Consider the following 576716-nt stretch of genomic DNA (forward strand, 5'->3'; position numbering starts at 1 on the left):
GGGCAAAGCGTGGGAGTACAGAGTGTCTCGTTTATTAATCACCCTCGGCCAATAAGTTATTGAACTTCCGGGGATGGGGGGAGAGTTTTGATGATAAAGGATTGCTCTGCAGACAAAAGATCCAGCTGTTGTGAGCAGAAGGTTTCACAGCTGCCTCCATGAGAAAGAGAGAGAGGGAGAGAGAAAGAGGGAGAGGACAAGGATACATCCTCTCTGGCAGTCTTGAGAAATTCTTTTGTTGATTTTCGTAGCACCATCGTCTCAACAATACATCTTACCCTCCCGTACGGAAAAGGAGCCCCATTGCTTCGGGTCCTGAAGGCCTGCTCAAAAAATGTGCGTGCCCGGCTGGTTGCTTTCCAAGGCGCCAGTTCAGAGAACAGAGGCTTGCAGGCCACTGGTGTTGGCTCCAGGGTGTGTTTAGTAACAGGCGGACAGAAGATGTAAGCTGTGATTTCTTTTCTTCTCTCTTGCAAGGGTTAACAACCTGCTTCCACCTTAATGTGTAAAATCTTTGAAAAACCCGGCCTCTTCTTCAGGGCCTGGAAGAAAGGGAATGTGGGAGAAAGCATAAAATTCAGGTGCATCCGCTCCTGATAAATGGTCAGTGCAGGGACCCAACCTCCGCCCCAGGCCAAAGAAACTCCAGCCCTTGAATAAACCAACTCAAACAAAGCAGCTTGTGGGAGGCAGAGGGGATCTCTGTTGGCAGGGCACCGCATGATGACATCACCACCTGGCAGCCATTTTGGAGTAGAGAAAGCTGCTCTCATAACATTAATGAACATATATAAGAAGAACCTTCCTGGATCAGACCAACGGTGCATCTAGTCTAGGAATCTTGAATCGCTTTCAGCTCGAGGGCCGATTTCATTTCAGAGAAGGTCTCAGGGGCCGCATTCTCCATGGTGGGCGGGGCCAGGGGCAAAAAGGGGCGGGGCCAAAAATACCAGCATATTCTAGCTTAAAGCAAGAGGCGTTTCCACCTTTTAGGATGGGGACAAAACTGCGAAAAACGATCGGTGCTTGGGGGAAAGGGGCATGGCTATCTGGAGAACCAAGGAGGCCTGGACTGGGCCCCTGGGCCTGAGGGTCTACCTCCCTGATCTAACCCCAGTTCCTATTTGTGGCCAGTTGGATGCTTCCAGGGTATGAAGGCAACAGCACCGCCGCAGCATACTGTCTCTGCAGATGGGGTTCCACTTAGCCCTGAGTCCATGGTGGCTCAGGGCAAAAAAAGACAACAGAGAGGGAAGGCACTATGCACAAAAAAACCCAGGAAGGCAAAGATCCCAGCGCACCACTGAGTATGGTCCACAGTAATTGTTTATTCATTGTACAAATCTCTAAAATGCTCCGCTCTATGCGTTTCGAGACAAAGTCTCTTCTTCAGGAGCAATTAATCTCTTGGTCAAGCATGCTTCTGTTTCCATAGGAACTAGAGATTAATTGCTCCTGAAGAAGAGACTTTGTCTCGAAACGCGTAGAGCGGAGCATTTTAGAGATTTGTACAATGAATAAACAATTATTATAGACCATACTCAGTGGTGCGCTGGGATCTTTGCCTTCCTGGTATTTTTTCAGGACAAAACAAGACACGCTGGAGGCGTGTGAATGTATCACGGTCTCCTTAAAACTTACAAATTGTAGCCACTGGGACTGCTGTTCTGTTGGGAATATTGCAACCTTGCCTGCAAGTTACAGGAAGGGGGCAGTGTTGCAGTTAGCTCATGGGAATTTGGGCATAGCTAGCCTTCCGATCTCTGTAGCCTACAGGTGTATTTCCTGTGACTGGTTTCCTGCTCCTTCCCTTCCTTCCGCCTCTCTCTCTCTCTGACTTTCTTCCATTGTTGGGAGCATGTGGCTTGTTCTCTCTTGCTCCTACCTGTGTAATAAAGCACAAAATGGAACAAACTCCTTTTGAAACCCTATGCTGTACCTGCATTTATGTGCAAGAATACTTGTGAGTAAAGCTGTTTTCTTTCCTTCACTAAAGAAAGGTGTGGACTTTTTTTTTTTTTAGCCTTGTGTGTATGGGGTACTGGTAAACACTCATTCTGTTTTGCCTTTTCTACTTTTCTCTGCTAGCTGCCTTTCTAACAGGAGGCAGCAGTATCAAATAATTGTTATCAAGTTCAGGGATGAGGTAGGTTAACACCCCGCCCCCAATGCCATGCTGGTTTCCCAGTGAAAATCACCCAGCTCCCAAACTGTTATTTACCCCAGCAATGAAAACACAGGCTGTGCAAGGTTTATTTCTATTACCAGGGTAAATAATAGATTAAGGGCACAATCCTATGCATGTTTAGACAGAAAACAGTCCTACAACTCCCAGCGTTCCCCACCTAGCATGGCTAGCTGGGGAATGCTGGGAGTTGTAGGACTGTTTTCTGCCTAAACATGCGTAGGACTGCACCCATAGAGTACGGAGTTCTCAGGAAAATGGAACTGGGGAAAGGGCTAACCCTTGCCCAGTGCCACAGTCCTGAGCCCAGATTGCCCCCACTGCCCCGCGAGCAGCTGCTGCTGACTCCTCTTTGCTTATTTATTAAATTTATACGGCGCCTAACTGAGAGAGGTCCTCGGGCCAGTTCACAATAATTAACCCCCTCAAAACGGCAAGAAAACAAACAAAGCAATAAAAGCAACAATTAAAGTATCAAAATATTAAAGAGTCAGCTTCAGAGTCCCAGATTAGAAATTAAATGCCTGCTAGAAGAGGAAGATCTGAACTTGATGCCTAAATGTATACAGCGAAGATGCAGAATTAATTTGCTTAATTTTTTTAAGCGACGGAGACACATTCATGCCCATGAGGGGGCAATTTATGAATCTCTACCATCACCTTTGGCCCTGTGAGTTCCTGAAATGGTGCAGAGGGCTGAATTACATGCTCCCCCTTTTTAAGTTTTAGGATCACACATAAACGCCACCTTGCAGCATTAGACCGAAGGTTCATCGAGTTCAGGAGCAGGCAACCTGGCCCGCCCACATGTCTCTTCCCGCCCACATTTGATCATCAGAGATGTACTGCTCCATCCATGTCTGGAATCTCTGAGCAAGGGGTCATCGGGGGTGACCTCTGTTCACCAACCTGCTCCCACACATGCACTCAGCCATCCCCTTATTTATTTATTTATTTATTGCATTTATACCCCGCCTTTCTCCCTCTCGCAAGGAACTCAAGGCGGCTTACATTATCCTCCTCCTCACCGTTGTAACCTCACAACAACAACCCTGTGAGGTAGGTTGGGCTGAGAGTCTGTGACTGGCCCAAAGTCACCCAGTGAGCTTCCATGGCCGAGTGGGGACTAGAACCCGGATCTCCCGGCTCCCAGTCCGTCACTCTCACCACTACACTACACTGGCTTATGTGTGGCTCTCACATGTCCCAGGACCTTGGTGAGGCCGATGGGCTTACAACCCCATTGCCTGCCTTCCTCAACCTCTACTCCTCTGAAGTCAGTGGCTTTTCTTCGGCAGGCATCCTTCAGCCCTTTTTGCCACTTTCTCCCCAAATCCCAAACTGCAAGCTTGGGTAGGCCCTTTATTGCCCAATTTCTCCATGTTCCTAGTCCCTGCCACCCTCTGTCCTAGCCTTCCCTTGGTTCTGCACCCTATAGATGAGCCCACCATTAAAAATGCATCCAGCAATCAGGGCTTACGTGACAGGATCCTGAAATCCCATTACCTGGAGTTTGTTAACCATTTCCTCAAACATCTTCCTGGCCTCGGAACTGTTTGGTTCCTTAAAGTAGTCGGCAATCCCGACCTGCACCACAATGGACTTCAGGTTCCGGCAAACACCTGTAACGACAGAAAAATGCCTTTAATTTGAAGTATGGGATCTACTAGTGCTATTTCATCTTTTAGAGGTCCTAGGATTTAAGGTAATTGATAACCTGTAATTTGGAATATTGGAAATACGATTTCTAATATAATTTCAAAGATGGCATCATGTTGGAGGAAGTTGATTTATGGGAACTTCCCTGCTATTTCCTCCCACCTCCACCCCAAACGCCTTCTCCCTTAATCCATTTAAGAATGTCATTCTCTGTGCAGTGGAAGAATGTAGTCATAAATTCTGTGTTCATACCTGTATGGATCTCAACTGGCAGAATTCTTCTGGTTTTACTGCTAATCATGATATGAACCAGCAATCCCTAGTTTTGCATGAAGTTTGCTTACATCACTCAAAGCTTTGAAAAGAAATGGCTTCCTGCCTCCTCTTAGTCAATTAACAGGGTGGCTAGCTTTTAATTAGTAGATTAATCGACAAAGCAGATCAATTAGTAGATTCATGAATTAGTCGATCTAATCAGCAGGGAGGAGAGTTAAAGGCATTTTGAGGCATAATCTCAAAGGGAACCATTCCTATTAACAATGATAGTAAACATCGCACCCTTCCTTATCTTTGAAAAAGAACACCTTCATTGAAGTTTTGGTGCCGGCCCCATTCAATTTTAATGTACTTAATTAACTCAAGAAGATAATTCAACTCAAAATGCATTAATCAGTAAACAGCACTACTAATTGATTATTTGTATAAGTAACAGTAAGGCTGCAATGCCATGCAGCCTTGCCTGGGAGTAGGCCCCATTGAAAGCAACGGGACTTACTTCTGAGTAGACATATATAGGGTTGCACTGTGAGGCCAGTCTCCTTGCTAACTTCTTGGATATATACAGCGCGCAGCCAGGGCATAAAGCTGGCCTCTGCTTTGTCAACAGTGCAATTCTCTATAAATACTCTTTTTGCTGTTCAGTCGTTAAGTCGTGTCCGACTCTTCGTGACCCCATGGACCATAGCATGCCAGGCCTTCCTGTCCTCCGCTCTCTAACCTTCCTTCATAGGGGAGATGCTCCAGCCCTTTTATCCTTTGAGTTGCCCTTTTCTGCACCTTTTCCAGCTCTACAATGTCTTTTTTTTAGGTGTGGTGACCAGAGCTGTACAGTTTTCCAAATGTGGTTGCACCAAAGATTTGTATAAAGGCAATATGATATCTGCTAGAAGGATTTTTAAGAGTGAATTCTGAATTAGGTGTCTGTGGAATTCGATCAAATGATATGCAGGGCCGGCCCTATTGTGACGTGGGGCGAGGTGATTGCCTTAGTTGGCAGATGCCAAGGGGCAGCCTCCTGGCTGTTCCTCTTGAGCTTCCCAGATGTTTCCTTCTGTTGGAGGACAGAGCTGCATATGCCACACTACCTGTCCTGGCCCCTCTAAACTAGCCTGTTGCCTCAGGTGTGGTAGAGGGCAAGATCCCACCGCAAGTTTCACCTGCCAGTCCTGGTGGCTTCTGTACATGGGATGGGGTGCTATCTCATCTTCAACCATAGGCAGCAACATATCTTGGGCTGGCCCTGATGATATGACACCTTTGCCAGGGCAGGACTCGGCATCACCTGATGATTATATCACTTCAGCCATCTTACCCACAGCCTCCAAAGAGACATGTAGGGATGTATGAGGATTTCGGTTTTGGTCACAAAACAGGTGAGCATGCCCTGTTCGAAGCCCCGAACGCGATCATGAACATGTGTCCACCAAAATGGTCACAAGTTGCGAGACATGTGCTCATGTTCCATTTGAGCAACTTTCCCAGTTCATTTTTGTGCACATTTTCTAATTTGTGCAAATTTCTCCCTGAAGAATGTAAACTTCACTTTGGTCCATGGAGGAGATCTACACAAATTAGGCAATTTGGGGAAATTTGAGCAACTTTCATATTTGATTGCAATTTTCCCATTTGCTCAGAGCAAATGGTAATCACAAAACTCAAACACGAGACGAGCGTCAAGATGACGTATGGAAAATCCTAGCTCCTGAACATCGCTCATTCGTCCATCCTTAGAGACAGGTCCACTCTACAAGCTGAAATGGGTTTAAGAGCAATTGGTTCATGTAGCCCTTCAACTGGCAGAGGTTTTCCAAGACCTCTGGCTGAAACTCTTTGCCAGCTCTTGTGCCCCCTGGCGATACCAGTGATCGAACCTGAGGCTTTGTGCAGCAGGCAAAGCACGTGCTCACTCCCACTGAGCTATGAGCTCTCCAGGTAGTTCTGTGAAGCTGGTGGTGGGAGGGCTAAGGACAGAAAACCCTGAGCACCCTCCCCAGCCTACGTTTCCTAGGCTTCTTTGGGGGAAGCCACAACACTTAGACTAGTATGAAATTGACCTGCATTTGGAGTGCCGAGTCTCTCCCAACCACCCATTGGAACCCTGACCTTGCGCCCTTCGGATGTGTTGGACTACAACACCCATCCTCCCCAGACACCATGCCCAATGCCCATGAACTGCTGGGTTGGGTGATGGGAGTTGTAGCCCAACACCTCTGGAGGGTACTGAGTTGGGAAAAAGCTATAAAAGAACAGCCTATGCTGGATTCGATCAAGGGCCCATGTAGCCCAGCAGTCTGTCTCCAACAAAGACCCATCAGTTGAGTTCCCAGCGATCTTATTGCCGGGTCTCAAACCTTCCAAGCTCCCCATTCCCCAGTTAGCTGGCTGTCCCCAGCTGCTGCAACTCCTTTCCTAGGCACACAGATTTCCGGCTCTGTCCAGTCCAGGAACATGCAGGAATCCTCCCCCACTCACACGCCCTGCAAGTCCCTCCACTACCACCCGTGACCCCTTCGGAGTTCCCACTCACTGTTGAAATGCAGCAAGGCCTTGGGGGTGACAGGCGTGGAGGTCAGAACCAACATCTCTAAGCCCTTCAGGCCTTCCCGGCACACCTCGGCCGCCACCTCCTGGTTCACTTCCGTCACGTGGTCCAACTCCAGCACTTGGAGGCGCATGCAGTTTCGGGCTAGTGAGACATTTATTCATTCATTCATCTTATTTATTACATTTCTGATCTGCCCAATAACTGATGTTCTCTGAGCAGATTACAAACAGCTAAAAAACTTAAATGCTATAAAACCATTAAAAATATAAAGTACGACACAAATAATTAGAAGGATACCATAGAATGCAACACAATAAACAGTACAGGAATTGATTAAACAACCATAATAACCTAGAACTCTGGAAAAAAAGAAAGGTCTTTCCCTGGCGCTGAAAAGACAACAATGTAGGCACCAGGTGAACCTCTTTGGAGAGTCTATTCCGTTAAAGAAACTATACTTGGGAATTGGCCAGCCACACGCGTGGGTTTTGTAGCACGCAAGACGTGCCTGAGGTACTACCATCATATTAGGGTTCCTTTGACTGATTCCTCTGGTATGCAGTCACTTTTTACTAGTTAGGATGAGTGCTGAGCAAGCAAAAATGACCTCCACTTTTGTGGCCCAGTTCACAGGCGATGAAAGGGCCCCCTGTTTCAGCTGCCTTTTTTTAAAGAGGGGCTTGAATGCATGGGGAAAATAATCACTGTGACCTGGAGCTCCGGCCCTGGGGCTACCCTGGGGCTACCATTTTTCCCCCAAAGCCCCCGGAAGACCAATCCTACACCTTGATGTAGTGATGCTCCCAAAGGTTGCTGGGAAAGGAAAACTGTGACTGTCAGTTGATGCTCCCAGAAGCAGCCGCAGGTGGTGACCGTGGGTTTTGCCCCCAACTCAACAATTCACTCCCCAACACCCAACACTGATGGGGGCTCTTGCCCCCTGTTCCCTGCCCCCACATCCTGAAAACATTCAGCTGAGCAGTAGCTGGAGTACAGCTGAGATCTCCGCAAGGGCCCTTGCCGCCTGAGGTGAGGGTGGAGTTTAGTGAGCTACCTGAGGCCATACGCTCACGCCTCAGAGTCCCTGTCCAGGGAAGAAAGCAGGGCTGGGTGACTTGTGGCCACTCCAGATGTTGTTGGACCACAATTCCCATAATTCACCATGGGCTGTGCTGGCAAGTGCTGATGGCAGTTGTGGTTCAACAACATCTGGAGCAGCTACAAGTTGCCCAGCCCTGGGAGTGAAGCTGTGCAACATCGGCTCCTGTGACTGGCTTACAGTATGCATCTCCGGATTGGCTGGGCCTGCAAGAGATATGAGGTCCCTGGACTTCTGTCCAAGCCTGGTCAACAGAGCATGGCTTTCTGTCTCTTTAACATCAGGCCACAGGCAGCTCAGTTTCCCACTCTGGTTTCAGCTCCAGCATATGACTCTGGGGTTGGGGAATATTGGTTCCAGGTGTGGATTCAGGTTTGGCCTCAGCAATAGCCTCATGTGGCAGAACTGATCACATCCGTTCTTACTGACACTGACCTGGCTTGTACACAATGCTAACCCATGGTTTATTTAACCCATGGTCAACCTATGGTTTGTTGCCCTGCCTAGGGTTTGTCTGGCAGATGCTCAAACAAACTGTGGTTTGTTTTCTTAATCCCTGGTTGTTAGTTTCCCTCCTCCTTCACCCACTCCCTCCCTGTATCCCAAATGCCTTTGTGGCACTGTAGTGCTGGCATGAAGGTTGGCAGGTCTTTTTTTTTTTAAACCTCTCTTGCCTGCTGCCTCTGTAGCCTAGCAAAACAAACCATGAACAACCCAAGGTTCTTGGTTCACATGTAGCGACAATGCACAGTTTAAACAACCCAGAGTTCACAACCAACAACAAACCATGGATTCTCTTTCTGGGTTGTTTGTGGTCAACAAACTATGGTTTGTTAGCATGGCTGGGTTCACACATCACAACAACCCAAAATTCAACAACCCATGGGTTAAACAAACCATGGGTTAGCATTGTGTGTGAACCAGGTGACAGTGAGCATATGCATGACATGGTTTTAAAAAAACAGCTATTTTGTTCTTCAACACACACAGCATTACCCTTTTCCCAGCATAGAGGTACCAACAGAGCCCTGCTTCAGGAATGCTTTTAATCAGTATTTGGGGGGCACTCCCCTCCCCGCAAGAAGCATGCTAACACCCTTCACGTTCCCTGTTGCCATTCTCCTCTGCTTTGCTTTTTTTGGTTCACTACAAGCCCGTTTCCCAGCCAGAGAACACAAAACCAGATTTACCTAAGGAAGCCAGGCCCTGCATGCCACAGCCTGCCCCACCAACGCCCAGCGCTCTTAAATGCGGCCAACATCGGCCAATCATCTGCAGGCAGCGGTTGCTAAAGCGGGTTGGTTGCTGGCTGGAAGAGAATTTTTGAGAAACAGAAAGCAACGAGAAGCTGATCAAAGCGTTCTGATTTACATAATGTCATTAGCAGGCACAAATTAGGAAAAAGAATGTGTCATCTATCCTGGTTTTCAGGAGTTCAGCACAGCTTGACTGGAGCAGCAAAAATAGATGTAATTTAACGTCAGTTCTCTTTTCAGGTAATGAATGGTGGTAGAGGGTTTTTCCAGATGACCATTTCATCACACTTATTGGGTTGGGGGAAGCGGGGGGATGTCAGATATTTCACAAATTATGTCAGTTATATACTGACATAATTATAACTGATTATTATAAACTGATTTATAATAATCAGTTCTGAACTGGCACCAGTTTGGAGGTTCATGAAGTCACGAAGAGTTGGAAGCGACTGACTGAATAAACAACAACATAACTCCGATGCTGCCTTCCCTTTCTTTATGCCACAATACCAGGCAGTTTGCTCATCCTGCACTTGTTGGTGTCAATGGGCACTTCTACATGAGGCGTTGTATTAAGGCTTCTGCTTCTGGATTCTTTGTGGGATTAAGATCGGCTCCTTCATATGTGCTTTTTTCCAGGGTTTCTTTTCCTCTGCCTTTTGATATGTTTCATTATGCAACCACTAGGTGGTACCATGATATAGCGGAACTGTGCAATTTCTCAACACTCTCATTCTGCCATTTCTAAATAATACCACACTTTCCTCATTAGGAAAAAAAAATCCACAATAATAGTTGCAAAGCACGGGAGAGGCCTTGGAGGAGGAAGATGTCATGTAAAGAACCCGCAAGCTACCCTGAGTGAGCAATCACAATAAAAGCATTGTGTAGAAAGGCTCAACGCTTCTAACTGCCTTATGCTGAGACCACTGAACCAGCTGGCCCAGGCCTGCCAACTCTGACTGACAGCGGCCCTCAAAATCCTTGGGCAAAGGCCACTCTCAGCCCAGCTACCTGATCCCTCTAACTGGAGAGGTCAGGGATTGAACCTGCGACCTTCTGCATGCAAAGGAGCTGCACTTCTACTGAACTGGGGAGTCTTCCCCAGCTTTGCCTGGAAGTGCCAGGGACTGAACCTGCATTTTCTGCATACAGAGCAGGTGCTCTGCCACTGAGCTATGGCTTTCATCTAGGCCAGCCTCCCCCAGGAATGATGGGAGTTTTAGTCCAACCCATCTGGAGGGCACCAGTTTGGGGCAGGCTGGTTTAGCCTGTGGCCCGAATGCTAAATTCAGTGTCTTCTAGTTTGAGCTTTGTATTTTCACATTTTTGAAACCCTATTGTAGATTTATGAAATCTTCATCATAGTGATCGAAGTGTGAGTATCTGTATTTATACACACGCACAGACATACCCGCTTCCCCCAGTATATGAAACGCACCCTCAGCGTCTTGAATGGGCACCCAAAACCTGGCATTAGAATCCCAGTTCCACAATTCACCTTCGTGCATGTCAAAACCCAAGAATGCGGTCTTGTCCGTTCAGCCTCAAAGGCTGGTCCACACAGGCAGGCGCTGCATCTTTCGGCTGCCTTATCATCCTCAGTGATGGGAACGGGCGTTCACAAGCAGAGCCTTTGTGCCCCCTCAAAGCAACAATGCAGGCAATTCACCTATTCAGGCTCCAACTATCTGCTACAGGGAGTTCTGTGTGTTTTCCCTCCATATTTTAAACCAAACTAGGCAGGGGCAGGCTGTGTCTGGATCGGAGAGTGCAGGAAGAGTGGCCGCCGAACCCTTTCCACTCAGATCCCTTTCCGCGCAGAAGCACCCTAGCCAAGCAGTTTGTTCACGCACGCTGGGAAAAATATGGGGTCCCTGTAACGTCCCTGCACCAGTCTTCCAGGAGGTGAAAAACCACCTTGAGGAGAGCGGTCTTGAGTCAAAAAAAAACTCAGGAGGAGAAAGGGTGAAGCAACCACTCTCTGCCTGCGCATGGATCCAATTGGGACTGTGCCATTGGGAGGAAGGGGACTTAACTTTTCCCTCCCCACGCCATTTTCCCATTGAAAATCACCCCACTGATGCTCCTGTTTGCTGTATTTGTGCACGTGTGCGTGCATGAAATATAGGTGCCAGTGCGAATGCGCACGCTGGCATCCTTACCAAGGGTGCAATGGTGCCACCTGTAAGGAGATGATGTCTCGGCAGCCTGCTCCCAATGCCCAGATGACCTCATGGCCCACCGGATCGGTAGAACTCCTGCAACAAGGAAGTTGGAAAAGAGGCAGATTTAACAATATGAGTGGCAAACTGCACCTGGCTCCCCCTGTCCCCCGTGTGCCAGGGCACTGCAAAATTCCTTCTCCAGCTGAAATAAAGGACCACATTGTTAACCCGAATGCCTCTTCTGGACTTTTAAAGATAGGACAGGAGTCCTGCTTTGAACATGCATTGCTGGATCAGACCTGGGTAGGTCTGCGTTACCCATTATCTGGGTTCTAGCAGTGTTCACCAGGAGGCATACAAGCAGGGCATGAATGTGACAAGCGCTCCTGGTTTCTCTCCAACAGCTGCTATTTAGACATATACTGCCCCTGGGTTTGGAGGCTGCATTTAGCAACTTCATGGTTCCCTCTATTTCCAAAGGGCCTTTTCTGTGGTGGCCCCCACTCTGTGGAACTCCCTCCCTAGGGAACTCCGTCATGTCCCCTCTTTAATGAGCTTCCGTCGTAAATTAAAAACGTGGTTGTTCAGGCAGGCATTTGGGGCGGGTTAGAAAATGTTTTTATGGTAGAATTTTATTGTTTTAAACTGTTTTATTGTATGTTGTACATTGCCCAGAGTGGGTGGGTGACCAGCCAGATGGGCGATTAATAAATTTAATAATAATAATAACAACAACAACAACAACAACAACAACATTCAGGCGGTGAATGCCGTTGCTTATGGAGCTGAAACAGCACCAGCTGCACACAAGAAGGGAGGTATCAGCAACCTTGGGGGGAACCCCAAGGTTTGTAGAAGTCTATGATTTTTTTAAAAAGAAAAACTCTTAAGCAAGGGAGAAAAGTCTCACAAAACAGCTCAGTCAGGACTGAGAATGTTGATTGGGGAAGGGGATGGGGGTGGGCATGGAAAACCAGATGGGAGGGGGAATGGAGCAAAATATTTATCTATTACATTTTTAATCCACCCACTAACAAGCATTCTCTGGGTGGATTGCAAACAGTTAAAATAAAAAAATAGGATACAAACAGTTAAAAGAATAAAATGAAATAAAATGACAAACAGCACAGGGGTAGATAAATATAACGATATCTAAGAACAGCCATAAAAATCTAAAGGCAGAGCAGTCAACAGGAGCACTGTATACAGCAACATTTTGTTGCAGGTCTCACTTGTAATGGCTAATCAGCCTTGATATCCCTTTTCTTTTGGACACCTGTTTTCAAATGTTGGACACAAATAACCCAGCAGACAAAATACGGTACTCCTTTACTGGCCTTTTTAATATATTTTTGATGACACACAAAAACAATTGAGAGAGAAGAAGAGAAGACTGAGGGGAGAGAGGATAGCGCTCTTCAAGTCCTTGAACGGTTGTCCCAGAGAGGAAGGCCAGGATCTCTTCTTGATCATCCCAGAGTGCAGGACACGGAATAATGGGCTCAATTTACAGGAAGCCAGATTCTGGCTGAACATCAGGAGAAACTTCCTGACTGTTATAGCAATACAACAATGGAACCCATGACCTAGGGAGGTGGTGGGCTCTCCCACACTGGAGGCGTTCAAGACGAGGCTGGACAGCCATCTGTCAGGGATGCTCTGACTTGGATTCCTGCATTGAGCAGGGGGTTGGACTCGATGGCCTTGTAGGCCCCTTCCAGCCTTCTATTCTAGGATTCTATAATTACTACACAAGGATCTTCTTCTGTTACTATTAGCAATGGCCAGGGTAGAAATAGCATAACACTGAAAAATGAATAGAGGGTATAAAGTGGATGGATGGTTTTCAAGAAGTTTGAAAAGTAAACCTTGCTAAAAAAAAATTAACACAGCATAATAATTTGATCAGAAGGGTGATTAAGCAGGAATTGTTTGTTGAAACTTAGGTTCCCTTCATAACAGTGGAAGCTGATGGCTCCAATGTCAGTGGGGTGGTGAATCCGCTCCGGGTTTCTGTCAGAACGGTTTCCGGATTCCAGAGCAGGTTCACTGCCCCACTGACATCGGAGCCACCAGCCTCCACTGCTTCATAATGCACATCAACGCAGATTCCACAGGCCAGCAGCCAGGGAGTGCTCTGTCCTACTTTTGGAAAGGTGTAACACAGCCTGGTGCCCTCCAGAGTTGTTGGACTATAACATCATACCCAAGTGGCACAGCCACATTTTCCCCATTGATGGGAGTTGTATTCCAACACATCTGGAAGGTGCCAGGTTAAGGAAGGTTGGTCTAATAACTAGGAAGAAAACCCCCTCGAAAACGGGGACTTTTTTTTGCTAGTAATGGAGCTCGACACTTGGGTCACAATCATGCACCCCCAATTCAAACTTCCTTGAATTTGTAGAGTAGGTCCCTTGAACCTCTTTCAGCTGGAGGATGGCACTCCATTTTGGAGCAGCTCTTGTGTGTGTGTGTGCGTGTGCATGCGCACGTTGCAGTGGTGGGCAGGGTGAAAGCCAGAAAGGGGTGCGGCCAAAATGCCAGAATATTGTAGCTTGAAGCTCTCACCGCTAATAACCTAGCCCTAGGGGAGGCATTTCAACTGCACAAAAGCTGGAAGACCACCAAGTGATCTTCGGAGGGAATGGGGTAGGTGGCGCCTGAGAAAGGGGCGTGGCCCTTTGGGGAACCCTGGAGAGTGGGACTGGGGCCCCAGCTGGGCCAGTTTGGGTCTGAGTTTCTTGTGCCTCTGCTCTAAAGCACCTTAGACAGACAGTTTGACACAGACGGGGTGTTCTTGTATTTTCAGTGTTTTGTTCACGTACCATTGTTGCGATGTACTTTCAGAACAAACATGAAATAAAAATATATTTTGTGGTGCATGATGGGAGCATGATGTAGGGAAGGGGCACAGAATCCATCAGAGTGCACTTGGCTTTCATGGAGACGGGTGGAGGCAGCAGCCCTGCCAGAGGGACAGGTGAGGCGGCCACCTCCAGTGGTGGATCTGGAAGGGCGGCAGAAAGACCTGGTCTGTGGGGCACCCTCCAGCGGGAAGCTCTCCTGCGCAAGCTCTCCTGAAATGATCAGGAGGTGCATTCCCCGTTAATGAGCGCAAAGGCGATTTGGGATTCAGTGGGTTGCGGGATCTTTAGATTTCGTGGGAAGGTGCATTTGGGGTGTTCTGCCACAGGCACCAAGCTCTCCGGTCCTGTCTGCAGAGTGGGGGAGGGCACCGTGCAGGGCCACCATGAGAAGGCTCTGGCGGTGCCTAGCAGCCCCTCTCCTGAGAAGGAAGCGCGTGTTTTCCTTGTTTGCAAGTGACCCACTTCTGCACTTCAGATGGGCCTAAAAATAAGCGAAAATTGTATTATCTGGAACGCTCGTACATCTCTGACGAAGCCGCCTGCCAAGGCTTGCGGGCTGGTTCAGCTTGGCCTTAATTAAACCATATGAGTCAAGGTGACAGGTTAGAGAGCTGCCCAGAAGCTCAGGTGCACCTGATTATTCAGTGTGGATGGGGAGAAAAGAGGGAGGGAAGGAAAGCAGTGGAGGGAGAGAAAATCCGGGTACTGGAGGCAGGCCGAGATGGGCAGCTGCGTTATCCGAGTCAGACCATTGGCCCATCCAGCCCGGTACTGTCTATTCCGATTGGCAGGATCTCTCCAGAGTTCCAGGCTGAGAGAGGTATGGCCCAGGCTTGCTACCAGAGATCCCTTTACAGGAAGATGGCAAGACCTGGATCCAGGATTTTCTGCATGCCGAACAGTTGCTCTAACCCAGGGGTGTTGAAACTCAGGCTCAAGCACCGAATCTGGCCCACCTAGGGTCCCAATCTGGGGTTCCCCAGATGGCCCCACCCCTTCCCCTGGCCCCACCCCTTTCTCCTGACCACCAATCATTTGGTGGTTTCCCGGTTTTTGTGCGTCCCCCCCTTTGAAAAGGCTGAAATGCCCACCCTACGGCTTAGTTAAGAACATCAGAAGAGCCCTGCTGGATCAGATGCAGGGTCCATCCAGTCCAGCATTCTGTTCACACAGTGGCCAACCAGCTGTCAACCAGGAACTCACAACCAGGACAAGAGTGCAACAGCATCCGCCCACCCATGTTCCCCAGCAACCAGCGTACATAGGCTCGCTGCCTCTGGTACTGGAGGTATCACATAGCCAACAAGACTGGCAGTCATTGATAGCCCCTTTTAAAGCCATCCAAATTAGTGGCCATCACCATATCCTGTGGTAGCAAATTCCATAGTTTAACTCTGCGCTTTGTGAAGAAGGCCTCCCTTTTATTTGTCCTGAATCTCCCCCCGATCAGCTTCACAGGATGACCCCGGGTTCTAATATTTTGAGAGAGGGAGAAAAATGTCTCCCTATCCACATTCTCCACACCATGCATCATTTTGTAGATCTCTATCAAGTCTCCCCTTGCCCTCCTTTTCTCCAAGCTAAACCATCCCAGCTGTTGTAACCTTCTCTCATAGGGGAGATGCTCCAGCCCCTTGGTCATTTTTGTTGCCCTTTTCTGCACTTTTTCCAGCTCTACAGTATCTTTTTTTAGGTCTGGTGACCAGCCGGAAGAACTTTAAGCTACAATAGGCTGGGATTTTTGCCCTTGGTCCTTCGGCCTCACCCATGACTAGAATGCATCCCCTGAGAGCGTCTCCAAAATTGAATTCAGACCTTGGACTGAAAGAGGTTCCACAGCACCCCTGTTCCAACCCTGTGCTGAACCCTGTGCTCTTGCAAGAGTTATACACCCTGCAAGAATGATGCAGCAAGGGGAATCTGCTTTAGCACCACACATCTGGGGGGATATCCCCACCGGGAAGCTCCTCCAGGCCTCCTTGAACTGGCTGGGGGCATCCCTGCCTGGGGTGTCATGGCCCACTAAGCAGATCCTGACCCAGAAGGAATTTCCTCTGGTGTGGACCAGGACTTGCACTCCTGTGTAGCCCCCAAAGTCTTGGGGGGTGGAGGAGGACCCCAATGGAGTCCCCCAGTAGCTGGAAGGGCCATTAAGACACCTCCTGGTAGGGACTCTGGCATATTACACCTAGGAGAAAACCTGCTTGGAGACACTGCAGAATCAAAAGACCTGATGTACCCTGACTGGTCACACACCCCTGGTCCAGATTCCCTCCAGTCATCCCCGGGACCCAGGCCCAACTGGTATCACAAGGCTTTTCTACTCCGAAATCTGCTGGGGAGGAGCAATTATGAATCCGAGTCAGTTCTGGCTCAGGGCCAAGACTGGATCTGCTATCAACTCATTTGCTGCTTGGATGTTGCTGATGAAACATCTCTTCTGACCAGCTGCTTGTCTTTGCTGGCTGACTGGCTGGACAGCTCCCCTGGCAACCTGCTCCTTGCCCTGCCCCACCAAAAGAAGGGGAATCTCAGACTCAAAGCTCCAGTACTGGCAGGAATGGGTCAGGCGTTCGCCACCTGGCCTGCAGGATTTGTTGCCCATAAATAAAGATGTATCGAGGCCTTGCTAAAAATCAGTTCGTTTACAGATGTCTAGGCTGAGAAGGAATGGAGAAGCCAACACAACAAATGTCAGGACAAACATAGGCAGTGTGTATGTGTGTGTGTGTTTGCGCACGTATGCAATCTGCTACAGAAAACGGCATGATGGGAGGAGAGGGGATCTTTCCATGTCACCTTGTGAACACCTCTCCCTGAAAGCTTATGTCTCATGGAAAAGAAGTCTCTTCCCATTCTCCTGATCATCCTTTTGGCTTTTCTGTACCCAGTTGGCGTCTGTGTTGTTGTTGTTTTAAAATGTGGATTTGTGCCACTGCACCCACAGCACACCCGTGATTCACAAGATATATGTTGCTAGTTTTGCCTGCTGATTTCTTGTAGAAGAAGCTAAACATTTTCACACTGCTTTTGCTGGGAGCCTCTGTTTCAGGGAGGACAGCAGTGCAAATGAACCAGCGATAAGCCATGGTTCTGGGTTAAGACTTCATAACAAACTATGGTTTAAACAAGCCAGACTTCATAAGCCAACAACAAGATATGTGTTCTGTTTGTGCTTTCTAGTTGGCTAACAAACCATGTTTTGTTTGCAGGGATGGGTTCAGATACAGTGACAACCCAGATTTCAAGAAACCAGACCGTGGCTTAGCATTATGTGCAAACCAGGCTTCTGTCAAGTATTAATGGTAAAATTACAGAATACTGAAGTTCAGCACAGATTGTCAAATATATATATCAAATATATGGCAAATGTACAAGCACCTAGAAGAACATCTGGAGTATGTTCAACATTTTTTTAAAAAAAGCAAGAGAGAATTTTGAGGCAATCTTGGGAAGCAAATTCATTTCAGCTCTAAGACAGATCTACCAGGACAATGATTAAACCCAATACCTAGGATTGGGTACTGAGAAAGCCTGAGAAGCAGAATCAAATTAGTAGATCAGTTCTGGCTCTACAGCAGCCTTCTGCTACCTGTAGTGAGTCTCACATTCAGACACAGAAAGTCTTGAACGTTCGAAAGAATCACTCATGTGGGTTCTTCACATCTACTGTTGCCTTGTCCTCCATTCATAGTATCCTGAACTAAAATGGTAATTTTAATCAAGAATGTAAATTTAGGAAAGATAGAGCAATCTTAGGCATGTCTACTCAGAAGTAAGTACCACTCAGTTCAATGGGACTTGCTCACAGGTATCTGTGTATACTCTGACTATGTTAAAGTATGATGAATATACGACGTGTTATGACTAAGCAGGTGCTTAAGGCTGCAATCTTACGTCCACTTACATGGGAGTAAGTTCCATTGTACTCTGAGTAGTCATGTAGTGGACTGCGCTCTAAAACATGCAGAGGCCTCATCAACATGTGCAGCTAAATGGAGTGGGAATGAGGTGGCAGAGTCCTGAGAGAGCAGAATGGGGGCTATACCATTTCTGACAGTAGGTGGAAGGTTCCATTTTTAATGCTCCATTACATTAAAAAAAAACCTCTGTGCAAGTAAGAACATAAGAAGAGCCCTGCTGGATCAGACCAAGAGCTTATCTAGTCCAGGATTCTGTTCACAGAGTGACCAACCAGCTGCCTGTGGGAAGCACACAAGTAGGACATGAGTGCAACAGCACTCTCTGCCCATGTTCCCCAGCAATGGGTGTAGTGGTGAGAGTGTTGGACTGGGAGCCGGGAGATCCAGGTTCTAGTCTCCACTCGGCCATGGAAGCTCACTGGGTGACTTTGGGCCAATCACAGACTCTCAGCCCAGCCTACCTCACAGGGTTGTTGTGAGGATTAAATGGAGAGGAGGAGGATCATGTAAGCTGCCTTGGGCTCCTTGCAAGAGGGAAAAAGGCGGGATATAAATGCAATAAATAAATAAACAAACAAACAAACAAATAAATACCTCCTCCAATACTGGAGATACATAGCCCTTCTCTTCCTCTATGAATTTGTCTAATCCCCCTTTAAAGCCATCCAAGTTGGTGGCCATAGCTACATCTTGTGGTAGCAAATTCCATAATTTGACTGTGCGCTGTGAATAAAAACTTCCTGTGATCTGTCCTGAATCTCGCATTAATCAGCTTCATGGGATGCCCCGATTGGGCTCTAGTATTTTGAGAGAGGGAGAAAAATGTCTCTCTATCCAAATGTCTCCACATCATGCATAACTTTGTACACCTGTATATGTTTAAAAGCTAGTACAGTAAGGAACCTTTTCCCCTGAAGTGTTGTTGTTGTTAAATAAGAATAGATGATAAATAATAATGTTTAACAACAACAACAACTTGTGGGAGTTTTTACTTGAATGAGATAAGCATTCCAAAAATGACACCCTTCACTTTCAGTCTTCAGTGGTACATACCACTCTACCACTTCAGGCCTCTGCCACCTTATTCTACCACATGTGTAGACCAGCACATTCTAATTACAGCGGGTGCGTGATGGGCTTTCCTGCAAATCGGAATGCTACCAAGATGCACGGGCTCTTTACAGCATGCCACCAATTGCTCGCTTGTTTTGCAAAGAACAGCCCACGGCGTCTCGTCGGATCCCAGATGGCTTCTCCACCAGCCCAGCCTCCTAATCTAAGACAATCTCACCAGCTAATTCAAGCTGGGCTAATTACAAGGTTTCTCACTGCAATCCTGACACAGGGACAACTGTGCACTCCCCCATCAGCATGCAAAGCTGCCTGGCGGTGGAAATCTTGCCAAAAATAAAGCCTGGCGATAGTGCTCGCAGGAAGAAAAAAAAAGGCCTTTTGTGCACCTGCCACTTTGCCAGACTCGAAGAGAAGACAACGGTCATTATGAGGTTCACACCTCCACTGCCTTTTCCTTGCCATGCCATGGATGGCGTGGGCCAGACAGTCTGTGACACTGTCAAAGATCTAGGATGATCTAGTCCAGATGCAGCACAGGGGCCTCGTTCTCCCTGGGGCACAAAACTGTGTCTGGGCACCTCAAACAAGGGCTATCAATGTGTTTCGGAACAAATGAAACACTGAACTTAATGGGGCCCATTTGGTTCAGTTTGCCTCTGCTCTGAAACAAAGGCACAGAGTAACAAAGGGGTACATTTTTCATTACTCACATTCATACTGCATTGGCACTCATTGGTACCATTCAGGGTGGGGGGGGGGTGACCCTCCTCCGGCAGTGGCAGGGGAGCTCACTTTGTCAGCCTCCATCCCACCTCCCTCAGAATGCCCCAGATGTTGCACCAGCCAGGCCCCTTCTCTCCATGGTAGGAAAAGCACACATCTAACATACTATGTTTTTGGCTACTATTAAAGGTGGCATCCCTACGCATAACAGGGATAAGTTTTTGAACTTCGTCTGCTTTTTTTTAGTGCAGAATTCTGCACCAAGGCAATAGCATTTTGTGCCAAGAAAAAAATGGAAGTCCACCTACAATTTGCACAAATTACAGGAATTAAGTAATTTTTGCACAGATGCTTATTGACGAGTTTGCCAAATCTTTGGCTGAACGTCTCCCATGCAAAACATCTTGGCTGAATTGCTGTGGGTTCAGCTTTGCACAAAAAGTGGTGTGTGTTTCACCGCTGAATGCCAAATGGTGTTGGGGGAGGCCCTGGTCTGTCCACTTACCGGTAGGTGACAGCTTGGAGTGCTCGGCAATAGCAGCTGGCCAGCCAGAGGGAGCGATCCGTCAAGATGTTGGGGCAGTGAGAAATCCGGAGAATCAAGAGGTTGCTCCCAGTGGCCTTTAATAAGGACTCTAGACCAGCCTCGAGGCAGCCCCTGGGGAGAAGGATCCAAACAGAAAAGGGAGGTCAAGCTACATCCATACCATGAACATGGCACGTTTTATACTTCTTTAACTGCCGTGGCTTCCTTCAAAGAACCACTTAGTGAGGGGACTGAGAATTCTCTGTTAAACCTCCAGCTCCCTCAACCCAAACAACATCTCACAGGTTCTCCTAGGGAGAGGGAACGACTACCAAACCACTCTGAATCTGTAGCATTCATTTTCCCTAGTGGCATTTATACTTATGTCTGCAGGCTTGCAAACACTCCAAGAAACTCAGCTTTCTCTCTTTTTAAAAAAGCAAGTTACTAGCCATCATGATTGGCAAGAAAGGTGTGGAGATGTCTCCATGCCTTCTCACTCTGGCCTGTTTCCCCTCTGTCACCTCCTTGCAAAAATACATACATACATACATTCCATTTAAACAGCATAAAAGCAAATAGATGCAAACAGCATATTTTGCTTTGGGGTTTTTGAGTTCAAAAAGGCTAGAGACCACTTTCTGACTAATGAGCTCTGATTGCTTGGATTCTGGGGCCCCTGGGACTGGGATTTATGGCATCTCTATCATACCTGTAAAACCTACAGGCTTTTACAAAAGGTGCTATCCAAATTTCATGTTTGTTCTTCAGAATTACAGACCTAAAGGACCTGTCTTGACATTTGCACTGTCTGAGGATCTAGGAGGAGAAAACTCTGTGAGGGTCCTTTGGGAAGGGGCAGGATTAAGGATTTCTTGCTTCTTGATGCCCCCCTTTCTGTGTCATGTTCTGTGGCCTCACTCCCCCGCCCCCAACTCAGAGGAGAACTTGGAGGGAGAGGAGGCTTCATCCCATCACCCATCATCTGCTACTCCTGTGCCTTCCAGGCTTTACCAGGCTCAGAGGATGCCCCCATGATGCAATCATGGATGCACAGGAGCCAGTGGCTGGAGAATCGGGCAGTGGCCTTCTACATAGTAGACAGCTCCTTAGAAGTGGTGGGGTTAACAGCAGGTCGAGATCTGCCAGCCTTCATAAGGCTTCCGACGTCCTCTGCATGTTGCTGAGACAACGGCCTGAGCGAGTCCAGGGTCCTGAAAGGTCTTGCTGCATAGCCAGACTTGACTCTACTCGTAAGTGCAACTGCTTCAGCTTGGCTCCCCTGGGAACCATGAGCTGAGCTGGACAGCGCATTGTGTCCTGGAGGCCTTCCTCCACCTGGGGAACAGTGGCATGGCAGTGCTATTGCTAGAAGCAATCCCAGGAGGCAATTCTCACTGCCCTCAGTCTCTCCAGCCAGGTCAGAACCGGCCTGTGCCCAGAACTGGATGAGACCTCCTCAGAAAGGTTGGTTGCAGCACATGCTGGGAGGAAGGAGAGTCAATATATCTTGATGGGGGACACTCCAGAAAACACCCCACATGGGGGCGTTACATGGCCAGGGAAGCTGATAACCCCATTTAGACACACATCCCAGCTCCAGAGTTCACCATCACCTCAGGACTAGAGACGGCAATGAACCTCGGCTGCAGACACAGAGCATGGCTGGCAGCTCCAGGCCTTCCATCTCCGAGTCCTACTTGGGAGGAGGGAGCAAGAACTGACACATACTCTGGCACAGGACCCTGCTGATGCTCCAAGAAGGAATGAGGAAGTGGGGCCAGCTACCTAACTGCTCACTTGAGGCCTGCCTCTTGCTGGTGCAACGTCCTCTTGTACCCAGCTCCTTGGGCTCTACCCTGACTCCTAGGCTGGACAGCTCCACTGCTGTCTCAGTGACATGCCTGGGACACCTGCCCTTTGCCTTTCTGGACAGCTCCCCAGCCTTGCTGGGACAACAGGCAGCAAGGGGCCTTCTCCCCACATCATCCCAGTCCCTGGCAGAGCCCAGGCTTTGCATGTAGAAGGACCAGGATTTGACCTGCAGCATCTTCCATTAAAAAGGTGAAGTAGGAGGTGATGGGAAAGAGCCACGTCACAGCTTCGGTTGTCCCTGTTCCTTGGGCTGTGCTTCACGCATATGATCTCACTAACAGCCCTGCAAGGTGGAACAGTATTACTACTGTGGAGGCGGAGGCAGCTGCACCTTGCCTAAGGCCCGCTCGGTGACCCTGCGAAAGTCGAACTGAGGATTTCCGTTCAAACAGATAACGATGTTCTGAAATTTGGTGGCTCTTTTAGGTTATGTGTTTCATCCAGTTTGAAAACAGTTTACTGTCATGGCTTCCCCCAGAGAACATTTTTGTGTGTGTGGGTGAGCCTGGATAATTCTTTTGTCATTCCCATCGTGGAATAACTGTTTCCCAGGATTCCTTGGTTGAGAAGAGGCCATGACAGTTAAAACAGACCTGAAACTAAATTCATGGTCTAGATCAGACTTCCCAACCAACGCCTTCCAAATGTGTTGGACTACAACTCCTATCAATATCGGCCAGCTGCCACCAGGCTGACTGGGATGATGGGATTTGTAGTCCAACACATCCAACTCTGAAACTGCAGCTGACGATCCTGGCTTGTTCGACTAAACCATGGTTAAAACTAACCACAGTTTCTCCCAGCTCAGACAAAATGACAAACCGTGGTTAGTCAAAAATAGAAGTGGTTGCTTGTAGCCTCCCCCTTGTGGCTGCACCAGAGGAAGGAGGGGGGAAGCACACTGAACCAAAGCTCAGTCACATAGCACTAAACTACAGTTTGAGTGCAGCCTTCCCCAGTGCTGGTTGGGCATGATGGGAGTTGTATTAAAAAACACATCTGAAGGGGACCAGGTTGGGGGAGGCTGAACTAGACATTCCCCTAGTCAGCTTCTCTCCAGAGCGAGGAAAGGACTGTTGGATTGGGGCTGTTGGTGCAGGAGGTCGCTCTTACTCACCGTGTGCTTTTCATATAATCCTCCTTGGTCTCTTTCTTCCCCCGTTGCCGGGGCTTGAGATTCTGGAGGGTGAGGGAGTGCGTTTGGGTGCACCACTGCGACAGCATGACCAGGAACTGTGGAAGGAAATGGGAGATCAGCCTGCGCTGAGGAAAACCTTTAGGAAAAAGGCTGCCTTCCGCTTGTGAGTGAACAGAGAGACATTATTCTCTTGCTCTCTGCCTGCACAGGGGGTGCTGAACCACTTCCAAAGGCCAAATTCAGTTTGGGGAAAGCTCTTGGGGCCACATTCTGTTTGTGGGTAGGGCCAAAAGTAAAAGGGACAAAAAAACCCAAACCCCAAATACCAGCAAATCCTAGCTTAAAGGTGCAACTCTATGCATGCTGGGAGGTGTAGGACTTTTTCCTGTCTAAACATGCATAGGATTGCACACTTAGTGGCTGTTCCAGAGATCCATTTATTAAAATTCATCTTGCGCATGCACACACACACAGAGCCGTGCACGCTTGAGGGTCGTCGTTACCTTTGAGGACACCCTGGCATTTTCCAGCAGCACCCGGGTCCAGACGGCAGGGTGCCGGGCCACAAATTTCCAGTCCTTGCAAACCTCGGCTGCCCTAAGCAAGGTCTTGGTGTCGAGGTATGTGAAGATGCAGAAGAGGGCAGCGCGCATCTTGAGGATCTCGGGGCTGATGACCTCGTTCGAACGTGATGGGCTGCCTCTCTCTGGCCTGATGCCCTTCCCTCCATCGGACCTGGCTGTGACATGAACAAGCAACGGGGGCTTTTCCACCTATGGCCTCTCAGCACAGAACAAATTAGAAACAGGCACCTTTGGGAGACTTAGCAGTGCAATCCTGCAGACGCACGGACTCAGAAGGAAGCCTCACTGAGTTCCCCAGGGCTTACTCCCACGTAAGAGGGGACAGGACTGCAGCCTCAGGCCACAAGCATAGACATACTTGCCTGGCAGTAAACCCCAAGAAGCGCAATGGGGTTTGCTTCTGCATAAATGGTTTTAATGTTCTATATATTTTAAATTGTTTTATTGTGTGTTGTTTGGTTTTAATTTTTGTGAACCGCCCAGAGAGCTTCGGCTATTGGGCGGTATAGAAATTAAATAAATAAATAAATAAATGGGCATATGACGGGCCTGCAAGAATCCATTGCTTGATGGCCAAGAGGCTTGTTATGAACAAGGCAAGTTCTGTGCTTTTTGCTTTTTTAAAAGAGAGTTAAATGTAAACAATTAAAATAAAATAAAAACCACAAATCACTTTTGCGGAAATATGACTGGAAGGTGCGGCTCTAGCAATGCCTCCCCTGCCCCAAATCCAGTCTGCTGTCCTTCAGCGTCTCTGCCAGGGGACGTGGTTGTACCAAGCACTCATGGCTCAGTGAGCTCCCACTTCCCTCAGCCAGGCCTCAGCGCCGCACTAGGGAAGATGTCGGCAACCTGTGGACAAATCTCTGAGGCCCGAGTGTACGAAACGTTAGGTGGCTCAGGCCCTAGGCCGGCCCGGGTTGAAATGGCCAAGACACAGGCTAGGAAGCTTTGGGTTCAAGCCCCAGAGTCTTGATGGAGCTTAAAGCCAGTGACCCCAATTTGACAGTTCTCCCTGCCCGCAAAAGACTGCTCCTAGGCTGACTTGCCCAGGCAGGAGGTCCCCATAATCCCTCTCTTTTCCCTTTTGTAAACATGACGGGGCTATGCACCACCAGGCAGGAGATGTCAACTCCAGTGCCTGCAAGAGACGCTCCATGGGCCTCCTCCCTCTGTGTGCATCTCCCTTCTCACCGCCATGGTCACCAGCTGCTCTTCCTCATCACTGCTGCCACTTGCTTGCTTGGCAGGCAGAGAGCCTGGGAGCGAGCAGGCAGGGGCACCTTCTCACCAACATTTTGTCTGGGCCGGAGCGAGAGGCCTCCATCTAGTCCAGCATTCGCTCACACAGTGGCCAACCAGCTGCCCATGGGAAACCCGCAGGCAGGTTGCCATGATGAAGAGGAGGAGCAAGTCCAGGGGGCTCTTGTCAGTGGGCCCCTGCTGGGGTGTGGGCCCTCAGCAAGTGCTCAACTAGGTCTACCCTTGATACCAGCCCTGGTCGACTTCCTTCTGACAAGAGGAGGACCTTAGCAGGGAGGCGAGGCCATGATACACCCTGGCCAGGCATTACTAGAGAGAGCCTCTCTCTCAAAATCCATTCCTCTTTCCCAGAATTCCCTCTCCCCACTCTTCTCAGGGAGAAGACTCACCTGGCAGCCGGGAACTGTTCCCAGGCCTGGAGAAGTTTGCCTGCTGGACCTCGGAAGAGACCCTGGGCTCTGTCTCCCACATTTCGGCCTCTGATTCGGTGGTCCTGGAGCCGACGTCGGAGATGTCTCCCTCCTCTCCCTCTGTGCTGTTGCGATACGGCCTGCGGTGCCAGTTTTGGATTGCCTGCCGGCGCAAGCCTGCACTGCGCACTGCCCCGGGCCTCTCCACGCCACCATCTGAGCCTCGGTTCTGCCCGCCCTGGTAGGGGTGTCCATCTGCATTCTCGTCCCCGTGGTATAGCTCAGGGCTGTCACTGTCATAGCAGCCTGAGCTCTGGGAGACTGCTTTGGCACGGCTAGAGGCCCTGGAATCACAGAAGCAAAATGCTGCAAGAGGCATGCATCCAAAGGCTATCTAGACCAACCGCTTGCCACAAGGCAGGAGAAGCTGCATGCCATGCCCCACCTCCAATTTTGCACTAAAGTGCAAGGCAGCATTCTGTGTTACACACATTAAACACATTTGTTAATTTTCCATGATTTATTTTGCGAGTAACTGGGTATGGCAAAAAGATATTCAAGACATCAAATCACATTCCCTGGCTGCTAGAAATCCTGAATACACACACACCATACCTTCTGAGAGCTCATCAGGTTTGTTTGTATTTGTGCAGCCTTAAGGACTAGCAACATGCTTACTTTTAAATGAAAGCAGAGATTTCTGGAATGCCGAATCCAGCACATAGCATCACTTTCTACACTTGTGAAGAATATGTGCTGCTTGGGCTCTCTGATCCCTTTGCTTAAGAACCAATTTTCTGAGGTAGGGGTTGCAAAAAAGCCCATTTGGGGGATACTTTGTTAGCCAAGACCCCAAAGTGGAGAATGAACAAGCCTAAATTTGCACACATTTTAATAAAACAATGTATTTAAATGAGCCACCTCTATTTTTCTTTTCCTTGATATACATGGATATATATGGATATATCCCATATCGTTGACGTTTCTCCTGAAAATTACTAAGGAAGCAGATAGAAATGTAAGGTGATTTCTTACCCAGTGCTGGAAGATGACCTTTGGTTGGAAACAGCATAGGAATTGTGTGGTGTTGCTCCAGGGACTGAGTGCCTGTCTCTCTGTAGAGACAAAGAACTGGGGATCAAAAGACTCCTTCACACCCATTTGATAAGCCATAACATTTGAGCTAAACAATTTCCTCCCTCTTAGAAATCCACATGACTATGGACCTAAATAGATGAGACAATGGAGATCCATGATTCAATCGCCTGTCTCCTGAAATGTTAGCAAACAGCAGCAGCGGCACTATAGGAGAGTTTTTAAATTACTATTTTGTTGCATCTTATTGTAAATTAAAACAATATATCCAGTATGATGCAGACTTCAATTTTACATTGGATCTATAACAAACATAGAATTCCTCCATTCAGGGTTAGGATTATTAACAATGAGAAGGGGGGCATTATTTCTCCCCCCCCCCCCGTGATATTTTCCCGATGAACATTCCCCATCCCACCCCAGCTGCTAATTGCCCTGTTAGGAAGAGCTTCTGTGTACAGCCTCTGTATCAGTAATCTTCCCCCAATGGGGCAGATAGCCTCAGGCGAATGGTTTTCATTCGCAAAACAGTACTGGGCAAAAGCGTGAACCACCCTCCCACATCGCTGTGGTCCTGATCCAAATTCCAACCTGTTTGCTAAAATGTCAAAAGACAGAAGATCCAGTTACAGATCTCTGTCGTCTCATCTAGTTAGGCCCTGCGATAGTAAGGTCGACGTTCTGAAGAAATGTAGAAACGTGGATTTTTCTTTCTTTCAGTTTTATATTTGGGGGAGAGAAATGAGAAATTATGTGAAAATTTGAAATGTCTGCAAAATACCAGGCTTCTCTGGACTCAGAATGAAGTATAGACCTGCTTTGCCATTACCTTGCTGTGGAGAAGTCACTTAACCCTTCTCCCATCCACCACTTTCCCTTGCAGCCCCCTCCCAATCGCTTGTTTTCCTCCTAGACAGGAGTCCCCAGAAAAGCTACTGTGGGAGGGGAGACGTTGCAGGGGAAAACCAGCAGGCAAGGGAAATAGTTGAACAGGCCCCTGCAAATCACACTGCCACTCCCCTGCAAACCATCCTTGCAAATCACACTGCCACTCCCCTGCAATTCACCCCTGCCTGACCACTGGTTTGCAGCAAAGAAGTGGCAGCCTGTATTTCCAGGCTGGTGTTGGCACCCAAAGTCTAGTTTCAGCCTCAGTTTTAGTCTTAGTTTAAGATGGAGACCCTGATCCAGAGCCCCTTGTACACCTCCAGTGAACTATGGGCATTCTGTTTCAAGACAGGCTATTGCCCTGAGATTTGTACAGCACTGATCATGGGTTGGAGGGGAGAGGCAGGGAAGGACCCTCCGCACTGTCAGCACCACCCGTCTGTTTAACAGTGCGTGCAGGAGTCCAATCCAGAAACAGAATCCATGCCAGCCACCCTTTGGAGCATGTGGGATGATGCCTAAGTCCCCCCTCCCCCCATTGTAAGGCGTTTGGCCAGACAGCAGGCTTGGGTCTCAGCACTGGCTCCAGTTCATGGATGGAAAGAAAAAGTAAGAAGCAGAGGTCCTTTATGGGGGCAGCATGGAAAATGATTGTATTGATGCCATCAGCACGGAAACGGTGCTCTTGGCTGGAATGTTCAGTGGTCTACTGCTCCTGAACATGGATGCTCCATTTAGCCATGACAGGTGAAGGACCCCCCATGTTCAGAGGCAAGATGCCATTGAATACTAGATGCTGTGGACATGCAACAGCACAGGGCTGTTGCTTTCTTGCCTTGCTTATAAGCTGGCCACTGGATAGGAGGTGGGTGGTGGGGAATGTGGGATTGGATGGGGCTTGCTCTGATCCCTCAGAGCTCTTCTTGGGATTCATTATCCACCCAAAACACATGTTGGGAAGAGGGGCCAGGAGGAGCTTGAACCTCACCTTGATCACTGCCCCCACCTCCCCAGGAAGACCCGCCTCACCCTCGGGGAACCACGTCATTAGGACAGGGGTGCAGGATGTGAAGATCTCAGTTACGGTTGCAGTTACTAGGTTTTGACTGTTCCGGAATTGCATAGGGCCTCTAGCTAAAAACCATCAGCTATATGATTTCTGAAGAGTGTAACCATTACGCTTTTGCTGTGGGATTTCCTACAATAAAGAAGTCTTGCTGATTTGGCTGTCTTGTGTCAGATTGCCAGAATGTGTGTGCTTGAAGGATCAGGATCACAACACAGGGCCCCTTTCAGCCAAAAGGCCAAATTCCATTTTGGAGAAGGTTTGGGGTAGGTGGGACCAAAGCAAAAAGGGGTGGGGCCCAGGTTCCAAAACCACCAGCATCTTTAAGCTTAAAGATATTTCTGCAAATAACTAAGCCTTAGGAGAGCTTTTGACCTTTTAGAGAAACTCCACAGAAACTGGGAAACTAGCAAATGTTCAATGGCTGGGGGAACAGGGGCCGGCCTGTCTGGACCACCCTGGCAGGCGGGACTGGAACCTCAGGCAAGCCAGATATGGCCAGCAGGCATGGGTTTCCACACCCCTGGCTTAGGAGAATGGCATCACTAGGTACCGGTCTGCCGGTGCTCTTGGATCCAGGCACGCTGCATCTCCCCAGACTGCAGTTGGGTGTCGTCCCACAACTGCTGCTGATGATCTGCAGCTGCTTCTCCGCTCGGTCGGCCCGATCCAGAAGCTCCTCAATGAACTGCTGGAGGCGCATCTTGGCGTTGGCTTCACGAGTGGCTGTCTCCTTCAGGAACTGATCGATCTGGATCACCTCCCTGCAGGAGCAGACGAGAATTGGACAAACAGCCCATCATGCGGCAACATTACAAATGGAAAAAAATAATGGCGAATTTTTCAAAAGCATGGCAAGGCCATTTCTTACAAAGGTTGGCTTTCAACAGTCAGGCCTGAGTTTTCTATTAATGATTTTTTTAAAATGCTCTCCCCCCCCCCCAATCTCATTCTCCTAGAAAAGGTTTCTGCTGACATTTTGGGCTATTGGCAGTGGTAGCACTCATCTTGTCAGCCTCCAAAATTTACAGCAATTTTCTATTTTCTCAGCAGTATAACAAAGAAGTTAGCTTTCTTATTATTATTGTGGATAGTTTGTTTTGTTGCAATGATAATTTTAAAAATTATGCTGTGACTTATAGCTGAAACAATCAAAACTGACTGAGGCTACAATCTATTGCACACTTACCTATGAGTAAACCTCTTTGAACACAATGGCACTTACTTCTGAGCAGACATGCATAGGATTGCACTGTAAACGAGTGACGATAACCCCCCCCCCCCAAGGTGCTATGCAATGCAAGTGAAAAATCGCAAGAATAAAAACATACGAACAACCAAACTAAAATAAAGTGTTGCTGCAATGTTATAAAATTAGTGATGCAGGGGGGGAAACAGCCAACAGCAGGATAGAACCACTGATGTTAATTAAAAGCCCAGGTGAAAATAATGGATGAAGCCTGATGCTTAAATAATAACAGTAAAAGCGACAAGTACGCCTCCCTAGGGTTCACTGTGCTTAGCTGACATTATTTAAACATTTATGTAATTGTCACAGTCTGTATTGTTTTGCATTTTATTTCCCTCTAATCTCACTGCTTAGGTTTTTTCTCTCTGCACCCATGTGCACTGGTACCTGACAAGTGAGGATGATGGGTCATGCAAGCAGTGAAGTGAACTCCAGCCCAGGACAGCTTAAACTAGCCTTCCCCAACTGGGTGCTTTGGACTACAACCCCCATCGCTGCTGGCCATCGGCCCTGCTGGCTGGCGATGATGGGAGTTGTAGTTGAAACCACATAGAGGGCATTGCAGTGGGGCAAGCTGGCCTATGCCATGATGCATCTCTTTTGGCTGTCACAGACACTTTGTTGTTTTTCGCTGTGGAGGGAGTGAAAGAAAATGAAAAGGCCACCAGAAAGGGTGTCCACTAACCACCCTTTCCACCCTGGACAGTTTCATAGGTCAATATCTGCTGCAGTCCTAGCCACAACATCCCTGTGATATCTAAGTGGAAAGCTGCCTGCAGCATGAATGTAATTGAAAACGAGGTCCATCTCCATGCAAATGCCCATTTTAAATAAAGATCAGGGAGGTGGGAGCTACCAGAGGGAGCTATTTCTAAAAAGGAATGCACTCTCAAGCAGCCAGCCGCTGTGCTCTTTACTATTCCACTTGCTTTCCCTTGAGGCTCGCTCCTTCCTGATCTGCTGCAACTACAGTACATGCTCAGGTTTCTTTGCAGCCTGCCAGCGAGAGAGGGAGAGGAAAATATGTGGTTTTCCTTCATCTCTTGTGGATGAAGATGCCATGAACATCTAGGATTGTTCTTTGTGTGAAAACCACATATTTGCAGTTGCAGGATTCAGGCAGCAGAGCTGTGAATGTTTTCGTTGCCAGGGGCTTAACTGCCAAAGCTGTTACACAGTCCCACCAATTGCATGGCAAGTGCAGATTGACGATTCCCAGTGTATGCCTTCTTCATGCCTACTCAGAAGTAAATACCACTATTCTATGATTCTATGAAATCCCACTGAGCTCAATGGCACTTGCTCCCAGGTAACTGTATATCGGATTGCAGCCTTAGATTTTCATTCTACTGCTCAGAAATCTGTGCTTCTCAATGGGAAACATGCTGCACAATTAAGTCACTTGCAGAGCAACGACCCAGATCTTCATCATACCAGTTGGAATAGTGTCATTTTCAGGGGGAGCACAATGCACAGTTTATTTATTTATTACACTTCTCCACTGCCCATAGTCAAAGCCGACTGCACACGCAACGCACAACCACATTTTGGAAATGGCAAAAATTCCCTTGGGGAAATGTGCATATATGCTTTTGGGAAATGACGACAACAAGTGTTCCTAGCCTGCTACAGTGTTGTTTGGCAAGGTATGTCCAAGAAGATATATCCATAGGAAGTTTCACTCAATCCTACTTGAGGAAAGGAGGAAACTAGGGAGTCAGATACATGCAATGGAACCAAGTCAAGCTTGAGGTAAGTCTCACACTGAGCAATAACACAGAGCCCACAGTTTTCTGGTTAGGGAACCCACCCCCCCCACTCTGCTGATTCAGGGCACAATCCTATGCGTGTTCAGGCAGAAAGAAGTCCACTCACAGCATTCCCCAGCTAATGGGAATCCTCTCCAATCTGTGATTGGAGATAACAAGGGAATTCCTCGCCCCGCCTCCTCCAAAGCTCTGGGTGGCCTCTAGGGGAGGGGATTGGGAGGGGACCCACGGAGGAAGCCCAAGCCTCCACAGGCTGGATGGGGAACCTGCTTGGGCCAGATTAGGCCTACAGGCTGAAGATTCCCCTCTGATGTTTTAGAGGGTAGAATGCATCGGAGGCTGGCGGCTCCAATGTCAGTGGGGTGGTGAATCCACTCCAGGTTTGAGTCAGAACTCTAAAGGAGCTATCTAAAGTGCACCTTGGAGTCCTCACTGAAACCTGGAGTGGATTTACCACCCTACTGACATCGGAGCCACCATCCTCTGCTGTGGAGTGTCAGCTTTCTTGCTTTGGTGCTAGTACATATGCTAGTATACCCTGAGCTTTGGCATTCCCAAAATTCATTAAAAAATTGTAGGACTGAAAGGGAGAAGAACATAAGAAGTGCCCTGTGGGATCAGAGCAAAGATCCATCCAGCCCAACATTCTTTTTCCATCAAGGCCAGCTGGATGCTTCTGGGAAGCACACAAAGAAGGCATGAAGGCCCATCCTCGGTGGGGTAGTGGTGAAGTCTGACAGGACTGGAGTTCAGCATGATAACCTCAGATGCCATGTCCCCAAGGAGAATCTATAGTCCTGCCCCCATAGCACATACTGTTTTTCTATTATTTATACTCAGAAGAGTTAACACCCTGATTAAAAACACCATCATAAAATGCAGACACCCCAAACAAACTAATGAACAAATCACTAATGAAATCTCACAATTAAGTTTATGGGGCATGGCTGCAATCCTTTGCATAATTATCTGGGAATCAGCTCTGTTGAACTCAGTGGTGCTTATTTCTCATTGCACAGGCTCAACTTGCAGAACACACTGAACTTTTAGAAAAGACCTTTGGCCAGCTGAAGGGGAGCCATTAACTTTTAATTAGAAATGGAAACCATCTTGCAAAGAAGTGTTGTTGTTTAAATTGCTAGGGTGAAGGAGGAACTCCATCAAAGGAAAGGAAAGAAGTATCCAGCCCCTGCAGTGATTATTTCCCTCACTCTCTGACTCCCTCCATGCCAGTCTGTCACAAACAATAGTCGAACTTGAAAGCCTCATTATCACCTCTTTAACTTGCCAAATCGAGGATGGTGGGTCAGTAACTCTGGTTCTATGAAGTTGTCTAATCTTTTAAGAAAAACCAGCTAAGCTGGAGGGAGGGAGCTGGGGCGGCGTGAGCACTGCTGGTGTGGGAAGGAGCACATCCTGAGCAGGCCACCTGGGGAGTGGCACAGGAAGGGCATCCGCTGCAGTGGCCCCAACCATCTCTGGATGACAAATGCTGCAGATGACTCTAGATCCTGTGCTTGTTCAGCAATCCCTCCAATACAGAATTCACTCGGATGTATGTTTGTCTCTGTGTCTCCATGCCTGTGTCTCTCTCTGTGTTTCTGTCTGTCTGTCTCTCTATCTCTCTCTGTGTGTGGGTGTGTAGGGAGGGAAGGAGGGGGGATAAATCAAAAGATGTCTGGAGATGCATGTCATTGGATCACCAGGACATAAATGGCATAGCTGAGCTAGGAGTCCTTATCAGAGAAATCTCCTGTTCATAATTTACTGAGTGGGTAATCTGATCAAACAGCTTTATCTATATATTATACTGTGCTTGCGGCAGTGAAACGTCTGACGTTGACTGGCTGAGCTGTTGTGACGGCACACAGAATGTTTATGAACGTTCCAAGTGCTCAGTGAACAATGAAACTAGAATGTTTGTAGCCCAGTTTCAGTGAAGGAAGAGGAAATGGTCACTTTGGCTGAGACTGAAAGCTCACAAGGAACTTGGGGGCAGTAGCATTGAGGGCCTCGCTGAGCACTGGAAAGCAAACCTTAGCAGGTGATCTCCAAGCAGGCAGGGAGCCCACAGGGAGGGTGGCTGAAAGAAGGATGCCGAGCAGGCAATGGAATGAAAACAGGGAAGGGTTAGTGATGGAGAAAGAGGCTTGAGGAAAACAGTAACCAAGACAGGGAGCTGAGACAAGAGATGGCTAACCAGAGAGTGGGGAGGATGTGGGGCTGGACTAACAACCCAGGTCTTTGACTGTAGGGTTTTAATTTCAACTGTAAAGTCCACATCCCTAGAAAAAGAGGATGTCTTAAAATGCACTGGGAACAAAGAATGCCATGTTTTTCCCACACAGCTCCATTTTTTGTTTTCTCTGGATTTCCAGGCCCCACCTTTTGACCCAGAACATTATTATAATACTTTTAATAAGTTCTTTCACTCGTTATAATTCTTACATCCCCCCCCCCCGGATGGCTACAGCTAACTATTTCCTACTCACTACGCATGGGATAACTTTATATTTTCCTTCATGTTTTGTCTGCATATGGCACAATGGATTTTGCCATTGCTTATGGCTAAATCGAATTATTTAATTACTTAAGTGGTGGTTGGCTCTGAAAATGATGTGCCATTTAGGAGAACAGGGCTCCAAAGAGAAGGAAATTGGCATCCAGGCGATGGAGGTGGGCAGTCAATGTAATCTCTTCTGATTTTCAGGAAAATGGGACATGATATCTAACTTGAAAAAATAATTTAAGCCTCTGGGAATGCACATGCTGTTGTCTGGGCAAGAAATCTGCTGACAGACCATAAACAAAAGAGGCTGGGATGCATTAAGTGGGGGATGGTGGTGGGATGATAAAATTACAGAGGGGTAGAACAGGAATGTTATGTCTAGTCTTATTTAATATCTGTTTTTCAAGCAATGCGGAAGAGGGTGCAGATGTCAGATTGCTTAACTCCACGAACAATACCGATACCAAACTGAGAGGCATTGTTGAGACAAAAGAAGTACGTGGCAGGACTTGAGTGGCTAAGGGATGGCTTGTGCCCGCGTGGTGTGTATGAGAATGACTGCACGGCAGAAATCCTTAAGGACTTGCTCTCTGTGAACCACTGCATCAGGGGTGCAGGATTTGGCCAACCTGGGGTCCCAATCTAGCCCTCTGAGGTTCCCCAGAAGTCCACACACCCCTTGCCTGGCCTCACCCTTTTCCCTGACCACGGATCACCTGGCGGTCCCCTGGCTTTTGTGCAGTTTTCCCCTTTCTAAAAGGCTGGAATGCTGAGTTCCTGGCACTAAGGGCTTTCAACTACAATATGCTGGTATTTTTGGCTTCACCTGTTTCGCCTCTAGCCCCACCCACCCCTGGAATGCAGCCTCCGAGAGGTTCTTTAAAATGGAATTCAGCTCTCAGGCTGAAAGAGGCTCAGGACCCCTGCAGAACATTTTCATACATTGCAGCCAAGTGAGATGTCCCGTGAAAGGCTTTCAAATAAAAAAAATGTTGCTCCTTCTGCACTCCAATGCAGGTGTTCTTGCATAATAATAGACTGCCATTGCGGAGGCAAATGGGAAGCGTGTGTGTGCGTGCTGTGTGACACCAAGATATTTGCCATCAAAAGGCTACTCATCTCGGTACTTTTTAGGACAGCATCTCGGCAAAGTCTCCCGAGTGGTCATGTGGCAGCTCTCGGTACTTTTTAGGACAGCATCTCAGCAAAGGCTCCCGAGTGGTCATGTGGCAGCCGTTGCAGTGAAAAATCATCTTGAGTATTAAGAAAGCTCTGCTGCTGGAAATATTATAAAATGAATACACTATCTGATGGAATGTCTCCTCCAGTATGGGTCCCTACCCCATGCTTTGGGATCTTGTAGGGGGCTGCTGCTCATAGTCCCATCTTTTAGGGACCCAAAATCGGTAACTTATGAGAGTGGGGCCTTCTCAGCAGTTGCCCCCAAAATGGGGAATGCGCTGCCCACCCTATCATTGGCTGCTTTTTGAAAGTAAACCAAAATGTAACTGATTCACCTAGCTTTTGTGGCTGCTTTTTTATATCCTGTGCTTGACTGGTCCCCAGTTTAGTTGCATGCTCCACCATTTTGTGTTATTGGTTATAATTGTTGCATAACTGTGTTTTTTTAATACAGTAAACTGTTTTGTAAAACAATTTTGAAAATATCTAAGGTTATCCCTCCTAGGAATGGACAAATCTGTCACTTTCGCTTTCTTCTGTATTTCAGTTTTTTAAATCTTCCATCCTGAATATGAAGAAATTTCCAAATTCTTGTAATCTGGGGGAGGCTATCTGGAGATGTGGACTGAGGTTGCCATCGATATGCCAGTGACACCCAGCCCTACCTCGCCCTCTCATCAAACCCAGGTGAGGCAGTCGATGTCCTGAATCGATTTGATCGATTCCTGTGCTGTTTATTTTATTAAGACTCCATCTTCTAGCCTTCGTTTGCTGCTCTGCAATACCAGGTCTGTTACCCAGAAAACCTCCCTCATCCATGACATGATCCTGGATGAGGGTGCAGACTTGGCATGTATTATGGAGACCTGGCTGGCTGAGGCCGCTGCTCCAACTCTTGCGGCCATGTGCCCAGCCGGATTTTCGTATGCACAGCAGCCGAGGGCTGGGGATTGGGGAGGGGGAGTGGCTGTTATCTACAGAGAGTCCTTGGTCTTCACCAGACCCCCTCTCCGGGAGACCAAGGTTGCTGAGTGCATGTACTGGAGGTTGGGTCCAAAGGGCAGTCTGGGGATTCTGCTTGTGTACTGTCCACCCCGCTGCATGACTGACTCCCTGGCTGAGGTGCTTGAGGTGGTCTCTGATGTGCGTGTGCAGTCCCCTAACTTATTGGTGTTGGGGGACTTCAATGTACATTCAGAGGCTGTCCTCACAGGAGCACCTTGGGACTTCATGGAGACCATGGCTTCCTGGGAGCTGCACCCTATTCCAACTGGGCCCACCCATGTAGCCGGTCATGCACTAGACCTTGTGTTTCTTTCTGGAGAAGCGGGGAGTGATCTGGAGGTCGGGGGTATATCCACCACCCCCTTGTCATGGTCAGATCACTATCTGGTGACGTTGGACTTCTCGGTTCCACAACCCTCTGCAGGGGTGGAGGACGCATTAAAATGGTCCGCCCCAGGCATCTTATGGATCTGAATGGATTCCTGAATGTGCTTGGGGATTCTCTGGGGCACGCCAACGGCCACTTGGTCGAGAACCTGGTTGGTTGGTTGGTTGGTGGGTGGGTGGGTGGAATGCCGCAATCACTGGGGCATTAGATTGCGTGGCCCCGAAATGCCCTCTCCCCCTGAACAGGGCTCGGACTGCACCATGGTTCAATCCGTGGTTACGAGCTCTGAAATAGGAGGTGAGACGACTAGAGCGCCAGTGGCGGAAGTCTCGCTCCAAAGACGATCAGACATGGGCTAGAGCTGTATCATGTGGCAGTGGAGGCAGCAAAAAAAGAATATTATGTTGCCTCTATTGCGTCTGCAGAGTGCTGTCCCAGGAGGCTGTTCCACGTGGTCCGGAGCCTGGTCAATCCAGTTGCTCCAGAACCACTGGAGCATTCTAAGGCCTCCTGTGAGGCCTTGGCAAGGCACTTTGCAGATAAAATTGATTGGATCAGGAGTGTTATTCCGTGTACTGTGGATACAGTTAGTGAGCAAGAGGCGGCCTGTGGCAAACTGGTTTTGTGGGATCGGTTCCAGCTTCCTCCTTCTGATGAAGTGGACAAGGTGCTTTCATCTGTAAGGTCGACCGCCTGCTTACTTGATCCTTGCCCATCTTGGCTCATTATGGGCTGCAGAGAGAGACTGGGTGAGGGGATCAGGGCAGTTGTGAACGCCTCCCTTGAGGAGGGAGTGATGCCATCAGCCCTCAAGGAGGCAGTGATAAGACCACTCTTAAAGAAGCCCTCCTTGGATCCCCAAGTTCTGAACAGCTTTCGCCCAGTCTCAAATCTGCCATTTTGGGGCAAGGTGATTGAGCGGGTGGTGGCGGTGCAATTGAAGGCACACTTGGAAGAAGCCGATTATCTAAATCCATTTCAGTCGGGCTTCAGGTCTGGGCATGGGACAGAAACGGCCTTGGTCGCCTTGGTCGATGATATGAGGAGGTCTCTGGATAGGGGTGAATGCTCCTTCCTTGTTCTCCTCGACCTCTCAGCGGCTTTTGATACCGTTGACCACGGTATCCTCCTGGATGGCCTGGAGGGGGTGGGCATTGGAGACACCATACTGCGATGGTTCCGGTCCTTCCTCTCTGGCAGGTACCAGAGGGTAGCACTGGGAGAGGAGGTTTCGGACCCGTGGCCGCTTACTTGTGGGGTGCCACAGGGTTTCATCCTTTCCCCAATGCTATTTAACATCTATGTGAAGCCGCTGGGGGCTATCATCAGGAGGTTTGGGGTGCAGTGTCATCAATATGCGGATGACATGCAGCTCTACCTCTCGTTCAAATCTTCACCAAGGTTGGCCGTAGAATCCCTGTCCAAATGTCTGGAGATGGTGAGTGGCTGGATGGGGAGGAATAAGCTGAAGCTGAACCCTGACAAGACCGAGGTACTTTTGGTGGGAGACAAGAGGAGGTTGGGGATGTTGACCTGGTGCTGAATGGGGTACGGCTACCCTTGAAAGACAAGGTCCGCAGCCTGGGGGTCATTTTGGACTCCCAGCTGTCCATGGGGGCTCAGGTGTCAGCTGTGAGCCGGACAGCGCTGTACCAACTCCATCTGATACGGCAGCTGCGCCCCTACCTTTCTGACCATCTGCTCCCATCAGTAGTACACGCCCTGGTCTCCTCTTGTCTAGACTACTGTAATGCGCTCTACGTGGGGTTACCCTTGATGACAGTTCGGAAGCTGCAGCTGGTACAGAACGTGGCGGCTCGTCTGATTAAAGGCAGCCGCCGGCGTGATCACATCACTCCAGTGCTGAAGGAGCTGAACTGGTTACCAGTTGTTTACCGGGCCAAATTCAAGGTGTTGGTTTTGACCTTTAAAACCCTACACAGTTCCGGCCCAGCCTATCTCAAGGAGCACCTCCAGCAACACCAGACAGGCCACTCAACAAGATCAGCCTCAGATGGCCTTCTCTCTGTCCCATCAGCAAGGACAGCTAGGCTGGTGAGGACGAGGCAGAGGGCCTTCTCTGTGGTGGCCCCCTCTCTGTGGAACTCCCTTCCCAGGGAACTCCGCTATGCTCCCTCTTTAATGAGCTTCCGCCATGCACTGAAAACATCGTTGTTCAGGCAGGCATTTGGGGTGGGTTAGGGTAATTTTAGAAATGTGGTGTTTTTAATGTAGTATTCTATTGTTTTAAATTGTTCTTGTTGTACATCGCCCAGAGTGGCTGGGTGACCAGCCAGGTGGGTGATTAATAAATAAATAAAATAAATAAATTTCATTTATTTATTTCATTTCATTTCTATCCTGCTCAATAGCTGAAGCTCTTTGGGTGGTTCACAAAATTGTTTTGTTTATTGTTTTGCATGCTATTGTATTTTCTTCGTTTAAATGTTTGTGTTGTATTTTATATTTTTAACTGTTCTATGGCATTTTACTATTTTAGCTGTTTGTAATGTACTCAGAGAACATTAATTATTGGGTGGACTAGAAATGTGATAAAAGAAATACATACATGAACTCTTGTAAAAACCGAACCGAACTGAAATTCTCACCCATCTGCAGTGGCCAAATTTAGTAGGTGCACAGATGTCCGCCCTACAGTTGTTAAAGATGGGGATCCTGTCACAAAAATGAGGTGGCAGCCTGATTCAGTACCACAGATATGGCTGAATTCCCAGGGATTCAAACCCAGACTTTTAAGGATTTGAACCTGGGCCTGCTTGGATGAATTGCTCCGTTTAGATTTCTCTCATATTCAAATGTTTAAATCCCAAGTTCTTTTGGTCCTGGATATGGAGAACTTTGCAAGTGTTGGTGAATTCTTACCAAAAACGAACTGAGAGAAAATTCTCAGCTATCCCTAATCCCTCCACCCAGAGCATCCTTCCCTGGACCCTGAGACCATGGAAATCGGGACTCACTGTTGCTTCCGTGTCAGCTCCTGCTCCTTCTGCACCAGATCTTGCTTGAGGGAAGCCAGCATCTCTACGCTCACATCCACCTGGCGGGAGAGTTCCACCGCCCGGTCCTCCAGCTCTTGCTTCTCCTGGCTGAGCCGGAGGCTCTCTTGCTTGGCCTTCTCTAGTTCGGAGCTCTTCCTGTCTAACTCCACCTGGAGCCGGCCAACTTGAGAGGCGATCTTCTGCTCCACTTCTTCGGTCAGTTTCTCCAGGCGCTTGTCCACTTCCAGCTTCTCAAAAGCCCGGATCTTGAGGCGGGTGAGGCCTTCCTCGTAAGCTGCATCTACAGCAGCCACCGCGGCAGCCGCCGCAGCGGGAGGTGTAGTGGCCGAAGTCATGGCCTTCCGAGTGAAGATCTCGGTCAGCGGGATCTCGATCTCGTGGACGTAGCGGGACGAGACAGGGGAGGAAGAGGGTTCTAGCTCGTCCGTGGTGATGAAGTCACAGGTGAAGCGCTGCTCCTTGCCCTGGAAGGAAGTGCTCTCAAAGATGTCCCGGCGGGTGGCTGGCGTCAGGAGGGTGGCGTCTGGTGCCAGGGGGAAGACGGTGGCATCGCAGATGCTGTTAGTCTTGGAGAGGACATAGAGAGTCTCGTACGTGTGGTTGTACTCCAGATGGGCCCGTAGCGAAGACAGGCTCCGGAAACGCTTGTGTTCCCCACAGCGTGGACAGCGGTAAGGCAGGTCCAGAGAGGCCATCCCTCAGCCGGAGCCACACCGCCTGCCGTGCAGCCCTCCACCGCAGGAAACTGGCTTCCGGGCCCCTGTCATGGTGCAGGCACGTGGGTGGTTAACAGAGCAGGAGCGGCGGAGGAGAAGGGGGGAAAGGCAGAAGACCAGTTCCGCAAGCTCATTGCTGGTTAGGGGCTGGCCGGCAAAGGAGTGGAGGTAGCAAATCCCAGCTGCCGACCTGGAGAGACTGCAGGAGGCCTGGTCAGCATCAGGCACAGTCGGTGGCACTGCAAGAGAGATGCGGGTCAGAATTTCCTTGGCATTGGTGCCCGCTTTTCCACCCTTCCCACGTCTCCTGAGATGACCCTTTCCCCAGCCTCAGCCCCTCTAGCTCCCTTGCTAAAGACACATCTGTGGTGGATTTTAACTCACTTTTAACCTTTAAATCTTTCAGGGCACAGTCCTATGCATGTTTAGACAGAAAAAGTCCTACAACTCCCAGCATGCCCCAGCCAGCCTGGGGCATGCTGGGAGTTGTAGGAATTTTTTTCTGTCTAAACATGCATAGGATTGTACCCTAAATGTTTTTAAATGGTTTGGGTCCAGCTTGCTTGAAGGACCGCCATCTCCCGTGCCTACCTGCCCACACACCGAGGTCATCAACAGAGGCCTTTCTTGCCTGTTGGCTGCCAAGGGTGGTTAGGCTGGTGAGTACAAGGGAGAAGGCCTTTTCAGTGGTGGCCCTGCACCACTGGAATCAGCTTCCAGCAGGGGTTCATCAGGCCCCTTCTTTGCTGCTCTTCTGGAGGGCTCTGAAGACCCACCTGTTTTCACTGGCCTTGCCATAATCTGTGGGCGGCAGGTTTTATTGGTGTTTGTTTTTTATGGCATTTTTATTGAATATTTATTGGTTGATTTTCTATTTGTTTTGCATTGTTCTTTCTTGATTTTAACTTGTACGCCACCCCGAGAGGGTTCTAGCCTTAAAGGCAGCCTAAGAACCCTTTTAAATAAAATGAAATAAAATAAAACAAACCAGCCAGTGGGGTGGCAGCAACAAAACAAAATGACTCTCTACTTCAAATTGCAAGGCAATTACAAGATGCCAAAGAAGTAAACAGAAAGCCCAAAGGGATGGTGCAGCAGGCCAGAGACTTCTCCTGATCCATGTCAAACCGGAGGAGGATTACATCAACGCTGGCCTGTGAGCCATGGAACCTGACTGGAATGGCAAAGAAGTAGCCAGAGGAATCAGGGAAGGAGATGGATAGAAAGCTGCCCTGCCTTGTCGGTCCAGGACTCGGACAGCAGAGATGGCATTCACCGCAGTGTAAACATGTCAAGTGCACAGCTTGCGCTCCTCCTTCATCAATCATTCTTCCTGCTTGTTCGTTTGTTTACACCCCAGAAAATAACTGGCCAGCTGAAGGGAGTGGGCGTCCTGGGTGGCTGTCTGGCTTTCTGGAAAACAAGCAGTCTGACCTGGTATTGGACAGCTTCGTATCTGGCAGGACTGCAGACCCTCTTTTGGCCAGGGTCTGAATTCCATTTCGGAGAAGCTCTCGGGGGCTGCATTCCAGTGGTGGGTGGGGCCAAAAATACCAGCTGATTTTAGCTTCAAGCTCTCCCTGCCAATAACTAAGCTTTAGGACGGGCATTTCATCCTTTTAGAAGGGGGAGTGGGGGCGGGAACTGCAAAAAGTCTGGAAGCCTCCGATGGATCGGTGATTGGGAGAAAGGGGCCAGGGGAATGGAACATGGCCTTCTGGGGAACCCCAGAGGGCTCCATTAGGATCCCCAGAGAGCTGAATTTGGCCCCAGGCCAGAGTTTACACATCCCTGGTATAGCTGAACCCTATTCTCCCTCGCTTTCACAGGCTCAGCCTAGCTCTGAGTGTCATGGATGTGATTTATTTTGGCCAGAGTGACAAACTAGTAAGCCAGTTCTGCTCTAAACCTTGCTTTGTTGTTGACAGGGCCTTTATCCTATTTATTTATTTATTTAGTTGTTACATTTCTAACCTGCCCAATAAACAATGTTCTCTGGGCGGATTACAAACAGAGTCAAATGCCATAGAAAGGGCTAAAAATAAAAATACAATACAAACATTTTAAAGAATGCAATGCAATGCAAAACAACAAATGGCATAGGAATGGATAAAACAGCCATAAAAATGTAGAACTAGGTCTCTGGGAGAAAAGAAAGGTCTTTGTGTGGCACCAAAAAGATAATAATGTAGGCACCAGGAGAATCTCTTTGGGGAGTTCACTCCATAAGTGGGGCCCCACACAACCATCCTCCCTTTAGGGTGCAGTCCTATGCATGTTTAGACAGAAAAAAGTCCTACAACTCCCAGCATGCCTGGGCATGCTAGGAGTTGTAGGACTTTTTTCTGTCTAAACTTCCATAGGACTGCACCCCTAATCATCTTTGTTGTTTCGAAACTAAAATCCCCCAATGCTTTTAGCCCCCAATGCTTTTAGGGAAACTGTTTTAGCCTGCTAATCCTGCTGTTGGCCAGGGTCTGGATCTTTTTTAGGTCTGCAATATCCTTCTTGGGATGAGAAGGCCGGATCTGTGCCCGGTATTCCAAACACGATTGCACCATCAGTGTATACAAAGGCACCACCACAATACCTGTTCCTTTCCTAAAAATCCCTAATAGGAAATTTCACTAATAGGAAATTTGCCTTTTTATTGCAATTCCACAGTGGGTCAACATTTCCACTGAGGATGAAAGTAGAGGTGATGCTAAATGCGTACAGGCAGTTCTCTCTCCCTCCCTCATCTAAAAAGCCACTGGGGTGGTGGGGGTGGGGGTGGTGATCGCAATCAAGGGTGGAGCATGTGTGAGGAGGGGTCAACCAGGGACAGCTCTACCATCAGGCAGACTGAGGTGGCTGCCTCAGGCGGCAGTTGTTGGAAGATGGCAGCAAGGTACTGGAGGAGAGACCTGTCAGACATGCAGCCTGCCCTGGGCCCCTAAGCTGGCCTGCTGCCTTCAGTTGTGGCGGAAGATGCTGTCCGCTTGTCGGTGGTGAAGTAAGATTCAGCTGCCAGTCCAGCTGGCTTCTGTACATGGAATGGGAGGGGTGCCATCTTGTCCTTTGCCTCAAGCAGCCAAATGTCTTGGGCCGGCCCTGGAGTTACCCTCACCCCCAGTCCTGATGAAAATCTCTCCCACCCTTAACCTGGCCTTTGCTGTGTGAGAGCAGCCCTCCCAGACCAAATAGCAGGTTGGTGGGGGGTTTATTAGCTCCGTGGTACAGGGGAAAATGGTTCAACCCCTTCCCCACATGCCGCAGTCCTGATCTCAATCCCACCCCACAGTGGCTGTGTAGAGTAAACAAACAAACAAACAAACAGAGTGACAACTTCCAGTGGATGCGTTTATCATCACATTTTGTTTGGCCCCAAGCTACAACTCTTGTTACTGGATAGTCGCAACTCATTCAGAGTCTATCAGTGTTGTGTGTGACATAAGAATATTTTTGCCTCTGTGTGCATCACATTACCCTTAATTACACTGAATCACATTCTAGGCACACAGTTTGGAGAGATCCATTTGGAGCTCTTTGCTTAGGTTTTTCACTGCCCTGAATCATTTGTTGTCTTCAAACTTAGCCACATCACTGTTCACCCGAACTCTTTGTCATTTCTTAATCAATGAAAGAGCACTGGTCCCAGTACAGAACCTTGTTGTATCCCACTGCTTCCTTACCTGCACTGTAAGAACTATCCATTTACTCCTACTCTTGGCTTCCTGTTGTTTAATCAGTTACTGATCTATAACAGGACCTTCTTTTTATTCCATAACAGCTAAGTTTACTCAGGAGCTTTTCATGAGGAATGTTCGCCTTATGCAGATAACCCATCCCCATGTATTCTGTGAATGTATGATGGGAGAGCATAGCCATGCCCACTAACTATGCCCCCCTTGCAGAAGCCATGCTGATTCTTACTCCGCAAAGGCTTGTTCTTCTATATATTTAATAATTCTTACTTCAATGCTTTCCATTTCTCTCCAGGTCAGATGTTAGGCTAATGGGTCTGTAATTCCTTTCTCCATCCTGGATCCCTTTTTAAAAACTGGCATTGTGTTGGCTACCTTCCAATTTTCTGTTAGGAAAGAAGGGTTTCATGCCAAATTGCTTTTTTTTTTTTTTTTTGCCAAAAAAACAACCACTTCACTTTCAGTTCCTTAAAGTCTCTCAGACATTTCTCTTTTTGTTCTTTATAGGTTGAAGTCAACACACTGAACTGAACCCCTAAAGCTAAAGGCAAGTAGTTAGCAACTTGTCTGCCAGACCTATCCAAGGGAGGTGTGAAGTCACTTCTCTGTCCCCTTACTACTTGGTTGCCACTACTAATAGGTGATACTAATACTAATGTGTGAACTCTCTGCTTTTATTATTGTGAATAAGTATCCTTGATTCCTGAGGCATTGGTGAGCAAGGCAGATGTAACATCGGAGCAGGCCCTACTTTTCCATAATTTTACTAATCACACTGTAGAGAATATCAAAAACCAAAGCACTTTAAATCCTGATCTCATTCATATTCATAACTGTCATTAGCTTTTCCAGTGTGGTTCTCCAGAAACTAAGGCTGCAGGCTTGTTCTTGTGTTACTTTCTGCAGAGTTGTTCTGAGACATTTTGCTGCCCCAAGTTTTAACACAACCCCCAAATGAACAAAACAACCCAAATCAGCAAAAGGGGATTCGTCACACCCACACAGAGCAAACCATCTCAGCCCCTCATGAACCCTAAAGTCTTTCTGCAATGGCTACGTCTCAGCTGACCTCAGAGGTGAAAGGAGAGCAGGGCGGGCTTTTCTTGCAGCCTTCCTCAGCCTGGTGCCCTCTAGTGCTTTGGACTACAACTCCAATCAGCCCCAGCTAACATGGCCAATGGTTGGGGATGATGGAAATTCCAGTCCAATACAGCTGGAAGATGCAGGATTGGCGAAGGCTGTCCAGGAGAGGATTCTACAAGGGATAATAATGGAACATCTCAAGCACAGAGTCACATGCTTTGTACGTAAACCATTTACAGATTCTACTATATTAAGCCATATACAAGTTAAAATAATAATAAATAAATTTATGCTGATGGTCATCATGACAGCCCTGGGATTTCCGTCATGTGCCAGCAATAGTTCAAAATATGTGCTTTGGGAGGTATGTAGGCCAGTGCAAACACAGTTTCTGCCACAGGTACATCAGTGGTGGACCCTTCGTGTAACTGACAGCTCGGTCTGCGCATCCACTGGGAGAAACACACGTGTGTCGCCCTTCAGGTGTCGCAAAAGCGGCTTTTTGACTGACAGGTAGGCTAAGCTGCGCTGTGTGAAAAAGAACAGAAACGAGACCGGCTGGGTAGGATCAAGTCTCCATGGCTTTGGTGCAGCAACTGATTCGTCAGAGCACTTTGGCTTACCCTGTCCTTCCAGGAAATGCACAGTGCTTGGCTGGAGCCAGAATTCAGCCACAGAACCTGTTTACTGGGAGCCGCTGGGGATATCAAGTGTATTTGTAGGCCCTATAAATAGCGAAGAAACCATGATCTTGATGAGGAACACGGGTTTGGGGGTGGGGGCTTTACCTTCTTCCCTCCGCCCAGTGATCCTGCTCAAGATCACGGTCTCGTCCTCACTACTACACGCCACAGGGAAAGAGAGATCTTGATGTGGATTGTTGGGCAGGGCAAGGGTAGATCCTCCCCACCCCAGTGATTCTTGTCAGGGTCACTGTTTTCCCTCATCGCACTGGGGGGAAAATGATCTGTTCCCGGCCCCCAGCTGAGGGCTGATCCGCTGGGTGGCAGGGAAAGGTGGGTGGGGCACCATGGAGGTTCTGCGGGCCACAAAGGGAGTGGCTGAGGGCCACAGGCCTCCTGGTCAAAGAAGGCAACTCCCTCCGGAGACCCAGCTGGAAAGCAGAACGGTTACAGCACCCTTTCCAAAGCCATCCTCTGCTTCCAATTCCAAAACCCTAATGCCTGAGCTGGGGATTACATTGGAGGCTAATTTCATTCAGATCCCCCTGCCCCAGAGGGGGATTTCAGCCTCACTTGGACACACCAGCCTGAGCCAGAGGTGCTGCTCTGGAAGCGATTTGCAGGCTGCACGGGGATGTGGGTTGATTTGCCCAGCCCACGTAGGAAGCTGCGTTGTGTCAAGGCAGGCCCTTGGCCCAGATGGCTCCGCACTGTCTCCACTGAGTGACAGGAGGCTCTCCAGGGTCTAAAGTAGGGGTCTCAGCCAGCCCCCCCCCTCCAGGCACTGGGAATGAACGTGGGACCTTGGGCTTGCAGAGCAGGTGCTATGGTTACCCTTACTCCTTGGCCTGCAGAAGGACAAGGTTTTTCTGACTGGCAGAAAACAGCAGGTAAAAGGGGTTGTCATGGAAATTGTATTGAGCAGCAGCAGGCAGAGACAGAAAGTGGAAGGTGAATCAGTGAGAGCAGTGTTCTGCCAGGCTGGCTGGGAATGATGGGAGTTGTAGTCCAACACCTCTGGAAGGCACCAGGTTGGGGAAGGCCAACCTAGAGAAATCCCTTCCTGCAGTGCCTCAAGGAAACAAGCACCTGCCCATTTTATTCACTATCCACACACCCATCATTCTGGCAGGTGTGAGCGTGTGCAAGGCATGAGGAGCTAGGTGCACATGTGTCTGCATGCAAAGTTCCTGTATGTGCTCTGTGCACAGAGGCGCATTGCCCCAGCCCGCGGCCACATGAGGTTCCTATCAACAGAGGCAAATACACATGTGGAAATCCATGATGAAGGGAAGCCAGTGAAGGGGGTGCAAGAGGGGAAGTGGCCGGCAAGGAAATGATTAAGTATCCATCACTACTTCTCTGATGGACAGATAGATGGATACACATCCCTGTCGTGCACCAGGGCTGCTGAACCAGAGGCCTGCAGACCAAATCCAGCCCACTTGATGTCCCAATTGGCCTGCCAGAGTTCTTCAGATGGCCACGCCCCCTTACCTGGCCACCCCCCTTTCCCCTGACTGCCAACTGTTTGGCAGTTTCCTAGTTTTCGCATGTTTTTATCCCCTGGTTCCTAAAGGGTTGAGATGCTTCTCCTAAGGCTTCTTTACTGGCAGGAAGAACTTTATGCTAAAGAATGCTGGCATTTTGGCCCCACTGCTTTTTCATTTGTCCCCGCCCACTCCTGGTGAGAGCGCCCTTGAATTTGAATCCAGCCCACGTGCCAACAGAGGTTCGACGTCCCCGATCTAGTCCAGCGCTGCCCGCTCCAGGACCGGCTCTCCAGGGTTAATGGTGGAGCTCTTTCCCATCACCCATTACCTCAGGGGTGCGGACCTCAGGCCTGGGGGCCAAATCTGCCCCTCTGGCATTCCCCTGGCCCAATGCCTGTCTTCCTGACCACTGATCGTTTGGTTTCCTGGCATTCGCGCAGTCCCCCTACCCCTAAATGGCTGAAATGCTTGGTTGCTGGCAGGAAGAGCTTTAAGCTCACATAGGCAGGTATTTTTGGCCCTGCCTCTTTTGCCTTCAGCCCCACCCACCACTGAACTGCGGCCGGAGCTGCTCCGAAATGGAATTTTGCCCTCAGGTTGGAAAGCGGTTCTGCACCCCAGTGCTAACTCATTCTTTTAACTGGAGATGCTGGGGGTTGTACTGGCTTGGGGCCTCTTCTGCTTGCAGTCCCAATCTCCCTGCTGGTAACAGGGCTTCCGGTTTACAGAGGGATATCGGGCTGATGTTACACACATCAGAGTAGAACACCTAGCTTGGCCATTAGCCCCCTTGATTGCCATGGGAGTTAAACAGATGCTGTGCTCATTCCCATCAAAATCAATGGAGAGTAAGTTATGTAGAAGCACGAGGGACGGGGAGGGGCACATAGTTTGTTGGCAGACCCCTATGCATTGCATGGAGGAGGTCCCAGGTTCTATCCAGCTTCTCCAGTTAAAAGGAATAGTAGGTGATTGAAAAGACCCTTCTTGGCTTGAGACCCTGAAAAGCCACTGCCAGTCAGAACTAACTTTAACTAATATTTTGGCCACCTAATGCGAAGAGAAAACTCTCTGGAAAAGACCCTGATGCTGGGAAAGACTGAAGGCAAAAGGAGAAGGGGACGGCAGAGGATGAGATGGCTAGATAGCATCACCGATGCCATGAATATGAACCTGAGCACACTCCGGGAGAGAGCGCAGGACAGGAAGGCCTGGCGTGCTATTGTCCAGGGGGTCACGAAGAGTCGGACACGACTGAACGACTGAACAACAACAACAAAAGTAGATGAACAAATAGCCTGACCTCGTATTTATTTATTATTGCATTTATATCCCTTGCAAGGAACCCAAGGCGGCTTACATGATCCTCCTCCTCTCTACAGTTTATCCTCACAACAACCCTGTGAGGTAGTCTAGGCTGAGAGCCAGTGACTGGCCCAAAGTCACCCAGTGAGCTTCATGGCTGAGTGGGGACTAGAACCCTGGTCTCCCCACTCCCAGTCGGACACTCGCACAACTATGCCACACAGGCTAGAGTAAGGCAGCTTCCTAAATGTTCATCTATGCTTAGCTGGCTAGCGGGTGCCCTAGATTGGCTGCCCTATCAGTATTTGATAGCTGATCTTTGGTATCAGTGCATTTGACGCTAATGCATAAAAGCACCGGTTGGATATGTTGAAAGATTCCAGTTATTCCTTTCCCCATATGCAGAGCAAATTCACGTTTATGAATCCCTGATTGACATTCACCTGATGTTTGCTTTAATTGAACAATGAACCTGATGCTTCTTGGTAGGAAAACAACCCCTCCCAAACGTCGGCTAACTCGGTTTACCCCACACAACTAAGCTCCTCATTAATGTAAGAAATGCCAATCATCAGGAAAACAGAGAAAGAAGATAAGACTGCAACAGCGCAGTCCTATGCATGTTTACTCAGAAGTAAGCCCCACTGTATTCCGTGAGATTTGCTCCCAGGAAAGGGTGTATAGGATTGCAGTCTAAGGTGCAATCCTATACACAGTTACCTGGGAGCAGGTCCCACTGAAATCAGTGGGGCTTCTTTCTGAGAAGATGTGCCTAGAATTGTGCTGTAAGGGAATTGTGCTCCTTTTCATTTGGGACTGCCAGCAGCTATATCCCAAATCTGTTGCTCTTAGGATGCTGTTCTTTTAGGGTGCCCGATGCAGATACCATTCCCAACCCCAGGCCCCCTTCTGCTCAAAACATCTAGTTTAGTGTGAAAAGGAAATTCAGCAAGTTAGAATGGTCTGCTGAACTACTCCATTTGCAAATGTGCAAAACTAGGATAGGCTCTCGACAAATATCATCAGTGCTGAGAAGGTTAATATTAGAAGGCACAATTTCACAATGGGGGAAATTCTTCTTTTTAAAGAGCAAATCTGCACCTGATGCAACGGGGAAGAGTTTGAGACAAGACACCTTCTGATTTGAGGTGCGAAATATTAGGGAAGTGTGAGAAAGTTGCTTCTTAAGTTGTCAGAGACTATATATAGCTTGCCATCAATGTGATGACACAAGCGGAAGAAGAAAAGGGGGCAATGCAGTTATACCGGCTTCCTCTTCATCAGAGCAGATAGCAAAATACAATAGACTAGACTTCTCCAACCAGCCATCCTCCAGATGTGTTGGACTACAACTTCCATCATCCCCAGGCAGCATGGCTAAATAGTTCCTCTCCAGAGGTCTTACAGCCTCGTTTAAGGTGCAATCCTATGCAAGTCTACTCAGAAGTAAGCCCCATTGAGTTCCATTGGACTTACTCTCAAGCAGGCGTTTGTATGGGATCACAGCCTTCCATAGACAAAACAGGTTGGTGTACCGGGTGAGATTAGGAAAACAATGGTAACAGATCAAGAAGCAGCTGTCTAATCCATCATTTAGCCAAGAGGCTGCCCAACGTTTGATGGGATTGTGTATCACGTTTTGAAGTCAATATCCAAATTTCAAAGCTGGAACTTTCAACACATTTCAAAATGTTCCACATTTCTATTTCGCCTCCAGCCACCACATTTTTAGGAATTCATTATATGCATTGTAAAAAAGAAGAAAAATATTGTTTTCCTTATTGCATACTACATTAAACATATTGGGTTGGATCCAGACTTAGAATTGACCATTTGACTCAATGGAACTTAAATTAGTCATGGCTTGTTTTCAATGGGTCTATTCCCAGTAGGACTAAGTCCAACCCATTCACTTTTTAAATGCACAATTATACACAAACATCATTAATTGGGTTGTATCCAATGTTAGCCTAACTTAAGTCCCTTTCATTTCAATGGGTCAAGTAGAACTAACACTGGGTACAACACAAAGCTACTTGTGGGAATTCTGGCTCAGCCAATGACTTAATAGGCAGCCTTGGTAAATCACTATCTGTCAGCATCAGTTCCCCATCTGCAAAATGGATACAGTAACAACTTACATGTAAACTGAACAACAATAATGTAAAAATCACATTAACCCCCTCCCCCCCCAAACAGACTCCGATTCCATCACTTTCCAAACTCTAGTCTGAAAATCAGTGGCCATTCTGAGATCTTCTAAGTGTTCATCAAATATTCTTAAAGGTCATGTTTACATGAATAAGTGCTATTCGACAATCTCATTCTTGCATTCTCACAATACTTCATTCTTTTTGCACCAAATCATTGCTTTCGAAGAGAGCAAAATACACATATGTAAGAACTGTAGTGCCTGCCATCTTCCAGTGTTTAATATTTTGGGGCCAAATTACATTCATACCAAGGACTGAAAATGGACCTGTGCAAGAGTGATTGTTTGTTGTTGTTGTTGTTGTTCAGTCGTTCAGTCGTGTCTGACTCTTCGTGACCCCATGGACCATAGCACGCCAGGCCTTCCTGTCCTGAAGTCTCAAAACTATGAACCCCATGATGCTGTGCAAGTGCGACTGAAAAAATGTGTGCATATTGTAGACCAGGGTGGGCAGATGGTAGCTCTCTAGATGCTCTGGAATTTAACTCCCAGAAGCCTCTGACAGTATGGCCAACAGTCAGGAATGCTGGGAGTTAAAGTCCAAAACATCTGAAAATCTACTTTCTGCCCACCCCTGTTGTAGACACATTTGATAACACTGACTGAATTCATAAGCAAATGGAACCCACTGAAATTTGAAATGGCAGCTGAGTTTGCCACAGAAATCTAAGCTCAGGATCGGGCAGGGGAACTGACCAAAGGAATGCCATCAATGGGTTTTGCACGTGGTTAACTTAACTGTAAGCCACTAGAACCGTATTACTTTTACATACTGTACAGCACCTAGCACTACATAAACTGGGCATAGTAAAACTAGCAATTTCTGGCAGAATATGTACATGGTGTCCCCTAATCAAAACACTGAGCTTTACTCAAAGGTGTTTTTTCTTTCTTTTACAAAGCAAATTTATTTTGGAAAATTGGTTCTTTCTTTCATGAATGCAGAGCAGAATGTAAACATGCCAGATATCAGGTTTTAAATGACATCAAATAATGTGCTGTGAAAGAGGGGGGAAATGCGCGCAAACCTCTGGACACGCCACAATATCTTTAAATGCATTATTCACATTGGCTGCATACAACAGACCCTTTTTGGGTCTCGTGCCTGGTCCCTTTCATATTTCAAGGTAGCTCTCAAACATTCTGGTTTGCAATACAAATATACAGCCATCGTTCCAGTTAACACTTGCTACAGCTTGCTGGTCTCAATCCGTTGCATATTCCTGGCTTGTCGCTTTATCATAATCTCACACCTTTCATTGAGAAGTAAGCTTTTTTTTTTTTTTTTTTTTTAAGAGTTTTGTATTGAAAGCTGAGCCATACAATTCAGCCCAGATCTCCCTCCCCCCCCCCTCTCTCTTCAACGTAATCAATGCTAACACAGTGATTGTGGATTTATACCTCTGCAACCGATAGCAGGGAGAATCTGCTACTTGGGGGAAATGGGAGAAAATTGGGGCGGAAGTCACTTATTGTTGTAGGGGTACAATTGTGGGGGGGGGGATCTCCAGAAATGGGTATGTCACCGTTGAATATTTAAAAAAAGCCCTGCCTTCTTTATCAACACACCCAGCAATCTGGATTCCATGCGATGGTTACTCAGAGATACCGCGATGGCAAATTCACGCAAGCAGAGTGAAGAAGGGGGTGGGGGTGGGGGTGAAATTCTCTTTCCCCTCCATATGCATGGGACTGAACAAGAAATTGATACCAGTAATAACAACAGAACCACCTATGCCAAGGGTTCGAGGCTGCTCCTTCGGATGCTATTCACAAGTCACGGTCGGCGATTTTGAGGGCAGGCGGGCGGGCGGGCAGGGAGATGAACGAGAGAACCCTGCGATCACCGCACCTGGACTTTATTCTCGGAGTCTCCCCCTTCCCTTCTGCCTGGGAGGACAGGAAGCGCTGGGGTGGGGGTGAGCTGGAAGCCCGCGCCCCCCCCCCCCCAGGCAGCCGCCTTCTCTTCCGCTCCGCACCTTTCTCACCTACTGCAGCTACTCGGGGGTGGGAGTGGTGGCGGCGCGGTGGCAGCCGGGCCTTTTGGCCCCACTGCCAGGGACCATTTTGGCCCTTTAGCGCCCGCGCCCGGTGCTCCGGAGAGGCGAGAATGGCCGATGGCTTGGCGCTGAGTGATCGAAGACCACGGAAGGCGCGCACACGCCGCCCGACGGCTTTGCCAGCGGCTGACGGCGCCCATGTCCCGTCCGGGCGCGTGCCCGGCTCCGCGGGCTGCTCCGCCGCCCTTCCGACGGCGCGGGCGAGGGACCCGGAGAGTCTTACCTTCGGAGGCGCGCGGCTTCCCCGCCCTCGCCAGCCCAGCGGAGCGGAGCGGAGGGGCGCGCGGCCAGCCGCGGGGCTTCGCGAGGGCCCCCGGCCGCCCTCCTCGCGGGCTGAGGCGGGGCCCGTCGCCTGGGGAGGGGCCGTTCTCCTGCGCCGCGCCCGCCTCGGGCTCCCGCACAAGGCCGGGACCCGCTAGACCCCGCGCCGGCGGCAGTCGCGCTCGGCAGCGGCGGGGGGAGGCGGGGGGGCGCCGCGCCGCGCCGCGCCGCGCGCCCCAGGCTCCGACCCCAGCCCCGCCGCCCTCCCGGCCGGCAGCACCCCCGCCCCGCGACGCCTTTGTCGGCTGGGGAGGCAGAGCGGCGAGGCGAGGCGAGGCGAGGCGAGGCGGGCGGGGGACGTCGCTTCAGCGCCCATCAGCTGACTGCGACCTGCGAGCCTCCATTCCACGCGCGGCGGGGAGGGGGCCGGGGGGGCGCGGGAGGAGGAGAGACGCAGGAGGCCGGCGGAGGAGCCTCTCCGGGCTGCGGGGAAGGAGCCTGCAGCTGCTCAGGAGGCGGCGGGGGAGCCTGGCATGCTCCCGCGCCCCCTCCCCTCCCTCTACCACCCACCCCAGCCGGCTGCGCGTCGTGCGGCATCACCTCCTTCATGGCAGCTCCTCCTGCCGGGAAGCCGCTGTCTGGCCGGGCTCGGGGGGGGGGGGGAGCAGCGGCAGCAGCTGCTGCCTCGCTCCCCGGCCTGTGCCAAGCCCCCCTGTTGGGGGCAGCGGGGAGGCCGCCATCCAGAGCGAGCGACCCCTCCCCCCTTCCCTCCCCCCTCGCCTGCCTCCGTCCCTGGAGAAAGGGCGGGCGTGTCCCCCAGCCTCCCCCGCCCCGGCCACCCACGGCTCGGGGCGGGAGCATCGCTCAGGGAGGGGTGCGGGTGCGGGTGAACTCGAAGCAGCAATGCAGAGGTGAGGACCGGCGCGGGCTGGCTGCTTCGCAGGGGAGCCCCTCTCTTTCCAGGCGCGATTCTGCGCCCGGGCGCCCAGGTTCCGGGAGCTGCGGGGCTGAGCCTCTCCGCACCGCGCGGCAGCCAACGAAGCATTCCCGCCCTCTGCCCCGACTCGGACACGCGGGCGATCTGCGTGCGGAAATTCGGCGAAGCCGGCTGGGTGGCGGGGACACCGGGTCTGCTTCAGCAACCTGCGAGCGCGATGCGCATCACCCCCTGCGTTATCCCACGCGCGTCTCCATGCGGAGGAAACCTGGGACCGAGCCTGTGTATCCGCGGGCAAAATGCACGCATCCAGGCAGCCCCGCTTGTTAGCGTGGAATCCCATGCTGAACCTCAGCGCACTTGCACCTTGCAAGGCACGGCCAGTTGCGCTGGGGAGGGGGAGCATGAAGCCCGCAGCCCTCCCCAACCAGGTGCCCTCCAGACGTGTGGGACCGGACGGCATCATTCACCCCCAGCCAGCATGGCAGATCTGGAGGGTACCGGGTTGGGGAGGGCTGGAGGTGCTGCTCCTGTACTGCTGTGAGAGGGAGACACAGCCTGAGCATTAACTGTCCTGGAGTGAAGTGGATATAGCACACCATCCCCTGTCAGTCTCTGTGGAACATCAGGTACGTTCCAAGCCCTTGCAAAATTTTCAAAATTCACTTCGTTGGAATTCACATTTTGCGTAATCATCATCCATTCAAGCTGTGTTTCTTGTCAATAAAACCTGAGCACAAGCTAAAATCCCACCCCCCAAACTGGCATACATTCAGAACTCAAAGTTTGTATTTTGTGGAGTTTTGATTTCAGATTTGAACCACACATTTTAGGGTTCGACATTTTACACATACAAAATCAAATTTCTGAGGATTTAAATTTGGCCCCTCCGTCTCTAGCCATTTCCTCCTGGGTACATAGCTTTCCTCATGTGATTTATGATAAAGATACTCATCAATCTTGAATTTGAGCATGAATATACTGTGTGTGCATGCACAGATGTATAATGCTGCATTCCCCAACCCGCCACCCCCAGATGTGTTTAACTACAATGCCCATCATCCTTAGCTCCTCCCTACTCATAAGAACATAAAAGAGCCCTGCTGGATCAGACCAAGGGTCCATCTAGTCCAGCATCCTGCTCACACAGTGGCCAACCAGCCATCAACCAGGAACCCACAAGCAGGACATGAGTGCAACAGCACCCTCCCGCCCATATTCCCCAGCAACTGGTGTCCATGGGCTCACTGCCTCTGGGGCTTTCTTCACGTGGAGCTTTTATCCTGCAATTGAGATTGCTCCCTCACAGAAGTTTGCGGGCTCTTTACATGAGGCCGTGAACCTCCGAGGCATCTCCTGCACTAAATGCCCTTTGTTCCGTTTTTAAATAGATCGCAGATAATGAGCTGTCAAATTACCCCACTGTGTTCTGCTTGAGCTCCCTCCGTGTAAAGAGGAAAAGTGGCAAGAAGAGGAGCGAGATCAGTGAAAGATAATGGAAGATTCAGATACAGGGAGAAGGAGGGGGGAGGGAGGGGGGAAAGGAAGCGGGTGAAAAAGGGAGTCGTCGTGATCCTGCATTTAAAATGGAAGCAGAAAGCCCCGTTTTAAATGCAGGATTTTAGGCTGGTGTAGAGATGCCCTGGTACTGGAGGTAGCACATAGCCATCAATGAGAGGTTTATTCATTATGAACATTCATATACTGCCTTATTTGTGGAAAAGCCATCAAGGTGGTGTACAGTAATTTTAAAAAATAAAAGCTGAACACAATAAAAAACAAGAACAGTAAAACATGAAAACAGCAACATAATTTAAAAGGCTAAATTAAAAAGATGCATCTTCACACCCTTTCTAAAAGCCAAGAGACTGGGGAAGGGACAATCGTAGTTCTTGAGGGAGTGCATTCCACAGTTTGGGGGCGACACAGGAGAAAGCCCTTCATTGGGCCTTAGTGGGTCATGGAGCCCTGCAGATCTTAACAACTGGGCAGGTTCATAATGAGACAGGTAGTCCCTTAGAAGGCCAGGAATTCAGAAGCTTCCACTTTTAAATTAACCAGAGTCCCCTTTGTCCCCAAGCTTGAGAGACCTGTAGTCTGTTTAAACTGTGGGTAGTGAACAAGCTCAATCACACTTTGACCCTGTCTTGAATGAAACACAGTTTAAACTAAGCACAAATTTGGCTAGGGGTGAATCTGACCTGTAAGCTTTTGTCTGAGGCAGGATCACCAGCAGCCAATCCAATTAGCAGTGGGAGTGGGTAGGTCCAGGAAAGGAGGATGGTGCCCCCTGCTGGTGTGGACCTACCTAGAGACACGATGTTCAGTTTGGCAAAGCAGTTGGCTACAGGAGCCAAGACTGCTGATTCAAACACCTCCAGGTACCAGCACGACTACTAGCAGGTCACTGAACTTAACATAAGGACATAAGAAGAGCCAAGGGTCCATCTAGTCCAGCATGCTCTTCACTCAGTGGGCAACCCTGTCCACAGGAAACCCTCAAGCAGGACATGAGTGCAACAGCACCCTCCCACCCATGTTCCCCAGCAATTGGCATACTCAGGCATACTGCCTCTGATACCGGAGGTAGCGTATAGCCATGAGGACCAGTAGCCATTGATAGCCTTCTCCAGGAATTTGTCCAACCCCTTTTAAAGCCATCCAAATTAGTGGCCATCATCACATCCTTTGGTAGCGAATTCCATCGTTTGACTCTGCGCTGTGTGAAGAAGCCCTTCCTTTTATCTGTCCTGAATCTCCCGCCAATCAACTTCATAAGATGACCCCATTGGGTTTTAGTATTTGAGAGGGGGAGAAAAAGTCTCCCTCTCCACTTTCTCCACACCATGCATAATTTTGTACACCTCCATCATGTCTCCCCTCACTTGTCTTTTAATTAATTTGCCAACCTTCTCCATTCCAAAGCTTCTCATCGATGTAGGGAAATGGGTTGATATAGGTTGATATTGGTTCCCTTCTGGGGAAGATAAAACTTGTAGAACCTCACTTGTGAAGCCCTGGAGACAGGACACAGAGTTAGGGAGGTACAGGAGGGAAAGGAAAGGAAAATGAGCAAGGGAGCATGATGCCTCTGTGCGGAGTAGGGGTTTATGGGATTCAGCCAGCATCCATTCAAATTGTTGGGGGCTTGAGCACTGTAATGAAAGCCGCCCCTGGCTGAAAGGGGGTTGACAAGATAGCAGTATGGAAACTTAGAATCCCAGGATGCTCCTGTTCTATGGTCAAGCTCTGTGGCAGATGGGCATTTCATTACTATTAGAATTGTGGAGATAAAGGCATGCACCTTTCTGTCCCCTAAAGTCTCTTTAAACAGATTGTCTTATTGTAGAAGACAAGGTAATGATTTTTCACACTGAAATGATGTGTTCTGTGCAACTCAGTGGCTGTGTTAACAAAATAACAAAAAAATATTTATTTATTTGGGGTTAGGTTAGGGGTTTGTCTTCATCTGTAACCTTCATTTGTTTGTGGTTTCACTTTGTCGTTTTGATGATCACTTGATTTTCCACAGTTGTGCTATCACACTTTTCATTTCTATTTTCAGCATCTGGTGTGTGTGTGTGTGTGTGTGTGTGTGTAGATTCAGCCGGAACAATCTGTGCTATCTGAATTTTAAAAAAACACACCAAAAAACAATTTGTGCTTTTGCTTGCTCTAGAAGGATTTAACCAGATGGGACTTCCAAATTGCATTGGTGTCTGTCAGAGCTGTGCTGTAGGCAGCCAAGCATGCGGAGAACTGAAGTCAGGGTCCCAGCAGGATCCAGACTGGAGCTGAGTTGGAGTCCTGGGATAGATCCACAGGAGAGTCAATCCAGAGGGCAGAGCCAATTGCAGTCCAGGGGTCTGAGCAGAGCACTCTGGCCAAAGGGAACTTGAAGTGGCAGGGTGGGGGGATGGGGTTGTGGGCAGATAGATGTGGCAAGAGAAGAAGCAGACAGCATACCAAGAACTAGGATTGGAGTGGGGTGTGTGTGTGCGAAAAAACCTTTGGCAGCTATGAAAAGTGTCTCCTCCGTGCTTGGTTGATTATTTTCAGGAAGTGCTCTGGAAGGGAATGTTACAATGTGTTCACCTGTTCAGAATGAGGGCATGTCAATCCAGGAAACATCACCCTCACTCCCAATTGGCTTAGAGCCATTCATACTACATAGTGTTCTGACATCACTACATGATCCCCACATGGCTTGAATCACACTCCCAGGAAAGGGAAGTATAAGGGGTGTGTGTGTGTGATAAAGCTCAAACTGGAGCTCTCTGCAGTCCGATTCCAGCACCTTACCTCCTGTACCACCCTCTGCAAGCCCCCCACCCCTCCTGAAATGAAATGGGCCACCATTCAATGTCTCTCTCTCTCTCTCTCTCTCTCTCTCTCTCTCTCTCTCTCCCTAGAACAAGATTAGGTAGTGTCTGATAACTGGGAAACTATTCACAACCTGGGTGTGTGGGAGCTAAGATGACACCTGGGAGAATGAGGCTGTCTCTTCCTCCTCCTCCTCCTCTCTACAGCTTTGCATGGCTTGCCACCAGTAGGCTCTGGTGCACAGGAGAACAGACCCCATCTGCATCTGGCTGTTTCTGATGGTGCCTGGATAGGGCCCTCAAATCTACTCTCTTCCTCATCCATCAATGAATGGGCTGCATATTCGATTAGAAATTCTATTGCTCTCCATGTAAAGTGGCCTGGACTACAACAGGAGATTAATCAGCATCAAAACCTTGGGAAATCTTGTAAGGCACAGGGTGGTGCAAGGATTTTACGGCACTTTTGTAGCTGCGGCCCACATGCTGTTTATTTGCTTGTTTGTTTCAGGCAAATTGCAGTCCATGCATCACCTTTCAGGGAGCAGAAATAGGCCTGCTTGCAGCAGTCATTGAGGCTGGAGAAATGAGTCCTGTCTGACAGCACAGGACACACCACTTGCAGCAGATTGCACACTTCACCCCCGGGTGGGGGCGATGCGGGGGGGGGGCAGAAACAGCCTGGTCGGGTTTGTGCATTTCTGGTGCGGGCAGGCAGGCAGTTGCAAGAGGGAGCTGTGTCTGCTGCTGAATGGAGAGCTCACTCACATGAGCCAGTGGACCAGGAGGAGGAGGAAGGAAGCTCAAGCTGGCAGTGGGCAGCTGTCTAGGCCCTTCTGTTTGTGTGTCGTCTCTCATCCAAGGGGTTGATTGGGTTCATACCTGCTTAGCAGACTCCCCAGCCATACGCTGGGGCCCCTACGTGTGGGTTAGACCCTCTGCCTTAGACCCGCTCATTGCCCTCAGAACTAGGCTCAGCCTCCAGGTTCTCAAACTCTAAAACAATTCAGTGTTTGCTCGGTGCTTCATTTGGCTGTATAATAAAGCATATGTGCAGCTGGACCTGCAGCCTGGCTTGGCTCACCTACTCCACATGCTGGCTGTTTCCTCTTCTTCTGGATGGTGTTATCAGCTGTGCGGGGGTGTGGATGGAAGTGCTGTTGACAAAGGGAGCGCAAGCACATGCAAGGCACACTTGAGATGAGAGGTGTGCGCTCCATGTGCTTTCAAGCCCTCTGCCACCAACATGCCCATCCACACGTGAGATACCTTCTGTGGATTCTATGTCCTGACCCAGCAGGCTGGTGGCAGAATTTCTCAGCTGGCAACTCTACCCTACCCGCCCCAGACTGGCATACAGTGACAGATGGTTTTGCATTCTCCCATCCACAGGGGGGAAACGCTCTCTTTGTACCCCTGTTGACTTTGCTGCCTGTTGAGGAAACCATGTGAACTCCTTCTCTCATCTCCGAGGTATTAGACTTCTCCACCTAGTGGCAGGTGTGGGAAATGTTTTGTCTTTTTTTTTTTTTTTTTTTTTAGTCTATCGGCCTTATTTGCAAACTCCCACCTCCCCATCTGCACAGTTTTTAAAAGACGTTCGGGGTGGCAATTTGGTGATAGCCTCCTTCAGTTTCAGCAGCTGCACTGCCAGCCTGTTGATGCCTAAAAGGTCAGGAACTAAAGTCCAAAATGTCTGGAGGGCACCAGGCTGGGGAAGGCTGGTGTATCATACAGGCCTTTTGTAGGTCTTTTGTAAAGCTCATGGGTCTTAAATTATTCAAGACCATTCAAGGCTCAGCCACCAGAACTTCATTCCAAGTGTGGTCGAACCATAGATTTGTATAAGGGGAGTGTGATCCTGGCAGTTTGATTTCAATTCCTTTCCTGATTATGCGCAATGTGGAATTTCATGGTGCCCATGAGGGCAATGAGGTATACCTGTGGCAAAGGCCAGACAGCCCAGGGGCAAGAGGGCGGCCCATAGCTTCATGGGAGAGCACGTACTTTCGGTGTAGAAAGAGCCAGTTTGGTTCTTTGGTCTCTCCAGCTGAAACACTCAGGTAGCAGGAGAGTGGAAAGGTAAACAGTTCTGACCTGGTATAAGGCAGCTCCCAGTATTCCAATGATGAAGCAGGCAGGACAGTTTTAAATTTTACCTATTTACATTTCTCATGTCAAATGACTGAGGTTATCGTCCTGTCCTGAAATAGTAAAACGGTGCTGTTATTAAGGCCATCCGAAATGCACAAAGCAGTGTGTAGGCTTTCAGGTTCACCAGAATGCTTCTTCAGGCTGGACGACAAGCAAGCAAAAGAAAAGAAAAAATAAAAATAAAAGTGGGGAGGTTGTGGAGGAGAAAACAAACGCACGCCTGGGCATGGTGGAGGGAGGCCTTAGCCTGCACTTGTAACAATCTTAAGATGGAGTGGATGAGGTATTTTGAAGTTTTAATTGGTTAGACCAACCTTCCCCAACCTGGTGCCCTCCAAATGTTTTGACTTCAGCTCCCGTCAGCCCCAGTCAGCATGGCCAATGACCAGGAAAGCTGGGAGTTGTAGTCCCAAACATCTGGAGTGAACCAGGTTGGAGAGCTCAGGGTTAGAGTGCAAAGGGACCTTGGGGTTGCAGCAAGTCATGCTGGGACAAGGAAACCACAGGTCGTTGCTCTCCCTTTGGGAACGTGAAAGCCAGCCATTACCTGACCCTTGTCTCTGGATGCACATGCCGCTGTGTGCTATTGTCCCACCAGAAGGTACCACTTGCATTTCTTCTGGGTCCCACTGGGCGGCAGCACATGCTGGTTCTGTAATGGCCAAGAGAGAGCGGCATCGCCAGGGCTTTGAAGCCCGCACCAATCACTTAACTTATTTGTAATTATGTATTATTCATTCATTCATTTCATTTCTATACTGCCCAATAGCTGCTGTTTTTGCTGCTGCTGATGATTATTACAACATTTATATCCCGCCTTTTTTCCTCTTGCAAGGAGCCCAAGGCAGCTTGCATGATCTCTGTTTTATCCTCACAACAACCCTGTGAGGTAGGTTAGGATGAGAGCCACTGACTGGCCCAAAGTCACCCAGTGAGCTCTACAGCTGAGTGGGGACTAGAACCAGGGTCTCCCGAGTCCAAGCCCAGCACTCTCGCCACTACACCACACTGGCTGTCAATCACCCCACTGGCCTCTTAATCATTTTTCTAGCCAATTGGGCATCCAAACTGACGTATGTTATGCTGGTCAGACCTTAGCCTGGGAAGGGGGACTTGCACTGTCTGTGTGCCTGAACCGAATAAACATGCTTGAGAGTGAGTGGCCACATGCAAAGTACATGGAAAGGGGACCCCCCCCCCAACTGAATTCCACGAGGGGCAGCAACTTGGAGGGCCTTGCCTCAGTTCTAGAAATCTCTCGCATCTCCATTTTCAAGCTGTACCTGCACTTGATGCATGATGTAAGGTAGCTGTTCCCAACCCTTTGGCCTCCAGATGTGTTGGACTACAGCTCCCATCATCTCCAGCCAGCAGGGCCATTTGCAGTGTGCCTTTGGCTCTTGTCAGCTATTGTGGCTCAGCTACAGCAAAATGCTCTTGCTGTAGAAAAGATGGGGGTTGAGCAGGGGATTGGACTCGATGGTCTTATAGCCCCCTTCCAACCCTACTATTCTATGAGTCTATGACTCTATGGAGTTTATAAGACCCCAGTCAGGGCCGGTGTCAAGGGCAGGCATGGCTGGGCACCTGCCGAGGGCCTACAGCCCCACAGGGGCCCCTTGGCAAGAGACCCCTGGAGTTGCTCCTCCCCTTCACCATTCTAACCTGCTTGTTCATGTGACCCTCGCTCCAGCCCAGACAACAGTGGTGGTGAGAAGGAGGAGGGATAGAAACCCCTGCCGACTTGCTCACGGTCTCTCCGCCTGTCAAGCACACAAGTGGGAGCGAGGGGGAGGAGGAGGAGGAGCTTGAGCAGCTGGCGACAACGGCGGCGAGACCTCAGACTCACGGAGGGAGGGGGCCCATGGAGGGTGTCTCGCCCCAGGGCCCTCCAGAGCCTGGAGCTGGCACTGTGGGTGGGGACTGCCGGGGGGGAACCTTAGGGTGCAGCCCTCTCCAGATAGGTGGCCGCCTCCGAACTCGGAGGCGGCCGCCTATCCAGTGCAGGGCAGGAGAAGCACGGAGGGATCGTTCCCTCTGCGCTTCTCCTGCCCTGCATTTTTGGCTAGACAGCCGATTGTGGCTGTCTAGCCACAGGAGGGCTGAGTGGGGAAGGAGGCTGCTGTGCACATTGGATGTGTCGTACAGGCATTTCCGCCCTCCCTGCCCCGGAACGCCTCCCAGGAACGCCCCTTTTCGGCCGCTCCACACTCCTCTTGCGAGCACGGAGGATCGGGCTGTTCCATGCTGCCTCGGAGGCAGCGCAGAAGTGGGGGGAGGTTGCTTCTTCGGAAAACCAGATATCCTATGGCCATCTAGCCACTGTCTAGAGGCCATAGGATTGCTCCCTTAATGGATTTAGACTAGTGCAATGAGGCTGACTTTTGAAACTGGGCTGGAGACTGCAGTCGGTCCAAACTAGCATAGCAAGAATACTAACTGGGACTTTGCCCCGAGGATCTGGGTCCGACACACAAGACAAATTGCACTCCTAGAAGGGAAATGATCGCCTCAAAGGAGTAGTTATCAATGAGATATTCAAACAGGGTGGCTGTGCCACATCAATGGCAAATGGGGGCTCACAGACTGCTCCTCCAGATCAACACATTTTAAAAAAAATCCTGCACATAGAAAACTTGATGACTGGGAAAAGTGCTCTATTTATTTTATTTTTATTTTATTTATTAAATTTATTAATCGCCCATCTGGCTGGTCACCCAGCCACTCTGGGCATTGTACAACAAAAGAACAATGTAAAACAATAAAATACTACATTAAAAACATCATTTTTCTAAAAAATATCCTAACCCACCCCAAACCTAACCCACCTCTAGGCAAGCTTTTGCCTTGACATGCTAGTTCTCTATGTACAGGGATTTTTTTCTTTGGTATGGCAGAGCATTTAGGCATGTGAGTTCCCCCCTGAGGTCTGACGTGGTACAGTCCAGAGATGGGTTCAACTAGGGTGAAGAGGAGGCACTGTGGAATCAGGTACAGGAAGGGAGAGTTCTGGCCTGCAAGAGTGGTGTTTACACTGCCTTCTTTGTTAGTATATTCTTCTTTTGGTTAATGACAAGAAGGGCAGCTCAAACTTTTGATACAGGTCAGGCAATGATCCCTCTTTGACAGCTCAAAGATGCAATTTAAATTGCCTCTTACAATAATCTTTGGAATTTTGCTTTGTTCACGACGGAGATGTTTCTTTCTTTGGTAAAGACATCTGTTGATAGTGAAAGGTATTTGCAGTTACCCTCACTGGAGATCAATTGCTGCAATTGCATTGATTCTTCAATGAATATTAAGTAGTGTATGTAATCATTGCCTCTCACTGAATGAACTCACAATGACCTTCGGCTGATGCAAATCAACTATATTATTTACTTGCATGGGAAAGAGCTCCTGCCAAAGGGAAACCTTGCTCCATCCTCGTCTAGGTTCTGAGATTTCACTAGCAGTACTTCCAAGCCTAGGCTTAAGGACTAGAAACTTTCTTGTTTTTTTAAAAAGGTAGCTGAGCTTCTCAGGTGAGGGTGAGGGATTGTGTGTCTGTGACTGAGGTCTGCCCTTGGGTTGGGTCTCCACCCTGCCCATGTCGTGGTTCAAGGCAAAGGGCACGGTCCAGGGTAGGCACAGGGGTCAGGTCCAAAAATGGCAGCCATGAGTCCAAAGGGCTGAAGGCAGATGCTGTGGTCCAAGGCAGGCAGATAGCCAGCGTCCCGAAAGGGGAAGAGGAGTGTTACAAGAGCAGTGTTACTCTTAGCGGCAGTGGTTCAGACCGGGAAGCAAAGCCTAGGACACTTCTTTTGTGATGAGAACAAGGCCTCGATCGGCTCCCCCGGGCAGCTGATGCTTCTTGGCTGATGGGTTGCAGTTTTTCTTCCTGCCATGATTAGGGCGGCGCTGTGGAGCAGCAAGGCTCGAACCCGCCCTTCCCTCCCCCCGCCAGCTGTCCTGCTGGAACAGAGAGGGAGGCACTCGGGTTCCGCTCCTAGACTTCCATGCTGGGTCTGCCGGCTCCTTACAGGGAAACCTGCATGGGACTATGTCTGGACTCACAGCTGAGTTTAGGGGTCTGGTCTTGGCTCCCCCCTCCCCCGGACTCTCCTGAACTGTCCCAGTCGCTCTCTGGCTCCCATTAACAGATTCTCTGTGCTCTCCCTCCATTCTTCCACAGGTGGGAGCCCCGCTCCCCACTGCTTCTTCCACAGCTGCCTGGCCAAGCATTTCCCCTGGCCCAGGGGAGGAGATCCGCCACCACCCACTCACGGGTGGCCCACGGCTCTCTCCCACCGGGCCAGCCCCTGCCACGGGTAGGCTCCTCCCACAGTCTGGCAGTGGCAGCCTCACCACACGCGCACCACCTCCCCGCCCATTCCTGTGCTTCCCAGTCAGCCTGCAGCCCAACGGTGCCTGTGGGTGATGGTCTTTTCCCGCTGCTGCAAGGCTGCGGCCAAGCTGGGTGGGCCCAGCGACAGTGGGGGCAGGTGGCTCCGATGTCAGTGGGGCCCTGAGTCCACTCTGAGTTTCAGTTGGAACCAGCCGGAACTCTAAAGGAGCTACCCACGGTGCCTCGCTGACGCTGGACCCCCAGCCCCCGCCGCTCGGCAGCACACAGCTGGCTTGCCGGAGGGTTACCCAGCGTCCCAGCTGCAGAGGCTCAGTGCAAGTGTTAGTGGCGTGTGTTGCTGGGGTCGCAGCACACACACAGCCGAGGCCATTCGTGGGCCAAAGGCTACAGTCCACGGGGCCTTGCAAGCCTTTCAAAAAGCATCCTAGCCACTGATGCAGCAGGAAGTGTGCACCTCGCGCTGTGGGACCCGCTGGAGGCTTTTCAGCAATGACATCCATAATAGATGGCTTTTTCTGCGGGGGAGGGGGCATCGGTAAAGGCACGTGCATCATTTACAAAAGACAGTGTGGCCAACAATTACTCTGAGGGCGGAGGCTGGCATCTTGCAGCATCCAAGAGGTGCTCCTCACCCAGCATTTCCCAACCTGGCCGCTCTAGATGTGCTGGACTACAACGCCCAGGTATGTTGCAGTCCCACACATCTGGGAGGCACCAGATTGGAGAATGCTGCCCAGGGGCCAAATCTGGACTGCCTGGAGTCATAGAATCCTAGAATCATAGAATGGCAGGGTCGGAAGGGGCCTATGAGGCCATCAAGACCAGCCCCCTGCTCAGTGCAGGAATCCAAGTCAGAGCATCCCTGGCAGATCGCTGTCCAGCCTCGTCTTGAACGCCTCCAGCATGGGAGAGCCCACCACCTCCCTAGGGAATTGGTTTCTTTGTCATATTGCTCTAACAGTCAGGACGTTTTTCCTGATGTTCAGCCGGAACCTGGCTTCCTTGGACTTGAGCCCATTATTCCTTGTCCTGCATTCTGGGATGATCGAGAAGAGATCCTGGCCTTCCTCTCTGTGACAGCCTTTCAAGTACTTGAAGAGCGCTATCCTATCTCCCCTCAGTCTTCTTTTCTCAAGGCTAAACATGCCCAGTTCTTCCAGTGAAAAGAAAACATTTAAAGCCACAGAGAGAAGTTAAGCTGCACTGTCACAGGCCAAAGCAGACCATGGCGGCTTTTGATCCTCCCACCACCGCCAATAATAATAATAACAACAACACCACTTAAAGTTCAGATGGGATGCTTCAGTAAAGCATTCAAAGTGTGTTGCAAAGTCTGCCTCCGTGTGAAAGTAGGCCTGACTAGGCCTTGTAAGTAGTTTGGTTCAGGAGAGGTGCCTGATGGGATTGAGTGTGTGGTTGTGTATGTGTCTGACCATGAGAAGGTAATTGTAACTTGCTCATAAGCAAGACATTCCTATCCACCAAAGGAACTCATCCCTAAAGATAAGAAGGCCGCTGTGCTGATAAGACTGTGCTGAGTACTAATTGGTTTCTGAGCAAGCGTAGTGTGTTTTTGGCTCTCCGGGGTTCCCCAGTTGGCCATACTCCCCTCTCCTTCCCCTCGACCACAGATCATTCAGTGCCTTTCCAGCTTTTGCAAAGCTTTTTCCACCATTCTAAAGGACACCACTGCCTCTCCTAAGGGTCTTTGCTGTCAAGAAGAGCCAGAAGCCAAACTATGTGGGTGTTTGGTGCGCCACACCTTTTGCTCTTGGCCCTGTCCAGAGAGCTTCTCCAAACCCGGATTCGGCCCTCTGGCTGGAAGAGGCTCCCCACCCCTGGGCAGCTCTGTCTTGACAGGGAAAGCGCTACAAAAGGTCAGGCAGTGTTGGAACCCAAAGGCCTCCGAAACGTGCACCCCCAGTTGGAGTGATCCAGTTTAGAGCCACGGTAAAAACCGTCCACAGGGGTCAATGTTTTCAGATGCCAGAAATTGGATTTTCAGTGCCAAAAGTATACCTCCGAACAGAACGTTCCAAGGCCCGGCAGAAGTACTGAGAGGATCTGAAGGGACAGTTTTGCTGACACTAAGGTGCCACGGACCCCATGCAAGGGAGACTGCTGTCCATGTAAAGAACAAACATTAAATGCAAGATATTGATCAAAATGTAACTCCAAATTCTGACCTCAAAATCTGGAGGGAAAAAAGCCAAAGCCTTGATAACAGAAGCACACTTTTTCACACTTCTGAACATTGCATCCTTCTTAAAGTGTGGCGCCCAGAACTGGACACAGTACTCAAGATGAGGCCTAACCAGTGCTGAGTAGAGGGAACTAGTACTTCACATGATTTGGAAGCGATGCTTCTATGAATGCAGCCCCAAATAGCATTTGACTTTTTTGCAACCACATCACATTGTTGGCTCATCTTCAACTTGCAATCTACAACAATTCCAAGATCCTTCTCACTTGCAGTATTGTTGAGCTGAGTATCGCCCATCTTGTAACTGTGCCTTTGGTTTCTGACTGAAACCCGGAGCAGATTCACTGCCCCACTGACATTGGAGCCACCGGCCTCCACTGGTTAAGCTAAAATATGTTGTTACTTTTGGTATCTTTGCTCCTGCCCCTTTTGTCTTGGCCCCACCTTTGGCATGTGGTCCCTGACAGCCTCTCCAAAATGGAATTTGACCCTCTGGATAAAAGAGGTTCAACATCCCTGGTATATCTGCATACATATAAATTCACTTTCAGAGGGTGCATGCACGAGAGCTACCCACTCTTGGACAAGCCTATGTCCCGTCCTGTTCTTGTGAATCTGATCTGGGCATGGCTTCATATTGGATGGAGGCAAGCACAGTGGGGTGAATCCTACAGATGTATGACAGGCATCCTCCTTTTGAGGGTGGGTCATTTTGCTGCGTGACTGCATTAGGAGTGACAGATCCAATGATCCAATGATGGCACAATTAACAACCTTCATCTGAAGATGATGGGAAGGAGGTGTGACTAGAGCAGGGGTTCTCACTGTGGCAGTCACAGGCACCCCTTTTTTTAAATAAACGCACATGGATGTTTATATATCCATAGCAGTGAATACGTATGGAATGCATACAATTTTCTAGCAATTATACATAGGCTTCAACAAAAGTGGACCAAATATCCAAATAAGTATCTGTTTGAAGGCGGCATCTATATGCCACCCATTCAAATGCTGAAAGCGTTGTAAGGTCCTTAATCCATTGCATTATAGAAGATGAGTGATTATCCTTCCAGTGCTGTTATATCAGTCTTTTAGCTGTCAAACAGGTGAGGAGAATCCAATTATGCTGACCTTTTGTTAATTTCCATGAAGCAGGTAAACAATCTAAAGGAGTGTGAATATTCAGTGAATATTAAAGACTGTTCCAGGACAAAATTTATCTGTGCAATAACTTCCTCTGCAGAAGAAGCAACTACTGGACATTGCCAAAACATATGTTTAAAAGAAGCATTAGTTGCATTGTACTGCCAGCAATTAGCCGAATTAGACAACCCCTTATTAAAAAGATGTTGTGGTGTCTGACAGACAGGAAACAAAAGTTCTTGCTGAGCAAGACACAGCCTAAGCTCCATAGACGCTATGAGTAGATGCCAAAGTGGCAATCCACTGATTAGGCGTTTTGTAGTGGTGCCCATGGCAGTTTCTCAAATTCCCAAATGTGCCCACAGGTCCAAAAAGGTTGGGTAGCCCTGGACTACAGCTTCTCAGGAAACGTTATTTATTTAATTCCACACAGCGTGCCAGCAGTTCTCTCGTTGTGACATGGTAGTTGTGCCCTAGTAAACAGTTCAGGAATTACTGAGCTAGGGGGAAGATTCTCATCAAATCCCAGCAGGCACAAATACTATTTTGCATGTCACTCATCAAATTCTAAATGCGGTTGCATGTCCAGTGCTAATGCCTGTTGCATGTCTGTGCTGAATACAAATACAGTTGCATGTCAGCTGTCAAATACTGAACACTATTGCATGTCAGCTATCAAAAAAAAAACATTGTTCTCTGATTTATCAAGCACTTTCCTGGGGTAGATGTATAATGAATAATCCTTGTGTTTTGAAGAAAGTGACATCGTGGGTGTGAAGGAGCAGGGGATGAAAGTGCCTGTTATTATATAATGAGAATCAGTTACCCAGACAAGTGTTGTGAGAGGCATATATGATTCAACTGCCTTTTAAGGATATAACTCACCAGTCAACTGAAGTTTTTAACTATGCTTGACATAAATCATCTGGCATTTGCCAATAATAACAATAACAGAGTCATTAAGAGACAGTTGAGGTTGCTAAGTGATATCCCATTTAGTCATTTTGTTCGATGGGAGGGGAAGGAAAGGGGATCTGAAGAAATGAGGTAGCCAGCTGAAGATATTTTGGTTCCCTCTGTGGAGGTGGAAATGTAGCTTAGCGGAGCTTTGTCCATAGAAGGGCCCAGGTTCAATCCCACTCTTCTCCCGTTAAAGGATCAGGTCACAAGTGATTCCAATATCCATACTAATGTAATAACTTTATTAGGCCATCTCACAAGTCACCAAAAATGTGCAAGCTTTTGAGACCTCCATATTTCCTCATCAGACAAGATGTTACACAAAGCAGGTTGGGGGCAAGGAATAGGAGGGCGGAAAGGCTGGCAGTGTTGAAATCTTAAGATGAAACAGAGAAGGAAGGTTTTCAGATTCCATCACTGTTAATATAAAGACTTCCTAGTTCCTCTCTCTACTTTCGTTTTCCACTGATCAAAGAACCTATATGGTTCACCCAGGATGGGAGACGTTTTTGAGTGAAAAGTTGGATTTTATATTTTCAAAAATGGGCAGTCAACCATTGTTTGCTTCTTTATTGTTCCAGCAGTCCTAGGGGTGGGTCTGGTGGAAACCTGAAACCACCCTATCACCTGATAGAGCCCAATTTGAACATCTGCAAACCTTCCTCTCCCATTTCTTCTTAAGACCCTTGTAGGCAATGGTCATTTCAGGCATATCCAAGAGGCATAGCTAAAATGGCTGCCAGAAACATTATGAGAAACATTCTTGCTCAATAAGGTTCATGTCCCAGATAGGTCAAAACCACAAAGGACAAGTTGGGAAACTTCTGCAGACCTGTACAAGTAAAAATAGGATACCATGCAAATATGAATAATTATGAAGAGGTGGAATTAAAAGAGTACAGTAGCCAATTAGAGTACAGTAAGCAATCACATCACATATCATGTTCAAATGTAAAACTATTTTACACCCAATATCTTCTAAAGGGAAGATACTGGGTGGGGTCACTCCTGGCAGGGAGTAATCTCTGCGGACAGAAATTTGTATTGTGAATGTATGCCCTGTGCTCTGGTTTTCCTTTCCTATTGTAACTTTTGTCAACAAATACCATGGTATTAATTCCTTTCTATAATTGTCTTAAATACCCTTGCTTGGTATTAATCAATGTTTAAAATATAATTTATGAGCATCTATTTATAAAGTAACTATGTTGAGTGTAAAATGACTGAGTCCTTCTCAGCATCAGAAAAACCACATCTTTGTGGACCCAGATATAGATAGGAGGTAGGAGCCTGTCAGGAAAACAAGAGGTCTGTTTAATTAGATTTATTATCCCTTCATTATTTCTCCTACACTCTGATCGTAATGAATTCAACATCAACTCAGCCTTCTCACCTCTGCTCTAACCTGCTTTTTGCAACATCTTGCCTGAAGAAGAGATCTTGAGATTTTGAAAGCTTGCACATTTCTGGTGACCTTTGAGTTCGCCTAATAAAAGTATTACACTAATATGGATTTTTGCCATTTTTCTTTTGGACAGCACGTCCACCTTTTGCTTCTTGGGTCATAGGTGACGGCATCCCTGCTAGAGACCAAACAGAGCTGCAGCCAATCAGCGTAGATAATGGTGCGCTAGATGGACCAATGGTTTGGCCTCATACAGTGGTGTGGTGGTAAATTCTGAAGTGCAGATGCTCATCATGACTGTCTCCATAGCCGCCCCTCCAAGGAGAGACTAAAATCGCAGGCAACTGCCTCGATCCATGTCAAGAAACTATAATAAGGAATTGGAATGGCCTATGCAGTCGAATCAATGGGAAGTTTCCTTGGCTTCTGCCTATTCCCAGTGAGAATTCCCCTTCTCTAAGGCCTTTCTCACCCAAGCAAGAAACACCTTCCTCACCCACAGTCATGCTCCTGCCAGGACCTTTAAGGCTCAGGCCCAACCCTTTACTCTGTCCTTGAGCTCTAAGGACAGACTTCCTTATATTTTCCTTGGTGTTATTTCCTTCATGTAGCCAAGAGCAGAAGGCATAGGATTTGGTAACTACAGCAAATACGTCATTGAACAGAAAATAAGCAGCTCTTAATGGTTCTAGTAATGTTATGTTCTCTCATACACAACAGTCCAGATCATGCTCTGAGTCAACCGCTTGACAAATCACCACAGAACTCCCTCCCTTTGTCTCTCAGTTCTCATTCCTAAATCACATAGCCCTGTCTCTGTCCTACACCCTGTCTCCAATCATATCCCTGTCTGACTCACACCAGCACAGCACCCGGTTTTTACAGCACAAACGCTTCACACCCCTTCACTCAATCAGCCAATCATCACACAGATGCAAATCCAGCATTCTTCCTGCCACTCATCCTACTCTCACCTCAGAGATACTCAGCATAAACATAGACTTATGTCAGGAATGCATGATTATACTTACGAACTCCATATGATGTGTGACGTCGCAGCTTCCATAGGTATTATTTCTGTAGGTTTCAAATTGAGGCTGATCCAACCAAAACATGATGTTTGGTGTATCCTGGACACCACAGAGCTTGCTAAAAGGAACTGGCTAGTTCTGCTAAATGCTAGTGATGTAATGAGCACTATGCCTCATTGAGGCATACGATGTTCTCATGTCCTGTCAGGGCTTCATTTTGGTTGGAAGTTGTCGCTCATAGAAATTTTGTTCTGGAAAAATCTGTGAAACTAGCAGATGTACATGCATTTTTAAGCTACATCCCTGTGATGCGGGGATTGACAGCAAAAGTGGATTTGTTGTTGTTCAGTCGTTCAGTCGTGTCCGACTCTTCGTGACCCCATGGACCATAGCACGCCAGGCCTTCCTGTCCTGTGCTCTCTCCCGGAGCATGCTCAAGTCCATATTCATTGCATCGGTGATGCTATCTAGCCATCTCATCCTCTGCCGTCCCCTTCTCCTTTTGCCTTCAGTCTTTCCCAGCATCAGGGTCTTTTCCAGGGAGTTTTCTCTTCGCATTAGGTGGCCAAAATATTGGAGCTTCAGCTTCAGTATCTGTCCTTCCAATGAGCACTCAGGGTTGATTTCCTTTAGGATGGACTGATTTGACCTCCTTGCAGTCCAGGGGACTCGTAAGAGTCTTCTCCAGCACCACAGTTCGAAAGCATCAATTCTTCGGCGCTCAGCCTTCCTTATAGTCCAGCTCTCACAGCCATACATTACTACTGGGAAAACCATAGCTTTGATTAGACGGACCTTTGTCGGCAAGGTGATGTCTCTGCTTCTTACTATGCTGTCTAGGTTGGCCATAGCTTTCCTCCCCAGGAGCAAGCGTCTTTTAATTTCATGGCTACAGTCACCGTCTGCGGTGATCTTGGAGCCCAAGAAAGTAAAATCTGTCACTGCTTCCATTTCTTCCCCTTCTATATGCCAGGAAGTGATGGGGCCAGATGCCATGATCTTAGTTTTTTTAATGTTGAGTTTCAAACCAGCTTTTGCACTCTCCTCTTTCACCCTCAACAAGAGGCTCTTTAGATCCTCTTCGCTTTCTGCCATTAGGGTGGTATCGTCTGAGAGCCTTTACAGTTGCAAAGAGACTTGTACTCCAAGGCTGGAATGAAAAACACCCATCACCTATCACTCAGTGGACTGAAGATATTACTGCTCTTGCTATATTGGAGCATATCTCCTTCAACCGTCAAAGTTGTATGGATGTTCTTTAGATATATGGACGACTAATATTAATGAATATATTTGAAATGGAAATGTTAATTCTTTTTCTCCCCCACCTTGTTCTTTTTTTCCTTGTCCCTATAATTAATGATTATTGTATATTGATATGTTTCATGATATGATCCCCCCCCATTTTGGATTTTTAGGGGGGGCATTGTTTACTGTTGTACCATTGTGTTGCAAATAAAAAGATTATTAAAAACTAACAATTCTAGCAGTTTTCATATCCACCAGGAGCAGGCCTTTGGTAAAGTTTAATTGCCCTTTCCAGACCGAGCGACCCCCAAATACTTTGCATTATGAAAAGGAGCAATATATATTTTGCTGGGAAACTCCATTTCCCCCCAGCTAGTTTGAGGATTGCAGCTAAGCTCAGAAGGAAGAGGGAAGTCTGGGAGGGGTGGTGGTGGAAGATGACGTCAGTGTCCCTGCTAATAAAAACATGCTGGTGTTGTGTCCCTGCGAACCCTGGATCCACTACATCACTGAGCTTATAGAAGGCACCTTCCTGTATTCCTCCCGCTAATTACCATGGGGCACAGAACCACAGGGACATACTCCAACAGAGGCCTCATTCACACAAACAGGTGATGTTGCAGGAGCACAGCAGGGGAGAAACAGGGGTTCCATGATGTGTGTTGGCTGCTTAAGATACAGTGGGGGCCTATGAAGCTGCATGCTCCCGCTCTCCAAGGCTGAAATGTACATCTTCTCCCTTAATTATGCAATATGGTATAAATGGTGCTGGATCTTGTACAAGGCTCCCAGGAGGGAAAATGTATTTTTGAAATCACCTGGAAAGGCCCTGGGTTTTGTTACCTGCTCTGTTGTGGCTGCCGCTAGTACACATTTTGGGTGGGAGGGATGTACACACTTGTCACATGTCCCATCTCCCACAGAAACAGACCACAATCCCGTCTTGTGCATCTCATTCTATGAGGTACAAAAGAAAAGTATGTATTTTAATTCTGAAATTGCATTTTTGACATTTCAGATTTTTTTCTACATTTCTCCAAGCTGAGAACCTGTGCAGGCTTGTGATATAACCACATTAAGTGGTGTGGAACTGAGATGGTGTTCAACCTATGAACGGCATTTGGTTGTTATGGGAACAACTGTTCTAAAACCGTAAAGGGAAAACAAGTCAACCCTGTGGAATCTGGAAAGAGCAAGTTACTCTCTTGAACAAACACACATACACAGCTCAACCAGTTACCATTCTGTCTGAAGGCACCCTGCCAAGTGAGGGCTCAGAAGATCTCTCTCCTGCATAGATGAGACAATCCCCTAGCGAGCTCTTCATTCTGTTGTGAAATACGCTTCCCGGTTTTGCCTTTGTCCTGGTCATTCAGGGAATGTTCTTAAATGGTGTTGCTGTGAGCTTTCTGGGAAGAGCTCCACCACAGCAAATCACTTTGCAAGGCAGCTCCTCTGCAAACCAAACTCATTATATTGAAAAAGTGATCCAAAACCTCAGCTGTTAGATCCAAGCAAGCCCTCCTTGTAAGACCTCAACTCCCTTGCAAGTTAATCCAGATAAAGACAATGGATTGTATCCAACGTTAGTCCTACTTAGATTAGACCCATTGAAATGGATGAGACAAGTTAGACAAATATTGGATACAACCCAATGAAGCTGCCTTGAGCAGGGGGTTGGACTCGATGGTCTTTTTGGCCCCTTCCAACCCTACTATTCTTTGATTCTATGAAGCTGAGCTGTGAGGGATCTCAGAGCAAAGGTTTTCCTTTTAGCTCATTTGCCGGCAGACAGCGAAACACGTGGGCATTATCTATGGCAGAATTTACAAGCAGTAGAGTAATAGCAACTTAAATCTATGGCCCCAAGCGCTGTAGTATGAATTATTAGGAATCAATATCATTTCACAGTAGGCAGCTCCTTGCAATTTTATAAGCTCTAGGAAGCATCGCTGGCCCAAGTCATGTTGCTGCTTCTGGGAGGAGGCTGTACAGCTTTTCGAGAAAACAGAAGGTGAGCATCCAAACAAGGTCACAAAGAAGAGAATCAGGTCCTCAGGATGCAAGATAGGATTTATTATAAGAAGCCCAACACGTTTCGGCCTTTTTGCTTTTTTTAGGCCTTTTTCAGGGGGTAAAGAAAAAAGTCTGCAGAACTTCGTCAGCAACAGATGGTCTGCTGCATCACTCTCCTGGCGACTCTCCTGGAGGGTCACCATACTTGGCTGGCGGGATGCTTTTGCAAGGCAGTGTGGGCTGAAAATTAAGTGTATTGGGCAGGAACAGAGAAGCCCTGGGTCAGCCCTAGGGAGGTGGCGGGCTCTCCCACATTGGAGGCGTTCAAGACGAGGCTGGACAGCCATCTGCCAGGGATGCTTTGACTTGGATTCCTGCATTGAGCAGGGGGTTGGACTCGATGGCCTTGTAGGCCCCTTCCAGCCCTACTCTTCTATGATGGGCTGAATCCAGTTTCAGAGAAGTTCTTGGGGGCTGCATTCCAGTGGTGGGTGGGGCAGAAGGCACAGGGGAGGGGCTACAATGCAAAATATAGCATCTCTTAGCTTAAGGTTCTTCCTGCCAGTAACTAAGCCTTAGGAGGAGCATACCAGCCTTTTAGAAGCCTTTTAGAATGCACACCACCAAACAAGTGGGGCTGGAGAAAAGGGGGTGGGGCCAGGGATAGGGGCGTCGCCATTTGGGAACCCTGGAGGGCCAAATGTAGTTTGCCCGGTCTAAAGTTTGACACACCTGACCTGAGTTCAAATCCCCAATCACTCATGAAACTTACTGGGTGAAGCTGGGCGAGTCACTGTCACTCAGCCAAACCCACAGAGCTGTGAAGATTGGGGTGGGAAGGGGAGCAGGGGGAGAGAAAGAAGGACACAGGCAGCTGTGATCTCCTTGGAGCAAGGGTAAGATTTATTTATTTACTTTACATAAAGAAGGAAATTAATAAAGTTGGCTTGGTGGGTTACATGTTGAGCAGTGGAGTGTCTCCTCTTGAAGTGGTTCTACTCTGAGGGCTGGTAGCACTACTTTAAATATCTGATGGCTCCTAAGTCTCATGGATCTCAAAGACGATGCTTTCAGGGGTGAGACTGGGAGGGGAACTTGCAGGCTATAAGCCTGGATCGTCTGCTCCATTTCTTCCCATCAAAAAGAGTGATGTTGTGGCAATCTGAGAGCTCCCACCTCTCCATCATTTGAAAAGCTGTTTCAGGAGCAGCCCCTGTCAGCTACTGAAACTTGAAAAGGTAGTCAGGTGAGAGGCAGACAGGACCATGGAAGCTGGATTGACAGGAGGTGATTGGGTTCAGTGGGACCACCCCATTCCCTAGAGGGTGACGTAATGACCCCCCTCTGTATCGCCTCTGCATCTTTCACACACAGGAAGTGATGCTCCACTCAGCAACAGACTCATGATGTGTAAAGAGATGACAAAGAGAAGGAGGAAAGTGCACCCTCCTAAGTAACCAACAGGAAAACCGTCTCTCATCTAAATCATATTGCACTTTTGACGATGAAGCTCCTGACACTGAACAGGTGAGTTGGTATGATGATGGAAGAGAATGTTCATGAATATTCAAACTTCTGAGGAAGCACAGCAGACAGTTCCTGTGAAGGAAGGGACCACTGTCTGTTGGGTGGGATCAAAACCTCACTCAGGTTTCAAGCCTACTTCCTCTTGAGCTCTCAGCTCTTGTTCTTTCTTCCCTGCCATGCTCTTCTATGGAGCTTCCTCCCTAGAAATCACTTCTGCATTTGCCTGTGTGACTATGAAAACCACCTCATTCTTCAAGATTTCAAGATGTGGATCCCATCAAACTGGTCCATCTGTCAGCTTCTGGAAGACTTGCGTTTCCAGTTGTTGGCTAGTTATCTGGAAAGTGGATTCAAATGATAGAGATTCGGGTTATTCTGAGTCAACAATCCTTGTTTACACAGACAGGGAATCCCTTGATATTTAAGTGACATTTCCTGGCTCACAATTTTGGGACCGAATAGAATTCAGGTAATAACATAACTATTGTATAAATGGAAATGTACCAAACAGATAAAAGCCAAGACTTTCTAATTATCCAACGGCACTCACTTCCATGTGGCTTGAGACTCACGTCAAACCATCTGACCATATAAACCAGACCAAAGAGAGAAGCAATTGTAAGATAAGCTTTGAAAGAGGTGAGTTAAATAAATAAAGCCCTTGCAATATCTCAAGTTCCTCTGCAAAATAATTAAAATAAGAAAACATTTGCAAACTGAGTCTTGTTTAAAAGGCTTGGAGTGTTGATTTAATTTTAAAGGCTTGTGCTTCTATGGACCAAACCAAGCAGACAAGCATCATAAAGCAAATCAAATGCTTCAATAAAATAAATTAAGCCATCAGAATTAATTGCCAAAACCCGAAATAAGCAAGACTGACTTTGCCTGGAACCTAAAAGGTAGCAATGAAAGTGACAAGTGGATCCCTTATGGGAGGAAATTGCCTAGTCAAAAGGCCATTGCCAAGTTCATTAGAGAGGAAGAGATTCTGGTCTCTTCACTGGCCTTTGCAAATAGCAGATGAAAAAAACCAGGTAGCATTTATTTCCTCAGATCTTTACGATCTACTGGTACATCTGCCAGCAGAGGCAGGTGGCTCTGATGTCAGTGGGATGGTGAATCCACTCTGGGTTTCAGTCAGAACTCTAAAAGAGCTTTCCAAGGTGCAGAGCCACCAGCCTCCCCTGACATCTGCATGATTTGCAGTAGTTCAGCAAAGGTTTCCAACTCCCAATGGTTTAACAATAGCAGCAACTAAATGATTCCCCTGCAACACACACACACACACACACACACACACACACACACACACACACATTTAAATTAAGCTGCTGAGATGAAAAAAACTTGGGGTAACCAGGAGTGGACTTTTATGAGAAGGGACGATGAGCTCACTTAAGTTTTGGTACTGAAAACAAATCCTGCAGCTTAGAATGTGCTCAGAGGCATACTGTTTGCACTTCAGGTGTCCGTCTTTTGCACCCTGCTCTGGTTAGTGATCTTGGGGTTCTACTAAAAATACCCAAAGTAGATCTGACAGGCCTGAAGGCTGCTCTGGGGTAGAAAGTAATGAGAAAAAAACCCCTCTTTCTGTTTGAGGCCCTGGTGAGCCACTGCAAGTACTGAGTAAACAGTACTGACTAGATTGACAAATGGTCTAACCTGATTAAAGGTGGCTTCCTCTGTTTTATTAATTTAGATAGAGAGGTTTCTGGTCCCATCACTGCAACGATCTGAAGTGAGCAACAATAAATGGAAACACAGACAAAGTAGCTCTTTAAACCAACAAACATTACCATCCTATCCATGCCCATCCTGACAGGTCAGTCAGAATGGTTCCAATCCAATAAAAAGTCCAGAGGAGAAGGAGAGGACAAAGACAGGGTTTCAGCAAGGAACAGGCAAGCTGGTGCCCACCAGATGTTTTGGACTACAGCTCCCATCAACCCCAGGCAGCATGACTAGTGGCCAGGGATTATGGAAATTGTAGTCCAAAACAACTGGAAGGCCTCAGCTTGTCTATCCCTGAAAGTCAGAAGCCTGAAGGCAAAAACAATTAGTAGCACGACATTCAGGACCCTGGACAGAGCCACAGGAGCAGACATGTTGTTCCCATGACAGCTGCTGCTGCTTCTTTTGGGATTAAATAGTGGATCAAGCTAAAAAAGGCCCTATGACTGCCATCTACTGGAAATTGGGTGGGATAGCTAATACCCTGGAAGACAGAAACACAATTCGAAGGGATCTTGATAGGCTGGAGCACTGGGCAGAAAACAACAGAATGACATTTAATAGGGATAAATGCCAAGTTCTGCACCTAGGAAAAAGAAACCAAAAACACAGTTACAAGATGGGGGATACCTGGCTCAACAACACTACAAGCGAGAAGGATCTTGGAATTGTTGTTGATCACAAGCTGAAGATGAGCCAACAATGTGCTGTGGCTGCAAAAAAGGCAAATGCTATTTGGGGCTGCATTAATAGAAGTATAGCTTCCAAATCATATGAAGTACTAGTTTCCCTGTACTCAGCACTGGTTAGGCCTCATCTGGAGTACTGTGTACAGTTCTGGGCACCACACTTTAAGAAGGATGCAGACAAGCTGGAGGGGGTTCAGAGGAGGGCAACAAAGATCAGGGGACTGGAAACAAAGCCTTATGAAGAGAGACTGAAAGAACTGGGCATGTTTATTTATTTTATTTTATTTCATTTCATTTCATTTCATTTCTATACCACTCAATAGCCGAAGCTCTCTGTTTAGTCTTGAGAAGAGAAGACTGAGGGGAGATAGGATAGTGCTGTTCAAATACTTGCAAGCTTGCCACAGAGGGGAAGGCCAAGATCTCTTCTCGATCATCCCAGAGTGCAGGACACGGAATAATGGGCTCAAGTTTCAGGAAGCCAGATTCCGGCTGAACATCAGGAAAAACGTCCTGACTGTTAGAGCAATACGACAATGGAACCCATGACCTAGGGAGGTGGTGGGCTCTCCCACACTGGAGGCATTCAAGATGAGGCTGGACAGCCATCTGTCAGGGATGCTTTGACTTGGACTCCTGCATTGAGCAGGGGGTTGGACTTGATGGTCTTATAGCCCTCTTCCAACCCTACTATTCTATGAGTCTATGAAACCAGAAAAACCCACAACTAATTCCTACAAGTGAGAATAAATGCCTCTAACTTTAATGAATTTCCATAGCATACTGAGGACCGTGCTTCTAAGGTTCTTAAATTGGAGAACAGGCTCCAAAGAAAAGCCTTCAACCCCCAAGCTGTGGAGCTCATTAAAAAGAAAGCCCTGTTCTGCACTGTGTATCAGACAATCCCAGAGAAAATCTATAGTTTCATCCACTCCACAAACCTTGCAAAAAGGAGAATCAGATCTTCATCGCTAGGAAAGCGAAATATCTGTTCAGGACCCTAAATGTAGCAACCTTTTAAATTTGACCATGTTGGTCAAAAATCCAAAAGTCACCCAGAGGTGGACAAAAAGAAGAAAAACTATCCTCCCAGCAAGCTCACTCTCTTGCTGTTTCTGCCAATCTTTGGCCATTGGGCGATATAGAAATGTAATAAATAAATAAATAAATAAAATAGAATAAATCTCGTACAATTCCACGCAGAACTCAGCTTTTAACTTCTGATGAGGATGACTGATATCAACTGCAATGTGCCCCAGTGCTTCCTTGGCTGCTTAATCCACTGTTTTGTTCCCACAAATACCCGTGTGAGCAGCGATCCATCAGGAGTGCTTCTCAGCTGAAGCTCCCTGAGCCTGACTTTCCTCCTCAGGCTCCACCCCTTGTGGAAGGCTATGGAGCCTTAAAGGGGCAGCCCTTTGGTCTGAAACCCAGTGCTCCATCACCTTTCCATGAGTTCCACCTGGGCACACTGCCTGCATTGGTGCACTGGCTCAGTAGAGTCCGAGGCCCTGGAGGTGAATATGCTGGCCCCTCTCTGCCATCTTTGGTTGTGGGTCTGAAATGTGGGGCTCCCAGGTATCTTGGCTCTGGGAATATTTGATCCACATTTGGGGGTCTCAGGCACCTCAGGAGTCTCTGATTCAGTTGTTGTGCTCAGGCCCATGCATCCTCCATCAGCACCACTGGCCCTACAGCCTCTGTGTTCACATCACTGCTGGAGTCCGTGGAGATGACCATCCATATAACTGGCCACCAAAAGCAGCTGAAATGGGAAGCAGGTGAAATGGGAAGCGCATACAAAACAGTGCTGAAACATATCTAGCATGAGATCCTGGGGCCCTCCAGATGTTTTGGACTATAGCCCCCATAAGCCTCAGCTAGTGTAGCCAATGGTAAGGGATGATGGGAGTTGTAGTTCAAAACATTTGGAAGGCTTTGGGTTGCCTATCCCTACTCTCAAGCAGCATTCCCCAACCTGGCATCCTCTAGATGCATTTGGACTACAACTCCCATCAACCCCAGCCACCTTTTGTCAAGGAACCCATCACAAATGTGGATTGAATCAAATTGTGAAGGTGGTTGTTGGGGAGGGGGATGATACAACACCCACTTGGAAGCTGCCTTATATACAACATTGGCTACTCTGTCTGGGAGTAGCTCTGCAGGGTCTCTGGCAGGGAAGCCCACCCCCCACATCACCTGCTACCTGATCCTTTCTAACTGGAGATGGTAGGGATTGAACCTGGGACCTCCTTCATGCAAAGCATGGGCTCTGCCACTGAACCATAGGCTCTGGATAGCACTATCTAGAAACTGAGGGCAAGAAAAAACAAACCCCAAACCATATGCCACCTTCAGAGGAACCAACTGGCAAAGACCAGAAGGTGTTTCTCTCCTCAACTGAATCCTGTTAAAACAAACAAACAACTCAGTTGTACTTGAAAGGTTTAATCTAAAATTACTTTATTCTCTGCAAACCTGTTGCAAAAAACTACTTTTTCTTAATTGATTATTTCAAACACTGCTGTCCTGTTTTTCAGTTCTGCAACAGAAAGGTGGTTAACAAGCTAAATGAAACAGCAGTCAATACATCAACAGCCAGTCATAAGAACAAGAAACATAAAACAAAATAACAATGAGCAGAGCTCATGCCAAGCAAAGGAGTGCAGAGCAAAGCATCTGGCAAAGTTCCCCATGATATCCTTGTTGATAAGGAGGCAAAAGCATTTCTGGCCACAACTTACAAGAATTAATGTTTTCCCCTCTTCCCTCTCTATTCCTTTTTCCTTGTATGTTGTGTCTTTTTTTTTATATATCATAAGCCTGCAGTCAGGGACTGTCTTGTTTAATTGATTATATGTAAGACATTCTGTGAGCCTTTTTGGCTGAGGAGCAGCATAAAAATACTTCAAATATATAGAAGGAATGAATAAATAACTTCTCCAGTTTATCCAGGAGCAAGGCCAGACTTAAGAGCACTACCAAACTAGGAATCTGAACTTTAGGCAGGAGTGCAGCTGCATCCAGGACAGGCTGAACACCAATTTCTAGGGTGGAAGTTCACCCAGCTAACAGAACAAATGTCTATGAAGCTATGAAATTCATGTGCCATCCCAGATCCAGAGTGATTAACTGGCTAGAGCAGTGACGTTGAACCCCAGGCCCATGGACCGAAACCCGGGGTCTCAATCTGTCACTCCCCAGTCCCCTACATGGCCATGCCTGCTTCCTCTGGGCCCACCCACTTACCCCCTGTTGCCAGTTCTTTAGTGGTTTCCTGGCTTTTGCATGTCCCCCCCATCAAAAAAGGTTGAAATGCCTCCCCTAAAGCTTAGTTGCAGTAAGAGCTTGAAGCTACGCCATGCTAGGCGTTTTAAAGTATATTTTTGGCCCTGCACCTTTTGCCTTTGGCAACACCCACCACTGGAATGGAGCCCCTGAGAGCTTCTCCAAAACTTTATTTATTATTATTATTAAATTTATTAATCGCCCATCTGGCTGGTCACCCAGCCACTCTGGGCAATGTACAACATACAATAAAAACAGTTTAAAACAATAAAATTCTACAATAAAAACATTTCCTAAAATACCCTAACCCACCCCAATTGCCTGCCTGAACAACCACGTTTTTAATGCACGATGGAAGCTCATTAAAGAGGGGGCATGACGGAGTTCCCTAGGGAGGGAGTTCCACAGAGTGGGGGCCACCACAGAAAAGGCCCTCTCCCTCGTCCCCTCCAGTCTAGCTGTCCTGGCTGATGGGACAGAGAGAAGGCCATCCGAGGCTGATCTTGTTAAGCGGCCTGTCTGGTGCTGCTGGAGGTGCTACTTAAGAGAGGCTGGGCCGGAACCATATAGGGTTTTAAAGGTCAAAACCAACACCTTGAATTTGGCCCGGAAAACAACTGGTAACCAGTGCAACTCCTTCAGCACTGGAGTGATGTGATCTTGCCAGCGGCTGCCTTTAATCAGGCGAGCCGCTGCATTCTGTACCAGAATGTTTCAAGGGTAACCCCACGTAGAGCACATTACAGTAGTCTAAACGAGAGGAGACCAGGGCATGTACTACCAATGGGAGCAGATGGTCGGGAAGGCAGGGGCGCAGCCACCGTATCAGATGGAGTTGGTACAGTGCTGTCCGGCTCACAGCTGACACCTGAGCCCCCATGGACAGCTGGGAGTCCAAAATGACCCCCAGGCTGCAGACCTGGTCTTTCAAGGGTAGCCGTACCCCATTCAACACCAGGTGAACATCCCCAACCTCCTCTTGTCTCCCACCAAAAGTACCTCGGTCTTGTCAGGGTTCAGCTTCAGCTTATTCCTCCCCATCCAGCCACTCACCATCTCCAGACATTTGGACAGGGATTCTACAGCCAACCTTGGTGAAGATTTGAATGAGAGGTAGAGCTGCGTGTCATCCACATATTGATGACACTGCACCCCGAACCTCCTGATGATAGCCCCCAGCGGCTTCACATAGATGTTAAATAGTATCGGGGAGAGGATGGAACCCTGTGGCACCCCACAAGTAAGTGACCATGGGTCCGAAACCTCCTCTCCCAGTGCTACCCTCTGGTACCTGCCAGAGAGGAAGGACCGGAACCACCGCAATACGGTGTCTCCAATGCCCACCCCCTCCAGGTGGTCCAGGAGGATACCGTGGTCAACAGTATCAAAAGCCGCTGAGAGGTTGAGGAGAACAAAGAAGGAGCATTCACCCCTATCCAGAGCCCTCCTCATATCATCTACCAAGGCAACCAAGGCTGTTTCTGTCCCATGCCCAAGTCTGAAGCCTGACTGAAATGGGTCTAGATAATCAGTTTCTTCCAAGTGTGCCTTCAACTGCACCGCCACCACCCGCTCAATCACCTTGCCCCAAAATGGCAGATTTGAGACTGGGCAAAAGTTGTTCAGAACTTGAGGATCCAAGGAGGGCTTCTTTAAGAGTGGTCTTATCACTGCCTCCTTGAGGGCTGATGGCATCACTCCCTCCTCAAGGGAGGCATTCACCACTGCCCTGATCCCCTCACCCAGTCTCTCTCTGCAGCCCATAATGAGCCAAGATGGGCAAGGATCAAGTAAGCAGGTGGTCGGCCATACAGATGAAAGCATCTTGCCCCCTTCATCAGAAGGAAGAAGCTGGAACTGATCCCACAAAACCAGTTTGCCACAGGCTGCCTCTTGCTCACTAACTGTATCCACAGCATGCAGAGTAACACACCTAATCTGATCAATTTTATCTGCAAAGTGCCTTGCCAAGGCCTCACAGGAGGCCTTAGATTGCTCCAGTGATTCCAGAGCCACAGGATCGACCAGGCTCCTGACCACTTGGAACAGCCTCCTGGGACAGCTGTACCTGGGAAACCTCCTGGGAAATTCAATTCAAAATTGAATTTGGCCCTTGGGCTGAAAGGGGTTTGACACCCCTAGGCTAGAGAATGGCTCTTGGATGTGAGAGAATGTGGTTCAAAGTCAACCTCTGCCAGGGATGTGCTGCACAGCAAGTGCCATTCACATCATCCCACTGTGACAGAGACCTAATAAATGGGACAGGACCATTCTGGGTTCATCTGTTCTCCTGATGGGAGATAGAAGAGGTAACCTTGGTGGATGATCTGCACCTGGGGGTGGATGGGAGAATGCTTCCCTGTCGATTCTCCTAGAGCTCTTGGTGGTCTCTGGCACTGTGGGTTAACTCAAGAGAGAGACATAGACAGGAACTCCATGAATGGAGGGAGATGAGAGGGGGAACCAGGGACATTCCACCAGCTCTGCTGAAAGGCCACTTAATGTTTCCTCTTCCCTTCCCATCCCTTTTTTTGCTTGTCTGTCCTGTTTTCTTAGATTGTAACCCTGTGGGCAGGGACAGTCTTGTTTTACTGATTGCATGTAATCTACTTAGGGAGCCTTTTTTGCATGAGAAACAGGATACCAATGCAATGAGGATCAGCTGATGTAATGGACTCGCAGTGTTCTCCCCTATATTGTTGAACTTCTAGATTCAGTTGTAGACCCATTGCCTAGGGTTTTGAAGTGTAGTGCCATCCACTGCTAATGACTCCAAGTCTGTGTTTCATTATATCAAGGAATACCCATATTCCTGAGCCCATGTTGGGAGAAGTAACACACCTGGAAACTTTAGCAGTGGGCTGACTTGGCATGAAGATCAACAGACTTTCACAGAATCCAAATGGGAGATGATATTGGTCAGGAATCCAGGTAGCATTAGGGAAGTATGTTTGCCTAGTATTTATGGGGTATCACTTCCTCTCAACAAAACCTATTTGCAGTGTAGGGATTATTTTAGACCAGCTTTGCTAGTTGGGCCAAGAATCGCGCTTTTCCAGCTGCCTCTGATAGGTCAATTGTACTCTTTTCAGAGCAACAAGGATTTGATTCAGAGATCTGTCACATGTTGGAAGGTCAGTGCATCCCTGTAGGTTCTGGGTGTCTTGGAGGGAGAATTTGAGAGAAACTGCCATCTTTTGGAAGGGTTGGGTGGGTAATGGTGAATTTGAAAAGCAGCTAAAAAGGGGGGTTTTCTAGATTAAAACAAGTTTCGTTTATTGTAAAAATAAACACAGCTTTGTATTAACCTTTACACATTCTGTTTTTATGAACAGAGGAAGAGAGAGAAAGATTTACATAAAAAATAAATAAATCCCCAATCACCATTATATACAAAATATTCATTAAGCAAGGTTTGCCAATTTCAGAACAACAATTTGTATCATTCAGAAAGCAATGAATTGTGCTGACTTTATACGATTCAAAAGTCTTCCCTTTTTTTCCTGTGGATTTAACATGAGAAATTTTATTCTTAGCATTTTAAAAAATGACACCCCTCCCTGCCCAGGAAGGTCCTTTAAAGTGCGTATGAAAGGGAAAATGGGTTCAGGTCATTAAAAATGGTACTGTTTGCAAAGTTGTCTTGTTCTTGTATAAAATGTAGGCAGTTCTTCATAGATATATCTGTATTTCTCTTTAACTAAATACAAAAGTGGTTTTGGGAAAGAAAATAACGTCCCTTGTTCCACTCAGCTCCACTGGGATCTGTCCGGTGCATGCATGGTGCTGAAAGCTAGAAGCGCACCTCTTGGAGCTGACCACAGGCTGTGGTGCTGAAATGCAGTTTAAAATCTGTAATGGCTCAGAAGCTGGCTTACCCCTCCCCCTGAGGCCTACCGTACTTGAACATGGAATGATGTTAAATTGCTGCCATATCCCACCAGACCCCCGCCCCCTTTGTCCCTTTGCCTTCTTCTTCCATTCGTTCATTCATCTATGAGAATGCCTTCTCCTCTGCTCGCACTCGTCAAATGAATCAATGGACAGGCAGCTCTTGTACTCAGCCAAAACTCTCCTTTCTTTCCTCACTGCTATATGAAGGAGCCATCCAGAGATGGCTCCTCTGACCTGAGTATCCTGGCAAAGTGCCCCAAAATTCCTTCCCCCAAGAAAGCAAAGTGTCCCCAAGGTGGGTCGTTTAGAGTGTCCCATAGGAAAGTCCCACAGGGAAGAAGCCAAGGCCCTTGAGCTTCTCCTCTGCTCTGGCTTTCTGCTTCAAGTGGACTTTGCTGTGCCGTTTCTTTTCATCACTTCTGGCAAACCTGCGGCCGCAGTCATCGCAGGAGAAGGGCTTCTCCCCCGTGTGGGTCCTGATGTGTGTGGTCAGGTGGTCACTGCGGCTGAAGTTCCTCAGGCAGATCCGGCACTGGAATGGCTTGTGCCCAGTGTGGATCCGGAGGTGCCGGTTGAGTTCATCAGACCTAGCAAAGCTCCTGATGCAGTTCTCCACCGGGCAGGCAAAGGCCTTCTCATGGGGTTTGGGGCAGAAGCACTTGGAGGAACATTTTCCCCGGCGGGATTTCTTCTTTGGCTCTGTTAGTAGGACACTGGAGGTCCTGCTGGGTGCTAAAGCTCTGACTGAAGAGCTGGAGACAGGGGCTAGGAAGTCTGCTATGGTGACTGATGAGGGGGAGTGGTTGCTGGGCAACTTCTGGTCGTGAGGGCTCATCAAACCTGGCATGACCTCAGGCTGGGTCAAGGATGATTCAAATTCTTGGATGAGCTGAGCAGGGAGGTTGGGGATCTTTGCCTCTACAAAGTCACTGTGGATTTGACTGTGGTTGGGGAAAGTGTCTGGTTGACAGCTGAAATCCAGACTGTGTCCAAAGGATCCCGACTGTTCTGGGAGGCTGCTGAGTTCTGACTGGCAGCTGACTGACAGCACATTCTCTGTTTTTGATCCCAGCTGGGGGAACATTGTCTGGCTTGCCTCTATGGGATGAAATGTCTCTGAAGTAGGGTATTCAGGGGGCAGGTAACTCTGAGATTGTCTGAGAGGATCCCAGTGGGAACAAGGAGCTTTGAACTTCTCCAGAGATGGGGAAAGGGGGGACAGCTTAATGTCCTGCTTGCTGTCCAATGGCTTTTCACTAAACAGACATTGGGAAGAGCCCCTCACTTCAGCGGATGTTTGGACTTGCTGGAGGCTGTTGGGGCTGGAGAAGGTGGAGTAGCCCTGTTCAGCTAAAGATGGCTGTACAGAGATGTTCATTTCAGGCTGGCAGGTGGAATAAAGGTCCAGGTGATTCTGTATAGCCTCTGGGATGCTGTAGACAGCATCTGTTTGTCTCTGGTGGGCTTCTGGAGCAGAGAACGGAGAAAGGCCGAGGATTCCTGACATCAAGTTGAAGAGGGATTCTTGATCCTGGCATTGCTCTGTCTTGATGAAGAAGCTGCCTGTGTAACTGATGGGTGGGGAGGGCTGCCCAGAGAGGAAGTAGTAATCTGCCATTTCTGGGTTCATTGTGGGTCCCATAAAGTCACCTAGAAAATGGAAAGACAAGATTCTTCATTTTAAAAGAATAAAAATGCCAGTGGGCTATAACGAAAGACAGCACAGGACTTGGAGAAGGATACCAAATGGCCAGGACCATCAGTTGTGACACACATGCTTCACACATGGACGGTCCCAGGTTCAAGCCTTAGCACAGCCTTCCCCAACTTGGTGCTCCCTGTACGTGTTGGACTACAACTCCCATAATCCTTCAGCCAAACCCACACTGGAGAGTTGTGCAACATTGCACTTGTCAATTTTGGGTTGTTTCCCAGCCTAATTCAGGAGTTCAAGATGGGTTGTGATCTTTTATATAATCTCTCTCACACATCTCTCTCATTTTATCCTAGTCTAAACAATTCTATGAAGTAGGTTAGACTCAAGGCTTCATTTGAGCCAGGACTAAGTTGCAAAATCCATCTTAATGATCCAGGGCTTAATGGTCCTGCCTCGATCAGGGGTAGGCAACCTGGTATCCTCCAGATGTTTTTGACTACAACTCCAATCAGCCCCAGCCAGCATGACCAATGGTCAGGGATTATGGGAGCTGCAATCAAAAACATCTGGAGGACACTGCATTGCCTCCCCTTCCCTTACACCATGTGAAGTAATGACAAAAGAAGTCAGTGTCCCTCAGCACATGTAGAGTGCCTCTCTAGAAGCAATGACAATTAAGCCTTGCAAATTTGAGATCTGGGATTAAGGGCATCCATATCAGATGCTATGGGTTCCAGGCAACCTGGCTTTCTTGGACCCAAATACAACTCTGGATCCCATGAATCACACTTGACAAAAACACACATAACAAAAAGGGGGTTAAAATGGGAGTGGGTTCCACGTGAATTTGGATCACTGGGTTCAAACCTCAGCCTGTGGATGGACCTCCTTGCCCATAAGCAAATCATTCTCTCTGGACTACTGTTCCCATTCTGTGAAATGGGAACAGTAATGTCCTGCTCTATGGGGAATGGAAGAAGAAAGCAAAGAAATGGCCTCACTCATCCTGATTATACCTATCCTGCTCCAAACCTTCAAATTCTAAGAGCAGTTCTGCAATGGGATGAGCTGTCTAGCAGGGAGGTCAAAGAACCACCTTCTTTGGGAGTGTGGGACCAAAGCTTCCCACACTCAACCAGGATTAGTTAGGAATGCACTGGGCATATTTAGGATCTCATGGACCCTGAGCAGGGTCTTGACTAGATGATCTCTTGGGAACCCTCTGGTTCCTGTTTGAGTATGTTCATTTTGCTTCCTCCTCCCACTCCAGCCATGCATTTCTCAGACCAGCCAAGGCCTCAGAACCTGAGCTGGTCCATTTCGAAACAAATAGCCTGTTTACTTTTTCAAGCCCTATTTTAAAGACTTAACAGACCAATACAAGAAAAATCGCAACAGCATTTCAAGACATAAACATTTGCCTGCGGTGACACCGAATGCTCGCCAATTGGGTACCAAGCTCCAGCCACTTAGACGAGGGCTATGGCTGCTCTCATCAGACTTCAGTCGACAGAATATTAAAATCCAGCGCCCCTTCTACTTCACGGGGGCGGGGGGCTATCAGGCTTCTCCTCCTTACCTGGAAGGTAATCGGGGAATCCCTCCCTCGGCTGCTCCGTCAAAAGTTGTTGCTCCGGCCGTTGTCCGGGGATCAGGGCAGCATCTCCCGGTTTCAGCTGCGGCTTGGCATCCAGCGAGTCCTGCTGGTGGGAGAAATCCATCAGGTTCAACATCTCCAAATGGAAGAGGAGGAGGAGGTGAGGAACCGGGGGGAGGAAAGCAGCAGCAGCAGGATGGATAAAGGAGAGAGACCCCAGCAGCGCTCAGAGAGAGACCCCCGCTGGCTTCGGCTGGGCTGCTGTGCAAAAGAACTCCTCGGCCAGGTGGGTGACCCTGCAGGGATGCTGGTCTCCAAGGAGCATGTGGCAGGGAGAAGGATGCCCTAGGCTTCGCCCGCCCTCCGCCCGCCTGCCTCACCTGGGCTGGGCTCCGCAGGCGCCTTCTCCTTTCCTCTTGTGTTTGTAAGCAAAGAGCCCAGGCGCTGCAGCCCCGGTTTTTATATCTGCCTCTCATCTTCCGCTGCATCCCGGCTCTTCCATTTCTGGAGTTCCCAAGTGAGGCTGCGGTGACGTAAATGCCCATAGATGGACTCAGGATGCAGGCGAGGGAGACCCAATAAGGAAATCTCTCCTCGTGACGTTTTCGTATCTTTTTTGGCACCTCTCTCGCCATCTCATCCCCACCCGCCTTACAAAACAATAATTCATAGTTATCTATCTACATTTCCTTTTTAAAACCCCTAAATAAATTCATTTTAAAATGCTGGGAAATACTGAGCATCAGGAAGCTGCAAACTAAAGGAGAGTCTCCCCAAATCCCCCAAATTTGGAGGACCTAGCTGCAGTTCCTCCCGCCCCACTGCCTGCCTGATCCTTTCTGGAAAGGTGGAAGAGTGAACTGGTGCCCAGTGGGACCAGATGGAAGGGCTCCCTCCCCTCTTGGCTGAGGCAGCAGCTGCAGGGCCATGGGTGCCCCAGGAAGGGAGATATCTAGGTCATTGGGACAGGAAGATCACAGTTAAAGGAAGCTGGGAAGAAGAAGAAGGAAAAAAAGGTGGGGAGGAGGAGTGAGAGAAATGGACCAGCAGCTACACAAACAGGTGAGTCATCCAATATTTCAGTGGGTGCCTGGCTGCCCTCTTGTATCAAGGAGGTGGAGGAAATGTTATTTATTGGTTTGTTTTGATTGGTGATCAACTGATTGCATTGGAAAAGACCAGAAAGCCAGCAACCATAGGCAGCTCTGTATTTTGGAACCATTTTGATTTGGGGGCCAGGGGGGAAAAAGAAAGAAAGAGATTCTACCTGGGAACATTCTAGTATTGGAACATTTCAGTGAAATGAAGCCCATTCACACCTGACTTTTGCTGAAAGACAGGAGCATCCTCCACCCAATTCTACGCCCCTACCCCATCTGATCAATCCACCCAAGCCAGACCATGAAGTGCCTCCAACAGAGAGCAGGTGCAATATAAGAAGCAACTTCCAGAGCAAACTGTGGCAGGTGACTGAAGAAAGTGAGATAAGTCACTTCCTGTGGGGGAAGGGAATGTCATGGCCACCAATTTGGTGGCTTAAAAGGGGGGTTAGACAAATGCATGGAGGAGAAGGCTATCCATGGCTACTAGTCCTGATGGCTATGTGCTGCCTCCAGTATTGGAGGCAGTGTGCCTGTGTGCACCATTTGCTGGGGAACCTGGGCAGAGGGTGCTGTTGCAGTTGTGTCCTGCTTGTGGGTTTCCCGTGGGCAGCTGGTTGCCCACTGTGTGAACAGAATGCTGGACTAGAGGGACCCTGGGTCTGATCCAGCAGGGTTCTTCTTATGTTCTTATGCAAAAGGGAGGGACCCCCGCCCCCATGGCCATTGACCAAGCTAACCAAGGATGAAATCCTTCCAGCCCCCTATCTGTGATTATTCAGAGTGGTAATAATAGTACTTAACGGGAAAATGCATAATAATAAGAACCAACTGATAATCCTTAGTTATAAATCTGAACCTGCTTTTGCTTTAGGAAGACACTTCAGGGGCTATTTGGATTCAGGGTTTATTATAGCCCCACTATTTGTTTCAGTTCCAGAGATCACTCCTGTGACATGTGAAGCAAGAATGGAAAAAAAAGTCCACATGTGCAGAGTGCTTTCCTCTCATTGTTGAATCAGTGCAACCAGCTCACACACATTTGGAAAGGGACAGGAGCATGTGTATTGCTTACATATGTGCCCAGCAAACAGGCACACACCAAAGGTTTGCATGTCCATGCATTGTGTACAAGCAAAGAACAATATTGTTTAGGAACCTGGAATGTCAGATCAATGAATCAAGGTAAGCTGGAGGTGGTCAAACAGGAGATGGCAAGATTGAACATCGACACCTTGGGAATCAACGAACTAAAATGGACAGGCATGGGCGAATTTAATTCAGGTGACCATCGTATCTACTATTGTGGGCAAGAATCCCTTAGAAGAAATAGAGTAGCACTCATAGTCAACAAAAGGGTGGGAAAAGCAGTACTGGGGTACAATCTTAAAAATGATAGAATGATCTCAGTACGAATCCAAGGCAAACCATTCAACATCACAGTAATTCAAGTCTATGCCCCAATCACTGATGCCGAAGAAGCTAAGGTTGATCGGTTCTATGAAGACCTACAACACCTTCTAGAACTAACACCAAAAAAAGATGTCCTCTTCATCATAGGGGATTGGAATGCTAAAGTAGGAAGTCAAGAAATCACCGGGATAACAGGCAGGCATGGCCTTGGTGCACAAAATGAAGCAGGACAAAAGCTAATTTTTGCCAGGAGAACACACTGATCATAGCAAACTCTCTTTTCCAACAGCACAAGAGACGACTCTACACATGGACATCACCAGATGGTCAATATCGAAATCAGATTGATTATGTCCTTTGCAGCCAAAGATGGAGAAGCTCCATACAGTCAGTAAAAACAAGACCTGGAGCTGACTGTGGCTCAGATTATGAGTTGCTGCTTGCAAAATTTCGGCTTAAATTGAAGAACGTAAGGAAAACCACTAAACCATTCAGGTATGACCTAAATCATATCCCTTATGAATATACAGTGGAGGTGAGGAATAGATTTCAGGGATTAGACCTGATAGACAGAGTGCCTGAGGAACTATGGACGGCGGTCCGTAACATTGTTCAGGAGGCAGCAACTCAATCCATCCCAAAGAAAAAGAAATGCAAGAAAGCCAAGTGGCTGTCTGATGAGGCTTTACAAGTAGCTGAGGAAAGAAGGGAAGCAAAAAGCAAGGGAGAAAGGGGAAGATATATCCAACTGAATGCAGAGTTCCAGAGAATAGCAAGGAGAGACAAGAAGGCCTTCTTAAATGAACAATGCAAAGAAATCGAGGAAAACAACAGAATGGGAAAGACTAGAGATCTCTTCAAGAAAATCGGAGATCTCAAGGGAACGTTTTGTGCAAAGACGGGCATGATAAAGGACAAAGAAGGCAGGGACCCAACAGAAGCAGATGAGATTAAGAAGAGGTGGCAAGAATACACAGAAGAACTATACAGGAAAGATCTTAATGTCCCTGATAGCCATGATAGTGCGGTCACTGAACTCGAGCTGGACATCCTAGAGAGTGAAGTCAAGTGGGCCTTAGGAAGCATTAGTAACAACAAAGCTAGCGGAGATGACAGTATTCCAGCTGAGCTATTTAAAATCCTAAAAGATGATGCTCTTAAAGTGCTGCATTCAATATGCCAAAAAATTTGGAACACTCAACAATGGTCGCAAGACTGGAAAAGTTCAGTTTACATTCCAATTCCAAAGAAGGGCAACACCAAAGAGTGTTCAAACTACTGCACCATTGTGCTCATTTCACATGCCAGCAAGGTGATGCTCAAAATCCTACAAGCTAGGCTTCAGCAGTATGCGAACCAAGAACTACCGGAAGTACAAGCTGGGTTTCAAAGAGGCAGAGGAAGTAGAGATCAAATAGCCAACATTCGCTGCATCATGGAGAAAGCAAGAGAATTCCAGAAAAACGTCTATTTCTGCTTCATTGACTACGCTAAAGCCTTTGATTGTGTGGATCACAGCAAACTGTGGCAAATTCTGAAAGAGATGGGGGTACCAGACCACCTTACCTGTCTCCTGAGAAACCTGTACCAGGGTCAAGAAGCAACAGTAAGAACCAGACATGGAACAACCGAGTGGTTCAAAACTGGGAAAGGAGTATGACAAGGCTGCATATTGTCACCCTGCTTATTTAACTTATATGCAGAGTACATCATGAGAAATGCCGGGTTGGATGAATCAGAGGTCGGAATTAAGATTGCTGGGAGAATTATAAACAACCTCCGATATGCAGACGATACCACCCTAATGGCAGAAAGTGAAGAGGATCTAAAGAGCCTCTTGTTGAGGGTGAAAGAGGAGAGTGCAAAAGCTGGTTTGAAACTCAACATTAAAAAAACGAATATCATGGCATCTGGCCCCATCACTTCCTGGCATATAGAAGGGGAAGAAATGGAAGCAGTGACAGATTTTACTTTCTTGGGCTCCAAGATCACCACAGACGGTGACTGTAGCCATGAAATTAAAAGATGCTTGCTCCTTGGGAGGAAAGCTATGGCAAACCTAGACAGTACAGTAAGAAGCAGACATCACCTTGCCGACAAAGGTCCATCTAATCAAAGCTATGGTTTTCCCAGTAGTAATGTATGGCTGTGAGAGCTGGACTATAAGGAAGGCTGAGCGCTGAAGAATTGATGATTTCGAACTGTGGTGCTGGAGAAGACTCTTACGAGTCCCCTGGACTGCAAGGAGGTCAAATCAGTCCATCCTAAAGGAAATCAACCCTGAGTGCTCATTGGAAGGACAGATACTGAAGCTGAAGCTCCAATATTTTGGCCACCTAATGCGAAGAGAAAACTCTCTGGAAAAGACCCTGATGCTGGGAAAGACTGAAGGCAAAAGGAGAAGGAGACGGCAGAGGATGAGATGGCTAGATAGCATCACTGATGCCATGAATATGAACTTGAGCACACTCCAGGAGAGAGCGCAGGACAGGAAGGCCTGGCGTGCTATGGTCCATGGGGTCACGAAGAGTCGGACATGACTGAACGACTGAACAACAACAACAATATATGTTGAATGCATGCCTATTGTGCCCAGAATATGCATATGCAATATCTGATGTCTATAAATCCATTTTCCCATGGAAGAAACATGCATATTCACAGTACAGACAGACACAGATGTGGCTGTTTCAGCCACAGTTACAAACATTTGATTACACTCATAAGAAGATCTCTGATGGATCAGCCCAAAGTCTCCCACAGTAGCCAAGCAGATACCACTGGGAAGCTCTTAAGCAGGACATGAGGTCAACATCCCTTTCTTGCTGTTGTTCTCCAGCAACTGGCGTTCAAAGACATGCTGCCTTTGATCCTGGAGGTAGTATATAGCCATCACAGGTGGGAGCCATAGTCATATCCACAAGTGAAAACATGTACGCAAAGTACAAATGCACAGCTATGGTGAGTAGAAGAAGCCACTCTGAAGCACATGTGAACACATAGCACACAGTGTTATCAGTTATGTTCTAATGTATGCTGCCTGCATAGACTTCTTGCACATGCATCTGTGCTATGCTCAGACACCTGGGTGCACATATATGAGATATATGAGATATATTACTCATATATCTGCTCTACATACTGGGTATCACTTCACATACCTACAGATCACACACTGGAATCCTTCTGCACGTACATTGCACATATTACCACATATAAAAATAGGAGTTTCCATTGCACACAAACATACATTATGTGCATTATACACAAACATGTATGCACATTATGCAACACATACTGTATGTCTATATTACAATAAGCATGTAGTCAGATTCATGTATGTGTGTGCAAAATCCACACAGATGGAAATGCGGTGACCTATGTAAATCTTTGAATAAAATGTACATGCATATAAATGCATGTTTATGTATGAGGTCAAGGCAAGATGATCACATCTGTGCAAATACCTCATATACCACATTTCATGGAAGCATAAGTGGGGATAGTTAATTTAGAATCATTCTTGTTAATGCACATAACCCATGCAAGTAAAGATGTATGTATGTACCCTGTACAAAGATAGGACAGACACACTAGGGAAGGTAAAGCTATCAATGCCTATTAGGCCTGATGGCTCTATGCGACCCCCAGTATCAGAAGCAGTATGCTGATGTACACCAGTTGCTGGGGAACATGGGTGGGAGGGTGCACTCCTGTCCTGCTTGTGGGTTTCCCACAGGCAGCTGGTTGGCCACTGTGAGAACAGAATGCTGAACTAGATGGACCCTTAGTCTCATCCACCATGGCTCTTCTTATGTTAAGTGGAACCCTGTTCCAGCAGGGTTGATGTTCTTACATCTGTATCAATTGTTTGCCCAAACAAATCAGGTAGTCATTCTCCCACATTTCTGTATTCTGCATATACAACACTACCAGAGTAATTGTAATGTCCTGTAATGGACGTACAGTGCAGTCTTTGTGCAAAGCATGAACACCTTGAACAAATGTTTCCTATTCACTCAGCAAATTCCTTCCTTCCAGCCTCTAGTGTGCATATTACAAACTTGACCCACACAGACGTGAACTGCAGCTATCGTGTGTTTGCTCATTTGTGTGAAATTGTGACCACAGACAGGTTATTGCCAACACAGGCTTCTTGATGCAGGAACATGCTCCCATCTGAGCCCAGGGGATGCATTGGTCTATGGGCACCTTTCTTCCTATACCTTTGATTTCTGGAGGGATGCAGATTGCCAGAACCTATCAGAATCAGGCCCTTGCAAGGCAGCTTTTCTGTTACACAATGAGGTCCTTAATCACTTTGGCAAAAGGCAGCTTCCCAGTTTTGTGGAGCTGTCAAGACAGGTTTACATCTCCCCAGGCTCTCCTCCACCTTATGCTATTTTTGCCCTGAGTGCAGCTTTCATGGCTCCAGAGTCTTCTAGAAGCACAGAAGGTGTTGATTTATGTGCTTCCTGCTCCCCTCCCCTCGGTTCTTCCCTCTTGCTTTCTGCACTCAGCTCTGCCTCTATGCCTCGGCAGGCTGCGTTTGCATTCTGCTCAGACGGGAGGCTTCTCAGGGCTGTTCTGGCTGCCTTGCCACTTTAAGCCGATGGATCGCAGAGTCAGATAATAAGCAGCACCTTTGTTTCCTCACTTGATGCTTATTCACCCCCACAGTGAAGGGTTTCTGCCGGTCTTCTCTACAGTCTGAAGCTAGATTAAGAGCAGCAGGTGAGATAAGGAGAAGGAAAACATACACGAATGGGATATTAGATAGATACACAGACAGACAGACGTCATGCTTTCAGTTTGGGGTGCTCTTACCCACCCCTTTATTCTTGATTGAAGAGGCATGGAGAGGGAAAAGCATTCTGCTCATGCTTAAAGGCACTCTCTGCTTTTTCACTATGCCACTTTTTCAAGAATGGAAGCCTTGGCATTTGGAAAGAGGTTCCAGTACTAGGCCCTCAGCAGCCCTAACTTAAAGCAAAACTCTGGGTAGGCAGAAATGAACGGGGCAGAGGAGGTCTGTGATGAGGAAATAATTGTCTGGGAAGTCTGAATTTAGCCAGAGAAAGCTGGGGTGACTGGGCAGGAAGGAGCAGTGCCAGGGTTTTAGGGCTGGGAGGCAGAAACCGCCCCAAGCCTCCGGAGGAGCCTCTGTTGCTTTGGGATCAACAGTTCTCTGGGATCGACAGCTTGCCTGTGCTTCTTGCTCACTGCTTGCTCAAGGCGGGTTCCCAGGACTAGACCCAGAGGATATCTGCCCATCTCCCTTGCCTGCAATAGGGCAAACACAGACTCCTGCCGGATGTGGCAGGTAGTGGAGGACAGCAGACTGGAGGAGAGGAACAGGCAAGAGAAGTCCTCCTCTGCTTTATCCAGGCATTGAAAGGAACCTGTGCATTCTCTGGGTATTGATCTGGCAACCCCAAGTAAAATACCATTACTTTGGTGTGCTTTCTTTCTAAGTAAAGTGATGATCTGGAAAGCTCTGCATCTGTCCAAAAAACCTGACACTCTATCAAATTATGCCCACTGGTCCAGTTAACATAAAGCATAAAATCTAAGAAGAGTATTTCCTCTAGCTGGTCAGGATGCTGTGAAGGTAGTACTCAGGCCCACCTGCTCTCTTGGAAAGGCATCCAAGATCTTGCTGGGCCAGGAATCTCTGAAAGGTTTCCCATCTCTTCCTGAAGGCTGTAGCTGCTGTAGTTCTTTTTTTTCCCCTGGCTACCTACAGACCGGCCCACCTGGCTGCTTTGTATAGCCAAGATGCTGGCGAAGAAGGAATTCCCTTTCAGCTTGGGGGTTTCATGTAGCTTTGCTGACTTCTACCAGGTACACTTATATTTATTTATTTATTTATTTATTAAATTTATTAATCGCCCATCTGGCTGGTCACCCAGCACTTATATCCATTTCAGCTTAGATGTGTTTGTGAAAAATGGGGGGCCCTTAGTCACAGCCCACTTAGCCTTAAGAAGGCACTATTTTAAAGCCACAGGTGACCTAGAGTCCCCCTCCCTTTGTCTAAGACATCAGGAAATTGCACTGCAAAGAAGAGAATATCAGGCAAGAAGGATTTGCCATCCTCGCCCGTATGAGTATTTTTGGAAGAGATTACTGAACAATCATAGCAACTGGCAACTTTTTTCCCCCAAGGAGGGCTCACAATCTTGCGATCCCTGTGCGGATGGCTTTTGCTCATACTTTGAATGTAACTGGTTGTCTTAGTCCAAGGCTGTTGAACCTCTTTCAGCCCGGGGGCTGTATTCCATTTTGGAGAAGAGCTTGGGGGAAGCGTTTCAGTGGTGGGTGGGGCCAAAGCCAAAAGGGGCGGGCCCAAAATACAAAAAATACCAGTCTGTTTTAGCTTCAAGCTCTTTCTGCCAGTAGCTAAGCCTTACGAGAGGCATTTCAACCTTTTAGAATGGGGGGGGGGACTGCGCAAAAGCCAGGAAACCACCACATGACTGGTAGTCAGGGGAAACGGAGTGGGCACAGGTCACGGGTATGGCTATCTGGGAAAGCCCTGAGGGCTGGACTGGGACTGTAGGTGGGCCAGATTTGCCCCCCTGGCCTGAAGTTCTGCACGCCAGTTGGTATCCCCAAATCTCCCTGCCCTCAGGGCAAACTGGCTAGAAACCTTGTCTGTCTGTCTGTCTGTCCATGTATCCATCCTATTGTACACTCAGTCCTGTCGGTGTACAAGCACCTAGGGCAGCAAGATGTCCAGACTGCCCAGGATGGGCATCTTTATATTAGCTTGATGCACCAGACTGGCCCTCTAGCATCAGCCTCCAGGCAAAGGGGCTGCTATCTGAATGCTCCTGCTGGAACTGCCATAGTTCTGTCCTCTGAGCAGCAGCCCCAATGGTGCCAGATGGCAGCATCTGATGCCTCCTCAATCCATCATAGTCCATTGAGTCTATTGGAATTTGCTCCGGAGGGGCCATGCCTGCATGTAGCTCACTGCTGCTCGCAGAGGGCTGATGGGGGCTGGATTGTGCAGGCCTTCCCCAGCCTGTCCCTTGGCCATTCTGGCTGGAATTGATAGGCATTGAAGTCCAAAACATCTGGAGGGCACTAGGTTGGGGGAGGCTGGTGTCAGCTGATCCTGCACTGGAGATGATCCTCAAAAAAGAGTGGCCAAAGCAGAAGAGTATCTTGCATTTTTGGATCCCCCAGGATGGAGTGTGTCAGAAAAAGGGGGCAGTCACCAAAAACAGCCCGGCTCCCAAGATTTACAAAACAATTTGAGAGAGATAGAGAGGGAGAGAGAGAGAGGCGTCTCATGTCTGTGGCTGAAGCCAGCAGAAAGGCCAAGAATGTGGATGGATAGCTTGCAACAGAGCTAGTCAGGTGACAGTGGCACAAGGTGGTCCCCAGCATCAGAACTTGGCAGGGCACACTATAAACATCAAAACATAAGAAGCACCTTGCTGGATCAGACCAAAGGCCTATCAAGTCCAGTATCCTGTTTTCCACAGTGGCCAACCAGATACCCCAACCAGACGCCCACCAGCAGGACACAAGGGCAACAGCAACCTCAGCAAGTGTCTGTCTTGGCCTTATCCTTAAGAACATAAGAGGAGCCACGCTGGATCAGAACAATAGCTTGTCTAGTCCAAAATTCTGTTCCCACAGTGACCAACCAGATGCCTGTAGGAAGCCCACAAGCAGGACATGCACCCCCATGTGCGTGTTCCCCAGCAACTGTTATATACAGCCCCCAGTGTTGGAGGAATACATAGCCATCAGGACTGGTAGCTGCTGATAGCCTTCTCCTCCACAAATTTGTCTAACCTGTCAGGGTGGAAACTGAGCCCAGAGATCCCCAGAGCAGTTCTGATTCTGAGGAGAAACAGCAATCCGTGGGAGAGGATCCAGCTCATCCCTCACAGGCACAGCAGCTGGCAGAGATTCCTTCTGCCAGCATTCCAGAGATAGCTAGTGACCCAGGTAGTGAGGGAGTGCGGGAGGGGGGCTTGCTAGATGCTCGACGCAGACGCAAAGAGCAACGAGCGATGGAGGGCGCGGAAAGGAGGCGTAGCGCCCGTTTGGCACGCAAGCAACGGCCGCCTCCCATGGACCCAAAGGAAAGAGGGAGGATCTCTCCCTAGCTCATAAGTTCTGGGTCTTCAAGTGACTCTCTTTCAAATGGGGATCAACTGCCTGCCTGAAGCTTAGGCCACGCTGCTGCTCCTTGCTTTAGCTGCTGGTGATTAGCATCTGAAAGAGTCATTAAGCTGTAATGGGATTAAAGCTTTGAAAAGAATTCCCTTTCATCTGTGTCTTGAGTTGGCTATTGGAATCTACTGAGAGAGGCCGCCAAGGTGTTCCTGACATAACCTCCTTTTAAAGCCATCCAAATTGGTGGCCATCACTATGTCTTGTGATCCATAGTTTAACTCTGTGCCATGTGAAGAGGTCCTTCCTTTGCTCTGTCCTGAATCTCCCACCCATCAACTTCATGGGAGGACCCCACTGGGTTCTAGCATTAGGGGAGTGGGAAACAAATGTCTCCCTATCCACTTTCTCCATACCAGGCATAATTCTGCAAACCTCTATCAAGTCTCCTCTCATTTGCTATTTTCCAAGCTAAGCAGACCCAGACTTTGTAACCTTTCCTCATGGGGAACCCATGGGAGTTGCAGGTAGAGCTATGGCTAACAAGCAGACTAGGCCAGAAAGTAGAGGCTGCTGCAGCTCTTAACCAAACCCAACTGATGGTTTATATACCACTGGAGAGAGGTGGGTATTCTAATTCCCACCTCCTTTGGGAGGTCAGCTCCCACTTAAATGGGCAGTGCTCTGTTCTGAAGGTACACCATCTCCTGAGGCTTGTAGGCCTCCTACTATCTCTGCAAATAGTAGTAAATAGTAAAGCCTTGTCTGTCTTTACAGGATGCCCAGAGTTGGGGATGTTTGTATGGAGATCAGTATCTGGGGATGCTGGCAAGGAAACATTGGGGGAAACTGGGGGAAAGAAGGAGCAGAGGCCCTCTGGGATCTTCATCCTTGGAAGTCTCTGCACAAGGAATTGCCTCTATGGCTGCTTCCAGAGAAGGTCCATCAGAGGCTCTCACCCAGTCCTTTTCCAGTCCTGATTCAAAGTGCTGATATTAACATTCAAAGTCTGCCTGAGATCCTAGGATCATCCTCAGTGGCCTTTCTTCGTGAGCCCCTGCCAAAGGAAGCAAGGCATGTGGCTACCAGGAAGAGGGCCTTTTCTGCTGTGGCACCCAGCTGTGAAATGAGCTCCCTAGAGAGGTTCGCCTGGCGGCTGCATTGTGCTCTTTCCAGTGCCAGGTGAAGACTTTTTTATTCTCCCAGTATTTTAGCACTTTAGCTTTGATGATTTAAATCTGTATTTTAAATATCTGCTGCTCAGTTTTTTTCTGGTTGTACTGTAATATTGTGGTTTTAAGCTTTCATATTTTATATTGTTTTATGCTGCACTTTGTGGCTTTAATTTTTGTGAACCACCCAGGGAGCTTTGGCTATTGGGTGGCACAGAAATAAACAAACAAACAAACAAACAAATAAATACAATTCTGAGGGTCCCTGATGTCCCAGGACCCTTGAAGCAGAAGCATCTGATTATGGGTGCTGGGCAGGGTATGGAGGTGGCTTGGTTCAGGCTGAGTGGAAGGGGCACGGGCTGAGAAGGAACGATCTCAGATTCCATAGCCGCAGGCTCTCTCTAGTTCTTCACAATTTAACATAAACTATACATCAGCTTCCCCCAACCTGTTTCCCTCCAGATGTGTTGGACTGCAACTCCTATATGCTATGCTGGCTGTGGGGTTATGGGAGTTGTAGTCCAACACATCTGGAGGGAAACAGGTTGGGGGAGGCTGCTCTCTGTACATACTTCCCTTTTGTTTTCCTGCATGACTCTGGGGGCTAGAAATCCCCCCCTTTAAAAAAAAAGTAGGTGCAGAACCTTGGACATTCCATGGCCGCCACTTCTGTTGCATTAGAGGCCAAATTGTGCAGCGTGTGACGCAATCACCTAAATGCAGATGCCTAAACACCCCTTGGCCACAGACAATTGATTTCCATCATTCTGACAAGGAAATCCATCACCAGAGTTTAACCTCTGACCCAGAAATGAAACCCTGTAGTCCTTTCTGCTTCTTCGTCTGCCAACAAGTATGACCAGAAGTCTGGCCACTAAGGCCCATAAGCTCCTGTCAGAGGACTGCTCTGTCCTTGGCAACTCACCCAGGAAAGCCCAACACTTCGGTTCTGATCCAAGGGTACAAGTCCCCTTTCCTGCAACTGCCCAACCGACTCCTCCTTTCCTTTCAGGAAAACTTCTAGAATGTGCATCTTGAATGTTCCTATAGCAACCGGCACGTGGCCAAGCTGGCACATTCCGCCACCACTCCTTTCACAGCTTCTCCACATCCCCACCGCAATCATGAGTTCTGGGAGAAAACAGATGAGAAGGCAGAGATAAACAGTGGGGTGTGTGACGGAACTCCCTTAGGGCTGGTCTGCATGATCTATAGCCCCATGCTTGGACAGTGCGGATTCTCATCCCTTCCCAGAGGAGAAGGGCTTTGCCACCGCGGCTCCTTGGAATCACAAGGAAAGTTTCTGGGTTCAGGCCAAACAGTGCTGTGATTTCCCTAGACTGGTGAAAATCTAAGAAGTGCTGGCTTGCAAGCTGGAAACACTGGGATCTGTGCCATGGCACCAGGTGAAAACCCACGGTGCTTGGGTGGACACCAGGGCTTACGCAAACCTGCTTTGACAGATAGGTGCATGGTAGTAAGAAGAAAGCACAACAGTATTAATGCCACCCGGGGGGCGGAAAACTGCACATTCACATTATGGATTTGCTTGTGCCCTCCCGGTGTATTCAGTCTGAAATAATCCACTCCACACAAGAGCTTGCCAGATTAACAGCACAGCCTAACAACCATTAGATACTGTGATGGGTGTTGTGTTGGTCTTTGAGCTTCAATTGACATCTATTTCTGGACTTTTTTCGCCACCCTCTCCGCTGCTGCCCATCTGTAGAGAAAACGCAGGGCTAGATTGCCTGGTGATCACAGAAAGTTGCAGAGGACAGACTTTGTGTTTCTGTTTGAACTGGAGTCAATCACCACTCCTGTTTGCTGCAGGTGGTATCTCCCTCTCCTCTCCTCCCTGCTCCTGCAACTTAGTGTGTCTTTTCTGTAACAGGCAGCAACAGAAAAGCAAGAAAATTAATCAGGTTCATTCATGTTAATCATAGCTCAGAGGCGACAAATTTACCAGTTACACAGTGGTTCTGGCACTCTGCTCTGTGGGTAGGTTTTTTCTTCTTTTCTTAATGAATAGGCATTTGAAATTCTGGTCTCTACAGGATGAGATGGCGAGTTCAGGGTATTTTTAAAGCAGCAATGGTGGCAGCAGCAGCCAGGGTGGGTGTGGGGAGACTAACTTCTCTTGTGAGAAGAACTGAAAGCTTTAGGTTTTCCTTTTCTTACGAAAAGAAAAAACATGGAAAAATCAGGAAACCACCAAATGATGGATAGTTGTGGGAAAGGAGCGGAACCAAAGGAAGGTGGCATGGCCTTCTGGGGAACCCCAGAGGGCTGGACTGGGACGCCATGTGGACCAGTGGTTCAGCAACTCTGCTTAAAGGTGTTATTTATTTGTTTGTTTGTTTGTTTATTTATTGCATTTTTAATCCCACTTTTCAGACAATTGTGGTCTCCCGAAATGGCTCACAGTAATACTAATGCTAATAAGAGAGACACAGGCCCTACCATCAGGATTGCAAACTAAAGAAGCCAAGGTGAGGACAGGGGCATGGATGGGAAAGGTGCGGGAACCAGTTCTTCAAGGCCAGAACAAACTGTTGAGCTATAAAGGAGCAAGTGTATCCAGCTGGGGCCAGGTGGAACTTCCCTTGCTGGTGACCTTGCACTGAATAGGAATGGATGGCTCTTGTTCCTCTGGGCCATGGATGGGGCCAGAGTGTTCTTTCCCTCTGCTTCTTGCGGTCCCAGGTCCACAGGCAGTTGGAGGTGGGGTGGAGTGTTCTTTCTGGCAGGGACAGGGAAAACAATCTCCCCACAGCCTCCCCTTCTCTGGCCAACCTATGGAGCTAGGTTGGTCTCTCCTTTGCCTTGGCATGATCCATGGGAAGTAAGGGGATGCAGCCTTCCCTGAGTGGCCCTACACCCCCTGGTTGACGGTGGAAGCCAGAGTGGGCACTGCAGTCCCAGGGCAACTTGAAGGGATATGTTCAACAATACTTCCACGATAAAAGAAAGTAGTAGTAAAAATGCTGTTTGTAAGAGACCGGCCCACATGATCCAGTCTTGGTAAGATGGAGATGCTGTTGGTGGCTGGTCCTGGAGGCTGGGCAGATGCCTGTTCTGGATGTGGTCACGTTCCCCCATAGCAATCAGGTTTGCAGCTTGCGGGTAATCTTTAACTTGGTGATCCTTTACGATGTACAAGGAATGCCCACAAGACTACTGGCCTCCGTCACTTCCAAATTAGACTACTGCAATGTCCCCTGCATGGGGGCTGCCCTTGAGGACTGCTGGAGAGATAGCCCCAAATGCAGCAGACTGACTGTTGGGAGCACACCTCCGCGGTTTACTGGTTGCCAGCTCATTTTCCAGGCACAATTCAAGGTGCTGCTTTTGGCCCTTAAACCCTTCAGTGTTCTGCAGTATCTTACAGAGTGCCTAATCTTTTATGAACCCCCTCATTTGCTGAGACCAGTCATTCAGTGCTACCTCATTCAATGCTACCTCAAAGATATTGCGGTGGTTCACAAGATCACTGCCTTTACCTATGCCTCCCAGCCTCCCGTAGCCTCTTGCCCATCTCCCACCCATGGATCATACTCCTGGAGCTATCCCCCTACCTGTGCCCCAGATGCCCCTGCCCTCCACAGGATCCTTTGCCACAGGCTTCTGGAGGCCAGGGACCCAAGCCGAAACCCAAAGATGAAGATGATGGAGATAGGAATACACTGACTGGAGCAGCCAGGTGGGAAACAGCATTCCAGCAACACCACTGGTCTGTTTGTGATGGACAAGGATTCCCCAAGCCAGGACTATGAGCCTTTATTTGACTCCAATCTGGACAGCACTGATGATGGAAGTTTGAAAGAGGAAGCTCCTGGACAGACAGCCTCTCCACCCGTCAGCCATCAGTATGCCAAATCCCTGCCTATCTCAGTGCACATTTGGGGCTTTAAGGAGCAACGGCGAGAGATGTGATCCTCTGATGAAGAGAATATCAAGCATTCATCCCCTGATGTCGAGAAGGTCACCCCAGCATGCAGGCTCTAGTGCTGCAGGTGTCGGACAGCATGAAGATGTTTGGGGACCTGCCTCGGCCATGCCTCAACCCAAGTGCCTTCCAGAACCTGCAGCAGAAATACGAACAGATCTGGCACTCCCTGTCCCTCCCCAGTTGGTGCCCTTCTCTCCCTCCCCCACTCCCAAATCAGTGGTCAGGGTTGGAAGCTCCCCTCAAGCCATAACTGTTCAAATCTCCTCTCTTCCTCTAGCGTGAGCTCCTGTACACTTTAACTGAAAAATGGCAACCTCTGTGTCATGCTACAGTTGGGCTGGAGAGTCTATTTACCTCCTTTTCTCTCCACTCCAGAAATCTTGCCCCACATTCCCCCTCTATCTTGGGTAATGAAGAGGTACAGCAGCCCTTCTGAGTGAGGGTCTTGATATACACATGGGGGGGACACCACAGGGGTGTATTGACAAAGATAGACCACCACGTCTGCCTCATCTACCCCAGCCGTTGCTGCTGAGGGTTCTTGTAATGAGATTTTTTTCTATCCCCTCCCCATTCCAAGTAAGTCTCTTAAAATATCCTTTGCACATAAGCTGGGTTTGTGTACACTTTACTTTGCGATAAGTGTCCCTTTGTGGAACTGGGGGGGGGAGGGGAGAACTGGTGGTCGTTTATGATGTGCAAGGAATGCCCACAAGGCTACTAGCCTCTGTCACTTCCAAATTAGACTACTGAAATGTTCTCCGTATGTGGGGCTGCCCTGGAGGACTGCTGGAATGCTTCATTATGGATTTCCCTTTCCAGACAAACTCATCAGATACACTTGTATTTCACATTTGGGAAGTTAGGTGAAATGTTTCTGTTTTCAAAAGCTTTAGGGTTGGGTGGGTAAATGCCATTAATCTCTTATCTGAGAGGGGCCTTTTTAATGTATGTGTGTATGTGTTTGTGTGTACAGTGCCTAGCAATTTTAGATGCTTTATAAGTAATAAATTGTAGATGAGTAAAAACTGGGAGTCATATTTCTGAGCAACCTTCCCAACAATGGCTGAGTCACAGTGATGTCATAGGATGTTCTCAAACATTCTAATTACTCAAAGTGATGGTGGCAGTTACAGGATGTTGACAAATAGTGTGACATCTAGGAGGGAAGTGGAAGATCCATTTAGAGGGAAGAAAAACTTCAAAATGGCTCTGGGAACATAAGCTGTGTGCTGTTGGCAGAGTAGGAGAGAATGGATGGGTAAGGAAACTTTGGAGTGTCTGTGTACGGGGCTGGCTGGGTCAGGGAGTTCAGAGGAGCAAAAAGGTAAAAGACAAATGCCTGACTGGTTGCTGAATTCCACAAACTGATTTGAACTAAGCTGTCACATTTTTGACTGCAGTTAATATATATTTTACTGACATGCTGTATCAACTACACTAGCTGCTGGGGTGGCACATTGTTGCCATAGTAATGCCCAACAATAGAGGATGATGTGAGGGACCCACAACAAAATGTTGCAGTGTATACTTATTTCCTAACAGGAGTGCTCATGTTCAGGGCTTCAGCCAGTCAGACATGCTCTCCTTCAAGATACTACTGTTAGAGGCTCAAACAGAGCGTTCCACTCACGACCTCCCCAAATTTTCCATTTTTCTTTTCCAAGTGATTTAACATTCTGTGGCTAGGAAGCCTGCTTAGTCCTCATTAAGCTGCTCTTATAGGGGAGCTTGTAGGATTTTGAGCATCACCTTGCTGGCATGTGAAATGAGGGCAATTGTGCGGTAGTTTGAACACACTTTGGTGTTGCCCTTCTTTGGAATTGGAATGTAAACTGACCTTTTCCAGTCTTGCGGCCATTGTTGAGTGTTCCAAATTTGTTGGCATATTGAATGCAGCACTTTAACAGCATCATTTTTTAGGATTTTAAATAGCTCAGCTGGAATACTGTCATCTCCGCTAGCTTGGGGTCACGAAGAGTTGGACATGACTGAACGACTGAACAACAACATAGGGGAGCTTACATTTTTTGGTCTTCTTTAAAAAGGTGTATTTTGTACATTTGGAAAATTGTGGTGGTGGGGATTCCTCCTAAGCATGGTCATACCTTCCTCTTGTTTTTTGGTGGTCCCATTTTGGTCCCTTTTCCGTCAGTGCTCACCATCTGCTATTAGGGGGAGCAATGCTATATCAAACTGACACAGTTTGTTTCTGACACAGGGGAGCTGGTAGGTAGGCCCAGTGTTGCAGGCTGGCAAGGGAGACAGAGGAGCTGTCCAGCTATGATGAAAATATAACATTGGAGTCAGCCTCTCAGATGCAATGGCTGAAACAGCAGGGGAATTGTCCACAGCGTAGCTAGGATGCAAAACAAGGACTTGGGCAGGATATGTGTTGCACTAGCAACAGCCTGTAGCCAACTGAGAGTTCTTATAGGAGTCCTGGCAGCCCCTCTCTTCCTGGCTCATCAGTGGAGGCCCTGATCCTGGAAACACATTAGTCTCATCCTCAGGAGCAGAGGTTGGTGAATGGAAGTTGTTCCGATTTTTTAACTTGGATTATTTCCAAGTTAATCGGAGGCAAGCTTTTTCACCTGTCTCCGGTGAGCATGTGCACTGCTGTGGCCTAGGGACAGCTCAGGCATGTGGCAAGGGATCTATGCCCCTGGATCCAGGAGGGTCCAACACTGGTGTGTCCTTTATACCAGGGATGCTGAACCTCTTTCAGACTGAGGGCTGAATTCCATTTCAGAGAAACTCTCAGTGGTTGCATTCCAGTGGTGGGTGTGGCTGAAGGCAAAAGGGGCAGGGCCAAAGGCCAAGGGTGCAGGGCCAAAATGCCAGCATGTTTCAGCTTAAAGCTCTCACTGTCAGTAACTAAGCCACAGGCGGGGCATTTCAGCCTTATAGAATGGGTGGGGGGAAACTGCACGAAAGCTGGGAAAGCACCAAATGATTGGTGGCTGTGGGAAAGGGTTATAAAAAAGCATGGCCATCTTGGGAATCCCAAAGGGCTGGATTTGCCCCCCCCCCCAGGTTCTGCACCCCTGCCTTATAGCATCTGACACATATTCTCCACTAGGGAGAGCCACCTCCTTGTTCCCCCATGTTCTGGGGTCTAAGGGGAATTTCCCCCCCTCTTCTGAGGAGGTCGCATCCACCTTATGGGGCCTTCGATAGCCACAGCTGAGTCTGGCATTGCCCAGTCCCAGGCTGACCTGGAAAGCTTTATATTCCTTCCATGTTGGGGGGAGCCAACGGGGTGCATTGAACACTGAGCTCCTAGTTCCATCCCTGCCCACCTTTGATGCTATATGAATATTTCAACAGTCGCCTGGTGTCTTCTCAAGAGACGCCTTTCCCAACGTCGATGACTTCTTCAGCTGAATTTCCTTGGGCACAAGTCCTAAACTCAGATGAGTGCCAGAATTTTGAACAGGTTCGTTAACCTGTGACATTGCACCACCATGGGATGGCACACTGTGCATTCTTCCAGGGGGAGGGGGCTTTTGGAGGGAAGGGGGGAAAGGCTGAATCCAAAACACTGGAGATGAAGTTGTGTTTATTCCTTATGCAGCTTTAACACACGAGTGTTTTCAAGAGGCGCCGGATCCAACTAGAAATGCAGCAAGCCCTCCAAATGTCTGACATCACGTGGGGCGATGTTCTCTTCAGTTTCAAGAGTGGCATTTTTTTAAAGGCTCCAGCATTGCTTAAAGCGCACAAAAGTATTTCCCTGGAAACATGAATGTGGAGCAGAATGCAACAAACAAAGGTGACAGATGAAGGGAAGGGTTGACAAAGAACGTGTGCAAAGTGATTGCATTCAGTGGGCATTGTTACAACTTTTCCAGGTGATCATTAGGCGAGATCTAAAACACAGATTACATCAACCAGTGTTCTGACTCCAGCATCACCAGTCCCCCTCCCTGATTTGTATTTTTAATCACTTCCGCTGCATACATGCTACGCAGTGATTAATATGATTTTTGGTGTGGTGGGGAAGAACAAAGGCAGCAAAGCCCTGTAAATGCTCAAAGCATTACAAAAAAAGTTAATGTGCTGTTTCAACACCACAGTGACCTGGTTTGTACAATCAGTTAAGTGACCTGGTTCACACAATCACAGTGGGTTACAGCACATGCAGGCATCAAATTCCTGATGCAAGCTCCCCCCCCCCCAGCTTCTCGTGATGTCTGAAACCGGTGAGAGTGGCTTGCTGGGTTGGTTAACAAACTACCTCATAACCCTACAAGAGGCCATGGGTTCTAGGTGGTTTGTTAACTGCCCCAACAAGCCACCCTTGCAGGCTTCCGATGACACAAGAAGCTGTACCTGGCAAGGATAATTATGTAAACTGGGCTGGCAGGAGATCGGCATGTGCAGGGTGGTTAACAAGCCACCGTGGCTTATCAACCACCCTTGTGTCATGTGAACCGGCCCAGTGTGTTCTGAACTTAGATCATGAATCTTCCCAATGCAAACCCCACAAGCTGAAACAAACAAGAAGCAAACAAGATGAAATTCAACAGACATAAATATAAAGTCTTGCATTTAGGCACCAAAAAATCAAAGGCATGAGTATAGGATGGGGGAGACCTGACTTGGCAGCAGTACATGTGAAAAGGACCTAGGTTCTTATGCTGCAATCCTATGCCCACTTAGCTGGGAGTAAGTCCCACTGAACTCAATGGGATGTACTTCTAAGCAGACATTTATAGGATTGCACTGTGAGTAAATCACAAGCCGAACATGAGCTAGCAGTGCAATGCAGCGGCTAAATAAGCTAATGCAATCTTAGGTTGTATTAACATTTATTTATTTTTATTTATTTCATTTCTATACTGTCCGGTAGCCGAAGCTCTCTGGGCAGTTCGCAAAAATTACAGACCACAAATACAAGATAATAAAAGCATCATATAAAATCTTTAACATATACAATTTAAAACAATTTAAGCAGCTAAAAGAATTAAATAAGATACTGGACCTGATAAAAACAACTGACATAAATGCCCCATCATATTCTATCAAAAATAGAATCCAAATCGCAGGAAGTAATATTTCCAGTCTATGCTGCACTAGTCAGGCCACATCTGGTGTACTGTGTCCAGTTCTGGGTACCACATTTTAAGGACATTAGCAAACTGGAGCATATCCCATGAAGGGTGACCAGGATGGTGAAGGTTCTGGGAACAATCAGGTGTTTCGTGGAATGGTTGAAAAAACCCCTGGGTATGTTTATCCTGGTGAAGATTAAGGGGAAACATGTTGGTGGCCATGCAAAACCCGGAACAAAAGTGTTTTCTGTTGCTCCAGAGGGCAGGACTAGAACCAATGGGTCAAAATTACAAGGAAGCATATTCTGGTTAGTTATTCAACAGTGGAACCAACTGTTTGGGAGATGATGGACTCTCCTTTGCTGGAGGTATTTAAGCAGAGCCTGGACAACAGTCTGTCAGGGCTGCTGTAGCTTCACCCTGTATTGCAGATCCTGCATTGAGCAGTGTGTGTGTGTGTGTGTGTACGTGTACCACATGGTTAGTCACCTTCCAACTCTTTGGTTCTAAATCTATGGTCTGATTCTTACTATGATGGTAAATCTGTCTCTGGATTATACCATTTTGACTGCAGGTGGTGATGATTCTCATGCCTGAACGTTCCTCCAGACAACAAAATTTCCTTCTGCATGGATAAATAGCCTGTCAGGCAGAAAGATTGTCCCCCAGGGTCACACAATTCAAAGCACTGGGTTTGATCCCTAAAGCTCTTCAAGGCTTGCCACCAGAGAACCTGAAAGATCTGCTAGCATAGCAACAGCATCTCCATAATTAAAGTACATGATTTATCAGTCAATTTTCATTTTTTGTCAAACTGCTCCATTTAATTTATTTACCTTGCATTTCAAAATACTTTCCTTGGCAGAGTGTATGTCCCCAATAATCCTGTCCTTTCGATGCTAGGGTGGGTGGAAACTAAAAGCAAACTATTTGTGTTCCTGCCACTATAGGAAAGGAAGGAATATTAAGCAGAATAAGGTTTGCAGACGCCTCTTACTTTTTATGAGTATTAAATTTCTTCCCCCCGCCCCACCTTTTAGGAAAATGGTGCTAGTCAAAAATAGGATTATTTTTAAGAAAAAGAAAGGGAAAGAAGATGCCCATTTCATAACAGGAACAAAACAGAACATAAGAGAAAGAGAAATTAATTGCATGACTAATGTGGCAATAATCCATTTCCATTGGTCAATGGCCAAGAAAATAAATCTGTGCAATAATGAACTATGAACGGTAGTTGATCATGTAATACATATAACTAATGGCATTGGATGAGTAGCTTTGACATAATATTGCTAGGATTAGGGCTTTGACTTTGTACTGTTTTTGAGGGGGTGGGGTTTGTAACCCACTTCGAAGGTAAAACATGTTTTAAATTTGGAGTCCCCAATGTGGCCCACAGACACCAATGTCCCACAAATGCCTCTCTGAGTGCCCATCAGGCTCCCTGCCCCTCCTGATTTTTATTTTATTTAACTTTTTAAAAAATATATTTTTTCTTTACTGGGAGGCTGACATAGTGCAAAGTGGAAGGCTGCCCTCCAACGCCATCTTTATTTGGGTACAAAAGAGTGGCTTTGTGTTTTGGAGCTCAGACACCCACCTCTGCCTTATACTTTGGCCTTTGACTTTATTTTAGATATGACTTTAGACTTTAGATATGTTTTAGATATGTTGCGATGTACAAATACTGTAAATACTTTGGTTCTTGGGCAAGTTATTTTTCTTTAAGCTCACCAGTTTGCCTTCTGGGAGATGAATGTTTTGTGACCAGCCATGCCCCCATGGCAGCCATTTTATGAGTAAGCCCCACCCATGGCAGCCATTTTGTGACAGTACCCACAACACTCTCAAAATTCCAAATGTGCCCACCAACCCGAACAGGCCGGGGATCTTTTAAACAAACAAATGCAGTTATAGATATTATTGCTGACTTACATGCAGTGGTGTGGTCTTAAATTTTGAAGTGCAGGCACTCATCATTACAGCCCCCTTAACCATGTCCCCAAGGAGAGCCCAAAGATTCAGGCAGATGTGTAGATCCATAAAGGTTTGCCAAGCAGCACCCTCCAACCACAAACTGCCTAACGATGATACTAACCTTCACATATGGTTATGTGGGTGAGCCTCACACTTTCCACAACACTTCTGCCACAATCAACCCACAAAAGAAGGCTGTATCTTAAAGAGGCAACATGTACTTATGGGCTTCCCAGGGACATCTAGCTGGCCACTGTTAGAAAAAGGCTAACAGTGAAGCCACTTTGGTGTCCTCTAGCAGAGTCTTCTTATCTTCCTAGCTCCTCAACCAACTCTTGGCAAAGCTTTCATAATCTGTAGTAAGTGAACCATCATAACGTCATAAATGCTCACAACTCTTTGGGAAGTGCACAATTGGAAAACAGGACTACAGCTCCCATAAGCCCCAGCCAGCATGGCCACTGGTCAGAAGTTATGGGAGTTGTAGTCCAAAGCATCTGGAGGGCACTTGGTTGCCAACCCTGATCTAGATATTAAAGTAGCCTCCTCCAATGGGAATTATGGGAGTTACAGACCAACCTGTCTGGAGGGCACCAGGTTGAAGAAGGCTGCATTAAAGTATCCAGAACAATGCTGGATTTGAAAGTGAGCAGAGGGGGAACCTTGCTTCCCAAATGACAGCTCTCTTGTTATGCAGTAGAATGAAATTTTAAGGGGAGAAGCCAGGTTGCATCACCAGGTAACAGCCTGGCCTGAGGTCAGACACATCCTCTTTAGTTGGCTTCTGCACACTCCCAGAGTCCCTGTTTTTCAACGTCTCCCTCTCATGTCAGATCAACCTTCTCCCCTTCATTAAACACAAATTTCTTTTTATTTTTAAACCTAGCCCACACTGGGAAGAACAACCTGTTCCAGTCTGACTGGCAGGTTATTAAAGCCACTGATTTTATAATAACAGAGTAGCCACCAGAGAGAGCTTTTCTATAAATGCTACCTTTTAAAAAACTGAGGACCGGGGGGGGGGGGACGACAGGAGAGCAGAAACCAAGGCCTTCAAACATTTCCTCAGCAGGAAAATCCTTAAGTGGCTCAGGCTGTGTCTGCTTTCCTCAAAGAAGATCCATCAAGCCAATTTGAATCAAACCCAGGAGCTTATTTGTAAGTGCATCATTGATGCTGAATCTGAACAGACGGTTTTTTATTTTCCCATTCTGGAGCATTAGAGACGTCGTCATGTGGGAAGATTTAAAATAGGCTGTTGCCAACATCCTGCCGGGAGCAACCAAAGCTTGCATAACATGCAAGTGGAGGTATTATATCAGCATAGCCTTGTTCAGTGGAATGTGTTTTTTTGGAAGGTGTACTACATCAGAGCTCAGCCAACCTCAGCCTTGTATTGTCAGCCTCTCCACCTCCATTATGTTTTAAAATCAGCGTTCCCTGACCTGGCACCCTCCAGCTGTGTTGGGCTACAACCCCCATTATCCACAACCACCCTGGCTGGGGATGATGAGACATGTAGTCCAACGCATCCAGAGGGCATGGGGTTGGAGAAAGCTGATTTAAATGTACACAACAAAGTACATACTCCAGATCTCCTTAACTGATGTATGTTGAGTGATCCTGAGTCTGCACTTGGGCTTAAGAACACAAGAAACGCCTTCCTGGATCAGATAATGGTCCACCCAGTCAGCATTCTTTGCAAGAAGCCCAACAACCTGCAGGCATCACATGGCCCATAAATAGACCACAATCTAATTTCTACCCGTCCCTGTACTACAGTCTATCACACTTCTTCAGAGGTTTCATGAGATGCTGAACAAAAATAGCATACATTATTGAACCTCAGGCCCGTACAGGCTTTCAATAGCTTTGTTATGGTGGCTGGCTGACCATTCCTTCGTTAAGGAGATTGCTAATTAATGGTAAAGAATGGTCAACTAAAGGTGCAGTTTGGAAGAGGCTGGGAGAGAGCTATACACACATCAGGGATGCATGGTGTCTCTGGGCTAAATGTTAAATGCATCGCATGTAGCTGATCCTAATTTTTGTTTTACATTACTTGAAGTGTGCTGGGCCCCTGATCTGGATTGGGACCACTATGTGTGAGTCAGGGGGGGTTAACCCTTCCTACCCAACCACTTCCCCCCATAAATTTCCCCCCTCCCATACAGGATCTATCGAAAGAAAGATGAACTCCACCGGTGCACTGGGCAGCCGCACATTCTTTTCCTAATTTATTTTCACTTAAAATATACATATTATCCTTTCTACAACAAACTGCTGTTTATCCCCAAGTAAATATATTTAACAAGAGGGCAGCACAAGCAAACCCTATTTTATTTTATTCCCGTAGTCATGACAGTGCTGTGATTTAAGAGAATGTAAAATGCAAAGCTGCACATGCTCTGAGTATTGCTGCTTTTTAAAATCAGGGTTGGTTGGCAAATAGGTTTGTGTTTTTGTGGGTTTTTTATCTAGTATATCAAAAATGTAAACACAGTTGTAAAGCATGGAATGAGGGTGGTGGTAGGGAGAAGATATTTATTTTATTTATTATATTTTAATCCACCCAATAACAGATGTTCTCTGGGTGGAATACAAGCCGTTAAAAAAATAAAATACAATAGAAAATGACAAACAGCACAGAAATAGATAAACATAAAGATATATAATAGCCATAAAGTCATTTGTGTGTTTAAAAACTGAAGTAATACATATGGCCATCTAAAGAGGCACCTGTAATAGCATTAAATCCAAGGTCTAAAATTACCTGGCTGCACCTCTGATTTCTCTCCCATGACAGGTGTTTTATTAGCATAGCTAAGCTAGGAAGAGTTGTTAGTGGGTCACTGCTATAAAACTGTTAGACATCAAGGTTGCCACAAAACCTTTAGTTGCAATGGGACAGACTAGCACCACAGTCTCAAGTATGTTTACTCAGAAGTAAATCTTGCTGAATTCAGGGGTGCCGTTTGGCTCCTCCACTCCCTGAACTGTGATCTAGCAGCCACCATTCCACTTGACCACAGCTGAGGGAGAGATGGTGGCAGCAGGGCCCACCTTTCTTATGCTGGGGTTGTGGGCAGTGCCAGCGTCAAGGGTAGGTATGGTTGGGCACCTGCCAAAGGCCCACACTCCTACTGACAAGAGCCCCCTGGACTTACTCCTCTTTCTCACCATTGCAACCTGCTTCTTCACCTGCCTCTCACTTTAGCCCAGGTGATGAGAGGGCGGAGCAGGAGATGCCACCATGGCCTCCTTGCTCACTGTCTGATTGTCAAGCAAGAAAGTGGTAGCAATGATGACAAAGGGGATGAGGACCATCAGCAGCTGGTGTCAATGACAGACAAGATGGACTCACTGAAGGTGGGGCTCATTGAGGGTGTCTTGCCCAAGGGCCCTCAAAAACCTGGACCCAGCACTGGTTTTGGGTCCACACAGATAAACAGGGGAAGGGGGAATATCTTCATACTGCGTCTTATCTACACTGTATTGCTGTTTACACTCTTCCTTGGAACAGTGGAGAGTAGTCCTGTCTTTGAAGAGGTGTCCCGTCCAAGTCCAATTTAAAGATAAATAACCCTAAGAAGGGAAAGCAGCTGAGGCCTTGAAGTTGCCCATCCACAGCAAACATCTGGAAAGCAGACTGAGCAAGGCACACAGGTCCCCTGGTCAGTCTTCTCAATGTATTGCATTTGTATTTAAATTATAGATAGTATTTCTGCATTTGTACCTATACATATATCTTTGCCTATGCAAAACTGTGTCCTCGTTTCTCCTTTTTTTGGTGATGTGTTGTCTCCTTTTTGGTGATGTGTAAGCGGTCACTCCACCTGCACCCCCCGTACTCTTGGTGTACATGAGCGGTAAGGGGACAAATGGCCCATGATGTGTCTGATTGCTTTCTGCTGCTGTGGCTGAAGGGTTAGGGCTGGAGCTTGGGAGCTCTCTCTCATGACCCTGACATAGCTTTTATTTTTAACCAGGCATGCAAAAGGTGAGGCCACATTCACCCTTTCCCCCTGGGTAACTCCTCTAGTGGCAATTACCCTATCAAATAAAATCAATTCACTAATAAATATATCTTGTGGCAGTCAATTCCAATGGCACAGCTACTAACCAGGACGGAAGCTGAAACCCTTAGTTCAAAGTTTATTTTTTAAAATATTCTGTTAGTTTTTCGTTCTTATATATTTTACCTTGGTTGCATCCATAGGGGATACACACACATATACTGCCAATTGAGGCATATTTACAAGAATACAAAGTGAGGGGAAATGAGAACACCAGTGTGGTGTACTGGTGAGGGTGCTGGACTGGGACGGGGAGATCTGGGTTCTAGTCCTCACGTGGCCATGATGTTCAGTGGGCAATTTTGGGCCTAGTCACCGACTCTCAGCCTAATCTACCTCACAGCGTTGTTTTGATGGTAAAATAGAGAGAAGAGGGCTGTGTAAGCTGCCTCGGGTTCCTTGCAAGAGGAAAAAAGCCCAGGTATAACAGCAACAATGGTAAGAACAGACCACGGAACAATGGACTGGTTTAAGATTGGGAAAGGAGTACGGCAGGGTTGTATACTCTCACCCTACTTATTCAGCCTGTATGCAGAACACATCATGCGACGTGCTGGGCTTGATGAAGCCAAGGCTGGAGTTAAAATCGCTGGAAGAAACATTAACAATCTCTGATATGCAGATGATACCACTTTGATGGCTGAAAGCGAGGAGGAGCTGAGGAACCTCATGACGAAGGTGAAAGAAGAAAGTGCAAAAGCTGGGTTGCAGTTCAACCTCAAAAAAACCAAGATTATGGCAACCAGCTTGATTGAGAACTGGCAAATAGAGGGAGAAAACGTGGAGGCAGTGACAGACTTTGTCTTTCTAGGCGCAAAGATTGCCGCAGATGCTGACTGCAGCCAGGAAATCAGAAGACGTTTACTTCTTGGGGGGAGAGCAATGACAGACCTTGATAAAATAGCTAAGAGCAGAGACATCACACTGACGACAAAGGTCCGCATAGTTAAAGCAATGGTATAGTAAGCTATGGCTGCGAGAGCTGGAGCATAAGGAAGGCTGAGCGAAGGAAGAGAGATGCTTTTGAACTGTGGTGCTGGAGGAAAATTCTGAGAGTGCCTTGGACTGCCAGAAGATCAAACCAGTCCATCCTCCAGGAAAGAAAGCCAGACTGATCACTGGAGGGAAGGATCTTAAAGGCAGAACTGAAGTACTTTGGCCGCATCATGATACCCTGGAGAAGATGCTGATGCTAGGGACAGTGGGAGGCAAAAGCAAGAGGGGCCGACCAAGGGCAAGGTGGACGGATGATACTCTGGAGGTGACGGGCTCGACCTCGGGGGAGCTGGGGGTGGCGACGGCCGACAGGAAGCTCTGGCGCGGGCTGGTCCATGAAGTCACGAAGAGTCGGAAGCGACTGACCGAATAAATAAACAACGTAACAGCAATAATAAATAATATAAAATAATAAATTGACAGTGGGCCCCAACCAAGGGTGCCAGAGATGAGAGAGGCTCAGCACGAGCAATTTCCGTACGAAGCTGTAATGAAGACACGGCGCCTGCGAGCCACGACGGGCTAACCGGGCCCCGGCAGAGCAGCGCTGACTTCCATCCGGGACTTTCAGCGTACCGCCCCGCCCGCCCCGCCCCGCCCCGCCCCGCCCCGCCGAGCAGCGGCCGCAGCCCGAAAACGAAACGTTTCTGCCTGCCCGTTGACAAAGCCGCTCGCGCCATCCTCTCGAGGCGCTCACCCAATGGGAGCGAAGGGCGAGGGACGTAGAGAAGCTCATTGGTGCCCGAGGCGGGCGCGAGCTTCCCTCCCCACGTCCGTTCGCGCGCGCGCGCGCGCGGCACGGCTTCTCTCTCTGTCTCTCTAACGGCTCGCTAAGCTCGCGCCGCCGTTCGCGCCACAGGGTGGGAGGGGCGCGAGAGCGAGGAGCCCCGCCCCATGCCTCCCGTAGAGCGAGTCCCTAACAACGAAGGGAAAGAAGCGGGTCAGCAGGCGCATGCGCGGTTAGCCTCGCCTTTCGTGGCTGCTTGAGAGGGGGCGCGAGAAGACCGGCAGCTCGGCCTCCCCCCATCTCCCTTTAAGTCACCACAGCCATGGAAGCGTCTGAGGAGACCGGCCAAGGTCCTGTGAGTATAATGGGGGGGGGGGGCTCTGAGGGTTAGGGTCTGAGGCACTGCAGCCCCCTCCCCCCAGTCCTTATATTCATATTTGCGACCATATTTCTCAGCGTGCGGAGGGAGAAGGTGACACCCTCCCTTCTAAACACATGTTTCCTACCTGATAAACTATTCTCCTTTCGGGGGCTTCATGTGATAAAGTTCCTTTTCCTGTTTCCAAGAAGCCTCCCCGCTCTAATGCCACAATATGAAGCAAACATCCCCCCCCCCCGCCATCAGTTTTCCTCATCTCTGTTGACTCCCCCCCCGTCCCAGGGGAGCATTTTGTTTCCCTCCCATTCCAGACACATTGTACCCCTGCAAAGCCCGCCATTCGCCCCACTGTCTTTGCTTCCCCTTCGGACAATAGCCCCCCTCCCCCCAAACGGAGTAGAGCGTCTTCCCTCAACTACACCCTCCCCCCCAGCTTTTGAAAGCTCTGTGAGATGCAATGTGTACTCCATGCTTTGGGGAGTGAATGGGGGAGGGGTGGGGTGGATCGGTTGGACATATTTCTGTTGTATTTTTGTTGATATATTTTGCATTGTAAGCTGCCCTGGGAAAGGCACCCCCCTCCTCCAGCCTTTATATTAATACAGTGCTTTACATGAGTATTACAGCATGTGATAAACTTCGAACTCCTTACCTATAGCGAATATCTCTGAAAAAGTTTACATGGGTTGATCATGGCTTAAGTATGTGTTTTCTCTGTTGTTTCTGCTATGCTTTTGCACACTTCTGTATCCCTTCAGGCTGAGAAGAGAAACTTTGCTAGCTTCTTAATTAGGAATGCTCACCCATTTTTGCATATTATGAGTAGCAGCACAGTGCTTGCCTTTGAACCACTGAAAATAGCATCTACAGTTTCATGGATCTGGCATTGGCATTTGCCCCTCTCCCTGATCCCCTCTTTGTTTGCATGGATCATATATGTTACCTTGGGTTAAAAGCCTTTTGTGTGAACAATCTCATCATATCTTTGGTGAGTTAGCTACTATTTCTGTCTCTCATGCCTGCAACTTCTGGTAGGGCACATGTCAGTCATGTGGGCTTCAACATAGGAATAATTCTTAATAGAATGGGGTTTGCACATCCCTTGTTAGAGCTGTGTCAAAGTTAAGCTTTCTTTATTTTTATTATTTGTATAACGTTCAGTCATATTAAAATTACCTTATCGGTGATTAAATTTACCTCACGAGCTGTATAAAATTACCGTCATTGATACTTCCATGATAGGGGACAATAAGGGAAGGTACTTGGGGAGATGAACAGATACAGGCATGCAGGATTACAAGGAAATTGGTACAAAGTGAGCTTGAGTGTTTTTAGGGAGATTATTTTATTATACATCCTTTTACATCGTCCTTCAATAAAAATGCCCAGGGTTGTTTATTTTGGAAAATGGAAATTTGGAAAGGGACTATATGCACCTCTTCCAATTCTTGCTGAACAGATATCTTCCTTTTAAACAAACATGACCCATTTTGTTGTGAATTTTCAGACATGCATATGTGCCCATGGGTTTTCCAAAAATAATGTGAAGATGAGTTTTATATTACCTTGAAGATGACACACAAATCCTGAATAGTTAGGCATACTGATAAAGGGAATCCATGCAGATGTTTACTGGATGGAGTCTGTAGGATTGTTCACATGTCCTAGATGTAGGCATGTTATGTCATACTGGAGCAGTGGGCAATCTAAATGAAACATTTTGTCTACAAGTATGTTCCAGAGTGATGGTAGTGGTGATGATGACGAAAGTTATCGCATCTGTTTGTCACTGCTCTGTGGAGGCCTGTGACTTTAATATGGGGAGGGGAAGTCTTCATCTAGGATAGGATGATCCTCTTAGCTGTAGAGAATGATACTACGCTAGACTTAGGGATGTGTAAGTCCTGCTGAGATATAAAAACAACTAAAGGTGTCTTTACTGGGATAAAATACTACTGTAACCCCTGCCTGAGTGTTGACCTTCTGCTTATGTGCCATTCATAGCTAACTCATTTTGGGGTAACTACTGATAGATGTCACAGATGCATTGAGTTGTTGATGTGTAGGAGTTTGTGATGCTGGAAGATACTTTATGAAAGTCAGGACATTTCTTTTTTCAGAGTTTGCTCATGTTGGGGGAAAGCATTGCCCACACTGGCATCCTTGTTTAAAGCCCACCTGTTCAGAAGCAGGTCTTACTGAAGTCAATGGACTTCCAATTATACATGTCATGTTCGAGGTGTAGATTAGAATCTTCGACTGTCAATGTTCACAACCGTTCTTGATTTTTATTACGTATAACATATAATTACCAGATACTACAAGTCTTGATATTCACTGCCAATTTTCAAGCATAGAAAATCAATTTAGACTCCAATGAACCTAAGGGCTCACGTCACATCCTAAAAATTGACAAAATATAAACTCAGACTATTTATACCTGGGGTGGGCTATCTCCTGCCCATGAGCCAACTCAAGATTCTTATAAATTTGATCTCTTACAGTTGCTTCATGGTTTGTATCAGTTAGATCACAATCAAGTTTTGATTTGTCCCCAGTCTGTCTTTAGAGGCTGTCAATCATTTTGCACTTCCTGGAAGGGGTTGGCTTTGGGGGTGCTTCTTGCATGGAACTACAGTGCATGGCAAAACAGTGGAATGTGGCCCTGTTCCTTCCTTTTCCAGGAACTTTACCCAGATGAGCATGATGGAAGAAAAGGAAATGCAAACGTGTGTGTGAGACAGTGTATATGAGTGAACACAGTTGAGAACAAATGCATGTGCATATAACGTAGCTGCGATATTGTTTAGGGCCCTCTGGCTAAGTTGTAATTGGCAGTATGACTCCTAGATAGGATGCCTTTCCACCCCTAACTTAGGAACACAGGAAACTGCTTCATACCAAGTTAGATCATTTGTCTGTCTAGCCCAGTGTTGTCAGCGCTGACAAGTAGTGGTTTTTCAGGGTTTCAGACAGGACTCTTTTCCATCCCCACCAGTAAGATGCCTGGGATTGAATGTGAACCATTTGCATGCAAAGCAGCTGCTTTACCACTGAGCTACTCCCAGTTTGTTCAGATTTATGTGCCGTTGATCTCTGACTCCTAGGAAGAAGATGGGCTAGAAATCAAAAGAAATGATGGTGTTAAATAAGTCCTTTGCTTTATAGTGTGTAACTTGGCTGATTGCATAAGAAGAACCAAATGATTTTCCCTGTAACAGCTCTGTGGAGTAAGAAGAGCCCTACTGGACCAGACCAAAAGTCCCGTCCAGTCCAGCATTCTGTCCCCATGCTGAGCAGTCAACCATATGCCTATGGGAAGCCCAGAAGCAATACCACCTTCATGTTCATGTTCTCCAGCAACTGTTATTGAGAGGCATTATTGCCTCGATGATATGGAGGTAATATATATCCATCATGATTAGTGGCCATTAATAGCCCTGTCCGGCATGAATTTGTCTAATCAACAGACAAGACAGAGGAGGTGGTGGTGAATATATTTGCTTTTGGGGAAGTGAACTTACATGGAATATCTTTTTTTTAACCTATAGTTTCAGTCTCCTTCAAACTCCATCCTATGGAATATGCTCCTGAGCTTATAAATATGCATCTTCATTGGCTTTCGGGGGGGGGGGGGGCGGAATCTACATGTTTCAGCAAACATTTCAGAGCTTTTCTTTTTAGGCTTTTCATTTATTTTTTGTGTAAGCCCCTTAGAAACTTAGATTACAGTCCTATATCCACTTACTTGGTACTTTTGAAAAGAGATTATAGTATTGCCTTATTAAAATGGGGTACAGAACTTGAAAAAAAATGCAAGTGGACATTAGTCACATCCCTGTAGTTCTCCAGTGAGCTTCAAAGATTTATTGCATATAACAGGTTTGTAGGATTTCTCCTTCTCTTTCTGTTGTCTGAACTGAGATCAGCCACATGAATTATATGCCCTCTGAGAGCATTTATCTGTGCAGTCACATCAGTAGATTTGACCAAACAGTTATTGCTCTGTTGATGCTGTTGAATAAGCATGACCATTTACTGGACCAGTGGATATTGCAGAAATAGTATGCAAGCATTAATGCTACACAGAATATTCCATTGGGCAGAAGGCAGTTCATTCTTGGTTAATAACGTCTTTGAATTTTTTTGCAGTACATGTAATAGGTAAGTCTGTATAATGAATGCTAATCAACAGCAGGTTATATATTGCCCTATTTATTTATCTGAAATTACTAAAAAAAATACAGGATTTGATCTACAGAAGTGTTCTGCTGGCACAACTCTCCCTTTGACTTCTATATGCTGGTACAAGTAGCTGAGTCCTGGCTACCTAGCAGCTAAATACCACAGAACTCCTTAGGTTATGTAACTGTAATGAATGTTTTGACAACAAGGTTTTGTGACTTGTTAGAGCAGTCCCAAAACCTCCCAGCCAGGAACAGATCAGCACTGGTGGTAATTGCATAGCATATGGGCTCTGCAGTATCTGCTTCCTTCATAGTCTTTGTTGGGAATTAGCTCACTGCATAAAAGTGGGGGGGGGGGGATAGTTGTTCCTGGCCAGTGGGATGCTCTTGTGAATTATGCCACAATCTACAACTTCTGCAAGTCAACACATTGACCTGGTTTGCACAATACAATAAGTTGCAGTGGGTTGTGAGCCTTGTTTGTGTCAGCGTGGCTTATCGTGACATCTGAACACAGTGTGGATGATTAATCGTGTTTTGTTAACCATGCACAAGCCATCCTGAGAACCTTTGTTTGTTGTTGGGTTGTTGAGGGTGGCTGGTTCACAGGGTGGCACGTCATGACATGTGAACCCAGCAGCGAGATTTGTTAGTATCTTCACAGCAAGTGGTGCAGAGCTGCCTGGCAAGAGCAGCAAAAAGCCTGGCTGCTCCTCGTGAACTTGCTAATGCCACCTAAAGCCTCCCTCCTCCCTTCTCAGTGATGTCCTCCCCTGAACTGATACCGAAATGGCACTTGGTAATGTCCATAACTCATTTGCAACCTTTAAAAAAATAGATTGTGTACTTTGGAAGTACACAAATGGGTTTTAATTTTTTAAAAATGTTTTTTTTTTTTTGCAACTGCGCACATTCACCTGGCCTCTATTTACCTTCTTCAGTAGTAGAGATCAATATCCCCTCTGTATGTGTTGAAATCCCGTGTGTCAATTTCATCCTCTCACTGTGTTAAGTCTTAAACCAACACTTCTGTTTCCTCCCCCACTTTGGCGCTTCCCTTGACCCCAACTCTGAAAACAGCAGCTGAATGGGACAAAGCTATTGGGATGGGTGGTTGTAATTACTGCTGGAGTGTAGGTGTAATTACTGCAGGAGTCATGTAATTACTTGCACACTTGCAAACAGAAAAATAAATACTGCAAAAATGGATTCATTTTTATTTAAGTACCCCCCCCCCCCCGTTACTTCTCTGCTGCAAGGCTATGCTACCCCTTTGTTCATGGCATGGAATTTTCTGATAGTTTGCAGCTTTAAAACCTCTAATATTTTTGTTATGCACATGGTTGAGGATTTCTTATCCTCTTAATGATTGTCTCCTGTGCAATGATTTTTAGCTAATTTCCCCAAGCTTTGTGTTTACTACTTGAAAGAGGCCACTCTCCAGGGACTATGCTATACGTAACATTTCTTTCACTTTAGGTTTAGTACATCTTCTCTTCGCTGCTTTCAGTGGACTCTGGCCTGTCTTCTTCTGTGACTTGTCCACCCTGAAACTGTTGCCATTCTTTCCTTTAAATATCACATGCCATTGAGAATTCAGTGAGATTTTTCTGTTATGTACATAGATAAATACAGCTGGGTAAGGTGAACCCAGTTTCACAGCTATCAATTATCTTCCTGCAACAAATGTATATTTTAATGAAGGTAAATACTTACTAGATTATTTCAAAATCTAACAGTTTTCTTCCCTTTAGCTTAGTTACACACACATCCCTGGGGAAGGATTATTCTAGTTTCATTAATTTGAGTTTATTGTGTGTTAGCAATTGTTTCTGACTGCCACTAAGGTAAATATTATTCTATGTGCACCAAATGGCATAACTTCTTGGACATTTGTATTCCATCTGCGTTGCTCTTTCATTTTCTGGTTCCCCCCACTCCTTGTTTCTGGTAACTAGTTATATTAATGTGTTGTTTCTGTGACTTTCTTCAGTTCCTAATGTGGCAGCCTCTGAGGCCCTAGTTAATTAGCCGTCTTTTGATGTATGAGGCACTATATTTTTTGTTTCTGGCATCCATTTCCCCAGACACCTCAAAAAAATGATTGTTAATACTTAATGTGTATGCTTGCATGGAAAACTGTCAGACGAAATTCATGCAGCATGCAACCTTATAGATTTGAGGTGCAACTCTGATATCTTGAAGATGTGTACTCCCTGATGATGGAAAGAGAAATCATTTATATATGTAACTTTTCTCCCCCACCCCTCAAGAAAAGGAACAGAATGGTTTGAATGGGTGACAGGCTTTCCAGTACCTGCTAGTAATGCGTTGTGTGTATTTGGTTCAGCTGGAAGGCTTCATATCAGTCTGTATCAGTCTATATAACATGATAAGATAATTTGTGAAAGTTGTCAGGATGAGGCAAACTGATTCTCACGATGTTTCAGTCTTTGTGACAGTAGTATAATCGAGGTCTAGACAAGGTATGCTTCCCCCGTGCATCATTGTGGGGAGAGACAGTTGGTGCTTCCTTGCTGCTCTCCATCCTGGGGCTGGGGGTATTTGAAATGTCTCCCTGCTGCTTATGTGCTCTGACTCTATTCATCCTTCTGGCAAGGGAAGGCTACAGCTGTGGTAAGTCCTGCAATTGCTCTCCATATGCTCCTTGACTCTGAATTGAAGCTCTCCCCACCCACCCCTGACTCACTGATCCTGCTGAGTGAGTGAATTTAGTACACCCAGCTGTTGGTACTCAGTGGGGTAATGCCTAGTCTGCTATGTAGGAAGGTCTGACCTAGAAGGATCTCTTGCCTTCATGGGACTGCCGGTTTTTATCAATCAGTTTGGAATGAAGTATTAAAGGAAAATTCTGAATTATGATGGAAAGAAATGGGCAACAAAGTAGGCAGTTCAAAAAGCAAACTTGTAAAGAGTCCCAGTCCCACTTTCTATGAATGCTTTCATAGAAATTGATGTCCCAGTTTTTAATAGGTAGTGCCCCATCCCTACTTTCTTATGCTCTCCCTCTGACTCCCCCTTTTCTCTACTACCCTTGTTGTCTGTCTCTCCTTCACTTGGACGCTTTCTTTTTATGAAAGAAAGCCATATTCCATAGCAGCAGGAAAACTCTGGCTTTAATTTGTTACTGTGAAGATGTGATTCCTTAGCTTTTAGCAGACACTATGAATCTTACTAAGTTCCACTTAGAACCTCCATTTTTGCAGTATTTATTTTTCTGTTTGCAAGTGTGCAAGTAATTACATGACTCCTCAAGGGAGGCGTTCACCACCGCCTTGATCCCCTCACCCAGTCTCTCTCTGCAGCTCATAATGAGGCAAGATGGGCAAGGATCAAGTAAGCAGGTGGTCGGCCTTACAGATGAAAGCACCTTGTCCACTTCATCAGGAGGAAGAAGCTGGAACCGATCCCACAAAACCGGTTTGCCACAGGCCGCCTCTTGCTCACTAACTGTATCCACAGTGTGCAGAGTAACACTTATTGTATTGAGTAACAAAATGTATATTTTTAAGCTGCTTTAACGTAAATACCTCTTACTGTTGACGAAGATCACGAGTCAAAACATGATTGCAATATTCAGCTAATTAATTGCAACTTTTAAAAATGGATGCATACCCCACCCTTAAGGATGTATGAGAAATTTTTGATCAAGCTAATTTTGATTAGCCAATTTGCATCTCCTAGACCAAACATTGACTTGAATGCAATCTGTGATTGAAGTCTGTACATTTCTGAGCTTGTAATGTGGTTTGTGGACCAAAAAATATGTGTTGAACAGCATGCATTTGAAAAATGTGCATGAAAAATGTACACTTGTGGAAAATGTGAACAAACATGCCTTAATCAGTGGGAGAGGAATGCATACATTTCAAAGATGCACATAACTGATTTCTACATTTGTAAAATATGCTAAAAAAAATGCATTAATTTTCATGCAAAAAAACAAAAGCCCAAAGCTCGCAATCTGATATGGAAATGAAATAGAATGAGTTTCAAGTTGGAATGTGGAAAACTTCAATGAGCTTGAGTTTTGCTTGTATGCACATCCCTACCTGCCTGTCAATAACATTCCCAGGGCAGCTTACAAAATTTCAAAAATTCAAAGCAAATTAAGAACATACACATCGAAGCATACAAAAATATTAAAAACAGTAAAATCTGTAGGAGCTGCATAAAAAGACCAAACCAAGATAAAACATGCCAAATTAAATGATGATGTCATCATTATTCCAAGTCAGTAATCTAGCAACTGTATTGTGATCTAACCGCAGTTTCTGAACTATCTTCAAAGGTACACATTTTAAAAAAATTCTTGTACTTAAGATCTGCATCTCCTTTTGGTCTTTCAGTTTTTTTGGGTGCTTTCTCTCTCCCCCTTCCATAGCACGAAAGAAGAGCTGATGCAGTTCTTCTTCAATGGCTACCTTAAAGCGTAAAGTGTTCTATTGTTTAATCTCTATCTGTTTGCTATGGACCCTTCTGGAAACACATTGTCCTTACTTATCTGTTGGAATACTATTCAGAACAGCCACATAATTACCCTTGCTTTACATATTGGAAATGTATATTGCATTTTACGCTATGCTAATTGCCTTAATTGTTCATGCTCCATCACATGCCACTTCTGATTTGCCAAAGCACAGTATATGCATCATATTCAGTCCTTTTCCTTTAACAAGTGGAATTAGTGTGTGTGGGATGAGGTTGGAGGCTTTTTCCAGTGCAGAAGTTGTAGATGATAAAACCAGGTTGTAGCCTTTAAAAAATCTAACTTAAAATATCCAAGACCGTATTTGTGGAATACCTTGATTAGGCAACGCAAAAGGTCACAAAATTGCTATGTCTCCATTTCTGAGTAACAACTAGATTTTATAATTTCTAAAACATGGGATTAAACATTCTTCCCTTTCTTGCTCCCAGCAGTCTTAGCAGCAGCTCAAGGGCCAATCTGTAACCATCACATAACCTGTTAGAACTTACTTTGAATGTTTGCAGACTCTTCCTCCCGTGCCCTATCTTGGGACGCTAATCATGTAGACACCATGACTCCACCATCATAGTTCCCACCCCCTGCCCCATCTCCCCTCTTCCTGCTTTTGTAACATCTTGCTTGATGAAGAGATCTGGAGATATCGAAAGCTTGCAAAGTTTTGTGGCCTTTTGGTTGGCCTAATAAAAGTATTACACTAATAGGGGTTTGGGAATTTTTCTTATGCCCAACATGGCACCTTTGTTTTTTGTATCATTTTATTTATGCAAAACTTTCTGACACGGGCCTTCTGTTTTGAAACCTCATTACATGTCAGATGAAAACCTGTTGCAAATGTTGTACTTTGCTTTTTGTTTTGTTGGAATGTATAACAGTATAGTTATCTAAATGGTTTGTTAAACATGAATTCAATGTTTCTCCCTGGTTGTTGACTTCATATCGTTGTAATCCTTTGAATTCTATAACCTGTGCTTGAGTTTTGGATAATTATAGATGTTTTAGTGGCCTCTGGACTATTCAGATAAGTGGAATGTGCTGTTGTTGTTTTTCTGGGGTACCATTCTGCTCTTGCTTTGCTATCTTCAACAAGCAGTATTGATTCTTGAACATTAATATAATTATAAGACTTTAATGGCTCTGCAGGCTCAAATATTATGGAACACAGATGCTCCATTCGTGATGATTATTTTAAAAATATCTCTTTGTTTCAGCCTATTGCAACAACACCTCCACGCCATGGGTTGAAGGAAGAGCTATTAAGCCAAAGCAGCAGTGGGACCCAGATTTCAAATGCCAGTGGTGTCTCCTTGGGAGAAGTGATTAGATGTAGATCTTCCACTAATCAGGTAACTTTGCAATGTTGTCAACATACTTTTTTGGTGTCTCATTGGAATATTCACATAGGAACAGAATAAGCAGAATATTTTGAATGCAACTGATCTGCTGGGACTCCAAGCCAAGATCTTGGGGCATCACACATAGAGTCTATTCACTTTGGTAGGAATAAGCTCTCATGTGCTCTGATTATGATTGTATAGAGGAGTAAAGGTGTCCCCAGCCAGTTGTGTCTGACTCTAGGGTGTGGTGCTCATCTCCATTTCTAAGCTGAAGAGCCAGCGCTGTCCGAAGATGCTTCCGTGGTCATGTGGCCGGCATGACTGAACACTGAGGTGCACGGAACGCTGTTACCTTTCCCGCCGAAGTGGTACCTATTTATCTACTTGCAATTTCTTGCTTTCGAACTGCTAGGTTGGCCGGAGCTGGGACTGAAGACGGGAGCTCACTCCATCACGCAGCACTCGGGTCTCGAACTGCTGTCCTGCCGACCTTCCAGTCTGCAGTTCAGCGTCTTAACCACTAAGCCACCGCGGCTGGGGGGACCTTTTTTAATTAATTAATTAATTTATTATTGCATTTATATCCCGCCTTTTTTCCTCTTGCAAGGAACCCAAGGCAGCTTACATTATCCTTCTTCTCTCTGTTGTATCCTCACAACAACAACAACAACAACCCTGTGAGGTAGATTGGGCTGAGAGTCTGTGACTGGCCCAAAGTCATCCAGTGAGCTTCCATGGCCAAGTGGGGACTAGAACCCGGATCTCCCGGCTCCCAGTCCGTCACTCTCACCACTACACTACACTGGCTCTCTCTTAAAACCTGAGCCTTAATTGGGGGGAAGGGCATAGGCAACTCCTATGATTTCAAGGGCTATGTTAAACTGGGTTGTGTCTAGAGTGTCCCTTCTTTAAAGGAAGGGCTCCTTTCATTTACGGAAGCAATGAGATCTGACAGAAGTTCCCACTGATGGTAGGCAGGAACACAATTTTTCCTGATTCCTCCTTCTCCCTGTAGCTCCCCGTGTCACTTCCAAAATTGTCCTTCAACCCTCTGAAACGGCTTTTTCGGGGAAGGAGAAATGGATGAAAATGGTCTCTTCCTTCCCATCCCCTCTTCAGCAGGACTGTCCAGTGATTGGGGATATGCTCATGGGGTTTCTGGATCGAACCCATCATCTAGTAGGCAGTTGTTGAGGTCAGATATTGGGTTCTGATTCTGAATATTCTAAGGATGGAATTTACACAACTTACCATGTGGGTCTATTTATCCTTATGTATTCCATGTTGCTCTGTGTGCTTGATTCCATGAGGTAGGGAAAGTCACCCACCACATCCTAAAAAAAGGGTGTGCAGATTTCAGGTTGGAGAGAACTACTTTGCTTTTTACTAGAACCCCAAGATCTGCCACTGAGAGCTTTGGTGCAAAAGATGTACACTTGGAATTAAATAATTCTGAGCCTGGGGATTTGTTTTGAGTACCAGAACTGAGCTGAGTTCACAGTCTTTCCTCATGAAAATCCGATCCTGGCTACTACAAGCTTTCTTCGCTTCAGCAGTATAATTTGAGGGGGCGGGGTGTCAATAGCGGGTTGCTGCTATTGTTAAAACAATTGGGGATAAGATGTTAGAGAGGGCATAGTGTCAAGCAAACTACAAAACCTAAAAGGGGTAGACTCCTCCACAGAAGTGCTGTGGATGGCAATACTTGGTTCTAAAAGTAATTCAGTACTAGGAATATGCTATCATTTCCTGGATCAGAATGCTCAATGTGAACTTGAGATGGAAAATGAAATCAGGGGGCCTCCAAATAAAGTGTTGCAATAGTGGATGACTTAGTTACCCCACATTGACTGGATAAATGCATGTTCCAGTCATGACAAAGAGGTTACATTTCTTGATGCCCTAAATGACTGTGCTCTAGAACAGTTGATCATGGAATCAACCAGAGGGGAGGTGACCCTGGATTTAATCCTAAGTAGTGCCGCCCACGATCTAGTACAAGATGTAAGTGTTGTTGAACCATTTGAAAACAGTGACCGCAGTGCTATCAGATTTAATGTTTAAGTGAAAAATTGCCCAGCAAGTCCAACACAGTCATATTCGACTTAAAAAGAAAAGAAAAAAGGAAACTTCTCTAAAATGGGGGAACTAGTAAAAAGGAAGCTGAAATTGGTTCTGGAAGCTGGCGGGGGGAGCGGGGATGTCAAGAAGGTTAAATCCCTTCAGAATGCTTGGAGGTTACCCAAAACCACAATAATAGAAGCTCAGCTAGAATTAGGAAAGGTAATACCAAATCCAGGTTAGGAAAGGTAGCACCAAGTCCAAGAGGTCGCTGGCATGGTTAATGAGCAGTGTCAAGGAAGGTATTAGAGAAAGCTTCCTCAGTAAATGAAAGTCTTGCCCAAATGAGGAGAACTATAAGGAGCACAAACTTGAACAAAGGAGATGCAAGCACACAATAAGAGATGCAAGAAAGTATTTTGAGGAGTATATTGCTAACAACATCAAAGCCAATAAATAATGCTTTAAGGGAGCAATCCTATGGCTGCTAGACAGCGGCTAGACAGCCATAGGGTATGCTGTTTTCTGGGAACCGACCTTAGGGCCTGCGCTCTGAGGTCGGTGCCCAGAAAACTGACCTCCCCACACTTCCACGCTGCCTTGGAGGCAGCGTGGAACAGCCCTCTCCTCTGCACTCGCAAGAAAGGGGTGTGGCTAGGGGCGTTCTAGGATAGGGAGATCGTAGCTGCCTGTGTCGTACAGCAGCCTCTTTCCCTGCTCCATGCTCCTGCGGTTAAAGAGCTGTAATCGGCTGTTGAGCAGAAAAAGCAGGGCAGGGGAAGTGCAGAGGGAATTATCCCCTCTGTGCTTCTGCCCTGCTTTGGATAGGTGGTTGCCTCCAAGTTCGGAGGTGGCCACCTATCTAGATAGGATTGCGCCCTAAATCTGTCAGTAGCAGGAAGGCATTTGGGCTGTTGGATGATAATGGAGTTCAAGGAGTACTAAAGGAGGATAGCGAGATTGCGGAGAAGCTAAGTGAATTATTTTCATCTCTCTTCACTACAGAAGATGTAGGACGGACACCTGTGCCTGAAATGTTTTCAGGAAGGGAGTCAGAGGAAGTGAGGCAAATAATGGCTACAAAAGATGAAGTTTTCAACCTTATTGACAAACTGAAAGTTAATTAATCACCAGGCCCAGATGGTACCCATCCTAGAGTTCTTAAAGAACTCAAATGTGAAATTGCAGATCTTCTAACAAAAATATGTAATGTCTCTAAGATCAGACTCTGTATCAGAGGAGTGGAAAATGGCCAGTGTAGCACCAATTCTTAAAAAAGGATCTAGGGGAGATCCAGGAAATTACAGGCCAGAGAGCTTAATGTCTGTTCCGGGTAAATTGGTTGAAAGTGTTATTAAAGATAAAATTAGTAAGCGTATAGAAGGACAAGCTGTGCTGAAAAAATCAGTATGGCTTCCTCAAAGGTAAGTCCTGCCTAGTTCTTTGAGAGTGTCAGTAAACATGTGGACGGGGTGATCTGGTGGACATGGTTTACTTGGACTTCCAGAAGGCTTTTGACAGAGTCCCTCACCAAAGACTCCTGAGTAAACTTAGCAGTCATGGGATAAGAGGCAAGGTCCTTTTATGGATTAGTAACTGGTTAATGAACAGAAAGCCGAGAGTAGGGATAAATGGTAAATTCCTCCAATGGAGGGATGTAAACAGTGGGATCCTATAGGGATTAGTATTGGGACCAATGCTGTTCAGCTTGTCAGTGACTGAAGCTGGTGTTCTATACTAAAACATTTCACATCTTAAAGTAAGTGTGTGTGTGTGTGTGTGTGTATATATGAGAGAGATATTTTTAAATGTTATTGGGTCCATGCTTGTGTAATGGCCTCAGGCCTGTAACCAAGTCACCTGTAGTTTTAGAGGCACCTAATACTTTGCTATTAAGTATTAATATTAAGTTAATATTAATATAAAACTGTTAAGTGCAATTGCCTTGCTAGTGGGCCTCTTGGCTGGTAAGATGAGTCAAAGGTCGATATCGCCACCTCAGCACATTCCAGGCTAATGAGCTACCATTTATTTTATCAGGGCCTAGGATGCGCCTGAAAAGTGAGGCTCTGTGTAGGCTAAGCTACAGGTGTCTGTGCTGAGAAAGTTCTGATGGTTTTCCTTCTGAACAGGGGCTGTTAGCCAATGCTGGGAAAGTTGCAGATGAACGCTAATTAACGCTTGTTGCTGTCATGCTGCCTCACTGCTAACATGTATGGTATAAGATCCCCGAGCCATTGTACCCCTTGGCTCTGGGTTCAGAGAAGCTGTCTGATCCAACCATTAGGTATGCCTGTGTGCTGTAAGTACTCAATAAAGTCTCCTTGTAAGCAAACCTGGATCTGGCTTATCATCTCGGTGCCTCCAAACCTTAGCAGCCTACGACTGGGGCATACAGCTTGATACTCGTAAACCTCCGAACTCAGAAGCTTATGAGGATCTGAAGCAGAGTGTGCCTCCCACTCTGCAGTTTAATTAGGCAGGTGTTTTTGCCCATCTAGCTGAGGTGTTGGGGATCGAAGGAGGCTGGGGAGGGCTGGGGATACAGCATAAGTCGCCCACCCACCGGCATGCCCCATATCCTTCCTCTTCAAGCTTGTGTTTGCTCTGCGTTGGCTGTGAGGTGGAGGGGGTGGGGAATTTGGACTCTTGAGTCCAAGATCGGAGCGTTGTCTCTGGCCTCATTTCCAGGAATCTGAAGAATCCTATGGCCCCAAGGACTCTGTCTAGGGGCCATAAGATTGCTCTCTTAATTTATAAACTATATATTTATAAAGTGGATGCATTACTAGTGATTTGTTTTATTTTGGAGTGCTGTGAAAAAGGCAAAGTCCATATTAGGTATAATTAGAAAAGGAATTGAAAGTAAAACTGCCAAGATCATACTGCCCTTACACAAATCTATACTGCAACCACACTTGGAATACTGTGTACAGTTCTAGTTACGGCACCTAAAAAGGACATTGTGGAGTTGGCAAATGTGCAGAAAGTGGCAACTAAAATGATTGAGGGGCTGAAGCAACTCCCCTAAGAGGGAAGGGGTTTTTTTGTGAACTGCCCAGACAACTTCAACTATTGGGCGGTATAGAAATAAACAAACAAACAAATGGTTACAACATCTGGGACTGTTTGGCTTACAAAAGAGGTTAGTAAGGGAAGATGTGATAGAGGTGTACAGCATGGTGCATGGTGTGGAGAAAGTGGATAGGGAGACATTTTTCTCCCTTTATAATACTAGAATCCAGTGGGGTCATCCCATGAAGCTGATTGGTGGGAGATTCAGGACAGATAAAAAGAAGTACTTCACACAGCACATAGTTAAACCATGGAATTTGCTACCACAAGATGTAATGATTGCCACCAATTTGGATGGCTTTAAGAGGGGATTGGACCAATTCCTGGAGGAGAAGGCTATTTGTGGCTACTAGTCCTGGTGGTGCTATGCTGCTTCCAGTATCAGAGGCAGTATGTCTGTGTACAGCTCTTGCTGGAGTAGATGGGTGGGACGGTGCTGTTGCATTCATGTTCTGTTGCAGGTTTCCTATGGGCATCGGGTTGGCTACTGTGTAATGCTGCATTTAATGAACATTGGTCTGATCCAGTATGGCTCTGCTTATGTTCTTATGTCATTGCTGATCTACTGCAAATCACACAGAGGTCTTCCACTAGATCCAGATCTGCCTTCTGTCCGTGCCTGTACAGGTCCTTTCTTGGGACTGATCTGCCCTCCCTCTTTCCCTCGCTCTTCCCACCCCTCTGCTTGCTTGCATTTGTAAATGAAATACAGTCTGGTCCCACAGTAAGAGAGAGGTTGCTTCTTTCTTCCTTAGAGAATGAGGGCTGGCTGTTTGTTCATGGGGTTTCCTTCTCTCTCTCTTTGGCCTCTAGGTCCTATAGTGTTGGAAAATGAACAGTACAGTGTAGTGGTTAGAGCTTTAGACTGGGACCCACTCAGTCCTGAAGCTCACTGGGTAACTTTGGGCCAGTCATTGACTCTCAGTCTAACCTACCTGACATGTTTGTTGAGCGGAGAGGACCATGTAAGCTGTCTTAGGTTCCTTGCAGGAGGAAAAAAAGCTATATTATAAATATAATAGCAATAATTAATTATAACCCAATTTTCATCCCCCCCACCCCTGTCTTCAGCAATAAAAAGGAGGGTGTGAGGTTTCAGAAAAGGTAGATACAAACATTGCATTGGGTAGCTAATCATAGAAAGGCAACCACATATAATGACTGTGTAAACTTAGACGGAATAGGCCTCATAAATTATAATGGTCTGTTTAGTCTTGATATATGGGTGTGACATCATATTAATACTTTCAACAGTTTCCAGGAGAAGAGTGATGAAGGCTGCAGTGCTATGCATGCTTTGTTGTTCAGTCGTGTCCGACTCTTCGTGACCCCATGGACCATAGTACGTCAGGCCTTCCTGTCCTGCGCTCTCTCCCGGAGTGTGCTCAAGTTCATATTCATTGCATCGGTGATGCTATTTACCCATCTCATCCTCTGCCGTCCCCTTCTCCTTTTGCCTTCAGTCTTTCCCAGCATCAGGGTCTTTTCCAGGGAGTTTTCTCTTTGCATTAGGTGGCCAAAATATTGGAGCTTCAGCTTCAGTATCTGTCCTTCCAGTGAGCACTCAGGGTTGATTTCCTTTAGGATGGACTGATTTGACCTCCTTCCAGTCCAGGGGACTCGTAAGAGTCTTCTCCAGCACCACAGTTTGAAAGCATCAATTCTTCGGCGCTCAGCCGTCCTTATAGTCCAGCTCTCACAGCCATACATTACTACTGGGAAAACCATAGCTTTGATTAGACGGACCTTTGTCGGCAAGGTGATGTCTCTGCTTCTTACTATGCTGCCTAGGTTTGCCATAGCTTTCCTCCCAAGGAGCAAGCGTCTTTTAATTTCATGGCTACAGTCACCGTCTGCGGTGATCTTGGAGCCCAAGAAAATAAAATCTGTCACAGCTTCCATTTCTTCCCCTTCTATATGCCAGGAAGTGATGGGACCAGATGCCATGATCTTCGTTTTTTTAATGTAGAGTTTCAAACCAGCTTTTGCACTCTCCTCTTTCACCCTCAACAAGAGGCTCTTGAGATCCTCTTTGCTTTCTGCTGTTAGGGTGGTATCGTCTGCATATCGGAGGTTGTTGATATTTCTCCAAGCAATCTTAATTCCGACCTCTGATTCATCCAACCCAGCGTTTCTCATGATGTACTCTGCATATAAGTTAAATAAGCAGGGTGACAATATGCAACCTTGTCGTACTCCTTTCCCAATTTTGAACCAATCGGTTGTTCCATGTCTGGTTTTTACTGTTGCTTCTTGACCCTCGTATAGGTTTCTCAGGAGACAGGTAAGGTGGTCTGGTACTCCCATCACTTTAAGAATTTGCCACAGTTTGTTGTGATGCACCCAATCAAAGGCTTTAGCGTAGTCAATGAAGCAGAAATAGATGTTTTTCTGGAATTCTCTTGCTTTCTCCATGATCCAGCGAATGTTGGCGATTTGATCTCTACTTCCTCTGCCTCTTCGAAACCCAGCTTGTACTTCCAGTAGTTCCCGGTTCGCATACTGCTGAAGCCTAGCTTGTAGGATTTTGAGCATAACCTTGCTGGGATGTGAAATGAGCGCAATTGTGCGGTAGTTTGAACACTCTTTGGCGTTGCCCTTCTTTGGAATTGGAATGTAAACTGACCTTTTCCAGTCTTGTGGCCACTGTTGAGTGTTCCAAATTTGTTGGCATATTGAGTGCAGCACTTTAACAGCATCATCTTTTAGGATTTTAAATAGCTCAGCCAGAAAACTGTCATCTCCGCTAGCTTTGTTGTTACTAATGCTTCCTAAGGCCCACTTGACTTCACTCTCGAGGATGTCCGGCTCAAGTTCAGTGAGCACACTATCATGGCTATCAGGGACATTAAGATCTTTCCTGTATAGGTCTTCTGTGTATTCTTTCCACCTCTTCTTAACCTCATCTGCTTCTGTTAGGTCCCTGCCTTCTTTGTCCTTTATCATGCCCGTCTTTGCACAAAACGTTCCCTTGAGATCTCTGATTTTCTTGAAGAGATCTCTAGTCTTTCCCATTCTGTTGTTTTCCTCGATTTCTTTGCATTGTTCATTTAAGAAGGCCTTCTTGTCTCTCCTTGCTATTCTCTGGAACTCTGCATTCAGTTGGATATATCTTCCCCTTTCTCCCTTGCTTTTTGCTTCCCTTCTTTCCTCAGCTACTTGTAAAGCCTCATCAGACAGCCACTTTGCTTTCTTGCATTTCTTTTTCTTTGGGATGGATTTTGTTGCTGCCTCCTGAACAATGTTACGGACCTCCGTCCATAGTTCCTCAGGCACTCTGTCTATCAGGTCTAATACCTTGAATCTATTCCTCACCTCCACTGAATATTCATAAGGGATATGATTTAGGTCATACCTCAATGGTTTAGTGGTTTTCCCTACGTTCTTCACTTTTAGCCGAAATTTTGCAAGAAGAAGCTCATGATCTGAGCCACAGTCAGCTCCAGGTCTTGTTTTTACTGACTGTATAGAGCTTCTTCATCTTTGGCTGCAAAGGACATAATCAATCTGATTTCGATATTGACCATCTGGTGATGTCCATGTGTAGAGTCGCCTCTTGTGCTGTTGGAAAAGATTGTTTGTTATGATCAGCGTGTTCTCTTGGCAAAACTCTTATTAGCTTTTGTCCTGCTTCATTTTGTACACCAAGGCCATGCCTGCCTGTTATCCCAGTGATTTCTTGACTTCCTCCTTTAGCATTCCAATCCCCTATGATGAAGAGGACATTTTTTTTTTTGGTGTTAGTTCTAGAAGGTGTTGTAGGTCTTCATAGAACCGATTGACCTCAGCCTCTTCGGCCTCAGTGGTTGGGGCATAGACTTGAATTACTGTGATGTTGAATGGTTTGCCTTGGATTCGTACTGAGATCATTCTATCGTTTTTGAGATTGTACCCCAGTACTGCTTTTCCCACCTTTTTGTTGACTATGAGTGCTACTCCATTTCTTCTAAGGGATTCTTGCCCACAGTAGTAGATATGATGGTCACCTGAATTAAATTCACCCATGCCTGTCCATTTGAGTTCGCTGATTCCCAAGATGTCGATGCTCAATCTTGCCATCTCATGTTTGACCACCTCCAGCTTACCTTGATTCATTGATCTGACATTCCAGGTTCCTAAACAATATTGTTCTTTACAGCATTGGATTTTCTTTTCACCACCAGACACATCCACAGCTGAGTGTCCTTTCGGCTTTGGCCCAGCCACTTCACTCTTTCTGGTGCCACTTGGAAATACCCTCTGCTCTTCCCCAGTAGTATATTGGACACCTTCCGACCTGAGGGGCTCATCTTCCGGCGTCATCTCTTTTAGCCTTGTGATACATTCCATGAGGTTTTCTTGGCAAGAATACTGGAGTGGGTTGCCATTTCCTTCTCCAGTGGACCACATTTTGTCAGAACTCTCTGCCATGACCTGTCCGTCTTGGGTGGCCCTGTACGGCATAGCTTATGGCTTCACTGAGTTACGCAAGCCCCTTTGCCACAACAAGGCAGTGATCCATGAAGGGGATATCCTAAGTATGCATGCTTACCTAGGAGTAAGTGCAGTGGGACTTCTCTGAATAAACATCTGTAGGGTTGAGCTCTGTGTTTATTCTGCAGGTCTCTAGTATGGTGTTAATCATCTTCCTTTGGCCAGATTATTGTGATGGAAAGTCAAAACCACCTGCCCACTACCTAATTTGCCAAGTTGTTTTTTCATACCATGTTTACAGATTACGAACATGTCTTCTAGTTCAGTCTCTTGTTTCTTCTCCCACCCCCTACTCCTGATCCTCAACTTTCTTCCATGTTGAACCAGCCCAGAGCTTGCTTCATAAGGTGTGAAAATATACGCAATGTGAGAGCTAAAACTAGATAAAAATGACCATGGAAAAGAAATGCAGCATTTGGGCACTAAAAACAGTGGGTGATGATGATTGTATGTTTCCCCATCCCCCTTTTTTGTTTTAAAATGGGATATCTTTTGACTTATTCAGTCTGCATCTAGTGAGCTTTCCATGTGAGTACAAGAGGTTAGGCAAGCTGGAGGATTGCAGAGCTTATTACTAGCATAAGTACAGGCAGTGCAATTCTGTTCAAGTTTATTCTGAATTAAGCCCCATTATGTTCAGTAGGGTTTATTCTCAGGTAAGTGTATATAATATTGTAGCCTAAGAAACAGAATCCAGTCTTGACCCTTTAGGAGTCCAGTTTGTGCCCATGAACATCTGCTACTGGGACCTTTATATTTTCAGATAACAATTGTTGCATAAAATGGGTGAGTTGTTGAATTGGTCACGAAGAGTCGGGCATGACTTAACGACTGAACAACAACAACACTTCCTCATGAAATTCTGTCAGCTGTCCTGTTTGGAGGTGAAATTCTGAGAAAATAGCCTTTAAATGTGTCACTATATTTCAGAAGTAGAGATGAAAATTAAATTGTATCTTGAAACTATATTCCTTTCTCTCCAATGCTTTTGGCAGGTTAGCTGTGTGGTGAAACAATTTTTACATAAATATTCCCTAGGTTTACTAGTTGCCCTTGTGAATGGCCTAGAGCTCCTTGGCATATCACAACTGACACAACTACTCTTAATCTCTCGGAGGCACTTCTGCCTCTTTCCATAACTAAAATTTATCCATTTAATTATTCCCACAGAAATTCCATTGCAGATTCTTTTGGATTTTAAAAACAAAAGGTATTATGTCCAAAGATAAACCAGTGCTTTGATCCTAAGCAATGCTGCCCAGAGGCAAAGAAGTGTCAGTGCTACAAATTAGTGTAACACTGGTTTATGCATTTCATACAAGTGGGGACCTGCAACAGGAAGTTGTCATGTATTCCTCTGCCCTTAAAAGGAGTGCTCATTCCTGTTCAGGGTTCCAGCTGGCCTGTAACAGGAGCCATGTTGTAGTGTTTGGGGCAACTAGGTCTCCTGACGTAAGGAGTATGTGAAACCTATGTTTCAGGTATTTCAAATATATATGCACTTAATTCTAAAAATGTAATGTTGTGCATGAGAACTGCAGATTCTGTAAATATTGTCTTAAATAAATCAATGTTGTGTGTATTTTTCTTAGTTTTTTCTCCCCTTCTATATTTAGGGGATGGAAGCATGGTACCAACCGTGTGCAGAAATGGATACCAGCAATCTGATAGTGGCCGTTGGATGGAGGCTTGGCCAGAGCCATGGAGCCTGTGACTTGGCAGAGTTTCCAAGTATGGAGGAAGGCCCATTTACTCCCACAGAGAACTCTAGAAGGTTGCAAGCACCCAGCATGACACACACTCCTCTTCTGGGTATGTTTTGTTATTCTAATTATGTTTAGAATTCTGAATCTTTCATAAGCAGTTTTTTGAACTAAAAAAATGTGTTTAAATATATCCATTTATATGTAAATGTATTGGCAAGGGCCACTCTTCAGAGGAGTTTGGGGCTTGAGATACGGACAATCTCAAGTTTTATTATTTTCTGTTAATAAAAAGTTTACAATCAGGGAGGATTATTCTCTTTGAGCATGAGTGTCTATTACTGTGGATTTCTGGCTAAAATTCCTGTCTGTATATTGTATTGTATCTTAAGGTTTTTAATGTTTGTACACCACCCAGATAATTTTGGCTATTGGGTGGTATAGAAATATCATGAAATGAACTGTATCAGCACTTGAGCAGCAGCATTTTTGCTGTTATGGAATGTGGTGGGGGATGGTAGCAGCAGTTGTAGGCATGGGCACACTGTGGTGGCCTGTCTCCTGCTCCAGACACATTCCAAGCTTCAGTTGTTTTGTACTACATTTGTGGATTTGTTTAACAGGCACACTATCAGTCGCTACCTATGTAAAGCTTCTGGACCTTTTGAAGGCAAATGTATGCTATGCTCAGTTTTATTTATTTTTTGCTCCAAAGGGGGAAAATTGAAATATATGCTGTATTCACTTTCTTATCTAACACTAAGATAATGAAAGACTCCTTCATTATCTACCTCCTGGCAGTAGGTGGGGTTCACCTCCCAAGGACTGGGAAGAAGGTGCTTGACAAGAGCCTCACAAGCCTGATCGAGAAAGCTTTAAACTAAATGCTGCGGGGGAGGGAAGTGAAGGCCCAGATCCCAGTACTGAACCACGTATTTGGGACAATAAGGTGCGTAGTAAAGGAGGAAGCAAGACAGTGAAGGTGGTGCCAGGTAATTACAGAAGGGAAATCTGGAAGGTTCAACTCCCGTGGCCTCCAGTGTCTATATACTACCACACAGAGTATGGGAAACAAACCGGATGAACTTGAAATCCTAATTTGGGAAGCTAGGTGTGATTTGATCGGTATCACTGAGACTTGGTAGAATGAGACTCATGTTTGGCATACAGCAACTGAAGGATATTTTAATTTTATTTTTTTATTTAAAATATTTTTAGGTCACCTTTTGAGGGTAAAAATCCTTTCATATACCTTGTTCAAAAGGCTATAGACCCAACAAAAAAGGAGAGGGAGTAGCATTATATGTAAAGAAGGTACACTCGTGTATGGAGATCCATGGATCTGAGAGTAGAAGCCTTGCTGAAAGCATCTGAGTAAGAACAGAAGGAGAGAGACACAATAGTGATATTGTACTGACAGTGTCCTGCAAGCTGCTGAGCCAGCTAGAAGACGTGGATGATGCTTTTCTGAAACAGATTGCAGCAACTTTCACAGAGACAAGCCATAGTAGTAAGGGGGGATTTCTTACTTGATGAGGGAGTGGAGTAGACAGAAAAGGGTTAACTCCCACTTCTGTGACAGGCAGGGCCAATCAGATCAGACTAGTATCCACTCAGAAGAGGAGTAACCCCTCTAAGTCTTGGCTTTGCCTTCCACAGGAATGCAGGGTTAATCAGCAGCTCCCTAGTTAGATTTGGGAGCAGTGATTTTTCTTTCTCATTTTTTTTGTCTTTGTTTTTGTTCGGAGTTCTGATGTGGGGCTAGGCAGGAGTCTCTCCTTGCTTATCACTTGGTAGTCTCTGTAATTTCTGATATGGCTGTTGCCTGAAATAATTTTTCTTCAAAGAGGCAGAACAAGAAATACTTAAGCCCATTATTATTGTTCTTTAGGGGGTGTACTTGGTTTCACGAGCACTGCAGTTATCATGGTGCCACCTGGTCTAAGGAGTGCATCCCAGTCCAGCAATGGTGTGCCCTTCCTTACCGTGGCTCGTCTCATGGGTCAGGAAGGGGACGTAGCAGCATCCAGGTGCAGATCTCCATACCTGTTTCTTTCAGAATCGGGCAGGACTAGTGCTCCAGAGATAGTTGGTAGTTCTATGCTCCTCAGTGGTACTGACGGAGAAAGCTTGCTTGCTTTCATTTTCTGGAAGACTAATTGTGCTAAGAATGGAACATCCAATAAATTGTTGACTTGCCTGGCTGTCAACTTTATCTCTCAGAAGTTAGAGGAAGGAACCAAAAGCATCTGCTATCCTGGTCTTAATCCTTGTCAAATCCTGACCAACAAGAAAGGACTGGTAGACCGTGGTGGGAACCTTGGGGGAAAATGACTGTTATCTTAGAATTTGTGATAGCAAGGGATCTGAAAACTGAGCATACTCAGACATGTACGTAGACTTTCGGAAAGCTGACTTCAAAGAACTCTGAGAAGAGTCGAGTAGGATCTCATGTTTAGAAATTGGAAGGAGAAAAGGGTTTGAAAGGGATGGGATATTCTAAAAAGTGAAATACTGTAGGCACAATTGCAAACAATTCCCATGAGAAGTAAAATGGGAGATATTTTAAAATAAGTCAGTGTGGCTGCACAGAGAACTCTCTGTTGAGCTGAGCATTAAAAAGGACATCCCTAGAAGATGGAAGGAGTGACACATAACCAAGGAGGAGTGCAGTGCATTAGCCCAAACCTGTAAGGATGGAGTCAGGAAGACTAAAGCCCAGAATGAGTGAGGCTTGTGAGGGATGCTACAAACAAAAAATGACTTCTTTGGCTGTGTTCAGAGTAACAAGGGTCGGTCTGCCACTTGGAGAAGGTGGTAAAGCATTAACTAGTGAGACTGAGATAAGAGCACTACTACTTAATTCCTATTTTGCCTTACTCTTCTTCCACAAGGGGAATTGTGTTTGACCTGGAAGATTAGAACAAAATATATGAGGAACAGTAACTAAGAAGATGGCTACACCTAGCTATTTTAAATGAGTTAATCTTGATGACTAGAGGAATTGCATCCCAGGATGCTGAAGGAGCTTGTGGCTGATTTTTAAGCAATTGGTCTGTGAGTGTCTAGAAAAGAATGTATTGATTACTAGGAGCAAGGATGAGTTTATCAAGAAATATATCATGGCAAGTAGGGATGTACAGACTATGTAAAATCCGCTCCATCTGTGTTTCACGGATTGTCAGATGCCTTTTGTTCCATCATCTGCCCACAGATGGCTGTGAGTATTTTTTTTTCGTCATGAGGAAATACATAAATAATTACATAAGTATCTACGTAAGTCTTTACATAATTTATCTTAGTGCGTAACATTTAGCATATTGTCCCCCATTCCATTCAACATTTCCTCAGCAGAAACGTACGTATTTTCCTATGAATTTATATGCATAAATTTCGGGAAAGTAAAAAAAAATCATCTGAAAGTCAACGGACTCCGCGCGTTGCTCCTCATTGGATTCCGCAGGTCGGATTCTTAGAAAACTGAGCTCATTTTAGTCTGTCTCGAATTTCTCCAGCATCCCTAATGGCAGGCCAACTTTATCGGTTAAAAATAGTTATTAGTTTGCTAGATCATGGGAACACAATGGACACAGTATATCTTGACTTCAGGAAAGCATTTAACAGAGTCTCCCATGAAGTTGTTGACAAGTTGGTAAAATGTGAGCTGAGCAATGCAACTATTAAGTGCATCAACAGGTCGTTGAACAATTGTACCCAAAAAGTGTTCATTAATGGCATCATCAACCTGGAGGGAGTGGAGTGCCACAGAACTCTATCCTTGGCTAAGCGCTGTTCAAACATTTTAATAAATGACTTGGACAAGGGTTTAGAGGGGGTGCTTATCACTTTTTAGATGAATCGTATCTGGAAGGGATAGCTAACACCACAGAATACAGAGCGAAGTTTCAAAACGATATTGAAAGGCTGGAATGTTGGGCTAAAAGCAACATAATGAAATTCAATGGAGATAAATATAAAGTGCTGCATTTAGGTACAAATAATCAAAGGCACAAGTATAGGATAGGGGATACCTTGCATGGCTAACCTTACATGTGAAAAGTATCTAGGTGTCTTAGCTGATCACAAGCTGAACATGAGCAAGCATAGAATCATAGAATAGTAGGGTTGGAAGAGGCCTGCAAGACCATCGAGTCCAACCCCCTGCTCATTGCAGGAATCCAAGTCAAAGTATCCCTGACAAGTGCCTGTCCAGCTTCATCTTGAATGCCTCCAGTGTGGGAGAGCCCACTACCCCCCTAGGTAATTGGTTCCATTGTCATATTGCTCTAACAGTCAGGAAGTTTTTCCTGATATTCAGCTGGACAATGGCTTCCTGGAACTTGAGCCCATTATTCCGGGTCCTGCACTCTGGGATGATCAAGAAGAGATGCTGGCCTTCCTCTCTGTGACAACCTTTCAAGTACTTGAAGAGCGCTATCCTCTCTCCCCTCAGTCTTCTCAAGGCTAAATATGCCCAGTTTTTTCTGTCCCTCCTCATAGGGCTTTGTTTCCAGTCCCCTGATCATCTTTGTTGCCCTCCTCTGAACCCTCTCCAGCTTGTCTGCATCCTTCTTAAAGTGCGGTGCCCAGAACTGGACACAGTACTCCAGAGGAGGCCTAACCAGTGCTGAGTAGAGGGGAAATAGTACTTCATGTGATTTGGATGCTGTACTTCTATTAATGCAGCCCCAGATACCATTTGCCTTTTGCAGCTGCATCACATTGTTGGCTCATCTTCAGCTTGTGATCTGTAACAATTCCAAGATCCTTCTCGCTTGTATTTTTGAGCCAGGTATCCCCCATCTTGTAACTGTGCATTTGGTTTCTTTTTCCTAGGTGCAGAACTTGGCATTTATCCCTATTAAATATCATTCTGTTTTCTGCCCAGCGCTCCAGCCTATCAATATCACTTTGAATGTTGTTTCTGTCTTCCAAAGTATTAGCTATCCCGCCCAATTTTGTGTCATCTGCAAATTTGATAAGCATTCCCTGCACCTCCTCATCCACGGGGTCCATAGGAAGCACAGTGTCCTGAACATAAGAAGCATGGTGTCCAGGTCAGCATAAGTAATAGTTTTGCTCTATTCTGTGCTGGTCAGCCCACTTCTAGAGTACTGTGTCCAGTCTTGAGCAGCACATTTGAGGAGGACATTGACAAACTAGACCCTATCCAGGGGAAGGTGACCAGGGTGGTGAGGGGTCTGGAAGCCAAGAGGTTTGAGGAACAGTTGAAAGCCTAGAGAAGAGAAGACTAAAGGTGGATAAGATATCAATCTTCAAATATCTGTAGGGCTATCATGCAGAAGATGGGGCAGATTTGTTGTGTTGCTCCAGAGGGTGGAACTAGAACCAGTGGGTGGAAAATGGAGGGAAGCATATTTTGGCTAAAAAGAGAAATGTCCTAAAAATATCAACTGTTTGATTGTGAAACAGACTGCCTTGGGAGGTAGTGGGTTCTCCTTTGCTTGGAGTTACTTAAGCAAAGACTACATAGTAATCTGTCAGGGATGCAGTAGATGCTTCCTGCATTGTAAATTCTCCACTGAGCACGGTTTGGGCTAGATGACCTGCAAGTTTCCTTCTAACTCTGATTTTAAACTTACTTTACATATGTAAGAAAATGAAATCGTATGTGTAACTTGGGTACCCCATAAAATTGCACTGTTGGTTATATTTATGAAATTAAAAAATACAAACACTTTTGATCGTATTAAAACTATGCTTATTGGGCTCTCCCACACTGGAGGCATTCAAGATGAGGCTAGACAGCCATCTGTCAGGGATGCTCTGACTTGGATTCCTGCATTGAGGAGGGGGTTGGACTCAGTGGTCTTGTAGGCCCCTGAACCCCACTATTCTATGATTCTGTAAATATACCCAGTGTTAGAACTTTAAGCTACTGTACTCATAGGTACATAAGGGTATTGTAGTTTTCCATTTGGAAAACTGGGAGGGGGATGTAATAAAAGCTGAAAATAGAAATCAACTTTAGAGTAAAGAAAATGAAGGCTTTATTATCTGCACTTAGAAACTGTATGTAGACCACAGCATTTATGATACAGAAACGGAAGAAACTCAGTTCAGAATCATGGTGTCAATGGGAATTCCCATCACCATCCCTTTCCACTACACCATCCTCTTTATCCCCACTCTCGTGTACTTTGTTAAACAAAATTCAAAACCTTCTTATTGAAGCCACTTGAAAAATTTGCCAAGCCTGAGCTAAAGTGTTGGCCCCTTCCAGTTCTCCTTTTTATCCCATCTGGATCATCCGCAGTTCTACAACTAATGTAAATACACTCAATATGCAGGATTGAAATGGCATGGCAACTTTTGAATTTGGGACCTTTTTGAAAAGGGCAAACTATCTCCTTAGTCAAACTGAACACTTCCTACAGGGAGTTAGCAGCTAATAGATTCAGAGAATCAAATCCTAACCTTCACCTGCTGTTGTGCACAAACAGGGGACACATTCAGATTACTTATGCTTGAAAATGTATCCTTCACCAAAGTAAAAAAAAAACCCCAGAGGCCATGTCTCAGCCATCTACAGCTTTCTTATTAATAAAATGTGTGACACAGCAGCAGCAGACTTAAAAAACTGCATGGGACGTGGCCCTCAGGATTGCTATCTCTGATGCTTGGTAGACTTAAGTTGGGAGCCACCCATCCATTAAAACAATTTCTACCCATATAAAGGAAGCCATGATGTAGGTCTTCCAAAGATGGCACTTTACCCCAACTAAAATGCATTGTACCAATAACTCGCTATCGCCTAAATGCTAGAGGGGATATGGACCATGAGGTAATGAAGCCTATATGTGCATACAATGTCCTGTCATAGCAGAATACTAGGGAGTATGTTCTCCAAATTAAAGCAGACAAGTCAGGGCAGACTATCAGGAAATGTTAAACTCTCCTGCTCATGCCAATATTTGAAAATGAGAGTGATGCCCTGGTCCATAAGGCCCTAATTAGAATGTTCCTAGCAGTGGCAAGATAGCTAGACTCGAGGGATTTATGGTGGTGCTCTCCATACAAAAGCAAGTAGAATGAGTATGGCAAGTGGCACTGGCTGAAAAATTAACTCACAAGTTAAGGGTGGTAAAGGGGATAGATGGACACAGCACCTTTGCCATCATATGGCATTCATTTATTGCTTACACCTCCTGGCCCTCAATGCAACTCTTGACACGTCCAGAATTTTACACCTTGTCGCACTGAGCCTTTCAACATGAACTCATCCCCTGGGGTCAGTGGGCTCATATCTATTGAACTGATGATCTCAGAGAGGTCCGTGGCACTGGTTTGTTTTTTGTATTGTAATTAGTTCATACATGTACTTGAAAATAAAAATATTTTTTTTAAAAAAGAAAAAGAAATCATATTTTTAGAGAATGCCTATCATCTATGAACAAGAACCAAACTGTTGTTGTTGTTATTTATATTTCTGTACTGCCCAATAGCTGAAGCTCTCTGGGCGGTTTACAAAAATTAAAAACGTTAATAATACTATATACACAGATTAAAAACCATTTACATAAAAACACTTAAACAGACAATATACACAAAAGAAACATATCTAAAGCAACTTCAAACAAACAATCTCAAAAGCAAACAACCATAACCATAAGACATTCCAGGATTGATTAAAACTTATCATATGCTGCCGAATGCCTGGGAGAAGAGAAAGGGCTTAACCTGGCACCTGAAAAGACGACAATGTTGGTGCCAGGCGGGTCTTGTCGGGGAGATCATTCCATCATTTGGGGGCCACCACTGAGAAGGCCCTCTCCCTTATTGCTGTCTTCCGAGCTTCCCTCGGTGTAGGCAGCCATAGGAGGGCCTTAGATGTTGAGCGTAGTATACGGGCAGGTTCATGTCAGGAGAGGTGCTCTGTCAGGTATTGTGGTCCCAAGCCATGTAAGGCTTTATAGGTTAAAACCAGCACCTTGAATTGGGCTCGGAAATGTACAAGCGGGCCGGAGTCGGTCTTATATGTTTGGACCTTCTGGTCCCCATTATCAGTCTGGCCACTGCATTTTGCATGAGCTGCAGCTTCTGAACTGTCTTCAAAGGCAGCCCCACGAAGAGTGCATTGCAGTAATCTAACTTGGAGTTTACCAGAGCATAGACAACTGAAGCCAGGTTATCCCTGTCCAGATAGGAGCGTAGCTGGGCCACCAACCAAATTTGTTAGAAGGCACTTGGTGCCACTGAGGCCACCTGATCCTCGCTGACAAAGATGGCTCAAGGAGAACCTCCAAGCTACGAACCTGCTCCTTCAGGGGGAGTGCAACCCCATCCAGAATAGGTTGAGCACCCTCCATCCTGTCAGAAGAACCACCCACCAACAGTATCTCAGTCTTGTCTGGATTGCGTTTCAGTTGATTAGCCCTCATCCAGTCTGTTGTCGCAGCCATATCTTACAAGACTGCAAGGGGACAAGGCTTGTAAGAAGCCAGTCAGGGAAGTCCACTTCATGGGAAGATCATACTTCCCTGGGCCAATTAGAGTTGGGCAAGGCATGAATGCAGCTATGCACCTGAGCTGAGTCGCTACATTTTTGCCTACTAACTAATGTATTAGCATTTGAAATGAATATTCCAGAAAAGGAGGGCAGACAGGCAGAATCCACCCACATGTGCTTTGTGTGTGAGAGAGAGTTTGTCAGACAGACTTGATTCTAACACAAGGAATTAAACATATACCATATCAAGTAAGGCTGACTTTACAAGCTCCTGAAATGGAGTCTGGGCCCTCTAATGGCATCTAGTCATGTCATACTGGCCGATATAAGTTAGCTTGATCTTACTCCTCTTCCTGTTGTTCTATATACAGACCTCTTGAACTTTACCAGAACCCTCCCTCACCAACAAGTGATCTCCCTTATGTACCTCCTCAGCTTTCAGTTGTTAACATATGGTAAGGCCAAATAACTTCTAGATTGCTTTTCTCCCTTAAGGGCCTCAAGAGGATGGAGTTCATATGCATGCCAGCTTGAGTATGTGCTCTTCTGTAGCTTTTCTAGTAAATACTATTTAGCTATTGTGGTAAATGTTTGAACTTTATTGAAGAATGGGTGCTTCTTTCATCTTCAGAATTGTACAGAAAAATCTAAAATGTTTTCCTTAAACACAGACAGGAGAATTCAAGGAAATGTAGCTCCTCTTCACCTTTTAGAATTGTGGAAGCTACAGCTTCTAAAATCCACCTATTTATGTAACAGCTACTAGCTTTTGGAAAGATGGCACTTACTTATAGTTTAGGTCCTTAGCTGCCAGACTCTTGGTTGCAGGGATCCTTCCTTATGGAATAACAAGAACACAAGGTGGGTATAAGGACAGACCCTTCAGACGGTACAGATAAACTGGGCTCAGAGGACCATCTCAGAGAATAAAGAGTGAGGTGAAATTACTATTGACTGTTACATCCAGACATTATATCACATGCCTTTTCCAGACAGGAACATAGTTGGTGAATAAGCTGAAGCTGGTAAAATGCCTAGCCACAGCATTTGTGAAGACCCAGTGACTTCATCCACATTTCTAGATTTTGAATTCCTATCAACTATTTTTTACCAATCCGAAACTGCCTCGGTTTATATCAGCCTGACCCAATTTGCTGCCCTCCAAATGTTTTGGATTACAGCTCCCAGCATTTCTTACCATTGGCCATGCTGGTTGGGGCTGATGGGAATCGGTCCAAAACATCTGGAGGGCTCCAGCTTGGGGAAGGCTGGTTTATGTTAATCTATGGCAAGGATGAGGAACTTCCTGCGCCTGAGCCAAATATGCTCAGAGATTCCCCATCCAGCCTGCCAACTCCTTTGCCAGACCCTGTCCTCTACCCTGCAGAGCCCCAGCTTTTAGTTCTGGTCACTGATGGAGAATAGAGCTGGATTTTCAGAGTTTAGAAATGCAGACCTTTTTGCAGCGCTGAGCTAGGGACTGATGTAGGGGGCGGGGTTTGGGGAGACAGGGCCTTTCCCCTTGATGTCCTCTGGTTCTCCAGGGGTGTCCCATGTGCAGTTCCAGCCCCTTGGCCAAGACAGTTTCCTGCTCCTGATCTAGAGTCATGCCAACAGCAGGTCAGCATTTGCCGTCCTGTTACAATATAAACCCATGTTTATATATGACATTGGCAACTTGGTGACCTATAAGGATTGTTCTGTGCGAAAATCATGTAGGTGGTACTTGGAAAATAATCTGGTGGACAGTGCTCTTAGGTTCTGAATGACTACTTAATGTGGAGTCAGAACAGCCTTGCCTGCATTCATTCCTTCTGACTTACTCCAGAGTTAGTTGACTACTTTGATAGTTGCCTAATTGAGTGCAGAGGAAACAGTGGTAAAAGTTGGCCTTAGATGACACTGAAATGCAGTCTGAGACAATTTAATGAGAGCTTATCTGTATACAAAATAAACACAATGAGTATCCACCAAAGAATTAATCTGTGGTAACAAAATCATCTTAGCATGACTGAGTAAATTAACACCTGGACAGGAAACAGTTGTCTCTATTCAGACCGAAACAAATGGAATCAAATGTCATTATTAGTCTGAATTCATCTAATTCCAGCCAGAGTCTCCCTCTATTGGAAAATGGCAACTTTCAGGTTGGTAGCAGCAGTGTCCAAGGAGATTGAAGTGTTCTCCAGTTTGTTTCTATGTGTCCTTTCTGTTGTCAGATTTGTGTCCATTTATTCTTTCGTGTCCCATATACAAAGCCGAATGGCACTGTTGGCAGGTGTCAGCATATATCATGCTGGAAGATAAACGCAAAAATGAACCCTTGATGCCGTGACTGATGCTGTTAGGTCCAGTGATAGCATTGCCAGGGCGGATATTGGAGCAGAGTTGTCATCTGGGATTGTTTCAAGATCTGATCCCTGTGTTTGTGTTTACTGTGTAGCCTGTGGCTGGTGAGTACCTGTTTTAGGTTAGGGGGCTACTTGTAAGCAAGGAAGACTACAGGGCTCTTTGTTTTTACAGTAACAGATGGACATCGCTACCTCTCTAGAAGTTCAATAATTGCACAATGTTATTTTTTTTTTAGGTTTCCCAAGCACAGAAAAGCTCTTCTTTCTGTAGTTAATTAGCATGAATGTAAAGTGTAGTTTCTTACTGTGTGTGTGTGTGTGTGTGTGTGTGTACACACATGCGCACATATGATAAAAAGTTCTGGTCTTATTTATTATGTGCCATGTGCAAGATGTTGAAGTTCTTCCATGCCTTCCGTTTACAGGTTTTCAGCTATTGTTCTTGTAGTTCAATCCCCATCCATGTACAAGCAGCTCTTGAAGTGCACAAATGAGAGCCAGGCTACAAGATCCTGACAAATACTTTGGCTTCTCTCAGCTTCATCTTTGCCTCTCCATGAGGGACAGGCAAGCAGTTTGAGAATGTCCTACATTTGGGATGGGATCTACAGAGTTCTGTGTGCACATGAAAATTGCTTCTGCATGCACAGTGTTGAAGAGTGTCTGATCTTTATTTCCATCCAGCAGCAGCCACTTCAAGGGATGCTAGGTTGGAGAGCCCTGACCTTTGGGGTTGGTGGGTACTCGGGCAGCTGCTAGAAGAGGGGAGCTGAAAAGCCCTGTGTACATAGGGAAGTTTGCGCATGCTACTTTGGATCTTGGCCATATTTTTTATTTAATAGTATGCACCATCCCAAAGGTCAAGGTAGGTAACAGGAGAATTAAAATAGATGTAACAAACACTAAGAACTGAAACTGCTAAAAACAACATATGGAAAAAAATATTATACTATGACTAAGGGAGTTATATTTGAATCATATAGTACACTTTGTAGCAGTCAGACATTTTAGAAATGGAGGGGGGGAGACATTGCAAGCAATATACCACCTACAGTCCCTGCCGCTTCATATTCTGACTTCTGGTGGCAGCTTCTGCTCTCAGTTCAGCTTTCGCATGTAGTCATTGGCAGGCTTGAATTTCCAATTGTGACTGCTGAGGTACTGGATGGTTCAATGAATATTGCTCACAGAGTTGGAATTTCATAATGGCCAGTTAAACATTTCAGTTGATTTGAACTAGAACATGGAGCGCAATTTCCTTGCTGTGCTTGTGGAGCTGTAAATGTTAGTTCTTCTCTGTAGTAACAAACCTGATCATCCTCTGTCTGCTCTGGTGATTAGCAGTGCTGGCAACTGTATATGAGCAGCAAAATGACTGACTGTATGAACCCGAATAGTTTATTTTCTTAATATTTCACCCTTTCTCCAAATAGCTCAGGGCAATGACATGGACACATTTTGTTTTAGTTGGGGAATATATCAACTGATGTGGAGAGAAAATGTATGCAACTGGGAATCACATTCAGATGCGTAGGCCAGAGCAGGTTCAGATGTGTAGGCCAGAGCAGGTTCAGATGTGTAGGCCAGAGCAGGATATATTGTAAGCTGGTCTTTGTACATTTTTGCATTACCTAGCATCTTGAGAGTTCTGGTGTAAAAAGGTGGCAGCATTCCCTCCCACACCCACTCTAGCATGCTTGTAAACAGTGTGGCTCGTTCAATACTGCTACCCAGCAAGGGAAGCTATTTACTGTTGAATGAAGCATCAGTTTCCACAGCTCTATAGAATTCTTCTTAATGACTTTTCCCTTCTTAACTGTATTGCAATTTTATCTGACAAAGCCTGTGAATGTGATCTGCAATGAAATGGGAGGGGAGGGTAAGTCAGTTGGTAAGGATGGTGCTTTTCTTAGTCTCCATTGCCTTATTGTTCCTCAGCCTTGATATCTTGCTGGTGTGTGAATCATCTCAATATTACTTCTGTCTTGCTATAGCAGCCGCATTTAGGCTCTTTTCCTTTCTCTCACTCCAGTCATTAAAATACAGACCATTCAGAGCTTTGAGTAAGAGAGTGGAAGAACATACGTACAGTGCTAAATGGTGCGGCCAGAGAGCAGGAGTTGCTGTAATGGAGGAAAAGAGGGGGGCATGAAAGTGTAGGGGTGGGGTGGGGCAGCTCATGGTGGAGGTTATGAGGAGAGGCCAGTGGAGGGAGAAGGAATGGTGGTGCAGTTCATGAACAGTGCTGCTCGCCCAAGAGGAGTAGGCAAATGCCAAATAGTGTGGCTGGGATGATAATGATTCTGGGTATTCACAACAGTATTCACTGGTAAAATCCTGGCAAGGATCCTTGCAGACCGCCTTCTATCTATCTCAGAAGATATCCTCCCTGAATCCCAAAATGGCTTCCGCCCCTCCAGGGGGACAGTGGATATGATCTTCACTGCACGACAGCTCCAAGAAAAATGCAGGGAGCAAAACCAACCTTTGTACATGGCGTTTATTGATCTGACTAAGGCCTTCGACACTGTAAACCGAACTGCTCTCTGGACCATCCTTCTGAAAACTGGATGTCCTAATAAATTTGTGAACATCTTGCGGCTCCTCCATGACGACAACAATTTTGGATAACAATGGCTCTCAAAGTGATCGATTCAAAGTGGGATCAGGCATTAAACAGGGACGCGTCATTGCTCCAACCTTATTCGTTATCTTTATCGCTATGATTCTACACCTTGTTGAAGGGAAACTTCCCACTGGTGTAGAAATCATATATCGAACAGATGGAAATCTTTTTAATCTCAGTAGGCTGAAAGCAAAAAATAAGGTAATTACAACCTCTGTCATAGAACTTCAGTATGCTGATGATAACGTAATCTGCGTGCATTCAGAGGAAGATCTCCAAACTATCCTAAACATCTTCGCAGAAGCGTATGAAAAGCTCAGCCTCTCGCTTAACATCAAAAAACCCAAAGTGCTTTACCAGCAAGCACAAACCAATCCCTCTATAGTGCCATCAATCCAGCTTAATGGTGTGATGCTGGAAAATGTTGATCACTTTTCTTATCTTGGCAGCCATCTCTCCACAAAAGCCAACATTGACGCTGAAATTCAGCATCGCCTGAGCTCTGTGAGTGTAGCATTCTCCCAGATGAAGTGTAGAGTGTTCAAGGATCGGGACATTCACAGGGAGACTAAAATGCTTGTTTACAAAGCCATTGTACCACCGACCTTACTGTACGCCTGTGAAACATGGACCATCTATAAACGCCACTTCCAACTTCTCAAAAGATTCCATCAACGCTGCCTCCGAAAAATTCTGCAAATTACTTGGGAAGACAGATGGACTAATGTCAGTGTACTGGAAGAAGCAAAGATCACCAGCGTTGAAACTATGATTCTCCAACATCAACTTCGCTGGACCGGCCATGTTGTTCGAATGCCTGACCATCGTCTCCCAAAGCAGCTACTTTATTCCCAACTTATGAATGGAAAACGGAAGCTAATCTAAGAAAATGTAACATAAGCATTGAGAACTGGGAAGCTCTAACCCATGAGCGTCCCAACTGGAGGTCAGCCTATATTAAAGGCGCTATGGACTTTGAAGAAGCAAAAGTACAGGGCAAAAGGGAGAAATGAGCTCAACAGAAGGCATGTCAAGCAAACCCTCACCGTGATCGCCTTCCACCTGGAAACCTATGTCCTCACTGTGGGAGACGGTGTAGATCCAGAATCAGCCTTTACAGCCACCTGCAGACCCACTGTTAAGAGTCTACTCTTGGAAGACAATCTTACTCGGTCATGAGTGATCACGATGATGATGATGATGATGATGATGATGAAATGAGTGGAACTGTACGCTTCAATTCCCCTTTGCTCTATATGTCCCATTCACTTCTGTCTTGTCAGTACAGACAACCCAGTACCCCACTCCACAGAGAATACTTTCCATTGTCCATTCATTGGACTTTGCTTGTAATGTGTATATTAGATGATTTTGTAATCTGTTCCTTGTGTCAACAGGGTTAGTGAAGCTTCTTAATTAATTTATGTGGAAGTATTTTCTAAAATACTGGGATAGGTATTTTTTGCTCTCTTTCATTTCCTAAAAGTGTTTGTTGTGAATGACTGTAAAGCACCCTCTACAATGTTTTTGAAAATGTATTTCTTAATAGTAATAATGCTAACAAAGTGAATTGTCAGAAAAGAAGTCTTTGATTGTTTTTTTGCCTCCATCTCTAAATGTTCAGCACACAGCAGTCTCATTTTGGCCTTGAGACCTCTCAGCAGCAGATTGTAAGATGATTCAGGATCTGCAAGGTTTGCTTGCTCAGTAAATTTAGCGGGGAAGAGGAAGATGACCTTCAGAATCGACAGTGGGAGGAATTGCTCTTTTTTGCACAAGGCACCCAGAGATGGTGGGATTGGTGTCACTTGCTGCTTTGATCAGCAGCCATCTAAGATGTCTCACCACAAAACTCAAATGTGTCTCAAAATTATGACAGGCAGCAGAATTTGGGGTGATGATGACTTTGTTGTTTCCTAGAGGAAAGCAAAACTTTATTTTCAGCCAATATAAAATGAGGTCTTCAAGTGTAACTCCTAATAATATTACTATATTTGTGTAATTAATAGTTGGCTTATTATATTATTTCTAATATTGGGTGGATTAAAAGAGACCAGTCCTGTCCACAGGCTCACAATCTAAAGGCTTATGTCTAATTTCAGGTGGCAGATCTGTAGACTGAATGCTTGCTTCCTCTCTTCCCTCACCCTGCTCCAACAAAGAGCTCTTCGATACATACCTGCTGAAATTCTGGGTTGCTTTTGGGGCAGGTTGTCAGACTTGCCAGTGTTGGTAATTGTGAACAATTTAGTAAAAGGGCCTCAGGTGACTTCACTCCAAGATCAGTGGTTGGAAGTGACATGTAAGTCCCCTTTGTAAAAATGTTTGAGGCCCAGTGGTCTAGCCCATTTAATTCTGGAAATTAGCCTGAAAAATATCTATTTTCAAGGCCGACAAAGTACAGAATGCATGAAAAAGAGGCATGTGTTCAATCTTTGTGACATTTGAAGGATTGACTTGTAATGTTATGGTTTGGGTCTTTCAGTATCCACTCCTGCAGGTGCTGATAAAATTCCAAAATGTAAGGGGCACTGTAATTCTTTTGTACAAATGGAAGCAACATTTCATCATTGTACTTCAGTTCAGAACACTTGATCAAATGATGCTCGCTACCAATAGCTGCTTTATACGGGACAAAAATTGGGAAACATTTGCAACAGACAGCATTGGCTGAGGCTGCCACTTAGGCTTTCCCCCTCCCACACTATTATTATGAGTTCTTACCACACCTTGTAAAAAATTCTTGTCTGAATGAGAATTTTATTGGGAGCACCCTATGTAGGTCTACTTGTCTTACGAAGAGAAGAAATGCGTTATGTCTTCCAGCTATTGCCTAGCATCCACCATGTTTGCATGCATGGACAACACACTGCAGCTCAATGTGGGGTATTTAACTTATGATGAGCCATGGTGTGTGTTGGTGCCAAATTGCATGTACAACCCCCATGCAAGGGGTTGTCATGTTGTGTCAACCTGGCAAGTGGGGGGGTAAACAACCCTTGCCTAATCCTAAAACAGACCATGGGTTATACAAGGGCTGTTTAACCCTCGCATAAGCCACGTTCACCAGATTTGCATGATACTACAGCCCCTGAGCAGGGGTTGCATATTCAAAATGGTGGCCGCATGCACCCCATAAGCACCACAGCCTTGCCATGGGTGGCGGTGGTTGTTGTTGTTGTATTTATTGCATTTCTATACTGCCCAATAGCTGGACCTCTCTGGGCAGTTTACAAAGATTAAAAACATTAAAAATACAATATACACAGATTAAAAACCATTTACATAAAAACAATATACACAAAAGAAACATATATCTAAAACAACTTCAAACAACTGTGACCATAAGGCATTCCAGGATCGATTAAACACTTATCATATACTGCTGAATGCCTGGGAGAAGAGAAAGGTCTTAACCTGGCGCCAAAAATAACAATGTTGGCGTCAGGCAGGCCTCGTTGGGGAGATCATTCCGTAACTTGAGGGCCACCACCAAAAAGGTCCTCTCCCTTGTTGCTGTCTTCCGAGCTTCTCTCAGTGTAGGCAGCCATAGGAGGGCCTTAGATGTTGAGTGTCGTATATGGGTAGGTTCGTGTCGGGAGAGGTGCTCTGTCAGGTTTTGTGGTCCCAAGCCAAGTAAGGCTTTATAGGTTAAAACCAGCACCTTGAATCAGGCTCAGAAACATACAGGCAGCCAGTCCAAACAGGCCAGAGTTGGCCTTATATGTTTAGACCTTCTGGTCCCCATTATCAGTCTGGCCACTGCATTTTGCATGAGCTGCAGTTTCTGAACCGTCTTCAACGGCAGCTCCACGTGGCGTGCATTGCAGTAATCTAATTTGGAGATTACCAGAGCATAGACAACTGAAGCCAGGTTATCCCTGTCCAGGTAGGAGCGTAGCTGGGCCATCAACCAAATTTGTTAGAAGGCACTTGGTGCCACTGAGGCCACCTGATCCTCAAGTGACAAAGATGGCTCAAGGAGAACCCCCAAGCTACGAACCTGCCCCTTCAGGGGGAGTGCAACCTCATCCAGAACAGGTTGAGCACCCTCCATCCTGTCAGAAGAACCACCCACCAACAGCATCTCAGTCTTGTCTGGATTGAGTTTCAGTTGATTAGCCCTCATCCAGTCCATTGTCACAGCCAGGCACCGATTTGGCACATCCATGGCCTCACCTGAAGATGGAAAGGAGAAATAGAGCTGCGAGTCATCAGCATACTGATGACAATGCACCCCAAAACTCTGGATGACTGCATTCAACTGGTTTCATGTAGATGTTAAATAGCATGGGGGACAGAACTGCCCCTGTGGCACTCCATACTGGAGAATCCATGGGGACGAGCAAAATGGCAGTGCAGTGCCTCCCACTCCCAGCTCAGGCAGTCATCCCAGAAGGATACGATGGGGTTAAATAACCCATGATTTGGCTGCCATGTCATGTAAGCAGCCCCACTGTCATGCTCCATTTGTTAGAACATAAGATCCCTGTTGGAGACCAAAGGGCCATGAGGTCCAACACGAGTGTTTCACACTCATTAGGATTCCTTTCCTAATAATCAATAGGATGGAATTTACCATTTTTGCAACTGCTGGATACTGGGCTGACATTCTCATTGAGCTATCTGAGCTGACTCCAACATCTTTTCGTTAGTCACTGCCTGAAATTTTTGTGTCACAACGAATTCATTATGCTTTTGAGGTGCCAGAGTCTCTGTTGCATTAAGCATTTGTAACTTTGAACAACCAACTGAAATTTGTATTTAATAATATTCTTTATGCCCCTTATTTTTAAGTGTTGATTTTGTAGATAGTGCAAACAATAATAGAGGGTATTAAGTGTTTTTCTGGATGAAGAGAGAATACTGCAGAAGGGGCATTTGTTCCCATAAATACTGGGAAAGAGAAGAATAGGACCTTTTGTTTCTGATGCTTTTTCTTACTTGCAACCTGGTTGCTGGGAAACTACAAACACAATACATGGTTATTTAAGCCTTTTCCAAGCCTTGGAAACAGTGGCATGTTCACAGCATTGCTATTTCTGGCTTTTTGGTTCCAGTCTATCTACTATGGGTTGAAAAATTCAAATTCTTCACCAAGGAATTCCACATAATACAAGGATGTATTATGAAAAGTAAGCCAATTTGCATAATTTTGCTTCTGTGCTTATATATTTTCAAAGGTCTTTTTGATTATTTGGGAAGATGTTGGGGTTAAAGGAAGTGGATTTTTTTTCAGGAGAAGAGCCCACCCAGCTTACACAAAAAAGTTCCTAACAGTAAAAGCAGCTAAAATTAATAAAATCAACAGCAATAAAATCTAAAACACAACTGCAAGTAAAAACCCAGAACAGTCCAATAGAACATAATCAGGAAAAGGCCAGGGAAAACGAATGAGTCTTCAAGGCCTCCTTAAAAGCCTGCAATGATGGGGACTGATGGACCTCCAATTGCAACCCATTGCAGAGGTGTGGGGCCACTGCAGAAAAGGCCTCTCATGTATTTGCCCATTTAACTGCTCTCAAATGTAGGCATGCAGAAGAACCTGTGTTGATAATCTTAAAGTACGAGCAGGCTGATACAAGTGAAGGCAGCCCTTTAAGCACTTTTGGTCCCAAATTGTTTACGACTTTAAAAGCCAAAACCAGCACTTTAAATTGGGTTTGGAAATGCACCAGTGACCAATGCAGCAGATCCAGTATAGGTATTAAATAATCCAACTGCCTTGCCCCCACCAACAATTCCTGCATCAGGTGAAGTTTCTGAACCTTTCTGGACCTTCTTCAAAGGCAGCCCCATATACAGTGTATTACAGTAGTCCAGCCTGGATATCATTGCTGCATGGATAACTGAGGCAAGGTTATCTCCAGATGGGGCTGCAGCTGGCATGCTAGCCTAAGCTGGTAACATGCACTCCTGAATATTGCAGCCAGCTGAACGTCCCCAGTTAGCACAGAGCTCAGGAACACTCCCATGCTATACACTTGAGGTCTTTTAGGGGGATTGCAACCCCATCTAAGATCACTTGTAAACCTCCATGCAGAGAAGCGGTTTCCCAGCCCACAATAGCTTTGTTTTGTCTGGATTAAGTCTCAGTTTGTTCAGCCTCAGCCACCCCAAAACAGCCTCCAGAGTCTGGTTCAGGAGTTCCACAGCCTCCTTCGGACATGTAAGTAAAAACGAGAGGTAGAGCTGAGTATCATCTGCATACCAGAGTAGGGGGTGGGAGTTGTTGTCGGAGTGGGGAGGAGGCGGTGGCGTGGCTTGGCGGCTGAGGAGGAGCTGAATGGAGGAGGCTGCGGGTAGCAGGTTGGAAATAAAAATGGAAGCGAGGCAAACCGAATTTGGAAGTGAAGTTCAAAGAATCTTAGTGAGCCAGTTCTTCCATCCCGAGTATCTACCACCTGAAGATGGAACTTTACTCTTTTAGCATTATCCTCCTTCCAACCACTAGGTAACACAATCTGTTGGTTGTGATTGCATCTATTGACTTTACTTACCCAGTGCAAGATTAATCTCCAGTTTTGCAAATATAAAAACTGCTGTTTCTCTTTGCTTTTGATCTCTGCATACCAAGGGACCTGTGTGTTTTGCCTAAGGTTGGAGAAAAATCTGAGTAACAACTGGCGTTTATATTTTTAAAAATGGGGGGAGGGGAGGGAATCAGCCATTAAGTGTTTATTTGTCCCAAGTGTCCTAGGTGTCACCTACACGACACCCAGTACAGTCTATTCCATTTTTGTCTTTGCCACCTCCTCCTGCCCTCCATTTTAAGACTCTGACCATGTAGATGTCATGACTTTAACATCATTAGCCTTCTTACTCTTCTCCACCTCCCTTCTGCCCTTTTTTTGTAACATCTTGCTTGATGAAGAGATCTCAAACACAATTTCCCACAATTTTCTGCATTTTTGCGGAACCTAATAAAAGTATTGCCTGAATGTGGATTTTAGAATGTTTCTTATGGACCAGCACAGTTTGTTTTGTTTTATGTGTAACTTCTTTTGGCATAAGTTTTAATAGGATAGTCTGCTTCTCAGATTCAATTTTACAAGCTAGATCACAAACCCTCTGTCCACAGAATTATTTTTTTATTCCATGTTCTTGGTAGAACTGGTTTTTTTGTATGCACAATTCTTCATTTAGATTTCTTAGAATACATGGAGTATTGTTGCAGTATCATAGTGGAATAGAAGTTCACAGTTGGCTGGTTGGAAAAAATGTGGACTACCATAGGTGAGCCAGCATTTGTGGACACCTGTAAATGACAATGTAGGCACCTCAGAAAGGGAAAGGCATACCAAATTCAGGATTTCACTATTAAAGGGCCCTTTCTCTGGTTGCCACATAAATTCTCCCAGTGCTTGGTTTCATATATAAATACACATTTGACATTTTCAGCACTACCTTCTAAAAAAACGGCCTTGTCAGAAACTACTGAAATTAATACTCTAAAAAACTACTGAAACGAACACTCTGGAAAACCCTTCCCGTGCAGTTTGGGAGGCAGAACATCTGATATGTTTCAAATGCCTCCTGGACTTTTTCCTTGTTCACCAAGGCTGCCTTTGGCTTCTGAATAATTGCAATTGATGATATGCTGCACCATCTTACTGCTTCTTGTATTGTTTTGTATTGTTACTGTAGTTTCAAAATTGTTTTTAATAGTGTTATTTTAAATTTATTTGTTTTGTTTCAATTGAAATTGCTTTTAATAGTGTCTTAATATTGTATTTGAATGTGATTTTTACTATTGTATGTGAACCACTTAGAGATTTTTTTAATATTAAGCGGTATATAAATATTATGAATAAATAAATAAAAACAAATAAAAAACTGACAACATTTCAGCCCAAACTTCAAGATTACTTCCCTAGTGGTTTCATATAGATGTTAAAAAGCTTGGATGACAGGATAGAACCTAGCAGCACCCTACAGACTAACCAGGACAACCAAAACGGTTTCCATCCCATAATCAGGTCTGAAAACTGATTGGGATGGATCTAACTAATCAATATCATCCAACTCTGCCTGGAGTTGAGGCAGTGCTTTATGTACTCCAGCACCTTACACAAGAATAGCAAATTCGACGCTGGGTGGTAGCTAATCGAAACCATAGGATTTAAGTTTGGTTTCTTCAACAGGGGCCTCACCACTGTTTCCTTCAAAGGTGCAGGGACCTCACCATCCCTCAAGGAGGCATGGACCATCTTTGAGGTCCAGATACCTCCAGGTAGGTAGGGAGCCCCCCAGCCCCTGAAGTCTTGAAGCCATGGGAGGGAATGTTTAATCAAAATTTTCAAAACATTTACACCTCAAATCTTCCTATTAATGTTTTCTTATATATATATTTAGAAATAATTTTGGGGGAGTAAAAGGCAGGTAGCAATATGTGAACACATCTTTAACATTTTACTTAAGATTCTGAAATAAGGTATTTAATAATCCAATTCCCCCCCCCTTTTTTTTTGGAAAAACAGTTAAAATAAAAAAGGTCCAGGGGTGGGGGGTGGAACAGAAAAAAACATTTTTCCCCCGAATATTTCTGTTTAGTTCCAGGACTTCACACCTCACACAAGAAAAATGAGCCTCTGACAGTCTGTACTTTTAAAATACATGTATTTTCTCATTCTTTAAGATTTACATTTTTTAAAATCCCAGGATAGTTTTATTTCTTCCATTCCTTATTAAAATTATTGATGTAATGTATCTTTTACCAATAGACATTAGGGATGCTCCACGTCACTCTCAGTTTCCCAGCATGTGACTAGAGTAATCTGTGAAGAAAATGTACATTCCTACAGAGTCCTGTGATTCTGGACTTGTTCTGGTTAGATGCTGTAGTAGTCAGTGAATGTAGTTCTAAAAGCCACATGTGAGAAAAACATAGGTTATCCCGCTATTGCCATCACAAGCAATGGAACAATGTGTGAGTTAACCCATCTTTGTTCCTTTAAAAAAAGAGGCTTGGGACTGTGGAACTCACTGCCACAGTTTTTAATAAAGTTCTCTATTAGATCTCATAATTAGGGAATGCTGCCTCAGCTATAAAACTTTGAACTGCTGCCACCAAAACAACCTCTATACCTAAAAGGAAACTCAGTAGGCTGGTTCCTGTGGTGTAGGCATGGAATTCACACCACCACTAAAGACATTTTTTCAAAATGAACAAAAATATGTTTATTAAGGGGAGCTATTTACAAATTGGAATAAAATGTCACTGTTTAAATAATAGGTTGAAATTGCTTAAAGGATCCTAAATTAAGTATGCTTGCTGACCATTCTGTTCCAGCCTCCCCTAAAGAATCTTCCACAGCTAAACAAGCTCTCAAAAGCTTTTCCTTTCGATCAGATTTCCCTAAATTCTACCCCAAACAATTCCTCACAAACAGAAGCAGATGCTAATACACTGGTCTTTCTCTGCCTGCAGCTCTTCCTGCTTCCTCTGGTTTTTAGGATGATTCATATGTTTCAGAGACTATTTGCTGAAGTTACCTCTGGTCAGAGATAGAAAAGGAACCTAAAATGTATTATGTATAATTTGTTTGCTCATAGAATTATCATGTTTGGTATATTAAATGTAAAAGTATAGTTTATTCAGATAATAATTACAAGTTTACTGAGTTTACTTTTAAATGTTTTTCATTTTTATTGATTATTTTATGAGAAAACCAAGTTATATATAAAACCTGTTATGTTCCTAAAGTAATAAAGTGACTTCAGATCTGTAAAGAATACTATTACAATAAGCATTACATATTTTGCAATTTTTCCCCAAATTAACAATTTTTAAAAAGGGAGATTTTTTCACAGTTCCAAAATTTTCAGAAATGTTACATCTCCACGCATACTACTATGCCCTATTCAGTAAAATATATTTCTCACCCTGGATCATTATCTAGAACAGCAACTCCTACACTGTGGGCCAGGGCATGCTACTGTGCTACAAGGAATTAATGAAAGGCACCTTTGAGACCAGTCTCAAAACACAGAGGAGGCTGCTTGCATGATACACTATTCTGGCTTTACCTCTTCCTAATTGGCTTCTGCTGTATTTCTGTACTTGATGCAACTGGATTATCCAGTCACTCCCATTTCAGAGATACAATAGAATTACCTGTCCTTGCAGGAGGCTGCCAGTTGAGTCTCTGCATGTGCCACTGCTCTGTACTTGCCTCATTCCAAGCAGGAAGTGTGCTTAGAACAGTGACTTGTGTGGAAATGGCGGCGGGGGGGGGGCTCAAAATCCTACAAGCTAGGCTTCAGCAGTATGCGAACCGAGAACTACCGGAAGTACAAGCTGGGTTTCGAAGAGGCAGAGGAACTAGAGATCAAATCGCCAACATTCGCTGCATCATGGAGAAAGCAAGAGAATTCCAGAAAAATGTCTATTTCTGCTTCATTGACTACGCTAAAGCCTTTGATTGTGTGGATCACAACAAACTGTGGCAAATTCTTAAAGTGATGGGAGTACCAGACCACCTTACCTGTCTCCTGAGAAACCTGTACGAGGGTCAAGAAGCAACAGTAAGAACCAGAGATGGAACAACCGATTGGTTCAAAATTGGGAAAGGAGTACGACAAGGCTGCATATTGTCACCCTGCTTATTTAACTTATATGCAGAGTACATCATGAGAAATGCCGGGTTGGATGAATCAGAGATCGGAATTAAGATTGCCGGGAGAATTATCAACAACCTCCGATATGCAGACGATACCACCCTAATGGCAGAAAGCGAAGAGGATCTCAAGAGCCTCTTGTTGAGGGTGAAAGAGGAGAGTGCAAAAGCTGGTTTGAAACTCAACATTAAAAAACTAAGATCATGGCATCTGGCCCTATCACTTCCTGGCATATAGAAGGGGAAGAAATGGAAGCAGTGACAGATTTTACTTTCTTGGGCTCCAAGATCACCGCAGACGGTGACTGTAGCCATGAAATTAAAAGACGCTTGCTCCTTGGGAGGAAAGCTATGGCAAACCTAGACAGCATAGTAAGAAGCAGAGACATCACCTTGCCGACAAAGGTCCGTCTAATCAAAGCTATGGTTTTCCCAGTAGTAATGTATGGCTGTGAGAGCTGGACTATAAGGAAGGCTGAGCGCCGAAGAATTGATGCTTTCGAACTGTGGTGCTGGAGAAGACTCTTACGAGTCCCCTGGACTGCAAGGAGGTCAAATCAGTCCATCCTAAAGGAAATCAACCCTGAGTGCTCTTTGGAAGGACAGATAATGAAGCTGAAGCTCCAATATTTTGGCCACCTAATGCGAAGAGAAAACTCCCTGGAAAAGACCCTGATGCTGGGAAAGACTGAAGGCAAAAGGAGAAGGGGACGGCAGAGGATGAGATGGCTAGATAGCATCACGGATGCAATGAATATGAACTTGAGCACGCTCCGGGAGAGAGCGCAGGACAGGAAGGCCTGGCGTGCTATGGTCCATGGGGTCACGAAGAGTCGGACACGACTGAACGACTGAACAACAACAACAATTATCCTTTCAGAGAGTGTAAGTAAACATTTGGGTGTGATGCCTTCCGCCAGCTTTTATTCAGGACAAAAGTATGGCTTGTCTAGCAGAAGTTTGGGAAACACTGGCCTAACGAATAAAGCGGCTCTGGAGGATTCAGAAGATGGCCATTTCCAACACTGAAGATGTTAGTTGTTGTTGTTGTTCAGTCGTTCAGTCGTGTCCGACTCTTCGTGACCCCATGGACCATAGCACGCCAGGCCTTCCTGTCCTGCGCTCTCTCCCGGAGCGTGCTCAAGTTCATATTCATTGCATCCGTGATGCTATCTAGCCATCTCATCCTCTGCTGTCCCCTTCTCCTTTGGCCTTCAGTCTTTCCCAGCATCAGGGTCTTTTCCAGGGAGTTTTCTCTTCGCATTAGGTGGCCAAAATATTGGAGCTTCAGCTTCATTATCTGTCCTTCCAATGAGCACTCAGGGTTGATTTCCTTTAGGATGGACTGATTTGACCTCCTTGCAGTCCAGGGGACTCGTAAGAGTCTTCTCCAGCACCACAGTTCGAAAGCATCAATTCTTCGGCGCTCAGCCTTCCTTATAGTCCAGCTCTCACAGCCATACATTAGATGTTAGTAGAGACTTGCAAAAGCTGTTCCCCTTGCTTCTTCCTTTCCGTGCTTCACTGGAGAGAAAGAGGTAGACACATTCTTTAAGTCCAGCTGGGTAAATACAATGAGGATTGCTGATTTTCTTTCTGTCTGCCCAGCATTGAGGGAGGCAGAAAGAGAAAGTGAGCCCAGTCTGTATCTATAGTGCTGTGCAGGAGGCTGGTCTGGGCAGTATGTATTTTCTTTCTCCCAGACTTAGAAACCTGTATGGAGAGTCCTGTCTCCCTTCTGGCTGTCTTAACATGAGGATGGAGGAATTCTGGGGCAAGGGTAGATCTCTCTTTATAAAACTTTGTGAGTGTTGGCAGAAATGACTCCCCACAACTATCTTTAAAAAGATAATTGTATTTACCAAGTATCATTGCTCTGTAATTGTCCAAATGTACTTTACACAATTTTGGGTTGAACCATTAATTGTTTTGACTTTACTAGGCATGATTGCCTTTATCCTTGTCAGAAATCAGTATCTTGAGACAGCATGATATCGCAGCAAATCTTGTTGATCTGTCTTGTTTTTGAATTTGTATATAAACCTTGGCATATATCTTGTGTATTTCATATTTATGCTCTGCTCTGCACAAGCACCAATAGCCTTATAATTGACATTATTGCACCTTTTGGTTCTTTTGATCTTGTTTGAGTCCCCACTTATTGTGCTATAACATGGTAGTGGGGCAGAGATAAAGTAGGAATTTGGCTTTTGCTGTTAGATTGACATATGATGAAGACCTGGGCAATTTCAAAGAATGTATTCTCTGAGGAAATAATTGTATAGGCCATGGATAGGTGAGTGTATTTATTCAAGGCTACCTTTTGTACCAGTGTTTTGATGATCTCCCTAGAAAATGAAATATTCTCTTGCTTGCTTAAAAAAGAAACAGTTAAGAAATACTTTCATTAAGGCTTTCACTTAAAGAAGAAATTCTTTGATTTTCAATTTGCATCTCATTTGACCTGTCATTATGCATTAGATCATTCTACTTGGGGAGCTAATTATTTGGCATTAAGGGTTTAAAAAGTCTTCTCTTATACTGCTTAAATTACTGCTGCCTGCTTAGTTAATGGAAACATGGATTTCTTTAAGTAGCTTGTTGCCTTCCTCAGATAGCAGAACAGCCAATAAGAACTGCCAAGATAAGGCTAGACATGTGTGTTTGTACCTCATTGTAAAGGCATAATTGCAGGTTATAGGTAGGTGTTAAATTGATTTGGCTATCAGGTATTAAAAATAGAATAAGTTCTCCACTAAAATAATGAGATTCTTAGTAGAGAAGAAGGATGTATGGTATATTTGGCTGTAATCATGTAAATGTTTTCTCAAGACATTTGGGGCTATTTTCTAAGAGGAGGAACTGAACTCATTTTCTAAAGTTGTATTATGAAATTTATTTTTATTTTAATGATTATATGGTCTTTATAAAAATCACTATATGCCATTTCTGCAGCCTATGTGTTCCAGTTTGATTCATTTTTAGTCACAGTGTTGTTGTGTTACACAGTTTTTGATTATACTTGGTTTTTAAAGCTCATGCCAGTTGGCAGGGCAGTTGCATTAGTAAGACTTTGATTAGCAAGCCATGACTTTTCAGTCTTGCCACATCACCATGGTATTTGTAATCTTGACAGAAATTCAGGACAGTCACCTCTCTCCCAACCTTCCACTGCAGACAACGTACTCAACACAAGGCCGAACGTTCTTCAATGAGACGCTCTTTCAGCAAACTGGAATGGATTTTGCTCCTTTGAGGTGGGGTAAATCTATTACATGCCAGAACTCTATTAGCTTCTTTGTTTAATGCAGTGAATTTCTGTTTGATTTACATGGATCATGTCCAGGGGTCCACAAATTTTAGCTTGGCTTACTAGCCAAATTATTATCTGTGGTCACCATTAGCTGCTCTCTTCTTCAGATCCTGTGGCATGTACAAAGAACTTGGGGAAATGTGTGTACCGCTGTGCTGGATGTTTGCAGAAGACCCGAGAAGTGCTTTGCTGCTGCTGCCACTTTCTGCAGAAGCCACATGGAAAGGGAAAGAAGCTGCTCTGCTTTTCAAAAAGAGTTGACATATCTCCTCATTGGGCTTGGCTGGAGGTGGCAGCAGCAGAATGGTACTGCTCTTTTTCTTTTTTTTGCAAAAACCTTATTTATTCGGGGGGGACGGGACTGAGCACTTTCTCTACTGCATGTGAGGTTTTTCAGGAAGAGAGGGAGACCCTTCCTGTTTCTTACCCCAAGTTGTCTGTGAAGATGCTGCTGGCATTTCCTGCTAATACCCAGCACCTGGGAAAGAAACCATCCAGCTTCTCCTCTGATTAGGACTCTTGCAGAAAGCTCCAGTAGTGCCCTTCTGTTACTGGCACCTTCCATAAAAGCCCAGTGGGAAGAGACCCCCCCTTCTTGAAAGAAGGGGTGGCTTCTCTCTCTTCCCTTGCACCTTTTGAAGAAGGCAGCAGCAGCAAGGCAAACCTTTGCAGGAAGGGAAAGAAAACCCTACCCTCTTTCTCTTCCCTAAACCCTTCCTTGAGAAGAGCTACTTCTCTCCCATGAGTAGGGGTTTGCTGGAAGCCAAGAAATGGCCCCGCACTGCTAATGAGTAGGTAAGTGAATTGTCATTAGTATATTAAGAATTGGAATTTTCTCCAAATCACCTTAGTCTCGTTTATCTTTATATATCTCCTTTGCCATTTCCCCTGCTTTATTTACTAGTGTGAAGGACTGGTTTGCCTGTTACCTTAGCCATATGGGAGACTGCTTTTATCTGATGATTTGCCCTACCTGGATAGAATGTCTGTCATGGCTTTCCCCATGAATCCAGCCAATTACACAGAGAAATCCCATGCTCATGCTGGATTTCCTACAGGCATCCATTGCTATCATGGAAAGTCTTCCTGTAGCCAGGAAGAGAATCCATAGGGCAAACTACTATGGATTGATAGAGCTGGAAATCAGCAGTGAGGAACATGTTGAAAAGAGACAATCGAAAGAAATAGCTGTAGGAATAATGGTATCAAAAGAAGCAAGGGAATGACACTCTTTTGCAATAAAAACATAATAATGAATACTTGCAGATTTATTAGGCACAGAGTGGCAGTTCAAAATAGCACTTAAACTGAGACATAAAGAATTGGCAAGGAACCTAAATGAGATTGGAACAGGAATTTAAAGCTCGATAGAGAAGGATATGTTTAGATAAATATTAGTAGATAATAAAAGCAGCAAACCAACAAAACAGAAAAGGGGTGGGGGAGAAAGGTAGATAACAGAAGCAACACATATTAAAATTTGTTGCTTTGTGACACTGGCCCTTGAAGCCTCAGCTTGCCACTTCACCAGAGAAAGGGACAATATTAAGAAGTATCACCCTGCCACCAGGCCGAATAAGGTATGTTGCTGTTTGTGTGAAATGGGTGTTGGATGATGTAACCAAGAACAGCTTGGAAATGCACCTGTATGTTATTGGAAGGTCAGAGCTGATCACAAGTTCAGATGTACCAGTGTGACAGGGATTCTGAGTGTAGTGCTGTCAACCTGATGGCAAGGTACCATCCAGTGGGTCTCACCCCACAGGATTGGATGGCCTTCCTCACTTGAGAGGCTGCTATGATTGAGATAGCTAGAGTTCTCGAAGTAACTAGGATATGCATATATTAAAAGATGCATCTTGAGGATCATTGTATTCATATGGGGTAGGAAGGCATCTAGCCCTCTGCCCCATAATGCCCTCTGCTTTGTGCAAAATGCCATTGGTACCGGGATCTGCTTTCCAAGGAGCTCTCGGAGTGGCTTCCTAGTCTATACTGGGAAGCTCAGCTTCCTAGAGTATACTATATAGGGAGGATTGAGGTCCCTGCTCAACATAGATTTAGGAGAAAACTGTCATGGTTCCAGATGTCATGATGCCACTGGAGTCATCCTCAGAGGAGGAGCCAGAACCATCAGAGCCAGTTGGCCCCTCAGGAGACACTAGCCAGGACAGTCCGGGACTCTCCGGGGTGATGCCTTTGAATCTGCCTCCTAGAGAGGTGGAGAGTTCAGCTTCTGAATCAGAGGAAGATGCTGAGCCACCACCTGGCCCCCAACGACCTGACGCCTTAAGGTCCATGATAAGACGGTTGCCAGGCGAAGGAGTGCTCACTTACTGAAGAGGACTGCTCATGAGTCTGGCCTTCCTCATGAGGAGGACATCTGACAAGCCTCTATCAGGAAGCAGCTGAGCACTGGGTGGGGTTCTAGTAGCTATATCAGCTCTCACTGGTAACTGGAGAGCTGCTGGAAAGAATGCCTCTGCTAATTCCAGTATCCGCTGCTTTGTCTCCTGTGCCTTGCCTTGTGATGGATGCTCCGTGCTCCTGACCCTGGACTGTTTCTTGACCCTGTTTCTGAACTGAGTAACATATCTGACTGATGTACTGTGTTTGTCCTCTTGCCTTGACACTCCTGCTGTTGCCTGATCCTTGTTGCCTGCCTGTGTTCTGACTTCTGCCTGGATTTTGACCACTCTTGCCTTAGCCTAAACCTCCCTGGACTGAGAGCTGTGTGCATGACCATTTACTTGCCAAATTGTCTATTCGATTGCATTGCTCCCTGTGTTTGCTTGCAGAGAGCAAGGACTCAGTCTAGAGCAGGACAAAAACCAGGTATGCCTCAAAGCTATGGATAGAATGAGTTTGAATTTGGGAGATCTGGACTCTGATTGTCATTTAGGGTTAGCCTTAGACAAAGATTTCCTGTATTGAAAGGGTATTGGACTAGAATCTGATCATAAGGGGCAGTGTCCAACAATGCTGCTCTGCCTCCACTGGTTCTGTTGTGCTCATGGTATTCACTTTTTGTTCAACGGGGCTTTTGTGCTTCTAAAAATAACCCCAGAAATGCTTATTTCTAGATTGGGACAGGATATTAAGGTCCCTTCTGTGAACACCACTGACTTGCCCTGTTCTGGAAATGAATGTTTTCACTCATTTTGGGTTATTCTTAGAACTGCAAAAGCCCCATTGCACAAGAGGTCCCATGAGCACATGGACACAATAGGATACTACCCTAAGTGACTTCTGAAGGTTCCTTCCAGTTTTATGATATGCTGTCTCCCCCCCCATTCTCTTCCCACAACCTACTTCCTGGTTGTGTGGATACAGGATAAGAATTGTGAATGTAACCACTTTGTAAGCTGAAAGTGGAATTAAAAAGTTAAATAATGCATTGTTCAAAGCGCAACTCAAGGTTTTATTTGCTACATAAAATTCAGAAAACTATATTTGATTATTTCTAGTGTTGCTTAAATCAAAAAGGTCCACCTGCATGTCTTGCAAAACACTAGAAGGCCAAAAGCCTATCCTAACAAAATAACATGCCTGTATGTTGTCACTGTATCTGTTAAAATATTTCATTGAAGGAGCAAATTAAACTATGTTTTGGTTGGACCTGGAAATCTCTGTGGGCTCTGTTAGACTATAATGCAGGTTTGCATTTTTTCCTCTTTCAGAGGGATTCCAGATGTTTCTGAATCTACTTCCGAGGAGACTTCAGGGCATTTGCAGATGAGTGAAGCTGTACGGATGGCAGCCACAGAAGTCGGCTCAGACTCCTCCAGTGACAGCTTCTCTCTGTCTCAGCACCCCCTGGCTTTCAGCACCATAGCACCTAGCCATACTAGCCTTGGTAGTTGTCTGTCCCAGCATCCTCTTTCTCTTTCTGGGCACATATATACAGATCAACAGCAATATGATGAAGAGCAAACACCTGAACTTGATATAGGTGCTAAAACCTTGGGCTCCAAGGATGAGAATTCTGGAGTCTTATGTTCACAGAAGTTGCTAAACCAGCAGCTGGCTACACCTCTCCCTCCAAAGGATTCTTGGGGATCTGCCTCAGGTCAAGATCTATTCCTTTTGGATAGCAGTGTGCCAGCACCTATCTTGCTTGAAATGCTAGAGAAAGAAGTGGGGTTATCGAAGCATTGTGGGTTCTTATCTTCTGCGAGCTCTTCTTGTAAAAGTGTCTTGGGGAAGGATCCAGAAGAAAACGAAATGAGCCAGCTAACAGAGAATGTAGTTCTGGTGGAGAAGGAGCCAGAAACATTAGTAGAACCACATCAACAAGAAGGAAGAAGCATTCCTGAACTTGACTCATTGAAGCTGATTTCTGATTCAGAGGGAAGGCCCTTTAAAACTGCTAGTGACTCACAGGTGTTGGTGTCGTCCAAAGGACATAGGATGGGTTTGAGTGACTCTTGCAGTATTACTGGGGTATCTCCAAGACCTTTGCTGAACAAGCAGCAGATGCAGCAGGTTTCTGAAAATATATTTGAAGAACAAAAAAGAAAGATAGTTTCAGCTCTAGCTGACTGTAGACTTAATGCCTCTGCACCCCTCCAACCAGTCATTGTGGCTGCAGAACATGGTGATAGATGCAGTGAGCAAGTGAACACTATGATGGATATCCAGACAGGAGTGAGCAAAAATGAACTAACACTTTCAGATTTCAGCATAGAAAGAGAGCACAAAGATACTGGAGTTTCACCTTCTTTTAATGAGAGATCTCTTGTTGGACATCTGGCTCATCCAATTCATCATTCTACCCCAGGGATTTTTACAACCAGAAGCTTGAAGCAGGAAGGTCCTACTAAGGCATTCCCAGTCAAATCTGTTCTTCAGGCCTCTCTTTCTTGTTTATGTGAGGAGATTTCGAAGAGTTCTTGTGCCAGTACATGCATTCCTTCTGTGGAAGGGCTTCGTGTGCCTCCAGTGGATGACACTTGTGTACCTTCTGCTGAAGAGCCCCTTACACTCCAAAGTGTGCAAGAAGGAAAACATGAAAATAGTGATGTTCTCAGAGTTCTACATCCTCTTAAAGGTAGGATTCAGTCTCTACCGTCTCTTAACTTCATGGAGAAGGTAGGGGCATGGAACATGAGCCAATCAGCTGAGAGCATGTCTGATGCATTGGCTTTACATGACTCAAGTGGCATTTCTCCCAGGCAGAAGGCCTACAGTGCTATTGCAGATTCCTTAAACCACATTTTATTAAAGCAGCAGAGCCAGGTTGGTCTTAAGGCAGGGCTGGGGGCATCCTTTTGTGGGCCAAACTCCATGGCCAGTGTGCACTCTTACAATAAAAACTCACCACATGGTTTACCACTTACCAGGTCTCAATCTGAAAACTCTGTGATTGCAATCAGCAGAGAGATTTCAAGGGCTGAAGTAGATCATGAAACAGGCCAGGATGATCTTCAAGCAGCAAAAGACAAGGGCAGTATTTCAGGAGCTTCTGGAGTTAAGCAAAATGCTGCTAATATAGAAGACCCACTTCTCCAACGTTATACAGCTGTTTTAGTCTCCATTGTGTCCAGTGATGAGGAAACCACTGAAAATGTTGGCAGAGGAAGGAGTTCAAATCCAGATCAGTTTATTACCAGTGAAAGGGTTGCTGAACTCCTCAGGGATGAAGCCAGCTCTTTCAGTGGTAGCCAAGAAAAGTCTGATGGCTCCCAAGATAATACCAAAGAGTTGCCAGGCTTTCATCTTTGCACCAACCAGATTGGTATGGACCATTTTAGAGATGTTTCACCAGATAGCTTGAATCAAATAATTAGTTCCGGGGCAGGTAGCTGTGCCGATTTGAGACTTTCTTCAAGACAATCTTCAAGACGATCTTCAGCTGTTTCTGGAAAGCTGCATAGCAGTTTGGAAGATGCACTACAAACTCCAGATGACAGAGAGATAAATATAGAAGAGAGAATACCAGTAAGTTCTTTTTCTATTGCAATCTTCTTTATTGTGTTCCTCTTTGCTATTGGCAGTCACCACTGGTATGTCTGATTCAGTACTTTATGATTTGTTTGTGATACACATACATGAATTCTCATGTATATCTGCAGAGTTGTTTTCTTTTGACCACACTTCAAATTTCACTTCTGCAAGATATTGTAAAAAGGATGTACAGTATGAGACTGCCTTATACTGAGTCAGACGATTGGCCTATCTAGCCCACTATTGTCTATCCTGACCACCACCAGCAATCCAGGATCTTGGGCAGAGGTCTTTCTCGGCCCTGCTGCCTAAAGACCTTTTTGCTGGGGATTGAACCTGGGACCTTTTGCATTTAAAGGATGTGCTTTACTACTGAGCTCTGGTTCTATTTCTTTGAGGGCCAGTACGGGATTTTGAGTTCACACTCATTTCTGGTGACCAAGCATCAGCTTAAAGTAATATCTCCTAACCAAATTCATGAAGAGATAGCCCAGTTGTCTGCCTTGTATGATATACAGTCAGGACCAGAAATATTGGAACAAAGTTAACTGTTTTGGCAGTTGGCCTCTGTACACCACCACATTGAAGTTGAAAGGAAACACACCCAGATGGGAGCGAAGTCAGGACTTTCAGCTGTAAGTCAAGGGGTTTGACAAAAGTGGGGCACTGACCATTCAGGAAGTACAGCCAGTGGCATACACCCACCCCCATTGTTGGTGGCTCATAAGTAATGGAACATATGGCTGACAAGCAGCTGCATGGCCAGGTGTGGCCTGTTTCCAGGTACCCCATGGCCAATCAAGCAGATAAAAGGCCTGGAGGTGGTTCTAAGTGTTACATTTGCATTTGGTAGCTGTTCACTGGAACTCCCAACATGAGGTCCAAAGAGGTGTCCATGTGAGTGAAGGAGGCCATCATTAGGCTGAGGAAACAAAATAAACCCATCAGAGAGATAGCAAAAACAGTGGGAGTGGCCAATACAACAGCTTGGAACATCGTGAAAAAGAAGGAATTAACTGGCAAGCTCAGCAACAGCAAAAGGCCTGGAAGACCACGGAAGACAACTAAAGTGGATGACCGCAAAATTCTACTCATGGTGAAGAGGAACCCTTTCACAACATCTAACCAGGTCAAGAACACTCTTGTGGAGGTAGGCATGTCATTGTCAACACCTACAGTGAAGAGACAGCTTTATGAATGTAAATACAGAGGCTTCACAACAAGGTGCAAACCACTGGTAACGCTCAAGAACAGAAACGCCAGATTAGCCTTTGCCAGCAAACACCTAAAAAAAAGCCTGCCCAGTTCTGGAATAAGATTCTTTGGACCGATGAAACCAAGATTAACTTGTACCAGAATGATGGGAAGAGAACAGTATGGAGAAGGAAAGGAACAGCTCATGATCCAAAGCATACCACATCATCTGTCAAACATGGTGGAGGCAGTGTTATGGCATGGGCATGTATGGCTGCCAATGGAACTGGGTCACAGGTGTTTATTGATGACCTGACTGCTGATAAAAGCAGCAGGATGAATTCTGAAGTGTATAGAGCTATACTTTCTGCTCAGATTCAGCTGAATGCTGCCAAACTGATAGGACGTTGCTTCATATTGCAGATGGATAATGACCCAAAACATACATCAAAACCTACCCAAGAGTATCTCGAGGCAAAGAAGTGGGATGTTCTTCAATGGCCACCTGATCTCAACCCAATAGAGCATGCTTTTCACTTACTGAAGACAAGACTGAAGGCAGAAAGACCCACAAACAAGCAGCAGTTGAAGGCAACTGCAGTAAAGGCCAGGCAAAGCAACTTGAGGGAGGACACTCAGCATGTGGTCATGTCCATGGGTTCCAGACTTCAGGCAGTCTTTGACTGCAAAGGATTTTCATCCAGGTATTAAAGGCGATCCTTAAGTTTGAAATGATGTTGGTTTGTTCCATTACTTATGAGCCACCAATGATGGGTGTGTGTGTATGCCACTGGCTGTACTTCCTAGATGGTTAGTGCCCCACTTTTGTCAAACCCCTTGACTTACAGCTGAAAGTCCTGACTTCGCTCCCATCTGGGTGTGTTTCCTTTCAACTTCAATGTGGTGGTGTACAGAGGCCAACTGCCAAAACAGTTATCCTTGTTCCAATATTTCTGGCCCTGACTGTATCTGTTGCTGGACTGTACCATGGCAGCTGGAGGACTGAGAGATGATTTTCCTAATGTATAAAGTTTCCTGCACATAGAAAACTAGCCCATCAAAGAGAAAGTTCTACCTCAGCCATTTTAGAGATAGGGCTGCATCCCATTGTACTCTAATGTGCCTAAAGTATATTGTTCATCACTTGGCAAATAGGAAAAATGAAATTGTAAACTAGAAACTCACTGTTGTGGTAATTAAAAAAGAAAGGTTACATTAAAAGTAGCTATAAATGTTTAGGAGACAAAAAAAATCTCTGAAATAAATATCTCTGAAATGTGATTAACATAATTTTAATTGACCATCTTTCAAAGAAAATCATTTTATAAGGCATTTTATAAGGCTAATCAAGCTATAGGAAAGATTGAGCTGCACCCAGTTTTTTTTCTCGATTCCCCTCCTGTCCTTTCCTGTCCTTCACATCTCTAAGCACTCCAGATAAAAGGCCTTAAATGGCCTTCCCCTCTGGCATGACAATTGCACAGTTTCTATAGGGGGAAGGCAGTTTCGGGCAAATGCTCCTGTACAGAACTTGAGGTAGCACAGCCCTGTGGTAAGGACTGTTCTGTGCCAAGAATGTACAGAAGAATCAGCCCTTAGAATACAGGGTGCAAATGCTGAGGCTGCTGGCAGGATAGAAAACGTGAATCAACTATGACTACAGTAAGAGGAGACAAGGTTGACAAGAGACGCAGAAGCTGAGTGATGAGGGACTTAACGTTTTGTGACCAGTGCGTTGAAGAGCTGCATGTGCCATTTCAGTCTCTTCCTTTGAGGCAAGCATTCTATGATACTCCATACCAGAAATCAACTCTCTGATAAGACCCCCTTAAAAGCTAGGTTTTCTACGGGAGAAACTTGTTAACAGCAGCAGAAGTTGGTGCAAAAAATTATTTGCAAAGCATATTTTCAGATACTATAAATATTCTATTCTTTTCAAGTTGACATTGAATGAGCACGTCTCCGACCAATCCATCTACCTCTTTAACCTTATTACCTATTAATCATAGGTCTTTGGTGATAGAGAATTACCTTCAAGATGGCAGTCATGTAAATATTTGTCTTTGCTGGTGGCTGGGTTATATGCTGATTTGGGAGACTTATTACAATTACTCAGAATAATTAGCTTTTTTTTTTTCCTTTTGCCAAATGTTTTCTGCTTCAGCAATGTAACCTTCAGAATTATTACCAAGAAGTATAGACCCATGAGAATAGGTTGTAGAGGACAGAGGAGGGGGGAGGGCAAAGGTGAGGAAATGTTTCCTTTCACCTTCTCCGCTATGCTTCTTGCTCTAATACAGGGGTGAGCAACTTGTAGCCCTCCAAATATTTGGCCTACAACTCCCATCAGCCCTAGCCAGCATAGCCAATAGTGAGAGTGGATGGAAGTTGTAGGCCAAAACATCTGGAGGGCCACAATTGCCCCATCCCTGCTGTAATACAACCAAGGAAGCCTGGGTGTGAAGGCATTCTTCCATACGTACCACTTGCTGGAGCAGGAACTTGGGAAGCTGCCTTATATTGAGTCAGACCATTCGTCTTTCTAGCCCAGAACTGTCAACACTGTTGGGCAGTGGCTCTCCAGGATTTCAGGCAGGAGTTTTCCCAGCCCAACTTCAAGAGGCCAGGGATCAAACCTGGGACCTTTCTCATACAAAGCATGTGCTCTACCACTGAGCTATTGCCCCTCAAGGCATTCATTGAATGTACAGTGAAATGCAATTCCAGGTGTGGGTGCTACCTGTCTGCACTGTATTGCTTTCTAATGGGGTGTGCACTTGAATGCATGACACAATCTCCCCCCCGCCCCCCCGGTTCATGATAAGTGCATGGAAAGTCTGCTTTTATACATGGATCTCTTTTAATCAAATTGGAGTGCCTGGCTCTAGGGAATAACTGGGGAGCAGCCACTGCAGAACCTTTTCTTGAACCAGAAAGTGTCATGCTATACAGAATGGTTCAAAAAATGTTTCCCCACATTCTCCCCCCCCCCCCATTTTTTGGTTCAGCACTACTAAGAATTGAAGATCTGTGGCTGACTTCTTTGGGAAGAGATTGACAGCACAATCCTATACATATAGACATAGAAATAAGTCTCATTGAGTTCCATTAGGCTAATTCCCAGGTAAGTGTGTATAGGATTGCAGCCTTAGTCACCTTGCCTGTAACATTAGTTTTGAGGGATTCATCTTGTAAATCAGTGCCAGGACACTGGAGAATAAGCCATGCATTTCATACATATGTATATGATAGATTTTTCTCTTCTGTGACTTCTTCATTTCTAAATAAAGCTTAAGTCCCACCTAATTTATATGTGTATATATATGTATATATGTATGTATATGTATGTATGTTCTGTGTAAGTGTGTGTGTGTGTGTGTGTGTATTTCTGGCAAGGAAAAGCATGGTGTGCCTACTGTGGGTGGGGCGAGGGATATGTGGAATGTCAGTTTTATTTGGGTTTTTAAAGGAACATGAAGGGTTGGACATTTTTGTGTATGTATATGTGTCTAATATCTGACATATATAACTATTAAAGAAAGTTGCATAAATTTCACACCATTTATAGTACCTCCCTCCTTCCTAAAGAAGTTGAAGTTCTGCAGAGTGTCGGAATTGTCTGCATTTACAGATTCCCACATTCTTTGCTGTGAAGACTCACCTAGGGAGTGAATTCCATCTGTGTGTTTTTTGAGCACTTCTTGTGGCGGTTGGCTGGTGAAATTTTAGCCTGCACATTGCAGCAAGCCAGTCTGTCTTAACTGCTTTCCCAGATTAATTTTCTTCACTTCTTGCATCAGGTATATCTCCGTAACCTTGGCATCGATCAGTCACCTTCATCTATACTGACTCCATTTATGCCCCGAGGACCAATCAGAGAAATAGAATTGTCTCCAACTGAGCTCAGATCACTGAAGGCATCCACTGATATGTTAACACAACGTTTGCAGTTATCAGAAGGTATGGTGGGAAATGCATCTGCTTCATTAATGGAGAATAGGTGGATCTTTCAACAGCTATTAGCCGTGATAGTTAAATGGAACCTCCAGGATCAGATGCAATCAACTCTGAAAAGCAGTTGCTGTAGGGGAGGATGGTTGCGTTCACCTCTTCCTTGTGGGCTTCCCAGCAGTACCTGGCTGACTATTAAAAGCTAAGAAAACTTCCAAAACCTTTATCACTGTAATTCCTTTGTTAGGCCAACGAAATAATCACAAAAATATGCAAGCTTTTGGGACATTACATCTTGCCTGATGAAGAGATCTGGAGATCTCAAAAGCTTGCCCATTATTTACATTAGCAAGGAATACTTGAATTCTAACCATTCTTCTTTTTCTTCCAGGAGACTCTCATTCTGTGATAGATGCTATGCAGTCAAGCTTTAACTCTTCCACTCTTAGTGTGCCTGCTCTAGCGGGGTCAGATACTGGTCCTGATATTCCACTGCCTGCAGAGCTCTCCCAGCAGCCTTCCAGAGACCATCGCAGTCAGTGTAGTACTGCCTGCCATCAGTTGGAGCTGCGAGCTCCCACACCACATTCTGCAGAGGGGAGTTCTGAGCCTCCAGCTGCTCTCAAGCCAGCAGAACAGAGTCAAGTAATCCCAGCAGTTCCATCCAACTTTCATTTTGGTGAGGAAACACCTACAAAATGTGTACAGATACTGATAGACAGACTTGATTCAATGGAACGTGGTGTAAGTCAAGAGAAGCTATCTTCTAGCTCCTTGTCTCAGGAAAAAGATGAAAAGGGCATAAGTGAGGAAACCAATTCTTCAAGTGTAATTCCTGAAGAAGAAAAAGATGATTCCTTCATAGGGTCCAAAACATTGAAGGAGATTCAAAAACTTCTGGCAGAGGCAGAAACTAGAACTCCAAGCAGAAACTTTACATCTGCCTCATCTATCTTCTCCTCCTCCACAGACTTGGGCAGCTCATTAAAACAAATGAAAAAGATGGATGGCTCAGGAGATTCCGGATCAGTCAAGGGGAGCAGCCCAGGGGTTCAGAGAATATGGTCATGGGATGAGACACTGACCAGGCAAAATGTTCATGAAGACAATGTGCTTACCAAAACTGTTAGCTTCACTGGTAGCTTAAAATGGGAAGGTTTGCTTGCTATGGACTTTTGCAGCAATGAGCACATTTCACCAGAAGAGCTGAGGCCAACATCCCAAATAGCAGGTGAAGAACACAGGACAGTGAAGCCTGTAAGGCGATCAGAGCCAGAAGGTTGTAATAGTGGAGTGGTAAATAAAAATGTTTTAATAAATACTGTGGCAGGCAGTGAATTGTGCACCACCAAAGATCTCAGAAGATTCCAGGCCTCTTCTAGTGTCAAGCCCTTGGATGGCATCTTGGGAAGCTTTCAGCAAGTTTTGGAGAAAACCAAGGAACCTAGCAGCAAAGAGACATGTAGTAGGTGTGAAAGTGAAAATAGCAGCAGTGTGGACTCTCTGGGCATCCAAGTGAAAAATCTCCTGCAATATGAATGTCCTGTGATACTTACAACACCTTGTGTAGAGGGGAAGGAGCACGATGGAAGTGGTCAGAAACTAGTCTCAGTTGGAGCCACTGTAGCTTACAGCAAAGTAGATGTTGGTGCTCAAGTGAGTGATAACAGCAGCAGCTTGGACTCTCTGGCTGCCCGTGTCAAAACTCTTCTGGAAGATGAACGCCCTGTGATGCACGCTACTGAGATACTACGGAGTGCTGAGGAAGAAGAAGAAAAAGCACATGGTAAGCGACTAAACCTTAGGAGGGTCATGATGCATAATTGCTGGGTTTAAGTGTAAGAGTGTAGAACTCATCTCCAAACTTAAATGAGGGAGAAGCTTCCGCTGCAGTCCTTAAGACTGCAGCTTGCACTCTTGTAATTAGAATATTGCTATGACGGTATCCCAGGCACCACAGATGCTAAGAAAAAATTATCCAGGGTTCAGGCCTCCTGGAAAGCTGTGTTCCCTAGGTATGCTGCTGCAGTGCAATTCTAGGGGTCAGGGAGGGTGGCCTTGTACAGAGGCTTCCAGTGAGACCCTCCCTCCTTGCTGCTGCCGCTGCCACCAGGTATATCTGAGGGAAGGAAAGGGAAAGATGGGGCAGTGTTAAAAGCGTTCAGAGACAGATTGAGGACTTTGAGAGTGTGTGGGAGGTGTTTTGATCCTGTTGGGCTCAATATGACATCATCTTACAGTTCTCGATAGATTCTTAAGAATCATAGCCTTCATTACAAAAATCTAGCCTTCATTCTCCTAGAGGTGCATTTAAATATATACGAGCAGTATAAAAATGCTACAGGATCAGTATCAAGAAGGCAAGTAAAAATAAATCAAAGTCACTCTTAAGTCCACATTTCAAACTTTTTTGCATTGGAGAGTAGCAGTAATGGAAAATGGGTAAGCTAAGAGCCTGTTCTGATGTCTGAAAACAGGGCTTGCTCAAGAAGTGATTTCAGTGCATGTGTACATATGAACAGTTATCTAGTTTGTGCCCACAATGGAGTGAGTATTTTTTTGTGTTCAGTTTATCTTGGGATAAGAGCCAGTCTGGATGCATAATGGGTCAGATGACTGCTGCAGTCCTCCCTAAATAGCCCAACCCCTCACAAGACCACCTCTAGGAGCTGTGAATTAGTAGTTTATGCAAGATTTCCACTAATTGGACCTTGTTATCAGTTAAATTCACAAAATGACAGAAAATTTAGTTGCAGCTCTGCATCTAATCAGGAGTTTTGGAAGTGGTCCCAGGTTGCCCAGATTTTTTTGGGCAGGGGATAAGGAAGGAAGGAGAGGAACGATTTTGCCAAAATCAGTGGAAATATTGATAATTTGCTACTAAGAGTATTTGAAGTGTATTTTATGATACCCTGGAAAATTAAATGATACATTAGGCATTCTGCATTTGAATCTATTCAGAAAATGAAACCATTCCACAAAAGTCTAGGTAATTTGTCCTGAACAAATGGACTAAAATAATTCTTGGATAGCATGAAAAATGTTAATATCAAACCTGTTACATATCTCACTGAACTCTCATTGTGCACACCCTGTCTTTCTCTCTACCACCCAGTTCAATAACCACTGTTGTCAATATCTGGATCTCTAGTGGTTCTCTTAATATGACCACCACCTGCCAATCCATCAAAATGAAAGGGCAGCTAACAGAAGCTTCTACTCTGTTTTTTTGTGATCTGTGTCCTAGCCTGGGTGAAACTGAAGGCGGCTGCTCAGCCTACAGACTCTGTGCCTGACCTAAATGAAGAAGACCGGCAGCTCATAGATGAGATCAAGAGAGGACAGCTTCTGAGTGTCAGGAAAGCTGGAATTCTTAAGGTATGAAGGAACCTGGGAAACTGGTAGACAGATTTAGGACATTTTAATGAAATTTCCACATAGCTTGGAATGCGTAGGAAATATTGTAGAGAAATAGTTAAAGAATTGATTATCCAAATACCTTGGAGGCTACCTTTCCTTATAGGAGCCCTGCCATTATTTGGCTCTCCAGTGCAATTAGGAGTGGTTCCTCTCGGGCTTCTGAAGCATGTGTAAAAGTCAACTCTTCCAAAAGACTTTTGGCCTCCAAGGTTTAATGAAGCTTAATGAAGATTTGGGGAGGTGGAAATATAAATGCTAGAAAGGGCCATTTTAATGAATGGTCACTATTATATTTTTTTGATTAATGGTTTCCAGTTTTTACATCTCTGCTCCTGCTCTTGAGAATCCAGGCAAATAATATGCTTTCTCCAGACTTTCCTTTAATTTTGTTTTCACCTTTGTCAAAGCTAGTATTAAGCTGTACTTTATAGAATTTCATTGGGCAGTAGATTCTGATGTTTGTGGACTGAATTCTAGCAGGCTGATTGTACCATAGGTAGCAGGGCTTGTTATTGGTCTAATTGTCTGTTACTAGTGACCTATGCATAATTATGCCCCCACCCCCCACTCACACAGACACACACGTATGTTTCTATGAATGTATGTATGATTTTTAAATTTGATTTGCTTGAAATGCAGACTTGTATGTAATTATATAATTATATGTAATTAGTACATATAATTAGTACATTAGTATATATAATTAGAACATGTATTGCAATTCTCACCATTGGTATTAGGAAGGCATCCAACAATGTGTTAACTCATTCTACTCCCCAGGAAAAAAACCACAGGGTTTTTCCTATTATCCATGATCCCAGGCTCCTCCTTGCCAAGTGGTCCCTCCTTTTCACTCAGGACAGAACTATCTCTTTGCTTTATCTTTTTCTTTTACGAAAAAAGCCCCAAGAACTTATTTATTTTCTCCTTTTTGCCTAATCTTTTTTCCTGCTCCTCTATGGTTTGTGACTGGCAAAAAGATAGCCTGAAAGTCTGAAAACCAAAGCACAGATGACCAAGCACATTAGTCTTGTCTGCAGCCTTAGTTGCCCTTAGCCTTCTCAAAGGAGCCATGTCCTTGATTCCCCTTTGGATGCTACTTTGGTCAGGCCTACTCTGAAGGAGCCAAGCAGTGAGCAACAGCATGCAGGCTCAGGTCACCCTCTCCATCTTGCTCCCTGTGACATCCAGTCCATCTGCCACACAGAAAAGCTCCCAACAGCAGCAGTGATCATCAGGGTGCCTGTGTCTATGGAGCATATCATCTGCACTTTCACAACCTGGGAGCTGCCTCCTCTACTTTCCATCCTTGGAGACAGCACACCTAGATGAGATTATTTCCTGCCTTTTGAACTGTGGTTTCCTCCTCAACCAGAAGAAAAGTAATCTCCACCTGACTGAGAGACTACTATACCTAGGGGTACTGAAAAACATCCCCCAGGGCTACAAATTCCTCTCCCTGGAGTGGATTCTCCAGTTGCAGACAGAGGTACACAAATTTTGCACCAAGAAGTATAAAGATGTCATAGCCCAAGGCCAAGGGCCCTCTGAGACAGGTTTCTAGTGGTAGCGAATCTGAGCTGGAGCGAGAACCAGTTCTTGGACCCTCACAAATGGGATTCTTCACCTTGGATTCCACACCCTGTCTTCTCAGTCCCCATAAGGCACTGTTGCCCTCTTACTCTGAGGTGTGGATCTCAGACTCCTTCAGTGAGCAGGAAAGCTCTGGGGAATATTTTCCAACCAACTTCTCACTCCCCAGACCCTCACCAGCTGGAAGAAGCCAGTGATTGTGGGAAAGGACACTGGCCCTTCAAGAAAACCAGATTGAGGCGATAGAGCTCCTAGAAGGACTCTCCTGCACTGACCATAAAACCTGCTCTAAACCAGCACTGGCATAACTTGTCAGTACTCTAGCTGCAGGACCACCCTCTGCAGCCCTCTGCTCATGTTTCTCTCATTATCATTGTTCTTTTTCTCTTTAGAAAACAAGCAAAAAAATTTCACTTTCCTTTTCTGGCTCTTCTGTTTCTTTGCCACAAGATGGCCCACCTAGCAAGAAAAGCTCCAAGCCTAGAAAAGGAAAGGAAAAGGAGTGGTTGGTAAGGCATATCAAAGTTGACCAGACTCCCAAGTGCTGCTCACAAGGCGCCACCTCATCAACACCTAGTGGAGCTGCTGGTCGCCTCTGCTTCTGACAGTGAGGATTTTACTGGAGGGCCTGTAGTGTCTAGGCCTAGCCAGTGCCTGCGCCCTGCTGAAGCCACCATTGCAACTGCTGATCATCTCGCAGTGCAGCAAACACAGGCAGATCGAGGCAGAATGCTCCTGGAACTGGATGATGCAGCAGTAGGTCTATGGGTCAGATCAGGAGACAGTAGAGGAACTTTTCAATGTAAGATTATTTAACAGTGATGATTTTCTTCCTATCCCATCTAAAACTATGGCCTCCCTGGACATTCATTCCTGTCAGGAACCTACTAAGCAGCTTTCTAAAAGTGAAGCATTGTTTCTAGAACCCAAGCCAGCTAACTGTGAGATGCCTTAAAGCTGAATGGAAGGCCCCCTGCCAAGATAAAAGGGCCTCTAACATAGCACAAAAATACTACTCTTTATCCCAGAAGGTTATGGAAGAACTTAAGGCTCCCCTAGTTGATGCTCCCCTAGTTGATGCCCCCAAGGCATCCGTACTTTTGCGAGTCATAAATCCTAAGGACAGAGATTACCCCCATAAGGAACCTAGTGAAAAATGTATTAAAGTAGTGCTGAAAAAAGCTCATGACGCTACTGCCTTGGAGCTTCCTCTACAGCTTCCTTTTTCTCCTGAGCTACTCTCTTGTGGGTTGAAGATATTATCAACAATAAGGAGATAGCTTCTTCTTGCTTTGGAGCCTTTCTCAGTTATGCAAAACATACACTTTCATATTAGATGACACACAGGTTTCTATGATCTTTGGAGTAACCACAGTGGCAAGATGTCCGCTGTGTTTGAAAGCATTAACATGCATGCTTATTGCAAGGGAAACCTAGCTACGGTTCTGGTTGCAGGACCATGCCTTTTCAGAGAAGAGGCTCTTAAGAATGCTTTAATGGAAACCAAGCACAAGAAGATGGCCATGCCTCCGTCATCTAAGAAGGTTGAAAGGAGGTTCTCCAACCGAGCACCTTCCTCCTCCAGTTGCTCACCTCCATGAGATAGGGGCCATAGAACCTGACCCATCTCCCGAACACTACACTATTCTCTTCCTGTTCCCCAAGAAGGGACAGTTGTAGCATGCCATCCTGGATTTGAAGTGTGTCAACAAGTTTGTGGCATACTGCAAATGTAAGCTGGAGACCCTCCAGCCCATCAAGGAGGCTCTATATTTGGGAGGTTTCCTATCATCAGTAGGTCTTATGGAGGAGGAGCATACCTCCATGTCCCCATCACTCTCCTACAAGGGGCACCATTTTCAGTACAGAGCAATGCCCTTTGGCCTGGCATCAGTGCCACAAGTATTTTCCAAGCTAATGCAAGCCAGTGGAAGCTCACCTGAAACTCAAGGCCATTCACATTTACCCAGCTGGATGACCTCTTTTTGAGATCCCCATCACTGACAAAGGCCCATGCAGATCACCCTGTCTTGTCACCAAGACCACAGTTTCTTGATAAACTTCCAAAACAGCCATCTCCAACCTTCCTGATCATAATCCACTTGGGAGCAGTTTTAAATACCTCCAAGGGAATAAACTCCTTGGCCTCAGACATTATATCCAACATCCACCAGGTAGCAAAGTCTCTCCTTCAAGCTTGCTCAGCAGATCTCGTGATCCTTGCTTAAGCACTGGGTCTCGTGATATCCTGCTTAAGGATCATACCATGGGTCAGGTTACATCCCCTGCAATGGCTACTTCTCTTTCAGTTTGAAATCCACAAATGTCACATCAAAGTCACTCTGCCTCAATCAGTCAGAACATCTTCTGGTGGAGAACGCTGCAGAACATAGCCAAGGGCACACCCATTCAAGAACCCCATTGCACCATTGTGACAACAGATGTCAGCCTGGAGGGGTGGGGGGCTCACTGCCAGAGTTGCCCGACTCAGGAAACCTGGCCTCCCAAGGTAAAACACCACGGTATCAACTGGTTGGTGTTACAAACAGTTCACCTTGCCATCAAACACTTTGTCCAACACACCAGTCATGCTCATTTCCTAGTCAGAACAGACAGTACCATGGCCTTAGCCCTCATAAATCGTCAGGGAGGAATGCAGTCCAAATATCTACACAAGGAGGTCTCTTTCTTCCTCCTCTGGGGAGAGCACAGTATCTTGTCCATCACAGCACAGTACATCCAGGGGACCCTCAATATGGAATCTGGCTTTCTAAGTCAACAATGACTCAACCCAGGCAAGTGGACTCTCAGTCTGACAGCATTTCAGAGACTTTGCTGTCACTTTGGCCTGCTGCAGTTGGACCTTTTCAACTCTCCCCTCAACAATTAACTACCTCGCTTCTTCTCCAGGCACCTAGCTCAAGCAGCAGAAGTCACAGACACTCTCCACTCCCCTGGATCAGGGGAAGACTCCACACATTCCTGCCGTTTCCACTTCTGGCCAGGAACCTTAGGAAGATCCAAGAGGAACAGGCAACTGTAGTACTCATAGCGCCATTCTGGCCTTGGAGACCGTGGTTCTCCCAGAGCCTGTGACTGGCACAGTTAGACCTCTGGTTCCTTTCATTGGCACCCCGACCTTCTCACACAAGGCCCAGTGTGGCATCTGTACCCCAAAGGCTGCATCTAGATCAACTTGTTGCTGATCTGCCCTCCAGTTGTACACCACTTCCCTACACAGAACCTGCATGTAGTTCTTTCAGCTGTCACCTCTCCACCCTTTGAGCCCCTTAGAACTATGTCTCTATGTTTCCTTTTCCCTAAGGTTTTCTTTCTTGTAGCCATAACATCTGCCAGGAGAGTTTCAGAGTTATCTACTCTCTCCATAAGAGACCACCTCTGTACATTCAGTAAGGACTCAATCACACTCGGTTTGGATCCCTCCTTCATGCTCAAAATTAACGCTCTCTTTCACAGGGTGCAAGAAACAGTTCTTTCCTCCTCCTTCTCACCCCTCTGAGCGGGTCTGGCAAATATTAGATGTTAGAAGGGCCATCAAAATCTACCTTAAGAGGACTGAGGAATTCAGAGGTTCTGATTCCTTATTTGTTTCCTTATATCCAACATCCTTAGGGCAGAAAGCTTCCTATGCTACCCTGGCAGGTGGCTCAAGCCATTTCTAATGAGAAAAGGAGTGCAAGATGGGTGGGAGTTTTTAAAAAAGGAAATTCTCAAGGCACAATCACAAACAATTCCAACAAGAAAAAAAGGTGGAAGACAACAGAAGAAGCCAATGTGGCTTCACAAAAAGCTTAGAGATGACCTGAAAACAAAGAAGTACACATATGGGAAGTGGAAGGCAGGCCAAGCAACAAAGGAAGAGTACAGGCGGGTAGCACAGAATTGCAGGGATGGTGTCAGGAAGGCTAAAGCTGAGAATGAGCTGAGGTTAGTGAGGGATGCTAAAAGCAACAAAAAGGCTTTCCTCAGATACGTGCAGAGTAAAAGACAGAGGAAAGAAATGGTGGTTCAGCTATTAAATAAGGATGGCAAAATGATAACAGATGACAAAGAAAAGGCAGAAGTGCTCAATTCCTACTCTGGCTCAGTCTTCTCCCCAAAGAGGGTCTATGACCCCCCTGGCAAAGGCGAAGTACAGGCTGAAGGGGCAGGATTGCAGATTGAGATTGATAGGCATAGGAACACCTCATTACTTTGAATGAGTTCAGATCTCCACGGCCAGATGAACTGCACCCTAGAGTAATAAAGGAACTGGCAGAAGAACTCTCAGAACCACTGTCCATTATCTTTGAGAAATCATGGAGGACGGGTGAAGTGCCAGATGACTGGAGGAGGGCTAATGTTGTCCCTATCTTCAAAAAGGGCAAAAAGGAAGAACCTGGGAACTACAGACCAGTCAGTCTGACATCAATCCCTGGGAAAAGTCTGGAGCAGATTATAAAGCATAATCGAAGCCAACATGGATTTGTCAAGAACAAATCCTGCCAGACGAATCTGATCTCATTTTTGGATCAGGTAACCTCCCTTGTGGACTGGGAATGCTGTGGACATAATATACCTCGACTTCAGCAAAGCACCCCATGATATCCTGATGAGCAAACTAGCTCAAAGTGGGCTAGATGAAACAACTATCCGGTGGATCCACAGTTGGCTGCAGAATCGGACTCAAAGAGTGCTTATCAATAGAATCTTCTCAAACTGGGGAGAGGTAACGAGGGAGGTACCGCAGGGCTCAGTCCTGGGCCCAGTGCTCTTCAACATTTTTATTAATGACTTGGAGGAAGAGGTGCAGGGAATGCTGAACAAATTTGCAGATGACACAAAATTGGGCAGGATAGCCAATACTTTGGAAGATAGAAACAAAATTCAAAGTGATCTTGATAGACTGGAGCACTGGGCAGAAAACAACAGAATGAAATTTAATAGGGATAATGCCAAGTTCTGCACCTAGGAAATGAAACCAAATGCACAGTTACAAGATTGGGGATACTTGGCTCAACAACGCTACAAGCGAGAAGGAACTTGGAATTGTTGTCGATCACAAGCTGAATATGAGCTAACAATGTGATGTGGCTGCAAAAAAGGCAAATGCTCTTTTGGGCTGCATTAATAGAAGCATAGCTTCCAAATCCCGGGAAGTACTAGTTCCCCTCTACTCAGCACTGGTTAGGCCTCATCTGGAGTACTGTGTCCAGTTCTGGGCACTGCACTTTAAGAAGGATGCAGACAAGCTGGAGAGGGTTCAGAGGGGGGCCACCAACAACTGTGTCTTAAATGCTCAGCTAGTAAAGAATTGGCTTGGAGGAGCCACGGAGGCCAGAACTGAGGCAAAAAGGCTGGTTACATGATCCTTGCCTGTCCTTGGTGTTGGAAGGTGTTAACCCATGATGGATGTTTCCTGGGCACCAAATCAGAATGGAACTTCACAGTAAGTACCAAACTTTCCAATCCCTGCTCTCACCCAGAAAAGCCTCTGTGGCTATTTATGAGACATCCTGGAGAGCCTTCTCTGATAGGTGCAGACACAACGGTCACGACTACAACATGGCAGGCATTAAAGAACCCCGAGTGTTCTAACAAACAGCCTAGAAATGCAACTGAAACTTTGTAGGCAGACTTCAGACAGTTCATCTGTTCTTTCAGAACTGGGCCATGCACCCTCAGCACTCATTCCCATCTAAAGCAGTTTCTTCAAGGTGTATCCCTCATTAGTCCACCTACAGTCGGCTGCTTCCTTACCTCAAGCTTGCATATAGTCCTTTCTGCACTTACCAAGTCTCCTTTCAAGTCTCTCAAGACCTTTATATCTCCTTTCACAGAAGCTTCCTTCCTTCCTTCCTTCCTTCCTTCCTTCCTTCCTTCCTTCCTTCCTTCCAATATTTGTATACCGAAACAGATTTTGGAGTGGTGAACACAAAAGATAAAACAGTAAAAGAATAAAAAGATTAAAACACCACCTTAAAATCATGCTTTTTTAAAAAACAGAATGCCAGTAGAAACTGTCTGGTCAATTAAGGAATGCCTCCTGGAACAGTGCTGTTTTCAGGAGGCCCCGGAAACAACACAGTGTTGGTGCCTGCCTGACCTCCGGGGGCAGGAAGCTCCAAGGAAAGGCGGTCACACACTGAAGGCTCTTCTGGTGGACTCCAGTTGGACCATAGGTCCATGTGGAACTACCAGGAGCGCGCCCTCTGATGACCTCAGAGACCAGGCAGGTTGGTAAGGGAGAAGGTGCTCCCTTGGGTATCCTGGTCCCAAGTTCTTAGGGCTTTGTACACTAATACAAAGTACACCTTGAACCTGGCCTGGTAGTGGATAGGCAGCCAGTGCCGTTCCCTCAGCAAAGGAGTTACATGCTGAAAAGGGGCAGCTCCCGACAACAGTCGAGCTGCTGCGTTCTGCACTAGCTCCAGCTTCCGGAGCAGCCTCAAGGGCAGCCCCACATAGAGTGCATTGCAGTAATCCTGTCTTGACGTTACTAATGCCTGTACCACTGTGGCCAAGCTATCTCTGTCCAGGAGAGGCCGTAGTTTTGAATACCAAGAGTTTTGATTAGGACTTCCAACTTGACTGTCAGATAGGAGATAGTGAGGTCACAATTGTATAAAGCCCTCGCTAGCATCTGTACAGGAGAGTTGGAGATAAAGGAATATGGTGTAGGCTGCATTTGCTAAAGTAGCCCATGTAGACTTCCCTGACTGGCATCTTTCTAATACAGTTTGCCTTGCTGCCAAATTCTTACACAGCAAGATGAATCTGAGAAGCTGGTCTGGAGGCTGCCCTGTGAGTACTGTCAGCATTCCAACATGTCATTGGAATGCTAATCTGTCCTGTCTGGGAAGTCCTATTACTGTGAAATACTAGAGAGTGCTTTGGACTGCAAGAAGATCAAACCAGTCCATACTCCAGGAAATAAAGCCAGACTGCTCACTTGAGGGAATGATCTTAAAGGCAAAACTGAAGTACTTTGGCCACATCATGAGAAGACAGGACACCCTGGAGAAGATGCTGATGCTAGGGAAAGTGGAAGGCAAAAGGAAGAGGGGCCGACCAAGGGCAAGATGGATGGATGATATTCTGGTGGTGATGGGCTCAACCTTGGGAGAGCAGGGGGTGGCGACGGCCGACAGGAAGCTCTGGCGTGGGCTGGTCCATGAAGTCACGAAGAGTTGGAAGCGACTGAACGAATAAACAACAACAACAGAGTAAACAGGACAGTCCCCGATATTGATATCCTCTTGGGGGAAACAGGATAATCTCAAGAGGCTGCCCAGAACAAACTGCATCTCTGTAAGCGTTTTAAGGGTCACTCGTGCTGTGTTAGTCTCAAAATGTGTGACAGCCTTATTAGATCTCTTGACCTTTCATTATACATCTCAGGCATGCTTCTCTGAGATTTTCTAAAACACTTTTGACACCTTTTGTCTGATTTTTTTCAAAAGTTACAAGCATACACATCATCCAGGCATCTTCAAACCTACCCATGATTTAAGTAAACATGTATAGGAAGAAGTGACCGTACTTCTTGGGTTTCGCGGGTAGACCTTGTCTGTTGAACCACTCCTTAAGGCAGACAGCATCTCTGTTTTATGCTCTTGAGTAACACAGAGATATAAATGCCTATTGATTTTGTACCTGTTTGTCTTGTCTGTTTCCAGCATAAAATAACAATGACTCTGCTTCGGGTGCTAACACGGGGGTGAGATGACTGGAGTGTGGATTTCCAGCATGTTTGAAGCTTTGAGTAATGCACCTGAATACTATCTGTTTTTCTCCAAGTGCTAGCAAGCAGTTTCCACTGCACGAAGGAAGTGGAGGGTGCTGATGCTAAATTTTCTGCATGCATCTAAATGAGAGGTTTCTTGTTTACTGTCTGTTTGCTGTGTGATCTTTGCTCTACGAATATATATTCTACTCTATTTTTTATTTTTATTTTTTCATTTCATTTCTATACTGCCCAATAGCCGAAGCTCTCCGGGTGGTTCACAAAAACGAAGCTCTAGCCTTTCTTTGTGAAAGAGGCTCCTTTTTCTTTGTACCAGATAAGTTGCATTTACTTGATCAGGTAAACTAGAGGATAGCTCTTCAAGGTTACAACATTGTTACCTCCAAAGGAATATTGGCAGCTTCGGTATTATCTCTCTCTGGTTAATATAAGGCTTGATGTTAACTATATTAAGCTGAAGATTTTTTTTGAAAATGACAATCCTCAGACCTAGTGTGCCCAAAAGTACATTTACTTCAGTTTAGCTGTGAACTTTGCACGTTATGTTTTCGATTTTTCATTAACAAGAAAGCCCAGTGGATTTAAAACCTTACAGTGCTATATTTGCCCATGCATTATTTAGATGGGCATTTCAGTGAGTAAATTAAACTGGGTGATACCGGAGCTGTTTGAAACTTCCTTCAGATCTAGATTAGAAATTACCTGCTTCTGTGAATGCTCTATGTGCTTCTGCAGCAAAACCTGATACCTGTGTTCTCTGTTCTTGATCCCCCCCCCCCTTTTGTATGCACACACTCGAGTTCAGAGAAGGTTGTATGAAGGCTTTTTTTTCCTTGGCCATATGAGAGCGCTAGCATATACAACTTGGTAGGAATTTTGCTTACCTTTGATCTAGGCATCGTGTCTTCTCGGTCATCCATCTTGGGTTTTGTTTTTATATTATATGAGCTGGATGCTAGATTTCTTCCAGCTCCTGCTTGTGGGAGTATCTCTGAAAAAAAATCTGTGGGAATGACCAGTTATGGCTTGGTTTTTCATGTATGCACCTTCATGAGAATACTTCCAAAAACACTGTTTTGGGGACAAAAATACATCAGAAAGAGACCCTAAATATGTTTGTACTTTCTGAGAAATTCTGTGTTAGTAGGAGCTGTCAACTTCCCCCATACAAAAATAAAATTAAAGCACACCATTTAATGAGAAAAGGAGAGTTGGGGGGGGGCGGGGGGGGGAGATACCAGTTAGTTGACTTGACAGTAGAATGCAGTCATGTAGATTTCATTTTCTTAGTAGAAAATGTAGAACTAAATGTCATCTTTAACTGACATGTAATAAAACTATTAAATAATTTTTATTCTCCTTATTGTCAAAACTTCAACCTACCTCGTGCATGAGACATATTAGCCCTTTCATGAATTCCGTTCTACTGGAATAGTGTAAGGAATGTTTAGATGGGCTCTGAAAACTGTTTTATTCCATATTTATGACTGATTTTACTATTTCTCTGCTGGCTCTTTAGAGTTTTTGCTGATGTGTGCTAATTGCTTGATATATGGTTTTAATGGTCTATTGTTACTTTTGAACTCCACAAGAAACCTTAAAAACCGTTATTTTTAAACCTGGGATATAAATGATTAAAATAAAAATAAATACCCAGTCTTACTTCTCATAAGTGGTGGTAGGCAACATGGAAGGGTATTGGTATCTTCTTAACATTTACATTTGGGCTCCATTCCTAATATATGTATAGCACTAAACCAAGGTATCTGGTTCCACCTTGCCTGTCTCTGTCTGTGGTGACGTCTTGATATGATGTGCCTTTTTAGGGAAAGGGTCTGCAACCAAATTGGCCTGATTCCCACAAGAGTTTTATCTACTTATCTTCTTTTTCTCACAGTTAAATACTTAAAATTTATTGGAGATGGTTCAGATTGGGAAACTTCACACGGCACAAAGACAGCTTTGGACTTACTAGTCTGGCAGTCTTAGGGAGTCTTAAGATTAATTTATTTCAACTTCCCCACCCCACTTCCACCATCCATTATGGATGCTAAAGTATTGAAATTACTTAGATTAGTGTGCAGAGCTCCAGTTCTGCTTTAGGGTAGCTGTAATATTAAAAAAAATATATTATGATACTTCTGTTTCTCTTTGATTTTTAACAGGATCAGTTGTGGGGAAATGGCTATGAAAGAATTTCTAGCCAGTTTCCAGTTCTGAAGCCAGATACAGGACTCTCAAAAATTCCAAGCGATAATGAGCTGCAGAAGGGCATACAGACACAAAATTTCCAACTAGTTGAGTTTCCAGAGATAAATGCAATTCAGGCTAGACCAGTGTCTGGAACTGACTGTGCCCCAGAGATTAAGTCCTTGAACAGTGTCCAAAGTCATACTTGCAACAAGCTTCAAACACAGTCTGATAATCTCTTGGATTCCAGACACAATTTTCGTGTTCCCCTGTGTAATGTCACAGACACTTATCTAAGGGGGCTGACAGGGGCATCTGCATCAGCTGTAGCGGAGGAAGTGAATGTGTCGGCCCAGACAAAGTTGACTGTGGGCAACTCTCCTATGGAAGCTGGCAAGCAAATTACTTCCATCACTTTTGCATCCCGTAAAAGGTCATCTTCTCCTTCTCGTGTGCCCTGCACTGGCATTTCTGAAGCCATTCCTTGTGATCTGATACCTTTGGAACCCCAATCTATTAGCAATGAAAAACTGAATGCTAGTAAGCAGCAGCTGGAAGCTCATAAACCCTATGCTTTGGCAAGTCCAACAACCTTTCGTATACCAGATAAGAGTGTTGGAGTTTCTTCAGGCAGAGATAACCATCAGCATGTGACCACAGTTGTCCACAACGATGAATCTCATCAAGAAAAGGGTACTACATCTGTGGAGAAATCCCAAACCAGTTGTGTTGAGCAAAAGAGCCACTTTATTACAGAGAACCATGAAGAAACACAGGCTTCTTCACAAATTCTTACCAGGCTCAGAAGATATGACAAGCCTTTAGGTGACGTTTATGATAACAAATCTAACCCAGAAGAAATTATAACTGACAGGCCCCTTTCCATAGACCCACCTCCACAAAAGATGGATGATGCTTGCCTCCAGGATGGTATCAGTACCTCTGTCTGTACCCCTAAACCACTTTTTCCTAATGGAAAAGAGAGTAAGTTGATCAAAGAGAGTAAATTTACTTCTGATTCATATTTATGCAAGGTCAGAGACATGGACATTGGGAGCAGCAGTCTATTACCTTCTTCTCCCCCTGACCACATTTCAGCAATCATACCAGTATTTCCATCACCAACCAGGAAAGCCTTGTCTGGTGTCCATATTACTCTATCTCCAAAGCGTATAGATTTGGATCTTGCAAGTCCAGTGGATGCTACAGCTGAAATGAGACGAGTTGATGGGTTTAGGACTAGCCCTCAGCCAGCAACTTTAAGTGATCCAAATCTTTTGTTAGACACTACCTCTAAATTAAAAACCCTAGAATTTCCTCCAAAGACCCAAGATTCTTCATACTTCCCAAGAGTACCATACACTACAGATTCTCACTTTAGGCACTCCCATTTTCCAGTTGTAGCAAAACTAACCCCACATCAAAGTCAGGAGCCACTGGAAAGCAGACAGAATTTTCCAGTAACAAATCAAGGAAGCACTAGAGTTTTGGCTTCAGGTGGACAGTGTCTAGAAGATAACTTAAAGACCACAGCTTCTTCTCAAACAGAAAGGATGTCATCAGATGCCATCACTCAAATAACAATGGAAAGCCCTGAAAAGACAACCTATTCTGCAGAGATATTTGTTAGCGCTGACAATGGTGATATGGATGCTCTGAGACCTCATCAGAAGAGTCATGAAATCCTTAGTATCACAACTCCTGCTGTGAAACCGGTCTCCATTTTGAACAGACAGGCTGGTAAGAAATCTTATTCCTCTTTGATCTGAAGACCCACACCAATGGATGGGTAGGGCAAGACATTTATGATGACAGCTTGCAGAAGTCATGGTGGGCTTAGATAAAATTGTAAATGCTGATGGCTGCCTATCTAGACTTAAAAGTTTCCTTTTTGAGGGAGGGAAGAACTAAGCTTGGCCATTCCATTATTTTAAATGGGTAACAAGCTATGTGAATATCAAGGAGTGAATATACTTTGTGAATCCTAAGTAACTACTTCTAATCTGTTCATCACTTACTGGTGTGCACAAAGCCTTTCAGGAGCTTTCATCCTACCCAAATCCCTGTTGTTATTGTATTTGTTCACAAGGGGAACAAGAGTGTGGTTTAGTTGAGCAGTGCTGTGGACCCAGGTCTCAGGTCCAAGAGTCACATTGACTTTTGCAGTTGTGGAAGTGAAAATAGTGGCACATCCTTCCAAAGTTGATATTCACCACTCTATGAAGTGCTGGGGCATTAAGCAACATAATATTTCCACTACTTATCTCCTCAGATTGTCTTTTGAGTGTTCAGACATTACTGTGCACAAGAAATCTTAGCCCCAAGTTGCTTGCTTATGCACTGAGTCAATTTTGTAGCTGTACCTCTTTGTTGCTGCTGGCTTAGGGTTATAGACACTAAAGTCAGCAGGAACAAAGAGATACAGCTACAAATGTATTTTGTGCACAGAGTATTGTGAGATGCTTTGTAAAAATGAAATAACTTCCAGAGTTTGATGTAGAGGAAGTTGAGAACTGCTAATATGAATCTTCACTGAAGAAGCAGTGATATTTATATTAGCAGGTCTCAATTTTCTCTGTATTTAGAACTGCTAAGCTGCTCTGTGCATTGTAACTAATATGTATAAAATTTTGTTCCTAGTTTTTAGTGGCTCCTATATTCCCCAGTGACGTCTCCCCCGCCCCCCATCTCTTATTAATCCTTCAGACACATTTGGCATGTCACAACCTTGTTTAGCTTCTTTAATGGGTGTAGGCAGGATGGAACCAGTTGCCACCAGTGTGTCCTCAGACATGTTTCTTGGCCCCCATCGAGGTGCCCTATCCCTCCTACTTTTGTTCTTAAAAAAATAATGACATTCCTTACTGGCAGCTGGGGTTGGTTCAAAGCAAAGTGAGTGCCTCTAGTTGCTCCTGTCTTATTTTCCCATGAGTGCCACTGGGCCACAAATGAGGCTCAGAGACATTCTTAGAACATAAAAGCCATGCTGAATCAGACCAAGGGTCCATCTGTTCCAGCATTATGTTCACACAGTGGCCAACCAGTTGCCCACAAGAAACCCAGAAGCAAGTGCAACAGCATCCTCCTGCTCATGTTCCCCAGCAACATAACCTTATCCGCCATGAATTTGTCCAATCCCTTTTTAAGCCATCCAAATTGGTTGCCATCTTTACACCTTGCAGAAGTGAATTCCATAGTTTATGCATTTATCTTAGGAAGTTGAAGTAGGCAGGTGGCTGTAAGCCAATGTTTTCATCTGCAGCATGTCTATTTTGTACTGGTGCCCAGGACAGTTTCTCAAATTGCCAAATGTGCCCATGAGCTTGAAAAAGTTGTATTTCACAGTAGCAAGGCCCATCCTATCCTTGAGGGATAAGTGACGGTTGATTCAGACAACCAGACTTTTCCAGTGTGCTGTAACTTTTGTAGTTGAGCTGTATGATGGGAGTCTGCTGGAAACAAATTTAAGAAGCAGCTGTGGGACTGTTGTCCTCAGGGTTCAATATTCAGAGTGTAATAATGGTAAAAAAAATAATTTGACTTCATGGAGTCAAACAACAAGATAAAAAGGAAGATCCTCCCATCTACCAGAAAAGTGTGCTGTCAGGCTTCTAAGTCTGAGGGCATCTCATTCGGCAGCTTTGTCAGCTGTTCTTCCTTTTGCCAGGGTCATCAGCAGATTCAGGCTACCTGAAGGCCCATCAAGCCCTTTTGCTCATCCTTTGGCCTATGCTTCTATATTTTTCAAGAATTTCTAGTTCTATTTTCCTTCCAGTGGAGGGTATTCCAAAAGGCCCATATTGGCCATCCCCTCTCACCAGATGAGGCCAATTTCACCACTTTTCCCAGCCTGGGACATGAACCTCTGGATCTGGGAGACTGTCCATTTTATATACTACCTAGAATTCCTGAAGTAAGTCAAGCCAACTTCCTGGTCCTCCCTCTCCACGTAGCTCTGGAGCAGCAGATAGGCATGCTTGAAACCATTCCCACAGTGCTTCATATTGGAGCTCTAGATCCTGTTCCCATCTGTCATAAAGTAAAAGTCTCTACCCTTGCCATGTTCTGGTTCTCAAACAGTGCAGAGGAGACAGAGCAATCCTAGATGTCTAGTTAACAGATTTCTTAGAGTCTGTCGCTTCTAGATGGAGGTTCTGATCTCTGTTCTCCTGGCTGTGGCTCTAGGTAAGTTCCTTTAATCCCTTGATCTCAAAGAACCCTATTTGAACATTTCTTTCTGACTGCCTCACTGCAGTTTTCAGCAATTTACTTATAGGATGCTGCAGTATTAACAGTGTGCTCTGCCATGTTGTCCAGATCTTCCATCAAGGCCGTAGTGATGGTTGTTATGTACTTCAAGCCAAGAGGCATACAAGCCTATCCTTATTTGTACGATACCTTGATCAGGGCCTTCCGCTTCCAAGGAAGTGCAGGGATTTGTCAGAAGTTGGGACTATGCCATCTTCAACCCACTCACTGCCTACACCATCTACACCTACACCATTGACACAGAGTGGGAAATAGTATGTCTCACTGCAGTGCAGCAGGAGTCTGAGTACCATACTTATTCTGGTGATGAGGGGCCTTTCAGAGTGCCTCCTTTCTTCCACTTTCAACTTAGGCTCAGATGGTTAATTGAGTCAGGCCTCTGGCATGGGGAATCTTTTTGACATACTCCAATGAAACATCAACAATCTTTCTCCAGGATCAGGAGGCATCAATGCCCTCACCTGGTCCTGGCCAAAGAAGCTTCAGTATGTCATCCCACCCTTTTCACTCCTGTCCAGAATCTTAGCCAGGTTCTGAGCAGAATTGGCACTCATCATCCTGGTGGCTCCTCATTAGTCAAGATGTGTGGCTTGCATAGGTTCCCATCTGGCAACTGATATGGGTATTCAAGGACTGACAAATCCTTGTTTGAGCAGTGTGAAGATGTCTCAATGTCTGAGACATCTTAATGGATGTTTCATCTAAAGGCCATCTGCACTGCATGCAGGTTGTCAGAACTGCCATTCTAATTGCTGTCCCAGCTTTCTGCAGTCTCTGTTGATACAGTGTTTCTTCACTGCAATTGCTCCTCTGTTCTAAAAGTTCATTCTCCTTTCCTTTGTCCAAGCTCCTGACATCCTGAAAGAGAAGATATGGGGCTGAGGGCACCAGGCTCCTGTAGCAGGGGATCACATCTAGCAGAGTGTAAATGAATCAGTGTGGTATCTTACTTGAAGGATTGTTTCTTTGGTTCCTGTGAGGAAGCAATAGGGGTCTTGTAATGAGATGCTGTCTATGTGATCTACATTACAATGGTGCATTCATATGTCCTTACACTTGTATCACATTTGGTGCTAAAATCACTGCTTTGTCTTGCCCCCTTTGCTTTCCATTGCCTACAGGTACACCGTTGTTGCTGCCATATAAACCACCTGGGAGTTCAGAGGTGTTCTACGTCCCTTGTCCAAAAGAAACGCTTAGACTTTCACGTGTCAGGTCAGAGACCACCATGGAGAGCTCCCACTCAGGTATTTTAGATTAATCTGACCTTTATCAAAATTGTATCTAAATTGCTCAGTACGCTGGGTTGTATGTACACAGCACTTGCCAAAGCTGAGAAGCTGAGATTGCATAAAACAAGAGAGCATCAGCAGTTTGTTGCACTATGCTTATATTTGTTGAATAGAATGGAGCTGAGATAATCTAGATTTACACCAGCAAAAACTAACCTCTGATGTTTGCTATGTTTAGGCTTTGGCTTTGGGTGTGAAATTACCTTTTATATTAGAAAGATGGGGCTAAGAATTTAGTAGCTTGAAAGATTCTTTTCTTGGCGGTATTGGTGGGACCTAGATTTCATTTATTTCCCTGGCTTTGGTTAGAACTTCTGCTTCATTCCAGTTCATTCTCTCCCTTCAGCAGCCTTTCTTTCCTCTTATTTTAATCTCATGCTTTTAACCTTTAGAACACATGTTAGTGACATATTTTGGGAGGCAGATAAAGGCATAAATTACAGATTAAGGCAATTATTTGACTTGCCTGTATTTCTGCAAGAGCTCAGCAAACCTGTACTCTGCACATTCACAGAGGTATGTTTGCTTTTATTACTACTTTACCACATCCAGAGCTGAGCCCACATCCAGAGCAGAGCACTGAATAAAAAATAAATTTCCTTCAAGAGTTGAGCTTAGACTCTCCACTGGCACAGCCTTGGCTGTCTGTAGACGTTTAAAGCTTCCTTATAGTGAGTCAGACCATTGGCCCAATATTGTCTGCTCTGACTGGCAGCAGCAGCTTTCCAGGGCCTTGGGTCTTTCCCAGCTGTGATACATGAGAGCCTTTAAGTGGAGATGCTTGGAATTCAGCCTGTGCTCTGCCACCAGCTAGCATGGCTACCAGTCATGATAGCTGTATGATGGCTGTATATTGCCTCCAGTATCACAGGCAGTTTGTCTTTCAATACCAGTTGCTGGGGAACATAACCAGGAGGGTGCTCTTGCACTCATGTCCTACTTGTGGGCAGCTGGTTGGCCACTGTGTGAACAGATTGCTGGACTAAATGGACCTTTGGTTCTTCTTATGTTCCCTGATATACGGTATATTGCTTATACTGAATTAGATAATTGGCTCATCTAGTTCTTCATTTCTTACCTTTGCTCAAGTTCACTCACAAGGCTGGCATGAAAGCAGACAATAGTTTGGACTTCCACACGAGTAAAGGATGATATATTCAAACCTGGATCCCACATGATTTTTTGCTTTTTGCCTATTCTGTCTGGTTAAAAGGGTAACAGACGGTATGGGTGGTAGTTAGAACTCTATAAACTCACTTTAGTAATGAGGTTGCTGATAATGCTAGAGAATATATATATCAACTTAAAAAAGAACTAAATCATCTGTTACAGTTGGGATATGTAGCTAATTAGTGGGAAATACCTTTTTGGTTGAAAAATTCTGCTGAACATACCCAGAAGATAATGAATATAAATCTGCTTCATTTTAGGCTTTTGAACTGTTGTGACACAGAAACATGGTGTTGCGGGAGCTGATTGTAAATGGCTTCCATTTTATGTATTTATTACGTTTATAGCCTGCCTTTCCTCCAAGTAACTAAAGGCTGTGGACGTGGTTTTCCCTGGCATTGTATCTTCACAATAACCCTGCGAAGCAGGTTAAGCTGAGAGAATGCGACTGGCTCATGGTCACTCAGTGAGCTTCATGGCAGAGTGGGGATTTGACGTCAGGTCTCTCTGTTCCTAGTCTAATATTCTAAGGATTTTACTACACTGTCTGTCTGTTATGTTGAGCTTTTGTTGAAATGATTTATGGTTGTCTTGAGCTTTTGTTGAGCACCTTGTTGCATAGTAAACAACCATTAGGACTTACCTCCAGCTTTTGCTGTTCCTTTCTACTTAAACCAGCATTCTTCAGCCCCCACAAGCCCTCCTCAGAGACCAGAAAATGGCTGGGGTTGTGTTTTGTTTAACTCACAAGTGAAGAACGTTAAGATCATCAGCAGCAGCCCTTCTCCGTGAGCCCCTGCCAAAGGAAGTGAGGCAGGTGGCTACTAGGAGGAGGGCTTTTTCTGTTGTGGCACCCCGGCTCTGGAATGAGCTCCCTAGTGAGGTTCGCCTGGCGCCTACATTGTACTCCTTTCGGCGCCAGGTGAAGACCTTTTTATTTTCCCAGGCTTTTTAGCTTTCTAAATTTTTATCTTTGCTGTTTTAAATCTGTATTTTAAATTCCTGTACTGCTGCTAGGTTTTATTGTGCTTGTATTGTTATATTGTGGTTGTATTGTTATATTGTGGTTTTAATGTTCTATATATTTTAAATTGTTTTATTGTGTGTTGTTTGGTTTTAATTTTTGTGAACCGCCCAGAGAGCTTCGGCTATTGGGCGGTATAGAAATGAAATGAATGAATAAATAAATAAACAAATAAACGTTAGCCTAATTTCCAAAGCCCTGTGGAAATGATCAGTTCCAGGGGGAACAAAAGAAAGAGAGAGAAGTAAGCGTGTGTATGTGTGTGTCGGGGGTGGGGGGGCAGAAAGAGAAAGTAAATCGGATGGCCCTGCCTGCTAATGCTTTGGCCTCTGCTGGTGTGTGGCACCCAGCAGATTACCTCCAATTACCTATTCAACAGGACAGACATGGGGTGGGGGCAGAGTGTGAAAGTGTGAAAGACCAGAGAGAAGATCGCAGTAGTCTAGGTAAGAGATGACCAGGACATAGACCAGCAAGCCCCAATTGTCATCCTAAAGCTTCCTCCTGTTGTGGATCCTTTTCAATAACTTCCTTCAGTGTCTGAGTTTTGTTTCTGGGTCTGATCAATTTTCACTACCATACACTTATCCTCCCAGTTGTGTCTCTTCCATAATTCTTTCTGATGCTTTTTTTCTCAATAGGATCAAATGATGCCATCCCTCCAAAATTTCCAGCACAGGCACTTGGGTCAAGGGATGAGAATCCTCCAGATCCTATCGCTATCAAACACAGAGAGGGCATCTATAGTAAAAGGGCTACACCTAAGGATGCTTGGACAGAAGAAAAAGTGGCAACACAGAAAGGTGTTAAAAGTAACTATTCTTCTATATCTCTGATGGCTGAGCATGTCATTAGAGCAGCAGCTCCCCCCTCCCCCTTTATACCAACAAAATATCTTGGTTTGGAAGCCTCTTGTGCATTGAGGTCCAGAAATATCCAGGGTTGGGTTTAGAGGAGGAGGGAAGGGGTTTGAAAATAATATGGCTTTATAAAGAGAAGAAAAGGATGCTAGTTTGTGTTGATCAGCCAGACACTACTAGATGAAGGTAATGTACAGTTTCACATGATCAGCAGGGAAAACTACGTAGTATGGGTAGTTTCTCCAGCTCCTGCATCTGCTGCTCATGTGCCTTGCATTTCCTAAATTACCCGTGCGGTGTTGTGGGTTGCCGTGTCATCCGAACCTGGTGCACGGCAGGGGTGGCTTCTAACCCACCTCCGTCGCATGCTGGATTCAGATGACATGTCAACCCATGACATGGCATGGGCAATTAAGTAAATGGCGGGCAAGTGCAGGGACAGGGGAAACAACCCATACTGCGTAGTTTCCCTGCTGATCGTGCGAACCCGGCCAGTGTCTGAAGACAAAGAGTTTTCCAACCCCAGAGTTATTGAGGTTGAAATAAGAGTAGTGGAGCACTTGTTAGTTGTTTTCTCAAAAACATGCTCACTACATAATGGTTTTGTTGTTGTTTGTTTTTTGCGTTACAGTGGGAACAATCATACATGTTTCTGAACCCCACTTGATTTTGGTCTGTGCCCATCCATCTATCTACCATGATAGATTTTGTTTGGGATCTATTATTTCTTGTATGTAATATGGAAAGTAGTTAAACCTGGGATAAAAGAGCAATAAAATGACGGGCAAGTATGTCTTTCCGTTAATGCTCTCATCAGCAACTAGTTGTTCTGGAGAATCACATTGTGGAGTGGATGATAGGTAGAGAGCCAGGGCTTTCTCCCTCCATGTGCCCCCCCCCCCCAAATGCTAGAATGGAGATGCTGGTCAGTTCCATAGCCACAAACACTGCTTTCTACACACTCCTGCATGTGGATCTGTAATAGGAGGGCAGATTTGTTTCTGGGTCTTCTAGTTGTTAACTCCTGCTCTAGCAAAATCAGGAGAAAATTCAGATATCCCCTTGCTTGCCAGTGGTTTTTGTGACTGACTGATCTTGAAAAATATGAAATTAGCTTTGGGATCTTCTCAAAATTGATCTGACTTTACAGCACAGAAGGTGGAATATGTCCCTTGAGTGAGTGCATGTATTAACTTTCTGAAGGAAGAATTACTGAGTGTCTGCTTTCTCTGCTGCAAGCAGATATTCATTGTACTAGAGAGAAAAATAATTGTATTATGCAGCATTCTGAATATGCAGGTCAGAGCACAGTAACATAATTATGGCAGTTAATAAGTGATGGAGGCTGTACCCCCTTCTGCTTTCCCCCCTAACCTTTCTTAATTCGAAGGCTTATCTGAAGTCCCTTCAAGTATGCAGGAGCTATTAATGAATGCCAGGGCAGCTAATAGGAAGTGGTGGGGGATATATTATAAGTATATAAGAACCACCATGGTGGATCAGACCAAAGGCTTATCACATCCATCATTCTGTTCACACAGTGTCCAACCAGCTGCCTCTGGGAAGCCCAAAACCAGGACAAGAATGCAATAGCACCCTCCTGCTCATATTCCCCAGCAATTAGTATTTAGAGGCATACTGCCTCTGATATTGGAGGTACTACATAGCCACAGCAATAGTAATTACAGGCAAGCATGGTCTGGGAGAACAAAATGAAGCAGGACGTAGGCTGATAGAATTTTGCCAAGACAATTCACTGTGCATAACAAACACTCTCTTCCAACAACCTAAGAGATGACTTTATACATGGACTTCACCAGACGGTCGACACCGAAATCAGATTGACTACATCCTTTGTAGCCAAAGGTGGCGGACATCTACGCAGTCAGTAAAAACAAGACCTGGAGCTGATTGTAGTTCAGATCACGAACTTTTTATTGCACAATTTAGAATCAGACTAAAGAGAATAGGGAAGACCCACAGATCAGTTAGATATGAGCTCACTAATATTCCTAATGAATATGCAGTGGAGGTGAAGAATAGATTTAAGGGACTAGATTTAGTAGATAGGGTCCCGGAAGAACTATGGACAGAAGTTTGCAACATTGTTCAGGAGGCAGCAACAAAAAACGTCCCAAAGAAAAAGAAAACCAAGAAAGCAAGATGGCTGTCTGCTGAGACACTGGAAGCAGCCCAAGAAAGAAGGAAAGCAAAAGGCAACAGTGATCGGGGGAGATATGCCCAATTAAATGCAAAATTCCAGAGGTTAGCCAGAAGAGATAAGGAATTATTTTTAAACAAGCAACGCGTGGAAGCGGAAGAAGATCATAGAATAGGAAGGACAAGAGACCTCTTCCAGAAAATTAGAAACATTGGAGGTAAATTCCAGGCAAAAATGGGTATAATCAAAAACAAAGATGGCAAGGACCTAACAGAAGCAGAAGAGATCAAGAAAAGGTGGCAAGAATATATGGAAGATCTGTATAGGAAGGATAATAATATCGGGGATAGATTTGACGGTGTGGTCAGTGAGCTAGAGCCAGACATCCTGAAGAGTGAGGTTGAATGGGCCTTAAGAAGCATTGCTAATAACAAGGCAGCAGGAGATGACGGTATCCCCGCTGAACTGTTTAAAATCTTGCAAGATGATGCTGTCAAGGTGATGCATGCCATATGCCAGCAAATTTGGAAAACACAAGAATGGCCAACAGATTGGAAAAAATCAACCTATATCCCCATACCAAAAAAGGGAAGCACCAGAGAATGTTCAAACTATCGAACAGTGGCACTTATTTCACATGCCAGTAAGGTAATGCTCAAGATCTTGCAAGGTAGACTCCAGCAATTCACGGAACGAGAACTGCCAGATGTACAAGCTGGGTTTCGAAAAGGCAGAGGAACTAGAGAGCAAATTGCCAATATCCACTGGATAATGGAGAAAGCCAGGGAGTTTCAGAAAAACATCTATTTCTGTTTTATTGACTATTCTAAAGCCTTTGACTGTGTGGATCATCACAAATTGTGGCAAGTTCTTGGTGGGATGGGAATACCAAGTCATCTTGTCTGCCTCCTGAGGAATCTGTATAACGACCAAGTAGCAACGGTAAGAACAGACCATGGATCAACGGACTGGTTTAAGGTTGGGAAAGGAGTACGGCAGGGTTGTATACTCGCACCCTACTTATTCAGCCTGTACGCAGAACACATCATGCGACGTGCTGGGTTTGATGAAGCCAAGGCTGGAGTTAAAATTGCTGGAAGAAACATTAACAATCTCAGATATGCAGATGATACCACTTTGATGGCTGAAAGCGAGGAGGAGCTGAGGAACCTCATGATGAAGGTGAAAGAAGAAAGTGCAAAAGCTGGGTTGCAGTTCAACCTCAAAAAAACCAAGATTATGGCAACCAGCTTGATTGATAACTGGCAAATAGAGGGAGAAAACATGGAGGCAGTGACAGACTTTGTCTTTCTAGGCGCAAAGATTACCACAGACACTGACTGCAGCCAGGAAATCAGAAGACACTTCTTGGGAGGAGAGCAATGACAAATTTTGATAAAATAGTGAAGAGCAGAGACATCACACTGACGACAAAGGTCTGCATAGTTAAAGCAATGGTATTCCCCGTAGTAACCTATGGCTGTGAGAGCTGGACCATAAGGAAGGCTGAGCAAAGGAAGTTAGATGCTTTTGAACTGTGGTGCTGGAGGAAAATTCTGAGAGTGCCTTGGACTGCCAGAAGATCAAACCAGTCCATACTCCAGGAAATAAAGCCAGACTGTTCACTTGAGGGAAGGATATTAAAGGCAAAACTGAAGTACTTTGGCCACATAATGAAAAGACAGGATACCCTGGAGAAGATGCTGATGCTAGGGAAAGTGGAAGGCAAAAGGAAGAGGGGCCGACCAAGGGCAAGGTGGATGGATGATATTTTGGAGGTGACGGACTCGACCTTGGGGGAGCTGGGGATGGCGACGGCCGGCAGGAAGCTCTGGCGTGGGCTGGTCCATGAAGTCACGAAGAGTCGGAAGTGACTGACTGAATAAACAACAACAAACATAGCCATCATGATGGCCATCACCTCCATGAATTTGTCTAATCTTCTAAAGCCACCCAAGCTGGTGGCCATCTCTACTCATAGCAAATTCCGTGGTTTGCAGTAATGAATTTTGCAATATTAATTGGATGATCCCACGTTCTAGGATTATGAGAAAGGGAGAAAAACTTCTTCCTCACCATGTATACTTTGTACACTTCTGTCATATCCTCCCTTAGCCCTTTCTTTTAAACTAAACCCCCCCAAACATAATATTTATTCATAGGGACTTGCTTCAGCCTGTTAATCTTTTTGGTTGTCTGTCTGCTTGGTTGCTACATTTCTATACTACCTAATAGCCAAAGCTCTGTGGGTGGTTCACAAAAGATAGAACTATAAAATACAACAATATTATTAAAATTAATAATAAACATAAAATAAAAAGATTTAGAAGTTTAAAACAGAATAAAATCAGTGTAAAAGCCAAAGTTCATTGAGTACACTAAAGCCTTTGATTGTGTGGATCACAACAAACTGTGGCAAATTCTTAAAGTGATGGGGGTACCAGACCACCTTACCTGTCTCCTGAGAAACCTGTACGAGGGTCAAGAAGCAACAGTAAGAACCAGACATGGAACAACCGATTGGTTCAAAATTGGGAAAGGAGTACGACAAGGCTGCATATTGTCGCCCTGCTTATTTAACTTATATGCAGAGTACATCATGAGAAATGCCGGGTTGGATGAATCACAGGTCGGAATTAAGATTGCCGGGAGAATTATCAACAACCTCTGATATGCAGACGATACCACCCTAATGGCAGAAAGCGAAGAGGATCTCAAGAGCCTCTTGTTGAGGGTGAAAGAGGAGAGTGCAAAAGCTGGTTTGAAACTCAACATTAAAAAAACTAAGATCATGGCATCTGGCCCCATCACTTCCTGGCATATGGAAGGGGAAGAAATGGAAGCAGTGACAGATTTTATTTTCTTGGGCTCCAAGATCACGGCAGACGGTGACTGTAGCCATGAAATTAAAAGACGCTTGCTTCTTGGGAGGAAAGCTATGGCAAAGCTAGACAGCATAGTAAGAAGCAGAGACATCACCTTGCCGACAAAGGTCCGTCTAATCAAAGGTATGGTTTTCCCAGTAGTAACGTATGGCTGTGAGAGCTGGACTATAAGGAAGGCTGAGCGGCAAAGAATTGATGCTTTCAAACTGTGGTGCTGGAGAAGACTCTTACGAGTCCCCTGGACTGCAAGGAGATCAAATCAGTCCCTCCTAAAGGAAATCAACCCTGAGTGCTCATTGGAAGGACAGATACTGAAGCTGAAGCTCAAATATTTTGGCCACCTAATGCGAAGAGAAAACTCTCTGGAAAAGACCCTGATGCTGGGAAAGACTGAAGGCAAAAGGAGAAGGGGATTGCAGAGGTTGAGATGGCTAGATAGCATCACTGATGCAATGAATATGGACTTGAGCACGCTCTGGGAGAGAGCAGAGGACAGGAAGGCCTGGCGTTCTATGGTCCATAGGGTCACGAAGAGTCAGACGCGACTGAACGACTGAACAACAACAGCCAAAGTAAAAACCAGCAGCAATGTCAGGATCTAAAAATATGATAACATATTTTTTAAAAACCTGAAGGGCTTAAAAGCCTGCTAGAATAAAAAGGTCTTCACCTGGTGCCGAAAAGCAATGTGGGTGGCAGGCAAACCAATCTGGGGAGGGCATGCTACATCCAGTGTGTCACCTTAGTAGCCACCTGCCTTACCTCATTTGGCAGGGGTGCAAGCAGATGTACATTGGAAGAGACAGTTCTTTAGGTAACCTGGCCCAAGCCCTTGTATGCCCCAGCTGTGGGCCACTAAGGTTTGGAGGTGCCGAGATAGTGATAAGCCAAATCCAGGTTTGCTTACAAGGAGACTTTATTGAGTACTTACAGCGCACAGGCATACCCAGTGGTTGGATCAGACAGCTTCTCTGAACCCAGAACCAAGGGGTGCAATGGGTTTTATACCATACATGTTAGCAGTGAGGCAGCATGACAGCAGCATGCATTAATTAGCGTTCATCTGCAGCTTTCCCAGCATAGGCTAACAGCCCCACGTCCAAGGGGAAACAATCAGAACTTTCCCAGCACAGACACCTGTAAACATAGCCAAAACAGAGCCTCACTTCTCAGGTGTTTCCTAGGCCCTGATAAGATAAACGGTAGCTCATTAGCCTGGAATGTGCTGAGGTGGCAATATTGACCTTTGACTCATCTCATAAGCTCAGAGGCCCACTAGCAAGGAAATTGCACTTATTGAACCAAAGCACATCATTATGGATCTCTAGGCCCCTCTAAAACTACAGGTGACTTGGTTACAGGCCTGGGGCCATTACAGCCCTTTAGGGCTTTAAAGGTTAATACCAGCACTTTGAATTGGACCCAGAAAGAGGTTGGAAGCCAATGCAGAAGTCAGTGGTTGCCCTTTCCCCTACCTTTTCCACCTCTACAATATCCTTTTTGAGGTGCAGTGATCAGAACCGTACACAATCTTCCATATCCAGTTGCACCATAGATTTATATAAAGGGATTTTATTGGCAGTTTTATTTTTAATTTCTCTATCATCTCTGACCGAATTGTGGAAGAGTATGGTGACTTGGCTCGCATTAATGAAACCGGATAGCATGAAGGGGGAGGTGTTAACTTCCCCAAATGTGTCAACCTGGTTATCTTGTATAGCACCAAGCTTGACTTGAGGGGTGGAAAAGGGGGGTAGTCCTGGTCTATAACGAGCGTTCTGGTTTGTGTTTAGATTCAGAAAGTATGAATTTGGTAAATTCTCATTGAAACGTGAGCTGAACTAATTTCTTACCATCCCTACTTAGATGCCTTAGTTTTGACAGAATCCAGTATAGTTGGAGCTTGAGTACAGTCTAGTCATGTGATGGATACTTTTCAGCTCCAATGGCCTGAGGACATGGAAAAATGGCTTGGACATTTGAGGCATTCTACAGGTTCCCTTGATCCTTGCCCATCCTGGCTGTTGAAATCTGTCATGGCTGGGGCAGGAACACTGCGGGTCACATAGAATTAGACAGCTGATCAATATCCAGTTAATATGCGTAGTCTCCAAGAAACATGTCCTTGTTTTTTATCTCTAGTTCTGAGGTGAGAACATGCCTCTTTTCTCCACTGCGCATCTGATAGCTGAGACACCACAAGTAGCAAAAAATTAGTGAGCAAGCCACATGGAGCCTGCTGTGTGTTCTTATGCGACTTGCTGCTTCCCTTCCACGTATCAGATACACAGCAGAAAAAAGTGGCAAGGCTGCAGTCTTTTTTCCCAGTTACTCAGCTGTTCCTTGCTGTCATCAAGAGTGTGAGATGGATCTCTGTAGGGCAGTGCGGACAGCAGCGATCTTGTCCCTGACAGAAAGTACATTTTTGTTCAATCGTTCAGTCGTGTCCGACTCTTCGTGACCCCATGGACCATAGCACGCCAGGCCTTCCTGTCCTGCGCTCTCTCCCGGAGCGTGCTCAAGTTCATATTCATTGCATCCGTGATGCTATCTAGCCATCTCATCCTCTGCCGTCCCCTTCTCCTTTTGCCTTCAGTCTTTCCCAGCATCAGGGTCTTTTCCAGGGAGTTTTCTCTTCGCATTAGGTGGCCAAAATATTGGAGCTTCAGCTTCATTATCTGTCCTTCCAATGAGCACTCAGGGTTGATTTCCTTTAGGATGGACTGATTTGACCTCCTTGCAGTCCAGGGGACTCGTAAGAGTCTTCTCCAGCACCACAGTTCGAAAGCATAGGAAATGCCACATTTCCTAGGTGGCAAATCAAAGTGCTCTTCCGGTATTCGACTACATCTCCAAGGATCACTGTGGTACCTCTTATTTTTTTTGACAGCCATTTAGATTGCATTGATTGGGGGAGGATGGGACTGATGCTTTAACCTCTGGCCCAATGGAATGTGCAGAAGAACTGGGATTGGCTTGCATCTCCACTAGCACTTTCTTTTGGGACGTCTCTCATATTTGTTGGTTTATACAAATGACCTTCGAAACTTTTGATTGGAGGGACTTGCCAACAGATTTTTGTTTCTTTTCTGGACCTATTTCTCATTTTTGCTACCAAAACCAGAAGCTGGTCTCCTCTAAGATCTTTTTGCCATGTCTTCCTCAGTATCCTCTGGCAGTGTAGAATCAGCCATTCAAAGCTTTTGCTCTCACTGCTGAAGGAGGGAAAGAAACTAAACAGAATCTCTAAATGGCAAAAGAATTGGAGCAGAACAGCAAAGCATTTTAGAGAGCGTGGACAGAATATATGAGCCTTCCACATAAGTTTATAGGCTCATATCCAGCTATATTTTTCCACATAAAAATCTCAGTTTAGTAATGTGCATAGAAGCTGAGGGAGAATTGTTGTCTGTGAGGCTTTGATCAGCTCTTGCAGTGGAGTGACATACATACCACTTGAAATGTTACTATTAAAAAGGAAGTACAGAAGAACGTTGGAAGTGCAAGGATAGTAAGAAATGTGTATCTGTGGTAGTAAGGGAGAGCTGTGCGTTCTGCCACAGGAAAATCCCCCAGCCTATAACTAGATAATCAAAATTCTACAGCCTGAATAAATGTATGCAGATTGTGCATACTGCAAATCTTGTTTGCAGCTGGAAGAGAAAGCTCATGCTGATTTGTTTCCAGAATACTTTCCCAACATAACTATTCATTTCTGTTAGAAATAGCAACATGAGAAAATATTTACTTCAGCAGAGGAGCAGATAGCTGGTCACACAATAAAACTGATCTTCTCTGAGTTCATAATTTTCTAAACCTCGATCATGCACCCCCTTACTTAGTCTCTCTCTTTCTTTTAGTTAAATGTCCCAACTTTATACACTTGTTCTTTTGTACCGAAGATGTTTCAGTCTCCAGACCACTAGTTGGAGAATACATCACGTTCCCTTAAAAAAAGAAGTGTACACTTCATCCTTTGGTTATCAGCAGCTGTTGAAATCACAGAATGTTTTATAAGTGTAGTTTTGTAATGTAATGTTGACATGGTTATTGGATTTTTGGTATACAAGTAGTAAGCAGGTATTATGTATGCCTCAAGTTAATGAACGAAGAGCACTGTGGATTTAGAACTGAAATGGTCATGTAATGTAAGTAACTCTTTCTTCCTGGCTGAACATGATGACTAAGGTATCTCATTATCTCTCCTTTCTCTGCCCCCATATCTGCTTAGGAAGTGCCAGAATCAGAAATCCCATGGAATCTGTTAAAACGACTCATTCAGTTTTCAGGTCTGCTCAGTTTTACATGCACCATCCAGTGCCTCTGCAGCATGAAATTGACTTCCTTCCTAAGAACGAGGCCTTGAGGCAGCATGCAGTACAAGGGCACCCAGCCCCTTCTTCTTCAAAAGACTTCCTCCAGTATAAGGGAACATCAGAGAGAAGCCAGTCCCCCTTCTCACTGTATCAGCCAAAAGGGGAGGAGAGGTTTTCCCCACTGACTGCTGAACTAGATTACAGTTTTGCTGAGGAATTAAAGTTCAATAAGACTTTGGAGACAGAGTCACCAAGAAAGGAACTAGCCCAACCTGATGTGAGGAGAACTGGTCATGAAGTGACTAAAGAGCTGTTTCTTCCAAGCAGCCAAAGGATTCACTTCAAAGAGAAGCCAGAGACTGATTTCCCAGTGATGCAAAGTGCTTCTTTCACCAGTTTAGATGAACTCTGGACTAAATACTTAGAGCGTCAAAAACAACATCAGCAACATAATCCTGGTAGCAGCAGCAAAAATGAGCTTTCTCTAGTAGAGCGACTTGATCGATTAGCTAGACTCCTGCAAAACCCTGTGAGGCACTCTCTGGTGCCTACCAGAGATGAGCAGAGCGATGTCCAAGAAGACTCAGAGGGGAATGAGCCAAAGAAGAGCAACACCCAAGGAAAAATGACACACAAAAGTAACCTGGCATCACGTAGCACCATACGAAAGGTGGGAGAGAACCCAGATACCACCAGCAATGCACAACAGTCAACATCCAAGTGTCATAAAATTGGAGATACCACAGCTATTGACCACATGGATAGAAATTTGGAACAGCACAAGAACTCTGAGACTCTGAGTGACACCTCTTCAGAGGTGAGGCTTATCCAAGATTGCAGTTTGTTAACTGACATTACCTCTGAATCAGAGGTAACTCTGCTAGAGACAGAAAGTGCCACTCGGACAGAGGCAAGTGGTTCTGTTTCCACTATCGACACAGCCAGACTGATCAGGGCTTTTGGGCATGACAGAGTGCAGGTATCTCCAAAACTGTCCCAGCTGTACAGCACCATCAGCATGCAGAAGACTCGCTCTGAGAAGTGGGCCAAGGGCAGCAGGAAAGCCAGGGGAGCAGACTACCAAAAGAAGACTCAAATGGAGCAAAAAAGAAAGGACACTCAGGTATGCTAATCTGAGGAACAACCCAGCAAGTAACAATTCTGACATTTAATTGATGATTTGCATGAAGGAGGGAAAAGAAAAGAGCAGAAACCAGGCTTTGGGGCAAGGGTGCATAGTCTTCAATGGTCTGACTCAACTTTTCCCACCTCCAGTTCTTTTCATGCATTTGGATCTAAATGGGACTAGAAAGGGGATGTCTCCTTAATGTCCCCTATGTTTTTGTTCAGTCGTTAAGTCGTGTCCGACTCTTTGTGACCCCATGGACCATAGCACACCAGGCCTTCCCCTATGTTTTGGGGCCTGATAAAAAACAAAACAAAATGGGAGTCAGGGGTTCACAACACTAATCTCAGTGTGTTGGTCCCTTTGACGGCCTTACAAATAATGGACATTTCCTCAGAAGTTTGGATAAAGGGGAGCCTTGTGACATGGGAATAAACTTACATGAGGCTGTAGTGGAGTCAAGGCACACTGGTGGTATAACTGAACTCAGATTGATTTCATTGTGCTTAGGTCTGTGTTGAGTTGCAGCCATTGCCTGCAAGTAAATTCCACTGATCATAGTGGAACTTAATTTGGCATGTGAATTTGGGATAAGTCCTGCAGTGACTCAGGTCACTTTCTCTGCTCCTTTCTTGTGCAAATGTGAAACATCATAAGAGGTTCATCCATATCTCATCCTTTGCTTGTAAAAGATACCGGGTTTGAGCCCTGGCACTTTCAGGTAGAGTTGGGGGACAGTCCAGTCTGAAACTCTGCTGCCAGTTAATAGAGGCAATACTGAGTTAAGTGAAGCAATGCCCTGGCTTGGTATAAGGCAGATTTCATATATTTTCCCTTTTTAAAAAAGAAGCATGGTGACTGCAGGCACCCAGTACATAGGATTCCCTATGGTGGCAAATCATGTAACAGGCTGGCCCACCTTGTCATTCACAGTTTTTCTGGGTTGAGATGGTGTCTGTTTGCCTCCATGGAGGTGTTTTGTATCTTGCCATCAGGGCCAGCCCTCCCATGAAGCAGGGTGAGGTGCCCGCCTCAGTCAGCGGAGTGGGAGGAGTTGTGAATTGTGCCACCCCCCTACCCCAGGAGAGCCTGCCACTGCCAACCAGCCATGACATTTTGTGCAGCACGAGAGTAGCCAATGGGACTGTCCAGAGCAGCCGCCCGCCCTCTGCATTGTTGCATGGCCGGAAGCCGCTGTGGAAGTTTTGCAAGAGCCCCACAGCCATTTCTTCCATCCTCATGGCTCTTTGCATGGTGGCGGCAGCAAAGGTAAGGTGGGTGTGATGCGGTGTGGCGGAAAGAGGCACAATGTTCTCTCCCTCCTCAGGTGGCGAGAGAGCTTGCGCCGGGGCTGCTTGCCCATTTTAATATGTAGTAGAAACTTTGAGAACAGTAATTGATTCCCCTCCCTAAGCTACATATAGCAGTATGCCTGTGTGCCTTCAAACTGAATGAAGGTGCTTGAAATGTGGAAATGGAAATTTGAGTGTTCTGTTGATTTACTGAGGCTATTGAGGGTGCTTCAGATTTACTTCATCACAAAACAAAAGCTCTTCTTAATCACACAACTTTTGATTCAGGATTAAAAGTTATTGATAGAACGCTAATTACTGCAATAGGAATAAAAATCAACTGTTTTTCTGATTAAAAAATTAAATGTGACAAATTTTGTTGTAATAGCTGCTTACTACTTTATGAAAAAAGAAACGTCATTTATTGCCATGGTATTCAAACAACAGTTATCCATATTTACATGACTATTAAGATTTGCTTAACTAAGATCATTTTATTCCTGGACAAAAATGCTCTCCCTCTGAGCAGTCTCTTAAAAAAAAAATGTGTTTCACTCCACAGAGTCTACTTGCCAGTAAATTACTTTACAAGATAAAAAGGAGCCACTGGTGTCTGTCAAATACAACAGCCTTCTGGCACCTTAAATACTAACATATTTATTAGTACTGAAACCTACCCCAGGTACATAAAGTAGACGTTTGTCTACAAAAGCTCATGCCATGATAGATTTAACATCCCACAGGGCCCCTAATCTGTTGAAGCAAAAACAGTAAGCATTGCTACACTTTTGGAATTTAATACCTGTCAAACTCCTACTTTATTGCCTGCTTTTCTCCTAAACCCCTTCGTAATAATTTTGTGAATGAATAGCTACAAAATAGGCCAGTTTGCATGACATGCTGGGCTCACTATGCGTTATTTAACCCATGATGAGCTGAGGTGTGTACAGGTGCCATTATGAATATGCAAGCCCTGATGGGGTTGCAGCATGTCATCCAAACCTGTCCACCATGTATAATTCAAGGGTTAAAGAACCTTCGCAGAACCCTACTAGAAACCAAGGTTATGCAAGGGTTGTTTAGGCCAGGAATAACCCACGGGGACAGGGTTTGGACAACATGCTGCAACCCCATTGGGGATTACATATTCATAATGGTGGCTGTATGTGCCCGGCCCAGATTGCAACTCATCATGGTTAAATTACCCATGGGGAGTCCAGTGTGTTGTACGAAACCTGTCGATGAGGGGGTGGGCCCCGCTGGGCTCCAAGGTTGCTGATTAGGATTTAGGGCCTTGCTGTCCATTTGATGTACCATGAGCTGTATTCCTCCCTTTTCTTTCCAAATAGCCATTATCCCCTGTCCACACATACACTGTTCCCTGCTGCTTCTGCCAGTTGCCAGCAGTGATGTGGGTTTTTTAGTAAATTTTGAATTGGCAAAATTTCCAATGCAAATTAAGTTTGTTTGCATAGGAAATTTTTCAATTTTCATTGGAAAATGTTCTGATGCCCTAGAACAGGGGTGGACATCTTGTAGGCCAAAACGTCTGGAGGGTCACAGCTCCCATCATCGCTCACCATTGGCTATGCTAGTTAGAGCTAATGGGAGCTGTAGGCCAAAACATCTAAAGGGCCACAAATTGCCCACCCCTGCCCTAGAAAGACCTAATTTAACATGTTTATCTTACTTGTATTTAGGAAATAAGAAAGCTAAAAAAAAAAAAGTACCCTATGTTTACTTTTTGTCCCAATACACCACAAGTATTTCCCCTAACATTTTTTATGAAAAAAATTAAATCACACTTAAATATGATTTCGGGTGCAATCCTATGCATGTTTAGACAGAAGAAAAGTCCTACAACTCCCAGCATTCCCAAGCCAGCATTTATTAGTGTATCAACAGTTTTTAGTACTTTGGGGCCTCCCCCCCTTAAATTTAAACAATGCAAGGGAAGTACACGTTACTGTCTTTAAATTTTTACAAGGATTCCAATAAAAACTTCAACATAATATAAAATTAACAGAGTGAGTAAGTGATTTGTTCAAGACTTGTCATAACTGCAAGTTCAAATATTAATTTGAACTCCTGGATTTAAGTCCAGTACTAGCCCTCTTCAGGCATTTGAAAACTTACTTACAGTAATATGCAAGGAGGGAGAGTGTGAATAATCATGCTAGCCAAGAGTTGTGCATCACACAGAGAGCCTCCATAGATAGAAGAGGTACACCAATTCAGACGTTTGCCCTGAACACCAGGGGGCGGGGGGGGGGGGCAAGAGAATGGGGGTGCTGAAGCTAGCATGTGTTCTTCCTCCCTCCTTGTGGGTTGTTGTAATGAAGTTTCAGAATACTTGTAATGGGTTACTCTCTCCACTGAATCAAACAGAATCTGATGTATCTTGTAATATGTAGAATGGCTGGTGGGCATCTGTTCTAAAAGGTTAACTGGATGGTTTTTCAGAGCCAAGGTGGAGTAAGAAATCAGTGGTGCGATGGGAGACTGACTGACTGGATTCTCAAAGAGTGACAAATTAACTTGCAGTCCTCTGAGGCCATTATGCACCTTCCTGCTTCTTTCCTTTAGGCGACCGACTCCTTCATTTCATCAGATTCCTTTTCTACCATTAGCAGTTCCCGAGGACCAAGCTCTGCTCTCAGTAACAAACGGAGCACACGGATGTTAAACAAGGCTGTTCAGGCAGGTGAGTGGCTCAGGTACAGAATCCACCTCCATGTAGGTGCTCTTTATCTTTTTGTTAAGCTCTTCTTCAGAGTCTAATGTATGATTCTAGTCAGTCAGGTTTGTTCATAGAGCATTCTCTGTCTGTACATCTTTACAGCTCAGATCCTTTCATAAAAGGATAACAAGTTGAACTCAAAGGGAACGGCACTTCTCTTGTCTATACTGGCTTCTTCGATATCAGCAGGCACTTCCTTTGTTCTTACTCTGGGTTTTCTTAACTCTGGCCTCCTAATAAACCTTGGTCAGAGAACTCATTTGTTCCATGGGGTATTATTCCCACTTGCAAGGACAGCCAAGAACTTTGGCACGGCTTCTGATAAGTATCATTTCTTCTGCTCAGATGGTTTAAGGCTGAGTCTCCCAAGAGTTTTGCTTCCTGTTTGATGAGGTGCATTTTCCCGTCTGTCTGTTCTGTGATGTCTGTTCTGGGGCAAGACCTGTACAAAACCTTAGGTGAGATAAACAGTTGCACAGTAGCCTCACCTCCTGTTTAAGCTAGAGCCAGGCACAATAGCCAATTAGTTGCAGGGCAATGCACTGTTGACAGGAGAAGAAAAAGAGTTTTAGAGTTGCAAGGCATCTAAGAGGGCACTAACTTCAGCCTTCTGCTCTAAGACAGGACGTTAGGGATCTAAGTATTCCACATTGCATAATAAAAGCATGGAGTTTGGCACTTCACATGGAATCTAGTACTGTTTGAATCTTGGTTTTGTCTTGTTTAAAGTATCTATCCCTTATGGCCATCGAGGTTGGGTTACCTTGGTGCAGAACATGGGAGTTGCTTAACATGTGGGATGGGGATGGAGCTCAGTGGTAGAGCATCTGCTTTGCATGCAGGAGATCTCAGGTTCAATTCCTGGCATGTCCAGGCTGGGCTGGAAAAACTCCTGTCTGAAACCCTGAAAGCCACTGGGCTAGATAAGGCAGCTTCTGATGTTCCTATGAGGAAACTGCTACATGGAAGGCATAAAACTGTATCTAGGCCATTGCTTCTGGTGATTTTGCCACATGCACATGTGCTTCATTATGCATAGCCCCTGGCACTATGCAGTGGTGCTTGAGCATCGTTTTTTTCAAAATCCCCAAGGAAGGAGATTTCACAGTCTATCTCTTTGTTTGCTGTACAAGTTTATAGCCAGCAACTTTTGAACATTTCAGTTTCCATACAAAACAGATTTCTAGTAATTCCAGTTATTATATGTTTGTTGGCCTGATGGCATTCTGTTTTGAAAGGCTCAGAAACCAAAAGGAAAGTAAAAAAGAAGCCAAATTTTGCTTCAGTGCCCATTTTAATAACATTTACTTACAAACTTTATGAACTGCTCTGTATCTTTAAAAGATTTTTGAACGGTGACAGTAAAAAAGAATTTCAAAATACAAAAGAATAAATATAAAAATGTTGAGGACCCCAAAGCTTATAGTCTTGGGGGTCTTCAGTATTCATGTCGAGGCTACTTTGTCAGGAGTGGCTCAGTATTTCATGGCTCCCATGTCAACCATGGGCCTGTCTCAAATAATAGCTTGCCCAACACATGTGGCAGGACACACTTTGGACTTGATTTTCTGTGCCAGATGGGGAGAAAATGATCTGTGGGTGGGGGAGCCAGTAGTGACTCCTTTGGCATGGACACATCATTATCTGATCAGTTTTGACCTTCGGGCTACCTGTAACCTCTGCAGGTGTGGGGGACCAAATTTGATGGTCCACCCCCAGAGACTGATTAATCCGGATGGATTTTTGAGGTCTCTTGGGGATTTTCCTGCAGGCTTAGCCGGCGGTCCTGCCGAGGTCCTGGTCACCACTTGGAATGTGGAGAAGACCTGGGCTATTGATATGATCGCTCCCAAACGTCTTTGACCGAGTCGTAGAACCATGTCAGCATCTTGGTATTCTGAGGAGCTGAGGGTGATGAAACGACTGTGTCGACGATTAGGGAGCAAATGGAGGAAGACTCGGAACGAATACGATCGAACACAAGTAAGAATCCACTTGTGATCTTATTCTGTGGCGGTGATGGCAGCGAAGAAATCCTACTTCTCCGCCACCATTGCATCTGCTTAGTGTTGTCCAGCAGAGTGCTTTTGTGTGGTTAAAGGCCTCTTGGGCATAGGCCTTAGAACACAAGAACTTGAACCCTCAAAGGCCTGCTGTGAACAATTTGCCAGGCACTTTGCAGATAAAATCGCTCATACTCGTGCTGACTTGGATGCCAGAGTCTGATATGGACGGTGCTAGTGCACCATCTAGTCATGTTATGGATACCTTTCAGCTTGTGCAACCTGAGGATGTGGACAAACTGCTTGGAGGTCTGAGGCCTACTACTTGCCCTTTAGATCCTCGCCCATCCTCCCTGCCAGAGCTGGGCTGGATGTCTGGACCTCTGAGGTGGTAAATGCCTCCTTGAGGGATAGCAAGGTCCCTGCAGCTTTGAAAGAAGCTGTGATGAGGCCTTGCTGAAGAAACAAAATTTAGATCCGATGGTTCCAGATAATTACCGCCCTGCATCAAATTTTCCATTCTTGGGTAAGGTGCTGGAGCGTGTGATGGCCTCACAAATCCAATCCGTTTTGGATGAAACTGTTTAGAACCATTCCAATCAGGTTTCAGGCCTGGTTATTAGATGGAAACAGCCTTGGTCACCCTGGGTGATGACTTACACCAGGGAATGGATGGGGGGAGTGCAGGCCTGTTGGTTCTTCTGGATCTCTCAGTGGCTTTTGATACCATTGACCATGGTATTCTTCTGGATCGTTTTATCTGGACTGGGCTTGGGAGACACAGTTTTAAAGTGGTTCCGGTCCTTTCTGGAGGAGTGGTCTCAGAAGATCTACCATTAATCAGGGGATGGAAACATGGTACCAATCTTGTGCAGAAATGGATACCAGAAATCTGATAGTGGCCATTGGATGGAGGTTTGGCCAGAGCCACGGTATGGAGGAAAGCCCATTTACTCCCACAGAGAACTCTAGAAGGCTGCAAGCACCCAGCATGACACACGCTCCACTTCTGGGTATGTTTTGTTGTTCTAATTATGTTTAGAATTCTGAATCTTTCATAAGCAGTTTTTTGAACTAAAAAATGTGTTTAAATATATCCATTTATATTTGAATGTATTGGCAAGGGCCACTCTTCAGAGGAGTTTGGGGCTTGAGATATGGACAATCTCAAGTTTTATTATTTTCTGTTAATAAAAAGTTTACAATCAGGGAGGATTATTCTCTTTGGGCATGAGTGTCTATTACTATGGATTCTTTGCTAAAATTCCTGTCTGTATATTGTATTGTATCTTAAGGTTTTTAATGTTTGTACACCACCCAGAGAGTTTTGGCTATTGGGTGGTATAGAAATATCATGAAATGAAATGAAATGAAATGAAGGTGGTGCTGGGGGACTTGGGTTCTACCTCATGGCCATTAGCCTGTGGGGTGCCACAAGGTTCTACCTTGTCCCTCATGCTTTTTAACATCTACATGAAACCACTGGGGGAAGTCATCAGGAGGTTTGGGCTGAAATGTCATCAGTATGCAGATGATACTCAGCTGTACTTCTCGTTTCCATCTGCACATCCTAGGGAGGCTGTGGAACTCTTGAACCAGTGTCTGGAGGTTGTTTTGGGATGGATGAGGGTGAACAAGCTGAAACTTAATCCAGATAAGACGGAGGTACTGTGGGTTGGGAGACCAACTACTTCGAATGGAGGTTTACAACTGGTCTTAGGTGGGGTTGCACTCCCCCAAAAGACCAGGTGTGCCGTTTGGGAGCTAACTGGGGAAGCCCAGGTGGCTGCGGTGTCCAGGAGTGCTTTTTACCAGCTTAGGCTGGTATGCCAACTACGGCCCTATCTGGAGAGGCTGGACCTTGCCTCAGTTATCCATGCACTAGTCATGTCTGGGCTGGACTACTGTAATGTGCTATACGTGGGGCTGCCTTTTGGGATGGTTCAGAAACTCCAGCTTGTGCAGAGTGCAGCCACCTGAGTATTGGTGGGAGCGAGGTGATTCGATCACATAATGCCTATACTGCGCTAGCTGCACTGCTTACCGGTGCATTTCCTAGCCCAATTCAAAGCACTGGTTTTGACCTTTAAAGCCTTGAAGGATCGCCTTCACCTATATCAGCCTTCACTTTAAGATCAGAAAGAGAGACCCTTCTCATTTGCCCATCTGTGATAGCATTCAGTTGGGTGATCAGACATGAGAGGGCGTTCTCTGCAGTGGCCCCACACCTTTGGAACAAGCTGCCATCTGAGGTCTGCCATGCTCTGTCATTGCTGACTTTTAAGAAGCCCTTGAAAATACATCATTTTACCTTGGCCTTCTCTTGATATGACTGCTTTTTTTTTATGTTACTGCTGTTAACATTGTTGCTGGTTTTATTGTTGGCTTTTATTGTTTATATTTTTATCACTTTAATATTTTAACTGTTTTAATGTATTTTATTGTTGCAAGCTGCCTTAGAAACGTTGTAAATAAATAAATAAACATAGTTAAAGTCAAGTTATACCAATAAAACCATGGTTATTCAGGAAAAGCTTGTTTAAATAAAAATGTTGATAGCTGAGAACAAAACAACGTTGATACCTGCCTGGCATCAACTGGAAGTACTTTCCACAGAGAGGTAGCCAATGCGCTAAAGGCTTTACTCTAAGTGGATGCTAAACAGACAGTGCAGAACCACCAGGAGTGCCTGGACAGTGACTTCAGTGACTGAGCAGGCTGATAAGGGGCAAGGCATGCTCTAAAATAACCCTGAGGGGTTTTCACAGGTGGAGCCAGCTACTCTAGAATAAAAAAAATGCCACAGAGTTAAATGCAGTATTTCCACAGCTGTGATTTGGCATCCACCCATTCATTTGTACAGATGAGTTTCAAATTATGTTAATTACTAATAACAGAAATGAGCATGTTTGTTATGTGTGTAGAGAACACTGTTTCCAACATAATCAGTTTCCAGCAAGTTGCCTTCTGCGTTAGATTAGTTACTATTCTTTCTGTTACACTCATTTTTATTTTTTTTGCCATGCAAACATTCAAGATTGCTTTTCCTTTTTTTAATTTATGGGGTTAATGAACTGCTGTCAAAGCCGCTATGTCCAAATAAACTTCAGATTTACACTGGCGGGCCTGTTTTCCTGAAGCTCAGCAGTATTATAATATTCGACACAGGTTTCTTTCTAATTTGGATTAGCTCTCTTTTTTCAGAACAGGAAAGAAATGTACAAGCTCCAGGTTTAGATGTATATTTAATCCCCCTCCCCTTTAATGATTTACTCCAATTTTAAATTCTATGTAGACCAAAGGAAAACTACACTAATGGCTTTTAAGCTCATTTGTCCATATGCTTCATTATAAGTACTTATTCGGTTTCGTTGCTGTCCATTGGGCAGGCTTAGGAGCCCAGGGAGGACTTTCCTGGGGGATAAGCCTGCTAAAGATGCTGGAATGGCTTGGAGGCTGCTCTGTTATGCAACAGCTGTGGGGCACTTCCTTATTCAAGGGTAGGCCCTGTATGGCCTATGGGCCATGCCCAGCTTTTTAAGTCTTGCCCCTGGACAAGCCTTCCCTCCTGGGTAAGGTGCTGCAGTGGCTGACTGGCGGTTGTCTGTGGGCTTATGTGCTACCTGTACCTCCAACATCCCGAAACGTCCTCCAAAGGAATATTAACCAACACATTTGCTGCTGCATCACGATATCCAATTCTTCTTCTTTTGAACCCCAGGAGACTTTGAGATAGTGAACAGTGCAACTAAGAAACATACTCGTGACGTTGGCCTGACTTTCCCTACCCCAACATGCAGCCAGGCGAGGCTACAGGGAGACTCCAGGAGTGAAACAGAAGAGGAGTTTGCTCAGCCAGATGGACTTGCTTCAGAAAGCAAGGGCAAACAGAAGAGGCAGCCAAGCAGCTTTCTTGCAGGAAAAAAGCTAAAAAAGGACAAGCCCCAGTGGATGCAAGGTCTCTGACAAGTACTTGCACGGCATGCTATTGAGTAGTTTGTCTGTTTCTGCTATATGACTATAACACCTGATAGTAAGGAGCACAAAGGTGGTGGTAGTAAGTGGGAGAGAGGACACACGCAAAAAGAAATCAGAGATATATAATAGCACTCTCCCCTCTTCCCTGGTACCTGCAGGGGGAAGTTGTGTGTTACAACTTCACCTGTAGCAGGTTTCCCTGTCGCATCACTATCAGAAGGCCTGTTCATGGCTATTTATTTATTACTTCTCTGTGCCGCCCAATAGCCAGAGCTCTCTGGGCAATCCACAACAATTAAAACCATAAAATATAGTATGTTAAAATACAATATAAACATTTAAAACTATGGTGTGTGTGTGTGTGTATATATATACACACACACACACAACCTAGCAAGAATGCAAAGATTAAAAATGTGGTACCAGATTTAAAACAACAGAAACGGAAAGATAAAATGGCTGGGAAAATAAGGTCTTCACCTGGCACCGAAAAGAGCACAATGTACGCACCAGGTGAGCCTCTCTGGGAAGCTCATTCCAAAATCAGGGTGCCACAGCAGAAAAGGCCCTCTTCTTAGTAGTTGCCCACCTCACTTCCTGTGGCAGGGGCTCCCAGAGAAGGACTGCTGAAGATGATTTTAGGGGTCTGGGCAGGTATAAATAGGAGGAGACGATCCTTCAGGTAATCTGGCCCCAAGCCATTTATGGCTTTGGATTTTAATATCAGCAGTTTGAATCGGGCCCAGAAATGGACTGGCAGCCAGTGCAGATGGAAAAGTTAGTCCTTGCAAACAATGCAAGCAAAAGGGTGTAGGGCAAGAAAAGAAGCATGAGGACATATTAGAAACATACCTGATGTACTCTAGCAGTTGAGGGTAGGTATAACACAAATGACAGTCCCAGGTTACAAAGAAAGAGGCAGGCAGGCAGGGGGTTGCTACTTTGTATTTGCTTCTGCTCATCTCTTGTTTACAAACTCACTTTCTCTTAAGGCTGTTTGAAGACGTTTTGCTGCCCCCAGGTGGGCTGAGTTGTGTTATCCAAGAATTGAGGCTCAGTAACTGCTGATAGTCAAGAGATCCTGAAGCTCATTATTTGATTAGTCCCACAAAAACCCTGCTGCTTGTTTGTAGCACTTATACACCGTCCTTTCGCCAAAAAGGCTTCCAGAACGGCTTACAAAGATAAGTAGCTTGACAGTCCCTGATTGTATAGCTTACAATCTATACTTAAGACAAGACACACCTGGGATAAGGGATAGGGAAGGAAGTTTTATCTAATTTTCAAATGTTTTTTAAAAGCCTATTTGCTTGGGTTGCTTGCATAGTCAGGCTGGCCCTATAGATATTGCTACCGTTACTGCTGCTATTTTTAAACTTGCTTTTTGACAGCAGTATGCTAGGTGCTGGCTAGGAAGAACAAGAAAGAAGAGTTCAAAATTAGACCATCACAGGATGCATATCTATCTATCTATCATCTATCTATCTATCTATCTATCTATCTATCTATCTTATCGTCTGTCTGTCTGTCTGTCTGTCTTGCACATCTTTAGCCCTAAAGAGTGTCCTCAGAGCAGCCAGCAAAACATAAAATATCAAATCATAATGTTGGGAAAGGGCTTTCTCCTTTGTCACTCCCAAACTGCAGAATACACTCCCTCCAGAATTACGATTAGCCCCAAGTTTCTTGGCTTTCTGAGCAGTCTTTCAGAGAACCTCATCCCAAACCATGTAGGGCTGTAGAGGTGATAAACAGTTCCTTGAAATGGACCCAGAAGCAAATAGTATAGTTTAGGCATGTGAAGATGTGGGGATTTGCTGCTATTAGTCTTGTAATACTATAAAATACAACACTGATTAAAATGACATGGAGCAAAATGTTCAAAATACTGTAGGAGAGGAAAGGTTGTTCCTCAGCTTTAGCTGTACTTTTGACAGGGAATCAAATATCCTATGTCGGCCTTTCCCACCCTTGTGCCCTCTAGATGTTTTAGTTTGCAACTCCCAGCATTCCCGGCTGTTAGCCATGCTAGCTGGAGCTGATGGGAGCTGAAATCCAAAATATCTGGAGAGCACCAGGTTGGGGAAGGCTACCCTATGCATTTAGTTTTCCATATCATGTTCATTTTTTGTTTCCTCATCATTTCCAGCTGTAGACAATGGTTGTGTTGACACATCACCATAACAGAATTATTTTAAAAAAAATCTAGCTTATTTTTTATTGTAAATGAGCCAGTATGCTGATGGATACAGCTCGACCACTCCCGCTTGTCGCCTCCTGTCCATATTTTGTTTATCATGACATGTGAACCAGGAACTCTGGCTTGTCTCCACAGACAAGACAGAGTCATAAGCCAACAACAAATGGTTTATGTCTTGTCTGGGGAGAGACAAGCCAGAGTTTCTGGTCCACGTGTCACGATAAACCATAAGCGTAAGTTTCGTGGTTTATTTGGCTGCTTCTAGAGGGAATTATCAGGCAGCGTGCACTAGCATACTGGCTTGTTCATGTTAAGCCAGATTTCTTTAGAATTGTGGCTTATTGTGAGTCCAGTCCCTGCTTAAGTGCAAAAAAGTGGGGAGATAGGGGTGGGGGAATTCTTGGGTATAAGGGAAAACTTTCAATATATTTTAATTCAAAAATCTTGCATGCACATCTTTCAAATCAGATTATTTTTCAGGGATTATTTGAACAAAGAAAACAAATATTTAAACCTAAAGCAAACACAATTAGGACATGTTGATATAATGCATAATAAATACTGATGTGTTAAAATGTTTTATCTCTTTTAAAGACCACCTCATGTTCAACCAGAATCTTTGCACAGACCAGATAAGATTACAAAGCACGTACTGCATTACAATGTTGGCATCCTATCCCTGATTTCTGTGCTCTTTCCACCCTCCATTTCCTTTACTCTTCGTTCTCTGCCATCTTTATACTTGATAAATCACTTGAGCCCCTGAATTTGGGAAGCAAGAATGCATTATACAGATGAACAAATGTAAGTCTGCAGCTGTAGTGTGCATAAGCCTACTCTGAGCATAAGCAGAAGACAGCCTGGAGCAAAAGGGATAACTGCAGGGAGACATCCCTGTTTCTTTGCACTACAGTCCTTGTAAGTAAATTGTCTGCACAAGCAATGGACCTTTTAGACTGCATTCATTTTAAAAAAGCCTTTTTCTTTCCTAACTTACTCTTCCCCCAGGAATTTCCTGGTTTGTTCCAACGGAGGTTTTAAAATCTGACCCTGGGAAAAGTAATGGATCCAGCTTTATTTGTGATCCTGGTCCCTCTTGGTTTGAACCACTGCCCAGCAGAAAGCCATGGCGAGAGCCCCTCCGAGAGAAGAACTGGCAAGAGGATCACGGTGGCCTCCAGGTGTGTCTGGCGGCTCCAGCCAGAGACGCTGAGAATAAGCCACCCCCACCTTTTGTGAAACTGACACTGCAGGTAAAATCCAGGCTCTGCTTTTGGGCTGCTTGTCTGGCTTTTGCTGTCCATTTGTGGGTAGTTTGGATGTCAAATGAGTTTAACCACCTCCTAATTTAATAGAATCAAAACATGTGGCTCTGTCATCAAGTGCCAGTCCAAAGCTTCCTGTACCCAACATCACCCTTCTGATGACAACAGGCTGTGCTGAAATTAGGTAAGGGGGTTGTAAGGAAAGGGAAGCATCCTGGCTCCGATTTAGGCTTTGGCAGAACTTGCAGCCAGCAGGGGCCTATGAACCCCCTTCTCTGAGACTAATCTTGAACTGTGTTAATTTTCCCATGTATACATTGATTTACAGTTGCTGAGAGGCCTCTGTCATTGCTTAGAGGCCTTTTGTCCCTTGTGCTTGGTCTCTGTCCTGCTTGTTTAAGCTTACGTATTTATCCCTTTTACAAATATGTAGCTGTGCTTATCCCCAGTCTGGTATCTTCCTGGTTGCTTGCCCGACATCAAAGCATTTGTTAACAAGACCCACAGAGACGTCTCTTCAGCTTTATAAATGCAATATTCTGTACATTGCAAGGCTTAATTTTATCTGAGGCATGTTTTTAGTGCTTTGTTAATTGGGATAGATATTTTTGTCATCCTCCTCTTGTCTCCACCCCACCACCCCCAGCCTTAAGTGGATGTGCTGAAGCAACTCATCTTTATATTTCCCAACTTAGGAGGCTCTTGCGCTGCACCGTCCTGATTTCATTTCCAGCTCTGGGGAACGTGTGAAACGCCTGAAGCTAATCATAGAAGAAAGGAAATTACAGAACATGCTCCAGGGAGAGAGGGAAGAGTTATTTAATCCACCTGAAGAGAGGAGGAGTTACAGGAATGCAGGTTGCTTCCTTTCTAACAGAGGTACCTCCTTATTATAGACATGGGCCGCACTCTAAAGAAGTGATGTATGTGTGCAGGAGAAGTTGGGCAAATTTTCTTCTGTTGAAGAGGCAAGCTGCTATTGAATCAGAAAGCAGCTTATCTCTTCAACAGTGGAAACTATCACAGCAGAAACAGTAAGCAAAACTTTGACTGTGTGTGCTGCTCCCTCCACATTTATATAGCTTCTTTGGATCATGGCCCCAATATACCGTATTTCCCTGCTTCTGTATAATGGGCATATTTGTATCTCTCTGTAACACATGGTATGAGGTAAATAGATAGTTTATACTAATGAACATTTCTAGGAATTTTATTGTAGTCTTAGAGGGCTGCCCTGTTCTAAAGCAACTAAAAATAGGCTCTGCCTGTGGCTGAGCACTGCATGGCCACCTTTCTACAGAGTGGCTGTACATGGTAATTTCTGCCAGGGATATTTTTCTATATCGCAAGGTAATATAGCAGCACATGCTGCTCGTGGTGGTAGGGAACTGGAAAAGCATCAGAGCTTGAGCACACACTGTTTTTTCACCATGCCCACAGTATCAGGGCTGATGTCAAGGGCAGGCACCTGCCAAGGGCCCATGCCCATTGACAAGAGGCCCCTGGACTTGCTCCTCCTCTTCACCTGGTTCTTCATTCTGCTTCTTCACTTACCTCTCGTTCTGGCCCAGACAGTAGTGGTGGTGAGAAGGAGGAAAAGTAGCTGTTACTGCCTACTTGTTCACTGATTCTCTGCCTGTCAAGCAAGCAACTGGCAACAATGATGAGAAAAGATGAGGAGCAATACAGCTGGTGACAATGGTGGTGAGAAGGTAGACTCACAGAGAGGGGGCCTACTGAAGGTGTTTTGCCCAACGGCCCTCAGAAAACTGTGGCTGGCCCTGCACTGTATTTCCCTTTTACTCAGTAGTAGGTAAGGATGGTGGAGAAATCCACTGTGGATTCAAATCAGGCTGGATTCTCAAGAATCCGACCTGCGATGTCTGCAGTGGGCCAACCCCACTCACCTCCAGCTCCATTGGATTTCCCTCTTCCTTAACAGCCAGTGTGGGGAAGAAGGGTCCTGGCGCTGCCAGCCCCCATAGTGAAGAGCCACCCTGTGAAATATGATGCATGCGGTAAGGCTCCAGGGAAATCCGCGGGGCTCCAAGTGGCCTGGATTTCCTCGCTGCAGGAGCCACCCACCCCCCGAGTGAAAATTTCAGGGTTTGTACACCCCTAGTTGTAGATAGTATGTGATTTGTCTCTGTGTTAACATTAGAGTAGTATTTTTTTTAAAAAAAAGTGTTCCCAGGAAGGTTATTGGAGATAATGGCAAATCATTTACCTTAGAGACAATTTGGTAGTAGCAGGGAATCTGCCACTACAATGTGGAGCTCAGAGGAAAGTGTTACTTGCATTCTGAGACACCCTCAGGTGGGGTCGGGCAACAACTAGCCCTAACATGGCCGGGGAATACACCACATGAACTAAGAGTGCACCATGGAGTATGCTCCCAATTAATCTGCTATGTGAAGGGGAGAGGGATTCCTTGGCAGAGAGATTAAAATAGTAACAGTTCCCTGAGTGTGAAATCCACGTCACTAGAAGTAGGCTGTGGTTATCTTATTGATCAGAAATAGCAGGTGCCAGCATGCTCGTAGGGACCTCCAGTGGTGCCCACAAAGCTCTCTGCCATTTCTTCCTCCTCCCTGCCCCTAGATTTGCTCTTTTTCTCTCCATTTCCACCCCTTCTCTTGCTCTTCACACACACACACACACACACACACACACCCTGGGTGGGTGCTCTGATGGCAGTGGAAGAGGGGGACGGAACACCATGTGGGAAATAGAGTGGCTGAGCATGTGTTTGAGGTAGGGAAAATGTTTTCTTTTCTTTGGGGGCTTGTGTGAAATGGGTATTCTGTTGTGCTTCTGTGGGGTCAAATATGTGGATTGGCATTGGGGTTTAGACCCTTCCTCTTCTTATACTCAATTTCTAGGGTGAATTACTTGTCCTTTGACTAGCCAGGCCCCTACAGCACCCATTACATGATTATCCACATCCTCTGTGGGAGCCATTTTGTGGTGGTGCCCACAGCAGTTTCTCAAATTCCCAAATGTTCCCATGGATCCAAAAAGCTTGAGGACAGATGAGGGGAGAGGAACCTTTTTTCTATGAAGGGCTGGTAACTGATGGGAAAAGTTAGTCAGGGGGCACTTCTGGCAGTGGGCAGAGCCACCCTCTCTCTGCCACCCCCTCTTCTCTCTCCTCCCAGCACCTGCTGGGATGTTTCAAATAAAGAAAACACTGAGTGGAGGTGCCTTTTGCAAGCCCTGATCTGGCTGGATCTGTGCTTTTAGAGTGCTTGGCTGTCTGGGCAGGTAGGGGCTTTGGACACTATAGGCCATGTGAGATTTGTCCACAGGCCTCCCATCCCAGCTGTATATATATTTTTTATGAATACCTCTAGCCACTGCTTAGAGAGTGGCATGCTTAGAGAGCACCATGTAGACATAAAGAGAGCAGTGAAGGAGTAAAATAAAAGGCTTTCCCAAGCTCAAGGCACACAGATGTCGAGGTTTCTCTGCCATCCTCTCGTCTGGAGTAAGCATTGCCATTGGCTTTTTGTGTGTGTGCTGTGTTCATTATGATGTCCGTACACACTGTGGGACTAGGAACAAACCTAGTGGTCTAGTGCAGTGGCTAAGAGTGTGACAAGCCAGGGAGCCCTCCATTCAACTCTTACCTTGTGCTTGTCTTGGTGGCCCTAAGCAAGGCATTATCTCTCAGCCTCAAGCACTGTGGGGATAATAATAGTGTTCTACCATTCAAGGGGGTTGTTAGGATTTATGGGGCAATGTAGTGCCTCAGGATCCCCTTGAGCTTCCCTTCCTTTAAAAAAAAGGTTGAACCAAAGAAAGTTCCCATATTCTCCTTTGCAAACTTCTCTGACGTGTGGGCATTTCTTTGGAAGACTTGTTGGCTGTGTTGCTTTTAGTTGTGGCCTGCTGAGCTTTGTCCTGCCCCAGAGGCCCACAAAGGGGCAGGAGGGAGTACCCTGCTCCCCCCTGCCAGCCCCCTGCCAGAGTAGCACAATGGTCTTTGCATCAGAGGATGACCAGAAAGCACAGGGCGTTGGTGTTCTGTCATGGTCCGCTGTCCCAACACCACCAGAACCTATGAGCTACTGTCTTGGTATAGCCGCGTGTAGGGTAAGCTCCTTGGTAGTTGTTAGGCATATCTGAGGCTTTGAATTTTGCTCTACTCAGTGTTTTTCCACCTTTGTTTAGACTACCAGGCTATACGGAGGAGAAGAGCAATTTCCAAGAATGAAATGGTTCAGAGATCCAAACGGTAAGGCTGGTTTTGTCCTCTCCGACACTGACTTTTTGATATTTTGCATACAGACATATATGAATAAACCCCATAAATAGTGCAGAAATGGAGTTCTTCCACACTCCGATTAACCTGCACAACTTAAAGAATGAATAAGACCCAAGTGATTTTAGTGCCTGAAAATCTAAAAGGTGTCCTCTTCCTAATGAACATTAACATGGGTCACAATCCAGCAGGACATTTTCCTATGCCAGCTGTGTTGAAATGAACAGGAGATACGCATCAGGAATTCTGCAGGATTCTGCCTTGTGGGTAAGATCTGTCTCCTAGTCTGCTGTCTTTAATGGCACCCAAAATCATCTGCCTGAGGCAGTCATCTTGCCATGTCTCATGGCATGGCCACCTCTCAATGGGAGATGTTTAGCACATAAGTGGACAAGTATTTTTTCTTGTTTTGAGAACATACATCTGTAAATTGTGGCTTTATCATCCCAGCTATTGGAACAAGAGTTACAAGAATACAACTCTTTAGCTTTGGATGTACATACATTTTTTGTCTACAGTATTTTAAATGCCAGAGGGATAGAGGATTATGGCAGAAGCGGGCAGAATGTAGATTGGGATCTACTGGTAGATCTCCAGGTGGTTTGCAGTAGATCTCCAAGGAGTTTTGACTTTAGAGCAGGAGGATAGAACAAGAACGACCAGAACCCTCTGCCATGGCTGGCCTTGCGCTAATCGCTTATCTCTTGGTCCTGGCGTTCTTCATCTGTAAAATGGGAATACTTCGTTGCATTTGATGAGGTCTTTGCTCAGCTCTGCTGGCCAGTTTGAGTATTGTGTTAGAAACCCTGATCTCTGGTAACTCACAGGTAGATTTGTATATATCCCAGTGTGTGGTTCATGGGGTGCAGTAAATAATTGACTTTGCCCCTGCCACCATTTTGTTCGGGCTCAGGTTGGTAGACCGCGGCATTCTAGTAAAAAACAAAATAGATTTCTCAAGCCTGAAGTCTACCCTGGTTTATGGTATGTTGAAAAGGCTGGTTGCTAGTCCAACAATAAACTGATTTTGACTTTGTTTTGGGCAATTTTCAAATGAAATATTTCGCATAGGAGAAGGGAACAGATCAGGGTTGGACCAGTAGCAGAGGATGTAGTGAGAATGTAATCATTAAGGGACACATCCTGTATCTCTTCTAAATAAACTGCTTGTTTTACTTTTCTGTGCAGCACTTATGAGATCCTCCAGGGAACATACAACAGATAATTTTTCTTTTTCTGACAAACTGATCCTTTTAACTGCTAGAGTTGTAAAAGGGATTTGATAGATATTTTATTACTGGAGCTGAGAATTTGAGATGTATTTTAAGGAATTTACTGACAGATTCACAGCCAGTTTCTTACGTAAGAAGAAGAATTACACTTTATTCTACTGCTGCAGCATTTTGGCAATCATTTTTTCTCTCCCATATGCACTAAGTCCTTTTCTTCCACTTCTAGCTGTGCACACCTGCCCTGTCTGGTAAGCCACCAGGGCTACAGGTTGGAGCATCTCTCTGGGCACTGAAGGGGTTACTGGGCCCTGGAGTGACACCGCCCATCTAGCTAGCCATTAGTTCTCCTCACCAGGAAGAACTATACAATTTGCTTGGGCAATGATAGTCTTTCCATTCTCTGGTGTCCTGGCTTTATCTCCCAGCTCTGGTTCCTGACTCCCACTTGACAGTTGCCTACAGCCCACCTCTGGTAGCTGAAAAGGTCTTGCTTTTGGGCCAAGGATGGGGAACTTGAGCCCTCCAGGTGTTTCTACCTACAACTCTCATCATCCCTTACCATTGGCTATGCTGGCTAGGGCTGACAAAAGTTATAGGCCCAAACATCTGGAGGGCCACAAGTTGCCCACCCCTGTCTTAGGCCTAGGAGCTTTGCCCACCTTGATAAGAAAGACTAGGGAACCAATATCCTATAAAATAGTCATCAAGGGTTGTGCAGAGAGGGAGGTTTTGGTCCAGTCTCAGGCTAGCAGTTTTGTAAATCCTGGTTTGCATCCTGCTGCATCCTGGATTTCTGGTGCTTATTTTAAACATTGTAGAAGGGTCTGGTGCCGTTCTTCAGAGAGGGGTGGGCATTGCCACTCCTCTTGTTCACATGTTCACTGTCTTGTTTCCACGAGGCTAGCAATCCTAATTAGCTAGAAGACCACATCTGAGAGAGGTTACTTCTTGGAAAAGAGAGCAGCTGTAGGAATTTGAGCCCACAACAGATCTTGGCTTTGGTATTTGTCAGGTCGGGTTTCAGCCTTGGCCAAAGGAAATGACTGTGAGGAGACTAGCCAGACTTGGCAGTGTCTCCAGGCCAAGAGTAGGCCATGACAGATCATGTAATGATCCCTATCTCCATATAAGACTAGGTCAGGTCAACCTTTTGCCCTCGAAGACCAAGGACATTATCTTGTCTCTTCCTGTCTCCCTTTTTCCTGGCATGTTCCCACTCTGTATAACCCCCATTAAGTCAACAGTACCATGCCCAATGGTAGGGATGGAAAACTAGGATACATTTGGAAGCTATTTCTTCTGAGTTACCTTTTCATTTTACATTGTACTGTTAGTATCTATGAGCAGCTGCCCGAGGTGCGAAAAAGACGAGAAGAAGAAAAGAGAAAATCAGACTATTCTTCCAATCGTTTGAAGGCCCAGCTTTATAAAACGGTAGGTGCTTTCTTTCCCTTTCTTCCACAATAGGCCAACCTTCCATGGGTACCCTTTGCAAAGAGAGGGTTAAACAAACGCATTGGACTGGGATAGCCAGAATTATTCCTGCAATGAAGTTGTTGTAGGTGGTGATGAAATAGTTCCTGCAGTTTCCATCTAAAGGCCTTGAACTGCTGCCCAGATTAGTCACAAGCACCAAATAAAACTGGCCTCTTCCCCCACCCCCTCATCCTTAAACTATGAATTCAATAGAGGTGCCCAAATTAGCTACAGCAAATTTGTTGGAAATAGGGTTGGTTGGCAAATTTCACCTGGTTCCAGTAGCAGAAAGGATGCATGATTTTTAAGAAATCTCTGACCGTTCAGGCCACGTTCGGACAAAAAACACAACTTCCAAGTAGTTCTTCATCAATTTAAAGCCTTTGTGACTATTTCATGTGGCAGGACCCGTCATCTGTGTGTGCTTGTTTTCAAAACCAGCGTATGCCACCCCCAGTGTCCAGGTCAACAGAATAAGTGCTTATAATTTTAAAAGGCTTTCATGCCTGGGAGGGACAGAGTGGCGGAGGCTGCTAAAACAGTTGATGCCGTTTGGCAAGGGGAAGCAGGAGCGCCTGGCTTCTGGGTCGGAACACAGGCAGTTGCCTTCTGCTGCGTCAGACCATTAGTCTGTCTAGCTCAGTGCTGCGTACTGCGACAGGCAATAACTCCCTCATGTCTCAAGCCAAGGCCTTTCCCAGCACTGTTATCTGAAATCCTTTTAACTAGAAAGGCTGGGATTGATCCTGGTATCGTCTTCAAAGCAAAAGCATGTGCTCTGCTGCTCTATTCTTGCCTGTTGATCATATGAAGCTGCGGTATACTGAATCTGACCACAGTCTTCCCAACTTGATGCCCTCCAGATGTGCTGGACTACAACTCCCAGCATCCCCCAGTCAGCATTGCTAGCTCCTCGTTGTCTGCTCTAACTGATAGTAGTTGTTCCAAGTTGCTATTCAACCCATCCCAGGCAGTGTCTGTCCCCATTCCCTCATCCGGTCCTTGTAACTGAAGTTGTGAGGGATTGAACCTGTACCTTTGGGGTGCCAAGACTATATTCTGTATTCTAAGCCAGGGGTGGGCAGAAGGTAGATCTCCAGATGTTTTGGGCTTCAACTCCCAGAAGCCTTTAACAGCGGGGCCAGTGGTCAGGAATGCTGGGAGTTGAAGTGACCTACTTTCTGCCCACTCCTGCTCTAAGTTGTGGCCCTTCCAGTCTTTAAGGGGAGCTTTGCAAAAAGGGATTATATGTTTGCACTTATTGCATTTTATACACCCACTTTCTCCACCCAAGTGGATTCCTAAAATGGCTTGAAGGGTAACAAGCTTGCCATAGCAGGTCTTGTAAGAACAGTATTCCAAGAGGATGCTTTCCTCATGACCTGGGATTTAATTATGCATGTAGACAGGTGACTGCAGCTTAACTATACCTCTGATTTGTACATGAAATGAATTTTGCACTGTGGAAACAGTCTATAAATCCATGTTATACATGCCTTAGGCACTGCCTATCTCCCACTTTTGTGAAGTCAGGGTTATAGGCCACCATGAAGGCAAGTTTTGCATTGTGATTTAGTACAATAAAATAAAAAGTGCATTGTTGACCTTCTCACCCCTGCTGCTGGCACAGGCACAGAACTGATTATTGGATTTTCTGTCCTGTGTGTGTGTTTTGGAGACTTGAAGTTGTTATATGAGAGTGTCTTGAACAACTATCAGTGATACTAAATTTTGGTCCTTTTACTATCTGTTGCATCCTGTAATGGAAATGGGCCAGTTAAAAGTGCATTGGTCTTAAAAATAAGGGGTATGAGCCAGGGAGAGCTTGCTTTATATGAGCCCCTTTGTCAAATGACAGATGAACTGCATCCTAGAGTAATAAAGGAACTGGCAGAAGAACTCTCAGAACCACTGTCTATTATCTTTGAGAAACCATAGAGGACGGGTGAAGTGCCAGATGACTGGAGGTGGGCTAATGTTTTCCCTATCTTCAGAAAGGGTAAAAAGGAGGAAGCTGGGACCAACAGACCAGTCAGTCTGACATCAATCCCTGGGAAATTCTGGAGCAGATTATAAAGCAATTCATCTGTAAGCACCTTGAAAACAATGCAGTGATTACTCGAAGCCAACATGGATTTGTCAAGAACAAATCCTGCCAGACGAATCTGATCTCATTTTTTGATCAAGCAACCTCCCTTGTGGACTGTGGGAATGCTGTGGACATAATATACCTCGACTTCAGCAAAGCTTTCGACAAAGTGCCCCATGATATCCTGATGAGCAAAGGAGCTCAAAGTGGGCTAGATGAAACAACGATCCAGTGGATCCACAGTTGGCTACAGAATCGGACTCCAAGAGTGCTTATCAGTGGGATCTTCTCAAACCAGGGAGAGGTAACGATTGGGGTACCGCAGAGTTCAATCCTGGGCCCAGTGCTCTTCAACATTTGTATTCATGACTTGGAGGAGGAGGTGCAGGGAATGCTGATAAAATTTGCAGATGACACCAAATTGGGCAGGATAGCTAATACTTTGGAAGACAGAAACAAAATTCAAAGTGATCTGGATAGACTGGAGCACTGGGCAGAAAATAACAGAATGAAATTTAATAGGGATAATGCCAAGTTCTGCACCTAGGAAAAAGAAACCAAATGCACAGTTACAAGATAGGGGATACGTGGCTCAACAACACTACAAGCAAGAAAGATCTTGGAATTGTTGTAGATCACAAGCTGAATATGAGCCAAGAATGTGATGTGGCTGCAAAAAAGGCCAATGCTCTTTTGGGCTGCATTAATACAAGTATAGCTTCCAAATCCCAGGAAGTAGTAGTTCCCCTCTACTCAGCACCGGTGAGGCCTCATCTGGAGTACTGTGTCCAGTTCTGGGCACCGCACTTTAAGAAGGATGCAGACAAGCTGGAGAGGGTTCAGAGGAGGGCAACAAAGATCAGGGGACTGGAAACAAAGCCCTATGAGGAGAGACTGAAAGAAGTGGGCATGTTTAGCCTTGAGAAGAGAAGACTGAGGGGAGAGAGGATAGCGCTCTTCAAGTCCTTGAAAGGTTGTCACAGAGAGGAAGGCCAGGATCTCTTCTCGATCATCCCAGAATGCAGGACATGGAATAATGGGCTCAAGTTCCAGGAAGCCAGATTCCGCTGAACATCAGGATACACTTCCTGACTGTTATAGCAATATGACAATGGAACCCATTCCCTAGGGAGGTGGTGGGCTCTCCCACGCTGGACCGCCATCTGTCAGGGATGCTCTGACTTAGATTCCTGCATTGAGCAGGGGTTGGACTCGATGGCCTTGTAGGCCCCTTCCAACCCTACTATTCTATGATTCTATGAAATGCAGAAAAGCCCCACATGTATGTGGAATTCAGGTTCCAGCAGGGGTAGACCAAGACACAGTGAGGAGATCTGCAATCCAGAATTAGAGCAATTGCCAGAGGGGTGGCCAGTGTTAGTGTGTTGCAGCAAGAACAGAAAACGGTCTTGTGACACCTGAAAGACTTACAAATTTATTATGGCATAAGCTTTGTGAACTGGAGTCTACATGCACATACATACACACACACACGTACATACATACGTATGTACGTTTGAGGGGTTGGACTATAAGCAGTAAGATCAGAGGGAAATGAAGTGGAGGAAGTACAGACAGTGATGAACTCGGTTGTAGTATTTGACGGCTTGTGGGTACCAGCTTCCAACCCTTTTCTTTTGGCCCTTAAGCTCTGAACAGACAACCATTGTTTTATTTAGGGCAACTCAGACAGTTATTGGGGAGTTCTACAGTGTCAGAAATCTAGGAACCCCCTGGGTGTGGTCTTCAAGCTCTCTCTCTCTCTCGCACGCGCACCTTCTGTGAGGGCTCCTAGCCTGTGCTTTTCTATGGCTGAGTAACTGAGAGATCAGAGTTTATGCCTGAAGGCAGGGTTGCACTGAGGAGAAGTGTATTCTGTAGAATCTGGAGGTGCAGAACATCTTAAGACTGGATCACACATGGGTGACCATCACAGAGTAACTGCAACATGACAGGCATGCGTAAAAGGGCTGTCAAAGATCTAACATCGCAGATAGAACTTTTGTATCTCCATAGACCCAATGCTTTTCAAGGGAGCTGATTCACACATTCAGTTGCTAGTCATTATGATTTATTTATTTAACATTATTTATAGACCATTTTTCATCATAAAAGGTAATGTACAATGTAAAGCCGATATAATAAAACAACAGTAAAACATAAATAGCTAAAATGTGATAAAGCCCATGCTAAAAGTCAGTGTCCAGGAATGCCTGCATGAATAAATCAGTTTTTACTAACCAGCGGAACACCTGCACCATAGGTTGCAGGAATCAATGGTAGGCAAATCAAGTGTCATACGCAGTGGCATGGCACAACAGCCAGTCTAGGGTAAATTTACCCGTGAGGAGCTGTGGCGCGTGCCAGCTGCCATTATGAATATGCAACCTGTAACCCAGGGTTGTCATGTCGTGCGAACCCGGTTGGTGGACGTTATTTGAGGATAACCCCTGCTGACTGGATTCCCACAACACGACAATCCCCGATTCATCGTGGCAACTGACATAGGCCGCATCTCCTTGAGGGTAAATTAACATTCAGTGGGCTGTTGTGTCCTGAGAACCAGGTCAGTGTGAACCAGGCCTGCGATTTAACTCCCTCTGGAAGCTGGGTTAAAGCAGGGTGTTGGCATAAGTGAGTTCACTGTCCTAAAATAGGAAGTTTTTGTTCTGCATATTTTCTATTAATCACCACTGCTCCTTGGTTTCTTCTTGGTGTTGACTAGCTCCACACTACACAAGGTACAGACAGGATCTTGATAAGCTGTTGATTGCAACACAATGTTTGGGACCAGTTTCTAAATTTTTAAATTTTATTTTTTGAGTGGTTCCACAGAATGACTCTGGGTGCTGCTTATTCCCCCAGAAAAAAAAACAACCAGTCCGTGTATTATCTCTCCAAAGATGGATTAAAAATGGGAATGTGTACATACTTAAATCATTGCTAAGCATGGCTTCCAAGTCACGCATCCCAGATCATCTCTCTTGCTGTCTGTGAGCTGAAAGCTCAAAGTGAGATCAACTCTGCATTATTGTACCGTACCTGTACTATAATCTGGACAGAGCATATTCACTGCCAATAAATGCAATAATTTTTATTCGATGAAGTCTTTCTTTCTTTGTTATCCGCAGAGGATTTTGTCTTGTTTGTTGAAGTAGTCTTATGACAGGATGGAGCGAGCATTAGAAAATTCATAGCTCCCTAAAGCAGGTGGAACTGCTTACTTGCACTATAATGAAAATCTGGAGATTGCAATGAGGCATTGCAGCATCCCCAAATCAATTAAAATGATTTGATTTTCAGTGTTTTAATTCTGTATTTTGATACTTTTTCTTCATTTTTATTGTTCGCCACTCAGGAATCTTGTTAGATATAGAGTGGTATATAAATATTGTAAATAAATAATAAACTGACAGGCAATTCACGTTGGCTTCATCTTGAAAACAAATGTTGTGTGCCTTGGCCCCTCTTGAGTCGGGAAACGCAGATCGTTCCGTCAGAACAGTGGCAGCAGGTGGGCCTTCATGCCGACTGAGGTACTCTGGCCTCTCGTCCTTTGAATCCTGTCTTCCATGACTTTATTGTGCAAGTGTGGAATTTGGTAATGTGTGCAAATACAGCATGCTGAGCACTTCCCTCCCTCCCACCTGCAGAGGCAGGCTTGATAGTGTCTGGGCACTCCGGAGCTAGCGTGTTTCCAGTTGTCAGGGACAATAATGTGTGATGGGCACAAAAGGCTGTATAATAACACTCCTCACTATTGTCACCCCCTTCCCTTACTCACCATAGCAACCAGGTGCTTTAAATGACCAATACCACTTGACAGCTGCTGCAGAGTGGCTAGCAGATGGTGTAGCACATGGAGGGAGGGAGGGAGGGAGGGAGGGAGGGAGGGAGGGGCTGAGTAAAGTCATCATCAGTTAGCCCATATATCGGGTGGTGCAATGACACTTAGGTGGCACATTTGACCTCTTTTTTAATTTTAAAAGGCAGCAAAGAGGCTTTTCCCCATAGCAAGACTCTTCCCCTACCCAAAAAGCACTGTATCTCACGAATGTGGAAGAGAGGGCTTGAGCAATTGAAATACTAAATGGGAGGTCAAGGAAGGAGCACTCACATTGCACGTCTACCCATTCATAGTAACCCCCCCACATGAAGGAAGGCGAAATGCAGTTGTGAAGTAGACTTTGTCCACAAGGTGGCACTGCAGTTAGCAGAATGGGGTGGCTGATGGCTAGGGATGTATGAAAATCACTCACCTTTCGGGGATTATGCTGATGGTGGGGGGGGAGGCGTTCCATCCCTCCCCCCAGAATCCTCGCCGGGGGGGGAGGTGCTCCGTTCCTCCCCCCCCGGAATCCTGGCCGGCCGGCTGTGCTCCGCAGCAATTCTGCGGAGCCGCTGGCCGGCTCCGCCAGCAGCCGGACATCCGGGCGCTGGCTAGCAGGGACGCAAATGGCGGCGGCCATAGCCGCCGCCGTTGGCATCCCTGCAGTCAGCCGTGATAGGCTACGTAAATGTTTACGTAGCCTATCACGGCTGACTTAAACAAACAAACCAACAAACGCACATACGCAAATGGCGGCGCCCATGGGCACCGCCATTTGCGTTCCTTATTTTGGCACGTCTTAGTCTACGTAAACATTTACGTAGACTAAGACGGCGAAAATAAGGAATGCAAATGGTGGCAGCCATGGCCGCCACCATTTGCGTACGCATATTTTTTCTGTTTTTTGTTTAAGTCAGCCGTGATAGGCTACGTAAAGATTTACGTAGCCTATCACGGTGTTTTTTTAAAATCTAGCCGTGATAGGCTACGTAAATCTTTACGTAGCCTATCACGTTTTTTTGTTTTTTTTGTTTGTTTTTTAACCTGGAAATGGCGGCGGCGGCAGCCCGTCGGAAGACCGGCTGCCGCTGCTGGAGTCGCCGCCGGAGGCACCGCCGCCGCCAGGAAGATCTGCCCAAGGTAAGTCCCGGGGGGGGGGGGGCTGTTCCGCCACCGATTTCAGGGGGCCGAATGCGCTGGCATTTGGCCTCCCCGAGATCCGTGGCAGAACTTTCGTACATCCCTACTGATGGCACTTTGCCCAGCTGCGTGATGGGCAGCTGTCCCGCTCTCTCTCCCTCTCTGGATGCTTCTGCGTGGGGTCCTGCAGACTCACGTCATGGTCTAGGTGGGGTGACTGCAGGTAATGCCGGCAGCTATCTTGAACCTGCAGACCTCGTATATATATTTTCCCCACTACCCTAGTGCTTTTCATATGCAGTTGACATGGATTCATCTGTGGAATTATTGGTCTTTCACTGGGGCCCTTTGTTTCCATCTGGAAATTACCCCCGCTTCAGAGTCAATTCCCTCTTCCCTACTTGCATCCTTCAGAGGAGGGTAGGAGAGCAGGCAGACGTGTATGAAAGCAGTGCATCTGACTGATGCGCACACACACACACACACACACACACACACTGGACGACAGGCCAGCTGCAAGGCTTCCTGCCAGGTAAGCGTGACACCCTTGTCTCGCTATTCTCAAATTACTTGTGCTGGAATCATATGATCACTGATCACAGAGAGCGATTTAAAAACGTCTCATGTGGCTGCACTAGCCTTATGGAGATGAGTCAGTCATAAATCACAGTACATTGCATGTGGGCTGCCCTTGAAGACGGTTCAGAAACTGCAGATAGTATCAAAGGCAACAGGTGTATGGAACACACCTCACCAGTTCTAAAACACCCATATGGCTCCCAGACTATTTCTGAGCCCAATTCAGGGGTTCTGTTTTTAATCTTTAATCCTCTAAATGGCATAGGGCCAGATCATTTTAAGGATTTTTGTTTACCATGTTGACCTTCCTGATTATTGAGCTCTTCCATGGAGCCCTTTCTTCAGGTTTCCTTGCCTGAAGAAATGGAGTGGATGGGGGCCATGACAGGGCCTTTTCAGTGGTGGTACCTCAACTTTGGAACTCTCTTCACAGAGAGGCTTACCTGGAGCACAATATGATTGTCTTTTTGGGACCAGGTGAAGACCCTTTCATTTTTACAGCTCTTGCTGTTTTGAGGGGTTTAGGTCCTCTTTTTTTTTTTTTTAGAACAGTTTGATGAATTAAAGGCAGGATCCAAAACCTGTGAAGCTAGTTCCATAAGCCTAGCGGCTTTTATTAATATTTGTTTTTCTTGAATCACATCTCTACCCCCACCACATGGGAAACTGCTTTTGAAATTAATGGGGGTTTGAAAAGCAACACGGCATGGGCATGAACTATTCAAAGAAAAACAGCAAAATTCCTCTTAACAAGCAGTGATGTGTTTTCCAAAAAGGGAAACTTTCCAGTGCTTTATTTTTCTGTTGGAAAAAATCCATTTCATAAATTCATTAGTAACATAGAATGGATGCCAACTGCAAACACAATATTAGGCAAGCATGGCAGTTTCAAAGTTGTAATTAATGTTTTGCAGGTGATTATCCTTAGCAAGTATGTGAGAGAATGCGTATATATGTCATTGAAATGCATATATGTCTCAGAGTGAAATGGAAGTAATATGTAGCGACAGTGAAACTGAAGGTGTACCAGCAGCCTCAGTCGAAGATAGTTGAACTCTGCTGAAATAGTTGAGTGGTTATCAACATATCATGCACAGTCCTTTGGGTTGCTAAAATGTATTAGTGCAGACTTCCCCAACCTTGTTCCATCCAGATATGTTGGACTACTGTTTCCAGCATCCCCAGCCACCCATGCCGACTGAAGCATGCTGGGAGTTGTAGTCCATATATTCCAGTAAAAAGGTCTACATAATATAATATTTAAATCATATTAAGTGTGCTTTAATTTCCCTCCCTGAAATATTTCAAGTAAATACTTGTGGTGTTTTGGGGCAAAAAAATTAACACGGAGTACTTTTTTTTTTTGCATTGCTGTTTATTTTACTTGCATTTAGTAAACATGCTAAATTAGATCACTCTCTAGTGATTTTCCAGTGCAAACTGAAAATTTTCTGATGCAAATGACCTTATGCAAAGTAGCTAATTTATACTGGAAAATTTACAAAATTCAGAATTTTCCCAGATACCCACATCACTGAGTACAGGTGTGAGCCCAAACAGCTCTTTGAATCTTGGCCCATGTTTTTATTGTATTTTTCACTGCCCTGACAATGTCATTTTATCAAAAGCAGCTTTTATGTGTTAAAATGAACAACTGAATCAGTCCATAATTTTTCATGCTGCAATTTATTTCGCTACTCCCCTCCACTCCCAAGATTTCCATGGTACACTGTAACATCCTTTCCCACCATTTGTGAATCTTCACCTAGCCCACCTTCAGTTCAAACCTCCTTATCTTGGATGTGGGGTAAAGAACAGATGCTTGGTGTAGTAGGAGTTTTGCCCTCTATGTCTGGGTATCAGGGTGATAGTAAAACTAACAGATTTATCATTTTCTTTCCCTGCAGAAAATCACCAACCGCATTTTGGGAAGAAAAGTGCCTTGGGAATGACTTTGAAAACAAAGAAACAAAAAAAGCAGCCTTCTGTTTCAATAAAACCTATTGCATGTCGTGAATTTTTCAGCACCTTCCCTGTGTATGCTGAAATTGTGTGAATAGACTACTCAGGCAGCTTTCCAATTATGCAAAATAGATTTCATGAATTTTAATTAGCATCATGGGTGCCCTTCCCAGCTAATGTAATATGACTGTTTCTCCATTACAGTGATCTCATGAAGATATATAAAAAAGAAAAAGATTTTCAATAGTGTGCTTGTACTGTCCCAGATCAAGGTAGCTTAGAATTAATTTATAACGGCAATTAAATCAGTGAATTTGTGTGTGTAAGTAGCTTTTTTATTTATTTTTTGATACTTGAATTTTTAGGCTGTTTTGTACTTTTTTATAGTTGAATTTGTTATCCTGTATTTTTGTTTTTGTTTTTCTACTACTACTGAAAAAAATTAAACATCTTGAGACTCTTTCCCCCAGTACTTTTATACTCATTTTTGTTTGGAGTTCTTTGATGTGAAAGGGAGGTGCACTCATTTCTGGTTTCCAGTGTGTCTCCTGCTAAGGCTGATGCTTAATTAGGTAACTCATATTTCATCATGCAAGGTCATGTTGAATCACTTCTATTAATCTGTATCACTAGTCATCATTGAGGATTCCTCTGTATCAGCTAGCATTCCTCTGACACAGTTCATCTTTTCTTGCACCTTCTTCTGGGTTGTCCATTGTCTGTCTTTTGTGCGTCTTTCTCTTGTGCCTCCTTTTCTCAGGATTGTGGGCTGTTCTTTGGGTCAAGTAATTCTTCCTTCTATAACACTGAATTATGGCCAAGGACAGCTGCACACCCTTTCATGTGCTCGTGCACACACACGCACGACAGGGCAGTGTCAAAAAAATGGGCCCCCAAATGAGGGCCAAATGGGCAAAGTGTTTGCATTCTTGATGTTGGTTTGAATGAGGGAGTTAAAAATTCTTGGCAGAGGAAGAGTGGGCCTCTACAGGCGGATTGAGCTAACAAACACAAGCTGCATCATACAAAACAGTAGATGTGCAAGAATTTCCATGCAAGAACTTTAATATTCCTGCAAATAATAATTGAATCTGAACCCTATTATACACACCTGAAATAAGCTGTTTGATTGTAATCATCCATCTTATAACACTTCCATACTGCATAGCATAAGTGATTTTATCTGCATTCCAACTACATTTCTCCTTCACTGTACGAGACTGCTTACCTGATTACCTCCAAATTAGATTACTGCAATGCACTCTATGTGGGGCAATAAGAGGGACAAGGAGGTCCAAACGTATAATACCAATTATGTCCCATTTGCGCTGGCTGCCTGTATGTTTCCGAGCCCTATTTAGTGCTGGTTTTGATCTATGAAACCTTACACAGCTTGGGACCGCAATACCTGATGGAGCACCTCTCCTGGCATGAACCTACCCATAGGCTGCACTCATCATCTAAGGCCCTCCTCCAGGTGCCTCCGAGGGTGGCTCGGAAGGTGGCAACAAGGGAGAGGGCCTTCTTCGTGCTGGCCCCCCAATTGTGGAACGAATGCCACATCAAGGCCCACTTAGCGCCAAGGTAGTTATCTTTTCAGTACCATGTTAAGACTTTACTGTACTCCCAGGCGTTTGGCAGCATGTAATAAGGTTTTTAGTCAGATCATGGGATTTCTATTGTTGATTGTTAAATTGTTTGGATATGTGTATGTGTTTGTGTGCTGTCTGTTTATATGTTTGTATGCAAGAGTTTTTATGTTATGTACAATATTGTATTTTTTTAGGGTTTTAATCTTTGTAAGCCACCCAGCTTTGGCTATTGGGTGGTATAGAAATGTAAGAAATGAAATGGTTAAGTACAACAAATGTCAAATGAAAAGTAAGCTTTCGAAAAACTGCATGTGCACCTTTAACTCTATCTCTGCCTCCACTAATCTTCTGGCAGGTGGATGAATGCAATGAGATATGATTCTTACCTCTTAAACATCTGAAAAGCATATTTCTGTCTCTACAACATAAGAAGAGGCCTGCTAGATCAGACCAAAGGTCCATCTAGTCCAGTATTCTGTCCACACAGTGGCCAACCACAAGTAGAACATGAGTGCAACAGCACCCTCCCACCCATGTTCCCCAGCAACTGGTGCACATAGGCATACTGCCTCTGATACTGGAGGTAGCATAGAGCCATCAGGACTAGTAGCCACTGATAACCTTCTCCATGAATTTGTCCAGTCTGCTCTTAAAGCCATCTAAATTGGTGGCCATCACTACATTTTCTGGAAGTGAATTCTATAGTTTAGCTATGCACTGTTTGAAGAAGTATTTCCTTTTATTTGTCCTGAATCTCCCACCAATCAGTTTCATGGGATGAACACGTGTTCTAGCATTATGAGAGAGGAAGAAAAATGTCTCCCAATCCGCTTTCTCCACAGCATGCATAATTTTGTACATCTCTATTATGTCTCCCTTTACTCACCTCTTTTCTAAGCTAAACGGTCCCATATATTATAACCTTTCCTTGTAGGGGAATTGTTCCAGATCGGTGAACATTTTAGTTGCCCTTTTCTGCCCTTTTTCCAACTCTGTAATATCATTTTTTAGGTGTGGTGACCAGAACTGTACACAGTATTCTAAATAAAGTTGCACCATAGATTTGTATTAAGGGATTATGATCTTGGTAGTTTTATTTTCTATAAAAATAAAACCATAGTGGGTTGTGATGCATGCTGGCCACCATTTTGAATACGTAAGCTGCCATGAGCGGGCGCCATGGCTTGTGTTGCACAAACCCAGGCATTGTGGGGTATGCAAGGGTTAAACAACCCTTGGATAACCCTGGAACAATCCAGCTGCTCTCATTCCTGGCAATAGACCGCTGACTCACCAGTGTTCTGGAAATGCATCAGCAATATTTCTGTACTTAATATGCCTCATCCCTCTTCCTCTCTCTCTCTGTTGCTGCTGATTTCCATCATACTTCTCCTCTGACGGTGGAAATGGAGAAAGCATAAAAAGGTAATTGCTGTCTGGAAGTGACGGTATATTGGGTTTTCCATCAAGCATCTCCGTGACACTCAGATGATTTGGGAGATAACACATAGCCCGTCTGCCTTCCAACACCGCTTCTCCCCCGCCCCCGCAGCTTTTAAGAAATGCACACAGGTTGCATGGCCATGACTTACCTGCACTACCTAAGCATGATGTTTGGTTTCAGCAGAATTTAATATTCTCGGATTTGTCATTTTTGTTATTTAAAATAAGTTTCTAGCCCTTTGGAAGCAGATGGGTAGTGCCTGGGGAAATCTCAGGAACTGAGGAGGCCTTCCAGAGGTCAGTGTGGGTTAGGGCTTCAGTGCTCTACAACAGATGTTTTGGACTTCCATTCCCAGCATTCCTGTCCATTGGCCATGCTGGCAGGTGCTTTTGGGAGCTGAAGTTCCAAACATCTGAAGATCTACCTTCTACTACCCTGCTCTACAAGGTTCTTTGTCCCTTTTGCAGGATGAGAAGATGCAGAATTTGCTATGCAAATTAGCTTTCCTGGGGCATAAACTAGATTTTCTTAAACGCAGAATATACACAGCTCCTAATGGGCTGAGATTCCACTTCACAAGCATAAGTGCTGGATAGTTAGAGTGTTCCAAGGACCACTTCAAAGGAAACAAGAGCCTGTGGTTAAAATACGTACATACTGCCTTCTCACCCTTTACGATGCATACGAGGATGAAAAGACTGGATCCTGTTTGTGCGCATGTTTAAGGGTGGGGGGAGCGCGTAGTCACACAGTGCATAGTCAAACTATGGAATTTGCTACCACAAGACGTGATGGACACCAGTTTGGATGGCTTTAAAAGGAGTCTGGATGTATTGCTGGAGGAGAAGGCTGTCAATGGCTACTAGTCCTGATGCCTCTATGCTACCTCCAGAATCAGAGACAGGAAGCCTATGTACACCAGTTGCTGGGGAACATGGGTGGGAGGGTGCTGTTGCACTCCTGTCCTGCTTGTGGGTTCCCAGTCAACAGCTGGTGGGCCACTGTGTGAACAGAATGCTGGACTAGATTGACTCTTGATCTGATCCAGCAGGGCTCTTCTTGTGTTCTCATGGGATTTATTAACATGCACCTTTTAATACTGACAGGTTGACATGCGTATATTTTGAACTTGGCACTGACCTAGGGGCCCAAATGCAAAATGGTCTGGTAGTAGCTGGCCAGAGACTGGAGTAGGATCATCTTGTTCTCCAGATTGCTCTTCTAACGGGGATGCTGAATGTTTCCTGACCAGGGTGGGTGCTTATGAAAAATGATAAGTTCCATGCGCCCACTGGACGTTGGCGGTTGTATTTCTCCATAAGCAGCCCTCCCTGCAACAATTCTGCATGGCAACTGATACAACCAGTGCTCTTCTGCAAAAGTTCATGGGGTGTGCCCAGCCCTTCAAGCACATGTAAAGGAGCCCCTTGGATCCCAAGCTGAATGCAGCAATAAACCCTTGTGAGAAAGTCTCTAGCTCAGTGTTAGAAGCCCTGCTTTGTGCACAGAAGGTCCTAGGTTTGATCCCCAGCATCTCCAGTTAGAGCAGGAAAAACTCTCACTTGAAACCCTGGAGAGCTGCTGCCAGTCAGTATCAACAATACTGGGCGGGATGGACCAGTGATCTGAGTAGGCCGCTCCCAATGTTCCCCATGAGGGACTAACAAATGCATTGTGTCAGGAGGCTTTGTTGAGTCTAGTGTCTCCCTGGTTCTTGCATCTAATGATCTGGGCTCTTGAATTTGACAGCTCTGTCAATAACTGTTAGGCCCAAAGTAGATGTGACAGCACTCCCAAGATTAACCATTTTGTGTATATATATTTTTAAATAGGACCCTGGCACAGTGGTAGGGGGCTTTGCCCCCACTATGGTCCTGATCAGGAAGCCCCCCACCCCAGTCTGGCCTGGTATTTGTATCGGGGGGGAAAGCTCCCATGGAGCTGCCAATGGGAACTGTTCTCCCAATGCAAACAGCTGGTGCAGGCTCCTGATCTGGATCAGAGCTGCTGGGGGGAGGGAGAATGGGCCCCCCGGCTAGGGGCCCAATCTAGATCAGGGGCCCCTTATGGATTTTTTATATTCAGCGGTATAGAAGGACCGCCACCACCTGTACTGCTACTGCTGATGCAAATAAGTTGCTGTTTACTGTGTGAATGTGATCCTACGAGAGCCCTGTCTGCCCAAGGTGTTGCCACCCATCAATCAGATATCAATGAGATCATTCAATTGCTGTATGAATGGTGTCGCATCAAATCTGGCCTTAGTTACAAGGGCCATACTGAGCCTCCAGATTCTGGGGCAGTGTACCTTTAAGTATCAGTTGCTGGGCAGGGCTATTGCCTTCATGCCTTGCTTAGGGAATTTCTGGAGGCATCTGGTGGCATTCAGCCACCATGGGAAACAGGATGCTGAATTGGGAAGACCTTCGATCGGATTCAGTAGAACTCCAGCTATTGTTATTTGATGACCAACAGCTTATTTCATGTATATTGACATCAAAATAATGGAGAGAGACCAAAAAATGCCAATGCCACTGGAGGCTGTGATGTCAGTGGGGCGGTGAATCTGCTCTGGGTTTCAGTCAGACCCAGCCAGAACTCAAAAGGAGCTCTCCACGGCACCACCCCACTGGCCAACACTCTGCACTTTTGTGCAGATGTAAATTGCGCTGTGTTCAGTAGAGCTTGCTCTCAGGTAAGTGCACATAGAAAAGCACCTGAATGTCAAGGAAAAACATTCACATTGGAGGTGTGAAATCCAGTGTTGACGTTTTGGCTAGAGGAACGTGACTTTTGGCAACTTTTGAACCTTTGTGAATATTTGACCTCTACTACCCGAGAAAAAGAAATTAAGAAGAAAATGAGGGCATGGATACAAGCTCAATAAATTAATCAAACAAATTGGAAATGTACCCAGATGTGATCTTTAAATATATATTATTTCCAGCTCTAAGGAAAGGCAGTAAACTTTCCACCAGATTAGGGTTCCTGTATGTGATGTAAATGCTGCTTTTCTTCCCACTAGAATAATAGTCTCTCTCGGGTTCAAACCAGCAGCTGGGTAAGAGCATACAATAACTGGCAGAGAAGCTGGCATGCTGGGGCAATTTCTCAGTCTTGGCACATGGGGCAAATCTCTGTGCCTTTTTAGCAACTTTGTAGTAATTTCATTTCTTACATGTAATGCAAAATGACTCATATCTTTAATGACTACAGTTGCCTGGAGTGTGTGTTTTGTTTTGTTTCTTGTTTTTACAAAAGCCTGTTTCTTCACACTAATCCTGTCTCTGGCACAGAATGATGCTGCCTTTAAACTACTGCAAATCTCTCTGTGATGTATATATAATGTTTTAAAAACAAGGTTCTATTTCTCATGATCACATTTATGATGATGACGATGAACAATATTTCCATACTTCTCATTTGCACAAATCCCGAGGCGGTTTACAACAACACCATAAAACAATATAACTGTACAATAAATACACAAGAACACAATATTAGAGATGGTATCTCTACAATCTCATAGCTGGGAGAAAGCCAACGTCAAGATATATTTTTCAATAAATACCTAAAACACATCAGCGTTGAGCCCTGAGGTACTGCAGAGAAGAGATCATGACACAGGGTGGGTGCCAGTGCAGAGAAGGCCCATCTCTCTGTCACTGCCAAGTGGAAATCCATAGATCATGGTGTGGGGGGAGAGAAATTCACCACCACCACATGAAATAATAACAGATCTTGGGGAGGTTACCCAAAGAAGTTCATGGCAGAAGGAATATATTTTTCATACAGCATGTAATTTAAGAATTTCAGGGCCAGAAACTGGTTGCAGATTAGATGGCTTTAAGGGAGGGTTAGGCAAAGCCCAGGAAGAGGAAAAATCTACCTGCTGTTATCAGCTGTGGTGGCTCTGTAGCACCTTGGAGGCAATGTGCTGCACAGGATGGGAGCAAGCAACAAGAGGGCCATTTCATCCTACCAAGCTGTTTCTTGTTCAGATCAAAAACTGAGATGAGAGAGGTGTACAGCTCTGAATCACCATCTGAATCAACCGTCAAAGACTCAGTTCAGAAGAAGGGTGGAGGGAGAGTGGGCGCAGGCGGAAGAGTTGGAAACTGCTCATTTTCTCGCTCTCACCTCTGCTGTGCTGCAGTAGAAAGAGCTGTAGCTAGGCCCGACAGGTCAGTTTGCTTGTGGCAATGCGCAAGATGGAGAGACGTGTGTTTTTTGGCCGGCACACTTGGAAGGGAAACTGGGCCATGAGTTTCAACGCTTCCTGAAAAAGACTCCGCTCCACCTCGGCACCAGTTGCAGGCTTGTCAGAGGCACGAATCAGGGGTTGGAATCTGGGATGGGTGGAGGATGCCCTGCAGAGCTGGGGGCAATGCACAGCAGTGGGATGGAAACATTTGGGGAAGTGGCCAGAATATTTGCTTTACAGATGGGAAAACCCAATTCTGACATCTCTGCTCAAGTCATTTGCTTTCTGGCTGTCTTGGACAGTAACTCTTGCTCTACCAAACATTATATACTTTTCTTTAAAAAAGTGTTATTAACAACTTTATTGAGATTCATTCATTCAAAGTACTTATATGCCACTTTTGCACATCAGATGTCGTTGTTTATTCGCTCAGTCGCTTCCAACTCTTTGTGACTTCATGGACCAGCCCACGCCAGAGCTTCTAGTACACCATCGCCACCCCCAGCTCCCCCAAGTTTGAATCCGTCACCCCCAGAATATCATCCATCCATCTTGCCCTTGGTCAGCCCCTCTTCCTTTTGCCTTCCACTTTCCCTAGCATCAGCATCTTCTCCGGGGTATCTTGTCTTCTCATGATGTGGCCATAGTACTTCAGTTTTGCCTTTAATATCATGCCCGCAAGTGAGCAGTCTAGCTTTATTTCCTGGAGTATGTATACAGTTACTATGAGAAAACTGCTGTGGATCGCACAAGACATTTACGGCGCAATCCTACTCGGATAGGTGGCCACCTCTGAACTTGGAGGCAACCACCTATCTAGTGCAGGGCAGGAAAAGCACGGAGGGGATCGTTCCCTCTGCACTTCTCCTGCCCTGCATTTTTGGCTAGACAGCCCATTGTGGCTGTCTAGCTACAGGAGGGCTGAGTGGGGAAGGAGGCTGCTGTACACACTGGATGTGTTGTACAGGCATTTCCGCCCTCCCCGCCCTGGAACGCCCCCAGGCATGCCCCTTTTTGGCCGCTCCGTGTTCCTTTAGCGAGCATGGAGGACGGGGTTGTTCCGCGCTGCCTCAGAAGCAGCACGGAAGTGGGGGGAGGTCTGTTCTCTGGGAACTGACCTCAGAGTGCGGGCTCTGAGGTTGGTTCCTGGAAAACAAGATATCCTACGGTGGTCTAGCCACTGTCTAGTGGCCATAGGATTGCTCCCTTAAGGTGCAATCCTATGCAAGTTTAGACAGAAATAAGCCCTAAACTCCCAGCCAGCATGGCTGGCTGGGTGTTGTAGGGCTTACTTCTGTCTAAACCTGCATGGGATTGCGCCCTTACACTCTTAAAGAAAGGCAGCAATGGCTTATACTGATGGGGCAAAGTGCTGCACAACCCAAAGAAAAGAAAAGACACAACATCTAAGGGAGAGTGTGAGCGCAGGCGTGGGCCCCGTGAGGAACTCACAGATCTGTAAGGATAAAATCTTGCTCTGTCTGGACTGCGCCTGTGAGGCTTAGTCATGTGTATTTCCCCTTCCTTGTGTGTGTGCTTTTTCTTTAGCAGAAGCATGCATGGAGGATGGATGTCTAGGAGTGCCTGCTTAACCTTTCCAATCTGACTGTTCTACTGCTCAAACACACCCCCCCCACACACACACACTGCTTTTCACTCTGTGGGGGAAATGCTATGGGTATTTTTGCATCATTCCCCCTACAGGGTGAAAAGCAGATGGAGAGGGGATTTTGAATAGAAAATGGACTGGAGGGGAAAAGGTTAAGAAGCCCTGGCTCCCCCCCGCCCCTCATCTTCTGCTTAATACTGCAACCTCTGCAGCTGCTTTGGGTCAAAACAAACACACTGGTGGTCATGGTGGGGAAACATGGGTAATGGAGTGTCAGGCATCGTTTGGGTGTGAGCTCCTTGGAAGAAGCGGGGATACAGATGTAAGAATGTAGGCAAATCCCACTCGGCCACCCACCCATGTCAACAAGTTTCTTGTGGTTTTCTGAAAATGTCCACCAGAGAAATAGGTGAGGTTGTGGGGGAGGAAATGCATAACACTTACTAAGGGCGCAATCCTATGCAGATAGGTGGCCGCCTCCGAAATCAGGGGTGACTGCTTATCCAATGCAGGGCAGGAGAAGCACGGAGGGGATCGTTCCCTCTGCGCTTCTCCTGCCCTGCATTTGCGGCTAGACAGCCGATTGCGGCTGTCGAGCTGTGGGAGGGCAGAGCCGGGGAGGAGGCTGCTGCATGACACATTGGATGTGTCGTACAGGCATTTCCACCCTCCCCGCCCCGGAACGCCCCCAGATACGCCCCTTTTCGGCTGCTCTGTACTCCTCTTGTTAGCGTGGAGGATGGGGCTGTTCCGCGCTGCCTCCAGGGCAGCGTGGAAGTGGGGCGAGGTCGGTTCCTGGAAAACCAGATATCCTATGGCTGTCTAGCTGTTGTCTAGAGGCCATAGGATTGCTCCCTCCATCACTGAATCTCACTGAGGTTGCAGGAGGATCCAAATACCGTTCCCTACTTAGTACTTCAGTTGTGAGGACATCACAGTTCCCTGCAACTGGTTAATGAGACTTCTTGGGTAGTGCTTTCCATTGCAGTTATGAACACCAGGACTGGCCTCCACTGTTTGGCTGACTAAGGAGGAGATAAATTCTTAAACTAGATATGTGAAAAAATCCTGCTGGGGGAGTTTCATTTTTTAATTTCATTTCCAAATTTGGAACTGCAGGTTTCCTGTTGTGCAGCAATTTGTCATTTCCCCTACACTTTCAATAAATGGCCCAAATGTTCCTCGATGATGATAATGCGTGCACATTTGTAGTGCATGTATCATCATCAAGTTGTATCATGGGTTTTGTAGTCTTAAAGTCTGCATAGTCATTCTTGTGCTTTTGTGTTCAGTCCAGGGCTGCAGCGGATTAAGGATTAAAATAGCCCGAGAACGTACGATGGCTTGGCTCACAAAGGTTCAACATTAAAAAGGTGAAATGTCACAAGAATGTTGATAGTGCGAGAATACAAAATATTCATGTAGTTACGACTTGTAAGCAGACTCTTCAAGTTGGTGGTAAGTTTCAGACAATGCAGCAGAAGAATCCGGAACTGGAAAAAAGGGAACAAGAAGATTCAGTCTGAATTCTGTTTGGGGGCATTTTGTTGGTTAAGCGTATGCTGAGTTTAAAGCTAGGCTTAGAATTATAGAAACATAGAATAGTAGGGCTGGAAGGGGCCTACAAGGCCATCGAGTCCAACCCCCTGCTCAATGCAGGAATCCAAGTCAGAGCATCCCTGACAGGTGGCTGTCCAGCCTCGTCTTGAACGCCTGCAGTGTGGGAGAGCCCACCACCTCCCTAGGGAATGGGTTGCATTGTTGTAGTGCTCTAACAGTCAGGAAGCTTTTCCTGATGTTCAGCCGGAATCTGGCTTCCTGGAATTTGAGCCTATTATTCCATGTCCTGCATTCTGGGATGATCGAGAAGAGATCCTGGCCTTCCTCTCCGTGACAACCTTTCAAGTACTTGAAGAGCGCTATCCTCTCTCCCCTCAGTCTTCTCTTCTCAAGGCTAAACGTGCCCAGTTCTTTCCATCTCTCCTCACAGGGCTTTGTTTCCAGTCCCCTGATCATCTTTGTTGCCCTCCTCTGAACCCTCTCCAGCTTGCCTGCATCCTTCTTAAAGTGCGGTGCCCAGAACTGGACACAGTACTCCAGATGAGGCCTAACCAGTGCTGAGTAGAGGGGAACTAGTACTTCCCGGGATTTGGAAGCGATGCTTCTACTAATGCAGCCCCAAATAGCATTTGCCTTTGGGCTCACATTGTTGGCTCATATCCAGCTTGTGATCGACAACAATTCCAAGATCCTTCTCGCTTGTAGTGTTGTTGAGCCAAGTCTCCCCCATCTTGTAACTGTGCATTTGGTTTCTTTTTCCTAGGTGCAGGACTTGGCATTTATCCCTATTAAATGTCATTCTGTTGTTTTCTGCCCAGCGCTCCAGACTATCCAGATCACTTTGAATTTTGTTTCTGTCTTCCAAAGTATTGGCTATCCCGCCCAATGTTGTGTCACCTGCAAATTTGATCAGCATTCCCTGCACCTCCTCCTCCAAGTCATTAATAAAAATGTTGAAGAGCACTGGGCCCAGGACTGAGCCCTGCGGTACCCCACTCGTTACCTCTCCCCAGTTTGAGAAGATCTTATATATTAACTTATGTATTAACTTTTCTCCAACGGCACAAACACCACAGAATGGAACAAACAAATTTCTGAAAAACAAAACAGAGGAACTGCCCTAGACACTGGGAAAGAGACATGAACTGGGACAGCAATTAATCCATATAAATTTTGTTTTCTTCCTACTCAGTCTTCCTACCTCCTCAGTCTTCCTACCTCCTCAGTCTTCCTACCTCCTCCTTTCTTCCTACTTCCCTCCTCAGTCGCTCAGGGTGAGCAAAAACTAAATGATAACACTTTGAAAACATGAATATTTCCAGCACAGAGGAAGCACATTGAAGCCCATTCAGCTGAGGGACCAGATTAGCTCACCCTGCACAGAATGGTGGCTGAATCTGGCCTCACCTCATCCGGGATGGTTGTTTTGTGCCAGTTGTGGTAGAGAGAAAAAGCCCTCTGTGGAAGCTCAGATCTTTTAAAAAGCTGGTTTCAATCAGTCACACTGCATCATGGGCATTGTAGCTGGAAGACTACGTAAACAGTCACTCCCATGCATGCCCATTTAGCCCAGGGATCATGGATTAAAATAGGAGAAAGAGTGCTTTCTTGCAATTTGTTTAATTGTTTCTCGTACATGTGCGTATCTGGGGCAGTATCCAGTGGTGACATTCTGCAAATTCAGATAGCGCTATCAGAGCTCCACTGAATCTTTCCGTTGCACAAGTGGTTCCCCATTATGCTTGCGCAACAGGCTGTGCAAGCTGTTGTGCAACCGGTTGTACAACTGGTTGCACAATGTGTTGCGCGGGCATAATGCACAACTGCATGCACAACTGCGCTTGTGCAAATGTGACTTCAGTTTGATTGTTCTCTTGCGCATAGTTCAGAAGCTAGTTTCTGCTAGCGCAACATCATTTGCGCTAATGGAATGACCCCCCTGGATCCTGCCCCTGGACTCCGGCATTCACGGTTGCTGAGCGGGAGCTCCGATGGGCCTCGTTGAGGACCAGCTCCGCAGCAGCTGTCTGCCTCAAAGCTCTTTGGCCACCTCTGATCTCGAACGTTGAACTTGATTCCTGCCAAAACCACCGGTGCGCGCTGGCTCAGCATGATGGCGTTCGGGGGACTGGTGCGCGTGTGCGCATTGCTGGAAGAGTGAAGGGGGGGCTGGGGTGGAGAGAGCTTTGAGCTGGGACCTCCTTGCAGGGTGGGGTCGCGGGGAGCATGAGCGCTTCAGAGGAGAGGTGGGCTTTCTGGGGCATGTGGTTCTCATTAGAGAAGGCAGCCAAAGAACACAGCCAAGAACACAGCTACGCACGGGCCGAAAGAACAGGAGGGTTTTTTTCTTTCTAGAGCAGGAGGGGTTTTTTTGTTGTTTTTGTCTTGGAGAAGGAAAAGCGAGAGGGCAGCAGAGAGAGAGAGAGAGAGAGAGAGAGAGAGAGAGAGAGATTCAGAGAGACAGAGAGGAATGCGAGGAGACGAAGAAAGTTGAGAGCGCAGGAGGGGCGTGAAGGAGACGCGCTGGGGACCGGACTGGCATGGAGAGGGGAGCCCGGCTCCAGAGCTGCGCTTGTGGGGAGCTGCAGGGGATTTCTGGGGGGCACGGCTCGCCCTTGTCCCGGTCTCTGCTGCTGCTGCTTCTCCTCCTCTCCAGCCATGGGGACACCGCCGAAGCGCAAGGTAAGGAAGAACGGCAAGGCGGAATCTCCCGGGAAAGCGCTCCAGCCAGTGTCGGGGGGAGCCTGTTCTCCCCTCCCCATCCCCGCTGGGAAATGGGGGCTGGGTGGGTCACCACGTTGCCCCTTGCGAGAGCAAGCAGAAGCTGGCTAAGAGGTCAATGTAGATCCGAGATTGGGGGAGGCTGAATCCGAAACAGAGAGAGTGGTGGTGGTGGTGGTGGTGGCGGGGGGGGGGTATTTTTGGCTGCGGGGGCCTCTCACCCTGGCGTCTGGGCGGGCGGGAAAGAGTGAGCTGTCTTGCTGCTGTTTGAGGAGGTGGGATTGTGGGCCAGTCATAGTAAGGGATACTTCTGTACATGTGAAGGGGTATTTTGGGGGTGGGACAGAGGGTTGTGGATCGGGGTGAGGAATGTTGCTAGCTAGGATGTGGTGCCCCTCACCTTGGCATCTGGGCACTGTAGAAGGTCTTGGCATGATTGCTCACGTTTGAGGTGAGGTTATGGCTTAGTGTATTTAGGGGAAACTTGAGGAATTTAGGGTGAACGGGTGCCCCTCTGGCATCTGAGCACGGGAGAAAGGCTGAACATGGTTGTTTATTTGGGGTGAGGGTGCATGATGGCCTTGTAGGCCCCTTCCAACCCTACTATTCTATGATTCTATGATTCTGCAATGGGGGGGGGGGGCTTCTGGCTCTCTGTGGGGGAGCCCTCCTAGCTTTGGAATGTGTGTGTGTGGGGCTCTCACTTTGGTATCTGGCACAAATGAGGAGACCCTTCCAAGACATGACTGTTGGCCACTAATTTAGAAGGTGCCCTAGTGCGGGGTCTGTCCCAAGATGCACTCCTGGATGCAGTAGAGGAAAGTTCCGGGGCTTGGCTGGTGATCCCACCTCCGAAGTCCTCCTCTGGGTGACCCTCCCCTGTGCATCTGGGCACTGCAGATGGTGAGCAAAACATTACTGATGCCTGGGGCCTGATTTCAACCCCATCAGTTATCAAGTCAGTCCTGTTTTAACGTTTTAGGAGTTCAGAGGAAGCTTGAATGATTCTCAGGGCAGGGGATGTAAACACTGCTCTATGTGCAGCACATTACGGGATGGGCTGCTCCGGGGAGAGTGGCTCACACTGACACCGTGTGTGTGTGTGTGATGATGGAAGCTTACATTTGGTGGGGGGGTGGCCTGTACCTGGAAGCCTATATAGGGGTGTTTAGTGCCCTTCACCTGGGCCTCTGGGTCTAGGAGGTGCTGTGCATATTGGTGGAAGAGCCATGGGCAGCATTGCTGATGGGGAAAGTGTGTGCCTTTGCACAATACTGGCCTTGGTGGACCAGGGGTCTGGCTCAGTATAAGGCAGCTTCCGATGGTCCCGTGTGTGAGAGCCTCTTCGGGCTGCCGGACTGTGTGGTTGCTGATGTTCTAGCTTCTGTTGAATTGTTTCCGGGGGAATTCCTTCCTTCCCGCTCCACATTGCCTCTTGGCTGCCAGGGTCTGGCCGTGCTCCATTATGACTCTATATGGTCTAGTTTGGGATGGATGCAGAAGCGTTTGCCTGGCCTCTCTCTAACCCTTGTGAGGCAGGGCAGCAGCAAAGCTCATCCTGTCCTCCCTCCACAGGTCTTTCAAACAGGGCTGCTAACTTTGCTTGAGAGCAGCCTTTCCCCATCACTCCTGCCCATATAACTGCCAACCAGGCCTTGCCAGAATCGTAAATCCATGGAACACCCCTGCATCACTGCTACACACGCAGACATACATGATAGTTGCAGAAGACAAAGTACAATTTGAGCCAGGGCGTCATCATGACACTCCTAGCGTAGGCTGTGTGTGCCTGGATTCCATCCTGGGACACGTGACGCATCCATAGGGGATGTTTTTGTGCCCACGCAGAGTGCAGTTTTGTCATCACACAGAGTAACCACCCGGGTGGGATATGGCCATATGGGGGTCCATTCTTCTGGTCACAGGGTGTGGTTTGTGGCCAACATCTTAAAAATTAGTCACTGTGTAGGAAATTAGGAACTTGATGTTATAAGCTGTGGGAATGCATTAAAACCTGAGATTTGTAAAGCTTCTAATGAAAGTTGTTGATGGTTAACATCAGTCTAGTGCATTCCTTATGCTAGGACAGGGATAAACAACTTGGTATCCTCCAGATGCTTTGGACTACATTTCCCAGAATCCCTCACCTTGGGCCATGCTGGCTGGGGCTGGTGGGAGTTGTAGTCCAAAACATTTGGAAGGCACCTGGCTGCGTAACTCTGAACTAAGAATTGGTATTAAATCTAAGTGGACACATCTTATTTACAGTGAAAGAAGACACATTGCAAAGGGTTTTCACTGTGGATCATTTCTCCCCACCTTTGTTAAAAAAAAGTATGGCACTGAATCATTATACACCGAAATAATAAGGAAAAAGAAGACACTGAATGAGACACATCCAACAAAACATGCCGAACCTCGTTAAAGGACTGCAAATGGCTTTGCATAGTAGAAATGGGGCATCATCACAGAAGTCCTGGAAAGGGGCCCTGAAGGGCCCCATCTGGCCCAGCCCCCTGTCCCGTGGCAGGGCCCTCCACATCCTGCATGCCCATCGCATCAGCACAGCCCTAGTGCAAAGAAGCAGGAGCAAATGAGGTACCTGTGGTGCCATGGGTGACTCAAGGAAGTGAGCCAAGCACCGTCCTTGCTGATTTCAGGTGTTGTTACTCCTACAGTGCCATCAGTGTAATTCATACAGACCCACATAAGCAATGTAGACAGACCCCTGTTCCCAAAGAACTTCCAGCCAGAAGCAGACAATGGGGAGATGGTCGAGCGAGGGGGGGGGGGAGGGTGGAAAGACCATGGGCTAAGGCAGAGTTGCAAGTGCGTAAAGCTTGCTTGCAGCTGGGAATGCAGAGCGAGAGGACACACCAAAAGCCATGTGAGAAAAGTGGGGTTTGGGGAGGGCTTTGAAGGAAGGCAGGAAAAGGCACCACACTCACGTTCACACATGCATTTCAGCTATGACCATCACTCCGGGCCAAAACAGACCTTGCTTTAAATCTACCTAGCAGCTAGGCCTTCATTTCTTTTTTACTCTGAATCAGACACAGGGGCCCTGATCAAGACCTTAAAAGCCCTGTCCCTAGTGTCCCCACATGAGGGTCCTGATCCAAATCAGGGTCCCTGTGCCTACTCTAGAGTAAAAATGAAAATTAAAACAGATGCAGCTGCTAGGTATGGACTTAAAAGTATTCCAGTTTTGGACCTCAGACTCTTGATTTACTCATAGCTAGGAGCTTGAGCTGCAAGCACAAGCTCTTAACTTGAGAACAAAATTGCCTCTGGAAGGGGTGGGCTCCCCCATGCTGGGGGCATTCAAGATGAGGCTGGACAGCCACCTTCAGGGATGCTCTGACTTGGACTCCTGCACTGAGCAGAGGGTTGGATTTGATGGCCTTGTAGGCCCCTTCCAACCTTTCTTTTCTATGATTCTAAGCTAGGACGTCTGTTCTGCAGTTCCCTCCTCCATGTTTGGCACGAGCCCTCCATCTGCAGTCTGAAAATCCAAACGCTGGCCTCCTTTACAGGGGTGTCATAAGATTTACTGAGAAACCTATACTAAAGTGGAACACTTAGGAAAAGTTCTGTATAAGAACATGCAAAGATTCCTGTTGATTCAAACCCCTAACCCACTTCTAATACCTCCGGGTATGAATGCAAAGCATTACAAGTCGGTCAGCAGTGGGTCCACCACATGGTTATGGGGCTGCAAGTGTTTTCTGGACAGGGCCTGGGGCAGAGCTCTTTGGGTCCATGGGTGGAGTCTGAAGTGGAGGGGTGGACCCTAGTGGTTTCTGGGGGAGGAGCCTGGTGGTTTCTGGGGGATTTGGAGGGAGTCCAGTGCAAAATGGTGTGTTTATCTAAGGTTTACCCCTTTTCCAAAATAGTGGAGGGGGCCACTTTGCCCTCCTCCTTGCTGGCCTGAAAAGAGGAACATTTGCAAGGTGGGTCTGGCCCGCAGTGACATCTCACACAGATGGTGTCCCGGGCCATGTTGACGACCATTTTTGAAAAAGGGTTTTGGTGGCAAATCTTGGATGGCATGGGGCCAAAATGGCCAGTGCTGTGTGGCAAGCCACAGCACCCGAGATGATTCATTGTTCGTGTGGTAAACCCAGAGCACTTCTCCTTTCTGTTCCTCTCCCAACTTTTTTTTAAATTAACCCCTGCAGGAACGTGTGGAAATCTTGTTCATTTTAATAGCACTTGCAAAGGGAAATGAATCCCGGGGGATTCCAGCTGGCCCGCAGGACGGCCCTGCAGCGGAAGTCTGTGCTTGTGCAGCCTGGTGCTAAGGCCCCTTTGAGATTCACTCTCCCTAAATCGCCTTTTTACGCTATCCAAGGAATTTTGAATTGAGGGTGGGGTGGGTTCATTCATTCAATGAATGAATAAACAAATAAACCAGCTTCAGCTACTCATCTTGGTGGATGTCACAGAGACTGGAGTGACTGTGCTTTACTTCCTATCCCCCTGGGCCTAGAGGTGAGGCTAGAAGGGCTGTTCTCTCTCTCACTCTCTCTTTGGACAAGCAGTATCAGGCCCGGTGCAATTTCATTGATACCTCCCGTCTCCAGGTGAGTGCTGGCCCCTGTGAGGTGCAGGGGCTTGCATCAGGGTTCCACAGATTTTGGCTGCCTTTCTGATCAGGCCTCTCTCTCACCTTTTCTTAGCTCTATGGGTTTGACCACTTCGTTGCCTGGGATGTGTCTAAAGATGTCAGCACGGACGATGATGACTTACGAGGTCTTCTTTTGGGATCTTTTCAAGAAAACAGCCCTGCACCTTGCGGTGATGTTTGCTTTGGCGATCGCACGCCAGCCCCGAGGTCGCAAGCCCGAGAAGGCACAGTGTAAACTTTCAGAACTGGTGCCTGAGCTTGGGTTTTTCCTCCTCCCTCCCCACCCCCTTTTCTTCGTGTCGCATCTTTTAGATTGTGAGCTCGACGGCAGGGACTGCCACACAACTGGAGCTTATGCCAGCTAACAGACGGTGTAAAAATGTTTTAATTAAATAAATAAAGTGGGTTAAAATGCTCGCAGGCAAGCCCAGCGTGACCACCCCGGCAACTGACCATGGGGAATTCAGGAGTAAACACAGGGGATCATGTGGCCATCGTGTAGCGATTGCCTGCTTTTTACACGGCATGGAAATTACTCCTCTGAGACGTATTGAGTTGATCTGGGAAGAGCCGTGTGCGTTCACACCTACGCTCGTGAGCAGCGATACTTGGCCGCAGTAAGACAGTCTACAGGAAGATGCTTCATTTCTGTACTGTCTGTGCAGCCAACCTGCTTGAGCGGTAGAGTTCCCTGTGGGCTGGCAGCATGATCAGTATAGAAGGGAATCCTTTGCTGTTGTTTGAGAGCATCAGTGTGAATTACTCACTCAGTAGCCCTTTTCAGCTGTTCAGTGAATGTGGATGTGTAGGTGCGTTTAGGAAATCTGGACTGCACATCATCCTGTAGGCTATGTATAGACCAGCCTTCCTCAACTGGGGCCCTCCAGATTTTTGGACTGCAACTCCCATCACTCCCAGTCAGCATGGCCATGATGGGAGTTGTAGTCCAACACATCCGGAGGGTCCCAGGTTGGAGAAGTCTTGCATAGACAGATGAGTGTACGGAGATTAGGAACACGGGTAGTGGATGCAATCCCAGGTTTCCCACAACACACATGCGTGCGCCCCCCCAAATGTCCGAAAAGGCCTAATTCCAAGCACCCATCCCTTGCCACCCCCCTGCCTTGAGTACTTCAAGTTCTCAAATTAGTTTTGAATTTTTTCAAGTCAGTGGTTGATTTGTGCTGCCAGCATCTGCTTCCGTTGATGCCATCTCATAAAGCCTTTATGCTCCATCTCCTTCCTCTCTTGGTTCTAAGAAACATACTTTTATTTTTATTTTTTGCTGTCTCTTCCCCTCCTCGCCTCTGAGTTCTTGGGTTCTTTTCTTGGGTTCTCAATCTTTTTTGCAGAAATTTAGCAGGGCAGAAGAAAACCACAAAGGAGAAGTGGGGGGCTTTGGGTTGATTTGTTTCTAAAAAGCTGGATCTCAGTTCATGATCCTCTTTCCTCAACTACTTCACATTGGCTTTCTGTTCCTCCATTTTGCCAATTGTAAAATGGGCATGAGTCTCTCCTTACAGGTTCAGGAGAGGTTTAAATAATTCTGGGAAGGGGACAGAGGGTGCTTCCAGACAGAGGGCTCCTTGCACTCCCAATCAGAAGGCATCGTGGAGCTATTCTGCCTTTTCTTCCTTGGTGGATTTTTTGTGTGAAGGAAAAAAAAGATGGAATAAGTAGTGGGAAAATACAGGAGGTGTTACAAGATGTCATCTGGACCTTGAGTAAAATTCCATGAATGACACAGGGTGATTCCAGGATAAAAGCCTTGTCTGCAAGCACCCAGAGAAGAAGGGATTTGTTTCACTTTCTTTTATAACTGAATGGCCATTTTTGCTTGCAGGGCTGTCACCGCATGGAGAGTTTGTCACTCCACACTGGATCTCGGGAGGGCGAAGCAGGCGAGGGGCCAGCGTGGCAGAAAAGGTGGGCGACTCCTGCAGATGGATGCCTGTTCATGTCCTGTCTTTGTTTGTTTTCATTCCCGACAATTCCCCATTTCTTTTTCCCCTCATCTAAATGGGAGTGCATACGTGTTAACTCAGGACTTTGGAGTGTCATGGTATCATAGAACCATAGGGTTGGAAGAGGCCTACAAGTCCATCGAGTCCAAGACCCTGCTCAATGCAGGAAGCCTGATTCCCAGGTGGGCTCCCATCCAAGTACTAACCAGGGCTGACCCTGCTTAGCTTCCGAGAGCAGCCGAGAGCGGGGGAAGTGCTCTACAGCTCTAGTTAAGGAGACTTAATTTCTCTTGGGGCTGTTGTGCGTGGATCTCAAAAATCGACGCTTGCTTACGGTTGCTAGTTCTCTGGAGGCTCAGACCCTGAGATGTGGGGGTGGAGCCTGGTGCGATTAGGGTGAAGCCTAGTGGGGAAGGAAGATGGGATCTGGGAGATTTGGGGAAGTGCTTGGGTGCAGAGCAAATAGCAAAAGCTGTCAAGAAAAATAGAAAATAGGCTTCAGGTACAATCCTATGCATATTTAGACAGAGAAAAGGCCTGCAACTCTTGCAGCTATGCCTGCAGCTATGCTGGCTGGGGCAGGCTGGGCGGCGCAGGCCTTTCTCTGTCTAAACGTGCATAGGATTGCACCCCAGTAGTCCTTGATTCTGACTCCTTGCTCTAAGACAGCCTTCCCCAACCTGGTACCCTCCAAATGTGTTGGGCTATGCTGGCTTGGAATGATGGGAGTTGCTCTAAGATGGTACTCTTTCTTCTGGAGATCCAGAAATTTCAGCTCAGACCCTGACACTTGCTAGCCCTAAATTACTGGCAGGATTTAAACTTAACATCATGGGGAGAATGGGGCATAGGGCTGAACAAATGTCAAGCAAAGTGGGAAAAGTGGTTGTGTTTAAATCTGGCAGGAGAGAGGCCCCAGTTTGTTTTTTTAAAAAAAATAACGAAGAGTCTTTTGGTACCTTAAACACGAACAAATATATTATGGAATAAGCTTTCACAGACATGGTCCGCTACATCAGATGCATGAAGTGTTAAGCTGAAATTGGCAGGTTTGTATACATGTGCTGGGGCGGGGAGAGAGAAATGTAAACCGTGTGGTCAGAGGGAACTGAGATGTAAAAAGTACAGATGGTTACCGTCACAGTTGCTGTTTGTTGGTGGGCGATAACATGGAGATCGTTGTAATGGTGAACAGATTAACAAAAGTAGCGTAATTAAAACACACACACCCTGGCCCTTGTTCAAACCACAGGAAATAGAGATGACTCTCTTGATGAACTGAACTTCAGCAATTTATCTGTCTTTGACATTCCTTTGTTCAAGAATGGCCACCTGCGGAGCTTGAAATGTCCCTCCACACTGATTCTTGCACATTGTCATGAGATTGGACTTGTATCTGTTTATTCATCTGCATAGGTACTGGCCTATGTGGAATGCCATAGGACATTGCTGGCAAATGATGGTGTCTGTCACACTGGAGGATGAGCAGGGTGTGAACCCCTGATGTTGCGGGTGGCAGGTTTAGGTCCTGTGATTGTGTGGCCAGAGTAGACATGGGGACAGAGTTGGCACTATGGGTCTGCCACAGGGTCTGGTTCCTGTATCTGTTGTTGCTGGTGTTCTGTTGTTTTCTCTCCTGGGTCTGCCCTGTAGTAAATTATTCCTGGGCCCCAGTCTGGATTTGTCGACCGATTTTTCACTTTGTTGAGCAGGTATGGGGAATGCTGCTGGCTGGGGAATGCTGGGAGTTGTAGGACTTTCTCTGTCTAAACATGCATAGGATTGCACCCTTAAGTCGTGAGTCTCTGTCTGTCTGGTTTATGTTGCTGTAGTATCACCTTGGTGCAAAAGATTTTTGCACGTTTTTGTCCATAGACAGTAGAAGGAATATCTGAAAAGGGGCGAAAGACTGAAGAAAAACAGTAGTTCTTTTTTAGAAGGTTGAAATCTATAAAAGAGCAACTGCAATGGTTGCTCCCTTATGCATTTCATCTCTCTTTGAAAAACAAACCAAAACTTTTTCTTTTTTCTCTAGCATTTAGCCCTTTCCAGATATTCCTCATAGAAGAAATGAAGATGAAGATCGGAAAAGAGCTGTATAGTTTGTAGTCAAAAACAGCAGTAAAATTTTCACCAAGAGAGTGCTGGGGGGAGGGAAAGCCCCTTTCTTCGGCTGCCTGCAACAGACCCTCCGCCCGCTGCAGCCACTGCCCTGAACAGCCATTGCCCTGAACAGCCACTTGGTAAGATGGAGCTGGTAAGGACATAAGAAGAGCCCTGCTGGATCAGACCAAGGCTCCATTTAATCCAGCATTCTGTTCACACAGTGGCCAACCAGCTGCCTGTGGAAATCCACAAGCAGGACATGAGTACAACATCACCCTCCCACCCATGTTCCCCAACAACTGGTGCACACAGGCATCCTGCCTCTGGTACTGGAGGTACCATAGAGCCATCAGACTAGTAGCCATTGATAGCCTTCTCCTCCATGAATTTGTCCAACCCCCTTCTAAACCATCCAAATGGGTGGCCATCACTATGTCTTGTAGTAGTTCCATAGTTCCATAGTTAATTCCATAGTTGAACTCTGCACTGTGCAAAGAAGTCCTTCCTTTTATTTGTCCTGAATCTCCCACCAATTAGCTTCAAGGGATGACCCCACTGAGTTCTAATATTATGAGGGAGAAAAATGTGTCCCTATCCATGTTCTCCACACCATGCATAATTTTGTACTCCTCTATCATATCTCTCCTTCCCCTCCTTTTTTCCAAGCGAAACAGTCCCAGCTCTTGTAACCTTCCCTCATAGGAGACATGCTCCAGCCCCTTGATCATGTCAGTTGCCCTTTTCTGCTCCTTTTCCACTGCTACAATATCTTTTTCTACGCACATCTAACTCCATTTGCTCATCTCCCTTATTGCCTTTGCCTGTTCTATCCCCATTGTCAAACTTTAGATTGCAAGCTCCTTGGGGCAGGGAACTGAGTTTTCCCTTATACTGTAATGTGCTATGTACAATGTACATGTAAATAATATCATGCTAAACAGTCCCAGCTGTTGTAACCTTTCCTCACAGGGGAGTTGCCCGAGCCCCTTGATCATTTTAGGGTGCAATCCTATGCATATTTAGACAGAGAAAAGGCCTACAACTCTTACAGCTATGCCTACAGCTATGCTGGCTGGGGCATGCTGGGAGTTGTAGACCTTTTCTCTGTATAAACATGCATAGGATTGCGCCCTTAGTTGCTCTTTTCTGCACTCCATAGCATCCTTTTTTAAGTGCAGTGACCAGAACTGGTGTAGCTGCATCTGCCACGGCACGGATGGGAACAGGGGAGCTGAGTTGCCTTTGGAAATGAGAACAGCCAGGGTCCCCGAGCCAGCCAGCCAGCTGTTACCCTTTGTGTTTCAGTGCTGTTTTAGCCAGATTGGATTGGGGGCATGTGTGGATTTCGGGTGTCTGTGACTGGCCTTCTCGTCTCCTGTTTAAATAGCTCCTTTTGTTTGGGTGGGATTTGCCTGTGGCCAAGGGCTGTGATGCCTCTGCAGGCAGCTGTTTTGCGGCTGCAGGACAGCAGAGATTTTGGATCGTTTAAGACATTAACCACGATCCCAGCGATGACGGCCTGCCTGATGCAGAAAACATTCAGCACTTGCACAAAAGGCATAGCGAGAGAGGCCCTGCCCAACGGGCTTGCACAGCCTAATTTAGACAAAGAAGACCAGCAATGAAATAGAACTACTCTGTCGAGAAGGGGGAGGAGGCCCCAAACAATTCGGCACATGAATGAGTCTCAAAGCGTCATTTTAGGAAAAGGAAGAGGAGCAATAAGAGGAAAAGCACCAAGCATGAAATGGGCTGGGGGAGAAATCGAGAGCTTGGCAAGCAACAAAGAAGCAGGACACCAACGCCAGAGAGCAGGATGTTGAGAAATATCTTAGTTTATTGCACAACAGCATCGGAAGCTGCGTTATAGCAGATCAGACTGCCTGTAGCCCAGTATTGCCTGCTCTTGCTGGCAGCGGCTGCCTTTCTAACTGGAGCTGCCAAGGACTGAACATGGGACTTTGGCCTCCACCGCAGAGCTATGGGAGCCAAGCGTCCACCAGACTGAGGGCTTGCATTTGTGAGGGCTATTCCAGGGGGAAAGAGATGCCCTCCAGGGGCCCTCAGGAAGGCCACCTGCCCGTGAGGGCTGGGCCAACACGGAGGGAAGGGTGGAGGGCCAGCTTTGGGGCACCCAGGTGTTGCAATGGACAGAGTGCTGATCTGGCTCCTGATCAGTCATGAAGCTCACTAGGTGACCTTGGACCAGGCGCTGTTCCTTAGCTGCGTCAAGCTCCCAGAGTTGCTGTGAGGAAAAAGGATGGGGGCCAGACCACGCAGATGGGAGCAGCCTCAATTCTCCACGGCGGGGGTCACCAGGGTTGAGAGCAGGCCCTAGCGCCACTGATCTCCCCAAGTGTGTGCCTGGATTTTCTCCATAGGAGTGAATGGATGCCATTCACTTCTATGGTACATTTCAAAGTGCTCAAATTATTCGGGGCAGCAGGAGTGGCGGCATGGTCACCCCCCCCTGCTTTTTGTAATAGTCCCCTTTAGCTACTGTTTTGGAAAGCTGTGGGTGGATAATCCCCCCCCTGCCCAGTCTGGTCTTGCTTTGTTTACTCTGTCTATAGCAATCCACCTGTGTTCAGAGCTTTAATTATTGGGGGTGGAAGAGGGGGCCTGGCTGCACCCCTTACCTCTTGTGATAGACTTCTTAGCTAGTTTTCATGAGGCTGTGGAGGCGGGGCATGGTTTGGGCCATGATTTGGCTAACTTTGGGAGGAGTCAGGGGTGGGCTTGTGAATTTCATTAATCCTCCCCCCATATCCCCATATTATCTGAGAACCACCCTGAGGCCCTAAAAGGAAGAGGGGTCAAATGCAATGAATCAACCACCAGCGGCCTTATGTCCCATCCAAGTGAATGGCCTCCATCCACTCCTTTGGTGAAAATCCAGGCATGCACTTGGGGAGATCAGTGGTGTGGGGGCCTGCTGTTAGCCCGGTGACCCCTGTCGTTGAGAATCGAGGCTGCTCCCGTCTGCGTGGTCTTGTGTTTTCCTTTGCAGAGCCCCCAGCCCCAACTTCTTTGGGCTGGGTTGCCCGGTCTTAAGGCTTACCCTGACCTTTCAGGGGTTCAGCCTTCTTCTCAAGGTCTCAGAAGGAAGAAATAAAAGAATGAGAGGCCGCAATCCAAGAGGACGCACACTTAGAAAAAGAAGAAAGGTTGTGGGTGTCTGTGTCTGTGGTAGTTGTGCGTCCTGTCATATTCACACTGTGAATGGGAACACATCTGCCGGAGGGAAGGAACCGGGCGTCTCCAGTTAACCAGGAATTTGGGCAGCAAGGGCCACCTGCTGGCATCTGGTCTTCAGAGATAGATTGCCACTGAACGTGGAGGCTCTGTTTAGCTACCGTGGCTAACAGCTGCTGATAGACCTTCTCCATGACTTTGGCCAGTCCCTGTGGAACCCCACCTATGTTGCCGGCACCTTTGCTGAATCCATTTCCCCACTCCTTAATTTTATTTTAGTTTTGGACGTGGGATGGTTTTCGCCTCTGAGGGAATGTGTTGTGTTGTGTGTGTGTGTGTGTGTGTGTGTGTGTGTCTGTCCACACGCATGAGAGAGAGAGAGACCAACATGTGCAGTTGGGGTTTCTTGGCCTGGATTGCTCTGCTCACTCCACATTTCACAGATAGCGGAGAGCACATGAGCACATGAGCACATGCACGCAACAGCAAGAGTCTGTTTCTGTTTCTATATATAGGCCCCAAAGTAGTTGTGAGGGGGGAATGCAGGGCAGCTCCTGGGCTCATTTTTACTCGCCCCTCGCGTCCCAGTGCCGAGCATTCTTTAGGAAGGCAGCTGAGAGGGATGTCATTTTGGGGAGGGCGGGGGTCTCCTCGTTTTCCTCCCGTGTCGCAGGAGGCCTGCTGCAAAACCCTCAGCCACCTAGGGGAATTGCAGAGAAGGAGGGCCAAATCCTTTCCAGGAATGTGATCTGCCTGTCTTGGCTGGGAAGCCGCTGCTCCTAATGCCTCTACCCAACCTTTTTGGCCCAGAAGGCCAAAAGCAGCTCCTTGGAACCAGACCCATTCACACTGCTCTTTAGCAGTGAAATGCAAACTTCATAGCAGTCAGTGGTAAAGCGTGAGTAATCTTCCAGTGCTAAAACAGGGCTGCTCCGAGACAGGAGTAGGTGCAGGTTTCCCTGCTGTGGAGTTAATTTCTGCTTTTCCCCACGTTTTGCTCCTCTACTGACATGTCTGCCTTGCTCCTGTGTGGGTTTTCAACCCACTCTCCAGGCCTCAAGCAGGCTTTTGGCTTTTTAAAGGCATTTTTCTCAAGCACCCAGCATGGTTATTTCATTTTATTTATTACATTTCTATAGCACCCAATACCCAAAGCTCTCTGGGTGGTTCACAAGACTTAAAACCATGTATTTTATGCTATAGATGTAATAAATACAATAAAACAGAATAGAAAAACCTTTAACAGTTTAAAACAGTTTAAACCAGAGCATACCAGTTGCTGACCACGGAGTGTACATTGAGGCAATGCCCTTCTTTGATGCTCCAATGCCTCCTCATTTTATCTTTTGAAACAAAACTCTTCCCATGCTACAGGCATTTGTAAGGCCTCTGTTGTTCATGAGATCTCTGATGGAAGGCCAACATATCCCTCCAAAAAAAAGTTTTTCCCACCCTCTGGTTTACCCAGCTAAACATTTATTGGGCCCAAACACCTCCTCCCAACTGTTGCTTGTGCTCAGTGCTATGATTTCCCCTGCCCAAACAGTATTGAGTAAGGACATTTTCATATTTGCAGGCATACATCAGGAGACGTGGAACAGTAATTTTCCTCCTCCTAGTGGGCATCTGAGAATGCTCAGTTCTTGCGTTCTTTTGCTCATATGCTCATATCGGCTTGTCCGCCTTGGTGACTTTGAGCTTTAAAAAGAACACAAAATACTTATTTTAAATATTATTTTTTAAATTGAAATACTGCTTCAAGTCATCCAATCAGCACTCTGCACAGCCGGCTGGGAGGTGGCTTCTTGATTATCATGAGAACTGTCCAGTCATCACCCTGGGCAGCCACTTTCTGCTGGAAACAGGAAGAACCGAATGCTCCTGGGTGTGCTTTAGTTTGGGAATTTTTACATCTGGCCAAAAAGGGGCGAAGGCGAACCTGCAGTGGGCAAAGTGCTCAAGACATGTATGTCTGCACACAACATTACGGTGTCAAAGGTGTAACTTAGCTCTAATTTTGGTAGTCAGCTTCCCCAGTCTAAAGGTGACAGGTCTGAATATTCTTTGGCACCCTCTCCAATGAGGTAGCAGTGTGGTGTTTCACCAAAGTCATCAGATCCAAAGTCTTCCGAGCAGAGTCGAACATTCTCTGGGTTGTGAGATCTGCAGAGAATGGCAAACCAACGGTGACAACTTGGGTGTGGAACACATCTGTGCAGGCCTCAGAGCAGAACAGAGAGACCACATTTCCTCAAAGACTGAAACTAAGATCGTCTAGCTCTTTTTAGAACAATTCTGCAAATGACAGCATCTTTTCTCCAACGAGCAGAGAAAGAAAAAACAAACAAACCCCCCCACAAGAGTTGGGTTCCACCCTTCCTGGTCTTTAGGGAGCTGAATGCAGACCATGAAAAAACAGCTTCTTTGGCAGATGTTGTTAAGCTGGTCTGAACTGGATGGCCCTGGCTGAGTTCTAGGGTGGCCATGTGTCTTACTTTACAGAGGACAGTCCTGTATTTGTAGGCATCCATTAAATCAAGTTTGGTTTAAACATAGACCCATAAGAAGGGAGAGCAGCAGGGGTCTTGAAGTTGCCCATCAGTGCCTGGATGGCAAACTGATCAGACACACAGGTCACCTGGTAAGATGTATTATATTTCAGTTTAAATTATAGTAATTATTTCTAAATCTGCATCTGTACCTGTACATTAGCACATGCAAATTTTGTGCGGCGATGTGTCCTTTTTTGGGTCTTTGTTTGGATGGTGCATTTCCTCTTTCTTGGGGTGACCTGTTGCCCCGGCCGCGGATGTTGAACTCTTAGGTTAGAAGTGCCAAGTTAGTGATAAATCAGTCTCAGAGGTTTGCTTACAAGGAGACTTTATTGAGTAACTTACAGCACACAGGCGTACCCAATGGTTGGATCAGACAGCTTCTCTGAACCCTGAGCCACTGGGTACAATGGGTCTTATACTCTACAGGTTAGCAATAAGCAGCGTTTCAGCAGCATGCACCCCTAGCGTTCATTCTCAGCATAGGCTAGAAGAGTTTGGTTCTCAGGCACAGCTTTGCTTCCCAGGCACATCAGAGATAAAGACATTCTCCTCATTAGTAAGGAATGCACCAAGAAGGCTGTTATTGGCCTTTTGACACATCTGCACATGCTCAGAGGCTTACTAGCATGGGAATTGCACCCATAATGAATTTAAGCAAGCATTATGCGTCTCTAGGCCCCTCTAACACTATAAATGACTTGGCTACGCTCCTGGGGCCAATATAGACGTGTAAGTGGTGACCCTAGCGTGTTCTCGGACATGGGTTAGGCAAGTGTCCTTTTCAGAAGGAATACCTTCGAGACTCTGTACATGGGGTTGGGTGGAGGGCAAATATTCTCTCAAGTTTGCAGACACCAGCTTCCTCTGCCTCAGCAGGCCTGGTCGCTCCAGACAAACCTCAAAAGCACATCACCTGAACACACACACAAACACACGTATATGCGTAGGGGGATTGTACTTGCTGCCCAATATCCACACATTCAGCAGAAGGCCTTAACAGAGTCTGATGCACGTACAATTTTTATTTTATTTTATATTATCTATTATTACATTATGTATTACATAATACATGGTATTAGACAACTACCGCCCAGTCACAAATACCCATTTTCTAGGGAAGGTACTTGAGAGGGTCGTGGCGGACCAACTGCAGGCACTCCTGGAGGATACTGATTATCTAGACCCATTTCAGTCTGGGTTTCATCCTGGTTACGGGACTGAATCAGCCTTGGTCGCCCTGACGGATGACCTTTGTAGAGAGAGGGACAGGGGGAGTGCAACCCTGTTGATGCAGCTCGATCTCTCATCGGCTTTTGATACCATCGACCATGGTGTCCTCCTGGATCGACTCCGTTGGATGGGTACTGGAGGCACTGTGCTTCAGTGGTTCCGGTCCTACCTACGGGGCTGATTTCAGAGAGTAACATTGGGTGACCATTCCTCGGCCCCTTGGCAAGTGAGCTGTGGGGTGCCGCAGGGCACCATCTTGTCCCCAGTGTTGTTTAACATCTATATGAAGCCGCTGGGAGCAGTCATGAGGCGATTTGGAGCTAGATGCCATCAGTATGCTCCCTGTGACATCTGAATCAGGAGAGGCTGTGCAAGTCCTGGACCAGTGCCTGAACTCAGTAATGGGCTGGATGAGGGCCAATAAACTGAAGCTGAATCCTGGCAAGACGGAAGCCCTGTGGGTGAGTGGTTCTCGGGTCCGGGAGATAGGCTCATTGCCTGTCCTGGTTGGGGTTGCACTCCCTCTGAAAGATCAGGTCCGTAGTCTGGGGGTACTCCTAGATCCATCATTGTCGCTGGAGGCCCAAGTGGTCACGGCGGCTCGGAGTGCCTTTTACCAGCTTTGGCTGGTTCTCCAGCTACAGCCTCTCCTGGACAGGGATTGCTTGGCCACGGTGGTACAGGCATTAGTAACCTCAAGACTGGATTACTGCAATGCGCTGTATGTGGGGCTGCCCTTAAGGCTGGTCCGGAAGGTGGAGCTAGTGCAGAATGCAGCAGCTCCACAGTTGTCGGGAGCTGCCCCTTTTCAGCATGTAACTCCTTTGCTGAGGGAACTGCACTGCCTGCCTATTCGCTACCAGGCCAGGTTTAAGGTATTAGCACTAGTGTACAAAGCCCTAAACAACTTGGGACCAGGATACCTGAGAGAGTGCCTCCTTCCTTACCAACCTGCCCGGTCACTGAGGTCATCAGAAGGCATGTTCCTGGTGGGTCCACATGGACCCATGGCCCGGTTGGAGTCCACCAGGAAAAGAGCCTTCAGTGTGGTGGCCCCCTTCCTGTGGAATTCCCTACCTTTAGAGGTCAGGCAGGCGCCAACGTTGTGTTCCTTCAGGCGCCTCCTGAAGACATTGTTCTTTCAAGAGGCCTTCCTTGCATGACTAGCCGTGGTTTGTTAAACTCCACTTTGTTCAGGTTTGCCTTTTTAAAAAAATGTTTTAACTCTTTTAACCATTGTTTTATTCTTAAATCATGTTGTTCACCGCTCTGAAATCTTCTGATGAGGAGCGGTATATAAATATTGTTAAAAAAATTTTTTACATTTATATCCTACCTTTTTTCCCCTTGCCAGGAATCCAAGGTGGCTTACTTGATCCTCCTCCTCTTTCCATTTTATCCCCACAACAACCCTGTGAGGTAGGTTAGGCCGAGAGTCAATGACTGGCCCGAAGTCACCCAGTGAGCTTCATGAATGAGTGGGAACTAGAACCTGGATCTCCCGAGTCCCAGGCCAACACTCTCACCACTGCACCATACTGTAGTTTTTCCAGAGTTCCTGACTGCATGGAAGAGTCTTTGTGGGTGCAGGTGTAAACACAGGGCTCTGGTCGGGCCTTTTGCTGGATGCAGAGGTTGGTGGGGTGGGGACAATCCCTCCCCGACCATGTGATCTGCCTACATCAGCCTTCTCCTACCTGGTGCCCTCCAGAAGTTTTGGACTTCGACTCCCATCAGCCCCAGCCAGCATGGCCAACGGTCAGTCCAAGGCCATCTAGGTTGGGCCCCATCTACCCGAGCCACTTACTCCGGGGCTGCTGCGATCTAAGGACCTTCGGGGCGTACGACACAGTCGCCACTTCGCAGCCTGACTGTGGTTTTCACCGGGAAAATGCGGATTTCTGCAGAGGTGGTTTTGCTGCGATTTTTTTAGCTTGCTGCAAGTTTACCGCGGTTGCTGAGCTGTCTGTCCCTTCCTCGAACTGACTTTGCAGTTTGCGGTGGGCGTGGGGTAGGCGTGCTTAGTGATAGCGTACACCCGAAGCTCAGAGGGATCCATTTTGGAATGATGGGTAGGCACGTACCTCTCACGTGGGCACGCCACTTTGCATGTGTGAACCATCGTGAGCATACGGGGCTGGGCGACTGCCGCTGTGACTGTTTACAAACATTTGCATGGTGACAAAGGAGCTGACTACCCACATCCTACCAAAGAGGAAACGGCAGACACAAAAGAACCCCTAAAATACAAAACAAAATACCAAACAGCCACTAAACCCCAAAATGTCGCACTCGTGGCTGCGCAGCTGCGCATTTAAAATAAGGTTAAAAAGAAAAGAAAAGAGCAGCGCGACTGCCGCAGTTTACTTCGCTTTAACGGCCATGGGTCAGGGTGCAGCGGATTTTTCCGTTGGAGAAGTCCACAGTAAGTCGCGTGTGTACCACAGCAGAAGCTAATTTGCAGCTGCAATGCTGCACAGTTACGATGGCGTGAATGTTGAAAGCGGTGCCACGTAGATGGCCCCCAAAACATCTGGAGAGCGCCAGGTAGGGGAAGGTTGGCTGACATGATTTTGAAGGTCTGAACGGGGCACAGGCGGCCTTGTAGTATGGGGCAGGATGATTACCATCATGAAAAGTGTACTTAAATCAGTTTAATAGCAATTCCTCTCCCGCGGAAGCCCTAAGAACTTCGTTTGCATGGGGAGAGGGGAGTTGCGGATCTTAAACTTTCACCAAGCTGCAGATCCCATGGGATTCTTTGCGGGCAGCCACTGCAGTTAAGGCAGGGTCAAACTGATGGATCATCTCGACAGATGTGCTCCTAGCCATGTTGCGGTGTCTCAGTCCATGTGCCAATGCGTCTGAGGCGCTCCAGAGCCCATAGCTGACATTTGAGAATGGAAATATGGTGGCAAATGGGCTTGAGGGTTGGGGTTTTCTGTGGCTGAAAGAGATCTTCAGGGATCTAACTCAAGACAACAACCCACATCATGACCAGCGTAACAAGTGAATCGGGGAGCCATGGATTTCAGCTGTGTCAGCTTCTGTAATCTGTATGTTCAAGACTAGTTTCAGGGGTCATAGAGGGTGCCAGAATATGAGTGTGCTGGGAATCCAGGCAGTGTGGGAGATACCTGCCTGCTGGCTGTAATATCTATTTCTGTTTGTTACTATGTACATGTACGGTGTAAATAGCGCATAACAGTGTAAAGGAAAATTCAGTTCCCTGCTGCAAGGAGCTTGCAATCTAAAGTTTGATAATGGGGAGAGAACAGGCAAAGGCAATAAGGGAGATGAGCAAATGGAGTTAGAGGTACTTAGAAAAAGATATTGTAGAGCTGGAAAACATGCAGAAAAGGGCAACTAAAAAGATCAAGGGGCTGGAGCACGTCTCCTATGAGGGAAGGTTACAAGAGCTGGGATGGTTTAGCTTGGAGAAAAGGTGAGTAAGGGGAGACATGATGGGGGTGTACAAAAGTATGCATGGTGTGGAGAAGGTAAGTAGGGAGACATTTTTCTCTTTTCATAATACCAGAATCCAAAGGGGTCATCCCATGAAGCTGATCAGTGGGAGATTCAGGACAGATAAAGGGGAGGACTTCTTAACACAGTGCAGAGTTAAACTATGGAATTCACTTCCATAAGAAATTATGGCCATCAATTTGGATGGCTTTAAAAGGGTCCTGGAGGAGGAGAAGGCTATCAGTGGTTACTAGCCTGATGTCAGGAGCGCCCTAGCGGCCTCTTTCAGTACACTCCAATAGCCAACTCAAGACACAGATGAAAGGATTCTTGTCAAGGCTTTAATCCTTTTATAACTTAATGACTCTTTCAGATGCTAATCACCAGCGATTAAGCAATGAACAGCAGAGTAGCCTATGCTCCGAGTAGGCAGTTGATCCCCGTTTGAAGGAGAATCATTTGTAGACCCTGAACTTATGGGCTAGGGAGAGATCCTCCCTCTTTCCCTTGGGTCCACGGGAGGCGGCCGTTGCTTGCGCGCCAAACGGGCGCTACGCCTCCTTTCCGCGCCCTCCATCGCTCGTCGCTCTTTGCGCCTGCGTCGAGCGTCTAGCAAGCCCGCCTCCTGCATTCTCTCACTGCCAGGGTCACTATCTATCTCAGGAATGCCGGCAGGAGGAATCTCTGCCAGCTGCTGTGCCTGTGAGGGGTGAGCTGGCTTCTCTCCCATGGATTGCTGTTCCTCCTCAGAATCAGAACTGCTCTGGGGTTCCCTCGGCTCAGTTTCCACCCTGACACCTGATGGCTGCATGCTACCTCCAGTATCAGAGGCAGTATGCCTGTGTACACCAGTTGCTGGGGAACATGGGCGGGAGGGTGCTGCTGCACTCGTGTCCTGCTTATGAGTTTCCCATGGGCAGCTGGTTGGCCACTGTGTGAACAGAATGCTGGACTAGAAGGACCCTTGGTCCGATCCAGCAGGGCTCTTCTTATGATCTTATGTTCTTAGAAGACGGTGATGGGAATGAAGCTCTGAGATTAAGCAAGGGATGTGTGTGGGGGGGAAGAGATGGGTAGAGAACTCCATGCTGTAAGCCCGGGATGGGCAACTTGAGATCCTATGGCTGCATGTGGTTCTCGGCCCAATATCATGCAGCCCTCTGCCCAATTTCAAAAGCCTTTTGCGTGTGATCAATTCAGACCTCTGGCAAGATGAGTTTGTCCCTTCCTGCGTGGGACGGGAGAGGGAGAGAGAGAAAAGCAGGGTGGCAGAGAGTGAAAAGGGGGGACCCATCCACCACTGCCTGCCCACCGTTGACATGTGGCCCACAGCAGATGGCCTGCGATAGAATGTGGCCCTCCCCAGAAGAAGGGTTGCCCATCCCCTGCTGAAACTGTCCTGGGAAGGGGGACCAGGCATCAGGGCCAGTGAGGGAGGAGGGGCAAAGTTGTCTAGCGCAGACTAGCTACCTTGCTGATGTGACGACGGCTGCTTCTGTAGCTTCACCCCGTCTCAGCCAGGGCTGCCCCACGCCTGGAACGGGGCTACTGCCCAACATGTCTTCCCAGATGGGCTCTGGCACACAGCCCCCCAGAGTGAAAAGGATCATAGCATCATAGAACCACAGGGCTGGAAGGGGCCTCCAAGACCAGCGAGTCCCACCCGCTGCTCAGTGCAGGACGCCTGATTCCCAGGCGGCCTTCCATCCAAGTACTAACCGGGGCTGACCCTGCTCGGCTTCCGAGATCACATGGGATCGGGCGCATCCATTGTCGAAGGCCAAACGGATGCTTCGTTTGTAGGCAAAGCATCACAGCTTGCAGCAGAAGTATGATTTTCTCCAAATATTCCCCATTCCGAGTACCGCTGGGGCGAAAGAGATTCTCTCCCTTTCTCTCCTCCTCCGTATGTCTCCATATCTCAGCTGCAATCCATGCCCTTCACTCTATCAGGCACTGGAAAACAGTTGGCCATTCTTTGGGAATGACTCAAGAGCTTCTGCCGGGCTTAAGGTGCTGGGTGAGGTCCTGCGAGGGGCTGTACTGTGGAGTTACGCCTGGCCTGCTAGTTGAGAAGAGCTGGGAGGAGATCCCATTTGGCTGGGGAAGGGAATGCATGTAAGCATTGTGAGCAGCGATTGGTGTCTCCTGGGAGGCTAATTTGTTATATATTTGGATGCGTCCTGACCTATCCTCAAGGGCCCAGTGAATCTGGCTTGGAGATGCTGCTATGGAACGTCACAAAATGTTTTGCTCAGAGGCCAAACTTGCAGCTTTGCAATGAGCTGTGCAATGCAGCCTGGGTAATAAAGAAGGACTTGAAACCTGAGATTACATCATTACGGTGCCCTTACCCAGAATGCTTTGCGCATTCGTCCCTGCCTGTGCATCCACAAATGTTTCTTGGCAACTGTACGGCGAAGGGCTGTAGCTCAGAGGTAGAGTGCATACTTTGCATGCAGAGGGTCGCAGGTTCAAGTCCTGGCATCTCCCGATAGGGCTGGGGAAGATCCTGTCTGAAGCTATGGGAGCCAGTCCATCATGAAGGGTAGGCCCACATCCCAGCAGGAGCCCACTGTGGAGGGCATTGCCAGTCAGAGTTAGATCAGCTGTCCCCAACATGTTCCAGTTGGGTCAGACTGTGCTGGCTGGCACTGGAGGCGGGTGGCTCCTAGGTCAGTGGGGCGGTGGATCCGCTCCGGGTTTCAGTCAGAGCCAGTCAGAACTCTAAAGGAGCTCAGAGAGTTCTGACTGACACCCGGAGCGGATTCACCGCCCCACTGACATCGGAGCCACCTGCCTCCCCTGCTGGCTGGGGATGACGGGTTTTGTAGCCCAACGCATCTGAAAGGCACCAGTTGGGGACAGCTTGTGCAGGTGATACTGAGCTAGGTGGACTAAAGGTCTGATTTCGTATAAGGGAGCTTCCCACGTTCCTTCCCAAAAGGCCAAACGAAACGAGACCCTGGCAGTCTGGGAGTGGGTCTCCTGTTCCCTTAACTTTTCTTAAGAAGCACCGGCAGGGTGTTGTGGGGCTGCTGGGACTGGAGTGCAGGGCCCAGGTCTGGGCCCTCACAGGCTGGAAGGCTTCCACGGGACAGCCTGGCAGAGAGCAGTGACACCCCATTTCCTTTCAAAGGCAACTGAAAGACTGGCACCGAAGAGGCTGGGGTGCGGTGCTGAGGGGAGCTCCAGCCCACCCTCTTCTCTGGCCAGAGCGCCTTTGCCCGCTTTCATCCTTCGTTCCCTGAATGCTGCGTGGCACAGGGTGGGGGAAGACCGTACGTGGCCAGAGCAGCCCTGGGCCTATAGGGCAACGGAGTGACCGGATGCAGCAGGTGAGCCCCCCAGGAGAGAATCTTGCCCGGGGCTCCCTCAACCCTGGCAGTGCCATTGTTGGGACCATGGCACTGGGGGAGGCTTGATTCCCCCCTCCTTCTCCCTGCATCACTTCCCCAATGTAAATCGCTCTCTGAAGCTGCTATTTTCCCCATCTGGGAAAACAATGGGTTCCCACAAGCCAACCCGACTCATGGCCCCTTTCTGAGTTTTACAGACATCTCCGCCTCAATTTCACCTCAGTGGGTTTTCCAAACAAACACACACATCTCAGAGAAGCTGAAATTCTTGGGGTCAAACGTTTTGCCTTGGGGACTTAGTCTTTCATCCCCGTTTCCCAACAATCTCTAGAGTTCATGTCCCTGAGCATGAGCCAGGGGGATTCTGGGAAAACAGTGTTGTGCGTGCCTGTGCATCTCTGTGTGTGTGTGTGTGTGTGTGAGAGAGAGAGAGAGAGATCTGTGCAAATGCCACCCTCTTGTATCCCAGTTCATGGCCAGCTTGGAGTTTGCACGAGCAGTGCCACTTTGGCAACATTTGTTTTGCTTTGCTGAGTTCAGGCTGGATTCTTCAAATTTGTGGGCTCGGGTAAGTGAACAATAATTGCTTCCCATTGTTTTGCTTTGGCTTCGCCCCCATGGCACTAACTGAAAGAGGCTGGGAAGTGATGGGAATTGAACCGCCAGCCACTGGGGACGGATCAGGGCTCACGCAGCCAAATGGCCGTGAAGAATTCCCGGTGGTGGTGGGAACTGGGAGAGAAGAAAAGTGGGGCTGGGGGCTGAAAGGGGATATGATTTCCTTCCTCAGGAATATGGGATTAGAGCCGCAATAAGGGGAACTGTGATGGGAACAAGACAGTACCAACTGGGCTTGTTGCCAAGGGTGAAACGGAGGCCAACATTATGTCAGGGATGGGGTGGCGAGAGTAATTTCATCCCTCGCAGTTGAGTGTCATTTTCTGGGAAGGCCTTGTGATGCACATCTGGTTTCCATGAGCGTCCCCGTCAGGCTCAGGCACTCTGTGTGTGTGCGTGTGTGTGTGTGTGTGATTGTGTGTGTGATTCCAGCCTTGGTGAGGTTATACGTCTTGAATGGCTGGCATCTTTCTGTCTGGATGAATGTGGCCTGGATGTTGGGCATGCCCACAGCTGACCTGGACATCCATGAACCAGGACGGATGATTTGTCTAGTATCATGTGCTCCGAATGGCAATGGCTCTCCTGGGACTCGGACTTAATCCCGGGCCTAAGAGAGACGGCCTTTTCCACAGTGGCCCCACACTTCTGGGGTAAATTGCCATTGGGGTCCAGCAGGCCCCGTTATTGCAGCCTTTTAGGAAGGCCCTGAAGACTGGCCTCTTTGCTCTGGCCACCCCCTGATGAAGTTTTACTGGCCTGTTCTGATGTGTAGCTGCAGTTGTGTTGTAGGTTTTCAGTACTGTCTAGGCCAGATGTTTCATTGCTGACGTTTTTTGTTTTAATGAATTATTTTGCTGGTTTATTACTGTATTGGTCTATTTTATAGTGGAAAGCTGCCTTAGCAAGGCTCCTGCCCTGAAAGGTGCCCTAGAAATATTTTTTAAAAATAAAATAAATGTAGATCTTTCCCATCAATTGCTCCCTGAGCCTGTTAACAGGAGATGTCAGGGATAGAACCAGGAGCCTTCTGCATGCAAAGCAGGTACTGCCCAGCAGAGAAAAGACATGGATTCAAATCCCTCTTCTGCCATAGCGCCATTGTATGGCTTTGGGCAGGCCTTTGTTGCTCACTCTCAGTTTCCCATCTGGAAAATGGGGCTAAGAGTGACTTACCTCAGCTGGGAGACTATTGTGAGGGCCATAATAGAATCATAGAATAGTAGGGTTGGAAGGGGCCTACAAGACCATCGAGGCCAACCCCCTGCTCAATGCAGGAATCCAAGTCAGAGCATCCCTGACAGGTGGCTGTCCAGCTTCGTCTTGAATGCCTCCAGTGTGGGGGAGCCCACCACCTCCCTAGGTAACTGGTTCCATTGTCGTATTGCTCTAACCATCAGGACGTTTTTCCTGATGTTCAGCCGGAATCTGGCTTCCTGTCACTTGAGCCCATTATTCCGTGTCCTGCACTCTGGGATGATCGAGAAGAGACCCTGGCCTTCCTCTCTGCGACAGCCTTTCAAGTACTTGAAGAGTGCTATCATCTCTCCCCTCAGTCTTCTCTTCTCAAGGCTAAACATGCCCAGTTCTTTCAGTCTCTCTTCATAGGGCTTTGTTCCCAGTCCCCTGATCATCTTTGTTGCCCTCCTCTGAACCCTCTCCAGTTTGTCTGCATCCTTCTTCAAGTGTGGTGCCCAGAACTGGACACAGTACTCCAGATGAGGCCTAACCAGTGCTGAGTAGAGGGGAACTAGTACTTCCCAGGATTTGGAAGCTATGCTTCTATTAATGCAGCCCGAAAGAGCATTTGCCTTTTTTGCAGCCACATCACATTGTTGGCTCATATTCAGCTTGTGATGAGCCAACAATGTGTTGTACTCGGGGGCAGTTCATCTGGCCCTGGAGATTTGAACTCATTCAAAGTAATTAGGTGTTCCTTGACCATATGCCCGTCGATCTTAAGCTGCAATCCTGCCCTTTCAGCCTGTACTTTGCCTTTGCCAGGGGGGTCATAGATCATCTTTCGGGAGAAGACTGAGCGAAAGTAGGAACTGAGCACCTCTGCCTTTTCTTTGTCATCTGTTATCATTTTGCCATCCTTATTTAATAGCTGAACCACTATTTCTTTCCTCTGTCTCATACTCTGCATGTAGCTGAGGAAAGCCTTTTTGTTGCTTTTAGCATCCCTCACTAACTTCAGCTCATTTTCAGCTTTAGCCTTCCTGATGCCATCCCTGCAATTCTGTGCTACCTGCCTGTACTCTTCCTTTGTTGCCTGGCCTTCTTTCCACTTCCTATATGTGTCCTTTTTTGTTTTCAGGTAATCTCTAAGCTCTTTGTGAAGCCACATTGGCTTCTTCTGTTGTCTTCCACCTTTTCTTCTTGTTGGAATGGTTTGTAATTGTGCCTTGAGAATTTCCTTTTTTAAAAACTCCCACCCATCTTGGACTCCTTTTCTCATTAGAGTCGCTTGCCATGGGACCTTACTGATCATTGTTCTGAGTTTATTAAAATCAGCTTTCCTAAAATCCAGGGTATGGGTTTGGCTACACTCGGCTTTTGCTTCCTTTAGAACCATGAACTCAAGTATAACATGGTCACTTTCCCCCAGAGTTCCTGTAACTGCTACTTTATCCACTAAGTCATCTCTGTTGGTTAGGATCAAGTCAAGGATAACCGATCCTCTAGTTCCTACCTCTACTTTCTGTAGGAGGAAGTTATCCGCCACACAAGACAGGAATTTCCTGGAGGGGCCATGTTTTGCAGAATTTGTCTGCCAACAAATATCGGAGATATTGAAGTCCCCCATTACTACTACATCATGCTTCCTTGAAACATTGGCTATTTGCTTTTCAAAAGTTTCATCCTCGTCTTCTCCTTGATTGGGTGGCTGGTAGTAGACTTCGACCACCATGTTCCTTTTATTCTTTGCTGCATTTATTTTAACCCAGATGCTCTCGATGGGGCTACCAAGCTCATCCTCCTGTATTTCTGTGCAGAGATATGTATTTTTCACATACAGTGCAACCCCACCTCCCTTTCTGTTCCTCTGTTCTTTTTGAACAAGTGACTGGAATACAGCAATTGAAGCATATAACTTGAAGTTATATCCTTCAATTGCTGTATTCCAGTCATGAGAGTCATCCCACCAAGTCTCAGTTATACCTATCAAGTCATAATTTCCCTCCTGTATTAAGAGTTCAAGTTCATTCTCTTTGTTTTCCATACCCTGGGCCTTAGTGTATAGACATCAAAGACCATGTGCTTCGTGGTCTGGCTTTCTTCCTACATGTTTGTGAAGACTATTATTGGGCGCTATTAGAGCTGTTCTCTCCGTTGCGGTGCATGAGCCTTCGTCCTTTGTTACCCCCAACTTTACGTCTCCCTTCCTGTAGCATTCAGTTTAAAGCCCTCCTGATGAAGTTCTTCATGCTGTGGCCAAACACCTTCTTCCCAGCCTTTGTGAGGTGCAACCCGTCCCTTGCCAACAGTCCATCTTCCAGGAAGTATAGCCCGTGGTCCCAGAATCCAAATCTCTCTCTTCGGCACCACCTTCGTAGCCAGTCATTCACCTGGAGTATTTTTCTTTCCTTTTCTATCCCTCTTCTAACTACTGGAAGGATGAGTGAGAAAACTCTCTGGGCCCCAAAGTTCTTGAGTTTCCTTCCCAAAGCTTCAAAGTCTGACATGATTTCTTCGTAGCTCCGCTTGGTGGTATCATTTGTTCCCACATGGATGAGAAGAAAGGGATATCTGTCAGTGGGCTTTATAAGTGCAGGCAACCCTTCAGTCACATCTCTAATCCATCCTCCCTGGAGACAGCATACCTGGCGAGTCCACGGGTCTTCACGACATACTTGGGTTTCGATCCCACACAGCAAGGAGTCTCCCATTACTACTACTCTTCTTGTAGCTGTAGGCCTGCTCTTCTAGCTTCTGTTCTTCGCTTTGCTGCTGTAGTTCCACCATTCTGTCCAAGAACTCTTCGTGTTCTCTTATTCCCCGGAGGGTCAACACTCGCCACTCCAGTCCTCTTTTTCTTCCAGCAGCGTGATCAACTTGCACTCGTTGCAGATGTAGGCCATGTTGTTCTCAGGCAAGAAAACAAACATGGCACATACCTTGCAGGTCACCACCACTGGAGAGTCTTGTCCTTCCATAGTCTCTTTTCCCTTTTTGTGTCTAGCTTCCTGGTTGTTCTAGAGTAGCCTGTGCCGGGTCCTCTCCTCACTCTGCCTTTGTCTCCTTTGTCTCTTCTGCCACTGCAGCACCCCTGGCCAACTCCTGTTTGCTCCCCCTGTTTACTCGCTCTGATCACTTGCTCTCTGGGAGCTTGCTTGCTTTCTTCTGTAGTCCCTGGACCAGCTGGAGCAGCTTCCTCTGCTCAGCTGGGAGGTGGGAAACAGAATAACAGTTCTGGAATGCATTGTGGATTAAAGGTGCTTGAAAGACCGCAAAGGAAAGAAAAAAAATAGCACCTCCTGCAACGTTGGCTGTCCCCCCCCCCATTTTAGAATCATGCTTACTCAAAGAGCAATTTCCGTTTAACGAACACTGAACTTGCTTTGATTCAGCAGGTTGTGGTAGGCAGCATGTTTACTGTTGCTGGTAAGCTGTAACTAGCAAGTTTCCACTTCCTTGGTGCATCAAAGAGTCTTTGTGGTAGGGGACCCAAGAATAACCCACCGATTTGTGGCAGAAGCATTTGTTTATCGGTTAGTCTTCAAGGCGCCACAGTATCTTTCCTTCCTGCAGCAGCGTCGCATGTCTGCTGTTCTGGAATCTGCACAAATACACACAGAGGTATGCGCATGTATTATATTTACATGCACATGTGAAACGGTTTGTTTGTGACCTGTTAAAAACATAACGCGTGAAGTTTCTCGTATGTTCTGTTCTCGGGATTTAAACTGGAGTCGGCTGGAGTATTTTTGCCTTAGAGAGTATTTTTCCCTTATTTCTTGATCTTTTTCTGCCTGTGAAGACATAATCAGGGCAGGCCCCTCCCCTTACCGCAGAGGGGAGAACGTGAGCGGAGCTCTGCTGGCTCAGACCAAGGTGGGTCTATCTTGCCCAGCGTTCTGTTTCTGACAGTGGTCAGCTAGTGGTCTAGAAAGCTTACAAGCAAGACATGATGGTGATGGCCCCATCTCTCATCTTGTATCCGCAGCATCTGTTACTCAGAGGCATTCAGTAAAAAAAAAATCACAACCCACACCTTTTTTCTGGCCTGATGCAATGTGAAGATCCTCCTCATGGGTCTTCTTCCCGCTGCTAGAACTCCTACATGAACCAGCGGGTGCAGCCAGACTCTTACGTGCCTGGGAGGCTGACTCAGTGCTTCATCTCTCGGCATTTTTTTTTTAATTCTTACATACCTGTTTGTCATCTGGTGCCTGGAAGCCAAGGGATTGAGATGATGATACATTCTGCAGTCACCTGGAGGTAGCAGAGCTCTCAGGGGACAAAATACCCTCCCCTCCTGACGAGACCTTTCTGTGTGTGACTTAGAACACCTGCTTGTTTCTTTCCTGCCACAAAGCTTGGACAGGTCACTTCCTGGGCCTCTCCATCCAAAGTGGGGTCACATAACCTCTGCCCCCACCCCACCCCATTTGCGGCCCACCTGGTGTGTATTGTGGGCAACAGGTGCTCAATAACGCCCCCCCCCGAACAATGGGCTTGTTAAGTGATGCGCCATCGAAGACAAGGCTGTACAGATCCGGTCTAAACATAAGCTCCTAATCCGGGGCGGGGAACTGTTTTCATCTCCAGGGCCAAATTGCAAAATGGGAAAAGTGTGCGCGCGGGGGGCGGGGGGCAGGGCACAATCCATCTCTGGGCAGGACCAAAGACAGTGGGTATGGCCACATGTGATTCCTACTCAGAAGTAAGGCCATGGTATCTGCATGTCTACTCAGAAGCAAGCAGATCTCAAGCCTGCAGAATGCCCATCTCAGTTCTGTACCGCAGCTCTCCTGCCTGCAAAACGCACACCTCAATTTGATGCGCAGCAGTTCTTCCTGCCTGCAAAATGCACCGCTCAGAATCTTTGCAACAGCTCCATTGTTTGCAGGCTATTTAAAGAGGAATTGCCTTACCAGCACAAGAAGCTTGTGGCAGGATAGGCGCTGTATACAGTATTCCAGGTGCCATTGAGTGCCGTTTTGGGGGCGGAAAGGTGGGGTGCAAATAATATAAATAAATAATTAAATAAGTGCGGTGGGACCACATGTACAGATGCTGTTGGCTCTTCCAGCCTGTACCTAGGAAATACCTGGAGGAACCAAGGAACTCTGAGTCATAGTTCTTTAGAGACAGTATGACTCATAAAGTGGCACCCATTGCTGAAGAACCCTCCCCTCTTTCCTATAGATGCAAGGAAATCAGTTCTAATAAACTTCTCCATGCATGATCTACAACCCAGACCCATTTTTGGTAATTGGTAGCAATAGATTCGCAGTTCAGACGAGGACCCCAGACCTGTGAGCAACTAGAACTGGTCTGGAATTGGTTCTAGTAACTAGAATCCATCCCCCCATCCCCAATATTTTGGGTCCTGTTTTCAGTACATCCTCTCTGGACCCCAGCTGGACAGTCTGGCTGGGTTAGGTGTCGTGGGCAATGCATTGGCGTGACCCCATCCTGGCTGCCGAGGGTGGTGCTGGGAGACTGGTTCTGCCCTGTAGGAATTGCCCTGCAGGAAACTGAAATTGCTAGGGGATCTCATCCAGAGATTTGGGGTACAGTGTCCCTACTAGGCTGACGCCCAGCTCTGTTCCTCCTCTTCTTCTGATCCAGGCATGCTAGCATCAGGGGGCGCCTGCCTAGCTGAGGCATTCACAACTTTGCCTAGAATGGGGAAATCACCGGGGAAATCTCTGGAGGTCTCGACGAAAAAGAATTCTGGCTGTGAGCTCATGTGCTTTCTCTTTCCCGTTTTTCCACAGGCTCCATCACCTGACCGCGGAGAGGTGGCGGTGATTGTTGAGGGCAGGAAACTTATTCTGGTGTTGGAAAAAAACCAGTAAGTATGTGCATGTTAAGACCAGGCTGATCGGGAACTCAAAGGAGCCCCGAATTCAGCACCCAGAAGTGCTGAGTCCTAGAATCAGAATATTCCATGCCAAATGAATATTTGCATAAGCATATTCGAATAAGACTATTTGCATACTCTGGCTTAGTTTGCATAGATACATTTGCATACGTCCCAGCCGGCCACCTCAGGTCCTCTGAGGGCTCTCTGCTGCCGCTGCCTAATGTGAGACTGGCAGCTACGCCAGGGGACCGTTTCCTTCGCTGCCCCTCCGTTGTGGAACGACCTGCCAGCTGAAATGCGCTTGCTGACCACGCTGAAGGTCTTTAAGCAGGAATCAAAGGCGCTGCTATTCCGGCAGGCCTTCCCTTTGTGGAACCCTCGTTCCTTTTGCTGACTTTTGTATACTGTTTTTAAAACAGTGTTATTTTAAGCTGTGTTTTATTGTTGGATTTTTCAAACAAATTGTTTTTAGTTCAGAGTTGTTTTTAGTTATATGTTGTTTGTCCGTATGTTTTATGTAAATGGTTCTTAAATTTTATATATTGTATTTTAATGTTTTAACTTTTGTGAACTGCCCAGAGAGCTTCGGCTATGGGGCGGTATAGAAATACTACTACGACTACTGCTAGATAATTCTGCTTCTGCTAGGGATGGAAAGGGGAGAGGGACCTGCGCAGGACACCAATGCCTCGCCCTCTGACCTGTGGGGATCCTTCACACACGCCCTCCCCGCCTGCCCGCCTGCATGCATGCACACACACGCCCGCCCGCATGCATGCACACATACACACGCGCACACACGCCTACTTGTGTGCACACACACGCACCTGCCCACATGCGTGCATGCACACACACACACTGCGTTTGAATTTTAGATGATGTTTTCCACATACTTTTCAAATCTGTCTTTGCAGTCTTAGGGGCTACAAGCTTGCTGAAAGAGAGGTAGGTAGGTAGGTGAGATTCTCAGCATGCTGATACCTACACCCAACAATGTCTGATGCTGTGAAGTTCATTTGTGGAATACACACAACCCTGGCAGGATATGGTGGCTTCAAAACACTCCAAATGGATCTGTTTATTCGCTGGGTGGACTGGAATCCATGGCTGACACTGCAGTTTTCTTGCCCACACTAGCTATTTTGCTGCTGCATATGCTTCAGCGAGTAACCGGATCTCTCAGTTTTGCTAGCATGCACTGAATGTTGAATATTGATCTCCTGGACAATCTGTTATTTTTGAAGGAAGATGTGTCATGACTATAAACACAGACGCATTTCTAATACCCACATGCAAAAATTTGCCGTGTGTGAATGGCAACGCACATTTTCCAGAAAGGTTAATAACTGAAGCATCCTAGGGTAGGACAGGACAGGTCACCAGAGATCCACCTGAAGTGCTAAACTTGTTTGGTGCAGGTTGATACCACAGTGCGAAACACGCGCCCGCTTCTGTTTCAGCAAGGCCCACAGCTCGCTGTGAGAATGCGGTGGTGCGCTAGGGGTGGATGTCAGGGCCTGGGCATCATCACGCAGGCCTGGCATTAGCACCTGGGCTAGCATGAGCATGCTGCGGCCCACCGGGGCTGCCGCTGGTCACGGCAGCATCCGTTTGTAGCAGGGCTGGGGATCCTCTTTCAGCCCTCGGCCGGAATTCAATTGTTGGGGAAGCTCTTGGGGGTCATTGGTGGGTGGAGCCAAAGGCAAAGAGGGTGGGGCAGAAGGCGAAGGGGTGGGGTCAAAAATTCAAATAAATTCACCCCCCCCCCAGCATATTGTAGCTTGAAGCCCTTGCTGGCAGCAACTAAGCCTTAGTGGAGGCATTTCAACCATTTCAAATAGGGAAAAAACTGCAGCAAAGCTGGGAAACCACAAGATGATTGGTGGCTGGGGGAAAGGAGGTGGGGCCAGGGGGCAGGGGCGGGGCCAGCTGGGGAACTCCAGAGGGCTGGACCAGGACCTCAGGAGGGCCACATTAGGCCCCCAGGCTGAGGTTCCCCAGCTCTGGTTAATGGGGGCGGCCAGGCACGTGTGTGGACGCAGATGGTCATTTTGTTCTTTTAACTTTAAAAACATATTATCTGTTTCTGCAGTGTATTCCCCAGTAAATGTGGTTAGCATCTGGGCAGCAGAAGCAAACTCCATTTTATTCCTGTCATCATGATGGTGCTATGATTTAAGTGAGCTTAAAATGTGAAACTGCACCAGCTCAGAGTATGTCTTTTCTTCATCAGGGCTGGCAAACAGTTTTCGGCGGGGGGAGGGGGGGGCTCAGGAATGTAGAAGCAGTTGTAAAGCATGGAGTGGTGGTGGTGATGGGGTGGCAAAGATACATGTTAGCTGTGTGCATCACAGCTAAAGTACTACAGTGGAAGTAAGTCCAGGGTTTAAAAGTGACAGGGAGAGCAATCCTGTGGCCCCTAGGCAGAGTCTGGGGGGCCATAGGATAGTTTGGATTCCTGGATCCGAGGTCAGAGACAGCGCTTGTTCCCACAAGTCTGAGCTCCCCACTCCCTCCCTCTTGCAGCTGGCACAGAAAGGCAGCCTCGGAGAGGAGGGAAAGCGGGTGTGCTGGTGGGCGGGGAGGGGAGGGGAGTGGAGTGGAGAGGCCGGCTCCAACGCGCCCTGGCTAGAGGGGTGAAAAAGGCCGTCTAGCCCAAATACAGAGCAGGAGAAGTGCAGAAGCAAAGACGGCTTCTGCCACTCCTCCCACTGCATTGGATGGCCGTAAGCCTCCACGTTTGGAGGCTTACACCCATCCCCATCTTACTGCACCCTTAAGGCACAATCCGATGCATGTTGAGACAGAAGGAAGTCCTACAAGGCTGGGAGTTGTGGGACATCCTTCTGTCTCAACGTGCATAGGATTGCACTCTTAGCCGCACTGCTGAGGTGTGTGTTGTGCACGAAGAAGGCTCCAGCCTCCGTTCTTGGCAGCACGGCATAAAGAATTAAGTGGCAGGGCTGGGACAGACTCCTGCCTGAGAATTTGGGGGCATCTTGCAACTTGAAATGCTCCTATCCGATTTTTGAAAGCAACTCTTTTCAAAAGGCAAAATAGGGGGTGATTTGCCAAGGCCAGCTACCAAAACAGTGGGATTGTCCCTGTGAATTGAGGGCGGCTGTAGCATGAGGTGTTAATGCCTGCACTGGAATCTTCCCAGCCTCTCTCTGGCCCTGGCTCACCTCCTCTTTTGGCTGCTAACATGGAAATGCGTGCACGGTTGTCCCAAAACGGGGCTGTTTTGATTGGAGGAAAGCTGAGTGGAGCAGTGGGGAGCCTGTTTTGAGTTTCTGCAGCCAGACCTGGCCAGATCTGACAAATCTTGGGGAACTGACAGCAAGGAGGAGAGAGGGCTGTTGGGATGCCTCAAGGCAGCTCGGTTCAGGGACCGGGCTGGGTGAAAGGGAAAGAGGACTCACGGTTTGGGCTGCAGAAATGATCTTCGCCTCCAAGGCCCATCTTCCAATCCCAGGGGGAAAAGTGGGTGGGTGGGGGAAAGGGGGGAGATTCCTGCTTTGATAGAGGATTCCTAGGGTGGCCTCTTGCACATTGCTGAAAGAGGAAACACGTCCCTGAAGAAGAGGACACCAGATTGCATAACATTGGCATGTGCTAATTGATATATATAGGTGCAAATTTAGAAATAATTATTACAATTTGCATAGAAATATGACCACCATAGTGGGAAAACTGTGACTTGGGTGCCTGCTGTCCCAGTGCTGTTGATGGGCAATTTCCAGTGGAGGCTGGCGGCTTTAAAGAAGCCTATGGGCTCAGCACCTTGGATCGCTCCTTTAGAGTTGTAGCGGGTTCTGACTGAAACCCGGAATGGATGCACAGCCCCACCGAAATTGGAGCGCCAGCCTCCACTGGCAACTTCAATATGTTTCTTTTTCTTTAAAGCCGTCTTGGACTTGGCAGCCCTTCAGACAGAGTACACTTTCAAGTAGAGGACTATCCTAAGTAGGAGGCATGGCTGCCCTCAGTCCCTTCCTCTCACTCACTGCTCATTGCATTCTGTTCCTTTCTCCCTTCCTGCTTTAATTCTGGGGAAGAATTGCCAATCTGAGTGTTGGATGTAGACCTGGGAGAGAAGAGTTCAAATCCTACCCCACCATAGATTTTACTGGGTGATCGTGGGCTGCTTGTTCTCTCTCTCTCAGCTTTAGTCCTAGAGCTGAAACAGGTTTGTTTGTTTGTTTATTTATTTATTTAGTGATTACACTTCTGTACTGCCCAATAGCTGAAGCTCTCTGGGCAGTTCACAACAGTTAAAACCACAAAATACATCATCAAATTTAAAAGCTTAAACCTACAGTATCAAAGTACAGCCAGAATGAAACCTAGCAGCAATGCGGAGATTTAAAATACAATATCAGATTTAAAACAGCAGAGCTAAAAGACTAAAACGCCTGGGAAAATAAAAAGGTCTTCACCTGGTGCTGGAAAGAGCACAGCGTAGTGCCAGGCAAGCCTCTCTGGGGAAATCTTCAATTAAATCTGCCCAGCTTGATTTCATGTACAAAGCAAGACAAAATGAAGTAGTCTCCAAATTGGGCATTTTGCAGCATTTCTTATTGCCACCTCTCATTTAGAAAAACAAGGTTATATTTGTATCTGTATCTGTATCATCTATATAATATGTATTTAGAATATTTTTGTCCTGCTCCTCAGCTAAAAAGGCTCCTGGAGCGGCTCACAAATCATCAGTAAAAGAAGACAGCCCCAGCCCGCAGGCTTAAAATCTAAATAGAGACAACACACAAGGAAAAAGGAATGGGGAGGGAAGAGGGAAAAAGATTGCATCTTTCCTCAGGGCTGGTGGGATGTCCCTGCTTTGTCCTCTCCTCTGCCTCAGCTCAGCCTGCTGGAACGGCCGGTGAGGGTGACAGTTGAGGTAGGCAGAGCCTTCAGGAGGGCTGGTGGAGTGGCCCCCTTCTCTGTTTTATTGCCTTAAGGCTTAAGTATACCCACAAGACCTTGAGACATGGTCCTCACTGAGATGCTCAACCTGCATGTGGACTGTACCATTTCAGAGTGCAGCTGGGGGCTCTCCTGATGGAATGCTCTGCCACAATCAAGAAACCAGTTCCGACATACAGAAAACTTGCCTTGAGGAAGAAGTCTTCTAGCTGAGCCTTCTCCCAGACATGCTGGAATTTATTTATTTCTTATTTTAAAAGGGTGACGATTCTGTTACAAAACAGTTTTCTTAAAAAAAACAAGCGTAGAGAGATAAGTGACTAATAACGTTACAATTATTATTATTCTCATTTCTGGGCCCTGCCCTGGCTTTTCTGCCCTTGAGGGGAAATGACACCCATCCTGAGGATTGGAACTTCCCAAATCCAGCTGTTTGGGCAGCTAAGAATGACAATGGCTGTTTCCATGTGCCTCACCCAGCCTTCTCTATGTGTCTGTCTGTTTCTCCCCGGCCTTCAGCTACCATAAGGGTTTACATGAGCATCCTGCAGTACCTAGAACTAGGTTTTATTTTTTTAAAAATCTCCCCTATTCACTGCCTAAGGGTGATCGTGGTTGTTGGTTATCAGTTGTTGTTGTTATTCCCAGTCTGCATTCCCAACTCCTTATATGATTAGTTGCTGTGAACTGCCCGGAGAACTTCGGCTATTGGGCGGTATAGAAATGTAATGAATAAGTAAGTAAGTAAGTAAGTAAGTAAGTAAGTAAGTAAACAACCTTTTTGGATTTGAAACACCCCATAAAACAGCTGTTCTGTTCCAAGAATTGGTTTGGGATTTGAGCAGGGGTGGGCACCCTCTTTGCCCCTGGGGGCTGGATGTGGCAATAGACAGTCGGTCAGGGCTACACTCGTGCAGACAGACACACTCCCTATCTCCCTGCTCCATCTCAGCCTGAGGAAGTGGGAGGGTTGAGCCCCCGCTCTCTGTGTGCTAAGGTCTCATTGTGAGTCATTGTGACTTGCCCCCCGCCCCAAACTTTCCCCAGTGCTCATCTACTGTGGGGATGGGGAGACACACAATTCAAATGGTGAGGAAGGAGTGCAGGACTTACACTCTCCGCATGGCCAACCTGCCCAATTGTGATGGGGATGGCAGTGCCTGGTGAGAATCATCCCTGTGCGCCCCCATCCTCCCCGTGGCAGCCACGCTTCACACAGCTGGGTTGGAAGCGGTGCGGTGGGCGGGGAGGGGGGGCGGAATTGGTGGTGGTGGTGGCAGCTTGACCACCTGTGCAGGCAGCATGGCAGGCCTCTGCAGGTTGCATGCGTCAGGTTGCCCATAGGTGGATTAGAAGAAGGCGCTACGCAGGCAATGCAATGCACAGGATACTGCACTCCGAAGCAAAACAAATGACCACCAGTAGTGCATCCAGTTTATACATTTATAGATTTAAAATTTTAAATTAACATTCATAGATTTTAACATTTCACATACACACACACATACACACAGAGATTTTAAAATGTGAAACATCTCAGTATAAAACTGAAGCTGATGTTTTATACCAAACTTTTCACATTTTCAAGTGATTGAAGCTGGTGTTTTCTACTGAAACATTTCACATTTTAAAATCTGTTTAGATATACAGTATGCATAGACATTTTTAAATCTATAAATTTTAAAATTTTAAATCTATAAATTTATAAACTGGATGCACTACGGGTGGTCATTTGTTTGGTTTAGAAGTATGAAGACAGCCAGGGTAGTGTAGTGGTGAGAGTGACGGACTGGGAGCCGGGAGATCCGGGTTCTAGTCCCCACTTGGCCATGGAAGCTCACTGGGTGACTTTGGGCCAGTCACAGCCTCTCAGCCCAACCTACCTCACAGGGTTGTTGTTGTGAGGATACAACGGAGAGGAGAAGGATAGTATAAGCCACCTTGGGTTCCTCGCAAGAGGAAAAAAGGCGGGATATAAATGCAATAATAAATAAATGAAATATCGTTGCTGCTGCAAACGGTTTATACAGACCACTATACAAACGGGAGACTGAAATGTGGAACAAAACAAACTTGACACCGGGGTGATGCCTAGAAGACGTGTTCTCGAAATGGCTGCTGCTCTTACGTTTCATGGTGTTCCCTCGAACTGCTTCCCTCCATACACCCATTCACAGAACAGTTTGGTTCCTGCTACCATTGCAAAGGGGGTGATGGGAGTTATTAGTCTGGATGTTCCTGGAGTTTAGCGGGGGTGGATGGTCATTCAGTTACTCCTAGCTATCTGGGCAGCCTTCGGCAACTTGGCCAGAGTGCTCTGCAACTGCCCTGCATCGGGAGGACAGGCACTACTGAAAGAGATGGCGGGAAACAGGGTATGCAAAGGGAGGCCCCACGTACCATCAAAGGGGCCTCTAGAATGTACATTTGTCCCGCTACTCAGTTGCCCCGGTCCGAGTTGAAATCATCTCACAGGATCTCGTGTGGCATCACCAGAGCCCCTGGGCTGTGCTCTCTCTAACCTGGTGTGGGGCTGCTTCTGGCATGGCCAGGCCTCCCACCAAGTGGAAACCAAGATGGCAGCCTTGGCTGTTAAACAAGTCTGACCAGTGGTGGAAGAAGAAGGGGCAGGTGGGAAAGTTGAGGAAATTTTGATGAGGGAGGGAGAGAGGGAGGGGTTCTTGGCTGAAATGCGATGTCCAGGTTGATAGGGCTTTTCTCATTTCATCCTCACAACAACCCTGGAAGCTAGGTTAGGGTCAGAGATAGTGCCTGGCCCAAGATCATTCAGTGAACTTCATGGCTTGCCCGGGATTTGAACCCAGGTTTTCCTGGTTCCGCTCCAACAATCTGTCCATTCTGGTTCTCAGTGGTTCTTCATGCATTCCTTTCTCTGATATAATAATTTAATATAGGGGTTGTCAGCCGGTGGCCCATAGACTGTATCCATCCTCACTCCAGGTTTTCATGGCCCCAGCCCTTCCGCACCAAGCCAGCTGGGAAGCCCTAGAAGCTCAGGCCAAGCCAGATACCCTTGGGTAGTTCACAAACAAAGTAGAAAGATGACAGCCTTGCTCAGTTGCTTGCTCCCAGGGACTGGTAACCAGAGGCATGCTGCCTCTGGCCATGGAGGTTCTATTCTTTGGTAGGACAGGTAAGAGCCACCGATGGCTAGAAAGGCAGATCCAGTTGGCAGCTTCTGGCTTTCAGATCAATTTATCCATGTGCTGAATTGTGGGACAGGAAGCCAGCAAAAGATGTATCCTGGAAAAGGTGATCCAAGGATGGTTCCTGCCTGACAAGGTGCATGACACCACATTGTTTTTGCAATTGCTACCATCAGTAGACTGCCAGAGGTGAGTGAGAGACCAGCAGTGGGCAGTGCTTTGGGGCACCTGGGCTTGCAGTGCTAAGAACGGAAGAAGAGCCCTGCTGGATCAGACCAAGAGTCCGTCTGGTCCAGCATTCTGTTCACACAGTGGCCAACCAGCTGCCCACAGGAGGTCCACAAGCTGGGTATGAGTGCAACAGCACCGTCCCGCCCATGTTCCCAGCAACAGGTGTACAGAGGCTCACTGCCTCTGGTTCTGGAGGTAGCATCGAGCCATCAGGAATTTGTCCAACTCCCTTTTAAAGCCATCCAAATGGGTGGCCATCACCACATCCTGTGGGAGCAAATTCCATAGTTTTTAACTCTGCGCTGTGTGACGAAGGCCTTCCTTTTATCTGTCCTGAATCTCCCACCAATCAGCTTCATGGGATGACCCCTTTGGGTTCTAGTATTTTGAGAGAGGGAGAAAAATGTCTCCCTGTCCACATTCTCCACACCATGAATAGTTTTGTACACCTCTCTCATGTCTCCCCATACCCTCCTTTTTTTCCAAGCTAAACAATCCCAGCTGTTGTAACCTTCCCTCATAGGGGAGTTGCTCCAGCCCCTTGATCATTTTAGTTGCCCTTTTCTGCACTTTTCCCCATAAATTTCCCCCCTGTTCCCCTGTCTTCCCCTGTTGTTTCCCCAAATTTTTAAAACCCTTTCCCACGATAAAAGTAAAGCCAAATGAACATCTACTAGACATTTGGAAGGGGGAACTAAACACACACTACCTGGGTTTTGGCTGCATCCACGTATTATAGTGCAGCCTTGCACAATTGGGTGTCCTCCAAATGTTTTGGATTATGATTTCCATCAGCCCCAGCCGATATGGACAATGGTTAGAGATGCTGGGAGTTGTAATCCAAAACATCTGGAGGGCACCAGGTTGGGGAAGGCTGTTGTAGTGTAACATCTACTTTGGTACTGAGCTTGCTGGCAAAAGAGCTAGTAAAGGAGCTGTTGAAGACATTTTGCTAAACCTAAACTACCGGAGAGCTCAGCTCTAAGGGCTGCTTGCAAGACCTTAGATTTCAGCTCTCTGACAAGGTGCTGCAGAACTTGCGGAGAGGTCAAGCAGCATTTCAGTGTGTTTTGTAGTGTAACTAGTAGCCAGGCCAAGTAGCCAATTTACCTTCCCTGTGGAATAACAGTACTTAGGAAACAATACAAGGCAGGTGAAATTAATTGGAAGAAAGGCAAAAAGGGGATTTCAGTTTTCAAACCAGGAGACAGAAGGGCAGCCTGAAAAGCTGGCGTCTTCTATCCCGAATGATAACACTGCACTGTTTTCAAGTTTGTGGTTACTCTGGTCTCTCTGAAATGATTTCTGGAGCTGCTCAGGATTTAACCCTGCTGCTAATGATGCTGTTTTCTCCTATACCACATTTCCTTTGGCTCCAAAAATCTCAGCTTACTGGGGATTCTGGAATGTTATTTCTCTTCTTTTATATGCACATGGTTTGTTTGGGATGGGGGAGGGGGTGGATGAGGAGGGAAGAAGCAAAAAGCAAATAGAGACCAGACCCTGTTCATGTTCATTACTGTTGCCAACACCCCATGCTGAAAACCTCACTTAGCTTGGAGGCTGGCCGAGGCAGGAAGTGTTTGGGAGATAGACTTGATCTTGGAAAGAAATGCCAAGGTTGAAAAGCTTGTGTGTATGTGTGTGTGTCTCAAAAAAAAAAAAAAAAAGACAGAGAGGGAGTGGAGAGAGGTGTTTGTCTCTGTACTGTGTTGGGTGGAAGTACCTGTTTTTGATCCCTTTCCCCTTAAACAGCATTATTTGGCCTCCTTGGCCTGTGCTTGGATTGCCAATGATCAGGTATTTTACTGGCACACTCAGTAGTTTTGCCTCATGTTTGGCATCAGGTGGTTTGCTGAATAAACGGACACCCTGGCTGATTCTAGATGGATGGCCCTGGTGCTCCCAGACAGAAGGGACTGTGGAGAGACTCCATTTTTCCTTCCTTAGCAGATTTTCTGTGGTACAAAAAAGATGGAAGAAGCAGTGAGAAAACATGGGTGGGGCACAAATGGAAGATGACGTCATCTGGACCCCCGCAAAATTCTGTGAATGAGGCAGGGAAGCTAAACAATAAAAAGCCTCATCTGGAAATAGCCCTGATCTTCTCTTACCTCCTCCCTATTTAAAGTTTAAACCACCCCTTTCCCTCAGCCTGTTCTTCTGATTTGTGGATTAAATTCACAACCTGATCGTCTTTTATCTTGGGGTTTTACATGGCACATGTCTTCTTTGGCTTGTAGCTGTAAGCTGCCATGAGCATTTTATCCCTCCATGAACTGGTCTGATTTTTGAGGTATGGTGACCAGAACTTGCACCACAGAGTTGTATAAGGACATTAAGATATTGGCAGTTTTACCTTCAATACTGCTCCCAATGATCCTGAATCTGGAATATGTCTTTTTTCATAGCAGCAGTACACTGGGACAACTTTTTCATCGAGCTGCCCACCACAAATGCCAGATCCCGTTCCTGCTGAGTCATCATGCTGCCAACTCAGGCGCCATCAGCATATACACACAGTTGGGATTTTTTGCCCCAACGTTCATCACTTAACACTTGCTTGTATTGAACTGCATTTGCCATTTAGATGCCCATTCCCCCAGTTCGGAGAGATCCTTTTGGAGCTCTTTGCAACCCCTTTTTGTTTTAAGCACACTAAATAACTTGGTGTTGTCTGTAAACTTGGCCACCTCACTCTTCACCCGTGACTCCAGATAATTTATGAACACGTTAAATAGGACTGGTCTCAATACACAGAAGTGTCTGCGGAGAGAGGAATAGGGACAGGTCAGCTGGACAAGGGGTGGTGGTGGTTCCTCTCCTCTCATGCTTGCACCCCTTTGGTTTTTAAAATGACGTCCCCATCCCACTCTTTCTATGTGACTGGGGCAGTTGCATGTTTGATCACACAGAGCTGCTACTTTCATATTTAGTTTGTCCCTCCACTAGTGGGAAGAGAACCTCGGGTACCTAGAGGAGAAGAGTGCAGGAGAAGAAATAGACTAATATTGGGAGCAAATGTGAAAGAAGCAGAACTGAAAGCATCAGCAACATACATGGTGCAGCATGGGGTAATGCCGATGAAAAATGCCGGTCCCTGCCCCAAGGAATTTACAATCTAAGTTTGCAAAGTGTGTGTGCCTCTGTGTGTGTGTGCTTGTGTGTGTGAGAGAGGAAGAGAGACATAGGGGGAAGAAAACGATGAATGTGAGCAAGTGAAGTTCCATTTGTTTTAGAGCAGGGGTGGCCAACTTGTGGCCCTCCAGATGTTTTGGGCTATAAAAAAGGGCCTTTTCATTGGTGACCCCCCCGACTGGAATGCTCTCCCCAGTGAGAACTGTCTGGCACTAACATTGTCATCTTTTCGGCATCAGGACAAGACCTTCCTCTGCTTCCCAGGCAAATGATTAGCATTGTATTCTGTACTGACGTTTTCAATTTATTATGGTTTGGTATTTTAATGGAAATTGTTTTTAGCTATTTTAGATTTTGTATGTTTCAATACTTTTGTTTGTATGTTTTAATAATTGTGTTTCTTAGTTGCCTTGGGCACTCATTTTAAAGAGAAAAATGACTAAGGCAGCAATCCTATGGCCACTAGTCAGCGGCTAGATGGTCATAGGATATGTGGTTTTCTGGGAACTGACCTTCCCCCCATTCCGCGCTGCCTTCCCCATGCTCCCCACTTGGAAGAGGAGTGTGGAGCGGCTGAAACAGGGCATTCCGGGGGGTGTTCTGGGGCAGGGAAGGCAGAAATGCCAGTATGACACATCCTATGTGTCATCTGACAGCCGCTTCCCCCTCTCTGCCTTCCCGTGGCTAGACAGCCAAAATCGGCTCTCTAGCCACAAATGCAGGGCGGCTGAAGCATGGAGGGTACAATCCCCTCCATGCTTCTCCTGCCCTGCATTGGATAGGCAGTTGCCTGCGAGTTCGGAGGTGGCTGCCTATCCCCATAGGATTGCACCCTAAGAAATTCAGATAATAATAATAATAATAATAATAATAATAATAATAATAATAATTCCCGTCAGCCTGAGCCAGCATAGCCAATGGTGATGATGGGAGATACAGGCCAAAACTTCTGGAGGGCCACGGGTTGCCCATCCCTGTCTCAGTTGGTAGTTATGATTGGGCATGTGGGAGGGAGTAAGTCAGAGCCTTCAGAGAAAAGGTGGGTTTTGAGGAAGGGCAGAGAGAGAGGCAGCTTCATATGGGTTTTTTGGGAGGGAGTTCAGGCATAGGGGCAGCGAGGGAGAATGGGCTGAGGCATTTATGAGGGCAGGAAACTTCAGGATGGCTGAGAATGGTAGAGCCGGATGCAAGGAGTGATGGAGATGACAGAGCTAGATATTTCCTGCTGACTGGCCTCAAGGTTTGGTACTCAGAGGTATACTGCTCTTGTCTCTGAAGGCTCCATTCAGGTAGTATGGCTAAGTGCCATTGGTCCTCCACACCTGTGTCCAATTCACAGCCCAGATCCTGTTTAGAAAAAAAGGTATCCTGTGATTCAAGCCTACGCTCTCTATTTGACTGATTTTAAAACCCGATAATTTACTTTGACAAAGCAAGGATGTGGGTCATTCTTTCTCCCTAAATGTAGGCAAAGGGCAGAAAGCAGGGCCGCTTCCTGGTAAGTCTGTGGTTCTTGAGGTGCTGATGAGAAGATGCAGTGCAAGTTCCGCAAGGTGCTTGGTTCAATCTGCAGTGAGATCTGGGCAGGATGAAAAGCCACAACTATAGAGGTGACTGTAAAACGACATCAAAGAGATCAGGGTGGGGAAGGTTTCCGGTATTGTTAATAGCTGCTGCGATGTGGGTGGATTTCTCTAGACACATCTTCCACTCATCCCCACATCTCTTCCACTCATTCTCTCATTCGCTAGACCATTGTGGCTTAGTAAATGGAGTGTTGGACGTACAGGTGTTCCTGATGTGCTTGTTCACCACTGGATGCACCCTCAGATGTTGGAAATTGTACTATATCAACCATGCCTTGTGCATGTTACACACGTGCTTCACAGAATCATTGAGTTAAAATTAGGCGGGGCTGGGTGGGTGGGTAGAGAATTATGTTTGGTCCACATCTTTAAGTGAACGGATCTAATTCACATTTCCTGGATGAATATGACGACCAGAACACACTTATCCTTTAGATGGTGTGCTTCTCTGAATTTTGCAATGCAGTTCTTCGCTCAGAAAGTGTGTACAAACATGAATATATTCGGGAGAGTTGCATACAAAAATTCATACATTAGGGAATGTTGCATACAAAAACATACGGTAGGGAAAGGAGGAATGGCTTGAGGGGCTGCCACTGCTCCCCCACACTCCTCAACAGCTGCCTGAGGCAGCTGCCTCACTCTGCCTAATAGTAGGGCCAGCCCATGGTGCCCCATGTTAAATTAGCAGAGGGGTGGGGTCCCCTGGGTGTCCACTTCTTGACCCACCCCAGATAATGTTGGCCAGCCCTGAGTGACCTACACACGTCAGCGTCTTCCTCTTCCTCAAACTGAGGCTGATCCCATGAGTGCCGTTCCGGAAGATCAGTTTTCGCCCACCATTGATGGACTAAGTGGGGAAGGGGGAAAGACTCGGAATTCATCCTGGTCTCTGCTTTTGATTAATGCTCTTGACTCCAGTCCTGGCTTTTTATCATCCGTTCCAACATCAGGAAGCGATTTGTCAGCGGCGGGGCTCAGTTGTGTGTCAGTCCTAGCAAGCCTCCCAGCGAGGCTGTTGAGAGATGGCTGACAGCTGTGGGAAAAAGCCTGCAATGTGACTCAGCGCAACTTTTTTTCCAGGGGTGCTGCTGCTGGCGGAGGGAGAGACCCGGGAGATAACAACAAGGCCTGCCCTTTCTCAAAATCCAGGGAAGTCTTTGAGACACGCAGAGCTGTAGGGGCCGTCTACAAGGCACCTCTTTCAATGTTCACTCCCTCGTAATTGCGCAGCATTGCAGCTGCGAATTAGCTTCTGCTGCAGTACACATGCGATTTACTTCTCCAGTGGAAAGATCCGCTGTGCTCTGACACATGGCCATTAAAGTGAAGTAAACTGTGGCAGTAGCGCTGCTTTTTTTAAAAAAGCCACTATATTTAAATGCGCAGCTGCACAGCCACGTGAGGGCGGGGGTGTGACACTTCGGGCTTTAGTGGCTGTTTTGTATTTTGGGGGTTCTTTTGTGTCTGTCCTTTCCTCTTTGGTAAGATGTGGGCTCCTTCGTTACCGTGCCAACTGTTTGTTATGGTAACTCTCGCGATGGTTTGCACATGCGAAGGGGCGTGCCCCTGTGAGAGGTACGTGTCTGCCCATCATTCCAAAATGGATCCCTCTCTGTTAATGCGCAGTTGCAAAGGAAAAGGGAGGAATGGGGAGGAGTGAAAAGGTGTCACAGAGTGACGCAATCACTAAGCACGCCTACCCCACGCCCACCACAAACTGCAAAGTCAGTTCGAGGAAGGGGCAGACAGCTCAGCAACTGTAGTAAACCCGCAGCAAGCTAAAAAATCACAGCAAAACACCTCTGTGGAAATCTGCATTTTCCCTGTGAAAACCACGGTTAGGCTGCAAAGTGGCGACTGCGTCGTATGTCCCGAGGTCCTCGGATCGCAGCAGCCCCAGAGTAAATGGCTTGTGTAGATGGGGCCCTAGATGGCTTGCTGTAAAACAATGACTTTCAAAAGGGCAATTGAAATAAGTTGGGGTGGTGGTGGTTGGAGTACCTTTCCTAAAGCGTCTGGGGCTTTTTGGCTTAGGAAAGAAAAGATGACTAAAGGGGGATATATGATAGAGGCTTATAAAATGAACTGTGATGTGCATAGAAAGAAACATTTTACCCTCTTTCAGGAGTCATCCAATGAAACAGATTGGCATGAGATCAGGCATTTCTTCCCATGATGCATCATTACTACAGCGCATTGCATAAGTATTCTCCCCCCTTTTACTTTTCCACATTTTGTTGTGTTACAACTTGGAATTAAAATGGATTTAATTTTAATTAAATCCGTTAGTTAAAATTAATGGATTTTAATCCATTAATTGGATCTTGTCACTGATCTACACAAAATAATCCATAATGTCAAAGTGGGAAACAAATCTACATATTTTGCAAAATGATTTGCAAATAAAAAACTGAGAAGTCTGAATTGCATGAATATTCACCCGCTTTGCTGTGACACCCCTAAATAAGCTCTGGTGCAACCAACTGCCTTCAGAAGTCACATAAATAGTTGAATGGAGTCCACCTGTGTGCAATTCAAGTGTCACATGATCTCAGATTAAATACACCTGTTGCTGGCGGGCCCCAGAGTTTGTGGAGAGCATATCTAAACAAACAGCATCATGAAGACCAGGGAGCTATCAAAACAAGTCCAGGATAAAGTTCTGGAGAAGCACCAGTCAGGGTTGGGTTATAAACAAAGCATCCCAAACTATGAACAGCCCCCAGAGCACCGTTTATTATTACAAAATGGAAAGAATATGGCACAACCGTGACTCTGCCTGAAGAAGGCTGTCCACCAAAACTCAGTGACTTGGTAAGGAGGGCATTAGTCAGAAAAGCAACCAAGAGGCTGATGGTAACTCTGAAGGAGCTGGAGAGATCCACAGCTGAGACCGGAGAAACCGTCTATGGGACAGCTTTTACCTGGACGCTCCACAAAACTGGGCCTGAGTGGCAAGAAGAAAGCCATTGCTAGGGGAAAAAAACATATCAAAGCCCATTTGGATTTTGCCAAAAGACATGTGGGAGACACAGCAAACGTGGAAAAAGGTTTTCTGGTTTGCTGAGACCAACATTGAACTTTCTGGCCTTTTCGCAAAATGCTATGCGTGGCGCAAAGCCAACAGTGCTCATCATCCTGAGAACACCATTGCCATGGTGAAGCGTGGTGGCAGCAGCAGCATCATGTTGTGGTGATGCTCACATTGGCTGGGACTGGGAAATTGGTCAGGATTGAGGGCAGGATGGATGGAGCCAAATGCAATTTTAGAGGAAAACCTGTTTCAGTCTGCAAGGGAGCTGGGACTGGGGCGGAGGTTCACATTCCAGCAGGACAATGACGCTAAACAGTCAAAGTCACACTGGAGTGGTTTAAAAACAAGAACCTGAATGGTTTATAATGGTCCAGTCAAAGCCTAGGCCTCAATCCAATTGAGAATCTGTGGCAAGACTTGAAAACTGCTGTTCACCAATGGTCCCCATCCAACCTGGCAGAGCTTGAGCAATTTTGCCAAGACGAATGGGCAAAAATGGCAGGATCCAAATGTGCAAAGCTGGTAGAGACTTACCCCCAAAAAACTTACAGCTGTAATTGCTGCCAAAGGTGCTTCTACCAAGTACTGACTCGGGGGGCTGAATACTTCTGCAGCCAACAAATGCCAGTTTGCTTTTGTTTAACTAAGTTCTGTGCCACAGTAAAAATATTTTGTGCCTTCAAAGTGTTAGGTACGTTGTGTAAATCAAATGGTACAAATGCCAATTGAATCCATTTTAATTCCAAGTTGTAAGACAACAAAATAGGGAAAGTCATAGTGGGACAAATACCTACGCAAGGCATTGTATGTAGAATTTGCTGCCCCAAGATGGGATGAAACCATCTAACCCTGGTTTAGATGGTTTCAAAAGGGGATTAGGCGTATTCATGGTGGAAGAGAGGTGCCATGATGGTTAAATGGAACTTCCTGTTTTAGAGGCAGTCCACCTCTGAATAACAGTCACTGGGGAGCAATAGGGGGAGCGTGACCACTGTGACTAGCAGGATGCTGAACTACCTGGATTTGTGGTCTCAGGGCTCTGCTTATGTCCTTGACTCACACAACTGTAAGCAGGAACCAGTGGAGGCTGGTGGCTCCGATGTTAGCGGGGCGGTAAATCCACTCCAGGTTACAATCAGAACAAGTCAGAACTCAAAGGAATAGCTCCTTTAGAGTTCTGACTGAAACCCAGAGTGGGTTCACTGCTCCACTGACATCGGAGGCACCAGTCTCCACTGGCAGGAACATCACTGCAGCCTTCTTTTCGACGTGTGTCTGTGTGTGTGACCTCATCACACTGGACCTGGGGGGTGTTTTGGTTTAGAAAAAAAGATGATTAATAGAGGTTTATAACACTTATTCATGCTGACATTGAGGGCTTTTCTAGAGAAGGCATTTATTGTGTGCTCATCATTCGCTACTCATGGTTATTTACGGATTCTGTAGACAATCTCATGACCCTCCAATTTCACTTCAGTGTCACTTTTAGTGAGTTTTTTTAGAGCGGGGAAAATGCAGCATTTAATTGTGGAAGGGAAAGAAAGCTCAATTTCCTCTTGTGTATTTGCACTATTCTTCTATACCACAGTGCCACCTAAAGGTTATGTAGTGGAAAAACAGGAAAATAAAAGCCCCTGATGTAGTGCTCAGAACTCAATTCTGTAACAAAACTGAAAGTAGACATAGCGGATTAGCAGCCTTATATAGAAAAGCTTGGACTAGCAATGGCTCTCTGGGGCTTTAGGGAGGATTTTTTCCAGCCCTATCAGGAGATGCTGAGGACTGAACCTGAGTCCTTTTATAGGCAATACAATTCGAAGGGCAGGAATTTCAGGACAGATGAAATAAAAGTCCTTCCTTTGCATAATGTGTGATCCACCTTTGGCATTCACTCACTGCTATAAGGTGTGGCCATGCCCCCTGGCTTAGATAGCTTTAAATGAAGATGAAACACATTCATGGTCTATCAAAGGCAATTTGTCATGGTTGTTCAGTGGAACCTCACACATTCCGAGGCAGCGGATCTTTCAGCCCCAGCTGGGGGAGACAACAGGAGAGGGCTGTGACTTTCATGGCCTCCTTGTGGGCTTCCTGGAGGCATATGGTTGGCACTGTGGAAACAGGATGCCAGATTAGACTGATCCTTGGTCTGGTCCAGCACAATTCTTCTTCTGGTCCATTCTTCACCTACTGGGGGGGTATTTCAATTTTGTTTTGTGGCATTCCCAGTGGTGTAGAAGTAAATTCTGAAGTGCAGGCGCTCATCATAACAGTGCCCATAGCCAGGACCCCGAGGAGAGTCCGAACATTCCAGCAGCTATATTGATCCATATAGCAACAAATCAGGTCTAGCAGTTTTCATCTCCATCAGGAGCAGGGCTCTTGTAAAGCTAATGGCTCTTAGTGGCCCATTCCAGGCCAGGCCACTCCCAAATACTTTCTTTGCATCACAACAGGGAACAATGTACGGTTGCTGGGAAAATTCATTTCTTTCCAGCTGCTGTGCGGACTGCAGCTAAGAGGGAACAGGGAAGTCTGAGGAGGTGGCAGATGAAGTCAGCCTCACTGCTATTCAAAAAATGCCAATGCTGCCTCCCTGGCTTCCCTACGCCACTGGTCATGCTCCCCTTTCAAACAGTCATATATTTTCCTTGGGATATGCAGTACTTGCCCCCACCTAGCAGGGCTGTTGTAATTTGAAATGTTGTTTTAGATGTAGTTTTGTGTGAGCGTCACAGGCACTTCCTGGCTAGTGTCCGTGATATCACTGATTGATGATTGTTGACATGATTCCTCCCTCCATGTGTCCCAACCACATTGTGATCCAAACTCAGTTGCTTGGTTTGCAAAGCCCCTATTGTTTCTACCTCCTGGAGGGAGCAAGTGTTCAGACTATCCCAGCTGAGATTTTAGCTAGACTTGCTATCAAGCTGAAACTGGCACAGGACATATCTAGACTCTGGCTTGAGAAGAGTTATTGTTCGATCATGCAAGGCTTACATTTTAATTATCAATATCTGCTTATTTTCCTTTTTTTTTTTTTGGAGGAATTCTCAATTATACATATTTTAGACTAGATACAAGGAGCTGCCTTACAGCCAGTGTAACAGAATTAGCAAATTCATGGGGCAAAACGTTTTCTAGTCTGGACCATTTTGGCCTGTGGGGGGATGGCATGTTTTGCATGTTTCCCCATCCCCATGAAATCCTCCTTGCACATAGAAAAATAGCACTTCAGGGACATGTGTTCAGCCTAGCTTTCTCCCTGAAGTGCTAGTTTTCTATATACCGGGTGGCATGTATAGTCCAGGAAAAGGAATTGTTGTTCAGTCGTGTCCGACTCTTCGTGACCCCATGGAACATAGCACGCCAGGCCTTCCTGTCCTGCGCTCTCTCCCGGAGTGTGCTCAGGTTCATATTCATTGCATCGGTGATGCTATCTAGCCATCTCATCCTCTGCCGTCCCCTTCTCCTTTTGCCTTCAGTCTTTCCCAGCATCAGGGTCTTTTCCAGGGAGTTTTCTCTTCGCATTAGGTGGCCAAAATATTGGAGCTTCAGCTTCATTATCTGTCCTTCCAATGAGCACTCAGGGTTGATTTCCTTTAGGATGGACTGATTTGACCTCCTTGCAGTCCAGGGGACTCGTAAGAGTCTTCTCCAGCACCACAGTTCGAAAGCATCAATTCTTCGGCGCTCAGCCTTCCTTATAGTCCAGCTCTCACAGCCATACATTACTACTGGGAAAACCATAGCTTTGATTAGACGGACCTTTGTCGGCAAGGTGATGTCTCTGCTCCACATAGTTTTTGGCAAAGATGCTTCTTAGCTCTGCTGTCTGAAGTCTCAGGTCAGTCAATCCCCAGCACCTCCAGTTACAAGGGCCTCGGGTAGCGGGGAATGGGCAAAATCCGTCTCTGCCTGAGACTTGGAGAGGTGCTGCCTTCAGAGGAGACAATAGTGGGCTGGATGGGCAATGGCCTGTCTTTGTTGAAGGCGGATTCCTATGTTCCCGTTTCTTCTAGGCTGCCCAAACAGCTGAGGCTAGGTTTCTGTGTACAAGAGCAGAATTTTGTATGACGTCTCACATTTTGCTGAGAATCTCAGCTTTCCCCTCGCCCTCCTTTAATGTATATGTATATGTAGCAAGTTCCTAGCCCCTGTAATCTGAGGTGGAGGGCGGGGGAATAGCACTTGAAAGTGTATGATCGGTACCTAGGACACCTCAGAAGCCAGAGGGAGGAGGGCCATTCCAGATTCCTCTTGCTCAGAGTGGTACAATCCAGGGAAAGCTGCACCACCCGATTCTGCAACCTGGCCCGTATGAATGAACTGAGCAAATGGTCAGCCACCTCCAGCATCTGTGGCCCCCCGAGACATCAGGTCTTTGGTGACTTGTATAGCTCCTTGCAGGGACAGAAAGATGCAAAGCCAGCATTCTTTGGCACGAATATAAAAGCCATGTAACTTGGCTGTCTTTGATGCAGAAATACAGATACATTTCAAAAAGGAAATCAGCGCCCACCACCCACAGTGCTGACGAAGGGCTGGCCTGGATGTGAAGGTTCTGTCTTATGAACTCATCCTGAGGTTTGCTGCCTGTGTCTCCAGACAGATAGTCCTGAGACAGGAACCCAGGGGGAGGGCATGAGGAGTTAATCTAAGTGGTGTTTGGAAAAAATCAAGAAGTTGTGTGATTCATGCCAAATGCACGTCTCCGGAGCCTGACCTCTGGGAAGGCAGACGGGAGAAGGCCAGCCGGATCGGGAGAGAGAGGATCCTTGCCGGCTGCTCTGGTGCTCGTCTTGTGATAACACGGCCACACCGCTCCATTTAAGGCAGTTCTTCAACTGGCCCATTTGGCCGTGTTTTGTTTTCTGGGATGGGGTGGGGGCGTTCCTGATGTCTCTAGGCCAACACGGCATTATTGTCTGGGAGAATGGAGCGCCTTTCCCGGTTACGGAGGCCTTGCTTCAGAGATGGCTGCAAAAACTTCTAGCTAATGCAGAATAAGTGGGATTTGGAAGAGAGGGTTGTCATTTCCAAGCAGATGGCAATGCTGCTTTGCATGTTAAGAGCAGCAATGGGTGAAATGAACTTGGGCGCTGATAACTGAGACACCCACCTTCACAGGTTTCTCCATGGGAAGCGAAGGCAGGAAGAGGAAAAGTCCTGAGCAGGAAGAGGCTGGTCCCCAGCAGGATGGAGCTCAGCCTTCTCTTTCTTCTGTCACCTCCCCTCCCCGCACCTCCTACTATGGGAGAAGATAGGATGGGCAGAGGGAAGCAGGATGGTGTCCTCAAGTTCTTAGTGGTTTGATCCAAGCCCTACCCATATGTGGGTGAGGAGTCTGGAGCACGCAGACAACAGCCAGAAAACTATATAGGAGCCATGCGCTTGATATGTCTTGTCCACGTTGTCTGTTTTACACGCTCCTGTGTGCTCTTCTTTGAACTAAGTTTGCCTAGCAGCAGTGCTCCAAGACCAGTGTGGTGTCATGGCTGGAGTGTTGGACTGGGAGCCTGGAGATCCGGGTTCTAGTCCCCACTCGGCCATGGAAGCTCACTGGGTGACTTTGGGCCAGTCACAGACTCTCAGCCCAACCTACCTCACAGGGTTGTTGTTGTGAGGCTAAAATGGAGAGGAGGAGGAGGATGTACACCGCCTTGGGTTCATAAAGGAGGAAAAAAGGCAGGATATAAATGTAATAAATGAAAAAAATGAAAACTGCACTGGCTTCCCTATCCCCTTCTAGGCATAACTGAAGACGTTGGTTTTGACCTATAAAACCCCAGATGCCTTGAACAGTATGAATTTTACAGTGTCTCCTCCCATAACGTCACAGTCTGTAAGAGAAACGTTGTGCCCTCTTGACTGGTGCCATCTTGATCAGGGAGGTGTGCAGACAGGTGTTCTCAGTTCCACAACTGTGAAACTCCCTGCCCCATAATGTCTGTAGATGCAAACTGGTTGTTCCTTCTGAGATGGGGGTGTGCCTGGTGGCTGGATGCTTTCCTGTGGTTTTAAATGAGCAAATGTGTGACTACAGCTTAAGTGGGCTGGTTCCCAATATTTATTTTTATCATGTATGTGTGTATGTTTACATGCATACCATCAATGGTGATTTAAGAACAACAAAAGGACAAGGTCCCTTGAGAAGCCTACAGTCTGAAATTTGGCATAAGGGAGTCAATAGAAGGAGTGGAGTTCAGAAGATGAAGGCAAGGATAAACAGGGGGTGATTATGCTTTCATTTCAGTTATACTTAATCTACGTATGTGCTGCCTAAATGCATATAACTGAATACCTTAATCCCTACGATAACCTTCCCCAATCTGGCCATGCTGGCTGGGGATGATTGGGATTGCAGTCCAACTTAGGCCAGTTTGGGGAAGGTTGCCCTAGATCCATAGGATCCTCTGTAAGCATGGAGCTTAGGTCGGTCAGTTCAATGTAAGAGAGATCAAAAAGAGCCTTTCTAACTGTTTCTCTCTTTCAATCCCCCCCTTTCCGTTCACAGCAGGCTGCTGTCACCAGATTACACAGAGACACATTATGCAAAGGACGGGCAGGTAGTGACCGTGTCGCCCAACCACACTGTAAGTAAGACACATGAGGCTGTGAAGGTGGGTTTTGCAGCACTGAAAGGTATAAATTGGGGTGGTGAACCTCTTTCAGTCCGAGGGCCAAAATCAATTTCAGAGAAACTCTCAGGGGCCACATCCCAGTAGTGGGCGGGCCAAAGGCAAATGAGGCAGGCCAAAATACTAAGAATATAAAACAAAACCCAGCATATTTTAGCTTAAGGCTGTTACTGCCAATAATTAAACCTTAGGAGAGACATTTCAACCTTTTAGAATGGGGGGGAAATTGCAGCAGCCAGGAAACCACCAAACCACTGGCAGGCGGAAGGATGGGGGTGAGGCCAGGAGAAGGGGTATGACCTCCCAGATTTGGGCCATGGGCCCGGGGTTCAACATCCCCCTGGTATAGATCATCCAAGCTGTCATCTTGGTTTTTTATTTGGTTAAAAACAGTGACATTCTTAACCATGGGTCGTTTGCCTGGCTTTGCAATTTGACTTAGGCAAAGTCAAATTGCCTAATGTTGCAACATTTATGCACGTTGGATGCTTAACCAGTCCCGACTTTTTTTTTAAAAAAGTTGCAACATTGGTTTGGGCATTAGCCAATAGGCTCCTGCTACATCCAGGTTTAACCTGACACACTGCAAATTCTTTGTCTCTCTCTCTTTTTTTTCTACTGGACAAATAAGTGTACATGTTCATTTGTGGCAACAAAGGCCGCTTTTGAACTACCTCTGCCATACTGAAACCGTTAGTCCATGTTCACCCCAAGTTTCTAGTTCTTCTTGTGGTTGCAAAGAAAAATGCATAAACTTCCTTGTGGCTGGCAAAGGCTCAGAAACCAGGAAGATAGACCCAAACTCTGTATGTAGTAGGCGTGTGTGCAGGGAAGTGTGGGGGCAGGAAGGATTCATTGAAAGGATAAAGAAATCCTTGGCTGAAGTAAATTAAGAGATTGTTTTGGAATGACTAATCATGTAAAGGAATCATAATTTTTTCATGACCACTTAATGTGGTTTAGTTAGCCTGAAATACACTTATTATTATTTATTGATTTTTATAGCACGATCAGAGTACACAATGCTTTACAGCATGGCATAACAGCATGATCCCTGTGACTGGGGTCAGTAATGGACTGGATGAGGGCCAATAGATCCTGATAAGGCAGATGTTGTTGGTGGGTGTTCATCTGTGCTGGGAAATGGTGTTTGTCCTGTTTTGCACTCCCCCTGAAGGACCAGATTCATAACCTGGGGGTGTGATTAAATCCGGCTCTGTCATTGGCGGTCCAAGTGGCTACAGTGGAACAAAATGCCTTTCTCTAGTAAGGCTGGTGTGCCAGTTGTGGTCTGTTCTGGGCCAAGGTAGCCTGCCCGCAAACACTGATGCTGTACACCCCACTTAGTTTACTGCATTGTGTCGTATGTGAGGCTGCCTTTAAAGATGGCTCAGCACCAGACGTTAGTACGAAATACAGTAGCTAGATGACTGAATGGGGCTGGGTGTATGGAACATACCTTGCAAGTCTTAAAACAACTGCACCGGCTCATTGCGTGTTTCATGGCCCAGTTCAGTCTGCTGGCTTTAACCTTCAAGCCTCTAAACAGATTGGGGCCAAGGCACCTGAAGGATCGCCTTCTCCCACAGGAACCTGCCTGACTCCTAGGATCCTCCTGGATCAGACCTTTTCAGTTGTGGAACCTCAGCTCTGGAATGTTCTCCCTAGGGAGGCTTTCCTGGCACTGAACTGGATGTCTTTTTAGTGCCACATGAAGGTCCTTTTATTTGCCCAGGCCGTTTACTCTGCTCAGCTTGCATCGCTTGATTTAGTCTGGTTCACATTTTGATCTGACCCAGAATTTTAAAAAATGGTTTGTTGTAGGGTTGTTTCCCTGGCTTGTTGTGGGAGAGAGAAGCCAGAGATCCAGGGTGGGATGCAATGCTAAACAACCCAGGGATGGATCGTCCCTGGGTTGTTTAGCCACTTCATTTGCAGTGGAATTGGGCAGCATGCATGTAGCATGCTACCTCATTCATGACAACCCACCATTTTTTAGAAATGTGGGTTGTTGTGACATGCGAACCAGGTCATTGTTTCCTGCTGCTTTTATATTTTTGTATATGGTTATTGTATGACTGTTTATACTATTTTAAATTTATGTTACCAGTTCTTGCTCTGAGAGGCTAAGGTGTGAACAGTAGGATATAAATGGGCAAACATTCATGCAGGTCCCTGTCCCAAGGAACTTACAATCTACATTTCGACAGACAGGAAGAAAAAGGTATGGGAGGGAAAGAAGGTGCCAGAGAGAACAAGGAATGAATATATCTGAGCCTGTGTGTAAGAGCTTGTCTACACAAGGCCTTTGTTGTGCGCTCATCATTCCCTACTCATGGTTGTTTATGCGTTCTTTAGATGAGGTCGTGACCCTCCAGTTTCGCCTCTGTTTGTGAACAACACTTTCCGTGAGTTTTTTTAGAGCAGGGAAACTGGGGTATTATTGCTGATGATGAAAGAAAGTGTGATTTCCTCTTGTGTATTTGTGCTATTCTGCTATACCACAGTGCCACCTAGAGGTTATGTAGCAGAAAAGCAGGAAAGGAAACGTTCCTTGTGAAGTGCTCGGATCTCAATTCTACGACAAAACTGAAAGTAGATGCAACAGATTAACAGCCTCGTGTAGAAAAGCCCTAAGGCACTCAGGGCCGTTAATTCCTGCACCACCAGGGCAGCTCTGGGGCAGATGGAGCTGCCAGCCTCATCTTTGCTTTACTGCAGCACCGCCCCTGTCATGGCCAAAGACGGTACAGTGACATTGTCATTGCAGCCAGACCAGATGATCTGACGAACCAACAGGGGCCTGGCTCCCCTCCGCTTGTTCTGCTGAGTTTTGAGGTCTGGCTGTCCAGACCTCAAAAATAAGACATAAATAAGACATTGTGTCCCCGCATCTGAAGGGTGCAGGAAGGGGAGGGGATGTGGCCAAGAAGGAATAAGGAGTTCTCGCTAGAAGCTCTGTGGCTGATAGGAAGCAGGGAGGAGGGGTTCTGGAACCAGCTCCCCTTTTCTTGCCATTTATTTATTTATTTAAAGTATTTTTATCCCACTCTTCAGCCCAAAAGGAGCAGCTTACTTCTAATCAGTAAAACAAGACAGTTCCTGCCTGCAGGCTTACAGTAGAAAAAGACACAACATGCAAGGAAAAAGGAATGGGGAGGGAAGAGGAATAAAATAAATTAAGGAGTCGTTTCAGCAGGGCTGGTAGAATGGCCCTGTTTCCCCTGCTGCTGGTGGTGAGTTCTTTCCCTCCAGTTTCTCCTCCTCCTCTAAGCTGCAGGAATGTTGGGGCCAGCAGACTTCTAGCTACAATATTAGTGTTGTATCATATACCATATTGTATCTCTCATTGAACCTGGTTTGTCCTATTAGCATCTTTTGGCTTTAGATAGGGATGCAAGCTTTAATAGGTAGGCCTACCAACTTTGGTTAATTAATTACAGAGGGGAAATCTTAACTGGGAGAAGGGATTTTAACTGGTGAAGCTGAGAATTAAAGGCATCCTTCTTTAATTTTAGTAGGGTGCAATCCTATGCTGGCTGGGGAATGCTGGGAGTTGTAGGACTTTTTTCTGCCTAAACATGCATAGGATTTTACCCTTCAGCTGCCTTGGTTCTAGTGTTTTACTCGAACAGCAATAGGAAAATCCGTCTAACAGTGAGTGGTAGCTTTTCTTTGTTAAATTTTAAGTTATCACACATTTCCTCCAATGTCTCAAAAAAGACATCTGTACTGAAGCCTTGGTAACATGCAGAGTTATTTAAATTCATTTAAAATGAGCTGTCAGTTGATGAATCAGTGGAAAGGCAAAACTGCTGAATTAAAAATTCTTGAACTGGCAGATAACACTAGTTTTATGTGTTGAGTAATGCTCCCAAACTGTTAGGGTGAGTTGGATTAAAAACTGGAATAAACAAAAAACAGTGATGGAATTTGCTTTGAAGCAAAAATGGAAACAGATGTTTGGGAATTTTGCTCCTTTTTCAGATGATCTGATTCTCTCTGAAATTTGCATCAAAATTCACAGGAATTGCACACCGTAACCAAGTTGTTTTATCAGTAGTTCTCATCTTTTGTCTCTGATTGCAGGAACACTGTTACTACCATGGTCATGTCCGGGGGTACGACGGCTCTTGGGTGGTAATAAGTACATGCTCTGGAATCAGGTAAGAAAGGTGATGGGAAAACGAGCCATGTGCTTTTCTCTCTAAGGAAGCCATCATTTATATATAGCCCCTTCTTACTTATGCATGCTAATGACATACCTTAGTCTTAATCATCTTCTGCACAAAATGGAGAGGCGTTTTTCTCCCTCTCCCATAATAGCAGAAGAATTTGGGCTTACCCAATGAAATTGACTAGCAGTAGATTCTAATGATGAGCTGAACTATTTGGCCCAGCCAGGGGAGAGGTGAAAGCACTCCCCAAAGATTGTACGGTCACCTTGTGTTTTAAGGTAAAACCATGGCCCTGAAAATTCTTAAAATGTACCCATTCCCCAAAGTTTCTGAGTATCCCCCTGCATACACACACTTTTGTTGGGGATTAATGTCCCGTTGAAGGTTGGGGAAATATTTGGCACAGTTTCAGTAGACCCAGGACAGACAAAAGAAAGTACTGTTTCTTGCAATCTATTATTGACGCAAAGAATTCTCGGCTGCAGAATATACTGATGGCCACTGTATTAGGGGTATTTAAAAGGGGACTTCAGACAAATTCATAGGGGAGGATGGGTTTATTGAGGAATATTAGCCATGATAGCTAAATGAATCCTCCATATTCGGAGGCTGTATACCTCAGGGTACTATATATACTGTGGAGAGACGACAAGAGGCGGTGTGGTGTAGTGGTTAAAATGTTGGACTGATACTCAGGAGACAAGGGTTCTAGTTCCCACATGGACATGGAGCTCACAGGGTGATTTTGGGCCAATTACTGACTCTCACCCTAACCTACCTCACAGGGTTGTTGTGAAGATAAAATGGAGAGGACAACAACCATGTAAACCACCTTGAGTTCCTTGGAGGAAAAAAAAAAGACAGGATATAAATGTAATAATAAATATAAATACATTAGCTTCTGTTGGAAGCAGGATGCAGGACTACATGGTTTTTTGGTCTGATCCAGCAGGGTGCTTTGTATGTTCTTAGGCAAGCTAGGGAGATGTTCCAGAACTTCCCCAGATTTGGAATAATTGTGGCTTTTAAGGTGTGTGGTGTTTTTTTCCCCCAAACTCTGACACATTGGGAGGTCCCATATGCCACTGAATCTGAACAAGAGTTTGGTTTCCTCTTCAGAAATCTCAACATTTGGGGAAATTTAGTTGTCACCTGATAATAACTAGAATGCACACGTTTACGTGTGTTATTTTATTTATTTATGTATTTAAATGTATACCCTGCCCATCAGTATTTCCCAAGGCATCAGCCATAATACAGCAGCCTCCCAGATAACTCTATACAATTGTTCAGTCGTCTTTCATGAGGTAAAATTTAACAACTGAATCACCTTTTGTTTAATCCCATTTATGTCTGGATAACATTCCAAATCCTTGTGTCACAATCACTCAGGGCCAAAGCAGACATTACTCTAAATGTGTGCCTAGCAGCGATGTTCTTTTCTTTTCTTTTTTTACTCTAGAGAGGGTGCAGAGGGCCCAATCCGGATCTTAACAACCCCCTACTCCCCTTGCTAGGATCTGGATTGGGGGTCTGCGCCTACTCTAGAGTAAAAATGATTTTAAAAGACGTAGCTGCTAGACACACATTTAAAGTAATGTCTGTTTGTCCTTCAGGGCTGTTTTGTTTCCCCACATCAAGATTGGGATGGAAAGGGAGGGAGAAATCCGATTAAACAATCCATCAGTCCCAGTGCCACATATCTAATGGAAGTTTCCCTGAACCAACCACGAGATCTTCCTTTCTGCCTGGATTTTTTTCTGTGGCCAACCCTGTCAGTTTTGGCAGGAAATCAGTTCGGCTGCCTTTCACTGACTTTCTTTTTGGGGGTCGGTGTGTGCGTGTTTCAAAATCCTACACACGATTATATAGCCCTTCTCCTTCCATGGAGCCCTAAATCTGCCCCCTGTGACAGCCACCTCACAGTACCTCACAGTCTGGCTGGCCTGGCACTTTACTTTGGCCAGTTGCCCTGTAATCCCCTCTCCCACACTTCTTTCTACTGCTGCCGTTCCTGAAGGCCCTGTAGCTATAGCTGCTTTTGACCAGACATCCATGTCCCAACTGGGAAAAATTTGCCAGAACTAGGGCCAGGGATGGAGAGAGAGGAAGGGGGAGAAGTGCCCAAGGGTTACTTAGCTAACCTCCCCCACCCCATGCCGGTCTCATGGGACCAGTCCCACAGTGTGACATTGCAGGGCTCGAAATAGGCCTGGCAGCCTTTGTCTGTGTGAGCTGCATCTTTAGGAACGCTGGCAAGTGAGGTCATTTCTCAGCTATGCATGTGTAACCCCCCCCCCCCATGACTCAGGATAGTAACGGACACTCAAATGAGCCGTACAGCTGGAGAACTGCCTCGCGCCCTCCTCGAGGACCCTCGCCTGAGGCTACAACTGAACGGAGAGGGCAGTGGACGCACTGCTGGATATGTTTCTTGAATCCTGTATGAAAATAGATTAATCTCTCAGTCTCTCCCTGACTTTTCCCAGTCAGTTCAGTTGTTTTGTTTTCTTCTTGCATTGCAAATGCTTGCAGTCCTCCATGACATTCACCCATTTTTTTTTTAAAAAGGTCAGAAAATACTTGAGATTTGCCCGTTTGATACTCTCCTGGAAAATGTAAGCCAGGGCTTGCTTGCTTTATTTCTAGTATTTTTATCCCACTCCTCAGCCAAAAAAGGCTCCCAGGGTGGCTTACAATCAATGAACAAAGAAGACGGTCCCTGCCCGCAGGCTTACAATCTAAAAAAGACACGGCACACAAGGAAAAGGCAATGGGGAGGGAAGAGGGAGAAAAAGGAATTAGGTAGACTGTCAGCAGGGCTGGTGGGATGGTCCTGCTCCCCCCTCTCATCTCCCAAAGGAGGGGCAGTCCAACTGGAGCAGGCCCTGATGTTCCCTTTGCTTGCTCCCTCGCTCTTTCTTCTTCCCCGCAGGGCCATGGATGTCAGTTAGCCCTGTGGGGTGGGGAGGGGGGTACAACTGGAGTAGGGTTTTCTTCCATTTCCCTCTCCATAGCAAACATTTTATAATTGATTTCGATAAGGTGCAATGTATTCAAAGACTGTTCTTGATTTATGCAGCTAGATCTCAGACTATGTGTGCCGTGGGGGTTCTGGGTTTGAACTTTCCAATGCCTCCCCACCGCCTCAACAAGCAGCCATGGGGGTGGGCAATTTACATCAGGATCATGGCATGGAGGAGAGAGGGGTTAGCTAGTTATCCCTGCAACAATTTCCTGATGTAAATCCCCCACCCCCACCCCGGAAGCTGCTTTTAGTCATGGAAGGGAGAACTGAAGAGCTTCTCTTAAGCCTGCACATTTTCTCCTCTGTGACTAATGACAGCTGCACGTGTGTGTGGAGAACTGGGATTAGGGCTGCAGCCCATTTCCCCTCATGATGCAACCCCGATCAAAGGAGTACCACCATTACCCTGCCTGCAGCTGCTTTTTGAGAAAAACACCAGGGGCTCTAAAGATACGGAGTTCCAACACCACACGCCTTTCTGGGCAGCCTGTCCCCATGTCCGGCAAAATGCAAGAAGACACCATGGGCCTCTCCCTGTGTGTGTGTGTGGGGGGGGGGGACCTGGTGCCTGTTATCCTTTTCAAGCCAGGTAAAGATCTTTTTATTCTCCAAGGCCTTTCAATCCTCCATATTTTTGCTGCTATGCTGTGTTTTTAAGCAGTTTAATCTTCAATGTTTTCAGTTCTTGCAGTGTCGATTTTAGCCTCTGCTGCTTTTAATTTATTGTATTATGCTGCTGGGAGATCTTTTTTTGTGGTTTTGGGATTTTATTTGGGGTTTTACTGTATGTGGCCATGAGAACTATAAGCTATAGGCTGACTTTTTTTTTTTTTTTAAACACAAATAAATAAGATCCATCAGTCTCACTGGGGGGCAGGGGTTGCCCCTCCTTGGCACTTGGGAGAGGCCAAAAGTTGGGATAAACAGGATCAGGCACTAAAGGGCAAAGAGTTAGACATGGCACCCTGTTCCTTTACCTCAGGAAGCCTCCTTCAGTTTCTGAGTCTTCAACAGGCATTGCCTGAAATTTCCCTTTTCTCCATAACCATGAGGGCTAGGAACTTGTGTACTTTCCCTCCAAAAAAACTAAAATGAAACAGAAAATCTCTCCATTCCCCCCTCAAGGCTGGGGTGCTGTTGCTGTCTGCTTCCTCTCCTTTGTCTCCTCCCTGCTCTGATAATGCATCAGCCCCTCAGTAAGCATTCTGTTGCTGTGAAAGCTTTGAGCAGGATTTTCCCCAACTCCATCCAGACTTGGGTCAGACAATACTATCCTGAAGCATTTGCATGGACATGATGGAGCTCTGGGGTGGGTCAGACAAGCTTCCTTCCCCTCCGCCTGCCAGCAGAGTGGTGAACTCAAACGGACCACAAAAGAAGCATGATACACATAGACATTCCATTCGCCCTGTGTGATGTGGGAAACCAGAACAACGTGGCTATGAAGTTTCAGGGCCTGCTGGAATGTGCAAACTGGGCCAATTTGGAGCTCAAGTTGGCATGCATGCTTCTCCCCTGTCATTTACAACCGTCCTGTGAGGTGGATTAGGCCGAGCGGGGATTTCATCCTGGGTCTCCCTCGTCCAGGCTTGAAACCCTAGCCTGGGGTGGGCAATACACGGCCTGCAGGCTACATGCGGCCCCCTGGCCTTTTTTGTGGGCCCCCACTCCCCCCCATCGCTGCTGAATTTACCACAGAAATTTGGCAGCCAAAAAGGGCTGATTTGTTAAGGGAAAACAAACTGGCGTTTGCCTCCAGAATTCGGCAGGTGCGGCAGCAAAACAGAAAAAATCAGCCCGTTGTTGCTGCCAAGCCACCAAATTGGGCCCAGAGGGAAAGTGAGAGGGTGTCAGCAGGAAGGAGCCTACTGAGAGATCTTACCTGAGGGGCCACCAGAATTTGCAGCCTTGCATGCTTGCTTTGCATGCAGAAGGTTCCAGGTTCAGTCAAGAGATAGCAGAGTTTGGGTTTACCATAGCTTGAGGGAGCTGCTACCAGTTAAGTACACCTGACTGGGTGAGATAAACCCCTGGTTCGGCTCGGTATTAGGCAGCTTCATATCTTTACTGCCCTGCTGCTTTCTGGGTTCAAAGGGAAGGGATTGTGATTGCCCAGTAAGTAGGGAAAACACTCCTGAAATGGTTGCTAGGTGAGACCTTCCTTCATGCTCTGCTGGGATCAACGCAACTGTTTTCTTTGAGGCTCAAGCTGTGCCCTGAGCCTAGCAGGCGTGGGAGTGGAGACAGACAGCTAGCTGGCCTGGATTTTCTTGTCTGGTGGATTTGTGAGCCTCGCAACCGTAGCTTCCTGTATGGGGAAGCTTTTGCACAGTGGTGGGATTTTAGGTGCTCGCTGTCTTGTGACTTGCCTGTGGGCTAAAGCCCCAAGTTTGGTGTTTGCAAAATGAGACAAAGACCAATGGGTGTGGAGTTTGCCATGGATTTCAACCAGCATGGATTAGAGTCTGTTACACTTTAGCCTGAGCCTACTGGGCGACCTTTGAAAAGCCGTGATTGCTGGACCACAGGCCACAGTTTTTTCAGGGGGTTGAGTGTAAGACAACTTACCGTGGTGTACACCTTTGGAGGAACACTACTTTCCCTTGTCCAACTCTTCTCCCTGGTCAAACTGGTTCTTGAAGAACCAGAAAACCTGGGAAAACTGTTTATCAGAGATGAGTGCAGGATGAGTGCGAGCGGCGTAGACAGCAATGTCTCTTTCCTCCCACTTTCATCAGTCTGAAAACAGCAGCAGCACCAATGCTATCATCTCTCCAGCTTTATCTCTCAACTTCAGACCAACACTGAGGGATTTTAGCTCAGTGGTCGAGCACCTGTTTTGCATGCAGAGGGTCCCAGGTTCAATGCCTGGCATCTCGAGGATCAGGGAGCAGGTAGATAGGTACCTACGGAGGGGGTGGGCTCTCTCACACTGGAGGCATTGAAGACGGGGCTGGACAGCCATCTGTCAGGGATGCTCTGACTTGGATTCCTGCATCGAGCAGGGGGTTGGACTCGATGGTCTTGTAGGCCCCTCCGACCCCACTATTCTACGGTTCTATGATTCTAGATGCATGAGACCTCAGCCTGAGACTCCAGAGAGCTGCTGCCAGTTAGAGTAGATACAGTTCTCACTAGACACACAGACGTATACTGACCTGGTATAAGATGACACCCTACGTTCCAGCATCTGTAATATGAGGAGAATATGGGGAGACCTACCTTACATGGTTGTTGTCGGGATAACTGATGTAAGAAAAGTACGATTTAAATAATTGTTGTTGTTTTCATTATTATTTATTTCATATCTATATCGCCCAATAGCTGAAGTCCTCTGGGCAGTTCACAACAATTCACAAGATAAAATAGAGAATACACATTTAAAATATACAACATTTAAAAAGCTAAGACCAGTTTCAATGAAATACAAGACCTGTTCAGACAGCTAGCGCAAATGCCCCATCATATGCCATTAAATGCCTGAAGCAGAGGACAATCTTAACCTGGCGCTGAAAAGATGACAGGGTTGGTGCCAGGCGGGCCTCAGTGGGGACAGCACTGCTGCTGCTGCTCTTGTAGTAATCACACTCTTTTGGTCCTTCCCTAGCGGCCTGATCATACTCAGCCATAATGACAGCTATTACCTGGAACCTCCGTCAAACCCAGAATCTGAACCTCACATCATCTTTAGGGCAGAACATTTGCCCATCAGAGCTGGGACCTGTGGACATGGTGACCACCTGCAAAGCAATGTAGCAGATGTCGCCAGATCCTTCAAACCAGCGGCGCATCAGCGGGTAAGTCTTTGTGTGCTGCACAGATCATCTAGTATCCCAGAACTGGAAGGGAGGAATCCAAAAGGCCGCCTTGACCAGCCACTTGGAGTGAGGCCCAGAGTGTTCATCCACCAGGTCCCTACTCCAGATCTATGCAACCCAGTTGGGTGCTACCATCAGAGAAGGAGGGTGTTATTGGGAGGGGTTAACAGCCAGGGGAGAGGGAGATAGGAAGTAAGGCTCTGTGGGTTGGAGGGGATGGAAGGGCTGCAAGAAGGGGCAGAGAAGGAAGCGGGGAACATCTTGGCATGTGCTAGAAGTTGCTGGGTCTTATACCAGTGAACGATATTTATTCATTTTATTTTATTTCATTTCATTTCTATACAGCCCAATAGCTGAAGCCCTCTAGGCAGTTCACAACAATTAAAAGCGTAAAATGCAGGATGATAAAATACAATATAAAAGTTTAAAGTTTAAAATTGCAGTATAAACATTAAAAATAATAACCAAACAGAAGCTAGCAGCAGTGCAACGATTTAAAATACAATACTAGATTTAAAACAGAAACTGAAAAACTAAAATGCCTGGGAAAAGGAAAAGGTCCTCCCCTGGCCCCCACTGATCAATAGTGTTAGGGTGGAAACTGAGCCCATAGAGCCCCAGAGCAGTTCTGATTCTGAGGAGGAACAGCAATCCGTGGGAGAGGAGCCAGCTCATCCCTCACAGGTACAGCAGCTGGCAGAGATTCCTTCTGCCGGCATTCCTGGGATAGATAGTGACCCTGGCAGTGAGAAAGTGCAGGAACGAGGCTTGCTAGATGCTCAACGCAGACGCAGGGAATGACGAGTGATGGAGGGCGCGGAAAGGAGGTGTAGTGCCCGTTTGGCGCGCAAGCAACAGCTGCCTCCCATGGACCCAAGGGAAAGAGGGAGGATCTCTCCCTAGCCTATAAGTTCAAGTGACTCTCTTTCAAATGGGGATCAACTGCCTATTCGAAGCTTAGGCCACTCTGCTGTTCCTTGCTTTAGTCGCTGGTGATTAGCATCTGAAAGAGTCATTAAGTTGTAAAAGGATTAAAGCTTTGAAAAGAATCTTTTCGTCAGTTTCTTGAGTTGGCTTTTGGAGTCTACTGAAAGAGGCCGCCAAGAAGCTCCTGACCAATAGCCAGTGCTGCCGCCATCTTGGTTCCTGATGGGGTCTGTCCATGTTGGAGGCAGTGCCTCTGACCTGAATGGCCCAGGGCTAAGTGGTCTTCTCCCACTTTGCTCCCCTCCATCCCACACTGGTTATACCCTCGCTACACTCCCTCCCCACTGCCAGTTGTTAAGAGGCCATGGTAGGCCAAGTTGGAGCCACCCCAGGAAAAAGAGAGATGGTTATTTCTGTCAAACACTAGCTCGAAGCTGGTGGTAGAGTGTGGCAGGAATCCAAGCCCTGGCCTGCTTGTTGACTACTCCGGGGTTAGCTTTTTTCCCTGCTGTTTGGTCTTAACTGTTTGCTTCTAGGAGCAGAGAAGACGGGTCACAGTTTCTGCACCTCTCTGCTGGTTTCCCCCTGTCCTTCCTTTCTGGTGATGTTAAGCAATTTGTCTTGCAGAAAAGGAGGGACACCTGGAGAAACCTGAAATACATGGAGCTCTTCATTGTTGCGGACTACAGCCTGGTGAGAATTTCATCCCTTTTGCTTTAGCCAGAGGGGGTAAAAGAGTCTTTCCTATGAAGCCTCAGTGAACTGAGATGTGAAGCCTCACAGAGAGCCTAAAGCCTAGCTTCACAGCAGCCCAGATCTTAGCAGCCTGTCCTCAGCCACAGTACTGAAGAGCAGAGGCTGGATTTGTAGCTCAAGATGTTTAAGGATAAATGCTGAGTGATGAAGATCCACAATACATTCACCAGCTGACCGCTGGTGAGTGCATCTTTTCCTCTGGCAAAAGCACAAAATCAAGAAGCAGAATGAAACCACCACTACTACAGAACATACTGAACATGCTAGTCTTTTTATACACAAAAAACACCGGCTAAACAGATACTTATTTTTGGCTGCTAGGCCAACATTCTCCCCACACCTATGTTTGCAGCCAAAGCTCCCCGATGCATCCAGAATTGTTTATTGGCTGTGCACCCTGAGTGACCCCTGCCACTGTACCTACTAACTGTTTTAAAAACTCCAGGAACAAATTAGCTCATAGCTTGAACTTTTATTTGGTGTGATCCCCTGACATCGCTGTTCCAAGATATGTGTATGCATCTACATCATGTGTGTGCATCATTGGGGATGTAATTTTTCAAGGAACGCCTAACAACCCATGCTGGTGGGTTTTTTTTTAAGGAGTAAACCACTCAATGTGTTTCCTTCCCAATCTTGTCTCTCCATTTTCTCTTCCTCTCTTACTGTTTTTCCCAGTTTACAATCCAAAAGCAAAATTTGGGACGCACAAAGCAACGGATCCTGGAGATCGCTAATTATGTAGACAAGGTAATCACTCTGTGCCTTGAGATTAGCAGGGGATTGGCAAGTTACCCTCAGCTACCTGCATTTAATGGTAATATAGGAAAACCCTTAGGCCCCTGCTCATCTTATAGGGTCAGGCTATAAGGACCAGCAGGAAACCACAGGGAAACCCCCCTCATAGTTGCAGGTACTGTCTCCATCTATTGATTAGGGAATTTGAGGCACAATTCTATGCATGTTTAGACAGACAGAAGTCCTACAACTCCCAGCATTCCCCAGCCAGCCATGTCTGTCTAAACATGCATAGGCTTGCACCCTTGGCGACTTATGTGTTATGAACTGGTCTGTGTGTTTAAACATGGAACTGCCCAAATCATGCAGAAAGGGGGTAGGTGGGGGATCCAGTTTTAAAAGGAAAAGGGGTATCTGGGTGAGAGGAGCTGAACTGAACCCCCTCCCCTCCAGTAGCCCATCTCTGCAGGCACTTCTCTGTTGCCAAGGGCTCTTCTAGTAACAGAGCTCCAGCTCTGGAAAATGGACAGTGAGCGAGTGGGAAAGTAAGCTATGGGCACGGTGTGCAGGGGGGTTTACACACCTCACCCATGCTCCCCAGTTACTCTTTAAAAGCCCCCCTTTCTATTTGATGCTTTAAACAACTGAAATTGTCTTTGGTTCAGCACTTGGCTTTGGTTGGAATGGGGAGTCATATAGATTTGCTATAAGGCACGGGTGGCAACCTAGTGCCCTCCAGGTGGTTTGGAGAGAACTCCCATTGGCCTCAGCCAGCACGGTCAATGGTCAGGGATTATGGGACTTGTAGTCCAAAACACCTGGACCATGCCAGGTTGCCTACTGCTGCTATAGAGGTTCCCCCTGTGCTTGTGCGTGTGCGCGTGTGTCGCTGTTTTTGTTGTTGTTGTTGATGACGATGATGTTATTATAGAGTTTTGGCGTTTTTATTTTCCTCCTGAGAGAGAGCGCCAGTTCAGAGCAGGTGGGGCAGTTGGCAGTGCCTATGGTGTCTGTGCCCCACACCCCTCAAATTGAGATCACAAAGAGATGGGAAAGATATTTTTAACTTAGTTAATAATCCAAACGAGCCTCATGGACAAATAGAATAATGTCACTTCAATGCCATAGGGTGGATTTGTAGAGGTGTGCGTGTATAGAATTAGACCCTGATATCCATGCAGATATATAACCACCTCCTCCTCCTCCTCCTCTCTTCTGGCTTCTCTTCCCCAGTTTTACAGGTCCCTGAACATCAAAGTGGCCCTGATTGGTCTCGAGGTGTGGACCGAGTCAGACCAATGCACAGTGAGCAACGATGCCCACACCTCCCTCGTGTCTTTTCTGCAGTGGAAAAAGTCTTTGAAGTCTCGGAAGAAGCATGACAATGCTCAGCTTCTGACGTGAGTCCTCCTGGCAGGGGCACCAAGTAGGCAGCTCACACCACACTGGGTTGCAATTTGCTCTTCTTCTTTGCACCGTTCTCCCCACCACAGCCACAACTGTTGAATCGGAAAGGGCTAGAAACAGAGAACTGGGAAGAGGCCATAGCTCAGAGGCAGGGCCCCTGCTTTGCCTGTGTAAGGCCCCAGGTTCAGTCTTCGGCATCTCCAGGTAAAAAAGGTCAGGTGATCTCTCCAAAAGGAGAGAATGGGCATCCAAATGGCAAATGAGGTTCAATGCAAGCAAGTGTAAAGTGATGCACACTGGGGCAAAAAATCCCAACTTGAAGTATAGCCTGATGGGATCTGAGCTAGCGGTGACTGACTAGGAAAGAGATCTTGGGGTTGTGGTGGACAGCTCCATGAAGATGTCAGCCCAGTCTGTGGCCACTGTAAAAAAGGCAATCTCCATGTTGGGCATAATTAGAAAAGGGATTGAGAATAAAACTGCCAACATCGTACTACCCCTATACAAATCTATGGTGCAGCCACACTTGGAATACTGTGTCCAGTTCTGGTCACCACACCAAAAAAAAAAAAGATATTGTAGAGCTGGAAAAAGTGCAGAAAGGGGCAACTAAGATGATCAAGGGGCTGGAGCATCTCCCCTATGAGAGAAGGTTACAACAGCTGGGATGGTTTCACTTGGAAAAAAGGAGGGTGAGGGGAGACATGGTAGAGTCCCCTATTTTTGGCATATTTAGGCATGGTGAGCTTTTCTACATGAGGCATTCATTGTGCGCTTGTGATTCCTCACCCACAGTAGTTTACGGATTCTTTAGACGATGTTGTCATCCTCCAGAGCCTCTCTGTGCTCTCCAAGCTTTTTGGGGGGCGGGGGTTGATCAGGGAAAGTCCGATATTTGGGGGAATGATGGAATGAAATGCTAGTGCAGTTGTGCAATTTGGCTATACCACAATGCCATCTAGAGGTTATGTAGTGGAACATATAGAAAGGCTGAGAAGGAAAAAAACCTGGGAAAAAATGCGTGTAGAGGATGTGAACTTAATCCCACAGAGAATCTGGAATCAGAAGCCACGGTAAAGTGGCGAGTTAAAAGCCTTCCAGAAAAGTCCATCCTCTCTGCTTTATGCAGACTCAATCATGCCAGAACACCTAAATATCTGCTGTTCACTGGCTAAAGTCAGGAGAAAATCTGTGTGTGTGGCTGATTTAAATCAAACTCTTGGCTTCTTTGGTTGCTACAGTAAAGGATGAAGAGTGGTGGTTGTGGGCGCTCTCTCTCTCTCTCTCTCTCACACACACACACACACACACACACACTTTTTGGAGAAAAATGATTATGCTGCTAGTCTTCACAGTTTAGTGGCAATAAGTTCCATAGGTTCTCGTGTTTTGAACATTCCAAGGCTAGCTTGGATCTGGCCAGAATACTGCTCAGACTGTCAGGGGGCACTAAACATTGTCTCTTTTCCTTTTGTTTTCTCCTGCATATACCGCCACAGTGGTGTGACGTTCAAAGGGACGACCATTGGCATGGCCCCGCTGGAGGGCATGTGCAGTGCAGAAAACTCTGGTGGCGTAAGCATGGTAAGGAGGATATGGGTTCTCCTGGGTTCACCTTCTGCTTTCTGGAGCATCTCCCTTGATGGTGTGGCATAACCCCTTTTTTTACTGATGACGTGGGCATTCTGCTGAGAGCCCCACATGGCTCCGGTGGCTTCCCCACCCATCATCCACAGGTTTGAATAAGTTGAGTTCCCCAAAAAGGAATTGCAAGGAGCTCCAGAAGGATCTCTCCAAACTGGTGGAATGGGCATCCAAATGGCAAATGCGCTTCAATGTAAGCAAGTGTAGTGTGATGTGCGTTGGGCAAAAAATCCCAACTTCAAGTATAACCTGATGGGATCTGAGCTAGCGGTGACTGACCAGGAAAGAGATCTTGGGGTTGTGGTGGACAGCTCAGTGAAGATGTCAACCCAGTGTGCGGCTGCTGTAAAAAAAGGCAAACTCCACGTTAGGCATCACTGCCAATATCATACTGCTCCTATACAAGTCTATGGTGCGGCCACACTTGGAATACTGTGTACAGTTCTGGTCACCACATCTAAAAAAGATATCATACAGCTGGAAAAAGTGCAGAAAGCGGCAGCTAAAATGATCAAGGGGCTGGAGCATCTCTCCTATGAGAGAAGGTTAAAACAGCTGGGATGGTTTAACTTGGAAAAAAGGAGGGTGAGGGGAGACATGGTAGAGGTCTACAAAATTATGCTTAGTGTGGAGAATGTGGACAGAGGGACTTTTTTCTCCCTCTCTCAAAATACTAGAACCCAAAGGGGTCATCCTGTAAAGCTGATTGGTGGGAGATTCAGGACAGATAAAAGGAAGTACTTCTTCATAGTGCATAGTTAAACTTTGGAATTTGCTAACACAGGATGTAGCAGTGGCCACCAATTTGGATGGCTTTAAAAGGAGGTTAGACAAATTTCTGGAGGAAAGGGCTGTCAATGGCTACTAGACTTGATAGCTATGTGCTACCTCCAGAATCAGAGGCAGGAAGCCTATGTACACCAGTTGCTGGGGAATATGGGTGGGAGGGTGCTGTTGCACTCGTGTCCTGCTCATGGGTTCCTGGTTGACTGCTGGTTGGCTACTGTGTGAACAGAAAGTGTACTAGATGGACCCTTGGTCTCATCCAGCATGGCTCTTCTTATGTTCATTCCCAAATTGAAATCGATGGGGTGGGGGTGGGGAACAGTTTTGCCTATTCTTTGACTGTCACATTATAAAACACCGACATTTGATTTCTAGGTTCTACAAGAAGACAGGTCCTTTGTTTAGCTAAAATAGGTTCTGGAGCGAAGACCTGGCTCACAATTAGGTCCCAGGAACGTGGTCCTTGGATTTCTGAGCAAACGGTCTCCTCTCCTCTTAAGCTCGTGAGGTTTTCTTTGCTTCCCTCCTCATCCTCTGTCCCAGGACCATTCAGAGCTGCCTATTGGAGCTGCTGCCACCATGGCCCATGAAATCGGCCACAACTTCGGCATGAACCACGACATTGAGGGCTGCTGTGTGGAGGCTACAGCATCTCAGGGTGGCTGCGTCATGGCTGCTGCAACAGGGTAAGGTGGGGTGTGTAGCATTGCATAGAGCAGATCCAGGTGTTATGAACAAGCAGCTCCAGCTGTCCAAACATAAGACGCTGATCACCAAAGCCCAGTTTATGTATTCTGATTAGCAGACGCCTTTCCAAACACTGCTACCTGATCTCCTTAAACCGGAGAAGGAGGGGTTTGAATCCAGGACCTTCAACATGCAAAGCAGAGGCTCTACCACTGAGATACGGCCCCTCCCAGATTACGGATTACCTTTGCACATAGGAAGCTGCCTTATATCCACTGGTCCATCTAGCTTAGTTCTGTCCACACTCACTGGCAGTGGCCCACCGAGGTCTTTCGCAGTCCTGATTCCTTAGGTTCCTTTGGTTGGAGATGTCAGGGATTGAACCTGTGCTCTTCGACGCAGCTGTGGTCTCTGCACGCCTAATCCCGGTGCTTGTTTTATGATGCCCAAGAAGAGTCTAGTCTTGGAAAGTTGTGCAGCATGTAAATGCTGCATGAGATCCTTTCTGGACATTGCAGCCAGCTCTGGAAGAGAGACGTGCAAGGTGAGAGCGCACTGGCCTGTAAAACGGACAGCCACTCTCCGAAATGCAGCAAACACTGACCAAAGCATCAGACGCTGCTTCTGTTGTGCAGTTGCCCTTCCACAGTCATCGAATTTTATGATGGGTCCAGATAACGTCGTCCTCAGTTTGTAGTGACAGTTTGTAGGACAGATAACAGGAAGTCCTTCTTCACACAGCACAGAGCCAGACGATGGAATTCGCTATCACAGGATGTTGTGACGGCCACCAATTTGGACGGCTTTAAACGGGGGTTGGATGCATTCTTGGAGGAGAAGGCTATTCATGGCTCCTGGTCCTGATCGCTGAGTGCCACCTCCAGTACCAGAGCCAGTGGGCCTATCTACACCTGGGGAACGTGGGCGGGAGGGTGCTGTTGCACTCCTGTCCTGCTTGTGGGTTTCCTGTGGGCAGCTGGTTGGCCACTGTGTGAATGGAAGAAAAGGTGAAGGAGCTGTACAATGCATTTTGGCAGAGCACATGCTTTGCATATAGAAGGAAAGGAAAGGTTCCTCCTGTGCAAGCACCGGGTCACTACTGACCTCTAGGGGGACACCTGCTTTCGCTGGCGTTTTCATGGCAGACTATACGGGGTGGTTTGCCATTGCCTTCCCCAGTCATGACTATCTTTTCCCCAGCAAGCTGGGTACTCATTTTACCAACCTCAGAAGGATGGAGGGCTGAGTCGACCTGAGCCGGCTATCCGAGATCCGGCTTCCGCTGGGATCGAACTCAGGTCATGGGGAGAGTTTCGGTTCAATACCCACCTTCTCCCGGCAGGGCTAGGAAAGAACATGGCCTGAAACCCCATTGCTGCCGGTCAGTGTTGACAGTCCTGGGCTAGATGGATCAAGGATCTGACTCAGTATAAGGCAGCTTTTCATGTTCCTATGATAGGAGTCATTTACCTGGAAGCACCCTCAGAAGCCCAGCATAAGCTCTGAGGGTTGAAACCAGGATCCTTTATTTTCCCTTGAAGACAGATGGAACTAAATGGATCCTCCAGGTTCCAAGGAAGTCTACCTCTGAATAACAGACAATTAGGACAAACAACAGGGACAGGCTGTCACTTTTATGCCCTTCTAATGGATTTCCTGGGTTTATCAGGATGGCCAGTGTTGGAAACTGGATACTGAATTAGAAGACCTGGTTGAACAGGGATGCTTTTATGTTCATATGATGGTGAACCTTGGAGCAAGAATAATTTTGAGATGAGCCTAATGCATAATTTGTGGGAACAGTTGATTTCTTCTTGAAGTTTGATAATCTGAGAAAAATCCTCATCATCCCCATAATCCTAGTTGACTAGAGGCTGACAGAAAGATTGCAGTCAATTGCTAGAAACCCAAATACAGAGCCGCTTGATGTAGTTAGTGGTTAGAGTGTCAGAGTTTAGGGTTCAACTCTCCACTCAGCCATGAAGCTAACTGGGGGACCTTGGACCAGTTATTCTCTCACCCTAACTTACTTCAGAGAATATAAAATTGTGGAGGGGGTGCTATATATGCCCCCCCCTCCACGAGTTCTTTGGAGGAAGGGTGGAATAAAAATGTAGTAAGTGCCAGAAAATCAGATGCAGATAGCAGCCTTCAAAAGAAGCATAACTGCCCTCAAATTCCCCCAAATTTCCTGCTTGCCAAGCGGATATGAATATTCCTCGTTGTGTTCAGAGCTGGTAGTATGGAGGCAATGAAATGGTGACAGGTTGTCAAGAAGCATGAACATTTTGACAGAAGTCATGTGTCTTTGCTGGTTGGCATTTTGAGGACCTGATCTGATGATGATGTAGAACCGTTGCAGCCTGCAGGCTTGCTGCTGCACCTCTGGGATACCTGCTCAACCTGTACTTCTGTATAAAAAAAGCAAAACTAACATGAGAATATAACTATTATACCCTCTGCTTCAAAAAAGAAAAAAAATCTCTATTGAGAAAAGATAAATCACGTACCTCATGCACTAGGCAAACAACACCAGTTGTTTTCCGGGCCAAATTCAAGGTGTTGGTTAAAAGGTGTTGGTTACCTTTAAACCCCTATGCGGTTCCTGCCCAGCCTATCTCAAGGAGCACCTCCGGCAACACCAGACAGGCCGCTTAACAAGATCAGCCTCGGATGGCCTTCTCTCTGCCCCATCAGCCAGGACAGCTAGGCTGGTGAGGATGAGGGAGAGGGCCTTCTCTGTGGTGGCCCCCACTCTGTGGAACTCCCTCCTAGGGAACTCCGCCAAGCCCCCTCTTTAATGAGCTTCCGCCATGCACTGAAAACTTGGTTATTCAGGCAGGCATTTGGGGGTGGGTTAGGGTATTTTTAAATAATGTTTTAATGTATAATTTTACTATTTTAAATTGTACCATTGTACATCGCCCAGAGTGGCCAGGTGACCGGCCAGATGGGCGATTAAGAAATTTAATAAAAAAATGAAAAAATAAAAAAATTCATATATTTGCTTTCAGCATATTGTTTTCCGTTCTGCAAATTATGGGATAGTGACCAAAAGATATGTGTGGCATGGAAGACTGCACCACTGAAATCCAGTGTAGCTCCTGCTCTCGATCCTCATATTCAAGGGCTACCATCTTGGTGTGTGTGTGTGTATTTTTAATGTAAGCTGATTTTAGATAGTGGGGAAGCTGCACCAAATAGCAGCTCCCTTATGTGATGTAAAGGCAGGATAGCTGCTCTGAGCTTAAGGTCTTCATAAAGTGCCCTCTCCTTCAGAAGAAAATAAATGTCCCTTAACTTCTTTTAAAAAGGGGTAATGCAAAACCGCAGGATGCAGGCATGGGCATAGAAACCCTTTTACATCCAAACCAGTTCCTGATACAACTACCTTGGCTTGTTCTTTTAGTTCGCAGGGTGAGAAGTCTTCTTTTTCTTTCACTGCCCCGCCCCGAACCCCTGCTTTCCAGGCCATGTAACACAGAGCCCTGGGGGAAAACATCAGCAGCTGTAAATTAAAGCCAGCTTTCTTTAAGTTGCAAGGAAGCCAAGATGGAGACAGCTGTACAGTAGCAAGGAGAAGTTGTTAAAAGAAAGACACGCAAGAAAAAGTGAGAGGGGGGAAAAAGAGGCAGGCCAAATGAGGACTGGAGCGTGCCATTTGGAGTCTGCTCTTAAAAGCGAGGCATGTGCCTCAGGCCAATGGTTCTCATCTGTTAGATGCATTGACAGGGGCCTGCAGGAACAGTGGAGCCTTTCTCCCAGCTAGGAAGCCTTAGGAAAGGCAAGGTTTGTGTGTGTGTAAATATATAATGGGTGGGGGAGTTGGTGTCTCCAGCTCCAGCAGCAGCAGGATCAGTGATGCACAAAACGGCCATTGTTGAGGGGAAAGAAAAATACGAAGGAGGTGGGTTTGTATTCCAAGAATAGTCAAGTAAATGCAGGGTATGGAAGCAAATCATACTGAGGAATTAAGTCTAGGAACCATTAATGGACTGGATGAGCCAAAAAAGAGGACGTGCCTCGCCAAAAAGGACAAGACACCTATTTGCATAAAATTTATACATGCTAATTTATATGTATAGATGCAAATTTAGAACGAATTATTATAATTTAAATAGAAATACAATCACCTTACCATAGTACTGTGACCCAGGTGAGCTGTGTGCCTTGCTCAGGCTGCTACCTAGGTGCTGTTGATGGGCAACTTCAAGGCCCGGCAGCTCTTCCTCCTGTGGATTCTTGATCTTTATACTGGAATTGGACAGGAGAGCCCTTCAGATACAGGACGCCTTCAAAACAGTCTTCTGGCAGCCCTTCAAATGTAGGACTGTCCTCTGTAAAAGAGGGCACATGGCCACCCTATGGTATAAGGCAGCTTCACATGCAACCCGTGCTGGGCGAGAGCCTATAGCTCTGTGGCATCTCCAGGTAAAAGGATTTCTGGCAGCATGGCTGAGAAAGCCCTCTCTGGCTGAGTCCTTGGACTCAGTGCTACTACCAGTCCAAGGTGAAGCAAGGGCTGGACCTCAGGGGCAAAGGCCAGGGCCCCTCAGCTTAGCAGGCCCCCAGGTAACCACAAAGAAAGTGGCAGATGATGGCAGCAGCAGCAAATAGGCCCAGTGTCACCACCTGGGCTGGTCACCACAGCATCCCTTCTTCTGAATAAAAAAACCCACATTTCAGAGTTAATGGGTGGGCAGCCAGGTAGTCATGTACATGGCTGCAGATGCTCATGTCATTAGTTTTACTTTAAAAATATATATTATTGTTTTCTACAACAAAATGGTGCTCATTCCCAAGTAAACCAGGGTAGCAGGAGCAAGCTCCATTTCATTTCTGTAGTCATGATGGTGCTATGATTTAAGTGAGTTTAAAATGTGAAATTGCACAGGCTGGGTAAATATATCTTAATTTTAAATCACAGTTGGTCTAAAGCTATGTAGCTGCACCACTGCTACCAATCCAAAAAGATAATACTAATACATATGGACTGTTGGTTTGTACCAGGCCATGTTCCACTTCAGTGTTCTTCAGTATTACAATGTAACAAGGTTCTCAGAGTGCTCAGATAAGATAGAAAACACAAGATAACAGGAAATGACTATGACGAATGCAGAACAGAAATTCAGTCCTACAGCAAATGCATATCTGGGTAATTATTTTGTTCTCCAGAGAATGGTCTGTAGCCTGGAAGTACATTGTCCTGCCAACCGGATCCTATTAGGAGTGGCCAGGCTTATAACATTGATGGGACTTCCCAGCTGTGGAACTTCTATGCTCATGGGCAAAGAGTCACATAAACATGTATACATGTCCAGTGTTGTCTAGCTGTTGCATTCAAAATCCAAAACAGAGATGCAACCTTACAACTTGAGAACTTTTCTTTTCCTTACAAGCGTGGAGAAACTTTTTACCATGGCTTCATCAAATTTAGGAAGAGCCACCAGGGGCCAAATAAAATTGCATAGATTCTGTTTTTAAAAATTCATACTGTGCCATCAGTGTGCATGTCTAAACTTCAACGCAAGAGCAACAGCAGACGAAGGGGAGGAGGAGGCTGCACGTAAGTCCTGTTCAGGCATTCAGGGAAACTTGTGAGGGCCTAAAGGGTGTAGAGAGTCTGGGCTGTGCACACTGGCCTTGCTCCCTGCATCTCCAGGTGTGCCGGCCTGCCCAGGGTTCCCAGTCGTGCTGAGAGTTTAACTTACCTCCTTTAAGCCTGAACAGGGCCATGAGTGTTATCTAAAGGTACTTACATGAACATGTGGGATGGGGCCACTTCCAGTAGTCCTGTCCCCCGATATCATAGAATCGTAGAATAGTAGGGTTGGAAGGGGCCTATAAGACCATCGAGTCCAACCCCCTGCTTCGTGCAGGAATCCAAGTCAGAGCATCCCCAACAGATGGCTGTCCAGCCTTGTCTTGAATGCCTCCAGTGTGGGAGAGCCCACCACCTCCCTGGGTAGTTGGTTCCACTGTCGTATTGCTCTAACAGTCAGGAAGTTTTTCCTGATGTTCAGCCGGAACCTGGCTTCCTGGGACTTGAGCCCATTATTCCATGTCCTGCACTCTGGGATGATGGAGAAGAGATCCTGGCCTTCCTCTCTGTGACAGCCGTTCAAGTACTTGAAGAGCGCTATCCTATCTCCCCTCAGTCACATACACCATGGAGTCCCCATGGTGATGTCTGCATGAATGCTGTATGTGTGGAGGCTTTTATGCAAGCTGGAGCCCTGCAGCAGTACGCTTGAAGGCCCCCTCACTAGAGACGTTCACAATGTATGAGCAGACATCAAGTGAAGGGACTATGTGAAGTGTGTGATATGGGGGGCAGGACTGTTCAGCGTGGCTCCATCCCTGCTTGTATGTTCAAATAAGTTGTTTTAGATAGTGCCTGAATAGGGCTACACTTAGGGTGAATGGCAGGAGGGGATGGGAACTAGGGAGTTGTGCCAAAGGCTTCACAGAAAAGGTGGGTTTTGAAGAGGGATTTGAAGGAAGTCAGGGGTGGCATCGTGCAGGTACCCCAGTAGTTCCAAGCACACAGGGCAGCGAGGGAGAAAGGGCAGACTTTTTAAACTCAGTAGGAGACCTTTGGATGGATGATGACTGCGGAGCTGGATGAGCAACGGTCATGGGCAGGGGATGTATCAGAATATACGTGCAGAACGATAAGGAGGAATATTGTAATTATAATTTTGAAACCATTCAAAATTTGACAATTCTGCATTTGAATTTTACGTGTTGGCCAGATGTGTGCTACATCCTCTTCCAGCTCTAAGAATAGCCTCTGTTTGACTTTCTCCTCTTTGTCTTTGTCCTCAGCCACCCCTTCCCCAAAGTGTTCAGCTCCTGCAGCCGGAGGCAACTGGAGAGCTACTTCCAGAGGGGGGGCGGCATGTGCCTTTTTAACATGCCCAACACCAAGGATCTGGTGGTGGGCAAGAAATGTGGCAATGGATTCCTGGAGGACGGGGAGGAGTGTGACTGTGGGGAGACGGAGGTAAGGATGCTTTCCTGTGGGTGGATTTCTGAATCAAGAGGTGCTGGGGCTGAAAACTGCCTGCGAAGGATGCCAGCTCTCCTGAAGTTCAGACCCTCAGACACAAGGCAGCGACTGCGATCGCATGGGCGGTGCCTAGTGGGTTAGGAGTGGGGCTTGGCAAGGAAGGGGGCAGAGTCTAATGACTGAAAAGGAAGAGGGGCAAATCTTGGCAATGGAGTCTGATGGTAAAAAGGCGGAGCAAAAAATCAAGCACTCAAGCTTAGGAGTACCATTTGTGTGTGGTTTTATAACACTTTTGTTGCACAGCTCAAAGGCCGCCTTGCTACAGACATTTACGCTGTGCATTTGCACTGATGTCAAGCAGAGGGACCATGTGACATCAGGGGGCAGGGCTCCCTGAGAGAGGGCCTTCTAGGTGGTGGTGTCCCAGTTGTGGAACACTCTCCCCAGAGATGTTTGCCTGGTGCCTACTGTATGTATGTATGTATGTATGTATGTATGTATGTATGTATTTCATTGCTATGTAGCCCAATAGCTGGAGCTCTCAGGGCAGTTCACAGCAATTAATATTGTCCTTTTGTTGCCAGGCAAAGATCTTTTTGTTTTCCTGAGCATTTTAGATGCAATTTAGCTGTTCTATGCTGCTTTCATAATATTATGGCTTTTAGTTGATGTTATTTTTTATTTATATTATATTTTTGTATTTTTTTGTATTTACAAAATAATTTTATCCGTTTTGAAAACCACACTGGGAGTATGACTGAAAGGTGGTATAAAATGCTTATAATAAATACAGAATAAATTTGGCAAAGGCCGTTCCCTTCTCCTTCTACCTGATCCTGCAACTTGCACTGGCATCTTCTGCCCCCACCAGGCTTTGCCCCGTCCCACCTGGCTCCACCTCCTGATCTGCCAGGAATAAATACCCCCCCAGTTCCCAGGCTCTGCCCCTATCAATCACAGCCTCAGGCTGTGGTGTGGTGGTCAGTTTTGAAGTGCAGACGCTCATCAGGACAGTCCCATAGCCACACATCCAAGTAGGGTCCGAAAATGCAGGCAAGCTGTGTTGATCCTTATCAACACACCCATTCTAGCAGCTTTCACCTCCACCACTCACCCCCCCCCCAAATACTGTGCATTACAACAGGGAACAATATGTTCTTGGGAAAATTACCCCCCCCCCCCACTACTGTGAGGATTGTGGCTAAGCTCAGAGGAACAGGGAAGTCTGCGGGGGATGGGAGACGATGTCAGCATCCCTGCTAATAAAAAAGTACTGGTGCTACTTCCCTCTAAGCTGAGCCTCAGGAGACATGGCAACCCTCTTTCTCTCTCAGCCAAAGCAGCAGAGACAGGTACAGGGCCAGAGATGTTGGGAGGAAACTTTATTTATTTATTTATTTATTGCATTTATACCCCGCCTTTTTTCCTCTTGCAAGGAACCCAAGGCGGCTTACATGATCCTCCTCTCCATTTTATCCTCACAACAACAACCCTGTGAGGTGGATTGGGCTGAGAGTCTGTGGCTGGCCCAAAGTCACCCAGTGAGCTTCCATGGCCAAGTGGGGACTGGAACCCGGATCTCCCAGATCCTAGCCCAACATTCTTGCCACTATACCATGCTGGCTCTCAGAAAAGTGGCGAGCCTGGGCAACGGAGGTGTGTGCTTTAAGAGGAGAAGCCGAGTGATAATCATGGTCTGCCCCCCACCCCGCTCTCTTTTCAGGAGTGCAAGAACCCTTGCTGCAACGCGCAGAACTGCACACTGAAGGCCGGCGCTCAGTGTGCCCACGGGGACTGTTGTAAGAGCTGCCAGGTAATCTGAGTCCTCTCAGGCTAATGTTGTAGCCCGGGTGTCGCGGAGAGAATACAAAGCAGCACGCCTGCAGGACAAACACTCTGCTTAGCGATGGTTCATCAGCACATCCTTCCGATCCATGCAGAGTTGGTTAAATATGTCCAAGTCATAGGCCAGCCCGTCACTTTTTGGTCAGCTGAGATCTTTGAAGCAGAATACATCATATGGAGATATATACACATTTGAAGCTACCTTGTAGTGAGTTCAGACCAATGGCCCAGCTGTGATCGGCAGAGATTCTCCTGGGTCTCAAGCAGACAGAGATCTTCCCTAATCCTGCTTCCTGAGAGTCTTTAGCTGGAGATGCCAGGATTCAGCCTGGGATGTTCTGCATGCAAAGCAAAGGCTCCGCCTGCATCTCAGGCTGCAGATATTTGCGAATCAATTTCAGTTATGAGGGGCGAGGCTGTATCTTGGCGCACAATTTGAGTTTTAAAATACATTTCTGAACCCCCCTGCAATTATAACATCAAAAACATTTTAGGTTTCCCCTCCAGTCACAGAATTTTGTTTTGTGAATTCCTAATTTTGGGTTGGGTTCGGATGGGTTCTGCCAGTCATATTCTGTTCTGTTCTGTTTCCTTCTTTTCTAAGGCTCGCTGCTGGTGTATTGCTGTTGGTTTGTGAAAATTGTTTTGTGCCACCTCTATCGTATTTTAAAGTATTGCTGATCGATCTTGGTTTTTTGAGATGTGAAAGCTTTGTTGCATTATTGCAATTCTGGGTTTATATTGTTCTTTGCTGTCTTGAGATGACTCTGTCCAGAACGGCAGCCTAAAAATATTTTAAATAAATAAATAAATACATGTGAGTAGCCTGCTCTACTGCTGAGGCTCAGGGTGGGTAACACCAGTTTCAGTTCTCATCAGTGGGCTCACAAGTGAAAGATAAATGGATGTAGGGAAAGCAAGAAAAAACTCATCTTAAAAAATACACAAGCCAATTGCTTCTTCTTCATATGTTCTCAGAGGTTGGATAGAAGAGGTCAGTGTCTCAGCCTCTCCCTGTCCAGAGGCAAGTAATGTAGAGAATAAGGTCCTAGTGCTGGATTCTCCCAATCCCCAAACCTTATGCTTTGCAGGAACAGTTGGTCTTAAGACCAGTATGCATGCATGCATACATACATACATACATATAAAATGCAGTCCTGTTGAGATAGTTGGCAGCCTCCGAAGTTGGAGGCTGCTGAGTATTCAATGCAGGGCAGCCGTAGCACGGAGGTGATCCTTGACTCTGTCCTCCGGCTGTCCTGCATTTTCGTCTTGATGGCCAATTTCGGCTATCTAGCTGCAGCTTCAGGGAGAGGGAGGGAAGGAGGCTGTGCAGCGCGTAGGAAACTGCGTAAAGCTGCTGCCATGGTCTCCTCCCCTCCCTGCCCCCTGGACTGTCCCCTTTTTGCCATTTCTGTACTCCATTTTTGAGTGGGGAGATGTAGCTGGCTTGGAGAGAACCATGCTGGCTATGATGGGGCAAGGAAGGGGGCAGGGAGCGTGGTTTCTGGGAACCGTGTTCAGAGCCCTGGCTGCAGCCTTGCTTCCCCAAAACTGAAAAATCCTGTGGCCCTGTAGACAGTGTCTAGTGGCCCTAGGATTGCTCCCTTATAGGAAGCTGCCTTACACCGGGTCAGACCTTTGGTATTGTTGACACTGACTGGCAGCGGCTCTCCAGCGTTTCAGACAAGGGTTCTTTCCCAGCCCAACCTGGAGATGCCGCCAGGGACTGGACCTTCAGCATGCAAACCAGTCCCTTCTCCTCCTTCACCCTCCCAGTCCAGACAGAAATGCCTCTGTATCTGTTTCCCTCTTGTGGCATCTGCAGCTAAAGAATGCCGGGACGATGTGCCGAGAACCGGCTGGATCGTGTGACCTCCCGGAGTACTGCACCGGGGCATCGCCGTACTGCCCCACCAACGTGTACTTGCTGGATGGCTCCCTGTGCTCCCGCGGGGAAGCGTACTGCAGCAATGGCATGTGCATGACCCACCATCAGCAATGCGTCCAGCTGTGGGGGCCAGGTGAGTGCCGCCTTCCCGCCCGCTCGTTTTCGGTGTCCTCTCTCCAGTAGATTAGATCAAAGGTCCGTGGAGCTGGCTCAGAGCCGAGAAAGGCCTCCTGGAGTTTTGCAAGCAGGGGACGAAAGGGTGACGTTCACTCACCTCTTCCACCGAGTTTGGAAGCTGCTGACTGCCTTCTTTGCTAACCCTTTTAAGCTTTTTACTCTGACGGCCATCAGCGTGGGAAACTTCCTTAGGCTGAATCAGACGATTGGTCTGTCTAGCTCAGTATTTTCTACACCAGCCTCCCCCAACCTGGTGCCCTCCAGATGTGCTGGACTACAACTCCCATAGCTGGCTGGGGGATTCTGGGAGTTGTAGTCCAACACATCTGGAGGGGGTTGTGGGGGGCTGATTAACACTGGCTGGCAGCAATGGCTCTTCAGGGTCTCAGGGCAGGGGTCTTTTCCAGCCCAACCTGGAAATGCTGGGGATCGAACCTGGTACCTTCTGCATTGTAAAGCATCTGCTTTGCTATTGAGCTACAGCCTTTCCCCCACCATGTAGCCATGTTTTCAGTCTGCTGCGTCTGTTAATGGCGTCACATTTTGGGAGACTAATAACATTTCCTTCTCACCATCACTCATAACTGTATAGGCCTCTTGCACCCCTCATCTTACCTCCATCTGGCATGCCACCTGTATATTTTCCCCAGTGGAGCTAATAGCAGCTAATAGCTGGGGGGGGGGATTTAAATGAGAAAAAGGGTTTAAAAGGGGATTAGACTAATTCTGGTATCTACCTCTTCTGCTGTGATGAAAATTAGAGCCCCCTGTAGCCGTTTAAACTTTTTTTTTTTAATCTCCCATGTCACATCTGTTTTGGTCCATGTGTGTGTGCATGTGTGTGTCTATATACATGATTGGCTGTTCCTTGTCAGATGTCCGGTCATTGGCTGAGTTGCCACCAAATTATAGAATGTTCACAAATATTCCAGCCGTTCTGGGAAGAGATGTCAGCAACAGAGTGTTGACAGGTGGAGCATTTCCAAGAAGGAAGTGGAAGAAAAGTTAGTTTGGCTGGGGGAAAACACTTGTGGGGGAAAACACAGGCACAGGGAAAGCTGCATAAGCTGGCAGAGGGGTGGAGGGCTGGGAAGATGGAATGGTTTGAAGTCCAGTAGATAGGGTAGCTAAAGGGCAGGGAAGCTAGAGCTAGCGTGAGTGAAGGACGGGAGAAGCCACACATTGAGCTGAGCAGCAGAGACCTGAGGAAAGACTGGGCAGAGGGATGAGGCCAAAGGGAAAGAGGGGTGGAGGAGACAGGGAGTGGAGCACCTAGGAGGAAGTGGGGTTGGGAGAAGAAACCTCACAGGAAGTGCTGTTTGCAGACAGGGAGTGGGGTGGGGGTGATGTACACCGGGGAGCCAAGGGCGGCCATGATGCACAGAGAAGCTGGAACTGACTTGGATTCCTGCCTTGAGTAGGGGGTTGGACTTGATGGTCTTATAGGCCCCTTCCAACCCTACTCTTCTATGAGTCTATGATCAGCCAGATCTTTGAGGGTTTTTACTGTGAAAGTATTTTCATTCACATGGTTACATGATCCTCCTTTTATAAGCACCATTTTCTCAACAGTTTAGGTACTGCAGTTTGGGTGGCATAATGTTGATCTTGCCAAAAAAGCCCTTCAAACTAGGGATGGCAGTGAATTTCTCCACGAATCCCAGGGAGGCTGAATGCCAATGTATTCGGCCCCCCGAAATTGTTGGTGAAATTCTCCGCCCCCCCACCCGGGATGGGACTTACCTCCCTCGGATGTCCCTCTCGGCGGCGGGTCCCGGCGGCGTTTCAGCGGCGCTTTGGCGGCGCTTTGGCAGGGGCGGGGGCGGCGGCCGGTCTTCCGACCGGCTGCCGCCGCCGCCATTACAAAGTGAATGAAAAAAAACAACAACCACACCCGTGATAGGCTACGTAACGATTAACGTAGCCTATTACGGCTAGATTTCCATGGGCGCCGCCATTTGCGTACACGCTTTTTTTTTTTCAAAGTCACCCGTGATAGGCTATGTAACGATTAACATAGCCTATCACGGCTGACTTTGGAAATCTAGCCGTGATAGGCTACGTTAATCGTTACGTAGCCTATCACGGGTGTGTGTGTGTGTGTTTTTTATTCACTTTTTTATTTCGCGGCCGGGGAGACGGGGCGCTTCTCCCCGGCCTGAATTTCGGCCGGGCGAGGCGGGGCGCCTCCCCCCGGCCTCAACTTCTGGGGGAGAACTAAAGCGCCTCCCCACCACCGCAAAGCAAGCTGCGGGACCAGGTAAGTGACTTTCGTACATCACTACTTCAAACCCTCTGGGTGGGCCAAGATGTGGTAAATTTGCATCATAGAGTCTTGCTGAGGAGGATGTGGATGGGTTATATTAATCACAGAATGTGATACTTTTTGGAGGATGGGGTGTTTTGTTTTATTTTAAGTTGGTTAGCAACAGGCAGCATCCAAGCAAGTCAGGAATGACTAAGCAGGATGCATGTGGCTAAATGTGAGAGCCCCAAATTCACAATAGCATCTGCATTTTATGGTTAGCCACTTTGCATACCGTTTGGCTGCTTTGGAATCAGTGCCGAAGGGCTGGAGGCTCAGGGGAGCAACTTCGCTCCAGCCACTCCAGTTTCGGAGTGATGAGTAGGCACGTACCTCTCACGCCTTGGCGAGTGCGAACCATCGCGAGAGTCTTGGGCTGGGGAACTACCAAACAGTTGGTGTGGAAATGAAGGAGCACAGATCACCCACATTTTACCTAACGAGGGATGGACAGACACAACAGAACCCCTACAATACAAAACAGCCACTAAAACCTGAAGTGTCGCACCCCCACGCTCACATGCCCGCGCAGCTGCACTTAAAATATAAGGGTAAAAAAAGGGCACAGCGGAGTTTCCTGTTGGGGAAGTCTGCAGTAAATCACACGTGTATCGCAGCAGAAGCTAATCTGCAGCTGCAATGTTGCGCAGTTGCGATGGAGTGAAGGGTGAAAGTGGTGCCGTGTAGATGAGGCTCTTGTTCCCCATTCAAACGCTTAAGCACCTCTCTCGAAAGGGATATCTTAGAACTGGAAAAGGCACTCAAAAGGGCTCCTAGAATGATCAGCGTGGTCAAAGCACCTCCCCTAGAAGGAAAGACTAAATACTGAAGGCTTTTTAGTTTAGAAAAAAAGATGACTCTGCTGGGCCATGCTAGAGCACCCTTCTCCAATCTGGTGCCCTCCAAATGTGTTAGACTACAACTCCTAGCATCCCGCAGCCAGCACTGGAGTTGTAGTCTAGCACATCAGGAAGACACCAGGTTGGAGAATGTTGCGCAAGAGGCTGATAAAATGATCAATGGGGTGGAAAAAGTAAATAGAGAAAAATGTCCCGTGCTCTCATAATCCTAGGACATAAGATCAGCCAATGAAATAGGTGGGCAATTGGTCCAGGGCAGACCAAAGAAAGTCCATCTTCATACCATGCATTATTAACTTATGAAATTCCCTGCCACGGGATGTGGAGGTGGTCCCTGTCTAAGATGGCTTTAAAAGCAGAGAAGGCAAAGGGGATTAGAAGGCACTTGTGTGCTTGACCCTTGCCCTTCATGGCTTATTAAATCAAATAAGGAGGGGATGTTCAGCTGGGTCCAGGAGGCTGTAAATTCCTCCTTGAGAGAGGGAGTGGTGCCAGCCTCTTTAAAAGAGGCGGTAATCAGACCACTCCTGAAAAGGCCTAACCTGGACCCGGAGGATGTTAACAATTATAGGCCAGTGGCCAACATCCCCTTCCTGGGCAAGGTGCTTGAACGGGTGGTTGCAGGACAGCTCCAGGCACTGTTGAATGAAAGGGATTATCTAGATCCATTTCAGTTGGTCTTCAGGCCTGGTTGTGGAATGGAAACTGCCTTGGTCGCCCTATGGGATGTCCTCTGCCGGGAGAGGGACAGAGGGAGTGCAGCCCTGTTGATTCTCCTGGACCTCTCAGCGGCTTTCGATACCATCGACCATGGTATCCTTCTGGATAGGTTGTCTGGGTTGGGAGCTGGAGGCACTGCACTGCAGTGGTTCCGCTCCTACTTGGATGGCCGATTCCAGAAGGTGGTGCTGGAGGATTATTGCTCTGTGCCATGGCAATTGTGCCATGGGGTTCCACAGGGCTCTATTTTATCCCCTATGCTGTTTAACATCTACATGAAACCGCTGGGGGAGGTTATCCGGAGGTGTGGGCTGAGGTTTCATCAATATGCAGATGACACCCAGCTCTACCTCTCTTTTTCATCAAAACCAGGTGAGGCAGTGGCTGTTCTGAATCAGTGCCTGGGCACGGTAATGGACTGGATGAGGGCCAATAAACTGAAACTCAATCCAGACAAGACGGAGGTACTGTTAGTGGGTGGTTCGTCTGCCCGGCTAGCTGATATTCAACCTGTTCTGGAGGGGGTTGCACTCCTGCTAAAGGATCACGTTCGTAGTTTGGGGGCGCTCTTGGATCCAGAACTCCTGTGTCACCTGAGGCACAGGTGAACTCAGTGGCATGGAGCACTTTTTATCAGCTTAGGCTAGTATACCAACTACGCCCTTATCTGGACAGAGATAACCTAGCTTCAGTTATCCATGCTCTGATAACTTCTCGTCTGGGTTACTGCAATGCGTTAAATGTGCGGCTGCCTTTGAAAATAGTCTGGAAACTTCAGCTGGTCCAAAATAGGGCAGCAAGACTGTTAACAGGGACTGGCCAATGAGCTCATACTACGCTAGTACTTTTCCAGCTGCACTGGCTGCCAGTCCATTTCCGGGCCCGATTCAAAGTGGTGGTATTAACATTCAAAGGCCTTAACGGCTTGGGGCCAGGTTACCTGAAGGATCGCCTCCTCCCATATGTGCCTGCCCGGACCTTAAGATCATCCTCAGAGGTCCTTCTCTGTGAGCACCTGCCGAAGGAAGTGAGGTGTATGGCTACTAGGAGGAGGGCTTTTTCTGCTGTGGCACCCTGGCTATGGAATGAGCTCCCTAGTGAGGTTCTCCTGGCCACCTACATTGTATTCCTTTCAGCGCCAGGTGAAGACCTTTTTATTTTCCCAGGCATTTCAGCTTTTTAGCTTTCTAGATTTTTAGCTTCGCTGTTTTAAATCTGTATTTTAAACCCCTGCACTACTGCTAGGTTTTATTGTGATAGTGTTGTTATATTGTGGTTTTAATGTTTTATATATTTTGTATTGTTTTATTGTGTGCTCTTTGGTTTTAATTTTTATGAACCGCTCAGAGAGCTTCAGCTATTGGGTGGTATAGAAATGAAATAAATAAATAAAAATAAATTGTGGGATGCCCGCGGTGAGCCCCAGGCCAGGCAGCATCGGCTCAATGTACAGTGATGCACTGCATCCCCTGTGAGAGCCAGGCCAGTGTCCCGAGAGGGGGGCAGCTTTTGCCATCCCCACAGTAGTTGTTCCTAGCTGCAGTGCTTTCTCTTTGGCCAAATGTTCACATACAAGAGAAGCAGAGGGATTCTGTGGGGCTGAGGGCTGTTGATCTATGGCCCGGGTCACCCAAGCTCTTGTGAATCCAGCCTCCTAACTACACAGCCCCCATGCCTGAATTCTGTTCCTTGGTCACGCAAGCGTGTGACATAATGTAAAGAGAGTGCGAGTGGACAGTGCTGACTCGAGGCTTTGGAGGGCCCTTTGGCAATGCCTCCGTAATGGGCCCCACCTTCAGTGAGCCCACCTTCTCACCCTCATTGTCACCAGCTGCAATTGCTGCTGCTGCTGCTGCTTTTCCTTCTCATTGCTGTCCCTTGCCTGCCTGACAGGCACAGAGCCAGCAAGCAAGTAGGCAGCGGCGTCTCCCGCTCCTTCTTGGCCTGGGCCAGAATGAGAGGCAGGTGAACGGGGAGGTTGCCACAGTGGAGAAGACGAGCAACTCCAGGGGGCCCTTGCCAGTGGGCCCCTGCTGCGGTGCGGGCCCTCGGCAGGTGCCCCACGATTCCTACCCTTGACACCAGCCCTGGGGGCTGGAGCTGGGAGAGAGAGGTGGCGGGGGGGAGATCTCTGGGTGATGAAGGGCACAATCCTATGCAGGTTTGGACAGAAACATGTCCTCCAGTTCCCAGCATTCCCCAGGCAGCCGTGCATTCCCCAATCATGCTGGCTGGGGAATGCTGGGAGCTGTAGGACTTTTTCCGGTCCAAGCCTGCCTAGGATTGCGCCCTAAGTGTGCTTGAGCCCTGTTTCCTCCAACTCTGCTTTGCTGCCTTTGCCCCGCAGGTGCCTCGCCGGCTCCCGATGCCTGCTTCCAGGACGTCAACAGGGCTGGCGACATGTACGGCAATTGTGGCAGGGACAGGCACGGCCAGTACGTGAAGTGTTCTTGGAGGTGGGTGCTGCTGCGGAGGAAATGAGGCAGGCGCTTGTAACGCGCTGGCCCCGGGCTTATTCCCTGGACCGAGAGCAGCCCTCCCCCACCTGGCACCCTCCAGAGGTGTTGGACTACAACTCTCATCATCCTCAGCCAGCATGGCCAATGGGAAGGCTGGTGTCGAGGAGGCTATCCCGATAGCTCCCTCTGTTCCCATATTAAGCCTGGTTACCAGCATTCTAATCCCATCCAGCCCAATCTGATACGTTCCCCATCCTTAAAAAAAATGTTTTCTCAGAGCAGCTTTCAGAATAAAAGGAAATAAAAATACAATCATACAATAGAAGAATAAGATCTAAAAGCAGCAGATAAAAAGAGCTGCATAAAGCCAGCAACCAGGGTAAAGCATTACATTTAAAAAGCCTAGGACAGCCTGCCTCAACCTGGTGCCCTCCATACGTTTTGGTGTACAACTCCCAGCATTCTGGGCCAGTGGCCAGGAATGCTGGGACTTGCAGTCCAAAACATCTGGGATGCTGGGCCAGGGATTCTGGAAGTTGTACTCCAAACATCTGGAACACGGAGTTGTACCCCAAAACATCTGGAGGGTGCTAGGCGGGAGGAGGCTGTTCTAGAAAAAGTGGGAGGTCTTCTGCAAGCACAGAAGTGACATGATAGGAAGTGCCAGGCCAACCTCTCCCTGTGTTTGGGGGTGGGGGGGAGTGTTCCAGAAATGGGTCACCCCCGTGGAGAAGGCCCCTTTGCTGTTTGCCGCCTGCCACAGCTCTGATGGTGGGGGAAGCTGGAGAAGGGTCTACAGAGGTGATCGTGTTGCACAGGCCTGTGGAGACAGGCAGTCCTTCAGGTGCGCCAGTCCCAAGCCATGCAGGGCTTTAAAGGCAAGAGCCAGCACTCAGAATTGTTCCTGGAAATGGACCGGCAGCGAGTGCAGCTGTGTAAACACTGGCGAGATACGTCCCCCTGCCTGATCCTAGTTAGCAGCTGGGCGGCAGCTGCGATTGAGGGAAGGGCTATACATCCCTGTGCAAATGTTTCCCCTTTTGACTCTGTAGATAAGCTCATTCCCCTGCAATCAGTTCCGTGTTTGCGTGACTGGTAATGGTATCGGCTAGCATTTCCTTTAATTTTTGTGTACCGCCCAGAGAGCTTCGGCTATTGGGCGGTTTAGAAATGAAATGAAATGAAACGAATAAACAAACAAACAAACAAATAAATATTGAGTGTTCAGTGCACTTCCCAGACCTTCTCTCAGCAGTTGCACAAACAAAGAATTCCAGGCCATTATCAACTCCCCTCCTTTGAGTGGTCAGGAGTTGCCTCTTCCAGAGGCAAGGTTTTGGGCGACCTGGGCACATGCCCAACTAGGTTCATGGCACATGATCGATGAGCATTGCCTTGTTTACACATGGGATGATTCAGTGGGTGAGTTTTGCTCTTGCTTAGGGATTAACTCTTTGCAAAACATTGGGGTGGGATGGGGGAAGCTATTTTCAAGCAGGTCTGTTTGGCCTCGGTGTCTTCCATAGTCTGTGGTTTGGCTGAGTCACCTCAGTCCTTCTGCTCTACAAGCAACTCTCTGCAGCACACCTCCTCTCAGCTGATGGCCCATGAAGTTCCAGCTCGTGCAGGTCAATCTGTGTTCAACTGATTGAAAGCAGTGAGGTTCTAGTCCTCATTGTTGTAAAGATCTGTGCAGGTCAGACTGGGATGGCTTTTGGGTCCTGTGCCAGCTCTGATTCTGTCATTTCTTCCAGAGATGCCAAGTGTGGTAAGATCCAGTGCCAGAGCTCAGCTGCAAAACCCAAAGGGACCAACACCGTCTCCATGGACACCACGATCCGGTTTAATGGGCGGGAGGTAAAGTGCCGAGGGACGCTGGTCTATGCAACCAAGGACGACGAGGGGGACATGTCTGACCCGGGGCTGGTGATGACAGGGACCAAGTGCAGAGAGGGAATGGTGAGTACCCTTCCAGAGCCAACCTGGGATGAATGGTAAAGGTATCCAGTTACATTTCCAGAGTATACATTTTATCATGCAATATCAAAAGGGAAGCGTGTAGTCCCCTCACCCGTATCAGGTGCCATGGGGATCGACAACTGTCTCTCTACCACCTGTTCCTACAGAGCAACTGACTGGAGAGGGGAACTGCAGGCAAGTCCAGCTCGGAGACTCGCATAACAACCCATAATCCTCCTGGCCTGGGAAGTCAGGTGACACCGGAGAGCCAATCCGGCATGTCCTGTCTGCCTGTAGCCTGCCCACCTCTAAGATATCTGCCTGTCCTCTTGCCAGAGCATCAAATAGATGCTGTTCAACCATTGGTGTCTGGAATGGGATTTCATACCCTGAGCATCTCAGCTTTCATTTGGTTGAAAGCAGTGAGGTTCTAGTCCTCATGGTTGCAAAAAGAAGAAGCTTGGAATGGTCTGGCTAGGAGCTAGTGAAAATCCCAAGGATTGAATAGGGATGAACAGGACCTCTAGTGGTGAAGAGGTGTGGGCTGGGTGTAAAGAGAACCTGCTTTGCATGCAGGTGGTCCCAGGTTCAATCCCCGGCATCTCCAGGTAAAGCTAGGAAAGAATCCTGCCTGAAACCCTGGACAGCCGCTGCTGCCAGTCAGTGTCGACAACACTGGGCTAGGTGGAACAACGGTGTGACTCAGTATAAGCCAGCTTCGTATGTTGCACTAAGGCTGCATTCATGTCCTGGTAACCATTGTTCGATTATTGCAACATGGTCTCCGCGCCTTTGAAACTGGCCTGGAAGTGTCAGCTAGTGCCGAATGCTTCTTCTTGGCTGCCGGAGGGATCTAGATGGAGAGAACACATGGGCAGGCCATATTCTGCAGGGGTATGGTGGAAGCGGGGGCGGGGCGGGGGGGAGCTGTTGGGATGGACATATCAGTCTGTCTCCGATCCATGTCAGTTTTGCATGTGTTCATTTCAGGGGAGACTGGTGGATCCGATTTCAGTGGGGCAGAGATTCCAGTCTGGGTTTTACTTACAGCCAGCCAGGACTTTAAAGGAGCTATCCAAGGTGCTGGGCCCTTTGGGGGGATAGGGTACAGCAGCTGGATAGCTCCTTTAGCCTCCTGGCTGTTTGTAAGTAAAACCCAGAATCAGAAATCCGTTCTGTCCTGTCTCTGCATTAATATGCAGATGATTATTTTTTAAATCTGCCTGATTTGTATTTCATTATGTATTTTGAACATATTTTGTCTCAAAGTGCACATGTATAAATGTATTTTATCTGAAATAAAATATGTTCTAAACACATTTTATCCTAAAAGATGCATCTTTGTACATTTTTTGAACCAAGAACTGCACTGAAAGAAATGCAAAACCAAAAGGCTGACTGCGTTCTGATCCACACATTAGTCTGGGAGGTGTGGATCAGTCAGGTCAGCTCACACTGGAAATCACAAAGGTCAAATTCCTCAAGCATCCTAGTCATTATGACCCTACCTGATGTGGAGGTAATTCTAATTGCAGGTGTGCAAGGATCAGCAATGCCTGAATGCCTCGTTTTTTGAACTGGACAAATGCCTCTCCAAATGCCACGGGCGTGGGGTAAGTGCTAGCTTTTTTCTGGAGCTGTGCCCAGTTTAGAGCAGTGGATAGTACTGGAAAGGCTAGTTTATCTCATAGGTGCCCCGTTTACTCCAGTAATAGGGCAACGCTAGTATGGATGCCGACTGTGGTGGTCAGACATGCAAACCACATCATCCCTTTTGCAAGTGCCTTTGGGGGCAACCCCCTGCAAGGCCATCTCCGAATGATGGAGTTGTATACTTAAGCATTCAGAAGAGATCCCTTATTTCCAGTACACCATCTAGGGTTCAAAATGGAATCCAAGAGACATGAGCCAACGTGCCTAGTGGCCATCCTAGCAGACTCTCCCAGCAAGCCAGCACCCATCTGTCGGTCTTGAGGGAAAAGCTTTTTCTTGGTGGTTTACTGGTTCCTTGGAAAGGGAAGAAAGAATGTTGTGGCTGCCTAGAAACTGCCTGACATGATGCCTGAATGAATTCAAGGTGTTTGAGAATAGGCCACCAGCCTACCCCATTTGCATGTGCTTGCCAGCTTTCACTGTCTAATACATGTCAAATCCAGGTGGCACATAAAAGTAAACAACAGTATATAAAAAAGCTGTTCAGGAAACGTTTCCTAACATTAATTGTTGTTGTTCAAGTTGTGTCCGACTCTTCGTGACCCCATGGACCATAGCACGCCAGGCTGTCTCATTAATACAAGCCGGCAAATCAGAGAGAAATTTTCAGAGGTTATTTTTCTTCTTTCCCCTCCATATTTGTTCTATAAAGTTTACACTCTAGCACCCTGAGTTAAGCCAAGTTCGGGGTGTTCATAAGCGACATGACTGAGATGTGGCTTTGAGTCCGAGACGTAATTTTGAGTCTGAGATGTATGACTTGCGAACGCTGCAGTGGTGGATAGGAAGTGCGGGAGAGACATCTTCAAACACAACGCACAGTCCAGCCAACGAAGATTTTGCATTCAAGTCACAGCTGTGGAAAATGAAGGGGGGACCCCCCCATGTGATTTAGGCATCACTTGTGAAAATATTTTTTGCTTAGCCAAGAAATAATTCTGTTTGATCCATAAGGGATTGTGTTTGCATCCTAAGTGTTTATTCTTCAGTGTCTGCAAACTGTGTTTCCATGCGTCGAGCTCCTGCCTCACCACAAATGATCTCCAACTCTTCTAGGTTTGCAATAGCAATCGGAACTGCCACTGTGACGCAGGATGGGCTCCTCCATTCTGTGAGAAGCCGGGACTGGGAGGCAGCGTGGACAGTGGCCCAGTACAACATGACAGTGAGTTCTAGTGGGGGGTGACATGCTCATGCCTGAGTGACTGAGGGCTCTCCTGCTGAACCAACTTCTTTATAAATGTTTTAGCAATTATTATATATTTTAATTGTACTTTAATGTATATCATAATGTGTTTTAATGTATGTAATTTTCTTGTAAACTGCTTAGAGATATTTCTAAATATGGTCAGTGGTATATAAATCTATGAAAGAAAGACAGACAGACAGACAGAGCACATTCCAGTTTCATGCAGCTCCTCCTTAAGAATGAAACATGAAATATTTAAACATAGTACAATTATAGCTAGCAATTCCTTGTACAAGGCTACAGTGAGAGAATGAATTATTACATTAATTTTGGCTAGTACATATGGATGTAAAACATACCAACCTGCTGGAATGGTGGAATGGTTTTTGGCTTCTGCTATGTTTATGTCCTACATATAAATATGAATATGTATAGCTTAAATATATCCCATATAACTATAAAGAGATGGACCTCTGTATTTCCAATATGGAGCGACCCATGTCTTTTCTGTAATGTTGGGAGGTCACTCAGCTGGGAGCGTTGTCCACTTGCATCTCCCACTAAGTATGTTTCCATACCTGTATTTTTAAGTTAGTGGATGCCTTTCAAGCAGAACCTCCATATTCCGAGTAAGGATGGACAAGCGCTCCCCTTCTGGGTTCTCTAGGTGCCCACCCATCCCCTGCCCCAGCTCATGTGCCCCCAGACCCAAGCTTGACCTCCCCACTGCTCACTGAGCTGCCCACACTCACCCAGGACCTGTCCTTGAGCACCATGATCACCATTTTGTGAAAAAATGGTGATTGTGAATATGCACTCATCTAGTTGTATGCAAAATGGCGCCATGGCGCCATTTTGCGTATGACTAGATGTGCCATATTCGCAATTGCCATTTGTGTTTTTTTGGCAAAATGGCGATCGCAGCACTTGAGGACGGGTCCTGGGTGAGTGCTGGTGGCTCAGCGAATGTCGGTGGGGGCTGTCGAATGGGGGCAGAGGCTGGATGGGCACAGCTCAAGGGTGTGGGCAGGGAGGAGTTTGCCAGACTCCCGGACCTAATCAGGCGCCCACAGCGCCCCTAATTCAGAGCCCTAATTCAAACTGGATTGTTTGGGCAGCCCCAACCAGATTTTCACCATTCCTACGTCTGCAGTTGCACACGCCTCACAAGCCTCTCCTGCTCTTTCTGTCACAAGCCTCTCCTGCTCTGTGCATCTTCCCACAGATCCCGACACCATCGTGATAATTTTGGTGGCTGTTTCCTTGTTGATCGTGCTAATTTTAGCTCTCGTAGTCTGCTACAGAAAGGAGAGCTCAGTCCTCAATAAGTGGCTCAAACGCTTAAGGAAGAGCCATGAGACATACAGGTGAGCCGGGGTTCATTCTGTTGAACTGATTTTGTGTGTGTGTGCTATGTGGGCTTGAATATGTGGTCTGACATTTGGCCATCAGACCCAACCTCTGCTTTATATTCAGTTTATTGGGGAAGTTACTTTTTTGTGTGACTCGGCAGGTCCCCATTTATTTATTTATTTATTTATTGCATTTATTCCCCGCCTTTCTCCCTCTCGCAAGGAACTCAAGGCGGCTTGCCATTGTCCCCATGGCAGACATTTTGTAGTGGTGCCCACGACAGTGTCTCAAATTTCCAAATGTGGCCACAGGCCCCAAAGGTTGGGTCCCTGCACCACGTGTGGTAGTTCAGGGAAGCTGCAATTGGCCACTGTTTTCCCAGTGCATAGAGAGTATACTTTTCCATGCAATGAAACGGATACGTGTTTGGCTGCTGCTTGTGATCATGTTTGGCTGTCTCACCTCCCACAGTGCTAAATCAGAGTGGAGACTAGTCGTAGCTGGATGAGCAATAGTTGCATCTGGAAGGATTATGGGAAAAGCCCAAGCTGAAAATACATTCAAATATTAGCTCTGTTGAGCTTGTGCCAGTGAGCTAGTGGTGATAACCAGAAAGGACCAAAGTCAGGAAATAAATCTGAAGGATTTATTCAGTGACAAGTGATAAAAGCATGCAGACTAAGCAGTGAGATATGAGAACTGTGTAAAAATGGAGAGGTAGACCCATCGAATGATTGCATGGGGAAAATGTGGACATGAAAATACAGAAAGAAAACGGCTGCGCATTATGTTTGCGCATTAGGTAATGCACAAGTGCTTGTGCAAAAGTAATGTGCAACCACTTGTGCAGTGGAAAGATTCGACAGAGTTCCGTTAGCGATATTTGAGTTTCTGGAATGGCACCGTTGGATACTACCCCAAAGGCCCCCAAACAAGCAACAATCTTACAAATGGAAGCTGAGCAGAAAGGTAAAATTAAGTGAGAACAGAGGAGCAGAGTGAGCTTCGGTACTGAAGGACAGTTGCGTTTTGATCCAGTGAGACTCCTACATTTCCCTGCCTTCTGACTGGCCTTTGTCCTTCTCCCCAATTGCTTCAACTAGAATTTGATTCTGGATTGGCAAATGACAAGATGGGTGCAAACATCTGCAGAGACTGGTTTTCCTTTTTTATGGGGTTAATGTAACTTTAAGCCTTATCTGGATACTGGGGAATACTCGGGACCCATTGAGGCCACTAGCCACAGGGAGTAGCAAACCTTGTAACTTCTCACACTGGTCTGTTGTTGTTCCATGGCTTGCTCACAGCTTTGTCAGCATAACTGTCTTATTCTGCACCTTAGACTCCAGGCAGTGAGAATTTTCTGCCCTCAAGGGAAGACAGGCCTGCTTGTGAACCAAAGTTTTACTCCTGTTCCATTCCACTCCATGGCTCCCTTGTAAGCCATCTATCCCCAACACCTGAACCCCCCAAGGGGACCTGAGTAAAATGACCTTTTATGCTTAGAATCAAGGCATATCTACACCACACACTCCAACTGGTTTAATAGTCCACTCCCTCTCCTTAGACAACCCTGAAGTTGCTGAAGTGCCTTGAGGGGGGCTAAAGACTTCTAACTGAGATTAATCTGTGTTCTCACCAAACTTTATTTCCTGAGATTCTTTGGGAGAAGCCATAGGAGTGAAACTGGTAGAAAATGAGTTTGCAGTGTAGTTATGCACTCAAGAGTAAGAACAGACACAGTGGGTTATCTTCTCCAATACCCTCTCCCTTTACTGCCCTCCAGTCAATTTTTAAACTCAGATGTGCCATCTATAGATCTGGAAGCGGCCTTCATATGTGCCAGCCTTTAATTTCCCTGGCTTGTTGTGTTCCCATTTGTGTTCCCTGGCAGGAACGGAACTCTCCATCAGAAGATGACCCAGGGGCACTCTAACTCCGCCTTCACTTTGCAGGATATTTCAGCCTCCTTCTCCTCCAGTAAAGCTGTAGGCAGAAGTTCCAGCCAAGTAAGTAGGCTCATCAAATCTTGACACGAACAAATTCTAACCTTATGGCAAATGGATGGTTGGTTGGCAGACTCTGTGCGCAGGCTCTCCTCTTTTTCCTTTCCATCCTGACCCAGCAACTCCCACCCTAGATTACAGACTTGATAAGAAATGCTTGTAGGGTGCAAAGCTTTGATGCCAACCCATTTTGTTCTTGTCCCCTATCTGCATTCAGCATTAGTTCAGAAAGCATCCATGTGCAAGCAAATGGCATGTGCAATCAGGGACCCTGGAAAAGGCAGGATTTATATGCATGCAGGCTCTTTCAGAATGTGCAGGGATGGGGAGAGTCAAAGCCTGTAAGCATGATCAGTCTCCTTGTATGCACGCATTTGTCAGAACATCAGCATAATCCTCGTAGGTGTAGATGAGAAGTCTCATACCCTGAATGAACAGTGCTTATTTACATCGGCAGGGCATCCACTGTCCTTTAGCCCCACACCTTTACTCGCTTTATTCATTAATTTGTTCATCATACTTCTGTCTTGCCTTTCTTCTGTGGAATCACGTCTTGCTTCCAGGCACTGCTTAGCTTCAGCAAGGTGACTGCATCTTTCAGACAACCCTCCTCAAGCCTGAAAATATTCTTAGGTCACCGGGTGCTTCTGACAAATTCTCCAGTCTATAAACCTTGGCATGTCAGTGATGTGGTGGGAATTAGCATAAGGCTCCAAATTCACCAGGGTCTTTTTTCTTCACAGCTCTCTGTGCCCTCTTGATTAACCCCTTTAACATGTAAACAAACAAGAGACGGATGTGAAGTAAAGAATTAGTGCAAGAGTGGGGAACCTATGGCCCTACAGATGTTTTGTCCTAAAATTCCCATGATCCCTCACCATTGGCTGTGCTGGATAGAACTGATGGGAGTTGTAGGCTGTGAGGGCCGAAAGTTGCCCACCCCTAAATTAGTATCACAGAAGAGCTGACAATGGAAATAAGTCCTAGATCTCTAGAAATTCTAGGGTGGGGACTTGCACAATAGTTCTTCCTTCAGGTGGTCTCTGATATAGGAAGGTGACCTTCTTGGGGTGATAGTGTAACTGCTTAAAATATGAAAGCACTTTGTTATTCAGGTTAAAACAAAGTAATAATTTACATAACCATTTTTATATAATAACACCACGAATTGTGGCGTTTGTGAATAGGTCCTGTGAATTACCTGTCATGTATCTAAGTCATATGACTTGCTATATCTTGAGGGGAAAAAATCTTACAAAGGTGGCTAGAAACAAGCTAGAGCAGAAGATGCCAACATCCAGTGAAAAGATCACCCTGGGTAGCTGTCGCTGTGTACAATATGACCATGTGAATCAGCTGCCAGGTGTTAAAGGAGAAAAGGGGGAGAACAGTCCTCAAAGGATTAGATTGGCCTGAGGCACCAAATTAATGTTTTCTGTTTCGTTTACAGACTTTGAGGAAAATACTATTTCCGTTTTTTGGTGGTGGTGGTGGGGAAATGCCCCCTTAATCCTCCCTCTGTTCTGTCTTCAGGCAACAAGGAGCATTTCCCCACTTAAACCAAACCCTCTTCAAAGTGCCTCCCATCCCGTCAACATTGTCCGTCCTCTCCGTCCTGCACCTAGCCCAGCTGTGCCTCTTCAGAAAGACCTCAAGCCCTCCAGGCCGCCACCACTGCCTTTCAGCAAAGCTCCCGCCATTCCTACCAAACCAACATTTGGTGCACAAACCAAACTGCCTCCGCCAAAGAAGCCTCTTCCCATCAGCCCTGTCCGGATCCCATTGGTGAGTTTTGCTCATCACTCCCTGTCAGGCCTCAGCAAGGCTCAGGCTTCAGATAGTCAGTTTGGGGCGCCTAGGAGGAATACTGGAGGACTGAGCTCACCAGAATTCTCCAAACTTCACTTCAAAGCTCAGTTGAGCTCACCCCCACCCCCCGTTCTCTTTTGTTACCTGCTTTTTCAGTTTGTCTGAACAGGAAAAGTGCACATTTTGAATGTTTCCCATTCAAAATGTGCACTTTTCCTGTTCGGACAAACTGAAAAAGCAGGTAACAAAAGAGAGTGACCGTTTTTCAAAAATGTGCACTTTTCCTCCACTGATTAAAGCATGAAAATACGAAGTTTTTAAAGTGTGCTTTTAAAACATGTGTGCATTTTTTAAAGTGCACATTTTCCGAATACAAATACAAGTTCAGGAATTTGCGAACATTTTCAGAGAACATGCATTCTCTTTCACTTTCAAGGTTGTGAACAGGGTATTTCTGAGTGATTTGCAAACTGAAATGAAATTCTTGTAGATCCCTGCCAGAGGCAGGCATATTCTGAAAGCTAGGCAGGCGTCGAGATCCAAAGGTGCAACGGGGGAAACGGAGCATGGGTTTACACAGTTTTCTCATGCCAGAGTCAACTTGCTCAGACTGAGAAGCAGCCTCTGAATCCAGGGCTTTGTAGGGCCCAGTGGACAGAGATTGGCCCTTGGGGCTCAGCCGATGGAATGCTCAGGCAGGTTGGTACTGCAGCCTGGATGATGACCTTGAACTACAGAGCTCAGTCAATCAGGCTTCCAGTGGAAGCAGTGCTGGTGATGCAGGACGTGATATGCTTGATCCTGACCGCTGGGAGCTTCAGTTTCAAACACCCCCTGCAACAGGTCCCCTCCCCTCCCCCTGATACTTCAAGGCTTCACCTCCCACACATCTGCCAGTTGGACTGCGGGAGAAATGAGTGAGGCTATAGACAGTGGCTTTCTATATGAGGCTTCCAACCGCTTTGACGTCGTGTTGACATGGCGCCATCTTGTCCTCCTTTATTCCCTGCTAGGTCGATCCAAAGCACAGGCCACCTCGCAAGCCGCTGCCAGGGAACCCCCTTCTGGCTAAAGAACTGTCATCAGCTCAGGGTCAGGCCTTGCTGGTCATGGTGCCTCCCACCAACTCCAAGACAGCAGGTATCAATTCCTCGAGCCACCTCTCCAAACCACTCAGGTAAGTGGGCAATGAAGCCAGCCATCTGCAGCCTTGGTGGCTTCCATATGATAGGGGATGGGAGGTGGACAAGGAAGTGGCTGTTGCAGTGGTTTAAACAGGCAGGAACAGCAGGAACTGCGGCAGCATTGAAATAACTTGATGTTCTGGCCAAATATTTCCTCCACAATCGTGACTGAGCTTAGTGTTCCAGTATGACAGCTTTCCCCAACCTGGCACCCTCCAGATGTGTTGAACTACAATTCCCATAATCCCTAGCCCTCATGGGCCATGCTGGCTAGGGCTGATGGGATTTGTAGTCTGGCACATCTGGAGGGTACTGGATTTGGGAGGTCTACAGTATGACATTACAGGAATTCTGGAAGAAAAGATTTTGCTGACTTTTATTATTAGGAGATTTGCAAGTATGTAGCATCTTGAGATGGCCTGATCCAGCAGGGCTCTTTTTATGAAGATGATTCATTAATGAAATAGTTGGAGAAGTTAACTGGAAGTCTGTTTTGGCAGAGTTTACTATGAGAATGTCCGTGGTTAATTCCCTGTCTAAGATACATGGAGAAGTCCACCACCCTAGATTCTGAAACTGAAAATGACTTATTTAGAAATGAACATGAATTCTAAGCAAAAAATGGAGGGCCTTTCCTAATGAGTATTTTCCTTTGAGTATTGACACCGGAACATTTTCTACACTAAAACTGGAACTTGAACCTATGAAGTCTCCAAATTTGCATGGGACCAAAATATTGGGAGAAACTCCCTTATAGCACATGCTGGGGGATGTGGCAGCCACAAAGGGTGGGGCTGTTTTCACATTTGCCACGACCCTTTTCTCTAAACTAGGAATCGAGGTGCCATCTTGAATGGTATCTTGAAAGCCACATCCTGAAGTTTGGGGGGAAGAAATCAACAAACTCTCAAAAGCCGGAGGTGGCCAAAAGACCAGAAAAGTTGGGAGAATCTCTACTACAAATCTGAATATAATGGCATCACAATTTGAGCCCAACCCAGTAACATACCTCTTTGCTTTCTCCTCCCCAACAGGCCAGTGCCGCCTCAGAGGTGAGTGTGACCTTGCCCCACTGCTGTCACTGGGAAGCCCAATTTCTTGTCTTCTGTTAGTGTCTCATGCTGTGTCTGTGCTCTCGAGTGAAGACAGACAGATGTTCTAAAATATGGTGGCAGGGCCAGCATCAAGGGTAGGCATGGCCAGGCACCTGCCAAAGGCCCACACCCCACCAAGGGCCCACAGATAGGGATGGCATGGGTGCCCAATTCTGTCCAGGAATCCAGCAGACCCCCTCCCCCCCCGCCTGTACCCTTGAGCCCCGCTTGCTGAGCCCCTGCCCCCACTCACCCCCTGCCCGTGCTCGGCGAGCGGCCTGCACTCACCCTGGTGGTCTCGTCGAGCTCTGCGGTCACCATTTTTCGAAAAATAAAATGCCAATTGCAAAAATGTGCATATTTCTGAATGTTCATATTTATGTATGCGAAAATGCACATTTTGTGAATGCACATATTTGTGTATGCACGAAAATGCAGTTTTGCGAGGATGTGCATTTTCGCGTATACACAAATATGCACGTTTTTGCAGTTGGCATTTTATTTTTCAAGAGCGAGTGAAGTGTGTGTTCAGGGCGAGTGCAGGCCGCTCGCTGAGCGCGGGAGGGGCTTGTGCACGGTCCGGGGACTGGAGAGCGGGTGCGGAGGCTGGGCGGGCTCCTGGAGAACCCGGATGGGGGTGGATTCACACATCCCTACCCACAGACAAGAATCCCCTGGAGTTGCCCCTCCTCGCCATTGCAAGCTCTCACTCTGGCCCAGAAAATGACGGTGGGGAGGAGGAGGAGCAGGAGATGCCCCTGCCTGCTTGCTCCCTGGCGCTCGGCCTGCCAAGCGAGCAAGTGGTGGCAAGGATGAGGAAGAGGAGGGCAGCCCGTGACCATGGTGCTGAGGAGAGAGACTCCCTGAGGGAGGGGGCCATGGGGGTGTCTTGCCCCAGGGTGCTCGATAACCTGCAGCCAGCACTGCATGGTGGAAGCAGTTTAAACAGAACTTACTGCATTCCGAAGCATTTGTTTTTGGGGCTGGGATCACATGTCCAAACAGAGCACTTACAACACATCACAGAACCACCTCTGTCTTCGTCCATAAAACGTACGTCTATCTTCACGCTCTGTAGAAGCTAACCCAGTTTGAAGGAATGGAGGGGGAGATCTACAATCCCTTGTGACTGGGATAGCAAAATACGGGGTGCGGTGAGTGATTTCAACTCAGGCCTAGTTGAGACCTGGGGTGACCCAATGATCACAGCGCTTATACTCTGTTGCAAGTGTGTGGCCCTAATCTAATGCCACTGCGAGGAGTGGATGTCACATCTCAGTAGTGAAGGATGTGCTTTCATGTATATAAGGTTCCAGGTGAAATCCTCCATCTGTCAGGTTGAAGGATCCTGGGGACAGAATTGGGAAATGGCCTCAGGCCGATGTGCTGGAGGGCCACGGATAGTCAGGATGAAGCTATTTTATTTATTTATTATTTGAAGTTAGTTTTAGGACACGTTTTAAGGGTGGAAACCTCTTAAGGGGACATAGATGTGATGACAGAAATCATGTTCCTTTATTTATTTATTTATTTTATTTCATTTCATTTCTATGCCGCCCAACAGCCAAAGCTCTCTGGTTGGTTCACAAAAATTAAAACCAAACGGCACACAATAAAGGCACACTTTATTCACGTGTTTGCTCCTTTTGCATGTAAAGTGAGCAATGGTATGCACATGTGTGTATCTAATTTTAACACAGCGTACTTTGGGCTTTTCTTTTCTTCTTTGTTCTTCTGGTGACTGTTGTCGATCTTCTTTTTCTTTAGACCAGTTCCGGGCTTGAAAGTCCAGTCCGCTTCCTTCCCCTTTAAGAAATGACAACGGTGAAACCGGGATCCCGGATGACTTTCGGCAGACTCCTTCCTCCTCATTTGCACTACTGCGGTCAACGCAGGGATTTTTGCTACCAAAGACTATAATTATTATTATTTTTAAAGGAAGTAGTAACTGTTTCCACAAATAACGAAGAAGGGCGTGGAGGGGCTGTGTACGGGAAATTGGTGCTCCCATGTAACGAAGGGCTGCAGGGGTTAGGGACAAAACGGGCCTTGAGGAAGTGACTGGGGGAGGAGGAGCTTCATCTTAGCCGGCTCATGAAGCATGGGCCCTGGCCTTGGCAATCGAGGCCTTGTGTCTCCCTACCCATGGCAGCAGGTTTCCAGAGGGAACGGCTCTGATCCACGGAAGCCACCGGAAAGTGATGGACCACGATTAGTGACCTCCTTGTTTTGGAAAACCTCACAGTGTAATCTCTCCTCCACCAATGGAGTCCCAGGTGCTGGCTGGATGCTGCCCTCCTGAGCTGGTGTCACGGTGTCCCCTTGTCATTAGGGGCAGGTTTCCAAAGCGTATGGTGCCAGTGGGATGGAGCAGTCTTCCCCAACTTGGTGCCCTACAGACGTGCTGGACTACAACTCCCATCATTCCCAGCCAGCATGGGCATTATGGGAGTTGTAGTGCAACACATCTGGAGGGACTCAGTTGGGGAAGGAGGGCTTACTGCACATACCTACTGAGACCCAGCATTAACCATAGGTTTGCCATGTGATCCCCGATCCCAGATTTGTTTCTTTCATCAAAAAGAAATGGCAGCCTTGGGGAGGGGAATCTGCATTGGGACCGTGGGGAGTGGGGGGTACCGGGGGGGGCAAATAGTTGTTGGACGTGTGTGCAGTATGGGGCAGAAAAACCACTCAAGGGGAAGAGTCCCCCCCTGCCCCACCCACCCACCACAGTTCTGACTGTGGATGCTATTTCCATTTCCAAAATGCAAGCCTGGCTAGGCAGTGGCAGGGGAAACATTCCATTTGTTCCAGGTGTTCCAAGCTGCTCAGCCTATCAGTGCCCCCCCCCCGCCCCAGCTCACTGGTTCCATTTTGCCCCTAGGGGCCACGGAGACCTCTGCTGTGAGACGGAGGCCTTTTAGGCAGGGGACTGAGCATCAGCTCTGCGCCGTGTTCTGTTTGTGGGGAACTGGGGCTGACTGTCTGCGTTGGGTGGGGCAGGAGGGGCCATGTTCTGTGATGGGCTGCTAGCTGGGGATGGGGTGAACACATGGAAATGACGTAGGAAGTGGGCAAGGGATGAGCTCCGGGGGCAACGCTTTCCAGGAGTCACAGCAGACCTGCCCAAGGAGTGGGATGGAAGCTGGGCCTTCTTCTTTGTTGCCGCTGCGGGTGAAAGCACAGCCCGGAGGAGGGTCCCTGAGGAAGCCCCCATCCTCCTGTTGAGATCTTCCTATGCTGTCACCCCAGAAGGAAGAAGCGAGGAGCACCAAACACAGTATCAGGGGAGGGGGTGATGAAGTAGTTCAGTTCTGCTGGGACCAGGGGCCCGTGGCTTTTGGTAGCCAGCAGTGGTTCGTGGTTGCCATAACCCTGCACCCCTCCCCTGCAGGTCACCCAGAGCATCAGAGGTGGCTTGGATTGTTTCTCAGGTCAGGGGTGTGCCCTGCCCTGCATTCCGGCTCCAGGCTCAGGACGCGGAGGGGGGCCTGGGGGCTCTGCACACGCGCCAGAGCAAGGAGGGGCGCTGGCCACGGCGAGTGAATTAGCCTTCGTTGCCACTCGCAGTTGCTTCACACATCGGTTCCCCCAGTGGAGACGGTCGTTGGGATGGAGGAGGCGCCCTTCTGTTCACGAGCAGCGTGCGTCCGGCGGGTGCTGCTCTTGGTGCTCTGCGGCTCGCTCCTCATCTCCCTCTGTGAAGCGTGCGCCCTGGCCGTCTCTCCCTCAGGCCTCCTTCATACCCAGAAGAGATGGGCCAGCTGCTGAATTTCAGGGCTTCCCTGAGCCAAGCCTCAGCTCTGGGACTCATTTTCAATGCCCAGAAAGTTACCCCCCAAAAGTGTTCCTCTGGGCATGTGCTGAGCGCCTTTCCCTCCTCAACCTATAACTGCAGAAAACTTCCAGCATCTTGGGATCAAGGGTCCTGAGCCTGAAAATGTGACTTTGGGGCAGGTAGGAGCCCCGCCTCTCTGTTTTGAAGCACTGATGAGTTCTTGGTAGATGCTGCTACTCCAGGGACATGTTCTGTGAAGTGGTGTTTTCGTCTGGAGTGACAGGGCTGCATTGCTAAAAGGTTGCACCCCCTTGGGGCTGGCTGTTGGGCCACTAATTCAACTGTGCCACATTGGTGCTGGGGCAAGCCTGACATTTTAGCCTTTGTTTGCTGTACCATGAGAAGAGCATGCTTGGTACGGCATCAGTGCCTGTGTTTTCACCGCACAAAGGTGGAACGCAGAAAACTCGGCCCCCTAAAAGCTTCAGGTTAAAAAATAATAACACTTCAGCCATTATGGTGCCATACAAAACCCTCAGGCCCTTTGTTTGGCTCTGGGCTGGCTTGACTTTTCAAGCAATCTGTACAGTTGCTTGGCAAAGCAGTATTTTTTTTCAGGGCACTAGTGAAATGGTGCCCAGTCTGAGAAGAGCGTCCCAATTCATGATTTCTAGGTGGCCCCCCCTGAACATCCCAGGCCAGGCATCTCAGACTGCAAAACTGCTTGGCCGGGCCAAGTCTTGGGTGGGCCTGATTGGGTGAAGAATCAACGTAACGGGCCAGAGTCGTGGGGGGTCTTGCTAATGCTCATGAGAATGGACCTTCAGTGCCTTGCATAGCTGCTCATACTTCCCCAGTCGGTGCTCCTTTCTCTGGCCTTACAACTCAGTGCCCTTCCTCCCATTTCCTTAACTCTGGCTGGAAAAACCCAGAATTTTTCTTTAGATTGCCTTTAGAGTTGATTAAGGAAATTTAGACCCATGAAGTAGACCTGTGCAAAGATGTTTAATTGGCATTAATGCTGAGACCAGAATTTGGGCTTTCTTCGTGCACATTTCACTCTGCAGACCTCTAGAAAGCTGTGAGCCCCTCAAAGCCCCACCCAGTCTCTACTGATATTCTCACTGCTGGTGGTCTGTAGCCATAGATGGCTTCTCATTTGTTCAGACAAGCAAGCAGGCTCTTGCCTTTGATCTGTGTATCCAAGGAGATCCATGTTCTCCTTTTGTACTGAGCTCATGCAGGCCAGAAGCTGTGACTTTTCTGCTATGCACCTTTCTGCCAGATGTTTGCATCTTCAGCTTGATTTGAGAACCCCCAACCCCCACTTCCCTTCTGAAGGAGAATGAAGGAATAAAGGGCTTTTTTCTTATTTAAATATATATTGGCAAGTGTTTTTAATTGTTAATATTTTGTTATTTAATCACAGGCAACACATAACCATAGGACATATATCTCAAATATTATAAACGCAACCACATTAAATCGTACCACTGTATGTTGGAAATGGAAAGCTTGTGCCTATTAGAAAAAGTGTGTGTGTGGCAAACTTTTCTAGAACATAAAATGTTAAAGACTATTATCTCAAATATTAAAACAGAAACATACTGAACACCATTCAAGCACACATACAAAATTACTCATGGAGGGAGCAATCCTATGGCTGCTAGTCAGCAGCGAGACAGCCATGGGATATGTGATTTTCTGGGAGCCTGCGCTCCTTGGAGCCTGCGCTCCGAGGTCAGTTCCTGGAGAATCGACCTGCCCCCTGTCCCATGCTGCCTCGCAGGCAGCTCGGAATGGCCCTGTGCTCCACGCTAGGAAGAGGAGAGGAGAGCGGCCAAAATGGGTCATTCCAGGGGGCATTCTGTGGCGGGGAAGAGGTACAACACGTGTCATCCAGCAGCCGCCTCCCCCCCTCTGCCTTCCAGGGGCTGGAGAGCCGAAATTGGCGTCTAGCTGCAAATGCAGGGCAGCTGAAGTGCGGAGGGGGCAATCCCCTCTGTGCTTCACCTGCCCTGCATTGGATAGGCGGTTGCCTCCGAGTTCGGAGGTGGCTGCCTAGACCCAGAGGATTGCGCCCAAAAGCACTATAATTTCCATATTGTACTAAAGGCACCAAGACTATGCTCTATCTCTCCTCGTACCCTCTTATCTCTGTGACATTCCCTCTCTGTCTCTCTCTCTCTGCCACCCCTTCTCTCTCTCTCTCTCTCTGTCTGTCTCTGCCACCCTTCTCTCTCTTTGCCTCTCTATTTCTCTTTGCCATCCCCTCTCTCTCTGCCACCCCTTCTCTCATTCGCTCTCGCTCTCTGCCACCCCTTCTGTCTCTCTGCCACCATCTCTCTTTGTCACTCTCATTTTTTCTGCTGCCCCCTTCTTTGTCTCTCCCTCTTTCTCTGCACCCAGCAGTGTGGCTGGAGAGGAACAGATCACTCTTGCCAGAGGTCTGAACAGATCAGTTGTAGCTGCAACGCAGAGCCTGCACTGAGCAGGGGGTTGAAGTAGGTGATCTCTGAGGACCCCTGTTCCAGAAGGTTGCATGAGATAAGGCCTATAGGGCTGTAGGTTCTCACCCCGGCATTACCCCAAGAGACAAAGTTTAGTCAGAATTTCAAAGTCCCATAATTTCATGCAGCACTGCCTCCACTGAGGTAGTACTTTCCTTTTGCAGCACTTGGCATAAGGAAATTGTGCCACTGAAATCATGTAGAAAAGTAATTTGACCAGTGTGTATGATTGTATTGAGGCAAAGAGGTCTCTCTTGGGCACCAAATGTCAAATATCCCAATTTGCAACATTACGATCCATTGATAGGCACAGAGTTGCCAGGAAACTCTCTGGACTAATCCAGGTTTGTTTGTTTTCTGAAGCAGGGGAGTCCGCTTGCTGGGCAATCTTTTCAGATCAGATTCCAGACTGTTCAGCGTTTGGATGAATGTTTCAGGAAGGTGGCAACTGTTTACTCTAGATTATTTCTGGAGTGGGAATTTCCCCATCCTAATAAGGCAAGATGTGATCTTCCTGCAAGACATGGGTGCAGAATTAATTCTGCTTGTCTTGAAGAAATTCATTTTAGGATTTAAACACACACACAGCCACTCAGGTTTGTCTTGAATAAGTCCCTTGCCTGCTCCAGGCCAAATCCCAAGGTTACTTGAATAGTCAAGAAATGTTTTTGGATTCATGCGTTCTTCCACCCTTTACTCCTACCAGTGGCATTTTAGATACACTTCCTGTATCTTATCCAGGGGTGACAAATTGTTTACAACTCCTTCCTCTTTATTATCAGGACCTTTAATATATATATATATATTAATAAAATTTAAAGCAGCGTCGCTGAACTAAGATGGGGGCCTGAATTACCCCACCCCCCAAGCTTTCTTAGGCCGGATGAAGTCAGTGGGGGTGGCTGTGCCCACTGATGTCATCATCACCCCACCCAATCTATATGCTGAGAGAGTCACAGAATCCCCCGCAGCCCGCTCTCTGGCTGTTATCTCTCATCTGAGCAGGGATTCCCCCCCCCAGGGGTGGGGTGGGGGCTGTGGATCCATTCTGGGTTTTAGTCAAAACCAGCCAGAACTCTAAAGGAGCTATCCAAGGTGCTGTACCCTATCCTCAAAGTAGGTTCAGCCTCTTAACTCCTATAGAGTTCTGGCTGGTTCTGACTGAAACCCAGAGTGGATTTACCACCCCACTGAAATCTGAGCCACCAGCCTCCTCTGGGGATTCCTCCAGGGCCAGGCTTGGAGGCTAAGCCCCGCCCCCCCAGAGGAAGGAAAGGATCCTCTGCAGGCCAGGCACAGGAACTCCATGGGTCGGATTAGGCTCGCCGGCTGAAGGCTTCGCACCCCTGATTTAAAGAAGCCAAACATTTTTTAGAACTTGGCACTGAGAAGGGAGCTGCTGGGCGAGGGGGCTGCAGCTGCCGCCACCTTTGTGACGCCCTGTGCCTCTTGGCCTGTCCCTTCTCCCGAGATCAGGAGGGCTGGGAGAGGACCGAGAGGCATTCTGGGTCAATGCAGATGGGGGCAGTGGAAAATCCCTGCACTAGAGCAACATCTTCGACCTTTTTGGACCTGGGACCAGCGTTGGAACCCCTGGACAGCGGCCAAGCCCCAGACCCCCGTGGAGGGGGCCCCAGCGAATCGGAGTCCTCTGCAAGGGCTGGTGCCTGTCCTGGTTGCCACTTGTGTGCTCACTCACACTAGGTGAGTGGTGGCAGTGAGGAAGCGGAGGGTCCTAGCTCAGGGGTGGAGCGCACGCCTTGCATGCAAAAGGTTCCTGGCGCCTCCAGGTACAGCTGGGAGAAAGACCTGCCTGAAACCCTGCCTGTGTGGCAGTGCAGAGGATACTGGGCTAGCTGGACCAGTGATCTGACTCAGGACAAAGCAGCTTCTGATGCCCCCAGCCACTGCCACTCACTTGCTCACTCACTGACTCCGTCCGTCCATCCCTCTGAGCAGCTGTGAAGATTGGCCTCCTTTGGAGGACCCACTGCAGGGGAGGGGGATTTCTGGAGGGGCACCCACCAAGGGTGTCTTCTATAAGCCTCTGCCATCCCCCCGCCCCAAACCTCCTGGACCCAGAAAAGCTCAGGCCTTACCTTTATCCTCAATTCCCTGCACGCTATGCACACCACACTCTCCTGTCCATAGACAAAGGCGGTCCTGAGAAGATCAGAGGAGAAGGTGCCTTCACAAGGCCCTTTCTTCTGGATTAAAATCAGCTGGATTTGTTTGGTTTATTTGCACCATTGACGGGGTGCACTTCTTAAAATGTCCATCCTGCTCCTTTCCCCCCGCTTCTCCCATCCCTCCTCTCTCCCACTTCTCTTTAATATCCCCCGACAAAGCAAAGAGGCTGCACTGCTGGGTGGGTCTTGCTTCAAACTGGGGCACGATCCTTGGAGGCGTGTGGCTTTGATTTCAGTCGCCACCACCAGCCTCCATGGGGCAGGATGTTGTGGGGCCCTTATCCCAACCCACCAGTTGAAGACCAATGTGATGGAGGAAGCAAAAGCTTCCTTAACTCCAGAGGGCACCAGATGGCAGCAGAGGTCCACCGTCCGCGGTTATGGCAGATGGCTGCTCTTGAAGCATTTGCCAGGCTTCCTTGGGGGGCCCTTCTCCTTTGTGTGTGGATTTCCACCCTCTCTTCCCTAAATCCTAGTTACCTGGTCTTTGTCATGAAGCTCATTGAACATCTCTGGTGGGTGCCGAGACTGACGTTGTCTTGAGTGAAGTTTCTCCTTGCTACAAAGCCTGAAGGGAGGTGAGGATGCTTTGGAAAGACTCTGAAGGGACTGTCCCTTCCCTGTACGTACCAGGGGGACTTAGAGGCAGATAAGGCCATCTTTTGAAAAAACAATCCTCGCCAAAGGCTCAGTTGGAGACTTGGTCTGGCTTCTTGTGAAGTTTGGGGCCCTATTCTGAATATAACAAGCAGAGATCAGCGTTTAAGGCTGGGGTCTCCACAATGCTGCCTGTGGATGCCAATGTAGCCATGGGCCCCCTTCTTCATGCCCACCAGGCTCCCTGCCCCTCCTGAGTCTTATTTTATTTCTCAAGATTTTAAAATGTTTAACATTTTTATTTTGTTTTAAAAAAGCATGTATGGCAGCCGCTGTAGACAGCTGCTGGGTGCTCGCGACAGGTCCGAGTAAGTTGCGGGGGCTCACGTGGTGCGGGGCCGGGGGCTTGCTGAGCCGGGTTTGGGGGGGTTGAGCAGGGAGGGGATTGCCAGACGCACTTGGATGCTCGCGACATCCCTGTCCCCAGCTCTGCAGTTTACAAACAGTGTTCCAAGAGGGTATTTTAGGGGTCCTTGGATGATTATCAGGGGTTCCAGAATGAGAAGATGAGTGATGGCCAAGAGGCTTCCAGCCGGCAGAGCCAGGCATGGCTCTCCCACCATCTGCTCCGCTCGAGAACTTTCATGGTCACTGGGGTCCACAGGTTCAGTCTCTGTGGCTGCCATGGTGACTAGCCCTCCCCTTCTGACAATCTGGAGGCATTCTAGATCCCCCCCATCTCCGGATGCAGCACACACTCCAAAGCGAGCTTGCTTCCCAGTCTGGGGGACAGGCGAGGTCGACTCCCAACATTGTGCTGCACTTCAGAGTCTTTCCAAGTCCCACTGAAGCAGGGTGCAACATCAGAGGTGACACCCCTCCCCTCCTACAAGCCTTCTGTGCTTGCCAGTGGACTTGACAGGAAGGGAACGATTAGGGGCACCCACAAATCATATTTCACCAGCCAAATCAGTGATATTTTCTTGCCCATCAGATTCCTGGGATGGGTCAAGGGGGTTGGATCATACGGTCGCCTTCAACTCCTACGATGCACTGAGCCAAGCCTGGCCTTGCGCAGTGACCGTGGCTATGGGGAACGGCCATCGCTTCGTGACCAGTGCACATGGCTTTGCATGCAGAACATCCCAGTTTCTGTCTCCAGTGAAAGGCTCTCAGTAGCAGGACCCGAGACCCTGGAGCAGGGGAACACGTGGCCCTCCAGACAACATCTGGAGGGCCAACATTCCCCCCCTCCACCCTAGAGAGATGTCACCATCCAGGGCAGATCATACTGGGTGACCTGCGACAAGGGTCCGACTCAGTAGAAGGCAACTTAGGACACAATCCTATGCATGTTTGGACAGAAAAAAGTCCTCCAACTCCCAGTATTCCCCAGGCTAAGGAATGCTGGAAGGTGGAGAACTTTTTCTGTCCAAACATGCATAGGATTGTGTCCTAAGTCCACAAAAGCCAATAATGACATAATAACGTTTGTTAAGTCTTCAGGTGCCACAAGATTCAGCTGGCTGTGTATGATGGGAGTTGCAGGACCTGCTGGAGGGGGACAATGGGAGTTGCGGACCAACGCATCTGGAGAACACCCGGTTGGGAAAGGCTGCTGGACCGGGCTAGATGGATCAGTGGCTCGATGCGATACCTGGTAGCCACTTCCAGCCCACTGCCCTCCCTCTGGCTTCCTCTCCTTGGTCTGTCTCATCTTACTCCTTGATAAGCAAGAGCCATTTTAGAAAGGGGAGCTCCTGCTGAGCCTCCTCGGGAGTTTCCTTGGAAGGCGATTTGCATGTTGCCACAAAGGGCCTTTTTTTTTTTTGGAATCTATTTTATTTTTATAAATGAAATAAACAATACCAACAACTTAATCAGAATCTTCAGTTTCCAACATTACAGTATTCTGAGGGGAAAAAAAAGGGAGGATACCAAAAGAAGGAAAAACAAACAAACAAACGAAAGGATTATATTAAACTTCAATAAGAACAAACCAAATATCCAAATATAAATCCAATTGCAAATTATACCTATACAGCACTCTTCCAAACATTGCAAGTATTATTAAATCTTCAATCCACTACGCCACCGACGGTGAACCTTATCTTTCAGTGTCATAACCTCAGTCTTATAGAAAAGGAACGGGAGCAAACAATCCATTTCCATTGGCCATATATTACCATTCAATTAACATGTATTAATAAACATTAAAAGTTTAGCCAGCAAGGAATAGTAATAATCATAATCCCATAATGATATTAATAATAATAATAATACAAAGAAAAAGAAATTTAAGAAAAAGATAAAAAACAAAAGCAAACCATTTGTATATTTTAAGTAATATCATATCTAAATATATATATATACATATATATATATATATATATATATATATATGTATGTGTGTGTGTGTGTGTGTGTGTGTGTACACACATATATACACACAAACAGGGATTTTATTACAATACAACCTAAACGCAAAGGCCCATTTTGTTTCTTCATCGGTGCTTGCAGCAATTAAGTAATTTCCATAAATGCTGTGGCCAAACCTGCTTCGATGCTTTGCCTTCTGGCCTGGTTCCAGCAGCCTGCTTTTGCAGCCATGGCACAAAACATGAGTGTGCCAACGGGAGCTGCAGGAACCCACAGCTGCGTTGGGAGGGTTAGCGCCCCGGCTGCTGCCAGGCCCTCCTGATGCCAGCCCCTCCAGTCCCTTGCTGTTTAGCATCCCAGTCTTTGGGGAGCGGTTCACACAACACCTTAACCCACACCCAGTGGTTGAGAGTCGGTTGTTGTTGAAGCGTGGGTTGCTTGTTGAACATGTTAGCGTGGGTTAGCCCACATGAAGCGTGGGTCAGCATGTTGTCTGAGCCCAGGGTATCTTGTTCACCATGCAGCGTGGCTTGTTAACCACCTTGAACAACCCAGCACCGAACCAAGGGTTCTCAAGGCGGCTTGTTCAAGAAAAATAAGCCACACTGCATGGGCAACAAGCCACCCTGTGGGAAATGTCCTGGGTTCAGACAACACACTAACCCACAGTTCAGCAAACAGCCCCTGGTTCAACATCAACCCATGCTCAATCCTGAGTGTGAACGTGTTGTGCGAACCCTGTTGTGGCTTGGAATGGCAGTGAGGCATGAGGGTTCTGGGACATGCTCAAGCAGGGTCCTTGGCTCATGGCTTGGGCACTACTGCAGCTTTGCCCTACTGGTGATCCAGCACCAGTGGTGCAGTGGAACCAGGGCTCACAGGGATGAAGCACCAGGACCTTTGGAGTAGCAGGAATGATGATGTCATTAGGGATGTACAGATGGGATAAAATCTGTTCCGTCTGTGTTTCACTGATTGTGGGGTGTCTTTCGTTCCATTGTCGACCCATTGATAGAATCAGGGTGCGTGTGTTTCTGAATCTGTGCACATACGCATGTGTGAAAATGCGCAATTTCCCCCCAAATGTGCATTTTCACGCTTTAGCCTGTGGGGGAAATGCACATTTTTGGACTGTTTTCTTTTCTTCTTCTTTTTTAATGTTTAGGATTTGGCTTATTTTTCCATGCCAAATTTGCACAGAATTCAGGAAAGTTAGAAAAATGGTCTGCAAGTCTGTGGAATTTGCCCAACAGGGGAAAAACTGTTCCGCTGCAGAACTTGCAGGTCAGATTCATGAAAATCCAAACTCACTGAGTTCCGTTGCGGATTTCTCCGACATCCCTAGCCCACCCACCTCTTTCCATTGCTGCCCCAATCCCTCTCCCCCATTGCCAATGCCAACGGTGCTGCCCGCTCTGTGGACACTCTCAGAACAAGCAGCAGCCAGGTGACTTCTCTGAAGAGCCACGTTGACCAGAAAAGCGGCTGGCACAGCTCTTCAGAGGGCTGGCCAGGCCCAAGTGCTTGGCTCATGGGGTCCTTCCTCAGAGCCAGGCATGGTGGGAGGGCTGTCCTTGGAATACGGGTGATCTCCAGGGACACGCTCACAGATGAATAGGCCTCCAGGACCCTGGCAAAGGCCTTGTGCTTTGGAAGTGTGATGGGGATCTTTTTTCTGATATGGGTGGGGACATTCATTATCCAGTTGCCCATAGGGCTGAGAAGGATGTTCACCTCTATCAGGGGTGGGCAACTATATTGCTGGCTGCTGTGCCACTGAAACTTGGTGGTGTGGCTGGTGGCAGCAAGAAAAAAACAGCCGACGTCCAAAAGTCGAAAGTGCAGCTTACCACTGAAATGTGGTGGTGTGGAAAAAGGGCTATTTTGCTTTGAAATAGCCCCTCTTTGCTGCCACCCTGCCACCAAATTTCAGAGGCAAAGCACACTATTGGCGCACTACTTTTCCTCACTGCCACCACTGTGCCAATGAATTTGGGTTGCAAATTCAGCAGCGTGGCAGCAGTGGGCCACAAAAAAGACCAGGAGGGGGAGTGCAGGTGACCCAGAGGCTGCATGAGGCCCGCCTCAGACTTGCAATATTTTATTCAGTCACCTCTCCCTGCCTCTTCCTCAAGCCCCCAGTAGTCTGCAGGCCAGGGGCGGGGCCGGCACAGGGAGCCCAAGCCTCCACAGGCCAGATGGAGAGCCTCTGTGGGCCGGAGGTTTCCCACCCTGGTTTAGTGCTTCACTGCGGCCAACAATTAGCTCAGGCCCAGTTTTCATTCTTCCTGCTGTGTTTTGCGGTGATGTTTGTGTTCTCTTTCTTACCCATTGTTGCACATTTTCTGCTTGTGTGTGGAATAGAGATGCTAAATGACCAGGAAAGATAGGTGTGGCCTGGCTGGTTTGTTTGTTTGCTTGCTTGCTTCTTTGGCCTCTGGCCCATTTGGCAGAATTGTTTGTGAGAAGCCCACATTTTAGGCTAGTCGCCAGGATTTTTTTTAAATGGAGGGCACAACTCGATGTGAGACTAAATGTGCTTTTAGCAGCCACATCATTTTAAAAAAGAAAAAGCTGGCATACAGGGAAGATATCCATGGGTCCGCAATGTAGGTGGTGGGGAGATTTAATTCTTCCCTCCTCCAAGCTGTCCTGATAAAAATCAACCTCACACACCTGGGGGCCAGAGGGGTGGTGGTGGTGGATTTTCATCAGGAATGCAGCTGAGGAGGAAAGGGGGGGGTCTCTATCACGGTGCCCATGGATGCCTCTCTCAGCACCCACCAGGCTCCCTGCCCCCTTCTAATCTTTATTTTGTTTCTTCCTATTTTACCATGTCTAATTTCTTAACAGGGAGGCAAGCATGCTGCAAAATGAAGTGCTACCCTCCAGCCCCATCTTTCCTTGGGTTCCAAAGAGTGGTTCTGTGTATTGGCGCTCAGACCCCCCCACCTCCTCCTTGGACTTAGATTCTTCAGCAAGTTTCTTTTCTTTTTGTCCCACCAGCTTGGCTTCTGGGAAATGAGTGTTCCATGACGAGCTATGCCCACCATAGCAGCCATTTTGTGACTGGGTGAGCCTCCACCCCAGGGCAGCCATTCTGTGAGAGTGCCCATGACACACTCTCAAAATTCCAAATGTGCCTAGTGACCCCAAAAAGGTTAGAGGCCCTACGTTAACCCCCCTTCCCATGTACTGTAATCCCAAGAACAACGACGTGGCTGCGCCTATTATTATTATTATTGAGTTGCACTGGTTACCAACTATTTTCTGGGCCCAATTCAAGGTGTTGGTTTTGACCTTTAAAACCCTATATGGTTCCATATCTTAAGGAGCGCCTCCAGCAACACCAGACAGGCCGCTCAATTAGATCAGCCTCGGATGGCCTTCTCTCTGTCCCATCAGTCAGGACAGCTAGACTGGTGGGGACGAGGGAGAGGGCCTTCTCTGTGGTGGCCCCCACTCTGTGGAACTCCCTCCCTAGGGAACTCCACCATGCCCCCTCTTTAATGAGCTACCGCCACGTGTTGAAAACGTGGTTGTTCAGGCAGGCATTTGGGGTGGGCTAGGGTATTTTTAGAATGATGTTTTTATTGTAGAATTTTATTGTTTTAAACTCTTCTATTCTATTATACACTTTGTACATCACCCAGAGTGGCTGGGTGACCAGCCAGATGGGCGATTAAGAAATTTAATAAATAAAATAAATATTATTATTATAAATAATAATATTTGTGCTTGCTGACATGCTGGCTAATCATGTCCACTGCAGACTTGTGCAACAAGAAGCCATGCAGTTCAGCTCATCCTCAGCTCCCCTTTTCACAGGCCGCTGCACGCAAGACTACAGAACGCACTGATGTGCTTCCTCTGTGGCAGACGTCGCTCAGGCTAGGAGGGCGCTGGGAAGCAGACCAGCAGGTTCGCGGGCAGGGCGCCTGGCAGTCTGCAGTGGCTCATCTTGAGGAGCCGAGCCAGAGAGAGTTCACCGGACGGCCTCCTGGGGGCTCCTCGAGCCGCCTGATGCTCCTGGACTGGGAAGCTGCAGTACACTTTCTGGCCTGCTGCCGTGGTGGTGCTGTGGGGCGGCAGTTCCTTCTACCTGCAGGCTGCTCCAGCATCAGAAGCAGCAACGTGCGAGGATCCCAACACCGGAGTCGCCTGCTCAAGACCCTCAGCAGCAGACAGGATGGATACCGGCAGAGCACTGGGGCAATTTGCGAGTGGCCCTTGTTCGCACCTGGTTCCCGTGGCAGCGCCTGTATCCCACACTGGATCACAAGCAGCACGAGTTCTACCAGCGCCGCTCGTGAGACTGAATCCAGAGCTTTTGGCCAGCTTTCCCCAAGCTGGTGCCTGCCAGGTGTGTTGCTGCAAAGCCCATCAGCCCCAGCCAGCATGGCCTATCCCTAATGGGAGTTGCAGTCCAGCATCTGAAGGGCCATATGTTCCCTACCCCTGTGCTAGAGTCTCTCTGGCTCCACTCAGCCTCCTCAGTGATGTAGTGGTCAGTTCTGAAGTGCAGGTGCTCATCATGAGCATCCCCATTGCCACGCCCCCAAAGAGAGCCCCCAAATGCAAACAGCCGTGTTGATCCCCCTTCTGTGTGTGCATGTATTAGATAAGCCTTTTTTAGGCCTTTTGTAAAGCTAAGGGGTCTTAGTTATTTACCCATTCAGGACCAAGCCACCCCAAAATACTTTGCATTACAACAGGGATAGCTCAGATCAATATACTGTTGTTAGGAAATCTGTTTCCTCATAGGGTTGTCCGTTGCAGGGAAATCCAGCCCTTTTTGGGCCCACCAAATCCCTGTGACATCACTGACTCAGCTTGCTTTTGTGAGCTGAGTTCTGGGTTAGTTCCCGAAATCCGGGAACTTTATTGCTCTTTTTTATTTGCACAAATAGCAATTTGCATAAAATAGCAGCATGAGTAGCACAATTTGTGCAAAAATGTGGGCGTAAATGGGCCAATTTGTGCAAATTAGACCATTTATGCCCACAATTTTGTGCAAATTGTGCTATTTAACTACTGTGATTTTGTGCAAATCACAATTTGTGCAGAAACACTCACCCCCATCTGCGAGAGCTGGCCCAATTTGTTGCACACCAAGTCGGGCCAGTTTGGACATGAGTGAACCGGAGTCCAGGAGCTAAGCTGGCGAAAACCCGCTGAGCTCCACCCCCCAAACAAATTCGTCCAACATCCCTATTCCCCCACTAGCTACTGAGGGTTGCAACTAAGCTTAAAAAAGAACGGGGAAGCCTCTCTGCTGATCCAAAAGTCCTGATGCTTCAACGCTGTAAGTCCTGGTTCCCCTACATCACTGATCAGTGGAGGCTGGTGGCTCCGATTTCGGTGGGGTTGTGAATCATAGAATCATAGAACAGTAGGGTTGGAAGGGGCCTACAAGGCCATCGAGTCCAACCCCCTGCTCAATGCAGGAATTCAAGTCAGAGCATCCCTGACAGATGGCTGTCCAGCCTCGTCTTGAAGGCCTCCAGTGTGGGAGAGCCCACCACCTCCCTAGGGAATGGGTTCCATTGTTGTATTGCTATAACAGTCAGGAAGTTTTTCCTGATGTTCAGCCGGAATCTGGATTCTTGTAACTTGAGCCCATCATTCCGTAATCCTTTCCAGGTTTCTATTGGAAGCAGCCAGAACTCTAAGGGAACTATCCAAGGCGCTGAACCTATTTTGGGGATGGGGTTCAGCACCTTGGATAACTCCTATAGGATTTTGGCTGGTTCTGACTGAAACCCAGAATGGATTCACAGCCCCACTGAAAACGGAATCCCCAGCCTTCATTGATCCATGATCCTGAACTCTACATCAGTACCAGAATGTTTGATGTTAACAGCTGGTGACCCCAGTGTGAAGTTCATTTTGACTTTGCATCATGCTCTATTATTGTATGCCATCTCGAGGGACCAAAATGCAGTGCCTAAACAGAAATAAACCAAAACTGAAATGAAACTGCTACGACTATTACTTTTTCCATGCAGTGGGGGAGGAAATGTGACATAGAAAGGATCCCAGAGAGCTTGGAAGTGGTAATGGAGAAAAGATTTGCTTCAGGAAATTGTGTATCATTCATTCATCATTTTCTTATCTTAAAAAAAAAAAACGCTGCAGAGTGCAATTGCTTTCCGGCCCACATTCAAAGGTTTTGCAAATCCTCTGTTCCTGCACCCGCAGTGGGTACCATTAACAGGAGAAGAAGGGGGAAAAACTGAAAGCACAGCTTGATTTTAATTCGTGCCTTCAAAGTTATATATGGAAAATAGGAATATATATATGGATGTGCCTGTATAAATAATGCGGCATCCTTGAAAGCATAGAGCTTGGAAGCTCCATCGTTGCTCTGTGTGTCGCCTCCAGCTTCTCCGTTATCTCCTTAATTTTTCTTGGGGCGGGGGAGCAATTCTAAGGATATAAATGCCTTTCAAGTTGTAACACTATGAAGTGCCAGTGGGGGTCAGGCAGAGGGATGGATGTTGAAAATTGAATGCCTTGGCTTGAATCGTGTTGGAAGATTGCAGTCTTGCTCAGGGAGAGGGTTTTAGAGGCTCTGTTCAGCTTTGGATTGGAGGGGGGCAATATTTTAGGAAATAACATGTCCTCCCCTTTTGAGTGTGCCTGTATAAACCTTGCCCAAGCTGGTACCCTCCAGATACTCCCATAATTCCCAGCCAACCTGGCCACACCCCCTTCACCTAGCCCCACCCCATTCTGAAAGGGTGAACTGCCTCTCCTAAGGCTGAGTAACTGGCAGTGAAAGCTTTAAGCTAAAATATGCTGACAGTTTTTGTTATTTTGGTCGTCTCCTTTTGCCTCCGGCCCCGCCCACCACCAGAATGCAGCCCCCGAGAGCTTCTGCGAAATGGGATGCAGCCCTCGGGCTGAAAGTTTTGACATGCCTGCGCTACAAATTATTTCTCTGCCCCTCCCACAAGCTCTGCTCAGGGTCACACTCTGGAGGCAGGATTGGGGGAGAGATTTCCAGACCATTAAGGGAAACATCCCTAGTCATTAAGGAACATTAATTTTCCTTTATCAAGCTCTGGATTGCCCATTAGTCTGTCAGGCAAAACCACCATGATAGACGCATCCATGCTCACCAAGGTAGCAACTTTGGTCACAATGCTAAGGCCTGGGATCTACTTTCCCCGAGATCTTGCCCATGACAGGCACAGCCTACATAATTCTCTGGGTCATCTAAGCCACGGCTGGGCAGAAAGCAGATCTCCAGATGTATGCATGTATGTATGTATTTAAAACATTTGTATCCCACCCTATATCATTAAGATCCCATGGTGGCGTACAAATAAAACCAATTTAAACAGTATAAAAATAAATAATTTAAACAGCTAAAAACACATTAAACCATTAAACAAGCTAATACCAATTAAAATCTAAAACAAAACAGTTAAAACAGTGTGCTACTTTAGGGAATGCATTTAGCCCTCAAAGGTGTTGGTAAAAAGCTATGTTTTTACTTGGCACCAAAATGAAACCAGTGTCTGCACCAACTGGGTCTCCAAGGGGAGGGCATTCCACAACCGGGGTGCCACAGCAGAGAAGGCCCTCTCTCATGTCCCACCCTAGTGTATGTCTCGCACTGCTGAGATGCAGAGGAGGGCCCATCCAACAGATCTCAGTCCTCGGGCAGGCATATATAGGGCTTCATTGCCCAGGATTTCTGGCCATTGGCCATGCTGGCAGCAACTTGTGGGTGCTGCAGTCCAAAACATCTGGAGATCTATCTTCTGCCCACCCCTGATCTGTCTAAGCTGTCTAAGGTGAGTAACCTATTGTAAGGACTTGGCCTGTGGCAGAGCTGGGGAATCAAATATGGCCCTCCTGGGGTCCTCATCTGGCCATTTGGGGGTCCCCCAGAAGGACCCACCCACTTCCCCACCCCCAACTGTATTATGCTTTAGAGATGGGGAGCCCATTGCCTTGTGTGGAAACTCCCTTAAAAGCGCTACCTCCGGTGGCCAACTTGCAAGGTGGCAACGTTGTTCACTTTCGACTCAGAACGTGGTAAACATCCATGTTATCCATATGTGTGTGTGTGTGTGTATGTATACATATATATATATATATATATATATATATACATACACACACACACACACACACATATATATATACACACACACACACACAGAGCAAAATCCTTAGTATGCTCCAGTAATGCTCTGATACATTGTCAAAACTTTCCCCGACAAGTATAAATGACTCCCACTGCCTCAGCCATGAGGGAAAAATATATTTTCCGGAGCCGCCAGTCTAAACAAGCGGTGCCATGCAGCATGTTTGTCTTGTTACAGAAAGAATGTTTTCCCCTTGAAATGTTTCTTGCTGATGGTACAGGAAATTCATACTAGAGGCAGATCTAGACTGTGGGGGCGGGGAGGGATGCAGCCACGGCACTTGGAAGGGAGAAGCCTGGATTAGGATCCTCTGACTGGGGGGAGACGGCAGAACTGAGCGGTCTTGGCCAGCGATCCGTTTGGGATCCTTGGCACAGAGACTTCAGGCTTTCTGGGTTTGTCCAGGGCTCTTATGCCAAGGCAGCTGGTGTGGGGGGGGAGAAACTCTAGCCCCAGCGTGCAGAACAGTATTGGGGTGTGGGTTGGATTACCCCCACTAGGCTGTCCATGGGCTGGATGAGTTCAGTAGGTGTTTCCACACCCGCCGAGGTCATGGTCATGGCCCCTGGGCACGTTTGCCTGCTGGGAGAAGCATGGAGAAAGGGACTTGGCCATTTCTCCCAGCACCAGTCACCTCCCTGGCTTCGCACAGTGCCCGGCGGCCCCATGGAAGCATTGGCTATGTTCCTGCTGACCTGGGTCCTCGCTGTTAGCAATGATCTGGGCCAGCCTAGCCACTTAGGCTGGGGGCTCTGCACCCCTGCTCTAGCCACACCCTCCTCTTACATCCCTGGCCTTTTTTCTCCCAGCAAAGCTATTGGCCGCTTCACCTGAGGGGAAGGCTTGGCAGAGCAGCCATTTCCCCTTCTCTTCCTGCGGAGCAGCACACAGCCCCAGCTGTATCAGCCAGCTCTCACTCCTGGCCTAGCTGGAAGGTTCCCCGTCTCCTGACCATTTGCTGTGTCCCACTTGCTCTGTTGCAAGCCGTGACAACCACCCCGCTGCCTTTTTCACCCGACCTGCCCAGCAGCACTGCCAGCCGACAATCGAGTGGGAAGATGGGCAGCTGGCTTCTGCTGAGGCAGATTACTGGTCCATCCACCTCGGCCTTGGGTGCACCAGTCTTCCCACAGCCTGGGGCTCTCCAGACATTTTGGACTACAATTCCCACCAGCCCCATCCAGAATGGGCAATGACCAGGGATGGAGGGATCCAGGTAGCCGAGGGCTGACCTGACACTGGAGACGCACAGATTCTGAGTAATCCCTTCCTTCTGCGTTCCACAGATTGTCAGGCGAAGTTTGTTCCATTGTCTGCTCAGTGGTGGAATCAGATTTTCTGTAACAGAATTTTGTTCTACTTTTGCTGATTTGCATTAACACAAGTGCACGTTATGCGAGTGCACACTTGTGCTAATGTACATTAGCTAATGCACATTAGTGCAAATCGCCTCCCTCCCAAGTGAAAAAAATGGTCTTCAAGTCCACAGAATCCACGTGACTTGCAAAAAGCCAGTCTGCTGCGAATCTGCGGGTTGGAGTCATAGAAATCTGAATTCATGTGAATCCGTTGAGGATTGCTCCAACATCCCTATCTGACACTGACTGGCAGCGATGTCAGGATTTCAGGCAGGGGTCTTTCCCAGCCTTGCCTGGAGATGCCAGCGATGGAACCTTCTGCATGCAAGCCAGGGGCTCTGTCATGAAAGGGAAATACTCTTCTCCCCAGTGGAGGTGGGTGGCTCCGGGTTTCAGTCAGAACTGTAAAAGAGCTATCCAAGGATATAAGGGATATCTCCTTTAGGTCTCTGACTGGTTCTGACTGAAACCTGGACCGGATTCACTGGCCCAGTGACATCGGAGCCAACAGACTCCCCCCCCCCCATGATCTGCTTCTATTAGCATTGCAAGAGAGAGAGGAGAGGACATGTAACCAGAACCTTTCTTTGCACAAACCGTGCTTGTGGAGGCAGCAACAGGCATGGTTCTCATTCTCTCTCTCTCTCTCTCTCTCTCTCTCTCTCTCAATCCTCCATCCCTTGGTTTCTGTGTTCTTGATGGTGGACCAGGAAGTCTGGATGAATGGTCTTTGATTGCAGGTGGCTGAAAATGCAGTGATGGAGTGGCAAATTTTGAAGTGCAGGCCCTCATCATGACAATTCCCACTGCTACACCCCAAAGGAGGGTCCCAAAGTGCAGGCAGTGGTGTCCATCCTCATGTCTCTCTCTCTCTCTCTCTGTATATGCACACATAGCAACACAGTGCCCAATTTATTAGGGTCAGCTGACAGTCATAGAATACTGAGCTGGCAAAGAGCTGTGAAGTGAGACTGCACTAGAAAGGGAAAGAGCGGGACACAACATGTCCCCAAACAGACTATTCAGCAGTGCCAGAGAGGCATTCTGGCCCTGGGGCTGGGTCCAGATGGAAGCGGCTTCTTGGAAAGCTTAGTCAGAATTGAAAAGGGGCTCATCCTTTTGGCTTTTATTTTTGTGAAGGTTGCAAAATGTTTGAAAAACTATGCAATTCTCTTCCCTGATTGGCTACAATTGCCCATGGGACATCCTAGAGTAATAAAGGAGCTGGCAGAAGAGCTCTCAGAACTACTGTCTATTCTCTTTGAGCAATAATGGAGGACGGGGGAAGTGCCAGATGACTGGAGGAGGGCTAATGTTGTCCCTATCTTCAAAAAGGGCAAAAAGGAGGGACCTGGGAACTACAGACCAGTCAGTCTGACATCAATCCCTGGGAAAATTCTGGAGCAGATGATAAAGCAATCCATCTGGAAGCACCTTGAAAACAATGCAGTGATTATTTGAAGCCTACATGGATTTGTCAAGAACAAATCCTGCCAGACCAATCTGATCTCATTTTTGGATCAGGTCACCTCCCTTGTGGACTGTGGGAATGCTGTAGACATAATATACCTCAACTTCAGCAAAGCTTTCGACAAAGTGCCCCATGATCTCCTGATGAGCAAACTAGTTCAAAGTGGGCTAGATGAAACAACGATCCGGTGGATCCACAGTTGGCTACAGAATCGGACTCAAAGAGTGCTTATCAATGGGGTCTTCTCAAACTGGGGAGAGGTAATGAGTGGGGTACCACAGGGCTCAGTCCTGGGCCCAGTGCTCTTCAACATTTGTATTAATGACTTGGAGAAGGAGACGCAGGGAATGCTGATCAAATTTGCAGATGACACAACATTGGGCAGGATAGCTAATACCTTGGAAGAACGAAACAAAATTCAAAGTGATCTTGATAGACTGGAGTGCTGGGCAGAAAAGAACAGAATGAAATTTAATAGGAATAAATACCTATTAGATAAATAGAGCAATATGACAATGGAACCAACTACCTAGGGAGGTGGTGGGTTCTCCCACAGTGGAGGCATTCGAGATGAAGCTGGACAGCCATCTGTCAGGGATGCTCTGACCTGGATTCCTGCACTGAGCAGGGGGTTGGACTCGATGGTCTTGTAGGCCCCTTCCAGCCCTACTATTCTATGATTCTATGACTAGTACAGGAAGCATTGCCTTCACTCTAATGAGCTTCATTTCCTCTCAGTGACATCAACATGTAGCTAAAGATGATGGGATGCATAGTGTTGTGAGATCACCACATCCAGCATGTGATCCCTGATTGGCTGGGGTTAGTCAAGGGGGAATGAAGCCTAGAAAATAGCTGCTGGAGGAATAGGGATGTCAGAGAATTTCGCCACGAATCTTGGGGAGGCCGAATGCCAGCGCATTCGGCCCCGTGAAATTGGTGGCGAAACAGTCTGCCCCCCCGCCCCCCCGGGACGGGACTTACCTTGTGCGAATGTCCCTGGCGGCGGCGGCTCCAGTGGCGGTTCGGCGGCGGTTCGGCGGTGGCGGCTGCGGCGGCCGGTCTTCCGACCAGCAGCCACCGCCATTTCCAATAAAAAAAAAACAAAACCAAAAAAACATGATAGGCTATGTAAACATTTAAGTGGCTAGATTTTAGCCTATCATGGCTAGATTTAAAAAAAATACCGTGATAGGCTACGTAAATGTTTACGTAGCCTATCATGGCTGAGTGAAAAAACAAAAACCAAAACGGCGCGTACGCAAATAGCGTTCCCCTTATTTTCATCGTAGTCTACGTAAATGTTTACGTAGACTACACATGCCAAAATAAGGAATGCAAATGGCGGCGCCCATGGGCGCCGCCATTTGCATATGCGCGGTTTTGGTTTTTGTTTTTTCACTCAGCCGTGATAGGCTACGTAAACATTTACGTAGCCTATCACGGCTGACTGCAGGGACGCAAACGGCGGCAGCTACGGCTGCTGCCATTTGCATCCTGGCCGGCAAGGATTCGCCGCGGGAGGGACGGGGTGCCTCCCCCCCGGCCAGAATTTTGGGGGGGAGGGACGGGGTGCCTCCCCCCTGGCCAGAATTTCGGGGGGGAGGGACGGGGCACCTCCCCCCCGGCTAGAATTTCGGGGGGAGGGACGGAGTGCCTCCCCCCCACCGCAAATCAAGTTTCGTGAAAGGTAAGGGACCTTCGTACATCCCTATGAGGGAACAGCAGAAAGTGTAAAACAGTGGGGAAAGCATGGCTGCAAACAGTGGGGAAAGCATGGCTGCAAACAGCGGGGAAAGCATGGCTGCAAACAGTGAGGAAAGCATGGCTGCAAACAGCAAGTGGACATTTAAAAGGGTGGCATTAAGAGCTTCTTGGGGTGGTGAAGTTCAGCACTCCCCTGCATTAGTTTCTTCAAAACAAAAATCAAATAAGGAGAACATTCAGCAAAACAGTACTCTGCACGCATGCAGAGATATTCTTCCTGATATCTAGCCTTCTCTCTGACCTGCTAGTTTTCTATGTGAACATATTTTTATTTATTTTGAGACAGATTTGCTCATGTGAGCCATCACTTGCGCTGAAGCAGTGCAGCCCAGACTCTGGGCGACCACTTCCATGGGAAGAACCTGGCCAAGACCGTTGACATGCAAATGGAAACTTTAATGTGGCTGTAAATAGGAAATGAAAACTGGGGCTTTTCTACACCAGGTTTTGCTTAATGGATATAAAATGAATGATAATTTGGTAAATGGACTCATTTTCTGCTGTGCATGAATGTTGCAATAGCAGCTTCTATTTTTGCTTTCTCCAGAAAATAAAGGAAAACCAACACCACAAGATGAAAGTTGAGTTATTGTTGAGGATTCAGGTTGCGTTAGAGCTATTTTCCCCTCGCCCTGGATCCCCGAGGCCTTGGGGGAATTTGCATGCAAACGGTCTCTACTTCCCTGCATGGTTTCTCAGTTGGGAACAGCACTATTACAGATATACAGGTACAGCTCAGCCCAGTCTCTATGGAACCATTTCGCTTGCTCTTTTATTGGTGCTCTCTTTTCCTGTGCGCACATTTGCTACTTTTTCAGTTTAATAACAGCCATGAAAAAAGTAAGTCCTGGTCACATTTGATGTTCACTCAAAAAGAGTTGTATTTTTCTCTGTCTTTCCCTCCATCCCTTGGAACAAAATGGAAAGAAATCAAGTTAAACAAGATGCAGAAAAAGAGTTCCAAGCAGTCTTTAATCAGGAGACATTCTGATTAAAGGCACAGCATGAAACCCTTTCCTCCTCACCTTCCCTGCCTCCTGACCCACATCTCATCCAGTATCACTCTGTGAACCTGAACAGTAACAATGAAAGAAATTAACAATGCTGCACCGTGAAATCACAACGGTGACGAAAACTGCACAATAATCGAAAAACCACTCATCGGTTTGGACATGCTGTCAGCAGCACTGCCCAGTGCTGCAAATAATCAATTGGAAGATGTTGCTTCATCAATTTTCAAAATGTGCTTTTTGTTACCGGGAACAGTTGCTATTCTTTTCAGCAAGGACAAGCTGAATGCCACGATTCTGGTTTTGAAGGCTGTAAACTGTAATGAATTAGTCTGTGTCCGTAAGAACATAAAAACAGCCCCTACTGGTCTGACCCCAAAGGGTCAATGTGGTTCAGTTTTCACCCTCCGGGTGCAACCCAGGAAGAAGAGAGGCAGCAGCAGAGGAATGAAAAAGGGACGTGACCACAAAACTTCTCCAAGAACAGCCTTCTCCAAACTGGCGCCCTCCAGATGATTTGGACTTCAACTCCCATCAGCCCCAGCTAGCTTGGCCAATGGTCAGGAATGCTGGGAGTTGTAGTCCAAAACATCTGGAAGGCACCTGGTTGGGGAAGGCTGGTAAGGAGCATGATATTTTCGCTTGGTGTATCAGGGACGACTGAAAGCCAAGAAGCCAAACTCAAGACAACTATAAAAGCTCTCATATCTTAAGTTCAAATATGTCATAAATATGGGATCTTTGTAGAGGCATCTGGTTGGGCAATATGGGAAGCCAGAAGCTGGACTGGATGGACCTCAGCTAGATGGTCCAGTGGTCCAAAGACTGGGCTAGGCGGTCTTAGTCAGTGTAAGGCAGTTTCCTGTGACCCTATGACCTTTGGTCTGATCCATCTTGGCTCCGCTAATTTTATTCCTGTTTCTCAGCGCACCTTGAGTTCTCAGTAGCAGCCAGCCAGCTGCCTCTAGAAGCTCATAAGCAGGGGGCTGGCAAGAGTCTTTCTTCACTGATTATCTCTAACGTTTGGTATAGTGCCACTAGATATGGAGGCTCCATGTAGCTAGTGTGGCAATACACCAGTGTGTCCACTCCACAGATCTGTCTTGTGGTTTTTTGTTTTGTTCTCACAGGGATCTAGGCCAGGAGCTGACATTACATCTGGTGACAGTAAATCCCGCAAACTGAGTTTTGTTGTGTGACGATGGGGTGAAGACGGGTCATTTTCTGAGTCAAACCCATCGGTCCCTCTGGCTCAGTGTAGTCTACACCAGGGGTGGGCAACATGTGTCCTGCAGTCCCCATGCAGTCCCCTGGACCTTTTTGTGCCCCCCTCCGGCATGGCGCCACCTAATTTGTCGTGGTGCCAGCAACCAAGGAAGAACAATTTTGCTTGTAAACGAAGAACAGAGGGGGCTCACATCTTGTTTGGAAGGAGAATTGTGCTCAAAGAAGCCCCCTGGGCATATAATTTTCCTTCCAGACAAAGCACACACTTCCCTCACATTCTGTTTTAAAGGAAAAATTGCTGCTTTTCTTGCTGGTGATGCACCACCAAATTCCACCAGAGAATCCAGCAGCACCTCTGTCGGTGGGCAGGGGACAGCTACCCTCTAGGGCCAGGGGGCGATGTGGCCCTCTGGCCCTCGAAGGTTGTCCACCCCTGGTCTACACTGATGGGAGTTATAGGACTTTTGTCTGTCTAAACATGCATAGGATTGTGCCCTTAATGTTACTGATCGGTGCAACTGATTCTGGGAACATTATCTGAAATTCTTGTGTTCGGAATATGTTGTTCTGGACCACCCCAAGGATGCATTAAGGGGGACATGGAGCAGGAATAGATGGGATGAACCGTTGGGAAGCTCTCCTGTGGAAGCCCCATTGAAATGGACAGGAACAAGTTCTGGTGCGGTTCCTGTTCATGCTATGGAGCTTCTGCAGAAGAGAACTTCGTGCTTGACTGAGTTAAGCCTTTCACACCTTTCATCCCATGCCAAGGGCACTCCTTGACTGCTCCCCCATCTCTTAACATGGAAATGGGACAACCGGTGTTTGGTTTTAGTTTTTGTGAACCGCCCAGAGAGCTTCGGCTATTGGGCGGTATAGAAATGAAATAAATAAATAAATAAATAAATAAATAAATGGTTTGAGAGCAGAAAAACAATCCTTACAGCAGTGGACAGAAGGAGTTTCAATGTTTAGCTTGTCAGAAAGAAGTGAAGAGGTTATTGATTACATCATGTCTAATACTTCTGTGGAGGCAATTGCCCAGAGTGCTGATGCAAAATTCTGGAATGCAGTGGGGGGGTGGAAGAAGCTTCGGGGGGAGGGCTGTCAAAGCCAGACAAATTCTTGTTTGAATCTGGGATTGTTTAGCTTGGAAAAAAGGAGGGTAAGGGGAGACAAGATAGAGGTGCACAGAATTATGCATGATGTTGTGAAAGTAGGCCTGACTAGGCCTTGTAAGTCGTTTGGTTCAGGCGAGGTGCCTGATGGGATTGAGTGTGTGTGTGTGTGTGTGTGTGTGACCATGAGAAGGTAGCTATAATTTGCTCATAAGGAAGAAATTCCTGTCCACCAAAGTAACTCATCCCTAAAGATAAGAAGGCCACTGTGCTGATAGGACTGTGTGGAGTACTAATTGGTTTCCGAGCATGCGTAGTGTGTTTTTCTTTGTTCTCCAATTTTCAGTCTGTATAAATGCATTCTATTTTCTTTTGGGGGGAGAGACACAGTTTCATCTGTCTCTCTCATGGCCGTGATGTGCTTTAATAAATTTCTGACTGTTGAACCTAACCTGCCTTGGATATTTCCTTAACAGTGTGGAGAAATGGATAGGGAGACATTTTTCTCCCTCTCTCAAAATACTAGAACCCAGTGGGGTCATCCCATGAAGCTGATTGGTGGGAGATTCAGGACAGATAAAAGGAAGGCCTTCGTCACACAGTGCAGAGTTAAAAACTATGGCATTCGCTCCCACAGGATGTGGTGATGGCCACCCATTTGGATGGCTTTAAGAGGGGGTTGGGCAAATTCCTGGAGGAGAAGGCTATCAGTGGGTACTAGTCCTGATGGCTCAATGCTACCTCCAGAACCAGAGGCAGTGAGCCTCTGTACACCTGTTGCTGGGGAAGATGGGCAGGAGAGTGCTGTTGCACTCATGTCCTGCTTGTGGGATTCCCGTGGGCAGCTGGTTGGCCACTGTGTGAACAGAATGCTGGACCAGATGGACTCTTGGTCTGATCCAGGAGGGCTCTTCTTATGTTCTTATATTCTTAAATTCAAATTATTTATTTACAAAGCAATCCTATGCATGTTTAGACAGAAAAAAAGTCCTACAACTCCCAGCATTCCCCAGCTAGCATGGCTGGCTGGGGCATGCCAGGAGTAGTAGGACTTTTTTTCTGTCTAAACATGCATCGGAATTTCGCCCTTAGTTATTTGATTTGTACCCCAGCTTTCTACCAAAAAATGACACTCAAATATGGACCATATTTTCAACGGAGTTGGGATGGTTGTAGGATGATTCAGATGCTCTTTTTTCTGCTCACCCCCTCCAATTCATATTGATTCCCACCCCACCTCCAGTTAATCCGTGTTGCATTTATGCACAAATGAAGAAAGGACACACATAAAGTAGGAGGGGGAGCAGAGGAGTGAAGGCTAGAGAGGAGGTTAGAACAGTGGTGAGTTGTCTCTGGTTCACACATGCATTATAAACCCCTTGGTTTGTCCACACTTGATTACTGTATCCTGGATGACCTTCTAGCTGAATGTGAATGAGGCCCTATTAAAAAAAATTGTGGGTGAAGAAATTTTATTTATTTATTTTATTACATTTATATCCTGCCTTTTTTTCCTCCTTAAGGAACCCAAGGTGGCATATATTATCCTCCTCCTCTCCATGTTATCCTCACAACAACAACCCTGTGAGGTAGGTTGGGCTGAGAATCTGTGGCTGGTCCAAAGTCACCCAATGAGCTTCCATGGCCGAGTGGGGACTAGAACTTGGATCTCCTGGCTCCCAGTCCAACACTCTAGCAACTACACCACACTGAAATATGAAAATTCTATCTCTGACCCAGTCACACAATGCAACACCAGATGATGCATCATCAAGTGATGAACTGCATGTGTGAACAAGCCTTACTTGATGGCTGCCATATCCACTGCTGATTTGTATGTGCGAATGACATCACCCCAGTCTCAGAAAGTGAGCAGAACACAGGCTTGGAAGTCATCTGAGGTCCAGTGGCACGGACAGCAGAGGTGCCAGACATAGGTCTAGGACAAAGTAGCCAAGAGCCCCTTAAGCAGTAATCCCCTTAGGGCACCCCCTACAGGAAACCCTACAGAGGAGCATCACCTGTGCCTGCTCTGGGTTTTGGGGGGCCCTCCAGCAACTTGCTTTCCATGCCCCCCTCTCAGGGTGGGCCCACCTCCTAACTGCTGTGTTCACCCAGTGGCTGCTCCCTCTGGGGCCTCTGGTTGGTGTGGGAGGCTTCTTGGGTAAGAGCATCCAGGGGCAGGAGGAGGACTCTGAGTAGCACTTGTGGCCACAGGTGTTATCCCTGCCAGTGGCTCACATCTGGTTGCTGCAAGGAGGCTTCCTGGGTACAACCATCCAGCAAAGATTTTGCCTCATTGGTTTAATGCCTCCCTACTGCAAGGCATTTTGCCTCATCTCTTCTGACCACATTGTCATGTTCTCCAGACCTGATCCCTCCTCTGGCTTAGAGGAGGACTCAGAGGGGGAGGAGTCTTCATCCAGTAACCCATCATCTACTATTCTGGGACCTTCCAGGCCAGAGGATGTGGCTTTATCAGATTCCTCAAATTCAAAGGGCACTCCTCAGATTCAGTCCTCACTACCTCCATGTCATAGGAGCCAGCGGATGCAGACTAGGACAGTGGCTCTCTAAGAGTTAGACAGCTCCTCAGAGGGAGTGGAGTGAACAGCAGATCCAACCTTCAGAAGGCCTCTGCGTGTTGTTGAGACAACAGCTCTTCCTGAGCGAGTAGCAGCCAGCATAGGTCTGTCCATGGTCCTGAAAGACCTTGCCTTGCCTTGCCTTGCCTTGCCTTGCCGCATAGTCGGACTTCACTGTGCCTCATTCTTCTAGTAAGTGCAAATGCTTCAGGTTGGCTCCCCTGGGAACCTTGAGCCAAGCTAGACAGGACAGACATAGGCAGTATTCCCAGGGTCACCTGTGCACTGACTCCCCTTGCCAGCCATATCCCTTCCTGGCAGAGGTTCTCACCTGAAGGGTTAGGAGTTGCAGCACTCTGTCTCATAACCCCACACTGTTGGGCTATTCCCTTTCAAGAACTGCCTCCTCCCCTATAGACCTATCCACTCACTCTGATTTTCCGGGGAGGTACAGGGATGTTGGTGGGAATGCAGAATGCAGGAGAGGGCATTCTCAGTGGTGGCACTTCGGCTTTAGAACTGCCTGTCTCTAGAGATTCCAGGGGTCCCTCCTCTCCCTGCCTCCCAGTGCCAACTAAAGACCAAGTTATTTTGAAGAATGTTTCTATAGCACTGTCTGAAGCTGATCTCTTTTCAGTTGTTTAGTTCCTGCTGCTGATTGTCACACACACACACACACACGAATGGACCTGGCTTCTCATGGGTTGGAATAGCTCTTAGTTTGATGCAGCGAAGCCTTCCAGCAAAATTACCCAGCTGTCCGAGTTGGACACCTTATGCCTGCCCCTTATGAGTGAAGCCATGCTCACTGGAACCCCCAGGCATGGCGCCTGCGACGGTGCACCCTTGTAAACTCCTCAGGGAGGGGTCTGTCCTCTCTATTCCTTGGGGGGGGGCTGCCCAACTTTAGGGGGAGGGGGCAGGCATATAACATTGCCCCTCAGCCTATTGATCTCTCCTGGCTTCAAACTGTATGGATTGCAAAGCTATGTGCTGGTTAGGAAAGTCTGACCCTAGGTGTTACTGCAGGCTTCAGCTGCATGGATACATTTAAATTAAGTTAAATTATTTAGAGCAAATAATTTATTTGCAAATAATTCAGGTGTATTTTTAGAGCAAAATAACCCTGAAGTGAACATGCCTCGGTTTTCCTTAATATGCATGCTGAGTTTTCAGGCATCTGGGTTTCAGGGTCTTGGCGCTGTACTTCTGATGGACACACGTGCACACACACACACACATACACACTAACTGAACACAGGACCATGACCAGCACCAGCAGCTGTCAGGTTCCAAGCGCCCCTGCCAATACAGCAGGTGACAGGAAAGCGGCCCTGGAGAACCCCTGCCAGCAAGTCAAGAGTAGACCCAAGGAGGTGCTGATCAGGTTTGCAGATGACACAACATTGGGTGGGATAGCTAATACCCTGGAAGGCAGAAACACAATTCAAAGTGATCTTGATAGGCTGGAGCACTGGGCAGAAAACAACAGAATGACATTTAATAGGGATAAATGCCAAGTTCTGCACCTAGGAAATAGAAACCAAATGCACAGTTACAAGATGGGGGATACGTGGCTACAAATGAGAAGGATCTTGGAATTGTTGTAGATTACAAGCTGAATATGAGCCAACAATGTAATGTGGCTGCAAAAAAGGCCAATGCTATTTGGGGCTGCATTAATAGAAGCATAGCTTCCAAATCCCGGGAAGTACTAGTTCCCCTCTACTCAGCACCGGTTAGGCCTCATCTGGAGTACTGTGTCCAGTTCTGGGCTCCACACTTCAAGAAAGATGCGGACAAACTGGATAGGGTTCAGAGGAGGGCAACAACGATGATCAGGGGACTGGAAACAAAGCCCTATGAGGAGAGATGGAAAGAACTGGGCACGTTTAGCCTTGAGAAGAGAAGACTGAGGGGAGAGAGGATAGTGCTCTTCAAGTACTTGAAAGGTTGTCACAGAGAGGAAGGCCAGGGTCTCTTCTTGATCATCCCAGAGTGCAGGACATGGAATAATGGGCTCAGGTTCCAGGAAGCCAGATTCTGGTTGAACATCAGGAGAAACTTCCTGACTGTTAGAGCAATACGACAGTGGAACCCATTCCCTAGGGAGGTGGGGGGCTCCCCCACACTGGAGGTGTTCAAGACGAGGCTGGACAGTCACCTGTCAAGGATGCTTTGACTTGGACTCATGCATTGAGAAGAGGGTTGGACCTGATGGTCTTATAGGCCCTTCCAACCCTACTAGTCTATGAGTCTATGATTCTATGACTTGGTTCAATGAACAAAATGCCTGACCTGGTCTAAGGCAGCTTGCTTTATTTCTATGCCCACTAGCAAATGGGTCTGCTTGCTCTCTTTTGGCACAATTTATCTGTGTCTGTTTTTTCTAGTTTGCAGAATTAAGGCATGTTCTGCTAGTCATAGGGAGCGGAGGGGCAAGGAACATGATGGGGACTGAAGCCTGATCCTCTCACCCATGCAGATCTTGACCTTTCAGCCTCCTCTGGCTTCAGAGCTTTCATCAGGCATTGTCCACACGTTTTGAAGCAGGTGTGGTCAACCTGTGGCATCTCAGATGCTTAGGCCTACATCTCCCATCATCAGTCCATGCAAGCATAGCCAATGGCGAGGGATAGTGGCCATTGTAGGCCAAAACATCTGGAGGGCCCCAAGTTGCCCACCACTGTTTGAAAGCATATCATCTCAGCCATAAGAGCTGGAAGCTTGCTTTCAAAAACTGGCTGTTATGAACATAAGCACATCAGAAGCCCTGCTGGATCAGACGAAGGATCCATCTAGTCCAGCATTCTGTTCACACAGTGGCCAACCAGCTGTCGATCAGGAAACCACAAGCAGGACATGAGTGCAACAGCACCCTCCCGCCCATGTGCCCCAGCAGTTGGTGTACACAGGTAACCTGCCTCTGATACTGTAGGAAGCACATAGCCATCAGGACTAGTAGCCTTCTACTAGCCTTCTACTATCAGGACTGATAGCCTTCTCCTCCATGAATTTCTCTAATCCATTTTTAAAGCCATCCAAAGTAGTGTCCATCGCTACATCTTGTGGAAATGAATTCCATAGAAGAAATACTTCCTTTGATCTGTCTTGAACCTCCCACCAATCAGCTTCATGGGATGACCCCATTGGGTTCTAATACTATGAGAAAGGGAGAAAAAACTTTCTCCACACCCTGCATGATTTTGTACACGTCTATCATGCCTCCCCTTACTCGTCTTTTTTCTAAGTTAAGCAATCCCAGATGACATAACCTTTCCTCTTAGGGGAGCTGCTCCAGCCCATTGATCATTTTGGTTGTTCTTTTCTACATTTTTTCCAACACTACTATATCCTTTTTTAGGTGCAGTGACCAGAACTGTACACAGTATTCTAGGTGTGGTTGCACCATAGATTTGTATAAGGGCAGCATGATCTTGGCAGTTTTGTTCTCAGTTCCTTTCCTAATTATGCCTAACATGGAATTCGCCTTTTGTTACCATACTGTATGTTCCCAGTCACACATAACACCCAACATGCAAGGGTACATGTGTAACCTGTTGACCCAAGGAAGTACAGATCCTGGCCCTAGAGCTGAGGTGCACCACAGGTCGGTGGTGGTGGTGGGTGGGTAGGTTTTGCATTGTACTTTTACCAAGGGGATAGTTTATTGATTGATTGGTTTCATTTCTATGCTGCCCAATAGCCAAAGCTCTCTGGGCAGTTCACAAAAATTAAAACCACAAAGTGCAGCATAACACAATATAAAATATAAAAGCTTAAACCCACAGTACAACAGTACAACCAGAATAAAACCTAGCAGCAAGCAGAGATTTAAAATGCAGATTTAAAACATCAGAGCTGAAAGTTTAAGAAGCTAACATGCTAAAATACTGGGAGAATAAAAAGGTCTTCACCTGGCGCCGGAAGGAGTACAATGTAGATGCCAGGCGAACCTCTCTAGAGAGCCCATTACAACAGCTGGGGTGCCACAGCAGAATAGGCCCTCCTCCTGGTAGCCACCCGCCTTACTTCCTTTGGCAGGGGCTCCCAGGGAAGGACCCCTGAGGATGATCTTGGGATCCAGGAAGGCCCATATGGGAGGAGGCGATCCTTCAGATAACCTGCCCCCAAGCTGATTAGGGCTTTGAATGTTAATACCAGCACTTTGAATTGGGCTTGGAAACGGACTGGCAGCCAGTGCAGCTGGAAAAGTACCAGTGTAATGTGCTCTCATTGGCCAGTCCCTGTTAACAATCCTGCTGCCCTATTTTGGACTAGCTGAAGTTTCTAGACTGTTTTCAAAGGTAGCCCCATGTATATTAGTGACTGAATACAGACCAAGGCATGGATCAAAGGCTTTATTTCAAAATATATGAAACCATGAAATATGTGGCTTTAATACAGAATGGAGACATTGGTTAGATTAACACTCTTGTTTGGATGAGCAAGTATTATGCTAGAGATCTAGAAGAAGGAAGTGGGAATAGAAAAAGAGGGTTCTAGGCAGGGGAGTTACAGGTGCCAAATAAGGACTTGGGAGAGTTTTAAGGATTTGACAGGCAGCATCGGAGGCCTGGGTTCCATGGGGGCAAACGTGGAATGTAAATGGGCCATTTTACAGAGCACAAGTGGAAAACAAGAAAAGGAAGACAATTGTAGCACATATAGTTAACAGTTCCACGGGAAAAGCGGCCTATGGAGGGTCTTTCCCAAAAGCTCACAGTAATCCAGGAGTTCACTGGGGGTGGGGGGATGACTGGATACAAGGCTATGGGAATTGTGGTTCACAAAGCAATGTTGGGAACAAATTACTTCGCCTCTATGAAAACACTCAGCAGGTTGCTTTTGTTCCTATAAACTTTATGGCATAATGGCAAAGGCTGTGATGGGGTGATTGATGGTAGTTTCCCTTGAGCTCCCCATGATGCAGCAATCAAAGCAAAACCCCGTGTTCCACTTGAATCCTCCTGAGTTAAAGACAGAAGTCGCTGGCTACTTGGCTGAAGGATGAACTGACTTGGAACCATCCCTGGTGGTCACCCCACCCATTCCCTTTTGGGCAACTCTATTTCAAACCTTGAATGATTATGGAGGAATTTTGTCTGCCTACAAACCAGAGAAGAAAGGGGGTTTGAGGTTGATCTTGACCATGGGCTTCATGTACATACACTGGGTGAGGGTTCCTACCCCTAATGGCTGTTAATGACGAATGTGTTTACCAGCAGCACTGGCACTTCATGAATGGAGTGTTTTCTCCACCCGGTCTCTGGCTTGCCAGTCCAGAATTCAACTTGGCTAGCCTGGCTGGACTCCTGAGTCAGCAATCAGGGAGATCTTTGCAAGATGCAGAATCCCATGCTTTGTATACCAGCAAGACTTGCTCCTGGCTAGGGATATCGTGGGCATCTGAGAGGGGGGTGGAATCTGATGGACTCTCCCATGCTTGGCATCCTGGACCCTGTTTACTGAGCCGCCATGTTTACCGCACCCCATTTGCTAAGTTGCCATGCAGTCTGCAAGCACCTGGCAGCCGTCCATTCCCAGTGAGCCGCCATTTTGCGAAAAAATTGAGGCTTGGGTTTTTCCATAAATGTAATGTTATGTAAATGGCAGCCATAAAGGGGCCATTTACACAACATTATAGGCATAAACGGTCCGTTTACACCTGGAATGTTGCATAAATGCCCCTTTTATGGACACCATTGACGCAACATTGCATTTATGGAAAAACTTGAGCCACCATTTTTTTGCAAAATGGCAGCTCTCTGAGGGGTTGGGAGGCTGCTGGGTGGTCACTGGGCACCTACAGATTATGTGGTTGCTTGTCCAGGGAGCCGGACGGCAGGGGTTCGGCGAGTGCCTGGCAGGGCAGACAGAGGTGAGTCTATCCATCCCTAGTCCTGGCAAGGTCAGCAAGTGTAAAGCACAGCCTTCTTGGCTAGGGACAAGGGAGAAATTAGTTCATTTCACATTTTAATGTGAACTCGCCTATTCTGGCACTTTAGAACCATTATGCGAATCGAAATGCAGTTATCTTTTGAAACTCACACTTACCCAATTGTTGCAATGGAGTTCAATCAAAAAATGCATGTGCTAACATGTATATTAGAGAAAATAATATTCAAATGTGCACTATACTTGCAAAACCGCTTGCAGAAATTGTGCATATTACACAAAAAGGCATACAAAATGCATGGATTAGGAGAAATGGGCACAAAAATGCTTATAAATTTTCTTGCAAACTTAAAAAAATAAAATCTCTCAAAGTTAAGAACAAACCAAATTTAAGATTCAAAACTGAGAGAAACCAAAATTGACAGATTTGTTCATCCTTATTTTTGGCTTGTCTGGTTCTGGGCCCTTGCCTGGACAGCTTTCAAGAACAGAACAAAGATGGTAGTTTCGGGAGTGTGGTAACAGTGTAGCTGAGCATCTTGGTAACATGGGATTCTCAGCTGCTGGAATTCTGCAGCCAAAGTCATATTCTACACTTCTTTAACACTGCAGCATACTTTCATCACTCAGGCCAACCCTGAGTACAAAAGCATCCACATCAATGCCCAGATGATCCGGCATGTTTGGTGCATCCCAAACACCAAAGTGAACATCCGATTTTCCATCAAGAATACCAATTGTGATGATTATATGCTCTGCCAACATGACATCAAGATAATGGGGGCAGCTGATGGTTCTTTGGGTATCGCCTGCCACTTAACATTCTGCTACGTTTTCCTCCTGTCATTTCTGCTGCGTTAATGGCTCTCCCGCGATTGGCTGGATTGCATGACCCCAAGGATATGCTGTGGCGTTTAATGGCAGGCTTTGTTTTAATAGAATCTAAATGACACCTCTGTGGTTAAGACAAGAAAGAAATTAGACAGGAAGAGAGAGGAACCTGTGTACGCCTTAGACATGTTTTTCTGAGCCCTCCAGAGAGAGAAGGTGACCTCTTTGTCCTTTTGCAGAGAAGCTTCGCCTCTGAAGATGAGGAGCTATTAAAGTCGATATGGGTTAGGCTGGAGATGAGCATTGAAAAGTTGGCTTTTTTTGCATCCCCCCCTTTCCAAACTTGTTCTGCATGTTGCCTAAAAGCTGTACACATTTCTGCATCAAGAAGAAGCTGGGCATTTTGGTTTCCTCTATCTCTGCAAACCATTTGGTTCTATGGATGAAAAGCAGGAGTTGTCCCATTCTTAGGAGCAACCATTATGTCAATGTTACAAAGGAAGTTCTCATTTGACACCAGCTTGACTTGGCTGATGGATAAGAACATATGAAGAGCCATGCTGGATCAGACAAAAGGTCCATCTAGTCCAGCGTTCTGTTCACACAGTGGCCAACAAGCTGTCAACCAGGAAACCACAAGCAGGGCATGAGTGCAACAGCACCCTCCCGCCCATGTTCCCCAGCAACTGGTGCATATAGGCTCACTGCCTCTGGTACTGGAGGTAGCACATAGCCATCAAGACTAGTAGCCATTGATAAGACTTCTCCTCCTCCAGGGATTTGTCTAACCCCCCTTTAAAGTCATCCAAATGGTGGCCATCACTACATCCTGTGATAGCAAATTCCATAGTTTAACTATGCACTGTGCGAAGAAGTCCTTCCTTTTATCTGTCCTGAATCTCCCAACAATCAGCTTCATGGGATGACCCCTTTGGGTTCTAGAATTTTGAGAGAGGGAGAAAAATGTCTCCCTATCCATGTTCTCCACACCATGGACGGAAGAGAACAGATGTTGACCCTTGGCATGGTGGGTTCTTGGCATCGACTTTGCTGCTTACAGTTCTCACTGGTCCACAGTTTCCTGTGGCTGAAACTGATCTAGCATTTGAGGGGGAGGAGGAGGAGATGGAGCTTCTAATGCAGCAATGAGCCTTAGCTAGAGGAAGCCTTTGCATGCAGGAAGCATATAAATGCATAGGAAGATGCCTCCTACTGAATAATACTACGGGCCTACGTAGCCCAGGATTGTCTCCACCAGTGATGGGGAACTTCAGGCCCAGGGGCCAAATCTGGATCACTGGGGTTCCCCAGGCTTCCACTCCTCTGTCCCCTGACCATGCCCCTTCCCATTACCCCTAAGCAGTGGGTGGTTTTCTAGCTTTGTGCAATTTCCCCATTCTAAAAAGCTGAAATGCCTCTCCTAAGGCTTAGTTCCTGGCAGTAGGAGCTTTAAGCTACGAGATGCTGGGATTTGGGATTTTTTTGGCCCCGCCCCTTTTGCCTTCAGCTCTGCCTCTTTTGCCTTTGGTCCTGCAAAGTATTGGAATGAGGCTCCCGAGAGCATCTCCAAAATGGAGTTCAGCCCTTGGGTTGAGAGAGGTAGGTTCAACACTCCTGGTCTACCCTATTGGTCTTTACCTGGTGTGTGAACTCCTGGCCTGAGCTAAGGTGGGTTGCAACAACAGCACTACCACCGTGAAAAATGGGTGGGGCAAATATTAACATGTGGATCCCCAAAATCATGTTTAGGCTGATGGTGGGCCCCAGGTCTGAAAAGATTACTGGGTCTGTTGACTGGCTATCCAGGGTTTCAGACATGGGCCTTTTTCCCAGTTCTATTTGGAGATGCCTGGGACCTTTGGTGGGCCAAACCATGCAAGTTACCACTGAGCTACAGCCCTTCTCTATGACACTGGGGTGATTTGCATGACCGGTGGCCAGCAGTGTGGCTTAAATAAGCCATGGTGGCTTGCAGTGCATGCCAGCTGCCACTGTGAATTTTCAAGCCATGGTGGGTAGTCACTGTGGCTTGTCGTGTAATGCAGACCCAAGCAGAGTGGCTTGTTACTGTAGCTAACAGGCAACCCGAGAACCCAAGAACAGCCTATGGGTTCTGAGTGGCTTGTTAACCATGGTAACAAGCCACCCTGCCTGGGTTGTTATAACCCAACACAATATAGCCATGACACAATAAGCCACGGCGTCTGCCTGCCACAGCTTGAATATTCACAACAGCAGCTGGCACATGCTCCAAGCCACCGTGGCTTATTTATGCCATACTGCTGGGTGCTGATCCTTTGAACCCAGTTAGTGAGTTGGACAGACCAGTCATAGAGCCTGAGCTATTCAAAAGTTACCTGAGGGGTGGTCAAGGCTGTTACAGTGCAGGGATGTCTCAAGCCCCTACAGTGTGCGGGCAGGGAAAATGCACATTTAGACAAATTAATTCAGGGTAGATCTACTGTTGGCTATTTTCCATGAAAATTAGGCGGAATCCCCATATTCAGAGGCACTGTGTCTAGGGATGTACAGATTTAGTGAAATCCGTTCTGCCTCTGTTTTGCGAATAGTCAGGCATCTTTCATTCCATCATCTGCTCATTGATGGAATCTGATTTTTCTCAATTTCCCAAACAAATGTGTAAATCCCCCCCCTCTTCATTTTAACACTTTAGCCTATGGGGGAAAATGAACATATGCTTTAAATTTTTTTTTCTTATTTTTGTATGCAAATTGTACGAAAATTTTGTATAAAAATTTTTGTATGCAAATTGTACATTTGCATACAATTCCAGAAAATAATAATAAAAAGTGGTGTGCAAGTTCACAAGACTCAGAAAAATCCAGTCCATTGAGGAATCCAAACTCATTTGAAACTCATTTGAATCCACTGCAGATTTCTCCAACATCTCTAATTGTACCTCTGACTGCCAGATAAAGTCAACAAATAAGAGGGGATTACTTCCATCTTCTTGCATGGCTTGTGAGAAATCCAGGGACACCTTGCTGGCTGCTGCTGGAGATGTAAATGTTGGATGAGGTAGACGTTTTGCCTGATTGAGCTTGGAAAGCTTTATTCTAGTGAGCAAAAAGTGAACATATTAGGCAAAGTTGCATATAAAATGCACATATTATGAGATATGTACACAAGAACACATACGCATGAACCTTTAAAAAAAATCTCAAAATTTGGGATGAACTGAAGATTAGAAAAATTTGAAAAATACTCAAAGTTTAAGATGAAGCAAGATTCAGATTGGAAAAATGAGACACCGAGAAGAACTGAACTGGACAGATTTTCCATTTCTTGTGACTAAGGGCACAATCCTAAGCATGTTTAGACAGGAAAAAGTCCTGCCAACAAGGACTGGCTGGAGGAGGGGTGGGAATCCATATGAGTTGGAGGGGGAAAAGCATGAAAGAACGGACAGTCTGAATCATCCCACAATCTTCCCAACTGTTGAAAATATGATCCATATTTCAGTGCCAGTACTTGGTAGAAAGGCGAATCAAATCAAATCACTAAGGGTGCAATCGTGTGCATGTTTAGACTGAACAAACTCCTACAGCTCCCAACACTCCCCCACCCAGCCATGCTGGCTGGGGAATGCTGGGAGTTACAGGACTCTTTCCTGCCTTAACATGCAAAGGATTGAGCCCTAAGAGACTGAACTATGAAGGGGGAAGTTCCTACTTCGAATGTCACCTCGGCTGCAAACTCACAAAGACTGCAATCCTGTGCACACTTACTTGGGAGTAAGCCCCACTGAGGTGCAGCCAGAGCTGGAACTGAGGGCCAAAGTCTGCCCCCCCAACCATCCACAGAGTGGCAGATCATGGAAGCAGCAGCAGCACTTTGGCCAGCATGGCTATGCACAGCCCCCTGGGACTGACACTGGTCACACAGCAGCAGCACCCTTCCTTCCTTCCTTCCTTCCTTCCTTCCTTCCTTCCTTCCTTCCCTCCTCCTCCTTCTAAGCATTTATAATCAGGGGTGGCATGCAAGGCAAGTACATGGCTACAGATACTTATTTTAGTTTTTATTTTTACTTTAATAGTATATTATTCTTTTCTACAACAAAGTGCTGGTTGTTGTTGTTGTCCAGTCATTCAGTTGTGTCCGACTCTTCGTGACCCCATGGACCATAGCACGCCAGGCCTTCCTGTCCTCCGCTCTCTCCCGGAGTGTGCTCAAGTTCATATTCATTGCATCGGTGATGCTATCTAGCCATCTCATCCTCTGCCATCCTCTTCTCTTTTTGCCTTCAATCTTTCCCAGCATCAGGGTCTGCTTATTCCCAAGTAAATGTGTGTAGCACCAGGGCAAAAAAAGCAAACTCCTTTGTATTCCTTTAGTCATGAGGGTGCCATAAGAACATTAAGAACATCAGAAGAGCCCTGCTGGGTCAGACCAAGGGTCCCTCTAGTCCAGCATTCTGTTCACACAGCAGCCAACCAGCTGTCGACCAGGAACCCAGAAGCAGGGCATGAGTGCAACAGCACCCTCCCACCCATCTTCCCCAGCAACTGGTGTGCATAGGCTCACTGCCTCTGGTACTGGAGTAGCATGTAGCCATCAGGACTAGTAGCCATTGATAGCCCTTTCCTCCAGGAATTTGTCCAACCCCCTTTTAAAGCCATCCAAACTGGTGGCCATCACTACATCCTGTGGTAGCGAATTCCATAGGTTAACTATGTGCTGTGTCCTTCCTTGTATCTGTCCTGAATCTCCCACCAATCAGCTGCTGTGACTTGAAGTGAGTTGAAAATGTGGAACTGCACGTGCTGAGAGTACTTCTTTCTTTTTAAAATTAGGGCTGACAAACTCTCTCTTGCTTGCTAGTTCCTCTAACGTATCAGGGATGTAAAAGTTGCCAAACATGGAATGGTGGTGGTGGTGGTGGTGTGGGGGAAGAAGTGAGAGGAGAGGCATGTGACTTGTGTGCTTCACAGCTGACGTAACGGCTTCCTCAAGGGAGACCTTGTAAGACCTGTACATCTATGGGCTAAAACGGGCATCTGTCACTGCGAGGGCCAGATTCCATTTTGGAGATGCTTTTGGAGGTTGCATTCCAGTGGTGGGCCAAAGGCAAAGAGGGCAGGACCCCAAATGCCAGTATATTGTAGCTTAAAGCTGTTCCTGCCAGTAACTCAGTCTTAGGAGAGGCATTCCGACCTTTTAGAGTGGTGAATAAAACTATGCAAAAGCCGGGAAACCACCGAATGAGCAGCAGTCATGGAAAATGGGGCAGGGCCAGGGAAATGGGGCATGGAAATGGGGCATGGAAATGGGGCAGGGCCAGGGAAATGGGGCATGGCTATCTGGGGAACCTTGGAGGGCCAGACTGGGACCACAGGCAAGCCAGATTTGGCCCCCAGAGCTGTGGTTCAACAACCCCAGTTCTAAAATGATCTCGCTGCACCGCTTGACTTACTTCTGAGCACAGATGTACAGGAGTTAGGAAAGCCACTCTTTCTCCACTCCAGAAACACAAAAACAATTCCCCTGCCACACACTCACAATATGGGGGTGATGATGCTGGCCTTTCATTGAACATTGTCATAAAGATGTGAAGTGCAACACTACACTTTGAAGTGCTATAAATAAAAAGATGTATGAAGAGCATGTTTTTTGCCAATGAGAAATTGAGAATGCCACAGTCCCGCAGCTCCAAATTATTTCCTTGTCGGTAGAGGCACAGTTAGCTAGCGCTGGTATTATGGCTACTCTCTTGGGTCTGTGTGCAACTTACTAAGGATAAGAAAAAAGAAGGGGGTGAGCATCCAAAGTTGATCACAAAGAAGAGAAGCGGGTTCTCAGGATGCAAGACATAATTTATTATAAGAAGCCCAAAGTGTTTCAGCCTCCCCCCGCCCCCCATTTTAGGCCTTCTTCAGGGGGTTATTAAAGAAAAAAGTCTGCGGAATTTTTTCAGCAAAAGATTGTCCCCCACTGGTGACTTGCCCATTGCTCTTCTTTGTGATTAACTTACTAAGAGTGCCAGGTAAAGATGTTGGAGAAATCCACAACAGATTCAAATGGGTTAGGATTTCTATGAATCTGACCTGTGAATTCTGCAGCACACCAGCTTTTTCTGAGTCAAATTGATTCCATGGATTTGCAGACTATTAAAAACAACAACAATGTTTGGAGGGGATTTGCACAATTTAGTTCATTTGCAAATGCATATTAGCACAAGTGCATGTTAACTTAAGCACCTTCCTGGGCCCCAAGATCATTGTCAGGGGTCCCTCTCTGGGAGCCCCTGCCAAAGGATGTGAGGCGGGTGGCCATGAGGAAGAGGGCCTTTTCTGCTGTTGCACGCCAGTTGTGGAATGAGCTCCCTAGAGAGGTTCACCTGGCACCTACTTTGTACACCTTTTGGTACCAGGTGAAGACCTTTTTATTTTCCTAGGCATTTTAGTATTTTAGTATTCTAGTCTTTTAGCTCTGTTGTTTTAAATGTTTTTTTTTTTTAAATCTCCGCATTGCTGCTAGGTTTTATTCCGCTTGTATTTTGATATTGTAGTTTTAAGCTTTTATATTTTGTTTTATGCTGTACTTGCGGTTTTAATTTTTGTGAACCGCCCAGAGAGCTTCGGCTATTGGATGGTATAGAAATGTAATAAAGAAACGAACAATAGCACAAATGCACATTTGCAAACAAACAAAATTCTGATACAAAAAAATCTGATTTCATCAATGAGCAGATGACAGAATGAAAGATGCCTGACAATCCATGGAGCAGGTGGAATGGGTATAATAAAATCTGCACATCCCTAGCTCCAGGGGATCAATTGTGACTGCAGTGAGTACAAGATGGGTGCCAATGAGGAGCAGGGTGTCTTGCTTAATGAGAGGAAGAGCGAATTTGGGTTTGCTTCAGTTTTGCTCCTCGTCTGACTTAAATACAGTGCCTTGCAGAAGTATTGCCCCCCCCCCCCCTTGGCTTTTCCACACACTGTTATCTTACAACTTGGAATTAAAATGGATTCAATCGGCATTTATACCACTTGATTTACACAATGTACCTAACGCTTTGGAGGTGCAAAATGTTTTTACTGTGGCACAGAACTTAATTAAACAAAAGCAAACTGGCATTTGTTGGTTGCAGAAGTATTCAGCCCCCCCGAGTCAATACTTGGTAGAAGCACCTTTGGCAGCAATTACAGCTGTGAGTCTTTGGGGGTCAGTCTCTACCAGATTAACGTCTGGGCTTTGACTGGGCCTTTCTAAGACATTCAGGTTCTTGTTTTTAAACCACTCCAGTGTGACTTTGGCTGTTTAGCATCATTGTCCTGCTGGAACGTGAACCTCCGCCCCAGTCCCAGCTCCCTTGCAAACTGAAACAGGTTTTCCTCTAAAATTGCATTTGGCTCCATCCACCCTGCCCTCAGTCCTGACCAGTTTCCCAGTCCCAGCCAGTGAAAAGCATCACCACAACATGATGCTGCTGCCGCCACCATGCTTCACCATGGCGGTGGTGTTCTCAGGATGATGAGCACTGTTGGCTTTGCGCCACGCATAGCATTTTGCGATAAGGCCAAAAAGTTCAATGTCGGTCTCAGCAAACCAGAGAACCTTTCCCCATATGTTTGTTGTGTCTCCCACATGCCTTTTGGCAAAATCCAAATGGGCTTTGATATGTCCCCCCCCCCCCCAGCAATGGCTTTCTTCTTGCCACTCAAGCCCAGCTTTGTGGAGCGTCTGGGTAAAAGCTGTCCCATGGATGGTTTCTCCGGTCTCAGCTGTGGATCTCTCCAACTCCTTCAGAGTTGCCATTGGACTCTTGAGAGCCAGCGTGGTGTAGTGGCAAGAGTGTTGGACTGGGAGCCTGGAGACCCGGGTTCTAGTCCCCACTCAGCCATGAAAGCTCACTGGGTGACTTTGGGCCTGTCACAGGCTCTCAGCCCAGCCAACCTCATGGGGTTGTTGCTGTGAGGCTAAAATGGAGATGAGGAAGATAATGTAAGCTATGCTCCATTCCTTGCAAGAGGAAAAAAGGTGGGATATAAATGCAATAAATAAATAAATTGGTTGCTTCTCTGACCAATGCCCTCCTTATCTGGTCACTGAGTTTTGGTGGATGGTCTTTTCCCTTTTGGCAAAATCCAAATTAAATTTCATATGTCCCCCCCCCCCCAGCAATGACTTTCTTCTTTCCACTCGTCTTCCATAAAACCCAGTTTTGTGGAGCATCCAGGTGATAGTTGTCCCATGGACGGTTTCTCCGGTCTCAGCTGTGGATCTCTCCAGCTCCTTCAGAGTTACCACTGGCCTCTTGGTTGCTTCTCTGACTAATGCCCTCCTTACCCAGTCACTGAGTTTGGGTGGATGGCCTTCTTCAGGCAGAGTCACGGTTGTGCCATATTCTTTCCATTTTGTAATAATAGATTTAACGGTGCTCTGGGGGCTGTTCATAGATTGGGATGCTTTTTTATAACCCAACCCTGATAGGTGCTTCTCCAGAACTTTATCCTGGACTTGTTTTGAATGCTCCCTGGTCTTCAATTTATTTATTAATTTATTTATTCAATTGCATTTATATTCCTAACCCTTTTTTCCTCCAAGGAACCCAAGGCTGCTTACATGGCCCTCCTCCTCCTCCTCTCCATTTTAGCCTCACAACAACAACCCTGTGAGGTGGGTTGGGCTGAGAGTCTGTGACTGGCCCAAAGTCACCCAGTGAGCTTCCATGGCCGAGTGGGGACTAGAACCCGGATCTCCAGGCTCCCAATCCAACACTCTAACCCCTATGCCACACTGGCTCTCATGATGCTGTTTGTTTAGATATGCTCTCCACAAACTCTGGGGCCTTCCAGAAACAGGTGTATTTAATCTGAGATCATGTGACACTTGAATTGCATGCAGGTGGGCTCCATTCAACTAATTATGTGACGTCTGAAGGCAGTTGGTTGCACCAGAGCTTATTTAGGGGTGTCACAGCAAAGGGGGTGAATACTTATGCAATCCAGACTTCTCAGTTTTTTATTTGTAAATCATTTGCAAAATATGTAGATTTGTTTCCCACTTTGACATTATGGATTATTTTGTGTAGATCAGTGAGAAGATCTCCTAATTAAATCCATTTTAATTACAGGCTGTAACACAGCAAAATGTGGAAAAGTCAAAGGGGTGTGTGTGAATACTTATGCAAGGCACTGTAAGTTAAATAAGGCTGTGCTCAGCAGAACAAATGAATATAAATTGGAGGCTAATAAGTCTAACCCTTCTGGGGATGACAGGAGAGGGAAACTGGTGTTAGCTGGGCACTCTGAAATGAGAGCCAATGTGATCATGTGAGGAAAGATTCAGTCGGCAGCCTGGCTTCCCTAGGGCTTGACCCCTTTCTCTGAGAAGCTCTGAGGGAAGATTCGGAGGAAAGAGCCTCTTTAGGAATTATAAAAGAGGCAATCCAAGGGAGCCAATGGGAGTGAAGTTTGAAAGAAGAGAACCAGTCAAGAGCTTCTCTTCCCAAGGCAGCCCGCTTCTAGGCTCGGATGGAAGACTCTAGATCGATTCAAACAGTTCTTCCTTTCTGAGGAGGACAAATAGAACCTTCAGACTCAGAGGCAGTGTTTTTCCGAATATCAGTTGCTGGGCATTTGGTTGTCCATTATGAGAAACAAGATGGTTGACTAGGTGGGTCTTTGATCTGATCCAGCAGGGTTCTTCTTATATCTCCATCCTTTTCACACTCACCCTGTACCATGATTTAAATTTAAAAAACCGGAGCCAACTGTGGATTTTTTTCTGAAATATTTTATGTACTTATACTGGATTATATGAGTGTCATGACCTATATTTATGTGATGGAAAATTTTGATCGAGAGTTTGGGCTTGAATTACAAATTGAAACATTTGTATTCTTTTTCTTTTGGGCTTCCCTCAAAATTCCTCGGATCTTTCCTTGATGAGGGACCTCCAATTTGGCTTCAGATTTCCACATTGTCATTCTGCTGATGTACGGGAAGTGCTCACTGGGAAAATTCACTGGTTTTAATGACACACTTTGCCTCCCCTTGAAATGCTGAGGAGGAGCTTTCTGGCATTCGTTTCAAATGGCACCTGAGGTGAATTTCCCCCCAAACTTTGACGCTAAAGGGCAGGGGCGATCACCGGTGGTGCTCTATCTTGTCCCAGAGTAAGCAGAAGAAAAAACAAAACAAAACAAGAAGCAAGAGGGAGCTTAGAAACAGAATACCATGAAAGATGGAAGCTCAAAGGAAGGGGAAAGAGAAGTGTTGAGGAAATTATAGGCTGTGCCAAAGATGAGAGAATCAGAGGAGATGGGAGGGAATGGAGAAAAAAGGCAGTGTGTCGACAGCATCCGGCAGCACTTAGAAAGAAGGGAGTGAGGTGAGAGTGGAGGGTCGGCTCTTCGATTCAGCAAAATGCTTTTAAAATGGGATTCTGCTCTCTGCTGCCTATGGATAAGAGACTCTGAAACTTATATTTGCAGACACTTCCTGGGTCATGCCCTTCAGGTAGCAGAAGGTTAGCTGTGAAGCAGAGTTATTGCTGAGCATCCTGTTTTCATTGCATTAGTAGGGAGCTTGGTGTGTTTGATGTGTGTTTTTAGAAAAGGAATACTGTCAATATTTTCTTTGTTTTTAAAGTATTTTTAATCCCCTTCTAGCACTGTTGCCGTCTTGGGCCAAACAAGATGAGACAATGAGACTGTGGCAGATCTTCCATCTCTTTAATTTTTTGAAAGAGGTAGCCATGGGGGCAGGGGCCAATTTGGATTAAGACTATGCTAATCCCCCCCCCCAAATACACACACACACACACACACACACACACTATTTCCCCAATGAAAATTCCTTCCTGGCAAAGCTCTTATTTGAACCATTAGGGCAACTTCCCCCAACCTGGGGTAGTATTTCATGGATGGCTACTAATCCTGATGGCTCTGTGCTACCTCCAGTATCAGAGGCAGGATGCCTATGTACACCAGTTTCTGGGGAACATGGGCGGGAGGGTGCTGTTGCACTCCTGTCCTGCTTGTGGGTTAACTGTGGGCAGCTGATGGACCAGATGGACCTTGGTCTGATCCAGAATGGCTCTTCTTATGTTCTTAGTATCCAATAGTGTCATGCCGCAAAATGCTGTACTGAATTTTTCATTAGAGTTGAATTTTCAGATGGAGCTCTGCTGAATTTTTGCATTGTGCAAGTGGTTGTGCACTGTGGTTGCACAACTGGTCACACAACAGGTTGTGTAATGGGTTGCAAAAGCACAGTACACCACTGCTTGCACAGCAGTGCTTGTGCAGCTGTTTTTCTACAAACATAACTTCACTTGGATGCTCCTCTTGTGCATCATTCAGAACCTAGTTTCCATCAGTGCAATGTCATTTTCGCTAATGCAATGACGCTGTTGGATACGGCTCCTGATGCCCCCCAGATGCTGGCTGGGAATGATGGGAGTTGTAGTCAAGCACATCTGAAGGGCACCAGGTTGGGGAAGGCTGCATGAGGGGAAACATAGGGCACAATCCTATGCATGTTTAGACAGAAAAAAGTGCTACTACTCTCAGCATTTCCCTGGCCATGAGTTTGGCTGGCTGGGGAATGCTGCGAGTTGTAGGACTTTTTTCTGTCTAAACATGCATAGGACTGTGCCCTTAGAGTATGTATCAGCTGACTTTGGAAACCCCAAGGGAGAGGGGAGATTTAAGCTCCTTCCTCAGCCTTGAAGTCCTGTACTCCTGTTCCCACATTTTGACCCATATTCTAAAAGGGCTAGCATAAAAAACTGCACAAACCACAAATTCATTACAATGTGTGAATAACTCAAATTATTTATAATGATTTTTAGGCCACCTTTAAGGGAGGAACCTTGCAACATGGCATTTATAATAAAAGGAACTATGCACACCAATAGATCTAAAGATGGCTAATACAAATAAAACCAGAAACTCCAAAACATAATTAAGAAAAGGCCACTGAGAACAAGTGGGTCTTCCAAGCTTCCCCAAAAGCTTACAAAGAATGGTCTGGATGCACCTTGGATAGATGTTTATTTGAGAGGAGCAGGGCTGCTACCAAAAAGGCTCTGTCCTTTGTATTCACCAACATACACACCATTGGTGATGGGCAAGTGAAGAAAGGCCTCTACCAATGATCTCCCTGGTATGGGAGAAGACATTCCTTCAAGTAACTTGAATCCCAAACCATTCAAAGATTTAGGGTGGAATCCTATGCACGTTTAGACAGAAAAAGTCCTACAACTCCCAGCATTCCCCAGCCAGCATGGCTGGCTGGAGAATGCTGAGAATTGTAGGACTTAGTCCCCCCGCCCCAAACATGTATAGGATTGTGCCCTTAAAAATTAAAACCAGCACTTTAAATTGGGCTGCGAAATACACTGGCAGCCAGTGCAGCTGGTGCAGTATCAGTGTCACACAAGCCTACACCGATATCCAGGCAGCTGTTTTCTGCACCAGCTGAAGCTTCCAAGCTACCTTTAAAGGCAGCCCCACGTAGAGTGCATTGCTGTAGTCCACCCTGTCACTGGAGCATGAATAACGGAGGCAAGATCAGCCTTCTGCAAATGGGGTGGCAGCTGGTGTACCAGTTGAGGTGGGTAAAAGTACTCCTGGCCACTGCTGCCACCTGGGCTTCCATAGTTAGTGCCGAGTCCAGGAGAACTCCCATCCTGCACGCTTGGTTCTTCAGGAGGAATGCCCCCCTCTAAGATCAGATGTATTCCTCTATCCAGACTGGCCAGTTTACCTGCCCACAGTACTTCTGTCTTGTGTGGCTTAAGTCTCAGCTTGTTGGCCCTCATTCATCCCCAAACGGTCTCCAGAAATGGGTTCAAGAGTCCTACAGCCTCCCTAGGATCATTAGATGTAAACAAGAAGTAGAGCTAAGTGTCATCCACATTCTGATGGCATTTCAGCCTGAGCCTCCAAATGACTTCCCCCAGTGGTTTCATGTAGATGCTGAAAAGTGCAGGGGACTAGGTGGAACCTTGCCGCACCCCACAGGTCAGTGGCCATGGGGTGGAGCAAAGTCCTCAAGCACCATCTTCTGAGGCAGCTCATCCAGGAATAGGGATGGTATAGGTGCCTGATTGGGTCCGGGAGTCCAGAGGACTCCCCCTGGGACACCCCCCTGAGCTGCACCCACTGAGCCCCTGCCCCTGCTCGCCCCCCCGCTCGAGTCCCCCCCCACACACACTCACCAAGCTGCACACACTCACCCTGGACCCCTCCGCAAGCGCCATTTTGTGAAAGAAAATGGTGATCATGAACATGCGCAAATCTAGTCTGAGGCAAAGTGGTGCCGTGAATGGCCGATATACACAAGCTTACAAGCCTAAATGGGCCATTTATGCCTGTAATCTTGCATATCTCAGCCACTCATGGTGCTGTTTTGCATAAGACTAGATGTGCGTATATTTGCAATTGCCATTTTCATTTGCAAAATGATGCTCACAGGTGGGTCCAGAGTGAGTGCGGGAGGCTTGGCAAGTGGGGGCGGGGGAGCTCACATGGGGGCCCAGGGGCACATGAGCTGTGTCAGTGGCTTGGCGGGAGCTCGGAGGACCTGACCTTTGGGGCGTCCATCCATCTCTATCCAGGAAGGACCAGAACCACTGCAATACCATGTTCCCTGAATCCCTATGCCCAACAATCCAGAAGGATACCATGGTTGATGGTACTGCAAGCCAATAAGAGGGCCAGGAGAACCAACAGGATCATCCTTCTCCTTTCCATTTCCTGGCAGGGCCATCCACTTGGGAGACCGGGGCTGTTTTCATCCCCAAACTGAGCCTGAATCTGGATTGGAATAGATCCAAATAATCAGCGTCATCCAACACTGCCTGGAGTTGAGAAACCACCAATACCTTGCCCAGAATGGCAAATTTGACACCAGGTGGTAATTATCAGAACCATTGGACCTCAAGGAAGTTTCTTCCACAGTGGCCTCACCACTGCTTCCTCTAATTTAGTGGTGACTGCCCCCTCCCTCACGGAGATATTAATCCCCTCTCAGGTCCAAATACCCAGTCCAGCCCAGGTAGATTTCATAAACCAGGATGGGCAAAGGTCCAGGGAACAAGTGGTGGGCCTCAATCCTCCAAGCAGCTTTCCCAAATCCTGAGGTTGTACAAGCTGAAAGAGATCCATGATAATATGACTAGACAGCACTCTAGTCACACCCATCTCTCTGACTCAATTAAAACAATGGTGTATAAGTTGGTATGATATATATATATATATATATTTATTTATTTACTTACTTACTTACTTACTTAATTACTTACTTACTTACAATATTTATATATTGCTCCTCATCAGAAGATTTCAGAGTGGTGAACAACAAGATAAAAGAATAAAACCCCATAATTAAAACATTTTAAAAGAACAGATTCTGAACTTAATACCGTGGCTGGTCACTTAGGGAAGGCCTCTCAAAATACCAGTGTCTTCACAAGGTGTCAAAAGCAACATGACGTTGGTGTCTGCCTGACCTCCAAAGGCAGGGAGTTCCACAGGAAGGGGGCCACCATGCTGAAGGCTCTTTTCCTGGTGGACTTCAACCAGGCCACAGGTCCATGTGGAACCACCAGGGACATACCCTCTGATGACCTCAGTGACCAGGCAGGTTGGTAAGGTAGAAGGCGCTTTCTCAGATATCCTGATCCCAAGTTGTTTAGGGTTTTGTACACTAGTGCTAATACCTTAAACCTGGCCCGGTAGTGAATAGGCAGCCAGTGCCGTTCCCTCAGCAAAGGAGTTGCACACTGAAAAGGGGCAGCTCCTGACAACAGTCGAGCTGCTGCGTTCTGCACTAGCTCCAGCTTCCGGAGCAGCCTCGAGGGCAGCCCCACATAGAGCGCATTGCAGTAATCCAGTCTTGAAGTTACTAATGCCTGTACCACTGTGGCCAAGCTATCCCTGTCCAGGAGAGGCCGTAGCTGGCAAACCAGCTGAAGCTGGTAAAAGGCACTCCGAGCCACCATGGCCACTTGGGCCTCCAGCGATAGTGATGGATCTAGGAGTACCCCCAGATCACAAACCTGAACTTTCAGAGGAGTGCAACCCCATCCAGAACAGGCAATGAGCCTATCTCCTGGACTTGGGAACCACTCAACCACAGGGCTTCCATCTTGCCAGGATTCAGCTTCAGTTTATTGGCCCTCATCCAGCCCATTACTGAGTTCAGGCACTGATCTAGGACTTGCACAGCCTCCCCTGATTCAGATGTCACAGGCAGATAGAGCTGTGTGTCATCAGCATACTGATGGCATTTAGCTCCAAATCCCCTCATGACCGCTCCCACCAGTTTCATATAGATGTTAAACAACATTGGGGAGAAGATGGTGCCCTGTGGCACCCCATAGCTCACTTGCCAAGGGGCCGAGGAATAGTCAGCCAGTGTTACCCTCTGAAATTGGCCCCATAGGTAGGACTGGAACCACTGAAGCACAGTGCCTCCAGTACCCATCCCACAGAGTCGATCCAGGAGGATAACAAGGTCAATGGCACCAAAAGCCGATGAGAGAATGAGCTGCATCAACAGGGTTGCACTCCCTCTGTCTCTCTCTCTCAATACAGGTCATCCATCAGGGCAACCAAGGCTGATTCAGTCCCGTAACCAGGACAAAACCCAGACTGGAATGGGTCTAGATAATCAGAATCTTCCAAGAGTGCCTGCAGTTGCTCCTCCATGGCCCTCTCAAGTACCTTCCCTAAGTAAGGGGTATTTGCGACTGGGCGGTAGCTGTCTAATGCTGTTGGGTCCAGAGTGGACTTCTTCAGGAGTGGCCACACTACTGCCTCTGTAAGGACAGCAGGGACCAGACCACCCCTTCCCACAGGGAAGCATTTATCACCCCCTGAACCTACCCAGTCATACCCCCTCGGCTAGCTTCTACCAGCCAAGAGGGGCAGGGAGTGAGATGGCACGTGTGGTTGGTCACATTGCTGCAAGCACCTTGTCCACATCATCAAGCCACAGGAACTGGACCTGATCCCACAAAATTGGGCAGATGGTGGCATCAGACACTTCAACTGGAACTGCACTAATGACATCATCAAGTTCGCTGTGGAGACAAGCAATTTTGTCCTCAAAGTGCGATGCAAAAAGGTCACAGCGGGTCCTTGACAAGGCCAGAGCACCATTTACTGGGGAGGGTGTTAACAACCTCTGGACCACCCAGAAGAGTTCCGCTGGATGGATACTTGAGGATGCAATGGAGGCAGCAAAATAAGCCTTTGCTGCCCGCGCTGCCATGCAATAGGCACGATTATGTGCTCTAGAGAGTGCTTGGTCAACTTCGCTTTGAGTCTTACACCATTTGTGCTCTAGTCAACGTCCAGCCTGTTTCACTGACTGCAGGTCCCCAGTATGCCAAGGAGTGGAGCGGGCTCTACAGCGCTAGAAAGGGCACTCAGGTGCAAACAAGTTGATGCCCCTCTGTATCTCACTGTTCCACAGTGAGGCTACAGTCTTGGCTGGGTCACTGGCTCTCTCCACTGGAAAATCCCCAAGAGCATTCAGAAATCCATTGGATTCCATCAGTCTCCTGGGTGGACCATCCAAAAAGGTCCCCCACCCCCATGGGAGGAAAGTAATGCTGTAAGTTCAAATCTCACCAGGAAATGGTCTGACCATGACAATGCGGTTACTTGGACACCCCCCCTCCCAATCTTCAGACTATCCATCTCACAACTTGGAGCAAAAACCAGATCAAGGGTGTGCCCTGCTTCATACTGAGACAGCCCCATGGTTTTCATAGAGGCCATGAAGTCCTGATCTGGAACTCTGCAGACAGCCTTGGCTTGGAAGTTGAAGTCACCCAGAACCACTGTCCTGGATTCCTCTGACACCGCACTTGTGACTGCCTCCGCCAGCTCAGTCAGGGAGGATGCTGGGCAGCAGGGTGGGCAGTACACCAGCAGCAGCATCTCCAATCTGTCTCTATGGCCCAACACAGGTGCAGCCCCTCAAGGCCCCTCAAGGTAGGAGCAACTTTACCCACAAAATGTCCAGCAAATTGGTCAAAGCGGGCTTTTGAGGGCTCAAGTTGTTGCTTCTCAGGGCCTACTCCAAGAAGGCCCTTCACCACCCCAAAAATGTCTTCTGGATGACATTGAACAGATGCAACGATGGTGGAGAAGTAAGAACTTTTTGGCACCATCACTACCACAAACAATGATTGATGATAGGTTCTTAGGGGCACAATCCTATGCCTGTTTAAACAGAAATAAGTCCTACAACTCCCAGCATACCCAAGCCAGCCATGCTGTCTGGGGGGATGCAGGGAGTTGTAGGATTTATTTTTGTCTAAACAGGCACAGGATTGTGCCCTAAGTGTGGTTGGTCGTACTTGTTATGAGTCTATTGCCATTCATTCTCTAGTCCTCGGCTCTGCTGTTTCATTGCCTGAGCTCTGCAGAATACCAGGGAGCTGTTGTCGCTCTAAGACTGGGTTGAGGACATTTGGGAGTGATTGTATTTAGATCCTGGGTCAACCCCTCATTCTAAGTGGAGACCTCGGTAGGATTGCTGGCTAAACCTGCAGGAAAATCCCCAAGGAACCTTAGAAAACAGTCTGGAATAATCAGCCTCCCAGGACCATCAGACTTGGTCCACCACCTCTACTGCTACATGTATAACTCAAGTATGTCTATAGCAAAACATTTTGATATATGAATGTATATATCAAAAATGTTTGTGTCTTTCTTCTTTGGTGGTTTAATGGTCAAAAGGGATTAATCATATCCATACTCCACAAAATTATAATTTGGCAGGACTTGTGGAAGGGCCTCTGCTGATGACCTGGGTCCACAGGAAGAGGAGGTAGCTAAGCAAACCTTTGTAATCTCAACCAAGAGCTTTGCCTTCTTGAACCCAGGTGGGGCCCTCACACTCTTGTGTCTGTACTGGGAAGGAACCATTAGAGGGAGAAGGGAGACCACTGCATGGTTTCCAAATGATAATGACTACAGAGAGGGCCTTCTCTGTGGTGGCACTTTCCATGGAATGTTTTGCCCAAGAAGGCTTGCCTGGCTGTCTTTTCAGAGCCAGCTAAAGACCTCTTTATTGCCTTAAGCTTTTTGTTACACTGAACTGATGAGTGTTTATGCCGGTTTTATTGGCTCTTTCTTAAGTCTTCTTTTCATTCATACTTGCACTTTGAAAGTGAGAGTGTTTGAGCCATGTGGTCCTTATATCCTCTGTAAGCCAACCTGGAAATTTTTATTTGAAGAACAGGGTAAAATATAATTTAAAACATCTATCTGATAAATACATACATAAATAATGCAGTTGCTGAAGGGCTGGGCCAAAGTGCTTTTATTTTTATGGTTTTATTTATTACCAAGATGAATACCCTGCACTTGCAATGAAATCATCAAGGTGGGATTACTCTCATGATGCCAAACTGTGACTGTTTCTGATTTCAGAGCAGCATCTTGCTTGACTGTGAGCTTTTTTTTAAGTACTTGCTCTTGTTCTTTTGGTGATGTGTACCCTTTCAGCTTCAAAATCATTATTTCTTTATTGCAACATTTAGGCTACAGTTCTACGGCTCCTGGGACAGAGCCCATAGGAGAGACTGGAACTCAGACAAAGAGATCTGATCTCAGATTCCCCCCCCCCCCCGCTGCCCCCATGGATCTTTCCTTCTCTCTCTGACAGAGAAGCATGGAAAAAATGGGCGGATCTGGGGCAGAGGAGCAGCAGTGAATGCCACTTGTCCCTCCCTTCTGGCATTGGAGATATTAGAGTGTTCCGACCTTGGAGTGCTCCAGGATAAGGACAGGACTTCCCTGTTCATGGCTGTTTCAAACAAGAGTACAGCTATTTAAGGGCTTCAGCAGTAATGGACATTTCCTCTACTCAATCTAGTTTGGGGGATGCTTGGCTTGCTTCTTCTTGGCCTTTTCCATTGATCAGTGGATCAACAAACACAACCCTTTGGATCAGGAGGTTGGCTAGCTAGGACATGAGATGGGAGGTCTAATTCTGAAACAGTTCTGTCAAGTCCTAATCTATGATCTCCCGTCAGAGATAGAACATCAGAAGATCAGAAGAGCCCTGCTGGATCAGACCAAGGTCCATCTAGTCCAGCATCCTGTTCACACAGTGGCCAGCCAGCTGTCAACTAGGAACCCACAAGCAGGACATGAACACAACAGCACACTCCCACCCATGTTCCCCAACAACTGGTGGGCATAGGCTCACTGCCTCTGGTACTGGAGGTAGCATAGAGCCATCAGGACTAGTAGCCATTGATTAGAGAATTATATGTGGGGGTTTTGGATTACCATGCTGCCATGGAGGAGATCCAAATGGAACCAGTTCATTTATTTTTCACTTTTGCATCCAGCTCTATCTGCAGTGTGAATAGATCCCATATGCTGGCTGAAGGTCACCCAAGCTGCAATCCCATGCACACTTAGTTGGGAGCAAGTCCCATTAAAGTCAGTGGGGCTTACCTCTGAGCAGGCATGTGTAGGATTGCAGCCAGTGAGCTTTATGGCCGAGCTGTGATTTGAACCCTAGTCTCCAGGGGAAGCTGGTGGCTCCGATGTCGGTGGGGCAGTGAATAAGCTCTGGGTTTCAGTCAGAACCAGTCAGAACTCTAAAGGAGCGATCCAAGGTGCTTCACATCCCATGACCCTGCTTTGTACCTTGGATCGCTCCTTTAGAGTTCTGACTGGTTCTGACTGAAACCCGGAGCAGATTCACTGGCCCACTGACATCGGAGCCACCAGCCTCCGCTGCTGGTCTCCTCGCTCCTAGTCTGATCCTCTATGCATGACACCACAGTAAAGGTCAGCCCTGAGACCAGGTAGACCAACCTTCCCCAACTCGGAGCCCTCCAGATGTGTTCAACTGCAGCTCCCATCTTGTCCACCCTGAGACACCAGAGAGCCATTGCCAGTCGGGGTAGCCAGAATTGGGCCAGTGAGGCCAAAGGTCTGACCGGGTATCAGGCAGTTTTAGGCATTCCTGTGGCCACCAGGTTGCCAAATGAGCAGAAAGCCTGGGCCCAGGGACATAGTGGCAGCACCTCCTCCCCTCCTCCCTCCGCATTCTTCTTCTGGATGGATTTATTCGCTCACCTGCTGAAATGCCCATCATCTCGCTTTCACGCCTGCGGCGACTATATATATATATATTTTGCACCAGTTATAACTTTATAATCCTGCAGAAGTGCTTTGAAGCTTACAACTTAATCAACAACAACATTGTCGGCATGAAATTCTCAGCAGGCTCATGTTTTATTCACTCCCTTCCCGTGTGTGTGTGTACGTGTGTGTGTGTGTTTTCTCCCCATTAGCCTCCCCCTCATTTTTTTTTTGTCTTCAACTTACAGATCCCTCTTAAGCTTCAAAGTTGAAGGATCCCAGTTTTGTGTCCTTATCTACAAGGTGAAAGACGAGAGAAATTCTCCTCTGCCTTTGGCAAGATAAGTCACGTCGGTCTCCTTTTCTTCAGAAGACTGTGCTGTGCCGTTTATCAATTAATTACTGGATTGCCTTCATGCTCATTAATTCCCCCTGCTGTCTTTCATTTCGGAAAGGTCTGCATTGCCTCCATTTTCTAATTGCTGCCGCCTTAGATTCCTTCAGTGTGAGTGCAGTTTTTTAGGAAGTTAAGTGGATAACATGAGTTGAACAAGGATGCTACACTGGGTGTTTCCACGGTGGGCTGTCCTTGGCCGGGTGGCTCCTAGTTGTGGAGCGGCGGGGGGGAGGGGGGATGTCAGATCGTTCCCCAGATGGCCACACCCCTTCGCCAAACCCCACCCACTTCTCCCAGCCTCTAATCATTTGGCGCTTTCTCAGCTTTAGTGCAGTTTTTCCAGCATTACTTAAGAGTAAAAGCTTTAAGAGCTTTAAAAGCTTTAAAAGAGCTTTAAAATGTAAAGATGTAAGAATGTAAGATTTAAAGATTTAATTTAAGATTTAAGAGCTTTAGGGTGCAATCTTATGGGGATAGGCGGCCACCTCCAGACCCGGAGGTGACCGCCTATCCAATGCAGGGCAGGAGAAGCACGGAGGGGATCCTGTCCTGCATTTTTGGCTGTCCAGCCACAGGACGGTGGAGCGGGGGAGGAGACTGTCAGACGACACGTAGGAGGTGTTGTACCAGCATTTCTGCCTCCCCCACCCCGGAACGCCCAATTTTGGCTGCTCCGTGCTCCTCTTTGGAGCACAGAGCGTGGGGCTTCTCTGTTCTGCCTGCGAGGCAGCACTGAAGGGGGGAAGGTCAGTTCTCCAGGGACTGACCTCAGGGCGCAGGCTCCGAGGTCGGTACCACGAAAAGCAGATATCTTAGGTGGCAACGTTAATTCAGCACTGTGATTGAATACACAGGGTTTCAAACCCAGACATTTCAGAGCAAGGGACTCAAAGCTCTTGGCCTGGATGGACCAGTCTGTCATTTTTGGTTTCTCCCACATTCAAATGGTTTAAATCTCAATTTCTTTTTGTCCCAGATATGGAGAACTTTGGAAACGTTGATAAATTCTTAGCAAAACCAAACTGAAATGAATTTTTTTATCAATTCCTAGGATTTTTCATTAATGCTTTCATCCTCTTAAGCAAGTCCTATTGATTTCAAGGGGGTTGACTTTCAAATAAGTATGCTTAGGATCGCAGAGTTATTAGGGTAAAAGGATAAAAAAGGGTAAAAAGGAAGAACTGGGAACTACAGACCAGTCAGTCTGACATCAATCCCTGGGAAAATTCTGGAGCAGATTATAAAGCAATCCATCTGTAAGCACCTTGAAAACAATGCAGTGATTACTCGAAGCCAACATGGATTTCTCAAGAACAAATCCTGCCAGACCAATCTGATCTCATTTTTTGATCAAGTAACCTCCCTTGTGGACTGTGGGAATGCTGTAGACATAATATACCTCAACTTCAGCAAAGCTTTCAACAAAGTGCCCCATGATCTCCTGATGAGCAAACTAGCTCAAAGTGGGCTAGATGAAACAACGATCCGGTGGATCCACAGTTGGCTACAGAACTGGACTCAAAGAGTGCTTATCAATGGATCTTCTCAAACTGGGGAGAGGTAACGGGTGGGGTACTGCAGGGCTCAGTCCTTGGCCCAGTGCTCTTCAACATCTGTATTAATAACTTGAAGGAGGAGGTGCAGGGAATGCTGATCAGATTTGCAGATGACACCAAATTGGGCGGGATAGCTAATACTTTGGAAGACAGAAACAAAATTCAAAGTGATCTTGATAGACTGGAGTGCTGGGCAGAAAACAACAGAACAACATTTAATAGGGATAAATGCCAAGTTCTGCACCTAGGAAAAAGAAACCAAATGCACAGTTACAAGATGGGGGGTACGTGGCTCAACAACACTACAGGTGAGAAGGATCTTGGAACTGTTGCAGATCACAAGCTGAATATGAGCCAACATTGTGATGTGGCTGCAAAAAAGGCAAATGCTATTTGGGGCTGCATTAATAGAAACATTGCTTCCAAATCCCGGGAAGTACTAGTTCCCCTCTATTCAGCACTGGTTAGGCCTCATCTGGAGTATCGTGTCCAGTTCTGGGCACCACATTTTAAGAAGGATGCAGACAAGCTGGAGAGGGTTCAGAGGAGGGCAACAAAGATGATCAGGGGACTGGAAACAAAGCCCTATGAAGAGAGACTGAAAGAACTGGGCATGTTTAACCTTGAGAAGAGAAGACTGAGGGGAGATATGATAGCGCTCTTCAAGTAGTTGAAAGGTTGTCACAGAGAGGAAGGCCAGGATCTCTTCTTGATCATCCCAGAGTGCAGGACACGGAATCATGGGCTCAAGTTCCAGGAAGTCAGATTCTGGCTGAACATCAGGAAAAACTTCCTGACTGTTAGAGCAATATGACAATGGAACCCATGACCTAGGGAGGTGGTGGGCTCTCTCACTGGAGGCATTCAAGATGAGGCTGGACCGCCATCTGTCAGGGATGCTCTGACTTGGATTCCTGCATTGAGCAGGGGGTTGAACTCGATGGTCTTGTAGGCCCCTTCCAACCCTACTATTCTATAGTTCTATTATTATAATTTCCAGTTTATTGTTCACTTCTAACCTTTGAAGTGAAAAGTGGACCTTAGAGATCCAGCTATCAGTCCGGCAAGGGGCAGGGGGTGAGCTTGCCCACAGTGCACCTCCAGCTACGGTCAATTCCTAACCGGTTGTATGAGGTTAACCCCAAGGCGGTATGTAGCACCTATGCAAAAAAGAGCTGAAATCCCTATCGTCTCTAAATTATGTCGCATAAGCAAATTTGCATGATTTCTCTCCCTTTGCATAATTTATTCTTCTGGTATAATGCTCATAAGGAAGGACAAAGAGTGATATAGGACACTGAAGCTCCATTGTTAACGATGGGAAATCGTATTCAACAGCCTTTCTGGTTTCTGACATTTCAGCACACTTTGAAGTGTATTATTTTAGCCATTAATGCTAGAAATGTGCTTTAGAAAAAAGAACTTCAGGAGAGGCTGGCTGAGCCTGGCCAAGCATCCACCTCATCCACATTCTTTGTCACAGTCAGAGCAGCCAGCCAGATATCTCTAAGCCGGACCTGAAGGCACGAAGAGCCCCGTGGCTGCCCCACCTCCACCCCGCACTCCAAGCAACTGGTATTCAGTCCCCGGCTGCCCCGGAACACGGAGTTTCTATTTTGCTATTGTGGCTGACAGCTGTTGATAGGCCCCGCCCTCCATAGATATGCTCAACCCCAGCCATTCCTTCTACCTCCCTCCCCAAGCACTCTGGTTGGAAGTAAAAAAAGAAAGAAAAAAGAGCTCTGGTAAGTCATTCCCTGGTTGGATGGTGCAGCTGCCAGTCACAGAACTACACCCTCCTCCTCTGCCCGGCGCCCGCCTGGGTGAAATTTCCTGTTCACAGAGAGCTTGTGTAGATGCTGGCGGGAGGTCCAGAAATGCATCCAATTGACCAGAAAGACACCCTTCCAAGTCTCTGAGGCAGATCTGATACCTCGGGACCTACCCACTTTACCTTGGACTACCTTGCACCCGAGTTGCCTCATAGTTGAAGGTGGCCTGAATACCACCCAAATGAGACTATTCATCCTGGGTTCTTGCCTCCTTCAAGGCTTTTGGAGACACGATGCCACTGATTTTTCTATTGAGTCAGTACATAGCAGCTCTGGGGTGTAGTGTCATTTTTCATTTTAAGAAACTCCCTTATTCTGGACATTCAGAATGTTTGTGGACAATTCCCTAAAGTCACATAAGAACGTAAGAAAAGCCCTGCTGGATCAGACCAAGGGTCCATCTGGTCAAGCATTCTGTTCACACAGTGGCCAACAGCTGCCCATAGGAAACTCACAAGCAGGACATGAGTGCAACAGCACCCTCCTGCCCATGTTCCCCAGCAACTGGAGTACATAGACAATGGCATACTGCCTCTGACACTCGAGGGCACATATAGCCATCAGGATTAGTAGCCACTGATGGCCTTCTCCTCCAAGAATTTGTCCAGTCCCCATCCAAATTGGTGGCCGTCACTAATCTTGTGGTAGCCAATTCCAAAATTTAACTATGAGATGTTTTAAAAGGTTTAACATGGGGGATGTAGGAGCACAGGGATGTCTGGAACTGCTGTATAAACTGTTGACTGACTGTGCAGATTGAAACAAGTGGATTAGAGACAAGACAGCCAGCATGGTGTAGTGGTGAGAGAGTTGGGCTGGGAGCTGGGAGATCCAGGCTCTAGTCCCCACTTGGCCATGGAAGCACACTGGGTGACTTTGGGTCAGTCACAGACTCTCAGCCCAGCCCACCTCACAGAGTTGTTGTTGTGAGGATAAAGTGGAGAGGAGGAGGATTATGTAGACTGCCTTGGGTTCCTTGCAAGAGGACAAAGTGGAAATATAAATGAAATAAATAAATCACCACCACCACCACCCAAATATGAAATGCAACTTCTAGAGCAGGGATGAGTGGGAAACCAGTGGCTCTCCAGATGCTGGTGGACTTCAGCTCCCATTATCCCTGACCATCTGCTATGCTGGCTGGGGCTGATGGTAGTCCAGCAACATCTAGAGGACCACAGGTTCCTCGCCCCCATGGAACCCTAGAGCAGCCTTCTCCAACCTGGTGCCCTCCACATGTTTTGAACCACAACTCCCATTATCCCTGACCATTGGTCATGCTGGCTGGGGCTGAAGGGAGCTGCAGTCCAAAAGTATTTGTAGGGCACTAGGTTGAGAAAAGCTAATCTAGAGAACCAGGGGGAAAATACGGGATGACCCCGGAAGAATGGCAATCTTGAGCAATTCAGACTAACAAAATGCTAAGGCATCTCCAAGAAGCAAACACAGGGACAGTGGTTCGCTACAGGGATGGGGACCCTCAACACTTCTTTTGCTGTTATCTCTGATCACTGATCAGAGATAAGAGGGCTTTTCAAGGCAATTCACCTTTAAATGTCCTGCAAAGGATCGAGCTGTTGCAAAGATTTTGAGCTGTGTGTTTTACAGGCAGGTCACTGGCTTACTTGTGAGTAGCCATGCGGAGGCTTGGCATTTCAGATGCTATTTGAAAGTGCCACTGAGTAATTCAGTCCTGCTCACTTCTGAGCAGACATGCAGAAGCCTCATGCTACTTACTTTGGAGTGGGCTTAAAATGGTAATCATCACATTTGGCCCCACCCACAGATGGGATGTGGCCCCTGAGGCTGTTCCCCTTTTGCAGTTGGGCCCTTGGGGTGAAAAAGGTACCCCACCCTGGGTTTACCAGAAAGAAGTGGCAAAAGCTGGCAATTCTCCTCAGTCAATAGGGAGCATAAGAATCGGCCTTGTACCAGAATCACAGCCTTGGTCCCTGTCACTCATTATTGTCTACATGGGCTAGCCTAGGAGTAACTCTTTAGGGTTTCAAGCAGGAGTTCTTCCAGCCCTCCCTGGAGATGTTGGAGGTTGGAGCTGGGACTTCCTGCCTGCCAAGCAGGGTGCTGTGCCAATGAGCTACGGCCTTTCCCCACTGAAGGAAGCTGCCTTGTGTCGAATAGAAGTATACGTCAACCTGGCTCAGTATTGCCTACACCTCTTGTCAAACCTCTTTCAGCCCATGAGCACCTCTGAAATTCAAGTTCGGAGAAGCAGATGGGGTGTGTTTCAGTGGTGGGCGTGTCAGATAAAAAGTTCTTGCTTTCGGTTTAGAAGAAAAGGATGCCAGGCAGGCAGCAGTGGATCCAACACTATTTTATTGAACGTTTTGCAAAACAGGTGCAGAGCAGTCTGGACCCCGAGACACGTGTGCAAAAGCCTTTTATACCTTATCACTTCTATTGTTCTTGCCAATAGCCAATAAACAGTCAGTATCAGCTTACCAAGCCGTTAGTCATGAGTGCGTCATTATGGTACTCCTTTTTGCTCCGCCCACATTTTTCCCGCCACTCGGGCTCCTACGTAACTGAAGCGCCAACGGTTATGGAGTCTCTTTTTCTAACAAGCGTGACCAAAGGCAAAAGGTGCAAGTCCAAAACACCCCAAATGCCTGCATACGTTAGCTGCCAGCTGTTCTTGCTAGTAACCAAGCCTCAGAAGAGGCATTTCAACTTTTATGAAATGCGAGAAAACTGAGCAACAGCCAGGAGCCTACCACATGGCTGGCAGTCAGGAAAAGGGGCGTGGCCACCTGGAGGACCGACTTGGATTTGGCTCCTGCTATGTCCTCTGCACCTGCCCAGTCTAGGACTGGATGAATCCATCGGTTTCACTTTCTCCCATATTTGGATTTCTAAAATCTTTCTGTCCCGAATATGAAGGAATTTGCAGACTTCGGTAAATTCTTATTAAAAAACCCCCAACCGAAACAAAATTCTCACCCATTTGCACCGGCCACATTCAATAGGCACAGTTGCTCCCAAGATGGAGGGGGGTATGATTTGCCTCCCTTCCATATAGTTGTTAAAGAAGAGGAGCATGTCAGAAGAAAAAGCTGGCAACCTTAATTCAGAACCAGGGGTGCAGCTGAATACTCAGGGATTCTAACCCAGAGTTCTAGAGCTAAGCATTTGAAGCCCTCTGCCTGGATGGAGGAATCTGTCTATTTTGCTTTCTCCCACATTCAGGTCAAAAAACACCCTCAAGTTCTTTCCATTTGAGGTATAAAGAAATGTGCAAATTTTGGTAAATTCTTAATGAACCCGGATTGAAATGGAAAGCTCACCCATCCCTTCCCATTACCTTCTGCTCCGCGCCTGATGCTTTCCCAGCCACAAGGACCTGATCTTGCCAGGGGACCAATACTGAGCTCTTCACAGGGACTGGCAGGAGTCATTGGGCAGAGGCTGAAATCTGGGCAAGGCCCCATTTGACAGATCGCACACCCCTTGGTGATCGAGCCCCAACTTCGGAGGGAGCTGACCGCAGTCCAAAGGAAGGGTCATTACAGGCGGATTTATTCAGCTGCAGGGGCTGCCACAAAGCTTATGGCTGGCTTAAATTCTCAAATTAGGGATTATACACTGCCAAGACCTTGCATTACCTCCACAGGGGGGTGTATTTCATTGTGAGAGACCAGCCAGAGGTGGGAAAGCCAGGAGAGGAGCCTGAAAAGCCTGGGAGCGAATTGCATTTCTCATTAGAAAGTGTTATTCATAGTTTTTCTGTGGGGGCCGCCGCTGCCGCTCTTTAAGAAGCAATCGCTTGACTTATGCTTTGTGTCTGCCACTTCGGCATTCAGCCTTGATGTAACGGCAGCCTGGGGAGAGGAACGGCTAACCTTTATTTTCAAATGGTTAATGGAATGAAAAAGGAAGAAAGGAAGAAAGAAAGAAAGAAAGAAGGAAGGAAAAATCGGCGCCATTTTAAAAAGCTCCCAGAAGCCTCCAGGGAGACTCTGGAACTGGGGGAAATACAGACCTTGTGTGGGGTGGAACTAATCTCCAACTGCTAAAGGTGGTTTTGCTGGGGAGAAATGTCATTTTGCCGGAATTGGGCCCAGTGATGATAGAAGATTCGCTGTGTTGGGAATGAGGGAGGGGACAATGTGGAGCAAAACTCAGGCACACCTCTGCCTTGTACTTAGGTTCTTGGGCAAGTTACTCTATTTCTAGTCTCACCAACTTGCCTTTTGGGGAAAGGGTGGCTTTTCTGACTATTGACATCCACCATGGCAGCCATTTTATCAATGGCCAAGCCCCCCATGGCAGCCATTTTGTGAGAGTGCCCATGACACTCTTTCAAAACTCCAAAGTGCTCACCAGCCCCCAAAGCTTGGCCCCCTGGCACTGGGGTCTCCAACATGATGCCCATGGGCAGTTCTCTCGGTGCCCGGCAGCCCCTTGCCCTTTCAGCTTTTTATTTTATTCCTGAAGACATTTTAATTCAGGACTTTTAACTGGGAGGCTGGTATGCTGCAAAGGGATGTGCTGCCTTTACTTGGTTCCAAAAGAGTGGTTTTGTGTTTGGGAGCTCAGACCCCTCCCCCCTACTACTGCCTTGTATTTAGGTACTTGGGGGAAGTTACTTTTCTTATAGACCCACCATTTTGACTTCTGGGAAATGAGTGTTTTGTGGCTGGTCATGTCCACCATGGCAGCTATTTTATGACTGGGCAAATGTCCACCCCATGGCAGCCATTTTGTGAGCTCACCCACAATGCTCTGTCAACATTCCAAATGTGCCCACCGTGCCAAAAAGGCAGGGGACCCCTGGGTAATGTATGAATTGACCCACAGACATCCATCCACAACCATTCCGCTGGGCTGGCCCTATCAGCTGGTTCTGGTCCCTCTCACATCATCACACTGCAAGTGGAAATGGCGGTGTACCAGCAGGAGAGAATCCCTACTTGCAGTGGAGGAACAAAACAATTGTGTAACTGGGGTGGTGGTCGGTGTTGATAGGAAAACCAGCTGTGGCCATAATCTAGGAAAGGAAAGGAAAGGTTCCTCCTGTGCAAGCACCGAGTCATTACTGACCCCTAGAGGGACGCCGCTTTCGCTGGCGTTTTCATGGCAGACTATAGCGGGGTGGTTTGCCATTGCCTTCCCCAGTCGTGACTACCTTTCCCCCAGCAAGCTGGGTACTCATTTTACCGACCTCGGAAGGATGGGAGGCTGAGTCGACCTGAGCTGGCTACCCGAGACCTGGCTTCTGCTGGGATCGAACTCAGATTGTGGGCAGAGTTTCGGTTGCAATACTGCCGCCTACCACTCTGCGCCACACGAGGATCTAGGCCATAATCTAGACAATGATACAAAAGGGACTCCATGATCCAGCAGGGGTTGTTTTCCTGATAGCTCACTGAGCAATGGGGATTTGAAATCTTAGCATCAGTATTTAACTCACCCAATACTTGGAGACATAGAACTGGGAACCTGACTAGGGATTAGAAGTGACTAATTATGACACTTGAAAAATAACTGCTGGATTAGGCCGCCAACCAACTTGCATCAAGTTCTCCATCTTTTTGGATTGGGCTTCTTTACTATCTATGGTCCTGTAATCAATTCCTGCAGAGTAGTCCCACAGACATCAGTGGGCATACTCCAAAATAAGTGCTTGGAGGACATACACTCATGAATGTCCAGACACTCTTGAATAAGACTGTTTATCTAGATCCATTTCTGTCGGGGTTCAGGCTGGGTTTTGGCATGGAAACAGCCTTGGTCTCCCTGTATGATGACCCATGTCGGGAGAGAGACAGGGCAGTGTGACTTTGTTGATTCTCCTTGATCTCTCAGTGGCTTTCAGTACCATTGACCATGGTATCCTTCTGGGGCGACTGTCTGAGTTGGGAGTGGGAGGCACTGCATTGCAGTGGTTTCACTCCTACTTGGATGGTTGGCTCCAGAAGGTAGTACTTGGGGGACATTGCTCCTGTGGACTCTCCGGTATGGGATTCTGCAGGGGTCAGTTCTGTCCCCCATGCCGTTCAACATCTACATGAAACTGCTGAGTGCGGTCATTCGGAGTTTTGGGGTGCAATGTCATCAGTATGCTGATGACACACAGCTCTATTTCTCCTTTTCATCTTCTTCAGGTGAGGCTGCAGATGGGCTAAATCGGTGCCTGGCTGTGACAATGGACTGTATGTAGGGATGGCGGAGAATTTCTCCCCAAAACTTCGGGGGGCCGAGCGCCAACGTGTTCGGCCCCCCGAACAAGTTTCGGGAAGAAATTCTCCGCACCCCCCCGCACCCCCCCCCCGGGACGGGACTTACCTTTCCTGAATGTCCCTCCCGGCGGCGGGTCCGGCTGGCGGTTCGTCGGGTCTTCATCCGGGGCAGGAGCAGCAGCCGGTCTTTCGACCGGCTGCTGCCGCCGCCATTCCAATAAAAGAAATTTATTGGAATGGCAAAGATTTGCAAAGATTTGCAAAGTCAGCCGTGATAGGCTATGTAAATCGTCACGTAGCCTATCACAGGTGACTTAAAAAAAAAAAAAACGCGTACGGATAATGGCGGCCCCCATAGGGAGCTGCCATTCCCGTTCCTTATTTGGTCGCTGTAGTCTACGTAAAGATTACGTAGACTACGGCGAAAATAATGGCGATCCATTCCTCCCCCCCCCCGGAATCCTCCATGGCCGGCTGTGCTCCGTGGCAGCTCCACGGAGCAGCCAGCCAGGCCCAGCCAGGCCAGAGCTGTCCGCAGCCGGATTTCCGGCCGCGGAGGCTCTGGGGAAAAACAAAACAAAACCGCATACGCAAATGGCGGCGGCTACGGCCGCCACCATTTGCGTTCCTTATTTTTGGCCGTCTTAATCTACATAAATATTTACGTAGACTATGAAGGCGAAAATAAAGGGGAACGCAAATAGCGTAGTGGGCACTATTTGCGTCCGTTTTTGATTCACTGTTTTAGTCTACATAAATATTTACGTAGGCTAAAACAGCGAATCAAAAAGGGACGCAAATAGTGCCTGCTACGCTATTTGTATACCCCTTTATTTTCGCCGTCATAGTCTACGTAAATATTTATGTAGATTAAGACGGCCAAAAATAAGGAACGCAAATGGCGGTGGCCGTAGCCGCCGCCATTTGCGTACGCGGTTTTTTTTTTTTTTAAACATAAATCTTTACATAGCCTATCACATCGTCGGTTTTTTGTTTTTTTTTACAAGACTGCAAATGGCAGCAGCGGCAGCCGGTCGGAAGACCAGCTGCTGCCGCCTGAGCCATCGCCGCCTGGAAGATCCGCCCCGTCCCGGGGGGTGATCCGTGGGGGGGCGGGGGGTTGGCAGGCTGTTCCGCCATGGAGTTCGGGGGGCCGAATGCACTGGCATTTGGCCTCACCGAGATCCGTGGCAGAATTCTCTGACATCCCTACATCTTTGTTGCTTGAGGCTCAGGTGGCCTCAGTGGCACAGAGTGCCTTCTACCAACTTCAGCTGGTGGCCCAGCCACGCCCCTATCTGGACAGGGATAACCTGGCTTCAGTTGTCTATGCTGTGGTAACCTCCAAGTTAGATTCCCACAATGCACTCTACGTGGGGGTGCCTTTGAAGATGGTTCAGAAGCTGCAGCTTGTGCAAAATGTGACAGCCAGACTGATAATGGGGACCAGAAGGTCTGAACATATAAGACTGATTCTGGCCCACTTGCACTGGCTGCCTATATGCTTCCGAGCTCAATTCAAAGTGCTGGTTTTAACCAATAAAGTCCCACATGGCTCAGGACCACAATACCTGACAGAATGCCTCTCCCGGCATGAGACAACCCTTACATTACACTCTGTATCTAAGGTCCTCCTCAGGGAGCCTCCTCTGAGGGAGGCTCGGAGGGCAGCAACAAGGGAGAGGGCCTTCTCGGTGGTGGCTCCCCATTTACGAAATAAACTCCCTGATGAGGCCTGCCTGGCGCCAACATTGTCATCTTTTCAGCTCCAGGTTAAAACTGCCCTCTTCTCTCAGGTGTTTGGCAACGTATAATGAGTCTCTTGATTGTCTCTGGCTGATTGTTTTAAATTGTTTTAGATATATGTTGTTGCTGTTGTGTGTTATTTGTTCTATGTCATTATGTGAATGGTTTTATATTTTATATAATGTAATTTAATAGTTTTTTGTGAACCTCCCAGAGAGCTTTGGCTATGGGGCGCTTTATTATTATTATTATTATTATTATTATTATTATTATTATTATTATATTAAATTTATTATTATTAAATTTATTAATCGCCCATCTGGCTGGTCACCCAGCCACTCTGGGCGATGTACAGCGTACAATAAAACAGTTTAAAACAATAAAATTCTACAATAAAAACATTTTCTAAAATACCCTAACTCACCCCAAATGCCTGCCTGAACAACCACATTTTTAATGCGCAGCAGAAGCTCATTAAAGAGGGGCATGGTGGAGTTCCCTAGGGAGGGAGTTCCACAGAGTGGGGGCCATCACAGAAAAGGCCCTCTCCCTCGTCCCCACCAGTCTAGCTGTCCTGGCTGATGGGACAGAGAGAAGGCCATCCGAGGCTGATCTTGTTAAGCGGCCTGTCTGGTGCTGCTGGAGGCACTCCTTAAGATAGGCTGGGCCGGAACCATATAGGGTTTTAAAGGTCAAAACCAACACCTTGAATTTGGCCCGGAAAACAACTGCTAACCAGTGCAACTCCTTCAGCACCGGAGTGATGTGATCTCGCCAGCGGCTGCCTTTAATCAGGCGAGCCGCCGCGTTCTGTACCAGCTGTAGCTTCCGAACCGTTTTCAAGGGTAACCTCACATAGAGTGCATTACAGTAGTCTAAATGAGAGGAGACCAGGGCATGTACTAGGGATGGCGGAGAATTTCTCCCCGAAACTTCGGGGGGCCGAGTGCCAACGTGTTCGGCCCCCCCAACAAGTTTCGGGGAGAAATCCTCCACACTCCCCCACCCCCGCACCCCCCCGGGACGGGACTTACCTTCGCCGAATGTCCCTCCCGGCGGTGGGTCCGGCCGGCGGTTCGGCGGGTTTTCGAGCGGGGCGGGAGCGGCAGCTGGTCTTTCGACCGGCTGCTGCCGCCGTCATTCCAATGAAAGAAAAAAAAAACAAAACGCCCCCTGATAGGCTACGTGACGATTCACGTAGCCTATCATGGCTAGATTTGCAAAGTCAGCCATGATAGGCTACGTCAATCGTCATGTAGCCTATCACGGGTGACTTAAAAAAAAAAAAAAGCGCGTACGGATAATGGCGGCCCCCATAGTGAGCCGCCATTCCCGTTCCTTATTTGGGCGCTTTAGTCTATGTAAACATTTACGTAGACTACGGCGACTAAATAAGGAACGCGAATGGCAGCTCCCTATGGGGGCCGCCATTAGCGTACGCGCTTTTTTTTTTTAAAGTCACCCGTGATAGGCTACGTGACGATTGACGTAGCCTATCACGGCTGACTTTGCAGATCTAGCCGTGATAGGCTACGTGAATCGTCACGTAGCCTATCAGGGGGCGTTGTTGTTGTTGTTTTTTAACTTTCGCGTTCGCGGCCGGGCAAGGCGGGAAGCCTCCCCCCCGGCCTGAACTTCGCGGGGGGAGCAGCGAAGCGCCTCCCCCCCACCGCGAACGTCCTTCGACGACAGGTAAGGGACTTTTGTCCACCCGTAGCATGTACTACCGATGGGAGCAGATGGTCGGGAAGGAAGGGGTGCAGCCGCCGTATCAGATGGAGTTGATACCGCACTGTCCGGCTCACAGCTGACACCTGAGCCCCCATGGACAGCTGGGAGTCCAAAATGACCCCCAGGCTGCGGACCTGGTCTTTCTAGGGTAGCCGTACCCCATTCAACACCAGGTCAACATCCCCCAGCCTCCCCTTGTCTCCCACCAAAAGTACCTCGGTCTTGTCAGGGTTCAGCTTCAGCTTATTCCTCCCCATCCAGCCACTCACCATCTCCAGAGTCCAGACATTTGGACAGGGATTCTACGGCCAACCTTGGTGAAGATTTGAACGAGAGGTAGAGCTGCATGTCATCCGCATATTGATGACACCGCACCCCAAACCTCCTGATGATAGCCCCCAGCGGCTTCACATAGATATTAAATAGCATTGGGGAGAGGATGGAACCTTGTGGCACCCCACAAGTGAGTGGCCATGGGTCCGAAACCTCCTCTCCCAATGCTACCCTCTGGTACCTGCCGGAGAGGAAGGACCGGAACCACCGCAATACGGTGTCTCCGATGCCCAACCCCTCCAGGCGGTCCAGGAGGATACCGTGGTCAATGGTATCAAAAGCCGCTGAGAGGTCAAGGAGAACAAGGAAGGAGCATTCACCCCTATCCAGAGCCCTCCTCATATCATCTACCAAGGCGACCAAGGCCATTTCTGTCCCATGCCCAAGCCTGAAGCCCGGCTGAAATGGGTCTAGATAATCAGTTTCTTCCAAGTGTGCCTTCAATTGCGTCGCCACCACCCGCTTAATCACCTTGCCCCAAAATGGCAGATTTGAGACTGGGCGAAAGTTGTTCAGAACTTGAGGATCCAAGGAGGGCTTCTTTAAGAGTGGTCTTATCACTGCCTCCTTGAGGGCTGATGGCATCACTCCCTCCTTAAGGGAGGCGTTCACCACCGCCCTGATCCCCTCACCCAGTCTCTCTCTGCAGCCCATAATGAGCCAAGATGGGCAAGGATCAAGTAAGCAGGTGGTCAGCCTTACAGATGAAAGCACCTTGTCCACTTCATCAGGAGGAAGAAGCTGGAACTGATCCCACAAAACCGGTTTGCCACAGGCCGCCTCTTGCTCACTAACTGTATCCACAGCGTGCAGAGTAACACACCTAATCTGATCAATTTTATCTGCAAAGTGCCTTGCCAAGGCCTCACAGGAGGCCTTAGAATGCTCCAGTGGTTCAGGAGCCACAGGACCGACCAGGCTCCGGACCACTTGGAACAGCCTCCTGGGACAGCACTCTGCAGATGCGATAGAGGCAGCATAATATTCCTTTTTTGCTTCCTTCACCGCCACATGATAGGCTGAAGATGCAGCTCTAGCCCGTGTCTGATCGTCTTTGGAGCGAGACTTCCGCCACCGGTGCTCTAGCCATGTCACCTCCTGTTTCAGAGCTCGTAACCGCGGATCGAACCATGGTGCAGTCCGAGCCCTGTTCAGGGGGAGAGGGTGTTTCGGAGCCACCTGATCTTATGCCCCAGTGATTGCGGCATTCCAGCCACCCACCAGGGTCTTGACCGAGTAGCCGTTGGTGTGCCCCAGAGAATCCCCAAGCACGTTCAGGAATACATTTGGATCCATAAGACGCCTAGGGCGGACCATTTTAATGGGTCCTCCACCCCTGCGGAGGGGTTGTGGAACCGAGAAGTCCAACGTCACCAGATAATGATCTGACCATGACAAGGGGGTGGTGGATATACCCCCGACTTCCAGATCACTCCCCACTTCTCCAGAAACAAACACAAGGTCTAGTGCATGACCGGCTACATGGGTGGGCCCAGTATGGTGCAGCTCCCAGGAAGCCATGGTCTCCATGAAGTCCCGAGGTGCTCCTGTGAGGATGGCCTCCGAATGTACGTTGAAGTCCCGCAACACCAATAAGTTAGGGGACTGCACACGCACATCAGAGACCACCTCAAGCACCTCGGCCAGGGAGTCAGTCATGCAGCGGGGTGGACGGTACACGAGCAGAATCCCCAGACTGCCCTTCGGGCCCAACCTCCAGTACATGCACTCAGCAACCTTGGTCTTCCGGAGAGGGGGTCTGTTGAAGACCAAGGACTCTCGGTAGATAAAAGCCACTCCCCCTCCCCGATCCCCAGCCCTCGGCTGCTGTGCGTACGAAAATCCGGCTGGACACATGGCCGCAAGAGCTGGAGCAGCAGCCTCGGCCAGCCAGGTCTCCGTAATACATGCCAGGTCTGCACCCTCATCCAGGATCATATCATGGATGAGGGAGGTTTTCTGGGTAACAGACCTGGCACTGATTACAGAGCAGCAAACGAAGGCCAGAAGATGGGGTCACGCCTCCCCCAGCCATCCTTTGGCTCTGGACAGGCCCGGAGCAGGGCACAGATATTACACATCTCTCCCTTGTTCCCCTTATCTGGCATGGCCTGCCCCTAGCGCTCCGCCAGCGCCTGCTGGCTCCCAGCCTCGGTATGTTCTGGCCCCCAACACTCCCCCCACTGCCTCCGTCAGGTGGACACATGCCCCCTCGCTCCCGCCTGTCAGGCAGGCTACCCACCCCTAAAAACACAACAAAATCCCCCAGAAAACAACAACAACAAACAATAAAAAAAACAATTAAAAATCCCCTTAAAAATAATGCCAGGCAGGAGTCCACAGGGAAGGCCTGGTGGTGGTGGTGGTGGTGGCAGCGGCGGCAGCAGCAGCAGGCCCAGCAGCAGCAGGCACGCCTCTTCTCTGGTGGTGGTGGCTTCTCCTGCAGGCCCTGACTCACTCCCCACTCACTTGAGCAAATGTGAGAGGCAGTGTGGTGTAGTGGTATAGACATATAATGAATGAATGCATGAACATGTCACATTCAAAGCTTTTCATTGTCTCTCCTTTGTCCTCTCTGCTTAAAAATGAACTGATTATTTTGGGTTTACTGATGTATTGTTAGGGGTTCAAGGGCTGCAAGCATGGGGAACCTGTAAATGAAAACTTGTTGTTGCTCTTGTATTATTACTACTACTACTATTATTATTATTTATTTATTTATTTATTATTAAATTTATTAATCGCCCATCTGGCTGGTCACCCAGCCACTCTGGGCGATGTACAGATAATTATTACTATTGTACAATAGTAATACAATGTACAATATTTATTACTATTATTATTATTCAGTGGCAGATACAGGAAGATAAATGCATCTTATTACTGGATGATAGGCCAGTAATAAGATGTTTTCATTTTGACAATGTGCTAATTGAATCTCTCAGCAAATCAAAGAATTCAGCTCTGCTTGTTGTACCAGGTTTGAAGTTTGGAAGATGACACGCAGAAAGATGAACTAACATAACGCAGGCACCCATTTGGCTGCAGAGCAAGACAGGACGCATTCCATACACGGAAGCTGATCCAACTCACCCTCGAACCTTCTGACCACCCTGGCGATGGGGCAGTGACCTCCACCACACTGGAGGTCAGCAGGCTATTGTGGGTGGGGGGCAGTGCAGGCCACAGGACACACACAGCCCTGCCTGCCAAGACCTTGCTGCCGTTCATTCACTGCTCCGCCTGGTGCCTGCTCCCCACTCACTTGAGCAAATGTGAGAGGCAGTGTGGTGTAGTGTTGGGTTGGGACTTGGAAGACCTGGGTTCTTCCATGAAGCTCACTGGGTGCATTTGGGCCAGTCACTGACTCTCAGCTTAAACCCACCTCACAGGGTTATTGTGAGAATAAAATGGAGAGGAGGAGGATTATGGAAGCCACCTTGAGTTCCTTGGAGGAAAATAGGCAGGATGTAAATGTAATCATAACATAAATACATACAATGTTGCAATGCAGTGGCAGTGACAGCAGCACAGACAGCTGTGTGTGGGCAGATTCCTTATAGGGTGTGTGGCTGGGCTGGCTGCCTCCCTGCCTCCTCGCTCAGTCTGGAGCTTTTCCTAGCAGCACTGTCTGGGACATGTTGGCAGAAGGTGGCTACTAGAAGATACAGAAAGATATCCCAGGCTAGCAACATGCTGGCATCACTGCTACTGGAGCACTGGCCCAGGAGGAGGGGAACCATGTGGAGGCTGCCCCTGCGCCCCCGCCCCAACATCCATCTTCTGTGATGGCTGCTTCAGTCTGCCTAACTGTAAAGCCAGCCCTAGGGCCGGCCCTACCATAAGGCACAGTGAGACAGTTGCCTCAGGTAGCAGATGCTGGGAGGTGGCACCAAGGTGTTGGAGGAGAGAGCTGTGGGCTAAGTAGCCTGCGGCTTTCAGGTGTGGAGGATACCGTGATGGAAGATGCAGTGCTGGAGAAAGATTCCATTGCCAGCTCAGTCAGCTTTTGTACATGGAAAAGGACGGGGGATGATCTTGTTTTTTGTTTCAGGTAGCAAAAAGTCTTGGACCAGCCCTGGCTAGCCCTCTGAATATGAAATGGCCAACTGCAGCCCAAAGGCCATATCACATGAATGATGGGATATTCAGGACAGACAAAAGAAAGACCTTCTTCACATAGCGCATAGTTAAACTATGGAATTTGCTACCACAAGATGGCCACCAATTTGGATGGCTTTCAAAGGAGATGAGGCAAATTCCTGGAGGAGAAGGCTGCCAGTGGCTGCTAGCCCTGTTGGCTATATGCTACCTCCAGTATCAGAGGCAGGATGCTGGGGAACACAAGTGGGAGGGTGCTATACAATTGCATTCATGTTCTGCTCGTGGGCTTTCCATTGGAACAACTTGTTGGCCACTGTGGGAACAGAATGCTGGACTAAATAGGCCTTTGGTCTAATCCAGCAGGGCTCTTAGGAAGGCCAAGAAGCCCTCGAACATGGCCTGGCAATCGTCTCCCTCTGTTGCTTGTCCCCAGTGTCTGATATTCATCTCATGGCTCACAGCCTCCATGCAGTTGTCTAATATCCTTCTGTAAGACGGAGGTACTGTTAGTGGGTGGTTCGTCTGCCCGGCTAGCTGATATTCAACCTGTTCTGGAGGGGGCTGCACTCCCCCTAAAGGATCAGGTTCGTAGTTTGGGGGTGCTCTTGGATCCAGAACTGTCACTTGAGGCACAGGTGAACTCAGTGGCACGGAGCACTTCTTATCAGCTTAGGCTGGTATACCAGCTACGCCCTTATCTGGACAGAGATAGCCTAGCTACAGCTATCCATGCTCTGATAACTTCTCGTCTGGATTACTGCAATGCGTTATACGTGGGGCTGCCTTTGAAAACGGTCCGGAAACTTCAGCTGGTCCAAAATAGGGCAGCAAGATTGTTAACAGGGACTGGTCTGCGAGCTCATATTACGCCAGTACTTTTCCAGCTGCACTGGCTGCCAGTCCATTTCCGGGCCCGATTCAAAGTGCTGGTGTTAACATTCAAAGCCCTTAACGGCTTGGGGCCAGGTTACCTGAAGGATCGCCTCCTCCCATATGTGCCTGCCCGGACCTTAAGATCATCATCAGCGGCCCTTCTCCGTGAGCCCCTGCCAAAGGAAGTGAGGCGGGTGGCTACTAGGAGGAGGGCTTTTTCTGCTGTGGCACCCCGGCTCTGGAATGAGCTCCCTAGTGAGGTTCACCTGGCGCCTACATTGTATTCCTTTCGGCGCCAGGTGAAGACCTTTTTATTTTCCCAGGCATTTTAGCATTTTAGCTTTCTAAATTTTTATCTTTGCTGTTTTAAATCTGTATTTTAAACTCCTGCACTGCTGCTAGGTTTTATTGTGGTTGTATTGTTATATTGTGGTTTTAATGTTCTGTATATTTTAAATTGTTTTATTGTGTGTTGCTTGGATTTAATTTTTGTGAACCACCCAGAGAGCTTCGGCTATTGGGCGGTATAGAAATAAATAAATAAATAAATAAATAATAAATATTGTCCCTCGTGTGAAAAACAAGTACTTCCTGCCACCTGTCCCAAATTTCCTGCCAATCCATTTATGGTGCAACCCTGAAATTCTGGTATTACAAGAAAGAGGGAGAGAAAATCCTCTCTATCCACTTTCTCCACACCATGCATCGTTTTATAAACCACTATTGTGTCTTTCTCTTGCCTGCACACCCACTTAGCTTTTTTCTTTAATAAACTCCAAAGCCCCATATCCATTTTAACCATTCCCTATAAGGAAATCGAGGGGTTCCCACCCCCGCATATGCATTTGTAAGTGCAATGAATACACACACACATGCGTGCGAATGGATCTGGCTTCATATGGGTTGGAACTGCACTTAGTTTGATACAGAAAAGACTTCAAGCAAACCTATGGTGCCCACCCTGCCTGAGTGAAGCTATGCCCGCTGGCACCTGCCATGATGCACCTCTATAGAACCCCAAGGGAGGGGTCTGTCCACTCCATTCCCCCAAGGGTGGCTGCCCCACAGCAGGGGGGAGGGGGGAGCCATACAACTCTGTCCCTCGGAACACTCCCTCCTGGCTTCAAACTGCGTTGACTGCAAAGCTGTGCACTGGTTAGGGAAGTCTGTCCCTAGTGGCTGAAGATCTGACTGCGGGCTTCAACCAACTGAACATCTTTAATTAATTAAAATCAATTAATGCATTTTAAAAAGAAAATAACCCTGAGGTGCACACCTCTAAGGTCCCCTTAGTATGCATGCCAAGTTTCAGGTGTCTAGCTTTTCTATTCTTGGTGCTATGGCACTGATGGACACACACACACATTCATAGAATCATAGAATAGCAGGGCTGGAAGGGGCTACAAGGCCATCGAGTCCAACCCCCTTCTCAGTGCAGGAATCCAAGTCAGAGCATCCCTGACAGATGGCCGTCCAGCCTCGTCTTGAACGCCTCCAACGTGGGAGAGCCCGCCCACCTCCCTAGGTAATTGGTTCCATTGTTGTATTGCTCTAACAGTCAGGAAGTTTTTCCTGATGTTCAGCCGGAAATCATTCTGTTTTATGATATATATATAAAACAACCCAGGATCATACCATCGTTTATCAATGCATTGCATTACCTGCAATTGCCTCCAAGAAACCACTTATTTCAAGAGCACAGTTAAGACGCCGAACTGCAGACCGGAAAGTCGGCAAGACAGCAGTTCGAGACCCGAGTGCCACGTGACGGAGTGAGCTCCCATTTTCAGTCCCAGCTCCTGCCAACCTAGTAGTTGGAAAGCAAGAAATTGCAAGTAGATAAATAGGTACCGCTTTGGCGGGAAAGGCAACAGTGTTCCGTGCACCTCGGTGTTCAGTCATGCCGGCCACATGACCACGGAAGCATCTTCGGACAGCGCTGGCTCCTCAGCTTAGAAATGGAAATGAGCACCACCCCCTAGAGTCGGACACGACTCTGTTGGGGACACCTTTACCTTTACCTTTAACATGCACTTCTACTAATGTGGTTTATTTAACTGAATGTAAAAAAAGAAGAAGGATGTCATATGCAATATGTAGGTAAAAGTACAATGGACCTAAGAACAAGGTTCCATAACCACAAGTCTGTGATTCTTACCAAAAAACTGGAGCAGCCTGTTGCAAGACATTTCAACTCTCCTGTACAGAGCTGGATGCGCCTGATCTCGTCTGATCTTGGAAGCCAAGCAGGGTCAGCCCTGGTTAGTACTTGGATGGGAGACCGCCTGGGAATCAGGCTTCCTGTCCTGCACTGAGCAGGGGGTTGGACTTGATGGTCTTGTAGGCCCCTTCCAACCCTATAATTCTACATAATTTCTTGGATTTACAGTTGCTTCCAATAGAACAAACAAAAGACAATGACACGCTTGAGAAAAGGGGAAATTTCTGCATCTGTAGACTGAGAACTTTTAGTTCCAATGGCCTTAATCTGGAGGACAATTCAGAAGCATTACATCACTCACGTCTCTGTTTTTTTCTCCCAAAGACCTTTCATCTCCTGAAATTCCAAACTGCCACTTCTGGTATCCATTTAACAGCACAGCTACTGATGAGGGTGGAAGCCAAAATGTTTAACTTAAATATATTTTTGAATACTCTGTTGTCTGTCTGTCTGTCTGTCTGTCTGTCCGTCCATCCACAAAAGTGGAGAGAGCGAAAGAGAGATTCCACATATGGCTGCAATATTTCTGGTGCTTGTATGTGGCTGTGAAGCCCTTGCTGGTTTTATCATGGACCCTGACAACCCAGAAGGGGGTCTGTTTATATGTCCAAATGCTCTTCCAGCTTTGTGCTGCTGTCTGAGCCCTGAATCGCAGCTCGCCAGGAGCTCGACAAGCCAGCTGTTCTTTTTCAGTCTGACCACAGAGTCAGGAGGGTGGTGATGCCCTGGTGGGCTGCAGGTCGAGGCTGCATTTGCCTTGGCAGCTTGTACATTGTGTGTCAAATTGATTCCCGGTAGCTTCTGGACTGACAAAAGACAGTACCTCTCCACACAATGCAACATTCAGATCTGGAATTCCTTCCCTGCCTCGGGATGTGAGGAAGATGGTTTGAGAAGGGGATTACACTCACGGAGGAACAGAGGATTATTGTTGTTGTCGTTGTAGTAGTTGTTGTTGTTATTATTTCTTAGATGCCTTTCAAGGTGACTTACCACAAGTTTAAAACATAAAAAACTTAAAACAGATAAAACAATGATCCACTAAAATGCAACCACCCCATAAAACAGCGAAAACATCAGTGACAGCCTTAAACGATTCAACGGATACCCTTCTTGTGCCACCAGATGCCTGGTAATTCGCCTTAACCTGGTGCCAAAAAGATGACAGGGGAGGGTTTGATAATGGAAAGGGTGGGAGCGCCACCAAAAATGCCCCCTGTCTTGTCACCATCCTCTGAACTGTCAATGGGTATTAGTCAAGATGGTGGTGTGCCACTTTCAGGATCAGAGACAGCATGCTGGGGAGAACAGCAGGAGAGAGCGCTTGCCTCAAGACCCAGTTGTGGGCTTCCCAGGGGCATCCGGCTGGCCACCGTGGGAGACGGGGTGCTCAAATGCTTGGGCCTTTGGTCTGATTTAGCAGGGTTCTTCTCATGTTCTTATTCTAAGTATCCCACTGTAATAGGATGGTGGAGGGAAGACGTTGCCAGGGGCTTGGGCACCAAACTGGCAACTTCACTGGGGCCTAGCTTTGGGAACTGTGGCTCAGTGGTAGACTACTTGCATTGCATGCAGGTGGTCCCAGGTTCGATCCCCGGCATCCCCAGGTAGGGCTGGGAAAGAATCCTGCCTGAAACCCTGGAGAGCCGCTGCTGCCAGTCGGTGTTGACAGTACTGGGCTAGATGGTTTGACTCAGTATAAGGGAGCTTCCCAGGTTCCCAGGGCTGTGCATGCGCTGAGGCTTGAGAGCAATTCCTCTTGGCACAGGAAGAAATAGGGACATACATGCATGCAACATCCGCCCCTGTGAATGGCGGGCTATGAAACCTTGGTATGCAGAGTACATCATGAGAAACACCGGGCTGGATGAATCACAGGTCGGAATTAAGATTGCCGGGAGAATTATCAACAACCTCCGATATGCAGACGATACCACCCTAATGGCAGAAAGCGAAGAGGATCTAAAGAGCCTCTTGTTGAGGGTGAAAGAGGAGAGTGCAAAAGCTGGTTTGAAACTCAACATTAAAAAAACTCAGATCATGGCATCTGGCCCCATCACTTCCTGGCATATGGAAGGGGAAGAAATGGAAGCAGTGACAGATTTTACTTTCTTGGGCTCCAAGATCACCGCAGACGGTGACTGTAGCCATGAAATTAAAAGACGCTTGCTCCTTGGGAGGAAAGCTATGGCAAACCTAGACAGCATAGTCAGAAGCAGAGACATCACCTTGCTGACAAAGGTCCGTCTAATCTAAGCTATGGTTTTCCCAGTAGTAATGTATGGCTGTGAGAGCTGGACTATAAGGAAGGCTGAGCGCCCACGACTGAACGACTGAACAACAGCAAATTGTCCCTGCCTGGTATAATGCAAGGAGGTTGGCCCAGTGGCACTGCCAGGGTTGAGGGGGCCCTGGGCAAGAAGCCCCTGAGCTCCCCACCCACTGTCCTGTTCACTTCGCTGCCCTGGTTTTCCCTCCCTCTCCCAAGCTGCCCTGGCTTTCTCCTTGGGCCACCCTGGTCACTTGCTGTCTCCTCGCCAAGTCGTGGGAAGGAAACAAATGGGTCAACCCTATTTCCTTTCTTCTTTAAAAAAACGTTTTACAGCAGTCATCCAGCATGCTGGGCAGCCCAATGACCTCTGGAGAAGGCTTTTTTTAAAGGAAAGAAAAGGGGACCAACCTACCACCACGTCACTTTTGCTACTAATTTTCTTACCCTTTACTTGCTTTTCCTGCCTCTTTCTCAGGTGTTGGCCATGCCTTCTCTCTCTCTCTCTCTCTCAACTTTTTACACAGAAGAGATTGGGCACACTTAGGGATGGGCGAATGAGTGATGTTTGAGGTTGTGAAGATCCTCCAGAGATCGCATCGGGAACCGTCTCATGCCAGATTCTTGTTCACGTTTGCGATGGCTGCTCACTCTACACGAATGGGAAACTTGTGCAAATCGAGCAGCGATTGAATGGGAGATTTGTGCAACTCTCCCCAAATTTGCACAACTTTCCTCCATAGACTAAAGCAGGGCTGATTCAGTCCATGGAGGAACTTTGCGCAAATTAGGAGCTTTGTGCAAATTAGGACATTTGCACAAATTGAGCTGGGAATCAGGAACGAGACGAGTGCAAGCACGTGTTCAACAATTTATGAATATTTTTGGTGGACATAATGAAATTCTCATGCATTCCTAGGAATACTGCAAAGCCAAGCTCCAGTCTTGTCTGCCCTCTTCATTTGTCCAGCATGCTTTTGGGGCCCACATGGGGAGCGATATCTTTTGAGGGCCCAGACCTATGCCCTGTAGTCCAGCACCTAGTGGTGCCAATGGCTTGGCCTTCTGTCCTTGTGTGACCCACGCTAAGATAGGTAGCAGGCTAGCAATTTATTTGCTTATTTTTTTTAAAAAAAGGGGGAAGGTTTGGCGATTTGGGAGATGCCTCTGGTCAGTATGCACCAGGGGAAATGCACCAGGGGGAAAGCAGGTCATGGAGTGTATGCAGTGGTTAAGATGCCAACTGCAGGAGACAAATTCCTCCATCCAGCCAACCAGCAGCAGAAGGCAGAACTGCCCGGAAGGAAGGTAGACTGTGGCCCAGAGCTTATTGACTGGCATTGCTGCCCATTGGCTTGCAGCACCAGGTGAAGCAAGTGCACCAGAGTTCCCCAGCAGAAACAAGAGGAGCCAGAGCCAGTACTAAGAGAGAGAGAGAGGGTGGTTAAGGGTTTTCTCTTCCAGTCTCTGGATTGTCTATGTGCAGCCATGCACCCTTTCTTGCTTTTGCAGGGGGAGGGGGAACTAAAAAAACATAATGTGACAGTCAGAATACTCATAGCAATGCACATGTTTGATATAAATGCTGGAGTTGCCAGTTATTTACATTCCACTATCACAAAACAAGTGCTTGAGCAGGCTGACTCCTCTTTCAGTTCTTCTGATTCCTTTGCATCTTTCTCCCCGTTATGTTACTGATTCACAAATGCAGGGCCACATCAAGGGCAGGCATGGTCAATTAAACTGATTTTAAGAAAGGGAGATGAGAGTGTTCTTTAACACACCCACGTCCACACACTCACAGAGAGATGATAGTCTTTAATGCACTTTCCTCATCCTCATTTTGGAAATCTGGTGGAGCAGGCCATGTTAAGGACACCATTTTTCATCCATGCTAATGGGTTCTTGAATATTTTAGGAACCTTTCCACTACTATAGGAATTGTCAAATGGATGCATTTAAAGATGCACAAGAACACCTCAAGGAAAGGATCTGATCCTTTCCACATCTGAAGAACACGGACCATTTGAAGGCTGGAAGTTATCTTCAAACCCACACCAAAGCCAAACTCCTACCCATCCCTCAAAGGAAAGAGCCAGCTGAAACAATTACCCCCCTTTTGCATAAGACTGGAATGCTCTGGCTTACTTAACGTGAATGGCAGTAAAGCCCATTTTGTTTCAACTAAGCTGATAAAACCTATGCCATTTATTGGACCATCTCGCAATGGCATTAAAATGGTGTTAGGATGCCTTTGCATCTTTCTCCCCTTTATGTTACTGATTCACACGTGCAGGGCCAGCATCGAGGGAAGGCGTGGTCAGGCATCGGCCGAGGGCCCACACCCCAGCAGGGGCCCACTGACAAGACCACCCTGGGTTTGCTCCTCCTCTTTGCTGTTGCAGCCTGAGTGTTCACCTGCCTCTTGCTCTGGCCCAGACAGTGGTGGAGGTGAGGGGGAGGAGCAGGAGATGCCGCGGCCTCCTTGCTTCTTGGCGCTCAAGCAAGGAAGTAGGAGCAATGGTGAGAAACAGCATGAGGCGCAAGAGCAGCTGGTGATAATGGCAGTGAGAAGGGAGGGAGGGGGCCCATGGACGGTATCTTGCCCAAGGGCCCCCAAAACATGGAACCGGCACTGCTCACATGTGTACTCATGAGACGCTGAAAAGGAGGAATCTTGATGCAGCTGTACATATGATTGCATCACGGTTCTTTTTGGAGTGTTTTTACTGACACCCGGGAACACTGCTATACATTGGTAAAGCACCGCACTGAAAGGCAGCTGACACGTAAGTCATGTGTACACGAACCAGGGCTTTTGCCGTGTTGGGGCGTCTGCAAAGGACTTGAGACACACCCCATGAATGGGGATGAGCCAGCAAGAGGACAGCCTGGGAGCTTTGTTGGGTTTGGTTTCCAGGGTCCCACCTTGCAGGGGTGGCTGTGACCTTTTCTCAGTCTCTGCAGCGCAATGTCTCTTCCTGCACATATGAGAGAGGGAGGGCAAAGGGCAGCACCAAAAGTACTGGGGGTTAATTCTGGCACTTAATCAAGGGTAAGAATACTGAAAGGAAAAAGTCCTGGGGGAGTAGGGGGGAAGGCAGAGTTTCACACTGCTGTTCCCCCCACAGCAGTAGTTTTTTCCACTCTCCAGCTGCCAGGCTGGGGCTGGGGCTTTCCCCATCTCTGTGTGCCTCCTTCTCTTCCTCTCTCTGCTGTGTTTGCCTTTCTCTGACTCTCTCATCCTCTCTGTTCCTTTGCCTGTCCTGCAAGAGGAGGCATAATTTTAAGGGCTTGGGGGAACTGGCCTCCTTTCCAGTCTTCCTGGCTAGCTCTCCTTCCAGGGCCCACCAGCTGCTCCACATTTCAACTGAACTGCAGGGCGGTGTGGCCACTATGGGGGATGCCAGCATTACTCAGCGGTATGGGCAGCATTGGATCTGCAGGCCTCTGCCACTCTACATCAGTGGAGATGAGGATGCCCTGCCACTTGCGGCAGACACGGGACTCGGGCTGGCCACTGGATGGCTAGAAACACAGATTGTACCATTTCAGGCCATGGGCTCTGTTGATGCTCTATGCTATAACCTGGATTGCAGGGTTCTGCTATGGGTCAGATCATTAGCAGGGGTGGGTCAGGTTTCTCAGGGAAGCAAGATGGGAAGAGACTAACACCATGGAAAGATCCAAGTAGTGCTGGGGCTACAGGCCAGACAGGGTAGTCTGCATTTGCTCCAACAAGGAGCAGATCAAGACTGAGCTTTAAATAAAAGTATGACCCCTTTTAGGCTGGTTGGCTCCACCTCCACACTAACTGAGGCTTTGTGTCTTAAAGGGGCCTGGCCTGTTTTAGGGGGCTCAAGCTGTGACTACATGGGAGTGACTGTGGCATGTGAATGTCCTCATGGCCTGAGTCCAAAGATGGCAAGGCAACCTCCTCTGGATGTGTGTGTGTGGGGGGACTCCTGGGATCTTTCTGGGGATTTCGGTCCTGGGAAGGTGGAAGCCTCATGATTAGGAATGGCGGAGAATTCCGCCACGGATTTCAGTGAGGCCGAATGCACTGGCATTCGGACCCTGAAACCTGTGGCGGAATGGCCTCCCACCCCCCACCCCCCTGCGGAATCCCCCCCAGGACAAAGCTTACCTGGGGTGGATGTTCCTCCGGCGGTGGCTCAAATGGCGGCCACCACGCCATTTGCGTAGCTGCCTTTGCTGTGATAGGCTACATAAATACTTCCGTAGCCTATCATGGCAAGCAAAAAAAAAAAACAGCGTATGCAAATGGCGGCGGCTACGGCGGCCACCATTTGCGTTCCCCTTTTTTTCACCGTAATAGCTTACGTAAATATTTACGTAGGCTAAAATGGCGGGAAAAAAGGAACGCAAATAGCACCCACTACGCTATTTGTGTTCCCCTTTTTTTCGCTGTAATAGCTTAAGTAAATATTTACATAGGCTAAAACAGCGAAAAAAAGGGAACGCAAATGGCAGCCGCCATAGCCGCCGCCATTTGAGTACACGGGTTTTTTTTCCCCCAGAAGGCTGCCCAGCGGCCGGATGTCCGGCTGCGGGTGGCTCCGGCTGGCGGCTCTGTGGAATTTCCACGGAGTGGAGCCAGCCGGTTTAGGATTTCGGGGGGAGGTGCTCCGCACCTCCCCCCTACCGCGAATCACCTCGTCGAAAAGGTAAGTGACTTTCGTACATCCCTACTCATGATACCTTTCCATGACCTAATCTTCTTCCTGAACTGTTAAATTTGGATCTTCTTCTTCATGACACCAGTGTACAATGCATCAGTAAAATACCACACAAAAAGAATGTGGATGCAATGATGCCTACGATTGTATCGAGACTGCTTTTTTGCAGTGCTTTATCAATGCACGTGCATGTGTGTTGGTAATATACATGCACAACACTCTGTACAACATTTGCAGAGAAGAAAAGGCACAATGGAGAAAATCCCTAATACACTGGCTCCACTTTGGAAACAAGGCCAGCCCATTTAAAATTCCAGAATTCATGGAGAAATTCAGGCAAGGTGAATTTTGGAAGCATGCCTAGGTACAAGAGCCCAGCTACGTTTGAGACTTGTGCCGCTAATAGTAGAACAAGGCTGAACCTGTTTCGTAAATCTGCTGGTTGAGCTTGCAGAGAATGAAAGAAGCTGTTTTGCAATATGAACTCCTGGGAAAATTTCCCCTGATCACCAATACAACCCTGAGAAAATTGGAGCTGATCAACATGCAAACATGGGAAATAAGAATTCAAACAGGAGAATGAGAAATTAGCCTTAAAAACTCCTGTACAAACTGGGGGTAAATCTATACATCCTACATACTCCGCTTGTCTTCCAATAATTTGGGGGTGAGTTATCTACCCAGTGCAGCTTCATCGTCCTATATTTTGACATTGATGGCAGGAAGCAGAGCAGGTGGGCCTCCCACTCCACAGCAGGGCACCTGCCTGCTGTTGCTTACTTAGCGGGTGAAGTGTCTCTTCATCCAGACGGAGCTGCCCTTCACCTCCCAGCAAGGAAGCCCCTCTTAAGTGCCAGGTACGGATCCGTGGGGCAGCAGCATCCATCTTCCAAATGGACAGGAAGAAGCCTCCATTCAAACAATTGGAAAGAGACCTTCTCCACTAACCAGCTGGCTTGGTGACACTTCAAAGATATTTGTCTGTCCCTCTGTTCCTGTGCATGGGATCCTCAACCCGCACACTCCAGAAGACAGATGATCTACCTTCCTGTTCTGCCATTAATTCCCTGAAGATGGTAGCAAGCCAACCATTTGGTTCCAAGCGGGCAGACAGAATTTATACCCAGCTTGCTTAGAAATCCAAATTCAGCCAAGGTGCTTCCCTTCCAGGCCAGACACCAGGTGGCCTGTCTAGTAAGGATGTTGGAGGGATCTGTTTGGGGGTGAGAGCACCTGGCCACTCTAAGACCCTCCTGCCCTGCATCACAGCCCCAATCCAGATCCCGCCCCCCATTTCTGCTTTTTGAAGAAGAAAATTATGTCATGAGTTTCAATCATGGCCCCACTGTCACAGGGGTGTAAGCATGGTTTGGTCCCAGCTGTTGTTGTTGTTGTTGTTCAATTCTATCCCAACTCAAGGTGGCATCCTTGGGCTTCCCAGGCGGTCTCTCAACCAGGCACTGAGCAGACCCAGGACTTGGGAGACCCAGGTTCTAGTCCTCACTCAGCCATGAAGCTCACTGGGTGACCTTCTGCCAGTCACTGACACTCAGCCCAACCTACCTCACAGGGCTGTTGTGGAGATGATGGTATATGACACCTTGGGATCCTTGGGAGAAAGATGGGATATAAATGGAACACATAAGTAAGTAAGGTGGTTGCATCCTATGCCTTCAGATCAAGTCATGATCTGTGGGTGGATTGACTTGTCATCTGGATATAGGGGGCTGACTGTAAATGTGGGTGTCCCCTTTCAACCCCTCCCCCGTAAGGTGTGGTTCAACTTACCTTGTGAGCTGGCATCCCTAGATCAAGAGTTTCTGCTTACTGCTTTTCTACATCATTTGCCACTGCAGGCAGGACTCGGGAAATGCACCATCTAATGATGCCAACTCACACAGTATATTTACTGACGTGTTTTTCACTGATTTGCCTTCATGTTTTTATTATAATCTTATATTCTGCTTTCATGTTATTAGCTGCCATGAGCGCTATTCATAGTGGAAAAGCGGGATATAAATCTTCTGTAATAATAATGGAGGATGTGTATCTACCTGTCTGTCTGTCTGTCACCTCCATAGCACCAGGATTGCAAAATCTAAATTCCTGAAACTTGGCATGCTTACTAAGGGGACTGTAGGGCTGTGCACCTCAGGGTTATTTTGGTTTTACAACACAGCAATTAATTTTAATTCATTTAAATGTGTCCATGTGGTGGAAGCCTGCAATAACCTCTTCAGCCACTACAGGCAGTCTTTCCTAACCAGTGCGTAGCTTTGCAGGCTGCCATTTGGAACTAGGAGAGATTAGTAGGCCACGGGACAGAGTTATGCGCCTCTCTGCTACTCTGGTGCAGCCCTTCCTCAGGGGAATGGATTGGACAGACCCCTCCCTTAAGGGGGTATAGGGTGCACCTGGCAGGGGCCGTGCCTAGGAGTGCCAGCAGGCGTGGCCTCACTCAGATGGGTTGGGCACAATGTGTCCGCCTCTGGCAGAGGCGTAGGTGTGCTCAAGGCTTTGCTGCATCAAACTAACGGCTGTTTAGTAGTCCAAGGGACTACTTAGTAGGCTGTGGCTTCCCCCTCTGCACTGTTGTGGGGCAGCTCCCCCTCAGGGGAATGGAACAGGACGACCGGCTGGCTATATGGGTTCACCAGGGAGGACACAATGCCTCCATCTCTGACAGCTGTGTGAGTTTCCTTGCAGCCTTTGCTGTATCAGTATAAGGGCTCTTCCGAACTGTGTGAATCTGGGTCCATTTGCTAGCGTAACAAATGAATAATAACAGCGGAGGCCAGTGGCTCTGACGTTGGTGGGGCAGTGAATCCTCTCCAGAATTCAGTCAGAACCTGGAGCAAAGCACCTTAGATAGCTCCTTTAGAGTTCTGACTACTTCTGACTGAAACCTAGAGTGGATTCACTGGCCCACTGACATCGGAGCCGCTAGTCTCCACTGAATAATAAACCACACATCATTGGGAGGGGGCGCACACACACACACACACACACACACACACACACACTCGATACCGTGCAGCTGTGTTTGCTCATGCATAATCCCATTCTTACTGGCCCATACCTCCTCACAAGAATGGATCACAGAAGCACAGAGTTGTAAGGAACTTCAGAAGTCATCTAGTCCAACCCAGCAGGAAATCCACTACTGTGGTAGCATCTGTACTAAGTAGCCAGCCAGCCTCTGCTTCAAAGCATCAAATGAAGGAGAGCCCGCCACCTTAAAAAGGCAGGTGGTTCCGCTGTTGAACAATGCGCAGCACCAGAAATTCTTCGTGATACATCATTATTTTGTTGTTGTTCAGTCGTTCAGTTGTGTCTGACTCTTCGTGACCCCATGGAACATAGCATGCCAGGCCTTCCTGTCCTGCGCACTCTCCCGGAGTGTGCTCAGGTTCATATTCATTGCATCGGTGATGCTATCTAGCCATCTCATCCTCTGCCGTCCCCTTCTCCTTTTGCCTTCAGTCTTTCCCAGCATCAGGGTCTTTTCCAGAGAGTTTTCTCTTCGCATTAGGTGGCCAAAATATTTGAGCTTCAGCTTCAGTATCTGTCCTTCCAATGAGCACTCAGGGTTGATTTCCTTTAGGATGGACTGATTTGACCTCCTTGCAGTCCAGGGGACTCGTAAGAGTCTTCTCCAGCACCACAGTTCGAAAGCATCAATTCTTTGCCGCTCAGCCTTCCTTATAGTCCAGCTCTCACAGCCATACATTACTACTGGGAAAACCATAGCTCTGATTAGATGGACCTTTGTTGGCAAGGTGATGTCTCTGCTTCTGACTATGGTGTCTAGGTTTGCCATAGCTTTCCTCCCCAGGAGCAAGCGTCTTTTAAGTTCATGGCTACAGTCACCGTCTGCAGTGATCTTGGAGCCCAAGAAAGTAAAATCTGTCACTGCTTCCATTTCTTCCCCTTCTATATGCCAGGAAGTGATAGGGCCAGATGCCATGATCTTAGTTTTTTTAATGTTGAGTTTCAAACCAGCTTTTGCACTCTCCTCTTTCACCCTCAACAAGAGGCTCTTTAGATCCTCTTCACTTTCTGCCATTAGGGTGGTATCGTCTGCATATCGGAGGTTGTTGATAATTCTCCCAGCAATCTTAATTCCGACCTCTGATTCATCCAACCCGGCATTTCTCATTATGTATTCATTATGTAAGTTAAATAAGCAGGGTGACAATATGCAGCCTTGTCGTACTCCTTTCCCAATTTTGAACCACTCGGTTGTTCCATGTCCGGTTCTTACTGTTGCTTCTTGACCCTTGTACAGGTTTCTCAGGAGACAGGTAAGGTGGTCTGGTACTCCCATCACTTTAAGAATTTGCCACAGTTCGTTGTGATCCACACAATCAAAGGCTTTAGCGTAGTCAATGAAGCAGAAATAGACATTTTTCTGGAATTCTCTTGCTTTCTCCATGATGCAGCGAATGTTGGAGATTTGATCTCTAGTTCCTCTGCCTCTTTGAAACCCAGCTTGTACTTCCGGTAGTTCTCGGTTCGCATACTGCTGAAGCCTAGCTTGTAGGATTTTGAGCATCACCTTGCTGGCATGTGAAATGAGCGCAATTGTGCGGTAGTTTGAACACTCTTTGGCGTTGCCCTTCTTTGGAATTGGAATGTAAACTGACCTTTTCCAGTCTTGCGGCCATTGCTGAGTGTTCCAAATTTGTTGGCATATTGAATGCAGCACTTTAACAGCATCATCTTTTAGGATTTTAAATAGCTCAGCTGGAATACTGTCATCTTCGCTAGCTTTGTTGTTACTAATGCTTCCTAAGGCCCACTTGACTTCACTCTCGAGGATGTCCGGCTCAAGTTCATTGACCGCACTATCATGGCTATCAAGGACATTACTATCATGGCTATCAAGGACATTAAGATCTTTCCTGTATAGTTCTTCTGTGTATTCTTTCCACCTCTTCTTAATCTCATCTGCTTCTGTGAGGTCCCTGCCTTCTTTGTCCTTTATCATGCCTGTCTTTGCACAAAACGTTCCCTTGAGATCTCCAATTTTCTTGAAGAGATCTCTAGTCTTTCCCATTCTGTTGTTTTCCTCGATTTCCTTGCATTGTTCATTTAAGAAGGCCTTCTTGTCTCTCCTTGCTATTCTCTGGAACTCTGCCTTCAGTTGGATATATCTTCCCCTTTCTCCCTTGCTTTTCGCTTCCCTTCTTTCGTGAGCTACTTGTAAAGCCTCATCAGACAGCCACTTTGCTTTCTTGCATTTCTTTTTCTTTGGGATGGATTTCGTTGCTGCCTCCTGAACAATGTTACGGACCTCCGTCCATAGTTCCTCAGGCACTCTGTCTATCAGGTCTAATCCCTGAAATCTATTCCTCACCTCCACTGTATATTCATCAGGGATATGATTTAGGTCATACCTGAATGGTTTAGTGGTTTTCCCTACGTTCTTCAATTTCAGCCGACATTTTGCAAGAAGCAGCTCATGATCTGAGCCACAGTCAGCTCCAGGTCTTGTTTTTACTGACTGTATGGAGCTTCTCCATCTTTGGCTGCAAAGGACATAATCAATCTGATTTTGATATTGACCATCTGGTGATGTCCATGTGTAGAGTCGTCTCTTGTGCTGTTGGAAAAGAGAGTTTGCTATGATCAGCATGTTCTCTTGACAAAACTCTATTAGCTTTTGTCCTGCTTCATTTTGTACACCAAGGCCATGCCTGCCTGTTATCCCGGTGATTTCTTGACTTCCTACTTTAGCATTCCAATCCCCTATGATGAAGAGGACATCTTTTTTGGGTGTTAGTTCTAGAAGGTGTTGTAGGTCTTCATAGAACCGATCAACCTCAGCTTCTTCGGCCTCAGTGGTTGGGGCATAGACTTGAATTACTGTGATGTTGAATGGTTTGCCTTGGATTCGTACTGAGATCATTCTATCATTTTTAAGATTGTACCCCAGTACTGCTTTTCCCACCCTTTTGTTGACTATGAGTGCTACTCCATTTCTTCTAAGGGATTCTTGCCCACAATAGTAGATATGATGGTCACCTGAATTAAATTCGCCCATTCCTGTCCATTTTAGTTTGCTGATTCCCAAGATGTCGATGTTCAATCTTGCCATCTCATGTTTGACCACCTCCAGCTTACCTTGATTCATTGATCTGACATTCCAGGTTGCTAAACAATATTGTTCTTTACAGCATCAGATTTTCTTTTCACCACCAGACACATCCACAGCTGAGTGTCCTTTTGGCTTTGGCCCAGCCGCTTCACTCTTTCTGGCGCTACTTGGAAATACCCTCTGCTCTTCCCCAGTAGTATATTGGACACCTTCCGACCTGAGGGGCTCATCTTCCGGCGTCATCTCTTTTAGCCTTGTGATACGTTCCATGGGGTTTTCTTGGCAAGAATACTGGAGTGGGTTGCCATTTCCTTCTCCAGTGGACCACATTTTGTCAGAACTCTCTGCCATGACCAGTCGGTCTTGGGTGGCCCTGCACGGCATAGCTTATGGCTTCACTGAGTTACGCAAGCCCCTTCGCCACAACAAGGCAGTGATCCATGAAGGGGATCACTAATAATAATGATAAAATCATTATTTTAGATGGTCCCAGATTCAAGTTGCTTTTTTATATGTAGTGCCATTGACACATGCAGGGTTTTTTTTAAAACAACAAAAAAGACACCTACCCTGAGGTACTTACAACCTAAAATTAGATACAGGAGAAGCTATACAGGGAGGTGAAGGTGGTGGAGGTGAGAGTAACAAGAGAAGAAGATGTGCTCAGTTCAGTTACATGGTACTTAGCTTTATTTATTTATTTATTTATTTCCCCTTCATGGATCACTGCCTTGTTGTGGCGAAGGGGCTTGCGTAACTCAGTGAAGCCATAAGCTATGCCGTGCAGGGCCACCCAAGACGGACAGGTCATGGCAGAGAGTTCTGACAAAATGTGGTCCACTGGAGAAGGAAATGGCAACCCACTCCAGTATTCTTGCCAAGAAAACCCCATGGAACGTATCACAAGGCTAAAAGAGATGATGCCGGAAGATGAGCCCCTCAGGTCGGAAGGTGTCCAATATACTACTGGGGAAGAGCAGAGGGTATTTCCAAGTAGCGCCAGAAAGAGTGAAGCGGCTGGGCCAAACCCGAAAGGACACTCAGCTGTGGATGTGTCTGGTGGTGAAAAGAAAATCCGATGCTGTAAAGAACAATATTGTTTAGGAACCTGGAATGTCAGATCAATGAATCAAGGTAAGCTGGAGGTGGTCAAACATGAGATGGGAAGATTGAACATCGACATCTTGGGAATCAGCAAACTCAAATGGACAGGCATGGGCGAATTTAATTCAGGTGACCATCATATCTACTATTGTGGCCAAGAATCCCTTAGAAGAAATGGAGTAGCACTCATAGTCAACAAAAGGGTGGGAAAAGCAGTACTGGGGTACAATCTTAAAAATGATAGAATGATCTCAGTACGAATCCAAGGCAAACCATTCAACATCACAGTAATTCAAGTCTATGCCCCAACCACTGAGGCCGAAGAAGCTGAGGTTGATCGGTTTTATGAAGACCTACAACACCTTCTAGAACTAACACCAAAAAAAAGATGTCCTCTTCATCATAGGGGATTGGAATGCTAAAGTAGGAAGTCAAGAAATCACCGGGATAACAGGCAGGCATGGCCTTGGTGTACAAAATGAAGCAGGACAAAAGCTAATAGAATTTTGCCAAGAGAACATGGTGATCATAGCAAACATTCTTTTCCAACAGCACAAGAGGCGACTCTACACATGGACGTCACCAGATGGTCAATATCGAAATCAGATTGATTATGTCCTTTGCAGCCAAAGATGGAGAAGCTCCATACAGTCAGTAAAAACAAGACCTGGAGCTGACTGTGGCTCAGATCATGAGCTGCTTCTTGCAAAATTTCGGCTTAAATTGAAGAACGTCGGGAAAACCACTAAACCGTTCAGGTATGACCTAAATCATATCCCTGATGAATATACAGTGGAGGTGAGGAATAGATTTCAGGGATTAGACCTGATAGACAGAGTGCCTGAGGAACTATGGACGGAGGTCCATAACATTGTTCAGGAGGCAGCAACGAAATCCATCCCAAAGAAAAAGAAATGCAAGAAAGCCAAGTGGCTGTCTGAGGAGGCTTTAGAAGTAGCTCACGAAAGAAGGGAAGCGAAAAGCAAGGGAGAAAGGGGAAGATATACCCAACTGAATGCAGAGTTCCAGAGAATAGCAAGGAGAGACAAGAAGGCCTTCTTAAATGAACAATGCAAAGAAATCGAGGAAAACAACAGAATGGGAAAGACTAGAGATCTCTTCAAGAAAATTGGAGATCTCAAGGGAACGTTTTGTGCAAAGACGGGCATGATAAAGGACAAAGAAGGCAGGGACCTCACAGAAGCAGATGAGATTAAGAAGAGGTGGCAAGAATACACAGAAGAACTATACAGGAAAGATCTGAATGTCTCTGATAGCCATGATAGTGCGGTCACTGAACTTGAGCCGGACATCCTAGAGAGTGAAGTCAAGTGGGCCTTAGGAAGCATTAGTAACAACAAAGCTAGCGGAGATGACAGTATTCCAGCCGAGCTATTTAAAATCCTAAAAGATGATGCTGTTAAAGTGCTGCATTCAATATGCCAACAAATCTGGAACACTCAACAGTGGCCACAAGACTGGAAAAGGTCAGTTTACATTCCAATTCCAAAGAAGGGCAACGCCAAAGAGTGTTCAAACTACCGCACAATTGTGCTCATTTCACATGCCAGCAAGGTGATGCTCAAAATCCTACAAGCTAGGCTTCAGCAGTATGCGAACCGAGAACTACTGGAAGTACAAGCTGGGTTTAGAAGAGGCAGAGGAACTAGAGATCAAATCGCCAACATTCGCTGCATCATGGAGAAAGCAAGAGAATTCCAGAAAAATGTCTATTTCTGCTTCATTGACTACGCTAAAGCCTTTGTTTGTGTGGATCACAACAAACTGTGGCAAATTCTTAAAGTGATGGGAGTACCAGACCACCTTACCTGTCTCCTGAGAAACCTGTACGAGGGTCAAGAAGCAACAGTAAGAACCAGACATGGAACAACCGATTGGTTCCAAATTGGGAAAGGAGTACGACAAGGCTGCATATTGTCACCCTGCTTATTTAACTTATATGCAGAGTACATCATGAGAAATGCCGGGTTGGATGAATCAGAGGTCGGAATTAAGATTGCTGGGAGAATTATCAACAACCTCCGATATGCAGACGATACCACCCTAATGGCAGAAAGCGAAGAGGATCTAAAAAGCCTCTTGTTGAGGGTGAAAGAGGAGAGTGCAAAAGCTGGTTTGAAACTCAACATTAAAAAAAACTAAGATCATGGCATCTGGCCCCATCACTTCCTGGCATATAGAAGGGGAAGAAATGGAAGCAGTGACAGATTTTACTTTCTTGGGCTCCAAGATCACCGCAGACGGTGACTGTAGCCATGAAATTAAAAGACGCTTGCTCCTTGGGAGGAAAGCTATGGCCAACCTAGACAGCATAGTAAGAAGCAGAGACATCACCTTGCCGACAAAGGTCCGTCTAATCAAAGCTATGGTTTTCCCAGTAGTAATGTATGGCTGTGAGAGCTGGACTATAAGGAAGGCTGAGCGGCAAAGAATTGATGCTTTCGAACTGTGGTGCTGGAGAAGACTCTTACGAGTCCCCTGGACTGCAAGGAGGTCAAATCAGTCCATCCTAAAGGAAATCAACCCTGAGTGCTCATTGGAAGGACAGATACTGAAGCTGAAGCTCCAATATTTTGGCCACCTAATGCGAAGAGAAAACTCCCTGGAAAAGACCCTGATGCTGGGAAAGACTGAAGGCAAAAGGAGAAGGGGACGGCAGAGGATGAGATGGCTAGATAGTATCACGGATGCAATGAATATGAACTTGAGCACGCTCCGGGAGAGAGCGCAGGACAGGAAGGCCTGGCGTGCTATGGTCTATGGGGTCACGAAGAGTCGGACACGACTGAACGACTGAACAACAACAAATTTATTTATTTATTTATACCCCACTTTTCTACTAAAAAATGGCACTCAAGGCAGCTCATTTGAGAAAGGCAGGGGTGGGCCGACATCTGGCTCTGGGATCTTTTTTTACTAGAACCTCCTGATCTACCAAGCTGAGCCTGGTACAGAATAGATAAAATTAGGATTAGGGTGCAATCCTATGCATGTTTAGACAGAGAAACAACCTACAGCTCCCAGCCTTCCCCAGCCAGCATGGTTGGCTGGGGAATGCTGGGAGCTGTAGGACTTTTCTCTGTCTAAATGCATATGATTGCACCCTTAGAGAATTCCGAGCTCAAGGATTTGTTTTGAGTACTAGATCTCACAGTCCTTTCACACAAAAACCCAATCCTGGTTATCCCAAGCATTCTTCTTCATTTCAGCAGTATAATTTAAGGCAGGAAGGGTAGGAATTTGGCATTCAACATCCATCATCCCCCCCCCCAGTATTTCTGTGATTAGCTCTTAAGCCAAACTCTTACAGTATAATTCTAAGCACATCTACTCAGAAGTAAGTCCCATTGAGATCAGTGGGACTTACTTCCAGGTAAGTGGGTAGGGTGGCCGCTTATGAATCATCCCCCCAAAAGGAAATGCATCAAAAAAAGAGGACATGCATTTGCATAAAACTAGCATACGCTAATTTATAGGTATACATGCAAATTCAGAATTAATTATTATAATTTAAATAGAAATAACATAGATGTTGTTGTAGTGTGGAAGACTGTGACCAGGTGACCTGGGTGTCTGCCTGTTCAGTCTGCTGTCTGGGTGCTGGTGATGGGCAAAAGTTCGTATGGTTCTTTGATTTTTAAACTGGAAGTTTGCCAGGACAACTTTTCAAATAAAGGATGCCTTCAAAATAGAGGACAGTCCTCTGGCAGCCCTTCAAATAGAGGATTGTCTTCTGCAAAAGAGAACACATGGCCAGCCTAGACTGCAGCACTAAAGACCTCAGTGCTTGATCACAGTCTGGGCTAAGTCACACTTCTTAAAAAAAAAAAAAAATAGCCTTTAGCCCCTAGAATTCCTTGGTAGCATTCTTGTAGAATGGGGTGGGCAAACTGTTGCCCTTCTGATGTTGTTGGACTGCAATAGAGATGTGTGAATCAGCAAACCCAAGCTGCAAAACCAAAGCTCATTCCCACTCAAGTCAGAACGAGCTTTAAGATAAAATTCGGAGGACTTTGACAATTTCGAATTGTGAGCGTTGTTGGTTTTTTTCCGTGTGAAAATCTGTGCGTATTCCCATGCATATTTTCCCAAATGTACACATCATTTGTACGCATTTATCAAAAACATGCATTTTTTCATGTGCGTTTTTCAAATGTACGCTTGCTGGCGAACACATTTTTGGGGTTCTGCGAATCATATTGCAAGCTTGGAAATGTACAGACTTCGACCGCAGATTGTGTCCAAGTCCATGTTCAGTCCGGAAGGTGTGAACTGGTTAAAGCCTGATTAAAAAATGAACTGAAACAAATGTCTTATGCATCCCCAGACCTCAACTCCTATCAGCCCTGGCTAGGTTGCCCCCTCTGTTATAGAAGAACATCTGAAGAACTCTCCTGAGCCAGACCAATGGTCCGTCTAGGAACATCGGAAGCTGCCGTATACCAGACCAGACCATTTCTTCACCTAGTCCGGTATTGTCTTTTCTGACTGGCACCTAGCTGCTCTCCAGGGCCTGTAGCAGAGGAAGTTCTTTCACCTGCTGTCTGACCCTTTTGAAACACAGCCTGATTCCGTAATCCATGGACGGCGTTGGTGGACCTGTTCTCCAGCTGATAATTGACCTGCTGAGCAATTCCACTCTGCTTAGCATAAGCTCTCACCAAATGAAATTCACCCATTAGGCCATGATCTCACAACAGACACTGCAGCCCTGGCTTGCCACGGTAGGTAGCATCAATTCAGGAACTCAGCCATAGGCAAACCTTTGCAAAATGCCATGCAAGCTCAGTTCCTGCTGAGAAATGGAGGGCTGATGTTAGCACAAGCGAGAACTCCTTTAAGCTCTTCCCTCCTCAACCTGTCTAGACAAAATAATAATAATCATCTGACTTGAGTTGTAACGTTCTCCTCCATTTCACGCAAATGATATTCATTTGCGTTTTAATGTCTCTTTTGAATAACTTGCAGGGCGGCTCTATAATTTGGGAGAAAAAAGGCGAGATGCCAGATGCATCTGTGGAGAAGAAGGCACCGAACATGTAATTGGACATAATCTCTCTATACTCAAGGAAAACTACACAACATCTTTCTTGGTCTATTTAGTCAAAATAGAGCAACCGCATTGCTGTAGTGATCGGGAACAATAAAGATGCAAATAATGTCGACGGCTCTCAAGCTTCTGCCAGGGCAGTTACCAGCAAAAATATTATGGCATGTTGATGATGACTTCGTATGAAATCCACTCTCCGCACAGAAATACTGTGTGGCACCCAAATACAGTGTCCAGAATTGGCAAATTGATTGTGGTCAGCGTCAAAAGCCTTGATATTCCCAACCATTGACTTGTAAAAAGGAAGGCACTTAGTTAATCTAATTTGGTGCTGGAATTCATCTCAATTAAGTCATAGTTTTTAAAAATAATACAATTGGATGTATTTGGCTACGATTCCAACTTGAAATTGTACTAAGGGTTATCTATAATAATAAAGCAGGATGCCTGTCTGTCCATCACCACCATAGCACCAAGACCTTGAAACCCAGACACCTGAAACTTGGCGTGCGTATTAAGGGGGTTTTGTTTTTCAAATGTGTTCATTAATTTTAATGTGTTAGGGAAGTTGGAGCATGCAATTTGAAGGGCTGTCCTATCCAATGACACTTTAAAGATAAAGAAGCATAAATGGAATGAAAATTGTTGAAAAAATGTGGAAGAAATTTTCAGCACAACACGGGTTTCATTTCCCCCCCCAATTGATTTTAACTGGGGTCTACATGATCCCAATATCCCTCTTATTTATTTAGTAGTTAAATGTTCATCCTGTCTTTCCAGCAAATGATGCCTAAGGCAGCCAACAATAATAAAGATTGAGTACAAAATAGCAGTCAAAAGCATGAAAACCAGAGCTGGAAAACACTTCAATACAATCAATAAGAATGATAAAAGCAGGAAAGTAGCTGGATGGGGGATGCTGGGAGTTATAATCCAACACATCTGGAGAGCACCCGGTTGGAGAAGTCTGGACTGGATGATCTCCAAGGCCCCTTCAAACTCCATGTTTCTATGATTCTATAAGCAGCTCAGTGAAGATTGAATATGTATGGTGAGACAGACACTTGGGAAGGGAAAGAGGTGGCCCCAGACAGCCCTCCTACTTGCCCCGTTGAGCTCCAGTGAGGCCCACTGTGAGTCTTTTGCCTGAGGCCCACAAAAAGCTGAAGCTGATCCTGTTGAACAATAGCCTGCTTAAACCAACCCCCTTTTTGTACTGGCTGTATTGCCTTTCCAGGTGTTTCTATTTATGCCTCAGTTTAATATTTCCATCCTTGGGCTTTTGTGTCTCTCCGATGGCCCCACCTCGCTTGGCGGTTACCTCATGTCAGTAATCAGAGGCATATGTTGCTCCCCTCAGCACCTGCCATGATGGATGATCCGTGCCTCTTCCCGGCCTTCAGCAAATTCATTTCGGAGAGGATCTTTCTGACAGCACCAAAGTGATGCTAGGCAAAGGTACATCACTTGAACTGCACAGAGCAGGAATGGCAAACCCTCCGGCACCAATCCGGAGCATCATCGTGTGTTGCTGGTGCATTGCATTGTGAATGTTGGTTGGTCTTAATCAAGACAATCTGGTTGGGATAAAAAGGCATGTGATGTTCTTCTGAAGGGTGCAAATAGCTGGAAGAATTTTGGGTTATCACCAGAAGAACAGGAGGGTCGTGACCTAACCACTTTAATCAGAGCCAAAGAAAAATACCCCCTCGCCCCCCTGACATTGAACTTCTTCATATAGTGACTTGATAAAGACTGAACAACATAGTTGAAATGGAATTTTACCAGTACTCCATACTTGTGATTGTGAGATATGGGTCTTATATTGTGCATTCTGAGCTATGTATATTGATGAGTGTGTGTGTGTGTGTGTGTATGTGTATGTGTGTGACATAAGTTAAATTTATTGAATAAAGTGAATGTATTGTGTATGTATGGGGGGTGTCACTGTTTTGGCTGGATTGGTTTTGAGAAGACCCATATTGTATTTTGGAATGGGTTCGAATCAAGGGCACCAACTCTGCCTGAATCCCTTTGCACACTCCAGTGCCATAGAGAAACATCCAGGCATTACTGGAGAGGGTGGCTGCCTTGGCCAAGCTCAGCCAGGCCACCTCCAAAGTGCTTCAACCTACAGAGGTGGGGCTGGCAGCAGATCCAGAAGGAAAGAAGGAAGGGCTGGGCTTCTGTCCAACATGGCCAACCCATCTCTTCCCTTTTAGGGAAGGGAGGATTGCCAGCAGAGGGCTGGAAGGTGGCCATGTGTCTTCTTTTACAGAGGACTGTCCTCGCTTGGCAGGGCTGCCAGTGGTCCATCCTGTATTTGAAGGGCTGCCCTGTCCATTACTGGTTTAAAGACAAGGAACCATAAGAACCGTTGCCCATCAACAGTTAGCACCTGGGCAGACTGAACAGGCAGGCATCCAAGCCACCTGGTCACCGTCTTTCACACTAGGGTGAGATGTACTGTATTTCCATTTAAATTACAATAATTATTTCTAAATTTGCACATCTGCATATGAAATAGCACATGCCATTTTTATGCAATTCGCCGTCCTCTTTTGTCCTTTTTGGGTGGTGCATTTCCTCCACTCAGCAGCTCAGAGAATGGTTGGGATGTACGAAACACTTACCTGGCTCTGCGCCGGGCAATCCGCTATGGGGGGAGGTGCTCTATCCCTCCCCCCGGAATCCTCCCTGGCCGGCTTCGCTCCGCGGCAACTCCGCAGAGCTGCCGGCCGGGGATGCCCACAGCCGGACATCTGGCTGCTGGGCTGCACAGGGATGCAAATGGTGGCCACCGTAGCCGCTGCCATTTGCGTCTGTGTCTTTAGCTGTGATAGGCTATGTAAATATATACGTAGCCTATCACGGCTAAAGACACAGACGCAAATGGCGGCAGCTATGGTGGCCGCCATTTGCGTTCCTTCCTATTGCCATGATAGGCTATGTATAGATATACGTAGCCTATCACGCCTAAAGACACGGACGCAAATGGCGTCCCTGCGTTAGCCGTGATAGGCTACGTACATACTTACGTAGCCTATCACGGTCATTCAAAAGGTGCGAATGGCGGCCGCAGAGGCGGCTGCCATTCGAGGAGCACTTTAACGGCCAACAAAGGTAGGCTCCGTTCCGGGCCCATTTCACGGGGTGGTGGGGCGGGTGGCTTCGTTCTGCCATGGATTCTGGGAGGCCGAATGCGCTGTCATTCACCCTCCCTGGAATCCGTGGCAGAATTCTCCAGCATCCCTAAGAATGGTGCATGATGAGGTAGGGAAGTTGGGGAAATCTGCAATGGATTCAAATGTGTTTAGATTTCTATGAATCAGACCTGCAGCAGACCAGCTTTTTCTGAGTCATGCAAATTCTGTGCACGTGCAGACTGGTTCCTTTTGGTGGTGGTGGTGGATCTGCACAAATGTGCATTAGTGCAAGTGCATATTAGTGCAAATGCACATTTGCAAACAGGAACTAAATTCTCGTACTCCCCCCCCCCCAATCCAATTCTGTGAATGAGTGGATGATGGAACGAAAGACTCCTGACAATCCATGAGACATAGACAGAATGGATTTAACAAAATCTGTACATCCCTATGATGGGGCAACCCAATTTCAGAACCAACCACAGAAACTTGTTCTGAGAGCGAGAGAGATGAGTGACTCAGGGTTCCTTCAGACAAGGGCAGCCCCACCTGTCCTGGTGAAAACAAAACAAAACAAAACAAAAACATGAGGGTGCTCCCTTCTTTCAGTTGCAGTTCTTTTTAGGGCTGTGCACCACTTTGGTTCAATGCCTGAATAACGAGGCGAAGTGGGCTGATTCAGAGGTGCCTCATCACGATCAGAAGCAGATCAGAATAACAAGGAGGCACCCCTGAATAGGGATGGGTGGATTCCCTACCTGTTGGTCCGGATGGGAATCTGCCTGCGGGGGGAGGCGATCCGTCCTGCCCCCCAGAATCTGTCTGAGCCAGGTCTGCTCCATGGCAATTCTGCAGAGCCGGCCACCGGCTCTGCATCACTGGCAATATGGCTGCCCGCCATTTCTGTGCCATATTGCTGGCTGAGGGCTAGCTAACTCCAGACGCAAATGGCATAGTGGATGCCATTTGCGGCTGTAAAGCTGTTAGATTAACCTAAATGCAGCTGTAAATGGGAGGGGGAGGGAGGGGGAAGGGGAGAGGAGGCGGTGGTGCCAAATGTATCAATTTGAGAGAGATCTGGCCACCGGGAGGGGCAGAAGATGAGGGAAGGGAGAAGGGAGGAGGAGGAGGAGGAGGAGGAGGAGGGAGGGAGGGAGCTTTGCTTTGACTCAGCCTCCGTTTGCTCACTGTGGGAGAGGTGGTGTTACTGGAGAGGAGAGGACGGTCTGAACATTATTTGGCTAGAGCAGTGGTCTTGAAAGTGGGGTGCTCACACCCCAGGGGGTGTGCAAGATGATGCACGAGCTGCCACATAATTGAGCAGCCTCCCACTGCCCTGAAAAGCTGCCACTGTGTGCAATGATGCCTGTGGCAGCAGCAGCAGCAGCAGGATGGGACGGGAGCCAAGAGGGAAGCTCTGTGGCATTTCTCTCTCGGCTCCAGTCCAATGCTGCCTCTGCTGCAGCCACCGAGAGCGAGTGCGCCAGTCTCTGCCAGGCACGGCAGAGGAAGCCACGGCACCAGAGCAGCCGGCATCCTGCCGAAGGAGAGCAGGAAGGAGATTAACCCTTCCCACGCTCCTTTGGCAGAACGAAGCCGAGAAGGAAGTGCGTGCTATGACAGCTATGTTAGTCTCTCCCCACCCTACCCCACCCCACCCTACTGTAATAGGTTTACCATTCATTCTTGTTGTTTGTTCATTTAAAAATCCAGAAAATTTCACTGTAGATGCTTATCTCGCCACCCCTTTTCAGTTCTCTCTCAACCATTTGTTTGCCCTTACTATGATTCTGTCTAGTCTATGTATGTATGTATGTATGTGTATCTCTCTGTCTCTCTCTGTCTCTGTCTCTCTGTCTCTGTCTCTCTGTCTCTGTCTCTCTCTCTCTCGAGAACTTTCCTTTCCTTGATCTTGGCTCATTAACAGCTATTATTTAACTAACAAAATTCTACACTGTGTGTTGCAAGGCAAGCACGCCCCATATGAGGCATCTTTGGGGTGTGGGCAGGGGCAGAGGTGGGCGAGGTGCTGCTGTGCCCTCCTGGCAGGGCTGCTGTGTTGCTTTCTGCCTCTGTCAGTCCAGCAGACAACTGTGGTTGCTCTTCGTTCAAGCCAATGTGCCCACCTGGCAGGGCTGATGTCTTTGTTTGCTTCCCGCCTACCAGCCAGTGTTTTCCCCAGCAATTCAGCCAGAGAGACCCTGAGGTTATGGAGTGTGAATGGGAAAGTAGTACTAGGGGAAAGGGGTTATTTGCAGTTCAAAGAAACCTACAGCAGAGTTTAGGGATAGTGACCTCCCCACCGATTCAACACCTAACTCAATTATCCCTTTATGAACTTTGGTTTGAGTTTCTGAGAACAGCACTTTTTACCTATGCCTAGCACAAAACCAGGGTGCCAAACTGTCTGAAATTTGGCAGGTGGGATGCTCTCCAGGGGTGCTGTGCACTCCCCAACTTTCATGCGGTTCTGTGCAACCAGTGAAAAGTTATAGCTCTTTGAGAGATTTCCTTGAAAAAATCAAATTTCATCTGCACCTAGCACAAACATTCCTGGGCCAACCTGTCTGAGATTTGGCAGGTAGAATGCCCTCCAGGCCAGCTGAGAGCTTTCCAAATGTCATGTATTTATTATGAAAACAGAAAAAGTTATGGCTGTTTGTATTTTCCCATGCAAGTCAATGGGAAAATGCCCCAAATGGGTGATTCAGATATCTGAATCTCGCTTTGTATTTGGATCCGAGGTGAAGCGGATGGGGTCCGAATTGCTCCGAAGTGAAGCAGGGCCTCTTCGGAAGCTCCGAAGCGGTGTCCCAAGCGAAGTACCGGGGTTTGCTTTGAAACTCTTTTCTGACTCTTTGTCTGAGTCACAGCTGCTTAAGGATGGACGAAAGTCCCTTACCTGGTCCCGCAGCTGTTTTCGGTGGGGGGGAGGTGCTCCGTTTCTCCCCCCAAAATTCTTGGCTGGGGGGAGGCGCCCCATCCCTCGCCGCCGAAATTCAGGCCGGGGGGGAGGCACCCCATCCCTCGCCGCCGAAATTCTGGCCAGGGGGGAGTGCCCCGTCTCCCCGGCTGCGAAATAAAAAAGTAAATTGTAAAAAAAAAAAAAAAAAAACCATGATAGGCTATGTAATGATTTATGTAGCCTATCACGGCTAGATTTTCAAAGTCAGCCATGATAGGCTACGTAAATCTTTACGTAGCCTATCACGGCTGACTTTGAAAAAAAAAAAAAAGCACATACGCAAATGGCGGCGCCCATGGGCGCCGCCATTTGCGTTCCTTATTTGGGCATGGGTAGTCTACATAAAGATTTACATAGACTACACTGAAAATAAGGGCAACGCAAATAGCGTTGCCCTTATTTTCGCCGTAGCCTACGTAAATCTTTACATAGACTACCCGTGCCCAAATAAGGAACGCAAATGGAGGGGCCCATGGGCGCCGCCATTTGCATACGCACTTTTTTTTTTTCAAAGTCAGCCGTGATAGGCTACGTAAAGATTTACATAGCCTATCATGGCTGACTTTGGAAATCTAGCTGTGATAGGCTACGTAAATCATTACGTAGCCTATCACTTTTTTTTTTTTTTAACTTTACTGGGAAATGGCGGCAGCGGCAGCCGGTTGGAAGACCGGCTGCTGCCCCCGCCGCTGCCGAAACGCCGCCGAAATGCCACCGGGACCCGCCGCTGAAAGGGACATTCGCATGAGGTAAGTCCCATCCTGGGGGGGGGGGGGGCGGGGGGGTGTTGGAGAATTTCCCCACCAATTTCGTGGGCCGAATGCGTTGGCATTTGGCCTCCTGGAGATTCGTGGAGAAATTCTCCGACATCCCTACAGCTGCTACGCTGTAACAAAAGGGATGGTTTTCCTGATCCCATGACTCCAGAAGCCCTTTCTCCTTCCTCCGAGACATAGCAACATCTTGGGGGTGAGGGAGCATTGCCATATGTTCCGAGCATGCTTTTCTTGTGTGGTCCCACAGAAGAAACCCTCTAAAGTGTGGCTAGTTTTCCAAATGGCACCAAAGGGCTGGACCAGACTGCAGAGCTGTAAGAGGTTCCATGACTTGCTTGGGCGAATTAGGAGGTGAGGATGGCGGGGGCGGAATGCCTCCCCCTTCCCCCATCCGTGCCTTTCTCCTGCAATCCCCACCACACTGTTTTTTCTCATCATACAAGGACATGTGTCTGCAAACCCCTGTTGAAAGGAATGCCTCTGGGGGAAAGCAGGTGGGTGTAGAGAAGAGGCAGACAGGGAAAGATGAAACAGGTTCACCCCCCTCCCCTTCACTTCTCACCCAGACACCGTGCCCCTCCCACTCCCCAATTCATCACTGTTCAGCAACTGAGCATCTGCTATTGGCCATGCTGGGTGTGGGTGATGGGATTTGTAGTCCAACACATCTGGAGGGCACCGTGGAGGCTGGTGGCTCCAATTTTAGTGTCCATTCTGAGTATCAATCAGAACCAGCCAGAACCCCCCCCCCCTCAATTGGTTCAGTGCTTTGGATAGCTCCTTTAGAGTTCTGGCTGGTTCTGACTGTAAACCCAGAGTAGATTCACAGCCCCACTGAAATCAGAGCCACCAGCCTCCACTGGGAGGGGCTCCAGGATGGGGAAAATGGTCTTGTCCTGCCTTAATTCTTTGCAGAATCTGCTCTGTTGTTTTCTGACATGAAGCACTGAGAAAGCCAAGCCTGAAGGTGTGTGGGTTTTTTTTCCAGTGAGGGTGGGTCAGGTTTATGTAGAGATGGAGAAATGTTTGCTGAGGTCCCTGCTCTCAAGAGCAGGTGTTTTGAAGATGAACTTAACAAAGACAGGTGAGAGCAGCCTTTATAGTCATCTGAAAGGATTACCACTCAGAGGCACAGAGTTAAAAAGTTCTTCTGAACCTGGATACAAACCGTGCCTTCAAAACCTTCCTGTTAATTGCTCTCATAAATAACTGCTTGCAAACACTGCTGCTCTCAAAGGTTTTCCTACACAAATAAGTTCTCGAAATGTTCTCTTGGCTCATCCTGCTCCTAGCCTAGTCTTCCATTCTGAAAGGCTGGTTTCTCACCCAACGGATGTTGGCATTAGCTGAGTTCCAACTCAATTTGTCCTCCTCATTCACCACCTTTTCTCAGGCTCTTTGCTCTGTTCCATTATCTCTGAGAGAAAACCTTGTCAAATGCTCTTTCAGACGAGACAATACCTTTCATGGCTGCTGAATTCCTCTTGCCTCTTCTATCCTGGTGGCAATATCTTCAAAGAACAGGAGCAAAGCCACTCTCTTTGACCTTCCAGGTCACGCTGGCTGCTGCAGTTAAAAGGGATGTTTTCTGTTCTCCCCTCAAAATATTTAGACAGCCATTGCATTCTGTAAGATGGTCCACTGAAGATTCTCCAGGAGATACAAAACAGGAATGGTAACATCTTCATAGGACCTTTTATACACATGCAAACTTTTAAGTTTTCACAGAACTCTTCATCAGAATGGTATCAAAGCTCTTTCTCATCCAGATAGCACCCAGATAGCATACAAATGCTTTTCTGTAAACTGATGGTGTGTAGCTGGAAAGGGTACAGAAAAGGGCAAATAAAATTATCAGAGGACTGGAGTAGGCAAGGTTCTCCAAACTTTCTGGGTCACGAGACACTTTGGGAATGTTGAGAGAGTAAAATGGCTGCCATGGGAAGGGCTGTCCATACACAAGATGGCTGCCATGGTGGGCATAAGCAATCACAAAATACTCATTTCCCATAAGACAAATTGATGAGGCTCAGAGACAAGGGGTACCAGTGGAGGAGACTGCAGGCACAGTGGTTCACATGGGATCTACGTTGGAGATCCCTGGAGTAGAGGATTGGGGATTGGTTATCAGTGGCTGCTAGCCATAATGGCTATATACTATCTCCAGGATCAGAGGGGGTGTGTTTGTGCTCCTGTCCTACTTATGGGCTTCCCAGAGGCATCTGGTTGGCCACTGGGGGAATATGATGCTGGACTCAATGGGCCTCTGGTCTGATCCAGTATGGCTCTTTTTATGAACTGATGTTCTTACCTTTCCATGAAGAAAGGCTAAAATGTTTGGGGGCTTTTCTATATGAGATTTTTAGCCCACAGCTTTACCGAGGCTTCTGCTTCCTTATTCTTTGTGGGATTAAGATCAGCTCCTTTATATGTGCTTACTTAATGGGGATTTTCTTTTTCTGCCTTTCTATATGTTCCATTACACAACCACTAGGTGGTGCTGTGGGATAGCAGAATTGCCCAAATACCCAAGGCTTTTATAACGCCATTGAGAAAACTACCAGACTTTCCTTGTTATGAAAACAAAACAAAACACAAAAGCATGGGAGAAGCTCTGGAGGATGACGATGTCATGTAAAGGACCCACAAACTACTGTGAGTAGGGATGTTGGAGAATTCCGCCATGGATTCCAGTGAGGCGGGATTCTTTAGAGAACCCCCAGAGTCCGTGGCAGAACGGCCTCCCCCCGGCACCCCCCGAAATCCCCCCTGGAACGGACCTACCTGACAGTGGATGCGGTGGCGGCGGATGCGGTGGCTCCAGTTCATCTTCCGGCCACTGCCGGGCTGCTGTGGCCACAAATGGCATCCGCAGGGGTCCACGGGCGGGGGGAGGCGATCCGTCCCTCCCCCCGGAATCCTTCCCGGCTGGTTCCACTCCGCAGCGACTCCATGGCCATTTGCGTGCCTGCATTAGGATGTGATAGGCCAAGGAAATACTTACGTAGCCTATCACGGCAAAGAGCAGGGGTGCAAATGGCGGCCGCTACGCTATTTGCGTCCCTGCCTTTTGCCGTGATAGGCTATGTAAATACTTATGTAGCCTATCATGGCTCAATACAAGAACGCAAATGGCCATGGAGTCGCTGTGGAGCGGAACCAGCCAGGAAGGATTCCGGGGGGAGGGAGGGATCGCCTCCCCCCCGTGGACCCGTGCGGATGCCAGGTAAGGGGGTTTCGTACACCCCTAGACAGGTCCCCAAATTTCACGCACTTCTGTGGAAACAGTGAACAGTTATAGCTCTTTGCTTTGAGAGTCTTTGTTGGGGGAAAAAAAATAAAATTTTACCTGAGCCTAGCACAAAAACTACTGGGCCAAACTGTCTGAAATTTGACAGGTTGAATCACCTAATTCAGAAATCCGAATCTCGCTTCAGATCTGAGTCCAAAGCAAAGTGGATTGGGTCTGAATCAGTCTGAAGCAAAGTGGGGCTGCTTTGGAAGTTCCGAAGCACCATCTGAATTGAAGCAAGGGGTCCATGCACAGCCCTATCTTCTATACCGCCCGATAGCCAAAGTTCTCTGGGCGGTCCACAAAAATGCACAATATACTAACAACGTTATATAATACAACATTATGAAAAAAAACATAGTTTAGGCTTAGGACTTCGAGTACCACCTTTTGGGCCCTGTTCTATGTGAAGACCCATGCTTAGGTATGTATAGGCAGGTGTAGGTAATTTTGTTATTTTCTGCCTGAAGTATTGTTTCTAAACGTTACTCTGGTCCTTGTGTGCCTTTTACTCCTTTTCTCCCTTTCCCCTTGTAAATAAATGGAACACCTGCCTCAAGAGTTGTGCATGCTTCCTTCCAAGTAAGCCTCAGTACTAAATCCAGAGTGTTCTGTTTCGTCATTGCTACTGTTTAAAGTTTCAGGCCTAGGGCTTGAACTAAAGGGTGCCCCAAGAGTGTCCTGTAAGATCTGAGAGTCTCCCAGCTCAGACTGGGGTGGACGCAAGGGATGTGGCAGCCTACCTACTATTTGTCCCTGCCTACGCTGCTGGGAGATAGGGTGACCCCCTCCCTCCCTCCCCAGCCAACACAGAGAGAGAATGAGAGTGGGGGTGGGCAGGGGCTGAGGAGACCTGAGTTCACATCCTTGATCAAGCATGAATTTCACAGAGTGATATTGGGCCAGTCATAGGAATATCAGAAGCTGCCTTTTCCTGAGTCAGCCCCTGGGTCCATTTAGCCCAGTATTGTCGACACTGGCTGGCAGCAGCGGCTCTCCAGGGTTCCAGGTAGGAGTTCTTCCAGCCCTGCCTGGAGATGCCGGGATCAAACTGGGACCTTCCGCAAGCAAAGCAGGAGCTCCACCCCTGAGCTGCAGCCCCTCGCCTTTCCAAGTTGCCATCTGAGTCAACCTTCCCTAACCTGCCAGACCAGACTTGTCCTCCAAATACTGATCCAACAGAGGATGTTAGTGCCCCTGCCATGAAAGATGTACCAAAGCTGCATTCACCTCATTCCAGCTCCACTGCACCACTGTTCTTCCTTGACCAGACCCTTGCAGGAAACAGTTCCTCGCCCCCCTTCTCTCCCCTATGGAATCTCACCTTAAATTAGCACTGATCCAAACCCCCAGCCCTCCCTCATGGATTGCAATGTTGCCACGTCCCTTTCATCGACGGGGGGCGAGGGGAGAGTCTCTGCAGAAGGGTGAGATCCACCCATTCCACTGAAGCATTTGGAAATGAGTGCATTCTTTTATTGCAACCTAGATATGCTGGCTGGGGATGATGGGAGGAAGTCCAACACATCTGGAGGGTACCATGTTGGGGAAGGCTGCATTATGTCTGGGCTGCTCTGCTTTGGACCACAGATGACTAAGGGAGTCAAGCCTGCCAAATGGCAGAATGGCAGCTCCAGGGGTTTTAGTGCAAGAGCAGCCTTGATGTTTTGAGGGCCTCCAAAAGGGCACTTCTCCTCCTTTGTTCACTGTTTCAGAAGGATCACTTTCAGAAGAATAGGTGCAGTGGTTCACTTGAACCACTTGGAAGGGGAATCCTCCATTTTTGTTGGCAGGGGGAAATTAATTTGCTTCCCCTCCCTGCATGGTTTTGGGGGCAAGTTGAATGAAAATGGCACATGTCATAGAGGTATTCCCCAGGCAAAACCCCTGCAAAGTTCTAGAAGGATAGGTGCAGGGAGTTATGATACTCGAAAACCAGGTCAAGGCTTTTTCATAGGGAAGCGTTGATGGGAGAATGGCTTATCCTTGCTCTCCCCCAAAGCACAGTTATTGGAGCTCCAGTAAAACATGCCCTAGGATTAGAAAGAAAGGGAAAAATAATAATGGTTGAATTGAGAAAGGTGTGTATGGGGGGGGGGGATCCAAAGAACAAGGCAAGGAAAGGAGGAAACTAAAGCACTTTTAAAATATTTTTGTTTTTTTAAATAAGGATTCTAGAAAAGAAAGAAAGGGAAAAGTTGAATTGAGACGGTCTGGGTGGGAAAAAAGAAGAATGACAAAGCTGCAATACAACACAAACACACCCACCACACAGATCTAGCCAACTAACTGACTAAGCTCTCTCAACCAACTCTAACCAGCACTTTCTGTTGCAATAAAACAAACGCAGGCTGCTTTCCCCCTCCCTCCTTCTCTCCTGCTCCCTGTTCTATAATAAGTTGATACATTTTACAGACAGGCTGTCTGGGCTTCAGAAGGTATCAGGATAGTTCTCAATCTCCGAGGCGAAGTGCATCGGTGGTGACTTGCTTCCCTTCAGAACGCCGCGGTGCTGCTCTGATTTGCTTCGGATCTCACTGAGGCACCCCTGAAGCAACCTGATTTGCTTTGGTATTTGGATTCAGCACTGAAGCGATGCACAGCCCTGATAAATCATCGTCATCATCAGCTAAAAGCAAGACAAAAGAAGGTTTCAACCTTTTTATGCTCAAGCCCCTGAAAACTCCGATGAGATCTCTCTTAGCCAATCACAAGCTGGCAGGAACAGTGTTCCCAAACCCCGGGGCGGGGGGAACAGTTCCCACAGCTGAGATCATTCAGTCCAATCAACTGAGCCTTGCTCTGACTTTGGAACTAGAGACATCTCGACACAACCCACACGCAGGTGGTGTTACCATTATGTGCAACTTCAGCCTGGCCAAATGGAATCTTACAGACAGTTAGAGCCTAAAAACAAAATGGGGGTCCTTTTGAAAATGGAAGCCCATCATGTCAGCCTGACCAATGGAAAGCCAGCTCATCCCACTCCACCTTTATTCCACATACTTAGGAAGTACCGAAGAACCTGCCCTTTGTCCATCTATCCTAGTTTTGTCTAACTCTGACTGGCAGCTGATCTCCGACAAGCACTCCCTCTCCTCACCTCCATCCTGACCCTTTTAAGTGGAGATGCTGGCGACTGAACCTAGAACCTCCTGCATGCAGAGCAGGGACTCTACTGCTACCGAGCTACTCAGGGTCCCCCCCCCTCCACTGACCCCTTCCCCTTGCTGCAGGCTTGCCACCCGCGAGCTGTGGCATTTCTTCATGCCATCCAGCCTGCCAGTCAGCTCTCTCCAGTTGTAAAAGCTGCCAAGCTTGATGGGCAGTTCCTTATCCAGGCCCACCCAGCGATGCCACCTCAGGGAGACATCAGAGGTGCCTCATGGCAGGGAGGGGGTAACAGTCCCATCCCTATGAAACCCCCCTCTGACTTGTGAAAGTTCTCTCCTCCACCCTTTGCCTGGTGCTGTTGGTTTCGGAATGAGAACTTTTACTGCAAGCGATGAACATTTTCCTCCATTTCTTAGCCATTATTTTAACTTTTCTCCTCTCATTAATGAGGCCATCCGCTTTTCTCTTCCTTGCTTTTACAGCTTTCCATGTTTGTTTGTTCATTTCCATGCCTTGGTTTCATTGCTAATGTGAGTTTCTTTCTCTTTTTTTGTGCTTTATTTCTTCTAGATTACCATCTGTTTGGTGTCTTCTTTATAAAAAAACAAAAACAAACCCCTCTCTCAGTAAATTGCTTTCATCTCACCTTCAAACCACATCCACCGAATTTGCTCTGCTCGCACACCTTCTGCTGAATGCACAGAGGTCGGGGGAGGTCCAGGGATCATGATCTCCTTCCCCCCTTCAGTGAACGTGGTCTGAAGGTGTGAATATATGGTTTAATATGTTGCTACTTGCTGAATGAGGTTCACGGGGAGGGTCGCTCAGCTGCATTCTACCACAAGCCCTATTCAGAAGGCTTCAAATGCCATCAAGTGTAGAAATGAATAGATATATGTAAGTGGGATTGCAGGGAAGGGAAAAGTAAAAGCAGCTGGATTGCACGTAAGAACTGGTCCATCGAATCCTTTGGACTGGTAAGCTAAAACTGCTGACCTAGGACCCTATATTATTATTTTTGTACCATATAAATGTCTGTCTTTTTCTTTTCTTTCTTTCTCCTATTCATTCCGCCTTCCTTCTCCCTTTACAACTTAAAAAACATATAAAGCAAATTAAGGACAGACTACCAGGGCCAGCATCAAGGGTAGGCATGGTTGGGCACTTGCTGAAGGCCCACTGGCAAGTGCTCCCTGAACTTGCTTCTCCTCTTCACCGTTGTGACCCGCTTGTTCCTCTGCCTCTCGCTCTGGCCAAGAACATGGTGGTGGTGAGAAGAAGGAGCAGCAGATGCCACAGCCTACTTGCTCCCTGGCGCTCTGCCTGTCCAGCAAGCAACTGGCAGCCATGATGAGAAGGGGGACGAGGAGCCAGAGCAGCTAGTCACAATGGTGGTGAGAAGGTCGACTCACTGAGGGAGGGGGTCCACTAAGGGTGTCTTGCCCCCAGGTCCCTCAAAAACCTGGACCCAGCACTGATAAGGAGGAGGCTCTAGCACATGGGCGGGCAACTTGTGCCCCCCATATGTGTTGGCCTACAACTCCCACGATCCCTTACTATTGGCTATGCTGGCTAGGGCTGATGGGAGTTTTAGGCCGAAATATCTGGGGAGCCACGAGTTGCCCCCACCTGTGTATAGTGTAGCACACACTCTGCCGGGGCAGCCACATAACTAGTTCCTTCTCTGTGTAAGGGCGTTTTTCCCAACCCACTGTGAGGTGCCCACAAGAGTTTAACATCTAGGCGCCATTCCTAACCTAGAGCTGCTACCTGGGAGTCTCTAATGGAAGGGATTAGATGTTTCTTAGCAGCAATAATGGACTGTGATGAGGTAACTTCTCTTTGTCCCTGGGTAAACGTTTAGCATTCCCATCTGCTCCTTTAAAATAATGTAATTTAGCTTAATTTTTTGTGTCAAGGGCTGTTAAGGCTTTTGGGTAAAGGAATTATATCCTGTCACCGAGGTGTCAGCTCGGTCTCCTTGTTAATAAATTTATGACACTCAGCACAAGGCGGTAAATGAGTTGTTCCAGCATTTGCCCACCTCCGTTAACCCACCTGGCTGGTGTCCCATTTCTGTGCTGAACCGGAGTAAACACTGGCTGACAGTCTTGGTGGGGGAGCGGAAGCGGTTTTTGTGACTAAGAATCTGCTCCAGCCAGGAAAATACAAACATAACCTGGCAACAGCAGCGGGATTTGCTCAGGTGCACATTCGGGAGCAACTGGGGCGCAATTCCGCTGGCTTATTGATGGCTCATTTTTAAAAACTCTTTCAGAGGTAGAGAGAGGTTTTTTTTTTTTTTAAGAAGTGGAACTGCAATGAACACTTTCCAGTTTTGCTTTTCGAATTGAAAATAGTGATTGTGGCTAGGAAGAAAATTCCCCCATGATTAAAGATCTTGTTTGGCGCTATTTCGTGGGTGCACAGCCTCAGGCCTGGGGGCTAAATCTGCCCCTTGCCCCTGGCCTCATTCCCCTGACCACCAGTCATTTGGTGGTTTCCTGGCTCTTGTGCAGTTTTTCCCCAATCCAAAAGGCTGAAATGCCCCCTTCAAGGCTTGCTTACTGGCAAGAACAGCTTTCAGCTACAATATGCTGCTATCTGTGGTATTTCGTCCTACCCCGTTCGCATATTCTCTCGTCCATATTTTGATGCACATCCAGCCCCTGGTTTCCTCCATCTGGCCTCACCTGTGCAAGACTTTGCTCATCATGATGGAATGTAAATCAGATGGAAGGATAACCGTCAGCAGCAGTGGCACAATACCCATGTTGAAAATGGAGTGAACCAGATCCCCCTGGTATCCCTACCAGGGACCCCTATGTGAAGAATTTTGACCTTGGCTGATCTGCACCTCCCAAACGAATAAATGGATGGGGACACAGTTATCCCCTGGCTTTCACACTCCCCAAAAGTTCTGATGCAGTTCTCAGCTCAAAAAAGTATCAAAACACTTTTTAAGACACATTTTTGGTAAGAGAGAGAACATAAATTTAGAACTGTATATTAAGGCAAAAATACATTTAGAAAAACTTATTTAAATTAATATTTAAATGCAAATTTTCATGTATTTTTTTAAAATCACAGATTAATACAAAAACAGGACAGAATGCGATGGGCCTATGAGTGAAAATGACCATTGATTGGTTCCTCTAGCCTAGCACTGCCAACAGCTCCCTGGGGTCTCTCTGCTACCTGAGAACCTTTCAACTGCTCCCTCCCAGCCATGCTGGATCCAGAGTTTTGAGGGGCCTTGTTCCACTGCTCTTCCTTCTCACCACCACCATTGTTTGGGCCAGAGTGAGAGGCAGGTGAACAAGGAACTTGCAGTGGTGAAGAGGAGAAGCAAGTCCAGGGGGATCATGTCAATGGGCCCATGATGGGGCATGGGACCTTGGCATGTGCCTAACCATGCCTGCCTTTGGCACTGGCCCTGCCTCCCAAGGTTGGTCCATCTAGTCCAGTATAACTAGTTTGGATTTCTATGAATCTGACCCACAGATTCTAGAGTGGTCTGGCTTTTCCTGAGTTGCATGGATTCCACAGACTTGTGGGCCATTTTTTAAAGGACCCAGGCTCCCACACGTTCTCAGTCAGAAAGAGGCCATTCAGTCTGGCTACCCATGACCATTTTAATTGGAGATGCCTGGGACTGAACCTGGGTCTTTCTGCATGGAAGTGGGAGCTCTACCACTGAACTGTGGGACTTCTTCAACAGCATCGCTCTTGGAATTTCCAGCTGGGACCGATGTCACTCTGGCAGCTTCCCACAGATCTCCATGGGAGCTTTCTCAAACAGCCTTTTAAAAGGTTGAAAAACCTTTTCATCTCCCCCCTGGAATTGAAAGGGAGGGCATGCTCTGGACAACATCTTGGAGAAAAGTAACCCCCACGAGATGGGGGGGGGCTGGATTCCAGGATTATCTTCCCAGAGCTTTACCAACGCAAAAAACCTGTACTGAAACTCCTATTTTATAGGAGAAAACAGGGCTGACATGTTCTGTAATAATATATGCTTTAAGAAATATCAACAACGTCTGAGGGATGATTTAAGAAATGTTAACAATATTTGAGAACATCGGAGGACCTGTAAGATCTGTTTGAGAGAAACATGTCTGCGCCAAGGAGAAGAAGGGAGCTGGCATCTACTCCCCCCGCATCCTCTGTGTCAAAAGTGTCGAAAACAAAAGATATAGGGAAATTATTTACACTGATAAAGACTTTATCTTTGCAATTTGCAGAACAAGTCAAAAGGTTGGATTTAATCCAAAATTCCATCGCCGCCCTGCAAGGAGCTGTAGATTTAATTAATGTGTCACTGCAAAAAATGGAGACAAAAATTAATGGGCTTGAAGACCGAGTGGCAGGAAATGAAACTACAATACAAATATGTTTTTAAAATATCTCTGGTAGAACCTCTCAACTGTAGGCCTTCACGAAAAAATCCAACGTACGTATTATTGGGATTACAAATCTGCCTAATGATGTAAAATTGCCTATTTTTGTGGATAAACTTTTGCATGAGATACTCCCTATTCCATCTGATTATTTACTTGATATTGAGCAGGCATTTCATGTGCCAAATGCTAAAGGGACTGATTACACGATCATAGCTCAATTTGCAAAAGTCTCCACAAAGAATTATATCCTGCGTTTGGCAAGGGAGGCTGGAAGCCTTTCCTGGAAACAAGATAAAGTTATGTTATTTCCAGACTACATCAAAGAGGTGGTGAATAAAAGAAGGCAATTTATCAAAGCAAAGAATATGGCAAAACAAATGAACTTACAATATTACTTAAAATATCCTTCTACACTTTGTATTGCGTCTGAAGGTCAGATGAAGAAGTTTCTAAATCATGAAATGGCAGAGGCATGACTTTAACGTAAAAATGCACGAGAATTCTGTCACAACCCCATGAACTGGAATCTTTAAACAAGCTTTGTTAACTGTTTGTGTTTAGTCTACATGATCCAGGCTAATTCAGAAGATAAAGGATTATATTTATATTGGTTTACTCTCTTTCATCTTTTATTTTTTCTTGCTTTTCTTTATATTTTTAAAATAGATAATATATCTAGTATAAAATATATTACTGATAGTTGAAAGTTTATATTAAGTTTTATTTTTTATATAGTACTCTCTCTCTCTCTCTCTCTCTCTCTAATTATTACTAATAATATGGGTTTTTGGGAATGAATTGTAGACCTGTTTCTTTGATATAAGATTGATGATATGATATGGAAATGTAAGGTTGTTTATTAAACTGTAAGATTGTTAAGGTTATAGATATCGTTTTAAAAATAGAATGGCATCGGAGGCCAGGGGGTGTTGGAGTTTAAACTCAATTCTTTAAGGGAGAGGGAGAGGGGGAGGGAAGGGGAGGGGAGGGAAATTTTTTTCCTTCACTTCCTTTCCTCCTCCCTTTTCCCTTCCCCCCCCCTTTTTTCTCCTCTTTTTTCTTCTCTGTTTGTTACTGTGGTGTCCTCATCAGAATATTGTACTGTTGGGAAACTGAAGTATTGATTAGGTTGTTGGTAATTTTGGTATTATTTCATTTATAAAAATAAAACAAAAATATATTCAAAAACAAAATAAAACACAGCATCGCTCTCAGCGTGAAACCACAGTGCTCCCTATTACGGATGTACGGATTTTGTAAAACCCATCCCATCTGCATTTCGCAGATTGTCAGGTGTCTTTCGTTCTGGCGCCCACTCATTGATGGAATCTGATTTCCCCCCAATTTCCCCCAAATTTGTGCAAATGCGCCTTTGTGCAAACTGGCACTTGTGGAAATGCATAAATCCCCCCACAATGTGCAATTTTTGGCTGGTGTTTTTTTATATATTTTATGTATTTTTCTATGACTAAATTTGTGTAAAATTCCAGAAAGTTTTTTTAAAAAATGGTCCATAAGTCTGCGGAATCCATGCAACTCAGGAAAAGCCAGACCACTCTGGAATCTGTGGGTCAGATTCACAGAAATCCAAACTCATTTGATTCTGTTGGAGATTTCTCTAGCATCCCTAGTCCCAAGTAGGGATGCTGGAGAAATCTGCCATGGACTCAAATGAGGCCAGATTCCAAAGAAGCCAACCTCCGGAGTCCTCAGCAAACCGACAGCACTCACCTCTGTGTCTGGAAGACTTCCCATGAGGCAGCTCTCCAGCTTTCTAGCTTTCTCCAGTGGCTGCCATTAGCTTATCACAGGAAAATTTCAGCCTCGAATGGCATATTTAGAAAGCGTCTTTCAGGAAGCTGGATAGGCACTCTGCCATCTCCAGCAGATGGGGCAGGGCTCTGGAGAAATCCGCAGGGCCCAAAGCGGCCTGAATTGTCCCCCGGTGGACCCCCCCTCCAGAATGGACATTGGGGGATTCGCCCATCACTAGTGCCAATGGCGATATCTGCATACACCACAACATACAGCACCAAGCACTGTGGTGCCACATATGTAGCTGAATCTGTCAGATAATCTCTTTGGATGGTTTCAAGTAGGGCTGTGCAGGGACCCCCCGATCTGACTGGGAAGCTGCTTTGTGGCTTCGGAGGGGGGCTTGATTTGGCTCATGCGGATTCGGCCCCCCCCCGACCCGACTCAGCCCTGGAACTGCAGTGGGATTCAGCCATCTGAATCCCACTTCAGGCCCCCCCGACGCCCCCACCCAAACCCCCAGCTCCTTATCTGGGCTGCTGCCTCTGCCTCTGCGGCCTTTTCCTTCTCCTCCTCCTCCGCCGCCTCCACTGCCGCCATTATTGCCACCGCTGCCACCTGTCAGGATTCCCTTTTGTCCCTGCTGAACTTCAATAGCCAAATCTAAACACAGACAAGAGGCTTCTTTTCACGGCTCTTTAATCCTTTTACTTCAATGGGTCATACAGATGCAAATTGTCAGTAACTCACAGTCTACAAAGGAAATGCCTTCAGGAAGTTCAAAGGGAAGCTACGAAGGTCGAAAGTTGCCCACCATTTGAGAAAAGGCGGGCATGCTATCCTAACTTAAGGGGTGGGGTGGGGATCTCCCTCTATCTCGTGAGGTCTCTATGCATAGCTGTTCCCACCGGGCCAATCAGGCAGATTGCCTAAGCTCTGCCCCTGCCATCTCTCTCTTGGCTCTGTGTCTGTGCCTGGCATCTAAGAGTTCAGGCTCTCCAAGCCCCACCTCTCCCTGTTCGCTATCTCTCACAGGAGTGTGTGAAGAGAGGCCCTCTCCGTCCAGCTGGACTATTGAACCCTGAGGAGTCTGTCTCTGTCTGTCTGGAAGAGTCTGGGAAAGTTCCTCCCCCAAGTCTGTGGTTCCTCTTCGGAATCTGAGCTACTCTGCCACTGCCTATGCTCAGAGGCACCCCTGACACCACTGTCATCACCACTGCCCACCGCCACCAGCTCCTGAGGCCTGGATGCACACCTGCTCTTGTTGCAGGGAGTCGCCATTTTAAAAGTGGCAACTCCCTGCAACAAGAACAGATGTGCGTCCAGGGCTCAGGAGCTGGCGGTGGCAGCGGGCAGCGACGGAGGTGATGGAGATGACGGAAGTGGCGACTCCTGTGACTCCAGCACCAGCTGGAGGTGCTGGTGTGGCTGAGCCGGGGTGTCGAAGCTCTGAAGTGCAACGAGTGCTTTGAAAGCCCCCGACCTGCTCCGGGTTGCTTTGTGCCCCCTCCGCTTTGCCTCAGAAGGGGCCTGAAATGGCCCAAAGCAGCCCGCTTCGACTCGGGCTTTGGGCTGAAGCGGTGCATAGACCTAGTTTCAAGAATAGTACAGGCAATGGTCTGACACTGTGAACTGTGCACCCATCACCCTTTTGCACACGTGGGTGTTGATCTGGTGAGAGATGGGCATGCAGAGCCCTGCTCTGCATGTGTATCGCTTGCTGGACCAGGAGAACGGGATTCTCATCAGCGGACCAGGCATCTGAAATGGATGCTGCTCACTTGAAATCAATTATCAACAAGCCATTTTGGTCAAGAGCTTTTGAAATACTGATGAGACCTGAACTTCTTCAGTCTGGGAGCTATTCTGGTATGCTGCTATAACAGGGAATGGCCTAGATCCTATTCCCAAATGTAATACAACTGGGAATAGTCTAGAATTCAGATTCCCAAATTCATGGCATTTGTAACTCTGAGAGGTAACTTTTGTTGATTAAGCTGTGTGAAGAAACTAAACCCAACCTTTGAGGTCCTCTGAGGGTTTGTTACTGTGCAAATGTATTTAGATTTAACCAGTCAATTAAAAGAGAGGTGATTAATCAGCTGAAAGTTTTAATTGACAAGCCTAATATTTTCTATCTGTCTTTCCTCAAAAAAATATACCCTGAAAGAGAGAGAGCTGGAAATTGGCCCAGGAGTGACTCTGTGTATTCTCTCTCTCACTCTCTCTTCTGTCCTCTCACCTCTATGACTATTTTGACTATAACTCAGAAACACATCAATATTTAAATGTGTGTCTCCGGAGGAGAAAAAATAGACAACACAACACCCTTTCTCTGTGACAGGGGTCTGTTGTGCTTCTGGGTGTTTAGGTCTGCTCAATTAGGTGGAAAATTTGAAATACCCTTGCAGTTTTGTCATGGAGAATTGGAACAAGAGAGAGAGAGAGAGAGCGGGAGAGGGAGAGGGAGAGATTCGAATAATAATCAGGAGAGCAATGCTGGTTTAATACTTGGGTCTAAAATAAAACTGGTAAACAAACGGTGACTGCTCTTGCATTGGGAAAGCATTTATGATAGACAGGGGATCTTCCAATGCAAATATTGGGTTTTAAAATGCCAGGAAATAAAAAACAAAGAAGAAGAAGGAGGAATCACAGGGGGATATTGAAGTGAAGTTGTTTCCTAGTTAGATGTGCTGGGAAAGCCCTGGTAGGGATGGACAGACTCACCTCCATCTGTCCCCGCCGGGCACTCTCCAAACCGCCGCTATCGCCCGCCTCTGCTCACCGTGTTGTGCTAGCTGGTGGACAGTCCAGCGAGTGCCCACTGAGTCCCTGGAGGCTGTCTGTTCCCTTAGCAAGCTGCCATTTTGTGTAAACATGGTGGCTTGGGGTTTTCCATAAAAGTGATATTGCATAAATGGTGGCCGTAAAAGGGCCATCTACGCAACATTACAGGCGTAAATGGACCATTGACGTCTGTAATGTGTAAATGGCCCCTTTATGGTCTCCATTTATGCAACTTTACTTTGACGGAAAACCACGCACTGCTACTTTTTCACAAAATGGCGGCTTGGCAAGAGGACAGGTGGCTGCCAGGCACTCATGTGCAGCACTTGGCAAATGGCCCAGTAAGCATGTGTGGGCTTACTGTGCAGGGTCCGGGAGACTGAGTGGGAGGGAGTCCAGTGGACATCACCCCCTCTTGGATTCCCGCAACATCCCTAAAGCCTGGGATACCAACAGAGAAGGCTCCAGGGCAATGTCCGCCAAAACGACCATTTTGGAAAGGTTCCACGGCCAAAAGGAATGGCCAGCATCCTTGAGTATTCTTAACTGGGGAGAATCTGTGTTACTTTCCCCTCCAGGTCTGCCAACAGGAATCTGGCCCATTGAGCTACTTGGAACTGTGTGTGGTCATTTCACCAAAGTCTCCTCAGGCACCGAAGGGAATAGGGCAGGGCTGTTGAGCCTCTGGCATGGAAGACAAATCCAGCCCACCTGGGATCTCAGTCCAGCCCTCCATGCCCACTTCCCCTGGCCCCACCCCTTCCCCTGGCCCCACCCCTTTCCCTAACCACTGATTTTTTGGTGGTTTCCTAGCTTTGCACTTTTTCCCCCATTCCAAAGAGTTGGAATGCCTCTGCTAAGGCTTAGTTACTGGCAGTAATGCTTTGAGCTATAATATCTGCTGTTTCTTTGGTATTCCCCCCTTGCCTTAAGCCCCACCCATCACTGGAATGGAGGTCCTGAGAGCTTCTCTGAAAATGAATTCTGCCCTCAGGATGAAAGAGGTTCAACACCCCTGGAATAGGGTTGTGCATCGTCCACCCTTATGACTGGCAGGCTGTACAAAGCCTCTGAAGTAGCCAAGGCTGAATACTAGGAGGCTGCCCTGGACTTCTGCCCTTATATTGCCCTTGAAGGTTACACGCTGTGATGCAACTTGGCCTGCCCATATGTTTTGCACTTCAATTCCCATCACCCCGACCATTGGCCATGCTGGCTGGGGCTGATGGGAGTTGTAGTCCAAAACATCTGGAAGACACCAGGTTGGGGAAGCCTGATTTAGTGGACAGCTATAATGCAAGCATAGTCTAACGTGCACCTTGGATTTTAAGAAAGCACATTTCAGTAAGCTCAGACTCAGAGAAATGCTGCATAGCATCCTGCATTGAGCAGGGAGTTGGACTCAGTGGTCTTATAGGCCCCTTCCAACCCTACTATTCTATGATTCTATGATTCTATGATCCCATGGATAGATATAGTAACAGGGAAAGGAGCCCAAGATGAGCGGGATATAAAGGTACTATTGCAGACAATTCCAATGAGAAAGAAAAATGGGAGGCACAAGTATCCTAGAGTTGGAAGGGGCCGTTTAGGCAATTGAGTCCAAACCTCTGCTCAGTACAGGAATCCAGTTTAAAGCATTGCTGACAAATGGCTGGCCAGTCTCTGCTTGAGTATCAGCAGCAACAGATAGCACACCACTTCTGGAGGCAGTTGGTTCCGAGTCTGACGGCTCGGACCGTACGGACGTTTTTCCTGATCTTCAACCAAAATCTGCCTTCCTGTAACTTAAGCCCATTATTTCATGTCCTACAATCTTGGATGACAGAGGACATGTTTCAGTCCTCTTCTGACAAGCCTTTAGGTACTTCAGAAGTGCTATCATATCCATCATAGGTCTTCTGTTCTCAAGGCTAAACATACTCAGTTTCTTCAGGCTTTCCTCATGTCTAGAAAGGCCTGTGTGGCTGCACAAAATATTTCAGGGCGAGCTGGAAAGAAAACGAAAACAAAACATGTGTAAGGAATAGAAGGAAGGAAAGGTATCATTATTAATACAGATGAGTAGTCCAGAGTTGTAGGGATACTGCCAGGAAAGGCAAAAGCATAGAATATGTTGTGACTGGCAAGGGATGCTAAGAGCAACAAAAATGATTTATTTATTCATTTTATTACAAAAGTAAAGTCCTGCAATATATGTTCACAATGCAGACTCCCTGGAACAGTGACCGTTGCCCATGATGTGCTGTATAAATTATCAGTTTGAACCAGCTCTTCTATGGGTTGTATCCATTAATTTATCCATTTCAAAAATGTCCAAACATTTTTGTAACCATTTGCAAAAAGACAGGATCTGTCCATAGACTTTTAGCAGAAATCAGTAAGTTAAGTGTAAAAAAAAAAGCTTAGTAGGAATAGCATTCTGGATTTTGGTGAATAATACCAATAAAGGGTCTAATCCCAAAGTATACCATACAATTTGTGGAATTTTATTCAGCATTTGCCTCCAATAGTTCTGTATAGATTGGTATCCCCATCACATAAATAGCAAATCTACCCTTGGGGCAAAAAAAGAGGCTTTTTCAGATATGTTCGAAGCAAGAGGAGGAACGAGGAAGTAAATGGTAGGATGATGAAATGTTAAGGTGTGACAAAGGGAAGGTGGAATGAACTGTGTGCAACCCCACATACGTTGCATAACTGGTGAGGGGTCAGAGCTGCAGCTCAAGACTGAAAAGTAGTTGGTCAGGAAATATCTACCTATCTTACATGAATTCAAGTCTTCAAGGCCAGATGAATGGCATCCTAAAGGAATGTACTTAACATATTCTCAGGACGTCTGTCTGTCACAGCCTTCTGCAACCTGGTGCCCTCCTGATTTTTTAGACTACAACTAGGGATGCTAGAGAAATCTGAAATGGATTAAATGAGTTCAGATTTCGATGAATCCTGCCTTCAGATTCTACAATGGACAGGCTTTTTCCAAGTCACACAGACTCAGTAGACTTGTAGACTGGTTTTTTACTTTCTGGAATTGTACGCGAATTTTGTTTTAGAGCAAAATATCATGTTGTAGAAAAATACTTTTTTTAAAAAATAACACCAACTGAAAATGTGCATTTTCCCACATAGCTAAAGTGTGCAAATGCAGATTTGTGCAAGTGCCCATTTTTGGAAGTGCCCATTTGCACACATTCAGGAAATTGACAATAATCTGATTCTGTCAAAGACGCTTGACAATCTGTGAAACACAGACAGAACAGATTGAACAAAATCTGTACATCCCTAACTACAGCTCCAAGAATTCCTGACCATTAGCCATGTTGGCTGGGGATGATGGGAGCTGCGGTCCAAAACATCTAGAGGGCACCAGGTTGGGGAAGTCTGGTCTATCATCTTTGAGAAATCCTGGAGAATAGGCGAGTAGGACTGGAGACAGGCAAATGTCCCAATCCCTAAAAAGAGGGGGGAAAGAAGATCCCCCAGATATAGACAAGTCAGTCAGACTTTGCTACCAGGGAAGATACTAGAATATGTATGATAATGGAGTCTATTTTCAAGCATTTTGATAGCAATGCAGTGATTAGTGGAAGGCAGGTCTGGATGGATTTCTCAAGAATAACTCCTGCCTGACTAATTTTATCTCTTTTTTAAAATCAGGTTACTAGCTAGTGGATTGTGGGAATGCTGTGGACATATTTGACCTTGATTTCAGCAGGCATTTGGCTGAAACCATCATGAGGACTAGAAACTCCAAGTTTCTTTTAAAATGGAAAGCTTAAACTCCCAGCATGTCTGGGTGGTTCCACTCCCACCCCTGCCCCCACCAGTACTTGTAGATACCCAGTTGTTCACTTCAGTGGCAATGCAAGAGTCCTCATGCATCACTGGGACACACACACACACAGAGAAAAATAGTGCTACATGTTTGTCCTGGTATGCTGTAAGGTTATTTTTTCTCTTAAGCATAGAGGCAAAGAAAGCTGAAGTCATTTTACTCTGTGGGAAATTTAACGAAACCGACAGAAGCCTGGACATCTCTGCAAAGTCATTGTTAATTCAGCAGCATGCTCTCTTCTCTGCAGAAATAATCAGCAACTTCTGGAAACGAGTTTACTGGTTAATCAGTCCCAATGGTTAAGTTTATCTCTTGGGCACACATTCTCACATGCGTATGGGCTGAGTTCCTTCTTTTAATAGCGTCTCTTTTGGGCTGGGCTGATAAGAGATGAAAATGAACTCAGGCAGGGAACAAAAGATTATAATGGGCACGCATCCTTTGGAAAAGTGTGACCAGTTTATGAGATAGGCAGAAAAGGTGATGGACCTTTTCTATTTCCAAGTGAGGCAGGCAGGCTGCTCTTTTCGGTTTACTTAGGCTCTCCTTTCACACTGGATGCTTCCATCTCTCAGATGCACTTGCACATCAATCTGGCCACTGTCATACATGCATCAGTTTCCTCTCAGATGTTGCCATGTGCTCTAGTTGGGGCTGCCCTGCAAGACTGTTCAGAAACTGCAGCTAGTGCAACATTCTCCTGCTGATCTCCACCCTTTGGGTGGCTTTGCTGTGTTCATCAGTTTTTATATCACTTTAGATCAGGGATGGGGTGGTGCAAATGTATGTCTTCTTTTGTCCTCTTTTTTGGTGATGCAAATATTAAATCCAGCCTTCCCCAACTTGGTGCCCTCCAGATGTATTGGACTTCAAGTCCCACTGTCTCCAGCCAGGGTGGTAGGCCAACACTTCTGGATGGCCCCAGGTTGGGGAAGGCTGCTTAAATATCATCTGAAATTACTGACTTTGGAATGCAGAGATTTGCGCAGGTCTAGATTTATACAAAATGTGACTGTAGCTCTGTTCTCTTCACTCCTTCGTCAGGATTTGTGGGGCTGCTATTAAGAATGCGAGAAGAACACCGCTGGATTGGTGTAAAGAACTAGTGTGGTGTAGTGGTTAGAGTGTTGGACTGGGACTCGGAGATCCAGGTTCTAGTCCCTAGTCGGCCATGAAGCTCACTGGGTGACTTTGGGCCAGTCACTGATTCTCAACCGAATCTTCCTCACAGGGTTGTTGTGAGGATAAAACAGAGAGGAGGAGGATCACGTAAAGCGCTTTGAGTTCCTCGCAAAAGGAAAAAAGGTGGGATATAAATGTAGTGCATAAATAAATACATAACTATATGTACAGATGCAAATTCAGAAAAAAAATCATAATTTAAATAGAAAAACAGTAAATCTCACCATAGTGTGGAAGACTGTGACCAGGTGACCTGTGTGCCCCCCTCTTCAGTCTGCTGCCAGGTGCTCACTGCTGATGGGTAACAGTTCCCAGGGCTCTTTATCTCTGAACCAGAGTTGAACAGGAAAGCCTTTCAAGGGGCAGAGGGTCCCCTAGCAGCCCTTGCAAATAGAGGACTGTTCAAGAGGACACATGACCACCCTAACCAGCCTACATTCTGTGATCAACCTCTTGTGCCCATCTGTCAAAGCAATTAGATTGATGGACATGAAAGCTGGGGTCTTCTTGGTAGTGTCCCCTGCTTGTGCAACTCCACTCCAATCACTGTAGGCCTTCAAGTGGGCCCTGAAGACATATTTATTTGCCTTGGATTATAATTGAGTCAGGACTTGACTGGGTGCCATTGTGTCTATGGTTATCTGGTTTTATTGGTTTTATTATGGTTTTATTGGTTTCTTTTATTATTGCTTTGTTGTTGAAAATGTTGTATGCTCCCGGGTACAATCGCTGGCATCTCCAGGTAGAGCTAGTACAGATCCCTCTTTGAGAATTTCTTCCAGTAAGTGCAGACAATGCTGATCTAGATAGACTCTGTGAAAGGTAGTTTCCTTTGATGGGGAAGAGGCAAAGCTCAGTGGGAGAGGATATGTGTTGCTGCATCCCAAAGGTTTCAGATTCAGTTCCCCAGCATCTCCAGGTAGGGCCGGACCCAGAAGAGACATTTGCCTGAAACTGTCCAGACTGCCACCAATCAGTGTGGATGACAATAAACCAGATGGACCAATTGGAAAGAGGAGGAGGAGGAGGGGAAGGCAGACTAAAACATTCTTGTCCCAGCAGGCCTTTGGGACATAGTTGGAACCTGGAGGTAAGCTGCTAAAATGCTGTTTTAAAAGGCTGTTTTAATGTTTTAATATAACTTTAATTAAATTGTTGTTTAATTTATATTTTAACTTTTGTATATTTTCATATGCTTTAATTGTATATGTTTTAATTTTTGTAAGCCACCTTATGTCCCAGTACTGGGGAAAAGGTGGGGTATAAATATAACAACAACAACAACAACAACAGAGGCCAGATGGACCAATTGGGAGGAAGAAGAGAGGAAGAGGCCAGATGGACCAATTGGAAGGCGGTGGCGGAGGAGGAGGAGGAGGAGGAGGGGGAGAGGAAGAAGGTGGCTTCCTATCCTATGTACTCTGGCTGCCATTGGCTCCCTAGGATCACAGGCAGAGCTCATTCCCAGTCCTCTCCACCTGGGATCCTTTACCCAGAGCAATGCTGGCTCCAGGTGCTGGAGGGTCTCGGGCGAGCTGCCCTCCATGGGCCCGTCCCTCAGCAAGTCTCTCTTCTCAGCACCATGGTCACCAGCTGCTCTTGCTTCTCCTCCTCTTCGTCATCGTCGCCACCACTTGCTTGCTTGACAGGCAGAGGACCAGTGGGCGAGAAGTCAGTGGCATCTCCTGCTCCTCCTTCTCGCCACCACCGCTGTCTGGGCCAGAGCAAGAAACAAGCAGGTTAGAATGGTGAAGAGAAGGAGCACGTCCAAAGGGCTCTTGCCAGTGGGGCCCCTGCTAGAGGGGGAGGCCTCACCAGGTGCCCAACCGTACCTACTTTTTATGCCAGCCCTGAACCTGAGCATATGCTCTGGATTGGACATGGGACTTTATGCATGCCAAGCATGTGCTCTGTTGTGCACTACTGCCCCAGTCCCAAACATTATCAGCAGCCATTTGTTTGGCGGACATACAGCTCCATGTGTCCAGGAGCACCAAATGCACAGCCCCCAAGGGCTGGATATGGGCTCCCCCCCCATGCTTAGCACATGCAGGGCCTGATCCGAATGGGACTACATGTGCAGAACTGTGTCGATGTGATCTTCTTGGATCAGGGTCATCCACATCTAACAGAATCTGCAGTGGTTTCTTGGTGTATTTATGTTAGCAATTGCAACATCATTTTTGACATGGACCTTGCCAAGTGGTGTGCATAGAGTGATTAAAACAACCACCATTGATTAAAAGGCAATAAAATAAAACACAATGGAGCAGGAAGGAACTTTCAAAGCCAGGTAAAACAACCAATCAAACATAAAAGACACATTAAGGTGGAATAATATTGTAAAAAAGCAATCAATCCGTGAATTAGAAGATTGACAGCAGAATCCTATACATGTCCACTGTGGAGTAAAAACATGGAGCTGAGAGAGAATCAATGTGGAGTTCAGGGCAAAGCCTGGAGCTGAGAGAGTGAAAAAGTTATGGCTGTTTCTGTTTTCCCATGCAAGTCAATGGGAAAACGCTCAAAACAAGTGATTCGGATGGCCGAATCTTGCTTCAGATTTGGAGCTGAGTTGAAGCTGACGGGGTCCGAATCGGTCTGAAGCAAAGTGGGGGGTCCATGTACAACCCTACTTGGAGGTAGCATGAGGGCCTAGAATAGGTTCAGCACCTTGGATAGCTCATTTAGAGTGCTGAATAGTTCTGTCTGAAACCTGGAATGGATTCGTCGCTCCACTGACACAGGAGTAGGGATGTACAGACTGTGTAACATCCACTCTGTCTGTGTTTCACGGATTGTCAGTTGCCTTTTGTTCCATTGTCCACTCACAGATGGATGTGAATTTTTTTCTGTTGTGTGGAAAAATATGCAAATAATTATGTAAGAAGTTTCATAACAATTTATATAATTTACCTTAGTATGTCACATTTAGCATATTGTCCCCCCTTCCATTCCACTTTTCCTCAGCAGAACCTTGCGTATTTTCCTATGACTAAATTTGCTTAAATTTCAGGAAAGTAGAAAAAAAAATCATCCAAAAGTCCACGGACTCCTCATGGCCTGAGGGGGTCGCTCCACAGTAGATTCCACAAGTCAGATTCTTAGAAATCTGAGCTCATTTTTCTCCACCTTGAATTTCTCCAGCATCCCTACATCAGAGCCACCAGCCTCCACTGATGGAGAGTGGTCATGCCCCTTTATGAGCAGAAGCAGTTTACACAGTGCAACCTTTGGAACTGAGCCATTATTTTTATTCCACTTCCCCCTCTCCAGAAAAGTCTTCCGAAGTCATGGTGATTGAAAATGGAGAGGCACACACCGGTCAAAGGACTGTAGTTTAATTTATTTACATGCATAGGCAGATTTAATGAGGTTCTGAAAGAAAGGGCTGGGGGGGGGGTGTCCTACCACTTCAGCTTGTCCGAAGAGTTGTGCTGGTGGTACCTGCCATATATGGCTCCTCAGATGACTGGCCCTCTTGATAATGGTAGATTGGGGGTCTCCGATGCGGTGCCCGTGGTCACCAGTACCCTGCCCCTCCTGATTTGTACTTTCTTTAGATTTTCAATCATCATCTTCATCATTATTTTAATTGTGAGCCTGGCATGCTGCAAAAAGAAGCACTGCCCTCCAGTGCCCTCTTTATTTCCAGTAATACCTCTGGGCTCCACCTGGGGCAAATATGTCATTTGTCATTCGTGGTTCACCCCCGCCTCTGCCTTGTACTCAGTTTCTTGGCCAAGTTACTTGTCTCTCAGCCTTACCAGTTTGCCTTCTGGGAAATGGGTCTTTTGTGACTGGCTACGCCCACCATGACAGCCATGTTGTGAATGGACAGGCCCTCCAATGACAGCCATTTTTTGAGAGTGCCCACAACATTATCTCAAAATTCCAAAAATGCCCAATGACCCCAAAAGGGGACCCTGCCCATGCAGACGTTAGCAACCATATATTCAAGGCTATTTGCCTATTTTGTTTCGATGCTTGCTTGTTTTGGTTGACTTTGTGCAGAATGATGTAAAAGTCTTACTGTTATTTAAAAAGATAATCTTTCTTTCTTTCTTTCTTTCTTTCTTTCTTTCTTTCTTCCTTCCTTCCTTCCTTCCTTCCTTATTTCATTTTATTACTGCCCAATAGCCAAAGCTCTCTGGGTGGTTCACAAAAATTAAAACCATACAGTACAACATAAAACAATATAAAATATGAAAGCTTAAAACTACAATATAAAAGTACAACCAGAATAAAACCTAGCAGCAATGAGGAGATTTAAAATACAGATTTAAAACAGCAGAGCTAAAAGACTAGAGTGCTAAAATGCTGGGAAATTTTTTTTAAAGTCTTCACCTGGTGCTGAAAGGAGTACAATGTAGGTGCCAGGTGAATCTCTCTAGGGAGATCATTACACAGCTGGGGTGCCACAGCAGAAAAGGCCCTCTTCCTCTTCACCACCTGCCTCACTTCCTTTGACAGGGGCTTCCAGAGAAGAACCCCTGAAAAACATCATAGGGTCTGGGCAGGTACATATGGGAGGAGGTGATCTTTCAGATAACCTGCCACCAAGCCGTTTAGGGCTTTGAATGTTAATATCAGCACTTTGAATTGGGCCTGGACATGGACTAGCATCCAGTGCAGCTAGAAACGTACTGGTGTAATGTGATTTCATTGGCCAGTCCCTGTTAACAATCTTGCTGCACAATTTTGGACCAGCTGAGGTTTCCAGATCATTTTCAAAGGCAGCCCCATATCTAAGGCATTGCAGCAATCCAAACTGTTGGTTACCAAATGTGGTTTGAACAAGTTCAATTCCCTCACTGTTATTCTCAAGGATGACAGATTTCACAGTAGTGACCAGGTTACCTTGGCGTTGTTGAGGGTGCAGGGTACCAGAACACCTCAAGCGGTGTCAGCAGGCCAGTAAATAATACCAGCAATAGACCTCTTATTCCCACAGGGCAGCATATCATAGCTGTAACCTTCTCAGGCTCAGAATAAAATCTGAGCCAAAGAATTTTTGTTTTGTACTGCTCCCCTCGTATTTATTATAGGCTGCCAATATTTGTATTTCTGAGCTAGGACATGCAAAATGAAGTGGCGTCACCAAGTCCAGGCACAACGGGCAGTTGGCTGGATTAAGCCTTCCTTCCCTTTGAATAGCAAAACGTTCCATCCCCTGACAGGTCCCAGGTACACACGTTATGGCCAATGCCTGGAAACTGCCCAAAACAACATCTATGTGTCTCCTTCCTCCTCTCCCCCTGTGTGACATTTAGCAATGCAAAGTGCACGATGTGATCTCGTCGTACTGCGGGCTTCCCCAGTTTACTGCATCCGTTACCACTTATGGCAGTGGTGCAACTCACAATGCAATGTTGTCGCACTTTGGATTCACAAACGTTATGGAGGAAGGAGAAGAACACACGGGGCCTCTGCTTTTGAAGTCAGCCACAGGTCGGCCATAAATTGCTCTTCTGACCTCTGTGTCATGCAAGAGCAGGGGTGTTGAACCTCTATCAGCCTGGGGGTGGGGGGGATTCTGTTTTGGAGAAGTTCTCGGGGGCTGCATTCCAGTGGTGGGCAGGGCCAAAGGCAAAAAGGGGAGGGACAAAACTACCAGAAAATACCAGCGTATTCTAGCTGAAAGCTCTCACCGCCAGTTACTAAGCATTTCAACCTTTTAAAATGAGGGAAAGCTGCACAAAAGCCAGGAAAGGATCAGTGGTCAGGGATGGCGTCGGTGCCCAATTGGTCCAGGAGTCCAGTGGAGTCCTCTACCCCAGCCAGCACGCTTGAGTCATGCCCTCTGAGCCCCTGCCCCCACTCGCCCCCCCTGGTGCTTGCTGCACCCCCACCCAGCCCCTGCCCCTGCTCGTGTGCCCCCAGACCTGCTCTTGACCTCCCCGCTGCTCACTGAGCCACCCACACTCACCCGGGACCCGTCCTCCAATGCTGTGATGGCCATTTTGCAAAAAAAGGTGATAACGAATGTGTGCACATCCAGTTGTTTGCAAAATGGCACCGTGACTTGCCCATGTACACAATATTGCAGGAGTAATGGGTCCCAGGGGAGTGTGAGGGTGGCTCAGTGAGCAGCGGGGAGGTTGAGCATGGGTCCGGGGACACATGAGCGGGGGCAGGGGCTGGGTGGGGGAGTGCCTGTTGGGGGGGCACCCACCCATCCCTAGTGTTCAGGGCAAAGGTGTGTGGCTATCTGAGGAATACACCCCAGCCCTCCAACCTTGGTTGATGCTGCACCGAATACCCAGGTGGGCAGAGCTGGATCAGATCAGCCCCACTCAGCCTGCTCACCCAGGTTTCAGTGATGCACTCCAGATCAGCTCCCTCATCCACAATCAGATCACGGATGAGTGAGGTCTTATTGTGAACAGCTCTGGCATTAAAGAGCAACACCAACAGGCGAGGGGGCCAGTAGCCAGGCCGCCAGGTGCCTGTAAATTAAGAGAAGGCTCAGCAGAAGAGATGACCTGTGATATCCTCTGGACTGCTGATTCTTCCTTCTCCTTGGCCCATGCCATCTCTGACCTGCAAGCACCCCGACAGGGGCAGCTCCTCACCCCTGTCCCTCTGATCCAGACACATCCCAGCCCACCAGACAATTCACGCACGTGCCTTAAGGACACAGACATGCACCTCACGCTGTCCAGAAGCAAAGGCGCACAGGCCCAAGGCAAGAACACAGTCTTAAAAACCCACCCACCAAGCATATAAGGCGTGCCTTCACAGGCAGAAACCGAGCCCTCACCTTGGCTGCTGTCCCCCCAGCTTCAGCTCTCACCAGAGCTTGGACTGAAAGCCAACACGTCCAACCCTCGGTCACTGCTTGCTCTCACCCAGGAGAACCCACAAGTAACAGCCAGACAAAACATTTACTCCGCAGTGGGACATGCACTTGGTGATGCTGGGACAGTGACAGCTGCTTGGGAGCCAGGGACCGGATCTAATCAACTCCAGGCTCCTCCAGTGTGCCGCCGGGTCTCCTGTTCTGTCTCAGCCGAGAGCCACAGGGTGAGAGCCCTTGCGCTCTCGCCCTTTGGCTCTAGCCAAAGGCTTGTGCCTTTGTCCAGGCCCAAGTTTGATTGTACCTGGGTGGGAGGGAGATGACAGAGCTTGAATGAGTGCTCTTTCATCTTGGCGGGCCATCCGTACTGCAGAGCAGCTCCAGGGGCAACTTGCTCTCCCATGAGTCTGTGAGAGAAGCTGCAGGGGCTCCAAGACGCTCCAGACGGAGTGGGCTGCTCATCTATCATGCATTGCTCGGCTTGGCCTCTGTGATTCTCATTCTTGTACCGCTTCAGTTTCATTGTCTTTCCTAAAGCAAAGTTGTCTGAAGGGTGTCACGTTTGACTCCTCCATCATTTGTCACGCTGCCCCTGCTTTCCGTATTTCTTATCTACAGTAATTTTGTTGCCATTACATTCATCAGAAGCTATTTGGAACTTCCTCCCTCATTGTCTCAGATTGTCGTCTTGGACACGTCTTCAGAAAATGTTTGCACACAGTAATATATTGTCAGCATAATGCAGATTTGACCTGCCGTGTTGTTTCTGTCTTTTTTAAAGAGCCGACTTGAATTCATGAAGCATTCGCAACTTTCCCGCATGGAAGGAGAATTCTTTGGCAGTTGTTTGTCTTGGCTGCTTAAAAAAGCAGGAGACATTACCAAGGGGAGGAGCCCGCAGGGTCAAGATCCAGGGTCCAGTGAGTCGAGAGGTGGCGTGGAGCAGGGAGGCAACAGGAGGGCCTTGTGTCTTCTCTCAGTGAAAAGCTTGCCCGTACGGGCTTGACTGTGCCTGCCTTTGGACCTGGGCACCTGCCAAATTTGCCCAGAACTGCACAGCTGCAGCAGACCTTAGAGACTATATTGCTGGCAGTGACCCAGGATTGGCTCTCATGGCGTCACCTGATTCCAGAGCCAGGAGGATTCTGGGCTTTATTGTCAATGTCCAAGTTTGAACAACCTGTTGTTCCTTCTCGGATGGCAGAATGAATAGTGAATTAGTGGGCTGAGCAGATTGCGGGGCTGGCCCCACTATGAGGCACAATGAGGCAGCCGCACCAGGCAGCAGTAGGGATGTCAGAGAATTCCGCCATGGATCTCGGTGAGGCCAAATGCCAGTGCATTTGGCCCCCCGAAATCTGTGGCGGAACGGCCTGCCACTCCCCCGCCCCCCCCCCCGCGGATCCCCCCGGGACGAGACTTACCTGGGGTGGATCTTCTGGGCGGCGGCGGCTCCAGAGGCGGCTCCAGTGAAGGTGGCGGCGGCGGCCGGTCTTCCGACCGGCTGCTGCCGCCGCCATTTTCAGGCTTGTGGGCGGGGGGGAAAGACGTGATAGGCTACGTAAAGATTTACGTAGCCTATCATGGCTAGGTTTAAAAAAAAAGAAAAAAAAGACGTGATAGGCTACGTAAATCTTTATCACGGTTGGGGGTGGGTTGAAAAAAACAACAACCACGTACACAAATGGCGGCGGCTACAGCTGCCACCATTTGCGTTCCTTCTTTTTGGCCGTCTTAATCTACGTAAATATTTATGTAGACTATGACGGCGAAAATATAGGGGAACGTAAATAGCATAGCGGGCGATATTTGCATCCCTTTTTCATTCACCATTTTAGCCTACGCAAATCTTTACGTAGGCTAAAACGGGGAATCAAAAGGGGACGCAAATGGTGCCCGCTACGCTATTTGCATTCCCCTTGATTTTCACCGTCATAGTCTATGTAAATATTTATGTAGATTAAGATAGTAAAAAGAAGGAACGCAAATGGCGGCGGCCGTAGCCGCCGCTATTTGCGTACGCGTTGTTTTTCTTTGTTTGTTTGTTTTACCCAGAGCCCTCCGCGGCCGGAAATCTGGCTGTGGACGGCTCTGGCCTGGCCGGGCCGGGCCAGGCCTGGCCGGCTGCTCCACGGAGCTGCCGTGGAGCACAGCCGGCCGTTCGAGGATTCTGGGAGGGAGGAATGGAGCGCCTCCCCCCCAGCCAGGATTCCGGGGGGAGGGACGGAACACCTCCCCCCCCACCATCAACATAATCCGCGAAAGGTAAGTCACTTTCGTACATCCCTAGGCAGCAGAGGCTGGGAGGTGGCAGAAAAGTGTTGGAGGACGGAGAGAACCGTGTGAGATGCAGCCTGCCCTGTACCCCCTGAGCTAGCCCGTTCCCTTCTGATGCTGTCCCATCACTAGTATTGCAGTAAGATTCAGCTGCCCATTTCATTTCATTTATTATATTTCTATACCTCCCCATAGCCGAAGCTCTCTGGGCGGTTCACAAAATTAAAAACCATTAAAATACATTATATAAACTATAAAAACCATTCACATGATGACATAAAACAACACACAAAACAACAACATATATCTAAAACAATTTAAAACCATCAGCCAGAGACAATCAGAGACTCATTATACGCTGCCAAATGCCTGAGAGAAGAGGGCAGTTTTAACCTTGCTCCGAAAAGATGACAATGTTGGCGCCAGGCCGGCCTCATTAGGGAGATTATTCCACAAATGGGGAGCCACCACTGAAAAGGCCCTCTCCCTTCTTGCTGCCCTCTGAGCCTCCCTCGGAGGAGGCTCCCAGAGGAGGGCCTTGGATGCAGAGCATAGTGTACAGGTTGGTTCATGTTGGGAGGCATTCTGTCAGGTACTGTGGTCCCGAGCCATATAGGGCTTTATAGGTCAAAACCAGCACTTTGAATTGGGCTCGGAAGTATATAGGCAGCCAGTGCAAGCGGGCCAGAATTGGTCTTATATGTTCAGTCGGCTTTTGAACATGGAATGGGAGTTTGGGGGGGGGGGATCTTGTTCTTTGCCTCAGGCAGAAAAATGTCTTGGGCAGGCCCTAAGCAGATGCAATAAAGGGAAGGCAAGTCTTCTGTGGCTTTTCATGGGGGGATAGAAAAAGGAATTTTGGCAGGTGCATCTTCTTATGCCATTGCACTGTGGGGTTGGGAAAAGTTGGATTTGAGGTTTCCTCTTCTACACAGATGCATGAGATTTGCTTTCTATTGTAATCTCTCAAGAGGGGACAACAGGCCCTTAGAGTTTGCTGTGTGAGCAGAATCCTTGAAGCAGAGGGGGCCTCATTTCAGTACTTTTCACTTGAAGAAAAGAGTGCCAGAGAGCAAGACACCATCCTTAATAGCAGGCAAATGCAGTTCTTGATTCCCTCTAGCCCATATTACTGTTTTACTGCCAGGGCATCCTTCAAAGGGAGTTGTAGTCATCTGTGGGTGCAGAAGGTTCACCGAGAGACGCTGTCAGGAAAGTGCTTTTGGGGGGCAGCCAAGTGGAACTGCTGGGATAAGTGGCAGCAAATGTGAAATTCATGATCGTGGTGATTTCTCGACTCCAGGGACAAAACAAGAGCACATACATCACAGTATACACGCACACACACACACACACACACACACTGGGTTTACGGGTCCCCTGAGGTTCAGATGCTTAGCTATTTCTGAACAGTGTCCCCTGTTTTGTTTTGGTACATTAGGGCGCAATCCTATGCATATTTAGACAGAAAATAGTCCTACAACTCCCAGCATGCCCAGCCAGCCATGCTGGCTGGGGAATGCTGGGAGTTATAGGACTATTTTCTGTCTAAACATGCATAGGATTGCGCTCTGAGTTAGTTTGTCGTTTCACTCAAGTTTCTATGACTGCAGATTGCGATATTTAATATTGGCTTTCTGTGGTTAAATCCCTTTCATGCGCGTTGCTTTGAACTGGAACCATAATGCCACTGCTTCATAAATAAATGAATACCTGCCTTTTTTCTTTCTTTTTTTGGTAAGCATGGGATTTGAAATCTGGCATCCCTGAGAATGTTTGTTTTCTTGCTCTTGCTGCTGCAGAGATAAGCTCTAAAAAGACGTGAGCAGTGTCAGTGGCGGAAGGATTCCATTCACTTATCTGAAGTGTTATTCACTGAAGTGTTTCTACGCCGCCTGTTCATCATGCCAGCCTGCGGCTGCGAGGCGGCCAGCGAGATCAAGTCACAATACAAGGAGAGTAGTGGACTCTAAAGCTGTGCACAAATGGCTTCTCAAAATTTTTCGTAAGAGAAATTAGGGGAATATTTCAATGAAGGTAATCAGAGAGAGGATCATTTCTCTAACTGTTTCTCAGTGGTGGGGCTCTCCCAGGGGAGGCTGGTGGCTCCAATTTCGGTTAGGCTGTGGGTTTCTGTCAGAACCAGCCAGAACTCTAAAGGAGCGATCCAAGGTGTTGAACCCTATCCCCAAAATGTGTTCAGCACCTTGGATCGCTCCTTTAGAGTTCTGGCTGGTTCTGACTGAAACCCGGAGGGGATTCACAGCCCTACCGAAATCAGTGTCCCCCAGCCTCCACTGGGTGAGCCCTTAGCAACCGCACCAGCACGGCATCTTTCTTTTTCTCCGAAAGGGCTTATTGAGCAGTTTGGCCACCAACGTACCTCCTCCACAAATACCACAGATCAGGTGTCCTTCCAGGATATATTGTGGGTGGGGGTGGGAATGGTGACCACTGGAAAACAATGGTGGAGAATATGTGGAGAAAACTCTGCAAAGTAGCCTTGTTTTTCTAGGGGACAGGGAGTGAGAAAAAGAAACATCTCAGATGTTTTCTCAGAAGAATGTCTTCAGAGACATTTTGGCTCAGCTCTAGTTAAAACAATGGCAACCATGAAAACAGTCAACAAATGATGGCATCGTAAAAAAAAAAAGAGAGAGAAAAAAAAAGAGCAGCGGCTTTAAATTAAAAGCAGAGGAGAGCAATGTTTTCAATTCTATTCTACAGTCATCAAGGATTCATTCATTAATTTGTTGATTTAAAGCATTTTTACCCTCTTCCTCAGCAGAAAAGGCTTACATACGATCAATTAAAAGCAGTCCCTGCTCACAGGCTTTCAGTCCAAAAGACACAACACAAAAGGAAAAAGGGATGAGGAGGGAAGAGGAAAAAAGCAAACCCAAGGACCAGTTCTTTTAGTAAAATGCTAGTTCTCATAATGACCAGCTCAAAACAGTTCAGGGAAAGGAAGAGCCCAATGGACATGGACTTTCAGCAGGGATGACAGAATGGTCCTGCTTCCCATCTCCTTCTGCTGCAGCCTGATGGAATGGCTGCTGCTTGGTGACAGCTGAGAGAAGAGGCCAAGGGAATGGATAGGGGGAAAGCATTCCAGAGGCTAAGGCCACAACCACAAAGGCCCTTCTCCTTGGTACCGCTCACCTTGACTCAGAAGGTGAAAGGCACAACAACATTTTAAGAATATTAAGAATATTGTGTTTCACACAAAACTGTCCAGGTAGGCACTGAAGTCATCCTCAGAACTGCTCCCACCTTCAGAGATGAGGCAGTTGGTGATGGTGGGAGGGCCTTTGAGGCTGTGACACTCCCCCCCCCCTTTGGAACGCTTTCCCCAGGGAGACTCACCTGGCATCAACTCTTAGGTCTTTTTGGTGCCAGGCCTTTTCAATGTTTTTTCAGGACTTTAAATGCAAATTGTAACTTTCAGTGGTCTTTTACTGCTCTGTTGTTTTATTTGTTTTATGATTTTACTGGTTTTATTATGTTTTACTTTTATTTTTTGTGTCAGATTGCTAGGAGAGGTGATAGCCCAGCGGCAGAGCCCCTGCTTTGCATGCAGAAGGTCCCAGGTTTGATCCTCGGCCTCTCCAGGTAGGGCTGGAAAAACTCTTGCCTGAAAAAAATCTGGAGAGCCGCTGCTGCCAGTCAGCATCGACAGTACTGGGCTAAATGGAGCCAGGGTCTGACTCAGGATAAGGCAGCCTCCTATATTCCTATTAGAGCTGGGCTGAAATTGTCAGACCTGCTGTGGTTAATCATTCATGGGGGGTGAACAGTGAAAAGAAACTGCCTCAAAAACCGGGAAAGCCGGGAGAAATTTCTGTGAAACTTTTGACTGGAGTGCCGGTGGGTTGGTGGGCTTAATTTACCTATTAGGGTGATGTGGCGGAGGGTTTTGCTTATTTTCTTTCTTTCACATTTTAAAAAAGCTTCGTTGGCTTCTCCTTGCAGCCAGCCAGGCAGACTCTCCACTGCAGCGTCCCACATCAGATCAAGAAGAGGAACTAGCCAAGTTCCTGATGTTCTCTATGGTATTGTAGATTAAACAGTTTATACTAAAGTAAAGGTGCCCCTATGTGGACCAGGACCGCAGCACATAGGGAGGATTAATTAACCCATCTCTCCCTACACACTGCAGTCCCAATTCAAGACAGATCCTCCACATGCAGCAGCTACACACAGGAATATTTGCAGGAATGGGGCATGCTTTCCCATGTGCCGTTGCCATGCGTGGAGCAGTGGCGGCTGGTGGCTCCAATGCCAGTGGGGTGGTGAATCTGCTCCGGGTGTCAGGCAGAACCCGTCAGAACTCTACAGCAGCTTCACACCTTGGAGAGCTCCTTTAGAGTTCTGACTGGTTCTGACTGACACCCGGAGTGGATTTACCACCCCATTGGCATCGGAGCCACCAGCCTCCACTGGTGCGGAGGACCCTATTTGGATGGCAACCACCGCGCACAGCGAGGGGAAGGTTCAGCCTTCCCTCCTCAGCCACAATCCTGATCCAAATTGGACCCACATATGGCAGCTGCACCTGCATATTTTAGCTTAAGGCTCTTACTGCCAGGAATAAAACCTCAGGAGGGTCATTTCAATCTTTTAGAAAGCCAGGAAACCACCACACAATTGATGGTCAGGGGAAAGGGGGGGGTGGCCACCCGAGGAACCCCAGAAGCCCAGATTGGGGCCCCAGGAGGGCCAGATTTGGCCCGTAGAACTGTGGTTTAGCACCTTTACATTACAACAACCCTGTAAGGTATAGTGGCGGTACAAATCAGAGGGCAGGGTGTTCAGTGTTCCCCCCATCAGCACCCCATCTTTTTTAAAAAACAAAACCTTGTCAGGACCACACCGTATTGTGCTGGCTTCTTATATAAGAATATAAGAAGCACCCTGCCGGATAGGACCAAGGTCCATCTAGTTCAGAATTCTGTTCACACAGTGGCCAACCAGCTGCCCACGGGAAACCCACAAGCAGGGCATGAGTGCAACAGCACCCTCCCACCCATGTTCCATAGACGCTACGCTATTTGCGTTCCCCTTATTTTCGCCATAGTCTACGTAAATGTTTACGTAGACTAGACGTGCCAAAATAAGGAACGCAAATGGCGGTGCCCATCGGCGCCGCCATTTGTGTACGCGCGGTTTTTTGTTTTTTTTTAACTCAGCCATGATAGGCTACGTAAACATTTACATAGCCTATCACGGCTGACTGCAGGGACGCAAACGGCGGCGGCTACGGCCGCCGCCATTTGCAGTCCCGGCAGGACAAGATTTGTGGTGGGAGGGACAGGGCGCCTCCGCCCTGGCCAGAATTTCAGGGGGAGGGACGGGACGCCTCCCCCCCAGCCAGAATTTCAGGGGGAGGGATGGAGCGCCTCCCCCCCACCGCGAATCAACTTTCGTAAAAGGTAAGGGGCTTTCGTACATCCCTAGAGGGATACCTGGCCAGTTCATGGCTGAGGGGAGACATGGAGCAGCAACTTCACAATTAATCCTTTTAGGAAGCAACGCTGCACGCACCCTCAACGAAGGCACGGGGCTTTCAGTGTGGCCCTCCAGAGTTCGCACAGGAGCAGGGCAGATTGTATTCAGTAATGAAATACCGACAAACGTGGATAGCTTTCTCAGGTTGCAGAACTTTCCTTTCCTTGTTGATTTGAGCTTTGGCTGTTGGGTGGTATAGAAATGAAATGAATGAATGAATGAATTTGGGTTACATTGGTATCACATTCTAATTAATTTTTTAAAAAACAACAGCAACAACACCACACACACCAAGCCCTGTTTGTATTAGATGTCAATGTCCTCATTTTGTGCAGATGCATTCAAATGTCTTGGATTTGCATAATTATCCTTATCAAGCACACATACACCCGCTCACAGCTTTGGTGGGTTTGTCTGGTTCCTGACACTGAATTCCATCTTTGTCATAGCAACAGCTTCCCTCTCCCCAAAAGCAGGAACGGTTTTGCTTGGATGGTGCCCCCAACCTTGCCTGATTCCAGTTTCTGTGATGTCACCCCTTCATTCTGCAATTTGTGGAAAGGAAGAAATGGGGGGGGGGGTTGATAGGAGTCTAAATTTAGATATGACTGCCCAAGGATTGAAGTCAGCCTGTTTTGAAAGGGCTGGTAATAGCTTCTCAGCAGTAGTCGGAAGGTCTGGGGTATACACAGTGCCATTCTGGGCATGGGCAAGATGACAGAAATTCCTCCATAAAGAGCAATCAGAAGGAGCTGCCTGGCTCTGGAGAACCACTTGTCATCTTGGCGGATGCAGTGCCTGGCAGGAGAGTATGATGAAGACTCCTCCCCTCTTCTTTTTTTTTAGTGTTTCTTCATTTTGTGGCAAACCCCTTCAGATGAGCAAGGCAGGATAAAAGTCTTGCCTCCAGAGTAGGGATGGGTCAGCATTTTGTCTCAATTCAGCTTTGATCAAAATGTACCAACTTTTGCAATGTTTTCCATATTCAGGACAAAAAGAACTGGATTAAAACAAAATGCCAATGTAGGAGAAACCAAAAGGGGCCGATTCATCCAGCCAGACCCAGATCTTTGGGTGCTTTGCTCTTCAAAGTCTGGATTTCTGTCTCTGGGTATTTAACTGTCTTGGTGCTTAATTAGAGTTGTCTCTTCTTTTCTTCTGACAGGCTCTTCATCTTTAATAGCTAGATGGCAGGCAGGTACATACAACATGGCCCTCTCCATGCTGGGAATAGCTGTATCTATTGAACTGGATTGGATCAGATGAGTGAGAATTCCCTTTCGGTTCATTTTTGATAAGTATTTACCAAAGGTCTTCATATTTGGGAGATAAAGATTTAAAAGAACTAATGTAGGAGAAAGCAATACTGACAGATTCACCCCATCCTTGAGGTGTAATGGATGGGTCTCCAAGACCCTCTGAAGTTTCAGTGAAGTTCAAGAAGTAATTTCAATAAATAGGAATACTGCACACAACACGAGAAGTCAAAAAGAAGTCTGAGGATCCCAGCTAACATGACTTTTCCAGTTCCAAATACGGAGACCAGGGGAACTCTGCGTATGAACACATGGTGCATCACTTGACCCAGTCCCTCTCATCCCTGTTTCTCCAGAATGAAGTTCCTTCTTCTGTGCGAGCACAAAATTCCACCAGCTGTTTTGGACTACAATTCCCATCAGCCCCCACCAGCATGGTCAATGGTCAGGGACAATGGGAGTTCTAGTATAAAACATCTGGAGGACACCGGGGAAGACTGTTCTACTGGAGCCCTGAGGCGGCTTTCAGAAAAAAGTCACAGGGTTGTTTTTTTTAAAAAAAATCCTGTATGATGATGATCTTCTACTACACCAGGGCAACTTCTTTTATGTTTCAAAACTGTTTCAAAATGGCACATAGTTAAACTGTATAATTTGCTACCCCAAGATGGAGTGATGGCCACCAGTTTGAATGGGGATTGGACAAATTCATAGAGGATAAGGCTCTCAATGGCCACTAATCCTGATGGCTCTATGCTACATCCAGTATCAGAGGCAGTATGCCTATGTGCATCAGTTGCTGGGGAACATGGGTGGGACGGTGATCTTGCACTCATGTCCTCCTTGTGAGTTTCCTGTGGGCAGCTGGTTGGCCACTGTGGGGACACAATGCTGGACTAGATGGACCTTGGTCTGATCCAGTAAGGCTCGTCTTATGTCAGCATGTCCTCCTTCACCTTCTATGTTGTAGGCTAGATCAGGATGGTGAATTTTAATAGCCCATAGCAGTTTCCATTTTGTAGAATAGGCTGAAAATCAATCTCAGACCTGGGGAGGGTGAAGAGAGATTACTGGGCTAAATATCATATATCCATTGAGTCTCTTCTTGCATAATTTTCATCCCAGACCTTTCCCAATCCTCGTGGCCCAGTGTTCCCGATTGCTGGTCTAGAATTCAAGAGGCAAGGGTTCAAGTCCCTCCCCCCCTCAAGCAGCTGAATGGACTTCACTGTGTTGTTATATCCCAGTCTCCTAAATCCATCATGCAGGTTTATATTGTGAAGGCCATAGATTTCAAAGAGTGCTGTTGGAAATGATAACCATTTCCCACATGTCAACCCATGCCGAGTGCAGTGTTTTAAATGAGCTCTTACTTCAGCTGAGTGCTACTGTTGCATCCCTAGTCTTAAGATGCTTGCAGTCACGTGGAGCTCTTGGATAAAATTGTATACATTCCCCACACCTAGTAAATCTGAATCCTCTGACTTCTATAAATGACGCAAATTTGCCCATTTGTGACTATGAATAATTCATTCCCCTTCTGTGAATGATGGAGAGCTGCAAGGAGCTATGCAAAACACTGATGATCCAGCTCATGACCCCACTGCCATCTCTGAGGACTAGAAACATGAGGAATGCCTTGAAGAGGCAGCTCCCTGTGAAATGGCTTCATTCCACCCTTGCTTATCTCAGTGGTGGCCAAAGGAAGGGGGGGTCACTGGGGATTCATCACCTCAAGCTGCTATGTCCTCTGGAACCAGGGACTGGAGGCCTCACTGTCTGCTGGGTTTCTCCTCCATGGAAGCCTTTGGTGGGGTCATTGCTCTGGAGACTGCCTCCTGGGGAGCTTCAGGGACACAGTCTCAAATCCTTAAGATTTAAGTCCCCTCCCATTCCATGTACAAAAGCCGAGTGGGATGGCACTTGAATCTTACTTTAACACAGACAATGGGGCAGCATCTTCCACAGCACCTGAAGGCAGCTCACTCAGGGGGCCCAGGGCAGGCTACAAGTCACACAGGTCTCTCCTTCAGTACCTCGCTGCCTTATCCCAGCATCTGTTGCCTGAGGCGACTGCTTCGCTTTGCCTAATGGTAGGGCTGGCCCTGCACTGACCAAATTCACACCCCTCCCCAGCTGCATACAAATAAGGAAAGAAAGAATCAGAAGATGCTTCCTGTCTCTTCCACGTCGTGTCAGGATCAGTCCTAGACACCCATTCTAAAAATTGCAAAACGTCACCTCAAACTGGTTGAAGGAACCAGCAGAGATGGGAGGGAGCGGAGTAGGGGAGAGAATTACCTGGACACAAGCGCAACTGTAAAGCCCAAGTGGATGACTCTTGCTGTGAGGGGCAATGTAGCAGCAGGTCTTAAGCTCTTAATTGTGCCGCACAAAATCCAGGATGTCCCTTTGGTAAAAGGGGCATTTTCCGAACTGCTTGAGGGCAGCTGCCAGTACTTTATATAATAGGCCTCCCTCCTCCATTCTTGACCTCCCCTTGTTCAAAAAACTCTTAAAAGGCTCAACTGCCACTTTGTCAGTGAACATGGGCAACAAAAACAGCAACATAATAAAACACCCCCCCAATGCCCCACCCCCCCACCCCCGGTGAATGAATGGATTGCAGAGAATAAGCAAAATGATTGCTGGGCCTGGCAAGTTCTCCTTTGGGGGAAAATAACCATTTTATGAAGTATCCACAGAAATATAAAAACATTAGAGGTACACACAGCTTGAACTTCCAGTAAAAAAAAGTTGCCATTGGCTGTGAGTTTCTATGGATGCAGTGCTGTCCCTCTATCCTTTGACAGCTCTACGGTGACAGAGATGGATGGATGGATAGATAGATGATAGATAGATAGATAGATAGATAGATAGATGAAAACCATATCAATTTTAGTGCCCATAAGGACTGTGAGGGTGTATGTATCTCATCATTTTCTTTCTCTAGTGTTATTCAAAATGACATTGGTCCCATAGCCAGCCATTTTTATGCTGATGGGGCTTCATATGTCCACGTGAAATAGGAGATGTCTAAAAATAATGAGCCTATTGAGTATAAATTAAAGTTATTTTATTCATTAAATTGTAGCACAAATTTAACTTTTAATACCATCCAAGGAAATGCCAAAGTGCTTCTCAAATCGCCCAAGTGCTTTCACGCACACTGGAAGGCAGATTTACTTCTTACTGAGGGCCCAGTTGTACCCCAACAGATCACTTATCTGCTTGGTAGACACACACCTGGAACCCTGCTGCAGGGGAAGGGGAGAGAAGTGGCTCACAAGGGGGCATTGAGAAGATAAGTGTGTGCGCGTGTGCATGCAGGATTTAAATACAGTGGAGGCTGGTGGCTCCAATGTCAGTGAGGCAAGAAATCCGCTCCAGGTTTCAGTCAGAACTCTAAAGGAGCTCTCCAAGGTGTATTCTAGCACATATTTTTGCAACTGTACATATCAATTGTGTACATTTTTGAAATGTCTGCATTCTTCTCCCATTGATTAAAGCACATTTCAGGGCATTTTTCAAAAGTATGCATTTTTCATGTACTTTTTTCAAATATACGCATGCTGTTAAACATATTTGGGGGGGGGGGTTGGGGGGTCTGTGAATCACATTGCAAGCTCAGAAATGTACAGACCGACTGCAGACTGCATCTGAGTTTGTGTTCAGTCCCCAAAGTGTGAACTGGGTAAAAAAATCCTGATCAAAAATGAACTGAAACCCTCCCTAGGATTGAGAAGTATTTGTTGTTCAGTTGTTCAGTCGTGTCCGACTCTTCGTGACCCCATGGACCACAGCACTCCAGGCCTTCCTGTCCTGCGCTCTCTCCCGGAGCGTGCTCAAGTTCATATTCATTGCATCAGTGATGCTATCTAGCCATCTCATCCTCGTTGAGAAGTATAGTACTTAAGAAAAGAAAAAGCTGAAAATGAGGGGATGAAAATATTCTTAGGAGTCGATCCTTTGCAGCATTCTTCTCCAACCTGTAGCAATACTCCTGCTTCCAGTCTAGTTCAATGCCCGCCCCCTCCAGGACGCCCTCTTAAGCCTAAACTGGATGGGTTTGCCTGACAGTCGGCTCCTCCTCCTCTTTTGCTGGAGTCATGTTCCATTATTCAACCATCTACACAGCAATTACCTTCTTTCTCTCCTCCCCTCGCCCAGGCATATGTCGGGCAACATACTCCCGCCCCTCTCAAATTAGGAGTTTTCCTTTGATCAGCAGCGAATCTGCTTCTGTCCCGTCACTTCCAGAGACGTGCAAACCTTGACAAGATCCGAGTCACTCGGGATGTAATCTCTCCAGCCCCGTTTGGAAAAGCACAGGGATGGGACATCTGACAGAGCCATCTAGCCAAGAAGCATTGATTTAAAAGGAGTGAAATGGATGGTTACGCCAGATGAAACTGGGGACTGATTGCATGGGCTGTTGTCTTGATTTGGTTCCTTTCAAGTAGCTGTTGGATGGGAAAACAACAAAAGGGAGTTACGTACCGAAATAGAAAAGTGAGCTGTTGTGAACGGCGGTATAGAATCACAGAATCGCAAAAGAACTGCAGCCACCAATTTGTCCCATTTGTTCAAATCAGTCTATGAAATTTGGCCTCCGCTCCCCACTCCCACCCCACTTGGGTCCTTGGCCTCTCTGCCTGCATGGTTCCAGGACCCACAGTCTGCTAAGTGAACCAGTTCTCTTCCCTCGTTGCTCTCTTCCCAGTATAAGAGCTTTCGTGGCCAGACCTTTTCTTATGCTGGGATAGCACTCCTTCTGTATGATCAGATGTGCTGCTCCTAGGCCTAGCTTATGGTGGCCATGTGTCCTACTTTATAGAGGATCATGCTCTATTTGAAGGGCTGCCCAGTCCAAAGCCTGTTTAAAGATAAAGAACCATAAGAAAAGAGAGCAGAGCAGGGGTCTTGAAGTTGCCCATTATCTACAGGCAGCACCTGGAGAGCAGACTGAGAAGGCACATTCCCAGATCACCTGGCCACAGTCTTTCCCACTATGGTAAGATGTATTGCATTTCTATTAAAATTATAGTAATTATTTTTAAATTTGCATTTATACAGATAAATTAGCATATGTAAATCCTCTCTTTTTTTGGTGATTCAGGTCTTCTTTGGGGGCAATGCATAAGTAGACAGCCTGGCCTAGCTGGAAGGGAAATCCCTCTGGATGGAAGGAATGGATGTGCAGTTTTGGAGGTTCTCCTAGGCCTAGCTGGAAGGGAAATCCTGTCCTCCTCTGTTAATGCCCCTCCAGGATTGAGGCTGTTTTAAAGCTGCCCCAGTCAGCTGTGTGCTGCCAGATGACAGAAGATTAGGAAGAGAACAAGCACTGGGTTGGATTACCGTGGAGACTGGAGATCAAAAACGTAGGACGTAGCAGAAGAGTGGTTGAGAAACATGCCCGGGTTGAAGGACCAGGAGGAGATAAACATCTGAAGAAATACAGGGAGCAGGCAATTAACCAAGGTCATAGATGGTCTGGGTCATAAATCAGAAATTCCAGAAGAAGCAAGGAGGCACGGAAACAAGCTGACGTAGAACCAGAGCCAGGAAGAGATTAATTATTTCTAGCAAAGATGTCACATCTCTGCAAGGCTTTTCAAGGCTGTACATTCCTGATTCCACTGAGCCCCCCAGCTGCAATTCATCTATGTATGTATGTATGTATGTATGTATGTATTATATTTCTATACTGCCCAATAGCCAAAGTTCTCCGGGCGGTTTACAAAGACCAAGGACCTTCAGATACCCTCCTCCTGAGAAGACCTTAACTGCAGCTGAGAACTACACCTGTGTGGAGGCAGCTGAGCATGCCTCTTCAGTCGACGTCTCTCCTGGGGAGTTATGGGACCCTTCTCCTGCTCAGACTCTGACCTTTCTGGCGAAACATGAGATGGGCCTGACTGTTCCTAATCAGTCTGGCAGGATGCCTCCTGGATCTCCTCTGCTGTTCCTCTTCTAGTAAGGCCTCTTCCTCATCTGATGAGGAGTCTCCCAGGCTAGGCATGACAAATCCCTCCGGATGGAAGGATTGGATGTGCAGTTTTGGAGGTTGTCCTAGGCCTAGCTGGAGGGGGGGGGGGCTCCCGCTGGAGGATCAGATGTGCAGCTTGGTCCGTCTTTGCTCCTGGATGCTCGGGCAGGTTTTATGTTGGGCAGTGTATGCTCGGGACCCTCTGCAGATGTGACCTCAAACAGATAAGAACATAGGAAGAGCCATGCTGGATCAGGCCAAGGGTCCATCTAGTCCAGCATTCTGTTCACACAGTGGACAACCAGCTGTCGACTGGGAACCCACAAGCAGGAAGCAAGTGTAATAAGCTTGCTTGCTTGCTTGCTTATTTATTTATTACATTTACATCCCACCTTTTTTTTCCTCTTGCAAGAACCCAAGGTGATATACATGGTCCTCCTCCTCTCCATTTTATACTCACAACAATCCTGTGAGGTAAGTTCGAACATAGGAACAGCTCTGCTGGATCAGACCAAGGGTCCATCTGATCCAGCATTCTGTTCACACAGTGGCCAACTAGCTGCCCACAGGAAACTTACAAGCAGGATATGAGTGCAACAGCACCCTCCCACCCATGTTCCCAGCAACTGGTGTACATAGGCTTCCTGCCTCTGGTACTGGAGCTAGCATATAGCTCTGACACTGGAGGTAGCACATAGCCATCAGGATCAGTAGCCATTGATAGCGTTCTCCTCCAGGAATTCGTCCAACCCCCTTTTAAAGCCATCCAAGTTGGTGGCCATCACTACATCTTGTGATAGCAAATTCCATAGTTTGACTCTGCACTGTGTGAAAGCGGCCTTCCTGTGATCTGTCCTGAATCTCCCATCAATCAGTTCATGGGAGGACCCCTTTGGGCTCTAGCATTTTGAGAGAGGGAGAAAAATGTCTCCCTGTCCACATTCTCCACACCAGGCATACACCTCTCACAGGTCTCCCCTTGCCATCCTTTTTTCCAAGCTATACAATCCCAGCTGTTGTAACCTTCTCTCATAGGGGTGATGGAGCTCAGCCACAGGGAAGGGGGGCAGTGGGAACAATCCTGACCCCCCCTCCCCAATGTGTGTGTGCATCTTTACATTGCCTGAGATCGCAATCAGCCGGTGTAGATGTTCTGAGTGTTGACGTTAAGGTTTGCCCATAATGTGCAATGCACCAATTGTTCCCCGGTGCTTTCAAAAGGGTGTGGGCCAAAGAAGTGGAAGAAAGAGCCCTTAATGAGCAGCAATTGCTTTAAGCCTCAGCATGTGAGGCCGCAAAATACCATAAATCACCATAATCAAAGAGGAGCTGCTTTATGACACAGAAAGATGTGTGAGAAATGTTTGCATCTCACTCATCTTGTTCATTAGGTCAACTGTAGTCAATCTATGCTTGGATCAACGATCCATCAAGGAGTGCAGAAGTGTCTCATCTGCTTAAGCACTGCACTTTGCTGGGTCAACTTCCTCGACTAGGTCTTCTGCTGCTACGTGTGTTTTCCTCTCCCCTGTCCCCACTACCACACACTGCAGGGGTCCCATATCTTCCTGCAAAATCAGAGACTCCTGTGGGAGAGAAGAAGATGCTGGACCTTTGCAAGCTTGGGAGTTCATCAGCTTTTCAGGTCCAGCGGGCTTCTAGCCGAGGGGGTGAAGCAAAACCATAGAGGCAAGGTGATGTCAGTTCCCCACAGGTGAGAGAGGCAAGTAGGGGGTTCATGGCAAGGTGACCAAACCAGGGGAAGATCTGTAGGGCCAGCAGTGGAGGCTGGGTTTCAGTCAGAACCACTCAGAACTCTAAAGGAACTCTCCAAGGTGCAGAAGCTCCTTTAGAGTTCTGACTGGTTCTCACTGAAACCTGGAGCCGATTCACCGCCCCACTGACACTGGAGCCACCAGCCTCCACCGGTCTCTTGGTAACTTTAGAGCGTGATGGAGTGCTGAAAGAGCAGGACAGAATCTCAGCAGCGTTGCCACCTTGTCCTTACTCATGTGTCCCCCAACCCCTTTTCCTTTTTGTAAGAGTGAGTGCAAAGTTTGGAAACGAGGAGACTCGCCCTATTGCATAATTCCACAGGTCTTTTCATCCTTTATTCCGCCCCTCCAAAAAAGAAAAAGGAAAAAGCAGTCAAAGTGGAGAACCGGCAGGTGGGAATCTTTTTTAAAAAGCCAAAGCAAAGGATCAATACAACTCTTGTCTGATTCCCCGCACATCACCTGCTTCCTGTGATTGCATTTTGCTCTGCTTACCAGCCGGGACAGATAAGCTAATTTCCTTGGCGTTGATACATTTGCCCTTTTAGTCTATCAAGTGGTTCTTCGTTCATTAGCGAGATCAGAAGCAGAGTGATGATAGCCTGAAGATGGATGTTTATCACAGCCGAGGGAAGCTGTTGCTGTAAACGGCAATAAAATAAATGTCCCTTCTTGATTTCCTTTTGCTATTCGTACGGACTTCTGGGATTGCCCCCCAAGCATGTGTGTTGGGATGTTGGCTACAGGCGGGCTTTGTATACTATGTGTGGGGCTGAGGCAGGGGTGTCAGTGGTACAGGAGTTCATTATTTCAGTGTGTAAACACACACACACACATACACACTAACTCCTAGCATGAAGTAGCAGAATTCTGAGGGGGAGAAAGGGCTTTGAACTACAGGCAGAAGATCATATTTCTTTTAATGTTCTCTGGAATACAAACCTCCCTGCAAGAAGAAAGTGGAGCTAGCATCTTTCTCCCTGACACACTAGTTGTTGTTTTTTTTCCTTGCAGGGAGTCCCCCCACCCCAAGGGAAGCATTCGAAACGGCATCCCACCCTCTGCATGCTGCAGTGGAGCAGTGCATGGCAGCACCTCAAGTTTTGTCCACTTCATTCTGCTGCAGGGGTAAACCAGGCACAGGGAAATCTGGCAAAAAGTAGAGCTGTGCTGAAGCGGCCTCTTGAAATTCTCCACCTTACTCATGGGCAGAGATGTTTAGGAGAAAAAGTCACAGATTTCTCCAGGGCGAGGAGACATTCTTGTTTCTCCCAGGCAGGGCCCTCATCGGCAGGGATTGTAGCATAGCTTCTTCCTTTTTTGGACAGGGTTTTGGGGGTTTCCGTGCTGCAACAGCATCAACTGTCTTGGCAGGCTGGGCCCCAGTTTGCATCCACCGCAGTGCCGGTGGGGGCAGTGTGGTGTCCAGCTCCAGGGATGAGGTGGAGTTAGTGCTCTGCCAAAATCTGTCCTCCAATTTCCTGGATGTTTTCTCCCGCCATGAAAGAGGCTTCCATTGCACTGCCTCTTTCAGGATGTTTTATAATGTATTTTTGCGGTGTTTTTGAGTGGGGATGGACAAACCCATCTCCATCTGGGGTGGGGGCAGCTCACCGAGCTGCCCCCCCACTCGCATGGCCTGGACCTGCTTGATGAGCCCCCTGCTCACCCTGCCCGCTGTGCGAGCCGCCCCTCCTCTCTGCGCCAAGGACTCCCGTCAGGCCCTGGTGCTTTAAGTACACAAGGGCTTGATTGCTGAGTCCTTGGCACGGACAGCCCCCAGCGCTCTCGCCCTGGCCTCCTGTAGAGGGCTAGCATAGCTGAGATGGGGGTGTGAGGATCGTTCCTGCCCCCCTCCCATCCTGAGCCAATGAAAAACAGGACACTCATGCATACTCCTCAGCCACGTCATAAGTAAGGTAAGCCAAGAAACCCAAACCCAGCCCATAAGAATTTCTCCAATATTTCTCCTCCTTTGAATTTTTTTCGAAAGCAATTTTGCTTCTATCAAAGTGAATAAGAATGGTCAGAAAAAAGTGGGAGAAATTTTTGACACAGCACTAGAAAAAAAGGATTGGCTACATCGCAGAACCTGCAGCATTGCTGTGGTGAGCGTGGTATGCACATCCAGACCAGAGGGGTGGTCCACTGGCTGGTGATATCACGATGATGACCCATGTTTGAGTTCAGAGGGCCTGTGTGGCTGTTGAATTATTGTCCCCCTTCTCTTCCTCTGTTGCGATCATTGTGCATCTGATGTTGCTGCTGGGTGAGTAAATGCCGACATAGCTGCAGTCATCTTGGCTGGACCGTAGAATTGCTCAGGGCCATTACATCAGAGAATACTCACAGCTATGGAGCAAGGTCTCTCTCTATATCTATATCTATATCTATATCTATATCTATATCTATATCTATCTATACAGACACACACACACACACACACACTGCAGTTTCCCAGCACACAATCATAAAACAATAAAACCTTACACTTTGTAAGACTTCCATCAAAAACCTATAAAACATCCCCCATTTTCCTTCCAGCTTTAGCTGCTAATTTACCCAGAATTGCTGCTGCTTGAATCACTGGTGGATTTTGTTACTCAATTGAAGTTCTATCTTCTGCACAATTGGAAAAAAATGATTTCTCAGTTAGTCCAGGAGCAATCAACTTAATCCTTATATTCTCACAGAAGTCGCTTTCCAGCACATAACAGGGCAAATCCAAAGACAAAGAGGCGAGGGAGTGTGATCTCTCTGTGCCCTATTCCTGTAGGACCACAGATGGAATGTTTGAAACCACAAACCTATTACTAGTTTTCTATAAGGATTCTGCTAATATCCATATCCCCTCCACCTGATACAAAATCTGCATTATTTCCAGGCACAGGTAAGTCTCCCAAATAGCCAGCCAGCAGTTTTGAAAGTGTTCTTCTTGTTTGATCCACAGAAAACAAAAAAGAACCCCCCCCAGCAAGTTTAAGGTGTTGCATATTTAAGCTAATTGTGCATGCAGTTTGCAACTGTGATCCAGATCTTCACTGACTGCATTGCATAGACAGGTATTCATATTTTTGAATGGGGAACATGATGCACTTCCAAACTAATTGTGCATAACAACAACAACAACACATCATTTGATGTGCTACAGCAATCTGGACCCGCATTGTGAAAATCACACTTCTTCTCTTGTGGATAGGAATCTAGGGGTGGATGAAACCCACTCACCAGTCCACTGGGGGGGGGTCTGCAGGGGGGGAGGCGATCCGTCCCTCCCCCCGGAATCCCCCCCGGCTGGCTCCACTCCATGGCAAGTCCGCAGAGCTGCCGGCTGGGTCCATCCACAGCTAGACTTCCATCCACTGCCGGTCTGTGGACGCAAATGGCAACCAGTGTAGCAGACACCATTTGCATCCCTTCTCTTTGCTTTGATAGGCTATGTAAACCTTTACGTAGCCTATCACAGCAAAGAGCAGGGACATAAATGGTGTCCACTATACTGGATGCCATTTGCTTCCGCAGACCGGCAGCGAATGGCAGTGGACGGACTGGACCCAGCTGGTGACAGGTAGGATCCGTTCCGGGAAACTTCTTGGGCTGGCGGAGGTGGGTGGTCCATTCCGCCATGGACTCTGAGGTGCCGGATTCTAAAGAATCCGGCCTCATTGGAGTCCATGGCGGAATTCTCTAACATCCCTATAGGAATCCCAAACGCAAAGTGCCAATTATGCAAGAAAAGTGGGAAAATATTTGTAGGAATAAAAAGATACATTCCAAATCCTTAAGCTGACTCAGCAGGAGATGCCTAAAGCAAAATTTCTAAATACTACAGAAAAAGAAAGGCTTCCATCCGCCTTAAAGCAGGGGGATCTGGAACACACCACAGTACCGTGGCTCTTTGCAGATGTCCTGAAATATCATTTAAATGAATGCAAATACTAAAATATTGTTGTTGAAGCCTGCGGTTGCCTTGGCTCAGGACTGGCTAAAGAACTTCTTCACAGAGTGCATAATTACCTGATGGAATTCATTACCTGATGTTGCCGTGACAGCAGCCAGCCCAGATAGCATTAAACAGGGACTAGACATAGGGGGCTTAGTGGTTAAGATGCTGAATTGCAGACCGGAACAGCAGTTCGAGACCCGAGTGCTGCGTGACGGAGTGAGCTCCCGTCTTCAGTCCCAGCTCCTGCCAACCTAGCAGTTCGAAAGCAAGAAATTGCAAGTAAATAGGTACCGCCTCGGCGGGAAAGGTAACAGCGTTCCGTGCACCTCGGTGTTCAGTCATGCCGGCCACATGACCACGGAAGCGTCTTCGGACAGCGCTGGCTCTTCAGCTTAGAAATGGGGATGAGCATCGCACCCTAGAGTTGGACACGACTGGTTGGGGACACTTTTACCTTTTTTTAGACATATTCATGGAGGATATAGGATCTTAGCCACAACTTTGAGCCATGATTCATGAAAGCTAAATGGAACTTCCATTTTCCATGACAATCTACCTCTGAGGAACAGCTGGTGTGAACAAATAAGGGAGGGCTCTTACCTTTATGTCAGGGATGCAGAACCTCAAGCCCATGGGTCGAATCCAGCCTGCCTGGGGTCCCAGTCTGTCCTTCTGTGGTTCCCCAGAGGGCCATGCCCAAGGTGGCTTCTGCCCACCATGGGTATGTGCCCCCTGAGAGCTTCTCCAAACTTGGCCCTTGGGCTGAAAGAGGTTCAACACCCCTGCTTTTTGTTCAGCTTGTGGGCTTCACATAGGAACGAAGGAAGCTGCCTTATGCCGAGTGAAACCCTTGGTCCATCTAGCCCAGTATTGTCAATGGAGACTGGCAGCGGCTCACCCTACCTGGCAGGATTCTTTCCTTTCCCTACCTGGAGATGCAAGGGATCGGACTTGGGAACTCCTCCATTGAAAGCAGGGGCTCTGCCACTGAGCTACAACCCCTCCCCGGCTGCCCACTGTTGGAACCAGATGCCGCAAGAGATGGACCCTCGACTTGATCCAGTGAGGGAGTCTATAGGCCTCACAGGCGAACCAACCAGATCAGGTTGAAATTCTGCACCAGGAGAACAAAGCTCTAGTGGTCACCTTGCTAGGGCTATATGGTTGGATGCAGATTTAGATGCTGTGCGTGCAACTGAACTTGAGGAAGTTCCTGCCCCCTCATCTTCAGAGCAGCTCCAGTCCCCCTCCCCAGTGCTACACAGAGGGTCAGGGGACTTTGCTGGCTGGGGTAGGGCATGGGATGGAATCCAATCTGATAAGTTTATTGAAGTGAGCACTCAGCTTGTGCCAGGGCTCCTTCCTGGAACCTGCTTGCAATGCCAGGTTTCGATCTTGGAATCTGCATGCCTCTGGGCATGTGCAAAGTGCTTTTCACCCAATCAATAAACTACCACTAGCCAACCCCACATACATATTCTTCTGCAATCAGGGGTGAGAGGGTTCCAAATTACATCAAATCATTTCCATCTAGACTTGAACCCCGATATCTTTTCTCTGGGTTTGTGTTTACACATACCCTGCCTTTCCATCCTTAGTGGGCAAATGTTTTTCATCATAAAAACATTCAACAATACAGCAGCATAGAAGGGGTGGTGGGTGGTTTTTTTTTTGTTTTTTTACAAAAATTACTATCAGTATTAAAGCAACCATATTAATTCAGGCAAAGCTATAAATAAGATGCAGAGGAACAAAAGAAAATCCAGTAATTTACCTCAGGGAGCATTCTGTGAAAATGCCCATCTAAACAGCAGTTTCTTATCCTGTCACAGCAAAGCAAATAAGGAGGAGCTCAGCTGAATCTCCTGGAGCAGGAAGTTCCAAAGCTCCACAATCAAGTTGTGACACAAAAACGTGCCACAACCAAGAAGGCCCCAACTGCATCACAGTTGGAAGTAGAAGTAGGGATTTATGAGAATTTCATTTTTGCTTGCAAAATTTGTGAGCATGCCCTGTACGCAACTCCGAACACGATCGTGAGCACAAGCCTGTGTCTGTCGAAAATGCTCATACATTGCCAAACATGTGCTTGCATTCAATTTATGCAAATTCCCCAAATTTATGCAGATTTCCTAAATTTGAGCAGATTTCCCCTGTAGACTGTATCAGTCCCACTTTAATCTATGCAGGAAATTTGCGTAAATTTAGGAGATTTGCACAAATCAAAGTCGGGGAAGTTGTGTAGATTTCCCATTTGATCACCACTTAATTTGTGCAGTTTTCCCATTCACGGAGAATGATCAATGACTGCAAATGCAAACGGGAATTAGGCATGAGGTGAGTGGAGAGCCAATGTTTGGAGGACCTGGCAATCCAGAACGTTGCTTGTTCGCCCATCCCTAAGGGGAGCCTATGGGGACCACCCTAAGGAAGTCTGGTTTAGCCATTGGGACATAAGCAGTGAGAGAAGAATTCTGAGTGTCTGTAGTTAGCTGTGCGGTCGCTTCCTCCCACACCCACCAGCCCAGGGGAGGCTGGTGTCTCCGATGTCAGTGGGGTGGTGAATCCACTTTGGGTTTAGCTCCTTTAGAGCTAATTGACTGGTTCTGACTGAAACCCAAAGCAGATGCCCTGCCCCACTGACATTGGAGACACCAGCCTCCCCTGCCGCCACCATCTCCAGAGAACCCTGCCAGCTGTTCCCCCACCGTGGCATCTGCGGCAATGGGACAGCCCATCTGGCGGGGCTCTCTGGAGCAGCGGCCTGCCCTGTGGCCTGTGCTGAGAAACCTCTCAGAGAGCTGGCCAGGCTGAAATGCCTACCTCTGAGGGGTCCTTCCTCAGAGCCAGGCATTGTGGGAGTGGTGGCCCTGGAGACAGCCTGTATTGGCCATTCTGGCTGGGGACAATGGGAGTTGCAGTCCAACACATCTGGACAGCACCAGGTTGTGGAAAGCACGTGTAGGGTAACAATTTAAAAAGGCAGCTATTTTGAGGCAGTAGGACCTGATCTGCTACCAGGCTGCCTCAAAGGGTTCATTTCTGACTGCATGCCAGCCAAAGATGGTGCAAGCGAGGCACTTGCAGCCAAAATGTCACCTCTCAAGGGTCAGGGGAAGCCTGCTGACCTTTGCTCAGCATCTCCTGCAGCATTTGAGTTCTGCCTGATGTTTGCCCCAGAGCTTCTGGCTCTGCAGGAGAACAGCCTCTCCCTCCTGCCTAGCTCGGGCACAGGGTAGACCCCCTGCTTCTCTGTGCTGTTCTGCAGGTGCCACATCCCATTAAGCTCCACAGCCCCATGAGCTGCTGTGGCTGCCCTGACAGATTTGTCACACCGAGTGGGCGGCTGGCCGCCCGCGGTGGTGGGAGGGGAGTGAGGGCAAGGAGCCGGCGATGGCGGTGAGTAGGAAGCCGAGTGTGAATGGCAGCCGTAACCTGGGCACGCGGACATGCATTTCTCTGCTGCCTTTCAAGGATAGAGATTAAGCACTGTCAGAAGACATTTCCCTCCTCTCCTCTACAGTCCCCTTCCAAAGGCCATGCTGTGTTTATGGTGCTTAATTGCTAAGCCAAGAGGTGCCAGTGTGCAGGTAAGCTTGGGAGTGGCGTTCTCCTTCTTTCTCCCCCATAGATCATGGTCAGGAAAATGGAGCTCGCCTGTAAACAGAATGCACATGAGAACATTCAGTTTGAGAAGGGATGTGTTGTGATGCATGATACCATGACACAAGAGGTGGGAAAGAGCACGCCACGTTGTCAAGTGCGCACTTTGATGACACACCTGCACAAACATTCAAGAGCATTCAAAGTCTCATAACGACAGCGAACTTTCATCTGATTTTATACTGGTGGATTTGTAAGTGGGGAGGCAAGTGACGAATTACGACAGGGTTACTTCGCCCATTGCTAATCATGGCTAAGTCCCACCGGAAGTGGGATTTCGTTGTGACTGAAGTGACATCTTATTGACTTCATTGAGCAGCCTCATCCTATGTGTGTTTACTTGTCGGCAATAAGTCCTCCTATATTCCATAAGTGTTACTCATAGGTAAGTGTGCAGAGGATAGCAACCTAAATCAGTACTAATGATAGCTAGTTTGCAGACATTACTATTCACTCAATGGTTCTGGAATTGGGTGGCCTGTCTTTCTCCTTTTCTAAATCAGAGGTACAGGGCCGACCATCCCATGAAGCAGGGTGAAGCCCCTGCCTCAGGTGGCAGAGCGGGAGGAGTAGTGGGGGCAAGGAAAGGCCTTGGTGGGCTCACGCAGCCCCCAAGCCACAGGCTGTGCACCCCTGTTTCTCCTCATGGAGAGATTTCTCAGAAAGGAATCACCTGGTTCCTGAATACAGAAATTAAGGATATAACTTGTTCAAAAAGAACAGAAGGAACAGAAAGGGAGTTGGAGTTGCACTATATGTTACAAATACATATCTCTGCACAGAAACACAGGAGGACGAGCTTGGTAGCCCCATCAAGAGCATATGGGTTAAAATAAATGGAGCAAAGAATAAAAGGAACGTGGAGTTGGAGTCTACTACTGGCCAACCAATCAAGGACAAGATGAGGGTGAAACTTTTGAAAAGCAAATTGCCAATGTTTCAAGGAAGCATGATGTTGTAGTAATTGGGGACTTCAATTTCCCCGATATTTGTTGGGAGGCAAATTCTGCAAAACATGGCCCCTCCAGGAAATTCCTGACTTGTGTGGCGGATAACTTCCTCCTACAGAAGGTGGAGGAAGGGACTAGAGGATCAGCTATCCTTGACTTGATCCTAACCAACCGAGATGAGTAAGGGTGCAATCCTATCTAGATAGGCAGCCGCCTCCAAACTCAGAGGCGACCGCCTATCCAAAGCAGGGCAGGAGAAGCATGGAGGGGATCGTTCCCTCCACGCGTCTCCTGCCCTGCTTTTTCTGCTAGACAGATGATTGCAGCTGTCTAGCCACAGGAGCACGGAGTGGGGAAGGAGGCTGCTGTACAACACATTGGATGTGTCATACAGCCAGCTACGATCTCCCCACCCCAGAATGCCCCCAGCTATGCCTCTTTCCGGCCCCTCTGTGCTCCTTTTGCAAGCAAGGAGGACAGGGCTGTTCCATGCTGCCTCTGAGGCAGTGCAGAATTGTGAGGAAGTCAGTTATCTGGGAACTGACCTCGGAGTGCGGGCTCTGAGGTTGGTTCCCAGAAAACACCATATCCTATGGCCTTCTAGCGGCTGTCTAGTGGCCATAGGATTGCTCCCTTAGTGGATCAAGTAGCAGTTACAGGAACTCTGGGGGAAAGTGACAATGTTATACTTGAATTCTTGGTTCTAAAGGAAGCAAAAGCCGAGTGTAGCCAAACACGTATCCTGGATTTTAGGAAAGCTGATCTTAATAAACTCAGAATAATGATCAGTAAGGTCCCATGGCAAGCTAATGGGAAAAGGAGTCCAAGATGAGTGGGAGCTTTTAAAAAAAGGAAATTCTCAAGGCACAATTACAAACAATTCCAACAAGAAAAAAAGGTGGAAGACAACAGAAGAAGCTAATGTGGCTTCACAAAAACCTAAGAGAAGACCTGAAAACAAAAAAAGGACACATATAGGAAGTGGAAAGAAGGCCAAGCCACAAAGGAAGAGTACAGGCAGGTAGCACAGAATTGCAGGGATGGCGTCAGGAAGGCTAAAACTAAGAACGAGCTGAGGTTAGCGAGGGATGCTAAACAACAAAATGTGATTACTCCAGGCCAACATGGATTTGTCAAGATCCAATCCTGCCAGACTAATCTGATCTCATTTTTTGATCAGGGAACCTCCTCTTCAACATTTTTATTAATGATTTCTTTATTTATTTATTCATTTCATTTCTGCACCTCCCAATAGCTGAAGAGCTCTGGGAAATTCACAAAAATTAAAATGGATGAGGAGGTGCAGGGAATGCTTATCATATCTGCAGATGACACAAAATTGGGTGGGATAGCTGATACCCCTGGAAGACAGAAACAAAAGTCAAAGTGATCTTGATAGGCTGGAGTGCTGGGCAGAAAACAACAGAATGAAATTTAATAGGGAGAAATGCCAAGTTCTGCACCTAGGAAAAAGAAACCAATTCACAGTTACAAGATGGGCGGTACTTAGCTCAACAATACTACAAGCGAGAAGGATCTTGGAATTATTGTAGATCACAAGCTGAGTGTGATGTGGCTGCAAAAAAGGCAAATGCTATTTGGAGCTGCATTAATAGAAGTATAGCTTCCAAATCCTGGGAAGTACTAGTTCCCCTCTACTCAGCACTGGTTAGGCCTCATCTGGAGTACTGTGTCCAGTTCTGGGCACCATGCTTTAAGAAGGATGCAGACAAGCTGGAGAGGGTTCAGAGGAGGGCAACGAAGGCCATCAAGGGACTGGAAACAAAGCCCTATGAGGAGAGACCAAAAGAACTGGGCAAGTTTAGCCATGAGAAGAGAAGACTGAGGGGAGATAGGATAGCGCTCTTCAAGTACTTGAAAGGCTGTCACAGAGAGGAAGGCCAGATCTCTTCTCGATCATCCCAGAGTGCAGGACACGGAATAACGGACTCAACTTCCAGGAAGCCAGATTCCGGCTGAACATCAGGAAAACCTTCCTGACTGTTACAGCAATATGACAATGGAACCAATGACCTAGGGAGGTGGTGGGCTCTCCCACACTGGAGGCACTCAGGATGAAGCTGGACAGCCATGTGTCAGGGATGCTTTGACTTGGATTCCTGCACTGAGCAGGGGGTTGGACTTGATGGCCTTCCAACTCTACTATTCTATTATTCTATGAATTTATCTGACTTATCTCATTTAATACATGGGGGGGGGGGCTCGACAGTGAATCTTCACAGTCAATTGGCCATCCACAAGGCTGCCTTTTGTCAGAAATAGCCAGTTGTTATCGATACAGAAACAGTGAATCCTAACCATATTGAGTGTTGTTACCTTGATAACCAGCCATTATGAAAGCAAACGTCTAAATATCTCTTAAGCAAATTGCCTAGTTACCTAAATATAACTACACTACAGCTGATACCTAGGACTTATACTATATTCAGGTGGTTGCTTTCAAGTCCCACCCATGTCCATCTAAATTATACTTCTGTGACTTACTAATTACTAGTTACATCACAATCGCTTCACTAGAATTCAGCTGTTACTATCACTGGCATGAGTTTTATCATTCTCATCACAATTGCCACCTAAGAGCGAGATGTCATCTTCATAATCATTCATGCTACACTCACCATCAAGGAGCAATTATTTAGTGACTCATTTAGAGCAATTATTTAGTGGATTCTGAGCCCATTTTGTTATCACATGCTTATTCCATCCAAGATATTCAAGGGCAATTTTTGCTGTTCTATAAAAGTCACCGAAGCCTATCTTTACACTTGGAGGATTGATACATGTGTAATCTTAGACTTTGTTCACATGGTGGTAGAGGAGACAAATCCATTTTTCTGCTGCCCGCTCATTAAGGTTGTCAAAAGTGTGTGTTCAGGCTATGTTACACTTGGGAATCTTCTTTTTATACACTGTGCAGATGCAGACAAAAATCCAGGACTTTGGAGACTCCATCTTTTGTATTCCATGACGATCTTAATTAAATGAAAATCTCTTATGGTTCCATATATGTATTCATTAAATTAATGAACTACCCTTTCTTTCCTTTTCTGAAGAAAGAAGAAATATAATAGTTTCTAGTGAAGGCATACTGGTGAAGTTTCTAGTAAAGTTGCCAGAGAAGGCATACTAGTGAAGTGTCCCACTGATACTTCCTTGGTTGGTTGGTTGCATCTGGTGGGACTGCACAGGTCAGATTTAGCCGTTTCCTGATTTTTTACATTTCCATTTTCAAGGATGAGCATTTGATTGGTATCAGCAAAACATACTAATAGAAGAGTAATAACATAACTGTCTCCAGCTGCTGAATGCTGTAGCACTGGGTCATACGTCTGTGACAATGCCAGCAAAGCAAATTGTCTTTGAATCAGCTCCTTCCTGATGTAAGCGATGCATTTCAACGGACAACAGATAGTTGTTCTGTCCTCTGTAATAGGTACCAGTTGCAGTCCTTTGAAAAATGCAGTCCTCCACCTTCCAAAATAGTCGCACTTTCGACTTGCCAAGCACTCGTCATGAAATTGGTCATTCATTTTTTGTGGATACCATTGCTCATGGATTAAGAAACACTCCCAGAAAGTTTACTCTTAGCACCTTAACTAGTCCGGGCATTAATTGGCCATTGCTCATATGTTCCTTTCAGAGGCCTTGATAGACATTTCTTGGTATGTGCCTGCAGTGACATCAGTGCTTTGGCATTTGTCCAGTGTTTCATGGGGGGGAAAAAAAGCCCATCGCAAGCTCAGTGAAAGTCGCAGGCAATTTCGCCATTCATCTCATAGTGGCCATGAGGTTTACAATGTAAGCACTTACGTACTGGAGGAAGATCTTTGTGTTTCTGAAAGGCTCTCTGTGAGGCAAAGAATGAAGTGGCTTTGGGGAGCTGAACATTCTTTGCTATTGTTAGGATATGTCAAGCTTAGAGATTGGCCTTGATGCTTTCTGGGCACCGTATTCTTGATGTCAATAGTCCCTTATGTTGGTTCAGTTATGCCATCAACACAAATCATATTTTCCCTTCTATTCATTTCCTTGGGTTTTCTTGTAACCATTGACTCCTGCAGTTGTTCCTCTAAAGCAGGGCTGGGCAACTTGTGGCCCTCCAGATGTTTTGGCCTACAACTCCCATCTTCCCTTACCACTAGCAAGGACTGATGGGAATTGTAGGCCAAAACATCTGGAGAGACACAAGAGGCCTACCCGTGCTCTTCTCCACATGTAAGGTATACATAAGGTTATCCACACATATAAGGAACACCTGGATTGGGGGTGGGGGGAGGAGCCATGCCTCTTGTCCCCAGTGCTGACATCCATGCATTGAGCTCAGATTTCTGCAAAGGGGAATCCAAGCATGAGCAGCTGCTGAAGTGTAAGGATTTGTCATGATCCACCTATGCATGAGCACCTGCTCATGCACAGATGACCACGTTCAATGCATGGGCATTTGGGGCAGACCTGGTGGGGAAGTACATTGTGGGGGCAGGAGCGCGAGCCACCCTCCATGTGTGGAATCTACACGTCTAGGCAAAGTGTGAGTAGGGTGTAAATCCAGTGTTTGTCCTTGGTCCCCCCTTTTCAACTTACCATATGTTCGTGATCCCACCATATATGTACTGTGGAACAGATGCTCTAGAACTCCCATTGTACAGAATCCGGTGATGGGCACCTTTGTGAAGCACCGTGGATTGCTGGTTCTGACTGAAACCCGGCGTGGATCCACCACCCCACTGACATCGGAGCCACCAGCTGCCACTGGTTGAGCCCCTTTCAGCCCAAAGGCTGGATTCCATTCTGGAGAAGCTCTCGGGGGCCACATTCCAGTGGTGGGTGTGGCCGAAGGCGAACAGGGTGTGGTCAAAGGCAAAAGGAGTGTGGGCCATAAGTGCCAGCATATTTTAGCTGAAAGCTCTTACTGCCAGTAAATGTTTATTAATTATGCATTTATTTGATCTTTCTACCAGAAAAGTAAAATGAAAAATTAAAGCATAATTGAGCTTTAAGAGAGGCATTTTGAATGGGGTGAAAAAAACTGCACAAAAGCCGGAAACCACCAAATGATTGGTGGTTGGGGAAAGGGGTGTACGTAGGAACACTGAAAGCTTCCTCATACTGAGACAAACCCTTGGTCCATCCTGCCCAGTATTGTCAACACCGACTGGCAGCAGAGGCAGCTCTCCAGTGTTTCAGGCAGGATTTTCAAGCCCTAGCTGGAGACACCAGGGATTGAACCGGGGACCTTTTGCTTTCTGGCTCTCTACACTGAGCTATGGCCGAGGGGAGGGTGAGGGGCCATCTGCTGAGCCCTGGAAAGCCAAATAGGGAGCCCAGGAGAGCTGGGTTTTGCCGCTGGGCTGGAAGTTCTGCACTCCTGCCCCAAAGGTTTTTGGAACTGGTTTGTGGGGGAGGAGAGTTCGATGAGTGCCCGAATACTGATGCAGCAGAGTAGCCTAGGCAGCCAGTGAGGGCATTAAAAATAACGTTAAAAAGCAGGATAATGACACAGAAATGGTGGGGTTAGTTTTGCCACTCATCACAGGAAATAGCCAGTCAGGGCAAGTGGTACAGTATGCTAGCAACCTCATTCCACAGGGAAATCAGAATTGTGGAGGGTGCGCTGCCCAGAGAAAGGATCGATCGTGTTTCCCCAGGAAGGCGACACGGTGCATCCAGCCAGCGTTTGGAAAGGGATGGTGCCACCCTCGGTGTGGTCTTCTCCACGGCTTTCTGTCAAAAAGAGAAAATGTGATCTTGGGGAAAGCCAGTGTGAATTTTACTGTTTCTTTAATTATAATTTCAAGAGTTGAAAGCCTCCGTGGGCTTTTATGAATATGAAGAGCCCACTACTGTCGTCTCCTGCTGTTTTAATAATTTTATTAGCAGCAACTGTGCTAGGAAGACAATGGGATGCTAAGCCATTGCTCTGAATTACTGTATTCGTAAAGAGAACAATCTAGGCCTGAGCTAAAGCTACTCACATTCATTTTTGTGGCTCTTGAAGAAGTCTCCCATTTTCCTCTATTTTTAACACTCACCCAGAATGTATTCACATAGTTTTGATGCTGTACTGTTCTGCACTGCCTTCCTCTTTCTTGTTTGTCTTGATCCAGTGTGTTTGGTCCCTCTTTGTTCCCATGGCTGCTGTGGCTTCTCAGCACTTTATTTGTTGCCCTTACTGTCCTTGGCTTCATTTGCTCTTATTGCCCTTTAATTGTACTGGCTGTATAAGTGCATGTGATTTGCTGATGAAGCCACAGACGCTCATAAATAAAGTCATGTGCATTGCCATAGATCATCCTTCTCTAATCTGGAGCCTTTTGGACTATAACTCCCAGCATTCCTGACCACTGGCCATGCTTGCGAAGTCTGAAGGGAGTTGGAGTCCAAAACATATGGAGGGCACCTGGATGGGGAAGGCAGACTACAAGCAAGCATACAATCCTGTCTCCACACGGCTAGCTGTGAACTAATGGTGCCCCAGGTGGGGACCATTGTTGGCACGCACACACACACATACACAGTCACTCACACAGATACTATTTGTTAAGAACGACATCTCACATTACCCAATAAAAAGATGGCTGAGAATATTCTAGGAGGGTTTTGAGGAAAAGGTAGTTAGAAGAAAGTCTGGAAATTTCCACAAGATTCTACAAGAGACCGGAATGTTCTAGGATGTGGGTGAAAAATGAATCTACATATGGAATGTCTGAAACGTTTTACTTCAACATTCTGTTTGTCCCTTTTGGCACTAACAGCACAAACAGGAAAGCGAACATGTTAATGTGAGATACTTAACTAATCTCATCATGTTCTCTTATTTTTATGGCATCAAGAAGATTACAACACACACACACACCATTTGTTGGAAGGACACTGACATTTAAAATTTCCCCATAAATTAAAAACAGAGAGAGAGAGAGAGAGAGAGAGAGAGAATAATCTTAACCTCATGGTGGCCACAGTAGGGCCGGCCCCACCGTTAGGCAGAGTGAGGCAGTCATCTCAGGCAGCAGTTGCTGACAGGTGAGGAGTGGACAAAGCTGTGTGTGCCCCCAAAGCAAACCTTTGGTTTGTGCAGCGGAGGATGTTGTCACGTTGTCAAAGTAAGGTTCATCTGCCAGTCTCGCTGTTGTTTTTTTACATGGAATTGGGAGGAGGCACCATCTTGTCCTTCACCTCTGGCAGCAAAATATCTGGGGCTGGCCCTGGTTGCCAGCTTTACAACAGAATACAAACACTTTGTACTAAGTTTTTCAATTGTTGAGTGGATAATTGTGTCTAGGCCCTAAGAGCTGCACTCCCAAGACTAATCTCCCATCCAGCCAAAGTGCCTTTGTTTTCTTTTTTTAGAGCTACTTCACACTTCATATGGCAGGTATGTCTCTGTGACGTTGGAGTTTAAAGCAGTCAAGTATGTAAGGCCTGAATTCCATTTCTGAGAAGCTCTTGGGGACTACATTCCACTGGTGAACGAGGTCAAAAGCAAAAGTGGCAGGGCCAGAGATACCCATGTATTTTAGCTCCATGCTTATTACCAGTCAATAAGCTTTAGGAGAGGCATTTCAGCATTTTAGGACGGCGAGGAGGGGGGAGGCACAAAAGCTGGGAAGCCACCAAATGATTGGCTGAGGGAAAGGGGTTAAGCCAATAGATGGGAGCTGGGCCATCAGGGGAACTCCAGAGGATCAGATCATAGAACATAGAATCATAGAATATAGAACAGTACAGTTGGAAGGGGCCATAAGACCATCGAGTCCAACCTCCTGCTCAATGCAGGAATCCAAGTCAGAGCATCCCTGACAGATGGCTGTCCAGCCTCGTCTTGAACGCCTCCAACGTGGGAGAGCCCACCACCTCCCCAGGGAATGGGTTCCATTGTCGTATTGTTCTAACAGTCAGGACGTTTTTCCTGATGTTCAGCCGGAATCTGGCTTCCTGGAACTTCAGTCCATTATTCCATGTCCTGCACTCTGGGATGATTGAGAAGAGATCCTGGCCTTCCTCTCTGAGACAACCTTTCAAGTAGGGATGGACGAAAGTCACTTACCTGATCCCAAAGCTTGCTTCGCGGCGGGGGGGAGGCGCCCCGTCCCTCCCTGCCAAAATTCTGGCTGGGGGGGAGGTGCCCCACCCCTCCGGCCGCGAAACCTCGTCTCCTGCTGGGATGCAAATGGCAGCGGCCATAGCCGCCGCCGTTTACGTCCCTGCAGTCAGCCGTGATAGGCTACGTAAATGTTTACGTAGCCTATCATGGCTGACTTTAAAAAAAAAAAAAAAAGCACGTACGCAAATGGTGGCGCCCATGGGCGCTGCCATTTGCGTACGCGCTTTTTTTTTTTTAAAAGTCAGCCGTGATAGGCTACGTAAACATTTACGTAGCCTATCATGGTGTTTTTAGAAAATCTAGCAGTGATAGGTTACGTAAATCTTTACGTAGCCTATCATGTTTGTTTGTTTGTTTGTTTTCTTGGAAATGGCAGCGGCAGCAGCCGGTCGGAAGACCAGCCGCCGCTGCCACCACCGCCGAACCGCTGCCAAACTGCCGCCAGATCCTCTGCCGCCAGGGACATTCGAGCAAGGTAAGTCCCATCCTGGGGGGGGCAGGGGGGTGGCAGACCGTTTCTCCACCAATTTCAGGGGGCCGAATGCGCTGGCATTCAGCCTCCCCGAGATTTGTGGAGAAATTCTCTGACATCCAAGTACTTGAAGAGCGCTATCCTATTTTCCCCCAGTCTTCTCTTCTCAAGGCTAAACATGCCCGGTTCTTTCAGTCTCTCCTCATAGTGCTTTGCTTCCACTCCTCTGATCATCTTTGTTGCCCTCCTCTGAACCCTTTCCAGTTTGACTGCATCCATCTAAAAGTGCGGAGCCCAGAACTGGACACAGTACTCCAGATGAGTCCTAACCAGTGCTGAGTAAAGGGGAACTAGTAGTTCCTGGGATTTGGAAGCTATACTTCTATTGATGCAGCCCAAAATAGCATTTGCCTTTTTTGCAGGCACATCACATTGTTGGCTCATATTCAGCTTGTGATCTACATCAATTCCAAAATCCTTCTTGCTTGTAGTGTTGTTGAGCCACGTATCCCCCATCTTGTAACTGTGCATTTGTTTTCTTTTTCCTAGGTGCAGAGCTTGGCATTTATCCCTGTTAAGTGATCCAGTCTATCCAGATCACTTTGAATTTTGTTTCTGTCTTCCAAGGTATTAGCTATCCTGCCCAATTTTGTGTCGTCTGCAAATCTGATCAGCATTCCCTGCACCTCCTCCTCCAAATCATTAATAAAAATGTTGAAGAGCACTGGGCCCAGGACTGAGCCCTGCGGTACCCCGCTCGTTACCTCTCCCCAGTTTGAGAAGACCCATTGATAAGCACTCTTTGAGTCCGATTCTGTAGCCAACTGTGGATCCACCGGATCGTTGTTTCATCTAGCCCACTTTGAGCTAGTTCGCTCATCAGGATATCCTGGGGCACTTTGTCAAAAGCTTTGCTGAAGTCGAGGTATATGATGTCCACAGCATTCCCACAGTCCACAAGGGAGGTGACTTCATCCAAAAATGAGATCAGATTCGTCTGGCAGGATTTGTTCTTGACAAATCCATGTTGGCTTTGAGTAATCACTGCATTGTTTTCAAGGTGCTTACAGCCTGATTCCTTTATAATCTGCTCCAGAATTTTCCCAGGGATTGTAGCCAAAGTAGGGTTTGAGCACTTCTGCCTTTTTCTTGTCATCTGTTATCATTTTGCCATCCTTATTTAATAGTTGAGCCACAATTTCTTTCCTCTGTCTTTTACTATGCACGTATCTGAAGAAAGCCTTTTTGTTGCTTTTAGCATCCCTTGCTAACCTCAGCTCGTTCTCAGCTTTAGCCTTCCTGACACCATGAGGTACAACCCATCCCTTGCCAACAGTCCATATTCCAGGAAGTATAGCCCATGGTCCCAGAATCCAAATCTCTTGTGCCAGCACCACCTTCATAGCCAGTCATTCACCCGGAGTATTTTTCATTCCCTTTCTATCCCTCTTCTCACTACTGGAAGGTTGGATGAGAAAACTCTCTGGGCACCCCAAAGTTCTTGAGTTTCCTTCCCAAAGCTTCAAAATCTGACACGATTTCTTTGTAGCTCCACTTGGCAGTATCATTTGTTCCTACATGGAGGAGAAGAAAGGGATACCAGTCAGTGGGCTTTGTGAGCGTAGGCAACCCTTCAGTCACGTCTCTAATCCATCCTCCTGGGAGACGGCATACCTAGCGAGTCCATGGGTCTTCACGACATACTTGGGTTTCGATCCCACACAGCAAGGAGTCTCCCACTCCTCCTCCTCTTCTCTTCTTGTTGGTTTCCTCTCCTCTGCTTGACTGACCTTCAGCCTCTTGCTCGCTCTCCTGCGGGGTCCCCTGTAATTCTTCCTCTGCAGGCTGTCCTCCAGTCTCATCCTCAAGTACCTGGAAATGGTTCCACAGCTCCACTGCTTCCACTGGCGTAGAGCGGCTTCTAGTTCTTCTGCTCCTCACCATCACCCCTGTCCAAGGAGTATCCTCTACTTCATTTTTCTTCACCTCAGCATTTTCCTCTTCTGCCTCAGCTCGCTTTATTCATTCATTCATTCATTCATTTATTTCATTTCTATACAACCCAATAGCTGAAGCTCTCTGGGTGGTTCACAAAAATTAAAACCCAAAAGCACACAATATAAAATATAAAAACATTGAAACCACAGTATAACAATACAACCAGAATCAAACCAGAATCAAACCCAGCAGCAATGCAGCTTGCTGTTTCTCTTCTAACTTCTGTTCTTCCCTTTGCTGTTTGCAAACTTTGCTGTTTGCAGATTTGATCCACGTGCCTGGCATTCTGCACCCTTGGCATAAAAAAGGAGATGAGCATTTTAGTTCACACAGATGGGAAACACATGGCAGAGAGCCCTATGGGATTGGGACTCCGGCGCATGTGTGTACTTTCTGTTCCTGCAGGTTTCCAAACACTCCTCTCCAGTGCAGACCCTGGGGGTGGGGAAAGCGAGCTGGGACTCCCCATTTTTCTTCTTCGAGATATCAGTGCATTCACCCAAATGAGGCTGAAAAAACAGATGACTCTGTAAAGCCTTCACAGTTTGAATTAAACTCTATGGACCTTTTCATATGGCCTGCTCAAATTGCCTTTGATCTTTTCTGGGTTATTTGTGTGTGCCTGGTGACTATTAGTGGAAGAAAAAGTGGAAGTGTGCATGTTTGAGACCAAATTGCTCACCCATTTTTGAGTTTGTTTTGGACAGTTCCAAAAATCAAGGCCCGCTTTCCAGCTCTTTCTTTTCTCCCCCAACCCTTCATTTGTGTTACTTTACAACTGGGTCTTGTGACTGTGTACTGCAATCATTTTACATCAGTGCATAATTACATCATTACTCAGGGCATAACTAGGCAAGATGATGGAGATCTGTGAGAGGACAGCCCATCCATTTAAATTTGAGTAAATAGCCTCTGAAGCCCTGAGGAAGAGGCCATTTATCCAGTAAGCTTCCCCCAATGAGGCAAATAGATTTGGGGGATGGGATTTTTGTGGGAAAATGGCACTAGGGAAAAAAAATTAATACCCCGCTCACAACTGTGTCCTGATCCAAATCAGCTCTCCATAGCTGCTGCATGCTAATATTTAAAGATCCCAGTCATGGTTCTTCATTGTCTTGGCTAGTTTTGCCTTCGATACCTGCTTGTTCTCTGATCTGCTGATTTCCAGCATGAGTGCTTATTGGCTCCACCATACGGCATATCACTATTATTTACCAAAATCATTGCCAGCCATGGAGAGGTCCCAAGCAGGAGTGGTGATGGTTTTGGAGCAGGAGTACTAACTTCTCCCCAGTAGCCAAGTTAGGGTAGCCACCAATGCATCACCCCAAAAAAGGAAATGTACCACCCAAATGTGCATAAAATTAGCATACATTCATGCGAATGCAGGCATTATTACTAAAATGTAAATTGGAATATGGTGCAGTTCACCGTAGTGGTGAAGACGGTGACCAGGTGATTTGTGGATAGGCAGCTTCAGTAGGGATGTCTGTCACCAGGATATCCAGCCCTTTGGGGGCTCACTGGATTTCCACGGCACCCCCAACTCGGCTTGCATTTGCGAGCTGAGCCACGACTTTTTCCTGAACTCCCGGAGCTTCTTCTGGTTTTAATTTTGTTAGAAATGTGCTTAAATCTAAATAGAAACAAGAAACCGAAAATCCGCAAACTGGCCGGACTCGATGCAGATCACAGTGGGAAACGAGCTGAAGTCTGGGGGGCTGATGAAAGCTTGGCACGGTCCAAGCCCTGGATGGATTCCCCCGACTTCCCTGAGCTTCAAAGCATTTCTTTCTGATGGTTATTTGGGCTGGGCAGCCCTTCAAATGGAGGATGCCTTTAAACAGAGAACTGCCCTTTGACGTCCCTTCAAATATGGGACTGTCCTCTGTAAAGTAGGACATATGCCAACACCAGTGCGGCCCAGTGGTTAGAGTGCTGGACATGGCCTGTGGAAACCCAGGTGAAAGTCCCTGCTCAGCCATGAAACGTGCTGGGTGGCCTTGGGTCCCCCACTCTTGCAGCCCAACCTATTTCTCAGGGTTGTCAGGAAGTTAAAAGGGGGGGGGGTAGAACCATATCTGCTGCTTCTGAGGGTAGGAGATGAATGTAATAAATAAAACTATAAATCCTTCTTTTTTTTTTAAAGGCAGGTGATACCTAGGTAGGCAAAACTCTTCCGTTCCACAGCAGATTCTAAAACAGGGGTCGAGAAAGCTCAGGCTTATGAGGAAAATCAAGCCCTACTGTGGTCCCAGTCCAGCACTTCAGGGCTCATCCGATGGCCATGCCCCCTTCTCCTGGCCCCACCCTCTTCCACCCCCCCCACCAATTGTTTCATGGCTTCCCGGCTTTTGTGCAGTTATTTCCCCCCATCCTATAGAGGTTGAAATGCCTCTCCTAAGGCTGAGTTACTGGCAGTGAGAGCTTTAAGCTAAAATATGCTGGCATGTTTTGTATTTTTGCCCCACCCCTTTTGCCTTTGGCCATGCCCCCCACTGGAATGTGGCCCCCAAGATATCCTCTGAAATTGAGTTTGGCCCTTGGGCTAAAAGAGGTTCAGCACCCTGGTGCTAAAAGATGCATGACAAAAAAAGCCTCCTCCTCAACCCTCCAAATAACCCATATAAATAGGGAAAAGGGATGCTCAGAGGGCAGCAACAAGGGAGAGGGCCTTCTCAGTGGTGGCTCCCCATTTATGGAATAATCGCCCTGATGAGGCCTGCCTGTGCCAATGCTGTCTAGGGGTGTACGGACCCCACCTACCTGGGTCCTCTGGGGGGTCCATGGGGGGGGGAGGTGATCCCCCCCGGAATCCTCCCTGGCCGGCTCCACTCCGCGGCGACTCTGCGGAGCTGCCAGCCAGGTCTACGGACACAAATGGTGTCTGGCATAGCGGACACCATTTGCATGCCTCCCTTTGGCCATGATAGGCTACATAAAGAATTACTTAGCCTATCACGGCAAAAAGGGAAGGATGCAAATGGTGTCCGTTATGCCAGACACCATTTTGCATCTGCATGGGGCAGCAGACGGACCAGGCCGGAGCCGGCGGTGCCAGCCTGCCATGTAGGATCTGGCAGGGTCGGACTTCGCAGGGTGGCGGGGTGGGGTGGTCTGTTCTGCCACAGACTCCGGGGGGACTGGATTCAAAGAATCTGGCCTCATTGGAGTCTGTGGCGGAATTCTCCGCCATCCCTAATGCTGTCATTTTTTCGGTGCCAGGTTAAAACTAGGGATGTACGAATCCCTTACCTGGCTCTGCGCAGGGGCATCCGCAGTGGGGGGGAGGCACTCCGTCCCTCCCTCCAAAATGGGGGGAGGCACTCCATCCCTCCCCCCGGAATCCTGCCTGGCCGGCTCCGCTCCATGGCCAAGCCGCGGAGCCGCCGGCCAGCTCCAGCCGCCTGCACCTGGACATCCGGCTGCTGGGCAGCTCTGCAGGGACACAAATGGCGGCTGTCATAGCCACCGCCATTTGCGTCCCTGTATTGAGCCGTGATAGGCTACGTAAGGATTTACGTAGCCTATCACGGCAGGGGGAAAAACCCCAGTGTACGTAAATGGCGGTAGCTGCTGCCATCTGCGTATGCTGGGGTTTCCCCTCCACCACCATGATAGGCTACATAAATATTTACATAGCCTATCACAGCAGGGGGAAAAAACCCCTAGCGTACGCAAATGGCGGTAGCCGCCGCCATTTGCGTAAGCTGGGGTTCCCCCCCCCGCCATGATAGGCTACGTAAATACTTATGTAGCCTATCATGGCCTCCGCAGGGATGCAAATGGCGTCCCTGCGTTAGCCGTGATAGGCTACATAAGTATTTACGTAGCCTATCACGGCTAGGAAGAGGAGGAAGCGAATGGTGGCCAGGACGGCTGCCATTCACAAAGCAGTGCCGACAGGAGCAGGTAAGTGCTCCATTTTGCGCACCTTTTGTGGGGTGGGGGCAGCGGGGACTTCATCCCGCGTGCCTTTCGTGGGGTGGGGGGGTGGGGGCTTCATTCCACGACGGATTTCGGGGGGCCAAATGCACTGGCATTCGGCCTCACCGAGATCCGTTGCGGAATTCTCTGACATCCCTAGTTAAAACTGCCCTCTTCTCTCAGGCATTTGGCAGCATATAATGAGCCTCTGATTGTCTCTGGCTGATGGTTTTAAATTGTTTTAGATATATGTTGTTGTTGTTGTTGTTGTTGTTGCTGTTGTTGTGTGTTAGTTCTTGATGTCATCAGGTAAATGGTTTTTATACTTTATATAATGCATTTTAATGGTTTTTAATTTTTGTGAACCTCCCAGAGAGCTTCGGCTATGGGGCGGTGTAGAAATATAATATAATATAATAAATGAAATGAAATGAAATGAAATGAAATGAAAGGTAGGGCTGTTCAGTGACCCCCTGATCCAACTCGGAATCCAATTTGAGACTTCCGAGGTGGGCTCGATTCAGCTCAAGCAGATTCAGGGGGGCCCTGACCCAACTCGGCCCCAAACCCAAAGCGGGATTTGGATGGCGAACCCTGCTTCGGGTCCCCCCCTGACACCCTCACGCAACGCCCCAGCTCCTTACCTGGGCTGCCACCTCCTCCTTGTCTGCCACAGCCGTCGCCTTCTCCATCACTGCACCACTGCTGTGCTGCCGCCCCCTTCTCCGCCGCCGCCTTCTCCTTGCCGCTGTCGCCTTCTCTGCCACCACCAGCTCCTCAACTCGTCTTCTTGCAGGGAGTCACCATTTTTAAAATGGCAAGCTCCTGGAAGTTCCAGGAAGCTGCCATTTTAAAAATGGCGACTCCCTGCAAGAAGGGTCGCCATGAGTCCAGACCTCAGGAGATGGCGTCGGGGGAGAAGGCACCAGTGGCAATGGAGAAGGTGATGGCTGTGGTGGTGGTGGAGGAGGAGGCGGCTCCGGTAAGGACTGGAGGTGCTGGGTGGGGGGCTGGCCCAGGGGGGCTGCGCCAGGGGCCGAAGCTCTCAAGCGCACCAAGTGCTTCGGAGAGCCCCTGACCCACTCCGGGTCTCTTTGTGCCCCCTCTGCTTCACCTCAGAAGGGGCACAAAGTGACCCAAAGCAGCCTGCTTTGACTTTGGGTTTGGGCCTTGCGCCGAAGCGGTGCACAGCCCTAATGAAAAGTATTTCCTTTTGAATGGGACTTTTAAAGAGCATAATCAAAATTTCTGTCATTGTAGCTCAGTATTGGAAGACAGGCATTTGTAATGCAAATGAGCACTATGGCCAACGGAGGTTTACATTCACATTCCCAAACGGCACAAACAAAAACTGGTTTAAGCGTTGTCTGTTAAAACAACAGCAAACACCCTATATGACAAAACGAACAGCAAACAACAGCAACAACAAACACCCTATTTGCTAAGGTTGGGCAAATCAGTCTATTTTGAGTCCATGTCATTTTCATTTGTGTTCACTCATAAGTGAATTCTGTTCTGATCCTACGTTAATCTGTATTTGTTTCTTTTTAAAAATCAGAACCAAAAAAATTGCATTGGAGTATTATTTCAAAGCATAGATTTCTCTCAAGATACATAGTCCTAAATGCATTGAAAAACTTATTTTGATGCATTTTGAGCCAAAAGCTGTGTCAGAACATTCAGCTGATGTGGAAGCTGGTGGATAATGATGTTCCGATCTGCACATTCATCCTGTAAGAGTGGATCAAGACATGTCAGACTGGAACTCGCAAGACCAAATTCCTCAAGCATCCCTAGAAATTTCTCCAAAGTGATAGCAAATCCTATCATATAAAAGGCTTGAAAAACACACGCCAACTATGCCTAGGGTAAGATGGTTTCGTTCAGCTGATCCAGGTGGCCTCCCTTCATAAGGCCTCTGTGTATTCGCTGGCCCCAGATGTTTCTATTTTCAGAATGTCTGAGCTGCATTTCAATTATGCCGTGGCTTCCTCAAGGCTGTTGGGAGGAGATGCAGAACACGCTGGTTTTTTATGATAATCACTTACCTTGCTTCTTTTTATTTGCAACCAGAAAACCCAAGGGAGTGGGGACAGAGGCCAGCACATCCAACAGTGCTACAGTTCAGAGTGCCAGAAGTCGAACACATTTCCCAAGGATGCGGTCTCCTTTTCCATTTTTTCTAAGTACGCATATAACCAAGGAACATCAAGTATCTGTCGCATATATAGGTAAAGCATTACATGCAAATATTAACAGGAGAACTGCATAGCAACCTAATACATACCTACTACCTTCCCATTCAGTCAGCAAGCAACATATCTATATGTCTATATCTTGTATCTTCCCTACAAATCTTCATTTCCTTTACAACATGACCTTTAACAGCTGTTAAGAATATATGGATATGAGCCAGCAGTGCAATGCAGCAGCTAAGAAAGCTAATACAATCTTGGGCTGCATTAACAGAAGCAGAGTGTCCAGATCACGGGAAGTAATAGTTCTGCTCTATTCTGCATCAGTCAGGCCACATTTGGGCTAATGTGTTGAGTTCTGGGTGCCACATGTCTCTTTAGAATGATAGAATCATAGAGTTGGAAGGGACCACAGAGATCAACTAGTCCAACCCCCTGCTCAGTGCTTGCTCTGCGCTGCAGGGTGCAGGTACAGCATCTTGACAGATAGCTGTCCAGACTCTGCTTAAATACCCACAGCGAAGGAAAACCCACCAGCTCCTGAGGCAATCTGTTCCACCACTGAATAGCTCTTACAGAAGTTTCTCCTAATGTTTAGCCGAAATCTGCTCTCTTGCTGTTGGTTCTAGTCCTGACCTCTGGAGCAACAGAGAACAAGTCTGTTCCATCTTCTGCCTGACAGCCTTGCAGATATTTGAAGTCCTATCATGTCTTCCCTTAATCTTCTCTTCTCCAAGCTAAAGAACTCTTTCAACCATTCCTTGGTTTCCAGACCCCACCACCACCCTGGTTGCTTTTCTCTGGATGCGTTCCAACTTGTCAATGTCCTTCTTAAAATGGGTGTTCCCAGAACTGGACACAGTACTACAAATGTGGCCTGACTGATGCAGAATAGAGCAGAACTAGTACTTCCCGTGATCTGGACACTTTGCTTCTGTTAATGCAGCCCAAGATTGTATTAGCTTTCTTTGCTGCCACATCACACTGCTGGCTCATATTCATATATCCTTAACAGTTGTTAAAGGATAAGAGATCAGCCAGAAGTGCTAGTCTAGACCTACTCAACCATTGCCTCTTCTAGTGATGTGCAAGCTGCTCCACAGCTCTACTCAGAACAGGCTCAGGTTAGGGATGGGTTGGGGATAGGTGGGCGATGGGTGGGACATTCAGGACAGATAAAAGGAAGGACTTCTTTGCACAGTGCATAGTCAAGTTATGGAATTCACTACCACAAGATGTAGTGATGGCCATCAATTTGGAGGGCTTTAAAAGGGGGTTGGGCTAATTCAAGGAGGAGAAGGCTATCAATGGCTAGTAGTCCTGGCAGGTGTATGCTACCTCCAGTATCAAAGACAGTTGCTGCCTGCTGGGGAACATGGGCAGGAGGGTGCTGTTGAGCTCATGCCCCGCTTGTGGGTTTCCCGTGGGCAGCTGGTTGGCCACTGTGAGAACAGAATGCTGGACTAGATGGACCCTTGGTCTGATCCAGCAGGGCTCTTCTTTTGCTATTATGTTCTTAATTTCATTTCAGTTTGAGTTTGATAAGATTTTTCCAAAATTTGCAAAGTTCTCCATATTTGGGACAAAAAGAATTAGAGTTTTTTTGAAAGAAAAAATCAAATGTGGGAGAAACCGAAACTGACAGATTCACCCAGCCTGGCCCAGGGCTTTCAGCACTTAGCTCTTCAAAGTCTGGGTTCGAATCCCTGTGCATTCAACCCTGTTGTTGGTTTATTAGGGGTTCTGCCTTCTTTTCCGATAGGCTCTGTATCTTAACAGCTGTATGGCAGGCAGGGACAACGTGGTGCTCTCCATGCTGGGAATAGCACCTGTTGAACGTGGTTAGTGCAGAAGCAGATGGGTGAGAATTGTGTTTCTGTCTGTTTCTGATAAGAATTTCCCAACATTGACAAAGTTCTTTATTTTCAGGAGAGAAAGAACTTGAGATTAAAATAAAAATAAAAATGCAGGATAAAGTGAAGCCGACAGACTGGAGCTGAGATCTCTCCTCTGCCCCAGCAAGACAGCCTCACTCAACGCTGGGCCAGGCAAAGGGGCTAGTATTTCTCACACCAGTGGTGCAAGGCAAAGGGCTTATTTTCTATCAGCTGCAGATGAGAGATAAACCTTCTCCCCTCCTCAGTGCTGTGAACAGGAGACCATCTCAGAGCTGGGAAGGGAAAATACTAGGGCTGTGCACTGCTTTGGACCTGGATCCGAATTCTGAGCCGAAGCAGGGTGATTTCTAGTCCTGCCCGCCAAGCACCTGTGCATTTTAGCCAGACCCCTAGATGGTATTTGATGGAGACCTTAATGGGAACTGATACTCAAGCCGTATGGAATGAAATGGCTCTGCAGGATGGAGCAATATTAGATGAGACATATGAAAAGTCGAGGAGGAAATCCAAAGAGAGAGATAAATAAGATGGCTCAAAGCCTTGCTAACATGGGTGGAGAACCACTTATGGCCAGAGGAGCAAATTGGCCCTGGACAAAGATGTTGGGGGGCACATGGCAGCAGTGGATGGAAATTTCAGAGAAGCAGATTTCAGCTGAACTTCTTAATGGTTACAGCAGCTGGCTGGTTCAACAGTAGAACACACCTGTCTTGGGAGGTGCTGTGCTTTCCTTTGTGGGAGCTGTTCAGAACCCTTCTTTAGGCTGGATGATAAGTGCGAAGAAACAAGAAGGCAGGGCAGAGAAAGAAGTTGCTGGACATGATGGAAACCCCATTTTGCAGTTTGTAACAGGCAGCCTTGAGATGGAATGGAGGAGATGTTTTGCAGGCTTAATTAGCGAGACTATGCACGGTACAGAGCAGATCTCAGCTTGCAGGAAAGCATGCCCGACATAGAAGCAAAGACAGCTCAGTCTCTGGCAATATAAAGAGCAGCAGTTATTCAGATCTGTCTCTAGCATTAATTGGAACTCAGTGTCCCTAGTAGTAAGGCAGAGTCAAAGTAAAATAAAAAAAATAAAAAAAATGCAGTAGTTCTTGTATTAGCAAAGCCATGGATCAGTTTTAGGTGATCCTCTAAGTATGAAATAAATGGAAAGCAAATTTGGTAGTATTACCTAGTGGTTGGAGGGCATTATTCTTTCCCCCCTCCTTCCTTTAGACAAAGACAAAACAGACACAACATTATTCCCTGATGCTGTTTTTCCTGTGATTTAGATTTTTTAGATGCCTTTCACAAAAAAGACTCAAGGTGACTTACAACAAAATTAAACCATACAAAATATAGAACAGCTAAAGCACTTATCTACTACAATGCATCCACCCTATAACAACTAAGGTGTCAGTTACAAGCCTAACCATAACTAATTCAACTGAAGCATTGAACTGTCCGTCATATTATTCCTCCAATTGGGAATAACACCATCCATGTCTGTTTCTAAAGTTCCATCCTGTAGGGCAGGGATGGGGAACTGCCAGCCCTGCAGCCAGATGGGTCTCCCAGAGGTTTTCCATTTGGCCTCCAGGTTTCTTTTGCTGTTATCTCCAGTTGGAGATAAGAGGGTATTTAAAGGCAATTCACCTTTAAATACCCTGCAAGGAATCCTGGATAGCAGCCTGCCTTTTCCCTCCAGTTCTAGGACTGCCCTCCTGTATAGTTAACATGATATATTCTCCAAAGATACCCTCCTTCACCCACACATCAGACTTGAAAGCTTTAACTTTACTTTGGGTTGGATCCAAACTTAGGGCACAATCCTATTGAGACAGACAGTTGCCTCTGACTAGGGATGGCGCTGGTGCCTGATTCTGTCCAGGAATCCAGTGGAATCTCCCCTGCACACACCCCAAGCCCCGCTCACTGAGCCCCTGTCCCCGCTTGCCCCCTGCCTGCTCTCGGTGAGCGGCCCACACTCACTCCAGCAGTCTCATCTAGCACATTTTATTTGAAAAATAAAATGGCAATGGCAAAACTGTGCATATTTGCATATGCATGAAAATGCACATTTTGCGAATACTCATCTTTGTGTATGTGCAGGAATGCACATTTTCACAAATGTGCATATTCACACATATGCAAATATGTACATTTTGCAAAGGCGTATTTTTGCACTTATGCAAATATGTGCGTTTGCAAAATGCGCATTTTGCACACACACAACTATGCACATTCATAAAATGCGTATTTTCGCACATATGCAAATATACGCATTTTTGCGATCACCGTTTTATTTTTCAAAAAATGGAGACTGCAGAGCTCAATGAGGCCACTGGGGTAAGTGTGGGCTGCTTGCTGAGTGTGGGAGGGGCTCGAGCGTGGTCCAGGGACCAGCAAGTGGGGGCAGGGGCTAGGCGGGCACCTGGAGAACCCCGCCAGGGTGGGTTCGCACATCCGTATCTCCGACTTCTTCTGAAGTCGGAGGCAACCAGCTATCCAATGCAGGGTGCCTGGAGCATGGAGGAGAGGATTCCTGCCATGCTCCGTCTGCCCTGCAGTTTGCCTTAGATGCCTGATTTTGGGCATCTAAGCACAGCTTCAGGGAGGGGGCAGGAAGGGCTGGAGACCACATAGGAAGCTGTCTAAAACAGCTTCAGTGGCCCCCTCCCCACCCCCGGGAATGCCTCCTTTGCACCCTGTCTGTGCTCCATGTTATGAGCGTGGACAGGCACAGAGGGGCAGCTGCCATGGTGCTCTTTGCAGCGGCTACCAAGGGGAGGGGGTGGGGAGCCAGGTTTCCTGGCTGCAAACCCGTAGCGCTGTCTATGAACTCGGAACTGGGAAACAGAAAAATCCTACCTCCCCCAGACGCTGTCTAGGGGACATAGGATTGCTCTCTTAGTCACGCTTAGAATAGCCCCACTAAAATCACTAACTTGTCCCATTGACTTCAGTGGGTCTACTCTAAGTATGACCACAGAAGTGTCTTCGGACAGCGCTGGCTCTTCGGCTTAGAAATGGAGATGAGCACCGCACCCTAGAGTCGGACACGACTGGCTGGGGACACCTTTATCTTTACCTTACTCTAAGTATGACTAAGTCTGGATCCAGCCCTTTGTGTTTTGTAGCTGGTCCCGGTAAAGATAACGTTCTACTATCCTGGTGTGGGGTTTTTGTAGTGGGTCAACATGGCTATGCATGCAATTTGATCAAAATCATTATCTGTCTGTTTATTGATCCACCCAGCATCTTTCTATGAAAGCATTTCCAACAGAATTAAATCTTTAAATCCATTTTCTTTGTGATCATCAATATTCTGCCTGATTTGTTATTATTTGAGTTTTGTTTAACCAGTGGTACCAAAGTACTCCCTTCAGATAGATTACATGGATTTGGTCTCTCTGAGCAATTCTGTCTACCCTCGGGATTGTGGGTGAGTAAGTTAGATAGGTTCTGGGGACATGATGTTAATAAAGAGGCCATTTATTTGGCCTCTTTGGGGTCTAAATTTGATTCCCTTCAAATTATAATAATAGGGCCATCTTGTATTATTATTCACCTGCTCATCAGCCTCTGTTTCTTCCCCCAAACAGCTCTTTGTGATATTTGTGGGGGGAATTCTAATATTCTTACTTAATATACTTACTGTACCCTAGGGGGAATTGTAAATTGGTGGTTTCATTATCAGTGGAGGCTGGTGGCTCTGATGTCAGTGGGGTGGTGCATCCACTCTGGGTTTCAGTCAGAACCAGTCAGAATCAAACAGCTTCGAGAGCTGCTTTAGAGTTCTGAATGGCTCTGACTGAAACCTGGAGCAGATTCACCACCCCACTGACATCGGAGCCACCAGCCTCCACTGCTCATTATTATACTGATTTCCTTCTTCGTTCTAGTTATTCCTGTTGCATCCTTCAGGGAAACATTATGAAATCAGAGAGATGTATGTTCCTTTTTAGACCTTATGAATCCCTTTCCAAACCCTCATTCTGATCTCTCCTGCCATGTAGCCAAGAGATGTTGATTGCATATAAAGGACTCCCTATGCTGTCCCTTAACCTCCCAAGGCTGTGTGGAGTTGTGTGTGCCATGTTTAAGATTATTGTTTCATATTTCTTTGACCTTTGCAGGAAAGCCATTGAAATCGATGGGACTTAAGTTAGTTGAGAACGGAAGTCCCACTGATTTCAATGGGCCTACTGTGTATGCCTGAATCTGGATCCAACCCCAGGGCCAACTGCAGTTTGAGGGGGCAGTGGGCAAGATGTCTTCTGTCCCGCACCCCACACCGCCCTAGTGGGCCCTCGGAAGCAACTTTACCAGGGGGCATATGGGCAGGTTTCAGGAAGAAGACACTGGTGGTGCCAGGCAGAAGCAAGCTGTAGCAGAGAAAAGTGGCAATGTGGCTCCAGCCGCTTGGTACTTCCTCAGTCGGACACCAGGAAGTGCTGGGCAAGGCAGATGCATCAGTCACTGCCATCTTCATCCCCATAATGCTTCTGGGCCCCAAGGGAGGATACACTGGAGGCAGAGCCCAAAGACATTGGCATAATGAAGATGGAAGCCCAAAAGCAGGCTGTGAGAGCAACAGCTACCTCTGACTGTCAGGCCCAGTGCGAGCTCTCTTGCCACCTGAAGCAGAAGCAGGACTTGTGCTGCCACTGCCGTGCAACCTTCCCTCCCTGAGGCTGCCTCCAGCCCAGTGAGCCCACTGCCTTTCCTTTGTTGAAGCGCAGGGGCTCTCTCAAGATCGCAGTGGCTCCAGGCTCTCACAAGATCTCAGCGTGCGGCCGAGTGGGTGCTCTAGAGAGCCTCGACAGCTGCTTTCCTGCTGTGGCATTTGCTGCAGTGAGAAAGAGGTTGCTGCTATGAACAGCTCCGCTGGCTGCTTTGTCACTGCAGCAAATACCACAGCAGGAAAGTGGCTGCTGGGGCTCTCCAGGGCACCCACTGGAGGCAACAGTGGGCTCACAAGCTGGGGTTGGGCTGGGGGCAGGGGAATGGGGAATGGGGCAATTTGCTGCTCTTCCAGCTCTGCCACCTCATGTGAGTGCCTCATCATACTGTTATGCCCCAGCAACTGGTTTTCAGAGAGGCATCCTGCCTTTGATACTGGACCTTTCATACAGCCATCGCGACTAATAGCCAATGATTACTTTATCCTCCATGCATGTATCTAATCTTCTTTTAGAGCCATACAACTTGGCAACATAGATTGGACCCCCACATTTTACATCCATCAGGGCTGATACCAAGGGTAGGCATGGTGGGGCACCTGCCGAGGGCCCACACCAAGAGATGTCAGAGAAATCCACAACAGAACCAAACGAGTTTGGATTTTGATGTATTTGACTGGTGGGTTCCACAGTGGACTGGCTTTCCCTCTGTTGGATGGATTCTGCTGACTTGCAGACCGTTCCCCTAACTTTAACCATTTTTCCCGAATCTTTCCCAGATGTCGTTGTCAAAAAATATGCAAACATTAAAAAAAAAACTGGCCAGAAATGCATGTTTCCCATATGATAAAGCATGAAAATGCGTATTTGGGGGGATTTTGCGCATTTGGGGGGAATTTACGCATTTCCGCATGCGCACATTTCGTAAACGCACGTTTGCACAAATTCGGAACTAAAACTATTCGAGTCTGTCGATGAGCGGACTGCGGAACGAAAGGCACCTGACAGTCCATGAAACATAGATGGGACAGATTTGGCGAAATCTGTGGATTCCTACTCACCCCCCCAGCAGGGTCCCACTGACAAGAGCCCTCTGGAGTTGCTCCTCTTCTTCAGCATTGCAACTTGCTTATGCACCTGCTTCCCCTTCTGGCCCAGACAAAGGAGGAGCAGGAGACGCTGCGGCCTCTTTGCTCGCTGGCTCTCTGCCTGTCAAGCAGGCAAGTGGCAGCCATGATGAGAACGAGGGGGAGGAGCAAAAGCAGCCAGTGACAACGGTGGTGAGAAGTGGACTCACGGAGGGCGGGTGAGGGTGTCTAGTGGGGGTGTCTTGCCCAAGGACCCCCCAAAACCTGGAGCAGACACTGAAGTCAGTGAATTCCAAAAACTAATCCTGCATTGTGGGAAGAAATATGGTCAGGGCCCGCTGGTGTGGGCCCAATCCAAGGACACACATTCCTTGGTGGCAGGAGCCGTAGCTTCTGCATAGGGCTTTTGTTCCTCCCAGTTCAAACTGCTCATTGCTTTTTGCTGTTTCTCTCTTCCTCCTCACTTAAACCACAGACAGTCATTTCTTATTTGTCTTTAAATCCCTGCAGAAAGAGCTATTTAATGTATTCTCCGTGGTCATTTCTCTTCCTGCAAATCAATAGGATGTTGTTGTGGATCTGAAACTGCTGTCAATGTACCTGTCTCCATAACAACACAAAATATCATTAATAGTGGATTGAATTTCTTGGATTGCTTTTGTTATTTCTTTTATCACTTCAGCATTATCTCCTTGCATTAATGTATTTGTTAAAATACATTGTGTCATCAGATGGAGATCTGTTGCTGCTGCAAGGCCTCCACATGAAGGCCCATGGAGGAGGAGGAGGAGAGGAGGTGGAGGTGGTTACATTTATATCCCACCTTTCCTCCAAGGAACCTAAGGAGGCTTGTGTGGTCCTCCTCCTCTATCCATTTTTACAACAACCTTGTGAGGTAGGCTAGGCTGAGAGTCACTGACTGGCCCAAAGTCACCCAGTGAGCTTCATGGCCAAGTGGGGACTAGAACCCAAGTCTGTCCAGTCCTAGTCCAAAACTCTCACCACTACACCACACTGGATCTTGATGTTGACGCTGATGCTGCTGATGACAGCGCCATTAGCAAGCATGGTGATTTACAGAATGCAAATTGTGATTTGCATTCTGTAAATGATTTTTACAGAATGATTTACAGAATGGTGATTTACAGAATGCAAGAGCAATGGTACAGTTGGGGCTGGATTTTAGGACCAACGGCGAGGGCTCTGCAGCCCAGGGGACTCTCAGATGACCACTCGGAGAGCGGAAGGTGATGATGGCCTCAGAGCAGCAGAAGCGAACTGCATTTTATTGCTGTCGTCATGATGGGGCTATGATTTAAGTGAGTTTAAAACGCAAAACTGCACACAGAGTTGTTGTTTTTTTAAAATCAGGATTGGTAAACAGTTTTGTTGTTATGGTTCTAATGTATCAGGAATGTAGAAGCGGGTTTAAAGCATGGAATGGTGATGCGGGGGGGGGCGGGGGGAGTGAAGAGAAATGTGAGTGCTGTGCCTTGCAACTGAAACAATACACACAGCTGTCAAAAGGGCCCCTGATAAGACCATTAAATCCAGGGTCTAAAATTACCTAGCTGTACCGCTGCACAATAGGGCACAGGAGGGATTGGGAAGTCAGTGGAAAGCAGGAAATAGTAGTGCAATTGCTTTAATTACACGTGTGTAGTTCCACCTTCTTCATAATGGTACATTTGGGGAAGAGAAGGCACCAGTGGGGGGGGGGGGTTGGCTCTTGAAGAGGAGGCTTGGCTCTGGATGAGCCAGGCTCAAGCTTTGGGGAGATTTGGCCTCCGCTCATAATGGCTGATTGCTTCTTGAACTGAGAGTGTTCATTTTCACATGCGCATGAACATACACACACTTCTGATTTTGAACATACACACACTTCATAACTGTGGCCCACTCTAAGCCTTCACCACAGTCTGGTCTGGAAATGTGCAAGTGAATAACTGCATTTGTTTGTCTATTCTTACACTCTCAAAAGGAATATACTGTGGAGATGCTGGGGTTAAAACTCCGTTCCCATCCTCTCTGAGGCAGACAGATTCACGGATGCTTGGGTTAACCTAATGGACTGAAGCCATTCAGGAGGGACAGAGGGGGAAGAGAAGGGCAGCAAATCCTGGGCAGATCTTTTGCTTGCCTGGTAAATGTCTGATTGACACACACAGGGCGGTTCCCAGTAAATAGTGAGGCAAAACGACAGTTCTCCGTTGGATGGGGGAATCTACCACTGAACATTGATTTTGAACAGAGCCTCATGGCGAGGGGGAGATGCTGGCACAATACAGACAATCCATGCACACGCATTCTCAATAATGCAGGACAAATGGATGCCACAGTCAATGAAGCGTTCTTCTGTGCTCCCAAAATGCCTTTTCATTGTCATGGAGATCCATGCTCACTCATCTTCTGAACACAGACCCAGATGTTCAGATCCAGATGCTCAGAGGCCCCCTGTATTTTAATCCTCTGGCGGGTGTCCCTGTTTTTTCTTGTTGGGGTGCGGGAGATGTTGAGGATGTCTTCCTTGAATTTTGTCAGAGGTTGTGCTCCAGATTTCAGCCCCGTTCTTTGGAAGCTAAAAGCGAAGGCTTCAATCCTATGCATGCTTTTGTGGATCCCCATGGGATCCAGTAAGACTTGGCTTCTGAGTAAACGTGCCTAAGATGGCATTGCACATCTCTGAAGTGTAGGGGGAGAAAGGCATTGGGTCTCTAGTGCACATACATGCAAATGCATATACATGAACAGTAAGCAAGGCTGAAATTGTATGTATACTGACTGGACCAGGAGTAGGCAGATGGGGCTCTATTGGTAGATCTTGTTGGGAATATTGCAACCTTGCCTGCGTGAAGGGGGTAGTGTTGCAGTTAGTTCATGGGAATTTGGGCATAGCTAGCCTTAGGATCTCTGTAGCCTACAATGTGGCTTCCTGCTCCTCCTCTTCCTTCTCCCACTCTGTCCCTAACCTTCCTTCATTGCTGGGAGCACGTGGCTTGTTCTCTCTCTCCCTCTCCCTCTCCCTCTCCTGCCTGTGTAATGGAACACAAAATGGACTCAACAAGCTCCTTTTGAAACCCTAAGCTGTGCCTCCATTTATATGCAAAAATACTTGTAAAACTGTTTTTCTTTTTTCGTTAAAAAAAAGTATGGTCCATTCTTGTTAGCCTTTTGTGTGCATGTGGGACTGGTAAACATTCATTTTGTTTTGCCCCTTTTTTGTGTTAACTGCCTTTCTAGTAGGAGGCAGTAATACCAAATAATTCCCATCAGATCTCTGGGTGATTTGCAGTAGATCAGCAAGGATGTTTAACTCCCAATTGTTTAACAGTCGTAACGACTATAAAACTCTCCTCACCCTCAATTAGGGTATTGAAATGAAGAAAACTAGGAATAGATTTTTCTGTGAGAGGCAACTGTGAACACAGTTGTGATACTGAAGACAAAAGGCACCCCGTTCCTGAATTCTAAGTGTATGATCTCTTCTCACCATATTTTTCACCTGACTCCAGTTGGTGGAACCTGGAGTTCAAGTAAAAAACCAAGGTAGATCCTGCAACCTTGAGGTCTGCTCACTCCTGGACTAGAGGAGTAAGCCCCCTTGAACTCTGTGGGACCTACTTACAAGAATGGATACAGAAGACTGATCAGCCAGATGTTCTGTATCTCTCAACCTGCCATTTTGGCGTTGCTCCCTGCCCCAAAGAGGACAAAGGATTAGACAGATTTGCATAAAATCTGCATGTGTTAATTTATATGTATAGATGCAAACGTAACAATGAATTCCTGTACTTTAAATAGAAGTACGGAGCATCTCATTGTCCTGGGGACGACTGTGACCAGGTGACCAGTGTGCCTGCTAACTTGGTCTGCTAACTCTCGATGGACAACTTCAGTGGCCCTGGTGCTCTCCCCTGGTGGGGCTTCCCTTTATCCTTAAACTTTGTCATTAGGGATTATACCATCTTCCTCCCCTCTCAGGTTTCGCTCTTCCCCCTGAGCTTAGCTGCAATCCTCACCATGGGGGGTTGGAGAGGGGAATGGATTTCTCCAGCAACAATACATTGTTGTGAGCTCTCCCTGTTGTAATGCAAAGTATTTTGGCATGGCTTGATCTTGCGAGGGCTATAAGACCCATTAGCTTTACAAAAAGCATATATGCTGCACAAAGAGTGAGTAAGAGAGAGATGGATCCAGGTGCTTCAATGTCCTTGGGGTGGTGAATCCGCTCTGGGTTTCGTGGGTTTCGCACCTTGGATAGCTTCTTTAGAGTGCTGACTGGTTCTGACTGAAACCCGGAGTGGATTTACCTCCCCAGTGACATCGGAGCCACCAGCCTCCCCTGGATGGATCGACACAGTTGTCTATGTTTTGGGACCCTCCTTGAGGGCATGGCTACAGGGACTGCCATGATAAGTACCTGCTCTTCATAATCACTACACTATAATTTGACTGGGGGCAGCCCATTTTTTTTTAATCCATCCCTGGTAATTTACTGTCCCTCCCTGTTTTGTCTCTAATACTGCCTTTTGGTGATGCCTTGTTAAAATACTGTTTGTGTAAGTTGCTAGAGTTGTCAGCTTCCCTACCTGGGGTCTCTAGAAATTACATTTCTGACTCTGGGTGCATGTTCATCTTTTCTGTAGCGCGCATGTCTATAAATCCATTGGTGTGGACACTATGGCACTTTGCAGTGCAGAGCCTGTTGTTTCATGTGCTGCTAATGCTGGAGCATACTTTGAACTGTGACAGCATATTAACACACCACTGAATGTGTGGATTCCCCTCTAATCTATCTTTAACCAAAAGAACAAACACTTTTAGGTCAGCAGAGGACAGGCTGTGTTGCAGAGTAAAAGCATACACCAGACGGAGCCAATCTTTGGTATGTGAAGATGTATGTTACAACTGAGACCTGCAACTAGGAGCGTTGGTGAAATCCACAATGGATTCAGAGAAGTTTGGATTTCTATGAATCTGAGCTGCGGATTATTCCGCAGTGGATCGGCTTTTTCTGAGTAGTGCAGATTCTGCAAACTTGTGGATCAGTTTTTCACAGGGGAGAGGTAACGCTTAGGTGCATTAACTAATGTGGATTTGCACAACAGCGCAACTGTGCAGTAGCGCAATTAGTACAAAATTCTGGTTAAAAAAAATCTGATTCCATCAAAGAGCAAATGACAGAATGGAAGACACCTGAGAATCCGTGAAACACACACAGAACAGATTTAACGAAATCTGTACATCCCTGCCTGGACTCGATGGTCTAATAGACCCCTTCCAACCCTACTATTCTATGATTCTACTGTTCTATGATACCTGCAACAAAAGGTTGCAGTGTATATTCACCCTGTGCTCCTGATCAGGGTTCCAGCCAGCCACAGCCTCCTCCAGGATACCATAAGTTATGGTATCCTAAATGCAGGCCAAGACATCTGGAGGGACCCACAACATTCATCATCCCTGAGCATTGGTCACACTGACTGGGGCTGATGGGAATTGTAGCCCAAACCATCTGGAGTCTCTGGCTCTTGTGGAGGGCAATAAGCTTGCTCAGTCCCCAATGGGCTGGTGTGTGTGTGTGTGTGTGTGTGTATGGGGGGGGGGAATTCCCCCATTTAATTTTTTTAATGTGTTGGACATCTACATGCCCCCATGTTTGCCCAAGCATGCCGATACTTCCATCCTGTTTCTCATTGGCCCTGTCTTGGCTCCAGCCCTGTTAGCGCTCAGCCACCTGAGTTCCTGCCTGCGCAGGTCAACAAATCCACTGTGTGTGTGTGTTGTGAAGTGCATGGCAGGCCACAAAATATGGGTGGCATGACCTGCATTCAGTTTGGTGGGTCCAAAGTTGTGCATGTTTCATCTAGAGCAGGGGAGCACAATCCAGTGACCACTGTTGAACCACCTAAAAAAGAGGGCAAAAGGGCACCCTGATTCACATAAAACTTGCATATGCTAATTTATACGAACAGATGCAAATTTAGAAATACATATTATAATGTAAATAGCAATATACTACATCTCACCCTAGTGTGGAAGTCCGCGACCAGAGGATCTGCATGCCTTGCTCAGCCTGCTGTCCAGGTGCTGTTGATGGGCAACTTTTTAGGGTTCTTTATCCTGGACTGGACAGCCATTCAAACAGAGGACTGGTCACAGTCTTCTACACTGTGGTGAGACATGCTGCATTTCTATTTAAGGTATAATAGTCATTTCTAAATGTACATATGTAATATAAATTAGCCAGTGTAATTTTTATCCAAGAAGCTGCCCTCTTTTGCCCCCTTTTTAGGTGATGCATGTCCTCTGATCTGCAAGCCCTGGTACGAGGTCTTTTTGCCACACTGTGTGCACATTGACCCTTTGCTAGAATCCAGACAGGACAGCCTTTGAAGACTGGCTCCTGCTTGTGGGCTTCCCACTGGGGCAGCTGGTTGGCCACTGCGTGAACAGAATGCTGGACTAGATGGGCCTTGGTCTGATCCAGCAGGGCTCTTCTGATGTTCTGATGATGCCTATTTGGCTAACAGCCTGGTTGACCTGACAACTCTCACAGCTGCCCATCCACCATGGAGGCTTCCAAATGTCCCCATATCCTAGTGGGTGACCTCAGTTTGCCTGATTTATGGAGAACCTGAGCTCCATGGAGGATACAGCTAGAGAGGGAAACAGGCCCATTCTTAGGTGGACTATGGTCACAATTGTGTTCCAATGGTATTATGTTATTGTTTTTATTAATGTTTGATTAAAAGACGGTCCTTCATAGCTGTGTCTTTATTCTAAATGCTGTGTTTATTCTACTGGCGCTTTTAAGGGTTTTTGTTTGTTTGTTTTTTATTCTATTCTAAATTATATATTTGGTTGGATTGTTGTTTTTAAATGTTGCAAGCTGCCTATCTTTTAATATAGAAAGGCAGAATTTAAATTATAGATAGAAAAATAGATAGATACATGCATGCATACATACAGCAATTGCAGTCTGTTCCTGCTGAGTCTAATGGATTTGGCAGAGATCGTTTTTAAAAGACAGCATCAAGGCAGTGGTGAAGATTCTTGTGTGCTGCCATTAAGTCTCCAAAATGTATGTGGAAGATTATTTATTCTTTATTTATATGCCATTTTTTCTGGTCAATTTTTTTAATGGCAAGGTTTAATAAACAGTTGTCGGTAGAGCATTAATGGCAGAGAAACCCCCTCACTGTATTGTGTCGAAAAAGGAACCCAAAGCTGGGGGGGGGGGGCAGAGCATGTAATATCTGAATGTCGAATAGCTTGCTGTGTAAATTGCAACTCACATGAAGTTGCCCAAAGCTCAGCGCACTTGGAGGAGAACGTCCTGGAGTTCATTTGGAGCTGGACTGTCTAGAGCTCAAAGCCTCTAGAGCCATGCAAAGCCAAGAGTTCAGGACCTCTCTTTTGTATATTCATTTACTTGTCAGCTCCAGCTTATGCTTCGACAACACTTCGATACCCTCTGTGAGCAAAGCTCAGATGGTAAGATTGGAAAGTCTTCCTGCGATTGCCAGGTTTGACCTCTTGTCAAACATAAGTCCCCTTCCTCCAATTCTTGTACAGATCCTGGTTAATTGGAGCTCAGAGAAGAAAATAAAAACATGTGCAGGGATAAAAACTAAGTTACTAGCTCTTAAGACTATGAAAATATTGTTATGCACCACACACTTGGCTGGAGTGCAGCACTTACCTGGGTTTAGTTTCTTTTGGAAGGAGAGTTCACTGGAGACTTGTGGCATTTGGGGGTAATATTTGAGTTTATGTGCAGACAGACACGTTGAGCATAGGTGGGGGCAGAGAGCTTAAACACCCCAATAGCAAATCCACTGCCCCACACCAGTTCCCCCAGAGAGACATTCCCCCCAAAGATATTTTCCAGACCTCAAAGCTCTCCCTCCCTCCCACCCCCGTGTGTGTGTGTCCGTCCACCCAAGCTGTCATCTTTTTTGTTGTTGTTGTTTCTCTCTCAAATACACATCTTGCTTACATCATCCTTAACTGGGTGTGGGAAGAAAAGTAAGCCAACTGCTCTGTAGGGTTTCCTTGCCCTTCCTGGGCCATTTTCCTGTAATTTACCTAACAACAGATGTGGCTGGCATGCTTTGCCACTGATTATTAAGTAAGCTTTACGCAGTCCTTCTGGCCCCATTAACTCTCTCCTGTTCAAACCCCACACTTACCACAATATAGGGATGTTAGAGAAATCTGCAGTGGATTCAAATGAGTTTGGATTTCTATGAATCTGACTTGTGGATCCCATAGCAGACTGGCTTTATTCTGCAGACTTGTGGATTTATTTTTTTTTTAGTTTTGGGCAGGATTTGCACAAGTGCGCATAAACACAAGGGTGTACTTGCGCTAGTGAGCACAAAGACTCAAAGAGTAACAAAATTGTCAGAAATCCCTAAAAAAAAATCCAAAAGTCAATGAGCAGATGATGGAATGAAAGACACCCGAGAACCCACGAGACGCAGATGGGACACATTTAATGAAGTCTGTACATTCCTACAACAATTAAGAATGTACAGATGGTGTGAAATCCATTCCGTCTGTGTTTCACGGGTTCTCAAGCACCTTTCGTTCTGTCGTCTGCCCATTGACAGAATTGGATTTTTTTTTTAGAATTTGAGCAAATTCACACATGCAAAAATGTGCAAATTCCAAAAAATACTCAAATCCCCCCAAAATGCACATTTCCACCATTTAGCCTATGGGGGAAATGCACATTTTTGGCTTTTTTTTTTTTTTTGCATATTTTTCTATGATGAAATTTGCACAAAGAAAACAGTCTGCAAGTCTGTGGAATCCACTTGACAGGGGAAAAGCCGGTATGCTGCGGAATCGGGAGGTTCAGATTCATAAAAATATGACCTCATTTGGTTCTGTTGCGGATTTCTCTGACATCCCCAACAACAAAATTCCATGACAATATGCAAGCAATTCCTGCTGAGGCCTCAACAGTTGCTGGTGGTGGGTCATCCAAAGATTTCCAGTGCTTAGAAAGTGATTCCTTTATTTATTCTTTTCATTTGTATGCCATCTCATAACATTCATCTGGGCAGCTTACAATTAAAAAACCTCCTGATTTTGATACGAATAGAACATAAAATCATACAATCAAAAGCAGCATAAAAATATGACAACAAGACAAAACTCACAGTGCCCCAAAATTAAACACACAGCTCCTAAAACCAAGAGGCCCAGACCACATGAATTATATGAAGGGCCTCAGTGAATAGAAAGACAGCTGGTGCCGAAAAGACCACAAGGATGGTGCTAGGCCAACTTTTCTGAGAAGGTTGTTCTGTAGGCAGGGTGACACTGCCAAAAAGGCCATCTCTCTAGTGGTAACCCATTTCCTTCATTCAGCAAGGGCACTTGGAACAGGGCCTCTGAAGTGGATCTCAAGGTTCAGGAGTGGTGTTCCAATTCCTTGCATAGCTCCTTCGCCCTAAACATGTAACAAAAGCAGGCTGTGGCTATGTTGATTCTTTCTTGGTTGCCCATCAGAAAATGCTGGTCCGTTGCTTCTTTTCCACTGTCCTCCATAAATGCCTGTAGTGCAACCCATTTCCACACCATACTGGCCTCTACATCAGGGGAACTTCTTTTGGTCCAGGGGAGGGGGTGGGGTGGGAAAGGAGCCCACATCTCCCGAGGCTCAGAACCCGAGATGGAGGGGGTGGCCCGGTGGAGTCTGGGACCTAAGGGGGGGGGAGTGTGTCAAGATGTGGTGGAGACTACTGGCTCCTGGTCAGGGCAGAGGATGGCAGCTGGCAGGTTAGGGGAAGAGTCTGACTATGCCTGGTGCCTCAAGATGGAGAGGCATGGACACTGGGGAGGGTGGGGGGTTGATCAAATGGTAAAACCTATCAAGCTGTGCTGAGAAAGCTTTCTTCCCTGATTCTGGCTTCTCAGCCTAAGAGTTTACTCCTTCACCTAGAGACCCTGATAAGGAGGAGGCTAAAGCCCTCACACCTCTGGTCAAATCCAGAGATAAGGCAACACTCCAGTCAATGGCTGGAGAAAGGGTCAGCACTGGCACATGCTCTCTTTCCACCTGAGGAGAGAGTGGCCAGCAAGGCTCTCTGGAACACCCACTTTAGTGCCACCAGGTGAGCAGCAGATCTGGAGAGAACCCCCACCCCCAATTCTGCTCTCCTGCTGTGGCACCCTGCCCCATAGGCTGTCTAGCTGCAAATGTAGGGCAGGAGAAGCGCAGAGGGAATGATCCCCTCTGTGCTTCTGCTGCCCTGCATTGGATAGGCGGTCACCACCAAGTTTGGAGGAAGCCGCCTGTCCCTGTAGGATTGCACCCTTAGTGTATTATCCCCCAAGTCTCAATTCATGAGATACTTTATCCATTAAGTCTCTGACACAAGCACTGGCAAGAGGGGGGATCAGACGAGCATGCAAGAAGACCTTTAGTTTTAGGGGAGACACTCTTGCTGGTACTGGTTTTGATACCTCCCAGGTGGAGCCAGGTTTACCAGCTTAGCACAGCCCTTAGACCTTGGAACAGTGCAGGTGGCCTCTTTTTCTTTCCTAAAAACTGGTGGCACTGTTCCTGGAGGGGAGGAAGAAGGCACAAAGGCAGCATCACGTGGTGGTGCCTTCCAGAGCAAGGAGGCACCACCCCTGGATGAAGAAGGGGATTCCAGTCTGTGCACCCCAAAAACCAGGGGAGCTGGGCGGGTGTGTGTGCCCGGAATCTGTCATCTTTCTGCTTATGGGATTGGTAGGCCAAAACATCTGGATGGCCACAGGTTGCCCACCCCTGCTCTAGGTATTCCTCCATCTCAAGCCCAGCTTGATGTGCTGTGGGATCTATTTTATAGGTCAGCCATGTTTATTCTTCAGAGCTGGGGTCCTTTCTGGCCTCCCTTATCAGCTTCTGACATCATCAACACTGGATGTCTTTCCCTTCTCATTCTTAAGCATCAAATGTGGCCCAACCCTCCAGTTTGGGGGGTTTGGGGGTACTGTAAAAGGGAAGCAAATGATTAATTGTTTAGCTTGTCACACTCCCTCGAATAGCAAACTCAGGTGTTGGAGTGCTGACAAAAATGGAGCCAAAATGGGGCCACTGAGAACCAAGAAGGAAGTATCTGCATGCTTGGAGGTAGCAACATCGCACCCAACTGGGTTTGTGAGTCCGTTGGACTCCCTGCTGCTCACCCCCTGAACCCGGCTTGGTGAGCCCCCGCCCGCTGAGCCATGTGGGCAGTCGGGAGTTACTGGACCTGTCCACTCATGCCCTGGAGCCAACGGTCCTCCATGTGCGCTGCCATTTTAACACAAAATGGGGGCTCTAGTTTTTTGTATATCTAATGTTGCACACAACGGCCTCTCATGTTGCAGAAATAGCCCTTTATGGCCACCGTTGTGCACTACATTAGATATATGAAAACCTAGACCCCCATCTTGCTTTAAAATGGCAGCTTGCATGGTGGAGCAGACGGCTGCGGGGCGCTCCCAGACCGCCTGCTGAGCCCTGCAGGGGCTCGCGTGAGTGGGCGGCAGCAGCAGCTCCTCGAGCACCTGCCGACAGTGGGCTCAGCCCATCCAGCCCTCCTTGAAGGACCTCCTTGAAGATTTGCAGAAACACACGTAAAACTATACTCGAAGCTCCAAGGGAGCAATCCCTCCCTTGCAACAAACAAACAAACAAACAAACAAACAGCCCAATGAGAAATGAGCATGCTCAGTAGCCAAGGAATGTTGAGTGTCAGTTTTAAAAGAAAAACAGGACACGGGAGAGCAGAATGTCTTGCATGTGTTTTAATGGGTGCTTCCAGAAGAGGCTTGTACTGCCCCCTGGCACTGCCTCATTCACAGAATTTTACAGGGGTTAGGTGATGATGTCTTCCTCTTCCACCCCTCAGAAAACCTGTTAAGAAAACAAAAGTGGAATAGCTGCACAGTGGCTCCTCTGTCTGGAAGCACCCTATTCATTTATAGTCACCTAGAGGAGGGTACATCTGGCTGGCAGGAACCCTGAACAGGAGCATTCCTGCTAGGAGTGAAGATCCGCTGCAACGTTTTGTTGCAGCTCTCCTTATTTCTATTATATTTTCTCACTGCTGGTAGCTGGGGTGCCATTTGGATGCCCTATTATGGCACAGCCCTGCCATGACTCCAAATAAACAAGAAAGTAAAATGAAAGCACTTTGTCTCAGCCTGGAAGCAAGCGAAAGTCTTGCCTTTGAAGAGCCCACATCGTCGTCAGAAAAAGAAATGAACGACACCTCACGCCTTCCCTCTTGCTGCACTGCACAAGGGTCATTAGGATGCCTGCATCTTCGTGCTACAGCTGGGGACATCAGAGAGCCCTCGATAGGATCACAATTAAATAAAGGCGGCTCGCATTGGCGCCCCCCGTTTAGAAGTGCGTAACTCGCAGTATCGCAAAAAGCGATAAATGCATTGCCATGTCCTGCCAGGACTGACAGATTTCCTTCTCTTGCTTCAGGCAGATGTATAAATAAACAGAGCAGATAATCGGCAACAAGAGTGGAGCGCTGGTAATAAACCCTCAGCAGATTCCACCAGGGACAGCGTGCTATCAACAGAAGCGCTGTGCTTATGAATTTAGCAAAATCAGATAGTGCTACGGGTGATGATGACTGACTGCTCTTTCGGCCTGGCCTTGGAATCTATTTCCAGCAGCATTCACCTCTGCAGAGCTGGACTGTTCTCTGCAATGTGGCCAACAACACGGGATTGAGGAGTATGGAGGGACTGGCTGCTGTATTGCATCTGAAGGACCCCCATCCAGGACTGGCCTGAAAAACGCATTTCATAATGACCCTCATCCTCACTCAAGAATAGTGATGGACGAAAGTACCCTGAGTGTATTCGTTATTTACTCCAAAAGTAACACATCCATCCACGTGAGTTTGGATGAGAATTCTCCTTTAATACAAGATCTCCTTCCGTGTAGATGAGTTTTTGTGCATGCACCATATCAAGGTGCATCTTGGGAGCTGTAGGTTGAAATCACATCATGCAGCATGATGTCATGGACCACCACATAATGTCGCCCATTCCCTTTTTCTTGTTTTCACCTGGCCTGCCTGCAGAATGTGATGCTTGCTCATTGATTACCAGTACATGAAGGAGTGAAGAAGATGGACCTCGTGGAGGCAGAGCTGTGGCAGTGACAAAGATGAGGGAAGCAGCAGTGGACACACCAGATCATTCAAGGGTAAAACCAAACAACTCAGTGCATGCACAGAAATGGTGTTGCTTAGATGCAGACTGCGCATGCTCTGAGGCTCACAAGCAATTCCAGATTTAATCATGACTTCGTAATGCCTCGATCCAGGCTCGCTACGAAGGTGACCATTGCAAATGGATGGGTTTTGACTAGTGAGCTGGCTAATTATGAAATTCGGTGGCATCACTACCAAGAACCAGTTTTGTGCCAGAAACTGCATGTTGTATAACTTTTGCTTGTAGGTCCCAGAAATTGCTGCACATACGTATATGCTTGAAGTCATACTGCAAGAAAGGGTCTGTAGTCTTTTATTCAGAGAAGTGCCGTATGTTATCAAATTCACACTGCAACATGGGATTTCTGGCAACAGACCTGGAACTGTGATGAAATTAGTCAAAAGGGATGGGTGGATTCCCTACCTGCTGCTCCGGGGAGAATCCACCAGCAGGGGTGAGGTGATCTGTTCCTCCCCCTGGAATCCTGGCCAGCCAGCTCTGCTCCATGGCAGTTCCGCAGAGTCACCGGCCGGCTCCAAAACACCAGCAATATGGCCGCCATTGCCATATCGCTGGCTGAGGGGGATTGACTGCGGACACAAATGGCATCCAGTATGCCATTTGCTACCGTAAAGGTCTTAGTTTAAGCTAAATGCAGCCATTTACGACTGCATTTACCTTAATCTAACACCTTTACGACTGCAAATGGCGTACTGGACGCCATTTGCGTTCAGAGACAGTCCCCCTCAGCCAGCGATACCTCAATGGCAGCAGTATCGCTGGCGCTCTGGAGCTGGCCGGCGGCTCCACAGGATCACCACAAGCAGGATCCGGCTGAAGTCAGCTGAAGAGGATTCCGGAGGGAGGTGAAGGTGAGTGGTCCATTCCTTCATGGTCTCTGGGGGGCCCAGATTCTTTAGAATCCAGCCTCATTGGGGTCTATAGTGGAATTCTCCGCCATCCCTCATTTATTGTGAACCACTGAGGGATTTTATTATATTCCATGGTATATAAGTATAATAAATAAAGTATACAACATAACTCTCATTGTAAGCAAGACCAGGCTTTACATGCAGCATGGTGAAATAACCTGTTTCAGGTGGCACCATGAAGAAGGCAAGAGTTGCTGTCTGAATGGTGGAGCAAGGCATTCAGAATCTAGAGGGAGGGGGGAAACCATTTGGGCTCAAGGCAAGAAAAACATTCTTGGGCCTATATTGGTTGTAAGCCCTAAAAGTTATTGTTCCTACATATTTCTTTATAGTCACATAGTAGCATGGGATTTGGTAGCTTTCATGCAGGGGTGAGGAATCTTTTTTTTTATCAAGGATCAGCTGGGGACCTCAGCACCTGACAGAACACTTTCTCCCTCTTGCACCTACATGTGTGTTAAGATCATCTAGAGAGGCCCTCTTTCAGGTCTCCCACCCACAATCTGCAGTTCGGAGGGTGACTACAAGAGACAGGGCCTTTTTTGTGGGGGCCCCTTTGGCTATGGAATGCTGTCCTAAGAGAGGCTCGTCTCATGCCCATATGGTTGTCCTTTCGGTGGCAGGGTAATACCTTCATATTCTCCCTGGCCTTTTAAAGTCTTTTATTTTATTTTGTTTTAGGCCCCGTGGTATTCATGTGGTTTGAGCTCCTCTTACTTGCAGCTGTTTTACCACCTGTGAGTCCCATTTGTATTTTATTGTGTTGGGAGCTGTGCATTTGTGTTCTTATACTGGGCTGGAATTTTAAAAGTTGTGTTGTTGAATTTTTGTTCTTATGTTTCAATTAATCTTGTATGGTGCCTTGAGAATTTGTTTTATTAGGGGGTGTCTAGTTGGAAATGACAATGATACAATGAATTGGTATAACATTTTTGTCTCTGATGAAGATGTGGCCAAGTTCAGGAAAGAGATACTTAATTCCTTGTACCATTCCTCATGAAGTCAGACCAGACATAATCAGGATCATTATCCCCTGCAAGCTTGCCACTTGAAAGGGTTTACCTGCATGCATGCTTACCTGCAAGCTGATTTACCTGGGGGTTGGTGTGCCAGCTTGCTGCTTAAAAGAGCAAGCTGGCACACCAACCTTCAAGCAAATGTGTTTTTCATGCTAGCCATATCAAGCAGCAGGCTTACTCATAAGCAGTTCCCAGCTTTGTGGGGGAAGAGCCATAGCTCAGCAGTAAATATGTGCTTTGCATGGAAAGGGGTCTTCGGCATGTCCATGTAGGGCTGAAACACCCCCTGTTTAAAACCCTGGAGAGCTGCCGCTGTTCAGAGTAGATAGTACTGAACCCAATGGTATAAGCTTCCTGTGTTCTGTTCTAAGTGGCGAGAGGCTGGTATCACTGGCCCACAAGCAGAACCTGAACGCAAGCTGGGCCTAGATCTACTGTCCCCATAAGTACCCCTTTGCTGATCTTTTTGCGTGCAGACTGCAAATGTGGAAACAACACTGCAGAAATGTTAAGGAGCAAAAAGATTATTTGGGATTGCTCATTCTCTCAAGAAACCCAGAGCTGCATTGTCAGCCTCACAACGACTACCCTGCAAGGTAGGTTGCATTGCAGCTTATCTATGGCCTACCAGGCAGCCTCATGATCTAAGGGGGATTTGAACCCAGGACTCCAGCATAACAGAATGCTCTGCTACTTCACACTGGCTTTCCTGACTGCACCGTGACAGAAAGAGCAGCCATAGAAAAAGAGCACCCGGCTTTTGTGAACTGCGCAGAGAGCTTCGGCTATTGGGCGGTATAGTAGAAATGAAATAAATAAATAAACAGACAGACAGACAGACAGACAGACAAGTGCCCAGTTATTCAAGGCTGCCTAATACAGCTACAGGGCAGCAGAACTTTAAATCAGGGCTCCCCATGTCCACCTCTCCTTTAGACCATGTTAACTCTATTTTAAGAGGTCCATTCCTTCCCCGTCTGTCCTAAATTCGATCTCTCTGGTTGCCTGCCAGTCCACAGGAGTTCAGCATCCACTCCCACTGACACTGGAGATCATCTCTAGAAGCATTATTGGATGCCCCTCAGACAAGGACTCCTCTCTGCTTTTCCTACAATTCCCTATCCCCTCCAATTACCGATAAGGGTGTGCAGCACTTGCTACATCCCCTTTCATAATGATGCTCATGCCATCGTTTTTTAAGAGTTGTTTCCCCCTTCTTCCCTGTATTCTTTTCTCAAGTTGACCTTCAAGTGCAAATTGAATAGCAATGCAAAAAAGCAGTTTGTTTTTTTTAAAGGCAGGGGGAGAATAACACCCATTCTGCAGTGACACAGCCAGTATTTGGCTTATAAAAGGATAGGTGCTGGAGCTCAAGCCCTGTCCAGAAGTGGAGTCCACTGACCCAGGGATCTGAAATGTCTAAGGGTTGGCTGTGGTACTTCAGTGATACAGAAGGGCACTCTGCATATGCACAGAGGCTCCTTCCTTTCCTGGGGCAGATGGTGGAGGCAAGAGATTCCAGTTCCAGAGTCCGGCACCCATGATAACAAATATGAGGGTGGTCATTGCACCAAAGCGCATGGTGCGTTACACAGCACAGGTGGACTTAAACAGTCTATGGCCTGCTGTGCATGACATGGCCAGGTCATCATGGGTTATTTGACCTAAGATGAGCCACAGTGCATGCTTGGCACATGCGGCCACCATTTTCAACATGCAACCCCTGATCAGAGCGACTGGTGATTGCGCCATGGCGAGCAAACCCAGCCACCATGGGTTATTTGAGGGTTAAACAACCAGTGCACAACCCTTGATTAGTAGTAGGGTTATGCGAGGGTTGTTTAAGCCTCGAATAACCCATGATGGATAGGTTTGCAGGACATGGCACAACCCCCGATTGCCCCAATTGGGGGTTGCATATTCAAAATGGAGGCCTTGCCCACACACCCCAGCTCATTGTGAGTTAAATAACCCAGGATGATCCAGCCGTGTCGTGAGAACTGGCCCTATAGTTTGACACAGAGAAAGCCAGGGGAGGGAAGTAGAAGCAAGGTTAAATTGGGGAAATGTGCTTGTTATTTCACTTGCATATATATACTTGCAGTCAGGCATGAAGCTGAGGTGGTTGCGCCAAAAGGTGGGTTTTGAGGAGGGATTTGGAAGAAGGAAGAGAAGCGGCATCACAGAGGTGAGGTGTTGAACCTCTTTCAGCCTGAGGGCCAAATTATATATCAGAGAAGGTCTCAGGGGCCACATTCCAGTGGTGGGTGGGGCCAAAAGCAAAAGGGGTGCAGCCAAAATACTCGCATACCTTAGCTTCAAGCTTTTACTACTAAACTAAGCCTTAGGGGAGGCATTTCAACCATTTAGAGTTGGGGGGAAAATTGCACCGAAGCCAGGAAACCACCAAATGACTGGTGGTTTGGGGAAAGGGGTGGGGACAGGGGGCATGGCCATCTAGGGAAGCCTGGAGGGCCAGACTGGACCCCAGGCAGGCCAGATTTGGCCCATGGGTCTCAGTTTCTGCACCCCTGACAGAGGTGTTCTAGTCCAAAGCATGAGAAAGAAAGGGCGCAGTCTTCTGAGGGAGCAGGAGACCTTCCGATGGCAGAGGGAGGTGGCACTGAATGGGCAAGCATCAGAAAAGCCCTGCTGGGCCACAACAAAGGCCTGTCTAGTCCAGCATTCTGTTCACATTGTGGCCAACCAGCTGCCTTTAGGAAGCCCACAAGTAGAACATGAGTGCAATGGTGCCCTCCCACTCAGTCACAGATAGGGAAGTATGAGAAATTCATTTCAGTTTATGTTTGATCGGGATTAGCAACTGAGGGGCTGCTGGAGAGGAAGCCCGTGGAGGGATGTATGGACGGTTCTCACCTGAACAGAGCAAGGAGAGACATGAAAGATGGGGGCAGCAGAGTGCTGGATAGGCGTGAGGGGACCAAGGTGAGGAAACCACAGGAGCAGATTGCATTAGTCCAAGTGGGCGTTGATGTGGGCATGGACCACAGTTTTGCTGAGGGGGCAACAAGAAAGGGCCTTGGGATCATTTTGTTTGCCCTGTTCTGCACCTTCTCCAGATCTACCATATCCTTTTTGAGGTGCATCGACCAGAACTGTGCATGGTATTGAAACTGTGGTTGCACCATAGATTTGTATCAAGACATTATGATATTGGTGTTTTTATTTTCTGTTCTTTTCCTAGTGATTCTTAACATGGAATATGCATTTTTCCCAGCAGCCACACACCAGGTCCATGTTTTCCTTGATCGGCCCACCAGAACCCCAAGACCCCTTTCTTGATCAGTCATGGCCAGCTCAGTGTATATGTGGGCAGGTTTTTTGGCCTCAATGTGCATCACTTTATCCTTGCTTACCTTGAACCAGATTTTCGATTGTAAAGTCCATTTTTCACATTTGGAGAGATGCTTTTGGACCTCTTACCTGTCCCATTTTGTTTAAACCACTGCCATGGTCCAGCAATGCCTTGTTCCATAGGTAGAAGGGAAAACAGCCAAAATACTGTGCTCCTTCCTTTGCTCTTCCCTTCCTGTGGCCTCCTGTGGCCTTCCTTTGCCGTTCCCTTCCTTCCACCGCTGCCACCGGGTGGAAGTCAATCTCTCGGTCTGTTTCCACCAAATCAGACTTAAAACTGAGTTTCAGGTATCTAGTTTAGGTAGTGTGGGAGTTGTCTATTAGATGTGGGGTGGGTAATCCAAAGAAGAAACCACACAATTTCAAATAACAAAGTTTAGATTTTACTGAAGAAAAATGTCAATAGGAAAAAGTTTTAAAATCTGAACAGAGACACACAAACACATACAAACAACACACACACACAAACCAAATGATCAATAGGATAAGAAAACAACCAGGGATAAAGACATTGGTAGCATCCAATAGGGGGACATGCACGCGCAGCCCCAACGCAAATGAAAACATTCATTTCTGGAAGGGGCGCGATTTCCCCTTCCAGAAACCAGCATTTTTGCTCCCGTTGGGTCAGCATGTGGCTGTGATACTGCATGCAATAGGGGCTGCATGTGGACCTGGGCCGCCAGGGCTAGGCATGCATGGGGAAGGGCTGGTGGGCCTGGCGGGGCTTGCCATGGGCCCCTATTGGACACTACCCATCCAATTAACGTAACTAGACTGCCTGCGTCCCTATTTTATCTAGGTCCCTTATCCCTGCAATACCTTACTGTCATAGGTCCAGTGCTCTCAATCAGTTCTCCAGTTCCAGCAGCTCTGACTCTTTCCTTTAGGATTATGGCATTCTTTTGTTCCTTCTCTCTCACTTCTTCTTTTTGGCTTTTATCTTCTAAAATCAATTCTCTATCTCTCACCAACTCCAACCAATCAGGAGGGAGTATCTTCTTCATTTCGGCAAAGTAAGTTTCTGTTTCCTGAGTAAAAATATTTTCTCTCACTTATTGACCTCCTGTTGAACTTTATCATCTCCTGCTTCCTGAGCTCTATACTCTACACTTTTAAAAACACACACACACCACACACTACAGTTTAAACTATTAACCTTTTGACTGAAACTGACTAGCATACAGAAAAAAAGATTTAACACCCATGATACCTGACAACCAAACTAAATGCCAGAAATGGAGGGCAATTCTGTTCCTTCATAACCACCCTGTTCCTGACACAATCACCTTGGTATCATCAGCAAACCTCACTGCTCGGTGCTAACTCCAGATCATTTATGAACAAGTTCAAAAGCACTGGCCCCAGTACACATCCTTGAGGGACCCCACCGTTTACCTTGCTTCATTGTAAGAATTGCTTCACTTACTAAGCCTCTGAGAAGTAGGGATGGCGGAGAATTTCTCCACGAATCTCTGGGAGGCCAAATGCCAACACATTCGGCCCCCCGAAATTAGTGGAGAAACGGTCCGCCACCTGCCCCGCCACCCCCCCCCGGGATGGGACTTGCCTTTGGCGAATGTCCCTGGCGCTGGCGGCTCCCGGCGGCAGTTCGGCAGCAGTTCGGCGGCGGTTCAGCGGAGGTTCGGCGGCGGCGGCTGGTCTTCCGACCAGCTGCCGCCACCGCCACCATTTCCCTGTAAAAAAAAAAAAAACTCAAGCAAATGTGATAGGCTACGTAAAGATTTACGTAGCCTATCACGGCTAGATTTTCAAAAAACACTGTGATAGGCTACGTAAATCCTTACGTAGCCTATCATGGCTGACTTTGAAAAAAAAAAGCACGTATGCAAATGGCGGCGCCCATGGGCGCCGCCATTTGCGTTCCTTATTTGGGCATGTGTAGTCTACATAAACATTTATGTAGACTACGACGAAAATAAGGGCAACGCAAATAGCGTTGCCCTTATTTTCGCTGTAGTCTACGTAAATGTTTACGTAGACTACACGTGCCCAAATAAGGAACGCAAATGGCGGCACCCATGGGCGCCGCCATTTGCGTACGCACTTTTTTTTTTTCAAAGTCAGCCGTAATAGGCTACGTAAGGATTTACGTAGCTTATCACGGCTGACTGCAGGGACGCAAACGGCGGCGGCTACGGCCGCCGCCATTTGCGTCCCGGCCGGACAGCAGGATTCGCGGCCGGAGGGACGGGGCGCCTCCCCCCCGGCCAGAATTTCAGCCGGAGGTATGGGGCGCCTCCCCCCCAGCCAGAATTTCGGCGGGGAGGGATGGGGCGCCTCCCCCCACCAAGAATTTCGGGGGGAGGAACGGAGCGCCTCCCCCCCACCGCGAAGCAAGCTGCGGGACCAGGTAAGGGACTTTCGTCCATCCCTACGTGAGAAGCCTAATATCTGCCTTTTCATTGTTCATCTTGAAAACAACCTTAACGACTGCAAGCTGAAAACACTGCAGAGATGAACAGTGTAAGTGCCAGTATAGCACATGAACTTTGGCTCCCATTTTGCACCTCTGGCCAGGTTGTGCCAAGGCAGATGTTCACCCTAGAGATGGTGCAGAGGCACCCAATTCGGTCCAGGATTCTAGGGTTCCACACACACCTGCACCTCAAGCCGTGCCAGCCAAGCCCCTGTCCCTCCTCGACACCCGCACTCTGCACTTGCCAAGCTGCTGGCGCTCACCCCGGAGCCCATCCTCAAGCACCGCAAGCGCATGAATGGGGTGAACTATGGATGGACAGGTGACCCCCCCTGTCCATGTTCTCTGGGTGCCCGCCCAGCCCCTGCCCTCACTCACACACCCCTGGACCTGCACGACATCTAGTTGTACACAAAATGGGGCCATGGATGGCCCATATGTGCAAGTTTGCATGCGTAAATGGACCATTTGCACAACTAGAAGTGCACATGTCATGATTGCCTTTTATTTTTTGTAAAATGGCAATCGTGGCGCTCAAGGACGGGTCCCTGGTGAGTGCGGGCAGCTCGGAGAGCAGTGGGGAACTTGAGGGCAGGTCCGGGGGTGCAAGAACAGGGGCAGGGGCTGGGCGCACACCCAGAGAACCTGGACAGGGGTCCACCCATCCATCCCTAGTTTACCCCACTCAGCTGCTCTCTATGACATGCTCGGAATGCTTTTTTGTAGGGAACATTCTGTCATGTGGGCCCCCCCGCTTGGCGTCTGAAGTGGTAGAGTCAAGACCCCAGTTTCCTGCCTCACCTGCTGCTTGGGAGATTTTCGGCCTAAGGAAAAAGGAGGTGTCAGGGTTTCTTTCTACCCACCTTTTTTGGGAAGCAAGCCCTCAGCGAGAATGCAGCCGATTCATACCCTGTAGCATTCATGTCATTGCAAAAAGGTACAAGCAGAGTGGATGACAGGGACCAACCAAGACTCGCACAGAAGCGCAATAAAGCGCTCAGATGTCTTTCTTCCGGGTGACCTCAATTTCCATAAAACACCATTTCTGCCATGCCGTCAGAATGCCAATTGGCCTGCAAAGGAGCCTGCAAATTGTGGGAGTGTTTTGCTTGGAATCCTTTCTTAATTAGTTCTGTAATTCCTCTGGCCTGTCCAAAATCACTTTTTAAGTACTGGAGGGAGAGAAAAATGTATGTGACTCCCAGGTTATTTTTTACTGCCTTCGTTCCCCACCCCAACAATTGCTTGTCCAATATTTGCATATTTTTGAATGACATGTTCAAAATGCATCCGTAGAAGAGGAATATTGGGTTGCTGTTTTTTTCCAGTCTCTTCATGTGTTCACTGAAGACTCTCTGTGTTTCTAAAAACCCAGGCATCCTTTTCTTTCCAGAATGTCAAGGGAGCCTTATCTGGCCTTGCTCACAAAGACCCAAACCCAGCAACCTTGTGATATACTGCAAGTAACTTGGCATCAAATTGGGAGGGGGGTATAAAATCATTGTTTGCTTGTGGCGTTTAATTAAATATGCAAATTTATCAACAGCTCAAAAATTCTCAGACAAAAAGGCAGTGGGTTGTGAATTCTGATTTTTAAGTCCTTCCTGTGCTAATTCCCTCGGATTTGGCTCATTATTGTCATGCAATCATGGAATTATGAGGGCTGCAGCGGCCATCCATTCACAGCCATCGCTGCAAGAAGACAGTCGGGGTCTCACCAAAGTCCACTCCCCACCCAACTCCATCCTGTTCAACCTGGCCATTCAGGTTGTAGCATGCTTCAAAGCACCAGAGATCCGCCACAGATGATCAACAGTATTCTCCATGCGGATCGATGTTTGCGTCTGACTTGCAGGAGGTGGCTGGGGCCAGAGGATATATGCTTTTGGAAGAAAATCAGGTCCACCCTGCAGGCGAGCTGTGCCCCTTTAAATCTGCATAATAAGGGCCCTGTCATCTCACATTCTCGAGTAAGTTCTTGACTTGACTACTGTAATCTGCTTAATGGTGGGATGCCCTTGAAGACTGTTTGGAAATTTCAGAACATGGCAGCATGGCTTCTGTCAGGGGCTGCTCCCAAGGAGTACATTACACAAGTGCCAACACCTTCCAGGTAGTGTCTGTGCTAAAAACAAGTGCTGGGTTTATTTCAGGCCTTATCAGGCCTGGGTCATACAAAGCAGTAGTCAAGCTGTGGGACAAATCCAGTTGCCAAGGCCAAAGAGTGAGTCAGAACCAAAGGATAAACCAGGATTAAGCCAGAAGTCAGGACCAAAGAACAACCAAAGATGCAGGAACACTTTTTATAGTCCTTTCTGTCCAGGAGAATCCCATGGCTGGCCTGGGTGGGCAGAATCAGTCCAGGGCCTGAGCGCACTTCCTGAGAAGGCTGCCCCCTGCAGCCCAATGGCTCACCACATGGGGTCTCTGTCCACAGGCCCCAGCAATTCCTGCCAGACCTTCTCCCATAAGACTTGCCCCCTTCCTGGGAACTGAGACTGGGTTCAGACGTAAGTCGTGTGTTCCACCACAGTCGAGAGTAAGGAGCGCCCTAGCTACCTCTTGCAGTCCCCACCAATAGCCAGCTCAGGACACAGACGATGAGGAATTCTTTCCGAGACTTTATTCCTTTATTACTTTATGACTTTTTCAGAATACTAGTCGCTAGCGCCAAAGCAAGGAACAGCACTGGGGAAAGATAGCTGAGTAGCCTAAGCTCCAGGTAAGGCAGTTGGTCTGCATTTGAAGGAGAACCACAGGAAGACCCTGAACTTATGGGCTAGGGAGAGATCCTCCCTCTTTCCCTTGGGTCCTTGGGACGCAACTGTTGTTACGCCTCCTTTCTGAGCCCTCCATCTGTCGTCGCTCCCTGCGTCTGCGCTGAGCATCCAGCAAGTCCCCCTCCAGTGCTCTCTCACTGCCAGGGTCATTATCTATCCCAGGAATGCTGGCAGGAGGAATCTCTGCCAGCTGCTGTGCTTGTGAGAGATGAGCGAGCTCCTCTCCCATGGATTGCTGTTCCTCCTCAGAATCAGAACTCCTCTGGGGCTCTATGGGCTCAGTTTCCACCCTGACAATTATTGACCAGAAGTACAGTCTTTTGGGTAGTGGCCCCCATTTTCTGGAATGCCTTACTGAGGGAAACTTGTCAGCTCTATAACTACTGACCCTTTCTAAGAGGATAGCTGAGACTTTTCTGTTGACTACTGAAATGCTTTATTCTGAATGAGATGTTTTCCTGCTTTCCTACCATGGTATGTCACTGTACTGAGGTGTTTTCACTGCTGTGTTGTTTTTAATTATATTGGGTTGGATCTAGGGATGTCACGAGCGCCTGCCTGTAGGGATGTACGAAAGTCACTTACCGTTTCGCGGAATCTTTCGTGAAGGGGGGGAGGAGCTCCGTCCCTCCCCCCGGAATCCTCGACGGGCGGGGGAGGCGCTCCATCCCTCCCCCCAGGAATCCTTGATGGCCGGGTCCGCTCTGCGGGGATTCGGACATCCGGCCGCTGGCTAGCAGGGACGCAAATGGCGGCTGCCATAGCCGCCGCCATTTGCGTCCCTGTATTCAGCCGTGATAGGCTACGTAAAGACTTACGTAGCCTATCACGTCTGGGTTTAAAAACAACAACAACGCGTACGCAAATGGCGGCGGCTACAGCTGCCGCCATTTGCATTCCTTATTTTTGGCCATCTTAGTCTACGTAAATATTTACGTAGACTAAGACGGCGAAAATAAGGGGGAACGCAAATAGCATAGCGGGCGCTATTTGCGTTCCCCTTTATTTTCACCGTCTTAGTCTACGTAAATATTTATGTAGACTAAGACGGCCAAAAATAAGGAACGCAAATGGCGGCGGCCATAGCCGCCGCCATTTGCATACGTGTTTGTTTTTTTTAAACCCAGACATGATAGGCTACGTAAGTCTTTACGACAGAAGTGACCAGACTGCAAATGGCGGCAGTGGCAGCCGGTTGGAAGACCAGCCGCTGCCGCCACAGCTGCCGCTGGAGCTGCTGCCACCCGGAACATCCGCCCCAGGTAAGTCTCGTCCTGGGGGGGATCCGCGGGGGCAGGGGGGGTGGCAGGCCGTTCCGCCATGGATTTTGGGGGGCCGAATGCACTGGCATTTGTTCTCACCGAGATCTGTGGTGGAATTCTCTGACATCCCTACCTGCCTGGGTCTGGGAGTCTGGCGGTCTCCCCGCACCCGGCCTCCGCTCACTGAGCTGCAACCTCTGCTGTAATAACTCCAGCAAAGGAGACACCACCACCTCCTGACGAAGTCTCTTCCATTGCTGAACTGCTCTCACTGTCTGAAATTTTCACTGTTTAGCCAAAATCTACTTTCCTGCAACTTCTGACCATTGAAGGCAGTTCATTTATTTCATTTTCCATTTGGGTTTTTTGGGGTGGGCAGGGTAAAGCACCCTGAACCCCAAGTTCCTCATAGCAAGGATAACCAAGAAGCCACTGTGTGGCATTTCTGCAAGTATCTTACAACATGGGGCAGTAAAGCAGAAAACTGAGGGAATAAAGGGACAGATTTTCCATTTCCACCTCCCAAAATAGATCCAAAGGAAGTGCTGCTGAAGGAATGGCAAATGCTTGCCATTGTCACATAGTCTCTGCCTAAAGCCCTTTATTCAGCGATTGCAGGATGGGACTCCACAAACAACCCTAACCAAACATTTACAGAGGGGAAAACAAACAAACAAACAAACCCTAAGTCAACAGTGTAGAATGGGGAAGTATATTTACAAGTCGTTTTCCTAATGACACTGGGAAAAGAAAACACAGATTAATTTGGCTCTCAGGCTGCGGATGGCACCGCGGGGAGGCTGGCATAATAACACAGAGATCATAAAACGAAGAGGGAAACTGCCACCCCCAACAGCATTAAATGCTCATAAAGGAATTTGGGCCTCTCTGCCGCAAGGATGGTGTGCAGAATTTTACATAATACGCATGTTCAACAAGATGGTCGAATGTCACTGAGGTCCATTGGCCGCCATTCAGATTTCAAATGTACTCAACTTCCAGGAAGGTTGAAATTGTAGTTGTCTTTGCTGAACTTTGGCTGGGTTCTTCTACCCGTTGAAAAATATTTAATTTTTTTTTTTGAAGGAATGGCAGTTGCAGCAGAATCCTCTCCTTATTTCCAGTGTCCATGGAAAGGGGGGGGGACGACAGAAAACGATCCTTCTCATCCACCTTTTCCTTGGGACTCTTAATGCAAAGATGGGCAAAAGATAAACCATGATCCCCACCAAAGGGCAATTCCTGGGGAACCTGCTGCTTGCAAAAAAATGCTGGACTAGGCGGATCACAGAGATACTTCTTATGTTCTTAAACTGGAGTGCAGATTCAAGATCACTTAAAGCACATTAAGGAGATCCTGAATGTGCAATCTTGCTTTTAGGGTGACCACTTATGAATCACCAACAAAGAGGAAATGCATCACAAAAAGAGGACAAAAGAGAACACCAATTTGCATATCCTATACATGTGCGCACATGCGTGTGTATGCACGCACAAATTTAGAAATAATTATTATAATTTAAATCGAAATACAATAATCTTACCATAGTCCTGTGACCCAGGTGAGCTGTGTGCCTTGCTCATAGCTGCTGCTGATGGGCGACCTCAAGGCCCAGCTCTGCCTTCTGAGGGTTCTTGATCTTTATACCAGACTTGGACTAGGCAGCCCTTCAAATAGAGAGTGTCTTCATCATAGAGGACATCCTCTGGCAGCCCTTCCAGCAGCCATGGGTTGTGTCAGGGTTGGATCGGAGCCCATAGAGCCCCAAAGCAGTTCTGATTCTGAGGAAGAGATAGAAACCGTGGGAGAGGAACCCGCGTGCTGTTCAGAGGCACCGCTGGAGGGAGAGCCCCTCCCTGCTCACATTCCTGAGAGTGGCAGCGACCCTGGCAGGTAGGGGGAGGGACAACTGGAGCTTTGGGATGCTAGGCCCCGGCGCAGGGACAAGCGGGAGATGGAGGGCGCCGAGAGGAGGCGCTCAGCCCGCTTGGCGCAACGTCAACAGCTGCACCCCGGCCCCCAATGCCCTGCGGGAAATGGGTGGACTTTCACCTCCTAGCCCTTAAATCCAGAGGTTTCCTGCCTCTGCCCTCCAAATGGAGATCAACTGATTCACTAAGGCTAGAAACCTTAGGCAGCTCTCTTAAGTTTCCCTCATTAGGCTCAGGCAATTAGCATCTGTAAGCGTCATTAGGTTGAATGGAAATAAAGCCTTAGAAAAGAGCCCTATCATCTGTATGTTGACTGACTACTTGAGGATTTCAGAAGGCAGCAAGGGTGCCCCTGACAGGTTGGGTCTCCCGGAGACCAAGGAATGTAGCAAGTGGCTTTCCACCAGGTCAGTCCATTTGTCGGTCTAACGCAGCCTTCCCCAACCTGGTCCCCTCCAAATATTTTAGACTACAAGCCTCATCATCCCTGACCATTGGCCATGCTGGCCAAGGTGACTAGGGATGTGCGAAAGTCACTTACCTTTTCGAAGGGGTGATTCGCGGTGGGGGGGAGACACTCCTCATCTCCCCCCAAAATCCTAACCCGACCAGCTCTGCTCTGCAGCAATTCTATGGAGCCACCGGCCAGATGCATTCGCAGGCGTGCGGAGCCTGCGGACGCAAATGGTGGCGGCTACAGCGGCCACCATTTGCGTTCCTGTTTTTTTGCCGTGATAGGCTACATAAATATTTACGTAGCCTATCATGGCAAAAAAACAGGGGCTCAAATGGCATAGCGGCCGCCATTTGCGCCCCTGTCTTTCGCCGTGATAGGCTACGTAAATATTTACGTAGCCTATCACAGCAAAAGACAGGGGTGCAAATGGCGTCCCTGCATTAGCCATGATAGGCTATGTAAGTATTTACGTAGCCTATCATGGCAAAAATGGGGAAGTGAATTGTGGCCGCAGACGTGGCCGCCATTCGCAAAGCAGTGCAAATGGCACCAGGTTTCACGCACCTTTCATGGGGTGGTGGGGCGCGGGGGCTTGGTTCCGCCACGGATTTCGGGGGGCTGAATGCACTGGCAGTCGGCCTCACTGAGATCCGTGGCGGAATCCTCTGACATCCCTAAAGGTGACAGGAGTTGTTATCCAAAACATCTGGAGGGGACCAGGTTGGGGAAGCCTGGTCTAACTCAATAATGTCAGCTTTGACTGGCGACGGCTCCTCATGGTCTCAGGTAGAGCTCCTTCTGCCACGTCCTCTGCCACTTGGTCCTCTTTTAGCTAGAGCTGCCAAGGACCGAAACGGTGGCCTTCTGCCTAGAAGGCATGTGCTGTATCACTCAGTAGTGCTCCCTCCTCCCACAGACGTATCTCCTTCCTTTTGGGAGTGTGTTGGGAAACTGCCCCTCACAAGCACAAGGGTCTTTTCTCAGATAAATATGCTGTCCTTACACCTCCATTTCCACCCCAGCAGCTGCAGACAAGGTCAACATGGGCATGGCCCACAGCTTACCTTGGCAGGGGCTCCTTGGGTGGAGAATATGCTGGATGGGTGTCATTCCAAATTAAATGTCTCCTTGCCTCCCAGTCTATTTCTCTTTTCCTTCTCAGCTCTGTCTCTTTTACTAGGGCCAGGCCTTCATGGTGAAGCTATTATACCCACATTGCTAGTGTAACCCTACCCGCAGCCTTTCCCAGCTTGCTCCCTTCCAGATGTGTTGGATTTCAGCTCCCATCAGCTCCAACCAGCTTGGCCAATAGTCATGAATGCTGGGAGTTGTAGTCCAAATCACCGGGGGGGGCATCAGGTTGGGTAAGGCTGCCCCACCCCATCTGACTCAGCAGGTGCTGCAGTTTCTGGTGGCTGGAGAGAGAAGATGCCATGGGGGTCCTCACTGCTGCAGCTTCTCACATCAGACCAAATCCAGCACATGAGGCAAGGTACATAAAGCTGTGCTGGGGTTCGATTTCACCCAGCCTGTTACAATACAGCCACCTTCCACGAATACTGCGAGCCCATTCCAAGAGGCAACGATGGCGGATGAGTAATTTCATTCTCTTGTCATTACTGGGGATTGATTCTGGAACATCTGCTGCAGCATATGCCATTCCTTACAACGCGCCACCCTTGCTGATGAGGGGATGAAACTTGAACAGCGGGGAGATGAAGCCTTTGAAGAGAAAACCGACTCGGTGATGAGTGGCGGGCGGGGCACCTCTCTAATTTTTTTCCTATGGCTCTGGAAATGAAGTTCTGGATGTCGCTCAGCTGGTAGATGGAAGGGAGCCCAAAGGTTAACTATGGTATGTTTGGCCACAGGACAGGATGACAGAAATCAAGACCAAGGAGGCAATCAGTTGAGCCAAGGCGCAGCATGGAACAGAGCACTGATTGCGCCAGAGACGACGGTTGTCAGCTGCCGTAATTAGATGACATTAAAGGAAACGTGGAGAAAGAGTAAATACTCATTACTTTATCCATTTTATCTCTTGCCTTGAATGTAAGCAATCAAAGGCTCTCGCTGACAAGGATGTTTTCTGGTTGGCTGTTATCTTCTCTGGTTCTCCCCTGCCATATTCTTCCTATCCACTCAACAGAGGGCAAGCAAAGCCAGCAAGGAGAGTGGGCTAAGATGGTAGGGTTGTGCCAAGTTTCCACAATGGCCAGGACTAGCAAACGGCCTACGGGCTCCTAAGAAACCAGGATGGTGAACAGGGATCCATTCCAGCTGGCTGGGCAGAACTCTTAAAACCCACTGTGAACCTTCCAAGTGGAGAGGGGAAGGATAGGCCATCGGCAGTCTCTGGTTCTGGGAATGCCAGTTCGCACATTATGCTGGTCTTCCCAGGAATTGTCAGTAGTACTGATGGCTTGGGCAAAATAGATATCCATTAGGGCTGTGCACCGCTTCGGCACGAGGCCCGAACCCGGAGTCGAAGCGGGCTGCTTCGGGTCACTTTGAGCCCCTTCCAAGGCAAAGTGGAGGGGGTATGAAGCGGCCCGGAGAGGGTTGGGGGCTCTCCGAAGCACTTGGTGTGCTTCGGGCCTTCGGCATCCTCGGCCCAGCTGGGCCAGGCCCTTAACCTGAGCTGCCACCACCCCCTCCGCCGCCGCTACCATTCGGACACCCTAAGGGGGCGGGGGCGGGGGGAGGGTGTTGAACCTCTTTCAGTCCAAGGGCCCAATTCCATTTTGGAGAAGCTCTCAGGGGCCACATTCCCATGTGGACCTGAAGCCAATGGAGGCTGGGGCCAAAAAAACAGAAATAAGTGCATCTTTTAGCTTAAAGGCCTTACTGCCAGGAACAAATACTGGCAGTAAGAGAAGCATTTTAAGAGAAGTGTCCATCACTGCTGCCGGAGGCCCAAGTGGCCATGGTGGCTCGGAGTGCCTTTTACCAGCTTCGGCTGGTTTGCCAGCTACGGCCTCTCCTGGGCAGGGATAGCTTGGCCACAGTGGTACAGGCATTTGTAACCTCAAGACTGGATTACTGCAATGCGCTCTATGTGGGGCTGCCCTTGAGGCTGCTCCGGAAGCTGGAGCTAGTGCAGAAAGCAGCAGCTCGGCTGTTATCAGGAGCTGCCCCTTTTCAGCGTGTAACTCCTTTGCTGAGGGAACGGCACTGGCTGCCTATCCGCTACTGGGCCAGGTTTAAGGTATTAGCACTAGTGTATAAAGCACTAAACAACTTCTGACCAGGATACCTGAGAGAGCACCTTCTCACTTACCAACCTGCCCAGTCACTGAGGTCATTGAAGGGCTTGCTCCTGGTGGTTCCACATGGACCCATGGCCCAGTTGGAGTCCACCAGAAGATCCTTCAGTGTGGCGGTCCCCTTTCTTTGGCATGCCCTGTCCCCGGAAGTCAGGCAGGCACCAACTTTGTGTTGTTTCCAGTGCCTCCGTGAAACATCTTTATTTCAAGAAGCCTTCCTTGATTGACCAGCCATGATTTTTATTGGTACACTCTTTTAAAAGGTTTTTTTTTAATATGGTGTTCTATTCTTTTTATATTTTATTGTACACCACTCAAGAATCTGTCTAGAATTGGAACAGTATAACAGTGTACTAAATAAATAAATAAAAATAATTTAAACTTTTTTGGAACGGGGGGCAGGGGTATGTGCAAAAGCCAGAAAACAACCCAAAGATCGGTGGTTGAGGGAAAGGGGACGGGGCCAGGGAAGGGGTGTGTGGCCCTCTGGGGAAGCCCGGAGGGCTGGATGTGGCCCTGGGCCTGCTCTAGGCTTGTGGCCTGAGCTTAAAAACATGACACCCTGTAACCCCTTGGAGTTAGCTAGCCTGTGCCCATTCAGGCATTCCTAAGCTTATTTAGCCAGCCTATTTTATCCTCAGAACAATCTACAGAGGGAAGAAAATAGAGAGACAAAATAGGGCCCCAAATAGGCCCCAAATAGGGTGGCCACGTGTCCTCGTTTATATCGGACAGTCCTGTATTTGAAAGGATTGCCCTCTGTTTGGAAGGCATCCTCTGTTTGGAGGTCTGCCCAGTTCAGGTCAAGTTTGAAGATGAAGAACCCTAAGTGGGGAGAGCAGAGCTGGGGCCCTGAAGCTGCCCATCAGCACCACCTGGACAGCAGACGGAGCAAGGCACACAGGTCACTGTCTTCCACGCTAGGGCGAGATGGACTGTATTCCCACTTAAATTATAATTATTTCTAAATTCATGTCTCCACCTATAAATTCGCAGATGTAAATTCCATGCAAAGCGGTGCGCTCTTTCGCCCTCTTTTTTGGTGATATGTTGCCTCTGTTCGGGCGATTTGTAAGCGGCCCCCCGGTCCAAAGTCAAGCGGTGACTTTCATGGCAGAGTGAGGAATCAAAGTTGGGGAGGGCAGGGGAGGGGCTATAGCCCAGCAGCAGATTGCATGGTCTTCGGATACAAAAGGCCCCAGGTGCAAAAGCCCACACCCCCGTCCAAAAGGAGTCCAGGTAGCAGGGTGAGGATAGACCTCAACCCAGGCTGTGGGGAACAACTGCCAGGCAGCACCTGGAAGTGAAATGGGCCGATGTGATTCCAGGATTAGCCATGTTCCAATGACCATTTATTTAAATTGAGGTCTCCCCTGTCCAAGATCTCCATTACGCCAGGCTGGACGGGGCTGTGAAACTCACTCACCTTCATGGGGTCTAAGTGGTTTTAAATTGCTTTCATTCCATTGTCCTTTGTGAGCGTCAAAAGACATTTGGTGGCAGTCGCTAACTGTTTCCGAAGCCATTGCCAATGGGGCTGGAGCAGCCAGGCATCAGTGTTGCGCAACTCACATCCAGTCCCTGACAAGGTATTTATCTGGCCTCTGTTGCTATAGCAACCAAACACCGAATCATAAATACCCGCATGGTCCCTCTGTCAGGTGCTGGCCCAGTTTTGCAGAAGGACAGGCAGAGGGAGGGAAGAAAAGGAAGCGTTTAACAAAAGGCCATCTAGAAACGAGCTCCAGCAAATCCTGACAACATTCTGAATGTCGAAGCATCAAAGGCAATCGCCCCAAACAAAGGGCCCAATCCAGCGAGACGTTTTTCTGCACGAGCAAGGGCGCAGCACACCAGAGGCATGAATGCACAGTCTCCCTGCAGGACTAGATTATAGCAGGCTTTGGTTACTATAGAGGCATTGTTTGGAACCCAAGGGTGGCAATGAGCCCTTCTTTCCTGGCCTCAGCTCAGACTGGAGATGCTTTTAAATTTGCATAATCACAGGAGCATATCGTGCGGCACCAGCTGAACAGATGGTCAGCTTGGACAGTCGCGATTGCCAGCTTAGTTAGAGAGGGAAAGTGTGTGTGTGTGTGTGTGTATGTGTGTGCACGCACGCATGCGTGTGTGCGTGCATGCATTTAGGGGGTCTCTGCAACAGCCATTTATTACACACTTGTGATTGGTCACTCACAGATTTTGAGGGTCCTTTATATGACGTCATCAACTTCCAGGACTCCTCGCACACATTTCCCCTGTTATCGCGTTTTCAAGAAGATCGGAGATAAACTAGTAATAAAAGTTAATGGCACCAGTGTGTAATGCGGGTGTATCACCATTAACTTGCCAAGGAAGGACTTTCCTCAAAGCAAACCACGTGTCTTTCGATGGCTGATTGGAGGGAGAAGACAGTAAAATGCCTCCCTGCAATGAAGGGAGACAGATCTGATCCCCCATCCAACCAAGATCTGATCCCCCAACCCCACCTCAAAATCAACGTCTTCTGTTGATTCAGAGCACCCCATTAAGTTCAGTGGGGCTTACTCCCAGGTAAGTGTGCCGAAGGTTGCAGACTTACAGACTTATGTCTACTCAGAAGTCCCACTGACTTCAAAGGGGCGTACTCCCAAGCAAGCATGCTTGGGGCTGCGGGGAAAGAGTACAGCAAGTACACAAGAGTACACAAGTTAAGTGACAAAAGCAAGGCTTCCCCCCCCCCTTGCACACATGCCAGGGAGGGAGGGAGGGAGATGCTTCCTCCATGTAAACCACGTATCTGCTGTGTAAAGAAGCCCACGTTAATCCCACAAAGAAAGTGAAAGCAGAAAGCCCCAGAAAGGATGCACAGTTTTTGTGTTCGGGGGTGTTTTGTTTTGCTTAATGTAGAGACACCCTTAGAGTTGCCAGGAGGGCCAGCATCAAGCGTAGGCATGGCTGGGCATCTGCTAAGGGCCCACACTGAGCAGGGGGGCCACTGACAACAGTCCCCTGGACCCGCTCCTGCTCCTCACCATGGCAGCTTCCTTGTTCCTGCCTGCTCCGGACAATGTCCAGACAATGGTAGGCGTGAGAAGGAGAAGTTGACACTACCTGCTTGCTCGTTGGCTGGGGGATGGGGCAGTCATTACTTCCACTCCTATTCCCCCCACCCTCCACTGCTTGCTCTGGGGCACATTCAGAGGGAGCTGCTTGTTACCGCAGGTACAGGAGGGGAGCAGATGGAAGGGTTGAGTAGACACTCCTCTCCCAATCCAGCAACAAATGCAAGAGTTAAAAAGGGTCACAAACTGGCCAGACTGGTAATACATGGCCATAATGACAATGTCAGGGTTCCCTTTATGACCGCCCCTCCCCCAAGCAACTTCTTAAGGATCTCTCGCCTCCTTAAGAGTCCCACCTTCCTTCTTTTACCTTCCCCTTTCCAATAACATGGGGTTTAGACTGTAGGCATGGGGTGACTGACGATCTAGACACAGGCTTTAACCGCAGCAGTTTACTGGTAATTTAAAGCAAGCAAATTAGCTCTACTTAGACTTCTCCAGGCTGCTTCTTCCTGCTCCGTCTTCAGGTTCTGATCTCCCCAACTCTGCTCTTACGGGCTCTCTGGCTCTCTTCTTATACCCTCCTCCCTCAAAACCAAAAGTACTGTTTCAAACCTGAAGAAATAAAACTTAACTGGGGAAAATGAAAATGAAACCTAACTGGGGAAATGAAACTACTCCTCTCAGGGATACCCCCTTCCAACAACCCCCCGACCCTTGACTCTGGAGGCCTCAAACTTTCTCAGACTAGTAGAAATTGATAGACTTATCCTCCAGGAATTTGTCCAATCTCATCTTAAAGCCTGCCAAATTGGTGGCCATACAACCATAGAATCATAGAATAGTAGGGTTGAAAGGGGCCTACAAGGCCATCGAGTCCAACCCCCTGCTCAATGCAATAATCCAAGTCAGAGCATCCCTGACAGATGGCTGTCCAGCCTCATCTTGAATGCCTCCAGTGTGGGAGAGCCCACCACTTCCCTAGGGAACTGGTTCCATTGTCGTATTGCTCTAACAGTCAGGAAGGTTTTCCTGATGTTCAGCCGCCGGAATCTGGCTTCCTGGAACTTGAGCCCATGATTCCGTGTCCTGCACTCTGGGATGATGGAGAAGAGATCCTGGCCTTCCTCTCTGGGACAACCTTTCAAGTACTTGAAGAGCACTATCATCTCTCCCCTCAGTCTTCTCTTCTCAAAGCTAAACATGCCCAGTTCTTTAGTCTCTCCTCATAGGGCTTTGTTTCCAGTCCCCTGATCATCTTTGTTGCCCTCCTCTGAACCCTCTCCAGTTTGTCTTCATCCTTCTTAAAGTGTGGTGCCCAGAACTGGACACAGTACTCCAGATGAGGCCTAACCAGTGCTGAGTAGAGGGGAGCTAGTACTTCCCGGGATTTGGAAGCTATGCTTCTGTGAATGCAGCCCCAAATAGCATTTGCCTTTTTTGCAGCCACATCACATTGTTGGCTCATATTCAGCTTGTGATCGACAACAATTCCAAGATTCTTCTCGCTTGTAGTGTTGTTGAGCCACGTATCCCCCATCTTGTAACTGTGCATTTGGTTTCTTTTTCCTAGGTGCAGGACTTGGCATTTGTCCCTATTAAATGTCATTCTGTTGTTTTCTGCCCAGCGCTCCAGTCTATCCAGATCACTTTGAATTTTGTTTCTGTCTTCCAGGGTAGTAGGTATCCCGCGCAATTTTGTGTCATCTGCAAATTTTATCAGCATCTCCTGCACCACCTCCTCCAAGTCATTAATAAAAAAGTTGAAGACCACTGGGCCCAGGACTGAGCCCTGCGGTACCCCACTCGTTACCTCTCCCCCGTTTGAGAAGGTCCCATTGATAAGCACTCTTTGAGTCCAATTCTGTAGCCAATTGTGGATCCACCGAATCGTTGTTTCATCTAGCCCACTTTGAGCTAGTTTGCTCATCAGGATATCCTGGGGCACTTTGTCAAAAGCTTTGCTGAAGTCGAGGTATATTATGTCTACAGCATTCCCATGGTCCACAAGGGAGTTTACTTGATCAAAAAATGAGATCAGATTCGTCTGGCAGGACTTGTTTTTGACAAATCCATGTTGGCTTCAAGTAATCACGGCATTGTTTTCAAGGTGCTTGCAGATGGATTGCTTTATCATCTGCTCTAGAATTTTCCCAGTGATTGATGTCAGACTGACTGGTCTGTCGTTCCCAGCTTCCTCCTTTTTACCCTTTTTGAAGATAGGGACAACTTTAGCCCTCCTCCAGTCATCTGGCACTTCCCCTGTCCTCCATGATTTCTCAAAGAGAATAGACAGTGGTTCTGAGAGTTCTTCTGCCAGTTCCTTTATTACTCTAGGATGCAGTTTAACTGGCCCTGGAGATTTGAACTCATTCAGAGTAATTAGGTGTTCCTTGACCATATGCCTATCCATCTCAAGCTGCAACCCTGCCCCTTCAGCCTGTACTTCACCTTTGCCATGGGGGTCATAGACCCTCTTTTGGGAGAAGACTGAGCCAAAGTAGGAATTGAGCACCTCTGCCTTTTCTTTGTCATCTGTTATCATTTTGCCATCCTTATTTAATAGCTGAACCACCATTTCTTTCCTCTGCCTTTTACTATGCACATAGCTGAAGAAAGCCTTTTTGTTGCTTTTAGCATCCCTCGTTAACCTCAGCTCATTCTCAGCTTTAGCCTTCCTGACGCCATCCCTGCAATTCTGTGCTACCTGCCTGTACTCTTCCTTTGTTACTTGGCCTTCTTTCCACTTACTATATGTGTCCTTTTTTGTTTTCAGGTCATCTCTAAGCTTTTTGTGAAGCCACATTGGCTTCTTCTGTTGTCTTCCACCTTTTCTTCTTGTTGGAATTGTTTGTAATTGTTCCTTGAGAATTTCCTTTTTTAAAAGCTCCCACCCATCTTGGACTCCTTTTCTCGTTAGTGTCGCTTGCCATGGGACCTTACTGATCATTGTTCTGAGTTTATTAAAATCAGCTTTCCTAAAATCCAGGGTACGCGTTTGACTACACTCAGCTTTTGTTTCCCTTAGAACCAAGAACTGAAGTACAACATGGTCGCTTTCCCACAGAGTTCCTGTAACTGCTACTTGATCCACTAAGTCATCTCTGTTGGTTAGGATCAAGTCAAGGATAGCCGATCCTCTAGTTCCTTCCTCTACTTTCCGTAGGAGGAAGTTATCCGACACACAAATCAGGAATTTCCTAGAGGGGCCATGTTTTGCAGAATTTGTCTCCCAACAAATATTGGGGAAATTGAAGCCCCCCATTACTACTACATCATATTTCCTTAAAACATTGGCTATTTGCTTTTCAAAAGTTTCATTCTCGTCTTCTCTTTGGTTGGGTGGCCGGTAGTAGACTCCGACCACCAGGTTCCTTTTATTCTTTGCTCCATTTATTTTGATCCAGATGCTCTCGATGGGGCTACCAAACTCATCCTCCTGTATTTCTATGCAGAGATATGTATTTTTAACATATAGTGCAACCCCACCTCCCTTTCTGTTCCTCCTGTTCTTTTTGAACAAGTTATATCCTTCAATTGCTGTATTCCAGTCATGAGAGTCATCCCACCAAGTCTCAGTTACACCTATCAAGTCATAATTTCCCTCCTGTATTAAGAGTTCAAGTTCGCTCTGTTTGTTTCCCATACTCTGGGCATTAGTATATAGACATCGAAGACCATGTGCTTCATAGTCTGGCTTTCTTCCTATATGTGTCTGAAGACTATTATTGGGCACTATCAGAGCTGTTCTCTCCGTTGCAGTGCATGCGCCTACGTCCATTGTTACTCCCAACATTACATCTCCCTTCCCCGTAGGATTCAGTTTAAAGCCCTCCTGATGAAGTTCTTCATGCTGTGGCCAAACACATTCTTCCCATCCTTTGTGAGGTGCAACCCGTCCCTTGCCAACAGCCCATCTTCCAGGAAGTATAGCCCGTGGTCCCAGAATCCAAATCTCTCTCATCGGCACCACCTTCGTAGCCAGTCATTCACCCGGAGTATTTTTCATTCCCTTTCTATTCCTCTTCTAACTACTGGAAGGATGGATGAGAAAACTCTCTGGGCCCCAAAGTTCTTGAGTTTCCTTCCCAAAGCTTCAAAGTCTGACGTGATTTCTTCGTAGCTCCGCTTGGCGGTATCATTTGTTCTCACATGGATGAGAAGAAAGGGATACCTGTCAGTGGGCTTTATGAGTGCAGGCAACCTTTCAGTCACGTGTCTAATTCGTCCTCCCGGGAGACAACATACCTGGCGAGTCCACGGGTCCTCGCAACATACCTGGGTCTCGATCCCACGCAGCAAGGAGTCTCCCACTACTACCACTCTTCTCTTCTTGTTGTTGTAGGCCTGGGTTTCATCGCCTCTGTTTGACTGACCCTCAGCCTCTTGCTCACTCTCATGTAGGTTCCCCTGTGATTCTTCCTCTGCAGGCTGTCCTCCAGTCTCATCTGCAAGTATTTGGAATCGGTTCCACAGCTCCACTGCTTCCACAGGTGCAGAGTGGCGTCTAGTTCTTCTTCTCCTAACTGTCACCTCAGCATTTCCCACTGCCTCATCTTGCTGTTGCTCTTCAAGCTTCTGGTCTGCCCTTTGCTGCTGTAGTTCCCCCATTCTGTCCAAGAACTCTTCGTGTTCTCTTATTCCCCGGAGGGTCGACAGTCGCCACTCCAGTCCACTTACTTTTTCTTCCAGCAGCGTGATCAACTTGCACTTGTTGCAGGTGTAGGCCATGTTGTTCTCAGGCAAGAAAACAAACATTGCACACACCTTGCAGGTCACCACCGCTGGAGAGTCTTGTCCTTCCATAGCCTCTTTTCCCTTTTTGTGTCTAGCTTTGTGATTGTTCTAGACTAGCCTGTGCCTGCTCCTCTACTCAGTAGAGGTTAAAAGCAGAGTCCCACTGGTGTGGAAGTGTGTGTTACAAGACAAATAAATGAAAAAAAAGTTAGTTAAAAAAAATTAAAAAAATTAAAAACGTTAGGGGCCTCCCCCTTGACCTCCCCTGCCGAACTCCCCTGGCCAACTCCTGTTTGCTCCCCCTGTCCGCTCGCTCTGTTCGCTCGCTCTCTGGGAGCTTGCCTGCTTCTGTAGTCCCTGGACCAGCTGGAGCAGCTTGCTCTGCTCTGCTCAGCTGGGAGGCGGGAAACAGACTACATGTCATGGCAGCAAACTCCATAGTTTTATGTGCTGTGTAAAGAAGTCTGTCCTGAATCTTCCACCAATCAGCTGCATTGGATGACCCCATTTATCTGTCCTGAATCTCCCATCAATTAGCTTCAGGGATGACCTCATTGGGTTCTAGTATTAGGAGAAAGGGACCATGCATAGTTTTTTTTACACCCCTGTCATGCATAGTTTTTTTACACCCCATCCCCCTTAGTCACCTGTTTTCAAAACTAAATAGCCTCAAAGTTGCAACATTTCTTCAAAGGGAAGATGCTCCAATGCCATGTCTCTTGGCTACCCCATTTCTGCCCCTTTCCCAGCTATGTATTTCAAGGAAAACCAAAAGTGTGCTGAGAAGATGGGAGACCATCCTGAAAAACCTGGGCTATGCCTGGAGGAATCCCCAACTGTTCCAGAGAAAGCCCTCCAGTGGCCAGGGGGTGATGTTTCAGTGTTCTGCATGGCTGCCTGTCCTACCCCATAGCTGGCAAAAGCAAAATAGTCTGGGAAATATATGCAAATATAATCAAGTTTGCTTTTTTAAAAAGCAAAATCTGGCTTTTCATATGCCAGAACTTGGCTTTCTCTCCACCCACCCATCCAAATTCAACCATATATCTATGTCTATATTTGAAGCAAAGTGCATACATTGCCTGGTTCAAGAAATGGAGAGGGGTTAGCCAAGGAATTGCTGCCACATGTTGGATGGGGTGCAGGATCAGAGCAGCCTGATACTGTTTTAAGTGCTCGGTGATTTAGCCCTTGATGGGCAGCCAGGGAAAGCAGCCACCCCTGCCGGGATCTCACCAAGGCTCAAGCGGTTTGTTCATAGGGTGACCAGATAAAAGCCATGTACTGCCAAAATCGCTTTCTATACACAACTATAGAGACACCCTCTCCTCCTTTGCCTTGGTTGCCCAACTTGTTTATTTTATTTAT

The 576716-nt window shown here is 47.0% G+C and overlaps 4 protein-coding genes, 1 long non-coding RNA gene and 1 pseudogene across 16 annotated transcripts; 3 read left to right on the plus strand and 3 right to left on the minus strand.

The window, feature by feature from the left end:
* Window positions 1-479: 479 nt before the first annotated feature.
* On the minus strand, window positions 480-40440 carry FBXO41 (F-box protein 41). Its single transcript, XM_084860185.1, has 12 exons — window positions 39704-40440; window positions 29177-29387; window positions 26610-26689; window positions 25554-25918; window positions 23821-24056; window positions 23297-23412; window positions 20284-20436; window positions 11189-11284; window positions 8958-9076; window positions 6651-6809; window positions 3692-3807; window positions 480-542 (listed from the first exon to the last, which is right to left on the minus strand). The coding sequence occupies exons 1-12, from the start codon at window positions 40438-40440 to the stop codon at window positions 480-482; spliced, it is 2451 nt and encodes an 816-aa protein (XP_084716311.1).
* A 46007-nt stretch (window positions 40441-86447) lies between these two features.
* EGR4 (early growth response 4) lies at window positions 86448-89533 on the minus strand. The gene is made up of 2 exons (XM_084860186.1): window positions 89380-89533; window positions 86448-87793 (listed from the first exon to the last, which is right to left on the minus strand). Exons 1-2 carry the CDS (start codon window positions 89531-89533, stop codon window positions 86448-86450), a joined length of 1500 nt encoding a protein of 499 aa, XP_084716312.1.
* A 14757-nt stretch (window positions 89534-104290) lies between these two features.
* Window positions 104291-118266, plus strand: LOC146343559 (uncharacterized; annotated as a pseudogene).
* Window positions 118084-245424, plus strand: ALMS1 (ALMS1 centrosome and basal body associated protein). Of its 6 annotated transcripts, XM_084855296.1 has the most exons (19): window positions 118084-118361; window positions 128294-128428; window positions 139645-139840; window positions 166934-167054; window positions 170791-173050; window positions 178051-178210; window positions 178593-179987; window positions 181449-181579; window positions 193127-194891; window positions 198542-198667; window positions 201548-201709; window positions 211044-212251; window positions 216133-216250; window positions 222011-222247; window positions 225476-225720; window positions 226428-226611; window positions 229906-229969; window positions 232563-232662; window positions 242249-245423. In XM_084855296.1, exons 1-19 carry the CDS (start codon window positions 118329-118331, stop codon window positions 242291-242293), a joined length of 8685 nt encoding a protein of 2894 aa, XP_084711422.1. In that variant the 5' UTR covers window positions 118084-118328; the 3' UTR covers window positions 242294-245423. The 6 variants fall into 6 exon arrangements, 5 of the variants coding, with proteins under 5 accessions (XP_084711422.1, XP_084711425.1, XP_084711424.1 ...); XM_084855299.1 differs by lacking the exon at window positions 222011-222247 and having other exon boundaries at window positions 242249-245424; XM_084855298.1 differs by lacking the exon at window positions 201548-201709 and having other exon boundaries at window positions 242249-245424.
* On the minus strand, window positions 172823-223248 carry LOC146343561 (uncharacterized). Of its 7 annotated transcripts, none has more exons than XR_014791935.1 (4): window positions 223120-223248; window positions 179758-194360; window positions 177912-179645; window positions 172823-173220 (listed from the first exon to the last, which is right to left on the minus strand). It is a non-coding gene; the product is annotated as an uncharacterized LOC146343561 (long non-coding RNA). The 7 variants fall into 7 exon arrangements; XR_014791938.1 differs by lacking the exon at window positions 172823-173220 and having other exon boundaries at window positions 175157-179645; window positions 179758-194120; window positions 194223-194360; XR_014791941.1 differs by lacking the exon at window positions 172823-173220 and having other exon boundaries at window positions 175157-179645; window positions 179758-192032; window positions 194046-194360.
* A 9489-nt stretch (window positions 245425-254913) lies between the features above and the next one.
* On the plus strand, window positions 254914-361021 carry ADAM33 (ADAM metallopeptidase domain 33). Its single transcript, XM_084855302.1, has 24 exons — window positions 254914-255394; window positions 261907-261989; window positions 285506-285582; window positions 308197-308275; window positions 312410-312486; window positions 319134-319323; window positions 320899-320964; window positions 321706-321777; window positions 322999-323165; window positions 324672-324756; window positions 326146-326288; window positions 333118-333295; window positions 335025-335114; window positions 336975-337170; window positions 343447-343555; window positions 345313-345517; window positions 347053-347130; window positions 348287-348395; window positions 349645-349786; window positions 351667-351781; window positions 353312-353563; window positions 354601-354764; window positions 355806-355823; window positions 357633-361021. Exons 1-24 carry the CDS (start codon window positions 255253-255255, stop codon window positions 357682-357684), a joined length of 2889 nt encoding a protein of 962 aa, XP_084711428.1. The 5' UTR covers window positions 254914-255252; the 3' UTR covers window positions 357685-361021.
* The last annotated feature ends 215695 nt before the right edge of the window (window positions 361022-576716 follow it).

This window comes from Heloderma suspectum, chromosome 5 (genome assembly GCF_057233095.1).
Source record: "Heloderma suspectum isolate Gila_16-S chromosome 5, 16-S_ref, whole genome shotgun sequence".
Lineage (NCBI taxonomy): Eukaryota > Metazoa > Chordata > Lepidosauria > Squamata > Helodermatidae > Heloderma > Heloderma suspectum.

What these genes read in the sequence shown, in the direction of transcription:
- FBXO41 (XM_084860185.1), bottom strand. Translation starts at nt 40,440, where the DNA reads ATGGCCTCTCTGGACCTGCCTTACCGCTGTCCACGCTGTGGGGAACAC. An exon ending in AGGTCATCTTCCAGCACTGG is followed by an intron (nt 25,919 to 26,609) that starts GTAAGAAATCAC and finishes CTGTGATTCCAG; the next exon opens with GGCCTCTAGCCGTGCCAAAG. An exon ending in GGCCTTGCTGCATTTCAACA is followed by an intron (nt 3,808 to 6,650) that starts GTGAGTGGGAAC and finishes CTGTCGTTACAG; the next exon opens with GTGTTTGCCGGAACCTGAAG.
- EGR4 (XM_084860186.1), bottom strand. Translation starts at nt 89,533, where the DNA reads ATGTTGAACCTGATGGATTTCTCCCACCAGCAGGACTCGCTGGATGCC. An exon ending in ATTCCCCGATTACCTTCCAG is followed by an intron (nt 87,794 to 89,379) that starts GTAAGGAGGAGA and finishes TCCATTTTCTAG; the next exon opens with GTGACTTTATGGGACCCACA.
- ALMS1 (XM_084855296.1), top strand. Translation starts at nt 118,329, where the DNA reads ATGGAAGCGTCTGAGGAGACCGGCCAAGGTCCT. An exon ending in CATTTTGAACAGACAGGCTG is followed by an intron (nt 194,892 to 198,541) that starts GTAAGAAATCTT and finishes CATTGCCTACAG; the next exon opens with GTACACCGTTGTTGCTGCCA. An exon ending in AGGCCCAGCTTTATAAAACG is followed by an intron (nt 232,663 to 242,248) that starts GTAGGTGCTTTC and finishes CTTTCCCTGCAG; the next exon opens with AAAATCACCAACCGCATTTT.
- ADAM33 (XM_084855302.1), top strand. Translation starts at nt 255,253, where the DNA reads ATGGAGAGGGGAGCCCGGCTCCAGAGCTGCGCTTGTGGGGAGCTGCAG. An exon ending in ACTGTTGTAAGAGCTGCCAG is followed by an intron (nt 335,115 to 336,974) that starts GTAATCTGAGTC and finishes TGGCATCTGCAG; the next exon opens with CTAAAGAATGCCGGGACGAT. An exon ending in TAGGCAGAAGTTCCAGCCAA is followed by an intron (nt 351,782 to 353,311) that starts GTAAGTAGGCTC and finishes TTCTGTCTTCAG; the next exon opens with GCAACAAGGAGCATTTCCCC.